The sequence below is a fragment of the Drosophila eugracilis genome, unplaced genomic scaffold, assembly GCF_018153835.1.
Source record: "Drosophila eugracilis isolate 14026-0451.02 unplaced genomic scaffold, ASM1815383v1 contig_616, whole genome shotgun sequence".
Classification (NCBI taxonomy): Eukaryota; Metazoa; Arthropoda; class Insecta; order Diptera; family Drosophilidae; genus Drosophila; species Drosophila eugracilis.
Window position 1 is genome coordinate 599,782 of NW_024573499.1, and position 534,022 is coordinate 1,133,803.

Sequence of the window (534,022 nt, forward strand, 5' to 3'; positions counted from 1 at the left end):
TTCGTGCGAACTTCTAGGAATTATGTTGTTCCAATTAAAATAAAAATTAAAATAAAAGAAGACAAAACAAAGGCAGCCCACAGTCGACACTTGGGTCCCCCTTTTCCTGTCGTTGTATCGATTTGTGAAATGGTCGTCGATGGCCTGGCTCTTGCCCATGCACTCAAAGAAATATTTTCTTTTAATTGGGAGATTGTCTTATTATTTTTATTACTTTGGTCAAAATAGTGACATTTCTGGGTAAAATTTTAAAAATTTGTTAAGTAATGTTATCAATATGTTTTTCTTTCAACCCCTATACTTGCTTTTATCATTATTGTTCAGATATTTTGTTGCTAGCTCTGGTTTAAGGTCTGAAAATTCAGGAAACCGATTTTTAACAGAAATGTGAACATTATTCTTGGTTTTAAGCGCTAGCTCGGTCAAAACAAGTCGCACAGCTAAAAGAACGACTGTTTTGTGCTGCTAATGACCACGACTTACCACCCCTATCACTCGTTTTTGGATTTTGAGAAAATCTATTTTCGGCTAAATTTCGCATTTTTGGTAAGGGGTACCATCATCAAAATTTTCAAAAAATGGCCGAAAATGAAGTTTTCCAGATTTGAATGAAACTCAATTGGGAATCATAGCAATCAAATTACAAGCCCTACGAGGTATTACTTTCCATATTTGGACCATTTTTGGCTGATTTTTTTTGCGCCCAAAGTCAAGTATACGTCGTTAGACAGCAGAGAGCCATGGTTTGTAGCCGTTTGTTAGCTCTAACTTTGTCAAAACAAGGAGCAGAGGTAAACCAAAAGACTTTTTTTTTGCAGCTAACAAACAAAACTTAAAGCCCCCATACTTGCTTTTGTCATTACTGTTCTGATTTTTTAGTGCGAGCTCTGATTTAATGGCTGGAAAATCAGGAAGCCTATTTTTAACAGAATTTTGCAATTCTGTGTTCGGCTTTATAGCTCTAGATCGGTCAAAACAAGTCGCACAGCCAAAAGAACGAGTGTTTTGTGCTGCTAACGACCAATACTAACCACCCCTATCACTCCTTTTTCGATTTTGGGGAAACCAATTTTGGCCCAAATTTTGCATTTTTGATAAGGGGTACCATCATCAAAATTCTTGAAAAATGGCCGAAAATTAAGTTATCCAGATTTGATTGCAGATCGATTGGGAATCATTGCAATCAAATTACGACCCCTACAAGGTATTACATTCCACATTCCGACCATTATTGGCTTTGCTATGGACTGAAGTCTGTCATATTGAGGGGAGAAGAAGAATAAGCGGAATTTCAAATTCTTGGAAAGAGGTAACACCATCCATTTTAGCGAATACGTTTAGATATAAATATTAAGTTGATAAAATGTTCTCCCAGTGCATGGAGGGAGGTGAAGAGGTGAGGAAAGTGTACTGGCGCTGGCTGATTTCCATTTAACCTGCTGCACCAAGGGACACCAGGACAGAGAGACCGAGGAGCCCAGGTCTGGGGACTGCAGCTGCATCTCGTGGATGCGGCTTGATTTCTTCGCGCACGATACGAATCGTGGTTGCCTTAAAACGACTTTAATATGTAAATTCGATTTCGGAAGCCAAAGTAATTAATACTAGAATGCAGCCCCGATCCGGAGGCAGACTGAATTTAAAATTAATCCAAACAAACGGATAAGAGGAACCCAAAGGCAGCCCAACGGCAGAAATGTTAATTTGGCTCCTCTGTCCGAGGCTCCAGGAAGCTACATTCTTACGATCGAAGGTGAGAATATTTCTCAACATTGCGTCGATTATGCCGGATATTTATGGGCCAGACCAGGGGATATCTTCAGGTCGTTCTTTGGGGCCATTCAAATAAAAATTATGCTTGACATATTGGTATAAGTTTCGCTTTTAATTATGAATGACATTCTCTATGGGCTATGGACTATGGACTATGGGCTATCGTGTGGGTTCCTATGGGCTCTATGGGCTACATAGGCCCTGCTGTGAAATCAGAGCTCGTCTTGGGTTCCAGTTTTTGAGATAAAGATAAAGATCTCCTCTCGAAGGGGAGAAAAACACACACACACAATCGAATAACGAAAAACTCATTGATGTAGGTAAATTATCGCTCTGTTCTTAACGTCGTGTTTTCGTGTTTTTTAATTGGACTTTGGGAATTTAGTGAAAAATGCTAATTAGTTAAAGGGTTTCTGTTTCTTCTTGGTTTCCGTTTTGGGCTCGTTGGGATTGCATTTCATTGATAATATACGAACGAGACCGAACGAGCGGATTCCCCGAGATTTACGTTGATGTCTCTTGACTCTTTTGACTCGCCTTCAGCCATTTCCCTACTATCTATAAAATTAGATTAGCAGTTAATTGGTTAATGTGCAGCCAGCAACGTTTGTTAATTGATTCTCGGAAAACCCAAAGAGGAAATCTACACAGAGAGAGAGATCTGGTTTTAATTAACAACTATTTAGGTGCTGGAGCTACCGACTCTGTTGCATGTCTCCCTGATTTGGTAACATTTGTGATTTTGATATATGAGCTATGTATATCATTCTTCTCCGATACTCCAGTTCTTCTTCCATATGCCTCCTTCTGCGTGCACAGTAGCCAAAAGCTTGTGTTGCTTCCACAGAACTTTCGGCCTTTGTTCCACTAATTGGTTTTATGGCTCTGCCTTTGGGTTTGTCACTCTTCGCCGGTCATTTGTCGCTCGAAAACGCTTTTGGAGATCGCCTGGCGAAGATTTTCAGATTTTGTAAGCTTGTTTCTTTTTGGCCATTAAAATAGCTTATAATTTTATGCGAGGTCTTGGCATTGTTTGATTTCGATTTCGAATTCGACTTGGCATTTGTTATCATGAAAATATTTTGATCAGGCTGATAAGGTTGATCGCGGGGCTCGTAAAGCGTTTTGTCTAAACTATGGATGATATGTCCCCCTCTCTTTAAGACCTCCATCAACTGGGTCACACTACCTTACTATACATACGAGTATATATATATCAACATCGATAAATTCCCCAACAAAATGCCATTGCCACTTGGCAGAGGCAGAGTCTGGAACTCTGGCCCAGATGCAACACACCAAAACTACTTGCCACGTTCAACGTCATCAGCATATGGGCGGCTTTCAGAGATCCGAACATGTTGTAGGTTGTCTTGTCGTTGCCTTGTAACCCGATAGTTTTGTAGTTTTGTGGTAGCGCACTCATAAATTTAGCCCCCCTCCCGCCATTCGCTGCGCACCTCGCAGTCGCATCTCAGGTGTTAAGCGGGTCGGGATGTGGATACTCTATGTGAGGAGTATTGATAGTTCATGGTTAACTTTTCCTTTTAAAGTGATAAGAATTACATTTTATTTTTAATAATCAGGAAATATAAGTGATTTATTTATATATTTAATTAGCGGTTATATTGGTTTTACTGCCTCGTGTCAATATTAATAACCCATTAATTTTTCATGTGTCTTAAATATTTTGGTATAAATTAATAATGAAATATTCGTGATATGACTGTTATTATAAACAGGAACTTATAAAGCTTAAGGCAAGGATATAAAAAATCTAAAAAAAGTTAATGGTATTTTAATTGTTAATAAAAATAAAGAAAATAAAAACAAGCAGGAATAAAGTTTATTTACAGAACACTTTGAAATCATTAATCAAGTAAGCAAAAAAACATTTTTGGTTTAAAAATCGATCTAGTAAAGAGCATTTCCACTTCTTCTAAAAACCAATCCCTTCGATTTCCCTATTATTTTTTGTGTTTGTTATTTATAACTATTAGCTCTAACTCTAAGTTAAAAAGTCGATTTTGGCTACGATTTTTTTACAGTTTCGCTGCTCACTTGCTGGTCGTTGTTGTTGGCTTTGTTGTCGGCTGTTAGCTGTTTTTGTTGCTGCCGGACTTGGCATTATTTATTGCACGAAAGTCATTCTTTTTAATAGTCATGCAAATTAATTTTTGCTCATTTGTACAACAATAAAAATGTTAACTAATTAATTTTGATTGAAATTTGCATGCAAAACGCGAAAATCAATTTGCACGCGTCGCGTTGTATTGTTTTTTTGCCCCATCTCAGCTGAGATCTCGTAGCTTTGATAAGTGGCGGGAATTGGGAATTTATAAATTCAACATTTAATGGGTATTCATAAATTTAGTCTAAGTAAAAGCGACACGCCAACGGGCAACTAGTTCAGATTGAAAAGCGAAAGTCTTTGAATGATGAATAAGCTTAGACGGGGGGGAATTTTCCTGGCTCAAAGTCACAGAACAAAGACTGCCAAATGCCCAATTAGCGGAGGCATAATAAGCATTTCGGCAAAACGGAAGTCATGTTAATTAATTTCGACTATAAAATCCGAGCTGGCAAAGTTTCGCAGCGACACCGATAGCAATCTGGCCGGAGGAAGCCGGGAGAACAAATGGAATTCCGAATGGAAATATTAACGATAGAGGACCCGTCCTCCTCCAAAAGTATCTTGTATCTTTTGTCTGCTCCTTTTGCCCTGACTGTGCCCAATTATAAGCTAAAGACATTGAAATTCGCTTTATCTCGAAAGTCGTTTGACCGAAATGCGAGGAAGCCGCTGCCAAAAGGGAATGCGAATATATATCTGCCGCGAATAATATATATATATATATATATCTCAAATTAGCAAACATTTTATATCTGTCAGCTACTGTTCTCCCTAATTAATAACAAGATGCCTTTTTAATTCCATTTCGTGCGTTTTGCGCGCCGTTGCTCGTTTTAATTGCCCTCGACATTGCCTCAAGGAGCACTTCTTCGAGATCTCTCTGTTTTCAGTTCTGTTCGGGTTGGTTACCAAAAGGGGGAGAGAGATATACCATCTACCATATACCATTTACCATCTACCAAGCTACCACCAGAAGGAATCCTGAACGGATGACCTGATGGACTGGGAGGCGCCTGCGTGCTATGATGCACTTAATCGCCGCTGCTCGTAATTATGGCTAATTCTTTCCGTTTATCTACAAAGAATGGGTTCTATGAAATTATTATTATTAATTTATGGCCAGCAGCGGCAGGGAATTTGATATTAATGTGGCAGTGTAAACAAATTATGGCCATGGCTGGCTGCGTCTTGTTCGAAGTGCTTAAAATGGTTGTTAAGAGCTTTAGACTGACTCTTTTTTTTAACACGTTTCAGCAATTATAAAGTTAATTGATCTAATAAGCAAGGAAATTCAAGAGAAAAAAGTTCATAATTAAGCAGAACTTGAAATCTTTTGAGCATATTAATTCCAGTTATGGATTTTATTAAGAGGAAAAGAGTTTTATGAGTTTTAGAAAATGAAAACTTAATCAAGAAATGAATTTTCACAAAATCTATCTACATTTCTCCCTACTATATTAACACAGCTGTGCACTATAAAATCATCTTCTTAAGCAGAATAACCTTCTTAAAGTCGTATTTTGATATGCGACTAACATAGCATTCCAAGAGTTAGACCTTCCACTTCCTCTTTTCTCACATTCAAAATCACTCTTACAAAAAAAGGGACACTAAAAGCACAGTGCAACTTTCAGGGAACTGCAACAAAGTTGCAACTTTCAGGCAGTCACCCACTGAGAAGACAGATAAACACTCCAATTGTATGACACTAAGTTGACGCAAATGAGATCGAATGGTCAGGGTGCGAACATGTAACTGCCGTCGGCTAACTCCGGGCAGTAACTTGGCCAACTGGATGGCCAGAACGGTGTGGAAAACCCATTCGAACCTCACTGACCATAAATCGAGTTGGTCCGGACATTTTAGCCAACATTTCCAGGCAGCTCCCGGCCGAGTTGAGTTTAGTTTGAGGCCCAACAAAAGGGGAAACCTGTTTTTGGCCAACAAGTTTTAACCACGGAAACCCGTTTCGATCGCAATGGTAACCGCCTACCAGAAAGCCACAAAGGAGGAGGAGCTTTGACCAAGATGGTGACTGGGCAGAAAAATGGTGGCCAAAGCTAAATAGCGATCGAATTTATGGAATTATTTCATTGTTCTAGGAATTTGAATGCCCTGCTGAAAATGGCCACAATGGCAGCGGATTTTGATAAACGATCTTGGCCAGAAGAACAGAGGGTCGCCATATGCCATTTATATGGTCTGAATGTTTATTGGATGAGTCCGGGACATGGGGGAGAAGGATGTCGGGAGGCGTGGCAGCGTGGCAGCGAGACCCCATTTGATGGCTTCATTATGCGCAGTCGGCCAAGTCGACCAAGCCGAGTCAGCCGGTTGGCGTTTTTCCTTACAAATTGGCTGATTTAATATTTCTGCCAATTAAGTTGCGCTATCCCACGAAAAAGGCTGCCATAATTGGTTTGGCAGCATAAAAATCACATGAATTGCTAACCCGTTGCATACATTTCCGCTCCACGGCAATTAAGTGTATGTCCAGATGTGTGTATCCTTCGGATACAGATACACCTGGTCCACTCCGAGTGGCGAGATGATCGCTGCAAGTGCAAGTAAATTGACTGCTGGTTCCACTCTGCGTCTCGTCATTAAATGCTTGAACAAAATTATCTTGTTAAAATTACAAATAACACGAACATGAAGTAATAAAAACGTACGGAATGAATAATGTGCGCCACGTTAAATCGCTGCTGACTGACGACGATCAGAGGATCCCAAAACCAGTCTTCACTGTCTTCGGTCTTCTGGTCTCCAGTCTTGACTCTACCAGCCTGTCCAACCGCAGGCATCCTTCATCCATCCATCTGCTCTGCGGTCCGCTCAGCATTCAGCATTCTTATAACTTTATTTTATGTGTCGATTTTTAGTGCTCGCTGCGCGGTTGCAGTTTCGTGAACTTTCCAAGTTAATTGGTTAGCGATTTGAGAGCGCTTGTAACGACTGCAGAAAGACGTTGATTTTTTACCCATTCGCCATGTGAACTGTGAGTGAGTGCCTGAGATTGGTCGCATAGCTGGGATCGGGGCACTCCGGGTCTGCATCCGATGGGTTGCCGCAGGAATTTTCCAAGAATTTCCACAGTTCCGCAGGTCTAATGGAAAAGCCAGCTAATTTCTGGAGTCATGAAGGCTTGGGAGGAAGTGAAGGTCTTTACTTAATAATATCTTATGATTATAAGCTTTAGAAATGTGTGTTTTTGGAAGGCAATTAATAAATATATTTAAATTATTTAACAAATGTCCTATTCTCTTAAAATATTTTACATAAGTTCTATAAATTTAAGCTCGTAATGAAGGAATGCCATATTAAATAAGCAATAATGAATGTGAATTTTAATTTTCAAATTTCAGAAGCCCCACCATAAAAACAACATGAATATCCGCATAAACATCCTTTAGGTGTAAACGAGTTAATCTAACTGCCAATTTGGGAGCAGTTATAACCCCATTAAAGTTTAATGCAGCGACTAAAAATCATAGAAGTCGTGAGAAAAGAGGGCATTTTAATTTGACAGAAACTTTACCGTGCGCCTAGTGGTATTAACCATTTAATAAACATCTTCACGCAATTTGCTCAATCACACTGCCCGAAACGGGAGGGTACTTCGGCACTTCGCACACTCACCATTCGCTGCCAAACTATGGCTATATATCTCAGAAGATCCGGGTCTGGGCTAATGCTTAAAGTTCCGTTACAGATTTTATGCTCTTCACGTAGCGCACTTAAACTTCGGGGCCCATCCTCATGTATTTCACCAGGTACGTTGCCCTTCTTTCACTTTTGGCTCGATGGACCGGGGGCTGGCTTTTAGTGCATAGTTAAAACTGCTTTATGTCTTAATTAAAGTTTATAGCGCGTTTTGCCCAAGGCGTCAAAAGAGAGTCAATGCGCATTGGCTGTTGGCCAACTCAGCCGCCGCCCGTTGGGCTGCTGGCCGAGATCATCGACAAGCACAGGCCCAAATGAGTTTTCCTTTTGGCCAAGTATGTGCACTTGAACAAATTTAGGAACTTTAGGAGTTTCTATATAAATAAAAACTACAAAATTGTTAAAGTAGATATGATAAAAGATAGCTTTCTCTTCTCCGCAGATTGTAAAAGTTTTTAACTAATAACTTATTAAGTTCGATTAGGATTACTCTTACTTTAGTACCCATTTTAGTTTCAAGTGCACTTTGCATCTGCAGACCGAGAGCACCTTGGCATGTGTAAGTGTTGGGCATGTACAAATCGCTTGATTGGCTTGCACTTAATTGCCAATGGCTTGCAACTCCCACTTGAGCTGGCTCTCGGATCAGCCATGCTGGTTTTTTCGCTTTTGGCCCGATGTTTTCTGGGCTTTGTTTTTAGTGCTCGGCGAGGTCGTGTCTGCGGCTGCTGCAGCTCCTGCTAATAGGCAATTAAGCTTCAAGTGCTACCTGCCATTTTGTTGCTCTTTGCTGTGCCAAAGGTGTTTTGGTTCCGCGGCCATGGCTAACTAAGCCTGGCTAATGCCTGTCCCTCTAAAACCGTCAACGGGTTAAAGTTCAATGTAAGTCATTAGCCGGAGGAGTACTTGACGAGGCTTTGTCAGCATGTCGATGGGAGAAGGGGAAGCTGCCAGCTGGGTCCTACTAGATCTGGTAAATAACTAAGAGAGTTATGTTAGTTTCCATGTATATATATCAGAAAATCATCATTTACTATAATTCATCGAGACTGCAACCATTTCATATTACTTCTCTACTTTACAAGTTTCTAATTCTAAAGTACCATAAAGTGTCCGAACTTCTTTCTCAGTTCATAATTAATAAGTAAACTGCATAAATAATATAAATTATCATGATAATTCAGTCCTATTGGCACTTACTTTCCAGATAATAACTGGTTATATACATGTAGAGCCACCTCATCAAGAAGACCTGGCACATTAGTCAACTTGATAATAGTGCAATTATTTTATGTTATTTCTCAATTACTCTCCCAAAGCGGTCACTTGAAATTCCAGAAATCCGGATCCTGCTCAAGGAGTCTTCTATATCTTAGGTGGAATGGCAGAACCCCCTCCCTCACCTGTCCCCTCGTTATGCAATTAAGCAAACTTCCGCTGGACGGCGAATGTCGCCGCTTCCGAGGCAGCTTTCTTCATATTTTGAATGCCTGGCGACTCTTTAATTGCGTATACGCCGCCTGTAACGGTCGTTGGGCAAAACGTCTTAATTAAGTCGTCTCCGCCCAGCTTTCCTTGCCTCCCCTCTCTGCCTACTACTCATTTTTATAGCGCCTCTCGCTGCAATTATTATGATTACTTATTATTGCGGCCTTTCATCTCATTTCAGTCCGTTTCGTTTCGGTTTGTTTGCCGGTCGCCTTTATTTTTTCGAGTCTCGCAGTCGGCAATTTAATGGCCGCACAGCCAATTGCAAATATTTTCCAAATTGCATTTCATAATTTCGCTTTTTGCGTTTTGTTTCGGGCCCGGCCAAGTTATTTTCCAGTCAACTGGACTTCCTTTCAAAGGCCAGCCGCTGGTTTAGTTTATTGTCGCAAATTAAGAGGCTAAGTAGGAGGAGGCGGAAATCTCCCCTGCAAATTGGCAGCTTGGACCAGCAATGCCGCTGGGTTCTCGAATCAGCCGCTGCTCTGTTATTTCGGCCAATAAAATTACAAGATCCCATTAAAGTTATCCCTAAAAGCATGTAATTTCGGCGGCCTCAAGTGCCGCTCATGGGTAGAGCAATGGCTTTTAAATTTGATGATGCACTCGGGAAAATATTTTTTGGATTTCTACCCAACTTCTTATGAATATTTGTTTCTCCAATTTGTAAAGAAGACAATATATAACCTTTATAGAACATCTAAGCTTATTCTTTTTTGGTAATAGATATCTGGTCTGATAGTTTTCCATCTCTATTAGCATTTTTTCCGTATGTACTTTCTCCTTATCAACCGCGTTCATAAATCCATATGCAAACCAAAAATTGGAGGTAAAAAATTCCATCAATATGCAAAATTTTTCAATTAAAATTGGCCAGCCAAATGGCAGTTGAAGGCACAAAGGGCCCAGAGATAACTTCGCCATATGCACAATGAGGATAACGACGAGGCAGAAGGCATCGGCATCGGTAGAAGGCGGAGAACGCACAGCAATCGACGGCAATTTATGTGCAGTCAGCGCCATTTTCACTTCATTGTATCGCGGCCAACGGCAGACAACAGACAGCAGACAGCAAAAAATTAATAAAAAGCCAAGTAAAAAATGGAGCAACAATAAAACCGAAATGGCATCGCACACGGCCAAACAAAAAGCTGCAAAAAGCCATCATGAAGAAGGTGTAAGGCATTGTGGAGCGTCAACAGCAACAACGACTGACAGGAAATTAGTTTCCATTTTTTGATGAATGCTTCGACAGGATTGCTCTGCCGATGGCGTTCCTTTTTTTTTATATTTCTTTTTTTTTCTTCTTTTACCTCTTCCTGTCGGGGATGTTTGGGGCTGCTGACTGAACCACTGGGGATGCCTCGGTGCCAGAGTGCCAGGATCGTCAGGCAGCGCATAAATTGCCAGCAAACAAAACGTGACAACCGCTAGCCACGCTTCAGTCTGACAAAAAAATCAGAAAAAACAGAAACACGGCTAAAAAATATATGAGAAGGCAATGCTGCAACTTCCTTTCGTTCATTCACTCAACAATAAAATATTAACAGCGGCTACATAAAATAACAACTGAAGGGTCTTTGGTGGGAGGTGAGGCACCTGAGATACCGCTTGTATATAAGATTTTATATTATTATCTATATTTTGTTTATCTATAGCTAAACTATTGAAAAGGAAACTCAAATTAAAGTATACTATATAAGAACAGATCCTAATCTTCCTAAAAGCTTTTTATTTTACTAAGTTACCAAAAATTAGAACCTTTGTCCAAGGCTCAGTTTGAGCTCGTAGTTCTTAGTGCTTAATTAGTTCAATGTCTTTTAAATTTTTTAGGTTGATGGATACAAAAACCATTAAACTAAACTTTCATTTTTGCAAATCATATATAAACCCTTTTAGTTTAGGTACATAAAGACTCTTCATCCCAAAACCCCTTGAAAAGATACTTCCTCATAACCAGAGCAAAGTCCTTTCAGGGACAGCCAACTGACACTATCAACGGCATCAATTGGCAGCTTCATATACAACAATCAGAAATGCGTTCGAAATATAAAATATAATAATATATATATATCTATAATCGCCCGTTGAGGGCCAGTTAGTTCTACAGTTTCCTGGAAGTGTTGTCGAAGCTTTTCAGAAATACATAAAGCCTCACAGCTTGTCAGATTTATACACGAATGTGTTTGCCCATCATGGGGCATAAATTGCACCATGTGTTGCCCGGGGAAATGGAGGGAGGGAGGAAAAATAAAAACAAATTAACAAATTAAAGAAGCGGGTGTCATAAAATCATGGACTGGGCCCATTAAATTACTCGAATTTCATGTCACAATGCCATGATTTATCTGCTGCCTGGCAGAGGCATTTAAATCTGCGTTTTGATTTACAAATAACAAATAAATGTTGTGATGAGTGGGATCTTTGGAATGCCGCCGGCTGAGCCAGCTGGGGCAGCAAACCCAACTCGCATCTTGGCCCTGCTCGTTCTGGTCACGCTCGTAAAACCCGAAACTAAGCGTCGAGAGCCACCAAATAACTCGAATGCTGATTAAAACATCTCCGGCCAAGCGGTGGAAAGTGGTATCCTCCTTCCATTCCCATGAAGACATCGACAGCTCCATAGCCACATCCACATCCACTTAATAGCCCATTAAGACGTTCGCCAGCTGTAAATTTCGGGATGTCTTGGGCTGCCTAGCGGGCGGCATTAACATCTAGCGAGAAACAATAAATCCTTATTAAATGCCCAGCGAGCCGGGCTAAACTATTAACTGATTTTCTTTTGAATATTTCCCTCGCAGTGCATAAATCAATTTAACAGCCGCACACCAGCACAAAGGGCAACTCTTCCACGGATCTGTGACATTTTAATTACTGCTTAAGATTTTTGATTTACCGTCGATTATGATCTAACGCAATTCTATATGGTGAGTGGGTTATAAAACTGTTTAAGATTGCCTTCTAATAAAAGTGCGATGGGTAACACTTTGAAGATGTCTTTCTTAAAAGTTGAACTTCGTTTGTGCTTAGATCAGTAACGCCTTCTAACGGTTGTAGTAACAATTACTTTTCTCAATTAATTGGTCTTTAAATAGTCAGAACTAAGCTTGTTTCGTATTTGATTGTAAGACAAGTCATGGCTGTTTCCAATTCTTGATTTAGTTAATTAACCTGTTGAAAGATTGTATTCTAATTGAGCCTGGATCAGCGACACGATCTAAATGCCACGGAAACAACTCCATTTGTTAATTAAATGTTAAGCAAGTCATGATTGGAGGTTCGTGGAAACTTTTTAATCTTTGAGTTAATCAAAAAGTTGGTTTCGTTCTTTGTTGAAGAACTAACAGAGCTGTTAAGCTTATCAAAGATTGATTTTATTCTAATTTTTCTTCAAGAATGAAGGCAACGTCATTATAAGTTCAAACCATAAACTTGCTTTGAGATTCCTTCTAATTACTACCGTTATAAACACATTCAAATATATGCCACGATCGTCTTAATAAGGTTAATCAAAAATCGTTAGTGATTGATTTGTGGCCAACAAGATTGTTCTTCGGCTGGGGCTTGTAAACAAATTCATTTGTTAATTATGCTGCCGAGGCAATAATTATGCCACGATCAGTAACACGATCAAAGGTTAGACCCTGGCCTGTTAGCCATGTTAGTTGCAATCACTAAATACACTAAATACTTGCCCACAGCCCGCTGATCGTGAAAATCAAAACAACATAATCATAAAATGCGCACACTAAACGTGGCGTTCTTCTTGTCCCCGTTGTTGTTTTAGCTTGTTTTTCCCTACCTTTTTCCTTTTCTGTTTTTCTGTTTTCTGCTTTCTGTTCACTGGTCTCTGCGTTTAAATGGCACTTGGCCCAAAGCGTTGACTCTGGCAGGAGATAAGATCGGCCGAAAACCGCGAGGATAGCCTTAGCCGGCTGCCGTCTAGCTGCGCTTTTATTATCTGCAGGATCGCTTGCTGGGCATGCAAATTTCCGATGGCAGCCCAGGATCCAGCTTTTGGCCAAGAGCTCTTAGCTCCCAGATCCCAGCTTCCAACTCTTTGGGCCAACGCATGCCGTAAATCACCACTTTGGCTACAGCAACAAGAGCTGCAACAAATTTACAACAACTATGCCGTGCCGCAGTTGCACGATCAAAAAAGTAAGCAAAATAGAAAACAAAAAGCCAAGAGGGGGAAAAAATTGCTTTCAGCTTTTTCGGCCTGGCCCAAAGTCATGAATCAGTTTTTCATAGAGCGCACCTTTTGTTCCCCCGGGCCAGGCCAGGCGATAACTTCATTTTGTGGCTTAATATGCTTGTTGAGGGCCAGGTAAGTAGTTGTTGGCAAAAGCGTGAACTCTCCAACACCTTGAGCATTTTGTGTTGACACAAAACTGTGCCCGAACCCGAGCTTGGGCCCAATCCCAGGCCAAAAGGCTTTCCCTGCACCATCAGCCGAAGACCAGCGACTATGATAATAATTTTTCCAGAAGGCATTTGAGGTTGCCTGCTGCTGCTGTTGTTGCTGTTGTGGCTGTTGTTGCTGTTGTTGCTGTTGCTACTGTTACTGCTGATGCTTTGGCTGTCGATTAAGCGGCGCGACAATTTTCCATAGCTGCTGATCGTCCTCCTTGGCCAGCAGTACACTGCTAAAAGTGGAATGTGAAATGAAGAGAGTTTAAAACACAAAACCAGCTGTCCCTCTTCTATCATGGGTCCTTTTAGTTTCAAGTTAATACACCAAATATATGTCCATTAGATTTCTAAAATCTAAAAATGAATATATAAAAGGATAGATTTGAGGATTTACTGCATCCTTCAGCTTACCATAAACTCCTGAACATATATTTTCCCTAATAAACCTTTAATGCCTTTCCCTTCAGTGTGGACCGAACCGCCGCTTGGCCCGCCTGCAGCCACCCACTCGCGTTTTGGGTGCTGAGTGTTTTACAGCCTCTGGCACTTGCCTTCTTTTCTCGGCCCAAAAGGGGCTCGGCGCGGTGCCCTGTTCCTGCCTCCCTGGCCTCTCAGTCCTCCGGAACGGAGTCGTGAGCTTGGGGCACGATTTTCCATAGCACATGCTGCGTTCTGGTCGCGGAACGTGGCCGGTTGTTGGCTTGTTGTCTTTGTTAGTGGTAGCAGTTAGTTGACTGCACTTACCACTAAGTTAAGATGTTTTTGTCTCCGCAGTCTGTCGTCTGACCGAGGTGTATGCGCAATTATCGTGGACAGGCGAGTCCCAGGCTCGCAGATCGGGATCCAGCAGCCAGAGCGACTCCATCGAAGCTGAAGCTGAAGCTGGAGCTGGAAGTGGAATGCCGCTGCTTAGTTTTTCTTTTTATTGATTTATGATTTGTTTAACACAAAGGCGCATTACAATGCCCCGAGTGGGCTTTTACGAAGAATTTCCTGGCCTGTCCCGTCCCGTCCTGACCGGGGCCAGTCATAAGCCCGGACGGCCGGGCCATGCATTTAAAATTGTCTTTACCAAATTTGATGGCAGCCTTAAACTTCATGCCACATTTGGGCCGCAACAATAGTTGCAATCACGGAGCCGGTCCTCTGGCACTTTCAACACTCATAAACCAGGCTTAACTTAACATGAATGCAGCTCGGGTATCAAAATATTTTATATGCACTCTCGGCTCTTTTCCCAATTTTCTGTCCCCCCATTGTCTGCTGCCAAAGGGGATTTGGTCTTTTGCATTTTGCATTTAGCATTTTGCGTTACTGCCTGTGCTAGCTTTTTGATTGGAAGGCCCAAAGGAGGCGTGAAGGAGGGCTGGCCAAGTGGGATGCTTTCATTTGGCCAATTTATTTAGTAATGCTGCAAAAATTAGACAACTGAATTAATTTTCCCAGCGACAAAAAGCTTGAAATATTGCTGACCAGAGATTACAGTCGAGTGAACTGTTTGGCACTTTCCTACTCTTGGGTTCGTTAGCAGGGGCTTAAGCTCTGGATAGACCTCATGTTAAGATAGATCTTTGATTGTTACCAACAGATTATATACTCTAACAAACATGCAGAAAAGTTATTAATGGAATGGTGATTTAGTTATCTTATTCTATCAGTCACATCAAAGAACTTTCTTGTACCTGACATATATATTGTCTTACGTAAGGGAAGACAGAAGAATTCAGTTATTTTTCCAGTGTAAAGATTCTGCTTCTGTAATCCAACCAAATGAATAGCCATCGCAGTGATGCCCTGACGAATTGCATTCAAATCAAAACTTTCGGCATTAGTAATGCCCGAACGTTGAGCCCTCCAACGACCAGCTACAGAGTCCAAAGCCAGATCATTAAGCCTGTCAGTTTCCCACTTCAAAGTGAGCTGCTGAAGAAGTTCTATTGACATAAGCCCCTGCACCTTCGAGGGTTCTAGATCCAACAGACATCCCCCATAAGCCGTAGACCGTAACCCCCGAAAAAAGTGCCAACTAAGCATGAATTGTGATAAGTCAAATTGTAAACAAATCAACGAAGTCTGGCTCCAAACTGTCTGGCATATTAGCCATATACCTTAGAGGGCCGATGACTTGGCCCAGACGATATGTCTGCCAGGTCCGATTGCATTGTTGATTGATTTATTGAAGCGCGGATCGGAGGCTGGGAAATTGTAATGATGAAAAATTAACTCTCGTCAATGGAAAAATGGAAATTGTGAGGATTGCTCACAAGATGCTGATTCAATTGAAGGGTTTCCAATGCTTCGAAGACAGTGAAAAGGCTTTTCCGATGATCTGTTGGATCGTTAACAATTATTTATTGCTTTGCCTATCATTTACCAAGGGTTAGGGAAATCTGACTGCTCCCCCCACTCGTTTAGCCAGATTCTGATAGCACTTTCTTCTCCAAAGGCCAATCATCGTTCATTGAATTCGATGGGAAAGCAACTGCTTTGACAATCGCCGCCCCCAAGAGCGTTGATAATTCCCAAACTGATTAGGCATTCATACCGCCAAATGATTAATAACAATTGCGGCCAAACATTGTTAACCCCAGGTTAATTTACGCTTTAATCAATTGGGTTCATTTACACCAGTTCGTGAGACGCGGCAGAGGCACCTCAGCCCCCGGGGCAGCGATCATTTGTTCTGATCGATTCGGCGATCCATCGATCCACCGCTCCATGGTCGGTGGATCGTCTTGAAGTTTCGGAGTCAAAACACTTGAGATAATTGCAAATTGAATTATTGCTGAAAATATATTGAAAATTACTATATTTTGTGCTACAACACATTCAAATTGATGACTTGATTGATCGTCCTGCCTCGATGTCTTGATTAAAGGAGCGCCGCTTTTGCTTTTCGAGGCCCCCCTGCCGTTTGCCACCCGTCTCTTTCTCTCCGTCTAGCTAGCCGTCTCTTTCGCTGAGCGGCGCTCGATGAAATTAAGCTAAACAAATTTTATAACACCTTTGCTCCGGCACACTCGCCACTTACTTGGCCGCTCGATTGGAATGCAATCAGTTGTGATTTTTTCGCTTCTCCTTTACAAATGATGATGATGCCGATGACGAGGATCGGGTCTATATATAGTGAGGAAATCGGGCGGATCGGGGGACTCTGCCTCGCAGATTACTCGCGCACTTAACCTCACTCACTTATAACAATAAACTAAATTGCAGTTGGCCAACAAAGTATGTAGTGTCTTGTAGTTACATCTGTGTAGTTGTTAACGTAGCCCCCACTTTCATGCCGCCCCTCGCTTTTCCTGCGTATGGGGCGACTCCGAACAATGAATGCTGTGATTAACTTGAACGATCGCTGGAAAGATCACAAAACATAGCACCGATCGCCTTGATCATGGGGCGGTACAGAGGTTTATTGGTAGAAGGGGGTGGTATCGAAGAGTTCTGGTGATAATCTTCAGGGAAATTCGTGGACTTAAGACGTTTTATTAAGAGTTTTTTTTACATAAATTTATTAAACTCCGTTTGGAATAATCATTTATTCATACAGTTTCATTAAGAAATTTTCCTTAAATTAAATGTATTCTGAAAACATTCCAATCTTAACTGTATAATCAACCCTCGCCATCACAGCGCACGTCCCCATTTAATGATCGGCAATTTCAAAAACACCTTCAATGCGGCTAACAACGATTCCAGATCCCAGAAAAGAGCCAGACGAAGGGGCTTTCGGTCGGAAAAGGTGGCTTCAACACCCCCGCTGATCGCTGATCGGTGATCGAGGACCGGTGATCCACAGCATCGGGCTGCCCAGTAGGATATTTATCGTGAATTGAGTAGTTAAATTACTCAATTTTGATGCCGAGTGCTGAGTGCTGAGTGGAGGCTGCCCGAGGCGTCCGGACAGCCCAGTTAGTTATCAGTTTTGAGATGTGTACAAATCTCAGGGCCAACAGGGCAGATACTCTACTCAATTACACTGGTTAACAGGTAAAAAAGTGCATAATATTACAACTTTATAAGTAAATTTAAATATATTTTCTACAAAATAGTATTTATGATATACGATAAGAGATTTTGAGATTTTAGGTTTCGATATCAAATTTATTATCTTTGACTTAGCTTAAAGATGACCTATGGTAAGTAGTGTTCTCTCGCTTCCCTTCTGGTTCTTGGTCAAGATCTAAGACATCTAGAAGATGCCCCTATTCCAATATACTATAGCATATATATGCAGATCACGTGGCGATCATCGCTCCTAATCGGGCGAGCAAGTGAGATGGGGAGTGGCAATTAGTGCGCTCTCTTTCTGGCCGACTGACGGAGAACCGGGTCGCCTGCACTTTAATTAAAAGACGATAAATTTGCCAATCTCAATGCACAGGAACTGGCCTTGTTCGAGCTGCAGTGAAACTCCCTCTGACAGGACAACTTTGGCGGGGAGTGGTCGAGCAGTGATATTTATTTATTGTTTGTACCCAAAGTGGCAACACAAAAGCCAAGGTGTTAATTTGTTGTTGGCCCAGCCAGAGCAGAGAATACACTGAGAGAAATTCAAGATGAAATGTTCACTCTCTTAGTAAATGGAATATTATTTTAAATATTAAAAATAATTTATTTACAATTCCCTAAACTTATTTTGTACTTTTAACACGCATTTCTTACAGTGTAGTCCTTGGAAATGGAACTGCAGCCTGCCACAAGTCGCAGCTTCCATTCATGCCTTCTTTTTGGCCTTTTCATTGACGCTAACGAACATTTTTGTCCGATTTAATCCCATTTCATGGTGATCCTGCACAATTGCCGACCGCGTTTGCGCCCCACAATTGGGCCAGGAGAGCCAGGGAATCGGTCCAACCTGGTCCAAAAGCCTGGCCAAAAGCCAGAGAGTCAAAGGCCCACAGGCTGGACCGCTGGCAAGGGCAATTTATTTGGCGCGCATGCAGACGACGACAACAAATTCGAGTGCCAAATGATGCCAAGCTGGTTTCCTCGACTTTCTGGCTTTCTGGCATTCTGGCTTTCTGGCTGCTGCTGGCTTCCAGTTTAGGTTGACGTGATTTATTGGCCCAGTGCCACTACCTGAGGGCGTTTTGTCGCAAATTAGTTGCATTCGGCTTCTGTTAATTTAGCAACTGCTAGTGCCTCAACTTCTGCAAATGCAACGCAAATTGCGATAATTTATCGAAGGCTGGCCGCGCAAAGTTAAACAGAAATTACGGCTTTTTGACAGTCCTCCGCCCTGCAGTCCGGCGAACCCTTTCAAGAAATAAAAACACGTTCAACAAATCAACGCCTCGAATTGCTAAATTTATGCGCCTTAACCTCGATGAGCAGCAGGGGCCACCTTCAGTTTAATATTTTATTAATTTGACATATCAACTCGATTGTGGCTAATTGCGCTAAACGAGTCTGGCCAAGATCACCTTGAAGGTGTGGCCACTTCGGCTAATTATGGCTGGGATGGAAGTGAATGAGCAGGAAACTTTGTATGAAGTTAACAATATTGATTGGACACACGCGAAACTGATGAAGGATGATGGGTCAGACAAGGGTCACAGTGGCTTTAGACTCAGAGGTTTGATTGGTAGTAAGAAGAGAAGGTATATGCTTAATAAATACCCATTAATCGTTCAGAAGTACCGATATCCCTGGCACTTTCACACACTTTTTAAGGGGTTGCTATTATCCAAGTTATTTACTTAATCCGCTCGACTTCCTCATTAATCACCCTCTAACGATGCGGTTCTGGCTAGGGGGAACTGGCTTCACCCATTGTTGGCCATTTATCTCCGGCCTGATTGCGGTTTACTTTTAATTTCGAATGCTGTACATCTATTAGCAGGCAGTTAAGGATGGCGGGAGATGCACCCAGCACATGTCAGATGTATCTGGGCATCAGCCAATGTCAGTCGGTTATATGGAACGTGTGACATCCATCCTCAGACTCCGCCATTGTTCCTCCGTTGCGTACATGGCATATACCCCTCTCTATGGCCACTCCACCATCCATTCGATATTATTTGCTCAGGCATCCTCTTGTGTCTTAATTATGTCAGCGGGCAATCGTGTGTTAATAATCGTGTATTTATAATCGTATTAGCTGAAAAGAAGTAAGAAAGAGCAGCAGATCCATGGACAGAGATGAGTTTGGGAACAGAGAGAGGAAATTTGTTCAATGGCTCGATCATAATGAAAACCCTGCCACAATTTTCTATGCCATTCAAAGGCACTTCACAACCAATTTTTAACGACAAGGTTCTCCATTTTACTCTTCTCCTACTTGTAAAAAATATAAAGTTGACAATTGATTCTAAACGGGTCATAATATTAATTTGTAATGGTTACTGGCTAAATGAATGAATAAATTTCATGAGGCAGATGTACCAATTTAGACAAAGGACTTGTTCTGCGCAGTAAAGGCTTCCCATGATGTACCAAAGGTATTGGAATGATATTGTATTCTCATAGCCTACTTTTATGTTTCTGTGAAGTCTATAAACTTTTATTCTAAACTTAAGTCACTAAAAATATAGTAACTAAAGTAAGTTGGAGACACGTTCAAAGAGGTAATTCTACCATTAGTTAAGCACTGCAATCTCCGAAACTTTACCTATATTTCAAGCTGAGAGCACTCTTTGGCTACTTTTTCCGGTTAGTGTCATCCGATCTGCTATCTTCGAGAGGAGTTTCAACCTAACACTTCGATCCACTTCAAGGCTCTCCCGCCGCGTGCATAAATCACAACAATATCACTGGATTTCCTCTTAAAAAACGAGCCGTCAAAACTCCAGGAAAATATTTGACACCGAATCGAAAGGATGTTCGGTAGCGGCATGGTAGCTTTCATGTGCCTCATCCTTTGTGTCACTTGATGCCAACTGTTTGTTCGATCATATTTACAGGCAGGCTAGGATCATGCTTTCCGGGTCATTAAGTACCATTTAATAAACTGCAATATGTGAGAGGATTTTTTGTAGAGTCCTTCGTCTAATTGTCCTCAAATGGCTCGGGGTACGGTGGCATGAGAAAGTGAAATCACGCGCTAACAATTGAAAGGATTCATTAATAAACTGTCTAATGGCATATCCATATCTCGAGTGCCTGCAGCCGCCGCATGTCCTTTTATATACTCGTTGTATGTATATCTGTGGCTCCTTGTTAACCCTCCAAAAACTGATTCCCCTAAACGATGCGATGCGCGGCGTAAAATGTTTTACGCTTCGTTGCATTGAAATTCATTTGAAAACGATTTTTCTTTCAGGCCACTTACACAAAGCCCGGCACACAGACACGGACTCCGGAGTGAAGTTAATTTATTAGACGTTTTGTACGCATTTAATGGCAGAAGGACATCATCATCATTGGATCGAAGTCGGAGTCTATTAAATTCGTGTTCGTGTTCTGCCCTTTTGTCTGGCTCGAGTGCTCTGCCGCTCCTGGGGTTGTTGTTTGTTTGTCTTCTGTCTCTTTGGGTGACTCCGACTCCGACTCTGAATCAGGATCGGGATCAGGATAGCCGCAGGATCAGACTGGAGATGCACTGTAAGAAATCATAAGGCAATAATCTAACTTTTTGCATCTTAGGTAAATCCTAATATTACCAGACTTATACCATCAAAATAATTTTAATATTATTTAAAAAATGTGTAGTTTTGAGATAAATCAAAACTGAAACATACTTTAATCTCTACAAAATATATGAATTTTTTGAAATTGAAAATATGCAAACTTTTCTTTCAGTGTATATTTGGACATCACACTGCGACTGCCGCTTTTTACCGCTGCCATGCATCTTTGTCGCCTTTAATTTCTCGTTAATTGTGAAAATATTTATACTCATTTGTGCATTTTGCACCTTTTGCCGCATCCCTGCCGAAATCCTCCCCTATCCGAGGCTAATTTAACACTCGGCCTCGGGGGTTGGTCAGGACCCGGGTTGGCCCGACTTGATTGCCCAAAACAATTCCTACACAAAAGTCATTAGGGGTTAACTAAAGTGGCGATGAATTTACGAAAATTCTAACGTGATTTATACGGCGACTCCTCTGGCTGGGTAATGAATTCCATTTAAATTAACATTGAAATTTATTCGAGTACTTGAACTGAAGGCAAGTAGCCAGCTTTTCGCCATTTCCCATCTCATCTGCGTCTCATCTTGGAGATTGTCTGGCTGAGATAAATCAGGATGCTGGTTTGGTCTTCAAGGAAAGTGGGAATTATGTTTAATAATTGGAAAGACAATGGGCCAATTGAAAACTTGTAGGCAATTGACTTTTGTCTACGACACTACGATGTGTGGGAAAATAGGTTCAAGGATAATGAGACGAGGGAAGGGTGCCCTCTCTCATTAAGGAATGGTTTTACTAGTTTTTTTGGAATATTTTATAGCAAACAATGAAAAATAATAAATAAATAAAAAGATTAATTGGGAACTTAATAAATTTAATCTAAAATATTTTCGCTAGGTCACTGAAGTGTCAATTCCAAGAACTCTTATAATCAAAAATATTATTTCTAATGACTCCACCTTTGATCTCCAGCGAGATAATGACTGAGTAATCTTTGGCCTTTCCCGAACGTTAAATATATTAGATATATTTATTAAAAATATTGCTAATAACTGAGCAATCATGGGGTTTTCCATAACTGTCACTTTTGGAGGCTATAGCTTCTGTGGGTGCTGCTGACACGCCCGACATGCGATGATTTATTGAGGCGGTCAAAACATGTGTTGGAAGTGACAGCTACTTGCGGCATCTGTAACGCCGCCGCCACCGCCGCTGACGCCTCCGAATCCCAACTGATCCTATGGCCTATATATATTTATTTCATTATTTCCCGATCCAGTATCCTGGCCTCGAGAAACGCCGCGTGTGTTCGCCGCATTTTCACGGGAATTGTGTTGTTGCGGTTGCGCCCAACTTGTCTGCCACTAACGATCCCTGGCAGCGGCAATCAGTCTGATCTGATCTCAACCGAACCGATCCCAAACACTATTCCTCTCGTGTTTCCGCCCTCGTGTGGGAATTTCCGCGCCACGTAATTGGATCAGGTTCAGGTTCCAGCCGAGCAGCCATCGATCGTCCTTAGTGGCTCTATAATTATCAATTATTTTCAAACAATTAATAAACATTTATAATCATTTACTATTAGATATGCTCTATGATGAGGCGGAAGCAGCTGCAAAACTGGGAAACATTTCCTAAGCTAATTGATTTTTGTTTTAAGCAAAAGTTAAGTCCGCTGAAAGGTGTTTGATAATGTATTTGATTAGTCGGAAGTACATAATAGATCCTTCTGCACTACTATAACTTTAGGGGAACTGAAAATATCAACAGAAGTTATAGACCAACCCACCATCCCTTCGCAATTAAAGGCATATGAAAATGGAGTATAGCTAAATGGTTGAATATATATTTTGAATATACACGTAAATGGCACTTTGTTCCCATGCGGGAGCCGAGTTCCGACTGAGATTTTAATCGCCCTTCGTCAGCTGCCCGCTGGGACATTTCAGGTGTTCCTGGCCGCTCGTTCGGCACGCACAGTTAGCCGCAAACAATGGCGTTGGCGAAATTTGAATGCCGAAACTATGGCCATGTCAGGCGGCCATTTTGCGTTGAAAGGATAACAATAATAATACCCTCAATCGGAGCTGCTCGCTCCGGCTGACTGGATGTTAATAATGTCACTCTGGCAATTGACCAGCATGAATGTGCCCAGTCGAGTTGAGTGTGATTATGCCCATCCCAGTCCCCATCTCACCCTCCAAAGGCGAGGCAATCACAATCGAAATCGCCGCCATTAATGCAATTGCCGAAATGTCATTTGCATGCCGGACCTTCCCAGGCATTTAGCCCTGGCACTCTCTCAATAACAATAAATTTGATGAAAATTGCATTTCATAGACATTTCATGCCTGGTGTGTCAGTAGTTTGATCAAATTGCCTCTGTTTCCCAGCAGAAAATGTCACAATGAGAAATAATAGTTGATTAAAGATTAATCTACAGGGAGAGAAATGTTTTCCATTTAGAGGAAGGCAAATAAATCTTATTTTCTGATGCATTTTATAGTTTTAGGGTTTATGATAATGCCTGCCTTAAGGTAATCAAAGCTATGTATGTTCTGCATATCTCAGATACCCAATTCTAACATATTTCTAAAATAATATTCTTTCCACCGAACTCAGCCATACCTTCACCCTTTGCTCATTACCGCCAAAATTCTTTCAGATGGCGTGAAAAATATGAGTGATATTAATGAGCCGTGGTTTTGGAAGGACAACTCCCCTGGAGAGGCCCATCCTTCGAGGGAAATGTGAGCCACAAAGAAAGCGACCGTGGCGGAATGTGCGACAAGTGTCCACCTCTGGCGCCAGTTGTGTGCCTTGAAGAGCACGCTCCTCGGAGAAAGTCGTCTGAGAGGCACAATATTTACCACTCGAGAACCTTTCTCTAATCGGACTAACTACCGTTTAATGTTTGTCCCAGGCCGTGGCCACACCCACTCTTAAGTCCAGCTGCTTCTTGGCAGAAACATCATATATTAGGTCTCATATTTTCCGAATGCTTAAGTAATTTCTCTCATATTCAATAATTACAATGCCGTCCTGAACTTGGCGCCATAACTCAGGAAATTAGACAGGCAATTTCGGTTTTTGGGAACCCGAAACTCGAACCAAATCGAATCCGACTGAAATCGAAAGTTATCAGCGCTAATTGTCAGAGCAAGTCTATAAATCTTGTCAGCCGTTAGACAGAGTTTTCCCCATTTAGGAGTTTCAGTTAATGTGGCAAGGGTTTGGGCTAGGGTTATCTCTCTCCGTGCTCCCTGCTGCCAGCTCAGTGCCACATAATTACACGTCTTTTGTGCGAGTGCATCGGGCGGAGATAAGCATTTGGGGCTAGTCAAGCGTTATGCCTGCCGATTAGATGGAGACGACAGCCTCAATTGCCTCCGAAGAGGGGATGCTGGGAGCCCCGACTTCGAATCTCTCTGATGGTGATAAGGAAAACTGGAATTGCTGTCAGCGATGTTATCCTTTTTATGCTCAATTACAAGCGCTATGTTTTAATTTGGACTGATAGTGAGGAGTGCGTCCCGCGGGCCTAATGGAAAACTCTTGATAATTTTCATAGCTTATTAAATTAGTCGACTGCCTGATTTGAGGGGTTTGTTGAACTCACAGAGGAGCCAGAAACTATTATAAACAAAACTGTTTCTGATAAGGTGGTCAGCGAGATGGAGGCACTCTCTCAGATTTTTGGTTGAAAATAGAAAAATCTGTGAGTGACTCTTGATTAACCTCTAAGAGTCTTAGAACATTTCCTCGTTTCTCAAACATAACTTTTACTAAGCAAAAAAACACCTAATTGTTGGCCAATTTCTGTGATATTTTGCCTATATATTGAGTTTGGTTTTGGGCTGGGCCCGAAGTGATCTGCAATTGCCTTGGAACAACAATGCCGGCTCATTGTTTTTGCTGCACCTTTGCGAGGCAGCGGCAAAATCGGCAGGCAGCATTGTCTGGCATCTTGGCCCGGACTTTCGGCCATTGTTCCTATCAGTGGCCGGGCATTGTTGGCCGTTGCGAAATACAAAACAAAAACGGGCCAGGAAAAACAGACACAATTTTACACCTCTTTTGTGAGGCGGCCGTGTTTCGATTGTATTTTAAATAGGTTCAAGTGAAGCGCATCTAATTGCCAGCCGAGTGCCAAGTGTGTTTTGGCCTTAACGCCTTCGTTCGATTTCGTTTCGATTTTTGTTTTTCCCGGAAATCAAAAAGGTGCTGCTGCTGCAGTTTGCTGGTTGATATATGAAGCGTGTCAACGGCATCTTTAGTGGTTTTTAATTTCGAAATTGTCCTGGTCACTCCCCAAAAAAAACTGCAACAATCTAAAATCGAAGGGGCGTTTGCCCTTGCGTTTGTCCAACAACTGTCGGGGATTCATTCTCCCTAACAATACTACACATTTCGGCGGAGTTTTAGAGCCTTTTGTGTCAATTGCTTGTTGGCACTTTTCAATTTCAGCCATCGGACAGCCCGCATTAAAGTGCTGGCCAACAATTGGCAATTAAAGCATATGTTCGGAAGATATTCCTGGATTGTCTCATTACCGAGATGTTTATCTTTGTTTATCTGCTATCTGTTTCGCCGGGAAACTGTGAAAACTCCTCGCGTTTATATTATTTTGTGCGGGGGTTCAATATTCACCCTCATTATTTTTGGCTTTATGACGAGCTACAAGCCAATTATGTTGGGATTTTCGAGCTGGGCATCTGGGCATCTGTCGTTAATCGATTGGCAACGAGGAAATAAAAACAGAAATCGCCATAATTGGCAAACAAAGTCGTCAGCTGTCGTCGCAGCAATCTGCATATGAAATCGCCTCCAGTCGAGTCATGTCCAGGTGGCAAATGTATCTGTATCTCTCGGCCAAGCTGTCCTATCTGAGTGTGTGTGGTCAGCTCACGTGTCAAGGAGGTAGGAAGGACAGAGAAGAGCACTGAGGAAAGATGCCCAAAAATGATTTAATAATGAACTCGTCGGGGACAATGGATCGGAGTATGAACTGCAATTCCCCCTAAGAGCTGCTCCCTTGACATCCAATCTCTGCTGACAGGCCAATTGTTTGATTGTTTCGTTTCGACAGAATTTTCCAAAAAAAGGAAAAACAGAGGACTGTATGCAAAAGATACACGCTCTCGGGCACTTGAGCTCTTTCAGGCGTTTGATGGGTGTCAAAAAGGCAGCGTTTTCCTACAAGAGGATTAGCCGGATTTGGGCCTTTGTCTGGAGGAGATCAGCCAATTTGAGAGTCAAAGTGCAACGGCATTATGCGCTTATGGGCCATACAAGTTGCACTTTTTGATTGATCCCCTCAAATTCTCTTCACCAGCTGTCTGAGTTCCACTTTGTATTGTTGGCCACTGAAAGGGCAGCGTAATTAAAAGATACTTTTTGGTCGATTCCCACTCTTGCTGAAAGCCAAAACAAATCCGATTTGCCGATGCCTGTAATCGCAGATGAATTAGCTGTGGGAGAATATTTTTTGATATTTTCTTCCCTATTAACCCCTGAGATACAAAGTCAATTGATCACTTGATGTGCTATCAGGTGGTCTTTTGGGTAAATAGGGAAAATCTAAAGAGGATTTTAATAAGCAAATGTATGTTTAGAAGTTCATGAGATGTTTCTTTACTTTTGACCAACAAGTTAAAAATGAACTCTGGTTTTCCGCATCCTAGTCTCTGGGCAACACCTTCTGTTATAGTCCCCTATAAAGCCCATTTTTATTTCACTCCTTCGATTTCTACTTTCATATATCAAGGACTCTGGCCCATTTGTATCCCACTAACTGCTACCAACTGGCTCCGGGTTTATTAATTAGCGGGCCATAAAGCCAAAGCCAAGTAGCTCACAAATTTCAATCAGCCAGAGGCAAGGGCAATGGGATCGAGAAGCGGGCTCTCTGGCAGTGGGTTAACCATAACCTTAACCTTAACCCAAGTGTCGACATTGTTGTCTCCCCGCTCAGCTATTGATATAGTAAATTTCCAAAGAAATCTTAGAGATGTGTTGCGGTTGATAAGCGTGCTGCAGCATTTAGTGGCAGATGCGCTTCATTGTTGGGCTAGTTGGGTTCGGGTTTGGGTTTGGTTTTTGGGTCTGAGTTCTCGCTAGGATTGCTCCACACACTCGGCGTGTTCATTAGCCGCCATAATTTATATGAGCCAACATATTTATTGAATGTTTTGGCAGTCGTTTTAACGGCTAGCTCGAGGCCCGGGGCTTGTGTCCAACTCTGGCTGGGCACAGCTGCCAGCTAGCGAGTGTCATAAAGTTGCAGTCAGAGAAAATCTTCAATCTTTCCTATTTTGTCTTAAAAAAGAAGTAAAGAGCTGGAAGATCTTGGTTCTTTAGTGATATTAATCTACATTTTGCTTTCAGTAAGTATAACTTTTCGTTTTCATAACAACATTTTTCCAAGTGCATACAGCGAGTGCCATAAACTTAGGACAGACCAGCGACAGTTGCCACGAGGTCTGGAGTTAGTTTCTGGCATTGTGGCATTCTGGCACCTGGGCATTAGGAGAGCACCACCAGGGTGTGGTGCCTCGGAGTCTGCGAGTTTGCTTTTGGGCTAAGCTCACAGCATGCAATTATTTTCGTTGTGCGAGTGTGAAAATAATAAACCTGCCAATAGTGTGCAGAAAGTGTCCTGCGGTTCCTGGGCCGCCTCCCGTCTCCTTTATCCGCTCAAGTGTGCACTTGAGATGGCCAACTGGAAAGGGTATCCAGCTGTCCGGAGATTTGGCCTAGAGGGCCAGGGACACCCTACCTGCAGTCGGTACTCGAGACGCTGTGGGTGATGCCAAGTGATGGATGAGCCGAGACGCTGGGCGAACGGCAGGATTCAAGTGCTTGTGGTGTGTCCTTTTGTTTGAGCTAACATTATTCTTCACTTTAAATACCAATTAATAACTGCAGCTGAAGCTGGAAACTGAAACTGGAACACACAAGTGGACCAGGCCGGGCTAAGTGCAAATATCGTTCGATCAGGCCAACTCTGGCTTGGGTTACACTAAGAAAAAGAGATCAGTTTTGTCTCAAGAATATATAGATTTTCCCTGACAGGAACAAACATTAAGTAAAGAGAATATTGTACAATTTAACTAGCATCTTAGACTATACATTCTTCGCTTTACAAAATGGAAAACCTAACATTATCTTCTCAGTGTAATTACCACTCTTTCCTTTCCGATCTGGCGTGAATGCGTCATAATCTTGCCACTTGAAAATGATCGCAAATATTTGCAGAGCAACCGCTGACGACGACGTCGAAGTCGACTGGAGTCGACGACAACAACTTGAAACAATTAATGTGGCATTTGTGTTCCGCCGCATGACTTTCGGCTTCTGCGCTCAGATCCGCACCTCGGCAAACAAATGCTAATGGGTATGACAAGTCAGCCGCCGCCACCGCCACCGCCACCGCCGCCACTTACTCAATTACTTTGCCAAACATGGAGAAGTCGGCTTCGCTTCGACCTGGACCTGGACCTGGTCCCATCACCCATCACACATCACCCATCATCGTCCAGCATTCGGAGTATTTATGATTTGTTTGCTCATCGGCTGGGACGTTCCAACTACCAAGCGTCAACATTTGCCATGCAAATAAGCCCGAAGAAAAAGATATAGTAGAGGTCCGGCTTTGTCAGGTGTCTCCTGGCCAGTCGGCACTTCTCTTGAGAGATATATGTCTGTGTGTGTATATAGGTATACCCCCTCTATTCAGAAGCTGGCTACATCTATTATGACTTCAAAGCGGCAACGCGCGCCAATTGTTGTGGCAGATTTTCTATAAACTTTGACTCACATTTGCCAATTAACTGCGACACTTTGAGTGTGTGTGCCACGGCACCAGCTACCGGGCTCTATAAATAAACTCTATCTAAATGGGGAGAAAATCAGAAGAAGATGTTGGAACTAGAAATGCTCTAACTTTGGGAGGTTTTTTGAGGGATAAACTTTCACTTTGAGTTGAAGAAAGTTTATAAGGATGAGAATAAATTTTGATATTTTCCAAGAAAGAATATGGGTGGTTTTATGAGAACAAGCAGATAGATGTATCTTATAGAACAGAAATAATAATAATATCCTCTGACCAGAATAGAAAAGTAAATGATAAGTTAAGGTAACCTTTCAGTATGTTTCACTAATACAAAATCTAAAGCTATAACCAAGACTTTGAAACAATCTTTTTCCCTCAAATAGTGACTCCCTTTCCTGGCAAGGAACTCCTTGCAGAAAGGGTATCAAAAACGCGCCGCGCGCGCATTCAAATCGCATCAATGGGCCTTCGGGCTACGAGAACAATTGAGCAGCTTCAGCTTCAGCTCCGGTGTCCACTGTCCACTGTTCAGTGGCCAGTGTCCAGCTTCAGCTTTCATTTGGGAACCCAGTCCGGCCAGGAGAGTCGACTTCAGATACAAATGGCACAGGAACTCTGAAACGCTGGCGGCTGTGTGCGATGTCAATTAGCAGCTACGGAATGACACTTTATGTGCGTCGCGCGAGAAGCCTCAGCTTCAGGCTCAGATTTAGATCCAGGTATTGCCTGGCTACTGCCTTCTGGCCGGGAGAATCGGAATCGGAATCCTTGTGCAAAGTGCAATCAGTGCAAAGCAGAAAGCCACCGAAAGCCAGCGACCATGAACGGCCAACGCAGTTGACAAACAAATGTGCCGGGCCAAGGAGCCAGAGATCTAAGGCAAACAAACAATTGATATGGCCCAGACGGGCTCTGTGACTTGGAACCTAAAACCTGTACAGGGGAAGAAATGACTTTTAGGTTTTGGTTTAGTGACTATATATCCAAAACTTCGAATAGTCCTCATAGATATAATAGACCTTCTCTTAACCAGAGATCCTTTCTTTCTTATTTAAAAATAATCATTTTAATTTGTAATTTATAGCTCTATAATTTTCTCTCTGTGCACATCTTGGTCATGGAGAACAGTAAGAGCGTTTGTCCATCCACAGTTTGGGAGCTTCTGAAGGCGAGCACAGGGATATGGATATGCGAGCGGACTCGTATCGCCGCAAAGTGACTTGTAAACATTTTAGCAACTTTTCAACTTCAACTTCAAGTTGAGGCCGGGCCTAATGAACTGCACTGTCCGTTTGCCGGGACATGGGATCGTGTGATTGTCAATGCAGTTTGCAATCGCGTCTGCAAATTGACAAGATAAATACATTTAGCTAATTTGATTTTAGCTGCCCGAGTTTCGGTTCTCTCGGATTTGGCCAGAGAGTTAGCCTCAAAGGAAGCTGGAAATTTGTACGCATAAAGCGCAATTAAGTTGTAATTAAGCGGCACAAAGGCAAGCCGACAAGTCGGCCATTTATGGAGCAAAGAGTCGTCGTCGTCGTCGTCGTCGCTGTGATCGTCCTCCCACGCGAAAAACAATCAAAATTCATTAGCCAAGCGACGACAAATAAAGCCAAGGGCCCAAAGAGTCAGGGGTGACTTTGCACATCCAAAAACCCCCGGGATGTGAGTAAATATATGCGCTGGGAGGGAGGAAGGCGGAGAGATGGTGGCACATAAAAGGCGACAGAACCGCACATCCTGCGCCAGGAAGCAGCCGGCTGAAATTACAAAAGTCAACCCCCAAAAGGCAGAAAGCCATAAAAACGCTTGAAAACCGTATGCTCTCCATGGCCCCCAACCTCCCGGAAAATCCCAACTCACCCAGCTCAGCATCCCCAGCTGGAGGCTGGAGGCCGAAACCGAAACCAAAAACCAAGCCCGAGGCTTTTGAAAAATTGCAAATTGAATTAAGCCAAAGTTAAATGGCTAAATGACTCGAGCCAAGTATCCTCCCAGCCATCTTTTTCACCAACCAGCAGCCACCAGCTCAGTGGGTATTTGGATTGCCTGTCGGGTGGAAAATGCAGGGGGAGTGGGTGGTGTACAGGGGGTTGCGGTTTGGCGCATGATAGTAGCTAATATGCTGCAAAGGATAAGGCGCCCACGCGGAGAGGCAGGTCACCATGGGCTTCCCAGAATGATGAAAATCAATAGAATGAACTCGAATTTATTCCCAAACATTTGCTAAGAGGATTACAAATATTCTGAAAGGATTTTAAGACTTTACTGAATATAAAAAAGCGGAAAGGAAGGGGAATTTATCACATGTTATAGATCTTTCAGGTTTCAGACAGATGCTTAAACAAGAATTTAAAGTTAGAAGACTGCGATGAGGATAGGTAAAATAATGACATTCCAAAATAGGTTTCCAATCTTAGTACTTTTTCATGAAAATATACTTTTATTTCCTATGTAAGACCCACAGATTTCCCACAGTGCCCAAGCTAAGAAAAACGCGTAGCCCACAGAGCAGAGAAAAGCCAACATCGCACCGTTCCGATCCCAGGCCCGAAGGCAAGACTTGTGGGCCGGGTCGGGATTGGAGTGTTAGTGCTAGTGTTATTTACCAGGCTAAATTATTAAACGATTGTTAAACGAGCGGATAAAGGATGAGCGTGAATGATGATGATGATGCTGCTGCTGCTGGTCGGGGAGGGAAAAGGAAAATGGCAAGGGGGGCAGGCTGACAAGAGGGTGTAAAGTCCTGGCAACGGCAAAAATTCTAGAGGAAGAGAAGGGAGCTACTGCCTTGTTAGCTTGCCAGCTGAAGGGGAAATTTGATATTAGGTAAATTTATTTGATTTACATTTTTATGGGCCAACCGTTGGGCGCTCAGGGTGGGTGGATAATTCCGAGTTGGGTGGAGTTCTCCCTGTTGTTTGCCAACGTCGTCGGTCGTCGTCGTCCTGCGCTTATCTCACATAATGCCGGCAATGAAGATAAGAACCTGTCTAGGGTGGGAATAATGCGGTGCACACCGCTTCCAATGGAATAAATAGAATAAATAGAGTAAATACAAAATGAATTAATAAAAATGGCAGCAAAAAATAATAATCATAAACGAGTTTCGGGACGCACGACCAGCTTTTTTTAGACGTGCACAGGGAAAAATATTGCTTGTAAATAAAACTATTAATTGGAATTTGTTATGTTCTCAATAAATTAACCATTTCATGAGTTTATGGTAAGTCACTGAGTAGGAAATGGGTTTCCCTATGGAAATATGTAGTTGGTGATCAAATAAAGTGGTGTTAAGATATCTATATATGTTCTAACTCTTAATTTATATATTAAAGATCGATTTTGTACATGATATTAACAGCCAAGTAGTGATCTATTCTGGGTAATTATTTTCTGGCTGTGCCATTATTTCCCATAAGCAAAGTGGCTGAAAATAAAAAATGAAAAGCGAGCAGGACAGCGCTGTCAATCAACCACCCACCGAATCCACCCAACGAAGGCAATCAGTGCCAAATCAGAACTTTATTTATTTGCTTGTTGTTTGCCAAACATTTACGCCATCAGCAAAACGACACCCGAGAGCTCGTTAAATGCTCAGCCATGCGGATGTAATTCAATAAACGAGCGTTGTGCGCCATCATCAACACCCCATCGTTTAGTAGTGTGTGTGTGTGTGTGTATGTACCACATAGCCTCTGTGTTAGTGTGTGTGTGAGGCAGCCGCAATTGCCACAACAGCCGCTGTGACTAAATGACTGACTGACAACCGCAGGACCTTGCAAGGGGGATGGTTTATTTACTCGCCAAACAACCCCTCAAAAAGCATCCCCAACCATTCCCATTCCCATTCTCATTCTCATCTCGTCCTCTGCAATAACGTTTATTGAGCAGAGAGTTTCGCAACAGCCTCGTCCTCGCCGCTGTCCTTCGTCGTTCGGAAATTTCTGAACTGTCAACATGTCAACTGTTTGTTGGTCGGAAAGGTTGATTCAGCCATGGGGTGGGTGGCTCTTTGGCTCTTTTGCTTTTTCGGCCTGTTTAAGCGATTTAACGCATCGCAAGGATAATGAAATTTTGATTATGCGCCGCTTGGCTGGTTGTCCTGGCGCTGTGCCGCCCTCTGCTGGGTCGCTATGAAATTAGCGTCATTTAGAGGTCCTTTGAAAAGTTTAGGCATGGGATTAAGTTCGTGGAGCTGCTAATTATCGTTGGAAAAGGGTGGCTTGGCATCCAAAAATTATTCAATTAAAGAAGTTACTTAAATTTAAATTTTAAATTTTAGCATGATAGATAAGTTTAAAAAAATAAATAAACTCGCATCATAATCAATTTTCTGACTCGGTAATTGCTCACTCTCGGATACAGACAATTATACAATCCAATTCTGAATTAATTGCACAATAAAACACCAAATTCTCATTTAATTGCCGGACAAAAAAGCACACGAAGCCCGAGTGGCAACATAAATATGCAACACCCACATGCACACACGCCCACTCAATTATGGCTAACTATACCCCTCCTTCTACGCCATAGCTTCTAAAATCAAACTGGAATCGGTCGGCGGGAAATATAAATTCGAAAAATTATGAAAAACTATCAAAACATTTACATACGTCCGGGGGAGGAGGGAACGAGAAAAAAAAGCGACTTGCTCTTTTCGATCCACGCACTTAGTGGTGTCTAGTTGGGGCTTAAGTAGCCAGATCTGGCTAGTTTGGAATTATGATATAAAAAATTATTCTCACTCTTACCTATTTATTTTCTTAGATTTACTCGTATAGATGCTAAATGGGAAGTTCAATAAATTTACTTCGAAAGAGTTAGATTTCCTTCCAATGATCACAAGAACTCTTCATTTATTCATTTATCTTATTTATTTAATGACACAAATTATTTAATAAGATTTTTTCTCTCCTAGTTTTAGCTAGTTTTTGTAAACTACCAGCATAGCCGTCATCACTGCACGCAACCAAATCGGCGGCCATTTATCAATTGACCAACTTGGCCGAAGCGTGGACCTTTGTTGGTGCTCTTGTTATTGGCCGACTTGCTGCTGCTTTGGCCGGTTTCGTTTCATCTCGACTTCTTGGTCAAATAGGGGGGTGCGAAGTGGGCTGGAGCTTACTTATGATGTTTATTGAAAAATTAATTTGCGCCTCGTTTTTGTATCTCTTTTTTTTCGGCTCTCATTTGCGTATTTCAAAGCGCAATGAATAATGATGGTGGTTAAGTAGGGGAAAATAAAAGAAACGCTCGACGTGCTTGGCCTGAGAAATTAATATTTGTAATTGGCTATAATTGTTTATGCCAACGGCACAAAAGTCTAGAAAATGAGACGCAGACAATGATATTAATGAGCTGAGGGGCATCGCATCGCAGCGCGTTTAGCTGCCATTTCGAAATGTTTAATTGAAAAGAAAGCCGAGTTGCTGGGCCTCGCATAATGAAGTGCTCAAGTTTGGGAAGTGGGAAATGAGTTTAATCAGCGAAGGGGCATTGGAAAAGAGCCAAGAGATATATCAAGTGTTAATTGAATGGCTGGGAAATGTGTGAAGTTTATAAATGGGTTTATGGCGGGGGTTTTCTTTTAAGTTGAATTAAAAATAATGACAGAGAATGTTAAGGTGCTCTTAGATCAGAGATATCTTTGATAATTTAATTTGATAAAAATTCTGTAATCATATCAGATCCGTTAGTTTTAAGCCCCCGAAACGTGCCACATATAAGATCGTTTGCAACTAATTAAGGCAACCACACAGTCATTCGTCAACTGTTCTAATTGAGCTCTTTATTTCCCCCCACTGGCAATTGCCATTAAAATCCTTTCACCGACTTGCCGCCCGAAAAGCCAAGGGAAACCCCCCAACCATTCACACAATCCACTTTCCCATTTCCCCAAGTTGGTCCTTCGAGGCGGGGAAAACAAAGGAGTAGCCGAACAATGTCTGGCAAAACTTTTCAAGCCAACAATTTCACATAATAATCCTTAAAATGAGTTTAATTTGTAGAGGGAAAATTATAAACAGAGTGGGAAGGAGAGAGGGCTCTTCTTCTCTTTCTCTCTCGCTCTTATGCAATTTATGGAGGATGATGAAATTCTATATAATCCTGAATATTTCACATTTATATGAATGTGATTGATTTGGCCAGGGTTCCAGGTTCCAGGGACTCTCGATTTATGTGGCCCGATACGATTTTTATGGCTTATCTTCTGAGGCGGAGCAGAAAGGAAGAAAAAACATAATTTCCTGGCCGAGATGGCAGCTTTGCGATAACGCTACTCCGCCTGTCGTTTGACGATTTTCGGGTCCTGATAATGATGGGCTTATTATTTATTATATTGTTTATGTTCGCCGAGGATATGTAGAGGAGTACCAATTAAATTCAGAACCCTCAAGTCTATGTATATAGATTGCATATATAAAGCTTAAAAAATCACGGCAATTTGGGCAAATGAAGTCGTAAAAGATAGAGAGGGAAAACGCGAGGGCGAGGAAAAGCCAGAAAACCAAAGTGGAAATGGACGAGCGTTTGCCGCCGCTGCTTGTTATAAAATGCTAATACGCGCAGCAGCTCGAAAAAAGTGGAAAAACGCTTTGAAGATTGAATTATTCAATAATAATTAGGCGTGCGAGCGGGATGGCCGTACTCTAGGGGCTAGCCTACCATCTCCTTCTAGTGAAAGAGTCTTCGAAACTCACCACACTGAAGCGAGAGCGAAAGAGAAAAGAAGGCGGTACAAAAGTCTGAAAAGTGGAGAAACACAAAACTCACGGAATAAAAAAGAAAGAGAGCGAGCTAGTCTCGAAACCAATAAAAATGGTGTCGTACCACAGGGCGTATGGCACGGGAGAGAAAGAGAGGCAGACTTTGCACAGCCGGTTTTCCACCACCAATCTGTCGGGTGCCTCAGTATTGGTGAGTATCTGTGTCCGAGGCAGCGGTGCATCCGAAATCGCGACTATAGTTTCAGTCGCAGAACAGACGTGATCTCAAGAGGACGTGTCTCTCTCTCTGGAAGATTTAAACACATATATCTCTGGAAAATATCAAACGCCGCGTGTGTGACAGTGTGTGTGTGTTGGATCTTAACGCGTGTGATGAACGAGCGCATTAATTAAGCGATAATCAAAACAAATTAACATCGGGACATGTCTCAATGAAACACTAAACTGACGGATTAAAAGCAAAGTTTTTCGAGGAAAAGCCAAACAAACTATCGAAAAAGGCTTTATGTTAAAGCTCAGCCCAGCGAGCATGACAGTTACAGGTCTGCGCCAGACGATGACCAGCCCCACGGTGCCGCCAAGCAGCAACACACCCGCGGGCAACATCAGCAGCAGCAACAGCAGCAGCAGCAGCAACATGAGCGGCAGCAACATGACCAGCAGCAACATCACCAACCTGAGTCCCAATCACCCGGCCGGCCTAAATCCCCTGGCCAGTCCCACCTCGCCGTCGGCACTGCTGCTGGCCCACCAGCAACATCTGCTGCAGCAGCACCATCAACACCAGCAGCAACAGCAGCAGCAGCAACAGCAGCAACAAGCGGCCCTCCAGCTGGCTGCAGTGCATCCGCCGGCCCATCATCTCCACAAGACCACCTCCCGACTGAGCAACTTTAGCGTGGCCTCTCTGCTGGCGGATACAAGGCCCAGAACGCCATCGAATCAGCCGGCGGATGGACCCCAAAACCTCACCAGTTCGGCGGCTACGTCACCCATTTCTCAGGCCAGCAGCACACCGCCTCCGCCGGCGACTCCGGCCGCCCAAGTTCCCGCCAACACCTTCCATCCCGCCGCTGTGGCGCACCACGCCCACTTGCTGCAGGCCGCCCACGCGGCAGCAGCGGCACATGCCCAACACCAGGCGATGGCCGCCCAACTGAGGCAGCAGCAACAGCAAGCCGATGCCCGGGCCAATTCTCCACCCGCCTCCACGAGCTCCACGCCCAGTTCCACGCCTTTGGGATCGGGACAGGGCTCTCAAGGAAACGTAGCCTCCATTCCCGCCAAAAACGAACGTCATTCGCCTTTGGGCAGTCACACGGACTCGGAATTGGAGTACGATGAGGAGTTGATGGCGGATCATGATGGCGATCATGACGAGGAAGAGGACTCCATTGTGGATATCGAGGACATGAATGCGGACGACTCGCCGCGATCTACACCCGATGGCCTGGATGGCAGTGGCAAGCTAATGGAATCTCCACATGGACCGCCGCCGGGCTCGCACATGCCCTCTACGATACTTTCGCCGGCGGCCCTGGCCTCCGGTCATGTGCCCATCCGGCCGACTCCCTTCAGTGCTTTGGCCGCCGCGGCTGTGGCCTGGACGGGAATGGGAGCCGGAGTTCCGTGGCCAGGAGCCAGACAAATGGCGCCCTTCGGACCCCCGGGAATGTTTCCGGGAGCAGGATTCGGTGGAGGTAAGTGTCGTTTTCTAGTATTTTACCTTTGCTAAGTAGGGTTTTGTTGAGGCCTTGTTTTTGTACTTCCTATAGAGGAAATGATAAACCTTATCTTTTACAAGTGCTTAGTTTGTATATAGAAGGGGATACTAAGGAGTTTTGAAGGCAAAGGCAGAGTTGGGTTAGGTTAAAGGATTACCTTGGTCGTGTATTCGTGAAAAGTATCAGAAAGGAAAGTCTGGATGTAAAAAGAACATTAAAATATATTTACTCTTCGCTCTGCCGAATATTAATTTAAATATTGTTTTAACCTGCGAACAATAGAATTTCGTAAATTGCGGTAAAGAGCAAATTCCCCATTAGCAACCAGCCAGAGAGACGTATTCGAAAACGATTTATTTAATGGAGGAATTCGCTGGGTACTCTCTTTACGCCACCCCCATTGTTTTATGTCCCATTCGCGGTGGCAACTTTATCTACACCATTTTGTGTCGCATTTTAATTCAATTAACTGCTGCCCCTCGCCTTAATTGGCGATGGTGATTCTCCTCCCGACGAACTCGAACTGCGGGTGCTCCATCATGGCCACCACGTCGTCATCATCGTCATCATGGCGATGAAATGAATATGATCGTGACTGCAGTTTTTGTAGTCAAAGTGCGTGGCAATTATTGCGGGGCCTTAAATAAAACAATGAAATATGCCTGATTGCTGGGCCCATTATTTGATGATGATGATGATGATGATGATGACGAGGAGGAGGATGATAGTGGATGGAGCGTCGCGTCGGTTTTGATTTGACTCAATTGGACACGTCTGATTATTCATTGCACTCGGTGACCACCGCCGTTTTTCGGTGTTTTCCGGTCTGACAGCCAGCCCCCTTCTATCGTCCGAAAATCTAATAATAAACGCATAAAAACCGGACTGTCTAACCGACTGGCCAGACTAATTGAAGCGAGTCTGGCGGGTTAACTGGGCGATCTCTATCTGCATGCACAGTTCACACTTTGCCTGCATTTCCTGGACAAAAAAGCTGCAGGGAAAACCGTAGGGAAACCCAAGGAAAACACTCGCCAAGTCACACTTTGATGCCGGACTGACATGTGAACTTTACTCGGCCATCGCGAACTTTGCGTTTCCGCTTTTTAAAGTTGCTCAAGTCCTCGAAAAAAAACTCAAGGAAGGGCGTTGCAAAAAAATCGGCAAAGGTAAAAAAGTGTAAATTTGCTTTTTATATGCAGGCCAGCAACTATTGTTCCTGTTTTTGTGTGTTTTTGGTTTTTTGTGCCCGCCCAAGGCATTGTTTTATAAAGCTGTCGGTTTGCTGGAAAAGCGGGAGTCTTAGGTTATGGATTTCCCATTTTCATATTTCGAAACCAACTTACATCATAGCTGGCAGTTAGCAATGTGAGATACTCAATGATAGGGCTGCTAAAGAACTTGAAAAATCGAAATAAATCAATCTCGATGTGGCCCATCAATTCCCTGGCCTTCATCAGCCACTTGAGCTATCTTTTGTACCTCCCCATAAAGAGGCCATGCAGACAGGCCGAGATGAATAAACTATTCCAAACATTTGCCGCTTATTTTGTCATTTAGCTGTCAACCGCTGCATGTGTATAAAATACAGTCGAACAACTTCATTTCGTTTCATTTGGCAGCTGTTTTTCTGTCTTCGGTTTCAGTTTCAGTTTCTGGTTCCTGTATTCAGCGTGTCTCATTAGCGCAGCAGGTTGCTGTCTTTTGTCGACTGATGATCCCCTGTTTTCCAGCGGGCTTCCTTCTGACCTGCGCCGCTATCTTTGCGGCATTATGTCAAGTGTTAGGTACTTAGTGCCTTTACGAACTGCAGATAGAGGTTGTATCGTATCTCAGGGCTACCGTTTGTCGGCTCTTTCATGGACTATTAAGTTAAACTACCTCCGATTAGGCTAAGGGAAAACACACACGTTGAAGGTGGTCTTGAGTTTCCTCCTTTTCCGTGGCCCATTTGATTAACATTTTCGTGTTGCAATATGCGGAATTCCCTTTTGTGCCTTCATAATTTAACTAATTGCAAGCGCAGTCAAGTCACGTATAGTGCACATGCCACCCATTTTTTCTGCCCCTTTCCGTCACCCTTTTAACCCCTCGCTGGCCCCTCTTATCCAACCACCACGCATTGCAGCTGCAATTCTTGGCAGCCATTATAGAAATTAATTTTCAAGCTGAACAAACGAGCAACAACTTGGGAGTCATTGCATAAATACATAGAGGAAAACAAACACATATACAACTTTTTATTGCCAAGAGCGTGAGAGAGAGATGGGGAGAAAACCTGGCCAAAACGGTGGGTGTGGCATGTCAGCAACGCCCACCCGAAACACGCAATTTTCAACAGCCCCGGCAGCAATTTAAACGTTGACAGACGGCTGCTGGTTGGCGAAAGGCGAGAAGAGGGTTAAAGAAGACCAGTGGCAGCGGTTGAGTGTTAAGAGCGGGGGGGCCGAGATGGAGGGGCTAAGGAGGCCGTTTGCATGCGTTTTAACACCATTTGCAAGGCTCCAAGCCGAGAGAGTCAAAAGCTAAAATAATATTTGCATTCTGCACGCCATCTAACGTGCATAAGCTGTACTAAATACACACATGCAACGCACGGACATGGCCTGAGGGGGCGGTTGGGGCTCAGGGGGCTGAGCAGGGGGCGTGTGGCGGCGCAGACATTTTGATGTATGTTTTGGTAAATAAAATTTATTTGCATTAAATTACCAAGCCAGACAAAGAGAAGGTGATGTGAGGTTGATGGTGATGGTGATCGTAATGGTACTGGTGATGGCATGGGCTAAGCATGAGGGGCATGGGGGTGTTAAAGAGGGGCTGCCACTGCAAGGTGTATGTGTGTGTATCTGTGAAGTTGAGAAAACATTTGCTAAATATTTGTAGACAATTGGTAGTTCAACTAATTTGAGCTGCTTGCTGTTGGATGTTGCTGCTGTGCCTGCTGATGTTGCTGCCGTTGTCGTTGCTGCTGTTGGTGTTGCTGCTGCTGTGCACCTGAGTAATTAAATAGCATTTGGAACCTGTCATAAGAGGCAGCCCAACCCACGGGCTATCTGAGCACTCTTATCTTGCCCAGAGGCAGCGAACTTCATTGCAAAACAGTCTAAATAGATATATGGCCAGCACGCAATGTGACAAGATTTCCAAAGAGTTGCCAGTGGGCAGTGCAAGTGCACTGAGAGAAATGTATAGCTATTACATACTATCTTTGCATTAAATGAGTTTAGATGTTATCAGCTTAATGGTAACCCTGATTATTAGTGTTAATCCTGGTTTTATAATCTTTTCTTTCCCTTAAACCTTAATATTCTCATTCTTAAGACACATTTCTCTCCTGTGTAAACTTATCTAAGCCAACTGGTTATTAACACGCTCCTGGCTAATTAATTGACTCGTTTAACCGGTGTTAGGGCCTTGGGCAAAGTTAATAATTATCTCAACTCCTTTCGCCCAGGACATTCCCTTTTAATTAGCAGCTTAATCATTCATTTAGCCGGTAAACACCTATTTGGAGCTAATTAAAATCCCTCATTATGAAATCGGCCTGAGGTCCCAAAGCGGTTGCCGTTTTGACCGTAAGCGTGTAATTGCATTAGCCATCCGGCCAGCGATCTGGCCATTTGTTTTGCACATCCATTCCAATCCTCGGACCATATTGCCCAACGGTTTTCACTGCAAAAACGCTGCTCCACTCGCTGGCTGGCTCGATCGCTGGATGGTGCTATGCGAAAACGCTTTAATGAAGAATTAATTGCCAGCAATTTGCACCGCAAATCAATCGAGCGTTGTCACCGTCGGCTATATAAAGCGATTGCTTTGGATATTTGGTATGGGTATTGCTGCTGCTCCAAACGATACGCGTAAATTTCACAATTGCTTGTTGCCTGTCTCATTTGCTGTTGCTGTTGCTGCTGCTGTTGCTGTTGTTGCACGATGCTCTTATACGACGTCTCGTCTACAATACACCGGAGAACTCAAATTAATTGAAAATCCATTACAAACATAGGCTAAATGTCACAATTGGCGTTTGTGGCATGTATTTGCGCTGGCAATGGCGATGCTGGCGACGTATTGCCCCAGCAGCAACATCGCAGCAGCAGCAGCAACAGCAGCAGCAGCAGCAACAATGCCTATAAAAGAGCAAAAAGGCGAAAACAAGTCTCGCACTTTGGTTTCAACGTGCGTCTCTCTCGCTCCCCCTGGGGTCTTGAGTTTTTCCGCAGGTTTTGCAACAGGCCAAAGGCATTCGGTGGGCGGGGCAGCGGCAGTGGGGGCCGGGAAAATCCAGCTCACTTGCAATGGAAACCCCATTCCAGCAATTTAGCGACAAATGAGCAATTAATTTTGAAATAAATGTAAAGCAAACTGAAACGAAAAGCAGGCAAGATTGCAGCGAGATACGGCATATAAATAATGGAAATCTGTGCAGGGATTTATTTTTTAATAAATATTTTGGTAAATATAAATAAAGAAACTACAAGCAACTTACAACCAAGTTGCGTCCATAAATTGCAGATCAATATTAAACCCAGGCCGTGTATAAATATTATTGTAAAGAAGAAATCGTTAAAGCCAAAAGACCAACCTGTGACAAAAGCCAAAAAGGGCTGTAAAAGTTTGACCGCCTCGTTTATATGCTAATTTGGCAACTAATTTATGGCCAATACGACAAGAGCGACAACAAAATACCAAACAAGACAAAACAAAATCAAAACTTCACACGGAATGCCAGCTGACTAAGAAATCGAGGCGAACTATATATATCTATATATGTTTATATATATTTATATTTATATTTATAGAGGCCGCGTCGCGGAGTCTGTTACAAATTTTGTGAATGCAGCCCAGCATCTTCATTATAAAGTCGGGAATCATCCGATTCTGGTGGCTTTATCGGGAGTGTTCACATTTAGTTTCACCTTGTTAGGGGCCATCCGAGAGGCTTTTACGACCTGCAGCAGTCCAGAAACTGTGGCTCACAAATAAGTGAAATTATATGCATATCGGCCATATCGATAAGGCCGGGGCATTAACATAACTCCGGCATGTCGCACTAATTACTTAATGAGCCAGTCAGCCAGTTAGCCAGTCAGTTCGGGTTCCCCTGTAAGCTAACTTGATTATTAGTTTTGATTCCATCGAGAGTTGGATCTTTATGGTCTTCTGGCTGCCCGAGCGACATTTATTTGTTTATCGAAAACATAACATTAAAGAAATGTGTGTGAACAGATCGAAGTTTTAGCTTGAGATAGGTAGGGAATAGGAATTACACAGAAAGAGAACTACATTTGAGGATGAATCTTAAGGATTTAGGCAACTGGATTTCATTTTAAAACTATTTCTTCTATATTTTCTTCAAATGAGTTGTTTTCACATCACTTTTTGTACATTATATATATATTATTTTGACATATTCATAGTCAGCCCTTCTGTTATTGTTGTTTAATGCATCGTTGGCCATCTGCAGAGCAGAAAAAGCAATTACAAAAGCATGCAACTTGGCCACGTTTGTCACTCGGCAATTTCAATTTGTGCAATTATGCGTAAAATTAAAGCGCTGCATATCATTTGCATTTGTCTTTATTTTGATTCGAGGGCTGCCTGTGTTCTCCCTGAAAACAAAATGCCCAATAAATTACGCGTGCCTTTGAGGAAGATGTGTGGATCTCGGGAGGAGTCGGGGCCGGGGGATTGGCCATGGAGATCTGACCCGGACTGACTGCATCTTTAAAATGCCATTTGCATCTTTGTGGTTTTGGCGCAGCCCCGATGGCAAGCTCATTACTTTCATTAACAACACTCCCGGCATGCAACTCGCAACTTGCAGCTTGCAACAGCTGCTGCTGCAGGCCCCCTTCTCCACGGATCGGCCGTCTTTATAAGGCCTGCACGTTTCTTTTTGCTTTGTATTTTCCTTTTTTTTTTGTCTTTTCCTTCTCCTGGTGCCTTTGTTTGCCAAAACAAAATGCCCAAATTAAAATTGTTTTGCTGTGCAGAGAATCGAACTGAGATATTGGTGGGGGCAAGCTGCGAGCTGTAAGAGGAGGAGGCTGGCCATTCGGGAGGGGATTCACTCGGGGAATGCATTTCCCGTCGCTACTGCTGCTGCTTTGTCTGACAAATAGTTTAGACAGCAAATTTATTGGCCACTTAAAGGAGTAATTACCGTATATTGTTGCCGCTGCTGCCGTTGCCGCTTTTAGCCAAATTGACAAGGCCAAGGACAGCGGCAGTTGACAGCACATTTCATTCAGCAAGCTGCTCGACTTTGCATGTTTAATGGTACAGTGGGGGCCCCTTTAAGAAAAACTCAAGTAAAGTGTTTCTAAAGAGATTTTAGCTTTAGATTAGTAAATCACTTTACCAAAGTTTATTGAGAATCTTCCCAAAAGGGACAATCAGTCAAACAGATAACTAATCAAGACTTTTTCTATCTATTTTCCAGATGCCAACGAACCCCCTCGGATCAAGTGCAACTTGCGGAAACACAAGCCCAACCGGAAGCCCCGCACTCCCTTCACAACACAGCAGCTGCTCTCGCTGGAGAAGAAGTTCCGGGAGAAGCAGTACCTGAGCATCGCCGAGCGGGCGGAGTTCTCCTCGTCGCTCCGGCTGACGGAGACCCAAGTGAAGATCTGGTTCCAGAACCGAAGGGCCAAGGCCAAGCGCCTGCAGGAGGCGGAGATCGAGAAGATCAAGATGGCGGCCTTGGGTAGGGGAGCGCCGGGCGCCCAGTGGGCCAATGGCCGGGTACTTCCACCCGAGTCTGATGCACCTGGGATAAGTGGCGGCCCAGTTGGTGGGCCACGATAGCCATCAGGTGCGCCACCAACGCCCAATGAGCCATAGTCCCCATCATCATCCTCATCCTGGTAACCAAATAGCCGCTGGCGCCGGTCCTCGAGCGGAAACCCCCAAAATTTTGCTGTGATGTTAGCGCATTTTACGTTACGATACTTCCAAATGTTGTTTCAAATGCACGCCCTGTAAATAGGTATAAGGAGTCGAGAGAAGCACCCGATCTAGCCGATCGGATCTTGTATATAGCGAGAGCAAAAGCAGAAATATGTTTCCTAATTGTACATAAAACTAGCAAGTAAACCCAATCAATTATTATGAAAAGGAAGAACCTTCGTTCGTTTGTTTCGTGTAATCAGTTGACAAAGCGTAATTGAACGTAATTTATTTGCCCAACTCAAGTCAATAAGCGTAAAAAGAAGATTAACTAAATTCAGATTTCAGATTTCAGATTGTATTGTATTTTGCAAGGTAGGAGTAAGTCAGTCTAGCTAATGGATCGATCGTGTATTTAAAAAATACTTCTAAGCATCTAAACTAAACTAATCTAAAGCTATAACTATGCCGTTAAAGTACTTTACGATAATACCACAGACCTATACATATAGTTCATACTGCATACTATATATTATGAATACCATATAGCGTTAATCCTCTGTAGTTGTTTAATCATAAATCATTGAAGACAAAATGTGAAAAAATAATACAAAAACAAGCTAAAAGAGCGCAACAAAAATCATGCAAAAATCATTGAAAAAAATATATAATTATACAAAAAAAAATTTATACTAATTGTTGTTATTTTATTTATGGGTGGTGAAACGTTTTTCAAAGGAAACAAGATTATTTTTATAACTTAATCTACAAGTTGTGAGTCAGTTAATGATTTCACCATAGCTAAAAAATTATTCTAAGAGTATTTAAATACTTTTACTGATAAGAAAACTCCTATATCTATTAGTTTCTTAGAAGGAGAAGAAACTCTATTAACAACTTTATTTTCTTTACAACAAAGTATCTCATTGAGGCTTATGCTGACTAAGTGGATGCTTTCCGTTCTATACAACCTCATAAAATGCCAGGAAAACAATATTTTGTTTTGACTAGAACTAAAAGTGTTATTTTCAACGGACTGATTACATAACATAGCTGCCATATGCTGTAATATGCTGGCATTGCGAAACCATTTCGAATCGAGAATGGGAATGGAAAATAGTGAAAAACAATTACCGCGGCGAATTGATAAAGGGAAATTCTCCAGGAAATACTAGCAGGTTACGAAACTACTAGCAGCAATCAATATTCGCGTGAAATTGGAACAATCCCGCTGGCACCGTCACAGCCAATGAAACAAACTAATATAAACTAAGTTCAGGCGATGGTCATGGACACTTCACAAATTCATCGTAACTCATTAGCGGCTCTCGAGAATCACCCGGTGGATTCCATATCACCAGAGACGATCGTGTATGATGGGAGAAGCGATGGAGCATCCTTATCGGCTGGCAATTAATATTTAATTAATCAGGCAATCGGTTGCCGAGCCAGCTCAGCTGGCCCACATGGCGTATACGTATTGCTATCAACTCGCTCTTCATTCGACAAAATATATGTATATAGCGAGAGGTTATAGTGGCAATCGGCGAATTAAGATTGCAATTGAGTGATTATCAAATTGTTTGCATTATAATTTTTATTCCTGCGCGATTTGTCGAGTGTCAGGCGGGTTCAATACCGAATACGTTTTATTTTTTTTTTTCATTTTCTTTATTTGTTGTTGACAGTTGGCCGAGCGTCAATAGCAGCGGCTCCGAGCGCTCCTTATCGCCTGGAATTAAAACCCAATTAATTTAATTACAAATGGAAATAACACGCCGCCGGCGCAGCAGCAGCGGGCAACACGTCAAATAATTTAGCTATTTTGATTTATTTACGAATGGCACTCAGGCACCCAGGCTCCACGCAGATCTGTGCCGGTGTATTGGTGCGTGTGTGCTCAATAAATAAATTAAAATTCAAATATTATTTGCCACTTTCTGACTGATAAGGAAAATTTCCGAAAGCTTTGCGCTCTCTCTCTCTCTCTCTCTCTCTCTCGTGTGAATAAATATTGGTTTAAATGTTTTTTCGCCACGGGTTTTTCTGGGTTTGCTGGATGGGAACAGTGTGTTAAATATTAAAGTTAAGGGGGAGGAAACATTATGTTTAATTTTAGAATATGTAGAACTTAACTTTTAAGTTATTAAACAACTTTTATACGAATATTTACATAAGTATATAGCTTACTTAAGCATTTAATCAGGTTAATCTTGATATATTACTATATAACTTCCGAATTACTTACTGTTCCAGGCTATGCCATTACCGTATTCCCACCTGCTTGTCTTTCAATCAAATTTGAATATAATTTGTTAACAATTAAAATGCAATCGTGTGATGTTTTATTGGGTAGCAATAAAATAATTAAATTAATTATGCATTTATTATTCATCAAGTATTGATAAATAGGCTTGCCGGCGAAGGCGAATTCTCCACGGCAGCCGCCTGTTTTTATCTCGGATGTCAAATCGATTGTCGCCGCAATTAATTACGCGTATATAATTACAATGCCTGCCTACGCTGACGCCAACGTCTGACGCCCAGTCTCCCCCTGCCCCCAGTCTCTTTTCTCTCTCACCCAATCCCCAAGATTGGAGGTTTCATTCCTAGTAGGGCGATCGCTGGATCGCTGGATCCGAGTGACTGGTGACTGGGCCCCTCGTCCGTTTATTAATTAGGCCCGGCTACGCCTTCAGGTAGCCGCAGGTGGCGCTGCATGCAAAACGCACCGCGCCGGAAAGTGCAATGCGTTAATCAAAACGTAATCAAATCATTTGGCAAGCGGCAAACAGCCTGAAAAGAGTCCAAAAACAGGGCTTAAAGTGCACAGGGAGAAAATTGGGTCAATATCTTGATGTTTTAAGTGGAAAATAAGAGCAAGAACATGTTTTTAAACTGTTTTAAAATGATTTAAGTTAGTTGGGGAATGACTATCTAGAAGTAGGAATAAAGTTAAATATTTCTGAGTACCTTAGAAGTTTTTAAAAATTTGTATTATTTATAATCATAATTCCCTGTCAAACATATTTATAATAATATTTATTACCCAATAAGTTAATTAAGTTTTTCTCGAGTGTGGTCAGCATCAGGAAAATGAGCTGCATCGGCAGCACAATCACAGCCTGGTCACATTGGTAGCCTGCTGCGATTTTGGCCGAGTCCGGCAATTAAGCTTTATATCGGGCCTAATGGACCGAGCGCCGCCTGCGCTGATTGCGGGCATTTGTTTGGCGTCGTCGTCGTCTCCTTCTCCCTCTCTTTCACCTTCTCTTTCCCTTGCTGGTTCTGCGTCTCTTTCTCATTCTGTCTTAATGTCCCACTGCTCAGGGCCCAATCAAACGTGTGTATATATAGTAAGTCTGTATATATAAATAAATATATATCGCCCCCAACCGAAATCACAGCTTGATATTAACGCCCAACTGTGAGGCGGCGCATTTACAATGATAATATTTGTGTTCAAAGTTATCAATGGGCCAGCCGCCAGCCGCCAACGGGACTCAGAATGGGAATCGATCGAGCTTGTAGGAAGGGGCAAGCGGTAAGGGGAGCCCCCAATTGGGGCAGAGCAGTTGAGAGATCTGCTTACAACTTGATTTCAGTTGTTTTCTGCTTAATTGATTAACTACAGATTGAGCTTGATTAACTACAGGGTAATGTTAGAGAGGGGTTACGTTCTACACTGGGGGAAAACATGGCAAATTTTAGCTTCATTTTTGTAACAAACTAACTAATGGTAATAGATATACCCTAATCACACTTTCAGATAGATATCAAGTGTTGAAGACTCACATCTTGCAAACTGAACTTAACTAGCACCCTCTGGGAGTGCAAAGCCAAGCATAACATTTTTTAATTAACACCCACACACGGACACATGCAAATGAGCTCATTATGGGCTGATTATGCAAGATACACTGGATAATGGATACCAGATACTGGAGGGAGTAGTGGAAAAACTTCCCCAGCCAAGAGTTTTTCCAGCCCGACACCAACATCTTCATCAACCGCCAGCAAGTTCAACAAACGAAGATTGCCCATATATAAAGATATACACATTCATAGAAGATTCATTCATAAAGTCAAGTGAATTGGAAATCCGTTTGCTTAACCCGCTTTTCTCGCAGGGAATATATGGCCGTAAAGGCTCCTCAGCAGACGGCATGGCGATCCATTAACTCGAATGCAGAGCACTCACAATTACCGCGAATAAATTGAGGTAATTAGGTAATAAAAATAATGTTTTCACCTCGTTATGCGAGGCGGCAGCAGCTGCTCTCCATAATTCCCAGAATCGTTGCAACCACCTGATAGGAGGCAAGAACACTGAGCTGCAAGTGCCTCAGTCTGCCCTAGTACTTAATCATCTGTCTTCGGGACATCTGGAGCAGATAGGGAGGCACTTAGTCGAGTGATAGGAAAATCAACAGAGCTCTCTGGGAAATTGTAAGGGATTTTATTCGCAATTTAACATACTCACATCACAATATTAGATTTTATTATATTTCAATATTTTTATATGCCCTAAAAAGAGCATTTCGAATTCAGTTTTTTTCAGTAAAAGTTCCTCAGACCAAACAGCCACTTTCCTCAACTTCATTTATGCAAATGATTCATTTTCCACGGAATTCCCTGGCCGTCAATTAAATTTCTGTGCCTCTTTCCACTTTGTTCGCACTTCGGGGCAGCCAAAATAAAAAAACGAAAAATAAAAACAATTTCATATCCATTTACTTTCCACTTAAGCCGAATTTCCCTTTTGGGGTTACGGACTTGCGGGTCAGGTGAGTGAGTTAGTTACATTTTGTGGGTTTTATGGCTCGGGCTAAGCACTCTTAATTGGTAATTACCATTTGAATTTCATAGTGTCTGAGTAATGGAAAATAGCCGTAATAATTTCCTCGCTTATGCTACCTTTTAAGGTGAAAGATCAGCGAACAGCGATCAGCGGCTGCTCCCACACAGTCAAGGGTATTAATTTTTTGGTCAACTGCAGGCATTCCTGGAACTGGGCTGCGGAGTTGTAGAATGCAATTAAACAAAATAGCGTGAGATACGCGGCCGATAAAGCTGAAGGAGCCAGGGAAACATTGTCGTGTCTGAAACCTAATTTCCAAGTTTAGAATTCTGCGAAAACGCTCCAAGAACTCCCTCCTTCCATCATCATCATCATCAGCAGCACCTCTCCGTTCATGGAGCCTACGTTTTTGAATACTCAATTAAATTTTTGTGCCCGCTGCTGTGTGTGTGTGTGTTTTTTTTGCTCAGTTCAGTTTCGCACAATTTTCAATTGAATTAAATGCAGTGCTGCCTCTTGCAGTTTCATGCGAACAATTTCAAGGAATCGCGCATATCAAGCGCGTCGTCGTCTACGTCGGCACGCTCCGTTTGGGCGCACAATTAATTTGCGCCCCAAAAACCGAACGCACGTACTCGCGGCGGAACAAGTACGGTATCTGTATCTGCGAGATACATTAGCGAAAGTGTAGGTCGTCGCCAGCAGATACAATTTAATTTCAAATGCCCTTTCGGTGGAGGATTACTCTGCGATTCATGAATGCAAAGCAACTTAAAGGTATCCCTGAAGTAGTTTTTCCCCTTTTCATTGATTAGAAATAAGATTTTAGTTTGCAAATTTTGGATATGATTTGATATAAAGATATCCTTTGATTTAAAGCACATTTTCAGGATAAATAGAATAAGGAATATTTAATATATTCATCAGTTAGGGTATATAGTACTACCATTACGTGCTGACCATTTCCCATTGCCTTGGCTTTTAATTCATGCGCCCGGATAGTGTGCGACAGAGACGCCAACAAAATGCAAAATTTGTCTGAAGATTTTAATCGTCGGCATGCGCGCCCAAAACGGCCCCAAAACAGGCGGCTGAAAAAACCAGCCAAGATCCCTCCTAACTGGCTGTTATGTTACCATTGATTCGAGCCGGGTCAGAAATGTTTTCCAGGCTGCTGGAGCCCCCGGGAAAATGGCCAGAGATGATGATGGTGTGAGAAAGAGCGGGGGAAGATGGGAGAAAATGGGGCGGGGCAGAGATAGACCCAAGGCCTCGTCCACATCCACAACCACATCTTCAAGTGGAGTTAAAGCCAGAGCATGTAATGTTCGTCCGTTTCTCTTGTGGCATGGTTGTTGTTTCTGTTTCTGTTTCTGATTCTGTTCCTGTTGTTGTTACTGTTGTTGTTGCTGGTTGTAGCTGTTGTTGTTGCAACAAGACAATTTACTTTTGTGCGAAATTAAGTGGCATCTGCAGCATGGCATTCCACTTGACTCCACCAGCAGGGGTGCACTGAAAGAAATAGAAGTGGAAGATAGAGCATAGCTAATCGTGTTTAAAAGGATTAGCAAACTAAAACTTTGAAACAATCTTTCTATGATATCTACTATAATATTATATAGTCTTATGCAAGGTTTCTAGATTATTATTTCCCTCATCAAATTTTCTCAGAGTGCAATTCATGGCAGTCACTCCCGCAGACTCATAGCTAAAGCCCCTGCTCTCCCTGCATTGCCCATTTCCACTGTCATTCCCATTTTCCATTCTGCATCAGCAGCATCTTTGTGTCGCCTTGCCCCCTCCCGCCCTTTACCACCGCCCATGGCCTTCTGACGTCTGTCTCGCTCTTTGTGTGTGTGCGGACTTCTCGCTCTTGTGGGCAATAACTAATTACATTCGCAATTATTTCATGTTTTGGCCAATTTAGTGGGACAAATTTATCTGCGCGGTGTCATCTACTTAGAATTGATGGCTCGCCACATGAAGCTGTTTGCCTCGTCTTGGTGCATATTGTTGCCATTACTGGTTACGTTGGATATGTGCACAGATATCAGGGGCTATGATGGTGGATGCTGGATGGTGGTGCTACCGACAGTGGTGGTGCCATTAGGCGCCCCAAGGGAACCACTGAATGACGTTGATTGTTGCTTGGCAAATGGAAAAAGGCCAGCCACTGTCCGCCGGCCTGCTCCTCTGCGGCTTCTCTACTGCTCCTCTAATGCCAAATGCAATTATTAAGCAAATTAGCAGGCATTTAGATATTCCAACCAGATTGCCCCACAACGAGGGGCGCCATTGATGGGCTCCATTTCTCATTCATCAATCCGAGTTCTTCCCAGGAGGGGTGTGCCCAGAGGGGGAGGCTGCTGGCACTGCTCAGTTGATTAAGTTTGATTGCTTCCGGGAGATAGCCCAAGTAATTCCATAACAACGGGATCCACAGACAGGATGCGGTCTAATGAATATCCCAAGGAAGGTGGAATAAAATAGTGGTTTTCAGAGATATTTATATAGAAAGTTAAATCTTAGTCTAAATTCTTAGTCCATTCCAAGGACATTACCTTTTCACCTATTAATATTTTCCCATAAATCCCTTTAAATGATATCCTGACTAGGAATATATCAAAACTAGATCCCCAAGCCCCCACAAGTTGACATCGCAAAGACAGTCGGAAATGCCAGTTTTTAATCTGCAAACGAAAACTTATTTCTCTATTTTTCAATTTCTCCCATTGGATTTCCCCCACAGCAGATAAATCTTTTGCATATTTTTTCCGTTTGTTTGGTTTTCTCATTTGAAAACGGTAAATGTTTTTCTTTTGTCTCTCTCCCTGTTGGGTTTTTTTATGGGGAAGAGTTACATTTATTGCTTTACACTTCCAATTATAACTCAGAAATCCATGGCAAGTGGAGACAATAAAACTCACCAACACGGAGATTTATGCCCACGCACACGGATGCACTGCGAAAAAAGAGGAGGCGAACTGAAACTGAAAACAAAAAGAGACAAACAAACATAAACTGGCAGACAATTCACCTTAATTCAAGTAGAAACGATTTAACTCCCACGACAGCCCTGCCATTACATTGTTGCTTTTATTTTATATGAACTTAATTTCGCTCAACTCAACCGCACACACAAATACACTCTCGCACAGACACACAACCCTTTGGTGGAAAAAAGTAACGGTAAACGCAGCCATTTATTACATTTCCACTAGGGTTGAAGAGGGGGGCAAGGGGAATCAGAAAGAGAGCGAGCCCAGCAGTGTGCGAGCGAGAAGGGTCAGTCCGGCCAAAAGGATATGACGTTTTGCTTTCCTCCTCGGCAAGTGAGTGGAAATTTGTTTCATTATAATTATTTTCCACAATTGGACATATTAGTATGGTCGACGCTGGCAGCGACTGCGACAGCGACGGCGACTGCAGCTGTGGCACAGGCAGCGCCGCCATTTTTGCAATTTTCCCGTGCAAATAACGCAGCCAAGTGTTAAGAAAATTGCCGGGCGACAAAACAGGACAAAGTGGTTACCAATGCCATCTCTTTCGCGCCACGTCTCCATCCCTCTTTCTCTTCTCGTCCTGCGCAAACTCAACACACCTGCAGTTTGAAGCTTCAGCTTCAGTCGTGGTGAGTTCCGTATCCCCCATCGACACTCTGGGGGTAGTTTTTTATTGATTTTAGTTTATATACTTCTACCCCAACTTTCCTATGTGCCACATGCCCTATCGCCATCTCGCTCGCACTCGTGAACGTGCCTGGAATGACAAAACATAAAGTTATAATAATTTTTCTTTCCGCTTAATTGTGTTTGTGTTGGCGGGATGGGGAGCGGGATGGTTGGGTGTGGGCCAGAAATGTCAGACAGATAGTCCGTGTAAGGACATTTTGACTGCTATTGCCCCCCCAGCTCTCATTCCCTCTCTTTCTAGGGACTTACCACCCCCTAGTGCCGTCTCTCTCTGGCCAACATAAAGTGACCTGGCGTTGGCACTTTTAATTTGATGCTTTTATGTATCGAGCACAAAAGGAGACCCCGATGAGACCCAGCTTCCCAGTTCTCTATATAGAGCTGTCTATATACCAGATACATATAGAGTCATGTACAGATAGTTGGCTTTTATGTGGAAGGGGGAGGGGAAAGAGGGGTTGGAAAAGCTCCTGCTTGTGCGTGTGGACGTAGGAAATACAGCAATTAGAGCCATATTAACCGTAATTAAATTTAATTGTTTAATTAAGCGCGAAAAGTGAGGAAGACATTTTGTGAATCTCCACCACCCACCAATCCCACCCTGGTTATTATATACTATATATAGCCCCGATTGTGGGTCCAGTCTGGGTCCTGGATCTAGTGGGTGGGTGGTTCGGTGGTTTAGGTGGCTCCTGGCTTCTGGACCTCTGTGCGTGCGAAAGGGGATTGCGTGTTTTGGTCCTCTGATTACATTGTTGCCCCTCTCCACCCTCGCCGGCAGCTCCTCTCGCTGTGTCTGGGTGTTGGAGTAACAAATAGCCATGTGATTTGATGCGACGGCTCTGATAGTCAGCCAATTAAGCATTCAAACGTAAATTTTTGCACAGTTCGCATTAATTAGCGGGGAAGAGAGGTGGATTTTGAGTGGAGCGAAGGGAGGGGGAACAATTTTTGGCTTCAATTAATTCGAAATAAAAGGGGAGTTAAAAATATAAGAAAGAATCAAAGGAATGAATTGGAACTGGTTTGGAGTTTAAGCTGTCATTCTAATATGTAAGCTTATTAGGTAATTCTCAAGACAAAGCCATGAACTAGTTTGATTACCTTCACATTTTCCATGTACTAACTATGAATTTCCTCATTTAAATATATCACTAACATATCTTTACTTAATGAATATAGATAGCCCCTTAATAAAGACATTTATTTCAATTTTCAAAGAGATCAGCTCAATCGAACCACATCTATTACCCTCTTTAGATAAATGATTAGAGGCCAAAGGACCCACCAGAGTTTCAAGTGCATCTGTCCCCGATCTACTAAGCATATCTAGTGGTTCCCATCTCGTTTCTGGCTAAAGAGGGCACCCACATCTATTAATTACAGAGACCAAAAACAGCAGCTCTGGGGACATCAGTCATCTGCCTGACTCTAGATTAACTTGCAATAATGTCGTGGAAAATTAGCATCAATCAAATGCAGGTGCAGACGGGCAACACAAAAATGAGCAAGCCTCAGATCGAAAACGGAATCCAAATCCGAATCCAAGTCGAAATCGAAATCTCAGTGACAGCCAACAGATGTCAAGTGGCCCGCATGTATGCGCGGGATGGATAAATACGGAGAGCTGGGGAGGATCGGTGGATGGCTGGTTGGTCACAAATGTCAACCACAATGCTGACATCTTAATAATGATGAATTAATGGGCAAACAGGCCAAATGACAATGCCAGCAACTACACAGCGTTTAATAATCTTTCTATTAGTGGGATGGAGAATCGGTTTTCCAGTTTTCCATTTTTCCAGTTTCCAGCTGTGGGAAACGTCCGATCATCTATGGCCACTTGGGCATTGATTGAGAGCACTGGAATCAATTACCAATGCCAATCCGAAGCCTCCACTTCGGTTCTTCGTAGCTGCCAACAAATTCCGAAATATCACTTAATTTTTCACATGCTGCTGCCGTGGCAAAAAAATGCAGAAAACTACAGAAAAGTGCAGGGAAAATTGAAAACCAGCAAGAGCAAACGACATTCCATGGCTGCATAAATCATCCGCCATCCCAATCCAAAGTGAGCATGTCAAAGGTGCAGCAAGGATTTGAATGCCCCTTCGGGAGAGAGGAAAATATGAAGCCATTGTTGATGCCGCATTTCCATATAAAATCGAAGCCAATAGAGCGACAAAGATATGGACTGGGGACCCAGGGCTCAAGAGGGGAAGCAGCAGAGAGGGTATTCGGTTTGGGCCGGGTTTATTATGCATGCGGTTAATGTAGTCATCGCTGGTGCCCTGGCCTGACTGTCTGACTGCCTGACTGGCCGACTGGCCGGACATATGCAAAAAAGCCGAGCCAAGCAAATAAGAAACCCATCAGAATTTCTCACTCCGGCCAGGCGCTACGACAAATAAATATTTTAACTCACAATAACAAAAGGCACGACGGAGAGGATCCGGACGGCCTTTGGGGACAATTGGGCTGGGACGAGATGTTGATATTGCTGGGACAGCGCTGCCCAAAAAGGAGCGAGGGTAGATCGATGGAATGATACCCTAGAAAAATTCCATAGAATATTTTATTTAAATGAAAATTAACCAAATCCCCGCCTCCCCTTTCAGTCCTTTCTAGCAAATGAGAGGGCTCACATTGATTTTACCACTGACCTCAGGACATTCCCAGGGCTCTCCCCGAGTAATAATCCTCGATCCACCCTCGCTGCCAGCTCATAGAACACCAAGGCTCGAGATGAACAATCTTTTCAGTGCAATGCCGCTGCCGCAGGGCAAAAGCCGCCGAATCTGGCCATCATTTGTTTAAATATGCGCCTGCAGCAATCCGCCAGCAAGAGCAACAGCAACAAGAACAACAGGCAACAGCCAACGACAACAACATCCAAAGTTGCACGTTTAACAATTCAATTTATTTGCAACATCAAAATTTAACGAACATGAAATTGCGAGAATTTTAAGATTTTCAGCAGAAACAAACGAGCGACACGATCCTGCGGCCTCTCGAATGTCTCAGTTCGGTTCAGTTCACTTCACTTGGGTTTTAGCCGGGTTTTAGCTTGGGTTTTAGCCTGGGTTTTAGCCCGGCTTGCCCCATCCCCACCCCCAGGGCCCCTTAACCCCTCGCTGGCCCCCTTAACCCCACAGCGACCGACTGTGTGTTTGCTCTGGGTTTTGTTTGTCGCGCGCTTTTGTTCTTTTGTGTCTTTGTCGTGGGGTTTGCTTAGCTGGTTTGTGCGCCTCAGACTCAGACTCATACTCAGACTCAGAGCCGCAGATCCACAGCTCTCCGAAGTTCCACGGTGCAAAGAGTCAACAATTTAACATTCAAAGAAATATTTTAAATTAAAATTTCTGAAATTTTCGTCAATAAGCGGCCCGGAAAACAATGCAAGCCGGGCTTGTAGCCAAAAAAAAAAAAGAGCAAGAGAATCCAAGCCGAAGCCATGAATAAATGGTCCAGGGCTCTGGCCATCGAGATTCTGATACTCGTTTGGCTTTTTTTTAAATACTTGCACATAAATATTTGTAGTCTGTGATTTATAGGCTTGGTATCTGGCGAATATAGGGATGGTATATATATAAATTGGTCAAGTGGGTGAATTAATGTGTGGAGTAGCGTTAAAGTTTTACAAGAAAACTTGCTAGAGATAGTTAAGCTTTTGTTATTAAAAATTATTAAACAAACATTTTAACATTCTTACATACGTTTGCATTTGCTTAAGAGCTATCTATATTCCATCAGCCAATCATTAAATCCTTTTCCTCCCCTTCTGGAACTCCTCTTCCATTTATCCCACGCTTTTTATTAGATTTGCCATAATAACTAACGCCTTGCGGGCATTTATATTTATTGGATTGGCTCCTTTTGGAGATGACAAACCCGTCACTGCGCATCAGACTCAATATTTACCTTTCTCATCATGAGCATGGGTATTACTCGAGGATTTCTGGATGCAGTCTGCCCGTTTTTTGTTTTGTTTGGCTAATAGGCTAATCACACATCGGGCAAAAAGCGAGGCAGAGAACAACAAACAGGAGTCGCAGGATCAACCCCTAAGTGATTGTGATGTGAAAGTCAACAGTCCTAAGCCGCTTACCGCTTGTTCCAGTGACAGGGAGCAGGCGCAGGGCTCTCAGGATATCAGTATATCAGGACACCAGGACTCTTAGGATTATAGTAACTTTTTCGTAATTGCTTGTAGCTGGCACTGCATTGTTGCCACTGGCCATTTCTTTGCGGCACGCGGCCAAAATAAATTAACAAAACTCGTGAGAGTGCGGCAAAAGTTGGGCATAGTTCGGAGGACTCGCAGTTCAGGAGATGGGTTTGCGGATGCCGTGCGATTCGCGATTCGATTCTCAGCTGAAATTGCATATTTGATTTGGCTGAAAATTGTCAGCACATCGATTTGCATATTTGCATGTTGTCGCAAATGTTGTCCTGTCTTCTGCGAGTCGTTCGTTTTTGCTGCGTTGTCGGTGTCGCGTTGTCGTTGTTGCTCTGCCACTTCAAGAAAATGTTTTTAAAATGTCACACAAATTAAGTTTAATATTTGATTAAAATATATATTATGTGTTTATAACCCCTCTACATGCTTAGGCTAAGTTGAAGCTAACATGTTAAAAGCCTCTCAAAATGTTTAAACCAAAATAAAATTTTATAAAATTCTGTCATCCCTCACTTTCTATTTTAAACAAATTTTCCAACTCTAGAATACTTTTGCCAAGTGTATTGATGTCTCTGGCTCCTCGAATCAACTCGCTCGTCTCTTCTCGGCTTGCAAATTGAAATGTCAAGCCTCCTGCTTGATCGCTTTATGACAAGCAGCCTGGCTGGATGGCTGGAGCTGGAGTTGGATTTGGATTCCGATGACTGGATGGTGACTGATATATCTGCATAAGAGCCTCGTTGTCGTTGTCAACGCATCGTGCACTAAATTAACATTTTTTTCCAGGCGCTTGTCAGCCATCCAATCTTATTCCGAATGCAAATCTCTGCGCGGGAACCTGTTGGCAGTTGCCAGGATATTTCCACGCACCCGAATGCCAGCCTTGCCGGCATTTTATGGCAACACATTATGCCAGTGGTAGGAGCAGCAGCAGCTAAGGAAGAAGAGGCAGCCTGCCAGGACATAGTTTGCACCATGGCATAAAGCCTGATCCTTTTTCATTGCCGCGCCATCATTTACATAGGAAAATCTTGACGTACTTTTTATGATTCACCCGCACATAGACATAAATTTCAAGTGCCGGGCACAGCATGAAAAATGGCAAATTAATGTAAATCGCAGCGGCAACACAAAACTCACATAGGCTGAAGCCAGGGGCGGGCTGATAGGGGTTTGAAAAAATCTAAAAAATATTTGTACTTCATTAGAAATGAAATTAAGCAAGATAGAAAAGAATATTTATATACTTTTCGTTTCCTAACCATACTAACTACCTTCTGTTTATAAACCTATGTATAGATTTTCATCCTCTTTAAAGAACAAAGTTTTAACCCTTTTCCATCTCCACCACTGTTTGAGCAGAAAGTCTGCCATTTTATGAGCTCCAGGACGAAATTGACACTTGAAGTGTGTGAAAACGCCTACAGCATCTCCCCATCCATCCACATCAGTTTCCTCCCTTTGCTGGGGTTGGAAATAAAGCTCTGGGCTGGGACTGTGGGTGGATGTTGGGTGTTTGCTTTGAGCTTTCAATATGTTTCGAACACTTTTGCAATAATGTTGTCGTTGTAGCCGTTGGAAGCGATAAACAAACCGACAGCAGCAGCAGCAACAGCAACAACAACAAGGACCGCCCAAGGACCTAGCCACAAGAAGAAGAAGCCAGGGGAAAAAGTTTGTCCTTATATGTGCAGCATTTTGTTGCTCGAATTGCGGTCGTTGTGGCTGTGGAGCTTCCTCCCACCATGCACTGATACGTTATGTAAACGGAAAATGACAAACGAATTAGTTATTGACAACAACAGGAAACAAAAAGTTTCGCCTGCGTTGTGCGAAATTTCCGTTTACTATTGCAAAAAGTGAATATCGAATTTTGATATTGAGGTTGTCCGCACGGCGACTATCCAACGTTGCTAATGAGATCGCATGGGGATGGGGAAGCTGGGGTGCTGTTCGGGCAAAGTTTTCCATGTTTCAGTCTTGTCAAGGGGCTGAGTATCGTTTGACACTTTTGTCAATATCGTAGCAAATTGTGGCATCTGTAAAGTTGCTAAACAAGGTGTGGAAATGAGGTTGGCAAAAATGAAAAGATAGTAAAAATAGCTTAAAAAATAAATATTAACAAGTAAGAAGTGGGTATTATATGTTTAATGTTTAACAAAGTGCAAGATTAAAAACAAATCAATTAATCAATCAAACAGAACTCAAAAAAGTCTTATACTGCTTCCCGTTTCTTAACCCTTTCAGCTTACGTATTTTGAGTACAATCAACAATCTCAATTTCGCATTACACTCATTAGACCTTTCAACGTTTTTCACTGCTCGACTTGCAATCTCCTTGCTAAATGTAAAACCCCTAAATAATCACCAGCCTCAGCCTCACTCCCCTTCGAAAATTATATAGGAAGTTCTCGTCAATGGCCAGTCACGTGTCAGCAGTCAGTCAAGGTCCAGCGGTATCTGGGAAAAACGGCGAAATTCTGGAATTCCGGGCTGAACCCAAGGAGCTTCTGATCATTCATCAAGCTGAATGTCAATGGGACACGTTTTTTCACGTGCCTTTTGACAAAGGACCACGACAAGGCGATTGCAGCTATCGGAATCGAAATCAAAATCAGAGCCAGCAAAAAATTAAGCCTCTTAATGCCGGGGTGCTACCACCGAGGGCCCTTAATTGTATTAGGCATTTGACGCATTTGACATTTATTGTGAGGAGCCAAGATATTGGGCTAGTTGTTTGCCCGATCGAATGATTGATTGTCTAGGGAAGATGAAGTTGCGCATACGCCCCAGTGGCACATGAATCAAGACCTTGAGATTGTATGCTTTGGAGTTGAGGAGGAAACTTCCTTTAAGATCAATTTAAAACTTCAATAAGATGAAAAACTGATCAGTCAAGAGTAAATCGTACCTCTCTAAGCCGCAGATACATCTAATTCTACATGGAAACCCTCAAATTGACGATCAGATTTTGTGTGTTTTCCTCTCAGCAAGCATAGACACTCCTTAGGCGCTGGGCAATGACTGAGTAAACACGGAGACTAAAGGAAACCGCCAACTAATCCGCAGGAAGCGTCCTGCCATCGAAAGACATCAAAGCGGGTGGAACCCGCATCTTGTTACCCGGGCAACGCCTAATTAAATATTGACAAGTCAATTTGAGTTAAACGATTTGTGAGCAGCTGGCAACGGAGGCAGGAATCACATACATCCAATCCCGATTGAGATTTCCTGACTTCCAGCCGGCGGCAATGATTTGGCCATTTGCAGGAGGGCAAACAAAGCTGCGATTGGCCTGCTGATTGGATTTGATTTCATTTTAATCGATTTGCATGCCAAACGACGTTTTGATGGAAAAGCAAAGCTTTTCACATGCAAATTTCCCGGGCAAACAAACATCACGTCCCGATTGATTTCATTCGGCATTTTGGGGTGGCTTTTGATTGTCATGCGATTTTTATTCGTCGACGTTACTATTTTGCATTTCGGTGGCGGTAGCTCCAGGTATTTGAATTTGATTTGATAAATTTTTATGCTGATTGAAAAACGTTGGCCAAATGTGTCCCCAGGTGGCTGTAGCCCCGATTTAAATGGCAACGAGTCGCCATTATTATTTTCCAAGGTGGCCCATTACACGCATCCGAGCAGTTAATAACGCAAGCCTGGGAATGCAGAGAGCGAGACCGATATTCGATTCCAAATCCCCAGCAGACTCCATCGATGGCTAACAATCTTGGCCTGATGAATGCATTCTGTGCATGCTGCCATCAAATTGGCATAGTCCACCTCCGAAATCCCCTCTTTTTTTTGCTGTTTTTCCTGTGGCGTCCCACAAATTGCCATGCGCCTCGCCTGATGTCTTCATAACCCGCACAGAGAGCGAAAGAGAGGGGTATCCCGGCACAGAAAGAGACGGGGCTAAAAGCCAACTTGGCTAACTGGCTGCTCCTCGGCTCCTCAACTCCTCCGATCCCTCTGGCTTTATTTTCCTCATTTTTTTTCGGCCGCGCCATATACAGCTCGCTCAATTCGATTACGTTTTCGTTAAATGTAAAATTTATACGCCCCACGTCAATTGTGACAGTTCACTCACTCATGGACATCACCATGGAGATATAGACGACGAACTGGGAAACGGGGCCAACCAGGGGGGTTCAGAGTTGGCCACGGAGCCAAAGCCACTTGGCCATTGAATGGCCAAAAACAGGCCATGGAAACTGGCCAACGAAATTGCGAATATACGAGTATGCCACATACAGTGGGCGATGGTCAAGAAGGAAGCTATAAAGATTAATAAAATAAATCTGTAAATTAGGTTTCATTATCAGTCTTCTTTAGCAGTCTGTATAAAATTTGACATTATTAAATAAGTAATATGAAATATTTATGTTGTGATAAGATTAGTCTGTTAGTAAGTTAATACTCTCTTCAATTTGCCAATGACTACTGTATCTGGGTGCATCCAGGTATTTGCCCCGCTGCCATGGCATTCATTCAGTTGGCCAAACTCCACTGGTCTAGGTCCTCATCGACCCTCTGCCTCGCCAGTGTGTGCAATTTCGCATGCGAGAGGAAATTGAATTGAAATGCACAAAAAAGGAGCTCGTTATGTGCGTTCTGCAGGCCTGACAGGCGCCGTTGCCATCCGCCGCCAGGTTTAAAAGTCAATTGCAGAAATTAGCGTGCCTCGAGCAGGAGAATCGAGTATTACGAACCCTTTTCGATAAGCGATGCCAAGCGATACCTTGCGATGCTCGTGCGGAGCTGTAAAAGTATCAAATTACACTTCCGGCGGAAACAGCGTCGACGCCTGGGAAGCGACATGGCTGTCATTGTCGTCCCTGCGGCACTTTTATTTTGTTATCGGACATCCTAGCCAGGCTTCGATTTCTGTAAAATTTTTAAGTATCATTCTTGCCCTTCTGCCTCCCCCTGGCCCTGTGGTTTTTGGCCATAATCCGCTTGTGACAGCGGGAGAAGGAAAGCCCGGCCATGTGATAAGCCCGTGATGCATTGTCCGACGACCAACCACTAAATGACTATAAAGTAGCAACTTCCGCGACTGTTGCGCAAAATCATTCAATTTCCGTTTGGCCACACGACCCCTGGATACATCCTTATGTTCCTCGACCTCCTCCCTCTATGGGATGTGGGATATATGAACAGCTATGGCCAGAAATCTATGATCATATGATGAAAGAATTGTGAAAAAACGCTGGGTTAAGGTAATATTTTATTAGAAGAAAGTCAAGATGGTTCTAAAATAATATTTAAACAGTTTCTTAAATACACATATACTAAGCCATATCTTGGTATTACCATGGTAAACCTAAAACCATTTTAGATCCTAAAATACTCACCTCAACTGTACACAAATTTCGGGTGTATGTGCCTTTAACGCTGCTAACTGTGTGCGCATCATAATCGAGGGTGTGATTTGTCCTTTTTCTGCGTTCGCCGACCGCCTTTTGCCAGCCATCCTTATGAAACATCACCGCAATTTAGTTGACTCTGCGAACCCGAAACGGACCCAACGCCACCACCCTCGAAAAATTTGAATAATTTTTATTACGTGGCGCGTTATGAATTTCTGATGAGCCCAGCGTTCTGTTCTTGTTGTTGTTGTTGTTGCTGCTGCTGTTTGGCGTGGCAGGGCGTGTGGCCAGTTATCCTTCACTAAGCCAAGTGACAGTGCCACAATTTATTAGATTCTCAGCCTCCACCTCCGCCTTCGTCTGGATTTTCCTTGGTGTCGCCCCAAAAACGTTGCCATTTTTTCTCAGTTTTGTTCCATATCATCATCAGAGTCTGCGCTGCAAGTTTCCGGTGGAAAGGCGGGCAGCGAGGCGGGAAAGGTGGCAGGGAAAAGTGGGCGGGAAAACTGGCCTTCGACCGGGGTGAAACAGGGCGTGCTGTGTAATAAAAGCAAATAAAATATTCTTTAATATGGGGCACTCGCCGCAGTCTGCTCCCTGTCATCCCGATTTCCCATTTTCCCCTCATCATAGTCGCTGTGTGTGTGTGGGAAATTTGCATATATATTGCTTGACAAGCATTAATGTATGTAATCCCATAATTTTTTAATTAAATCAAATTGTCTCGCTCTCGTTTAAGGCTCGTGGGATAGTGGAAGCGATATTTTCTGGCTCTCTTGCAGGTCAACCGAGTTCTCGAGGAGAAATAATTAAAAATTAAGCGCTGATTTAATGGGAGTCATTTTTTACATTTCTCGCCTAATATTCTCGAAAAATTTCATATTAAAAAGAAGTTATAAGTAAATATTAGGAACATATAGCTATTTTCTGTTTTCTGTGACTTTCAGATATTTAATACATATTTAAGAGTTCAGATTCTTAAATGAAAATCCAATTCCGAGGCTCTCCCAACACACCCTCACAATTATTTAACAATATTTTTGTGGTCTAAACTTCCCAAATATCAAATTTAGAACCAATTTAGAAGCTGTCACAAGGCGACAGTTGCCCAGCTTGCATCAATCATAATCACAGGGCAGTAACTAAATGCAACTAAACCGGAATTGCTACCCAAATGTAACAACTTGGGTGCAACTCCCCTTCCCACCCTCTGGCCTTCCGCATTTCGAAACGATTAAGTGATTTCGTGCCCAGTGCATGATAATTGGATTAATATGCGTCGACAGCCAGCAGAACAGAACATTGGAGTCGGTTAAACAGAAGGATGGGGATGGGTATGAGGATGTGGCAGCCACCACCAGGAAAACTCTGAGAAGCGAGGGTGGCTTGTGGGTTCTCCGGATTTGATGTTTGATATTTGGTCCGGGAACTCGTTAGGCGAGCAAATTATGAGAGAATCCGAGGAAGTTCTGCCTGTCAATTTGGCTTCTTTCTAGCTGGATTTTAAAAGTATTTTTTGAATATATTTTAAAGTTCTGAATTTTGGAGAATATTTAAAAAATTGGAAATGTGCAAGATAATGATTTATAAACATGTCTAGAAGTTATCACATTCCCTTCTCATTGTAAGTAATTTTTATCATTTCTTAGTAAACTTTTCCTAAAGTTGTTTTACGAATCAAAGTTTAAGTCATAAACATACGAGGCACTTTCTTTAGTTTCAACCCTAAATCATACCTTCATTAGCTACTTCTTAAAACCTCAAACTACACATCACTACCTCCGCCCACCACCATAGCTTCGGCTAAATGCTCTCGTTATCAAAATTACATATATCATAGCTCATTGTGCCGAGGGGTGGAACGAAAGGGATAAACACAGCACTAAGAGAAGGCTACGGGTGGTTAACACCCCCCTTATAAAGGCTGCCAGTCAGATCATTTTCGAAGGCAAACATATTCTCAATGCCATAATTGGAAAAGTCGGGGATTAAGCGATAAAGTTGTATTCTTAAATTGATAAGGAGAGAGTTTGGAAAGTGGGGGACAGTAAGGGGTAATGCAATTATTAACCCTTGGCTTTGATTATTTAAAATCAGCTTAAAAACAAGAAGAAAAGCCGCAAGCAGAGGGCCATACAATTTGTCAGGCGAATCCGGCTGATTGGTAAATAGGCCCTTGGTTAAACAACTGTTGGCCACTTAGCGTTTCATTACCAAACGCTGCCGCTGCTCAAACAAATTTAACCGTTTCGATCGTTTTTTTCGGGTTTTCTGGTTTTCTGGTTTCAGAAGCCGCTTCCGAAGTGCTTTGTCTTCGAGGCGGTGCGATCAAAAATAAAAAACAAAACAAATTTCAGAAAAGAAAAGAAAAACAGGCGGACTGTTTGACAAGCCAATGGGGCTAAGTGCGATGGTGGCTTTGATCTCCGAGTGGGCTAACTAATTTATAAAATAAATCATATGTGAATTAGCGGTCAACGGTGGGTAACTCGTTTGCCTTTGTCGATTTCCTTCTGATTAATTTATTTGCCAAACTCCGCTCCACTGCAGCCCATTATGGCCGCGTTGTTGTTCTCGGCGATCGGTAAACGATTTTCACACCTCCTCAACGGGTTTTCATCCGGCTCTCTGGCATTTGGCCATCTGATTAGTGGATCGCTCTTTTGAACTAACCGCCGTCATTTATTACCTTTCAGGCACTTGTTGTCTAATTGCCAAAGCCACCCGCAATGGCACGTCTCTGTTACGTTGAGAGATGGCGATGATGAGGTTGCACAGGGGGAAAGTGGATATCTTTTCTTCAGACTAGATTATGTTATAAAAGATTCAGATTAAGATCTGTTTTATCTATTAAATTTGTAAACTGAAACTATTCGAGTAAGTGTATCCTTTGGAAGTAACTTCGAAAACAAATGTAACTTTAACTTAAATATATCAGAAATAGCTTCCATCTTAGATCACATATCGAAGACTACTCCGATTTTTTGCCAGTGCATTCCTAGCGATGTCGCGTTCTCCTTCGCTGTGGCATTGGCCAATATGTGGCACTGGGTGAAATCATTGGCATCGTCCGGCGAAAGGAAAGTTTCTCTTCGCGCCTCGATGTTAATTTCGGGCCGCCTTTGATGCCGATCGGTGGATCGCCTGGCCAGGGGTTTCTTTTCGGTTTTTGGTTTTCTGTTTTCCGTTTTCAATTTTATTATGATTTTGTTATGATCGTGATCATGATCATGATCTAATGATTTGTTGTCGCACAGTTTTCAGCCTCAGCAACGACAGCCAAACAAAAAGGTCCACTCCGCGCTCCGATAATGATCTGGCGCAATAAAATTGAAATGCGTCTGTTAATCGCTCCGAGATACATAATAATTTTGTGATCCGACCAGCCACGAATGCCACAATGGCCACGATAACAAAGTTCTGTCGACTGGCCGCCGCATATCGATCACTTTCTGGGTTTTCGGCTTTCAGGGGACTCGCATTCGTACGGAATACGCAAAAATCACAGCGGCAGATCGAACGCGAAGTGGGAAATGCATTGAGTCGACTTAAAAATGCTCTTTAGAATATGAAAAAAGATTCCAAGACAATCTCGTTTTTGATATCTCCTCTAATTGTTATGAATTAACAGAAGTACCAAGAAACAACTCCAATTAGTCGATCCATTTCGGGTTGTTGGTACTATCACTTTTGCGATTATGATTCCAGACAGCAGTTGCCACCTACTGATAAATATATACGAGTATACAGAATAGTATCTGTAAAGTCAAGTGCCTGGGAGATAAGGCAGCCCAGGTAACCCCTTCAGATTGCAGGGAATTAGACGTAATAAATCTTTGGCTTTTTCGCCGGGGGCTCTGGGCCAACTCGAATTCAAATGGCCATTGTTTTGGCCAAAGGGCCGACGACAAATTCGGAGAGCAGACTTTTGGCCTGACTCCTGATAAAAATCGGCGGGCGCAAGCTGCGATCACTGATCTCCGATCGGGAATATTTATGGCTCCAGAGGCAGCAGCTAGAGGGGCCAGAACACTGTCTTAGCTAGAAATTAGAGCAATTAGCTTTTGGGCCGCGGCAGCCACATAAAAACACGTAAAATTCCGAATAAAAAATGAAGGTAACTAATCAATCGGTATAGGAATAGGAATAGCTGATGACCTTTTCTATTCTTGTAGCCTCTGTTTCGTGTGGCTACTGTGGGTGTGCCTGTCTCGAGTCTCGGCTTGTAAACAGTTTCACTATCTGATGATTATGTAATTTATAGGGTTCCTGGCTACCTGTACCGATCCTCCGAGGAGATAGTGCCACATAAATAAGTGTGTCTGGCATAAATGTCAAAGGGCATTTAATGAAGTTATTAAACGCTGTGCCCGTAGAACCCGGGGCTACCGTTTCCCCTGCCGAGGGGGCGTTCTCGGCCGAGTTCAGTTCGGTTCGGGGTTCGGTGATCATAATCTCAGGCAGTCCTGAGATGCCCGGCTTGCCGAGTCTCTTTCGACTGCTTTGCATGGCGGCCAAAACTGGTTGGGCAATAAAACGCTTGCTATAACGAGCAACAAAATTTGTAACGATTCAATTTAAGGCTACATACAACATGAGCCGTACGCCGTCGGCAAAAGATGAAATAGTCGGAATAGGTATAGGTTCCAGCATATCCTAGCCCCCTGTTCCCCCTTCTTTTTTTTGTGTGTTTTTGGCGCATGTTGAGGAGTCCAACTCCAACTCCAACTGCAGTTCCGTCTGCGAGCGGCGGTTCAATTCAATGAAATTTATGAAGACATGACTGGCAATTGTAGTTCCAGCAACGTCGGCCGAAAACCAGCTCCACAATAAGCCAAGAGTTCGTCGATCTTTCGACGCCTACTTGGCCATTGCGATTACAACTCAATTGTGGCGGGCCAGCTAGCAATTGTCAATTGCAATTGATTTTCCAGCCAATATTTCACAATTAATTAAGCGCAAAATTTGTGAACAAAGTCCGGGTGTGTCGGCAGTCCTTCAAAAGGAATGCCTACAACAACATCGCCGGCCAAGACAAGATGCGAACTGATTTCCGTGTACCTGTACACCGACACAGGTCACTCGGTTTCTATTTTACTTTTTCGTTGGGTGTGGACAGGACGGGTCAAAGGATGGATAGCCACCATTGATAGGTGCCTAGATATCGGCCGAACATATCTCTCCAACTGTGGGAAAACGGCTGAGACTGGTGAAACTCTGTGGGACTGTCGTTAAATGCGGACATAAAGGAAATTAGCTGGATAGTTTCGGTTTCGGCACTGATACGGCTCGAAGTTTCGGGTGGTCTTTTCGAGTTGGGGTCTTAAATGTAGACGATTCTTTGGATTAAATATATTATATATATTATTCCAAATGTTATTTAATAAGGTTTTTGCAATAAATGGCAAACTAAATTCCATCTTCTATTGCTTTTGCCAAGATTAAACAGAAAGCACATAATCTTCTGGCTCAATTTATTATATTTTATTGTCAAAAATATTATATTTCTCAGTAGTAGATGGTGGTTCCATCTTCTGGAAGAGAGCCTCCATAAAGGCAAGAGTTCAGATTAACATAGGCGTCAGCAGTGCCCTCCACGTAGTCCCTTTCTGCCAAATTCTGGCAGCTTTCCTTCTGGGTTTCCAAAGTCTGGAAGTGGATGCTGATGTTGGTGGCGGCTTCGGTGGCATTTGCCGATACTTGGTACATGATCCTCGATTGCTCAGCTCCCTAAAGGAAATATATTATTGCTTTTTATCCAATGAAAACTTTCAAGTTCCTAGGAAACTCCCAAGACCCAACAACCTCATTTTAAGAACAAACAACATTGTAGTCTATGATTAAGGCTAACTTACCACTTTGGCAAAGCACTCGAAGGCCTGGACGTAGTCCACAATGGAGGAGCAGTCGAAGAAGGTGTTGCAGCCGCTATCACCAGCCTGCTGGATGCCATAAAGAGTGCTGTTAAAGGACTCTTTCACCAGTTCTTTAGCGGTCTCAAAGTTCTTTTCGCACTTGGCGTAAGCCAGCTCATATTGGTCCACCACACCGTTGAGAATGGGAATGTAGTAGTCGAAACAGGACTTCGAGCTGCTAGGATCCCGAGCAGCCAGCATGTCGGTCTGCTGCTGTAGACCAAGGATCTTCTGGTTAGTTGGCAGCTTCAGCTTGGAACCATTCAACTTGACGGAAATTCTTAGGCCAGTAACCAGGCCAAAAGCTAAAACCACTGCGAGCAGAGAGGATTTTGAAAACATTACCGAAAGTTCGAGATGTTAACTTCTAACTAGATAAATTGGCTGGAAGTCCCATCGCTTTTATACCCATTACTAGAGCCTCTTGTCTTTATCTATCCAACCCTAATTGCTTCATGTTATAGGAAATGTCTTGTTTCCAATGTTCTTGTTAATCAGCTTTTGGTAATTGGTTTCTAATTTTAATCTTATTCCTAACATACAAAATTACATTGTTTGGAAATCAAAACTTCAAGCTCTTTTGGACCAAGAGATACAAACTGTTCTTGATTTTTAATCGGGACCATAACTATATTGCCATTATTTTAAGCGCATCCGTTTTGATATTGAATATTGGAAGTTTTTGAAACCAAAATTTTCTTAAATATGTAAAAGGATTTTAATGTTAATACCGAAGGCATCGTAAATAACAACAAGGATCCCGTAAATATAAGTTCTTGTTTTATAAGAATTCAAAATTCTAATTTTATATATATTATTTTATAATTTTTATAAACTTATTTATTGCGTAAAAGTTGGTAAAATGCTAATGGAATCGTTTTTGATCATATTATATTTTCATACAAAATCTATCAGGATTAATATGTATCTATCAAATTTAAAGGCGAGTTTGGGAACTATCTTTATTAGCTAGAATGTTACGAAATGCAGATGCCAATGCAAAGGAAGCATATGATTCTAAGAAAGTCACCTATCCTATCGAAGGTGCTTCAAATTAGGGAGGTGCTGTAAAAGTTAAAAGCTGTTGAGATTAAGATTTTAAGGCCAACAGAGCACAGCAATTCTTATTATGGAAGCTATGAAGTTGAGGAACCATAAAAGGTCTAACTTTTTATTTGTTTCTTCAACTCCAATGAGGAACTATCAGGCTCTTAGCTATCATTTTAATATCGTTAAAGTTCCTTGCCAGAATGAATTCTGATTAAATTAAAAATTAAATTTAATCCCAAACTTAGATTGCCAGAATTTTCTTTATTCAACATTAAATGAAAATAATTTTTCTAAAAAAGCCTATCGGCTGGTGTTGTTTTGGAGGGTCCGTACTTCAAGCAGTCGTTCAATTTTTCGTAGGTGTCAGAGGTAGTCTCCACGTAAGTGCGGTCTGCGTTTTTGGTGCAAATTTCCAACTGGCTATCCAAAGTACGATATTCTTCTTGAATCTTAACCGCAATCTCCGTGGCATTGGCCGAGATGGTATAGAAGGTCTTGGAGCTCTCCGCAGCATTGCTGGAAGCGCATTCGAGGCGGGAAACCACGGTGCCCAGATCCTGTGCCTCCGATGTCCACACCTGGCAATTGGAATTGGGATACGAACAACTGATGCTGGCAGATCTCAGGATATCCTGACGATCTCCCGAGTACTTTCCATTGACCAGGGCAGTCGCGTTGTCGTAGGACGAAAGGCAAGCCCCAAAGTTAATCTCGTACTCCTCTGCAACGTTGGCCAAAATGGGAGTGTAGATCTGAAAACACCTGGTGGAAGCATACGAGTGGGCTGCAGCCAGTTCTTTGCTCTCACTCTGCAACTCCTGGATGTGGGCATTTGGCCTAATGGGAAAATGTAGTTTGACCGCCAAAGAGAGGCCCAAGAACAGGCAAAACACCAGGATTCTCGATTGTCTTAGAAACATCTTGGCTGGGGAACTAAGCGGTGATTGGTAACTCAACCTGTATTTATACGAGAAAAAATAGCAATTTACTATCTTTTTAATTACAAGTTATTGTTTTGCAATAAATGCTGATACCAACTTCAATGTTCAGAGAATTTATTAGATAATGAGTGAATGCGAGACCTATCTAAGTTAAATGGAGCTAAGGCATCCCCTTAAAAGCTCTCGGTTTGGTCACTAAATCGAATGGAATTTTACTTAAAACATCAATAAATAGAATGATAATCACTCAACATTTTTAATTTGCAGCAATTAAAGATTGAAACATTAATATCTGAATTTTAAACTGGATCCTCGAGTGCGTAGTCGGTGGTGGGAAACTCCCAGTTGGGATCAGCTAGGCAGGCGCTCATATCATCGGTAGTCTTGTCGTGGTTAATTTCGTAGGTGCGGTAAGCTTCGTTTTGGCACTGAGTTCTAGTTTCCAAAATTACAGACAATTCACGGACCAGGGCGGCTTTGTTGTCACTGGCACTGTAGGAATCCTGTGTAATAATCTTAGATGCAGAAGGTCCCTGTGAATGGACAGAAAAGACAAATGGGTAAGTAAGGAGCTGTACGCTTCTACGTTTTCAACACTAGATCACTTACATTTTCGGCCAAGCAGTTGAAGGCACTAAGATTTAGGGTCTCTCCATCGCACGCCAGCAGGGAGAGGCAGGTGTCCCGTACAGACACCGCCAGTTCATCGCGGGGGAGCCTAAAGCTTTCGTCGATCTCGGAGTGGGCATTATCATACTGGTCTTGGCATGCCTGGATGTCCTTGTAGTACGTGTCAACATATCCCTTCAGAATCGGGGAGTAGTATTCCACGCATTCAATGTTAAATAAGCCCGATGATTGCCTAGTCAGAGTTTTAATAAGAGTTTGGACTAGCTTGCCCTCCGCTTCAATCTCGACGGGATTGGGAACCACAGATCCGTAGACGGTGGCAATGGCCAGGAATAAAATTACAGCCTTCAGAAACATTTTCACAGTGATAACTTGAAGAGCGGGGCAAAAGTGTGAGGCCCAGAAACCCAGATTTGGCTTTTATACTGTCCACACTGTACACTTTACCAAAAAAAACTGATTTCAAAGATTTATTGTCCTGCAATTATCGGGTGTAGAGTTTATTCAGCGTTTATTATCATGTCGCTGTGCCGAAAGCTCGTCATAAAAGTGGTATCAGTGGGACCCCCGAAAATCGATTCAGCACTATCAATTTATTTCTTAAAAATATATTTAAAAGATTTTAAGAATCATACATTTCTCTTTGTGAGACATATCAGTGCCTGGGTTTTCTCTACCTACCTCTAATCTATTGTTAAGCCAATAAATATTGTATTCTTATAAAGAAAAGGAGCTTTCTTCAAGATCGTGCTGATTATTATTAATTAGTCATTTCCTTTATTCATATGTGACATCCAAATAATCTAATACAATGAACATTTGAACATTCATGAACTTCTATCTTGACAACAATCGCAATTAACTGCTATCAAAAAAGTCATAGCTCAAAGAATTAAGTTATCTACGTTGATTTACGATATTCATAAAATAAAACGTAAAATATTTAAAACAGCTAAAAATTGTAAATGATCATATATATCTCCAAACTGACATCATTAATTATTTGCCATATTTTAAAGAAAGTTAAATCAGTGTTATCTTCACTTAGAAAATAAATAATATTAACAGTCATTGGGAATTGCGAATTGCCTGACAAAGGAATTTATTTGAAAGCAGTCGAAATTCTAAGAAATATTCTTATCGGTGAAAATTAAAAATGTGCTCTTCAGCATGGAGGATTATAAATAAAAGTCACATTTCTATCAAAGAAATCCCAAAAGACGTTAATGTTTTGACGCTTTCATTAAGACCATAATCGAAATAATAATAAGATACTGTTATATCTTCAAAAAGTAAGAGTAATTATTTTAGCTTAAAGCCCATTCGGTGCTTAGGATGCTACGATTAAGGTTAATTACAAGCTTTAACTTAAAAATCGAATTTTCCAAAAAAGAATAATGTTTGCCTTTTTTAACAGTGGCTGTTATTTCAACGGAAAAATTACATTTAACAGATCCCCCAACAACTTATAGGTGTCGCTTTTCTCAGTTCCGAAGGTTCTAGCATATGCTACAAGCCAGCGGAGTTGCCAACCAATCTATGGCGTTACCGCGTTTCTACTCGATAGTTGATAACAATCGATGTCATCGATAGTTCCGAACAAGCATCGATTTGTGTTCCAGCTCTAGTGCGTCACTTTGTTAATCAAAATATTAGAAAAACTTCATTTCCGCCTCAAAAGTGCAGCTCGCCATCGTGCGAAAGTGTTAATAATCGCGCGTTTGTTCGGTTAAACTAAAAAGCGCTAAAAGGCGATGAAAATCAAGCTAAAAAGCATCGTTTTTTGTTCTTAAAATTTACTTACGGCAGCCACACACACTCACGCAGCTCACGGACGCACACACAAACACATACTTAAGGAAAGCAGCACACACGCACGCGGAGAGAAGAGCAGCAAGAAGAAGCAGACCATCAAACTTAAAATTTGCGAGGTGAAAATAACGAGAGCGAAGGTTTTCCCAGCGCCAAAGTTCATAAATCGCGAGTGTGTTTTCATTAACAACATTTTTCGGGGCCATGCCGAATTTTCCCCTACCCCGTCTCCTTCTAAAAGTGGGGCTGCCAACTTGCTCTTGCCGCTGTTTTTCTTTTTTTGTGAATGGAATATGAAATTCTGGATGCTGTCGCGCGCAATTTTCCCCCCATTTTCCTCTAACTGTAGTTTACGCCCACTTTCGAGTGCTAAATTTAGTCGGCCAAGCGGAAGGACGAAGGCGCGTCCTTGATAAATCGATGTGCCAAAAGGAAAAGCGAAGGAAACGAAGGGCAAAAAGGAAATAACGGTGAAAAGCGTGGGCGGAAAGCCGCCTCGAGAACTTCCGCCCGCCCCTTTGGTTTCTGTTTCTATTTTTTTCCTGTCCTTGCATTCAAAATTTGTGTTCAGAATAACTACAAATCCGTCAAGGAAGCCCTATAAAGTCCGTATTATAAATATATTAATTATGTAGCGCCAGCTGATTCGACATTAGACTTCCCATGTTTTACCTCTTTATATATGGTACCTTATATAGTCTCTCAGCTTAAATCATGCTTGGGGAATCCCCTTGAAAAGTATAAAAGCCAGTAATGGGTCAAAAAACACATAAACAAGATCATGTTTAATCATATTTACAGAAAGTTTTCAATATTCTTAAATGAGTAGTTTTGTCGAGTAGTATATTTCATGTTTCAAATAGTTATTTCATGTTTGGTTGAAAGTACTGTGAGTCAACTCAATTTCCGTGGAAGTTTTTATGCACTTAAATTGATTTCAAGAAGCTGGAAGACTAGGACTTTCGTTATTTAAGATTTTAAGATTTATAACATTTGGATTGTCATATAAAATTACTTTTATAAACTAACCAGTTTTATCTTATGGTATAAAAATCAAAGGAAGTAGTAATATATTTTCTCGTCGAAAAAAACTTGCCTACCCTCGTTTTGTATCCCTTGTAGAGAGTTCAAGTTCAAGGCTGCTTATTGATTGGCAGTCGTTTAATAGTCTCATACCCTTTCAGCCTTCGACCGTACATTCCTTGGCACAGGCAAGTCTTGGCTGAGAGGAGGACGAATTGCACCCGCCCGGCACACAGCACACAGCATGTTCAGTGGACATGGGCGGATTCCTGGATAAGCCGAAAACCGCCAAGCACAATGACCAGGGCGAGGGCAACAAGCTGCTCTTCGGAGTCAGCTCGATGCAGGGATGGCGGTCAGAGATGGAGGACGCCTACTACGCTCGTGCCGGGCTGGGGGATGACCTGCAGGACTGGAGCTTCTTTGCCGTCTTCGATGGCCATGCCGGATGCAAGGTATCGGAGCACTGTGCCAAGCATCTTTTGGACAGCATCGTCAGCACGGAGGAGTTCATTGGCGGTGACCATGTGAAGGGAATTCGCACTGGCTTCCTGCGCATCGATGAGGTGATGCGGGAATTGCCAGAATTCACCCGGGAGACAGAGAAATGCGGCGGCACCACCGCCGTATGCGCCTTTGTCAGCCTCACGCAGGTGTACATCGCTAATTGCGGGGACTCCAGGGCAGTCTTGTGCCGCCAGGGAGTTCCGGTGTTCGCCACGCAGGACCACAAACCTATTCTGCCAGAGGAAAAGGAGCGCATCCACAATGCCGGCGGCAGTGTTATGATAAAGCGAGTGAATGGCACCCTCGCCGTTTCGAGAGCTCTCGGGGATTACGACTTTAAGAACGTCAAGGAGAAGGGACAGTGCGAGCAGCTGGTGTCGCCGGAACCGGAGATATTTTGCCAGAGCCGCCAGGATAGCGATGAGTTCTTGGTGCTTGCCTGCGACGGAATATGGGATGTGATGACTAATGAGGATGTATGCAGCTTCATTCACTCGCGGCTAAGGGTAACCAGCGACCTAGTGAGCATCGCCAACCAAGTGGTGGACACCTGCCTGCACAAGGTGAGTCATTATTTCCATGTTAATCCACAAGGTTTTAACACTTTCTTTACAATTTACAACTTTAGGGTAGTCGCGATAACATGAGCATCATCATCATTGCTTTCCCTGGAGCTCCGAAGCCCACCGAGGAGGCGATAGAGGCTGAGCATCGGCTGGAGAAACAAATCGAGAAGATCACAAGAGGTTGTCTAAGTCGTCTACTCTGTTTATAACTAATCGTAAACTGTTGATCCATGGCGTAGTGGTCTTCTCCGTCTCCGTGTCTTTATCAAAACGAAATACGTATACTCAGTACCTTGAGCCCCATGAGCTCTTTTACATGAGCCATTGAATGGGTGAAAGCCCTGACCCAAAGTCCTTCTAGATTTGTATTTGCCTCATTTTGTTCAATAATCGATTCCAACAAAATAGTTCCTTCCAAAAGTAGTTCCAAAACGAAAACAATACCAAAACGAATACCAAACCATTGCCATTACTAATGCCAAGAACCAACCCCGCACACACCCATCTAAAAACTACAGTGAAAGCTCTCTCAGATGGATAAATGAAGATAATCTTCAGCTATATTCTAATACTCATGCTCAATCAATGCGAATTTAAGATATTACATTTAAAAAAATATGGATTGACTCATTTCCTCTTGATCTTTATAAATACTTTAAAATGTATTTAAATTTAACTTCTACGCGGCAATAGCAAATTCTTAGCAGTATTTTAGGTAGTCATACATACGTAAATGAATATTACATAACTTATGCTCAGGTTCATAGAATTTATTCTTCAGATAGTATTTAGTTCTATCCCTTTAGAGAGGGCTTTCACCGTGTATCGCCTGTATAAATATGTAAATGGGGGCGTGTGGGGCGTACTACCAATATCCTATCGCTAATGCATAGCAAATACCTGTATAGCGTGTTAGTATGTCATATCTGGTGGCTGTGCGTGTGGCTGACCAGAGTTCCTCTGCCGTGTGTGTGTGCCTGAGTTATAGTATTATGTATACATGCCTGTGTGTGCTAGAGCCACTGCCAAAAGCGTTCCATGTATGCGAAAGTCCAGCCCATTTAGCTTTAGTCTTACATAAACACCTAAATATTAAAAATTATCGACGAACCTGCCTGAGCTAAGTAGTTAAATGACCCGTCAGCCAGTTTGTATATAGATTTACGGTATACGTATACCCCATTTGATACTAGCCACGATGCAAATCAATCAAAAAAAAAAATGCAATATTTAACGTACGCAGGTATCGACACTCAAAACAAACACTTGGAATTGATGTAACTAGTAGGAGTAGCGAATTAACACCTATGTTCTAAGCAAAAACGAATAGGAGATTGTCTTCAGAGAAGATTCGTTGTAGATAGATTGTAAATATGCTGCAAAGCTGAAGGATACCTTTGAAAAGCAATGAGAATATATATTTTATTAAGTAGCAACTGCTCAGATAAACTGTAGTCGTATTACATGGATTAAGTATAGAAAGCAATAAATTCTAAAGAGAACAATTTCTTCGCGACTTCAGTATTCGTAAAACCAATGTGAATTTCGGCCATTACTGAGAGGCTGAGCTTCAGACGTGACCTTGTTGATATAGACAAATACTTTAGCTCGATTTATACGATTTACAATTAGCGAATTAGTGAATAGAACCATAGCATGCATTGCCCACCACTGGTCGCAGTAGCTAAACCAATTACCAAATTACCTAGTTTAAGCAAATAACCAACGACGACAAATACTCAATGTCCAGACGAATTACTTAGCCTAGAGTAGACTAGCCAAAGGGTTTTGAATGTTACGTATACGTAGGTTAAACGAAACCGAATTGTAAACCTTATGCTCACCAACTGTTGTGCTTGTTGTTAACGAAGGCAAACGATTACTTTACCCAAAACGATCAAACACATTTCACACAATCTAAGTAACTCCCCCGACAAGTTTGTACCCGGGTTCCTTGGTGAATTGGTGATCGAGCCAAGAGTGTAAAACACACACGATCCACATACCAACATACAAGATTTATAGTGATTAATGAATTACCACAATGCCACATGCAAGTCAAAAATATAACTAAATGAAAGATTCGAAAACCAAAGCAAAAGTGTTTGTCTGCTGTTCTATTGGATTCAGTTTTCATTTCCCATTTGGTTTTCATTTTCCGTTTTTCATTTCAATTTTCACAATTCACAAATCGGAAAATCAGTTTTGGTCACTTATAGTTTATTCATTTCAAAAACAAACACCGACAGATCATTACTTTTGGTTTAACTCTTACTTTCTTTGATTTCTTAAGAGCCAGTTCCAACTAATGCCTAACGTTTATCTAAAGTAATTTGTTAAAAGGAAAATTTTAGCCATTCGCAGTCGTTGTTTTATGGTTGTTGTTCGGGCCTCGTACTACAAATCCTTGAATTAATAATACACTATTGCCAAATCAAAGCGCGAATTAGCCAAATGGGCCAATGTCAATGCAAGAACAAGAAACAGAAAGCAATTCAAATTTAAGATGAGTGAGCATAAGGTACGTCTATAATTTTGTAGTTTGTAAATTTTCGAAAGCCACTTTGTCATTTCGTTATCGTTTATCTTATCGATTGATTGGTTTGACTTTGTTTTGTTTTGTTTTGCATACACCCGCCTCCAATAAGCTGTTATCTGTGTATTAATTGTAAAAACTGATCCACGCAATCCAGCAGATAATCGAAGTTGCATGCCCCCGTCAGCCACAGTACAAAATTGAACAACAAAATCACTTGAAATTTTATATGCAATTCGTACAAAGATTCAATTCATTCCCTTGCTTAGGAGTTCTTTTTTTATCTTTGTGTTTATAAATCTAATTAATTCAAAGCTTTTTAGTTTTATTTTAGTTGAGTGTTGACCATCAGTACAATTTTGATAAAAGAAATCTTTGTTTTACTCTCGAAAACTAGTTTAATAATTAGGCAAAAAGTAGACCAGTTTCCTCCAGCTATTTCTACCCATCGACCTGCATCAAGTTTATTATATACCCTTGTTTAAAAACCGCTTGAGATGGCTCACATTTCCCATTTAAGTTGATATTTTATAACAGAGTTCTTATCTATATATTGCATTTGCTTTAATGTAGCTTAACTATGTAATTCGTATTTCTTTATAAAACATTTATGTACATAAATATTTATTTATAAAAGTCCCTTAAGCAAAGTCTTTAGATCTTAGCCAACCTAGAACTAACTTCTAACTTCTCTCTGATATTGTTGCAGACGAAATAGAGTCTAGCAAGATAACCGACTACGTGGATCTGCTGAAGTGCCTGCAGAACAGAGACGACATCGAAGGTCTTCCACCCGGAGGCGGTCTGCAGTCCAAGTGAGTGGATCATTTGTAAAAATAATGTCCGGCGATTGCTAATCAGTGGTGTTTACCTTTGCAGATATCACGTTATCGAGCGCACATTCAAGCAAGAGTTTCCGGATCGACCATGTGAAGTACGAAATCTGTTCTATAATCTATAACTCGGTTTGCTGCGCTTTCGCCAATGCTAACACTCATATTTTTATCGCTTGCATAGCACCGTTTTTTGGTCATTTTAGCTTTTGAAATTGCCTTGTTTTGTTTCTGATTCAATCAGTAGATCGACACCTGAGGATTTGGTAATGATTGTGCTATCACTATCACAGTTTCATTCGATCGTCACCATTAATCACTGTTATCGTCCCATGTTTTTAGTTGGGCTTCCCCTCGCCTATGTCTCGTAAACTCTAATCATGGCCACCTATTCTCTTTCTTTTTTCTAGCTGTATGCATATGATGATATATGAATTTTGTAATGCTAATTGTTCATTTTAAAACCAACCAACAACCAACCAACCAGCAAGAGAACAAAGATAACTAAACACCCTATGCTTCACATACTCTAAATGTAAGGCGATAATTCATTATGTTGCTTGTCTCGCCCGCCCCTTCATCATCGAATCCCCTTCTCCATTCTGTTTCGCTTTTTTTCGTTTCTTTTGTTTCAAGACTTGACAGTTCCTGCATGTTTCATCTCTTTTCAACTCGCTTCCGTTTCCGTTTCTGCCTCCGCTTCAGCCGCAAGTCTGCCTGCATCCTGTGTAAAAATGTTCTAACCCATCGGCTGTCCATCATGGTCAATAATCGAGATATTTGTTATTCTTGCAGAGTCCAACGCATTAGGTTGCAGTCGAAACACTAAACAAAACCAGTTAAGCAAATGCAGCAACCAGATCAGATCAGAAAGCAGAGCCACACAACTTGAACGAAGCAAACAAACAAGAACACACACCAAACAGTTTTCTACTTTGATAAACACAAAATAAAAACCTACTAATAATGATAATAATAAGAATAACGATACATTTATAGTTTATACGAAAGCAGTCCTAAACACAACAAAACGAACAGCCAAGCCCCACACAACTCTAAGATATAGGAGAGATCTAGAACAGAGCGTACCTGAGCAGACCTCAGAGAACACGAAATCGGATCGGAATCAGAGGATAGCTTTTCAGCCAGAGAAAGCATCACACCCAAAAGATTACTCCGATCAGATCCCTCTGAAGGACCCAACTATCTATTTGAATGTTAGCCTTCTGTTTGCCCTATCGTTCCGTCACTCCTCATCAATCAGCAATCACCAGTACAACCGCCAGAAAAACTTTTTGAAAACGTGGAAAAATAATGTAATTAAAAACGGAGGACAGTTGAAAGCGCGAGATTTCCTCGTTCAAATATTTGTGTACAAGAACCTTTTTATTTCATATTCAAAAAACCATGTATTAACTATTGATTCCGAATGCGGACTTTTGTAAGTTGTAAAATGTTTGTTACTGAAAACACTTTTTGTTCACCTTTTATATGTATATGAGAAGATGTGTCGCCAAGCCTGAAGCGAAACTTAATAAGGTAAAGTAAAAAACAAAAAAATGTTTAAAAGAAAACAGAAAAAATGGTAAAAGAAAACCAAACTAGCAAACAAACCTGTAACTATCTATGTACGGAAACGAAAAAGTAATACCTAAAACCTAAAGTAAGCGAAGCAAAACAAAAGCAAATCCACAATAATGTCCGATCTTAAAGAAACGAGAATGAAAACTATAAACTATTAATTTATAAGAAGCAAGTTGATGATGAAAATCTTAAGAGAGAAAAGCAAAATTACGCTCGAGTTTGTAGTAAATGTTGATATAAAAAACAAAAACCCAAACTTTTAATCAGTCAATGGATCCATCGTTCAGCTGCACAGTGTACCAGTCGTATCATCTCCAGAAACGACAAGTGTTGTCCTTGGAGGCGGTCAGGATCGCATCTCCTGTATAGCTGTAGGCGCAACTGAATACTTCTCCCTCATGGCCGGCAAGAACTTGGGAACACTGTCCGGTTTCTGTGAGCCACAAGCGTGCCGTGTTATCAGCAGAGGCCGTCAGCAGCATGCAGCCACTGGGACTGAAGCACACCTTGGACACCTCATCCGAATGTCCAGCCATCAGGGAGAGCATTTCTAACTCCGAAGATCCTTTTAATTCCCATACCCTTGCCGTGCAATCGCTGCTGCAGGTGGCCAAAAGTTTGCCTGCTGCATCAAAGCTCACGTCCAGCACCTCTTCACTGTGCTTGGCGGACAAATATAGTTCCTGATCCAGCTTTCGGATGTCCCAGATCCTCGCTGAGCTATCCAAGGAGCCAGTGGCAATCAGGGACCCACTGAAGTTCCATACGCAATTGGACAGCTCGGCACTATGGCCACGCAACTGATGGCCGAGACTGTACGAGGGTTTTGTTATAGTGATCTTTCAGAATTAAGATTCTTACCCACCTCTTGCTCCTCACATCCCATATGGCTGCTGTGTGGTCGAATGATCCAGTGAGCAGCATCTGACCATCGCGATTAAATCGAGCAGCAATAACCTCCGCTCCATGGAAGCTCAGTTGCTGCAGTTCATGAGACGTTTCCACATCGTAAATCCTTGCTGTTCCATCCAATGAGGCAGTGACTATGGAACTTCCATGCAGAGGATCAAATTCAGCGGCAACCAACTCAGCAGTGTGTCCATAAAAAGTGGCCAAGCATTGGCCACTTCCGGCGGACCAAACTTTGGCAGTGCCATCAAAGGATCCTGTCACTATCTTGTCGCTAGGAAATTATATTGCTCATACGCCATGTTGCACAATATGTTTGATGAGTTCACCTACCAATGAGGAAGATTGAAGCCCACGGAGAACACCACGTTATCGTGGCCGTTGAGGATATGTTCCACCTGAGCTGTTTGGGTGTTGATCACATGGCAGGTGCGATCATAGCTGCCTGTTAGACAGCGTTCTCCACTCCGATCGAAGGACACATTGGTCAGCGGCAGGATGTGCGAATTGTGGCACTTGTGCAGATAGAATTTCTTCTTCACAGGCTCACGAAGTTTCTTCTGAAGTTTTTCCAGGGCCTGCTTTAGGGCACTGAAGGTGTTCTGAGATCTGGATACACTTCCGCTGACAGGGCGTGGTGGGGAAGCCTTGTCCGAACTCGTAGGTAATTGGTCCTCATCCGCCTCGGCTAATGTTTGCAATAGGATCTTGTCCGCTAGAGGTTCTATGTTGGTTCTGCAGAAAAATTACATCTTTAGAAGGGAAATTCAATATCGTATTGAAAACTCTAAATACTTTGAATCTAGGTCAAGTAGATCGAAGTGTCGCAGTCGTTCATTGCCCCTCGTTGTTCGATAATTAATAGCCAGCCCTAGGATAACCCAAAGAAAATGATTATCTATTAGGCACTTGGTTTATAGACCTTTCCCACCTGGCGGATAGTAGCGCAGGAAGATTTTGTTGGCACTCATTCTGGGGTTGTTGTGACTCTGACAACTCAGAAATTCCTGCACTCCGGCTGTCAGTTTGCTGACCTGCTTTAATTCAGACTTTGTTGATTTGACTGGCTGCCATGCCAAAAACATCGTTTGATCGATTCACCTTGGGTCCCTTGCAAGGGGTCTATGTCGAGGTCTCGAGGGTGAGCTGCTCAAGGATGTAGGGTAATGTATTTAGATTACATGCAGGAATTTCACATCGAATGTCTAGCGGCTTGTCTATTCTCCTTTGTTATTTTTGGTTGGCATTTGAATTTTGTTCTATCAAAGCTTTCCTAAGCAAAAAGCTTTTCGCTGCCTGGTTTTCTACTTAGCCATTCATGAAACCCATGAAGTATGTAAAGTTTTATTACTCATGTAAATGCTGAGTTTTAATTTTGTAATAAAACAATACTAAAGAACCAAGATATGTTCTATAACATGTTAAATGGTTTGTTTGGCATGAAACTTTTTCAAATTAGAAGAAAGGTCGGGATCTTTTTTATGTTTAGTTCTAAATACTTTAGTTGAGCTCTTGTAGCCGATTTCCTTCCAGATATTATTTTAAATGATATTTCTATTCTATTTCATACATTTAAATAGTTAATGGTTAATTCGTATTTTAGGTCTGACATTTAGTTTTAATGGGAATTCCTCATATGACAGGTCAATTTAAACAACGAAAAGCACATGACTAATTAACTTTTCCAGACTTGCACTTGTGCTGCCGGCAGCAACTACTCTGTGAACCCTCACTAACCTACGATTGTCCTTTGGGGAACCCCTTTGGCATTTGACAGGCACCAGGCACCAGGAGCGACCAGCTAAATGGTCTCTGGCCATTAAACCTAATTAGCTTGTTTAAGATGGGAAAAGGAAGCCCAAGGACCCCAGAGGCCAATTGGCTGTCGACACCTGGTCGCATTTTTAGCAGATTTAACATATGTCCCACGTGGGCAGACACGCACCCAGTTACCCACTTACCCACTCACCTGAACCCACACCACACCTACAATTAGATTGCTTCACCTGACTCCCCCGCCTCGTTTCGGCATTTTCACTAATTTAATTTGTTCAGTAATCGCTGGCTGGGGGTTTTGGGGAGAAAAGAGAACGGAATTGTCTGACAGCCGCAGGACGACGACAGTCCGGAGAATCGAGTCAGACACCCAAGGAACGCCCATTAGCAGGCCGAAAAAAAGGCAAACAGGAGTGATTTTCGGGGTCTTGGGTGGAGCAGATACCCCCACCTGACCATAGCCAATAATGATAAGTAATGATTAGATATTATCGCACCCAATTTCAGTGCACAGCAGCAGCAGAACTGAAAGCGACAGGCGGGCGATGAACAAAAGGAAACAAACTAAATGGTCAGGGGAAAACGTGAAGGAATCCTGGAAGTACTGAGAAAAAAATATTAAGAAAGTTGGCATTAAACCCGCCATTAAATATGCTTAATAGCGTAGAAAATGTATCGCAGAAATGTCAAAAAAAATTGGGTGGGAAAATGCATCTCAAGTTTCATGACATAGATATTGTCTTTATAGAGCTAAGAGCAAAGTAATGGCTTTGCCAAAATGACAATTATGCAGTTTAAACTTCAAAACTATACTTTATGCACATCAAGCTATTACTACTTCAAGATCAGTATAGAAACATTTTTCAGGTTTTCCTCTGTGTGTTGGAAAATTGCGCAGGAAACTTGTGTGGGTGGGAAAAGTGCGATAAGATGGCGAGAGTCTGTGTCTTTGTCAATAATAAAACATTTCATTGAATGTCCATTGAATGTCGAGCATGGGGGAAATGACAACATGCCGAAGATGGCTTTGAAGACGGGGGTCTTGGATCATTTTGAGTAGGCAGGGAGAAGGCACCTGGGAGGAGGTCATCCATACTCCAATCACCACGGCCTGCCAATCACCATCCGGCGGGAGGGGGTGTTGGACAAAAGCAACAGCTGTGTTTTCCCACTCCAGAAGTTCCATCTCTTCATTTGTGTTTCCAATGTAATTGGGAACAGCCAAAGGACTTGTGGCAAGCGGAAGCTTTAAGGAAATCAGAGGCGAATGAATGAGAGTACGAATGGAAATAAAATCAATTTAAAAGCCCATAAAACGCTTTCATAAACAAAGAAACAGTGGGGGGCAGGCGAAGAGAGCATCGCTTGGATTTGAATTTATGCTCAATAAATTTTTGTTGATTTCCGGCAGGCGGCTTCGCTCGAAATCTCTCTGCTCATACGAGTATGTGTATGTGTTAGCCATGAAAATGCGGCGTTGCATAAATTATAGACATACGATCCTTACCTTTCACCAAAAGCAACAAAAAGGTTGAAGTACAAAAAAAAAAAAATATTATTGCCGCATTTTATGCGTGTTTGGTCGACAGTTTGAGAGCCGGGTTCCTCGTTAACCATTTCGGCCAAATAATGCTTGAGTGACACAAACTTGGAAAGACCGCATTTCCTAAGCCGATAGACCAGTCGAATTAGAGGGATGAGCCACCACACTCAGGGACCCACACACATTGAGCGATTTATAAACAGATTTTCGGTTTGTGTTTGACTAAGCGACATAAAATTCGATTTTTGTTTTCCTCTCCGCTTCTGCAGCCCGCGGTTGTTTTCGGAACTGGTTGTGTTTTCCACTTTTTTTGTTGACGTGTGTGGCCGCTTTTCAGGTTTTTAGCTAAAAGGAGTCGTTAGTGACTCTCTAATTGGAGAGGGAGACTGACAGACTGGTTGGTTGCCTGGCTGCCTGGCAGGACATCAAACGGTTAGTAATCGAATTGCCGTGCCATGCGGCACTAAAATCATTTTCACAGATTTCCCAACGAAAGCTTGGTGGTCCACTGTGAGTGGTAGTTAGAGGGTATACAATTTTATGCATATTTGTTTACTTCCGGTTGGTGTCCTTTGATCAGTAAAAACAAATATTAAAGGTCACTCAATTCTCCCTTTTTTATTTTGAATTCATTTTTATGATTGCAAACAAAGTGTTGTGATAGTCACCTACGTCATACTTCCCTTGGGCAAATGTAAGGTTTTTACATTTCCATTTCTTTAAAGCTTTCAGCTTTAATAATTATTTAAAATTCGAAAAACTAAAGCCCAGCAGAACACCATTTTCGAGTCAATAAACAACCTGCAAGCCTGAGCCTGTGCGAATCCCCATTTATGACGCATTCTGCGGCTTAGCCACTGAAAAGTTTATGACTTTGATAAATTAAATTGTGCCTGGCCTAAGATACACAAACTGAGGCCAGTTCGCTTGGCTATGGCTATCCCTTAGGTTTGAATACATATATCAGTATTCGACTTCGACCGGCAGCCAGGGCAACCGGCTAAAGTTTATGGGCCAAATTGTGTTCAGACTGGAAACCTTAAACCGTTTATGCCCAATTGAAATGCAGACGCATCGAAATGTTATAAAATTTAATAAAGGCCTTTGTGCAGGTTGGCAAATACCCCTGTCCGTGTGTGTGCTCATGTTTTGAAGTTTTATTGTGGGCTTTATTAAATGGCAGCAGGAAGTTCGGCAGGCATTTTGTGCGGTTTAGCGGCCGCATCAAGTATACGCACCATAAATCAGGGTCAGCGACGGCAGAAGCTCCTCTTTCTGGGCCCAAAACGAGGTATTAAAGGCATTAAACTCGCTCTTAAATCGCCAACATGCCCGTTCGTCATAACGGTAAGTGGTGCTTAAAATGAATTATGCATTGCCGTCGGTTGATATTATATTAAATCATATATACGGGTTGCCGCCTGTGTTGCCTGTCCTCCACGTGCGCAAATAAACGTGTGTGTTTTTAAGGAGTGATTGCGGACCACATTCGTTTGCCGAGATTTTTCCTGCCATTAACTGCTCCCAATTCAACTGGCCCGGCCAAAAGATGAATGGCATGTTAATTTGTGCGCATTATATTGGCCATTTATCTCAACTGATTTCTGCGGGCTTCACTTTTGCCCTCAAATCGGGCTTTAACTGAGAATGCCATCGATTGCCTGCACTTGACGCCGAATGACAAAGTAATAAACAATTAATTATGCAAATGGTCAGACCTTCAATAAGCCATGTCTTAGCTCCGGGCATTCAACAAGTTTGGTGTGCAGAGAGAACATTTAGAACGTAATTTACTTAATATATAAATATTTTCAGCAACATTTTAATATTTATTTTTACCTATTTTTTAAGCTGATTATTTATAGTAACCTAAGTACTTATTTATTTTGCTGTAGCATTCTTTTAGCGTATTATTCTATTCCCAAAGCTCATTTCCCTTTTTATCTTTTCCTTTCAGGGCAGTGGAATCTCCTATTATATCCCTTTCTAGAGGAGAATCACCTTCCTCACCTCCACTCGGCCTAAAGGTGAGTACTTTTAATTGTACATTTGCCATTCGCTATTATGTATTCAAATGCAATCGTTGTAAATTATAAAATGGAATCCATTAATGCATCCCTACACATACATATACAGTGTGTAGTGGAATCTATGCAAAATTCATTTGCCCCGAATAGTATGCAATGGGAAATGTGCGTGAAATTTATGCAAACAAGCGACGTTGGCCAAAATGGTAGCTCTGGTTATAGCTTGTTGGTTGGATGGCTGATTCCATGTGTGCAAATGACTTTCGAAGCTGCTTATATAAGTCGCTTAAGTTCATGCATAGTGCGTTTTCCAAGAGATTTCTAGTAAGCACTCAAAATTGTATAGCTTTTGCATAGAAAGACCCTTGTTTTTAACATTTAAATAGTAAATGTCAAGAAACCAACATATTATAAAGTCAAATATATTTGTGCAATGTTACTATAATCATGTCACAATTCACATAGCATATTTGTAAAACCCTTACGTCAATGTAGCCGCCATAATTTATTCGCTTATATTATTATTACTCAAGGAAACGAAGCACTTTCGGGTCTGAAAGTGCAGAAATATGAATTTAATTAACATCAATTGGCAACATATTTTCAATTTGCACCTGTTCCAGCGCAAAAGTGAAACATAACCGAAAGGAAATGGTCGAGTTAATTGCATATTGCGTATACGCCACGTTGCCTCCACGAGAGCCTCGAATGGTGAATGGCAAACGTTTTTGTTATTCCGTTTGCCAGTTGTTTGGCACGAGTTTGTGATTTTATTTGTTTGTTTTTTTCTGTGTTTTGTGTGTTTGGTTTGCTCTGTTTTGCCATACTTGTGCTTATGGGTAAAGTTTTCTGTTTTCTGGCTGGCAAAGTTCCTCCATTGGCGTGGCATATTGGGATTTTTGTGATTCTGCAGGGCGGTGAATTCAATGAAATCCGTTGGACCGCAATGACCACAACTTTAGCCAGCAATCTCGATCTGATGTGACTTCGCCCAGCACTCGTTGGCCTCTCATACTCTAAGCTGCAATGCAGTGCAACTCAATCAAAATTTATTACACATACGCGTCGTGGTACATAGCCGAGTTGGGGAGAAGCCCTATCATCGGGTTTAAGGAGTTTCTGTAGTTCTGGTCGAGCTGTTGTTCATTTTCAATTCGTTTAATGGGTCACTTGGGCGTGCGGCCCGAAACTTTTCACGAGCTGGCAAACAAGCCATAAAAGTAAATAGCCAGCAACGTGAAAGTAGTTGGGCTCATGTTTTGCACAGCAACTAAATACTGCTGTCTAAAATTAAGAAAAAGGCATGCAAAATACTCCATTTGATTTTAAAAACCATAACTAATGTGAATTGTTATGTTTTTATATGGTTGTTGCAATTTGTTCTACTTTTAATACTCTCAAAAAGTGTAGAACCATTGACTTTTATTTTAGTTTGCCATATTTTTTGCCTGTGTGTTAGTGGGTGCAAAAGAGGATGGTGCTCGTTGGTCCTTTGGCAACCACAAAAGCGCACGCAACCGCACACCTGCAACATTTGTGTGCGGTCTGCAGAACGACCATGCCCCCATCCATGTGGCCAAATCTGCGCCCAGAGTCACAGGGCACCTTAAATATAATCGCAGGAAATTTAGACATTGTTGGCATTCGTGCAAAATGATATTTGAGAAAGATAATCGCCCTAATCCAATGATATTGCATACATATATACAGCGAGATTGGCAGAGGAAATGTGTTAAGAGGGGTTCAAAGGACTTCGGGGAAGATGGCGGAGTAAGTCATTCAACCGCTCGTTTCTTGGGCACAAAGTTCCTCTCACGTCGCCTATTAAGCTCACTTTCAAGTCAGCCTTTGGCGTTTGTAAAATAAGCTTAGCTGCCTGACTTTCCCAACCGGTGTATGTGTGTGCGTGTGTGTGTGTGTTATCCTGAATGTCCTTTCCCTTGTGAGAGTGGGTGTGTGTGTGTTTGCTTAGCACCCGCACGTTTGCCTTTTATATATATTTTCGAGGCACATGCAACACCTCAGCACGCAGATCCTGCCGCAAGCCATTCAGTTCGTTCACCCAATGAGGTTATATTCAGGTTTTTAAAAGGTAATTATTAAAAAGATATAAAAAAAAAAGAGGGGGTTCTAAAAAAATATATTATATTAAAAAAGAAAAAAAGGAAGAGAAGACATCCCCCCCCCCCCCCCCCCCCCCCCCCCCCCCCCCCCCCCCCCCCCCCCCCCCCCAAAAAAAAACCCCAAAAAAAAAAAAAAAAAAAAAAAAAAAAAAAAAAAAAAAAAAAAAAAAAACCCCCCCCCCCCCCCCAAAAAAAAAAAAAAAAAAAAAAAAAAAAAAAAAAAACACACCCCCCCCCCCAACCCAAAAAAAAAAAAAAAAAAAAAAAAAAAAAAAAAAAAAAAAAAAAAAAAAAAAAAAAAAAAAAAAAAAAAAAAAAAAAAACCCCCCCAACCAAAAAAAAAAAAAAAAAAAATAATAATAATAATTATAAAAAAAAAAAAAAAAAAAAAAAATTTAAAAAAAAAAAAAAAAAAAAAAAAAAAAAAAAAAAAAAAAAAAAAAAAAAAAAAAAAAAAAAAAAAAAAATTTTTATCTAAAATCACAGGCCATCAGAAAAGCTAATTTTTTAAAGTACCTCGAATATTGTTTTAATATGGAACTAATCGAAATTCCATCTATGGACGCCCTAAAGCCATTTGAGGAGTGGTCAAGTTTTGGGCAAGGAAATCATTTTCGGTAGGGGTGAAGAATATTATTTAAGCTTGTCCTGACCAAGTTGTTTTTTCCTTTAATCGAAAATCTTAACATCCTTATCTGCCATTAATTCCACTTATTTGTTGTTTCGCAGAAAATCCAATCATATCTGTGCCACGATTTGTCTTTCTGTTTGGTTTTTATTCAGCTCTTATAAATGATTTTCATTCGCATTGCAATTTAGATAGAATCGCTTTTAGCAGAAGAGCATTTCCCCAAACAGCAGAAAAAAAAATTTATATAAATTTCTGCCAATCTTTCAGGCGGCAGTGGGCGTGGCTGGGCTGAATGAAATCGCTTTGTCACGTTTTAATCGCTTTTCAGATTAAAATAAACTCAAAAGTGCAACGAGGATGTGAGTCCTACAGAAATTGGAAATATATATTGCACGGGGATTACAGCATTTTGCGATAAGTAGGGTATTTTGAGACACCTTAACTCCCACGTGGGTGGTTTTTACGGTATGGATTGTGTTTTTTCTCTCAACGTTTTTTTCGGAAATTTATTGCGTACCATCAAGCAGGTGGTGGTGCAGAATTGGCTGGTGAGCGCCACGGGGAGCAACTCGTTCGTGTTGGCACGTTAATTGAAATTCGTGGATCCCAGGTGGGGCATATTCTTCCATCGACAAGGCGAGCAGCGGTATTGGGACGGGGCCACAATTTATGCGGGCACAGATAAAAAAAAATAGTGCTTTTTACTTCCTTATCATCAACTTATTCCTATCAATATTTATATTTTATAATTAAAGGAGAAAACTGAAAGAGTTTTACGAATTGGAATGCTGCACTTTAAAGACACCGTTGTAATAGTTTGTGGTCAAAGTTTTCCCAAGTGTACTTGTACGTTCTACGTGCCTCGTGTGTGTGTGCATGTTCTTTAGTCCACTGGTTGTTCGTTGCATGTTGCATGTTGCTCCCTGCGCGTTGCTCGTTGCCTGATGCCTGTTGCCTGTTGCCCATTTGCCAGCCCGTTCACCTTCCCTCACCCCCTTCGGCAACGTGTTGAATTACATAATTTAAAGTTCGCTCTGCAGCTGCATAATCCCGGTAGCTGGCTGCTCCGCAAGTGTCACACACATGGCGCCCGGTCGTGGTCCGCTCAGGCTTTTTATTAGATCAGTGGCCCACCGGCAGGACAAAGTTTATCCGACACGAACTTTCCTCGGGCACCGCCTGGCCAGAGCCAAAGTTGGAAATTAAATTCCTTGCGTAAACACACTTCGTTCCTCTGGAAAACAGAGCACAGGCTAACCCTTGCATCGATAGCCCGGTCGTATACGTAATATGCAAATGTAATCAGTGCCCACATTTTATGTTTCTGGCTGTATGGACGTGAGTGTGAGCCACAGTTTTTTATATGCGCCTGCCAGCGCAACTTTGTGCTCAAGAATTACTCGATCGAAGTCAGCTTTTATTTTAGGACTGCTCTTGGCATCTGCTTAAGTTATATTTAGCCAAAAAGCTCGTAGTAGCGAATTCAATGTTAAAGTAAAGAAAATATGTTAAAGATTGCTTCATGCAGTTCTTGGTAATACACAGAAACACTGTGACTCTTCGGTTGTTTGTTGATCAGCACTGAGGCATCGTTTGCAACTTGTGAATTACTCACCTCTCTACAAACACAGATCTCTAAACATAAATAAAACGAAACCTGAAACCTGCAGAAAGCAAGAATGTCGATGATCATAACTCAATAAAGGTGTTTGCTCTTACCAAGTTCAAATAGAATCTGTCCATAAATACCAGCTTCTTTAAGGTGGAACCCTTCAGTTATCCCGCGACATGAGGCTGGCTATAATCGTGGTTTTCGGGTTGGCATATATAAGCGGAGTTTGTTCCGTTTGCTGCACCTCAGTGGCGATCCTCAACTTTAAGATCCGCGGAGGGGTCTGCGGTGCAGTGGGAGCCGAGAGTAATGGCAGTGGCTGCAAAGTCCCGATTTGTGCCAATGGCGAACCGCTCGTGGGAACATATTGTGGCAAGGCAGCTTGTGATATATTCGGATGCCAATGCATCAAGGGATGCCTGCAAGGATCCTTTGCCCAGGACTTCTTAAAGAAAAATCATTTATATGGCATCGACTTGTTGGGCACAGAAATGGTTGAATCTTGCTACCTGTGTAGATTCTTTCGAATTAAAAAAAAATAAAGTTTTTACTTATTGCCCTAAAAAAAGGCTTCGAAAATGTTTTTAAAAAAAGCAATATTCCGGAATGGGGACAGGAAATCAGTTGGGGCCCATCCGTTTTTGCTCTGTTTTTCCATTGGACATCTAAAATGAATTTTCCGCTGCCACATAGACACATGGCACCCTTACGGATATTTTTCCGCCTGTTCTGAATGAAAAACATCCGCATATGGAACTCGTTTGGCATCTGAACAACAATGGCATAAAAAATGCTGGGGCATATCCCTCAGCTGGATATTTTTGTCTAAGCACGGCTGGCATTGTTTCCATTCGGATGCCATCCTCCAGATTTATTTCGACTCTGTTCTCCACTCGCGGCTGTCAATTTTAATCAATTCAACACGAAGCGTCCATCAACCAGAATAGTTTCGAGGGAAAAACTAGTACTGCTCCCTCCAGCAGTACATTGTATTCTGATTACCCTGAAACTGCTGATTTAAGAATTTAGTGTTCCTTAAATTTATAAAGCCTGTCCTGAAAGCTTGTAAGCCAATACTTCCTTCAACTACCACCCCCGGTAAAGTTTCGCCAATTTCCACTTTTTTGTTCGATTTTTTATAGCCGTGATGGAAAAACTTCGCTTGAATGTGGATTTCATGCTCTCATCCCGAACTGCAAAAAATTCTATATGGAGGTGTGTGCATTTGTCGCCTTTTCAGTAATTGAATGCTTGGATTTAATTGGAACTGCACGCCCTGTTGATTCCACACACAAACTGAATGCATACACATTATTGACAGGGCGCCGAGTTGATTTGAGTTGAGTTGAGCCGCGTTCAGGTGCTTGACACCTACCCCTACAGATGCCCACACACACACGTGCACTGAGCGAAACAAAGGTGACTAAATGGAACTGACTGCTTAAAGCCAGAATATTAGTTTTGATTTTTCTTTCTCCTCTGAGAACAAATAGTTTTATGTTAGTTCTTAACTTTTTAAATTATGAGAAGGACATAATGGGGAATTGGTTATGAGAAAGATAAGGATAATTTATAACAAGTTTAAGTTTCAAGTTTCTTTCCTGTAAACCTCTCGAGATTCAAAAGAAGGTCCTAAACTTTGTTCTCAGTGCTGCGAGTCTGCTGCTCTGGGCCATCGAATCGAAGTGCAAACCGAACGTTGACTTATTCATATTGTGATGACTTGGCGCAACTTTTTTTTGGCAGCTTACAATTCTTGGCAATAAAATATAAATGGAAAAACCAGAGGGCACACCTAGCTGTCGACGGGGAGGAGGTAGGAGGACTCAGGCTCCCCGCCCTAATTGCCATGGCAGCTCGTTAGCTTCAAAGAGCCCGCGGCAGAGCTGGCTAATGGCAGAGCTAATACTAATACTAAGACTAATACTAATGCCGATGCTGATGCTAATGCCATTGGCCGCTGGTCGCTGGCAGCCACTCGACCTGGCCCACACAGAATTGGCCAAGCGGCCAGGTAAACAACACGAAAAAATATTAAATGAACCGCAAAATTGTGCAGCTGGCCGAGCTTGTGAAAAAAGAAAGCAAAATCAGAGAATACAACATCATAGTGAAAGAAGGGCGCTTGTCTGTGGGTGAAGGGCCCCTCGATGGGAGGCTAAATATAAATTGGCATACTTGCACCCATTGACTCGGCCTTGGATTTGATCTCAATCCCCGCCAGAGCTTTGGAGTACGCACGGAAAACATTCATAAATTTTTAAAGCCCATTGCGGATTTCTTTTTCCACTAAGCAGACCACTTTCAATTGCCAGTCCCCCTGTTTTTTCTATATATACTTACGAGTATATATATATCTGTATATAGTGCCCCACGAAGCGCGTCCAGCCGCAGTGTAATGGCCTTTGTCTGCCTCATCCACTCCTTCGCATCCTGTCGTGCCCTGTCCTTTCAGTTCTTGTCCTTTACTGCAGGCAGTTTGCATAGCAGCGGATGGAATAAAGAGCGTTGCCTACTTATGGGCTGAGCAATTGCCGAGCATAAATTGGTAGGCGAACGGCGGGGCAATGGCTAGAATGTATAAAAATTGTCATCAACAAGCTGACTAGGACTCACCCTCTCCAAGGAGTTGAGAGTTTTTGGCGTTGACATCTGATGAAGCTGAAAACCCCAAGAAAAGGATGTTGGAGTCCTAATTAGGTTTTAAAGGATACTTTAAAAACGCCTTAAAGGCAAGTTTCTAGCAATAACTCTGTCTGTAATTGTTTTCAAGACTTTCTTATATATTTTTTAATGACTTAACTTTCCATTAAAATTACTCAAGTTAACAGAGACTGCATAGTTTTTGTCCCCTTTTTGAGCGGGAATTTTCCCGAATGAAACTGACAGCAAAATGGCAATCAGGAGTACCCAGACAAACTTTCATCCACCCACAGCTGGGAGGAGCTTCCACCCAATAATCGAGACTTTCCCGTCGCTCCCCAATCGACGCAATTTGTATTATGCGCCTCAGCGCCTTTGCACTTAATGCCTTATTTGTATTTAATCGCGGCTTCCGTTTCAGTGGCATTCCACTCCTCCAGCTCCATCTCCACTTTTCCCACGTTCCCAGCCTTATTCAATGGGAGTTTGAGCAGCAAACTTACAGACTCTGAGATACAGATAAACGGAAAATGACACAATTTGCTGCTTTTTTGCCAGTCCCTCTGCCTCTTTGCCTTCCCAATTACCCATTGCCAATGGCTGTGCTTGACATTCGTCAGTCGGATTCCTTTCTGTGCAGGAGAGGATGGTCCGCCACTACTGATTGTGGGCCATGTTTGATTGCCCAATGGAGCCTGTCAGCCTTTGACCAGTTTTTGGGGAAGTAGTCTGATGGCAAGCTAACTGGCTTTAAGTCCTCTCTTCTTCAAGTTTCTTTAACTTGAATCGATATCTTAAGCTGTATACTAGCACACTATAATGTTAGTTTAGTTAAATTGTGGTTAAAGTCAGAAAAGTTAGTCAGGATAATGAAACAACAAATGCCCTTAAATCACTCAAAAAAGGACACTCGAGGCATAAGGACATGGCCATTCGTTAGTCGCTACTGGCAATTATTATGTGCGATAATGCCCGGATGACGCGACGAATTCGGGAAAGTTCTTATTTGGGGCCCGGAAGGTCCCCATTTGGTTGGGCAGTTTAAAGTTTTCGCATTAGCCGTATGACATTTACATTTACCGTGCCTCATGGCACGGAAATTAAGGCGGCCGCAGGACACAAAGGAGCGGTAACAGGAGCACGAGGGCTGGTATCCGCCTTGCGGTATGCAATAAAAAGCAAATGTAACGCAAAATGTTATTACGCATACGCCATGTGTGCCGCTGTGTCACCGTCGTGCTGCCTTGTTTGTCCTTAAAGGTTCGCCGTCCGCGCATTACTCGCTATCAACACGGGAAAATATATTCTATACGTTGTTGTCAAATTTAGGTTTAAAATTTTGCGTTTGATGGAATTTTGTCTTCTTTTTTTTTATCTTTTTAAGACAAACTTTTAGTAACAATAGTTTATGGTATACCGTTTTCCATTTTTTTAATCTTTTTTTCTTCATGTATGAGTGATCCCCTCAGAATTTTTCGCTCCCCTCTCCTTTCTGTCTGTCTGTGGCTTTGAGGTCGAGCAAAAAGCCGGCGCTCGTCCTGCCCTGAGCTTTTAAAATGCCATTGTTTGCAGCTGCGCTTGGCTTCACCCGACCCCCAATGACCTTCCCGACCCGCTCCAGGCGTTTAACTTTAAGAGCAGATTTCTCTCTATCTTTGTTTGCTTTTTGCCGCACTTTTTATTATTTTACTGCAGTCCGCCTCGATCCGGTTGCCAGCTTCATTATGGCTTTCTAATTTATGTGACTCAAAGTCAATTTTCCATTTGGGCCTCTTTATGAGCTTTATAAGCTGGCTCTGCCGCAGTGGGCGTGGCATTTAACCAATCTGTCGACATATGTTACTGGGCCTTGATTGATGCGCTCCCAATGAGGCGGATGTGGCTGGGATTTCAATAAAGTTTTATGCCATTTCAACGACCCAAAGAGGTGGAGAAAGAGAGGCAGCAGGCCAGTACCAAGGATAACTTTCGAAACAATAAATCACCGATGACTGCGACGACAACCACGTATCCTCCTGTCTGCTGAACCTGAACTTCTTTCCCAGCCTCTTAAAGCTGGAAGCTGGAAAAGTGGGCAGCAGAATGAAAAGGATATGAGGAAAGTATAAATATAGAGTTGACTACGCAGACGAATACCCTGGGGAATGAGGGTCTTGAAGTTTTTGTCGGCCAGTTGGGATGATTTCAAGGCCGGCTATGATGCACGAGCCATGATGGATTAGCTGGTGTCATCACTTCTCAGCTCCGAAAATCCGTAATATTTGTGTTTATTATGGGGATTATACTCATGTGTTTTGCCCTCTTAAAAGTTTCACTTCGTTGGTCATTCAATCAATTTGGAGGAGTTACAAGCTTTACTCAATTAATTTTAAATAAAATTGTGTAGGCTGTCGGCAGTGAATGTCCTTAAAAACTAAATCCTCTATTGAGTAAATTTCAAGGACTTTTGCTAGATGTCATAATAAATCATTTCGTTTACAGATAATTTGTATATAACAAACCTATGATACCGAATATGGTAGTTCAACAATCCTGTTCCCACTTAAACAGCATTTAATATCTTGCCTTTTTCACCGCCATGTGAGAAGACATTTCGGATTTGCTGGGAGCTTATGGCCGCTCATGGTGCAAAGTGGTATGCTGAGGGTCCCGAATTGAGACACTCTGGCACACACACACAGACACACTGAGACCCATACACATTAAGTTTCGCCCCAGGACCTTCGCTCACATACACACACTCTCGTACTTAGAATTAACACCATAAATTTTGCAGCCTAAACTATGCCTGGCATGCTGCCTTTGCCATTGACTTCAAGGGGAAGGAAAGTGGGAAAGTGGGCAGCCAAGTTGTTTTTCGCTTTTTGTTTCTTGTTTCTGTCGCCCTTGGTACTGGTTTGTTTGTTCTTCTGCGTGTTGCTGCCCTGTATTGTTGTTCTTGCCCCCTTGGAAAATGGGGAACAGGGGAACAAGGAAGCGAGGGAAATCTGAGGAAAAGTGCTTCGGTTCGGAGCAGTTGAAAGTGGTTTCGGCCGCCCGACCGCATTTATATAGCACAAAGTTGCACCCGCAGCAGATTTCAAGTTTTTATCTGAGCCTGACAATGATGCTGAACCGACTTTAGTTACACAGTTGAAGCCACAGACATTTTAGCCAAGTGGCTTAGTTGTTTGAGGCCGAGACTGAGCTGCTTTTAATTTATATGGCCAAAAAGGTTGACACGCAAACAACAAAATGGAGCCGACCGAGAAGAGTTCCAGTACAAAAAGGAGCCATAAATTTTCCTACTTAATCAGCGGGCGGTGGCTCTTGATGTGGATTGAAGTCCCCCTTTGAGTGCCTGTGGCGTATACGTAATGTGGACAATGGGGCGTATGAACGTATTTTTCTGCGCTTACGACCAGGAGATTTGCCCAGAACCTAAAGGTAATCACGAGGTGGCTGACAATGGTCAATGGACAACAAATGGAGTGCACAGCGAGAAATTAGTGGGGCAAAATTAAGAATTTTGATAAACTTGATTAGTCAAGATAAACTTTTACATTTCCCGAATTTATATAGCAAAAAAAAGAACGTGGAATATTATTTTACAGTTTTAAGCTTTGACAATCAATAATTCATTTTTGTGGATGTCATAAATTACTTAATGCAGAACTTAAACCATTATATTTTACAACAGTTTTTTCATGTCAGTTTTAAGACTTACTTAATGGCCACGAAATGTTATTAGATTTTTATATTGGTCCGTCTTAAAAAGCTTAAAATATTATCTTGAGCTTTAAGTCGAGTAATATTTATTTAAGTACTTAACTTTAGCGATTTTATTTTCGCTCTGTAAAGAGAGATGAAGAACGCGACAGCAAGGGCAACTGGAGAACAATTAACTGTCAGCGCTCGTTCCCAATAATGCAAACTAATTTCAATGTCGCCCAAGGAGCGGACAAAAGGGCGTTATCCACATGGCAGGCAACCCGCTCCCAGCCCCGGACAATGTACATTGTACATATAATTTTTCATTGAGCTGATGCGGATATAATCCCCGGGCTGGGAGCAAATGGAAAACAGAAGCTCCAGCACAATGGCCCTTGGAATCCGCTGGCATCCGGCGGATGATGCGTCCGTATCTTGGCCATTAATGCTGATTATACGCTAATGTCAGAGGGCTTGGACTTGGATACGGAACAGTAGTTCATGGAGGAAGAGGACTAGATGCAACCACAATGCAATTTAGCTGCTTTAAGTGGCAAAAAGTTGGCAATTCGCAAATCGCTGGGGCAGGTGGCTGCGCCTTCCCCAGGGATAATTATAATGCCATTAGCATGTTTAGTGCACAATCAGATTTAGCCGGGGTTTTGCCCCTCAGGAGTCCGCTTAAATTGGCTGCGGCCGCGGTAATCCTGTCGAGCTCTCATCCTCGTCTTTCTCCCCAAACTTCCCTTCGCTTTTCATGCAAATCCTAATAGAAAGTTAAATGTTTATTTACGCAGCCAAGGCAGCCGAGTGGCTGGGCGTGGCCGTGGCCGCCCCCTAAACTATTTTGTCGCATTTTGCATATTGCAAATAGCCAAAGGACACCCTCCGTTCGTTCCACTGTCCTTTTGGGCAAAGCAATTTCAACTTTCCATTCGGGGGGCAAGCGTTTCTTTTTCCGGCTTTATCCCCACATGAATTCCTAAAGCGGATTTCATTACTGAACGCAGGATCTCTGAATGCTGTTCTAATTCAAGCGACAGTCAGCAGAAAATCGCTGCAGGATGGGGGGTTCAGGATAAGTGGAGGATTCCCTCGAATATATGGCTCATGTGTCATGCACGCTGTAAATTTAAAGAACTTTTGCTGAATTTTGTATTAGATGTATGTCACATCTCATAACGAGCTCCACCGTCAACATCGTTTTTCTTTTAAGCTGTGACTCCTTTCATCCTATTATGCTATTCTGAAGAAAAACGCTGCAATGCATTTTTCTTGTACTTAAATTAAGATTTCTAGGAAGATGCTTTCACAGTCTTACATTAACTTTTGTTTTTATTTAAATATTTCTAATTTATTTAAAAGAATTTGTCAGAACAAGTACTTTTTGTTTAAACTAGTTGCTAAAGAAGCTCTGTTTTGAATTTGGCAGCTGATTAATTGTTTCCAATATAAATCCTCTCTTTATTCAAATTATTCTTCTAGCTCAGCTTATTAATTCGATTTCCTAGGAACTTAAATTAAACAAGATGCCTTTTTTCAATCCGTTCTATTTCGAAAATGTTTATTTAAGTGGACTCTGTCGGAAAGTCGTCTGAAATTGAGTTTGCCAAAACAATTCCTCACTTCAGCTGCTTCCATTTGCGTTTCCATTTAATTTGGCCTGCACTTCTGGGCCAAAGGCAGTGCAGGCTGCCGGCTGAGTCATGCGGCATTTCAAGCCGGTTTTCAATTGTTCGACTTCCTCGAAGTCGTCTTTTGGCTTTCCAGCACACGCCGGGGCGTTTCCTTTTGGCCATTTCAGCCATTTTGGCCATTCCGCCGCCAGTTGGCAGTGACACAAATCGCTAGATACCTTCTAAGGAGTGCGACCTTTGTCTGAACTTCAAGGATGCCTATTTATTCGAGCCGGAGCCAAGAATAAATGTTGGCAGACAGGAAGGAGAGCGGCAACTTATTTTCGTTTGCCAACGCACTGAAGTCTTCCACTCGATTTGCAGCCCAAGTTGGTCGTTGCCAAACCAAAAACCGGGCCCGGTTAACTGAAAACTGAAACTGGTGGCAAGCCCCGTCCCCGCGTAAGCTGTTTACCCTAACGCATCACTAAGCGCGCTGCACAAAAATAAATGTTCACAAACTTGCAGGTGAACTTCGCTGGCTTTCCTCTTTCTCTGCTCTCCTCCTTCTCCTGGTTTTCCCTGGTTTAAAATTAGCAGGCGACAAACTGTTGATTCTGCAAGGGAATATATTTAAGGGGCAGGAGCTGAGTTTGTATATCGAGCGACCCTATCATGTCAGCCTTCCACACACAAAAGCCTAACCAGATCCCGGGGCCATGGACCCATTCAACTTTACGCTAATGTCACATGCTTTGATTACTGCGCCGTGAAATTTTATTGATTGGCCAGGAGGCAGCCTCACATGAGCGATGGAAACCGGTCGGGTCTTGAGTCGACAAACCCATCCACCTTCGTACCCTCCTCCCCATTAGCATTAACATCCATATCCCATATCCCATATCCCATATCCACATCCTCATTCTCGGCACCTGGCCAACCATCAGATTGAATGCACTCGTTGGGGCGAGCAATTCGAAGATGCTTCGAAAGTGCAGCTGATAAGTGGGATCTCAAAGGGTTCCATTCCCTTTTTACTTGATGGAGGAACTTTCAACGATTTCAAGGGCTGCTTTGGCCTTTTTTGTATCCTTAATGCTAATTAAATTTAACAGGATTAAAGTACAAATAACAAGCTGTATCAGAATTTATTGAAAGAACCGTTTAACATAATTTATTTATAGATATCTTCTCTCATTTCAGTTTCTGGCGAGAGCTTAAATGGAACATCCTTTTTTAATTTCTTAATATTAATAACCAATAAATGAGTATTTGAAAAATATTCCCTTCTTTTTTTTAGTGTTTAAGGCATCGACTATATTCTTTCCGTGTTTGGATAATCATATCCCAAGTTAGTAGGTTGTATGCCTCGACGCCTGTTTTTTCTTCCGTAAGTCCAAGCGTTCAATTTCACTTACGATGTCCTTCACACCGGTTGCTTGCTTAAACAGTAGAGGTCAAAGTAATAGCACTAAAGTTACTATTATTAAAAATTGCATATAGTATTAAAATAATGATTGTATTTCAAAAATATAAGTCAAATATAAAAAAGAAAAAAATATTATTTTATTGAGAGTTTTAGGATGAAAGTGATATTACGTTGATCGCAATTGTAGGATTTGTTCAACATGTTTGTTCAAGAGTCGGAGCCATAGTAGGAGCCATATTAACCGTGGCTGGGGGTCGTCCGTTCCGGTCCTGAATGGTATTTATAATGTGTGGAAGTGGAAGTGAGAGCAGGACTCGGAAAAGTGTCCTGTATGGGAGGTAGTTTTTATCCACAGCACCGGTTGACAGCTGGAGATTTCGCTTTGGCCCCACTTCCTCTGCTGATTGCTTACAATGTGCTTGGCCTGGCACCACGCCCAACTCCAACCGCCCCCATTTCGTACATTTTTTTAACAAAAAAAAGATGCGAAAATCCCTGTTGGAGCAAGCGTTGTCGCCGGCTTCGTCATCGCAGCTAAAATTGAATTGGAATTGCTTCAGCTCCAATGGCAGGCAAACGACAGGCAATCTGTTGAGTCGCCTCTGATTGAATGAGGTGGGGGTCGTAGGTGGGGACCAAGGTCGTTTTGGGGTGAGCAGGGGGAGGAGGAGCAGTGGGTGACGGCGGAACGAATGCACGTAATGCGCTTGGATGGATGAATCCCAATCCCATTCCCAATCCCGGTCGACTGACTGAATGCCGTCCCGAGATACGAGTGCGATTTAATGATAACATGTTGTGCGACAAGCTACATCGTCATTATCTGTCATTTTCGTTATAATTCACGGTACCTACTGATCCGTGTGGTCTTTGGAGGTGCCACGGCCTTCTGGAGGTTGTTCAGCTTGGAGAAAGCCAAAATATTTGAGCTTGTGGCTTTATATTTGTATCGAAATCTAAATATTTACCTTACTAATAAACACGGAAGAGCTAAAAATACAACTGAAAACAACTATATTATCTTTACATCACCAAATTCAAGACAGTACTTACAGCTATCAGTGAATGCTAGATTAATAGTTATATCTAAATATCTATCATAATATTGAAAAAGTAATACAATAGACATATACACATTTTTATTACCTTTTTTAAAACCAACTATCTCTATTAGCTTCATTCACATAGTCAATGTCTACTGTAGTTCCATTAGCAGGGTCTGTTTAAGCGAATCAGAATCGAATTGGGCCAATTGTGGTTCTAATTAGCGCAATTACGATAAAAGCGCGGCAAACATTTTTGCGCCGTGCGTCGATAAGCAGATTCCAAATAAAGGCAGCAATCGAGATAAAAAAAAAACATATGTACTCCAAGGTGTTACTCTGTGAAAATAATCTGGCGAATTCGACTTGTGAGCGAATCAATTGTGTAAACAAAAAAAAGAAAAACAAAGCTACTTTAGTCTCAAATGCTAATTGGAATGTGCGCTCTCATATTTGAAAGTCCGGTCAAGGCGCTCAGCTGTTTGGCGTTTACCAGCACTGTTTGCTGTTTCTCACAGAGGGTGCTGTGAGTGGAAGTGGGATAGGTAGAGCTCTCAGCTCTCTCGCGCCGCCGCCCTCTCTCGCTCTCGCGCACACGTCATCAGCTGTGGCCCAGCAACAACAACAAGGTTTCTCTCGTCAGCAGATGTATTTCTGTGCTGTTTGTTGCTGGTTGCATTGGGTTTCTTAGTTGCAGGCTGAAAAAACAAATAAATAAGGAAATCGGGGCCAAACATTCCGCGGCAACGCAACAAATAGCAGCCAAGCAGCACGTGCCACTTGCCATTAGCGCCGAAAATAAAAATAAAACCGGGAAAAAGAAAGCAACGCATTTGACATTGAACAACATTCGCGGTGCAAAAATAAATCTAGGAAATACAACCCACACACAAACAAACGCGATATCAGCTGTTCAGCAAGTGCGTGCGGCTGAAAATATTCATTATTAATTGTGCCATCGGCGTAGAGAGGTGCTATTCCACTTCCCTCGGCATTTTCCACATTCCCTCGCAGCGGCCAATCGACTTTTCCGGGCATTCAAAACTGGAAATTGCAAATCGCGAGCATTTACCCAAGTGTTGTGTAATCGATTTCCAGTGAAAATGAGTGCTACTGTTCAGGAAGCGCCTAAGAAGGCAGCCGCGTCCAATGCCATCAAGTTTCTGTTCGGCGGTCTCTCGGGAATGGGAGCCACCATGGTGGTACAGCCTCTGGACCTGGTAAGATATTACTTTAATAAAACTCCAAAACCAACCTCTTACTGATGCCGTGCAATCTGTAATCTCCAGGTCAAGACCCGCATGCAAATCTCTGGAGCTGGAAGTGGCAAGAAGGAGTACCGCAGCTCCTTCCACTGCATCCAGACCATAGTTGGCAAGGAAGGTCCATTGGCACTGTACCAGGGCATTGGAGCTGCTCTGCTGAGGCAGGCCACCTACACAACTGGAAGATTGGGGATGTACACTTACTTGAATGATCAATTCCTGGAGCGATTCCAGAGGAATCCCGGCATCATAGACAGCATGGCCATGGGAACCATCGCCGGAGCCTGCGGTGCCTTCATCGGTACCCCCGCAGAGGTGGCTCTGGTGCGCATGACCTCCGATGGCAGGTTGCCGGTTGCCGAGAGGAGAAACTACACGAATGTGGCCAATGCCCTGGCTAGGATCACCAAGGAGGAGGGCATCACAGCTCTCTGGAGAGGTAGTCTGCCCACCGTGGGTCGCGCCATGGTCGTGAACATGACCCAGCTGGCCAGTTACTCCCAGTTCAAGACCTATTTCCGCGACGGACCCCTCAAAATGCAGGAGGGCATCAAGCTGCACTTCTGCGCCAGCATGTTGAGCGGTCTGCTGACCACCATCACATCCATGCCGCTGGACATCGCCAAGACCCGTATCCAGAACATGAAGACGGTCAACGGCAAGCCAGAGTACAGCGGCACCGCCGACGTTCTGCTGAGAGTGGCCCGCCAGGAGGGAATCTTCGCTCTGTGGAAGGGATTCACTCCCTACTACTGCCGCCTGGGTCCCCACACCGTATTGACCTTCATCTTGCTGGAGCAGCTTAACCAGGGCTACAACAAGTATATCCTGGGCGTGAACAAGAGTACTGGCCTGTAAATATATATATCATATAAAGCGATCCTCGAACGATTAAACATGAACCATGCGTGTATATACAACGTTAAGTTTAAAACAAAAACTTAGGGCATTTATATGTCGGCAATTCCGGTGACAATATTACATGATAACGATTAGCTTGAATGTTGAAACAGTTTTTTGTAGCGCCATAAGTGTGAAGTGGATTCTCAATAAAGCACAAAATGTTATAAAGGTGTTATTTTATCCATGCATGTGAGATATATAATGAAACGATCTTTGTTTAAATATATTACTTAATCATGAATGAGAACTGTGCTGGTGCTATTTTTAGAGTTTCACCTGTAGATCGCGTGTGCCTGGCCGCTCAACCGCTATCTGGTCTTCAAAGTCACGTCGTTTGCCAACTTCCAAGTTCGTCATGAGTGTGAAGTGGGTGGGTGTTGGCCCGCCCATATGTTTGTTATTGCAAATTAATTGTATTCCAGAAGACACCTTCCCATCCACACCCTGCTCTTCACATGGCTACTGTCTGCTAATTCCTCTGATAAAGGTGTTATCTCTGGCCCGTTGGTGCTCCTCGTTTGCCAGTGCAAAGTATAAATCCCAACGATAAACTCCGAGGCTGAAGATTGCATATTTGTTTTTCCGCCCCCTTCCAATCGACAGATTTCGCTTTCGTTGATAAGGAAAACACTCTGATAACCTTTGTTCGAGTTGTAGTTCCATAAACAGTGCCCCCATAAAGTTAGCGACCAGTATTGCAGCCATATAGCCTTTGGATTTCTCATTTCATTTCTGTTTTGATTGCTTCGGCTTTATGACAGTCGATAATTGGATTATTTAATTTGTTTCATTTGATGAATTCCAGCAGTCGGTCAAAGGAATCCACAGCCCGACCGCAAAAAACTTAATTTACATTTTTTGGTTGCCAGCGCGTTTTGTTGGCGAATTTTTATTTATTACAAACTGGCCATAAAAATCCTCGCGAGAATTTATTTAAAAAGTTTTTCATTATGCCATAAGTTTGTTAACTGGAGCGTTACAGTTTTCGTGTGGAGGAAGTGGGTCTTCGGGGTCGTGGGCCGTCGTCGTGGTGGGGGCTTTAAGGGGGTTATAATAAGCGAGAATTACCCCAAAGCCGAGGGCAAGAATCGCATATTAAATTTATTTTATTAGACTTCAGTGGGAGGTGCCTTCGTCTGGGATGGAGTTTGGCCGCTCACCGAATAGTATTTGGGTAATAAAATGTTTTCAGCTTGGCCGGCTCCTAACCACTTGCCCACCCATCCACTCCAGCCATTCCCCTCCAGCTGGTACAACAAATCAAAAGTTTATCTCGTAAATAAATGAGCAGAATCTTACTTGACCACAGGGCGAATAGTTTGCTTATATTGAAAAACTGCCTGCACTTGCTTACAAAGAGCTAATCTTCCTGCTTGAAGATACTTTCTCGTGTTTTTCGAGTTTTCCCCACAAAGTTTAAGCCGGCCAAAGATATTAGTTACCCTTTGGCTGAAGTACTTTAGGGTAATTAAAGGCAGCCAAAAGGGGCGAGCAAAGTAAGTGGCTTCATTAGGGGCTAAAGAAGCAACTTGGGGTCACATTCGATATGCCAAGCTAAAGATTAATGTAGAAAGATTAGCAAAAACATTGTTTTTACCATGAAAATCAAGTAGAATTATTTAGTCTGTTGGCTTATTCAACCTCTCAAAAAACGTTGTTGATAAATTAGCCCAATACGCAAACGACGTGCAATACATAACCCCAGGTGATGAGACAAGATTTAAGGATTGGGAATTCGGCATCCAGTTGGCCCAAACCGATGGCTGTTCACCCAATGAAACCCGCAAATGTCAGCGCCTATTTAACATGCAATTTTTAATTAACACTCAAAACATCAGCCTGGCAGACAGGAAAATAGAGAGAGAGAAACTGGCGAGGGCCGTGTAAATGTAATTAATTCAATGTCCCACACGAACAGCCAAGCCAATTCAGCCATAACCACCCAACCACCCACTTCCGCCCACCCACACATTCGAACGAACTTCAATTAGAGGCCATCAATGGACTATCTTTGCTTTCGCTGTTGCCTTTGGCCCATGGAAAATCGCTCCGATTTTCGTGGAATTCTTTATCACGACCACAGCTGCGACCATTTGGGCCTACATACCCTGTAGTAGCACAGGTCAAGGTCAATCAATTGCCAGGACTGAATATTCAGTCCGGATTAGGCTAGATTTGGAAATTTAATTAACGTAATGTTTTAATTTTCTGCTTAAATTCTGTTTATTGAGCGCTGCAACATATTTTCCCGCAGAAAGCCAAAATTGATTTGCATACTTAATATGAAGCCAATAAATATAAAATGGCTTCAATAAATTACCATTAATTTGGCAAACTGTAATTAAAATATAGAAATAAAAAGTGATAATGAAGCCCTCAAATGCACGAAGTAAGAAAAATTGTTATTATACTTGCGGTTAAAAGATTATTGGCCTGTTAAAAGTTATCATAAAAAGACAGTATTTTAGTTAAAAATATAAAATTTAGTTAATGAATTATAAATAGATTAATAAATATACCAATCTCTTTAAATATTTCTTTATATTTTAGGGTATAAAGTAGTACCAAAACACTTTCACGTTTCCGACAAATGCTTATTTTATTTTTCGAAATTTGGCCCGATTGATTTTGGTATAATACGTTTTCGTCCGCCCAAGGGAGCTGCCAAATCGATCTGGCTAACGGAGCTCTGACGCAGAGTGGGTGCAGTGGCTCTGGGATTGGCGTTGGAATTGGATTTGGGATCGGGGAGGTGCCACCCAAATGTGGCCAAAAGGCACAGCGGGAACGGGACACACGCTCTCCCGCGGTCATGGCTCATAATTCAGCGTTTTCAGTTAACTGGTTGGTTGGTCTGGATTTGGTTTTGGTTTTGTCCCGTTTTGGCCATGGCTTTCGCCTGGTTTGCCGGCCATTTGGCGCTCGTATTGTTTTTCCTCTGCTCTCTAGTTGCGCTAATTGCAATACGATGCTCCGTGGAGTGGAGCAGATCTCTCGGCCCGAAGCGTCAAACTAATTGCTTTTGCAAAAAGCATTTGAAACGCGCAACTTTTTCAATTTATCTATTTAGCGATGCGGCCCGTCCTTCGTCCAGCGTCCTTTGCGAATATTTGCAGACATTGTCCTCCCCACTCGAGTGTCCTGTTACATGGACACGGATTTATCATAAACAAGGACAATGCCAATGCACTTCTAGAGGGCTACACCGGAAGAATGGATTTTAAACTTATAATGTATACTTTTTTTACAGCCTAAAATATTAAAAGTAAGTTTAACTGGTCAAATAACGATACCAATAAATGCCCAATAAAGTGATAAAGTTCAGGCCATTTTTTTCCTCAATAAAAATATTTATAGAATGGTAAATCAAATTCGTTTTTGTAGTAAATCAATTCCATAACTTGTTAAATAAATTCAAGAAAATTCCGTAGGAAGTGGTCTGCGTTATGGGGGCTTCCATCCGAGTTTATTTCTGTGTTTAGGTCCTGAAATGAAGGGATAGCAAAGAGGGGGAGAGTGGAAAGGGCAAAACAGCGGAAACGGAAATGCAGAACAACTGCTCGCTGTGTTCGAGCACTGTTACTATATTTTTTCCCCTGGCTGTTTGCTGCGTCGCCAACCCGAATTTCCTCTGCAACTTCCGTTTTCCCATTAGGCGTGTACATAAAAACGTTGAACCAGCGAACTCGAGATTTACCCAACTAGAAGGCAGACAAGTAGTGCTCATCGCACGCAAAACTTTGCTGCCGGTTGAAACTTTTTAAATTGATTAGTTTGTAGCCATCGCAGAGGCTTCTACCAGGGATCCCCATGAACTGGAACTGCATCCTGGCAGCCCCATGTCCTACAGATCCTCCCAATCCTGGCCCACCAACATTAGCCAAGTGGCTGCATTTCAATTAGTACGGTACGGCAACATGTTTATAAGGGGATCAGCGGGGAGGATGGCAATCTGGACCTCAAAGTTTGCCGAGACTTTCAGCTCCTTGTCTGCTCAATTAAATGCACTGGAAACTCTCGACAGTGTTGTTCTCCCTTCGCGGCATTTAAAAGATTTTCAGAGGTACAGTTTATATTCTTGAAAGGTAAAAAATATATAAAATACTTTTGGTAATATAAGAAAGGAGTTATACAAAGCATAATCAACTTTAATGGATAACAAACAATGTTTATATGCCATAAACCGATTTCCCTCATAGCCAACCATCCCTGTATTTCAAGATGCTGCTTAAGTACTATGAGTGGCTGATTTCCTCAAGGATCACATAAAACCAACTCTTTCGCCGCTTGCTTAGATAATTCTTGAAGTGGTTTGGGCCCAAATGGTTGATGGCCAAACTAGGCAGGAAGTCTTTTAATGTATTGTCTCCTTGTGCCATATCAAGTATCCGCCCCGTTCACAAGTTTTCCGCAGGATTCCCCAAGCCCTCTTTTGTTTTGACGTGTCCTGTTATTTGCGGTGAGTTCTTTTTAGGGGTTTCCGTTTTCCTGTTGTATGAGTTCCTACAGTTATTTAGTGAAAATTGTCATTTGTCAAGTTGGGCTGAGCCACGCCCCCGTAACCCAGAAACCTCAAAATATATACGATGAGTGGGGGAAAAAAAAACCAGCAAACTCGGAGAGAACTTTTCTATTGACTGGCAAAAAGTTTTCAACATGCTCAGCTTTTATTAATGCGTTCTCAAGACCTTGCACACACTCTTATTTATCTAAAAATCCCAGTTACCTCGCCCATTTTCCCTCAGTTTTCCTCCGCCCTCCCCTGCGAACTTTTGCTTGTTTCAACTTTCGCTTTGATTTCGCACTGGCTCTCTGTAAATTGGCTAACGGAAAGTTGCAGATGAAAAGCGAAGCCGTGCGAGGAGGGATCTTCCTGCTCCACATTCGAAAGCAATTTTTAATTCAGTGTTTTTTTCCGCTTGATTCCATTTAACGGTCGCGCTTATGTAGAATGCACTTTAATTTATTTAATTGAATTCAATTTGTTACAAATTGCCAACGAGTCGCGCACATTTTTGTCGCTCGCGGATTTATTGAAGCATAAAATTTAAGACTTGTAATTTAGTGTGGAAGCGGAGAGTTTTACGACCCAGCGGGAGAGGGGGCGTGGTGGTAGCGCAGGGGGGAGCAGGAGCGACAACTACCAGTGTCAATGTCGATGTTAAGCTTGCGGCTCATCATCCCAGATGTCCTTGTTTTTGTTGTTGGCACAGGACATGCTCGGTACGTGTGAATGCCGCTGAAGGACAAACTGCACCAGCGGGGGGTTTCACCATTTCACCGTTTTACCATTTCAGCAGAAGCAGGACGGCCCAACGGTCCGCAAGAGCAGCTCGCGGCTCATGTTTCCCGCAGCCAGGACACGCCCCTCTCCTTCCGCCCACCGCCCACTGCTCCCCGTTGCGCGAGCCTCCGCCTTTTGGCCAACTGAATGAGCCTGTAATTTGTACTTGCATTCATGAACAGCAGCCAGCTCTTCATGTCGTTTTTTTCCGCTGCACTTGGAGAAATTAAAGAAATTAAGTAATTAAGTTAAGTTAAATTTATAACTTATAGCTTATTTTTTATTGTTTATTCTTTTTTAGGTACAAAACTCTAAGCATATTAAGATGTTTTGAAAAGTTATGTTTGATATTTGCCTACAAACGCTTTTCAAGAAAGTTTATTCTCTATGTAAGTTAAGATATATCTTGGATCATTGTCTATAAGTTCTTTCTTTTAAGCTTAATAGCTTTTCTCAGTGTATGTCTGCGTGAGTGCGTGAAGTTATTTAACATATACTCTCAGACCGAAAAGGCGAAGGAATGTGCGAGGCCTTTGGTGGCAATGCGAAGGCTAAAGCACTGAAGTCGCAGTCGCAGTCGGCTGTCTGCTGTCCTGTCGTCTGTCAAGGTCAGTCCAAGGATAACGCGAATTTACGTGCTGCCCTCAAACTTCGACACTTTAGAGGGGCGCCGCTTCTACTGTTGTGTTGTGTGTGTATTGTTGTTGTTGTTGTTGTGATGTGTTTTTCTGCGATATTTCATCCTTTTGTTTCGCTCCACTCACACATGCACACATCCTCGTCAGAGTCGAGGCGAGACGAGGCAAGTCCTCGGTGTGTTTTATTCAATTTTTTATTCCGCACAAAGGGAAAAGGATATGAGGGCTGGAGCAGGAAATTGCTGGGTTTATGCTCCCCCCGATGGCGGCGATAATCCACTGATGTCATTTGGCCTGCTTGACTGCATATCCTTCTGCTCCTTCTGCCAACTAAACTTCATATCTCTATCGACAGCTTGGAGTTAGCAGATATCATTTTTTCGGGGGCTCTCTGTTTGTCTTGGCTCTGGAAATTGTTCACGCATCCGGAATTGGGCAGGGCAGGGCAGGGCAAAGCAAATTCACGCTTCAATTGCAAATTCCCCAGTTTTGGGCGCCATTAGATATTTAGAACAATGTGTTGCCATCACGGTCGTCAGGACTCAGAGGCCAGCAACTGGAATAACAATAACCCCACCGATCCGAAAAGGACCTCCCACGCCTGCCAGAAAGTGTGAACCTTTGGCATTGACACGTCGTTGAGAGCTTTTTACAGTTTTTTTTTAAGAACAGTGTTGAGTCCTTAAGTGATATTTTCTTTCCACCTACCAATATTTTCTCTTCGGGTATTACTGATATATAAAATATCACATAAAAAGGAAGTTTACTGTTGAAAAATATCAATATTTTTCCATTCATTCTATCGAAGTCCACCTGTAAATCTATTTTTTCGTGGGCTGCTCGCTTTTTGGCTCCCAAATAACAACGACTTATGCCGAGGACATTGTCATTGCTGCTCACATATATTTATAAATGGTTAAATATAAACGCACAATGGCAAATTGGCAGAGGACCTGCCACACCCACTGGGCCGCCCCCTCGCGGATCCTACGAAAATAGCTGGGGCATTGTGTAGAGATATGGAAAATCGAACCGAGAACAGGGAACACAATGAAGCTGCGCTTGAATTGCCACATCAGGTGGGCCTCTATCGAGGGGTTACTTCAGGGGGAAGGTGGCAAAGGCAGGAGGTCCTCTGCTCAGTTCATTGGTTTTGACTTGCTGTTTGTTTTATTTCCAGACGTGCTTTAATGTCGTTTATATTTATACAATTTTGGAGCCAGCCACGCCCCCACGTAGACCTTGGCCAAGGCAAGTGCAAGTGCCTATGAGCCTCCAAAAGTTCTCAACCCACTCAAAAAATAAAAACACAAACCCCTGAAAGTCGCCGGTTTCTGAATCGAAACACAATGAAAGGGTCGTCCGGTCGCTTTTTTACAACAGGAAGGGAATGGCGCCTTTTACGACAAAAGGCAGTCAGCCAGGCAGCCATCCATCTCGTCATCCTCGAGCCGTTTTCCTTCTCCATCGAGTTCCTCCTTCGCCCACTTTTCCAACCACTTTTCCGGACTGCGTCCTGCCGCAGTTCATCAATTTATTTAGCATTTTTATGCGCTCTGCTCCAGCGGAATTGTTTAGAGCGGCTATATTGATTTCATTAGCGGCTTTTAAGGGCCAATAAAGACAACGGCGGAGCACTAATTTTGCCCTGCATATTCAAGAGGACTTCCCCGCAGTCCTGGCTCGCCAAAGGATTTGCATTAATAATTCAGACTGTGAATGCAATAAATCGCTGTTAGCCCACGGATCGACATATTTTTTATTAAAGCGGCTTTTTGCCAAGCCTGAAAAATTCATAAATTGGTAAAACACACACTCCGCAAAAAAAAAAACCGAAAAAGAAAAAGTAATCACAGAGGCGGGGAAACTTTTTACTGCTCTTGGCAAATTTGAACACAACATTGTGACTTTTTAGCCTTTGCGGTTTTCCGATGTGGCAGTAAGTGAGTTTTGATTTCATTACGACGTTCGCTTGTCGTCATGTTTTACATCGATTTTTATGAGGGAATGGCTGGTCGCATTAATAATCAGAGGAAGTTGACTGCTTTTTCACAGTTTAATGAGGGTTTTCGGTTACATTAATGTCGATGTTTCGATTGGAAACATGAATGACATGTACGGACATCAAAACCTTCAAACTATCAAATCATAAAGAAAATTATGATTAACAATTCATCTACTATCTGCCTTTGTATTACCAATATATTTCTCAATTTAGCCATAACATTTATTGTATTTCGATGATCTTTATCTAGGCCAAGTCTTTTTATTAGCGTTGCCTGCCCCAAGACTAGACAATCTTATTCGGGTGTAATTAAAGGCATTATAAGTCGGCGAAGCGGAAACGCCAGACAGCGATTTTGTAATTGCGAGTGTGTGCATGTGGCAGCCACACACACACTCACACACACAAGAGCCACAACCATAAATAGAATACGATTCCGGAACATAAGCTTCCAGCAATAATCCAAACAACCGAATGGAATTCCCCCTTTCTTCGCGTTCCTCCGGAGACGCGAATTTGACTTTGCCCAGCAACAAAGTCATCAAAACAATGATTGCAATACATATTTGGGGCAACACAATTTCGCCACCATTCTGGCCAAGGGATAAGGGAGAAGGGGAGCGGAATAGAGCAGGGAACTCCAGTCGAAATGCCACAAAATACAAAACCCAAAACGTGGGAGACAAACACGCATTTCGGTTCATTAACCAAACCCAACAAAAGAAGGAAAAAGGACGAGATAGCCGAGGAATGGGGAGAAACACTAGTAGCTAACGGAAACAAAATTACCAGCGAGCAAATAAAATGTCGTCGAGGGTTTGATGCTGCCTTCAACTCCAGTGATAAGCTGAGAGGGGGTGGTGGATGGAAAATGTGGGTTAAGAGGGAGCTGCAGAGCAAGGACCTCCCTGAAGGATGAGCTCTGGTCGCAGCTTATTGTGTGCAGCTTGCAACGTTTCCTCTTTTTATTAGTCCTGCGCTTATCCACCATTTTGGCAGTCGTTATTTGGCTGATTACGGGCAAGGACACGCTGCATTCACAACTACAGATGGGCTATATATATCCAGCACATACATCTGGAGCAGGAGCAGAAGCAGAAGCTGGAGCTGTATCGTTGATGTCCTGTAACCTCCTTTCTACATTTTTACAGCGCTGCCACAACAAAGTTTTGCGGGCAATCGAAGGTGTGGAAGTCGCAGATTGCCAGCTAAAAGTAATCTTTGTCACTGCGGGAAAAGAGTTTATTTATTTTGAAATTATGATTTATTAATGGTTACCTCTGAACTTATAACGTTCTTATTACTCATTCCTCATGTATAACCACACCATTCTTACCTTCTGGCTTAAAAAGCCTTTTAAACATACATTTCGTTTAAGATATTTCTTGCAGTTTTTCTCAGTGCAGTTTATGGTGTTGCACAGCGCTTTGTGCCTTGTATCTGTATCTCCATCTGCGAATCCCCATCTCCATTTGTATCTCTGGGTTCAACTGTGGGTCATTAGTGCGCTGGAGCTGCGTAGTTTTGCTCCGGTTTGCTCCGCTGGTTTCTAGTTCATTTTCTCATTAGTGAGTCAATACACGCAGCACGTTTTGTCCCCACATTGTTACTTCGGACACTTTCGTCCGGGGATTGGTGTTGGCTAAGGGTGAGGGCATGGGAATGCTATCCTTTTGGGGGGGCAGGACATAAGGAACCAAGGAAATAAAAATGGAAAATCAGACACACATGCGAGCTGCCCCCGGAGAGTTGTTTAAGATGCGTTGCATCGCACTTTCGCACTTTGCTGACTGCAACTCTTGCAGCTGTCTATCCATCTTGGCCATATCCCTTTTTTCCCACCGACTGACTGACTGACATACTTACCCTCCTGAAGGGGGTAAAGGGGTTCAAGGGTTGAGGGGGCCACGATCCGAAAATGTAAAGTGTAAACTTTTTGCCAGTTGTTTGCTGAACTGGCATTGCACTTTGTCTTCTTGCTTGGCTGGCCATCAGCCATCAGCCATCAAGAGTGGCAACTCATGGCATTTCCCAGTACCCAGTACCCAGTCCCCAGTCCTCGGAGAGCATCCTTAAAACCCCCTGAAAGACCGCAAATCCGCAAAGATTCCCTTAGTGCCCGTGCTGAAATTTAAATAAGACAAAGTCATCGCCGAGAGTTCTTGTTCTTAGTTGTCGCTTTTTAATTTCCTTGCGTAGTTGTATATGGTAGTTACAGTATAGTACACTCAATATATAAATCTAAGTTTGCAGTTTGCAGTTTGCAGTTAGCAGCTTAGCCTAAGATGCGTGGCAATCAATTGAGTTTGAGTTGATGTGTGTGTGGGAGCTCCGGCTCCTGTTGCCTATCTTGCTCCGGAGCTTAGGGATAATGCTTAAGGATAATGCATTTACATGTACACTTAGGGCTAGACATGCATACACACCGATACACAGACACAACGAGGACTCTATGAGCTATGTATGTCACTTATGCGCTACCATATTCAATATTAATAATTGCCATTTGTTTGCCTTTTCCTTTGTTTTCCCTGCCTCGACTTTCCATCATTTTCATTTTCCATTTCACATTTCGCTTTGTTTGTTTTGAAAACAATGAGCAACATTTTTGTATGATTTGACGTCTCGCCATTGTTATTAGTTTTCCTAAACTCAACAGTTTTTCCCAGTTTCCTCGCACAACAAAACCCCCAACTTATCCTCAATTTATTTTCCGATTCTGGGCTTGTGGGCGGGGAAATCAATTCTAATTGCACACATTAATTATTGCAAAATCGAAATCGGATGAGCTTAGCCGTCATAAGCAGTTGTAGTCGTACATGGATCGTAGAAATGGATGGGCGAACCCTTTGAAGGATTAATTCATTAAGCCGCCGCAATGGCTGAATTCCCCAACTTCAACTTTCGGCTGTCTGAAGCACATTTAACATTCACTCTATGTATTTCCATATTGCTATAGTTTTACTGGTAGCTCAGAGAACGTAATTAAGGATGGGCAGATAATTAGCTAACAATTTGCAAGAGCTTTTGTACTTGAATCTTCTACGACGACGGGGAGCTGGTCTTGAAGCCGGTTTGCCTGATTGTTCGAGTCCTTAAAGTTGGTATAAATTCATATTGCACCCGTAGAGTTAATTTCATTTCAGTTAATTGCTATTAACAAACAAGTATCGAGTAACAGAAAGCTAGTTTGAGCCAGATAGAAGGTAGTTAGAGGTCTAAGTCAAGCTATGTACAGTGTTTAGCGTAGTATTTGGGTTCGAGAGAGTCAGGTACTTGGACAGGTTGAAGACGTAGCTTTCAATTCAATTGCTAGACGTTTGAGACATTTACAGAACAGAATACATCTACGTAATGGAAGATCTAAGATATGACAGCTAACAGTAACACTAATTCCCACTATGCAACCGCCGCCAGTGACTGAGTCCTTGTAGTAGGGGTCGATATAGTAGGGTTTCCTGTTGCATAGTGTTCTATCACCGATCGATAAGCTAATGAGTGACTAGATTGCTATGTACACGCGTTTTGGATGGGTCGATTTCTGGGGAGGTTCAAAAATCAATGGACATTTCCAAGCCACTGTGGGTAAGGTTATGGTTGCCTTTTATTTTACCAGTATTTTGCCTCTAAAAGTAAGTTAACTGCTGGGTTTTATATACAAAATAGTCATGGAAATCAATGTAATTAATGAAACCTTAATAAGTAATAGTAAGTAAGTTAGTAAGAATAATAATTTGTAAAGCTTAAAGTCTTAGAAATGTCCAAAGTTTTCTTGTAATCCCAACTATTTCCCATCGATTTCTCCTGATAAACACACCTATATGGTTGAATCTTAAAGCTAATGTCTGGGCTTTGTTTTGTGATTCTTGTGCTGAGTTTACTTGACCGAGGAGCCGGAGGAACTGGAAGCCTCCACCGGCTGGCTCTCCAGCTGGGGCGTAGTCTCCACCAAAGCGAGTCCAATGCTTTCGCTCTCGCTGTCGCTGACCTCCTCGTCGTCCTCGACATCGCCCAAAGTGGTTATCTGACTCTGAACACTCTGGCACTGCTCCAGGATGCGGTGGTGGTTCCTCATCTGGACCTGATCCTCGCTGGCATCGATTAGCGAGGGTGCCGAAGTGGTGTCTACCCCAACAACAGAACTGATGATTCCATTGGGCGATCCCAGCGAGGCATTGGAGCTGCGCAAACGTTTCATGCCCGTCATGGGCATGAAGGACACATGGTGACCCGATGAGTTGGAGGGACCAGGAGTCAAAGCCTTGAGACTGGGTGCAAGTGGAGTATTGGCCCCACTCACAGATCCTCCTGCCCCACTCAAAGTGGGTGGCACGGAGGCGATCGTCAAGGTGGACACGGACGAGGGACGTCCTCCGGCTCCCAAATGCAGGGAACTGGCCGAGGCAGCCGCCACCGGAGGGGCACTGATCGTGACTATGGTCTTGGCCAGGGCACTATTGACCGCCGTGGTGGAACTGTAATCGCCGCGCAACTGCATCCCCGAGCTGCGGCGCCTGGAACGATGATGGTGGCGATGGAAGCTCTGGCATCTGGTGCAGGAACGCTGCGAGGACGAGGGGGTGGCCGTTCCGGAAGAGTGGTGCTGGTGGTGGGCGGATCGCGAGCCACCGCAGTTGCTGCCACCGCTGCAGGTGCTGCAACTGCTCAGCTGTCGTCACATGAGCGTCCGGTCGATCTGGTTCACCGAGTGGTAGCCAAAGGAGGTGGAGGCAGCCACCATTGCAGCGGCCACGTGGCACTGTTAGAGAAAGGAGAAAAAACAGATAACAAAGTGAAGGAAGAAATAATAAAAAATAGTTAAAAAATAAGTAAATAATTATACATACAAACAGTCATAGACAGAAACATTCAAGAAATGAAATTTAAAGTAACAAAAAAATAATAGAAATGCATAGAAATAATAGAAAGAAAATATTAAAGTAGGATAGAAAATAGAAGACAAGCGACAATCCAAAAGTGAAAGTAAAGACAAACAGATCGAAAGGAGTGAAAGAGTAGAGGGGCGAGAGAAAAGCGTTTAATTAACATTTTGTTGTCTTATTTCGTTTCGAGTGTTTGCATACAATTTGCAGGCAGTGTTTCCGGATAAGTTTTGGTGTTTTCTTTATATTTTTTTTTTTGCTTTTGGTTCTTGTGGGTGTGAGTGTGGCTGTTAACAAAATTGCCGTTTCAACGCAGCAGCCGCAGCAGCAAAAACAAAGCAACAAAGTGAAACGACAACAACAACAATGAACAGCCAGAGCAACAATAACAACAACACCAGGGGGTGATGGACGGTGAAACTGAGCGGGCGGGGCAACAACAACAATAACAAGAGAGACGAAAACTGTTGCGACTTTTCCTTGCAGATTTCCCCTTGATTTTCCCCATTTCTCGCAGGCTTTTCTTTTCGTTTTTTATTTTTTTTGGGTGCAGTAAAAGTCAAAGCAAAATGCATGATTGAAAACAACAAAACAATGAGAGTGGGGGTGAAAAACTAGGAAAAGAGCAACAACAAACAGACATAGCAACAACAAAAGAGTGGGAAAATAGGAAAAGAAAAGCGGTAGCTGAAATTCCAATTTCTGGTTTTCGCAGAATTTTTAGTTTCCTTCAGTTTTTTCTTTTTTTTTAGGGGGCAAAGAATAATAACAGTAACAACAACATTAACCGAATTCGTGAGTGTGCGTAGGTGTGTGTGTATGTGTGTTTTTGGGGGAAATTCCAAGGACTCATATGGATGACTCTTCCCTTTATCGTTTATCTTCCTTCCAACCTGATTTCGCCTTCCCCCATCCGCCTGCCCGAAAGAAAACCCATCATCTTTGGTTGGCCAATTCAATTACGGGCTTACAGGCGCCTTCTCCTTCAGGTCGTATAAAATTCTAAAATCCCTCTCTCCGATTTGCGTACAATTTGCATTGCGTATACGCCGAGTGGTCGACTGCCCTTCGAGTGCGGCCGCAATTAGCTTAAATAATTGAAGAGCCAGACCGGATGGCCCGCTTAGCAGACGCCCCCGGACAAGCTGGGTAATTTGCAATTTTTATAGCCCCCCGGCGATCCCGAAAATATACAACAGCAGGGATGGGAACGTGGAGAGCTGGCCAGATAATCACCTCGGCTAGTTTGGTTCTAGGCATTTTCATTTTTATGTCAATACTTAAATCGGAGATTAAGCCTATAAAGGCTGAAGTGTGATTACCCATGAACTACTTCTCATGATTCTAATCATTTTCCTTCAGGCGTTTATCGAATCCCAACTATATATATTTTAAATGTCTAATTAAAAACATATATCTTCTGCCCAACGTTGTTTAGCCTTAACTTCTTCCCAAAACTTGACAGTAATTCTATTTTCTAGCATTTTCTTTTAACGACCCAGACATAAAACCGTCTAATCTAGGGCTTTATTACTTTAAGTATTTTTATTATAACATTTTAGTGACTCATTAGTCTGCCCTGGGGCTTGTCACCGAAAAAAAGAACCTTTCGTGAGCTTCCGGCAAAAGGTCAATGGCACCGTGAAGTTCCAAATTTCAAGTGGGCTTATTCGCGCACGAACTTGTCAGTGCCACGCCCCTTTAGGTAATTTATTGCCTGGCACTCAATAAACCTCTCCGGGGTCCTGGATCCTGGGACCCCGACTTAGGCCGACCTCAAAGTTTGGCCAAAGGCTAAGCTTCTGGGGCACCCTATCTTGCCAGCTTAACAGGCGACCTTGCAGGCTGACAGTCACAAAATGCCCGATTGCCAGATCCCTAACCCCACCACCCTGGAATCCTGGGCAAGGACATTAAAAGTTACATGGCTGCGGACACGAATTCCCACGGACTGGAACTTGGACTTCCGCTCCAACGGCTCTGTCACATAATTATAAACGTTAATTTCACGTTCACAGTCAATTAGGGATAATTGATGTTTGCGCAACATTTGTGGTAAATTACATTTTGATGTTCGTCCTGCCCGAGAAATGAGCCATTATCGACCCTATATATTAGGGATGTATATATTCGGGTCCTGCAAGACCATTTCCCCGCTTATTGTTCCATTTAGCTCGCCTCAGTTCGTTTCAGTGGAATGAAATCAGTTTGATTAATCGGTTAAGCAATTTCGTTTTCGATTTCGGATTCAATTTAGCTTTTGTTCTCATAAATGGCACAAAGGCTCGCCCAATAATTGATGCAATTAGCAGCGATTATAGCAGCAGCAGCAGCAGCAGAAACAGCAGCAGCAAAAGCAGCATTAGCAGCCACAAGGAGCAAAATATAATTATTAAGGATTGATTAAAGTACGTGCTATTTTCCTTGCAGTTTTCCCCAGCTAGAAGGCTACTCGAAGGCACCGAATCGAAGCAGTTCCGACGATGCGCCTGTTGGCCTCAGGCTGGCCATTGGTTTCCTCTGCAAACAGTCAGAATCACAAATTCCTGGTTTACAAGCTTACAAATTTATGCTAAACAGCCTCAGCTGAGAGTGTGTGTGTGCGAATATGTGTGTGGCTGCAGGACTTGTGTGCGAGTGGGTTTGGTCTGACTAGCTGGCATTTTCAATCAAAACATCTTGTTGCGTTCAGGTGCACAGGGGGAAAGTGAGAGTAGCTTCTTAGAGATAAAGATTAAGTTTATCATTACTTTATTTAGATCTTAAAAAGACACTGCTTGTGACAATAGTGAAACTCTAAAAGTATTCTTCAGATATGTCAGAATAAATATATAAAGAAAGAAATAAAGAAGTATTTTTTCAAATATATTTCCAGTAAAAAGGCAGTAAAAACCAACTAAAAGGAGATGATTGAATGACAAAAACCTGTAGAAACGTAAGGACTTAAACTGTATAGATTTGAGTTTATGACATTTTAAAATGTCACAATGGGATGCCATAAATAGAATGATTTTCGATACATAAGGCATTCAATCGATGACCTTTTTCCCCGATTTTTCCCCATGTGCACGCATACTAAAGATGCCAGTCAAAATGGTATGCAAATTGGCCCTGGCAGGCAGAATGCGTATTTCTGTGTGTGTGCTGTGGGTGAGTGTGTTTATGGGCGGGTGGGAATCCTTTACGGCTCATTAGGACACCGAGTGGGCGGGCGGACACAGTGGGCCTAAATGTCAAGCGGCCCTCAGACGACAGTGGGCGATTAATCAGCGTGTGCTGAGTGTGCATGCGAGAGTGCGAGGATGGCATTAAAGTTGAATGAAACTCCTGTGAAGTTAATTTTAAAGTGTCGAAAAGGGACGTCCCACTGGCACACAGACAGCTGCAACTTGCGGCTGACCGCAATGTGCTTGAGGTTGAGGTCGAAGCTGAGGTGGCAAAAAGATGGCCAACAGTGCGGCAGACTTTTGAGGGCGGAAATCGAGTCGTTTCGGGCAGGGACCTAACCACACGTCTGCAATATCCTCATTTGGCCGAAGCCCATTTCCATTTGCCGTAGAGCAGGCAAATTGCGGCAGCCGGAAGTCGCCTCATTTGTCGGCCAAAGGGCAGGGTCCTTCCTGAGCGAAGGATTTGCAATAAATTAGAAAAATCGCAAACAGTTAGCAGAGCGATTTGTAAAGGACAAATAGTGTTTTTTTGTTTCGGTTTCAAAGGGTTAAAGGCTTGTTACTATGATAACTATTCCTATTAAGTAAGGTAAATCTGAATTTTTAGTTTTGAAAAGTTCGAGTCAAGCCCAACGTGTCGTATACGTAATATGAACTGCATTTAACTTTCTGTTTCTTATTCTGGGTCAGTTTCCGTTCTGACCATATTTCACAGCTCCCCTGTGAGCCATAATGTTATTTTAACCCTCTCTTTGTTAATTTAAAGATTTTTGAAATAAGTTTCTATTACATTAAGTGCTTTCTTGTTGATTTATATTGGCCATAAAGTTTTCTGGCAGAACACTTTGCAACTGACAACCAAACTAATAAAGTGCACAAACTTTATCCTTTGACAATCCGTTTACCTTGTTGTTGTGCGAAAGCCTTTAAGCTTTAAATTCTGTAATGTTTTATTAAAGAATTGAGCAAGTATTGAACCTGAATTAAGGCACTTCCAGTTTGAAGGCACCGAGTGTGGACCCAGTCGTGCTCAAAACTTCACATCCGCGCTCTGCGAATGCCGCTTTCAATTGGCTGTGGAAACACTTGGCAAATAAATTGGCATGCTCTTGGGTGTAATTGATATGATGACAGACACATCGCAAAAGAAAAACCCCAAAATCCTAAAGGAGCGGATACGGAAAAGGCACGAGAGCACATTCACATCCGCATCCGCACACCCGTACACCAGCCCACACAGATGCCTGTACTACCACCAAGGCCAGACACATATTGACTGTTGATTGCTGTAAATAACATTTTCATCAATACAATTACATGTGGTATGTGCGAATGTGCGGGCTGCGTACGCTTATCGGCGAGGCGAAAATTGAGTTGGAAATTTTTAAGTGCAAAAAATGTTTATGGTTCACTTGATAACATTTCTCAAGCATCGGATGTGCGTGACTCCTTTGTGGGGAACTTTTTATTTGGTGTGGAGGAGCACTAGGCACTCCCGAAAAACCTGACTCAGTTGGCATAAAAAGAAGGGCAAAGGCCGGCAAGTATAAATTCAAAAATAATAAACAAGGAACTGAAAATGTAGAACCCTTCCTTCTCGGCCATAAAAAACCAAGAAAATCCGACTTAAACTTTGTACATATTTTACACAAAACTAAAAGTGAATAAGGAATGTTATTATTGGTGTGTGGACTTAAAGATACCTACTAAAAGAGAGGAGTATAATGGTAAATGATTAGACTTAAGAGTCATGAAAGAAAAAGTATAATAAAAACAACAGTGAAACCAACAGAAGTATATATTTTATATTGTTTCCTAAATTGCTTTAATTGCCTTGAGTTGTTCCCCTAACTACCAGCATTTTCCTCTCCTTTAACAACTTTAGCAATGGCTTCCTAGCTTTGACACTCCAGTGTCCGTATCTATTAAAGCCGATCCAGTCTATATTTAGGTCTTTTCATCTGCTTTTCCTGAATCATATATACCATTTTTCTATGCCAGAAGCGGGTATAAAAAGATCAACAAACATTTTATGAGAGAGCGGGGCTTGTGTTTCGGTTTTTCCTTGTTTTGCCATTGTGTACACTTGGAAAATCTTTTGTGAGAGGCGACAGCCACAGTAACAACATCAACATCAACAGGAGCAAGAACATGGAGAGCAAAAACAGCAACGGAAACGGTGACAAAAACGATGAAAGGACATTGTGTCCTGCAAGTGTGCAAGGGTGTGTGTGTGTGTGAGTGTGTGCCCGGAGACTTTGTGGAAACTTTCGATTTTCTTTTTTCCTTGTTTGTGCTCTTTTCATTTTTATTCAGCTTGTCTGCAACAGCATACAAAAAACAACATCATCAAACGTAGACGGGCTCAGGTGTTGGTGCCCAGGGAGTTTCTTCTTTTTTTTGCGTGGGTGGACATCTTTGTTTGTGTCTCAGTGTGTGTGTGCTCTTGAGTGTGCCAGTGTGTGTGTGTGTGAGTGTTCAGGTGCAACACATTCAACAGGTGCTTGAATCAGAGTCTGTTTTCGCAGTGTTTTTGCATCAAAGTAAGCAAAACAAGAAAACATACATACTAGGATGTTCCGGAAATCTGTGGTGATTTTCAAAAGGTGCTTCTAGTTCGAAAATCAATTTCATGAAAATTATGTATACGGTTTAAACTATTTTTCATAGCATACTTCTCAGCGCTTAAAGTAACATTTGAAAATCTTCAGAGATTTCAGGAACACACCGGAAAGAAACAATAATAAGAACACAATTAACAATGCCATGGCCCAGTCAAACAAACAGGAGTGAGTGAGACAGCGCAGTCACAGACAGAGACGGCAACAGCAAACAGCGACAGAAAGAGATGCAGAAACCGAGAAGAACGGAGACGGGATGCCAGTGCTTATGTCCCCAGTTCTTTATGTGGGTGCCTTTGAAAGGACATCAAGACACACAGACACGATACAGAGAACAGGGAGAAAGACGGAGGACACAGAGACACAGTCACAAGTCGCTTACCTTGCCATTGACTTACGGACAAATGGAGGGCGCAATAAGGGCGGGGCAGGTTGGCGCCTTAATCATTGTCAACTAAATCTACGCTAAACTATATGTAAGTCTGCTCGCAGGAGTTGTGTCGCACGTGCTGAATGCCGTGCAGCGAGCAGGTCGAGTAGCAGCGCCGCGTCGCGAATCTCTGCAAAATCAAGAACGCCGCCAGAATCACAATCAGCTCGATTTTGCCAGACAAGGCTATACTATACGATACTATAGTATACTATATATAGGATGGTTGAATGACGGGGGCCTCAGGGGGATGTCTTAATGACTTTAATGCTGTGATGACATGAGCTATTTTGGGACAGGCCTCCATTACCAAAAACTGATACTTTAAGTGTTTTTGATAGGTTGGAAAGGAAGGTAAGTAAGTGCCTTACAGTCGAACTTGTTCTGAATTAATTATAAAGATAATAAAGCGAGGTATATTTAAGTTATAAAAAATGTTCATATGCAAGTTATAGATAACTTAAAAGCAGCTTGAAAAGGTTTTGATATGCTTTAAGAGATATTACTCATACGCCTGGTTATCTTCATGACAAAATTAAAAGCATCTTTTATAACCTAAACAGACACTCTTTTCAATTATTTCTTGCACATAAAATGTGACATGTTTCCATTTAATATCTTATTTTCCTTTCACCTATTTAACATTTTTATTTAAACCAAAGTTGAGACAAGTTCGACTGTAATTCCAAAGACAGCAGACACGTGACTTCGTGGTAATTACTTAGTTACCCTATTGACAGTAAGTCCCTGGGGGAAAGACAATGGATCTCTTCGCCGGCGAACACTGGGTGCAGTGCTCCCATTCTGCCACTTCCAACCCTTGGCGAACCCACTCAGGTGCAGCCAGAGTTGCCAAACATTAGAAAATTATTCATTAAAATCACGCAGAGGGGCGAGGGTCGAGGGTCGACAGGTTGAGTGATGCGCCCCCCAGATGATTTATGCAGGGATTCGTGAATGCGAGGATGTCAGTGGGTGAAAATGAATCCGCAGCGGATGTCAGGAAGTTTTCATGGCTGTCTGCCATGTGTGAACGGAAGTCGTGGGCGGAATCGGAGGTCGGAGGTTGGGGGGTAAATGTCAGTTCTCTTTTTTTTTACATATTCATTAAATTTGTAAATTAATTTTGCCGTTCGTTGAGTTTCGTTTTTGGAGCACACAAAAGTGGAGACGGCCGGCAGCGCGTAATTCATGGAAGCGATTTCCATCAACCAGTTTTTGTTGGCCCGCTAAAAAAGGAGTGGATGCAACAACAACTCAGCCGAGAGGAAAATGCGGAAAACTGCGGAGACCCGCAGACCCGCAGACCGTAAAAACGAGAAAGAGAATCAAATCGAATCGCCTGGCGGATGATGATGGCTTCTGTTGGTATGGGGAGACTCACCTGCGACTTGGAACGCATCGTGGGCTGGTATTTGCGGCGAATCTTGCGAGGACAGCACATGCACAGCAGACGCACAAAGGCCCTGGAAGAGAAGCCAGTTAAGAATGAGGGTTGTAAAGGGTTAAGCTCGGCATTCGAAAGCCACAAAAACGCAGCCCAAACAAAAATAGCACACAAAACGTGAACTTCTAGTGCTTTTGAGGGTGCTCCTCGGAAAGTAAACGGAAAATAAATATCATCGTCAGAGATGAGAAAATATAGTCTATAGAAACCTTAACTTGAGGTGAACAGGAGATATACTAACTTGGGACTTTTTTCTTAAATTTAATAATATTTATATTGGAAAATATGAAAAGTTTAGAAACTACAAACTCAAAGAAAATAGAGAAACCCCAACTTAAAGTTCAGATATGAAAAAACCCAATCAAAATGAAATCATTTAAGCTGCGTTCTTTGACATCGGAAACTTAGCTTCAAAGTATCAAAAACCACCATTCTCACCTGCGGAAGTCCCTGCTCCAGCAGGCGTAGATCACAGGATTCATGCAGGAGTTGATCCAGCCGAGCCAGGTGACGATTGCCGACACGATCTCCTCGTGCTCGATGCACTCGATGCAAAACCCGGACAGCAGGTTGACCACGAAGAAGGGCAGCCAGCAGATGATGAACACGCCCATCACGATGCCCAGCGTCTTGGCCGCCTTCTTTTCCTTGGCGAACTTGGCCAGTTTCCTGGACAGCGAGAAGTTCTTGCCCATGTGTCGATGGCGAGCCAGGCCATTATTGTGCAGAGCAGATAGTGGCTCATCGTCGGGTTCCTCTGGCGTAGAGGTCGTCGTGCCACCTCCGTGATTGTGGTGATGGTGGTGGGAATGGGAATGCGAGTGGCTCAGGGATCCTCCTCCACCACCACCGCCACCACCTCCTCCACCACCTCCACCACCTGAAACCTGATTTGCCTGATCGCGGGTGGTGCCACCACGATGAATACGCAAAGTGAGTTGCAGTTCCCCGGAAGCCATGAGGACCTGTTTGGTTCCTATCTTCAGGGACCTCGTCTGGATCACAGCTGCCCTGTAGATCCGACAGTAGGTGAACACCATCACCAGTAGCGGCAGGTAGAAGGATATCGTCGACGAGAAGACCAAGTAGCCCAAATGCTCGGTGAAGGTGCACTTGTAGGCCGGCATTTCGCCATCCCTCGCTGCTCGCCACCAAACGATGGCCGGAAAACTGATGGCACTCGAGCAGATCCACACGGCGGCTATCAGTCCGGCGGCCCTTTTGACCGTCATCCGCATGGGATAGCTAAAGGGATCCGTTATGGCCCAGTACCGATCCAGCGAGATCACGCAGAGATTCAGTATAGAAGCAGTGCTGAAAAGCACATCCAGAGATCTCCAGATATCGCACCAGTCCGTGCCGAAGAACCAGGTGTTCTCCAGTACCTCGTAGAGAGCCGAGAAGGGCATGACCACAAGCCCTACCAAGCAGTCGGCCACAGCCAAGCTGGTGATGAAGTAGTTGGTGGCCGTGTGTAAGTACCGCTCCCGGATGACGGCCAATATGACCAGGGAGTTGCCAAAAACCGTGGCAAAGGAGAACAGGAAGAGAAAGGCCAACAGACCCACTCTGTCGTTGGGCAGGGCCTCCAGGAACTCTGAGAGATCGGGTTCCGGCGTGGTGGTGCCACCACTTGTCCCCACCGTAGGACTCAAGGTGGTGGCATTCAGGACGAGCTCTGTGCTCGTTGGCAACCCATTGAAGTAGAAGTAGACGTCCTCGGAGATGTTGTAGCTACCGAAGAGCGGCGGCGAAGGAGAGCGGGTCTGCGTCTGATTGAGGCCTTCTACCCGGAGGAGCGCCAAAAGCGGGGCAACGGCTCCTTCCGCTCCTTCCACTTCCGGCGACCCATTGTCCTCCACCATTGCAACTCAGTGCTGTGTCGTTGCAGCTGACGCGAGTCCCAGTTCCAGTTCCTGTTCCTGTTCCAATTTCCCCGGCAGTTCCTGCTCCTGTTCCTCCTGCTGGTGCTGGTGTTGCTGTTGCTTCTGGTGCTGCTTGTGCTGCTGATTTCCCTCAGACAGTCCGCGGCTGCCAGCCAAATTAATGAAGCGCATTTTCATGTCCTTGGCCAGGACTCGCCGCCGGGCTGCCAAGCTGTCGACAAAAGAGAACGAGAGGCTGATGAACACAATGCAATCAGGACAAACTTAAGATAAAGTTAGGGGGTGTAACACGTTTTACAGAGATGCAAATTGTGGTATTTCTTTTACTATTTTTATTAGGTAAAATATTACACCTAAAATAAGTTGAGGCAATAACATTTAAACATGAAAATTAGGACTGAATTGGGAAAACCTAACTTTGCCCTAACAAAATATTTAGTCTGAAGAACAACTTTTGATTTTAATACTTAATCAAGTTTAGATTAAGCGAGAAGAGCTCCGTTTCCTTTGGCCAAAACTTTTTGCCAGTCTAATGAAGCTATTGTAATTGAATCGCTCGCAGGTCGGGCTATAAATTTCATTCAATTAAAATGTTGACTTTCGCATCCAGCATCGAACAGCCAGCATCCACAGGTAACCGAGTTAAGCAAATTTCCCGCGCACAAAAGCTAAACAAACACATTAATTAGAGGATTTTTTGGGCTGCTGCCTGGGCTGAGATCGGAAAGAACTCACCTGCTGCTTGCGGCCCCAAAAGGTGCGCAATTAATTGGCAAGCAGACACGCCAGATGGAGGACTGGAGGAGTACTAACAGAGGAGGAGGAGCAGCAGGTCCCTGGGAGGCGAGTGCCACACAAATAAACAAATTAAATTACATTTCGAGTGCCAGGGCTGTTGGCAGGAAGTCGAGCGTGCGACCACTAGGAACTTGAACTCCGGCCGGGGGATGACTAAGTGGATGCTGCCTTTGTCAACGGAATTTGACAGAGGAAGTCAACAACTGTGCAGCGCATTATTCAAGAGTCCTGGCTCCTGTCGGCGCGAGTTGATTGCTAAGCTCCGCACTTAATGTAAACAGCCGGCGACTGTGTCTCCAGCTTGGATTGCACTGCCACCCACACTGCGAAATCTAAAATCCTGGTTGCATTAAAGTCCTTGGAGCTTTGCACATCTGTCATTGGCACTCTCTTTCTCCCCACTCAAGAGCTCCCGTTTAACCAGAACGAATTTCGGATGTGTTTAATCGAAGAGATGAGGATTGAAGGTGAACAAGCTTGGTCAGTGGATTGGGAATTAGGTAGCTGATATGTTCTTTCTGAATGTGACCCAATCAGGGAAATCGTAAAAAGGGTTGCACTTTAACTTGTTAACCAAACTAGTTCGAGAATAATCATGGTTTGATTTTGGAACATCATCAATTTACCCTTACATTATGAGAAACCCTTCACAGATGGTCTCCTTAACAAGATTATGTAAAATAATGCAACGTGAGTTGTCTTTTTAATGTCCAATTAGATTAGGCTAAGAGTCCTCAAAACATCCTTTACCTGGTGACGGAGCACAATTATGTGTAAATTAGCTGGCACATTGCCTTGCCTTCACAGTCTTAATTTGGGTCTTTAAAAAGGGGCTTAATTTATATAATTTTGTGTTCCTTTCAGGCGTTCTTTATCATTTGTAACTTAGTTACGTTTGAGCTGTCGTTCTCGATTATCACCTGTCATCATCAGGCGGGGCGCAACACTGGATGTGGTCTACAGCCAATCGAGCGGAGAAGGAATCGTACCTCCTGCCTCCTACCACAACATCCTGGTTGCTCATTTCCGGGTCGCGTATGCCATAAATTCAGCTGCCTGCTGCTGTTGGCTTATCTCGCACTCCTGCCCCCTGGTAAACTGGGTCCAGGTCCAGGGCAGGAACAGAAACAGAACTTGATCCCTGCCTGACACGTTTATGGTTTATGTTTTCCTTGGCCACATTGCACGACCGACGGCAGAAACAGCAGAGGCAGCGACTTTCCTCCGTTTTTTGTTTAGCTGTTTAGCACAATTTCCTGGCACATTTCTCACTCGCCTGGCTAAAAAAGCAAACATTTTTTTCACTTACTCGCCAGGCTGATGAGGCTGTTGATGTGCAGCAAGTCAAAATGTGAGCACGGGGCCAGGGAGTCGGCATAAAAACAGGGCAACCAAATGAGAAACACGGAAAATATGTGTACACGGGGAGAACAAATTCTAGAAAAATCGCATTTTTTCTCTTCTTTATAAATCTCACTATGTATTTCTTCACTACCTTATCATTTAAATAGTATTTACATACATTTTTTCTCTGTGTAGAAGAAAATTCATATGAACAAGTAGGCGGTGCCCTGCAGCTTTCTGGGGTTTTCTCTTTACTTTTTGTGTCTGGGCCGAGAAATTTAATTGAGGCAACCTTTAAGGTTGATGGCGAAAGTAAAAGCTGGCCGAAAGCCAAGTCTGGCCTCTATGCAAAATGCTTTCGACCAGGCCAGCAATTTGTATATGTGTGAAAACCTTTTGACCCTTTTCAGTTAGCTGGCCGATGTGTGCGTGCGTGGCTGGAAAAGGCAGCGGAATGGAAATGGTTAAGTCATTGAATGGCCTCATGAAAGTTAACCAAATGCCAGGCCCGCATTTGTATGCGGGTATACCCACATTGGCGGAGAGTTGGCCACGCCGGAGATTTCCAGGAAAAGCGGTCTGAAAAATCGTGCCCAGCATGCAAGCGAAAATTCAGTTAGTTGTTAATTTGAACATGAATTTCATAACCTCTGCTCTGCAGAGTATTTCAATTTCGAGGACCCTGGGGTCCCTTCTCGATGGCCCCAAAATTAATTCCCTGCAATGGCTTTTCGTCTACACAATTGCAATTGATTCGGAACACAGACCCACTGCAGCATCGAATCACGCCAAATCACAATACAACATTTCCGATTCGGAAACCATTCTCATGGCCAAATGCCTGGCATGTATCTGTTTCTGCGACAGCTGCAATAACAGTCTTTGAATTTAAATTGAAGTCAAGAAAACCGAATGGGCCATTCCCGTGCGGCAGACATTCAATAAAGCGCCAGCCGCCGGCCATTTGTTGAATTTTTATGCGATCCGTAATTATATGAAGCGATTTTCCATGTCGCATTGTTGCCTTTTGAATTATTAAAAGTTCCGAGACGAGTCGGTGTGTTTATTGAAATTGCCTGCCAACTTCCACCCAAAAAGCTTAGGGAAATGAGAAAGCTGGCCTGGAGACCACCAACTTCGTGGCCTCGAACTTTGGCAAATCGAATTTTTTCTAGTATTTTATAAGAATTTATTTGGCGCCTACACTTAATTCTATTTTGCCTTTAAGGTGTAAATGTCTTTAGTAAATTTCCATATAAGATATCAAATAAATAACTATATTGATAGAATCCAACGTAAACTAGGTCATATTGAACAGTTTTTGCCTATCATTCCGGAGGGTTCCTATACTGCCCCGTTAAGTAGGCAGCACATTTTTTACGACCCATGAAGTACTCCCCTGATGTCAAGTAATATGCCCGACTTTGAGTGCCACGCCCCCTTTGGGAAAGAGGCCTAATGCCAGAATTTATTAGTGCCGCTGCCATTGTTGTTCATGTCGATACGAGGAGGCAGTCGAGCAGTGACATATGCAAGTAGGTGGGCTTGGGACTAACATTGGGATTGGGATCCCTATCCCTATCCCTATCCGTACATCCATTAATTCCGTGCACTATCGCTGAATTGGAATCGCATGGCGGATAGACAAGCAAAGCCCCGGTGACATTGAACAACCTTTTCATTTTCATTTTTTTGGCAGCCTTCGTATTCAAATTAACCGGAGGAATAGCAGAGGAATAGACTGCTATCTCTGGGTCCTAAGTATCGGTGGCACCCTCTCAGGAGCGGAGCGATAAATCGCCGCCTAAAATCTTCCAAATTGCTCCCCGAGCGTTTTTGGCGTTTTCGGGTTTTTCCTTTCTTTTCCAGGTAAACCAAGCGAAACAAAGTGAACCGTTCGAGTGGCTCCCCACTGGCGGCCAAATCTTTGACAATCTTAATGCGAATCCAAGTCAAACACACGCACTCTTAAGGGAAAGTCGGGGGAAAGCGCCGCTTTTTCGACTAACCCGAGCGAGGCGAGGCACTAAAACGACGGTAAATACGGCGAGTTAAGGACTAAGGACTAAGGACTCAGTCAGTCAGTCAGTTGGGTACCGTTTTGGTTGGGTCCACAAATGAAATTTAATCACGCGCGTGGCGAAAACGCTCTGCCATTGAAAGCGCCGATGTTTGCTTTATTTTCGGCTTTGCAACTTGTGTGCCCCCGACCGATTTGATAATGCCTTCTATATCCCTGTTCCCAGATCCCAGATCCCAACTGCCGCGCTGCCGAGCTGCTTAATTATGTCACAAATATTTACACCGGTGGCAGAGTGTCATGGCACGCAAGGAATCTAGCCAAGGCAAACAGAAATCAAACGGAACACCGGAACACCGGGCTGGGGATCCAGTCCTTTGTTTTTCGGATATACCGTATATATATACACTTTTTTCGTTCGCTATTCAAGGCAATCAAGGACAAATAAGGACAGCGGAGTGGTGGGCACGAAAGAGGATTCCGTGATAATGGCTGGCATTAATTTGTGGCTCGCACAGACAGCTCGTGAGACGGAATCGACGGGCCGAGTTCTGGCTCTCAGGATTGGCACCCCGAACGGAAGCGACAGCAGGGATACACGAAAATTATCCTTTTCATTATGCACTTGAAAAATTGTAAGTGGCTTAAAATGATAACAAATTGTGGTCAATCCTGATCTGAAATGTAAATTTAAAGATTTATCAGGAGTGTCTATGATAATGATTAAACCAGCTATAAAAAAATAAGTTTACTTAGCAGCTTTTGTCTTCATACTGTAAGCCGAACCACTTGTCGTATACTTAATTTAAAGCAGTAGCAACGACATCTGACTTTCTCTGAATGCTTAGCCGACAAAATGTATTTTATTACTTAGGCCTAAGGATTCTTCGAGTGTGTGAGCTCTCCTCCTCTTTTTCTGCTGATATTGTTGCGGAAATACCTTTGGCATGTTAAAAGTTATTGCCGACTCTGGCGCACTCACACATGCTCCCAGCCAGAGAGACATTTAACGCGCTTGTCACGCAATGAATAATGATTGGACAGGACGACAACCAGCCACCAGCAAGGACAGGGACAGCGACAACGACAACGACAACGACAACGACAACTACAGCGAACTCTTCGCCAAACAACAAGGTGAATGACAACGGCAACATTCAGGGCATTCAGGATGCTCGGATACTCAGCTGTAGGCACCGATATGAACGTCTGCCTGCTGTCAGTGAGCCAATCGAGCATCGGGCATTACTTTAAGTGGCATATTGCTCATGCGACATGTGGTCCCCCGTCCAGAGATGTCGGCATCTTGCCATTGCCCCTTTGCTCCCCGGTGTGTCGTGATTAATAATTAAATATTGTCACAAATTGGAAGTGGGTCAGGACACTGGAAGAATCTCTTATCTGGAAAGTGTCAGTTATTTATTAGTTTTTGCTAAAGTAGATAAAATTCCTACGTAAAGTAATCTAAAATTAAATTGAAAAGCTAAAAAGTGTCCCCTCTGCTGTGGCAAATGTCATGCTGAAATGCCACCAATGGCAGTTATTTTGATTTGCGAAACAAGCCCCCTTGATGACCAATTTCCCTGAAAGTTTTCCCCGTGCGGTTTCCGTCGTTGTCCTTGTCCTGACAAATCAAGTTACCAGGCGGACATGCGGCGAGCACACGGAATGTCCTGACAACCGTGTCAGCCGCGGAATGTAAACCGAAATGCGGAAAACTCAGCTAGGAAGCGCCTGACGTCATCCGAGAAAAACGCCAACTAATCCAAATCTCGTGAGCTGTCGAGCTGGGCACACATGAGCGAATCATTTGACCAAATATTTGCATAATTCGAAATCAATACCGCCCACCCATCACCACCCTAGCGACCTGTGTTTTCGAGTTCATCGCATACGGATTATGATTAATTTGTTGCAGTCGGCAGATGAAATGTTTACGGCTTTCAGTCAGTCAGTTTTCCGCTGCTCTCGTATTCTGTTTGGCTTGCTATTTTTTCCCCGGAAAACCGTAATGGGAGGAGGCACTAAACTAACGAACTCCAACTCCGACTGGCAACCCTCTCAACTTCTGCTCCAGTGACTCCCAGGATATAGGTTCACTTTCATTTCATCGTCTCAGGACGCACGCACGCACTCATTTCATTGAGGACCCAAAGGACATATTTAAAGTTAGTTTTTGATGAGTTGGCATGAGTTTTATTAGCGGCGCCCAAAGTTTCCCTTTGACGCAGCTCTTCACATGCCGAATGAGGCATCGGTCTCCTAAAAGCCATGTGGCAATAAATTAAAAATGTATCACATCACAGGGCAAATGGGAATCCGGGAATCTGACAAGGGTGGCGGGTGGCGGCCTGCCGATTGCCAAAACTTAATGGGTTTTGCATAATTTTCGGGGGCGATTCGCGCCGGGAATGAATTCCAGTCACATGACCGCATGAGATATGTTTTGTATGTGCTGCTGAATGCTGCCTAATATGATAATAACATAAAGAACTCCGTCAGCGGATCCACCAGCAAGCATGAGCAAATTACAAATCGTCTACACACGCCGTCCGCATCCCCAATTCCGGTTCCAATAATGAAACCCAATCCACAGTGGAGTTCTCAGCAGTGTTGCTGGCTTCAGCTTGGGAAAAACAGCTAAATTCTAATTAAAAGAGAAAAACAGCGCAGACTGAGACTTCAAGGAAGTTTATAGAAAGGGGAAATCTCTTTAAATAAATATGAATTACGTTAAAATAAACTTAAACCTAACCTTTCAGTACAACTTAACAAGTTTAGTTCTTCTTTAAATCTGAAAAATATTTACAATTATCTTTCATAACAAAGATATTTACAAAGCAAACTATATTTACTTTCCTTTCATCTCTCCAAATTACATAATTTCATGTCAAGTAATTACCTTAAAAGCACCAAAAAATAATTTAATTCTAGTTCTGGCTCAATGATTGGCCAGAAAATGTCCAAATTGGCCCCACTGCTCCCCACCACCCCTCGGAAAACTCCCAAAAGGCCTCGGCACGTGTGACTGTGAAACAATTTCAGTTGCAGCCCGGATAATTTCGATATAATAACAAGATGCCAAAAGTCACGTCGTTAGGGAGTGTGGGAGAGCTCCTCCAAAATGAGTGAAAGCGAATTCATCAGCGGTCCTGTCAAAGACGAGCTGAAATATTGACTGCAGGAAGGCAGATAAGGACGACAGCGAAAGCGACAAGGACAAAGGACACAAGGAGTTGCCTCGGGCGGATGAATATAGAAAGACAATGACTGCGACTACATTACTTTCCTTTCATTCTGCCTCCAATATTATCCCTCTCCACTTCCTCACTTATCGACTGTTCCTAATGGCCACGCAAAACGGCCACTTATAGTTTTATTATAGGCTCGTATCAATTTTGATTTGCTGGCTGTCGGGAAAAAACAATTTCCTACGAATAATTTCCCATCCGCATCTGTGGGGGCGTGTGCGTTTGTATATCAATTCTGTGTGTTAGGACTACTGGCTACTGAGAAAAACTGAGTTCTGTAAGTAAAATGATTGTTTATGATAAGAAATTTATGAAAAAGTTTATTTCTTGGAAAATTTCATCGCAATGTTTAGTTTTGGAAGCCTCACATGAAAATATGTCAAATTCTCCTTAACTTAAGTCAAGATTTAAATAATGGGATTGATTCTAAATTTCCTCCAGAAATGAGCAACCACTGAAGAAAATTTAAAAGTTATTGGAACAAAATCCATTCCACAAGTCTGAAAAATTTAAAGACAGCACTTCAATTTCTTCCATAAATTCTAAGTTTCTCAACTACGTACACCTGCTTCGTAAATATTAATATCTCTCCTTAAATTCAATATTAAAAATAAGCATTTTCCCCCAGTGCTCTTGTAGGAACATGATTTACACAATAAATGTCATGCTGGCACTGTGGCCAGCGAGCACGCAAGTCCTGTCGGCACATAATGCACTCGGTGGGATTTTACTATATTTTACTATTTTGCCAGACAGCCGGAGGCCTTGGCCAGTTTTGCTGGAAATCTCTTGGCCAGAGGCTTATCGTGTTTGTGCCAGTTTTGAGTTTAATCAGGGCATCTTGGCCGAGCAGTGCATGTGGGCAAGTTTGGAGTGACATTCTAATCAACTGCACATTAGCATGCTGGAATAGGGCTGCAAAGTGGGTTAAGATCCAGTCATGGCAGTCATGCAACGCACACGTTTTCCTGCAACTGATTAAGTTTCCCCTTCTGCCGCTTCTGGGGCGGGACACAGATTTTATGGCTAATTAAGTCGCGAAATTAACATTAAATGCCAATCTGCGCGGCACGGAAGTTGAGGAAGTTGAGGATGTCGGGGATGGCAAGGATATGGCACACACTACATGACGCCTGACATTTTCCAAACTACGGCAGACAACTTAAGACTGCGCTTCGAATCGCCAAGGTGGCAGCGAAAAACTCATTTCGAGATAATTAGTTAAGGGAAGCACCGAACCCGGAGCAGGAGCTGGAGCAACCTGACCCCCGAAAACCCACCCACCATACTTTTCAGCATTTCTCATTTCGTTCGGTGGCGAAATAAAATGAAAATTGCTCATAGTCACCGGCAATATTCCTTAGCCATCTCTTTTTCTGCCAACTCAGCCAGTTTATTAAGGAGAAAATAATAAAAAAAAAAAAGTAAGAAACGAAGCAGGCCAACAAAAAGTGCGGGTATTAAAAGCCAACTGAGCAAACGCTGCACAAAAAGGCTGGAGGAAAACCAAACAAAAAGGTGAAAATTAGAAATATAAATAAGTATATATATTTATGGTGCTACAGCCGGGGAAAACAAAACCCGGGCTGGCACGAAAATCTGCTTGGCTGAGCTATTTGCAATCATGAGAAATATTATTTTAATTTTGGTGTAATAATTTGCAGGAGAACATCGTTTTCATAAGCCCCTTCCTCCTGCGGCACTTGGCCCCCTTTTTCGCGTAAAGAGGGCAAATGCGAGATGTCTATCCTTGGCGTGGAATGAAAATGAATTTAAATACCTGAGCGCGGCTCGCGCCCACGTGGACCAGCCCATCCCCTCTTCCGGTTTTCCACCTTATAATGCCACCAGGAGAACACGCATCCGCATTCATCCGGTGGAAAGCCGCCCAGCTGGGGGACAGAAACTCATCCCATTATCCTGCGGCTGCCACCGGCGAATTGTCATTCAAATCTGTCGCATGGCCCAGGGCGCCTAATGGGCGGGATGCGGATGGTAAGGGTAAGGGACGGGGACATGGCAGGGCGAAGGCGTGTCAAGCACGCAGTTTACTGCAAATTTTATTTGTTGCTGTAATTTTGAGCGTTTTGCGCTTAGCGGCGGCCAGAATCTGTATTTGCACAGCGAGAAAAGCTTTGCAATTTTTCGTATTAAAATTTTCTTAATAATTTCTAAATTCCCTTTCTCCTAATATAAAAAATAATATTCATTTTGAACATCAAACTCAAATTTGATTAAGAAATAGATTAGACCCATGATTTTTGACAGTGTTTTTGCCACCCTGCCTCAACTTCTTTGTGTGTGTGCGTGCCGAATCTGTGTGCTTGGGACTGTGTGAGTGTGCGTGCCATTCATTATTTTCAATTTTTCAATTCAGAAAGTTTCCATTGCCCGTTTGCTGGCTGTTGAAAAGTGTTTCGTCCCTAGCAGAGCCAATTTTCGTAAATTTTTTGCAATTTATTACGATTTTCGTTTAATTTCGTTGTCGCCGAGCGTCCCACCCTCGGGCAGAATCCACCGAACCAGCGGCGTACCACCCAACAGGCGTCCACCGGGCGCCTTCATCCATGTGGCATTTCAAATTTGTGGCATAATTTCCAGGACGAAGGAAAGAAAGGGAATAGAACGTGGGTGGATTGGCGGATTGGTGGATTGTATTTGGCAAGAAACAGGCCACTCCATCGATTATTGCCTGTTAATTCTTCGTGTTGGGTGGGCGTTGAAAAGTTTTGCGAGAGAGGCCAAAAAGAAAAAAGTCAATTAGACCAATTGAACTGACGCGCCTGAAAATTGCAGAGTTTCGTGCTTCGTGGAAAACCAAAAGTTTTCGGGCCCCCGAAAATTGGAGCGAACGAACGGACAATTCTAAGTGACAGCACGTGTTGGGAATTAGTTAAGTAAATGAGGGGACTTCGAGATCTTCTCGGAGCCTGTAAGGAATGAAAATGAACAGTCGACTCCTCTAGGGAGTCCTTGCCAATGAGGCGGCAAAATAATGGAAGCCCATTTGATGGCTGAGAAAGCATCAAATTCCATTGAACTTGGCTTTGTCTTTAGCTTTGGCTTTGCCTTTGGCTTCAAAGAAAACACTAGCCTTCGTTCTTCATTAGCACACTCTGATATACGATTATTTGCCGGATCACATTCGCTTGTATCTGTTTGGAAAAATGTCGGATTTTTCCTGGCTTACCTTGAAGTCGCCTCGCCATCAATTTCCCAGGCCTCAATCCTTTTTGGCCAAGTGCCCAAGCCGTCCAGCTGCTACATTAATCATCCCCCGTTGGCCAGTGGCAAACACAAAGAGCAGAGCAGGCAAGAGCACCGGCGACCACAACAACGGCTAACACACACACACACACTTTTGGCCAGGTGAGTTTCGAGCCACAACTGGTAGCCTGTCATAAGTTATTAACAAAACGACCCTTTAGCCCACATACGCCAAAGCAATTCGTAAAGTGCCATCACAGGCTTACTCACGCCCCCACACAGACATACAGAGTCACATCGATACACACACATAGCTACACTCGCACACACTCTTGCAGGCAGTGCAAGCCAAGACAATACTTTAAGCACACACTCGAACAAGAGGGAAATTACACTGGAAGGAAGAGAAGGTGAAATCTAAAGTACTAGCTGGTTTTATGTCACTTTTATTCGAAAAAGTAACCAGAATATCTAATCACTTCAGAGAGAAATATAAATTCTATGCAAAATATTTATGTTAATAAACCTTTAAACTACACTTTTTCTCTCACTGCACTGATTGAACAAACAAGCGTCAGTAGCATTTTGTAGATTTTGTGTGGAATTTCAAGTTCGTTGCATTCTGTTACATTTTCTCTGCTGGAGAAGAAGGGGACGTCAGAAGGATTTTGAGGCGGGTCTGAATGGATGGCCGATTTGGGGGCGGGGTGCATCCGAAATTATGACCACTCGGACCCAATTTACTGGCAGTGTGCCAAGGACGCTGACGTCGCTCTGTGTGGCGGCTGACAGCTCATTGGAATTTGGAATTTGGAATTTTCATTAGTGTTACAAGTGCGCCGCCATTGAGACGGGCGGCCAAGTCGCCAAGCCAACAAAATCAGGCAAAAAATACGATGACCTTTGCGAATCCGAATACTCACGCATTGGGCGGGGTCACCAATGAGTGTCTGAGTGTGAGTGTGTATGTGTGCAAGTGAAATATCCAAACAAGCTCAAGATTAATGTGCTGCGGGCAGTGCAAAAGTTTTCGAATGTTTGGCATTGCATACTTTCAGGGGCGTTGCTAACAGCATTCATATGTGAGCCATGTAAGGGGATCCTTAACAGGGCAGACATTCGGTGGAAAGGGTCTTTAAAGCCACGCCTAATCGCTGTTCGCACTTCTAAAAAGCTCTTCATGGCATTCATTTTTGTTAAGGATGTATTTTAATAGATATAGATACTTAGTGACAGGTTAATATTCCCATCTTTGAAAATTTGATACAGTAATATGGTTTAAACTTTTGAGATGTACTGAAAAAGCATAAACTTTTCATTAACAAAGTCAATCCAATTTCGAAAATCCTTTAGAAACCCATAAAAGCCTCGAAAAGAGTTTCCAGATTCCTGGGTTGGGCTGCCACAATTTTGGTGGCCAGTCAACTTTGGAGTGGCGCTAATGTGTAAAACTATTTAAGTGCCCCGCCCTCATTTTCCGCTACCCCTTGGATAACAATGTTGCAAATTGCCGCTTGCCGCTAGCGTTGTTGCTGTTGTGGTAATTGCACTTGCTGGTTTATTACCCACACAGCCATAAAATGTAATGCACATGATGTGAGTACTTAAATATGGCGAAGGATCCGCCGATGCGTAGCCCCAAAATTTTGACTGCTGTCAATGTCAGTGAAGTAAAATATGTAGATATATATATATGTATCTGTATGTGTATGTGTGTAAAGTGTAGATATAAGAGCCATTCCTCACACTCCTGGCAAAGGCCAAATTATTCCACCTGACATTCCGTCGACGTTTATCGGGGATTTTTGGTTTCGCCAACACTAAGCAAACATCAGTGAAAGCGGATTTGTCTGTGTTTGTGCTGTGTTGTGCACACAATGTTGTCCTTCGTCCTTTGTCCTGTGCCATTGTTTGCATGTGTGGTGGCGGTGAGGCAAAAGCGAAACAATCAAGGAATGCGCCACCAATAAATCGCAATGCTTTTTGCATTTGACGCACCAAAATATCCATAAACACCTTCAGTATTTCTTATGACTACAGTGAAACTTCGAGAGCTTAAGTCCCATTGGGTATGAAAAGAAAAGTTCCAGCAGGCAAGAACTTATGATAAATATGAGTCATAAAAATTTACTTAGAGCTGATCAAGTATTCAATTCCAAAGTTTTGTTTTAAAAACCAATTCAGGAAAAGCGGAGGTTTTTATAATTTAAATATTTAAAAGTAAAGAAGTGCAAAAGAAATCCTTATTACATTTTAAACTGTTTAAATGAAAATTAAGTTAGATTTTGACTTTTTGGCTGACCAAGCTGATGCTCTGCAAAATACTTTACCAAACTTGGGGGCTTAACTCTATTTTCACTACATCTTAATTGCTTTAGAGGGAATTCAATTAAGTTGCAGCTGGAGAAGTTCGTCTCTAGGCTCGCAAGGATATCAGGCTCAGGTTTGGTGCTAAGTCCTAAGTGCATGTGAGGATGGGTGAGCAATTCCGCTTTGGCAAATGGATTTCCCTTTGTGTTATCGAAAGCATTTTTAGCCTACAACACACACGCTCCATAAACATCCAATTCACAAACTATTTCAATTACAAAGAGGAGAAAAGTCGACAGGCAGAAGGAGGAGGTACAAGTACCTGTGCGAGGTTTCTTGGGGAAAATGGGAGAAAGGGCGCTGTTCCATTTCCCTATGCCAACGCACAAGGGCCGTTACATGCACGCGGTTTCCACTGTGGTGGCAGGAATATTAGAACTAGGAATTCCAGATAACTTCTCTTCTTTTATGGATTTATAGATTTCATTTAAGATATAATAAATTCCTTAAATAAATTGGCTTCTTAAGCTGGCACATAAACATTCCCCTGTGATTTCATCTCAAATAAAGATAAGTTTATTTAATTTCTTAACGACCTCAAAATGGGCAAACATTTGCCGAATAAATACACATTGATCTGTAAAACCACGAACCATTTGTCTTGCAGAATGCAATTTATCAGCATTTCGCTGCAGGCTGCTATTATTGTGACCGCAGCTGTGCACATACGACCTGTGTGTGCTCAGACCTGCTCTCTTCTTCTAGTCGTTGAAATATTTATATGCAAATAAATAGTTTAGCGAGCTATCAACTTCAACATGGCTAAAAGCGCACGTGTGTGTATGGGTGTGTCATTATGCGTAATGTATATATACCAAAGAGGCGGTACTCGGAAGGGGGCGTGTCATAAACAACAGCACACACACACAGCTCACAGATTGGCAGAGAGAATCCTTCGTGCTCGGCGTATTATTACCCGTTAATGGTGTGTGGCATTTAATTGCTAATCTATTAGTGCGAAGACAGGACCTCGAGGTGCTATGGCTAAGAACTGCGGATGGTATTAGGCAGGTCGTGTTGGCCTAGGTCATGGGAGGGGCAAATTGATTTAATTGCCTGGAATTCGTCTTAATTATAAAATCAATAGGAAAACAAAGGCCTGTGGAATTTGCACAAGAATGAGCCGCTTAATTAACCAGGATGTCTGTTTTTAGTTCGATGGAATTTGCTTTTATGTCAGCTTTTTGTGATGTGGTATTGCCGATACATATGTTATGGTTGTGTTACGCCTTAATCGAGCGTAATGTAATTAAATGCCGGGCTAAAAAAAACACCCACCGCCCCCCCATTTGCAAAAGGGCAATCAAAACAAACTCCAACTATGGCGCTGCAAAAAATACCTAAAAGAAAAACAAAAGACTTGCGGAATAGAATTTGCATTGGCTAAAACGGCAGGAAAAAAGGCGATTCTGTGAAATATTTATGTACACGGCAACATAGTGACGCTGTTGACTTTCATTACCTTGCGCAAATAGAGGGAAAGTCATTAAAAATTTTAATGAAGAAAGTTTTTTCCTTTGTTTCCCGTTGTCACCATCATCGCCGTCATCATCATCATCATCATCATCCGGCGACTTTGGCGCCGCCTCAACTTGATATTTAAATTTTGTTTTGTTAGCAGTTCTCCGCTTTATTGTTAACAACAATCGGGCTATGGCGGCATTACCATCCGCAGCCACATCCGCATTTGCATCCGCGGCCTCATAAGCGGCATGATTTATTAGAGCGATAAAGCGATTAAATTAAAATTGATTTATATGGCAGGAGCAGCGAGGACAACTAGCAGGCGGATGGCTCTTATATCCTGATTATTTTCCCTTGCTTTCCAGCCAAAGCAAGAGGCAAGTAAAAACTTACTAATTTATGCAAAGCAGGCGGACTGCTTGAGGCTCTGCCCCGGGACGACATGGCGTATGATTAACCTAAATGCTTGGCCCTGACTTCCCCCCCTGCTTTATATTTAAATTACCAAACTAAAAAAGAATTTCTCTCGGGGCCCAAATTATTTCCCGCTGAGAAAAAGGTCCTGTTTTCACATCCTTGTATGGGCCGTGTGTATCTAGTGTGGGTGTATGTTTTTTGCGGCTTGTTTGTGCTGGCCGAAAAGGACAGCAGCGCAACTAATTTGCCCAGCACAAATAAAGAGCCAAATAAATAAAGGGAAATTGACGAAATTTCGCCCAGACCAGCTTTTATTTCGGCCAAGTTTATTGGATTCCGAACCGAAATGGGATTTCAACTCCTCTGGGCTTAGAGCTGCAACACTGTTGCCAACTATTTACGGCGACGATCAGGGCCCAATCTCCACTCACCAGCGGATGCAGTTCCTCCTGCCTCCTTTCTATCGTTGCCGTTGTCCGTTCTCCCCTCGGGTATGTCCTTCGGATTTTCCGGAGCTTGATTTTTTATTTCTTATATTTTGCTGTCGCCTGGACGGCTGTTGTGGTTCTTGCACTGACGTTGCGGTCCAAATTGAATTTCACTTGGAAAATATACGAGCATGATTAATCACTTAACGAAGCCAGGATGGTCGCAGACGGGACCAAGGATATACAACCCGCACCAGCCGAGCCTGGCATGAAGGACCGCATTGCGTTAACCCGTTTACTGCAGCCGATTCGATTTGGCAGATTCCGGTCAGCCATTAGCTCTTAAGTATCTTTCTTTGAGAAGTGTTTCAATTTTCTTTTTAATTTTCGTTAATCTCTTGTCAAGCTCTGAAAACCAATATTCAATAATTTCATTTAAGCACTTTATATTTGACTTTTGACTAATTGGGAAAAGTATAAAAAATGCAGGGTTTATGTATAAAAATGACTTTATTTTAGTTTAATATTTTAATAATTACTTTAACTGGAACTTGGCTATAAAAGCGAAGGTAATCGAAAGTTTAATTTCCAGAAATATTGAAAACAGATTAATATTGAAATTGAAAAGTCTTTAAGCATTTTGGAAGGTGTTGTAATAATTTCACACTCGCTCAGATTTCTAAAAAATTTATAGCATAAATCATAATTTTCATCGTTTAAGTGTTTATTAAAGTTACAGATTTAAAAAGTAAACAAAAATCATTTAAAATCATTTAAAGTTGAAAACTTTTCAATCCTTTATTAATACCAAATAAGTAATATGAACTTTGTTTAGAAAGATGCAAAAACACTCGAAAAAATATTTAAACTATTTTGTACCATTTAAAAATTCATTAATTTAAGTAACTTCACTTTGATTGCACTTTTTGATTCAATCACTCCGCGCTTATTCCACAACGCCGTGTTCATTCATTCACTCGCTGAGTTCGCCGCGAATTTCATTCACAAAAATTCGGTTTTGGGCAACTTTTTGGACCAACTCGGACCAAAGAGCAACGCGACCAGGACGCCACTGAAAGCGACTGAAGACGGCCGAAATCGGAGGAAAGCACGCGGCCAGGACCTGCCACGAAGGCTCACAGCACGGGAGTGACGAGGACGCTCGGCCGAGGACTTTGCTTCGGCCTGAGTGGAGTGACGAGCTGGCAGGATAACACACGAGGACGATGATGGCAGCTCTGCCTGCAAGAATCTACCATTGACGGTTTGCTGGGAGGCGGCAGCAGCAGCAGCCGACCCACACACACACACACACATAAAAATTTGTTGCAACTGCCAGAATTTCTCGTATGGTGTAGCACACTTTTGCGGGCCGCTCGTTCGGCAGTAGCATTTCGTCCTTCGGAAAGGGGTCCACAGCCCGGCGTTTTCCCAGCTGTTCGCTTGGCGCCAAAATTCTTGGCCCCTTCGCGCAGACGCCAGACTGTTATACGGCTGCCTTCTTCCGACCTGTAGAACAATTTCAGGCAGGAGCGGTTCAAGAAATAATATCTATAGTCTTTATCATTCAAATCTGGAAGAGTATTAATAATTTAAATCGTAAAATAAGATATCCTTTCACGTAAATTCATGAAAGTTATTACCTGGATGGTTGATTATATATTTCCTCTTTGCCTTATTTGTAAATCTCTTTAAATATTCAACCTCTAAAGCTAAGGTAAGTAAGAATTCGCCTTGAAACTTAATAATTTAAGATTAACCTTCCCCACGTCTGTCCAAACATTTGCCATATCCTTGCCAGCGCTCCCCTTCCACATTTTGGCAAGTGAACATTTTTCGGCAAAAATGTGGCACATGAAATACTTGTCTATCCGTTTTGCACATTAGGTATTTAAAAAGTTGTTAAGCAAACTTTCAAATTAAATACTCCGTGCTTAAATTGTGCGAGCTCCCCTGGCACAGGTGAATTTCTAAGGGGGACACAAGGATCTCCGGGGCTGTCCTGGGAGCCCGACAGCCTGGTAGCCCGGCCTTTGGTACTTGATGCCTGGGCCAGTGCATTCTGCTGCTCTCATTTATTGCATTTTGCATGTGTAAAGAGCGTTTTTATTATTTCGCCCACGTTTCAGGATGTGTGAAGAGCGCCAAATTAAGGAATTCTGTCTGCGAGAAGTAATTAAAATTGTGAAGAAAGCCATAATGCGAGTGTTTACATTTGGCAACTGCCCAACTAAGGCGAGTCGAGCACCCGGCAAAGTGTTTTAATTGAGAGCTTAAGTGTTATCCTGTACATTCGTGTACCTCCTTTCCCCTTACCCTTCTCCCTCGGCAAGTATTCTAATATATGTTGATAAATTTTGTGCTGCGAACCGAAACGAAACGAAATGAAAATAGGAAAATAGGAAAATGCAAATGGCAGGCCGCTTGGAATGAGATTAAAAATGCATGACATCAATTATAAGAAGTTTTCTTAATTTTCTTCCGCCCATAACTCACATCGGGCTTCTCGCAGCAACTTTTTTCCAGCATCGAAGCCAGCAACTCGACAAGGGCAGACGCACATCCACACATTCTCGCAGAGCACATTTGTTTATTCCTCGATTGCGTACAAACATTTGCATTTGCATAGACAAGTTAAAAGCATCTTCTCGCCTCCGCCTGCCCTCAAATCCGAAGGACACTTAGAGAAAAGTGTAGGTAAAATGCATGGCAAATACTTAATATATAAGAGTTCATCATTGTGGCGAACTTAAGAGTGCAGAAATCATTCGGCAAAACCTATTTATATTATTATTGAGTATTCAATATGGACCCAAATTTTCTTTCCCTGCACAGCCGAAGGACCAGAATCAGGAGCAGAACGAACTTCCTGCTGCCTGAATGCGTCTGAGTCAATGCAGCTGGCGCTGCAAGTGTGTGGAAAAACTCCTGCCACCCGCTTTTCAGCATGCGAGATTGCAGATTTCATATGCAAATTTTGCACTTCTTCAGAAAATTATTCAAATTACTTGCGAGCGACAAGCGCTGCACTCAGAGCGAGTCCTTGCCCGCCCGTTGCCTTTTATCCTGGCGTGGATGGGTTGGATATAAACAAAACACCTTTTCCGTTGGCCAAACAAGTCAACAGCCTTGGCCGTTTGACAGTCCCATCGATGTCAAATCTTTGCAGCAGAAGGAGGAGAAGCAAATGTTGGCCCATCAATCAGGCAAAATGGCAAATGGCGGTTGGGGCTCATGGCTTGTAATCCCTTTAATATTATTAAATAATTAACACGCGTTACTGGGCTTGTTTATGGCAGCTTAGCGACCGGAAGTGATGGGGCCCAGACTTGCGTCTTCCAGGATTTAGCCATCAAAAGATAAACGCAATTACGGGCCAGTTTGGAGCATTTCGGAGCATCACCAAAAACAAAAGACAAAGCCGCGCCGCGCGAAACATGCAAATTAGCGTGGCAGCGAACGAGTTAAAGTTCGCTTTTGAAACGAATTTGCATATTTAAATGGCATTTTGCCAGACACTTGACAGTCTAACTGGCAGTTGGCAACATTCAGAGCTATGCCACCCTGCTCTTGGTCTTGCCCCTGGTTCTGGTTCTGGTTATGGTCCTGCTCCTTGATCCTGTCACTCCACGGCGACGGTGACAGTCGGTGCCTCGTCACGTTTCTGTTGGCTCATAAAAGTGAGATTGAATTTTGAACGGGGTGGCCCACGAAAGTCCTTTGCCCCCCTCTCACTCAGGCTCTGATTTGGAATTGCCTTAACTTTCTGCCATCCCGGGTGTCTGTGCTTAATAGGCCACATGAACTTGAACCCCGCCACCAGGACATGATGACGATGATGATGAAGATGACGAGGATACGAAATTGTTGCACACGCGCAGCGACAGCGAGTTAAAGTGAAAGTGTGGCTGAAAGTTTCTGGCAAAGGCGGAAGTCATTAACGTCTGCTAGAAGTCGATTTAGTGTGTGTCATGTGGAATGTGTGTTTCGGAATTTTATTTACAACTACTCATCAGAAGATTTGGGTTTGCCACTGTTTCCCACTGTGCATAATGAAGAGCGATGTTGGATTTAGTTCGCAGCCCATGGGCGCTTTAATCAGGCGAATTGAAGAAGTTTCGGCTTACCTTTGAGAGTTCAAAGTCATGGGGTAAAGGTTCAGATTTCGACAGTTTAGCTTTGGGCGATGGTAAGTGGCTGTCTGGAAAATGGAGAGCGAAAGTACATCAGCCCTTTTCTCCAAATAAGCTGATATAAAAATGACTAAATAAAGCTTTTCAAAGACTAGCAAAAATCAGATGAATAGAAATTTAAACCGTGTATGACTCTAATTTGTGTTTGCCCCCATAAAATCAATCCTAGCTGCAGTCTCATTTAGCAGTTTTGGCAGTGATATACCTGAATTAATGGCCATCCATCAATGTTGAAAATTTTGAAATTGTCATTTCCCGCGAGCGGTTTGGCAAACCACCTGAAACCCCTGGGCATAGCCGAAAAATTGAGGGCGAGCGCACAAATCAATTGACATTCAGATTCTCAGCAGAGAGACGCGTTGCCTGATTGACACCACGCTAATTGGCGACCATTCGGGTTGTCCATAATGCCAGGATTATCGGCCTTCCACGTGTGTGTGTGTTGGATTCTATGGGGGTGGTAATCAGGACCATAGCAGAGCTACCATTTTGTCCTTTTTCCGGACAGTTTGCGATTTTCCATCAAAAGTTATTGGCTTGATTTAACCGCAAGTCGTTCATTCTTTTTAGATATAATAAAGTTAAAAATTCTTCAACATTATGAATCGTTTACCCAGTTAAAAAATTTCCAATCGATTGGCATTCAAAAATTTAATTTCTTGATATTTTTGCAAGAGAAAATGATGTTATTTTAATTCCCAATTAAAGTTGCATTTAAGCGCCTGGCAAAGTAAGAAAGTGTCAAGTTATAACTCAACCGAAAAGTGCTTTCGACCACTATAAGATGAGCTGTGAATAAGTTTCCCCTTCTCTGTAATAATCGCAACAAAATTAGAGTAAAATCAGGAAATATCAATCAGAGTATAATATAATATGATAATCAGCAAGAGGGATTTTTATTAATAAGTGCGAGTGGAACTGCTTCCAACTTTGAAAGAACACATAAAAATCTAGTAATCTGCGATTAGCTGGGCGTTGCTATAAAGCCGGGCACCCAGCCGTCGGAGATTCAGTTCGAAACTTTACTTTGCCGCGATCATCCAACTATGTACTCGTATTCCAGTATACTCGAGTGTCTGAATGTAGCTGTGACCCTGTTTGCAGTGGTTTTTGTCGTATATGTGGAAATTGTGAAAAAGGTTTTAAGGTTTATGTTATAAATTGAATATGAGCAAGAAACGATCCTTAAAATTAAAAAACTTTTTGTTGTCGTACACGACATATTAAGTTATAAAATAAAATTGTAAGGATTTTACCTTTATTTAGTACTCTTAGCTTAGGTCTTTTGTCGTCCTAAATGGCCTATGAAGTTATACTAAAATTCTGAAGAATTTACCCTATCTACTAGTCTTTGCCCAAGTCTTTTCCCAATTGCTAACATCGATTTTAAATTTCTAGGATCATTCCGTTTACTGGAAGCCCAATCGTGGCGTGGTGAACGAGGAAATCCAAATCGAGTGTCTGAAGGAGAATCCGCTGAGCGCAGAATCGTTCGCCCAGATAAAAAAATATATATTTCTCGACAACCCAGATGTGCGTAAATATGTAACCTGTATGGTCACGAAGTCGGGCATCTTCAGCGAGCAGCAGGGCTACATTGGCGAACGTATAGCTAAGCTAAAGAATTTGTACGTGCCCGAGGAGGAGGCCCTGCAAATCGCCCAGAGGTGTTACGATGACAACTCGGAGGAGAGTCCCACGGATGTGTGGGCCTTCAGGGGATACCAATGCCTACTGGCCAAGCTACCTTAGGGCTGGTATAAGGAGGAGATTTTGACGGGTTAATATGTAGACAGTCCAATAGATAAGTGTAATCATCAATTATAAAGAGAACATTCAATATCTTTTCTCCGAAAACTATAATGATTTTCATAATTGGCTACCAGCATCACTGGGGCAGATCGAAAGCAATGCAAGATGCCGGAAACATCCGCTTTGCCGCAAAGTCGACTTTAATCCCTGGCGCTAAGCACAAGACTCCAGAAAATGAAATCAGAAACTTGGGGCATAGTTTGTTGGCCAAATAAATCACGCAGCCAAGCCACCGAGATCCCGGCAATCGAAGAGGACAGCTGACAAGGTCTGGGAATGCACGCAATGATAAATCGAAAATATTTTCACTTGTTTACACAAAACAATTCGGGACGACAGACAAACGACTGAAAGCTTGACAAAAATGTCCGACATCTTCCCCAACTTTTCCATTTGACCAGCACTCAATAAAAAGTAACACAGACTCCTCCGACTACCAGTCGTTGCCTCTTACAGTGGGAGAAAATATAGGTCTTAAGACTAAGAAGTTCTAAAAAATATAAGTACCTAGACCAACCGATAAGCTACTTATATTTAGTATTTATATTTGGTTCATGTCTCTCTTTATTTTTATGCTTAAATAAAAGGTTTTAAATAGTTTCCAATTCAAATAGTTTTAGTTACAACACTTTTCTTCGACTGTAGGTGCTCCGTTTAATGAACGAACAAACAGTCGATGGCTCGACTGGAGGATTACGCTGCCAATGGACAGTGACTTGCACCATGCCCCTGCCAACCCGGGTCGAGTTGAGTAAACAAGTTGCGCGTCCTTGGCCACTTTTAGTCCTTCCACCCGCAAGTGCCCCCTTCAAGTGTTAATTGTGTGCGTGATTTAAGTTTGGCTGGGAGTAGCGGGCGGAGGACCAGTCCAGATCCAAAGCCACCCTCTTGACCATTTCGTATAATTGCTTTTTGATTGAGTTCAATGCTGCGGAGGCTTTCCTCCGCGCTTAACTTAAATTTGAATGACCAATATCTTCGAACCAGTCGAACGAGCCGCATCCAACTTTTCATTTTGCTCCCAACTAGAGCCATGTTCTACCCAATGGAACTTCCGCAGCCCCGAAGGCCACTCTATAAGGATTATGGAGGGAAACCAGGACTCATCCAGGCGCAGCAGATCCCCAAGGATAACTCCCGTTTGGGGAAAATATGCCAGTATTTTCTTCCCTATCTCAAGGAATATGCAGCCGAATCCTCCGTACATGGCATACGGTATTTGGCCGAGCCCAGGATGAGGAAATTTGAGAGGTAAGCTTAGACGTTTTCTAAGACTCTTTTTAAATTTTTTTAATTTATATTATATTATATTATTTATAAATCCTCTTTCTGCAAATCAGGCTTATCTGGCTCCTGATTATGGTGATCACTAGCATTGGTGCCATCGTGGTTTATGTGGACCTGAATGACTTGTACCAAACAGTGCGTATCCAGACTACCATCAAGAACACCATGCATCCGATTTTCCGTGTGCCGTTTCCATCCATTGGCCTCTGTCCAAGAAACCGCCTGAATTGGAGGCTTCTGGAGAACGGGGCAGTTGAGCATTTCCTGGGTGCAAATGTGTCTGCATCCCAAAGGGAACTCTTCATCAAGTTCTTCACTGCTGCAGGAGATCCACACTTGGCCCGGATGAATGAGATGTCCAGCTTCTTCAGCAATCAAACTCTAACTAGTGATCTCCACATGCTGGATCATCTAAACCTTCGCGACGTCTACAAGTACATCCAGTTCACCTGCCAGGACCTCTTTCACATCTGCCGATGGCGGAGCAATCCGGTCAACTGCTGCGACATCTTGGAGTACCAGTTCACGGAGTCGGGCTTGTGCTTTGTCTTCAACGCGGAGATCAGTGCAGCATCAAGGAAGAGAGCAGTGAGTAAAGCTATATCTGTGAATTACATTCTTAAACCTAAGATTTATATTTCATACAAAATCAGAAGGAGGACAAATACTATCCCCTTCGCACTCCGCAGTATGGCGAAGGTTCTGGCCTGGACCTTTTTATACGGCTGAACAGATCCCTGATCCGTCCCGGAAAACGGGGAATAAATGTAATGATCAAGCAGCCGCAGCAGTGGAGCGATGTGGTTCGTCATGTGCCTCATGAATCCCACACCAGAGTCAGCATGGTGCCCCGATTCACGGTCACGGATGAACGAACTAGATCCATGGCTCCGGGCGTAAGGAAATGCATCTTTGCGGATGAAACCGACAATCCGCAGTACAAAAACCTGCAGGGATTTGAATATTGGCAGGGAAACTGCCGCAGCAGGTGCCATCAGGAGCATGTCCTCGAGCGGTGCAACTGCTCTCCCTCCATATTCTTTCCTGTCTCAGATAAGGGTTGATATAGACTTTATACATTAAATTAAATAATTATATATACGAGTTAACATTATTATTTTCTTATTTAACAGATAACTTTACACTTTGCAAAGCATCGGACTTTAAGTGTCTTTATGACAACAGACGTGAGTTTTTAAAGCATTTATGCCTAATATTTTGTTTGATTTATTTTCTTAATTAAAGTTACCTTCAGCATTGAACGCCATCCGGAGGAAAAGGAATATGTGAAAAACGTGTTTAAGGAAAGCATGATCTGCGACTGCTTAACCAGCTGCACTCAACTCATTTTTGAGCGGGTTTTTACCACAACAACTCTGGAGTAAGGCATTATAATAAATAACCCAACCCATCTCGTAATACTAAATATATCTTTTAGTAACAATGAAACCGATACAGAGTCGGGAACAATGCGCATTGATATTTTCTACCAGTCCGGTTGGTTTATCCAATACCAGACCAACATGAGATATACCTTTGTGGAACTACTGGGTTGGTTAGATACCTCTAAACTTTTTAATATAATTACTAACTTTCAGTTCTAACTCTTCAGCTAGCTTTGGTGGCATAATCGGACTCTTTCTGGGCGCCTCTTTACTGAGTGCCTTTGAACTGGCCTACTACTTCTCCATAGGCCTGTATTTGTACATACTCAACAAGAGAAAAGCGAAAAAGCGGGAAAGTCGCATACTTACTATACCATTTGGACAGAGAAAAATAACACCAATAAAGTATAAACATTAAACATTCAATAAATACAATATCAATCGGAACAACATTTTACCAAACATTTTTCCTGTTATTAAAGGGATGTCTTAGTTTACCTTCCACAGGAACCTCTGCCAGTTGACCGACTTCGTTTTTCAGGTAACCTTTGAACTTTCGCCACTTGATGCGCAGTTGCTTACCCAAGACCCTGTAGTATTTGTGGTCATAGAGATGCATGGCAAGTCCCACAGTCAGATAGTAGACCAATTCGAAGGCACTGACCATAGAAGCACCCAAACAGAGACCAAAGATTCCACCCAGATTGGCTGCGAATATACTTTATAGATACGTACTATATCATCCGATAGATCTCACCTATTAAATCTATAATGGTGAACTCCAAGCTTGTGCGATACAAAGGTGTAGTTTCCACTTGATAGTGCACATCCACCTTGAATAGCTTCTGCTGTGGATCCTTGGGGCTGGAAAATATGGTTCTAGATATTTCAGGAAATCAAAGAAAGGTTTCCATTTATCATACAGTTTATGGGCTGACAACGGCAGCGTGGTGGTGGCCGTATAGTAATCGAGCAGGTAGCAGTTCACCAAACAGGAACAGGTCATCCCCGGCTTGGTGGCACTGAAAAGGGCATCCTCGTCCCTTCGCTTATCGTAGCTAAAAATGTCTGCAACGAAGGGCTATAATTTCCAGAATTAATCTTTTCAAATCACTCTCACCATTGTGACGAGCCAGGCAGCGCAGGCTGGCTGCATCGCATTCTTTAACTGAAAGAAAATAACAAAATATGTATTCTTCTTTATAAAATAAATAAGTTTAAAAGATAAATCTATAACTTTTAAGCAAACTTAAGCCTTACTTCTCCTGTTTTGTAAGAAGAAAATGGGCAGGGAGCAGTTGCAGAGCTGGATTAAGTATGATTCATGACATCTGTTCAAGCAGTTGGTGAGCTGAAAGGGCTTGCCAAACTTCTTGGCCGAATCCTGGGAATCCAACTCATGCTGCTCGTCCGCGAAAAGGCAGTTCCTACGCTCCGGCGGAATACTGCGAGTGGTCTCATCCGTCCATGTGAGATCCGGACGGACAGTCACATAGGTCTCGGTGTTTTGGGTCATGGAATACACTACATTGCTCAGTTGATCCGGCTTTTTTATCATTATCTTTGGGGTAACATAAATCTGCATTACCATATCTTAAGAATTTCTTAGACTAGAACTTACATAAACATTATCGTTAGCCTGGGAATCGGGTCGCTTGAAACTCTCGCTGAGGAGTAAATCGAAATTCAAGCCCGTACTCTGACCCGCCTTGGCATTATGCCTGGGATAGAAGTGATGACCCTCCTTCTGGCGAATCGCCTTGGACCGTGGCGAAATCTCCGAATTGAAAACCAAACAAAATCCGAACTCTGTCTTCTCCAAGACAAAATACTCGCAACAGTTGAAGGAGGAACTGCGCCACAGACAGGAGTGTGTGACTATGATGTCCTCGCACTTAAGGGTCAAGAAAATGGCCAATTCGGTCAGGTTTACAAAACCCACGGCCTCTAGGTTATCGTCCTCCAGTTGAGCCAAATTGGCCAGATAGCTACCAAAGCGAAGAGTTTCTAGCCGGGAAACTAGAACAGTGAAGCTCTCCACAAGTTCAACGCTGGAATTGGTAGGCAGAAACTGCTCCTTGGCCGCCTCCAATTTGCTCCAATTGATGCGATTATCCGTGCAAACTCCAACGGCCGGAAATTGAACCAGGAAAACTGGATATTGTGGATCATGGACAACTGTCTGCAGTTTCTGGGACACAAAACGCTCGGAGAGCAGAAGGTAAAAGAAGCAGGACAGGCCTATGCTGATGATGAGCAGCACGCACCAGATGACCCTGAAAATAATGATTAAAATACAAAATATTTGTTATATTGTAGTCTTAAAATCCCAACCAACCTTTCCAAATTATGCAACTGTGGATCATAGAAGTAGCGAACGCAGTGAATCGTTGACTTTTCGCAATAGCTCCTAAAGTGGACCCTCAGCAAATCCAGCAAACACTTCTCACTGCCACCAAATTTGGCTGTCTCCGCAGGTTTATCTCCCTTGGCCATTCTGGTACCGAGTCACTCAATCACTGAGCTTTTCAGCGGAATTCGGAGAACCCTTTTATGGCCAGAGTCCAACCAACGGCTAGTTGACTTGTAATTGAAGCCGGCAAACTTCTGCCGGATAGGCCATCCATTATGGCTCACAAGCTTTGTAATTGAGTAGTTATGTTTCCTGCCATTGATAAGCCCGCTGACAGAAGTGGCTGTCGAACTCATTGATTAGCGGCCAGAACTGCCAATTAGCCTCGACTTTCCCACAGTCATAGTTCAGCCGTTGAGTGAAATGAGTGCAATTGCGTGGAAGCCAGAACCGACCCCCAAGGATAATGATGATGACCACAAGAAGTCGAAGAGGCAAAGGAGAAAGGATGCAAATAGATGGGTATCGACTAGGAGGTGAGTAAACCGATGCTATCCTTTATACATTTTTTAACTATAAGTTGCTGTACTTAAAACTCCACCAAAAAAAACGTAAATTTATTGATTTTTCTGTATAGATATGCAAGAGTTCCACTAAAAATAATCGCCGCTTTATGCACTGTATACGTCAGTATTTTGTCCTCGGAACGGTATTTCTACTACTGGGTTCAGACCTCCATTGAAAGGACCGACATGCATGTCTCTGAGATTGACTTTCCGGCCGTCACCATTATTCCGCTTAACTTTACCAGTCTGCATACATCAAATAAATCGCAGCAGTTTTCCAAGGTCTACAATTTGGTTCAGTCCGTGATCTGGCAGACCCCGATGTCAGCTCGTCTGACGGAGGAGAACTTCACGGAGTTCTCTGATTACGACAACTGGAACATTAGGAATTCCGATATCACCAAGTCCTGGCAGATGAATTGCAAGTACTTTTTCACCGAGTGCCAGTGGCGTCGCAAGGCAATGAATTGCTGTGAAATATTCAGTGCTGGAAAGACCTTTAATGGGTTTGCCTTCGAGTTCAATTCCCTTCTCTCCTCGGGAAGAAATGAAGCTTGGAAAGTGGCTGCCTCGGGTTCCTACAGCGGTCTCTATGTCAAGATCAAACGGCAGCACAGTCAGTTTATAGTGAATTCACTAGGGGTTAGTTACATTATCTACAAATTCTATATAATTAGTTAATTATGCTTATCATATAACAGGTCATAGTACACGAGCCAACTCAGTATCTGGGCATGAGCATTGATTATTCCTCGGAGGATCGCATTGTGGTTCCGGTGGAACCACTTCACTTTACAGCTGAAGCAGAGGTCCGCGCCCGTCCTGTTCAGATGCGTCGCTGCTATTTTGGAGTAGGAAAGGCATTCAAATGATAACGTATTTAAACTCTAAATAACTTACATTTTAGAATGAAATCTCACAGCGTAACCAATCCCGATCGGAATGCATCTACAAGTGCCATTTCAAATATATTTTTGAGAAGTGCAATTGCACTTTCGATTGGAATGATAAAGACGGTTCTAAAAAGAAAAATGTTGCAGATGCAAAAGGAAGCAGCAGTACTAGGACTTGTGGTATCTCGGACTTTGCCTGTTTCAATAAGCATAAGCGTAAGTCTTGACTGTGGATATATTATTAAAATACCTGATTTAGTTTCCCTGCTTTCCATGAGCAACATCATCGAGGAGTCCAGGGACAATATATTCACAACCTATGATTGCGGCTGTTTTCCTGAGTGTAATCACACCCAATATCATACTTCAACTTACACCGAGAAATTGAGCACACACACCGCCCATGCCACGGAAATCGAGATAGATGTGTATTTTCAAGAGGAAACTCTCTTCTCCTACCGCTCTATGCTCCGATTCACCCTGATCGATTTGATGGGTAAGTTTGGGACTATATCGGATCTCCTATACAAATTACTCGGCCTTTTAACCCTCAGTTTCCTATGGAGGAATAGCTGGCCTGATCATGGGCATCTCGGTTCTGGGCTGTTTCAACACCTTCTTAGATCACTTCGCCTGCTGTCGCCTTCCCCATGATCCCTAGTGTGGAAATCTCTGAAACTCTAGCCATCTGCAGCTGCGTTCTCACGTTTCCATACTTACCTGTAATCAGGGCACATATACAAATATACAAACACCTGGTTCTTGGGATACATACATAAATAAATCCAAAACAAAACGCATTAGGAGAATCGTTTTGAGTTTAACTACCTGCACAGTTAATGGAAAATTTTCAAGTGCAGCCGCACCAGACAGGGCTATCGAAATATATACTAATACAAATCCAAATGATTTGTTAGAATGCACTTAGAATATACGAGGTGTGTTCAAAAAGTAAGGTGACTCTTCAAATTTCGCGAATTTCAAATTTTTCGATTATCGAAACCTTTTAGAAGTTATACGAGGTGTGTTCAAAAAGTAAGGTGACTTTTCAAATTTCAAATTTTTCAAATTTTTCGATTATCTTCAGTTTTGGGAACAAGAAAAAGTCACATGGGGCCAAATCCGGTGAATATGGTGGCTGAGGCATTATTGTGGTGTTGTTTTTGGCCAAAAAATCCAAATCCTTTGATCCATATTTTTCGATAGCAAAAAATCGCCGAGCTCGCAAAATAACTTGTAACTTTACGCCTCTCACAACCAAACAAAAGAGGATGTTCCATTGAAACTTGGTACAGATGTTAGGGAAGAGTGTACCAATATAACAAAACAAAAAAATCGATAATCGAAAAATTTGAAATTCGCGAAATTTGAAGAGTCACCTTACTTTTTGAACACACCTCGTATGGTTAATGCATATATGTAATCGATTAAAAGGTCATATTTAAACAGGAATAGAGAATTAGAGAATTGAGCATTCGCTTATTCCATATTTAAAAACATCCAAAAATGGTTTATGGGAAAATTCCTTTATAGTTTTTCATATTTTTAAGAAAACATTTTGATGTTAATTCCAAGTTTCTCTGAGTGCACATATACGATTGCCAAATGTGCTAAGTTTGCTAAACATTTTTAGTACATATATTAATCTGTTTTTCAATAAAAAAAAATCTAAAAGTGCCAATTTGCCAGAGATTAAAGGGGAGCTGTCTTATCAGCTGCTCAGGCCGTGGGTTATTAGATGGCATCCAGAAAGTCTTTGTTGTCCACTTGAGCACACCACAAAGCATTAAGTACCCAAAATCACAAAAGAATCCCATGTTTGGAGCGGAGCATAAAAAAACGGGATCGGGCAGCATAATCTTGCCTTGGAGACACCTCAGGTACCAAGTCCAATCCCCGAACCGAAATCGGTTCCCTCGGAGGGGTATAAATAGCGGCTGTGTAGCCCTATTTCTGAACAGTCTTCGCTCGATCGTCGGACAAACAAGTTAAGGAAAGCAAAAATGAAGGTTTTCGTCGCCATCTGTGTGCTGATTGGACTGGTGAGTGTTTGAAGGAGATAACCCTGAGAATCCCAAATCTAAACTATTGTCTTTCTCCGGGTTAAAGGCCTCCGCTGACTATGTGGTGAAGAACAGGCACGACATGCTGTCCTATCGGGAGGAGTGCGTCAAGGAGCTGGCCGTTCCCGTGGATCTGGTGGAGAAGTACCAAAAGTGGGAGTACCCCAACGACTCCACGACCCAGTGCTACATCAAGTGTGTCTTCACCAAGTGGGGTCTGTTCGATGTCCAGACTGGTTTCAATGTGGAGAACATTCACCAGCAGCTGGTGGGCAAGCATGCCGACCACAACGAGGCCTTCCACACCGCCTTGGCCGCCTGCGTGGACAAGAATGAGCAGGGATCCAACGCCTGCGAGTGGGCCTACCGTGGAGCCACCTGCCTGCTGAGGGAGAATGCTGCCCTGATCCAGAAGAGCCTGGCCCCCAAGGTTTAGGTACTCTTCAATGATCGATTTTACTGATAAGCATAAATTTAGTTAATAGATTAATTGATTTCAAACAAATTTCATGATTCGTCGTCAATACATTGCGAAAAGAAAGTGCTAGTTGGACTTTAGTTGGTACCTTTATAAAAATCAGTCTTAAATTACCATCAAATTAACTACCCAACTAGGGAAGTGAAATAACAGGGCAGGGATGAAACTAACTTGGGCACTAATTTCCTATCAATTATATCGAACCTATACTTTCTTTAGGCAGACAATAAGTCCAGTCAGCCTTAACAATACCTTTAGCAAACTTTTCCCATTCATCATGTTGCTGTACACGAGGGAACTTGTGGCTCCGCGGCCCAAGCAAGAACTGCTCCGTTTCAAGAACAAAGCACTTGGAATAAAGTACAAGGATAGACTGCGTAGCTCCTTTGCCCACTCCACCATCCATGGGATGCAGCACGCCTTCGAAGAACGACATCTCTGGCAGCGTTGCCTGTGGCTTACTATCGCTTTAGGAGCCGGAATCACCGGGTTCAGTCTGTACACCGCACTAAGACATCGCCATAGTGAACAGACCCTAGTCAGCCTGATAGATACAACTCAGTTGCCAGTGTACCACATCGATTTCCCAGCAGTGGCTATATGTCCGTGGAGCCATGTCAATTGGCAAAGGGCTCCATCTGCATTACTCCGATTTTTACCCAAAAATCCGAATGCAGAGCTCAGAGAAACGTTCCGTCAGCTACTTGTCGTTCTGGAGGTGGTCACCTTTTCCAATTTTAACAGGGCAGTGGATCTGGCAAAAAGAAATCTCACAACATTGAGGTTTTTACAGTTGAAGAAGATGATGAACTACTTGGCCTATCGATGTGATGAACTCTTTATCCCAGATTCTTGCGTGTTTGATGAGACTCCATATGATTGCTGCAAGCTCTTTGTGCCTGAACAAACGGAGAAGGGCCAGTGCTTGGTCTTCAACTCCCTGATTTCGGATCACTCCCGTAAAAAGCAACTAACCAACAAGTTCTATCCCTACAAACTGAGTACTGCTGGTGAGGAATCTGGCGTAAAGTTCACACTCAATGCGAGCTTTTCCTTCGTTAGGAATGGCGTAGAAGTTCCCTTTGGCATGAATGTATGTAAGTAGGAGGAATAGATGATATAATGTAATAAACATTTTTTTCTAGCTGATGATCAAGGAACCAGGTCAATGGTCAAATCAAATGATGTACCACCTATATCCGGATACGGAAAACTTCGTTGCTGTGCATCCAATGGTCACGGAAACATCCCCAAATACATATGAAATGAGTCCCAGCAAGAGGGGTTGCTACTTTGATGTAAGTAGATGTAGATTATTGAAACCTATATAACTCTGAGTATCTATAGAACGAAAAAAACCCTAACTTCCTGGACACTTCATTAACCTATAATAGGGAAAATTGCCTGGCTATGTGCCTTCATCTAGTCGTGTTGAAGACTTGCAATTGCTCTACACCAGTTTTCTTGCCACCCATTGGTAAATTATAAAGAAATACACCTCTACCTTCTTTATATCTTTCTATTTTAGAGGGAATTCGTGAGTGTGGAATTGAGGACGCAGGGTGTCTGGGCGGCAATGCCGATATATTCAGCTATGTGAAGATGGGTGACCAGGAGAAATACATTAACGACTCCCGACGTGGGCATTTCTGTGATTGTCCAGATAACTGCAACTCACGCCAGTACAAAATGACGCTCAATGTGCGCAAGCTGGATTAGTAAGTCAACAAAATATTTTCTTAGGCAACAATTAAAGTATTTTCCTTTTTTGAAGCCCAAAAAATTCCACCGATAGATTGATCACAGCGCAGATTTATTACGGCCAGCGAGTGATGACCAAAATCATAACGAAGCTCAAGTACACAAACCTAGATTTATTGGCCAATTTTGGAGGTATCGTAAGTCTTTATATGGGGGCCTCGGTCATGAGTTTCATAGAGCTTTCTTTTATACTGGTCAAGCTGACATGGGCACTGATTACAGACGTTTGTGCAAAATGAAAATAGAATATAAAATATTGTATAATTACAGCATTAACAAATAAATGAAGAGAACTTCGGAGGAAACATTATTTCTGCTTAGTTTCCTGGTCCGTAGGATAGCGTATATAGATAGCCGGATGAGGCACGGTGGCCGGAGTCTCTGTCAGTTGGTCCAAATAGGAGCAACCGATAGCCAGGGCGGTGCCATCGGAGCTGAAGTTAAGCGTGGAAATGGAGGTATCGTATTCGTGGAACTGACAGAGGCGTTTCTTGTTGAAGCCATCCCAAATGTTTACAATGCCATCGGATCCGCCAGTTGCGAATGTCTGGTAGACATTGTGGAAACTAAGAGCATTCACCGGGTAGATTTGCTCGATGTTCTGCTCCCGATTCCGGTGGCACTTGAAGGCGAATTTGCGGCGTTGCACCTCGGGATCGTGGTCCAGGTACTCAACGGCCACCCGGCCTTCGATAGAGGACATCACGTAGCCCTCTTTGTTGGGGAACAGCCGAATGCAGCGAGTCTGGTACTTTAGTGAGGACTCTCGTTTCATGATGTAGCTGTCCATCTTGCGCAGGTCCCAGATTAGCACCTTGCGGTCGGATGTAGCCACCACAATCTTTTCATCAATGACAGACATGGAGTATACCTTTCCGTTGTTCTGCTCGTAAGTTCCTACGCAGCACTTCTCCCGCATATCCCACAACTTCACGTTTGTGTCCCAGCTTCCCGTGAGGATGCCATTCACGTACTCGGCGTGCTCCACACATCTGATGGCCTTTTCGTGCTGACCAATAACACTTTCAGTCTGGGTGTTCACGTCAAAAAGGCGGAGTTGGTTGTCCAGCGAGCCACTAACCACGTGCACTATGTCCTGTGGTTCGGAGTTTAAGATAGGAGTCATGAATATATACACCGAAATGTCTTACCATGAAGGCACAGTCCAGAATTGGAGTATCCTGCAGGAACTTTTGGCGCATCTGGTTTGCCGGCACATCGTAGAACCGGAGAGTTCCATCCCAGGAAGACGCCGCCATGTACTGATTCGATTTAGGGCCAAATTTCACGGCGGAGATCAGGTCCTCCGGCGGATTGTTAAGTTTGAACTCTGGCGGACGCATTTTGTTAAGTTTGGGAATTGTCTATCAGATTAAAAGCTTTTTAAATTTGAACAAAAAATTATTTATTGCGAGCGCGATGGAATTTGCATGGCGTCTTCAGTAGAGGTGAAACACCTTCGATAGCACTATCGTTGTACCATACATTAGGGTGGACCTACATATTGTGATGAAAACTTGATAGAATGGAATTTAATTCGCTACCTAAAATCAATATCAGTGGTCATAAAAAACAAAAAATATGGTTTTACTTATTTTAAAAATCAAAGCGATTTTGATACGAGTTCATCGAAAATAAAAAACTATCGGTAATATTAGAATATCCCTATTATAATTTTGAAGCGTAACTGTGATAGTTCTTCCACCAGCAATCGAAAATCGATTTCACGAAATCGATTTGGCGGCGATTGTGTTCATCTCTATGAACGACGCCACTCAATTTGGAACAATTAAGTTTTTATTTTGTGGAAAGAAGGAAAGTACCCGTCATGGAGGAATCGCATGACTTCCAGTTCGTTCTTCCCCTAAAAGCCTCCGACCTCACAAACTCCAGTGGGGACCACTACTATGTGAAGGAGATATTCGGCAGCGCTGAGATCCCCTCAAAATTGCAAGGTAAATGTCCGTTTGCGCGGTTGCTTTTTAAAATATGTACAGCTGTATTAAACTACTTATACGACTTTTGAATAGAATGCAAGCGCAAAGTTCACATTGGAGATCCTTTCTACATATTCGAGCACTTCGATTTGTATTACTCGATCCTCGAAGACCGCAGCTCCAATTCCACATCCACACAGAACCTAATGAGATCCTTTGATCTCCTTTACCTGACCGTGGACAAACTGTTCCAGGATCTGCAGCCCCTGCTCACTGCCCCGGAGCCCATGTCTAACCAGCAAAGATGTAGCTACCTCAATCTCACCAAGATGACTCTGTACCTTCAAGTAAGCACCGTCAGGAAGATTAACAACAGCGTCCAGCAGGCTCAGCGGGATCAGGTGTTGAATGTTCAGAAAAAGCGAGCAAAACATGCGGATGCCCTAGACCAGTTTCCTAACTGGGACGCTAAACGAGGCAAGTTCCTCGTGCAGCTCTTTAATGTGCTGCAGTGCCCGCTGGAGAAGCTTTGGAATCCGCCAGTCGCGGAGGAGGACTTTATATCGTAAGCAATTGCCTACGCAATCGAGGTTTTCCTTTATGAAATGATATTTCTTTAACAGCATGCTCTGCGATATCTGCTACCGAACAATAGAACTGCTGCCTCTTCGCGCAGATAACAAGCACGTCTTTGACACAATCTTCCAGATCCTGGGAACCTCTATTAAACGCTTCAACCAGGCCATGACCTTCCCAGTTCGCATTCTACAGATCCTGCGCGGCACTGAACATGCATCAACATCCGTCGCAGCCGGTATTCTACTATTGCACGAAGAGTACGGAATCTCATCCGTCTTTTCTATTCTTATCAAGAGCATCGTGGACGCCCTGAAACTAGATAGTTCCGATTCAACGGTGTCCAAGCACTTCTCCAGTTTTTTGGCAGAGTTCTCAAATATTGCCCCTTCGTTGATCATCCCGCATCTAGAAAAACTGGCTGATGACCTACTAGATTGCCAGTCGCACATGTTGCGAAATTGTGTTTTACAGATTATCGGGGATACGGTGGTCAGCGAACTGACCTCGGAGGATCTCAGCGAGGAGCTGAAGGAAGTGCGCAACGAGTTCCTTGAGCACTTAATTGCACATATCTTGGATATATCGGCACACGTGCGCTCCAAGGTGCTAAGCATTTGGCACCACTTAAAAGTGCAGCACGCCATTCCGCTTAACTTCCTGACCAGAGTGTTGGACGAAGCTATTGGAAGGCTGGAGGACAAAAGCTCGCTGGTGCGGCGTGCTGCCATGCAGCTGATTAAATCCGCCCTAGAAAGCAATCCCTATTCCAGCAAACTTTCACTAGAGGAACTGCGTGCAAAGCATGAGCTCGAGGTAACGGCCATGGAAAAACTGAATGAAGTGCTCGAGGAAGAACGCAAACAGGAGGAGAAGCTGAATGATGAGTTTAGCTCTCTGGCGCCCGAACTTCTCCCTTGCATAGAGGCTAACCTTACGGAGTGTAAGTCCAAGGTATTCCTGTAGTTTACGGTATTTATGACTGTTATTTTGCAGTTCCCGACATGCAGTTTGACAAGGAAGAGAGCGACGAGTCATTGCTTGAGAGAATAGTGCCGCTGATGCGGGAAAAGAACTACAAGGATGCCATTGTTTTGGTGAGGAAGGTGGATTTTTTGGCTGGAAACCAGAATATGAGGTGCGTTGCTGATTACGAATTGTTATTCAGGAATGTAAATAAATATAAAAAATTTCAGCTCCCTGCTGAAACACGAAGAACATTGCGTATATGTGCTGGCCCTGCTAAAGACATATCACCTGTTGGCCGCTGGATTTAAACAAAGCGTACGTTTCTGCATTAATACAAAATGAGCTCTTACTAACCAACACTTAACCTTCAGAGCGAGGAGATGCTGCAGCAGATCAAAACGGTTCAGTTCCTCAAGGACAGCATAGACTTTGCAGTCCTGATGACTTCAGCATTTCCCAAACTGCATGAGATGCTTATGTCCAAGACGAATACGGATGTATTTGAGGCAGTTGATCTATTTACCACCGGGTATATGTTCGGTATCCACGGCACAGAGTCTGGAATGCAGCGGATGTTACAGTTGGTCTGGTCCTCAGACAAGGAGAAGCGTGATGCCGTATCCGATGCTTACAAGCGGGTTCTCTTCTCCACAGACCAAACGGGTCGTGCTCACGCCATTAAAGTGGTGCAGAACCTTTCCAAATTTCTTTCGGAGATCGAATACGGCCACTACACGGCCATGGAATCACTAATGGCCGAGTGGGTGTCCGGTGGTGACATCGACGCCGCTGTAATCCAGGTGCTCTTCGAGCGCTTCACCCTAAAATTAGAGGGCACCACCGCCAACGAATCTCGCCTGTCGATCCAGCTCCTGATCATGGCCTCGCAATCAAAAGCCAGCATTGTTTCAGCCAACACCGCTATCATAGAAGACATTGCTGTCGGAGAGCGGGTACGCCGAGACCCGCGAATTTTCACCTCCTGCCTACAGCTGCTGGTTAACTCAATCGACGCAAACAACACTGCAAAGTATTACAAGCGCCAGAATAGCGATGCTGAGTTCGTGGGAAAAATCACGCGGCTCTTCCTCGACTTCTTCTTTCATAAGAATTTATCGGACTTTGATGGTCTAGCGATGAGCGTCTTTGAGTATTTCTACAGAATGTGCCAGGCTCCGGATGTTATAGCCCAGCAACTGGTGGTAACATTGCTTAAGCGTTTCAACGAGAGTTGGCTTGTTAAGGAAGCAGCTGCTCAGGTTGCTTCTCCAGAAGTGGTGGATAAGGAGAACGTTCGAGAATCACAGCCGATGGAGATACCCTACTCACAGACCCTTCCATCTACCCAGCTCGATATCTTAACCCAGACACAGGGCAGTCTGATTCCCGTTTTTCTAGTCTCGCGATTAGTCTTCTGCATCGGCTATATGACCATAAAGGAGATGATCTTTCTTGACATGGACATCTATAACAACATGAAGTACCGCGACGAATTGACGGCCCAAGAAGAGCGAAAAAATAGAAATCAACAGGTTGGCAATGCACCGAATGCGGCCAGGCAAACCCTCAATATGTCAGCCATGGAGGTGCGGAAGAGACTATCTGGAGTTGCGGCGGAACCGCAGCAGGAACCGGACGATGATTTGGTGGGCGCCACTGCTGAGGACAATATTGCCGAGGAGATCCACGGCATATGCGAGGATATGTTGCTATACAACCCTGATGCCCTACTTTCCAAATTGGCGACGTTCATCATAGAGATTTGCAAGCGCCCAGGAGAATTTCGGGATCCTAAGTTGCAGCAGGCGACCACCTTGGCTCTGGCCCGTCTAATGACCGTGTCCTCCAGGTTCTGCGAGTCCAACATGAGCTTCTTAATGAACATCCTCAACCTAACAAAGAACATACGGATCAAGTGCAACACTGTGGTTGGCTTGTCGGATCTGACTTTCCGCTTCCCGAATATTATCGAGCCGTGGACCGGACACTTCTACGCCCAGCTGCACGAATCGAACACCGAGTTGAGACTGACTGCTGTTAAAATGCTCTCCCATTTGATCTTGAATGAAATGATCCGCGTCAAAGGTCAAATCGCCGACATGGCCCTATGCATCGTGGATGGAAACGATGAGATCCGCAATATCACCAAGCAGTTCTTCAAGGAGATAGCAAACAAGTCGAACATTCTGTATAATGTCCTGCCGGACATCATCTCACGGCTGGGTGATATCAAACTTGGTCTCGACGAGGACAAGTACCGTGTGATCATGTCCTACATCCTTGGCCTCATCCAGAAGGATCGCCAGATCGAGACGCTGGTCGAGAAGCTGTGCTTGCGTTTCCCGGTGACTCGTGTGGAGCGGCAGTGGCGTGACATCGCCTACTGCCTGGGCCTACTCACATACAATGAGCGAGCAGTGAAAAAGCTAATGGACAACATACAACACTTCAGAGACAAGGTTCAGGTGGATGAGGTTTACCAGTCCTTCAAACTGATCATCAGCAACACTAACAAGCTGGCGAAACCGGAGCTCAAAGCAGTGGTCACCGAGTTCGAGAACCGACTGAACGAGTGCCTGCAGGTCAATCCGGATTCAGGTGCGCAACCAGGCGAACAGGGCTCTAGCACTGCGGAAGGTCAGGCGAATAGGACCAAGCCGGGCAGGCCAAAGACTGGTGGTCGTAAGCCGGTTGCCGCCAAGAAGGCTTCTGGACGGGGACGCGGAAGACGTGCTCGCCAGGATTCGACCTCAGAAGAAAGCTACAGTAGCGATGATTAGTTTTGCAGACATATTTTTCTAGGATTACGCCCTTTTTAGGGATTTTTATGATGTACAAACATCGGTTTTAATAAAAATAGTTATTAAGTACTGGAGTTAACATTAATATATTTATTTTTTTAAGTCAACAAACATCTAAATAACTCTACTAAGATCCGTTTCCACATCCACCAGAGAAACGGAAAATATATTTGGTTACACTATGCTACTGGGATGGGGAAACCAACACACGTAAATGGCATTAATCTAGACGGTTTGGAAGTACTAAATTTGGTGGTTGCGTTCATGTTGTCTATGGGTTTCCAATAGATGAGCATTGGGCACTGGTCTCACTTGATTTTCTTGCGAAGAGACCGCTGGACTGCCGGACCATCATCCGCTGTGCTCAGCGCAATGGCGAACTGGGCGGCATAGTAGGTGATCATGATCTGAAGGCGGGCGCAGGGCAGGGGCACGCCCACGAACATAGTGACAGCGATCAGGGCATCGGAGATCACAAACAGAATAGCTCCGATGGCGCAGAATACGGTGAGGAAATTCTTGGAATCCACCGCTCGAGCTAGAGCTCTCCACAGCATTGTGGTTATGAGGAAACAGTAGATCGGCACTCCGATGATGAGAATCTCGTCCAGATTCTTGTGCACAAAGTAAATAACTGAAGTGAAATATAATAATTAGGTATGGTATTTTAAACATTTTAATTAAGATATATATCATAATATTATAAATTAATACAGTTTGAAAAACTTACAAAGTGAGACGGCAATGTAGAGTACCAATCCAATTAACCACTTTACAGGCTTCCATCCAAAGGCGCTGATATAAAAGACATGCGCCACTCCGAAGGAGATCATTCCGAATGGAAAGAGGTTTATATTGAGCAGAGCATCACCCCCACAGGAGAAAACCAGGCCCAGGAGAATCCAAAGTGAGCGGCGGTATCTTTAAAATAAATATTTAAAATAAAAATACTAAATAATTAGGTATTATAAATCTTACTCCTTTTTGAGCGTGATTCCCTTGGCCACCACATAGAACATGAGAGCCACAATGGGCAGACACTTGAGCACTGTGGTCCATAGTTCTCCTTGGGGATCCTTTCGCACCAACGAGAAGTACAGAACGAGGGTCACCAGAAACGGCACGAACTTGGAGGCCTGGGCTTTGGCCTTTAAAAAACAAGAAATATTTTTTACAATTTTAATAAATAAAACCATAAAAACAAGAAAGCTTTTTTGAATAATATTTATCTTCCATAATCTAGTTTTGTGCGGTATTAAGTATTTCTTTAAATTAAGTATCATAATTATTCTTCTCCTTACATTAAATCATTCAAAATTATTACAAAAATTACAAGCAATGCTAGCGTGGGCGGTATCATAAGTATTTTTTTGAGAATTTAAGACGTTGCTTGGAACTAAAATAGACTAAGCGATTATCGCAAATCAAACCGCGGAGGTCCAAACTACAGTTAAACTGTGTGATTAGGGAAATCGAATGGTTTTGGGGCTGATTAGATTAAAGCGTTCGTTCTTGGGGTTGGCTCGCCCCGGTTCCTCGTCAAACATTTATGGGCTTTATGGAGATGTAAATTTGCATGAAATTATCATTGGTTTGGGGAGTGGAGGTGGGAGTGGTTTCACCCCTCGGTTTCAAGAGGGACCTTCCAACTTTCGCTTTCGTTGCAGGAGCTTTCGGTGCGCTCCAGAGAACCTGAGAGATGTGCAAGGTCAAGGACGAAGCTTTGTGTTCTTTTTTTAGTTCCACTTTCTGCGGTTAGATAAAGCATCCGCAGTGCACGCATATATAATGGGGTATTGTTTATGCTTATAAAGCTGCAATTTCCATATCACTGAAACTCGAAACCCCGACTGAAGTAAGAAGAACCTGAGTCACTTACGAACTGCCCGAAATCGTTCATTGCGGCGGTAATTAGTGCAAATTACAACTATTAGAGACGGAAAAAAAAGGTTTAGTCAAGCTGCACTTTCACACGATGCGAGCGCGGATCGAAAGAATAAACAAAAATCGTGTAGTGGCCCCCGGGAAATGAAAACAATGGAAAAGAACACGTTGCGCACGGGCGGCCAACGTCAATAAACTGAGGCGTACTATATAATTTTTCGATTCGCTGGACTTGGGCTGGCGGCGAACGCTGAAAAGTTTCACGTTTCTGGAGAGTGAAAAGTTTTTAGCCGGACATGTGGTGTGCAGCATATGCAGCATTCTGCAGATACCTTGCCACAGATACAGATACAGATACATTTACGGATATGGGAGGGCAGATTGATTACTTTTCACCTTTGTTATTAGTTGAGAGCGGGAACTTGGAGAGCGCTGCTCGCGCAACAGGTTAATTGAGAAGTGACCGTTGGCAGAGCTTTCCGGACAGCATCAAATTCAATCCGAGACATACTCATGCGCCGTCGCTCTTTCCTTCGTTCGCTCTCTTTGTATCGTCAAAACAATGCAACAATCTCTGCACACTTTCACTTGGAAAAGCTTTCTCCGGAAAGCTTCGCTTGCCCTAGACTTTTTCGCCACCTTATTTTGTCCAAAAGTTCATTCCGTTTCGAGTTGTGGCATTTTTCAGGCGTGCGAAAAAATTCCTTAGCTCCCAAAGAAATTCCACAACGATTTTTGCCACCTTAAAGTATTGAAATAAGAGCAGAAAAGCCAGTGAATAAAATTTAAATATTTTAATCTAAGTAAGTGACAGCCCAAAAGTAGGCTATGGTTAAGCGTGGCCCATGAAGGCCCTAGTGCCTTAAGCGGAAAAACCTTGTGAAAGAACTGGAAAATTGTGTATCCATATCCATGGGGGCTTCCTGTAAGCAAATACACACTCCTGTAAAGAAAAGCGAGGAGGTGGTGAAAATTAAAGCTGACCAGTGTGACACACATCGGGCCACAGCAGCTGGCGGGGATGGGGTGGGCCTGCAGAGAACCTCCTCCACCCTCGTAAATTATGCAAAATGAAATTATGGTAATGGGACTGGCCAGAAAGCAAGAGTGGGAGCCTTGCCAAGAACTAAAGAAAGCAAGCCTGGCACACACTTGACCTCCGTGGAGGAAAACCACTCGAGTTGGGCACACAAGATACAGCAGGGACATGAGCCCTTGTGGGCCAACAGTGGGTGGTGTACCATGTACAGAGTAACACCCCAACCACCTCCTCATACAAGTGCACGTTGAACTTGAAAAAATGGCAGGGGAAAGCCCAGCGGAAAATGCACTATACACATCGAATCAATGGCTGAACGTCCAAGGGGAGAACCCATAAAATTGGTAGCATCTCAGATACAATTTTCATTTAGATTGATTGAAAGTCCTGTAATGGGTTTAAGTAAAGTTACTAGGTCATCGAGTTATCTAAAGAGCTAAAATCATTATCCAATTCCAAATTATGCAACAGAAATATTTATTTTAGTTAGCCTTAATTATATCATGACCAACTAATAATTTCAAAATTCGTAAAATATTAAAATGAATATCAAAGATACATTCAATTAAGTTGCCAGCAGGAAAATGGGTTTTTAAAAATTCATTGATTGACTTGTGGCCAATAATTGAAATGTTTATAAAGCCCCTAATAAGCTGATTCCTGTTTAATCCTCGAAATAGATCGAATAGAGTCCACTTGAGCAGCAAGCACGCGACATGGCGTGTCCTTTCTTTAGGCGAGCGGACTCGCTGACACGCCAGCCCTCGGTCATCGCCGAGCCTGGTGGCCACTGGGCGCTCGAGGATGAGGAGCTATCGGATGACGCCCTAACCCTCACGCACCTCCAGATGGCCATTCAGCTTCTGACGGCACCATCGAACGAGGATCTCAACACGGCAGTCACTTCCTTGGTGGCCAAGTACCGCCAGAACTGGCCCAACATTCACAAGCTGTGAGTAAAAACTTAATAATACGACTTAGGATCACTTTAAGCCACTAGTTTTACCAAGTCCTCAGTTTAAGTTCAATATATATTATTAGCTTATGTTTTTATAGTTGTTCCATAAATCTTACCCACCTTACTCCCCTTAGGAAACTGGACCCGCAGACCTTCAAGAGCTGCGCCAACTATGATTATCTGGCAGACATTCAGGAGCTGCTTCTGAAGATGGATGAGGCGAGTGCCAGCGAGATCCTAGTGCTTCTGGGCGAGGAGCTGATCACCTGTTGCTGCACGGGAATAATTGAAAGAGCCTTCCGTTGCCTGGGCACCGACCTACAGGAATTTCTAGGTTCTCTTGATGGGGTCTACGATGTGCTGAAGCTACAGGAGGTGAGTTCGATCAATAACAATATTACATATTGAATTTGAAATCCCTTTTCTTATCAGGAGGATGTCACCGACACTGGATTTGTGTGCGCTGGCGAGGGAGAGCTGATCTTCACCTCGGAGCGTCCGGTGATTGCCTGGTTGCTTCTGGGCTCTCTAAAGGCCCTCACCCGAATGCTCTATAAGGTAGATGTGAACATCAAGATCGAACCCGTGGAGGGAGATGCCCGCAGGTATCGCTATCTCTTCTCGCTGGTCAAGGATAACTCCCAGACAATGCTAATGGGACGCCCTGCCTCCGTGAGCAAAACTATTCCAGAAACGGTGCAGAGGAGCAATTCCAGCAATGCCTCGGACTTGCAAATGAACTCATCCAGCTTCTGCAAGATGTTTCCCTGGCACTTTATCATGAACGAGCAACTGGAGTTGGTCCAACTGGGCAGGGGATTCAGCAAGTTGTACAAGCCCTATATGGCGGATTTCGGATGCCAGGCGACGACCTACTTTGATTTCAAACGCCCAAAGGGACTGACCATGAAATTCCGGGATATTGTAAGGCGTACATACACGCCTTTCCTAATTGGATTGAACAATCCGCCAGGAGCCGTGGATTTCCCGGCCATCGGATTGGAGATCAAGGGTCAGATGGTGCACTGTCCCGAATCGAATTCCCTTCTGTTCATTGGCTCGCCCTTCCTGGATGGCTTGGATGGCCTGACCTGCAATGGACTTTTCATTTCGGACATACCCCTACACGATGCCACCAGGGAGGTGATCTTGGTGGGCGAACAGGCCAGGGCACAGGATGGCTTGCGCAGGCGCATGGATAAAATCAAGAATAGCATCGAGGAAGCCAATTCGGCGGTGACCAAGGAGCGAAAGAAGAACGTCAGCCTACTGCATCTTATCTTTCCCGCCGAAATCGCCGAGAAGCTATGGCTGGGCTCTTCCATCGACGCTAAGACCTACCCGAATGTCACGATCCTGTTTAGCGACATTGTGGGCTTCACCAGCATCTGCTCGAGGGCTACTCCCTTCATGGTGATCAGCATGCTGGAGGGTTTGTACAAGGACTTTGATGAGTTCTGCGACTTCTTCGATGTCTACAAGGTGGAGACTATAGGGGATGCCTACTGCGTAGCCAGCGGACTCCACCGCGCCTCCATCTACGATGCTCACAAGGTGGCATGGATGGCGCTCAAGATGATCGATGCCTGCTCGAAGCACATTACCCACGACGGCGAGCAAATCAAAATGAGGATTGGCCTGCACACGGGCACGGTCCTCGCCGGAGTGGTGGGCAGGAAGATGCCCAGGTACTGCCTCTTCGGGCACAGCGTCACCATAGCCAACAAATTCGAGTCGGGCAGCGAGGCGCTGAAGATCAATGTCAGCCCCACAACCAAGGAGTAAGTTGGGATTTTTTATAAATATTTAAAATGTTTTTTCTAACAATTTCAAACCTAATCCTTTGTCCAGTTGGCTGACCAAACACGAGGGCTTTGAGTTCGATCTACAGCCGCGGGATCCCTCCTTCTTGCCCAAGGAGTTCCCCAATCCCGGCGGTACCGAGACTTGTTACTTCCTGGAGAGCTTCCGAAATCCGGCTTTGGACAGCGAACTGCCGCTGGTGGAGCACATCAATGTGGCCATGAAGACCATATCGGAGGGCGGGGATGCATAGACGGCCAGGTCTTCAAGCCATAACCCCATTCCTCCCGTAGACCCACACGCTCAGTAGTCGTAGTTCGGTGCACTTGTAATTGTGGTTTTGCTGTTCCCCTGCTTAGCCTGAAAACAATAAACTATCCCATTCGAATGGTTGCATTCCAGCACAAGTGATGGACTCTCTTTATTGGGCTATTGGTATATCTACAGCCTAGTCCGCCGCAATTTTTTTTTCTCCGCCTCAATGATGGCCCTAATGGTGTCGCCGAACTTGCTGGCCATTACGCACTGGTTTCCCCTGAAGGCCCACACATCCGTAGGACTCTTCTGCGAGTTGTCGTCGATGCAGCTCTGGGCGATCTGCAGGGCCTCGTCCTCGGACAGGCCAAAATTAAATTGCCTAGCTAGGCGTTCAGCGTTGTAGCCCTGCTGCTCGCTGAAGATGCCCCACTTGATGGCCATACAGGTCACATATTTACGCACATCTGGTTCGTCGAGGAAGATAACGTTCTCCAGTTGAGTGTACGCTTCCCTGCTCAGCGGATTTTCCTCAATACATTCCATTTGAATTTTCGCGTTCTCTACGCCATGTCTGGGCTTCCAGTCATCGGCATGGCCCTATAAATATGTAATTTATATCAGCAACTAAGTATTAGAACGACTCACTTAAACTTATTGACATTAACTTGATTTGGGTGAATTTTTGTATAATATTATCGGCCGTGTAGAAGGACAACAAAAAACCTTTTCTTTCTAAGTATAGTTTTTTGTAATAATCCTTTTAAGTTTTGTTAATTTACTTTGTGACATTTTTCTAATTACGTATACTATATACTATACACACCACAGCACACCACAGCGCCAGAGTTACGATAAGGTACTTGAGCATACTGAATAACGAGTATATAGTTTGACGATAGCGGGGAAGTAAAGTTTCGAACTGAATCGCCGACGGCTGAGTGCCCGGCTTTATAGCAACGCCCAGCTAATCGCAGATCGCTAAATTTCTATATGTTCTTTCCAAATTCTTGGGGTCAAGCGTTCAGTCCTTTTCCGACCTCACTTCTTGATTTCAACCCATATAGCTGATAAGGTTGAAATAAAACAGAGATTTGGACTGACAATAGCATCTGTTTGCTATGAGGAACTGATTAACTTGTCCTTGGAGCCCATTTATTGATAATTCAAATCTTAAAACTTTAGAAGTGTTATTCGGATTATGATTATCTTTAATGTATTTCATCAATTATTTTCTATTTTAACTCTGTCTTGATTAATATTCGAATTGTCCCTCTACACAGTTTATAACATTTATCTTGGAAACTTACCCTTTTATCATTCTTCTTTTTAAATGGCAATTGTGTGGAAGGCGTAAAGGGTTCTAATATTCTATTGTCCGATTATTTTCATTGTTTTCTTATTGACATAAACGAGGTTTAAGTAAGTAGGTTGTGGGTCTGATAGGATAGGAATGATATCCATTCCCAGATCTTGTCAGCTATCCTCACCCATTGCTGTGTTCTCAATGACTTGAGATTGCCAACCAAACTATACCCCAAGTTTCTGATTCTATTTTCTGGAGTCTTGTGCTTAGCGCCAGGGATTAAAGTCGACTTATGGGAAGAGCTGATGATTCCAGTTCTTGCATTTCGTTTGATCTGCCCCAGTTATTCCTCACACAAATATGGAAATAATTATAATTTTTGGAGAAATGATATTGGATGTTACATTTATTAATTATTACAAGAGCATTGTTTACATCCTACCCCGCGGCAATTTTTTCATCTCTGCCTCCATAAAGGCCTTAATGGTGTCGCCTATCTTGCTGGCCATTACGCACTGGTTTCCTCGGAAAGCCCACACATCTGTGGGACTCTTCTGCGAGTTGTCGTCGATGCAGCTCTGGGCGATCTGCAGTGCCTCCTCCTCGGGCAGGCCAAAATTATATTGCCTAGCTAGGCGTTCAGCGTTGTAGCCCTGTTGCTCGCTGAAGATGCCCCACTTGATGGCCACACAGGTCACATATTGGCGCACTTCTGATTCGTCGAGGAAGATAAGGTTCTCCAGTTTAGAGTACGCTTCCCTGCTCAGCGTTGTTTTTCTAAAACAACCCATATGAATTTTCACGTTCTCCAAGCCACGTTTTGGCTTCCAGTCGTCGGCATGGTCCTGGAAATATACTATTTTTATCAACAATTAAATATTAACATCAGATACTTTATGTCACAAGCTAAGAGTACTAAATAAAGGTAAAATCTTCACAATTTTATTTTATAACTTAATACTCGTATGTCGTGTACGACAACAAAAGGTTTTTTAATTTTAAGGATCGTTTTTTGCTCATACTCAATTTATAACATAAACTTTAAAACCTTTTTCACAATTTTCACATAGACAACAAAAACCACTGCAGACAGGGCCACAGCTACGATCAGACACTTGAGTATACTGGAATACGAGTACATAGTTGGATGATCGCGGGAAAGTAAAGTTTCGAACTGAATCTCCGACGGCTGGGTGCCCGGCTTTATAGCAACGCCCAGCTAATCGCAGATCGCTCCATTTCTATATGTTCATTCCAAATTCTTAGGGTCAAGCGTTCAGTCCTTATCCGACCTCACTTCTTAATTTCAACCCACATAGCTGATAAGGTTGAAATAAAACAGAGATTTGGACTGACAATAGCATCTGTTTGCTATGAGGAACTGATTAACTTGTCCTTGGAGCCCATTTATTGATAATTCAAATCTTAAAACTTTAGAAGTGTTATTCGGATTATGATTATCTTTAATGTATTTCATCAATTATTTTCTATTTTAACTCTGTCTTGATTAATATTTGAATTGTCCCTCTACACAGTTTATAACATTTATCTTGGAAACATACCCTTTTATCATTCTTCTTTTTAAATGGCAATTGTGTGGAAGGCGTAAAGGGTTCTAATATTCTATTGTCCGATTATTTTCATTGTTTTCTTATTGGCATAAACGAGGCTTAAGCTAGTAGGTTGTGGCTCTGATAGGATAGGAATGATATCCATTCCCAGATCTTGTCAGCTATCCTCATCGATTGCTGTGATCTCAATGACTTGAGATTGCCAACAAACTATACCCCAAGTTTCTGATTCTATTTTCTGGAGTCTTGTGCTTAGCGCCAGGGATTAAAGTCGACTTATGGGCAGAGCGGATGAATCCAGTTTTGCATTGCTTTTGATCTGCCTTAGTTATTCCGCACCCAAAATGTGGAAATCATTATAATTTTTGGAGAAATGATATTGGATGTTACATTTATTAATTATTACAAGAGCATTGTTTACATCCTACCCCGCGGCAATCTTTTCATCTCTGCCTCCATAAAGGCCTTAATGGTGTCGCCTATCTTGCTGGCCATTACGCACTGGTTTCCCCGGAAAGCCCACACATCTGTGGGACTCTTCTGCGAGTTGTCGTCGATGCAGCCCTGGGCGATCTGCAGGGCCTCCTCCTCGGGCAGGCCTAAATTCAATTGCTTAGCTAGACGTTCGGCATTGTAGCCGTGTTGCTCGCTGAAGATGCCCCACTTGATGGCCATACAGGTCAGATATTTACGCACATCTGGTTCGTCGGGAAGGATAACGTTCCTCAGCTGGGCCCTCGTTTCGCTGCTTAGCGGGTTTTCCTGCAAACAATCCATTTGGATTTTCGCGTTCTCCATGCCATGTTTAGGCTTCCAGTCTTCGGCTTTGCCCTATAAATATATACTTTCTTTAAGCAACTAGAATGAAACATTTGAACTTATTGCACTAAACTCGTTTTAAGCAAAAATTAGTTTTCTATCATCCACTTTTAGCTACATTTATATATAATTACGTATACACACCACAGCACACAGGGCCAGAGTTACGATCAGATACTTGAGCATATCGTATATAAGTATATAGTTTGTCGATCGCGGAGAAGTAAAGTTTCGAACTGAATCGCCGACGGCTGAGTGCCCGGCTTTATAGCTACGCCCAGCTAATCGCGGATCGCTCTATTTATATTTGTTTTTTCCAAATTCTTAGGGTCAAGCGGTCAGTCCTTTTCTGGCCACACTTCTTGATTTCAACCCATCTAGCTGATAAGGTAGAATAGAACTGAGATTTGGACTGGCAAACTGATTGACTTGTCCTTGGAACCAATTTATTGATAATTCAAAGCTTACGATTTTTGGAAGTGTTATTCAAATTGTGATACCAACATAAGTATATATTTGACCTCATATGACTAACATAGCTAATGCTGATAACAGAAACTGCCTGGCGCTTTCACCCATTTATAAATGACGCGATTAGCAAACCAAGTGGCCAACTCTCAGATCGACGGCCATTATGCAAGCCCATGCAATCGTGTTTAATTAAATCAAATAAAATTCACAGCTGGCCGTCGAGTTCAAAAACGGCCCCAGGCGACGGTGAGATGTCATTACTATGGGATGATGGGTAGCAGGGAACCAACCACGCGCCCTTCAACTAATAACAGTTGCCTCAAAGGGGCGGAGTGCTCTTCACAACTATTATACTATTATTATTATTCAAAGGAGGCGAGACCTTAACCGAGGGTTAGATATCAGGGTTAAAAAAGGAAGGTCGTTTTGCCATCGGAAACAGTGTTTATACGAGCGGGCCAAAACAATGCTTATGATATCCATCGCCATGCAGCTCTCAATTTCTCTCCCCCGGCCTTCTTCAGGTTTTGTTCTGTTATTAGAAAAATTATACAAAAAATTATATTAACACCCTGAGAGCGTGTCGATGGGCAAAGTCAGGAACAGAATCTGTTGGGTGTCTCAAGTTACTGGGCCAAGAGTGGGAAATGGTATTGGGATGGGGATTTAGATTGGAAAACTGCAGTTAACGATTGTATAATCGGCCTGTAGGAGGTGTCAAATGCTTGGCTGCCGGAATTCGCAATATTGTATAAATTGTGAGCTCCTTGAGGCATTTATTGTTTGAAATTTGAGTTTCCTGTTAAGCTGGGAATGTGATATGTTGTTTTTCGAGGTCCTTTTCTCGCTTTGGCATGTGTCATTTGAGAGGATTTTTTTGAGCCAAATCCTTTAGTTCTAGTTCTAGGAAACCTTACTTGTAGGATAATAGTAGTTTTTCATCTTCTTAATATATGTATTACAATCTCATTAACATAGTAAGAGCCCAGTTTTCAGTGCTAGCATTGCGACCGCAACTGTCGACATCTGCATATGACAGAACACAATTCTAGCAACTTGCCAGCAGAGATTTCAGTTAACAAAATGGCAGGCCAGCAGCCCACAAGCACACAAAGTTTCCTTGAACTTTTAACAAAATTTCACGTTTCCATGGGTTTCCGGTCGGTGTTTTCTTCTCGACTTTTTCCGCAAGAGGAAGACTTCCGCCGCAAGAAAAGCAAAATGTAATTTCATGGCTCGCTGAACGAATCCGAATACATGAGAGTTCAAAGTTTCAGCTTTTGGCTCTGCCGAGGAGCGAACGGGAGAGAGATAGAGTATGATTCTGTCACAGGATGCTGGCAGGACTTGAAAGCGCAGGAAGTTATTTAATGAGATTTTCTTTGCGTCAAAGATAAGTCGAAGGAGCGATGCCGAAGCCTGCAATCTTGTAAAACAATATGCAAAACAACAGGGCGGGTGTGTGGGTTCGTGTATCTGCGATTGTTATTCTCCAGCTGAGAGCGACGTGGCAGAAAGGGATAAGCGCAGGGCGAAGGACGAAGGAAGAAGGAGGAAAGGCGAATGACAATTGTTGCACACACTCGAAATTAAATTAACTTTTTTCGACCCTGTCCATTTTGGAGTGCCGCCGTCGCCTGCATTGTTCACAACCAACTGCCGCTGACAGTTCCAAGTTCCAAGGGGAAGTTCGGGCATGGGCAAGGGCATGGGCATGGGCATGGGCATTCCGTCCTGGCTAACCCAGACAAGACCATACAGAACTAGAGACAATCGACTCCAGCGATTGCTCAAATATTGGTCTGAAGTTGCGGCACCAAAAAGAAAAGAAACCGAAAATCAAAAACCAAAAACCAAAACACAAGGCAAACAAATCGCAATCGAAAATGTATGAATGGGGCAATGACGCAAGGAAATCTCATTAGCCGCATGTCTTCAAGTTTCAGTTTTAATTTTGTACAATATCTCGCTGTGTGTGCCGGGCGAAAGGAAAATATCTTTCTCTGTATACATTTTTTTCGGGGGTCTTGATCAAATAATTTTGCGGCCACTGCATGTTAAATATTTGTCAACATTTTAAGGCACTTTTCCATTGTTCCCCCTCCAGATCCTCAGTTTTTTTTTTTTTTTTAATATTTTTTGTGTTTTACCCACTGAATCAGAAGCAGTCGAGTTGGCCACTTGAGATGTCCATCCGTCGGAGCCATCAAAAGAGCACTGAGTATGTGGCACACAGAGCGGCGGTGGTCAAGTCAAGACCCGGGTTAAGTAAAGTAGCAATGATCCCGGAGTGATTTCAACTTTCCTCATCGAGGGCCCCAGTCAACGGCTACTTATTACACCGCAGACAGCACATGCGTACCTTCGATTCATGCCCAAGATCAACGTTTCCTTTGCTCGATCAAACAATTTGTATATCTTATGGCTAACACTTATGAAATGCCCTTCTGGGTATTAAAGGTTTGATATCTCAGTTTTAGTTTTTATGATTTCATGGAGATTGAACTTTGTTTGTTAACTCCTAAATTAACTTTGGAAATATAAAATCCATTTACATCCCTTACAGTACAGTACCCTTTGTCTATCCCTTCTACCGGGATCAAGATATTGTATCTGTATCTTCGGTCTGCCAAGTAGAGCATCTATAATTCGGCATATCTCTTTCGATTGATTTCCATTTCTTGCTATGATTTTTTGTTGATTTCATTTCCATTGTTGTTGCCAAGCTGCGCATGTTGCCTTGGCTGTTGATTATTATTTTGTGCCACTGTGTGTGCGCGCCTTAAATTGTTTGTATTGGACTGCCGCCTGCTCACCCCTCTCCCCCTTCTTATCCTCATCCCCCATACCGTACCGCCAACCCCTCCCTCTGCCCTTCCGCCTTCTGGGAGCCACTGAAGCGTAAAGAGAGCCAGCCAAGTCGACGACATAATGGACATGTTTCAGCTTTTGTTGTTGGCTGTGCACGGAAAACAAAGGGGGCTGTTTGTTAAGTAGTTTTATCAGTTTAAAATGTATTTAGAATTTAAAATTTATGTGTTTTTTAGGATGTTAGAAACAGGTAACACCAACAGAGAGAAGAGCTCATTTGATACTTAACAATTAAGGGCAGAAATACTTCACATTATAACTTATTTCCCTGTAAACTGGTAATAAAATTTAGATAAGCTAGTAAAGATTTCTCTCTCTGCAGCAACAACAACAAAATAAGTTGTCATCTCCAGCGCTGCTCAACTAATTTGCATATTTGGTCGCAGTAAAAACACTTTATAAGTGGCCACCCAGGGCAGCTGTCTCCATGCGTGTGTGTGTGTGTGTGTGTTGTAGTGTGTGAGTGTGTGTATATAGGCGCACTTTAAACAAAGTTAAAATGCGAGAAATTGGCCCTGCGCAAAACACCAGTAGCTCCACGGTAGCAGCAACATCGCAGCACGGCAGCAACTTCTAGCCATTTACTGTTGCCAACAACTGTGACCTGGCCAAAAAGGCGACGCCAGCGGAACTGGAACTGCCCCCTGCTAGCATGTGTGTGTATGTGTGTATGGGGTTGAGGTCCTTAGGCCACTCACGTACACTCTCACTAATACAAGCGCAAACACCGACACAGACAGACTGGAAACTTGTTTCTTTTGGCCAACTTGTACAACATTGTTGCCGCTTTATGTTCTTCTATTTTCACAGTGTGTGTGTGAGAGCTATGGCTCCGCCTCTTTCTGTAGGCGGAGTCTCTTTGAGAGAGGGAGAATCTAACGGGAGAGAGTCGCAGAGAAAAGGAGAAAGAGCGGGAGAGGCAGAGCATTTCCGGCAGAGAGCGAGAGATTCAGGCGCGCGCAATGTCTCTGCTTCTCTCGCACACGTGACTGTCTCGCTTGCTCAGCACTCGTACTCGGTTTGTTTCAATTGCAATTATTTTGTAACATTCCAATAGGCCAAAGGCAACCCATTGTCCGAAAAATAAAAAAAAACTCTCATTCCAACGCAGCCAGGATTTAAGCCACATTATGTAAAGGACTCCTTATGTAAGAAGAGCTCTCTTTTTATATATTTTCATAAATATTTTTTAAGTTTAAATTTGAAAATTTGTATTAGGGATATAATTAAACGTTTTATTAACATTTTTAATAAGTATTTGAATTAACTTTAATTGGGATATAAAGTAAATTAACCATTTTTACATTTTAAAGTAAAATTTTCCCTTTACCATGAACATATTCATGTCATATCAAAGGTTGTGGGTAAAAGTAAGGGGAAAATTCAAGAAAGTTAGGTTAAATGGAAATAAAAGTAAACAGAAACATATCAATTATATCTCATATTATATAACGTTATAGTAGTTATAAGGAAATAATAACAAATTCATGAACTTATTTTATTCTCCTTTTCCTTTTTCATGAACTTATTTTATTCTCCTTTTCCTTTCAAGCCCCGGAAGGCAGGCCATTTCTTTCTGGCTTATTTTCCCCATTACTATGAAGTATTATAAACAAATAGCAATTATTTGTGCACCTGCACTTGCTGATTTTATTCATGGAGATTTTAGCACGCACTTGAGACATTTTAACAGCGGCAGCTGGGAATGAAAAGCAAGTGGCGATGTGCCAAAAACCAAAGCAGAAACTTTAGTTTTCCATTAAACAGGGGTCTGGGCATTAGGTACCCTCAAAAGGCAACAACAACAACTTCTGCACAACTGTGTCAGTTAAGTGTGTGTAAATGTGTGTGTGTGTGCATGTTAGCCATGCCAACCAGCAGCGAGGTCGCAACAACAACGCTTTTGGTTGGCTATTCCATTAGCCCAAAGCCCAAAGCGCTCTCACATACAGCTAAAAAGACGGAAAAAAAGTAAAATTGTGAAACAAAGGCAACAAAGAAAATGAAAGAAACGACAAACAACCACCGGAGCACCACCACCACCAAGGCAGTGAAGCACCACCACAGCCACACCACCACCACCACCACCACCACTACCACTGTCGCACAGCCAACCAGTCCGGAGTGCTCTCCCTCCACATTACTCATACGCCGCGTCGCCGCCTCGAGTGCACAATTTTGTATACAGTACCAAATTAGATTTGAAACTTTTTTCTTAATTGCCAGCCCTCTGCCGCCGCCGGCTTCGCTGCCCGAACCAACTGCGCCGCCGACGCAAGCAGCTGCGCCACACAAAGGTGGTTGCTACACTCTCCGAATCCCAGAATCCTCGCTCATACAGATATATATATATGTATATGTACTTTCAACCCTCGTTTTCGAGCCGCTTTTGTATTGGTAAATGTTGCCGCTTGCCTGCTTGCCGCCATTGCTGATCGTCGGCGATTTTGCTCTTGCTTCTGCTGCTGCTGCTACCGTGCGCTGTGGCCTTTTGGCCAAAAAGTTGAATCAGTTGCAATCGAGGGCTCAGTGTGTCATGTCGTCAGCGCGCGTGGTTACTTAGGAGTATGTCTTAGTTGTGAAAAACAAAACCGAAATAAGTTTTTCATTAAACATAACAATCCAAAAAGAAAATATTAAACAATTGCAAAACGAAACGCAAATACAAACTAAAGTGAAGTGTGTGCTGGGAAGTTCTCAACTTCTATAAAAGTTATAAATAAAGGTTTCTTACTTAACCAAGGAAATGAGTCTGCCGTCGGGTGTGGACATGCAGAATCTAATGTCCCAGCATCCGGTTTTGGGAGCACTGCCACCTGCTTTCTTCTTGAGAGCCGCCTCAGAGCGCTATCAAAGGACTCCCAAATGCGCCCGCTGCAGGAATCATGGCGTGGTAGGTCCTTCTCGACTTTGCCATGCGGAATTTGGAGTTTACTCACCCAATGGATTTCCTCTTTCTCGATCCCTTGCAGGTCAGCGCCTTGAAGGGTCACAAACGCTATTGCCGCTGGCGGGATTGTGTCTGCGCCAAATGCACACTTATTGCGGAGCGTCAAAGGGTTATGGCTGCTCAGGTGTGTTTCACTTTCAATATTTATCAATAAGCAATTGGAAAATTTATAAGAAATGATGCGGAAATGCTTTAAAATCTGACATATTTATATTGCTCTCTTGACTTAGAGTCTTAGTTATATTAACCAAGCTTCCTGCTACACTTCACTGATCAAAGATCCGTTTTCCACAATTTCCCTCCCTCTTGCAGGTTGCCCTCCGTCGGCAGCAGGCCCAAGAAGAGAACGAAGCCCGTGAACTGGGCCTCCTGTACACCTCGGTTCCTGGCCAGCAGAATGGCAGTGATAGTGCCACACCCACACCACACAGTCCCAATCACAGTGGCAGCGGTGGATCGGCCAGTGGAGGATCCGGACAGAATGGTGTATTTCATGGAGGGATTCCCTCGCCGCCGAGCGACGGCTTCGAGGCCAGCTCCACACCGAATCATCACCAGCAATCGCAGCAGCAACAGTCGCACCACCAGCAGCAGCACAGCCACCAGCTCCAGCAGTCCCAGCGATTCAATGGCAATGAATCCGACACGGATGGACGCACCCGTTCCGAGCACCTCAGTGTGGGTTTCTCGCCCACGAGGACCGAGTTGGATGAGAGTCCTGGTGAGTTACAGAAAAAATATTAACAAGATTACACTGCTAAAATGAGGTTTAAATCACCGTCGATCAAAGCATCTTTCTAAAATATATATAGTAATATTATCAAAATAAATAACTTCCAGTGCAGCCCCTTAGAAAGCCCTTTACGCCTGACATCTTCGAAGAGAAGGCTTGAGAATCTTTGCGGGGGCAAGTTAAGAGCGCGTTAAGAAAAATTTGTTTTCGATTGTTAAAAAATCAGCGGTGCATAAAGTGCCACACTCGCGGTTGCATGTGCATTTGGCAGCGTGTGTGCAAGTGGCGAAGTGGTGCTAGTGTGTGGGGCGTAGGTGTTGTTTTGACAATGACTTAGCCAGCCAAGCTGCAGTCCTGCACTTTGCCAAACAGCGCGTGAAAACGTTCTGGGGTGGAACCAGGACATTAAGGAGCTCAAATTGCAACAATCAAGTTAAAGTCCTCGTTAAGAAGGCAGAACTTCGCGGCTATAAGGGGAGATTTTAAAGAAATAATTTAAAAATTTCCGAGATTTAAAGTAATATCATAAGAATTTGAATTCTTAGATTCTTAATTCTTAACTCTAAACGAAAAAAGAACTCTTGATAGAGATACTTTCCCACCTGAACAGTTCATCCAAAGAATTACGCAACAGATTCCATTATTTCCCTCACAAAGAACCCTCTTCGGGACTGAACAATAAAAGTTATTGTAACATTATCCAATATTATTCGGCATTATCCGAACAAAGCCAATCAATTCCAACCAGATCATCTCAGCCAGATTGCCTTACCAACCCAACTCAAACTCCTCTTTCTATTAAACGCCAAACAGTTGCAAAGTCCTTTAAGGATATCGCAGACCTTACAACCTCGCCCACTCATTAGGACTATCTGCTGTCCTGGGGGGTAAGACAACCCCATGCTGAGGGTCCTGGCAGGGTAGTAACGTGAGATACTCCCCCCTGACTCACCTCACTTGTCTTTATTTGTTTGCCCTTTTAAGGGACGCTGTTTTTTTTTTTGGGCTCGAGAAAGAAAAACACACCAGGATTCTCACGCGAATCAATCGAGAAAACCTGTCTATTTAAGTACCGGACTCTTTATTTGCAATGAAATCCAAGACGATTTCACGCTTGAATTTTTAGTTCCAGCTACAGAGCTCAGCATTGGGTATTGGTATCCACGCACCCTCGACTTAATTAAATTTTCACTGCGGCTTCGTCAACTGCAAAATCAAACAGAAACGAAAAAAAAACCAAAGGTAGCTGAAAAAAAAAAAAAATATCATATAGCTTGTTTCATTTGTGAAAAAAACAGCAGGTTGTCCCTTGTTGGCATGTCAACGCATCCTGGTCGCCCTTCTGCTGAGTGTTTGTGATCCCCCTGATTACATTTTCCCATTTCCACATTTGATACTTTTATTTGCTCAGAACTGCCAAGTGGAAAACCGCACAGTTTCCACTTGCTACCTGACTCACTTGCTGGAGGGAAAACGATATTTGGGTTTGGGTAAACAATTAGTTTGTTAGGGAAATCTTACTTCGAAAGGGAATAATTACAATATTAAGCTGGCAGTTTAAGAAAATAAATTATTGGGCATTTAATGCTGAGAGTCTAAGATCAAGTTTCCGTTTTCAATCTTTTTTCAGTTTAAACTTTAAAGAAAGAAAACTCATTATGTTTCCTCATTATCGTAACTCATGACTAACTTGTCCACCTTCTTGTGATCTCTTCTTGCAGTTTCCAAGCGAGGTGCAGCCTTGTCCAACGAAACCGACCAGGACACGGGCTCTGAGTCCGGATCACCAAGTAGTCCCCGGCCAAAGGTCGCTGGTCTCTTCAATTTGACCGCCAGTTTGTCGCCCGCCCGCACAGGACCGCCCAGCTCGCCGGAATCCGATTTGGATGTGGACTCGGCGCCCGATGAGGCCACACCGGAGAATCTTAGTCTCAAAAAGGAGGACAGCCAATCGCCGCCCAATACGCCCGCCGAAAATCTGCATTTGCTGCGTTCCTTTAGCAGCAGTCATGCCCAGGGTTTCCTGCCATATCACCACACGCAGTTCCTGGCCGCCGCCGGCTTGCCTGCCCACCACCACCCACCGGCCCACTCGCCACACCACCAGCAGCATCAACAACAACAACAGCAGCAGCAGCAGAACCACCTCCCACAGCACCATCAAGCACAACAGCAGCAGCAACAACAGCAGCAGAGATCTCCCATTGATGTCCTGATGAGGGTATTCCCCAATCGCCGGCGCAGCGATGTGGAGCAGCTGATGCAAAGATTCCGTGGCGATGTCCTCCAGGCCATGGAGTGCATGTTAGCTGGCGAGGATTTGGGTCAGACTCCGCCCCAGGTCCCACCGTCACCGCCTTTCCCCATGAAGTCCGCCTTCTCTCCCTTGGTGCCGCCCTCGGTTTTCGGTTCCCCAACACATCGCTATCATCCCTTCATGCAGGCGCATGCCAAGAGGTTCCTGACTGCTCCCTACGCCGGGACCGGCTATCTTCCGGGTGTCCTTAGTGCGGCGGACATCGAGCAATCAGAGTCCAATGGAGCGGGTGGTATTGGATTGGATCGCAGCAGCAACGCTGGGGACTCTCAGGATTGAGGCAGCGAGGTGGAGGCCAGTGGCTCCGCCGTCTTCAGGCCTTTCGAGTAGGTTTTTCCCCACTCCTACTCTCCGGAAAAAGAAGATACTTCTAAAGCTAAAATAAAGTTCAACTAGAGTCGGATTTTTATATTTTGAAATTCGAAGATAATGCAAGGACGAACTATAATCCTCATTTCAAGGAGTGGTCATGGTCATCAAAGATTATTTTTCCCCAGTGTAAGAACCCTTAAACTAAGTGTAAATTATATTTACCCTTAAACTTCTAGCACAAGTATTGTAAAATAGAAAACGTAATAATAATTTGTTTAAAAATAAGTTAAGGAGACCATAAACTCGATCCCAGTTAAGAGCCATAAGATGTATTAGCTGAAATTCAAATTACACAGACGATGAGATTACTGTGTAAGGGACTTGGTTGCAGCCAACTCGATTGAGATATCCGTGTGTACCATATAAATACGAGCATATATATAACTATATTGAATATCATATTATGTCTTAGATAAAGTACATTTCAAACACTGTGTTAAAGTATTTAATAAATCTACAGAATAATTCAATAAAATTAAAAGAAGTAATTAAATCGATTTGGGTTTTTACTGGGAAGTTCTTTGGGCTTGCTTATCAGATTGAAATTGTTGGAGGGGAAAGAGGGATATAAATTTCATTGTTATTTCACATTCAGATACATTTTGATTGCCTAAATAAGCTGAAGGACTTAATGAATATTTCAATAATAGTACAAAATGTAGTCATTGTTCTCAATCGCTTAGAGCTGCCATTAAATCGCTTTGGCCTACTAATCAGATCAATTAATAAAAATATTTAATTGAAAACTGCCATTGTTTGGCCATCCTTCGGTGCTATTCCTAGCTAAGTAAATATTTAATTTTCACAGCACGTAATTTATAATCGTGAGAAGCTGACGGGAGAACAATGGCCTGACCACAAACACCCCCCAACAAACAAATACAAAACTACTGCAATTATAGAGGCCACCCACGAGCCGAGATACCCAACTGGTCATCACAATGGGTGATGGCCAAATAATAATCCGAAGCGTTAATCCGAATCATCATTATCTATTTGCCACTATTTTGAGGGCAATGCCACAACACGAACCCCGGAAAATCGCCAGGGAAAACTATTCGGTCCGCATGGCCGTGTGCGGAAAAGTGTGAAATCCTTTTACACATAAACGGTTCGAGGTTGTTTTTGTTTTCCCCATTCGGACAGACGACACGATAAACAAAATTATAATAAAACTAATGCCCACACATGACCAGCACATTTCCCAAAAATTTAACAATGGCCAAAGGACTCGAGCACTCACACCTCACACCCCCAGCCACATTCGGGACAATAATATCGGTTACACACATGCCGAGTGCAAATTACAAAACTATTTTCCAACATGCGACTGAATGGATAACAAAATTAAATTATTGGATATCAATTTGTCCATTGTGCGCCTTGCCAAACTCGAAAAGTCAACAGCAACAAGGATGGCCAGGATGTGTGGCCCCTGGCCACTGGCCACTGGCTATATCAGCCATGCCCTCCCCCTTCTGTATTTATGTGCCCAGAGCCGAACAATGGACTCTATGTACCATTGTCAGGGGCCAACAATGCCGGTGGGTTAGGATAGCGCAGCCACAGGATCCTCAGCTCGAGTGGACAATGGCCGGCACAAAGCCAAAAAGGACGAACAGGCGGGAAAGGACGTAAGGGGAGTGCAGGACTCACTGGTGAGCCCGGCCAGTCAGTCAGCCGCTCGTTGGAGGACGAGCTGTCGATAATATCTTAGAGTAGCAGCGGCCCATGTAGTTATGGACGAACAATGAAGCTGGAGGAGAGCCAAGAACAGTGATGTTACTTTGGATCTTTTTGGGGTATGTAATATGTTTCGAATTTAATAGAAACTTAAACTTTCCAGATAATATATTGTAAGTCTTATGAATATGTTAAGAATGTGAAATATATATCATCCAAATTAACTTCAAATCAGAATAATATTTATTACCTAAGTTCGTTTTCTATGATATCCACCATTTGAATCTAAACCTGAAAAGGTAGCTATGGAGAGACCCCTGAACTCACGACAGCACTAGTTGAGAGCAGGAAACAGGAGCAAAAACGGCAGCAGAAGCATCCGCAGGAGCAGCAGGCAACATGCATATGCTCCTCGAGTGGCGGCACAAAATGCATACAATGTCAGGCATGGAAATTCTTGATAATAGACAATGAATTAATAGCAGGCGATTACCAGAGGGGGTGACAGTGAGCCAAGCCAGGCCAACAAACAATCCAATCCAAAGCCAGAAACCAGTAACTAGAAAACAGAGAGCAGACAGATCGAACCTCAGATACAGCCCAGAGGCATCAGGGGCATCAGAGGCATTGGGAACAAAGTACAAAAAATGGCAGGAGTATTGCGGAAAAAGGGTTTCCTGCTCCTGCTGGCAGATGGCACATGCCTCTTGCGGCCTCCAGAAGTGCCGTCAATTAAAAACCAAAGAAACGCCCAAGAAGTGGCCCACCCCAAGGCCAAGCCAAAACGATTCCAGCCCAAAAGGGTTACTTAACAGCTTAAGATTAGCCGGGGCATATGTTTTTCCTGGCTAATTCGAGGGTGGTCTCTCAGAGTTTTTCCCCCGCGGCATTAGTTTCACTTAGTTGTTATTATTTGCCTTTCCGCATTTCGGTTGTGGCAGACCCATCCATGATCACAAGATGCAGCGACTCATTGGGCAATGTAACCCAACCTGCGGCTTGTCAATCGAAGGGTCAGAGGCCAAACAGCAACAACTAATTTGGCAGCCCCCAAAAAAGACACCTCCCCCTGCCCCTCTGTTTTGTTTTTCCAACAGACAGCGCGGGGAAACAGCCGAAGGATGAGTAAGAAAAAAACCTAGAAAAGAAAACAAATGCCATTTCAAGTAGCAAACGTGTAAAGTAGGTGGCCCAGACCTTTTTGCCGAGACTCTAAGAAGACAGTGGAACCAGCTGAGGGAAAGCCAATTTAAACGATTAGATGGGATTCAAGGGGTAAATGGGTTTTACTAAGTAAATAAGAGAAATGGAGGTAATTTTAATTTATTTTTTCGAAGGAAAACTATACATTTTTAAAGGAATTTTTGTCAAATGTATTTGAGTTAAGAGAAATCTTAAAAACTAGAACCGTTTTTAATAGAAATTGCTCAGAATATTGAGTTAAAAAAGAAAGGATTTTGATAGTGGTATAAAATATTTTAACAAATTGATTTCTAATCACTAACTAATAAGCTTATTGAAAGAGTTTTTAATACTATAGCTAAGCAATATTTTAAAATGTATCAAACGAAAAGTTACTTATGATATAAACTAAGATAGAAAGTCTAAAATATTGATTTTAATTACAAAATAATATCTCCTTCAACCACTGTGCTTTGGTTTTTTGGGGGCTGGGGTATCTTGTCAGTCAGTCAGAGTCACAGTCAGAGTCACAGTCACAGTCGGCTAATAAGCAGAGAGTCCATCAGAAATAGTGAAACCTGCGCGGCCTGTTGGGCAACCGCCAAAAACGATGAGAAATCAATTTTTTGGATTCATTTTGGGATCGCCTGGGTTTGTTTTGCTTTTGATTTCGGGTTGTTAGTTGTGTGTGCCGCCCAAGCAGCCATCGCTCATAGCACATGATACGACCATTTGAGTTCCATGTGCCCATCTGTGAGGCCCCTCCATGGATGTATGATTTAATACAGTAGCTGGGATGGATGCCTAATGGCTCACCACGAAGACCTGTTCTTTGATGCACTCACTCCGCGTTTTGTTTACACAAAATTCATAATTTACATATTGTGTGTGTTATGGTAGGTGTTTTTTGTACTGATGATTTTTTACATTTGCTCAATAGTAGGGATATCTGTTGTTCGATGGTTTGATTCTTTCATCCCAGCCGACATGTCAGAATCGGTCCCTCTTTATGGAAATATATGTCGCTGAGGCCGCTGGCAACTGTACCTGAGGATATTTTTAATTTTCCAGTTTTTTAAAAACCACCCAAACTAAGTTGAGGAGTGCTAAATGGATTTTAAATAGCGTGGGACGGACTCGGGGTTGTTGCACTCCATTGTTTGCCCATCCACGATCCTCGTCAAACGTTTTGATTTTGGTTTTTTGATTTTCAACTGCGTAAATGTCACGTGTATTCCGTCTGTGGTTGACATCGACGTGTGATTCCTGAGCTGGCAAGAGGTTGGGTGGTGCAGTGGTTCCATTGGTGGCTGGTGGTTCCCGGCTGCAATGGGGTTAGCCGAGTTGAGAGTGCGATAAATATCTAAATGCCGTGATTTGCCTCATCAAGGGGCGTTGATGTTTATCCAACAGTGTATTTGTTTGCCAAATTGACAACGGATCGGGTTGAGAGTGTGTCGAGTCCTTTGTGCGGGACACGTGGAATCCTATGGCTTAGCCGGGAACGATCTGACTTTGGCCTGCGAATAATTGGCACGCGTGAACCTAGTTAGATGAGTGCTGATTTTATATAATAGAGGTTGTTTGATGTTTTTAAGGGGTTATTCGTTTAGGAGGAACAAAAGCAAAGGAAAATTATAATCACTTTAAAGTCTATATGGCTTTATCTTGTATCTGCATCTTATTCCTAAGAAGTATAGATAAACTATATATCTTAATTTCTTCCAATTACAATCCAGCAAATCTTGGGCAACAATGGCGCTTAACCCCTTAAACACCTCCCGAAATAAATTGCAATACAACGGAAAATGCCCGACACTAAAAAGCAATTCTCTCCACTATATCCCTGCACTTGAGCCACAAAAGCCGGATAAAAAACAAACCAAGTACAATATGCAAAATAAATGCTCAAATAATAAAGAGCAAAGAGTAAAGAGCCAGGAGGCAGCGGAGAACAGAGCCCGGAGCACGAAAATGGCAACGTAACTCAAGAGCTACTCCAAAAAGCAGCGCAGGAACAAAGGAGCAGCCCAAAAGTGAAAAGGACGAAACAATGCAGACAGCTGGCACACAGGCACACGCATGCAAAGAGTCCAAAAAAACATTATTTTAAATAATATTTAAATAAAAGTGTCAGCGTTTCAGAAAATAGTCGAAGTAAAAGCCAAAAAATGTACAAAGCCAATGGGAGATCAGCAAGGGAAATGCACAGGAAAATGTGAAATATTCTTAGGGATTAATATGATATACGACTTTATATTAAATGTAAGTTTAAACTGAGTGAATAAGGCATATCGAAATGATAGATATTAACACAGATATCTAAGATTCTGAATCTAATATGATCTCCAATACAATCCAATATAAGTTACCATTAATTTGTTTCCCATTTTTTGCGGTGCTATAGAAAAGGACAAGAAAGGAGGATGGGGGCGTCAGTGAGGCGACAAACGGCCAGCGGACTAAATAAAAAATAATAATGGAAGTTATACATTTTATTTCGCAGGCGAATGGCAGCAGGGCAGGACGGAGAGCAGGAACGGGGACAGAAACAGGGACAGCCAAGGACTGGATGCTAGCCAACCCCTCTGGAATGTTGACAAGCAGCAGCAGCAGTAGCAGTAGCAGCAGGAGCAACACAAAACGCAAAAAATAATCAAATAAAACTGAAAAGGATTCGCCTTTGTGCGCTTTGTTGTTCGAGTAGTTTTCTGTTTCCCTCTATATGTTTGTGTGTGTGGAAATGTAAGTGTGTGCGTGAGCTCAAAGGAAATAAATGTATTGTATTTGGAAGCGCAGCTACAAATAAAATTTTAATCAAAATGTAGTTGAGTGTTGAAGGGTTGTTCTGCGATTGTGTTCCAAGTTCCCTCCGAATGAGTGTGAGTGTGTGTGTTTGTGTGTGTGCCGATTGTTTCTGTCAATCAGCAGCTTCAGCTTCAGCTTCTTTTGTTGCTGCCGAAGGATACAACTGATATTGATTTCGAGTTGCCGCCAGCACAAAAGGACTCGCAGCCCAGGCCAGCCAGGCAGCCAATGGGAAAAGTTTCGAAGATATGCTATGTGGCATACAGTCTGCCGCACAATGGCAGCCGGAAACGCTCACCAATACTCGTGCAGTGCAGCGAGCACTTCCAGCATAGTTTCATAATTGCGAACAGCAATGGCGCCGAAATGGAAGTCCGCCGTAGCCTGACCACTTGGCATTACAACGCCCCCTTGGCCCGTACGTACACTCTTGTTCACACGAATAGGAAGGGGTCTGCATATCCATATGGTCAAAAAGCTATCTTTAAGTGGAAAATAATCAATCTAGCACTAACCCACTGAAATGACTTTCCTTTCTTCTAAGTTGCAATATCAGTTTCAAGGTGATCGAATTTTCCAATATCTCGATTTTCCCCCAAGTTTAATAGTTATAAAATTCCAATTTGAAAAACTATAATCTTCACCTCTACTGTACCAGCAGACTTGTACATAGTTTGCGTTGTTACTTCGTCCTGTGAGCGGCATGCGACATGTTTCTCTACCAGTGGCAGGACATCCAGCTTCCAACTCTCCCAGCTGGTGGCAAATTTCATTTGAATGCCGTCCAAACTGCTTGTTGGCATTGCACAGCAACGGGGGGTGAATATGGTCTATATATACACTCACTTATATATATATATATATACTTGTATACCGACCGATTTCGATCCTTCTGCCTGCTGCCTGGCTGAAACTCAATTAAAATGGCATTTAAATCATGCGAACTTCTTGTTCTGCCATCGCCCAGGCCCAACACCCTGGTGGAAAATTCTTCTGCAAGTTGCCGAGTTGCCTCAATCGACTTGACTTGCGGCCTTTGTTTGGCATTTTTCGGTCTGGAATTGTTAATAATTTGTAATGACACGCGCAGTTAACCGAATGCCTCCTGCTAATGGTTATCGCCTCCCAAAGCGTAACCGATTTTCGATTTCCAAGACAAAGGATGCACTCTCCTTTGTCTCCAACTCTTTCCCCGCAGGCAATGTCCTGGAAACGGGCACATGTCTGCAATTTACGCTGATTTTTATTCAAATTTAGCTTAGTGTATAAATTGCTGTTGCAAAAAAGGGGAAAAACGTGGAAAAAAAAAAGCTTAAAAAAGCGGTTGGGAGGGGAAAGATATTTTATATTGAAATTCAAGGCTGCTTGAGTGGGATATTTATAAAAATCAATCGAAAGAATAAAGAATGCACTTAAAATTAAGTGTTTTATGTTGATCTTAGTTAAGTTATTTATACCAAAAGTAACTAAAATATTTACTTAAAAGCTAGCTATTCCATTCTAATTTTATATCAATCATTTTACTTTCCTTAAGCTTATTTCTTATTACATCACTTTTGACTCTTTTAAAAAGAAATATAAACTTAATCTTATTTACGGCCCATCTTTCATAGTTCAAACCTCTTGTTCAACTTCTAAGTCCCCCAAAAAGTCCTTCACATTAAGAAATAAAAAAGGATATCAAAGACATTAACGACTCTTCATATAGCGACCGCAACTATGCCAAATGGGAGAATAGAAAAGAGGCAAGACTAGAAAAAAAACACATTTGCATATTTATCTTTTTTCGGTTAAAAGCCTCGACTGCTGGCTGCTATAACATTAGCATTTCTGAAAAGGATAATGTGCCACCGAGTGCCCCACCACCACCATTCCTCACCAAGTCGTTTGGCATTTTTCTCGACTGGCATCTCCACGTACTCCACATATATATATATGTATATCTCCATGAGGGGGATTCTGTGTAAGGGGTAGAGCCGAGTGACAAGCATTTGTTTTTGGGAACGGGAACAAGGCGTGTGCATGTCCTTAAGGACCTCGTTAACAAAGTTATTTTGTCTTTTATCGCCCGCTGTTCAGTTCTCGGTTCTCAGAGATGTCAAAACATAATTCGCCATGTGCGGCATTAACTTCCCGGCATTATCAGGCATTTCGATTTGACGTCATGCGTGTGACATAGTACAATTTATATCCTGGCTCGTGTTGGCATCCCAGGCGTATGAGCAATGTCAGAGCTAACTGCCTTGTCATTCTGTTGCAGCTGGTTCTCACCCTCTCTCTTTCTGTATATAAATATATTATATTTAAGGAATATATATAGTAAATAAAGGAACAATTCCCTAATAGGGCCTCGCCCACATGGACAATTAATCTTTTGTCGAATCACTTAATTGAATTGCCTCGCCAGGCCAGCAAATATCAATTACAACCGCAATTATCCGAACAAAAGGACTGTGAGTAGGAAGTACTCGGAGTTTAATTGAATTACAATTTCATAAAAATCCCCACGAGATAGATTCTCGGGAAATCGCTTAGCTTGGGTGCAGGAAGCGACTGCGTCGAGGGGGAAATTCTAGATGCCACGCCTGCGCGTTAAACTCCTGATCCCCATTGCAATTGGCATTGGTTTCGGTTTGGTATCGCTATCGGTATCGAGCTCTGAAGAATGCTTACAACTTTTTAACACATTGCACAAAGGAGGCGAACAAAGGATCGATCTCACATACCACACAGCACAGTAAGTACATATATATTATTATACTGTTCTTTGTGGCCACTCGCGTGTTCATTGTGATTGCGATTATTGAAATGCGCACATAATGCCAACAAAACGAAGTTATGTGTAAAGTATACATACAGTATTGTACAAGTTTATACGTTCAAGTGATTCGCGCCGGCTCACCATTGTGCTGCCTCCTCGAAACTCGATTCGCCCCGGAACGCAGGCGCAGCCCTCGCATGATGGCCGCCGATCCCAAGCTAAAGATCACTGAGGAAAAAGCACCCCATATTTAAAGGGCAATTGGAATACTTCAAAATGGAATTGAATAAATATTCTAAATATAGAGAGGAATTATAAATTACTTAGTTAACAATCTGATGTTCTTAGTAAAATGTAGTTAGTTTTATATTTGTCTTAGATTCTAAGGTAGGCTTATGAGGTACAAGCAAAAATAATCATATTAAGTGCATATATTTACAATATTTAATATATTGCAAGCTAATAACTATACTAATGAATAAAATATAAGAAATCTTAAAGCTCCTTACTGCGTTAAAGAAAATTTAATTTCAGTGCAGCAGCCTCAGCTTGGGGGAGCGGGGGCTGGCAGATGAAGTCGTAGAAACCCTGGAAGCTCCGGGAAGTACACTCAATTCCAGGAAATTTAATCCCTAAATGCTGCATATAATATACATTAAAATCGTTTTGTGCTCGAGTCGCGTCCACTTCAGATGTGACTTGAAATCCAGGCAGATGGAAAGACGTTTTATGTAGCCAAATGAGTTTCGAAATTGCGGAGAATAAGACCTTCACGTTTCAAACGTTAAACAGTTTTGGCTTGGATTTTTAATTGAGTTATTTTCTACTTTATATATATAAAGCATGAATAAAAATAACCCTTATTGGGCTTATAAATAGTTGCCATTTTGTTAAATAAAAGTTCGTTAAAGAAAGCTAAAGGTAAGCTAAAGAAGTAAATTGTCGATACTTATCAGTTGACTGACGGACTTTATTTATATTAATTACCACGCCTAATGACATAATAGAGAGGCAAATTTCCCATTAATTTATTATTTATTTCTTCCCCTCAAAGAGACCCTCTTCCCCTTAGTTTACCAACCACATTTCAGCACTGTCACAGTCTTCATTCAATAAATACAAGATAAATTTCCATTTTCAATGATACGCATTTCCCGCCGCCCACAACCGCCTCTTTTGGCCCATACAATGGCACTCGAACATAATTCAAAATGCCAGTTAAACATATTTCCCAAGCTCGAGTTCAGCGGGGAGATGCGGCCGTTGAGCAAAAGTATTTCAAGCGAAAAATCACACTTTGACATTGTCTGCCGACCCAGTGGAATGGAGCTGCCCGGAAACTGGGGTCGCACGAGGGGTTGGCTGGGTGTTTGATCTGCTGGTGTTGTCGGTCAGACGTCGACGGCAGCCCGGCATAATTATTGCCAATAAACGTCGCCCCGCTCCACGGAGTTCACCTCCCCAGACATTCTCCCGGCCAAACAGATCGCCCCTTTTCTGGGACGCGATGCCACGGGCGCAAAAACACTTTGTAATATTTAGGCCGGGAGGAGAGGTGGATGCCACTCGATTCTGGGTGGGCTGCACTGGGAAGAAGTTTGGGGATAATAAAAATGACGAAATATTATAACTTTTTAAACTTTTAAGTGATGTAATTTAAGATTATTAAACATTTTTAGGAATTTCCAATTTATAATCCGATGACTTTAAGTTAAGTTAAAGTTTATCTTATTTTCAGTTTCAAATTGCAGAAGTTTAACCACAAAATATAATATTTACCCTTATAATTTATCCGCAGTGTCTGTGCTCGTGTCAAAAGGCAAAACCGGCAATGATTGGTGGGGTGTTTTGTGGGTGGGCGTCTGGGCATACTTCTGGTGGTGGATGGATGCTCGGATGCTTGGATGCTCGGCAGATTCTGTGGGTGACATTCCCGAATTTCATTTATGAACTCAGCCCAACCGCAAGCGCCCATCAAATTTCGTCACGGAAAGTGTGTAAATAAGTTCATTACACACATTTGATTGAGATAGAGAGTTGGAGCCCCCCATTCTCCAGGGATACTAGCATCCCAGGATCTGTGGCCAGGTGTCTGCCTGGCAATTGGTAATTAAAAATCAAGAATGTATCTCGACTGGCAACACAATCATTTAATTCAATTTCCAGGCCAGGCGCTCAACTGACTGTTTCCCTCAAAATACTAATTCGTTGAGCGTTTGAAAAGGTTTAAGGACGGGTTTGCGGTGGATTGGGCATTGTGTGTGCTCGTGCCCGATGGCCAAGGATAACTGTCTGAGGTTGGCAAGACAAATGGGGGTGCAAATCGTTAAAGGACTCACTCATCACTGACCCGAATCGCAGCCCAAAGCAGTTGCGGATGCATTTAATTTATTATTAGAATTATTTATGGCAATCGCTCGGGGAGGGGTGATAAAAAAGCGGTTATTGTTAAGTTTATTAGAGCCGACTGGCGATCCGGAAAAAGGGGTGCGACCTCACCAGGACACTCGCACAGTGGTTGTGCTTGTCATTACGAGTGCAGAGAGTTATTTGGAAATTACTAAAAGTTGGAAGAAGTAAAGTTGGAGAAATACTAATCAGTAGAAAACTTCAAAGGTAGCCATTGATAGCGATTTACTTGCTGACATAACAAGAAGAAAACTTCAGCCTTTAAAGTTCAATGGCAACGCTGAGGTCGTCTAACTCTTTTAGAAACTGGATTAAGGAATGAATACAGAATTATTATTCTTTATATATATTCATATTTAACCAATAAACAACTCAGCTTCCTCCACTGTAAGCCTTGCAAAAGTTTCTCATTTTTGACAGACAAATTTTTGGGGTAAAAATTATGGTTTGTTGGCAAAAAATGATCAAAAACAGCCAGAACGCATAATTCATGCATCAGATACAAGCTACTTCAGATAAATTGCAGGACCCAGGGAATAACGAGCCAAACTGACCACCGACCGGAACAACAACAACAACAACAACAATGACTTGACGCACACTTGAGCCTTTGAAAGGATAACAATTTATCACAAGAGAGCAAAAGGAAAATGTAGGCCCAAACACACACATAAACATTTTTTGTATCTAACAGCGGGTTGAATTTGTTTTCGATTTGTGAAAGTGAAATATGTTTTGGTGACATTAAGCTGACGGAATCAGGATTAGATGCAGCATCCTGCAAGGACAAAGGGACATCGCCGGTCTTTATGTGCGGCACGTGCCCATCTCTCCACTTCGAGTAAGTAGCGAATTTTTTAAACATTTGAAAATGTTGTTATCCCTCGGCCCCTGCCTCTCCGCTGGAAAGTTTTTTCAAATTTAATTTGGCATTTGATTCTCTGGTGTTGGCATATGCCAGCATTTCGGCCTGTAAAGGATTAGCGCCTGTCACCTTCTCTACCCCGGAAAAGCATCGGGATGCCAACTGGCAAATATCTTTCCTTTCGGCTACAAGGATATGCTAGGAAACGCGACAAGTCAAGACATTTTTATGCAAATTTATCTCATTACTCTGGTTGGTTGGCTGGCTGGCACTTGCTGTTGCCGCTTGCAAAGTTATTTTCTGAGTGAATTTAATTAAATTAAATTAAATATTCAACACATGGCAGCGGCGCAAGGATAAGTTTCGTCTTGGCACCAGTCTTGGCTTCTCTCCGCGTTAATTATTATTTATATTCAATATTTATGCATAATAGCTACGTATCCAGAAGGGATTAGGCAGTTCGAGCACGTAGGATGTAAGCTTGTTAGGTTGTCAAGTAATTAAAATTGAAAGAGCCCATAGATCAAACTGAAATTAAGGAAGGTGAATTGGAAAACTTTAGGAAACTTGATTGGATTTATTGAACTGAACGTCCTTAAAAACTTACAGATAAGGTAACCTTTGCGTCCTTAATCGTATTAACTAGGTGTGATATGGATTGTGTTAAATTGGAAATAGGTAAAAGACTGTCTGTACTTTCAAACTCTGTAGTTAGACTTAAAGAAGTTGAAGATCTACCTATATACCTATTCCAGCATTTTTTCCCATTCTTGCTTTAAGAAGTCTTAAATTAAAGTCACTAACTTTCCAGTTTATACTTAAGGATAATTCTAAGATATTTGTTGTCGAAAACCTTTCTCTTTTGCCGGGTAAACCGCGATTAGAGCACCTAGCTCGAGTGCCAGCTGCCGCCGCCATTTCCTTAGGATCTCAAGATCCTTGCTGCCCCTCAAGGGTCGAGACAAAAGCCCGCAGCGGAGCAAGGCCAGCAATTATTTGTGGCATTCGCTCAAAGGAATTGTTTGGCTTTTGCTATATCTTTTAAATACAATTTATAAAGCACGCGCCGTTGCACAATGCGAGTGAGTGAGAGGGAGTCAGTGGGAGTGGGAGAGCGAGAGGGAGAGGGAGAGGGAGCGGGAGGAACGCTGCACAATGGGCCAGATAAGAAGGCGGCCATTTTGTTTATGCGCCGCGCACAAAGAACAGGAAAGTCAAGAGGCGGGCAACGGGAAGGGGGCGTGGCGCCTGTACCGCTTTTTAGTGCGAAAATAATTGTAAAATGTGCAAATGCAAAAGGTTTCCAGTGTTATTTCCTTTTAGCCATGGCCACACAAAGGTGGCACAATGAAAAGCCGGCTCTTGAGGAAAAACTGGCGGGGAAAACTGACGCCTTTGTGAGGAATCTCGGCCGCAGACTCTGTGTGTGTGGTAAAATTGCAATTTAATTGCAGTTAAATTGCTCGCAATTTGCTCAAAAACCAGGGATTTCCTTTCTTTTCCTTTTCCATAAAAAAAAGAAAGGAAAAATCAGCAAGGTAAACAAGCAAATAAAAATATGAGCGGGTGGGGAAAATAGAGGAGAACTCGAGTGGTTTTTCATTTCGCAGGCGATTCAGTCGAGTGGAAAAAAGGTTCCCCAGCACGAAGGAATGTATCTAAAGGATACACAGATCTTTGTGTGGGAAGGTTGCACTTGAGATACCCGCCGGTTGATATCATTATTTGTTTGCCATTTGAACAGGGACAGGAACATGTGTGGAACTGTCCCCGCAGCGTTTATTTTGATTTTATGCCGGAATAAACGCAAATAAACAAATTGGATATCAAAACGATGAGCTCCGAAGAAAAGATACGCATTTTTCCCAGGCCATTCATCTGAGTTATGATCCGCAGATAAGTATCTATTAGTTGCTGAGTACGCTAATTGCAGCTCCTTCTCCTCCTCTAAAATTTAACCCCTTCGAAGAGGACTCGTCCTGCCTGTAGGCTACAGATTTACGGGCCTGGCTGCATCACCTTGGTTATTTAATTTGGTTATTGTATTCATTGACACAAAAGCCAAACCAGCCAGCCGCCTGCTGCGTGTTTTTTGGTGCCTTGCCAACTGCCAGCAGCAAATAAGCCCCGGAAAACAAAACATCCTCCCACTCCCCATAAGCACTGACCAAAATTATGTATTTCATTTGGAATTAGTTGAGTTTAAATATGTTAAACCTAAGAGGAAAGGTTGTTCTTTCTTACATTAACAAGGTCAAGTGCTAAAAATACGAAACCCTAAAAGTAACAAATTATTAACTAAAACCCTGTCAGCATAAAAATTATTAGTTTTAGGGTTTAAAATCCTTCTTAACTTCATAATTTAAGACCAGACAAACTTTTCACAGTGCACCCATCCCCACTATCTGAAACAGCACACAAAATCCGGGACTTAGGCTAAGCCTGCAATGTGTTTTAGTTGAGTTTATGAATAAAATTACACAGCAGCAACGGAGGTCAAAGGGTGTGGGAGTGGTCCGTGCGGGCAGGGGATCTGGAGCTTACATCAACGCCAACAATGGATAATAAGCGTATCCACTTAATGGTTGCCAAGGTGCCGAAGTGGAGCAGGCGGTGGGATTACTAGCATAGCGGATCTGCGAGTGCCAAACCCGCGGTCAAATGCCAACGAACAATGCCAAATTGTGGGTGGTGCTGGCTGGTGGTTGTGAGTGGGTGTGAGTACGTGTGTGCCAAAAATCCTTTGGCCGTAATCAAGCGGAAAATAGCACAATGACTATCTACAATATATCTGGGACAATGGAAGACACAGGCTGCAGGCAGGAGGAAAACTGGCGATTGTCAGATGAAAAACAAAGGGAATTTACACCCACACACAAACACGCACTCCTGTTAGCCAGTTCAAAAAGGGGTAGCGAATATTACTGGCGGAAAGGGGCGTGGCATTGCGTACAAGCAAAACAGATCAAACTGTTACAAGAAGGCAGCCAGCGAGGAAATTTCAGGCAATCACCGGGTGGAACGAGAAGTCTTCAACCAAAGGGTCAAAAAATATAAAAATATTTAAATTTTGCTGATGTGACGTTTTAAAATGAGGTAGCCTTTGATAGAAGTTCATTATTAGGTAAGATTTTACCTTGTACCTAGAAGGTTATATTCATGTTTCATAAACTTGGCTTATCCAAAAGCTCTTAAAAGAAAGTTAAATATCTTTTCCTGAAAATCTAGTAATAAAATCGTAAGAAATATTCATAAAAACATCATTGACAACCCTCGCCGTGTGAAAAATATCAATAAGTTGCAGACAAATTGTAGCTATCTCACTCGCCCTTTCGAAAGGGACCGCTACTTGTCTCAAACTGCTCGTTCATATTGCGCATACGCCACGTAGGTCTTTGAATGCGATGTGAAAGCACATAGGGAAGTGTGTTTGCTTCTGACTGCAATTGTTGCCTTTGTTTTGGAATGCAGCCACTCAAAGGCTTAGCATGCGGGTGCCTAATTGATATCCGATTAGAAAATAATTGGACTTTTATGCTGGAATAACTTCTCGTTGAGATGGTTTGATAGGGATTTCGGTTCGATGGAACATTCTTACATTTCATACGTTAGCTATGTATTTGCCATTAATATTTTCGATTGCAAGTCATTAAAAAGAGCTAAAGACGAGATAAAATGTTAAGTTCCCTGGCAAAATGGGCAGCATTCTCGCAAAGATATTTCCGGAATTGCATTTCGCTGCCAAGTGCTGCTAATTGCTCGCCCGCTAATGACTCCAAGCGGAATATACTGGCCACTAACTACCGGCCACGCCCACCCAGGACCAAAAGCCGGGCATTTGCCAACTGCCATTTGCGGCAACTAAGCGCAATTAATTAACAACCCAGGCGATTGAATTAAAAGCGGGACAGGGAATAGAAAAAAATTATACAAAATGTTGGTACTTCATAATGGAGAGCGTCCACAGCGCTGGCGGTGGTGGTGTTGGACATGTCCCCGCCCACGATCACGCAGAGTTGGCTAAAGAAAATGCAGCTTAATGCTGAATTAATTCCAATTACCACATTGCCCCCGGTCCTTCTTCCATACTCCGGCCTTCATCCTCCATCCTCGACCATCTCGACCACTGGACGAGGCACACTCATCGGACTGGCCAGTAATTTAGCCGCTAATGCGCGGAGTGCGGCCAACAAAAGCCGCCGCACGCGCTGACCTCCAGCTCAGTCCGTGTCCAGCTTACTGAATGCACTGCCAGGAAAATTGTAGAAAATTCTAAAACGTTTATTCCATTAAAATGAATTTACAAAATATCTAGCGGAACATCTTGGAAAGTTTCCTACAGGATTTAAGCTTAAACTTAAGCTGAAACTGCTTAAGAGTACTTTCTTTCTATCTTCACCTTTCACTTTTCATTATCAATTTTTGAATTTCTGCCATTTCTTAATATTTTATAAACATTTTCTCCCAGTGCAACTCCTCCCAGCTTCTCTCGGCATTGCCATGGCCTTTTGTGAGAGGTTTTAACATGAATTTATTTTATATAAAAATTTTCCTTTTTCCGCCAGCCACCAGCCACTTGTTTGGCTTTCACAAGATTCACTAATTAATTATTAATTAAGTTGGAAAAATTGCCAAACACCCGCCGCCGTCCCATTCTCTCTGAGCGAAATGAAAGATGCCTTTGCATTCAGTTTGAAACTTTTGAAAGTATTCCAATTTTCTAGCATTTTCCTCGTCCGCTTTGCGCAGAACTTTGCGGGCGGAAAACTTTCGAGCGAGCTGGAAAAACTTTCGGCGCAATGTGTCGCCTCCCCAATTTTCCCCAGAGCCAAAAGTTTTTACTGTCGCATTTCTCCGACTCCCGAGAAGTCGGCACTAAAATGCAGGCCTTGAGTGCGAAAGAAAACCCCATCGTTAGCAGGTCCTTGGAAGGGATTTCGAGAAAGGAGAACTCCGTGCTTAAACAAAAAGCACGTGTCCTGTGAAGCGCCTTTCATCATGGAACTGTGGAACTCAACTGACCTTCCGACTCGGACACTGGCCATGTGCAAATTGTAAACCATGAAAACACACGAGTTTATACAACAAAAAAAAAAAAAAAAAGAAAAGCGCAAACATTTATATTTAATTGGTGGTTTGTGCCCCAGAAGTGGCCGCCCCCTTGTGGCCTTGTGTCTACCCAATTGAGTTTCAAAGTTGCAATTAGAGCGGCCTGAATGGGTCCTGGGGATGTGGAAAAGGGGGTGGGTGGTCAGGTGAATTGCCGGCTGCATTCAATGGAAACAGTTGAGATCGAGGGTGTCCAGAAATGGGAAAGGAGGAAACCCAGCGGAGAAACAATGCACATTGAAAAGAAACAAGTCGCAGACCATTAAACCCAAATAGCATTTTGTAATATAGAATGTTGAGAGTTTTTATGGTCAGTGGAGCTCATTTGAATGGACACAGAAGTATGCTGTAAATAAAAACATGTTTTAACAGGGTGGAAAATATTACTAATAGGTTTCCACGAAGTTAAACCTTTTGGTGTATATTAAAGCTAAATGAGAGTCATATTGGCATCGCTTATAAGCGCACAACCAGGCTTATTACCAATCAAGAATCTCTGTAATATCAAAGGTATTCTACACCAAAACCATTTATTTCGATTCATTCTTTTTTGATTCATGGAAACTCTTTGAAACTAAGTACTTAATGCTGCCTGAGAAACTAACGCAATCTTGGCACGAGCAAAGCTAAATGGAAATGAAAAACCGAATTGAATTTAGCTTGCCTTTGACTATGTCGACACTTATGCTGTGCCACGCCCCCTTTTGTGGATCAGGCAAATGTGCCAAGTGTATATGGATGCACTGAGAGAAAACTGTGAGTCTTAGTTGGGAGATACTTATGATTACTATATCATATTACCTTTGATGGTTCGCCTTTTTATGAGCTTCTTTCAGGTTGCCCACTGGAATATTGCTTAAATGGGCTAATAAATTTTATACAAAATTATTCGAATTTCTTTCTGTTTTCCAGCTGATGGCTTTTCCATCGCTCAATGACGATTGCCGACTCGATGATGACTTCTTTACACGACATTTAATTGAGAAATAATTGAATAGGTCGTGTCAAGTGTTTGTTTGGCGTTTGGCTGGCTGAGGTCTGGGATGCGGAATATGTGATGTGATGGTATATGGAATAAGGGCGGTATGGGCGGTATGGGCAATACGGGATCTGGGTTCCCAGTGAGTCTGGCTTTCGGGCGAAATTAGCTTTGTCAAATGCGGCTGACATGGGCACGGGTTGAGTGGTGCGGAAAGGTCTATTGCAGCGTGAAAACGCCACTGCGAGTTTTTTAATGAAGTAGTCACAGTCGGCGGAGAAAGTCGAAGGCCCTTCGATTTCCGATTTCCCACCACTGGAAACAAAGCCCAGTGGTGCAGTCAAAGGAAAGGTGGAAACACATCCATAAAGGGGAATTCACATGTGATTGGAATCTTCAGCAATCGTCCTTCAAATGGGGTTGAGAGTGGGTGGGTCCTGGGAATTTGTCGCCCGGTGCAGTCAGCCGCGCACTTATAATTGCAGTTGCAGTTTAGCTGAGTTTATTGTGGATTGAGAACTGCGAGAATAAACTCTGAAATTAATGTATTTATGGAAAGGAAACCGATTTATTAATCATAAACACTAAACTATGTTACTTGAATGGAAAAACACCTGTAAAGTTACGCACTTATTATGATTATAAAAAGTTTCATGCTAATTTTTGCAACGTGACTTCTGATCTTCATACGTCAACCGCCATTCATGAACTTGAACTCGCATCCCAGTACAGATGTTCTGGCATTATGGACCATTTAAAGTTGCTCACACCTTTTGTTTTTTATGAAGACTCTGATTACGTCAACATCAGATGCTCCCGTAATGACAACAATTACACCGGCCGGCAGACCCATTTTCCATGAATTCTAGGTTAATGCCAATGTCACATCTAGAACTGGTTTTCCCGGTCGTGTGTTTCTATAAAAGAGCTGGCCCATCAGAGCTTGCTCCATTTGCAAGCATTAGCCCGTCGAATACGCAATGAATCATGTCAGATTTGGGATTATCTGCTGGAGCTGTCTGCTCATTATAATAGCCCCGAAAACGGAAGCACTTTCGGTATGGAAATTACCCACAGCGGAAAAAGTGTATCAGGAACTGGAAAGCTGCCGGCAAGAAAACCAAGACAAGGATGCAGGCACCTTGAGGTGTTTGGTCAAAGAACTGGGACTTTGGACAGATGAGAGCGGCTACAATGCCAAGCGGATAGCAAAGATCTTTGCCGGGCATAACCAAATGGAGGAGCTGATGCTGGTGGTGGACTACTGCAACCGAAAGGAGCAGAATCTGAGCCAATTGGATGACTGGGCGTACCTGGCCTACAGGTGCGCCACTTCGGGCCAGTTTGGCCATTGGGTCAAGGATTTCATGAGCCAAAAGGAAAGAGATTAATAAATAATTAAGGAATTTAGTTTTTTAATTCGTTTTTATTTACGACTTGAACTGCAAGCAAGCGATCAGATGGGTCTGGGATGGCAGGAATAACTGTCCCTCTAGACCTGGACACTGTGCTGGACCAGCTGCAGATTGGCGTTCATGAAGCACATGCCGGCGTGGTAGGCCTTCGAGCAGGAGTCGCCCTCCTTGGAGTGACTATCGGCACAGTTGGCGATCTTCTGGTGCATCTCATCCGAGTGGCTTACCTTGCCACCAGCTCCGGCCAGCTGGACATGGATCTTGTGGACATCGAAACCGTGCTCCGGATCGTAGAAGCCGAACTTCTGGAAGACACACTCCAGGTAGCAGTGGGTCACCGCGTCATCGGGATACTGCCACTTCTTGTACTTCTCCACCAGCTCCTCGCTGGCGTGAACCTTCTCGGCACAGTACGAGCGATAGGTCACAAGGTCGTCGTGGGTCTTAACCACATAGGATTCGTGACCGTGATGGTGACCGTGATCATGGTCGGCCAGGACAAAAGTCAGACCCAAAAGGAGGACAATGAGAACCTTCATGGTGATTTCTTTTTCTGTGTCACAACTGCAACTGCGATTTCTGCCAAGCTCAGCTACTGTATTTATAGGCAGAGTATATAGCTCTTAGACAATCAAGATGGAATTAACCTTCTATCGGGTCGATTCCCGGGTGATTGACTGGCCCAACGATTACCCTTATCAAAGGGCAAAGGCGGCCAGGCAACGATAGAGGCAGGTGTCAGATCCCAAGTCCCAGATGCCAGATTCCAAATGCATTGTCGTCAACAAGTCTGAATCACGGCTTATCATCAAAAATGTGACGTGACTTTGAGCAAATTCCGATTGATCAAAAATTTCTAATTGGTTTATTCATACAGTGGCGCCACCTATATTTGGTTTTACTTCGTTGCAGAGCAGCCAGCTTTCCACAGTTGGAGTTCGTAACATTCAGCTATGGTCCATTCACACAACTTCATTTTCTGCCAACGAAGGGATTTTAAATATTAAATATCTTGTACCACAAGAGCCCTATTAACATTTTAATTTAGCTCAAGGATAGCTTTAATTATCGTTATCCATTATCCATCCATTATATTGCTCTTATCTGCAACTCGTAGGAGTTCTGCCAACCGAGTTATCAAAACTTGCTTAAATTCTTAGAAAAAACGAAGCCATTTCATTACGCTTAATATACAATAAAAAAAAACATCTTACAAGCACACGTCTGGGTCACTAGAGTTTGTAGACTCATTATGCCAATCAAAACGGAAAAACAGAAAATGGGAAAGCGAAAGTTGGGCCGAAAGTCAAGAGGAGAACGCGGGAGGAGGTTCCGCCCACCACGCTGGTCTATCAAACTGCCTCAGCAGATCTTCAAGTTTTTGGGACTGACCCCGCAGCACTTAGAAAACCCCACAACTTGCAGCACGAGTGTGGGTGGAGACCGGATCGGATCACTCTTATCACCTCTGACAGTGAACGTGACGGCGGAAAATAAAAACCGACTATCATGCAGAAGATGGAGATGTACACTTCGGAAAAAACATAGTTTATGATATGTATTATAAGATTCATTTCTATATGTATGTCTTTTTAAAAAAATATATCCATTATTTGTGAAGTTCTATATTTTATCATTCATTAATGTTGACTTTTTCTTTCAGTGTCTAAGCAATATAAACAAACTGCTTAACAACAAAGAGCTGAGGACTGACAGTTAGTTAAAAGTGACTAAAACCACTTCTACCGAGCCATATGAATAACCGTTCTGAACTTTGCAATGAAAGTGAAACCCGGTGGTAAGCCCATTTGTTATGGCCGAGAATAAAGACTTGTTTTGACCGAAGCTGACAATTGCAATTCCAGGGTGTCGAGAGCTGAACAAATTCCTAGCCCAGTTCAGTTTTTCACTACGCCTGTATTCTACACTTTCGCCCAGTTTATTGCATTCATCAAATGCCGCCCAGCAATTAAATCAAAGTCAATGGAAATGCCTCCTCCAATGGGAAAGCATTTGAGTTTGTTTAGATTGAAGTTCGGTTTAAACTTATTCGAATTTGGAATACCCTTGGAAAGTAAGTATCATAATAAATTAGTTAGCAACGGAATGATCGTTATTCGGTTTAAAAAGATATTGGTCTAGGAAATGTCTTCTTTTATAGAGACACCATGACGTATGCGCAATAAAAAATAAACAGTTTGTGCTTATTAGCTTAAATGTATCATTAACTTGCTTAGTTTAAAACCTACGGCTAAGCTAAATAAGTAAAGTTAAAGGAGTCGTTAGAGTTATTTATTTTTATTATTTTTGCAATCTATAAAAAGTCATTATACCCAAAGCAAGGCTAACTCAAACTAGGCCAACTCCAAGAAGTTCCTGTCCGTACACCCATAAAACGCCCCAAAGCCACCACAGATGTTTTCTTGTCAGCCTTTTAGCCAGCATTTCATTGCCAACACTATAACCAATATAACCACTGGCACCACAACCACCGAAGGTATAAAAGGTTGCCCGTGGAGCGCGCCCAGCGTTCGCTTAAAGTCCCCAGAAAAGCTGCTGGAAACCAAGAAACGCGCGTGCGCAGCCGCAAAAAGAGTCAGTCGATCGTCGGCAGTCTCCGGGTAAAGTCAGCTCAACCGAACTCAACTCAACTGAACTGAACTGATCGTGATCCGTGTTCTCCAGAGTGAACTGCATTTCATACACATTATCATTTGCAGCAACTTGTTTTCAAAGTCATTACGTGTCGGCGGCCAGTCGCTAAATAAATTGTGCATTTTTAAAGACAATCGAGAGACAAATTTGCAAGTGCAAGTCAGACAATTTATGCCATATTTCTGTGGGTTTTCTGGAGCTTCCTGACTTGAAGTGCATCACCTGCATACCAAATCCAAGGAAAAGATTTAAAAAAAAAGGGAAACCAAAAGCACATGGTCACTATGCAAATGGAAAAGGTAAGCGGCGTCTGTGATGACTTAATTGATTGATTTATAATTGAATTAAACATAAACCGAGTGATACATGCCCACACTTCTCGAGGCACTTTCACTTTCCCAATCAGATCCATTTCAAGACTCAGGTTTAAGGTTACGCCACTGGCATCTATTGCCTTTGAACTGGTCTTAGCCATGAATCTAGCTCGGTTGGCGGCTGAGTCAGCCTCCAGCTAGCCAAACTGGCAATGCAAATAGGCTAAAGAGTGGGTTGGGGCCGAAACCATGCTGGCTGAAACTGCGATTCTAAGAATGAAATAAAAATTTAATAACATTTATAACCGAAGCTTTAAATACCTCGTAATTATTGTCTATTAAACAGAGGAAGCTGCTTCATAAAGTTTTTAGATCGGAGGAGAAAGATCTTGTTTAGAAGTTACTCTGGGATCATTTGCAATAAAGTTAGGAGATAAGTCTTAGTAACTTAACTACTCGTTAATAAAATATGTAAAGAGTTTTAAAGAATAAAAATGTTAGAACTATCTTATTAGCGTAGAGAAAATTATTCCCAACTATCTAAATAAATTCTAAATATAGAACAGAATCTTACAAATGTTGTTAACTAATCAGAGCTAATTGTATTGACTGGAAGTTGATTAACAAGCTTTGCTTTGTTATCTTGATATGTTCATACTGTCTTTTTACTTACAATGTACACTAATCCCTTTAAACTACTGCAATTAAGGTATAAATAACAACAATTAAGCAATTAGAAAGATCAATGGGTTAAGTAAGGGAATATAAGTCTTTTGACTAACAGAGAACAGTGTAATTGGAAAACGAACTACACCCATTTTAACTTCAGTTAAGTCTAATCTATAAAATATTCACCTACTACTAGTCAAGCTACAACGGTTTTGAGAACTACTCCAGGTCAAATCAGTTCATCGTCCAATCCCCTAGCCAAAAACAAATTCCATTGACACCTTCAAGTGACCACCCACCCCGATTTCTCGGAATGCCACTGAGCCTATGGAAACACCCATGGCCAAGAGTGCGAGTGCGAGTGCTAGTGCCAGTGATCCATTGAACCATTTTGGACTATCACTTTTAACACGGGCCCACAATGGCACTCGAGGTGGCCCAATTCCGCGGAGTGGAGTGCACTTGATCAACGATTATTGTCTGCCGATCCGAACTCAATTCACTCCGATTCGATCCGTTTAATTTCACTGCTGCCAGATGCCGACGAAATCGAAAACGAAATCGAGACTAGAAAAGAAAAAAGGAAAAGCGTCGAAAATTGCTCCCTCGAAAGCAAGATCATGGCGATCGGGAGTGGGTGAGGTGGGCTGGTGGCCTGTTGGCCTGGTGGCTGAGGAAAGTCAAAGTGAAATGCTTGGAAAGCAAGGCAAATTGCCAGTCAGCCAGCGAGTTGGTCTGTAAACAACAATAACCGATTTAAGGAGGGCGGCCCAGCGTGGATTGAATGTCTGGGTAATCCGAGAGCAGCAATTAGAGTACGGCCCCCGGGGATCGGGGCATCGAGATCAGAAACGCGGTCACAGTTCCGCAGATCGCTCCAGTGCATTTCCATGCTCCAGTACCAGTGATAGAGCCACTTCAAGTCAATGGACAACTCGTCTAACCGGACCTAGACTCCATCTCTCCGAGGGAAAAGGCCTTTGCCATAGCTCTACTTGAACCCATGCACTGGGCGATGATTAATTCTCCGAATATTTAATAAAAATATTTAAACAAATTATAGAAATTAAATAGAGATTTAAATTAGGAAATCTATTGTAAAGTAATATACTCTTTAACTTTTTATACTAACGAAACCAAGTAGAAGAAATACAAAAACCAAGATCTTAGCTTCTAGTTCCTAATGGATTTTTTCCCTTAGTGTGAGCTTGGGCCCCCGTCCGGTTCGATCGGCTTCTTCGTAATCCAATTAAAGGAACAATCTACATTTCAATTCAAAACTAATGAAGTGTAGAGAATTCGCAACAAAGGCTGACATGTGTTGATTGTTTCGGCGACTGCAGTGCTGGTATTTGAAAGTCTTGGGTTTCTTCTGGCGGGGAGCCATTACTAACAAGCTTCCCTGTAGAGCAGCTCCAGCTTCAGCGAGAACAGCCCAACTTCCGTCAAACACAAACACAATTGTGCGTAGTCCAAACAATTCATTGATTGATTGTCGATATGGCGATCAATTAGACAGATTATGGTTTTCCATTGATCGCGATCGCAGTAGTGACAAAAAAGCCAGGGACAGCTGTCAATGGAAAATAGATACCTGAGATAGATGTATAACCCACGATTTTGATTCCTATTTCGTCTCCCGGCAGCACACAATTCTGATTCTACTATTACTCGGACTGATTTTCTGGACGGGTTCTTCGCAAGCTGCCCGTCGCCTGAGGAAGAAGCCTAAGATCTATAATGCCCTCATAACCACTGACGATAATCTGACCTCCAGCCGGGCCTATCCGGTTATCCAGCCTACTATCCATGAGCCGGGATACGCCCCCTTTGGACCCTTCAATCCCTATGGCTTCTACAGTCCTCCAACCGTGCGGTTCGGTCAACCAATAGTTCCTGGATTGGCGCCCAATGAGAGGGTAAGTTTGTAAGGGTTTACTTTTCTTACGTAACTACTATTACTATATTCTAATATATCACGTTCTTCAGCTTCCTTATCCCTTGCCATCTGCTGCCCAATATCCCAGTGGCTTTGCTCCTTATGAGCCCCAACAGCCCGTGGAAACACCCGTAGAGCAACAGCCCCAGCCGGGGACGCCACCGGGTGCTGTGGAGCCCCAGGAGATGACCAAGGAGCAGATGCCACTGCCACTGAATCAACAAGGTCTTCCACCCGTGTTGATTCCCCTACCCTCCCAGTTTAGAGGTCAGCCCATGCACCTGCCCCCGTATCCGTACAGCCAGTATCCAGTGATCTACGACCAAGCGGGATACATTAGGCAGAACTACCTGCCGCCCTACGATTACTACCCAACCCAGGGTTATCCGATTCGAGGCGCCACAGCTGCAGCACCTACAACGCCCCGCGAAGAGGAGGTTCAACAGGCAAATCCTGCCCAGAATGCACTTCCCATACAGCCATTACCGCTGGAGAACCTTGAACCAGCGCAGCCCAGTTTCGAGGACATCCGCAACGGATCGGAGAGCAAAAACAGTGCAGTTCCAGATGTTCCACCTCCACCAATACCCTCCGGACCCAAACGACCACGACCAGCGGAACCGGAAACGGAACAGCAACCGGATAACTGATTGCCAGCCGGATTACACCGGCTGCCCAGATTCCACACACGTATTTATTACCATTTCGCTTAGGATTAATTTCGATTCGATTGTACAATGTCGCTTAACCCGTAAGCTAAAGTAAGAGTTCATTCAGAGATAACGAATAAATAATACAAAATCGCCAATGCGGTGAATGAACTTGTCGATTGGTGACCAGTTCCCTTGGGAGTCACTGAATGCTTTCCCTTTCAGTTAGGGAATTGGGAATTAATTATCTCGGCTTTCCAGGGACTATAAAGGCAGGCATATTCGTGTGAAAAGTTACAGTTTAAATTGAAAAATCGAAATGAAGCTAACCCTGATCCTGCTGATCCTTTGCTGCTCCCTCTTTGGGTTGGGTAAGCTCTGGCTTCAATAAGAGGTTCTATATTTCCAATGAATAATGCTAACCCATCTGCAGCCCTTGGCAACCCAATTGTGGTGACCAAACCACCATTCATTCGCAGTCGCTACAGTTTGCGGTGGCGAAAGACAACCACCGTGGCTCCGGAGGCGGCCGGTGTGTCCACCATCAATACAGCCACCACTACTGAACATCCCAAGCTGCCCACATCAACTGCTAATGTGGACTACGATTATTACGGCAATGGTGAGGCCGAAACTGTGGTGCACAAGTAATAATATATATGTAACTATGGATGAACGCATACATATAATTATCAGGAGAAACATAAAAAACGGATTTCAAAAGTAATGAATAATAAAGTTTAAGCTTTTAAAATGTTTCCTTGTATTAAACAAAAATCAAAATAAAATTGTATTTAAATCAAAATGTAACTGCATTTGTATTTTCAAACAAGTTGGCATGCTCAAAAATAAATTTCCATAGGTCTATGTTAAGTTAACATACAACAGAAATCAGCTGTTTATTGCCGACCCCAACCATAACAAAACCAGCCAATAACGACGTGTTTAAAATCAAAAATGATATTAACAATTAGATTGCTAGTCATTAAAGTTCTCACCGCGCAGCTACAAGAGCAACGCGTGGCAGGTGGATGACAAAAGGCATGTAAAAGGGCGGTAAGTAGTCTACTCTACTCCTCTAAAATAAAAGTAAATTGTAATAAATTGAAGGAGATGACTACAATTGCTTTCTACAAATAGTGCTTACTGATAGTGACTCATATTTGTGGTAATTGTAATCCTAACCAAACTGCATCGGATATTGAGGTGCATTTCGTCAGCAGAAACTCAATTTTATTGTCTTCTTTGATAAGATTACAAGGCTGACATCATCAGCAAAAAGGAACTAACTATACCTGCAAGCTGAAGATTCCTAAAGATGGGCAGCAAGGCAAAACTAGATCCCAACGATACCTATTTGTTCCAGACATTGAAACAAATCAAAACCAATTGCGAATCTAGCAATGAGTTCCATGGGAGACAAGTGAACTATTGGGATCTTGTAAGCTTTCAAATCAATTGTGGGGAACCACTCGATTTAACAAAAGAATGGCAGTACGATCCCTTGAAGGAGGACTTTTTGATCAATTTGGCGGAGAAATACAAATCATTGAAACATTTTTCCCAAAGGGACCAAGAAGCTTATTGGAAACTATATATCAATGCGATCAAGGAAAACAAATCAATGACCTCTATAAGCATATATTTCAAACCAAACGATTACTATCCCGATCATTTGGATAGGTTCGAGGCCTTGCTAAACGCCATTGAAGACAAGAAGAGCCTTCAAAAACTCTTCATTGAATTGCACGGTAAGCTTTTCTTAAAAGTAAATAAATTTTATTAATCTGAGAACTTTGATTTTACAGAATATACCTTCGAAAATGTTCCAAAGCTCGGTCAGTTAACAAATCTCTTTCTCAATGCTCGAATGAATGTCGAAGATCTGGTGCAGTTGTGCCGATCAAATCCAAACCTTAGGGATATTTCATTTATAAATAAGGATTTATATGGAAGGTTTACGGATGTTGTGCCATACTGTGGAGAGCTGCAATCCCTGAGGTTAGTGATGAAGGACGACATTGACGCCACTGAGTATGCTGGGTTAGCAAAGTTGCCTAAACTTCAAAGACTGATCCTTAGAGGAAAACATCAAAAGGGAACTTTGACAAAATTGTTCCATGGTCTAGAAAGTAAGGACCTCAAGACATTAATCATTCCAAACACTTTGCTCAGTAAGGATGAAACCCAGGCAATGACCAGAATCCACTCTCTATCTTCCATTATGAGCGGGTTTGATGACGTTGCTGACTTAGCACATCTCAGGACTCCCGGATATGTTGGTATTTACGCCAAACCAGGTCAATTAATAGTAATGGATCAGTTGATGGATCTGGTGAAGAGTTCTGTTTTAGTTATTGCGAAAAAAGATTGCCCCATCTTGGAGATCAAATATGCTGAGGAACTTGGAAAACTAGAAGTGATATTTGGCCTTATAGATCAATGTAAAGATTATGATGAAAGAGAAGACGATGACGAAAATGAGGATAGTGAAAATGAAGATAGTGATGAAAGGGAAAATAGTGATGGCGATGAAGATCATGAAAATGTAGATGAAGAAGACATTCAGAATATTGCTAACCACATAGCTCGCGTTGTACATCTTGCTGATGTTTTGCAATTCTCCATATCTGGGAAATTTAAAAGCAGCATGTTGCAAACAATCTATCAGGAATTGGCAAGCAAAAAGCCAAATGAACTCAGAAAGTTAAACATCAGAGATTGTTCTCCATTTACCTTAGAACACGCTACTACACTTTCTTCTATTCAGTCTTTAACGACCATTTTCTGTGACCATTGCTATTTAAAGAACATTTTTGAAATGAAAGTCCAACAACTCAATGGAATTACCGAAATGAGAAACCGAGAAGATCGAATCAAAACCGAAATGTGCGAAATTCTTTTAATCCATACAGACAAATCTTCAAAACTAATTCTGCAATTCTGCAAAAACTTTACTCCTGGTGATAATTGTGCCCAAGCTTTCGCCCCTCTGGCCTATTTAAAGAATTTAAAAATACTTGAGATTAAGAGCCACATCGGAGTTCGAACTTTCATGCTCTTTATTAAGTTAATCAAGGATCTGCAGGAATTGGAAGTTCAGTCCGTTGGTCCCGAAGACCTCATCGAACTGTCGCAAATTCAGAGCCTAAAAGTCCTTAAATGCGGATTTTCCAGTTCTAAAAGTGTTGATCATTTGGCCAAGTTGAATCAACTCGAAAGTCTAACCATCACTGACCATCCCAAAGGCTTCTTAGCGTCGCTTTTAACCGCTCTTGCTGCTAGAGAAGATCAAGTACTCCGAAGTCTCAGTGTTCATAGAGATCTTACTTCCCAGGACTTTGTTGAGCTTACTGGCTTAAAATGCTTGGAGAGATTGCAGTTAGGATTAAGTAACGACAAGAATTGGAAAAGTTATAATCCTGTTAGTCCTTCCTCTGGTGTAGTTACGCCAACCAATTTGGAACTCATCGCCAAACTGTCAAACCTAAAAGAACTTAGTATTCATTTTGATTACGAAAAACAAGCTGTCGAAAAACTATTAAAGTCCTTGCAATCTCCTCAAAGACTGCTTAAGCTCTCCCTTCCAAGTCATGACTTAAAGCTGATATCCAAATTTCAAGAATTACGATCTCTCGAATGCTTTTTACACCAAGTTGAAGATGTGAAATACATAGCAACTCTCAGAAATCTGACAGAATTACGGATACATAACTCGCAGAAAAATTTAATGACAGACTTTTTCAAGAAACTGAAGGTATTATCGAATCTGCAAAGTTTACTTTTGGATGACACAGAACTGAAATTTGAAGAAGTGGTCGAGGTAACAAAAATGAATTGGTTAACTCGACTACGATTGGGACTCGCTGAGAAACCTTTGCTACTATTGTTGCTACAATTTGAAAATCTGGAAACTTTGGAAATTACTTCGACTCATTACGCAGAACAGCATGAGAGAAACTTTTGTGTTTTATTTTTAAAAGCATGTCAAAATCTTATATCTATTTCTCTTTCTCGATACTTTAACTTGTTAACAAAACAACACGTCAATTCAATCTTAAGAACTATTAGGCAGCAGAGAAATCCTGATAATGATCCCCCTTTCAGATTGTTTGGCATTTGGTGGGACTTCAAGAAGCTGGATCAGGTGAGTAATTATTTATCTTTATAGCTCTAGTTTACTTATAATCTCATTTTATTTTAGTTGGATGAATACGATGAAGCTTACCTTCAATTAGAAGGACCAAAGCAAAATGAGTATCAGCTCGTTCAAGAATCCCATAACAATGAAGACGCAGATGGCTTCACAGATGGCTCAGATACTGATTATTTTGGGTAAATCAATACAATGTAAATACAAAGATCTGCCAGAAGTAGAACAACTAAATAATATATATTTACAAAGCAAAGCTGTTGATAAACTATAAGGCGTTTTTACCTCACAAGTCTCAAAGACATAAAATAACCAGATGAACCAAGTGAGCTTACTAATCGCACTCTTTTCTTATTTTTAATATAACCTAATTATAATAATTATATTATTATTCGTATTAATATTTATATAAAATATATATTTTTTCTATTGTTTCCTTTTAATAAACAAGCATTTAAGATTTTTGAATGAAATAGAAGTTTTTGACTGTTATATTGATTTTTCAAAACAAGTTGGCATGCCGAAATATAATTTGTCGAAGGTCGATGTTAGCTATATGTTAAGTTAACATACAATACAAATCAGCTGTCATTCGCCGACAGAACAAACAAAAGCAAAACACAAACGAGTTTTAAAACAAAAATGTTATTAACAATTAAATGCGCTCAGAATGTGTTTAAGCCGAACTTTCAGAAAGTGGCCAATCTGCTTGCCAGTCGGTATAATTCAGGTTTATCCCACGGCACTGTAACAACAGCAACGAGACGAAGGTGAATGACCAAGGGGGTGGTAAAGGGAAGTAAAAATACTAAACTCAAAAACTGAGCTTTGCTTTTTCGCGCAGCAGCTCGCAAATCTCAGTTCTGTATTCGCCAGCAGCGAGAGAAGCAGCAACGGCAACAGTAGCAACTGGTGGCAGCGCAAATCTCCGGAGATTATACGGCACTCAAAACTCTGAAACCCCAGCAACGAAAACCACATCGAAAAAACGAAAAATGGTGGTAAGTACGAGCAAAAAGTGAATTACAGATCAAGGGCAATCGAATCTGACCGAAATCGAAAGGTTTTCTTATCGCCGCGAATTAAAAACGAGCCCCCAAGGCCGAGTTAAAACTTTAAGCAAATGTTTTATGCCCTAACACAACGACTACTTTGAACTCGGTAAGGATTTCACATCTCTATGAGGAGAACATCATGAATATTATAAAGTTTCAGGGGCCAGTGACCTATAGTACTATATACTTTTCACGAAGTTTCTATTATTAGAACCAGATTTACTGGATTTATAATCAAATTCTTACATACTTGTTGCTTGCTTCCAGGTGCGACTAAACGAACAGGAGCGTGCTGAGAAGCTGCAACCTCTTCTAGAAGCCGGCTGGACTTTGGTAGAAGGTCGCGATGCCATCTTCAAGCAGTTCGTACTGAAGGACTTCAACCAGGCCTTCAGCTTCATGACAGGCGTGGCCCTTCTGGCCGAGAAGATAAACCATCATCCCGAGTGGTTCAACTGCTACAACAAGGTCGACGTAACCCTGTCCACACATGATGTAGGCGGTCTCAGTTCGCAGGATATTCGCATGGCCACTCATTTGGAGACCACGGCCAATTTGTTGAAATAAACGCATTGTTATACTAGTTACTAGTTGTGTCTATAATCTCTGGAGTCCAATAAATACTTAGCTCAGCATCGATTTGCTGAAAATTTGATAATCGGCTTGTTCTAAGACATCCGGGGAGATTTCATCTTTCACGTAACCCAGTTGCTTGAAGAAGGAAATGGATGGTTCATTGTTGTTCAGGACAGTCAGCATAATTTTTTCTAGATGCCAGAGACGGGCGCAGTCCTCTAAAATGTTCATAATGAACTTCCCCAGGCCTTTTCTTCGGTGCTCCGCTGCCACTTGCATTTCGTAGCTGTAAAGGGGCATAATGATTGACTGTTTCAGGGATATTTTTATAGAACACCTACCAATATAAAACACAGTCCCCGTGATCCATATCAAAACGAAACATGGCATAGGCTACGTTTTCCTTCTTCTCGTTCTGGGCCACCAAATAACGAGCCCAGTTTTTGTTCAGCTCGGCGGATTTGATTTTTGGCTGCCAGCCCATCTTCAGCTGTTTGTAATAGGGCCCCACGTTGGTTTCGGCCAGCTTAAAAGCCCATTTCAGCAATTTGGAATCAGCTTCCGTCTTCGTTCGACATATCAGTTTGTATTCTTCTCCGCTGGGAGCCTTGTAGCTTTGGTAGTTTAGAGATTCTAGTGGATTCTTGGCCCTCGCAGCAGTCTCCACAAATCTCTGCTTGGCCCCTTGACTTAATACGTCCTGATTTGCCATAATGTAGTTAAAAACCCCAAGGAAAATATAAATCAGACAAAAATTATGCCGCGCAAAATAGAGATGACAGAAAAGAGTAAATAGCTAAGAAAGCTGGACGACTATCGAAAATACATAGTTAACGATATTTGGTTATTTGCAAATAACTAGTGACGGTCACTTTGTTATTTATCATCTGATTTATTTGTAAACAATTGTAGACAATTTAATAGTTTATACAGAATTTATAGAAATTATCGAGATTATTAATACAATAAAAATTATTATTTCACTTTTAAAACCAAAAGCCATACAGATCAGGTAACCATCATTCGAATTGTTATTTCAGCAAGTGCTGACGTTACCAATTCTCAAAATTTCAGTTTTTAAGCACAAGACAATGTTTAAAAGAGCCAAGCCAAAAGTAGAGCCTCCTCCAATAGCTCCAACTGTAGAGGAGATGCTGGCGGACATGGAGACCTTTGAGGTCAACCAGTCACCAATAGGCGGTCCTGTGGATAACTCAGATTTGGAGCACGCTCTTCTGACGGAACCAGAGAACCTTTCGCTTCCAACTTGGTGGCAAGTTTTCGACGAATACGATCAGAAGGTTAAGAAACTGTCGGATACAGAGGGAAATCTTGATGTTCATAAAAACCAACTCAAAGAATGCTACGCCAAGCTGGAAAAGAATGCAGAGAAATTAAAAGACGGCATCAAAAAGCAGCAGGCGCTTGCCAAAGAAGCTCTTAAATGTTAATTAGGAATATTAAAAACGCTTTGAACTGAACATTTTTGTAATTCATATTGCTATTTTAGCTTAGAATTTAAAATATAATTCGTAGCTGGCCCACTGTGCCAGGGTTTGAGTGCATGCTAAAACATCAGCTTGAAGTATATTTAAAGTATCTTTCAACTAGTATATTGTTCTGAGCCTAACATTTTAACGGTCAATTCGCAGTGCGGTCACACTGCTTGGTGGATGGTGGTCGAAAAAAAGTTGTTAAAAGCGCAGAAAAACGAATTGGAATGCAAGTGCTTCAGTGACTGTGAAAAGTAAGATGTCAAGATAACACGAATAAATAAATCAAAGTTGGGATCAACAAACAAGATGGGCCAAAAATGGCACTGCAAATCGTGAAATTCGCTTCATTTAGGCCTGGATGATTGGGCAGAAGAACAGGTTTTAGGCCGTGGCAACAACGAAAAAAAAAGAAAAAAAAAACTTGCGACTGGCTTATACCATTTACGCCATTAACAGAGGTCGATTGTTTTCCGAGTGTGTGTGTGTGTTTGTTTGTATGTTTCAATATATTTGGCTATATTCCACAAATCCAATTATCACAAACAGAAAAAAAGAGTGCAACAATTTGTGGCTAATTGAATTTTACGTGTATTTTATTTTGGTTTTCGACCAGCGCAACAACAACAGCGAGCAGCGAGTGGAAAGAGAGGATAGATGAGAGGGTTTTCTTTTTTGGCCAAAAGCAAAGCTCAGGTAGAATACACACATACATGCCTATACACACACGTATGTTGTTGGGCAAAAACAATAATTATCCAATTAAACGGTTGTCAAAGAATGCATTTAATTTCATTGGCCAATAAGTTTGTGTGAAAGAGAGGCCCAGAGAGCGCCTAACTAACAGTATTTTTCACGGGCACACCAATACCACTTCAATTGCTAGGTGTGCGTGTTTCGTCTGTTAGTGTTTGTGTGTGTGAAGTGCTAATGAGATGCTGTGACGCTCTTCTTCTTCTTCTTCTTCTCGCCGTTTGTTGCTTTTGCCATTTATGCAAAAATACGCAAAAAAAAAAAGAAAAACAAATACACATGCATAAATAAAAATTTTTGAGTTGAACAAAAGATTTCGCGTAAAAGGTGAAAGCCACTTGGAGATACGAATCCGCCGTATACGCAATGCAGTTGCTTTGTGCCCGGACCGTTAATGCAATCATCTCGCGATCATAACCGTTCCCATTCCCGTTCTCGATTCTCAACTCTCCACACTGCGTTCTCCATTCTTCCAGCGACAATGTCACCGATCGGAGCCACTTCCTCGCAGCGAATCCCACAACAATAACACACATAACAAGCGCCAATGATGTGATGCAGCAGCAGAGGTTGAGTTCGGAAAAACGCAACCTTCAAGTAGTCTAGGCCACCCACAATCACCCGGAGGAGGTATACCCAGTTAAAGTCAACGATGAGCTGGCTGCTGGGCCTCCTCGGGCTTCAGATCCTGTTCCTCTGGCTCCTGCGTCTGCCCGGCGAGATCCTGGCCATTCCCACGCCGCTCAAGCTGCCAGGTGAGTTGCTATTAAAAAAATAAACCGAAATCTCTAAGAACTGTTACCAAAAAGCTCTTAAATATTTTGGATTTAGTCTTCCAAAAAAAAAAGATTAAAAATAATAAATTGTAAAATATAAGACAGTAAAATTATTTTATAGTAATCCTCCCAATTGCGTGCTTTCTATAACTATACTAACTACAAATTATTTTAACCACATACATATGTAGTTAAGAGAAATTTTATCTTGTCATTGCTTCTCTCAGCTTTCTCCCTCCTCCGCTAACACCCAAGATGCCCCTTTCTTTTTTCAGGCTACACCCACAAGTTGACGCCCTACATCAAGCACTGGGAGGCGGCGAACTTTGATCGAGGGGTGCTGCAGGAGGCGCAGGTCAGGCACCTGGAGCAGGCCCGCTTCCGGCAAAAGCGACAGGTGAGGCCAGAGGCCACTTCGCCGAGTGGACTGGCGCACACCATTCCGCTTGAATTTCTCCGCCCACGACAGGTGAGTGCACTCGAGGGCGCCGACGAGACAATAATCACTTAATCACCTGACACCTTTTCACCCGCAGAGATTTTCGCCTGGTGCTGCGCCAGCAGCCACATTCGGTGTTCGCCCACGATGTAGAGATCGAGAATACTCTGGGTCCCATCGACTACGATGTCTCGCGCATTTATACGGGAAGCCTGGAGGACGATGAGGCCGCCCACGTCCAGGCGATCCTCACCAGCGACAATCTGCTGGACGGGACGATAGAGACCCAGGCGGAGCACTACTACATCGAGCCAGCGCATCGATATTCCCAGCAGCTGGCCGAGAGCGGTGTCCACAGCATAGTCTATAAGTTAAGTGATGTAAATATGCAGAAGGCGCAGTTTACGGGTGGAGGACTCAACTCCGCCGCGCCCGCCAAGACGCACTGCGCCAGCGAGAAGCTGAGGAAAAAGCGATGGCTGCCAGAGGAGGTAAGTTTTCAGGAGATAAATGAATCATTTTGATTTAACCTTTTATGGTTAAATTTAATTTCATATAAATCTGGTTATGCGCAATTTTGGAAAGACCGGAAATCCTCTGTTTAATTAACTTCTCCATTTGATTTATTTGCTTTCAGCTGGCCATGTCTGATGCTCCTGCGCCCACATACAATCGCAATCCACCCCTACCGCTGGATTTGGAGGTGCCGTATAACGATGATTTCCGCGTCCTAGCCTCAGAAGAGGACAAAAGCGAGGAGTCGTCGAGGAAGTACCCAACCACTTCCACAACCAGGAGCACGGTGCGCAGTACAGAGAGCTTTTTGGCCACGCTGACTAAGCCCACGTCGAACCGCAACATACTTGTAAATAACTACAATCCCTCCAATGTCGGCGAGGGAAGTCGCAGCTACAGCAACAACAATGCCAACAGCAATAATAATAATAATAATAACAACAACAACAATAGTAACAACAATGTGCGGAAGTTGTACACGAAACACAAGAACATTATTGTGAGCACGTACAATCGACCCATCGAACCGGAATTCGGAACGCCCTACGAGGAACCGAACAATGGTACCCGCGACCTGCCCAGTAACTTCTTCAATGCCAACTGGACGACGCTCTTTCTGGGAAACAATAACAATGGGAACGACCGACCCAGCCACAAGACGCATGTGGAGATCATCACCAAGAATGGAGCCACAAAGAAGCCAAATATTATTGTAAACAACTACAATCCGGAGATCATATTCGCCCCCAATCCACACAATCCTAGTTTCAACAGCATGTTGATGACGAATCTTCTGAGTGGAAGGGGCGGCGAGGATATTCATAGTTCTCCAAGGCTACTCTACGATCGCAAAACCACTTGCATGCTGTATCTACAGGCGGATCATACGTTTTTCCAGAAAATGGGTTCCGACGAGGCGTCCATAGAGGCTATCACTCGGCATGTGCAGCGGGCCAATACAATCTACCGGAACACGGACTTTAACAACGATGGCAAGCCGGATAATATCACCTTTATGATTAAGCGCATCAAGGTGCACAACATGAACGCGATGAAGGATCCCAGCTACAGATTCCCTGGCAACTACGGGGTGGAAAAGTTCCTCGAACTGTTTTCGGGTAAGAGATTGCTAAATACAAAAACTTTGTTTATTTGATTCAGTTTCAGTTCTTACAGTGATTAATTGTTTACTCTGATTTTGTGTATCTGCCTACACAAACTTTCTCTTTGGAGTTGTTGATATTCAATTAACATTATCTGTATTATTTTGACATGTGTTACCTTTTTTTGAAGGAATACAAGGTTGAAATCTTTTTAAGTAATGTGAAAAAGTAACACAAATCAATTAGAACAAGAAACGTTGGGTCATCCACCCTTAAAAGTGTGTTAATAACAAATCGATTGTTTAAAAATGTTTATAAATACTATCGAAATTAAAATCTTAATATATATAATCTTATCTTTACAGAGGAGGACTACGATGCCTTTTGCTTGGCTTACATGTTCACTTACCGTGATTTCGAGATGGGAACTTTGGGGTTGGCCTGGACGGGGGATCTTAAGAACGCTGGCGGAGTCTGCGAAAAGAATGGCCACTACAGGGGTTCCCTTAAGTCCCTCAATACGGGAATAGTAACGCTGTTGAACTATGGAAAGCATGTACCACCTGCAGTCTCCCATGTCACTTTGGCCCACGAAATTGGCCACAATTTTGGATCACCGGTAAGGATAATAAAATACTTAAAAAAAAAAGTTTACTTAGGATCATTTCCCCATTGTAGCACGATCCAGAGCAGTGTACTCCCGGCGGAGAGGATGGCAACTTTATAATGTTTGCCCGCGCCACATCGGGTGACAAAAAGAATAACAATAAGTTCAGCACATGTTCGCTGAAATCAATTGAGCCCGTTCTGAATGCCAAGGCACGTTCTATGAAGGGCTGTTTCACAGAGCCACAGTCATCGATTTGCGGGAATGGCGTGGTGGAACCGGGCGAGCAATGCGACTGTGGATGGGAGGAGGACTGCAAAGACTCGTGCTGTTTTCCCATGTCAAGGCAACCGCGCCTGGATGAAACTCCCTGCACCCTGACACCTCACGCCCGCTGTAGTCCCTCTCAAGGACCCTGTTGCACCACCGATTGCAAACTGAAGTTCGGTGACAAGTGCCGGGATGATAATGGCTGTCGGGATCCTTCCTTCTGCGACGGACGGGTGCCTCAGTGTCCTCCATCGGTAAACAAACCAAACAAAACCATCTGCAACAAGGAGTTCGTCTGCTACATGGGTGACTGCACGGGAAGTATTTGTTTGGCTTATGGACTCGAATCATGCCAGTGTATACCTGGACCCCAAGACGATCGAATCAAGTCCTGTGAGCTGTGCTGTAAACTGCCAGGAGAGGACAGTCCCTGCCGAAGTTCCTTCGAATGGAATGAAGCTCCTTTCGATGTGCCCGATATGTACTCGAAACCGGGAACACCCTGCAATGATTATAATGGGTACGTTTCTACGTTTTTAATAATTTCGAAGTCATATTTACACATACTACTCCCTTCCTTCTCAGTTACTGTGATGTGTTTCAAAAGTGCAGGGAAGTTGATCCCTCTGGTCCGCTAGCCACTTTGCGCAAGCTCCTTCTTTCAGAGGAGAGTATAGCCAGCTTCAAGAAGTGGATGCAGCACAACTGGTACACAGTAGCTTTAGCTGCTGTAGGCGTAATTCTGCTTTTGGTAAGTGGTATATCTAGAAACGGGAAGGAATTTATTGAATTCACTATTAAATATTCTTTGGTTTAATAAGTTAATGAAACTAGTCACGCAAATGTTAAGGGATCAGGTCGAGGCCAAAGCGCAAGCAAGGGCTCAGACCTTGGGTGAGCACTCAGACTTCCAGTGCCCTAAGTACTCCTGTAGATCTTATGGAGATCACTCATCTAGCAGCTCCTCTTGGGCTATTCTGAGGGCAATTTGTATTCTAGAAGTCATTAAAACATTTTCCTTTATCCTTTACCTGTGTAAACTAAAATTAAGACTTAAAATTCTGATTCTAATACCAAACTTTGTTTACCACAGGCGCTGAGCACAAAGCTGTTGGCGAAGCGGTCGAATCTGAAGCTTAAATCTGTCACCATTATACACAGCGCCACCACAGAGACAGTGCGTCTGCCGGAGAATAACAACGGGGTGATAGTCCATACAGCAGTAAGGACAAAAGTACCTTTCAAGAAGAAGGTTCGTGGCGAGCGGACCAAGAAACCAGGAACGGGAACAGTAACTGTAGCAGGAGTAACATCTACTGCTGCAGTTGCATCCCGAAGTGCAGCCAAAAGCAGTGCCAATCCAGAGCCAAAGAAGACAACTAGATCCCAAGCGATGGCCAAGAAGAAATCGCTTGAGGAAGAGCCTAAGAAATCGAACAAAAAGCTGGGCAAGCACATGAAAGAGATTATCGACTATTCGCATCGTAACAACAACGGCGATGATGCCTCCAATTTGTCGACCACCAATAACCATACCAACACCTTTGGTAAGGTGCAAAAGTGGCTTTTGGAATCACCAATTGTGGCCCAACCTCTGTCACACATTGAGCACAGTTCTCGAGTTCGCAAGGTGATGAGCAAATCGCAATCTACGCCAGAGAGACTTGTTCAAAAAACACCCCAGAAAACCAAGTCCATGGGCAATCTATCCAACGAGAAGGTCAAGCTGCAGGTGGTCTACAAGCCGCCCTTCAAGTTCTCCTTAAGGTTGTCCAAGAAACCGAAAGTAAAAACTCATGTGGTGGGCGCAGGTGGAGGAAGGCCAAAGAGAAGCCAAAAAACTAATAACCGAACAGCAGGTCAATCCTCTTCTAAGGATGTGACCACTCGAGCCAAAAGAAGTGCCCTGCTCCTCTGCAACGAGGCGGAGGATGATAACCAGATTCTCACCCTCAACGAACCCAACTACGAGACCTTGAAGCCACCAACGCCTCCACGTTCTTTGGAGCATTGCTACGAGAATGTGGATATGCAGGCAGAGCCCTCCTCTTCAAAGCCCAGCAGCAGCAGTAAGGTTGCTCCAAGCTCACAAAACAGATCTAGTTTAGATGCGGCTCCTCCTCCAGTTCCTGCTCAAAGGAACTCCTATCGCAGGTCTAACTCCCTGTCCACACACAATCCCTTTGCGGCTGCACCTCGCCGAAGCAGCAGTAAGGTTAGTGGATCGGTGAACCTCACGCGAAACTTTGGAAGCACTCAGAATCTGATTAATCTCAGTCAGAATCTGTCCAAAACAAAGAAGCGCAGTAGTCTTAACCTAAAGGCTAACGGTAGTGCATCCAGCAGAAGCGGGAAGGATCCTCCAACAGTTTCCTCGCCACAAAGACGTTCATCGTCAAATGCAAACCTTCGCAGGGACAGCAGTGTCTCATCTTCGAAGGCAGTTCCAATTCCACCGACCAGGAACTCGCGGAATAGCTTTAGCAACATTCCAAGGGCTAGTTTGGGAGGAGCAAACAGCAATGCCACCACAAACTCCGGAGCGGCACCACCCAGTTTCTCTCGTCAATCTTCCAGCAGCACGGCCACAAGCAGCTCCTCCATTACTCCAGGCTTAACATCTGGAGTAGCGTTGCAACAGTCCGCCTCCACAAGCGCCATGCAGCGTCAGCCACCCTCGCAGCCCATGAAGAGAAGCCTACACAACTTCAGGACGCGCTCCACAGGCCCAGGAGCAGCAACTGGAAAACCAGGAGCAGCAGCAACATCTGCAGGAGGAGCAGCAACTGCATCAGCAGCACCAACATCAAATGAGCTGCCCTCAGATCTGGAGGTAGTTGTATCCGATGTGGAGAACCTGGTTAGCTAAGGGCAGCTCTCCCGTTCCAGTTTCCAAAACCAACCAAGTGAAAGTGATAAGTCTTAATGTTAGTTATACAAATTGTCGCATAGGTTTACTTGCATAACATATATATATATTTGTACATACATTATATATATGTGTACTTTACACTGCCTTAAACTTGCCGTTTCTGCTGAATATGTGAAATACCACGCCCAATCACACGTACAGACACTGAACCGCATTCCACACGCCCATAAATCCCCCGACCAAGCCTCGCCCACCACCTCGAATGCATCACCACCCACTCAGCCACCCAACCGCTCACCCACTTGCCCACTGATGCCACCGCAATCCAAACCGCCAGCCGCACTCACCGCACTTTGTACCTTCTACTGTTTACTGTTTGTATTGTATTGTGTAATCTGAAATTTAACCAATCTCACTAGTTCCGGCTTCCAGATTTGATCAAATTTCGAGGATTTTATATTTAACTGTTTTTTAACATTCGATAAATGTTCCTTAGTAATAGATGAAGGAGGTTTTTAAGATGGAATCTCAAAGAATATATCCTCTGATTTGATCGAATTTGGAACTGGTAACAGGGCATATTATCAGGCTTTCAGTTTCGTCTGAGTTCAGTTTATATAAAAAAAAAAATGAGCTTTACTTCAAAATAAAATTCTCATTTCAATCACAGACATGAAACTTCATAACCAATTATAAGAACACAATCGAAATTGAATATCTGATCACATGCCCATCCCTTATGTTTGCCTAAACTTGGCTTATACTTCAAGTTAATTTCAAAGCAGTATTACTGTAATCGTTATGTACCTACTATATATTTAAATTGCTTAGTTTGCCTGCTATTCAAGTTTCAAACAACGATCACTACTCATCTGAACTACGAAGAACACACAGAACAATACAAGGTGCTATTTTAGTAACGAACTAAAACGATCAAATATTAGCCGAGAACAATTCAAAATCCTTTGCATATTTTCTCAAGATCAAAACTAAGATTAGAGGAGAATAGAGGTAGATAGAGGTTGGTGAAGCAGAAGAAGTAGAATATAGGATAATAACATGGGGAGCCGGGTAAAGTTGCAAATAGTTGTACGGAATAGATACAAAGATAACCAACGAGATACTGTCAATAAATCAAAAGCGTCATGCATCGAAAGTAGGTTTTAGAAAATGCCCAGCAAAGCCACATAGGAAGTTAGCCACCCCACCATTAACATTAATCCACCCGATCCCCTGGAGCACCGGCACCTGTAAACACGCATCGATCCCATAGGAACACCTGCAATTCCGTAGTCCGTAGTGTACATAGGATATCGAATGGACATAGTTTTTATATGCAATACCAAGTTAGAGCAACAAGCAATGAGAACAAACCAGAATGGGACACCTAACACCTAGCGATATTCATGCATACGTAGGATATAGAGTCACATTCCGTATTGAAATCACAGAGCAGCGGCTTTCGAGTTACACACGAACACCCCAAACACCGCAACACCCAATAACAATAACGATCTTTAGGCTAAGAATAACAATTGATATTTGTAGCTATATGAATGTGTAGGAAATCAAAGGCGTATCAAAAAAATATATACATACATCCATATGGGGCGTGCAATAGCCATTGCAACTTTACGAGCATTTGGGTATATTTTTGTGGAATGTACAAGATACAAGATAGAAGATACATAAGCTCAGCTCAAGTAACCGAAAACCGACCCAAAATATCGAATATATACAGACAGACAGTTAACGCGTTGGCCAGTAAAGGAAAAACGGAGAACGGAAATAGTTGAAACGAGTACGCGACAATCGCTTTGAAATGCTTAACATAAAAAAACAAATTATGGTAAACCCCAAAATCGAATTGAAGTTTAGTTTCTACTTGACTACTTAAATCTATATAAAATATTGGCAGGAAAAAGTATTGAAAATTACCAAAAGAAAAAAAAAGAAGTTTAGGACACATAGAAAATACACTGGAATGGGAATATGTTTCTTAATAGATTGTACTAAATGCAAACCAAATAAGGACATGCAAGATTCTCGTCAAAATTTTTCAAAGACTTCAGCTCAAATTAGAAAACAAAAAACTTCTAGGATTACATCTACTCCCATTCCGTGTATTTCCAAAGGTCAAATTTGATTACCAAGTGTAATTAAAACGATGGAAGAAGGAAGGAACATTTTGAAAATTGCCAATGTTTGTGTACTGTATATAATGAAATGCAAATGATTATTGTCTAAGCGGATGGAAGAGAGTATTTTGAGCGTGACAAAAAGACTATTTAGCGCGAAATGAACAATTTTTGTGTAATGTACATAAGAAACCGATTGATTTTAATCTAAATATACATAAATATTAATGTAATTGTAAAACTGCAAACGATTTTTAAATCTGTATGTGTATTGTGTACCTCAATTGTAATTAATTTTTTTATACTTTTCACGAGATGGATTAATGCTATTTTTATAATTTAGCTAAATGAATTATAAACACGTATGTACGTCTCCCGATCCCCCACGAAACCAACGTCTGCCCCCTAGTTAATGGCCAGTTTTAAATGTTGTCCAAGACCGCATCACCCATCCAACAACCTACATAAATACATATGTAATTTTGTCAATTAAGAACGCGTAAATGTCTTTAAGAAGTCGAAAGAATTAAAACGAAATGAAATGAAACGAATAAAACAAAAACCGAAGAGCAAAGAAGTGAATACTAGCATTTTACGATTAATATTTTAAAAGACAATTCAAAACAATAATTAACGTATGTATTATGATTAGCAAACAAAAAGCACATGTGTGAGAAATCAGTTGTACTTTATGTTACGATTACTACAATACTTTATTTATTAATCTTATCGTTAGGCAATAACACGAGTGTAACTAATTTTTAACCCGAACACACACATATGCGATACTTTATAATTTCCTCATTTTAAGCAAAATTCAATTAACAATAAAAATGAAACTAATACTTAAGGACGTTCGACTTATTGTACTACATTTAAGTAGACTTCTTTTCTGCCCTCTCCAACTTCAAGGCTCTTTTGGCCATGATCCAAAAGTAGAGACTTGGACAAAGATGACGTAGATAATAGGCAATCTTGGCCTGCAGATCACTGACAATAATATCTGGTTCATTGCGAAGAATACATTGCAGAATGCGTTCTGCTAGTTTATCTGGCGACATGCCCTTGGCCGTGGTTTCGTCCATTTCTAGATGTAATGTATATATGGGATTTAGTTATGAATTTCATAGTTTTCTTTTAGTTAACATACTTCCATAGCTGCTCCCCGATCCTGTTAAGGCATTTAAAGAAAGCTGTGTGCGTATATAGCCAGGACTCACGCAGGAGACGTTTATGTTCTTGCTGGCAACTTCGGCGCGCAGGGAATCGGCAAAGGCCTGTATCGCGTGTTTCGAAGCGGAATAGGCGGCCCTTTGGGGAATTGCGAATTTTCCTTGGACAGAGCTAATAAAGCAGATGTGGCCACTACCGCGTTTTACCATAGACGGAATCAGCGCTAAAGAGTTACACAAATATAATAAACTATCTCAGGAATTGGTTTAATTTCCCACCTTTAGTTAGGGCTACGCTGCCGAAGTAGTTGACCACCATCACCTTGAGATCCACATCCACTGCTGTGGATGCCACATCCGCTCGCACACTGATACCTCCATTGTTTATGAGTATATCAACTTGATTATATACTGCCAATACGCGGGTAACAAACTCTGGAATGGTATTCAATTCTGCCAGATCGAGAGCCAGAACGGTCGGTGGATAAGCAGGATCCTGGAAGGATTATGGAATTTTTAAGATAATTAAAAAAATTAATTGAAAATAATGAGCTTGTCATTACCAAATCTAGTGCGAGTAGATCCTTCTTTACCCGTTCCAACTCCTGAGTTCGACGTGCCGCCAAAATGACCTTGCATCCAGCACGGTAGAAAACATGAGCCAGGGATTCGCCTAAACCTGAACTAGCGCCTGTAATTAGCACAACCTGCAAATGGTTTACATAATTAGCCGGCTAATCAGTAAATAGGTTTTATCAATTACCTTGCCGGGCAATTGATTACGGTATTTTTGGGCCCTGAACCTTTGCCAAATATTGAAGATGGCCAATGGGAGGGCTACCGGCATCAGGATCGTACCCAGCACCCAGTAAAGGACGTTCCAGTCGCTACTGGGAGAACATTTCTCCAGGTCCTGCACTTTCATTTTCAAAATCTGATGCGATTCAAACCTTTGAACTTCAAACCAATTGCAAAATGATTAGCAACGCAACGAAAACAAACAGCAATAGCCATTCACTGGGAACTGAGTACAGTAAAGATCAGTTGGGAGAAATAAGGATTAACCAAATAACTAAAGCTATTTTTACGAAGATAAGTCTTAAGATAATATTTATTAATATTTAGTATTTTAGAGTTTTTTTATTAATTTTTTTTTTATTTAATGAATTTATCGAATTTCTTTTACCAAGCACAGCTGTGTAAGCGCTTTACTTAGAATAGCAATTTAAAACAGCTGATTGTTGTTACGTTGTTTTGTTGAGGAACCTAGTTTAATGAAATTTTATTAAAATTGACTTAATGCCACGATGAATAACCTCCTGCGACAGGGACATCGCCTGGGCTGCTGCCTACCGGTTGTCCAACAGCAAATCCACACCACCGCCGTGCATAGAACCTTCTGGGAACGTGAAAAGAAGTCCGGCTACAAAACTAAACTGCCGGAGCCTTCGAAAAAACAACTCATTATGGACGGATTGAGGGATCTGAAGGAAGAGATGAAACTGTGGCGGCAGGAGGTCAAGGAGCAGCTGGAGAGTGATCCCATCCTGGTGTTCCGGCCTGGAGAAACAGATGTCGTGTTCGATTTCAAAGCGCCGGATGTGCTAGACAAAGTGGACAGTGACTGCAGATGCGGATCACGGCGAGGGAAAGAGTAGTGCCACCTTGGAGCTTAGTGCAGCCGGAGCTGGTCTCTTTCATGGCGAAGTCAACTCGGATCACACCAAGGACGGTATCATAAAAAGGACGGGCTATGCTAATATACGAACAAAGAGAGTTCGGGTACGTTTAAAATGAAATGGCATCTAGATATCCATAATATAAATACTATATATTTTCTATGTCCTTAGAAATCCTTTAAACGAGAGTCCACCTACGACTGGACGCAGTACAACATGTTGATCATGAAGGTGCGAGGCGATGGACGCAGCTACCTGATCAATCTGCACACCGAGGGCTACTTCGATCTGATGTGGAACGATATCTATCACTATGTGCTGTACACTCGTGGTGGTCCCCACTGGCAGATAGCCAAAATTCCCTTTTCCAAATTCTTCCTCTCCTCGAAAGGACGTGTCCAGGATCGCCAGGGAGCCATACCGCTTAACAGGATCACCCACTTTGGGTTCTCCGTGGCTGCCAAGAAGGGAATGGACGGTCCGTTTGGATTGGAAATAGACTATGTGGGTCTAGAGTACGATCCCAGTCATCGCGAGGAGTTCGCTTACGAGATGTACCAGACTCCGAAATATATTGTGGCCACGTAACGTAACGCTTACGTTACGGCGGTGTTATTTAATTGTAGAGTACGTACGGAAAACAGTAAAAATTGGTTAACAGAAAAATTAAAAAAGTATTTTTCATTCAATGAAAGGCGAACATTTATGTCTCAATGTTATACTCTAACTTTTCGAATTAAAGTTCTTTCTTTAAAATTGTTTTTAGTGTAAGATTCGTACAAGCTTTAAAAACAGACGTTCTTTATAGCCACTAAATACTGCACTCAGCTGTTTTTCTTTCTATTGCTCTCTTCCTTGTGCTGCACCTTTCTCTTTGCAATCAGCTGTTTAAATGTTTACATTCACATCGTCGATTCTTCAGGGTCATTTTAGCGTTGAAATTGCAGTTTTTATTCCTTTTCCAGAGGCTTTTCAAGTCTCTCGACAGCCAATTAACGTTCGGCTTTAAGTTTTTCTGTGACTTGCGTTTGGCGCTCAGTCTGCTCCGAAACTTCGACCGATAAAAGCGGCCGGGGAACTTCCTCTTCAGTTTCTTAGTTTTGTCGCTGGAGACACAGATATACATAGTGCTAACTGGTGCTTCAGTTTCATTATCAGACATTAGATAAAATCATGGTAAATATTTAAGTGATAAAAATAAAATTATGCTTTGCCAGCAAGGCAATTGTGTTAAAATATAGGAAAATGTGGCCATGTGGCAGTTCAGTCACCGCGACCTTGAGCACACGTTGTTTATTTTAATCCTAGTTGAAACCACAACAAACTAATCAATACTAGTCGACGGTCTTACGCACTTTACCGGTTTGCTCTACTACTTAAGTTATGCGCCAAAAGTAGAAAATAAATGTTATTAAATGAGACAAAACCAGTTGGCCATCGAATCGAAAGTGTTGCGCTCAAGAAACCAGTTCTCGATACCATTCCTGTTATCGCGACTCCACCTTTTTACCTGTTGACTGAATATCACCTTCAGTTTTGCCTCCATCGGCGTCACTTGCTGACGTGTGAAGTCCATTGCGAAAATGGTGCAATTTACGGTAGCTGCAATCAGTAAAACTTAGCCGATAGAAAGCATCTCTAATCTATTAAATCACCGCTTGATATTTACTGATTATAAATACTTAACATGTTCTTATCTTATCTGTAAAAGTATTTACTTTTGAAGTACACTTTATTATAAATATAATAATAAATATAATACTATGTGCATTTTTTTTATTTTATAAAATAACCTAATAATTACAGGAGGAGACGTATCTATACGACCCTAGTCTGCTGATAAAGCTGGACTTCCATCGCAGTCCCGCCAAGTTCAAGCCCTTTATATCGGCGGCTAATCCTGGCGAGCCCTGGATGAAAGTGCGTCCTCTGAAGGACACGGACTACGATAGGGGTTTCCTTCAGCTGCTTTCCCAACTCACCCACGTGGGCAATGTGAATCGCACGCAGTTTCTGAGTAAGTCATTATCATTATTCCAGTTCATTGGATTCACTCTTAACCGCGTTCCTTTCTTAGCCCGCTTCTCTCAAATGAAGGCCAGTGGAGATTATTTTGTCACCGTAATTGAGGATACCCGCAAAAATGAGATTATTGGAGCCGCCTCTTTGGTGATCGAGCGCAAGTTTATTCATAACTGTGCTGTGGTGAGTAGTCCTTTCTTTATCTATAAATTAAAGCTAATGGTTTGTTGGTTCTTTAGCGTGGTCGTCTAGAAGATGTGGTGGTAAATGATACATATCGCGGCAAGCAACTGGGAAAGCTGTAAGCTTGAGTGGAGAACTCGAAATAATAAATACTAATTCCATGTTCCATCCTCAGGATCGTGGTGACCGTATCTCTGCTCGCCGAAGAACTGGGCTGCTACAAAATGTCGCTGGACTGCAAGGACAAACTTATCAAGTTCTACGAGTCCCTGGGCTATGTGGCTATTCCTGGAAACTCCAACTCTATGACGATTCGGTATGACGAGGGGCCGACGCTCAAGCGGAATGTAACCTCTACTGGCTCCAGTGGAACGGTGGGCGACTCCTGCCAAACTGTGAGCCTCGATTTTGCTTCTTGACAATTAGCCGCCAACGCTGCTCCAAAGTCCAAGCTTTGAGAGGGTACACATCCCTTCTCAAAGTGAAAATTGCGCGAAGCGCAATGCAAAATACACAATTGGATTCTAAACAACAAAAATAAAGTGCATTGCCAAAATTCCATTGCGCTGAGGGCATGATGGATTTTTGGACAGCGCTGGCAGGCGGTGGTGTCCTTGTGGGACTGACGTGATTCCAACCTCAAGCCACCCGCGAGGACATACAATTAGTTATTTAGTTAAAGACAACCGCAACATATGTTGCTTTCTGTTTTTAATCCCTACAGAACTCTCAATTTTATAATTTTTTCTCCCCTTTCTGCTACTGATTGTGCGGCTCAACTCTCAACTTGAAGGTAGTTGTAATATTACCTTTTAAAAGCACCTTCATCAAGTAGCCTTAAGTTTTATAAACTCGCATAAATACACTATTCATAATACTAATCAACGATTACAGCTCAATACGAATCTGACAAAAACATTAAAGAATGTTCGAATAAATAAAATGAGAAATTGTGATTGAAATAAACATCCCTCTTAAATACTTCTTAGTACAACGATTTTAATAACAGACAACAATTTTATTTGGTATTTCTATTTGAAAATATTTAAGTAACAAATACGTGCAGGAAAGGTAGTTCTGATATAATTACTAGTCTGTTAATTTGTTTTGGCTAAGTTATTATCTAACTCTTAATTATATTATTTCACATAAAGTTAGCTTATAATAGTGCGTACCTCGAATTATCTCTGATTTACAACAAATTAGTTTTCGATGATTTCGAGGAACGTGCTTTCGAACTTTTCTTAAATGTTTTTTGCAAGGTACTTATTGGGCATACGTCTTCTCTATTTACAAAGACTTCAAATGGGGGGCAGAAGCTGGGTAAACCCAGCCTCCTCCGCGTCTCATGAGTACGCACAGAGGTGTCCACACTTGGGGCACTTGGAGTGCTTGGCAAAGTAATTCTGCAGGTGTTCTATATGACCTCCGTGGGAGCATCCTTGGCACCAGGCGTAGACTCCCCGTACGATCAGACCGCAAACGCAGCATTTGGCCGACTGCATAGACTTGCACTTATCGCAGTACCATCCCACTTTCCCACCCATTGGGCGTCCACATTCCCCGCAATTCGTGTGCATGGCTGTCGAGTGCTGGTTAAGCTGCTGCACCGATCTCAGCCAGGACCGGTTGATCACCTCACAAGCCTCGTTCCACAGTTCATATCGATGCAACTGGTCTACATAGGTGTAAAACCAGTGCTCCTAAGAAGATAAAACCAAATGAATACCATTTTTTCTATTACAGTTTAAAATAGTTACTCACTACTAACGCATCCTCAATCGGCAGGAGCTTACGAGCTTCTCCCAAAGCTATAAGAACTGTCAGAGCTGTTTGCACATCGCCGACATCATTCATCAGCATGAGAGCATCAGAAACGAATTTATGTGGCTCCCACATGGGAATGGGCGGAACATGGCTGACTTTTAGAACAGTTGGAACATGAGGTGGCTGAATAAAAAATAACAATATAGATAAACTTAAAATATATCAGATAATTTTATAATCCCAACTTACAGGGGACTTTTCGTGATCGGAAGCCTTGAGATCCAGTTGTGGGCGTGCTGCCTGCACATCGTGATGAAGGGCAGGAAAGGCCAACGCTTTTGCGCATTCCGTGGGACCTACGTAAATGAATCCATTGCGCAACAGCTCAAAGTTGTCAAAGGTAATCTCGCTGATAATTTGCGTCTCGGACAGAATCACTGAACTTGTGGGCGGATGCTCCACACCGCTCCCACCTAGCGTATCATCGTCCACATTTGCGTCGTCAATCTCGTGAGCCGTCTCCGGTGTATTTCCATTGAGATCTTGACCCAGATCACTCCGCTGCTGAGGCCAATCGCTGGCCACTTGTGTGGCCCGTCGGGAGTTCATTGGATTTTTTTGATTTGAAAACGAGGAGCGGTGCTCGAAGGGCGGCTCAAAATGATTACTGCCATAAAAAAGTTTGATGAAGTTCCACAATGTTGTGGCCTGAAAAGAATACAGTATTATGTTTTTTGGAAGCTCCTCGAATCATCTGAAGTTCATACATTATGTTTGCCGTATTTTTTGGAAACCTCTGCATTGTGCTCGCATAGCTCCGCAAGTTTTTTGCCGCTGATTTTGAGTTCCCTTGCACAGCCAATAAAACTCTCGTGTTCCTGGGTTGGTCTATTAACGGACTCACTCAGCGGGTATCCAGAAAACTTTAATAAATTCTGTTAAGATATGCCATGGTTATCTTTTTTACAGTGCAACTCACCGTATCGTTAACCATGAATTTGTACATCTTGGAATGATCCAAATGAAACTGACTACTGCCAGCCACATTCGTTTTCCGGCGACTTCTGGAAAGACCACTCTTAGAAACTTGCAAATGAATATAATTAGGAAGTCATACATAAAGCTCGAGGACTTGGTATTAGAGGCGCCACTGGTCTTTGGGGCATATTCTTTGATCTTGTTGGCAAAGGAGATGTCCCCAAACCGGCCCAAGCTTGCTCCCTGCGCATTTGCTTTCATCGCTGGTCTCGTGGCATCCTTAAAAGCATGTTTGTAGATGGTGGAATCTTTGCTGATGGATAGCAGGCAGTGGGAATCGCTGCCCTGCCACGCAATTCCTGTGGTCACGTTGGTGTGCTCGTTGAAGGATGCGAAGGGAATGTAGGGTCTTCGGATGTCCCACACATGGACACTATAGTCCACAACCAAAGCACAGCTGGCAATGTGATAGCTGAAGAAGATTGTATAAAATAAATATTGGCATAACGTTTATGAGGCTTAAAAACCCACGTTCTTTCTGGTCGCCACTTAACCCGACCCACCACGGCGATTGTGTGAATGGTGTGCTCCAACCCCGGTCTGCCGTCCATGTTCCACACCTTGATCTGTTTATCCCGACTACCGGTGGCCAGCCAATTCCGCGTCGGATGCCAGTCGCACGTATAAACTGGTCCATAGTGCGCCGTAAACTGTACCATGCATTTGTCCCACTTCCTCATGTCCCACAGTTGGACGGTTCCATTTTCAGAGACGGCGGAGAATATGTTCTGCGTATGTGGACTGAACTTGACGTCTCGAACGGACTCAGAATTGCAGAAGTATGTATTGACGGATTTATCCGATCGGATATCGAAGCACTTAATGGTACCATCTTGGGAACCTGAGATCAGGATGTTGGGTTCACTGCTGTGGAAGGTCACGGTGTGGGCAGTGCGTTCATGTTCGTTATAAACAAGGAGCTGCTTTTGCCTGCCAAACTTGGAGAGATCCCACACGGAGACCACTCCATTTGTCGCCGCTGTGGCCAAAAGATTGCTATCCAAGGTGGACCAGGCCACATCGTTAGCGGAGTAGCTAAGATTTTGGTTCTTCCCCCGCATATTGCAAGATTCTGTAAAGCCATTGCTGTTTATGGCGTAAACCTTCAGCACTGTTAATGGATAGAATACGTTGTATTTATAGGAAGACCTTGTATAAGTCTAATCTTACAGCTTCTTCCGGCCAAAGCGATCTGGTTGTTATCCTTGTTCAATGCCAAGGCATTCGCATGTCCCTCCACGCAAATCCGTAGCGAGATTGTGGAGGCTTCCTCCACGGAATCAGGCATCCTGGAACAATTGCAATTCGGCCCTGGGAACACAAAATAGTGATTTGATAAGACAAGACGCTATCTTTTATTTTCTTTTGGTTCAGTAGGACCGTTTTAGAGCGGCAAAGTTTTGCGGTGTGTTCTTAAACTCACAGTTATAAGAGATTTGAAAGCAAAGAAGCAAAAAATTTTATTTTTTTTGGTTGTATTTATATTATTATATTTCTTTTTGTTTTTTAAAAATAGTATTAAAAACAACTGAGAATTAACGTTGCTTAATTGGATTGTTCTAAAGTATTCAACGAACTCCTGGAACACCCCAATAAGATCCGCAAAATAAAACACGACGTTGCCAGACCGCTCACACCGGCAGAGTGGCAACACCACCTTGCGCCCTTGCTGTTTACAAAAATCACGGCCAACTTTTTCGGCAATTTCAATTTATCAGCGCAACAAGTTGCTGCGTGAAAGCAGGCACAAGGAGCCAGGGGATCCTGATTCGTTTCCAAAATGCCGGACATTAAGATAACGCCACTAGGCGCCGGTCAGGATGTGGGTCGCAGCTGTCTGCTGCTCTCGATGGGCGGCAAGAACATAATGCTCGACTGCGGGATGCATATGGGCTATAACGATGAGCGCCGCTTCCCGGATTTCTCTTACATAGTGCCGGAGGGCCCGATCACCAGCCACATTGACTGCGTGATCATCTCGCATTTTCACCTGGGTAAGTCTTTCAGTTCCTTATCTGGGTAGCCTAGTCTAATCGTTTCTTTATCGATGGTGACATTCCAGATCACTGTGGCGCCTTGCCGTACATGTCCGAAATTGTGGGCTACACCGGACCTATCTACATGACTCATCCGACCAAAGCCATAGCGCCCATCCTCCTGGAGGACATGCGTAAGGTGGCCGTGGAACGGAAGGGCGAGTCAAATTTCTTTACCACTCAGATGATCAAGGACTGCATGAAGAAGGTGATTCCGGTCACGCTCCACCAGAGCATGATGGTAGACACAGATTTGGAAATCAAAGCCTACTACGCTGGTCATGTCCTGGGTGCCGCCATGTTCTGGATCAAAGTGGGCTCCCAGAGCGTGGTCTACACGGGGGATTACAACATGACTCCGGACCGGCATTTAGGTGCGGCCTGGATAGATAAGTGCCGACCAGATTTGCTGATCTCCGAGAGCACCTACGCTACCACTATCAGAGACTCGAAGCGTTGTCGAGAAAGAGACTTCCTTAAGAAAGTTCACGAGTGTGTGGCCAAGGGCGGCAAGGTCTTGATCCCAGTTTTTGCCCTGGGCCGCGCTCAAGAGCTGTGCATCCTGCTGGAGACTTACTGGGAGCGCATGAACCTAAAGTACCCCATCTATTTTGCTTTGGGTCTAACTGAGAAGGCCAACACCTACTACAAAATGTTTATCACTTGGACGAATCAAAAGATCCGCAAGACTTTTGTCCACCGAAATATGTTTGACTTTAAGCATATCAAGCCATTTGACAAGGCCTACATCGATAATCCCGGAGCCATGGTTGTGTTCGCCACGCCGGGAATGCTGCATGCGGGACTCTCTCTGCAGATCTTCAAGAAGTGGGCGCCCAACGAGAATAACATGGTTATAATGCCCGGCTATTGTGTGCAGGGCACCGTGGGCAACAAGATCCTGGGAGGCGCCAAGAAGGTTGAGTTTGAGAACCGTCAAGTGGTAGAGGTAAAAATGGCCGTAGAATACATGAGCTTCTCAGCACATGCCGATGCCAAAGGTAGGTTCAAAAGCAATCAGACATAAAATAATAACAATAACCTATCTATTTTTAGGCATCATGCAGCTTATCCAGAACTGTGAGCCAAAGAACGTAATGCTTGTCCACGGCGAAGCAGAAAAGATGAAGTTCCTCCGGTCAAAGATCAAGGACGAGTTCAACCTTGAAACCTACATGCCGGCCAATGGAGAGACATGTGTGATTTCTACTCCTGTGAAAATACCAGTAGATGCCTCCGTTTCGCTGCTTAAAGCAGAGGCCCGCTCCTACAATGCCCAGCCTCCGGATCCCAAGCGAAGGCGGCTCATCCACGGCGTCCTTGTGATGAAAGACAATCGAATAATGCTGCAAAACCTGACCGATGCCCTTAAAGAGATTGGCATCAACCGACATGTTATGCGATTTACGTCCAAGGTCAAGATGGACGATCCCGGACCAATGATCCGGACAACCGAAAGGCTGAAGACTCTGCTCGAAGAAAAGTTAGCCGGTTGGACGGTAACGATGCAGGAGAACGGCTCTATAGCCATCGAGTCCGTTGAGGTAAAGGTGGAGGAAGACGAGAAAGATCCCAAGCAGAAGACCATTTTGATATCCTGGACCAACCAGGACGAGGACATCGGAGCATACATACTAAACGTTCTCCAGAATATGTGCTAGGCAACGAAGAAGAGTCCCAATGAAATCCCAAGCCTTAATTCCATAGATAAGCACAAAGTGTAGATACCAATTTCTGAAATTTGAATATCGGTCAAAATATACGTAAATATTCCAACAAGGCTTCGGAATTTGTAACTACAACTTCTATTTTTTAAGGTATTGATCTTGATTTTCTACAATTAATTAATAACAATGCAAATTTAAAGTTAAAACATTTTAAATACAACTGATTGCAATTAGGCATGTTAACATTACTTCTTGAATTGGATTAAAGTATATTTATTGGCATTTATATAAGAATGTAGACACAATCAAACTATTTCAGTAAAAGTTTTGAGTTTTTTAGGTATTATGCTTTGAACTATAAAAAGGAACTAATCATCAAATCTGAAATAATATCAAATTTTGAATATAAGAACAGACCTTAGTTAATCCTCTTAAATTTCTTGCCTCCCTATCTCCACTAGTTAAAGAGTCCAAGGTTAAAGTTATTTTCGTTCGTTCCACGCTATTTATTCTTGGGTTTTTCTGAAAGTGTAACATTAGTAGGCTCCAGGCGTCGCTCCGGGTGCCTGGCACCATATGCAATTAGCTTTATGAATCGTAGGAGCCTTTCGAACACAGAAACATTCGCTTATGTGAGGGCGGCGGCACCGGAGATGATTTCAATCAGCTCGCGAGTGATGACAGCCTGTCGGGTACGGTTGAAGGTGAGGGTCAGCTTGTCAATCATCTCACCGGCGTTCTTGGAAGCGTTGTCCATGGCAGTCATACGGGAGGACTGCTCTGAGCAGGCGCCCTCCTTCATGGTGTAGAAGATGAGCGAGGCCAGCGAGAACTCCAAGTAGCTCTTGACCACATCGCTATCGAGCGAATCGTAGACAGCCAGCTTCTCGGACTTCTCCACAGTCGATCCGCTGTAGATGGGAAGGGTGGAGCACTGGTAGGACACCACCGACTTGAACCGGTTGTAGACGATCTTGCCCTCGGTGTAATCGTAACCGGTCTGCAGAACCTCGTTGGCGATCTTTGAGGCGTCCAGGAAAGTGGGCGGCAGACGGCCGACCTCGTTGGCCACCATCAGGATGTTCTTGCCGTACAGGCGGGACAAAATCGCGCGCGACTTGTCACCCACGCAGAACACCTTAGTGTTAGCCTCGTCCTGGGCCAGTTCTCCACGGATGAGACGGGCCACACCAGTGTGGACGGCTCCGCAGAGACCACGATCCGAAGTCACTGCGATGAGCAGCTTCTTGGGCTCGGCCTTCTCGTCAGCCTGGATTTCCGTCTTCTCGAAGAATTGCTGGGCACCAATGCCATAAGGACGCGCCGCCTTCAAGTCTCGCTCGGCACGAGCGTACTTGGCAGCGGACACCATCTTCATCGATTGCGTAATTTTCTGAATGTTCTTCACCGACTTCAGACGAATGGAAATCATCTTCAGGGTGGCCATTCCACGCTGCTGCTGGGCCAGCATGGTGGCCTCCATGGCCAGGGGCAGCAAGAGCTGGGTACGTTGCATCATCATCCTGTGAGCTGTCGAAGATTCCCTGCCCCGAAAATTAAATCAGTTTCAACTCGGCAAAATGGTCGGAGAAAATTCACCTGCGTTAAGTTGGCTGCGCCACAACGAGTGTTATAACACCGAGCTACGTTGCCACCCCGTCGAAATTGATAGTTCGGGGTGAATGGTAAAATTGTAGTAGAAGAGTAGATGAGGGGTTTTATATCTTACTCAATATATTTCAATAATGATATGTTGTCCAAATTAATATAAGGTTAATTGATTGAAATTAATAAGAAAAATGTTTGATTTCAAACATAAGAAATTAAGTAATCCCTTCATAAAATGTGTGCCTCTACGCCCCTTATCAATATGCACTTTGAAATCCAATTAAATGTTTCAATCCACTTAAAATCTGCAATAAATTCATATATGTTGTTTTGGTATTTTTGCTAAACTTAATTTTAATGGACGTTTACAGTTTTGGTGTATAAACTTAAAACTTATAAATAGTTGATAACGAAAAGGTGGTTATTTAAAGATGCCAGATAGATTTATATTCTCGACCAGAGTTGCCCTCTTGATTTTCCAATTCTCCGTCGCAGTCAGCTGCTCACGCACGCCTCCTGTTATTCCGTCACTAACGCCTCACGCAAAAAAAGCTGACGTACTCGGGAAAAAGATTAGGATAATTCGACGGAGACGAGCACCCGATCCGATCAATCAACTTCCCCGCCCCGCAGTATAGCCATATATATCAGATCGCCCTGTCCAGGATTCCCGGGACCCCAGGGATGATACCACTGGGGACGAAACACAGCGGATAAGTTAGCCAGTGGGCCAGCGTGTGTGTGTGTGCGTGTGCAAAGCTGGAAAATTGTTGCTGCGCAGCGAAGGAATATAAAGAACATATAGCATCAGAATTGGTATGACGAAGATAAAGATAAAGCTAAGGCTAAAGACAGAGGCATAAAGCTAGAGGATAAACCGAAAATCGGGAGTTTTAACAACCAAATTCAGTGCCTTTGCAGCAGCAACAAGGTGTACGTGCGTGTGCGTGTGTGTTGCCTGCGCAGTGTGTTGTTGTTGCAGTTGCAATCGCCAGTGGCTGTTGTTGTTGTTGTTGCTGTGTGACACAACAGTAACAAAATATTGAGCCGCCGAGCAAAACACATGATGTGGTCGTTCTTCTCGCGCGACTCCTCGAAAGACTTCCCTTATGACATTGGCGAACCCGTTGGCGGTTTTGATCAGTACTCCATATGGACACTGCACAAAGCCAAACGCAAGACCACGCTAGAGGAGGTGTCCGTATTTGTCTACGACATCCGTAGTGGGTCGGATACCAAATGCGAGCTGGCAAAAGCATCGCTGAAGAGGCTAAAGACATTGCGTCATCCCAGCATCCTGCAGTACCTGGACTCCCTGGAAACGGATAAGATGCTGTATGTGGCCACCGAGGCGGTTGATCCGTTGGGCAGCTACTTTGCTAAGCTCGGCAGTGACAATGTTCAAAAGGGCCTCTACCTGGCCTGGGGCATCTTCCAGATCACTGTAATAGTAAAAATGCTTTTTTAATGAATAGCCTCTTTAACAGAACTTCCAATCCCTTCCAGCGCGCCTTGTCCTTCCTTAACAACGATGGCAATCTGCGGCACAACAACGTGTCCGCCTGGTCGGTGTTCGTCAATGCCTCTGGCGAGTGGAAGCTGGGCAGTCTGGAATATGTCTCAGCGGCTGACGGCAATCCCATGCCGCCCGCCAAGATACCAGTTACCCTGGAGGTCTACGATTCCCCTGAGAAAAACGATCAGAGCAAGCTCAAAGCAGCCACAAAATGGTACGTAATCGGTTGCCCTCTGAATATAATAATGATAAACTTTCAAATCTAATACCCAATCAGTTCCGTGGACATGTGGGGTCTGGGCTGTCTGGTATGGGAAGCCTTCAATGGTGTGCTCAAGCAACGCTCCAACCTCAAGGATTTAGAACATATACCCAAGTCCCTGCAATCGCTCTACTGTGAGTTAGTGGGAGCCTCGCCTTCAAATCGCCCCAATCCGGCGGATATAATCACTCGTTGCCGTAAGCCAGGAGGATTCTTCAAGAACGATTTGGTGGACACACTGCTCTTCCTAGAGGAAATCCAGATCAAGGACAAGGCGGAGAAGAATCGCTTCTTCAGTGGGCTGACCACGCATCTGGACAACTTTCCGGACAATGTGTGCAGACACAAGATACTTCCACAGCTGATAACAGCCTACGAGTACGGCGACGCGGGCTCGGCAGTACTGGCACCCATGTTTAAGGTTGTTCTCTAAACTTGTACTTATATGGCTTCAATTTATAGATAATTCTAATCTTTTAGCTGGGCAAACTACTGGATGAAGTGGAGTACCAGAAACGCATAGTGCCCTGTGTGGTCAAGTTGTTTGCTTCCACGGATCGGGTGACGCGATCGCGTCTGCTACAGCAGCTGGACCTGTTCATCGCGCATTTGCAGCCACAGGTGGTCAACGATCAGATTTTCCCCCAGGTGGCTCACGGGTTCCTAGACACCAATGCCACAATTCGTGAGCAGACGGTCAAGTCGATCATCCATTTGGCACCCAAGTTGAACTACAACAATCTGAATGTGGAGGTTCTGCGTCACTTTGCAAGGCTGCAGGCGCGGGATGACCAAGGCGGAATTCGAACTAATACGACTGTGTGTTTGGGCAAGATCGCGCCGCACTTGCATCCGCAGGTGCGCCAGCGTGTGCTGGTCTCCGCCTTCATCCGCGCCATGCGGGATCCTTTCCCGCCCGCACGAGTCGCCGGAGTTTTGGCTCTAGCCGCCACACAGCAGTACTTTTTGCTCAGCGAAGTGGCCAACAGGGTTCTGCCATCTCTGTGTTCCCTCACCGTCGATCCGGAGAAGACGGTACGTGATCCGGCGTTCAAAACCATCCGAGGATTTTTGGGAAAGCTGGAGAAGGTATCCGAGGATCCAAGTTTGCGAGAGACAATGGGTATGTTCTTTATATGTTGCTGACACTTAAAAAACAAGAAAGTTATTCATTTTATTACTCACTTAAAAGTTATATTATGTTACATAAAATTTGGATTTGTAATTAATATGTAATATATTAATCCGATAGAGAGAAATAACTTATTATCTGTGGTTTCGGTATAAGTGTAAAAATGACAACATTTCATTCGTTAGTCATAGTAGTAAAGAGTAATTTAAAGAGTAAGAGATGTCAATAATCTGGAATGTTCTTTACAGAGGCGGATGTCCACACGGCCACGCCTTCAATTGGCAATGCGGCGGCCACCTGGGCGGGATGGGCGGTGACGGCCGTCACAGCCAAGTTCTATCGCAGCCAAAGTGATTCGTCTCGACCACGACCGCCTTTAACTGGACGCAATCTGTCCAAGCCAGCGTCGCTGGGTGAGTATTCGCCTCGCTTATGCAATTTGCACAATGCAATTAACCTGGCTTGCATTTGCTGTGTAGAGCAACCATCGAGCAGCAGTTTATCGACCACCACAAGTAGTGTTACCTCAATGACGTCGCTGGAGCATGAAAGCAATGACACCTCCGCCTCGGCCTCGGATTATGGCAACAACGATTGGGACAACGAAAACTGGGGCGAAATGGATGTAAGTGTTATTTGAATGTCATTGGAATGACCACTAATTATTCTAATTTTATTTAAGACCTCTCAGGATCCCAGCAGTCCGCTGGCAGCCAGCTCTAATAATGGTGCCATGATGGCAGCCAATGCCTTGAGCGAAGTGCGCGATGGCTGGGACAACGAGGAGTGGGGCAGCCTTGAAGAGGATCCGGTGAGATCTGAGTTTAATGTCATTTTAGCTTGGTTACTAATTGAATTGCTTTGTGCTTAGTGCGAGGAGGAAGAACAGGCAGAGCAGGAGCAGCAGCAACAGCAACTGGCCAGACAATCTATATCATCCACCACGTCGACGTCAGTCCACAGTCAGCATAATCAGCGTCCGCTGCTGCCACATCAGCAGCAACATCCCCATCAACAGCAGCTCCAGCAGCACGAGTTGAATGATCTGATCGAGCCGCTGGCCAAGCTTAACTCACACGTCACCTCGCCGTCAAAGCAGTCGATGCTGCGGCCAAAGGAGCTGCCCAATCTATCCAGCAGCAATACGTCGCCCACGTCGGCCACTGCCAATTGCAATAACATTAGCCCGCCTTCGTCGCATTTGAATAATTCGACGCATAATGCCAATTGGAATAGCGATTCGTGGGCCGACGGGGAGTTTGAGCCACTGGATGAATCGGGACTTGGTAAGTTTGTTTTGTATGCTATAAATATGAAATATTAACTAAAAAAAATTCCATGTGTATTTGCAGGAAATGCCAAACTGGACGAGGCTCGCCGCAAGCGTGAGGAGAAGAAGCTGCAGCGGCAGCGAGAGCTGGAGGCGCGACGTGCCCAGCGGGCGAGCGGTCCCATGAAGCTGGGCGCTAAAAAGCTTTAAAAGTAATCAGCGGATAACAGCGATGCGTGTTATTCGACTGTTATTTTCATCGTACATCTAAGCCCAAAGTGTATTTTGTATATTTCTGTGCGTGTGTGTCTTTGTCCCGCTCCCAATCGTCCCGCTCTGTGTGCTTTGTGTTTTTTGGGAAACAGTTTGCATTAAATGCAATCTCAGTGACTCGAGTCTCCATTTCGATTCCGTAACCTAGCCGTATTGTATTTCTAATGCTGGCACGATATTAGCTAATATATATTCAGCGTCTCTAACGAACTTTCCAATGTAAAGCACTGTAATTAAAACCTGTAATTTATATTTATAATACAAAAAAAAAAAAAAAAAAAAAAGAATGAAGCAAATGACAAACCAACCAACCAGTAGCTAGTAAATTACTTCAAATTTATACTTTTATTAATCGAAACTAGAAAGAGTATCGAAGATAGAATGTCTGACTAACGGAAAGGGTCCTCGAGCGTGAATACCAAACCGCAAGGTTGCAGCGAGTGTGAGAATCGGGGGATAATCGATATCAATGAGTGGATATGAAGTCCTTTTCCTATCCCACTATAAATGAGTGAATGAATGTGAGAATGTATGTGATTTCAAAATTCATTTTAGTCGCCCCTTTCCAAAGCTAAAAACTTGATGAATTCCAAAATAGATTTTCTAGGAGCGCTGAAGGCGAAGGAAAGTAAATATTTAAAAAAAAATCTAAACGTATTTTTGCGAATGGAGCGTAACCAAAATTGTGAATTTTAATACATAAATATAAATAATAACAAATATTTTTATATAGTTCATAATAAAGGGAAACGAATTATATAGAACCAAGAAATAGAAACAAACAGAAATCAAGAACCGCAAGCAATTATAGAAGGAAACAATTTTAAAGCTTTTCAGAGATACATTTAATTGTAGTAGAATTGCACTTGTTATATAGATGTCCTAGGTTGCCATAAATAGGAACGGTCAGGAATAGGTTTTCGTCTCGGTTTTTGTGTTCTTTTCTTTTACCATTTTCCGTTAAAGAGTTTTCGAATTTTACCCAAGTAAGAACAGCACCAAGCGCAAGGCCATTTTTGCATGTCGAACTCGTAGCGTTACACTTTTTGAATGTCCTGTACATACATATAGATACAGATATACATATACCTAACATATATGCCGATTTTTTCCAATACCTCAATATCAGTGTACAATTTTTCCATAATATATTTTTGAAATACAAACGAAACTAATAACCCAAAGCGAATGAAAAATACCAAAATGAAAAATGTTGACTTTTTGAAATCTCATTGTTGTCGCCGCGTCTGTTTGCATTTGGAGCAAACGCCACATATGTATATTTGTAATTAATGCAACTCGATTCCAATCCACGTCAGCCCGATATCCCGCGCTCCCTGCCTCCTCCTCTGCCCCTAGCCCACATTTATTGGCATTCATTTTCTTATAACAAATTCTCTCAGAAAAATTAACATTAGCGTAATGAACTATTTAAAACGAATGAAAAACCATTGAAAATAAAACAAATTGAAGCAAAATGGAAAATTTATTGTTTAGACAAATTTTTAAGACTGCAAAAATATAAAAACCAAAATTAATTGAAAGTGGTAATGGTAAATTACAAGAAAACTAAATTATTTAGTACTAATCATCAGTAAAATAAATTTTGAAATAATAACAAAAAAAAACTTTTAATTTTTCTCCTTACGGGTAAGTCAATTTTAAATCTTTTTAAGCGGCCAATAAAAGCTCATCGTCTTAAATGGATATCCCGACAAGCTTTTTGCCCACATCTGGTCGGGCAGATATATATTTATATATATATTTGGTTAATGGCATCTGTTTTGGCAAATGTTTCCGATGGCCATTCGATAATTGCAACAATCCAAACCCAAGCCTTTGTTTACTTTCCGTTGGAGTTTGTGCAGCTGTTTTGGCCAGTTTCGCGAGGATAGTTAAGATGGGTAAATGCAGATATCGGGGAAAACCCAACAGAGCTTGCTAGACAAAAGGAGAATATGTTCAACTTTACATTGAATCGGTTTCAAGTTTACTAAAAAATGCTTAAAAATAACTTCATACAGGGAATCACTTTGAAATGGAACAAATAGCTTACAAATTTAGCTAAAAGTGGGTTGACTTTTAAATTTAGTACTTTAGTTGGAATATCTCATATACAAATTCGTATTATTTTTTTGGTTTGTTTCAATTTGAGTTCTAATTTTCATACAGAAATCTGAAATATGTGTATGATTTCATAGCATACTTATTTGAGCCGAAGAAAACACAATTCGATCTGGCTCGTTAAACACTCCGCCCACTGCACTAATTAAAATGAGTCAATCTGCCCAGATTAGTGCTCCTCGGTAATCCCCAATGTCACGTCACGTTTTGCGAACTATTTTTAAGATCTGCGACCGCACAACTTTGTTTTTCTCACGCGCCCGTTTCGCAGCTAATTTGTTGCAACTTGCAACTTGCAATGGGTCTCCACAAAAGAGGGGCGCTGCATAGAGGGGTTGGCTGTTCAAAACTCAAAACAAAACAGAAACATGTTTATACATTTTCTGGGAAGTTTAACGTGTACTTTACTTCTATAGATATGTATTTAAGTAACCCTTTGAGAACGGAAAGTTCGTTTAGTTTCCATTTAATTTCAAGTTCACCTTAAGTATATATTTTTTAAATTATTATATATTTGTGGAAGATATCCCCCTTTTGCACCGTCCTTGTTGGAACCGATGCTGCCGCCCAGTTGTCCGCCTCCCTCTCAGATGCCAAATCTGTTGACGAAGTTGCCCTTGCCGTGAATAATTGGCTCGCCCAGTGCCACGAATGCTCCGGATAGCAGTGCCTAAAATAAGTGACGCCAAGTGGGGGTGGAGGTTGTGGAGAACGAAGCGGAGGCTACTAAAGACGCGAATCGCTATTAATAGGCTCTGAAGTCAGATGGAAATGGAAATGGAGATGGAGACCTAGACCCTGTAGGCACTGCACCACAGTGGCATTACTCATACGCCCTGCCTGCTGCCTCTCGCGTGTCTAATTGTGCTGAAATTGAGGCGAACAGCCGCGATTACCGCCGCTGCACGGGTGTGGGTAATTAAATAGTCGTCGTGATAAAGTTGAGCAAATATTGAGATCATTATGGTAATTCCGGCTGCTGCCCTGCAACCATCCAGCCTTTCAGCATCTTTGGCATTCATTTTGCGCTCATTAAACTCGCGGCACACTATTTATTATTATTTATTATTACCTGTGCCCGCCGAGATGCTCGGATTTGTCACCGAGATATCGAAGCCATGCGATTTGGCACGCAGGTGTGCGGCGGCCACAAACAACTCTATACGAAATTCACATAATTTCCTCGCTTAGAGCGGGCGCAAAATGCATTAAACGCTCTTACTATTGCCATTGTCGATGCAGTTTGTTTTTGCTACCCAGTGATGGTAAGTGTAAGGGGTATATTGAGTATATCATAATTACTTGAAAAGTACTATTACTTAAGTAAGCTATGGAGGAGAGCTTCGTACACTAAGTTATAAGGCTTAAAGATGAAATGCAAACTTAACTGAATGGCAACCTCGGTTACAACCTTCAGACTTCTTGATAATTCCACACAGAATATTGTCTAGGGTGTTACCAATTCGAGGTATGCCTTTAGCACTCGCAAGTATTTCTTATTTCGCGACTTTGACTTCGCGCATTCAATTCAATCAAAGCGCAACGCTCCACTCGACTCGCCTGTGGCTTTGTTTTCGGCACCTTTTGTTGTTGCGCTGCTGCAGTCGTTGCAAAAATTGTTTAAAATTTCAAATTAGCTGCAGTTTGCATTGGCTGATGTTTCTGCATTTGTTGTGTTGTGTTTTGTTTTTCTAGGAGCGGTCTCTTTAGCATTTTACACAGCCCCTGCATTCTGGAACGACTTCCCAGCTGCCACCCACTGTGGGTGATGGCATTAGTGTGTATTTCACAATTTGCCAGTGAGTAAAATACTCTTAACCTTGCAGGCTCTTGCTTATGATCGCATTATCAACGGGCAAATATACAAAGTAATAAATAATTCAAGACAAATATTAGTTTCTGTCTCATGAGGATCATATTAACCAGCTTACCTTAGATCAGTTAACTCTCACCTTTAATAATCTCTTGCTTACACTAAAAACAGATACTATTGTTGTCTCATGATAATCTTCACTTAATCCCATCTCAGGCAAATATACTTTAAGGAAATTTACAATTTGTTCGTAGAAATAGAAAAAGCCAACGTCTAAACTATAATCAGAATCAAAGCGGATCACTTTCAGATGTCATGAGATGTCACGTGAAAAAGGTTCTTGGCAGTTACTAATGTAAAGATAATATGAATTCCTTCCTGTTTAAATATAACTTAACGAAACGCGGCAGATTAAGAACTTGGTTTATGTATTTAAGAATTTAAATAATATTTAACCAGTTATCAGTCACACTCAGTTAAAAATTATATTTACTTTTTGACTTTAACATATTGTTAGAAGCTGTTTATATCTTGAAACTCTTGAGTTGAGTATTCGTTATCCACAAGTTCTCGCCTCGACCGCGAGTGAAAAGTGAAAACCCAAGAATGATTCATAGGGGATTTCCCGGCATTAACCCCGAATAAGGCCACGCTTGAACGTGAGCACATATTTACGCATTTTGAGCAAGTTTCCGTTTTGTACAAATACGAGCAAACAGGCAAATAATTATTGCGATGAACAAATATTGGCCCGTGTAAATGGACAAGCCCCCAAGGCAAACAAAGAGCGATGGGCCATTGGATAAAGTGGGTCTTCCATAGAAAGGAAAACCGCAGGCACAACCACGATAACGCGCTGGATATAGCTTGTGGCCTGACTATATAGTCGTGGTCCGGTCTGCTTCGGTCCGACTTGAGGTTTTTGGTGCGTGCCCGGCTTGATAATTCCGCTGGAGACTCCAGACCGCAGACAAGACGATACGGATGAATCACCCGTCGCCAGTACAGCGACCCGTGGCCACCAGAAGCCCAAGTGTTCCACAAGTTCGGCACGAGCGCCACGGAGATCAGTGATGGCGGTTTGGTCATAAAAAAGTCGAGCTTTGTAATCCTTTTAATGTAGTTTTTTATTTTACAGCTGTTATTTTAGCATTTCGTATGTTAAGTTTAATGATAAAAGAAAGTTTCTATTTCATTTTTAAAACTTACAACATATTTTCTAGTGTAATTTTGTATGAACATTCTTAAAACATGAACAGCTTTTTCTCAATAAGTTTTATCACATATTTAGTTAATTTACTTATAAAACTATTTAAATGCTTGGCTATTCCCAAAATATTATCTTGAAATTCTTTATGTAACAACTAAGATTTGGTAAAACACAGAATTATTACTCATTTCCAAACAATTCTTTCGTTTGAAATAGGTTTATAGTGTATTTAATTAGTCCAGGGATGTAAAGAAAAGTTATGAGGGATACAAAAAGTAATTTATTTAAATATTTTCTCTTTCTTTTTAAAAATTAAAATGATTTGAAAGCCATTTAAGGGCATATTAAGTTATAAATAAATAATTCTACTTACCCATCTCTTAATATATTAAGTTAAAAAACCTTTGTAGTAATATTTCTTACCAACAACTGAAAAAGTTACCTCATAATGAAGGCAACACTGTCACGGACATCGCAAGCTGTAAACAAATAAGCAAATAAATTTACAACTGGCGGCTGCATGCAACAGTTTGTTGTCGATGAATGAAAACGTGCTGCCAGAGGTGGCGGGTTGGGGGTGAGTGGGGGTGCCTTGTGGACACTTGGAGCCTTTGCAAACGGGTTTTTGGCCACATGCACAAGACACAATGTAAATGGCAACGAATTGGCGCACAATTCGAGGCTTGCCGCACACGTGTTGATTTCGATGGCGCTGCCAGCTGAGCAGCCGCAGTCTGTCGCCTGACAGCCCAACAACCACCCACCACCCACCACCTGGCACCCCCTTAAAAAAAACATAGACCCTGTACTGTCCTGCCTCTTCTCTCCCTCCTTCTAGTCATGCCACCTTTGTAAGTAGGTCAATTACAGGCTGCCATTGTCGCTTTGGCCACGAGCACACCGAAAAAATTGATATTAGGTCGGATATATATTTAAAATTATTTTGTAATTAATTATAAACTAGAAGTTTATTAGAAATATTTTTGCTATGTAATTTTAAAGTGTGTTTTAATAACATATTAAGAAACTAATGAATCATTCATGTGAGTTTTGCATCTTAAAACAGAATACTTCATATCTATCTTATTTTTTCCTTAAATAATCTAAAAATTGTATTTTATATTAAACAAAGATAAAACTTTTCTCTGTGCACGCATGTGTTCCTAGTCCCAGCGAACTCTAAACTTGCGAAATAATAAATTCAATTTCACAAAATGGGGTAAAAAAACGAAGCCAAAAACGGCCAAGACCAAGCGGCCACATCGAAATCAATACAAATGCGAATCGAAAGCACGTCTAATTTAATTGTGAAATTCTATGGGCACATGGGCTTATCAAGTTATAGGGCTATATCGTAAATCCAGGTGGTGAACCTTCCGTTTCCTTCCGATTTTATGGCTATATTGCTGGAAATGCATGCACATTAGACAGCAGACCATCACGACATCATCACGCCACCAGCATTCCGTGGGAGGAGCTCTTTCTCCAGACGCAAGTCACCTGATTAGCGACACGTACGCCATTCGCTGGAGATTGCGTTTTTCTTAGCTGCTCTCTTTATGGCTTTTTATAGCCCTTGATAAGAGGGCCTTGATAGTTGCACTTGGTTTCCGGGGTTTTTTCTAAGAAAGTGCAAAAAGATGCTCTCTTAGTGATGCAACAAAGGCAGCATATCAGATTATTTGGATTATTTTAAGATTTTAAATATTAAAATGTAATAAGAAGCCTTCTTAAATTTCTAGTTGGAGTTTCTAACGTTTTAAACTTTCTAAGAGGGTCTGTTCTATCCTATCAAAAGAACTTATATACAAATTAAAAGTTCAGGTTCTGGTCAGTTTGATGTAATAGCTGAAAGAGTAAGCTAAGAGTATTATCCTAAGAAGAGATCTATGCTTTTATATTTCTATAATCTAATACAGTAAAATCAAACTTGCTATCCAAGCAATCTATTCCAGATCGACGCGCCTTGCCTGCTTTTTCAATGCTGGTTAGGCGGTTTGCCTGCCCGTGCCATTTGGGATCGGTTGTGTTCGAGCTGCTCTTTTTGTTTTTTGGGTCTGGAGCGGATGATCATGAGCCGTCCGTCCACGAGTATTTCCGTCCGTACCTCTGGCCTGGACCGATCTCCATGTGCGCCGATGGCAGCGGCGGCGGCGGCGGCGTTGGCGATTAATTACCCTCGAAACGGCTTTGCTGATTTCGGCTTTACGAGCCTTTTTAATTTTTTTTTCGTTGGCCGCCGCCGTCTTTTCTTCGCCTGACAAGTTGAAATATGCGTCGGACACTTTCGAGCGAGGGGCATAAAAATACCAGAACCAATCTGAACAGCTCTCGGTTTTTGCTTTTTCATTTTTGCTTAGCGGATTGTGGCTGTTTATTTTTTGGGCAGGCCTTTTGCTTTTGGTCTTTATAGTTGTTTTGGCAAGGCATTAAAGCATTTGGGGCCTCGCTTTGTTCGTGCGACCGCCAATTGTTGTGAGTGGATGAGTTAAGGGCTCTTGATTCTAGAGCGGCGGCCACCGCGTGGAATACTCAATATTTATAGACCTAGGTCCGGTAGTCGAACAAAGAGAGAGCTCTTCGTATGAGGAGTAGGTGAGATATCGTGCGGGGGGGAAGTTACACTAGCTTACAGGAAATCATATCCGGGAATATGCGTAAATGAATTGGAAAATACGAAAGTCTTACTCATATTTTGTTTTTTTCAATAAGGATTTATTTATGACTAAAGACAAACGAGAGCAGAATCTCTACAGGAACCATTTAACTTTGCAATGCAGTTTTAAAACATAAATATTTCAAATTTAAACCAATTCATAAGCAAATAAGGAACAGTACCTCTATAAAGTAAATCGTTATCACCAAGAGAGAAATTTAGCCCGCATTTCAGTTCAACTTAATCTAACGTTTTCAGAAATTTACTTAACACTAGCCTTTTCTGGGAATCTAAGAGTAAGGAATTCCAAAAAGTTTTTTTGTTTTTTATATTATTTGTTTAGCTTCAAACCAGATTGTTATATTATTTTCCCAAAAACAAAGAGTTATCCAGAAAGAAGCAATGGGAACTAAATAATCTTGAATTAAAACCGATAAAAGCGATATTCTGTGAGCTAGTGTTCTATTCAATGCCCGATAACGCTTTTCTCTAAAGTGGGTTAGAACTCCAATCTCTTTCGCTGCCTCCGCCTTGGGGATGACTCACATAGACGTCAATATAGACGTTGATATCGGGGTATTCGAAAAAAAAGGGGGACAGAGACTTAAAGACGTCAAAGGGTTAACCAAGCTGTCGATAAGGATTCGGACTGGAACACGTCATAGCTGGCCTGTAAAAAGTGATTCTGGAAATGGGAATGGAAATTCGAATGGGGTTGGGGATGTAGATAGGGACATAACCCGCGCCGGGTTCAATGTACAGATGTCTTGGGGCCACACCTGTTGCCGAAACTACAATAAAAATACAAAAACCTGCGTCGCAATAAAGCAAGAGCAGAGCAGCAACAGAAACAGCAACAAAAGCAGGCAGAACGCAGAAATCACGCTACGATCATAAAGGCGAAACGTGCTAATAAAAGCAAAAACAAAGCTCGAATCGCGCTTCTGAGCGGTAAGAAGAACCCCTAGGAGTTGCACTTGAACCCAGTTGGAATCTAGAATCCAGAGCTGAGATGGAATGCCGGCGATTTTCTCCAGGTGATGATGAGCGAACCCAAACAGATAGTACCACGCGCACGAACCAGATGCAGATTCAGATACTATGCTAACCCGAAATGAGGCCAAGGCAAGCAACGGCCACGACCTAAAAAACACTGCGAGAAACCGGAACAGCTGAAGATGCTCAGCTTGGTAAGTTAAGCTAAACTTCTAACAGTACTGAAGAATGACTAAAGTAATTTAATTCTAATAATAATATAAAGATATTGAACTTAATTTCTGTAAAAGTTTAAGAATAGTTAGAATTCTTAAATATTTTTTTAAATGGACCTTATAACTATACTTTTAGCATTATAAATTTATTCTGATAACTAAAAATAGCTCACGCGTACTAGTTATGAACGCGATTAGTTACAATCTTAAGTTAAACAAGGGTAGAATATGATAGCCTTTTTAGGGAACACACACAGAATTTAAATGAAATTAAATTTTTAGCTCATGAGTAATATTTTTAGACTTAAGAAAGTAAATAATTGCAAATTTAAAATGATATTTATTTTTTTCTGGGAAAATAAGATTTTTTAATTATGAGTAAGTTATTATAAAGATGGCAATATTAAAAACAAGCACTTAACCGATATTAGGGTTTAACTTCGGCGTTTAACTTTCCATATGATTAGCAGGAATAACAATGAATAATGTCAGTTACTCACTCACTTTAGCATTATCTTAGCTGTGGTATTAATGCATATACTATTTTTAATACAATGTTGCTTTTTTTAAAAGTAAATGAAATTCAGTTTTGTTTTTAATAGCAAACTGAAGTTAGTTTTCTCTCTGTGTAGCGAAGGCAATCAATTTTAAGATTTTTTCCTACCAAAAGTAGCCGCTGAAGTCGTGCGATTTAAGAACGCCCACGGCATCTGAAGAGCGGCTTCTGTTCTTCACCGCCCCGAAATCTTCTCCGAATTCTTTTGTTTTGGCTCCCAATATTCGTAAAGAGGCGATGCACCAATACACTCGTAAATATTCCTATTCCAAAAGAGGAAGAATCTCAAGTCCAGCTCACATACACAAGCACAGACGAAGTGCAATTAAAGGTGTTCGCACTGTACGTGTTTCGAGTTCACTGTACCCGTTACCTTTCGCGCGTATTATTAACTCAAATATACACAAAATATAACAACAGCAACAAGAACAACTCGTACATCAAAAATGACTTAAAATCTCGCCACACGTCGATGGAATAAATGCATTCGGGGCACTGAAAGAAAGGATTTTCATCTTAATTTCTCATTAAAAATATATATTTATTCTATAAACTAAAACAAATGGAGGTGAGATAGTGTCAATCATCTTGATCTGACCTATCACAAGTTTCACTTAACATTGAACCCACCTCTGACTCAACTTTTTATTGCAGTGTATTAATATATATCCATTCCCAGTGGTATTTACTTGTGCGTAAGTATTTGCGACCGCTCCCTCGCCAAAAACGGAAAAAAACAATTTGTATCCTCGCTCGCTCGCTCCTCGCTCCATAAACAATGAGAAATGTTGCATCCGCCTTTGTTTTTGTTGGGTGAGTTTGCGAACTGATCCGCGTTGTTTGTTGTTGGCGTTATAAAAGTGTCATTAACATGTCAACGGGTCGCGAAAGTTCGCCAAGTTTTAATGGGTGGTGGGAGGGTGATCAGGGGTGGCTATGCACCGAGCAGGGAACTGGATTAAAAATGTTTGCGACCACCAATTGTTTTTAGGGGCTGCACGAATATGTAAATTCCGCGTTTTTATTAATTTTAATCAGAAATGAAATAAACCCTTAGTTTGTTGGTGCAGTGTGAAAAAATTTGTTATCAAATATAAAATAAAAAATCAAAAAGTATTCACACTTTTAATCTAAATATTATGGATTCTTATAGATTCCTTTATCCCTATATTATTTAATAAAAAATCAAATCAATATCAATTACGATATTTGGCCAATACGATATTTGGATGTGTACGATCTAATTTGTTTACTGTGTACCCTTTCTCTCCCTTTTGTTGTCAAGCGAAAAAGTTAAACGGTAACCGGCCCAAAGTTCAATATGCTCTCCCGCTCTCTTTCCCACCCACTCAGCCACCGCCTCTACCCCTCCCTTTTTAACACCCCCTACTGCTAACCAAAAAAAAGGAACAGCAAGGCAAAGGCAAAGACCAGAAAACAAAAACAAAAACTATGTGACGCCAGAGCAGAAAAGTCAATGATCGACTGGCGCTGGCGTTGTTGTTGTTGTTCTTGTTGTTGTCATAATTAAACGCGACAAATAAAATTTGAAGAAAAAAAGAGACGCCGCCGTCGCCAGGCTGAAATTCGACAACAACAATACAACAATGAGACAACAATAAATTCTTCAATTAACATTCGCACAGGTAAAAGAGAGAGAGGCCGAGTAAGAGCCAAAGAGAGCGGGGGTGAGAGTGAGCAGCACGCAGAGAGCGTGACAGCCTGCCAGTGTATTTGTATGGTTATATCGGTTACGTACATAGGTGCGTGTGTGTGTGCCAGGATCATTTGCATTTTCGCAAGGTGTCGCATAAAGGCAACAACAAAATTCGCTGATTAAAATGCATTTACAACAACAGATACGGCAGAACAAAAAAAAAACAAACAAAACAAGAACAAATTTCGCTGCTGCAAAAAAGTGGGCACGTCGCGCATATTTTTGTGATCCCCTTTGTGGTTGTTGTTGTTGCATAGATTAAAAATCAGCAAAACAAAATTTTGAACACAAGTGAGGGAGCGGAGGAAATAGCCAGGCAGTGCTGACAGCTTCAGCTATTTTCGCGCTAAATTTAAATAAACAAATTTTGGAGCATACTTTTTGAAGCAATTTCGAGGGATTTTAAACCTCTGTATGAAAAAATATAAATTGTTTACGTACAAACATTTTAATTTTTTAGTTTTTATAAGCTTTTTTCAGAGAAAGTCAGCATGACTAATTTACTAAAAAATAAAACTTATCATTAAGTAAAAAACTTAAAAAAACATTTCCTGTTTGTGCTTAAAAACAATTAACTTTTAAAATTTATTTACTAAAAACAAACTAGAAGCATACGGATATTAGTTTTTTTAAAAAGTGAAATTTCCTTTATTAAGTAAGTAATATTATTACAAGCTGTTTGTCTAAGAATAAACTGAAGTGATACGATTGCTAAATAAATATTTGTATTATTTTGAGATTATTTTATTTCTATATTTATCATGTGGAACCACCTATTTGCTTTGCTCCTGAAAACCTGCCACCTTCCGATCGCACTTGCTGTTGTTGTTGTTGCCGTTGCCTCTGCGACGGCTGTTCTACATATTGTTATTGTAGTTGGAGCTGCCGCCGCGTGCCAGCGTGGATTAGTCATAGTTTTTTCGCCGCTGACGCAGCCATGAAGACGTCGGCGACGACAATCGCAGTGATCTATGGACAGGCGAACGGAGCGGATCGCTGATTTAGCCAATTGGCGCCAAATCGTAACAAGCAGGCAAACAAACCAATAAACCAACAAACAAACAAACAATCGAACAGAAAAATCCAAAAAAAGAAAACACAGCCAAAAAGGTGTTTGCGAAAATCAAACACTGGACCACCGCACATGCGATTAGTCACAAAAAGAGAGAAAATAAAAATAAAGGCAAAACTGAAATAAAACGCGCCTCGTAATAATTTGTTTCTTCGGTTTGTGTGTTATATTTTTTTTTATTTTATTTTTGACAATTTTCGTTTCGGGTTTTCGTATTTAGTAGCCTTTCAGCGCAGTCTTACCTGGTTTCAGAGCGCAACGAAAAGTATTGAAAAAAAAAACTGTAAAAAATGAAAACAAAGTGATCGCGAGCGCACTTCGTTTCTCGTCGGCTGCCTTCGGCTATTTGAATGTGTGTGCGTGCGCGCGTGTGTGTGTGCGCCTTTGAGCGCAGGTTTATCAAAAATTTTCATTTTCAGTTTTAATACAATTTGTGCCGCGCTGCCGTGTGGATGTCTTAGCACTCAGTCCTGGCCTAAAAAATAAAATAAAAAATAAATAAATCACGAACAAGCAAATACGAACGTGCGGTGAAAGATTTAGTTCTAAAAATTAATAAACAAATGCAGCCAATACAGGAACATGCAGTGTCTGGTTTTTCGAAACCCTCGCCTGTTTATAGCTAAATCACGTAACGTAATCCGTGTTTGTTTGCCCGATTCGGAGTTTGTTTACGCGTCGTTTACCGTTACCCAGCCACTTGGCCCGCACGTGCTGATCGAAAATCGAAAAACGATCGAAAGGCCAAGAAGTCGATCACTTTTGAGGGCGGTCGCTTCAGAGTGGGCGTGTGCGCCAATAATAAGCCAAAATTGGTCAGAGAAAAAACGCTCATTATCAGTGTAAAAGTGTAATGTAAATGCAAAAAAAGCGAAGTGAGAGTTGACTCATCATATCGACTGCCTGTGAGATCGCCATGAAATCCAGTTGCAAACAGTAAAGCGCATTTCTACGCATTGCGAACATTGTAAATAAGTTTGAAGAGTTCTTCTCGGTAAACGAAAGCTGAAAACCAAAAGTCATTAAAGTCTATAAAAGCAATAAACAAAAGTATTTAATACTAATAATAAAGATTACCACCTTCGGGCTTGAAAGTATTATACTTTTAAAAGATATAACTATCAAACCTCAAGCCAACAAAGCTAATAAAAGCGAATTAGTAGAGCAACTACAAGTTAATAATCTGGAGTGAATACTAAAATAAAGCCTTAATAATAGTTAATAACAAGAAACCCTCAATCCAAACAAATTTGCCAAAAATTACATATAGCCAAAAACCAACACCCAAAACAGAAACAAAGCGTGTAAATAAGTTTCGTGATATTAAAAATACGTGTAGTAATTGCAGCAAACAGCAACCAACAACCAGCAAACAGAAAAGAGCAAACAAATAAAAACCAGCGATAAATCAAGCCAAAAATAAGTTCGCAAAAATAATAAACAAAGGAGAGCAGGAAATTGCAACATCTTGTGATAAACGCTGACAATTTGTTGCCCGTTGAATGATTGCAATAAAGGCCATCGAAATGCAGCACAACAACGGCGGCGGTGGCGGCGGCAACGCACTGCAGCAGCAGCAGCAGCTTCTGCTGCAGCAACAGCATCAAAATCAGCAGCCTGATAATAATTATATTTGGGGTAACAACCACAATGGCAGTATCGGCAACAACAACAATACAATGTTGCAGTTGCAGCATCAACAACAACTACGCGCCGCCTCCTGGATAACCGATTGCAATAAGCAGCGCCACATTAACAACAATAACAGCATGAATGTCAATTACAATCAGCACTTGACGCAACAGCAACAGCAACAGCAGCAGCAGCAACAAGCTCAGTACATGCAACCCAATTACAACAACTACACGCAACAGCAGCAACATCTTGTGCCAGCAACAACATCCCAATCCAGCAATCATTTCTATCAGTGCCAACAACAACAGCAGCAGCAACAGCAGCAATTCCTTGCCCCCGCAATAACTATCTCGCCACCAGTAACATCCCACCAGCAACTTCAGACACATCAGCAACATCACACGCAGCATCAGCATCAACCACGACAGGACTATTCCGCCCTTCAATTGGCCAGACAAGTAAGTTAACTTATTTTTACAGAAAAAAACTTAAAAATATATTATTAAACATAAAGAACAAAGCTCTACATCATGTGAATATTTTTAATTTGTGTTCATCTTCCAAATCTTAAATTAATTTCTTCAAATATTTTGGTTTCCTTTTGAAAGAGTTACCGAAGTATTTCCAGTATATAGCTTCTTATTTACCAAATCTTAGCTATCAAGATTTGCTCTCAGTGCCTTCACTAGCAAGTACATATGTAGGCATTATGATTTGCCATCTCCCTCATCTCCGCTCATGATTTGTCGACGACTTTCCACTTGCGGTTTGGTGGGCGGCGCTTCGTCCCAACTTAGAGTTTTTGCTCGCTTTTGTTTCCGTTGATTTTTGCATTTATTTCTTAATTGCGTTTTAGTTGTGTGCGTTGTTGTTGTGAGAAATTTGTGGTTGGGAAAACTAACAAAAATGGCGACAAAGGGGCGTATACTTGATCTTTCGCTGGAGCTTTCGTCACGTATACGACATGTGGAGCGCGGAGTGTTCCCCCAAAAATACTTACTTTATCTGAAGTAAATATTTACTGCTCTGCTGGCTGTGGCGTGGGAATGCCACTCCCCAAACACACAAAAAAAGGGGAATAAGTAAATAAAACAAACAATAAAAAATACATTTCGAGTAATTTAATTTGTTTCAACTGCGAACTGAACAAAAAAAACTGGATCTCTATATATATATGCATTTTGCAAATATATATAGATGTGTTTAAATAAATTTAAATTAATCCAGCAGACAGTTACAGATTTGCGCGGCAGCAAAAGGGTTTATTTAACCTTTGGAGAGTGATGTTGCCCGAGGGAGACTTGACCTGTTTTCACCCCATTACACCAACTTTTCGTTGGTGAAGTTTAATTTTAGATTTCGAGTTATCGCAGCTTATTTAAAGTTAAAAACGAGTTGCTTAAATCAGTTCAATTGAAACAAATCTCGAAGAAATAAATCACTTAAGTACATTCCTAATTAAAACGAACATAAAAACATTTTGGAATTTGTCTCAATCTTTAAATCAGAAGAAAACAAGGGAAAATCCTTAAACAAAAGCCATTTTAGTGTTTTTGTTTTGCCTAAAAATAAACAAAACAGTTGACGGAATGTCTCTATTATTAGCCAGGAAATGGTATGTTTTCCTACATAGGAAAACTCTTTTTTAAATCATCGTGGAAGGTAACCCTGAGAAGTAACCCTGATTCTTACCACCCGTTGTTGGATTGTCGTCAGAATGGCATTATCTGCTGGCAGAAAACCCCTCAACTTTTCTGTTTAATCTGGGCGATCGTCGCCACTCTAGAGTTCCCGCACCTGATAGCGTCATGGGTTAAAAATACGGTGGTGATGCATGAGTCCGTGTCGCGCCGGAAAGTCTACGCCTTGCCTGTAGCCAGACTCTCTGCCAGCTAGAAAGAAAGACAGCGAACACACGTCGGAATCGGAATCGGAGTCAGAGCACCTTCCTCCAGATAAGAACCCACCTGCACAGTCACGAACGCTTGGCCAGGAAGTGTAAAAGCCGTAAACAGCCCCAAGTCCATCAGTCCGCACTGCAAAAACAAAACAAAAGCAAATCAGCCAGCTGAAAAGTGAGACCCGTAGAACGGAAATGCCATAGAACGAACACTCCAGGGCACATTCATATGGCTAAGTGTGTGTGTTTGTTTGGCTTTTGGTAAGGGGCTGATTTTCGCCACTTATCTTCGGCCTTCGTTGTTGGCCACATTGTCGAGAGCTGTTATGACTAGGCCAAATGGTTTCACGTTGGTTAGGCCCGTTAGTTGCCAATGCTGCTCTCATATCAATCTGGGCTATCAACTAATCAATAAGATGCGGGGCAGATTCTCATACAAGTGCTGAATCATATTGAATTGCGAGTTATTGATAGACACAGAAAAGTAATTACCTGAATAATTGAACTTTTAAATGAGTTATTAAGGTGTAAAGTTTTTTTTATAATTGTTCAGAAAAGTTGTCTTTAGACATGTTTTGTACACAACCTAAACATCTCTCGAAGGCAAAGAAGATAGAAGATGTTTTTTAGATTCTGAATTGGGATTTGGATATGGATGTTCTCAGTATTTTTTTCTACATAATTATAAAAGCAACCCTTTCTCATAGAATTCAATTTTTTATAATACTTTTAAGCTTTCTATAAAAGATAAAGATTAAAGGGCTATGAATAAAGGGGTTGCCAACATAATTACAAATATCATGGAGTTAAAAATAACAAAGAACAGTAATTCTTGTAAATGATCCCCTAGAATTACCATTCTTAGGTCATTCATAAAGAAACCCCAGCGATAAAGCTACGTTCCCATTGATTTCCAAGAAAAAACGATGTCGTGGAAATCGTAAGTGTTTAGGAAACTCTTAAATGACGTTAATGCTCTTGGGAAATGGGGAACTTTTATGTTGATTTTTAGTGCTGTCCTTGAACTTGTCGTGTTTTTTTTCAGTTTGTTTTCTTTGTGGCCCTCTCTCAGCTTTGTTGTTATTAATTATTACAAAAACAATTAAGCACTCGAAATTAACAACTTTAATTTGCAGTCGTTTAGGTTTTATTGTTGCCATATCTGTTATTATTCCGTATGCTTAATTTTTTAATGAGCGTCGCTCGATTTGTTTTCAGCTTCTACCTCGTTTTTGTAGTGCAAAACGGTTCTACAACAAAGCCATTAAGTTTTCTTAATCATTTAGACTGCAACTAGTAGTTGGCAAACAGCAACGCCTGCTCCGCCTCCCTGTTTATAAGCCCATTAGCGGACCTAGTAATCAGCTGTTTTCGAGTGAAGGTCTCTTGGATTTTGAATGCGATTCAATAGCCGGGAAAGTGTTGATTTTGGACTATTTGTCCCTGAATTGGATTAACACTCGAGGGGAAGTCTATAGCAACAAGAAACAGCAGGTACCTTTGGACGTGCACTTTCATTCTTGCTTATAATTGCAACGGAAATAGTTTGGTATATGATTAATACCTTATAGAGACCCTAAATTCCCGCTGGTTTTGTTTTTTAACTACAACTTTCTTGGCTTATTCATTCACTACCAAGAAATATAAACAAAATTCTGGGAAATCAATGACTTGGTGGCCGCAATCGATGACGTCGTTCATAATGACGTGATCATAACTTTAATCAATGTAAACATTATTCAAACGATCATATCGCCAAGTAAATAATTAAGTACGAATACGAGTTGCGGGGACTTGAATAAATCGAACGTCAGCAAGCACTTGAAGTGAAATATACACATGATTATAATGTAATTGAAACTTCAAGATACAAACGACGAACAAACACTGGAATCGAGATCAAATGAATGGGGAAATGTGTGTCCTGAGAAGTGTTTGCTGGAAAGTTGCGATTTATTTATACGGTTCTTAAAATAAATCTTAAAAAAAACATGGCTTAAATACTTGCGATATCAAATTGCCAATATTTATAAACTTAACTTTTGAGTTCCATAAAATATTTAGGGATATATAATATATAATATATATATAAATTATCTAAGAAATATTATCAGCGATAAGTAAAAGTTTTAGCAGATCTAAGTTCTAGTTTCCGCTACTTTTTGATTTGCCGGAACTTGGATGTTAACTTGAAAAGTGATAAGCTGAAAATATTTTACAGTTTCCGCTTCCGATTCCGAGCGTCACTTCCATTGAATTCTTAGCCCATAAAATATAAGCTAGAATGGTAACCTAATCGCCGTTGCCCCCGTGCAGTCGCCTGGCAAATTACAGCCACATTAACATCAACAAAAAAGGCATTCAACCCTCAGCCTTGATATGCATGTCCCTCCTCTGGAATTCAGAATCGGTGATCGAGAGTCGGGAATTGGGAAGTGCTAGGGCGTCGCCAGGCACTCAGACATCGCTTATCGAGCTCGTGCTGTGAGAGGACTCCCAGCCGCAGTCTCAATCGAAGACCAAGTCTCCCTTCCCGGCTAATGGCCACAAAACATTTCGGCTACCTGGACACCTCACCTAATGGGCCGCACATTCGCATCGGAATCTGAATCTGAGTCTCAATGGGAATGGGTATGGCTGTGGAAATGGAATTAATGCATTACCTCAGGGAGGAACTGCAACTAATAGACGCATTTAGCACGCGCCCAAATGCATCTTGCAGATACTCGCACTCATTAACTGACCTCAATCAGCAAATGTCTGCACAGGAAGAAAATATGAGAGAAATATGTTAAAGATAAAAAAAGGCTACAAAAAACGTATTCTTTAGATTTTAAAGAAAAGAGAAAGTTGAGTATTTTTATAATTTCATCACATTTTGAAACTCGAAAAACAAACTCACAAGGTGAACGAAAATCTTTAAAAATCTATATAAAAATGTAAATTTTTTAAATTCCGATTTCCCCAAACATTTCAATGATGTCTTTTCACGGCGTGTGGCACTTGCATTGGCCGCCAATTGGCGATGAAATCAAGAGGTAGGAAGGGGGATTAACACAGGTAACCTGTCCGCGTATCTGAGGCTCCGAATGTCTCTGAAATATCTCTGAATCGCGGGAGGCCCACACCAGTTTCTCTAAATAGCGTTGTGTTGGTGCCCAAGGTATCCGTGTGTAAAAACCCCGATGACTCATCGTCGTCATCCATTTCAGAGTGCCGATGCGTGCCCGCGCCACTTTGGCATACATAACACACATAGCCGCAAATCGGATTCAAAACCAACAAATCCAACATGTGCCCGGGCAACTGGTCCTCTTTTTGAGTGGGAACCACCTCTGAGAAGAGAGAGTCATCGTGTGAGAGAGAGAGAATGGAGAAACCAAAACAAAAACGTTTCGTTCAAGTAGAAAATGTCAACAAACGAGCTGCGCGCCAAATTGACACTTTGAGTTAAATCATTTCGAGTTGAGTGGGAATTGAAATCCACTCGGTATTGAGTTACTCTCTTTCTTTACGGAAAATCGCATGCAATAACTTTCTGGCATTCGACTTGCATCTGTATCTGTGAGATGTTTTGCACTCCTATCTCTTTCTCTCTCCCCCTTTTGCTTTATCATTCTGACAGTTATCGCGTGCTCTTGCTTTGCACGCACATTCGTCAGGGCAGCGAGAATCATGTGGAGCATTCGAAAATCGTTCAGCCGGGTTTTTCCATGCGGTTTTTCGGCGGTTTTATGGATTTCTCTGATCATTGATGGCTTTTATTATATTTTTTGGTGGTCAAGGGGATATTTTTGGAAATGTGTGAAATTCCTTAACGGCTAACGGAAGTGGGGTGGATAAAATTAAAGTGTTAATTGAATTACTAAAACAAAATTAAGGCAATTGAGTTTCAAATCAGGCGAGTTAAATTTAAAATGGCAATCACATCACAAATTTATGGATATTATTGGTAAACATTTTACAAATTCCAAGAATTTTAAAGAATTTTTATGATATCATTCCCAAAAAGTATGCAATGCAGTGTTTTTATATATTATTTAAAAACTATCTAAAGTTGGTATTACCTCAATAGTCCTAGCTCTGAAACTGGTTCCGTTTGCCTTATCGATTTCTGCATCCCTGGTATCTACGCAACTTGAATTTCCAGGCTTCTCGCCTGTATGCGTTTATCTGTGTGAGCCGCCAGTGCGCGAGTATGTGTGTGTGTGCGAGGCAATGGCCAAGACGTCACCCGTCAGATTGGAAAAGAGGGAAAGAGAGAGGAGAGGCAGGGAGAGCAGAGCGGAGCGAGCGGTCTTTTGCCATCGCCATCCGTCGGCAGTTCAGTTGCCAGTTGCTCAGTTCAGTTATTCAGTTATTTTTCGCTTTTTGTTAAGGCAACGCGACTCGACTGCAGCAAACGGCAGCGGAAAGCCACGCGGCCGTCTCCCTCTCGCTCTCGCGCCACTCTCTCTGTCTGTTTCTGTCTCCCTTGCTCTCGTTAGCCAGCCCAGTTCCAGTCCAGGCCACCCCCCACGCCCCATTTGGTGCTCTCCCACTCGCACGCATCGAGAGCAGTGCTAGTTGAAGCGAGATAGCTGACCAGAAAAAAAAGGAATAGAAGGAACCCCCTCCCCTGTGGGAATCCATCCAACTTGTTGTTGTTGTTACACTTAATTTTTTAACACTTTCACAAGTGCAAAACCAGAACATTCCCAATAAACCGTCAAGCAATTACAAAACTGTCGCGTTATCTGCAACAAAAAGAGAAGGAACGAATATTTTGTGTGTTTGTGAGAGCGGTGAAAACGAAAAAACCGTAAAAATTACGAAATATTCAAGCAAAAGTCGTTCGAAGTTCGATAAACAACGGTGCGTGGTGCGGGGCGTGGTCCCCGGACATTAAAAATCTAGACAGTTCTGCGCTTTTAACTGGAAAACCGTTAAAAGAGTGTGTGTGTGTGCATTACTGTGTGTGTGTCAGCTGCACATGTAAATTTTGTTTATAAACGCCAATTAAGAGCAGCAAAACAATGAAAGTTAAAGTCGAGCGCACAACGAAAAAGCCCGCCATCACAAAGGCGGAAGATCCCGAACGGGACCAGGATGAAGGGGTCAGGGATCGGGCTCTGAATGGAGAGGAAATGGAGTCGGAGGAGGAGGAGCTGGACTTTCTGCCCGCCGATCTAACCGCAGCGATATCGACGGCGACAACAACGAAAATAGCAACAACTGCCGCCACACCAACATCGGCTGTCGTGCGCAATCTTATCGTAAGTGCGATACTTTTTATTTGAATACCCTATATACTGGGTATTATCATCCGGGGTTAGGGGTTTCTTCAAAAACCAACATCATACGGAGTGCTCTAGCTAGAAGTTCCCAAGGGAGAAATGAATCCACAAGTGGAACTAGAGAACTAACCATTGGGTTGCCAAGAGAACTCTTTTAGTGGTGTGCTGATTAGGGGATACTCTATCTTACATCTTATTTTTAAAGAATGTATTCTTTGTACCTAGCTGATCCTAGCTGATTATTACAAATACTGCTAATAGTGTATGTAGAGTGCACTTTACACTATCTTAACTCTGTCATTTACCAAGATAATGATATGAAACTTGGCCAATAAGTGTATTATAGAGTTTAAGACTATTCTATATAGAAACATGAGTTTTTATTAGTATTTACTCAATAAGAAGGCGGATAGGACTCTTAACCCAATAGTAAGGGTATTTCTTGATTCGTTACTATCTACCCCCTATAATCTCCCTATTCACTTTTATTAGGGTAAAGAGGAGAAGAGATAGAAGAGGATAGGTACGGGCGGTACAAACTGGTACTGCATAGAACGCAATAATTCCGTACTCCCCCCGGTTTTGGATCTCGATCTCAGCACTTCTCCGCCAAAAGCTGAAAGCTGAAACAGACTTTGCTGCTGAGGCAGAAATATATGGAAAACAGCGGCACGGCACACATACGGCTCTGGAAACTTGTTTAAAAAATACAATATTGAATTTTGTTCGATGTTGTTGTTGTTGTTGTTGTTGCTATGTATATTCGTCTGCCTTTTTTATTATGATTATTCGCCGAATTGTGTGGTGCGCATTTTGTTGTAGCTTTCCATTGTTATTGTTGCCGCTGTCTCGTTTTGGGTTTTTATTTCGTATTTACTTTGTCGACATCTTTGGAATTTCAATTTACACTTTTGTTGTTGTTTCGCGCTGTCACTTTGTGCCGCTCTCTCACGCACACCAAGGCGGTGACAAGAGAGAGAAAGAGAGCGCAGTAGAGCGAGAGCAGCTCACACAGATACAAAGCGGTCACGTTCACAGATTCTTTTATCGCATGCGAGAGAGCCATTTGTAGTGAGAGAGACAGCGAGTGAGTGGGTTTTTATGCATTCTCTCATTGCACTTGCTTCGTAGTCGCCGTCAAGGTTGCCCTCTTTGCATTTGTTTTCTAATGTTCCACCTCTCTCTCTCTTTTGGATTTGTATCTCTATCTCTATGAATTTTTGCATCTGTATCTTTTTTTTTTGGCGTAGGTGCGGTTTTCATATTTTTACTCTCGTTTGCAACACGTGCATCGCCAATTTCATATTGCTGCAATGTGGCCAATAAGCCAAGAAAACCGATCTGAGGTCAAGGCTTCCGTTTCCGTTTCTAATTGGATTCCACTTGGGACTGCGGCAATCTATTAAGTGGTCGAGAGCATATTTATCTCAGATGTTTGTTCAATGTTTTGGATAAATTCTATGGATATTTGGTTACTAAGAGGGCTTGCAATCACACCTTTCTTAACTATTTGTAATAAACTTTTTAATTACACCATTATTATAGCTTTAATAAGGTCTTAATACTGGTAATAAATAATATTTTATGGTAATGTTAACAGCCAGTTATTGTTAAATGCTTAAATCATTTTGATGGGTATTCACATCAAGTATTGAAAGGAAAATCTTGAATACGAAAATAGCAAATAGACTTGTCTTTTATTCAGCACTCAAATCCCTCGATTAATACCAATCTAGACATCTGTATAAACGACATATAGACACTCCTCTTTTTGTCCCTCGCTTTCCCTCTCGCCTGGCATTCGGAATTATGCTGCAGTTGATTTCGCCATAAAATTAAATCCAATGCCAAGGTCAAATGGCACTCAGATGCTGCGACTCACCCCTGTTTCTATCACCTCCAACCCCTAATCCCCCCCCAGCCCAAGCCAACATCTCGCTGGTATTCCACTTAGAATGTCAAGCAACTCACGCGTTGCATTGTTTGAGATGCGAGATGGGGTTGGCTGTGGTGCGATCGAGATGGGGTTGCTGCCAGGGGATGTTCACTGTAGTAGTCCATACTGTAGTATGCTCTATATGGCGCTATGCACTTGAACAACTCAAATTGCCTTTTTCGCATTGCGCTGCATAAAACATGCAGCGTGCTACATAAATATTCCATGCATTAAAAGCAAACGCATTAAAAGTCACGAGCAAATCGGCTAACGAGCAGCGGAGATAACCTTTTTACAGATTTTTAAGTATACACAGTTGGGGTCAAGTGAATAGGGGTTTATCAAGTGTGAATTGTAACTCCTCATGAATATCAAGTACCATGTTCTGTGATCACTTCTTTGATGAATTCATAGGAAAATAAGTCGCAAAAATGAAATATTTGGGGAATATGTTGGAAAAATCTGTACAAAATTTATTTCTGCGAAATTTTCTCCAGCAAAATGTTTTTAGATAAAAAGAGCTTCATAAAGCTCCTTTATTTTTGACCATCACTGTATACAGCAGGCACACGTTTGAGTATATTCGTATTTTAGCGCTTTATAATCACGATCAGATATCCAACAGAAATTGCCAATTTAATGTGCGCATCAACTAAAAATAAATAAATATAAAATTGCCAATGCCTTTGCCGCCGCCGTCGATTTAGCTGCCATCACTTAGCCAGCAAATAAATAAAAAAATAAATAAATACAAAACACACAACAACAAGACAACAAACAATTAATTATTATTGTTCTTTCAGTTCCTCGACTTTGAATTCTCCTTATAATATAATTCACTCCTACGTTTTTTATGGCGAAACTTTTACGACATTTCGCATTGGCCCGTCCTCGCACTCTTTTTACTCTTTTCCTTTATTTGTTTTTATTATTATGGCTTTCGATTGTTCCAGGAAAAGTTTCAGGGGATTTTGTAAATTCGATTGCGTTGCCAAATGCACGTTCGAAAGATATATATATATAGTTTATATATAGTTTAGATAGATAACAGAGTGTGCACTTGCAATGGGCATTAGAGCACTTGTTACCCACAAACGACTTCTTTGACTGACTTTTAGTTGGCTTAACATTTCTGGGAAAATATAGGGTAAATAAAAGTTATATTGTTCAGGGTAAAACACAGCTTTACCTTGATTTTCTATGACAATTAATGATTTTATGGATTTAACTTAATAAGCCAGAATTAGAACATGATTTGATCTACTTAGTAACCAAGTTTAATTTGTGTTGACCAAATATTTGTGCTGACTTTTCTGTGAGTTCAAAAAACCTTAGATACGAAGTGTATTTATAGGATGAATTTGCAAAATCTAATCAGGTGTTTATCAAGACTATTGCCTTATCTAGATCTACACAGAGTTTGCTCTTTGTTCTTCCCAAGATTTGACTTTTCAATTAGGGGAAATCACCAGTTAAGAAACCCAGATCCCATACCTCTTAAAGACCGTTTAGCTTGTGCATTTTGACGCTACGCTAATGAAATTATCTCGTGACGTCAATGGCTAAGCTAAAACTTAACTTAAGCTAAGGCCGATAAAAAAAACAACTTTAAAGTAGAGAAGCCGGTTTTCGAGTTCGCTTCATTTGAGAGCCAAATTTGGTCACACGATTGCTTCGCGGAATGACGTCACGAGTGGAGAGCAAGAGAAAAGCGATCGCTTTTCATTTCCAATGTTAATTTCCCCATCTTCCCCTCTTACTCTCCCCGCAAGAGCATTATGTCATCAAGTCAATTAACTAGCTACGAAAAATATGGAAACGGCAAAGGAAAATGTCAAAAGTTGCGTGTTTTCGCACTGGCTTTCGATTTTCTTGGAAATCTAAATGGGGCGTCATGGGAGGCAAACTATGATTATATATATATATAGCTTATCAGGAGCGGTGTTTATGGGGAGGGGGTGAACCTGATTCGATGTAGATAGTGCCCTGATATGGCTTATCTTCTGCATATAGACACCGGGCAAATCAAGAGTCATGCTTTCATCTGAAATTGATAAAGCTAGTTCGCTAAAAATTATACACAAAAGCTGAGTGATTACTGTAATTATGACAAGTTTATAAATATATATAAATCAAGTTTAATATTACAAAATGATAATCCTGATATAATCCAGGATCCCCTTTATATACCTTCTTGACTCCGCTACAGCCCAAAGTGTGTTGCCTTGGGTTTGTTGAACTTCCAAAAGGAGATGGCTTAACCAGAAAGGTGAAGTGTGGGAGGAGGCACCACTACTTAGTGCTTAAAGTAGGACCTTCCCTCGATTGAGTTATACATCGACAATACGACTAATTCCGAAGGAAATGGCAAATGCCGGGAAATGCCGGCAAATGGGATTGGGAAACGGGCGTGGAATTGGCTTGGATTGCCCGGCGGAATTGGAGCACATCTGGAAGCGAGTGGAGTGTGGCTAAAAACGCACGCGGCAGTGAAAGATTTACAAGCCGTGTTCCCCAGGCTTGCCAAAATGCACTTTGTGACGCGTCATCCAGCATGGAATTCCAAGAAGAGGCGCAGCATCAGGCGCTGGCATTCCAGAGGTCAGGAGAAGGACCGAACCGATCGGTGGGGTGAGGGCAGGAACTGGAGGGACTCCACCATCAGCTCCGATTCGCCATGGCGTTGAAAAGTGCGAAAAAGGGGAAAAAGATAAAGCCAGAGGAAATTATCGGGAACTGACGCCCGACCAACAGCACACACAGCACTCCCCAGATTGTGTCAACTCCTTTGAAATGCAACTGAAATATTGGGGTATTCTCAGTTCTGAGGCATCTTGACAAATGCATCTGAGGAAAATCATTATGTTTTAACTTTCTACCTGTTTTTGGAAAGATATTGCTTGAAGTTACTTGGGATACTATGTATCTCTCTTTCGATACCCATCCTTAAGCTCAGATATCTTTAGATATTTTCTCTGTTTTAGTTACAATTTTACAAAATCAATTTACAGATCCAAATAAACCTTCCAGAAGATTCCATGGAAGAAAATAAACTCTTTTAATTTGAATAAAAAACATTTTTATAAACTTTTTTTTAATACAAATATTATTATTAGAATGTTTGGTATTAACAGCTAATATCTTAGTAAAAATATTTAATAAAACTTTCTGGGTAACTTCCCACTTTCTCAATAATATCCCTACCTTTTAAGGTATTCCTTGGTCGAGTCGCCTGCATCTTGTTTTTTTATCGAACCCCCTTTTGTTTGGGGGGGAATTTCGCAATGCTGCATTGGGATTTCCAACGCCACAGCCTGGCATCGCCTGATTTTGCCTGGCTTCCTCTCTCCTCTTGCTGAGTGCACTAATTTGCAGAGCTCTTTTTTAGCTCGATTGCCTTTCACTCAGCCAGCCACTCAAACGAGTGAGTCGAAGAAATGAGAGAGAGAGCCAGAGAGAGACAGATCGAAACGGGTTTGGTTGAGCTGAAATATTGGCAAGTGGGTGCCAAGTGGAGCCCCAAAGCCCTAGGCCGTGGCACGTCCCGTCCCTCCCACACCCACGTCCACCAAGTGGGCCAAAATGGAAAACAGAAAAAACAAAACGCACGAATTCTGGTTAAAACGGCGATGAGTCATCCCGGCGAGGTGATGTGAGTGTGTGTGGAATCGGTTGTAGCTACGGCCCATTCATAATCGCGTTTGCTGAATGAACGAACATCTATATAGGCACACACGAATCGGCGTCTTTATAAACAAAACTATATAGTACACCTGGGGTCGAGATAGTAGTGAAAATTTTACGGAAAGTCCCAATGATTGAATACTAATAGGTGTAGTAGTAAAGTTACCTTTAAGATAGTTCGTAATAATGGCAACACTGCGTATGAGTTATATATATCTAAGGAATTACCTAAGAAATCAAAAAAAAAAGTATATTTACGGTTTTTTATCACTGACTGCTGAAAGACATGGAATAATATTTGGCGTAGCCACCTACTTGGTGACAGGCTTCGTCAAGCACTTGGCACCTCGACGCTGGCCAGGATCAGGGTTATGTCATCGGGCTTCCCACCGCCAGAATAGCGGACATTGTGTTCCCTGGCCTTGAGGGCAAAAGGCGATAGGAAAGTGGCATTCAAGGAGAGCTCACGGGCCTTCTCCACCAGCTGATTGGCCCCTTGCAGGAGATCCTGTTCCCCACGCACTTTCAGGCCATTTAAGATCTTCAGTAACATGCTCTCGGGCATGTTGTCGAACAAGCCATCCGTGGCCAGGAGCACCAGGTCACCCGGAAGCAGAGAGTGCCGCGTTGACACTGCCATCTCCGGTTGGTCAGAGTAGAAGGAATCCCTCTGGTTCGCCGGAGGCACTGTCAGCTGATAGGGGGTGTTGAAGTCATGGGTTTGCTCTTGCGACCGGTGCAGCACCTGGCCGTTTCGCACCACCAAGAAGCCACTGTCTCCTAGATTCGCGGTATAAAGGGTGCAGTCCCTCCGATGCATTGTCACCAAGCAGGCCGTGCTACTGCCCACCACTGGATGCTCCCGGCGGGTCAACTCCTGGTAGCCGGCAATAAGCAAATCCCGAGGACTGCGTCCATCGAAGCCGGACTGTTGTGCTTTCCCGGAGCAACAGGACATCAGTTCCTTGGCAAAGCGGCCTGCATCCACGCCCATGTCCCGCCATCCGCCCACTCCATCTGCCACTCCCATTACCTCGGCCAAGGGCGTGGAGCTGACGAAATAGCTGTCCTCGCCAAACCGCTGACTGGCCCCCTCACCGGGAAAACGCGGCTTCTTGGACCTTCCTTGTACTACCGTTATGAGATAGGGATCCCGCGTGGACTTCGCAGGGAAGACAGACAGGTGCTTAAACTGCTGGTGCAGCGAGTGCCGAGCTAACTGCAGCGGAGTCCTTAGCTGGCGGACGAAGCGGTTCAGCAGGCGGGGCCAACTTTTCAACCGGGAACGCATCGTGGTCATCATCTTGCGGTTCTCTTCCTCTAAGCACTGGAATTTTAAAAAGTTTATCTTTGGGAAATTCCTGAATAAAGTTTGGTACTGTCAGTTTACTTATAAGAAATCTGTTTAAAGGGCCTCCTAAAATCAGTTTAGATTGGACTTTCTGGAAAGTACTTTATATACTTTATCATATAAATCAACTTTCTTTGTAATTGTAGTTATAAAAATCGTAATCATCATCGCAATTTGCGGACTACGGTCTCTGTTTACACCATAAACATTGGTTAATCGTAAGGCCAGATATAGAACCTGTTCATATATGGGCATGGAGTCGAGGTATTTGTCATAGGTAGATTTGATTTCTTTGTTCAATCTTATCTCGCTGGTGCCTACGACACTGTGGACTCAAAGGCCCCCATCATCACCGGAAGTTTTGATCAGGCTACGGAACTGCAAATGTTATCAGCCGTCGGTTTTCCATAGCGTTATCGGCGAAAAGGAAAACAATACGCAACGATAATTTTATTTTAAACCCACTGATGTAAACGGCTTTTAGATACGGGCCTTATCATTCCCATCGTATTCGGCAGAATCGCTCCTTATTCATTATTTGACTTGTTATTGGCCGTTGTGTCTGCCAAATTAATAGGAAATCTTAGCCCCACTTCCTGCGCAGGTCACTGGTGCCATAATTGCAGGGTCGCGGTACGTGATTTTGGATGTTATAAAAAGAATACTACGTATTCCGGCTTCCGAATGCCGCCGGACTATCTAAAGCTGGAAGTCGAGACGTCAGTCGCGACACTTTCTTATCACTGGGCTTGACTTTTAGTGACGTCAAGAGTGAGTTTTCAGTTTCCTGCAAAAGATACTGAGATCGGAATTAAAAATCCTCGCAACATCCGCATAAAAATCCCAAAAAAAGTAACTTTTAGATTGCTACTTCCGTCTTTTTCAAACTTTAAGTTTTACCATTTTATATTCCTTGGAATTTGTATAAGAAAAGTTACTTTTGATAATAGAAATCAAGAATTCGCAAAGGTCTGCAGGCAGAGTCATCAAAATCCTTGTTTTTTTTTGTTTAAATTTAATATCAAGATTTGCATTCTAAAACTTAGAAAAAACACGAACTAAAATGAATAATATGTTTTTCAAGATTCTGAATCATTAAGATTGGTTGGCCCTCTAATCAGCCCGGCCTAATCTTAGTATTTCCAAAACTGAGTTCCTTTGAAAACCCAGCCTCTGAATCATAGTGATAAGGTGCTATTATCAAGCCACGCGTAAGCCTTAGTATGTACTTTTAAATTCTGGGTCAGCCAGCATGCCTAGCTAGACTTTCCGATCCCGAATCCGAATCTGAATCCGAATCCTAATTGACTGTGAATTTTGTTCTCTCTCGTTGCAGGTAAGTAGAGCAGAGCCCCATGGAGCCGCAAATGTCCAGTGTCACATGACCCACTTTCGGCTGCACTTTCCGCAGACCCCTCTTCGCTTTTTTCCGTATGTACAAAGGGGTTTGTTTTGGGTTTGGGGTTGGGTTTGGGATTGGGTTTGGCGTTGGGTTGCTCATGTAAGTGGCGACACAAGGTCAACGTGGCCTTTTTTTACATGGCCAAAGCAGGGGCCCCATCAATATTTATTGAAAGCTGGCATATCAATAGATAAATGCCTAGAAACAACACCTGCAGGTGGAGAATGGAATGGAGAACGGAGCCACCTGAGCCGCAGCCGGCGACAACGACAACGACATCGACATCGGATGGCTGTTGGCCCCGGCTCCGACGACCCATTTCGAAAAGCTATTCCCGATAAGAGGTAAGCCACAAAGGCGCACCATTCATCGGATGGCGCTTTTGTGGGGCTGCAGTTCGGTGGGGTTTACCGGGGTCTTTAAATTTAGTTGCTTATGTCATAACTAAATTGTCTGGCCGGGGCGATAAGATAAACCTGGCAATCGGGCCAAGAATCGGGTAAACAAAAAGCGTAGTCAAAGAAAAACTGGGCACGTGAGACCCCCTAAAAAATTGAAATATCCAAAAAGCTATAGAGCAGCGGGTTTAACCCGAGATATATATGTATATATGTATGTTCGTATATCTGTTGTGAGCGGCATTTTATATAGAGTTTGCTCAGGAAATGCCAGAGCTGAAGAGCTTTCAACTCACTCACTCTCCCGCTCTCTGGCCCCCACTCTCTGAGTCTTTCGCTCAGTGAGTGCGATAAAAGAGCTCAACTGGCTCTGCTCGGGGTTTTGGTATAAAAAGCCAGCAGTCGACGATGACGCATTTAGTCTAAACAAGTCGACCGAGCCAAACGCTTCGGGAAAAGTGTGAAATTCGTTCGCCATAAATCAAAAGTCGCGCAATTTACGTGAAAAGCCAGCCAGAGTGTGTGCGAAAATTTGCGACTCTCTCTCAGCATGTGCGGTGCCTGAAAATTAAACAAAAATTCAACAAAAACAGAACGAGAATTCTGGGAAATATTGAAAACAGACAACACAAATAATTCGCACGATCGCGCGCCACTCGGAAACTACAGATACAGATACAGATACAGATACAGATACATTCGCCACACAGATAGAGATACATTTTGCCAGTGCTTCGGTGTGCGGAATACAAAGGCGAATTTCGCCAGAAATCGCTTGAGTCACTCGAGACTTGAAAAACATTTGAAATAACCTCCTGTTTTTCGAAACAAATTCAAAACGGAAGACCTACTGATCTACGACAAGATGACGCTGGACAATTACATGTTCAACGAAGAGTATCTCTTCAACATGCCGCTATCGCCGCTGCCAAAAGTGGTAAGCATTGTTTTAGCCCTATATCAAGTTAGCTTGGTCCGAATGAAGGCGGGTTGTTATCAGTGAAATTTCTAGAATTCCAATGTGATTAATATTTCTATTTAGTTGGGCTTACATTATGGGTACACTTGCACGAGGGCTTATCTTCTGGCCAATTGAGTTCTTGGAAACTGGAGATCCCCTTATTTTCCGATTGTTTTTCTAGTTCTGTAAATACATAATGCTGGTTAGCTCTGCGATAAGGGCTTCCAACCTATTTCTATTCATATTTCTATTCCCATTCCCAATCGCCCGATTTGCGTTCTCGATCATTACCCGAAATTGAATTGTTTTACTTTTTATTTGCGATAAGGGACTCATTGTTGGCTGTGGCAAGTGTTAGTTTTCGGGGCTTGTGTGTAGGCACATCCATCATTCGTTTCGTAATTAATGAAAATTATTGTATTGCGTATTTTTGTATTTGAATTTTTTGGGGGGGCGCTACGTGACTGATTATGGACTTCCATTTGATAAACTCCATCGTAAAATGATGTTGTTAAATGCTAAACTATAACATATTGCAAGATTATGATCATATTTCCCTCTTCTCTGCGATTCTGCCATTAACCAAGTCATTTTAGCGTGTACGATTTCATTAAATCAAGTGCACCCTGCCGCAACTTGAAAAGTTATTGCCAAAAATCACCCTCGACGTGGAATCACGTTGCGATTTCATGCCACCATTTACAGTTAACATTTTCCGGCTTAAAGTCGGTTTCTTGCCGTTTTTTTTCCGCTGGTTTTGTTTTATTTTTTTTTTTTTTTGGCCATTTTTAGCCATTGCATTTCACAGTCCAGTGATCCGGTCTGGGTTTTTGGACTGCGTCTGGGTCTGGGCATGGGTCTGGTAATGGTAATGTTGTTTCTGGGTCTGTTTCTCCATGGAAGCGGCGCCATTCGCTGATATCGCACACGTGCGATTTTCGTGACAATTTATCAAGTTTGCTGCATTGCGTTCTGGCTTTCCATATATGCACATTATTTTTCACTTTCCGAGCGACAAGGGGGATTAATTTTACCACTTTTTTAATGGTAGAAAGTGTAGGACGGCGGAGGGTCCGATTGTGTGACCCTTTGGCTTGTGAACCTCAAACACACTCGCGTGACACTTGATACTCGGCGGTATAAGACCCTCTATATACGATATATACACGTATGTAACTTGGCAATTGGGGCGGTTCAAAGTGACAGGCTGCAAGTCAAACACTTGCCCGAGCTCTCAAATGTTTCCATTAAATATAACATGTAACCAGCAGCGGCGGCGCCCCCGCATTATCCCAGAGCCAAAGTCCAACTTTCTTTTAATTAACTGAATAACTGAATATGGTATTGGTCTGCTCTTGAAGTAATGCTTTTGTCTGCCTTGGTTTTTGAGGGGGTTAATGTGGACTTTCGCAATGGTTTTTTCGGGTTTTCATGTGGGTGGCTTCGATTGGTTTGAGTTTGGGTTTGCGTTTAGGTTTGACATGAAAGAAATCACTTGAAAGCGTTTTATTTTTTGGCAGAATTCGAGGGCAGACAATAACTTTCCTTTGTCTACAGCAGCGCGCCTACACCCTCTAGAACTGGCCTAAAAACTATCCACTTTTTGGAGTTACTTTATATATTATATATGTAGAGGAACCGCCGATCCATGGCGCATGCGAACCAGACTGCATTCAATTAAGATCAAATTTAATATTAAATGTGTCTACCATTGCACTTAATTGCATTTCCAGTCAATTTAATTGAGTTTCCTCTTAATGAATCCCCTGCAACTTGCAACTTGGCACTGCTCTATCGTCTATCGTCTTCTCTCGGCTGCCAGAAAAGTTCGTTGCAGATAATTTGACAGGGAAAAGCGATTGGGAGTGCTGCCCTGTAATTGAAGTCTAAGGATGTCCAATTTTTTATTCCTATTCCTTGCTGCCATTGGTAATTTCGTGTTGGCAAATGTCCTGGCGTTTGATGGCTGCGGTCATGTCCTTCTAGGAATTGGCCAAAACAAGAATGAAGAACAAGAAGAACCAACAGCCAATACCCCTCGAATGGAAAGTGAAAACAACTTTTACTACTGTCTCCTACTACCGCCTGGCTCCCTTCCTTTGTGTCTAGGTTGCACTTCGTCCTGTTCGTCCTTTTTGCGCTTCTTGCTGGCCTGTCCTTGCTGGCGCCTGAAAGACGCGTCGTTTGTTTGCCATTTCCTCGAACTGCAAACTTTGCCATAAATTCGCCTCCCCCATTTCCAGTGTTTTCCCTTTTTTGTGTTCCTTTCCTTTTTTTTTTGGTTTTGGTTTGCAGTCGCGACAAAATGCATTTAAATAAATTATTCCCAGACCAGTGTCGCGTCATTTTATTAGCTGCACGTTTGCCTGCCTGTAATTACCACTTTAGTTGGCCAAATCAGCTTAATTAAGCCATCTTAATGTGCTATCGATTAAAGTGCCTGGCTACGCCCAGGCCAGGTAAATAAAATGTGCAAAAACCAAGGGTCAACGGCCTGCTTAACAGGCAGAACATAAATATTTTCACTCTTTTTTTCTGCTGATTATTTTTGTTTAATATCTCATGCAAATTTGTTTTTCCCCTTGTCCACGCCCTCGGAACAAAAGTCTGATTAATTTGACACTGAACTTAAAGCCCCGAAACGAGGGACTCGAATTCAGAATTGAGAATCCTGAAAGCTGCTGCAAATTTATTTGTTAAACTTTTTTTTTGCACTTTTTGGGCAAATTTTGAATTATGGCCGCTGCCAGGCAGCGAGAAATGTTAAACTTTAATTCAATTTCGGTTGTGTGGGCGTTCCGTAAATGGACAAACGTCAAGTGATTTTAATGACGGCGCTGCTTTCTGTATATATGTACAAATATACTTAGTACATATTTTGCATAAATGTTGGTTATATAAGGGGGGCCTCTCTGTTTTTGTTTTGCGTGCCTAAAAAAGGCCGGCAAGCCGCCGTGTGGATGCGACTTTTGTCGACTTTCTGCCGGCCGTTGACTCTGGGCCACTCCAAAAATTCTTTGGGCCAGCGGGTAAAGGCGGGGAAATTGGGCTTTATCAGCCGAGAACCGAGAACCGACAACCGACAAACGACAACCGCCAGCGGACAGCCGGCACTTAGCACAGTCAACACTACACGCCGATCGGCCATTCTGCTTGGGCATTGCGGTCACGTTCTCCTTATTCTCCAGCGAAAGAGCAGAGAAACAGCGTTAATAAAATAAAATAAAATGAAATGAAAAACAAAACAGCAATATGTATATGATTTCTGCCCCTCCTTTGCGTTAATTGTTTTATTCGCAGAATTTGCATTTATATGCAGTTCATACAACAGACTTGCGAAAATTCATATCTGGAATTATGCTCGTCGTCAAGGGAAGTCGCCGAGCCAACTGCAATTACAAAGTTGCGGGTGCACAGAAAGCTGAAGTCATTTAAAGACTGTCAAGGTTTAACCTGAATGGAATATGGTTATATATATATAGTATTTGTTTGATCGTTTATTGGGTAACTAACAATCTGAAAAGTTTACCAAAACATAAGTTAAGTGCTAGAAATCATCACCAAATCAACTTCCTTCTTCTTTATCTTAAATCTATCTTATTAAACCTGCTTTATATTTATTTAACTAAGAAAAGGCATAAGTTTCTCCCTCTGTATTTCCCATCACGCCGAAGACGCCGCTCTTGAACTTGTCAACTTTTCAATTCTCGCTTTATTTCGCCCGCTGTGACATTGCAGCAACTTTGAGGCACAAACAATGCTGGAGCTGCAGTTTGTCGAGTCTTGGCCAATTGAAAAATCAAAATTGTATTATTTTTTTCTGATAATTATGCGCATTTCTAACTAAACAAGCGTCGACCTTCAGCATGCAATTTTCGTATTTCGTATTTCGTATTATTTAGTATTTAACAAGCTTGCCAACTAATTTATGCCAACTGCCGCTGTTGTTGCTGCTGCTGCCGCTGCTGCCACAACAACGGCAACTAAAGCGTTTAAACAAAGGCGAAATTCGAGTTTGAATCGCTGACTTTTAAGTTAACTTTTGGTTAACATACGGCCGAGACGCAGGCCTATGTTAGCCGGGGCTGTTAGCCTTTGTTTTTCCCGCTCCTCACAATCATTAGCCACTTTTGATACAAACAATACAAATTGTCGCCGCCTGTTTTTTTCGGTTTGGTTTTGTTTTTGTTTTGTTTTTCTGCTGCCTTTGATGATGCCAAGTTTGTTTTTGTGCCATCATTACGTCATTGTCAGGCTGAAATTGGCTTAAAAATAGCCCAACGCGTCAGCTGAAGCAGAAGGCAAAGTCTCGGGCCCGAGCATTTCTTGAGCACTCAACTTGTTGCACCTTCTGAATTTTGATTTTGAACTAATTAGAGTCAAGGTCGCAGTTGATATGCAAATCGGGCATGAATGCGGGCATGGATTTAAAAGGAACTGATTAGAGGAGCCGTGGAAATGGTTTTCCAAGAAGTTCTTTATTAACGCAGGAAAACGCCTTGAGCTTGAATGTTTTTTTGATTTGGAAAGAAATTTAAGTTTTAATCTCTAGGTTTCATGGGAATTCCTTGGCGATATAAGTACTTGCTCTTCTAAAGAAATAAAGTTGTTTTATATCTAAAAAAAAAAAACAATCTAAAAAATGCAGAAAACCCATAGATTTGAATTCTGTTGGTTTTTTTTTAACCCCATGCTGCAGCCCAACAAATTAGTCAGCAATTTGGTTTTTTAGTTGACTACGTCAGTGTTTTTGTCACTGCTGGGTGTTCGATGCTCGCTGCTCGTTGCTGCTTCCATTTGGTTTATAATTGACCCCCAGATGTGAACTCGGCGACCACAGCTCTTCTCCACGTCCGATAACAGAGATCTCGGCCAGCGCCGACATTGCCACTGAGCCGAGGCATCAATTTAGACAATTCAATTCGCGGCTCTTGATTGCCAGTAGTTCGTATTGTCACTTTTATCATCATCGTGTTTTGCATACGAGTGTAGTATATGTCTTAAATTGAGTGATTCATCGGCTAAATGCGGTTCATGTGCCCAGGGAACAAGTTCAAACAGCAAATTGAAACTTAATTTGGCTGGCAAGGAAAGTGGGTTAAAACGAAAGTGCCCCGAAACAATATGGCAAAGGTGTTTAAACACCAGAAACTCAGGGCGGGCGACTTGAAAGTAAATTCCAAAAAATAAATATATAAAAAGAGCGCGTTCAAAGAATAAAATCGATTGTTTGTTGTCAATAAGGGAACGGCCTTTGGGATTGGGAAACGCGGCTGCTCGGCGATAAGATCGCCAAATAAATAAGCCCACAATCGCAATCAGCAACGCCCTGCAGAGAGAGAAATGTAATCGTGAAATGTCAACTAATTAATGTTTATTGATTAATATTTGTAAAGTTAATCTTAACTTAATGTAAAATCAAATTTCATTTTAAGTGCAAGACACATCCCTTAATTTTCTCTAAGTGCAATAATGTTTTTAGCCCACAACAAAGGCTAGCAATTAGCGTATTGGCCAACTTGCTGGCGACGGAAATAAACACTCTTGGCGAGACAGGGGGTCTGAAAAGTTAGTTAATGTGGATGTCCCACACGCACACACCTGTTCGGTGGACATCTGTCATCTGACGGGACTATGAATATATATTTATATATAGTCTATATTGAGTACCATAACTTTTGCCAAATGATTTCGGCGAAACATTGAGTTGTTGTGGCCTTTGATTTATGGGCGAATGAAAGGCTGTTCGATGGAGAGAAAGAGCTGCTGTAAAAACGGCAAATCGGAACTAACCCACACACAAATATATATATATATATATATATATACCATACTATACTATACTATAATATATACTTTTTTGCTATAAAAGAATGGCGAGCGTGGTCGTCGTGTGGGCAGCCGCTCAATTAAGAGCAGGCAGCGTTTAAAATTATTTGATTTTCCCAGCGGCTGTCTTCTAATTTGAGCAAACAGCTCGCGGCACACCAGGCACACACCCAGAAGACAGCTCTCCGGGTTCTCTAGATGGATGGTTATATATGTGCACATATCCCCAGCGATCTCTCGATCTCGATCGTTGCCAATTTCGCTCACCAGAGATACAGATTCACATTTCAGATTCAGAATCCAATTCAGTCGCAAACGAACAACGAACCATCGAAGTTTAGAAAATTTCTAACAATCAAAAGCGATCGCGCGCGCGCTTTTCTCGATTTCGAATCTCGAACAACGAAACGAAAATAAATTTGGAAAATTGCAATTGTCGGTTTGTTTTTAGCGCGCGTGCATTGCCAAAACGAATCAGAAACAGAAACAGAAACAAAAGCACAGAAACCGAAACACAAACGCAAACAACACGAATCGAGTTAGGAGAAATATATAGAAACGACGCACATTTCTCAGTTGCATGCCGCGTGGATCGAAACATATATGTATATATACGCCCATATATAATTATATATATATAGCTAAACTTAGAAATAAAAGCGAAAAAGGGAGGCATAACTTTGAGAGGCGTTGCCCGTGGCCAAGGATTTTTGAGAAATACGGATGGGAATTACGAACTAGCCCAAGGCTCAAGCCCGCGCCCTCTTACTCTTGCTCTAGCTCTAGATTTGCCTCAAATCTGCATAATTATTACATAACCCGAATCCGAATCCAAAGTGTGTGGTATTTATCGCGGCCCTCGCTGAGCAGTGACCTGATTTGAACTGGACACGTGTCATTAGATTTAAAGCCTCGCACACTTACGATATATTGCGTTGATTATGAGCGCTTTCGCCGACCGGAATATACATTTCAATCCTTTGCGAAATCAGCAAACGCTTATCGTCAAACGGCTGAGACCGCCGGAGAGCAAGAACTTCAAGAACTGAGCAACCGAACAACGAATATATACGAAATCCGCTCACAGCTAAGAAAAAACGAACCTTTTTTGTAGAGCCAACGCAGAAAAACAACGAAACTTATATATACAAGCTATAAAATAGAGCCAAAAACGAACGAATTTTCAAGCAACTATAGCAACACTGCGACAACATCAAGAACAACAACCAAGAAACCGGAAACATAAAGACAAGAAAGGATCATCACATTACAAAGGAGCTTTCGTCTCCTTTTTGTACATAAAAACATTTTTACGCTAGAATTTAGATTTGTTTTTGTTGATTTTGAATATATATATATATAACTCAAATATATATCATTGTTGTCCCACATTGTTGTGTTAGCTTAGCTAGGCTTAACCCCTAACGAATACTAGTCAGCCGCCCAACTGTGCGTATACGCAACGTGAATGCGTATACTTAATATTTAAGAATAGCCATATAGAGATAGATAGAGGCCAAAAACCAACGAACAAATGATGAAAAATCTCAACGGTAGGGCGCACAATGCGTGCTACCATCCCTATTACCACCAATCGCTGCACTTTGCACACCAGCAACCTCACCAGCCGCATCAGCAGCAGCAGCAACACTACCAGCTGCAACAGCAACATCAACAGCTGCAGCAGCAGCAGCAACAACAACATCAGCAGACCCAGCAGCAGTTGTTACGTCATCAGCAACGGCAACTGCCCACGCAGCCTGCCTACCAGCAACAGCAACAGCTACACCAACAACAGCAACATCAGGAGCAGCAGCAGCAGCAACAGCAACTGAGGCAATCGTTTGCCCACAATGGTTTTCCACTGCGCACAAGCAACAGCAACAGTTATGGCCATGTTGCTGGTAGCGCCTACGCCGGCAACAGCAACAATGCGGCTGCCATGGCCGCCGTGTGCCAAATGCAGAATTTTTTTAGTCAGCAGCAACCACAGGAGTACAACAATTGCTTGCCTATTAATTATTATCAACAACAACAGCAGCAGCAGCAACAACAGCAGCAGCAGCAACAACAGCAACAGCCACCGCAACAACAACATCCATTGACAGCCACGACGACAGCAGCAACATGCAATGCCACAGCAACAACGTCTGCAACAGCAACAACAAGCTCCACGAACAACGACAACAACAACAACAATAACAGTAGCAGCGATAATTTTGCAATGGACCCCAGTGAAATCGCCACTTTTCTCGCCAACGAGCTTTTCCTACAGCAGGTACAAATATCGCCGTGAAAATCGCTATCGAAATTCGGATAAATTTGGGCGCGAAACAATTGGCAAGCGGTGTGCGTACTTATTCATCGCCGAAAATAGAACAAATGCGGAACAACAAATTGTGGGGAGAGGGGTCAAGTATAAACAAAGTGATGGATTGGATTGGGTCCTCTCTCTGTTTTCTTTTAGTTTTTTTTGCGAAAAACACGTTCTTTAATTCCCAGAAATGTACGGATAAGCAATGGGGTCTTACGCTCTTAACAAGTGTGTTTGATCTTGAGTGAAATCTAGACTCTATGATTAATACCTTTCAGTGTGTTTCCAATGCAAGAATTTCGCAATTAATAATAGTCCTGAGTGATCTTTGGAAACCTTCAAAAAGACTTTTGGGTGTTCACACATTTTTAAAGGCCTTATGTTATCCTTATCGCAATATATTGATTAAAACCCTATGGATTACAATACTAATCATAACTTTTCATCCGTCTTACAGCTCGGCAACTTTGAGACCGTTCAGAGTGTCCTCACGCTGACGACACCCACGTTGACGCCGACCACCACGCGCAGCATCGAGGACTCCTTTTTCCAGATAATTTCGGATACGCAAAATGATCGTGGAGCTGGATGCGCAGGATTTGCAGTGCCAGTGGTGCTGCCGAATGCTGCGGGTGCCAATGAAGCCAACGGAAATAGAATTTTAACCGTTCCAAGTCAGCAGCCATACGATGTGAGCCTGGTGCCCGGAAGCGAGTCCGAGGATTCCAATGCTTCGTACAACGATACGCAGATGAATGAGGAGCAGGACACAACCGATACTTGTAAGTAGATCTCGTAAATATCCCTTTCTGAACCTTTACTAACCAAATCCTTTTCCCTCCTGCAGCAAGTGCCCATACGGACAGCACCTCGTACCAAAATGGCCAAATAATGGGTGGCAGTGTAAATGGCAGCGGTGCCAACAACTTCACCAATGTCCTGGCGGCCGTGACCACCACCCGTGGAGCATCTTCGGCTGGCAGCAGCAACGCGAATACCTCAAACACCCCGGCTCGTCGTGGAGGCGGCAGACGCCCCAACCGATCGGCCAACATGACTCCGGAGGAGGAGCAGAAGCGAGCGGTACGCCGTGAACGGAACAAGCAGGCGGCGGCCCGTTGTCGCAAGAGGCGCGTGGACCAGACCAACGAGCTTACCGAGGAGGTGGAGCAGCTGGAGAAGCGGGGCGACGGCATGCGCAAGGAGATCGAGTTCCTCACGAACAGCAAGAAGCAGCTGGAGAACCTACTGGCCGTCCATCGTTCCACCTGCAACAAGGTGCGTTCCGATTTGCTGAGCGTGGCTACCTACAATGGGCTGATTGCTCCTGCCGGACTCTTGAGTGCCGGGAGCAGTGGCAGCGGATCGAGCAGCCACCACAACCACAACAGCAATGACAGCAGCAATGGAACCATTACCGGAATGGATGCTACGCTGAACTCCACCGGAAGGAGCAACTCGCCCTTGGATCTCAAGCCGGCGTCGAACATCGATAGCCTGCTGATGCACATCAAGGATGAGCCCCTGGACGGTGGATTGGACTCTGGTTCGAGTCTGGACCAGGATGGTCCACCGCCCAATAAGCGCTTCGCCTTGCCGCCCATGTCCACCATGCCGCATGTTCACATGTCCACGCTGATGACGCCCACCGGTGCCTCTTCGGGATCTCTGCAGACACCCATCACGAGCACGGCTCCCGGAGGGTTTGGCAGCGCGTTTCCGGTGACCACCAACGGCAGCAGCAGCAGCTTGAACAGTCCCACGCTTAATGCGCTGAATAAGGTGCCCAAGGAGCGGCCCAATACGCTGGCCTTCCAGCGACCCTTGAGCCAGAACATGCACCTGACCCTGGCCAACAAGTCGGGCGGACCCACGCAGATTCAGGGTGTGCCCATCCAGACGCCGTCGACGGGCACCTTCAACTTTGACTCCCTAATGGACGGTGGCACTGGATTGACCCCGGTTTCCGGACCCCTTGTGCCGAACAGCTCCTCCACGAATAAACATCCCCTGGAGCTGCCCACGCCCACCGCCGAGCCATCCAAGCTGGTCAGCTTATAACCACAGGACAGGATTTGGGACAGGGCCGGAGGATAGGGGGTCCACCAGTTGGGGGGTCAAGTCAGGATTAAGTTAAGTTTTATATAATTGAAGCGTAGCGATTATATTTACACTTGCTAACAAAAAAAAAGAAACCAAGAAAACATTTTGCTAGTTTGTAGACGACGTTTTCATTTTTGTAATCGTAACGAATATTTTGTTTCGTTAACTGTAATGTTTTTGTATTATTATCTTTATTATGGTTAATTTATGATTTTTGCTATGTCCTTTACATACGCCGAGCTACATATGTTATGTACTTGTATTTTGTGCAATTTTCAAACCTTTTCATTGCGTGTTATATATTTTCAAAAAATATACAAATGCGAACGATCGACGATGCATGCAGTAATGCAGTAATGCCTGGAAAATGATAAGGATTTTAGGGAGTGTAGATTTGAAGGATGCGTTGTGATATTTATTATAAAACGAATACAAAAGATACCAGATAAAAGAAAGTAGAAAGCAAAACAGGAGCGTGTAATGAAAGGAACTAAGCCGGTTTTAAAATTGTACATTTAAACGAATCGCGTAAATATAGAAACAAAATATATATTCAGCATACAAACTAAATACAATGCCTTGAGAGAGAATTAAGAAATGCAAACACTTTATATATATATATTAATAAATATATATATATATATATGTTTATATTACGTTTAAACCTAAACAATAATCGCGTTAAAGCAAGTTTTATATTGAGCAAAAGCAAAAGCAAAAGCAAATGTGAAATGAGATAAATATACTTATTGTACTCTGTAAGCTGCAGTAGAAAACCCAAATATATTTTTACTAAACGCAACAAATGCGCTATTTTCAAATACCATTTATAAGAAATGACAAAAGCAAAGCAATTATTTAATATGTAATTATGTATTATGTATACCCAAATACGATCTAATGAAAGCTGATCAGGTAAAAACATACAAAAAAAAAAACAAACTCTCGCCTCAGTAAATTCTCTGTATTCAAAATTATCAATCTATCTTAAAACCAAACCGATCGATAGTAAATTAAATGCACTTATAAGGGCAGAAAAACACCAAAATTTACAGAAATTAAATAAAATAAAATAAAAACACCGAAAAACCTAAAAACAAATTGTCCAATTATTTGTACTATCATAAAGCAAAAGGAGCTGAGTCGCACATGACTTGTACATGGCCTGGCTTATCGTCAGGTAACACAAGCAGGTATATTAGGGTGGACCAATGGTATCTATCTCCACATATGCAAGTCGCACTCAAGGGAAACATTGTTTATGAAAGCTTTTCAGTACACTTTTTAATTATCTTTAAATGTAAAAAATTTGATATTTCTTCACAAAATAGATTAAAATTATCTTAAAACCACCTAGCAATGTTGAGGACCAGCCTAAGTAGCAGGTAAAAACACAGCAGTATTCTTCCATCCGTCCACAGATAATGGTTACATATTTATACAGAATGCATATATTCATTTTCGGGTTTGCCTTATTTTGCATTTTTTGGGATCTGTTATTTTCGGTGCAGTGAAAATCGGATCTTTGTTTTAGTTACTCGAGAACTGGCGATATGAGCGGTAGTCAATTTCTTCGCGCCCTGGGACGAACGCTGGGATTGGGTAGAAACCAGCTGAAGGTCGATAGCCGACATGTGGTGCTGATCACGGGATGCGATTCGGGACTGGGGTAAGGTAACTGAACCTGAAACAAGTTAAAGGTACTAACTGGATGGTTTTTTGCTTCTGGATAGCCACTCCATGGCCGTTTACTGCCATGAGTCCCTGCAGATGACCGTGGTTTCCTGCTGTCACAATGTTAAATCCGAAGGAGCAAAGCTGCTGCAGAGTTTAAATTCCTCTAAGGACGGGCTTACCAGGATGCACACCTTGGAACTTGATCTTCTAGAACCCGACTCCATTCGCCAGGTTCATCAGCAGCTTAGGGATATACTGGCCAAGGATCCCAGCTATCGGCTAACAGCACTTATCAATAACGCCGGAGTAATGTGCTTCGGGGAATTCGAGTGGCAGTTACCCGAGCAGATCGAAACGCAGATCAACTGCAACCTGCTGGGCACCATGAGGCTAACCCGTGAATTGCTTCCACTGCTCCGCCAGCAGCAGGGCAGGATTATCAACGTGACCAGTCACTGTGGACTGCAGGCTCTTCCTGCATTGGGTCCCTACGCCGCCTCCAAGGCCGCCCTTAGGTTTTGGACAGATGCCCTACGAGTTGAACTCCAGCAATACGGCATGGAGGTGGTTAATTTTATACCAGGATCCTTTGTCCTGGATAGCAACATTGCAGCGCGTCAGCAGCAGCATGCTCAGAAGATGCGGGAAGCCTTCAGCCAGGAGCAACATGCTCTTTACGACACCTACTTCGAAGCCTTCAATAGTTACCTGAAAATCTTAAGCGGCTTCAAGCCACCCAATAGGCTGAAGAACGAATCTTTGCTGGCGAAATTCAAAGATGCCTTGACCAGCTCCCAACCCTTAGCATTGTACATCGAGGAACCCCGCAGATATCGCCTCTATCGTTGGCTCTTTTCGCTTTGTCCCACTCCGCTGGTGGACTGGCTCACCGTGCGCTTCTGCGCCATGCCCACCTATGAGTCCACAAATAGGCAGAAGAAGATTTAGATTAATCCGTAGTCTATACATTTTAAATATACATTGTAGCACATTGGAATACTTGGCTAAGGGCTGTGGCAAATAAATCGAGCTGTATCCAGGGAATGGAAAACGACAAAGACGATCACAGAACGCAACTGGGTGGTAGTATTTAGTAGCCAGTGCTGCGGCACCGCTCGAATACCGCATCGTTGAGTAGCTGGAACCACTCGCTGGCATAGGTGGAGTCCTCCGCAGCCCGGAATAGCTGAAGCTTTTCCTGCGCTGGCAGGGAGGAGCAGAGATAGTAGCTGATGGCTGTCTCCGTCAGCTCAGCATGATAGTTCTTTAGCGCCCACTCCAGCAGGCGCAGGCAGTTGTGCGAGTCCAGGAACTGGATGAGTCGTTGCTGCAGGATATCCTCCATTTCGGGTATGATGTACACCCGAGACATCTCGAAGGCTTGCAGCAGGGCAGGGTAATCCAGCTCCGTTAAGTGCCGCTCATGGCACACGATTAAATGCAGAAAGTATCGCAATCCACTGGCCGTGTAATCATTCAGCTGAATCTCGCCATGCTGACCTTCTCGGAAATCACTGTTGAGCATCTTGTTGAACACCTCACTGGCCTCGCAGAGCAACTGCTTATTAAAGCCAATGGTTACGGAGGAACCGTCTTCTCCACTAACCAGGAATTTCATGTCGCAGTTGTCATGCAGGGTAGAGGATTCACTTAGTTTCTGGCTACAAATCTCTGATGTACTCTCCGCGGGCTCTGCTTCTGGTAAAACAATGCCGAGGGTATATCGGGCCATTGATGTCACCGCATCCACTGCCTCGTCAGCATAGTTATCCTCGGTCTTTTTGCGTAGCATCAGGTCAAAAAGCAGGTTCAGTGCATTTCCGTCGTACAGGAACTGATAGAGCAGACGATGGCTCTTGATAATGTAGGCTACCGATATGGCTGCTCTCTGTTGGGCTTTCACATCGTCGCAGCGCAGGAGTCGCACCAACTCCTCCTTGCCATAATTGGACTCTCCGACATTGGTAAGTGTCTCCAAGAACGCGAAGCCATCTTTGCGCATCTAAAAAGAGAAGTAATGTTTATTATTTAGAATATTTTGAGATCGAATTTAACTTACCTCCTCCACTTTGGTGAGTTGATACAACTGATGGACCACGCCATGTTTGATGATCTGGGCAAAGAACTGGCTCTCTCTAAAACGTTATACCTCTGGTTATTAGAATAAATAAAAATATTTAGTTTTACTTTAACTCACAGTAGAATATTCGTCAGGGCATTTGAGAAGTTGTTGTTGGCCCCGAATAAGTTGATTGCTCTTATCAGAGTATCTAGTGTCTCCGGCTTTCCGAGTTCCACTCTCTTGTTTACCATCAGCGTAATACGATAGATAAGATTCTCAATAATGTCGATGGTGTCGCCTGCTTGGTTTCGGAACTGGGCTAGTTTCGGTGGTACATCTGAGCTTAGTTCCTCGAGATCTTCTTTGTCGGAAAGCGGGTCATCTATGGGCTCGCTTCCCTCATCAATTAGTTTTAATATATCCAAAACATTGGAAGTCTGGGCACGATTAGCGGCTATGCGGCGATCCCTTGTATCCATATTACTATTACTTGTGCCGTCATCCTCATCTTCTTCGTCATCACTGCAGGCCGGTGAATAGTTGTCGTCGTCATCATTTGTCAGTAGATCTTTGCACACCGGAGACATGCTGCGCGAACTGCATGGACTGGTTGTTCGATAAGACCTTGGTGAGCTGCTCGGTGAGTCAAAGTCCGAGCCTAAGGCCTCATGGGTCTTTGAGAACTTTAATATTAAAAAATGTTAATTAGCAAGTGCTTCAACACTGTATTATATTATATACCTTGCTTAGCGTCTCTGGCGTTGTGGGATCCGTCAGTTTTCTTTTTTTGCCTCCTTGAAGTCTCTCCTCTCGACGACGTTTGTGATGCTCATCATCGCTGGTCAGGTAATCATTCAATTCCCTTACCAACATCGGAACAAGTCCTTCATAAAGCAAAAGTTCCATGCTTAAGTTGTCATATTGAAAGTTGTTGAGAATGTGGAAAAGCTATTGGATAAAAAACAGAATAATAACTATCTTATGTTTAGATTTGGATGACAATTTACTCACCGATGATCGCTCGCTCTGCGAGTTGGAGTCCCGAATCATGGCCACCAGCTTACGCAGAGCTCCACATCTTCGGATCTTCGAGCGACTGCAGGCATCCGTGGACAGGGTCAATATGATGTTAATGCAATGCCGGCTTTCACTCTCGTTAAGTGGTTTGGCCATATTAACTGCCATGAGCATCTCACAGGCAGCCACAATGGCATCCGCTGTACTCAGCATGTAAAAGGCGCAGGGATCCTTGCAGAAGTTTGAAAGGATTTTCAAAGCGGAAGCTCGCTGATCGCCGTCCTCCTTCACGAAGCAGACGATCGAAGCTAATGAGGTATTGCGGGAAATGGACTAATAAAGGAGAAATAATAAAGGAAATTTAAGCAAATTAATGATAAAGATGACTTACCTCCCAAGCTTTCATTCCAATCTGCTGAGCTGATATAAGAACTAGACACTTTAATATCTCAAGGGCCAACTCAACTGCTGCCTCATTCTCCTTGGGCAGTGCATAGTCACAGTTCCTTGTAGCGTTTTTGAGCATCTGATAGTCAAAGATATCACTACGTACTCCCTCCAAGTTCCTGGCCACCTCCTCAAAATATTTCTCGCGATGCTGATTCCTCTTCAGCCCTATCAGCGTAGACACCTCGATGTCCGGAACTGGCTCTTTGGGCGCCTCAGTATTCTTCATCACAGCCAGAAAAATCCGCATTAGCTGCAGGAAACCATTGGCCACGAGGAAGTGCTTTAGAAATTGGCTGCTGGTTAGGAGAAAACGGCAGACGCGGAAAGCCATGATGCGGGTCTGCACCGCGCTGGTGGACTCGATAATGTGGCAAATGGCTGGGGCAATGGCCGCATAGTGGACGTTAAGATACTGGGACGCCTTCTTGCTTTTGGCCAGGTTTCCAAGCATCCGGCATGCGCGGCATTGAATAACGGGATTGGGTATGGTCTTCAGAATGGTCACGAGCGGGGGAATCACCTTGCATTCAACTGCCTGATTAAATTTTTATTATTAAAAAGATATACGGAATTATTATATTTTACAATTAAACTAAGGTCAAATAACTTTTTTAGTTTTTTTAGTTTTTAAGAATTAGCTTGTCAGACTTTTTTTTAAATTTGAGATTCGATTTTATAAATGATAATATATAAAAATGTTTTGGCGATGTCCATATTAAGCTTAGAATAAAAAGCTATTTAAATTTTTTAGTTTTTCCGATTTGCTCACCTCAATGCAAGCCTGTTCATCCGTGCAGCAGTTTCCCAGTATACTCAGGACCACCTCCATTATCTTTTCATTCAGCTTCGTAATCAAGCGCACCTGGAAGACGTAATTAATTATCATTTAAAAATCGATTTGAATCACGATCCTATGATGTGCAGGGCAGTGGCTGTAAAACCCCAATGAGTGTTGTGACTCCCAAACCCACCATGATGTGAACGCCCCCAGCCGTACGAAATAAAACAATGCCATTTTTGTCCTTCACCAGATCGGTGCGCAGCTTCACTAGGCATTTGTAAATGACCGTTCGATCTGTGGAGGTCTTGAGCACATCCAGCATGCTCTCCACATGTTCTGGCGTCCAGAACATTGGCAATTTTCTTAATTTTTTAAACAAAATGGAACAATTCAACAATTTTAACAGTGCGTCTCAAACCTTTCTGACTGTGTGCCCATGCAGTGCACGGTATTTTTCAGTATTAAAACGGTATTTTGGCGTATTTTTTAAAAATCTACCCGCGGTCGCACAATAGTACAAACAAAGAACCAATAACAAAACATGATTTTCCTCAGATTAAGGGTGTTTTTACACTGAGCAAAATATTGGACCTGTTTTGGGATTATACTTTGATCGCTATTTTAGCCAAAATATAATAGACTATATTAATAGAATTATTGGCTTTTCCTTTTATTTGCGATCACAATTTTTAAATATATAGGTTCAGTTCAACAATATAAAATATTAATATTTTGAACCAATTTATATCGTGACACGACGTACACAGTTCTATCTCTAATTCAGGCGCTATATTGGATTTTTCAACTGCTTGCAGCGGTCATACTAATAATCAAGATAAAGCAAAGCCACTGTAATAGTTAGTTAATTACTGTTTGTCTTTGTTGCGCGGAAACACGTACTTTCCCCAGAACTAAAAAAGTTACCCAAAGTCGTGCATATTATTTTTTTCCGATTTTAAAAGAACCAGTTTCGAAGTGGTTGTGACTCATCAATTTTCGCAGGCTCAAGGAGAGAATTTCACCATGGACGCCATCAGCAACGGAGAATCTGGTGATCAAGTTGGAATAAGGGTGGGAAATCCTGAGACTCTTTACGATCACACGGATGCTCTGGGTTCTGTTGGAGCAGGAGGTTCGGGAAGCAGCGGACTGGTCACAGGAGCCTCGCATCCTTATGGTACAGGAGCCATTGGGCAGCTTGCCAACTCGTACACCTCACCCTCGTCGAGCTACCGTAAAAATGTGGCCAAAATGGTCACCGATCGTCACGCCGCCGAGTACAATATGCGTCATAAGAACCGTGGAATGGCCCTGATCTTTAATCACGAACACTTCGAGGTGCCCACTTTGAAGTCCCGAGCAGGAACCAATGTCGATTGTGAGAACTTTACGCGGGTGCTGAAGCAGCTAGATTTTGAGGTGACTGTTTACAAGGACAGCCGATACAAGGACATATTAAGGACGGTTGAGTATGCAGCCTCACAGAATCATAGCGACAGCGATTGCATTCTAGTGGCCATCCTGTCGCACGGCGAGATGGGCTACATCTACGCCAAGGACACTCAGTACAAGCTGGAAAATATATGGAGCTTTTTCACGGCCAATCACTGCCCCTCATTGGCGGGCAAGCCCAAGTTGTTCTTTATACAAGCGTGTCAGGGAGATAGATTGGATGGCGGAGTGACCATGCAACGCTCACAGACCGAAACCGATGGCGACTCTTCGATGAGCTACAAGATACCCGTGCATGCTGATTTCCTGATCGCCTACTCCACTGTTCCGGGATTCTATTCGTGGCGAAACACCACCCGCGGCAGCTGGTTTATGCAGAGCCTGTGCGCCGAGTTTGCTGCTAATGGAAAACGTCTCGACATCCTTACCTTGCTCACTTTTGTTTGCCAACGGGTGGCCGTAGACTTTGAATCCTGCACTCCGGACACGCCGGAGATGCACCAGCAGAAGCAGATTCCCTGCATCACCACCATGCTGACGCGCATTCTGCGCTTTAATGATAAGCAGCTGGCTCCAGCTGGACGGGTTTGATCGATACTGGTATGGATAGGGCACTGGCTACGGCGAGGTGTGTGATAAACCAAGACGCAATTAAGATAAAACAAAAATTCTAAGGCCGATTTGCAGCATATTTGTATGAAACACTTTTTACCCTGATCAAATTCTTGAGATTGGTTTCACTGCCTATTTTTTTTATTTAAGCGCAAAGTATCTATCAATTGGCATTTATTACTGTCGCATTTTTGCCATCTGTATTTATATAAGGGTGTTAAGTTCAAGATGGCTAGGAAATGTAAAAGGATTAAATTGCATTTTTTGTTGGTCCCACTTTTTTCGTGATAAATTTTACTTTCCTGCTCATAAAAACGATCTCAAAATTCAACATTGCCTTTGAAATCTCATAAGGATTTCCCCTTTTCTCTTCTCGGTCAGGAACATTGAACTACCCTTATCTTTTTACAGACCATTAACTCTTATTTTGAATATTTTTATACATCAATATCTTTATATTGTAAGCATGTGTGTCATGATCGTCCAAAACAAAAACCAACGACTTTAGCCTGTAGTTGAGAAGTTTTTGAACAACATATACTATCTATAGAATTTGTACTCTTATATAAAACACTTTAGCAAATGTTTTCCTTTCAAGTTTACCGCTAATAAATACGATTGAAAACAATGAAAATGAATCAATGACCATTGGGTGTTGACCTCGCCGCCTGTTTTTGGGCGTCAAGTTGAGTGGGATTTCCTGAAAAGGCATCATCGGGAGAGAGCAAAATAGACAAGACGAGTCATTGGATGACCCTGTTATACGATTTTAGAGCTTACAATCACTTTATTCTTAGAGCTGGACACAACGAAAATAATTTCCAATTTAGATTTCACTTAAAGCACACCGGGGATGGGCAGAATTTTAAAGCCTGTCAGCAGATCCGACTTTGAGGCTGGATAAATGCACGTTTCTGATAACTTCAACTAATTAAAAACGTAGAATTTGCGCTCACAATTTGCTAGTTGAGGAAGATCTAGATGTGACCGCCCTCCTTCAGCTTGGCAACCAGGGCATCTACATCGGCAACGGTGGCTCCGGCCTGGCGAACTGGGGGATCCTCCACGGAGACGACCTCAATGCGGGGTGAGGTATCGACGCCGAGATCTTTAGCAGTGACCTTCTTGAGGGGCTTCTTCTTGGCCTTCATGATATTTGGCAACGTGGCGTAGCGAGGAGTGTTCAGCCGGAGATCGGCACTCAGCACAGCTGGTGTCTTGGTCTTGATCGTCTCCAGACCCCCATCAATCTCACGGGTGATGGTCAGACCGGCGTCGGTCTTCTCGATCTTGTTGCAGAAGGTACCCTGGGGCCAGTCCAGAACGGCGGCTGTCATCTGGGCCGTCTGGTTGGCATCGTCGTCGATGGCTTGTTTGCCCAGAATGACCAGATCAGCCTTCTCGTCCAGCGCCAGTTTGGCTAAGATCTTTGACACGTGGATGGGCTGCAGGAGCTCATACTCAGCGGCAGGGATCTCCACGTGAACTCCACGATCGGCGCCCATTGCCAAGGCGGTGCGGATTACCTCCTGAGACTGGGCAGGACCCACAGATACAGCGATTACCTCCTCAGCCAGCTTCTTCTCCTTCAGCTTGACCGCCTCCTCCACGGCGATCTCATCAAAGGGATTCATGGAGTGCTTCACGCCCTGGGTAACCACACCAGTTTTGTCGGGCTTGACGCGGACCTGGACATTAGGGAGAAGGTAGAAAATACTTTAATTGCGCTTTAATTAAACCGATTACGCAAAACGCAACAAGTGATAAAAAATAGTGGAAGAAGATGCGCAACAAGCGATTTCTAGGCTCACCTTGACGGCATAGTCGATCACACGCTTTACTCCAACCAAAACACGCGCCATTTTCTGAAAATAATTTTTATTATTTAAGAAAGCTAAATTTTTTATTAATTTGAAGAACTTACCTCTTCAAGATGGAAACGAACTGATTTTTAGCGGCGGGGGAGCGGGTGGTCCAAAGGTCTTGTAGACGGACAGCGTTGCCACACTGCTTTGCTGATTACTTATAGCTTTTAAAAGCTAGACGCTTGAGCTAAATAATTTAAAAGGTTTCGAGTTTTGAAGAATTTAAACTATTTCCGCATTTTTCTTTAAATTTGTATAATTAAAAGACATTTAATGAACTTTCCAAAATTCCAAGTTAATACCCATTTCTTATCAGTATTAATCGGCCCACTCCCACACTAAACAAACTGCGGATGTTGCTCCTCTCTAGCTCCAATCAGCTGTTGTACTTTCACCGCAAACATTTCTCCGCAGCGGCGACAACATCCCATTCCATTCTTATAGAAAATCTGCTGTAAATTTATCTTAAAACAAATAAGATAACGATGGCTGCAACAGCTCCTGTGATCATGCGTGTCATGGCGTCATCCATAAGCACGGCAAAGCGAGCTGGAGGAATCATTCGAGATATTCTCAAGAAAGGCGATCTAGGAATCGTGGACAAAGGAAAGAACGATGACTATGATCCCCAGACAGAGGCGGATCGGCTTGCACAGCGCAGCATCATCGCTTCGTTAACTAAAAAGTTTCCCAGTGTGAAGATCATTGGAGAGGAGGGTGGCTCCGACCTGAATGTGTCGGACGATTATCTCGTGACCGAGCTGGACGAAGGATTTCTGCAACAAAGCTGTCCAGCGGAGTGGAAAGATGCCAAGCCGGAAGACTTTGTAATATGGGTTGACCCGTTAGACGGAACATCAGAGTACACACAGGGTAGGCTTAAAAAACCTCCACAGTCCCAAATTTGACAGAAAATCTTTCTTATTCCGCACAGGATACGTAGAACATGTAACTGTATTGATCGGCATAGCTGTCAAAGATTCTGCAGTGGGCGGCATCATCCATCAGCCCTTCTACCAGCAACCCGATGGTGAACTGGGTCGCACCATTTGGGGCCTAAAGGGCTTGGGTACGGGAGGATTCACAGCAAGCCCTGCTCCACCAGGCCAGTTTATCATAACCACCACTCGTTCGCATTCCAATGCACTGCACCAGAAGGCTCTAAATGCATTTGCTTCCACTGAAGTTCTAAAAGTCGGAGGTGCAGGATTTAAAGTGCTCCAACTTTTAGAGGGAAAGGCTCACGCTTATGTCTTTGCCACGCCAGGGTGCAAGAAGTGGGACACCTGCGCTCCCGAGGCCGTGCTGGAAGCACAGGGCGGATGCCTTACCAACATAAACGGCGAGCACTATGTTTACAATGCCGATGTTGAGCACGCAAACCGCCAAGGAGTGCTGGCCAGTCTGGGACAGAACCATTATGAACTGGTCGCAAAGATTCCCGCCGAGGTGAGAGCGGCTGTAGGAGCTAAACTTTGAATTCCAGCACTTTATTAGTTTATTTGCACTAAAAGTAAACACATAAATTAAGGAATAACAGGTTAGAAATTTTTAAAATTGTTACAACTGAGAACAAGACTATCTTTATTTATCGAAACTGTTGCTGTTGTTGCTTTGTGTGCTGCTATTGGCCACCGAGTTGTTTATATAGCGATTCCTCTTAGCCTTTGTCATTTTACAAGAGTTCACTGAGGCAGCGAACCGGAGAGACTTTACGGACTCTTGGAAACAGTCTTGGAACGGCGAAACATTGATGAACATAAGGGTCTTTGAGTTGCCACCCAGCGAAGGCATCAAGAGATGTGTAAGCTTCGAATTTCGGTACGGAATATGATCTTGCTTTTGCAGTAGCGCTAAGATAACGTTTGTGAGCTCCGAAAGCGAGCGGTTGATGTTTTTCGTCTCAGTCATACGGGTACTTGTCTTCGGGGATTCCGAGCCGGCCAAATCAACAAGGTTTATCGAACCCACCGAAATTTCTTGCTTCTCAGAATGGCGACCGATGAGCTCCAGTTTGGTAACAGCATGAGAACGGGAGGAGCGCTCGTTGCCAGCCGTTGAGGCAGTGGCCCTGTTCATCTTAGCCGTATGCATCAGATGGCGCAGATGATTAGGATCGAGGACAGTCTCCTCCGTTATGTTGGACACGTAAATATCGTTCTTGTTGTTCTTGGCCATACGAATCTCCATATCCTTCTGCTCGTTGCTCAACAAATCGTACAGCACTTCGTTGTAGATCTCTAGAAAGGTAGCCTTGATCTCGTACTCCCAACCTAAATTGCGATAGCCCCTAATAGAGTCAAAGAGTAGATCAACTGTGCGTGGAATGACTCCAACACTGTCCGCTACTCCGTCCATTGTGTATGTCTTGCCACTGCCAGTCTGTCCATAGGCAAAGATGCAAATATTGTAACCATCCAGAGCCGATTGAATAAGCGGTGAAACCATTTCGAAGATATCCGACTGGGAGGAAAGTGGATGGAAGACCTGGTCAAAGGAGAAGATCTGTTGCCCCATTTTGCTTTTGGCCTGCCCGTCTAGGCTTTGCAGCTCCACGGTCGCCTCGTCATGGTACGTCCAAGTGCAGCACATTCGGTTCTCCTCAGACTCAAGCGGCGGTCTTATTCGACAGAAGACCCGGATGTTGCCGCGCAGATCCATCACCGTATTGTGCAACTCCTTGCGCTCCATATTCGACTGGAAAAGTTGCTCTTTGCAAGTTTCCAATTCCGCGGCCTGTTGCTTATTGCTGCGCAGGAGTTCCTCGGTGCGCTTGCGCAAATGCACCACTTCTTTGCTTAGAGCGGCATGCTCGGTTTTAACTTTCTACAATTCTCAGTTATTACATTTGTTTAATGGTTAGATTAGTTTTGGTTCTCACCTCGTGTATTGCCTGCAACTCAGAGAGCTCTTCTTTAGTCTTGCCCAGCGTTGATGTGATTGTCTCTATATTCTTGGTATGTTGCTTAACTTGCCGCTGGAGACACTCGTTGTCAGTCTGCATACTCTTCAGAGAGGTTTCCGTCTCAAATAGTTTGCTCTGCGCTTCCTCTAGTTGCGTTGGCATGGACTCCAGCTCCCCCATGTCCTCTGTCTGCTTCTCGTATTTGGTTTTGAGAACTTTGTGTTTCTCCAAAAGGTCGTGGAAGCGGGCCTTGAAGTCATAAGGAGCGATACGTTTTGTCGGGGCAGCAGACGCGCTTGTTCCTGCGTTCGTTGCTCCTCCTACGGTTTTTTTGGTAGTGGCTGGCGCCGCAACACGAGGAGCAGGACGCGTAACTGGTGGTCTTTTAGCAGCTGTGGTTGTTGCTGATGAAGCGGTAGCACCAGGCCTCACCGGTTGGTGATTGGGAACAGTCAGCGTGCTGGCAAGGCGTGTCACTTTGCTGGGAATAGTAGGCAATGAAGGAACAACAGCAGTGCGTTTATTTCCGCGAAGTTCACAGGCGCTCCGACTGCGTCTTAGCTTGGCCCTATTAGTCATCTTCATGGGTTCCGGAGAGGCAGCACGCGCTGTCCGAATTGAACAACATTTTAGATCCAAATATTTTATTTAGGTTTCATTTACTCACCTCCGCCTCCTCTACGCTCAAGTACCTGGGGAAGATTATTAAGGTCCCTCGACAATGGAGGCAGTAAGTTGCCGCAGTACGTCTGGTTTGCATTGAAGGCACTGGCTCCACCAGCACCTCCTAGTCCCATTCCCAATCCTGCAGGACCCCCTGCGCGAATTCGATCTGTAGGCAGTATGGTTTTCACCGGCATCTGGGGACGTTTAATGCCCGAAGGTTTTGGTAATCGGGATTCCATAGCCAACTAATTATACTTAATGTTAGAGATACTATTCCGCTCGTCTAGCTCCTTGCAATTACGTTTACAAATTATTTGGCGTTGTTGATATTCGAGACAAGCGACGCCTTCAATTCCCGCCGTTATTTTCGATTGTAGGGATGCACTGGAAAAGTGTGACCGTTTAACTGGACTAGTCAGAGTTGTCAACTTCCTTCTAGTTTGCAAATCAGATGTTTTCAGTTTCAGTGCAGCATTAACCATCGGGCACAAGTTTTCGCCTTGACTCGCGTTTTTCGCGAGTGAAAATCACCTAAAAAGGTGTAGAAAATAGTGCCTGCTACTTACAGACCGTGCTTTGCGTGGAAAAGTCGGGCTAGATAATTTAACAGCCTGAAAAGTGAAGACTTGTGCGCAGCACGCGTGGCGTTGCCAGACAATTACAGCAATTTGCTGTGCTCTTTCTTGAGCAAATTTTAAACTTTTCGCTAGTATAGGCAGTGCGGAGGGAGGCCGCGCTTTTCCCTAAAATCGATTTCTTATTCTGAAAAATATCAGAAATCTGCATTCCAATTGGAAAATCTTTGCGTGACAAAGGCGTTGCCAGCCCGGGCGCAGGTCTCACGCACCCACCTCTAGTTTGTTTTCATTCGGAAATTGGAAAAAGTTCCTTGCACGGATTTTGTGAATTAAAATTGGCTTAGTCCGCTCCCACGACCGCGAATCCCCTCGAGATGTCGGGGCAGGCGGAGCTCAAGGAACTTGGCATGTTCGAGCTGCGCCCGCTGGTCACCAATATCAGCTGCAAGCTTTCCGCGGTGACTGCGGGTCTGGATGAAAAGTAATTGTTAATCTTGTTGCACTATTTGATTACTATTATGTACGATTGTTTCATTCTGTTCAGTTCCAGGCAGTTTCTATGCCTTGTCACCGAGGAAAATGAGATCCTGCTGCGGTACATCAGCGCCACCTCCGGCCAGGAGGTGGTTAAGATGATATCCTGGTTCCGAAACCGCGTTATCCACGACGTCTGTTTCGATCCGGCGGGCATTTGGCTGCTGGTGCTATGTGAGTATAAGTACCACCCACTTTCTGTTTGGGGGGTGATGGTGGTGTTGCTAAAATTACTTTGGCCCCATGTGTGCGTGTGTGGTTATTGATTTTTTGATGCGTTTGTTTGTTGCCTTTGTTTTGATTTAACGATCGAATATTACACTTCACTGACCACTGATCCATCAACAGGTTTTGACAATACGCTGCACATTGTGCCCGCCCTGGCGCTGGTGGATAAATTAAATGGATTGCCTGCCTGCTCGCTATACAGCACCACTCAGGTCACCTCCTACATCATACCCTTCGTGGGTCCCCACGAGTGCCCCAACTCCAAGAAATGCCCCAACCACTCTACGGTTCAAGACGAGCCATCGGTAGAGCAGCTGGCCGACAACCTGGAGCAGGCTAAACTGCAGGATGAGGAGGAGGAGCCACTTGGCCACGATCTGCCAGAGCATATGCTTGTTGGCAATAGCGGAACAGAGGAGTCAGCGCACCCACCGCCGCAGCAGCAGGCGATCGATGTTACTGGCAATAGCCAGGTGATGACCATCTCATTCATGGCGTCGAAGACCTGTCCGTATCCGCTGTCCGTTGTCTGGTGGAAGACAAACAGCGGCCAAAATAGGGCCATTATCGGCTACTCAGATGGCTCCATCTGCTTTGTAGGCCTGAGTCCCAACTGTCCCATGATCGCTAGCACTGCCATCGAAAACGGATCTGTGATGCGCCTGGTTATCTGCAAGGACAAGGCGTACGATGGCGTCATGCTGCTGGTAAGAATTTGATCAACATTTTAAAAAGAATACTATAATCACCTACATACCGCCTTTCAGATAACCTCTTCGCTGAAGCAGCAATACAAGCTCCTCCTAGAGCAAAAGGCAATAAAGTACGTTTATCCCGGCGACAGTTCCCCAACGACCCGAGAGGGTGCCTGGCAAATCGTGATGTCTGTGCAGGAGAAACAACATAGTGCGACGATCGGTGCTCGGCAAAGCAATAGCTCCGATCCGGCATCAGACAGCAGTCAGTTAGAAGAAGATGTCTTTGTACCGCAGACCAACGAGGACGCAGCATGTAGTAGTCAAGCAGCGACCGCCGCAGAGTCGTCCACCGTCCCGGCGTCTGCGGATACTACGAGTGCAGATGCGCCACCACCGCCGGCGCCACCTTCTTACAGCGAGGCAGTGGCCCGACAAAACAGCGAGCAAGGAGGCGTCCGTTTCCAGCAACAGCAACTGCCAGCGGGCAGCATGGATGGCATTCTGCCCGCCACAAGAGCCCGCCTCGCGTCGCTCAAGAGCCTTGGATCGAAGAAGCTGCATGCCATCAAGATGCGACTTTCCGATCAGCGTCAAAAGTTTGATGAATGTGCGTAAGCTGACAAAAAAAAATTGTTTTTTCCATTCCCCACTTTAACATATTTTCTTGCCTACATTGTGTTTATCTGTTAATTTTGAAATGCCGTTTAATTGTGTATTTTATATTTTTTTATTGGTGTGCAGTTTTGAGAGAACTGTTGCATCAATTGAAGCGTCGCCTGCGTGGTGAGTTTGAACAACTCTCACACTTGACAGACCAAGTAGAAACAGCTTAAGTATATTTTTAATAGGCTATACTCATCGTAATCCGTCTTTTTTGATTATAGTTATGCCGGACTCGACGATGGGCTCGTTTGCAATCATGGATTCGCCGTCGGTAACACCAGAGCCACTGGGAACCACCACCGGATCCTTCTACACCATCCAGAATCTGCGAAGTACCTTCCTGTTGAGTGCTCTGCATAGCAATAGCCACAGTTTAACCGTTCACAGCATCGATATCAGTTTAAAGCCGCTGTTCGTTTACAAGATCCCCAAGCACACCCAGGAAATACTCATAAGCTCCAACATACTCTACGGTATACACTACGTGGACCTGCATTGTCGGAGCGATTCAGCGATTTCCACAGCTGCATCCTCGCTTGAGGATCCCCTGGTCGCCAATACAGATAAGGAGAATCGGGACGCGGACATTGAAAAGCTGGAGCAGGCCGAGATTAGTGCCCAAAAGAGCGATACGACCAGTGCAACGACTACGGCTACATCGAGCCTCGATCAAAGCGATATGCCCAGTAATGCCATCAATGCCGTGAGTGTGATTAGCAGCGCAATGGCCTCTCTGCATACCTCCGACGAAGATGTGAGTTTCGGGCAATGTTAATGATTTTTATCCAGTTCCTAATATTGAATATGTTTATGCAGCGCTTTAACAGCATGGCTCAGTTAGGTCTCTTTCGTTTCGAGAATGAAACTGTGCTGCACTTATATCAAATGGCACAGTATCGCAGTCCCGCCGCCCAACCAGAGACGCTTACCAAAGAGGAAAAGGCCAAAGCGTTTGAGCTGAAGGATATTCATACGCCTATGGACTACATACAGTTTTATGAGACGGCCGATGTGAGCAGTGAGTTTTCCTTGCGGCAAATGGAGATAATGCAATCAGAGTTCCCGAAGATCAACTACGATCCTAGCTATGTGATCACCAATAAGAATGTGTATACCATACAGCTAAGGTGGGTTATAAATTCGGTATTTCCTACGATTTTTTTTATAAATGGCAAACACTACTTACAGAAAGGAGCCTTTTGAATTGTTTCTTGATGCCGCCCTGCAGAACGAGTTTAATCAGTGCCGTGACTTCTGCAATACTTTCGACCTTTCATTCGAACAGTGCATCGAGTTTGCCGGGGATTACCTGCTCAGGCGAAAGAAGATTACCCAGGCTCTGCTCACGTACAACAAGGCTCGAGTGAAACCGATACGCACAGCTCTAAAACTGGCAATGTATGGACATACATACGCCCTGATGCAGCTCAGTGCTATGGCCCTAAAGTCCACATATCTCCTAAGATCGCGGTACTTGGGTCACCCTCTGCTTAAGGGCATACTAGGTGACATTACTTATAGGCACTCGGAGGATGTCCGTATGATTTTGCCCGAGAAACACGAGGAAGAGGATGTAATCAGCGGCGCTGTCTGCAGCGATTATCATTATGGTGTGGACGAGTCAATTAGCGCCCTTCAAATGTCGCCTTCGTCGCAGTTTCATTTGGCCAACTTGCTGCTCATCACAATGGCCGAGAAGGCAGTAAACGACAAAAATTATATACCCCTGTGGTAAGTTGAAAAAAGTTACGCTTTTAACCTTGTATAATTTTTTAAAACGCTTTCCATATATATTTTAGGAACTTTTTGGTGACCAATAGCAAATATCACACCAACATGACGAGCATTGTTCTTTGCCAAAGTGGACTTTTCTCATCGGCAATTATCTTGGCGAAAATACGAGGTGTATGTTTGGATACTTTCAATGCTCTGATCAGTGTGGTTGCCCAAGAGTTTGGCTGGTACAATGAGCTCAACGTCTGCCTGTACAATCTGAGCGAGAACATATTCATGGAGACAATAACCTACTTGCCACATGTGTCCATGGATTACTTTGCCTTCATTCAGGAAAAGCTGGATCACATAAGACCATGTGTATTACAGGTAAAGAATACTATTTGTAATATCTTTAACTTACTTATTAAAATTTAAAATTTTTCAGCGTCTGTCCAAGCAATTGAATCCGTTTTCGCCTGCTTTAAGGCCCATTGTGTCCCACAACAGTGACTGCGCGATATCGAACGATAATAATCCCCAATTGTTTGAGTTTTGCAAAAGTCTAATTGAAACATATTTGGCAGTGCTCATACATATGGAATCCCAGCGAGTGAAGCATGATTCTATTGTAAATGCTTTATCGAATTTCCGTATCAACTATGAAGACAATCAGGCAAGTCTTATAGCTAGTTTCCTTTATTGTTATCGCTTTAATTAGATATTATTCTCTTAGTTTGCCATTGAATCATCACGCTTCAAACCGATCTCAGCTGGTTGTGCCTACTGCGCCTGTGTTGTGGATGGTGCCGCCTACTTTTGGGGCTCTAGTGGCATTCCCAGTTATTACAGTGCTCAAAAGTCAACAGGTTGATTTTATTGCCTTTTTATGATATATTTATCTAATATAAATAATATCTTTTAGAACCGCCTGAGCCAGCACATGCTGTAAAAAGTCTAGATCTCCTCTCCCAGCTCAATTTGCAGGTCCATGCTATCAAGTGTGGACGACAGCACACTCTTATTCTAACGAATAATGGCGTAGGTTCTCTAGCAAGGATTTGCATTGGGTATTATATTAATTGGCTGTGATATTTCTAGCTCTATTCTGTGGGAAATAACAATCTATGTCAACTGGGAATCGGTCGACATATGCAAATGGCTTTGCAACCGATGCTGGTGACGGCTTTGGATGGCATGAATATAACTATGCTCGAGGCGGGGCAATATCATAATGCGGCTGTCGCGGATGGCAAGCTCTATATGTGGGGGTAAGTTTGAAAGAACTTAGGTAGCTGATTAAGTGAGCTAAGTTATAAATAAACCCATTCCAGATGGGGCGTCTATGGCCAGTTGGGACAGGGAAGCTGCGAGAATATATCTACTCCACAACTAGTCAGTTTTTTCAAATATAAGGTGAGTTCATTGATTTACTGATGAATGAATAAACTAAATGGTTTATTATGGTTTAGAAAATTTTACAAATATCGCTGGGCCATGCGCACACTTTGGTGCTGTGTGGAGCACCCAACAACTACATGGAGGCTAACTACTGCGGCAACGAGCTTTACGTGTTCGGCTCAAATCACTTTGGCCAGCTGGGCACCGGTAACAGCGATCACGGAAGCGACACCAAGATGAACGTGCCAGTGCGTCTTGAAGTGGGCGGCTGCAGCCTAAGACTGATACACACCAAATTTTTTACCAATGTAAGTTAAGGGAATAGGAATGCAATCCAGACTACATTCCTTATCCTCTCACAGTTAGCTGTAGACGAACACGATCGTCTGTACACTTGGGGAAGCTCGCCGCAAGCTTTGCGTCTAGCCAATCAAATCAAGCGGCGCGCGAACGCCAAGCAAAAATTAGAGGAGAACCAGCAGCGAGAGCTGTTGAGCAAGCAACTGGAAGCCACTTTGCTGCCGGCACCCATCACGGGTACCAACACCTTGGTGGAGCCCACCACGTCCTATGCTGCGGTGGTGGCTGGTGCCACACCGAAGGCCACCAGTGACACCAAAGATTGCCAGGACAAGCAGGACGAGGCTGCGCCATCAGATGCTACCGAAATAATTGCCCCGGCGTGTACACGAGAGCCGGAAATATTTAAAGCGGGTTAAACCTCCAGCCACTGTGGTTTCTGTACCGGCTCCTGCCCCTGAACCGGACCCCACGGAGCACCTGACTCCTCATCTGGTGGATACCAGCGAGGTGGCAGGCCAAATCCTGCAGGTATGTAAAGTATCAAAAAATGTGTCAGAAAAATCTTTTTTATTATTTATTTCAAATTTCCAGATTTCTAGCGGCTTGTTCCACTTTTGCCTGATCTCGTCCAGCTGTACGCTATACACGTGGGGAAAGAACCTGGAACACCAACTAGGGACCGAAGACAAGGATCGGCGGGCGGTTCTCAAGCCCTCCCCTATTGACAGCATCGAGAGCCCAATGTACGTAGACTGCGGTGCAGACTTTACGCTGGTTATGACCACCGATCACATTGTGCGAGCCTTTGGAGGCAACTCGAACGGTCAATGTGGCCGAGATTTGGGACCCAGCGTAGAAAGGATGCGACAGAGAGTGGTGTGCCTACCGACGACTAAGCGATTGATGCGATTTGAAAGTCAGTGTGTGGAAGCGCCCGTGGAGATCAATTTGCCGAGGCCACGAATCCGACTAGATCAGGATCCGGTCAGATACCTGAAGGTCATGCCACCATATCAGCCGCACTTCCTGCAGCCGGCAAACATAAGTTTCGATCAGCACTACTCTGTGGGAACCCCGAACTATAAGAGCAGTACGGAGCACGCGGCCACTGGTCAGGACTCCGATGACATGCTTAGCAGTCTAGAGAATCTAAGTCAGAACGATGCAAGTTTCTCATACAATGCTCCAGTGTTGGGCGAGGCACACAGTTCACTAGATATGGACTACACTCCCGAGGAGCAGAGCTATGTTCCGTTACCGGATCAAGCCATGGGTTCTGGAGTTCCTGTGAACGCAGAGCAGTTGCTGGGCCGTGATGATGACGATGCCAGCACCTATACGCAGAGCACCGATGAACTCGGGGACTCTTCACTTCAACAGTTGCGCCACTACATCCACTACTGTTTGTACGCCTTTCATGGTCTGTATAATCCCGACAAGATTGGCGAGTGCGCCCGTCCAAATCGCAACGAGTACCGCATACGTATCTGCATGCTCAACTTTCGGTTCGTCGAAGCCTTTCGGCTGTGCCTGCAAAGCTGCGATTCCGCCCAGCGCACCCTCAAGTTGTTTGAGTATTTTAGCAAGGATACAGGCTATGTGCCGCTGAGGAGATCTGATCTGAAACACCTCATATACCACCTGTGTCTGCACTTCCTGGAGCGCAAATTCGACATGCTCGAGTGTGAGCGTTTTTTCATGGGCGACCTGGACTATTATCTGCTGGAACTGGCCTACGTCTTCTACTTCAACAACAATAACTCGACGCTGGAGCAGAATCTCAACCAGAAGTTCAAGCAGCTTATTGCAGCGGCGGACAGCAATCAGGCGGCAACGTCCGCAGGACAGGAGCACCAACAGCAGCAGCTGCAGGACACCGATGTAATATTCGATAGCTTTACGGTCAAGTTCAAGACGATCTTGTGCCAGCGCCTGCTCAGCTACTCGGACTGCGAAGCTTCCAATTAGCAGTGGCTGGGCCCTGGAGTCCCGTTTCCGGTTCAGATTCTGAGTCTTGGCAACTTTCGTTCGACACGCATCAGTTGAGGGACCGTCTTTGTCGTCCGTCTTGTTTAATATGTTTCGTTATAAATTCAGTCTACGAGCCGGGGACTGCCCTTAACACATATAAGCCCAACCCCCTTCTTCCCTTACATGTTTACGCGTAACTATATATATACCATAATTGTTGTTTGCGGTTATTTATACATCAAATGCTTTTTACAGCGCTGTTATTTAAAAGAAATGTTTAAGACAAACAATTTGTTTAAAGAATCCAATTTTTGTAACGCTTTGTTTGCCATTGGCTGCGCCAGCTTTTATTTGTTTTTTCAATCAACTTTATTAAAACCTAAAACCGAAAGAAAGTAATCCAAAACTGCTCATCGAACAGATCAAAAGGAGGCTGCAGGATATACACATAACATACAAATTTTTGTTTTTTATTCGATATTCAGCTTGTGATTTGCAATTATTTAATAAAATCAGAGTAGAATTAATATAATTATATACACATATATATGATTAACAATAAAATACGTTTATACAAATAAAAGAGAGACGATTCTACAGTTTGAGCTTGATGTTGTCCGTGGTCCATCGCTTACTCTGCAGGCTTTTTATGGCATTCTCGCAATAGAACTGCTCCTCGGATCGGTCGGGCAGGGTTTCCTTGAGTTGCTGCAATTCCTGTTGCTGCTTTAACCCGACCATTGCATCTATAACCGCCTTTATACACTTAACCCGCTGGGCTAGTGCTAGTTTCTCAACACTGTTGCCCATCTTGGAGAGAAATAACTGAAGAACGGTGGACGGAGCCTGCAGTTCGTAAAGTCGAAGAACGGCCAGAGTCAAATCGAAGCTAATGTGGAACTGCTTGGTTTTCAGTGGATGCCAACTGGGCACTCTCTCGAATATGCACTCCAGATCCGCATAAGCCTGGGCCTGAGCCCTTTCATTCAGGGCAGTCCATTCGTACTGGGCCGGGGATATTTGCTGATCGGTGGCAAATCGCTGTGGGGAAACGGGCTTCAGCATGTCTTGTTCCTTCCAATTGCTGTTGGCTTGGCAGCAGGCGTAGAGTATCTCAATGGGGGTCGGTTGATCAGGGAGAAATTTGCCTAGGGCATTTTCCTTCTCCATCAGCTGTTGCATCTTAAAAGCGGCATGAAACACCTGTTCGTAGAGCGGTATGATACCTACTCCCGCATTGGCATAGGCATCTACCAGAAGCTGGAGATGTTTTTCTTCGTGTTGGCACATCTCCAGCGGCCAGGGCCGCCTGAAACTGTTTTAAAGCCGCTTCCTGATGACGTCCAAATCGCTGCAGTAGCTCTATATGACTGGCCAGGTCGCCGCTTTCTTTTAGATAACTTAAGTACTGTTCCAATGTCTTGGGTCTTTCCCTTAGAATCCCATGGAATTGCACTGTATTAAGTGTTCTCTTGAGGAATAGTAATACAGTAATGACGGCATGACCACCACCCTGGGCCGTCAGGGTGTCCAGTAGCTGCTGTTTCTCTTGTAAAGATTTAAACATTTCCAAGGGCGCCGTCTTTCCCTGCAGCAACTTTTGGGCTGTGGCCTCCAGATTTGGACTATATAAAGTGCTCTGAAGTTGGCGACGAAGGAGCTTTAGCTCTTCCTCCGGAGAGACGCCCTTGGGCAGCACCCTGTCATCAAGAGCTTGCTCCTGGAGCACTAGTTTTAGGGCCTCCTCGCTTAGAATGGATTTAATCGAAAGGTTCAGGACAACACTGTTGTTGAAGCTGGCCTCCGAAATGGTGTCATCGGCGAGGATTCCATTACTAGCTAAATCCGGGGCGATGTCCACCTCGTCTTCATCGTCAAAGCTGAACGCCGCTCGGGAGGATCGGTTCCAATAGGTTTCACTGTCGAATTGTAGGTCCATAATGGATATGGTTTGTAGATAAGGAGCAACTGGCTCCGTTAGGAGAACTGGTTTAAAAAGCGCTGTACTGCTTCTGGGTTAGATGTGAGAATTCGTAACAGAATTTGGAATAAAAACGTATTAAACTTTAGATAATAACTTCTTTGTTTTTGTTTTGGCCAGTGTGGCCGCAGTTAAAACTAATAAATATTTACCACTACCAGCTTTCTGTTTTTATACATGGTCCCACTGTATTTGAAATATAAAAATGTTTAAAAATCTATTTTGAGATTTCATAACTTTACGTAAAGGTGTTCAACTTGATGTTTAATTACTTATGAATTTTAAAAACCAGAGGATGAATGTTTTGGTCACTCCACATTTAGTTATCATAAATCTAAGCTGAAAATTAAAATAAAACTATATATATATTATAAATCAATAAATTTAAAAAATAAATTTGAAGAACTCCTTTAAAAATTGCAACCAATAAGAACAAATTTACTTTCCTAAAAAACTGACCTAGTTGTATTAGTAATTATTTTCTCTTTTAAGTTTATAGATGCTACACATTTTTATGAACCATTAAGTTTTTATTAAGTTTTTAACGATAAAATCACCATAGCAATAATTAACTTTAAAGGTGAAAGTAAATTATTAACGTGTGCTGACCGTGGGATAGAGATAGCACACATGTTTCAACAAGAACAATCTCTCACTTTAGTTAGACAAAACCTTGTTTAACCAGGGGTACAGTGCATCGAGGCGTGAGTAGACTCCTGGCTTATCGGCCAAGGCACAGCCAACTCCCCAAGACACAATGCCGACCAGTTCTTCCCTCACTGACAAGGGTCCTCCGGAGTCCATTTGACAGGCATCTGTGCCGCCGCGAAGGTATCCCGCGCAGAGCATACGATCCGTTACTCCTTTTCCCAGCAGATTTCTGCAGACTGTTTGATTAACGATCGGTACTCGGGCATATCTCAAACTGTCTGATGCAGGACCATTCATGGACTTGAATCCCCAACCGGCAATGGTTGAATATGTGCCATCTGGTATTCTCTTGCGGTTCACAGGGATTGCTTTTACCTAAAGAAGAAAACCGGAATAATCTACCTATCCATCTAACCATCTAGAGTTTGTCACACCTTTCTGGATAATGTAAGGTTTTTGGCCAGCCGAATTATCCCAATATCGTAGTCCATGGTCTTGGCATTGAACTTCTCATGGGTTTCAAGATCAGCAACGGAGAACAGTTCTCCATCTTTGCGATATCGGGATGTACCACCAACCTTAACTTTCAGCAGTCGATGGGAAACTCCCGCGAGGCAGTGAGCAGCCGTTAAAATGGTGTGGTTATTTATTATAGAGCCACCACAATGGTGAATGCCATATAGCTGAATGGAAACGATATACGGAATGTTGGCAATATCAGCTGGAAATCCGCCAACTATGCGTGGATCTGGTCGGTTCTCTAGACACCGGCACAGAGAAACGTGAAAGAAAAGCAATATCAACAATAAGTTGTACATCATTTGCACTTAGCCGGAGAAAGAATCGTATTAAAGTTGGAATGTGCGGCTCTTAGAACAGACTTTAAGTACAGAAGAACGTTAAAAGTAATGAGAAAAAGCATTTCGAAAAGAGCCCATTATTTTGTAATTAGGAAGAAGTTTAGCTTATCTCATAACTGTCTTCTCAAGAAGATTTCAAGTTCGCCGGCACAATATAACTAAACGTTCGTGCTACAAGTTATTAAGAACTGGACTAATTGAAGTTCGTAATAGGTGGATCAAAAGGAAATAAAGATCGGTTTATTTATCTAATCAAGCCAGAAGTTTAATCTTCTCAAAATACATTCATATTTTAATGTATTCAATCCGTTTATAATAACATTCCTAAACTCTGTTATGATTCATTCAATAACCGGTAGAATAGGGCTTTCTTCGGTCTAGTTCTCCTTCATTTTGACACATTTGCGACGGCATCATCTGTATGGCATTAATGGCCAAATTTGGTATCCACTCATTTATTGTTTGCCCAATTTGTTATCAAAGCACGACCCGTTTCTTGAAGAACGGACTCGAAAACTGATTTGCATTGGCTTGACCCATAAATTTCGAAATCAAACACCGTTTGATGATGGGCTATACTATTCTAGTTTTACATATCCACTTTGAAAGCGCGCTGGCTATCTCAATCTGCGCCAGCGAATCCGACTCAGACCCGAATTGTCTTTGCCAATAAAGTGGGCTATTCGAGATCGGCAGATAGCATTGATCTCTGGCCGTAGGATGGGAGCTGAAAACTGAGTAAAAGTAAACATCAAAACCCGAAACCCACACAAAATGTTTCGGTAGATTTAATTTAAGCCGATTAGGCGTGTGCAGCTAAGAATGGGAGAAAATAGTCAACTAGCGATTTCACGTGGTGTACCTTATTAGTGAAAGTGAAAAATAATAAAAACGCAAGCGACAGTTATAAGCCAAAACCCATTATTACGCCCGGGTTTTACGAAGGTCCCAAGGCGTTAACAGGCCCATAAGAAAATGATTAGAGGAAAGCCAGTTCAATCTACAGGCTGGTAACAGACAAAGAGAGTCGGAAGAGCGAAAACAGGTGCACATTGTTCTCGATCGTTGACCGCAATTACTGGTTGCATCCCGAACACGTTTGAGTTCGGAGTGGAGAGATCTTGTACAGGTGATACTACCACTGTATTTGCCGTGCTAACAATTTCTTTTTGTTTGAGTTCTCTCTGGGCTCCAAGCATCATACACTTCCAACGCCATAGCCCCGAGACTTTCTTTTGTAAGAATTCCAAAGACGAACTGCGTCCCGCTCTCTTACAGGTTCACTTCTCGAAAGACAACAAACCAGCCAACCAGCCAGCCATCTAGCTAGCCAGTCTGCTCCTACAGAACTTCTTTATCTAATTTTTATAACAAGTCACTCGGCGGCATTGAAGACTTCAGTTCTGCGGCGACCATCGAATGGTCAAGTTCGGCGTTTCTTTGTCCTCTCAGTGCGAAGTGTTTTTGGGCTGCGAAAGTGTTTGGTTTTCAGTGTGACTAAGCTGAAACTCCGACTTCGGGATAGACTGTGAAAATAACTTGTTAATTAGGTAATTGTTTGGTCCGGAGTAATGTCCAAAAGATGACAGGGGGAACTACTTATTGTGTATTTAAGGAATATTACTTCACGGGCTTAGTTTTTTTTTTGGTCTGCCTCAGATCGAACCGCTACACAGAACATGCACTTCTTGCAGCCACTAAAGAATAACTAAGAAAATCTGAAAAAATGTTAACCGGTTTATTTAAACGGCAGTGATCAAGCTGACGGATGACTATGCCAGCATTGAAAAAACGGAGACAATCATTCTGAATAAGCGAACTGAAAGACCGAGACAGAGGCTGCTGGTGCAAAAACGCACGAAACTGTGTAAAATGCAGAATGCAAAAGGTCCAAGTCGCAGCTCCAGTCACAATTCCATATTGTGCTCCTCAAGACAACAGTCTGCAGCTTCCGTCAAAACATTAGCGAACATTAGGACGTCCGTTTTGGAATGGCTTGCAAACTGACGTGACTTCGAATGGTCTTCTTGGCCATAATGGAGAGCGAATATTTCATAAAATATGCAGGCCTAACAGGCAGGAACGTTGAATCCATGGGAACTTAAACGCTGGACATTAACACAGAAGTTCGTTAGTCCCGCGACTATCCCATAAATCCGTAATTGGCCATATTCAAAAATTTGGCGAAATGGAAAATTAATTTACCAGTGTGATATCTACCGTTAAATTTTGGCATCATTTTAGTCACTGAAGAAATGAAGTCATTAACACATTCAGAATGGTGAAAGTTTTTTTGGCGGTTCCTCTTGAAGATCGAATTTCTATTGACTCTAGGGCTGGCTGGTAGATCTTTTAATTACATCATGCATCTGGAAATAGGCTGAATGTGAATGGTATTGAAGTCGGTCAGAATAGGTGTAGCTTTTGGAAATAATAAAAAAAGAGCTATTAAGTCAAAGAAATGAAGTCCGTAAAATAAAAGAAAAAGTTCGAAAGTGCTAAACAGTTAACAAGTGCTGATTGGCCGAAAAACAGTGATCCCAAAAGATGTATTGTGATGTGTTTCTATGATTGATCGAACTGTTTTGTGCATATATTCAAGGCATTTTATTGTTTGAAACTGTTCCAGTTAATAAGTAACAATATAGAGAAGTATTATTACTTATAGTTTTCAAAGAATTTCTGCTATCTATTAGCCGTTGTACTCATTTAAAAACTAAATACAACAATTATATAGGTTTTAAAATATATTATAATGACTTTATAACTCCAAATTTTATTGATGCATTCTTATAGCATTCCACATATTAGACTGTTAACAAAATTATCTAGACACTATCATTACATATAATGTTTCATCGTGATCTAAGGATTACAGATGAAAGAGTATAAGATGTTGTTACGAAAACGTTTAGTGGAACCCGAAATTCTTGGCCCCCAGAAACGACCATCATTTAACAGTAATTTAGGCAATAAATGACTGTTCGCACTAATCGATTGTGATCAGCGACACAGTTAGGCGGTGCTATTTCCTTCGGGTGTCCATACCGGTTGGGTTTGGGTTCGACCTGATCGCTGCGGGCGCAGCAACCCATACATATGTCTATGCTCGGCAAAACAACTTTTTGACGATAATCATTGACCCAATTCTTCTGCCGCTTTCTACAAGATTTTTGTACAATAACATGGTCATGGACTCGTTATAATGCAGCTTCCTGAGTGGCCATTCTTAACATGGCATTGCCGTGCGATCGTGTGCAGCAGACCCCGACATTTTCATACGATTTCAAGCCAGAATCAAATGTGGAAAAGTCTTTCAAGCATTTTATTTCTAATTAAGTTACGGATCGTTTTGACCGGTGCAGGGTTTATGAATCAACCATATTAACGGTATTTATGTGTGTGTGTGTGTATACCAACTTATAATAGAAGAGTCCACAATGCCAGCAGATATGTTTTGGGTGGAACCGACCCGTCGCCACAGCGGATTAGAGTGTCTGGTGCGTCGGCAGTCATGCGTTTCCTATACTCGTAGATTCCGCCTATCCGTATCTATTACTCACAATTTTTCTGCACACATGGCTATTCATGAGAATTCATATAGGATAACTGTATGGCTATCTCAGGTCTATGGATATTTTGTGGATGTAATTTATTAATACAGTTATAATGTTAATAAGTCATGCTTGGAGGGGGCTGCTAACTAGATATTCGCCAATAGCAATTACTTCACTCCAAAAATCTAATGCACTCCCATCGTAATAATATTCTTTTCTATAATTGAATTGTTGTCCCGAATCAAGTATTTGTATTAATAATTTTCCAAATTGTGCATTCCCTTTGGGTTCCTTGGGCCGGGCCCTGGCAAAAGGCAAGCCGAGTTCTACATGGTACTTGGCGAAAAATTAGAGCTCATGACCCCTTGATAGTCTTTCCAGCGCAACCGTCAATCATAAGCGATGCCCATTAACTTGGCAGTTGCGCAAGAGTTTAACTCAGCGGACCAGAAAAATAAAATCCAAGCTAATGCGAATAGTGGTGAATAGTGCACGGGGTCATCGACGTGAGCTCAGTTTCCTCAACGGAGTTACTGGCCGTGATATTGTTTCTCCCGGTGGACTGGTACTGGCTTTGGGACGGGCTATGGGGCTGGCTCTGGGATTGGGACTGGGACTTGGACTGGGCCTTTATAATTCGCGTTACGCCTTATGGCAAACAAATTAATTTAAAAAGATTGAGACAGTACCTGCGTAGTCAATTTTGCCGCGCTTTATAAACAAAGGCTTGCGATATTCTTTACGATTACACGCTAATAAAAGTTAAGTTTCTCAGCCCCAAATTAGTTATGCAACCGGAAAAATTAAGTTTTTATTGAATAGTTATGATCTGATGGGGTTATCTAATGTTCCTAACTGTAAAAGCTTTTTTATAGCTTGGGAATATTTGAGCAGGAGCTTTAACTTAAATACTTACCCCTTTTCAGGCCCCAGTGATACTTTAAAGATGGCCAAGATAAACCTTTTGCGACACCTTATCCTGGCCCTGATGCTATACAGTGTGGCCACGGCCAAGGAACATCTGCGAATCCGGAGACAAGCTGCGGAATCGGTGACTGCAGCACTTCCAAATGCCAGTAAGGTTATTGCAGCCGAGGAGATTGAGGCCCAAACGGATATTCCCGTTCTGAAGGAAAAGCCAACCGAGATCAATAAGACTGAGAAGCCCATAGAAACCGTGGAGACCCGCAACTCAGCCTTCGATGTACCGGCCTCCGTCGACTCATCCAGCCCCCTGGGCTCCGAGGAAGATAGTATCTACTATGATAATGCCCCTATAGATTGCAATCCCGATCTTGTGGGCTTCGAAATTGTGACAGGGTAAGTAATGATAGCTTGCTATCGGGTAATTATCTAATAAGTCCTTCGTTAGATATGTGTTCTCGGCTCCCGAGAAGCTGATGGATTCACAGCCGGGCACTCTAATGCTCACTGATTGCCTAGACACCTGTAGGAAGAACAAAACTTGCCAGTCAGTTAACTATGAGACCGGGCTTTGCGTGCTGTTTTCAGCACATGCTGATCAATTACCAGGTAAGCTACTTACCGCCTTAAACAAACTACCTCGCATTACATTTTAATCGTAATTATTTGGTAGGTGCCCTGACAAAGTCACAGTTCCCCGTATTCACTATCTATGCCCAAAAATCATGCCTCTCCGTGAAGCCCTGCTCCCGAGCCTGGTACGTCGATCGTGTTCAAAATTATAAGCTCAAGACGGAAGTTAAGCGTACCGTGTCGGTGGCGTCAAGACGCGAGTGCTTTGAACTTTGCCTAAGCGAAAACGAATTCACATGCAGGTGAGAACTTTCAGGGGTACCTGGCAAAATGCTCTATTTGACATTCCAAATAATTAGGTTCCAGCCTTTTATCGCTTAATTATTCTTCAGTATCACATGTGGCATTGCGTGCATATACTTAACTTGGTCTTCTTTCGTTTATCTTCTATCTATGTCCCATATAGATCTGCCAACTATGATCGCGCCTCTGGAGCGTGCGAGCTAAGTGAATTGGATCGATTAACGTTAGCCGGCTCCAATGCCTTCCAGGCCAACGAAGGGTCCGACTACCTTGAAAACCACTGTGTCGATGAACCCAACAAGCTGTGCGAATTCAAACGTCTGCCTGGACGCATTCTGAAAACGGTGGACTCTGTTTACCAAGAAGTTAGCAGCATTGATGAGTGCCGGGAGCTGTGCCTTAACTCGCCTTACAGGTGAGTAACAAGTCTTATTAAGCGTAATAACTATGGGGAAAGATCGAGATGGTCTTGGAGGGAAGAAGGAGCGATCCTAAGTTATCTCTTAAGTTTTTATTAACCCTTTCCTTAACTATTTTATTCCAAATGTGTGACTGGTTAGGTGCCACTCTTATGACTACAACGACACCGGGGATATGGTTTGTAGATTGTCCCACCACAGTCGTGCCACTCTGGCCGATGTGCAGGAGCCCTTCCTCGAAGTTCCCGAGGCCTCGACCTACGAACTGACTTCCTGCTACAATGTGACCATCGAGTGCGGCGGCGGAGACATGCTGGCACGTATTCGCACCTCTAAGCTCTTCAACGGCAAGGTGTACGCCAAGGGATCCCCCAAATCTTGCTCAGTGGACGTGAAGAGCGCCCTGGACTTTGAGCTGCGAATGAACTATCACGATCTGGAGTGCAATGTGCGACAGAGCACTGCCGGTCGTTATGTTAACGATATAATTATCCAGCACCACGACATGATTGTGACATCCTCCGATTTGGGTTTGGCCTTGGCCTGTCAGTACGATCTGACCAACAAGTCGGTTAGCAATGGCGTGGACCTGGATGTGCGTGGGGACATCATGCCAGCCCTCTCCGAGGAGGTAATTGTGGAATCACCTAATGTTATTATGCGGATTACCTCCCGGGATGGTTCGGATATGATGCGCTCTGCCGAGGTTGGTGATCCCCTGGCTTTGAAGTTCGAGATCGTCGACGAACAGAGTCCCTACGAGATCTTCATTCGGGAGTTGGTTGCCATGGATGGCGTGGATAACTCGGAAATTACCTTAATTGATTCAAATGGCTGCCCGACTGACCACTTTATAATGGGACCAATTTACAAGGGATCGGTTTCCGGCAAGATGCTCCTCTCCAACTTCGATGCCTTCAAGTTCCCTTCGAGTGAGGTCGTCCAGTTCAGAGCCTTGGTTACGCCTTGCATGCCCAGCTGTGAGCCAGTGCAGTGCGAACAGGAGGATACCAGCGGAGAGTACAGGTCCTTGTTGTCGTATGGCCGTAAACGCAGATCGCTCAACACAACAGGTGGGTTTATAGTTGGTCTTAATAAATATTGATAGAAAACTAAGAGAACTTTCTAAAATTATTTGCATAGATACTTTTTGTTTACTAGAGGATAATAAAACTTTCTCCTCTTATTCTTAACATTACCTGTTCCTGAATAGATGATCATCCAAGACCACGTCGCGATATCGACACTTCAAAGAAGTCCGCCCCTAGCGACATGCTGCTGGTCCAATCCATTCAGATAACGGACAAATTTGGCTTTAAGCAAGATAAGCAAGAAAGCGGAGACTACTATGACGGAAATGAAACCACATTTACGACCAACGAAGAGGGCCATGGATTCTGCGTCAACGCTATTGGTAAGTACACTTTTATGGCCATAAAAGACTCGTAAAACGACTACTTTGGCAGCCGGACGAAGACTTGATTAATGACTTAATATATAACTAACAAGACCTTTTGTTATATTTTATTTTCGTCTTTTCGTGCTCAGGTCTTATTACAGCTGCCACTATTTTCTTGCTAACTCAGTTGGCGGTGATCGCGATTTGGACATATTGCTACCAACGTCGCCAGAAACATCAGCCGTATCAGCATTCTTACTAAGCAGAATCGAAGAACAGCAGTCGCATTATCCATTACATTAGAATTAACGTCTAAGCTTCGAAAGGTGCAATCAATATTTACGCAAAGTTATGCTAATTAACTGCTACGAATACGAATACCCGTCGTCCTGATACAACATCCGCTATTTGCCTTATCTAGTCAGTGCACGATTTTAGAGAAATGAAATTAATGTGTCTTGTTCGGTGGAATTCAGATTGTTTGCATTGCAGCCCAGCCATGGCGTTTTGAAACAAACACTCGTGTTAGGTTTGTGTATTCTTCTTGTGTATTCACAGGTTCCCGACTTGTAAAGGAAGTTCGACAGCTGCTTGAACTTCCTTTGTGACTTCGGAGGTCAAATGGTTGACATTTGTAAAAACTAATACATATTACATTTACTCTCTCGAATTAATAATACCCTATCATCTGTCCCGCATTCTACTTAATTTAGTTAAGCACTATAATTTATTACATATCCATTAAAGTTTAATGTTTGCATTGGACACCCTTTAATATTAATGGAACGAAACTCATCTTATTATTATTAAACTTAAGATTTTTTATGAAACTAAAACTTTGTGTGCTTCTTGGGAGTTTTCTTGATTGGATAATAACTGAAAAAACAAATTGATCATCAAATAAAGATTTCTTTTGGTACTATTTCCCTTGGTTTTCATATATGGAAATGAACTTTCTACGAGGAGAATACAATAAAAAATATTATCATTTTTATTGCTTGCATCTGGAGCAGCATATATATGTAGTACGAGTGTATATATATATGAGAATGGCTTAACAAAAGTCTGAAGGCCTAGCCTCTTACCCACGCATAACAAATTGTGCGAATTGGATGTGGAATGCAGACACCTGCGAATTATTATTTATACTTCAATAAAACTTAAAATGCATCCAACTGTAAAAGCGACTCGAGGGCTTCCAGGAACATGCTCACTTAGAGTCGCCCAAAATGCACGACACACTCGCCAGAATCCCAATGCGAATGCGAATCCGAATCTAAATCCTCAGCAAAAAGATGAGGAAGGGAAGGCAGCGATTCACTTTTCGATGTGGGCAGAAAGGCAGAAAGGTCCAAATGTCGTGTTTTCGTAAGTTTTCCCAGCGACTCGACGTCCCATCTTCATTATGGAGTATGGAGTATGGAGCTTAGAGCATAGAGCATGGCTATGGTGATGGCGTACACCTGTACGAAGATCCAGCAGCTGTATAAGTATCGTTAGCCTCAGCGCTTGTGTGAATCATGCAAATAAATGCACCCTCAGCACAACAGGAAACAGGCTTCGTGCAGATTTGTATCTTTATCTGCTGGAGGAACGCTCTCGCATACGGGAAAGTGACTCCTGTCCAAGACCAATCGTCTGCCCGTCACTTGGCTCGGCTTGGGCCGACTTGACTTGGCTTCAGCTGACTCCTCCTGTTGAGGTGACTGGATTCCTCTCAATTAATTTACTTAGCAATGCGCCTTCAACGACACTACCTCAAGTGGCACCAGTACGAGTACTTAAGAGCGCCACAAGGCTTTAGATCGCTGGCGGTACTTAACGCTAAGTTGTAGTTGTTTTCCAGGCATAATCTGGAAAGATTCTTAATTAAAGCATGCATGCAAGGCGATAAAAATGAATGTACGTTAGATTTGTAATGATGGTGCCGTGGTTATTTTTCCTCGCTCAATTAGAGATTCCCCGTGTCGATTGTGCTCCGTCAGCACACGAAATAATTGGATGTGTTCGTCGCTCGCCAATGGCACAGCATTCGTGCTAAGAATTGATCACATATGCAGAAATTAAAATGCATCACGTTCGAAGGATGCATAAGAAGTTCTGCTGGCTGAGCTTTATTGTCTCAAATCTTCGTCGTCTTCATGGCTAAAATACAGGTGGTGGTGAAAGAAAGAGTCTAGGGTAGAGGCAACGACACTAGCTTAAAGGTAACTAACTGGTTTCTATAAGAATACAGACTGAAGGCCATTCTGCTGAATTATTGGGTTGCCCCAATTTAATTTCTATTCCCAAGCGAGTCATTTGTTTAGATTCTTTTGTGATTCCCTACTACCCACCTTCCACCTTGCTGTAAAAAATAGTTAGAGACCTTTTCAAATTGGTCGTATAAGCAACCGCACATATAAGTATATATTTTTGTGTTTATTTTTACAGTGGGAAAACATGTACTTAGATTAATATATGAATTGATACAATTTGTATACTATATCCGCTTCAAGTATAAATAAAATAATCAAATAAAATTATTAAAACAGTCGGCCCTGGGTTTACCTTAGCCATCCGCCAACCGAATTTACTATTTACAGCAGACTCCGCATGGCCGTTCTTAATTACAGCTCTCTGACTTTAAGCGTTTCAGCATAATGGAACTGACTGACTGACGTTTATGGCAACATTTAGGGTTATGAATCCGTATAGATGATGCATCGCTTGTTTTTCCCAACGGATGCCAGCAAGTTATTGTTCGGGCTCCAACTGACTGCGTTTACGGCCGTGCTGTGAAATGAGATCAAAGGGAGAACACATTCAAGGATTAGCCAGAATAATAAGCAAAAAGGATGGAGCATAAATTTAAGTGCAATTAAGTACTTCCCCTGGGGAATGCTCTCAATGGTGTACCTTCGAGAAGTACCTTACTTGCAATAAGACACACTATTAATCTTTTACTACCAACCTGTGGCCCTTCAGAGTGGCTTCTAGGAAACCATTCACATTCCAAATATATATAGCGCCATCCGCCGATCCACAAGCAATCTTCAGACCGCTCGAGTTGAAAGAAGCCCGAGCAAAATCACAGCTGATTTTAAAGTGTTCATTTCTGTTCAAGAATATGAGAAGCATAAACTTAGTGTCTCTTTCTAGTCATTGGTATTAACTTACGTAAACGTGGATATAACTTGATTTTTGCGTAAATCTAATAATTTAATAGTATCGTCTCTTACAGAGCATATGAGGTAATTGCAATCTGTGGAATTAACAAGTTATTTATGATTCAAATGGTACACGAATGCTTAACGGCTTAACTCGCCTTTTGACAAGTCCAAGGAGGTGATCTTGGCCGGCATCAAGACGTCATCTGCCTGCTTCTCCGTGCGTATGTCCCAGAACCGGATCTTCTTATCGTAATGGCCGCTAATAATCGTTGATCCCAGGCTGTCGGTGGTGACGAGATCATTGCAACTAGATCCGGCAAACTTTGTCTCTATGCAGGCGATGCTGCGCAAGTCCCAAATCTTCAGAGTGCGATCATGGCTTCCGGTCACCACTTTAATGGGCTCCTGGACGTATTTGGCAGCCATTACTTTGCCACTGTGACCCGTCAGCGTGTGCTTCAATAGTCGAGAATTCAAGACATACAGTTAGCGGCGAATTACGTTATAGGGCAAACATCATTTTATAAAGATCTCGACACAGCATCTTAGTAGGTAAAACAAAAAACATAGCACAAAAAAGAAGAATAACAATGACTACAGAAGTATGGGACAGGGGCAGAAGACCAACCGCCAACACCTTTTCTGGCATCGCATATGTACCTTCCACTTCCATTAGAAACCGGCTAATTACCCGAGGTAAGTATCTTTCACTAGAACGGCGTGCAATTAAAAAGTGTCCGCAGACATTAAAGAGACTGAAGACATTTAATTACGGCGTTATAAACAAGGATCTAAAAGACACCACGCATAACTGCCGCTAAAAATTTATTGACATAGGTCGCATGGTGGGACATATTTCGGATTTCCTACTGTCATCCTACGGTCTTGGCTAACCCTAAGGCAGGCCAACGTGAATTCAAGTCATTGACACTTTAGAGCGTGGATTCTCGCTTAGGAAACTGTAAATTCTCGATTATTTATCTTTAGACTAAGATGCTTAATAGTAGAAACAAGAAACCAGATAAGATAAAAACTCTTCTTGGGGATCAGGAAAATTGTTGATTTATGAGATTTTGGGGAAAGCTTTCTGTAGTAGTAACATTTAGTCTAGCAACCCAACCAGAAGGCATTTTGTAGTAGGAGCTAAGAGGAAAAGAACTATAAATTCACTGGAAAAACCTGCAGTGACAGAATGAGGAAAGAAGGAGTTGTGGCCTGCCATTTAACCTATAAAATAAATAATAGAACTCTTTTACTAATTGCTAAACTAAATCCGTTCCGAGGGGCTGCCCTTTTGGTGGATTGACTCTTTTTCTCTTAATTAAAGAGCCTCCAGGTCCCGATCTCCGATCTCCAACCGGCAACCGGTCAAGTCGAACGGTCAATGTACGCGCAGTGTGGCTTGAAACGCAGTCCACTGCCTCCGCCTCGTAGCCTCTAGGTAACGTCTCAAACATGTTTGACTGGAGCTTGTCCGAAGTGGAGAATTTGAGAGCGGAGAATTGGAGAGTAACGTCTTGGAGCAGAAGAAAGAGCCCGCGAATCCAAGAGGCCGGTTTCTAACTAATAACATAGATTGAAATGTTCTCTTAAACAGTCTTATTTGAGCCGAACCCGCGGTTATTTTGGCTTCGAAAACGTGTTGGCCACAAACCGGTGAGTTTTAAATTCTGCAAACCACTCCGCTGTTTATCGGAATGCTTGCGTGGTAGAAAAGGTGGAAATGTCCTCTTTTTGAGAGTCATAAATTAAGTAAAACGTTTTTAATGCATGACATATTGCCGAGGCCTGATACGACAGGAACTATTAATAACAATAGCACCTGTGAGCCACTTTTATTAACAAAATTCAATTATAATTTAAAGAGCGATAAATTTCGTTCATTTCCTTTTTAATGCTTTTGATAAGGATTTTAACCTTAATGTAATTTGCTTTATATAATAAAAAGTTAAGGCCCAGTTGATTGCCTAATTGGTTTCGGATTTCAAACTGGTTGCCAATCACGATTTATGAGGCAATCGTTTGAATTTTACAACTTGTTTTAAAAGTTTTTGACCATTTGAATAACAAAATTGTTACCCATCCTGCCATTACTTTGGCTAATAAATTTATATGCTATTTGGGGTATAAAAATTAAAGTTATGAAAAATCGTGGGGAGCTTCCGGTGGCTGTTATGACTTTCCGATTAATGAAAAATCTCCCACATAAAGCTCCAACGTTTACGGTGTGTGAAAAGTTTAAGCACGAATCGTAAAAAGTCGCGGGTATTAATGATAATAACTTGGCAATCAGTTGACTGTTTGATCGCATTGTGGCCAGAGGCCGTACAAGTCAGTGTGCTCATTTTAATGCTGCAGCTCGACGGCGCTATTCTTCAGTTACAGTTTCCAGTTGTGCGCAAAAGAACCGTTTAAATGTCAATCCAGAAATACCAGTTAGAAGAGAAGAGTCGGTGTATCACACGGATGGAGCTGGCGGAGAAAAGCAGGAAGAGCTGCACTTGTATGTTTATTCGCATCTCGACGATGTGCAGCATAAATGGATGAAGTTGCGGATCTCGCCTGACCAGGCGAGAGATGAACCTTGGGGTAAAAAGATTATGCTGCTGCAATTCAGGCCAACTGCCAATGTATTGGCCAGTTTCCCCTCTTGGCTTTCGTAGACTTTTATTTATGACCGCCAATTGAAATTGATTCTTTTGATAAAGCTTCACAGCCATAAACGTTCTTAAATGTTTGAATATAGGGAATAGCCATTTCCCCTTTTTGCTATAAGCTATATATTTAGATCACCTAACTGTTCAAGGCACAAAAACTGGCATTTAATAGTATAGTATACTAAATCCATGTTACTTTTACCACTCTTAACCAAATTCCTACGAAATCTTGCCAAGGCATGAAATCATTTCTCCAATCACTGTTAGGTAGAGCCCTGAGAGATCCACCATCCGCATATATCATGGTTAAAGTGCCTTATTTACTATATCAGTAAACACTTTTGTTTGCCATCAGCGTCTCTGTAATGTTTGCTTGTTTACTTTTCGCCTTTTTTCTGAGTTAGAAAGCGGCAAACATGCAAAATTTATTTATAAACATTGACATTGCTGTGAATGTGTGCATATATATGTACATACCGACTTGGATAAACAAAGGCGAGAAGAGAATATCACGAGGGCTGAAAATTCTTTATAAATCAAGGCATCAAAGAAGTCGGTTCTTAATCTGCTTAGAGCAGCATTGAAAAAGGAAAGTATTGTTATGCCCATTCCAGCGTAGACTAAGTGCAAGAACTACATTTTCATTTAATAGGAAAGAATTAGTAATTTTAAAATAATTTCTCTCTCTATTTGTGTGCACTTCATATTGATTAAAAATTTAAAATCATCTCAGCGATGCGAGAGGGTTACGTTCAGCCTATAATCTCAATCAGAAATCAAACACTTATATTATTATTAAAAATATCTAGCGTCTAGACTAGCCGGCGAAACTGGAAAAATGTTTTCCCTCATGAGTACATATATATTATGTTAAAATGCGTTTTAGTTTCAGGCAAATAGAATTTCTGATACAGATTTGTTTTGAATATTACTGGCCTGTGGGTTTAATTATAGAAATTAATAATCATTTCACTTACTCTTAATCGATTGTCCATCACTGTCCATACTCTGGCGCCGTAGTCATTCGAGGTGCCCAGTATATAGGCGCCTGTCGAATCAAAGTCTACGGAATTAATCCCGGCACTGCTTCCGCTTAAAATAGCACGTGGTTCAGTGGAATCTGAAATATAAATATAAATATAATAACATGACTATAATTTATTTAATTTATTCAAAGAAATGTCAGATTTTTATCGAAATTTAATAACTATTAATAGTTCATAAATCTATACCTTATTACTTACTTTTGCCAATATCCCAAAGTTTGACTTTTCGATCGGCGCCACCGGTGGCCACCATCCGCTCCACGGGACTCCAGCGCACTGCATGCGACTCGTTCTCGTGGGCCTCGAATTTCATAAGGATCTTGGTCGGATTGGCCTGGCCCAGGTAACCCGCAGCCTTCAGGGTGTCGATGGAAGATCGGGTGTTCTCAGAAATCTCGCCAGCTGTAAAACGAGCGCTAATATATTCATTATCATCGAGACCTATGGCTTCCATGGCGCCATTTATCGCAGCCTCGTCGAAGTCCTCGTCGCCAATGAGACCCCCAACGAACTGGGCAGGACTGGAGTTGCGCTGCAAGGATGCTGCTCCGGGCGAGGTGGCGGTATTGCTAGACGAGCCGGGTTCGCGGACCGCGTCTTCAAGGTCACGTTTCAGTTTGGCCGAACGTTTCCTGAAAATTGACGGCAGTCTTTTTCTAGATATGTTTAAAAACGGTTATACATTTATATTAAACCAAAAATAAAAGGAGCAAATCAGAATGAATGACACAATCGATTAGGTTCGTCTAAATGGTCCGTTCTACTCCTTGGCGTTTGTTAAGGTGTTAGTGTAAAATAAAGGTAAATATTTATTACATGCAGTTTGTGTAGTTTTCCGTTAACCTTAACGATTTGGTAGTTCCCGTGCTCCGCGTTTTCTGTTAACTTGCTTGCATGACGTTTGGTGGGTGGGCAATAAAGTGGTTTTTATTAACACAACTAGGTGATCAGCGGTCAGGTGGATGGGCACTGTAATCTCTAATCGGGTATTAAGATAATAGCCTAATATACATGCCCTTCTAGTGAACTGAGCGAGTGAGGATAATTGCCTTTTATATCTTTATTTTATTATATATTCAATTCGTTTAAAACTGAATGGTAGTTTTTCACTTCTACAATTTGTTTTGCCTTCATGACATGAAATCATTTAACTATTTCATTTTCTGCCTCCGAATAGTTGTAGCTATACAATTTGCATACTAAACTATTTGCTTCCTGGTTATAAATGAATATTTAAACTCTTAACATATTTTTTCACCAACTTAATACAAATTGATTCTGATAAAGTGATGTCCTTCCTGGTGATGATAACAAAAATAAGCAAAATGCTGCCTAATCCATGGAAACTTTATTCATTTCGTATGTATTGGTTAACAGTTTACATGGGATTTTTATCAAACTCTTTTATAAGCATTAGATAAGCTTCGCGATTAACCATTTTATGTGTACCTCTGAACCTATCTTGTTACGAAAATGCATTTATATACATGTATATTAATGATCGAAGAGATAAGTAATATTAAACGTTATGTTTTCATGATAACAGGGTTAAAATGCTTTTGTACTTCAACAAACGTACCTTATTATGCTCTCGTTTTCCTCGTTCAACTTGTCGGCATCCTTCGACTTGTATTGCATTAGCCGTTCCAGTAAACGCCGATTTTCATCCTGTGAATCGCAAGAGAACGAAAAGCTTTTTAGTAGACGCTTTTTCATATTTCAAATATATGCAAATATTGGCCGCCGTGGTGCTGTCTGCCTCGTTGAACGCTAATATGCTACTGGATCGAAAACGAAAAGATATCAAGCTTTCCCCATGTGTACTCGTGTACGAGGCAGAATGATTCTGGCCATCTGCAATATATTTATCGCCAATATATTTATGCACGAACCAAATAGCGTAAGAATAGAGTTTTTCAATTGGATTCGGAAGCCTCGAATAAGTGCTAATAAAAATATTTTATACACAAACAAGCCAATCTGTAGATTTAACGATCAATGAGTAACCAGCATTTGATCATAACAAATTCTTCTTTTTTAATTTAAATGCTATTAAAAGTATCATCAACAAAAATAATTTTAGAAGTCTTGAGGAAAATTATTTACCGGCTAAAGAAAGAGTATTATAAATTAAAAGTAATCTATTGTACTATTCAAATTTAGCAGATACAAATAATTTACTTCCTATTTTAGGTAATTTTATAACAGAAATCAACCAAATCAAAGCTGTAGTGATTGTGTAGGAGAGGGAAAAGGTGAATGAACTGTGCTGACTACTTACTTGTACTCCTCTCAGTTTTTCCTCGAGGGAGCTAAATGCCAATTGAAGCGCTGTATGTTCGTCCAACATGGTGTTGTTCAGTTTCTTAAGTTCCTCCAAACTGGAGTGAAGGAGCTGCACTTCAGCGCGCAATCGATTGTTATTCGTTTGCTGCTCGGCGAGGCTAAACAAATATATAGATTAGTAACATTTACGATATACGAGTAGAGGATGTTCCTTATTTCATTTTCGTCAAGGCTAAATTATAGTTTTCATAATTCATAAGCAAAATATGCTTTAGCCATAATTTAAAGAAGAAGAATTAACCATTATTTTACGATCAACCGGTTTGCACAACCTTGCGAATTCGAAAACCGGAACATCCTTGATAGGTACCTGTGTTCTTTTTCGGAAATGATGATCCGCTGCTGTTCGACCTTCTGGTTGAGGTCTACGATCATCTGGGAGTTTTCGCCCTTGCGCTTGTGGAGATCAGTGAGCTCCTCCTGTTGGCTGAGCAGTTTCTTTTCGAGTGTGGCAATGGCCACGTTGGAACCGGTACCACCTGTTGACACCGCGCTGCGGAGCTGCTCGTTTTCCACGGAGAGCTTGAGGTTGTCCGCCTTGAGTTGCGCCACATGGTCAATCAAGCGGTTATCTGCAAGATGGGGGCAATTAATGTGTGTGACCATGAATTTTGGAGACGATTCGGAGGTTAACTGGTGCACATTGGGGGCAACTGGGGCTCCGCCGCGACTGCTGCTGGCGACCTAGATTCTTACTTTGTTCGATGATCTCCTTGAAGTTGTCGCACTCCTTACGGTTGCGTTCGCGTAGTCGCCGCACGACATGCGCTCGCCACACATGCTCCTCCGTAGACATCTTTTAATGTGTTCTCCCCGGAATTTAATTGGTATTCGGGGCTATGGATTCCGGACTCTTGACTTGAATTCTCGCTTGCAGGATTCTTGGCGACACCTTGGGTTGGTCGCCTGTTCGCATCGCAGTGGGCGTGGCAAGGGCGCTATAAGGCGGCTGCGTGGAATCGCATAATTGTTAATAACAAAATGATTATATTATTGTTATTCAGCTGTTCATAACAGTGTTACCAGATAGTGAGTATTTGTATTGAGCTCTAAAATTCACTGGCATGGTCCTACCAGAAATTAACAGAAGTATAACAGGGGTTATCACAGTGTTGTAAAACGCGTGTCGGTTTAAAAATATAAAACGGCGAAACCGTTAAATATGTTAATATATGAAAAGAAACCTCTTTTAATTTCCGGAAGTTCGGAAGTGTCTGTTGAGTGTATTTGGTGACCCTATAACATAATTGCTAGAAATACAAATAATTATTTATTGCATTCAGCGCTACACACACACGTTAAATTTACATTTAAAATCAATGATTTCATCGACTATCCATATTTGTTCTTACTTCTATTCCTTCGCCGAACCAGGTTATTGTAGACACGCTCGTCCAGCTGCACCTTAATCTGCTGCTTTTCATAAATTGACTTTATAGGGATATGCGGTATAATGGCCATCTTCATTATATATAATAGAGTGGAGGCCAAGGCCGTAGTGGGAATTAAAAGGAGCCAATACTCCAGTGCCAGGTAGGTCTCATCGCCCATTCCACATGACAAAAATAGCAACCTCACTAGGTGATGAATCAGGCACTCCAACGCACACCAAACCACAATTGCGGAGAACTCGATGATGGCCAGAGATCCGACCGTCTCAACCAAAAACTGAATTGCATACGGCAAGTGCATATAACGCTTTGGATACATTCTAATGTCGGTGGCCAAAAGTATGGGAGCTCCCACGAAGATCCAGCTGCCCAAATTCGGAGCAGGTGAACAGCTCTCAGCAGGTGGCTTAAACCATACTGCCAACCCGAGTATGAGGTGAATGAAACTGGCAGTGCAAACTGCTTCATAAGAGGCCATATTTTGCAAAAACAAATTTTGATATTTCTAAATACTATCTAAAAATGAAAAATAAACGCTTGCTTCGGAGATTTTTTAAATTTTACCTGAAAATGTAAGATTGCGTTAATGTCGCACTTTAATTTTAAAAATTTACATGCATTTTTATGTTACTATTTATGTAAACAAAATTTCATTTGCTTTCCTAACTTAGGGCTAATGGACAACTTCGAACGAATTAGGTAAGCACTCTAGTTAGCTTAGCGAAAGTCGTCTCAGGCATTCGAGCAAAGGCAGTTCTGGGCCATTCAGAGAGTCAAATTTTAGGTTTACAAAAATCGAGTATGCAGAAAAAGAAGAAAGGATCGGCTCTTTGTAAGCCAATCTATAAGTTCCAAAAAGTAGCCCGTTATACAAACAATGGCTATCTCAACTTTCTTACCGAGTACAAGAAACGTTTCTGCGGAATATCGCCCCAGAACATGGTACGTTATGCAGCTAGGCAGTGGAACCAGCTAACTCCCGAAGAAAAGGCACGTTTCGTAAGTAAAAAACATCCTTAAAATAAAATATATTATAAATTATCAACTTATTAGAGAGAGCTAATGGTTGACAAAAAGAGCGATTCTCTACCATCTGAAAGTCAGAAGAGTAGGAAGATAATCCCGGAGAAAATAAAACAGGATAAATCATGTCCCAAGCGCTCCACTTATGGTCGTCAGAAGGAATCTGAAAGGTCCTCGGTGAGACCCAAGAAGTCCAAGCCAAATATGAAGAAAAGTCCTGTAATATCTTCTCGCGACGCGAGTTCTTTGGGCTCTGCAGTGGCCTATATGCATTTCCTGCGAAAGTTTCAAAGAAAGCACTGCGACTTACCAGCCGCCGATCTGCTGAAAAAGGGCAACTCGACTTTGGTGCCGTCTGGAAGGACATCAGCGCCAACTATTCGAGAAGCCACTTTGGTGAGTCAGTCAGCATATTTTCTAAGTCATTAATATATTAATAATATCTTATAATATTTTAGGGTTGTGAGGACAGCATAACGAACATTACAGACATCAGCTAACTGGGTAAATTTTAAGTATGCGAGTTTTTTAGTTTGTTATTTTACTTTTGTAAGCCTAAGAAATAACAAAACTATTAAAATATTAACCGATATTAAAATGTTTGATTTCACTTAAAAAACCTTCAATCAGAATGTTCTATTCCGGAAATCGAAATCTTATTCATGAGAACGGAAGCCATTTTAGCCACGTTTTCACATCGACTGCACCTGTTCTTCTTTCATAGAAGTCTACTCTCGCTATTCTTTTAATAATTTATCATCCAAGTAAATCATATTTAACAGTGCAGAGTTAATATTAATAAATGTGATCATTTCTCAGAAAATTCCTTTCAATTTCAAATCACATCGATAAGCATTAGCGATCGTGCCGAAGAAGTGTGAAAATAGACTCCAATATACTGCCGCGGACATATCCCCTGGAGCGACTAGAAAGCTGCCGTGGCATTTGGTCAGCTGCTAAACTACGCAGAACATACGTACGTGTAAGTTTTCTAAACACGCAAAGGCAATTAAAATTTTTAAGCGACATACGAACCCCCACGAATTGCACGCAGTTAACAGGGAGCTGGACATCCCACAAAAAGATTGACTGCAGCAGCCCAATGCGGGAAAACAGGAAAGGTGCACCCGTTCGCCTAGCCGAAACGTGGTTACACTTGAGAGCGGACCTATTCGAAAGCTATTAAATATAGTTATCATTTAATTAACATTGCTATATATGTGTATAATATCTAATCAAATTCATTTTTCATTCAACAAATGGTTACCATACAACCCAAATATAATTATAATAAAACGTATGATAACTTTTATGCACTTTTAAAGGCAATAATTAAATTAAGTTGAAAATATACTTTTAGTTGATAAATATTAATACTCTCAAGTAATAATCATGCTTTTATGGTAATGTCTTATTGACTAATTAACAATAAGATAATAGGGCTATGAATTGAAATGGAAAAGGAAAATCTACTTCCTCTTTCATAGAGAGTCCTTTGGACTCACCTGTCTACCTTTTAAAGATACTGAAATATAAGGCACAAGTCACTCCCCCGCACTTCACATTAATGACAACACCTCGATCTAAATCAAACCCAATTCGATCAATATGGCCATGTACCCTTTTGGCCATTGTAGCCGGGTTGTACAACATATCGTATGCTTAATGCATAACTAATGAAGCAGCAGCTCCTACGTTTGTGGCACGACGCTCGCAGTCGCTTGTGGCTGTTATTGCACGGGCATTTTGTGCATTTGTGCATTTTGTGGCGAGGCTGTCACTAGGACATGCCACAATTGTTGGCCTTTAATACCAATGCTCTGCTCTGTGCGCTGTGCTCTGTGCCAGTGCACCAATGCAATGCAATGCAATGCAATCGAATTGAATCGAATGGCATGGAGTGTGGAGTGTGGAGCGGAGTGGCCACTGTACAAGTCTCTGCTCGTTTTGGCTGCAGAAATGTTTCGTGGTTCGCAAAGTGCCGCTGACGCCATCGAATTAGATTACAGAAACCGCTTTTGTACGAAAAGTTTGGCTAATTAGACTTTGGGTTCACTGAACTACAGCTGTGGTATTAATAAAAGGGTTTGATAATTTCCTAGTCATAAAGGAGGATTTGAGAAATGCGCTCTTCATTTGAGCTGCAGACTCATTTGCATGGGATCGGTATGGATCGCAGGAGCCTGGGAAGTGGCGGCGTAATTCGTTCTACGAGTATACTCCACCACCAACTGCCATACTCGGCTTGTCCGGACTCCGGAGTGAGCATGCGATGGTACTCATAATCTGCATTCGGAATCTAATTCAATTAAGCAATGTTAATGGCCTGGCTGCGGGACGGGTACAGCTGCGGTCAGAAAGGTAGTACAAGGCTAAGTGCACGGAAAGAAAAGGTTTACGTTTTAACTTATATACAAATGGTGTTTAGCTTTTGATCTTTTATGGAGCAGCTCATTCTGGTACAGAATGTAAAGTAATGAATGTAATCTTGAAATTTAATATTAATTCCAATTAATTCCTTTCTTTTTTTATATACCAAAAGTTAATGTGTTTACAAGCCTTGAATAAATTTGTTCATCATATAAAACCCACTTTTCTTACTATGTGAATGGGTACATAGGTGGGAAGCCACATAACGTGAGCATCCAGGAGATGAATTCCCCGTTCTCGCCGAGACCGGATTGGATTTCCACTATATAAATCTACCATCAGCTCCGTACTTTTCTTCTGACCGCAACTGTGCACACACATTCGCCCCTGCCATCTATATGATACATACTCGTATATATATATATATATATATTTCTTGGCCGGACCGAAACTGATCTGGGCAAAGTGATTGTTCAGTACGCCAGAGCAAGGCATCTTTTGGTTATTTGGTGCGCATTGGTCCCAAATCGAATTGTTGTTACTTTTAGTGGCTGCAGCAGGAATGCAGTATGCAGTTGTACTTTGTGGAGCAATTAAAGCGGCCGAGGAATGATTTAACAGCCCCTGGACGGTGAAGAGCCAGAGCGAAGCCAGCATGTGAGAGGCCAGAACAATGGCTTGCCTTTTGGCAGTAAAAGAAATTTAAAATTATAATCGCAATCATAATTTTTATGCCACTTATGAGTAGAGTAGTGCACTGGTAATTTGAAGCCACGAAAAAGCCAGTTTATTATTTGCCTTTATTAGTTCATTCGCATTTCGTGCTGATAACGTAATATTTTTGCTTTAAGCCAACAGGTTGCATATTTTTTTACTCGTTCAATGACATATATTTCTCAAAGAAGTTAACAAACCAGTGGGTTTTGAAAACGTATTCATAGTCTGGCCAACTATTCTCTTGTTGACTTTTTGCCTTTCAGAAGCTAAAAGTCAAATTTATAAATAACTTGACATAACCAAAGCTTATTTAAATTAAACGCAGATTTATTTAGCTTATATTGCACAACCTAAGTTTTTTATTTTTCTTACATAAGCTACCACAAATTCTGAAGAAGGTAAACTGATTTTAAAGTGCTCCGACCAGCAATTCGATCTAAAGAGGATGGCTGAAGCGAAACCTTACAGTTTTGGCTGACACATTTAATTTAACCTTTTCATATCCGGTATTCGCAGAGTATCAGAATATACTTCGCGTTTCACCGAAAATCATAAATTAATATGACTTGGCTATTATTTAAAGAAAATGAGCTCCGTCTGGCTTCATAACCGGGTGACTGAACTATACTTTTCTGACTAATTAAGTGTCAGCATAAATTAACTCAAAAAACACCTTTGTAACGTGTAAGAGCATAACTTTCCATGAGTTTGAAATACGATATTGTATTTAAAAGCCTGTAAAAATGATATATAATTTAATACTCTCGAAGCCTTTTGAAGTTTGAACTTGAAATAAGTAAAATGATCGGCCAACGAGTCAAATTATCTTTGGAAATGGGACATTCAAAATTGGAATTACAAAAGTGTTGACAAAGCCGGAAGACATGAGCAAAGCTAGCACACATTATGGTAATCCAAGACGTCAATAAATTTAGCAAGAAACTACCTTTTATAATAACGAAGAAAAGAACAAGAAACTGTTGGCTTAGCTTTAATTATTCCCAGCTCAGGGGGATTTAGCAAGACGGAGTCGGACTTAGAGTTACGAGCTTAGCTCGGTTGTTAAGAAACAGTAAAACCAGCTAATGATGTACATCTTGCTGAAAAGCTTGCACTTTCTCTTCAACTGAATTATGGAAAACATCACAACATCCCATGGGTTTTAGCACCACGAAGATACTGTGTTAATGGCCAAGTTAGCACATGTCTTAATCTGTTGAAGCTGCTTGAGATAAAGTTGGCACTGGAGAGACGATTTGTTAACTGATTTGTGCACTTTATAAGGCTGAAAGTGGCTCAAATCTCTAGCTCGTGTGAGCAGGAATATGAATAGCTATAATTAGGTGCTTTTGCTGGTCGTTTGGCATTTCAAAGAACTAGATTCAAAAACAATTATCATAATACATTGTTATTATTTAGCTAGATATATCTTTAGGTTAACCTTGGAATTACCTGAAATATATTAAATAGTAATAGTTTATAGCTTCCGGTGTGCAATGATAATATTTGCTTGGTGTGCGACTGCAGACACCTCCCAATGATGGTAATTTCATGAATAGTGGATAGGAGACAGTGGCTAGTGGATAGCAGAGCAACTGTCTCATTGTCCAGCACAATGGAAGCGGAATATGCATATGCGACTCTATGGCCGCCTGACAGGTACAAAAATGCTGTCTGCCCCTTTAGTGAACTTCATTCATGCACCGGATCGGTCGGATTGGATTGGATCGGCGGAGCGAGCGGGCTGGCAAAGTCCGGCCACAGATTGCTGCACAAAATCGCAGCAACATCACCTAAAACATTTTAATAAAAACTTTTACACGGCCCCAAACACACAGCGACTGCAGCTAAAAACAAAAGAGAGAAAAAAGCAAACCGAAACCCAAACCCAAACCGAAAAACTGGTTCCCCATAAAGCCAACTACTCCTATGGAAATGAAACATGGTGGTCTTTTATTTACCTTTGACTTAACAGACCGCTGTTAGCCGTTCAAGATTTCCAAGGAGCATACATATCTACATGCACCTGCAGATCGTGGATCGCAGTACCTGTGCTCCACGGGCGAAGCCTTTCGCACTCGAAAAATGGGTATACCTATGTGTGTGCGGTGTGTGTATGTATGGCCTGGTATCAGCTGGTAAACTAGTCCCCAAAACCAGTCTTACCGCAAAAGCGAATGCCAGCAAGCGACCATCGGACCGATTCCATACCGTTCCACCTTTGCTTTAGATGGTAGCGCCCACTTGTTGCCGAAACGAGAGGCAGGTAAACCAAAACGAAACAGTTCCGATCCGACCCTCGAGCCGTTACCACGTACTTTCGCGCAGTGTACTATGTGTTCAATCGCATTTTAGGTGGCTCCCGCGATACCGGTTTTCAAGCTGGTATGAATATGCCTAAGAGCTAATTTTTTAAGAGTTATCTCTCGAGAAAATGTGTAAGGTTCAGAATGGTCCGTTTATGGCGACGTGTGATGTGTGTGGACCCAAAGCGATTTGAAGTCTCGAGGCCCTAAAAGGGCATCGGAATTATCTTTATCTCTGTTTGATTTCCCCCAAAATCCTCTACCCCGGTGAATAAAAAACGAAATAATCCCTGTTTGAATAACAAAGAAACCTCGAATGGCAAACAAAGCCCCCATCTACGAAGCATCCATCATTAAAATCCGAAACAAAAAAAAAACGAAAAAATTGTACCTACACATCACCGAAAGCAAGACTTTCTCTTGCCAATTTTTGTTTACCCAAATCACAATGGTGTAAAAACAAACAGAAATTTCCCATCAATTTACCTTGCCCATCATCACTTAACTCGAAAAGAAGAAAGGGATAGAACTCTAATGTGGAATGTGAACGTGATCGCCGTATTAAATGCCAGTGTGTTTACGGGCTTGTAGAAACATACACCACGAATTTATTTTATCGAGCGGGATTTTTGCGGCATTTGCAAAGAAACAAGCGAAAAAAAACGAAAAAAACGTTTTCTGTCAGATCGCAAATGAGGTCACGTATGTCGAGATTTGTGTAAGAAAACTTATACAGTCTTGTTCACTGTACAGGCATACATAGATAGTCATCAACTTGCCATGCTACTTTTACTACATGCTACCAAGCTCAGACCCAAGCCGAAACTCCCACGCGCCGCTTTGTTGCTCACTTTTCGCGAAATATTAAGATTTATAATTAATCCAAGAGGACAACCTCGAAAACGAAAAAAAAGATATAATTAAAAATCAATCTAGTGTGGAAAACCTGAACGAAATGCCATTAAAACTCGCTCTCAAACCCGTCTTGTGGTCATCACTTTTGAAATATTGTCTCGATCTGCGTTGTCTGACAAAGCAGCATTAATAATAAATTTAGTATTACAACATATAGTGTCGCGAGTGTGTTTTAATTTGATTTCACCTTATTTCATATGCAGCGTACGGGTGGCAAGGAAATACACACTTTTACATTGCACTTTCGAGATGTAATTGAGGATTAAGAACTACTTCGTTCACTGTGGATACTTAGCACAAATACTTTGAGCTATTGCATTACTTAAACTATAGAATAAAAGGTAAGTTTATCACTAATTTGTACAGTTTTTTAGATACAGAAAAAAGTATTAAGCTTCGAGCTTCGAAGATTAATCTTCATTTGCCTAAATGCCTCGAAGCAGATTATAAAGAAGAAACATAATCGTCTAACAGTTCTTTTCAGCGGAAAGGCAGTTCGATTAATTTTATTGTCACCAAAAACTTTGCAGTTCAATGCCTTGTTTTGGCATCTTAATTTATAGTTTCAAAATAAACATAATTTTTTTGCGACTTAAAGATTTCGTAAACTAAAAACATTGGCTTATTAACCGAAGACCATTTAAGCCATTTAAAAATTATTTCCCTTACTCAGCAGTTGCTCATGTTTTAGTTTGACGTTCTCACAAAGAGTCAAATCATTAGAATTAATCATCAAGAAAAATGATTCCCAGTTAATTGGCTCTAAGATACTTGTTGAGTTCATTCGAACGATTAGAATTTAAAAAGCATTTCAAGTCATTAAACTTTCAAATAGCTTTTGACTCAAATTATTGGAAGATTGTGGTCCGGAATACACTTATAGATTATCCACACGTATAGCAGTCATATAAATAATATTGCCTGAAATTTGTCACATGGCCATGGCTACCCTTTTGTAGTTTTAAGCTCCTCAGATTGAGATGGTTTATATGCTGATAAAAGACCATATTTTATTGTCCGTCGGCATTATGAAACATCTCACGGATCACAATGAAGAACCATATGCATATAGGCAGCATACACTTTGTATGGTGGAGAGCGCGTCCTCCTGTCCAATAAAATTAAAATACAATAAAACACTCCAGGAATTAGCATAACAATCAATGTTGGGCCTGACAGAACGATGGCGGATGATTGGTGGCCAGGTGAACCGGGTGAGCCAGGTGAACCAGGGTATCGAGGGATTCGGCCGCCCCAAACTGGCGTTCCTTTCTTGTTTACTTAAGATTTGTGTGGCAACCATCGTTCGCATTCCAACAGATTTCAGATTTAAGTTCGGTACGTATTGTACCACATTCAAAACTAGAAAATGTTGGCAAAAACAGCATCAATAAGCAACAGGTTTCCCGTATATCGAATCTGCACCCAGCATTCAGGCATTCAGGCACTCAGCCACTCAGCCACACAGGCATTCAAAGCACAGCGATACCTCGGCTTTCGTTTATTTTGCAAACCAGTTTGGCACATTCGGCTTTTTCTATAAGTTTCCGGTTGAACATAATCAGCAACTGACTTTCTGTGGCCACCGCCGAACTCCTCCAAGCTCCTCTATCCTCCTTCTCCTCCTCCTCCTCCTGCCCCGTGGCTTCACTTCATAGCGACTTTTGTTTGAACGGTTATTGGCGGGGGAAATGGTATTTTGTACGTTCAGTGAAAGCGGAGGACTTGCAGCGCTTTTCGCGATTTTCCCGATTTTCACAAATAGAAACAGGAACGCCGCGGCGAAACATTTAAGCCCCATATCAATACAAAATGTGATATCTCGCACTTTGGTTACGCAACGGACGATCGTTGCTTTTATGATTTCGGAGATAATTTCAGCAGCAGTCAGCAGTTGCGTTTCGAGACACGTTTGATTCAATTCCAGATTGCAGCACACATTAGCAAAATTAAATAAATCGTTAAAAATAACAGATATTTTGATTGGTTTACCGAGTTTTGTGTGGAGTAATTGCTAAGATTGAATAATATTGGGCAATCGTTGGAAACTAGTAGTAATTTGATCAAGATTTTGGATAAAGCGTTTTGAGTTAGGTTTCTTCTATAAAGTTTAAGAAGCAGCAACCACTTAAGAAAACCATTTTTGGGTAATGACTTCCTCAACCAACATTGCGGATGAGTAATTTGCATACGAACTACCTTTCCTTGTAAGATATAAATATAAAAATTCATTATTTATTTAAGACTTGAGATCTAAATACCCTGTAAACCAGTCCAGCTATTCACCTGATGATCTAGTTTGTTGGTGAATTTATTGCAGACATAAAAATTTAAATAAAACTGCAATATATGTGTTATAATAATCATAGAAAAGTGCTCATTCATTAGAACATATACTTTATTTCTTCATTTTACGATATTCGGCTAACTAGCCCAACTAAGCCCAACTAACACCTTACTCCATCTAATGAACTCAGCCAAATAAAAGGCGAAGAAAAAGCCAGAAACCTGAAGATTAGCTTCGATCTGTTTCATTAAACAAACGATCCAAGTAACGGATACGATAGAATGGCTCCTGGTGCCAACGAGTCTTGGTTGGAGATAGAGATAGAGATGGAGATGGAGATTGAGATGGAGCAGAAAGCAGCAGCGGATGTGCGCCGAGGTGCGGGGATAGAGCAAGAACTTAGGGATAGAAGCCGCAAAGAGGTGGCTGTGGAGAACATTGCCAGCTCCTAACTGTATCCCAGCCGCAGCCACAAAAGTTGATCGGCCAGTCAAGTTGGCCATTTAGGCGCTCGATGAGATGAGGTGGGCAAAATGCGCAAACTGTGCACCTGATCGCGAGGTTCGTTGTCTGATCTGGCTGGCTGTTTGGTTGTCTATTGCCTGGCATGGCTTCCCACTTTATTAGCCAATTTATGATCCTACCGTTATGAACTTCTCTCTGTCAATATTTTCGTAGAGCACTTGGCTTGTGATGAGTTCGAACGGAACTATAAAACCAATTTTCAATTTAGCCACCAATTTCAACACCGAGTTGCTACATATTTATTATTGCTAACAAATAGCCAGCCTCGGATCTTCGCATCTTAGATTTCCACATGTCCATATAGGCAAATATATGTAGCTATGTATATGGGACTTGAAGAGAGGAACAGAATGGCTAAGACAACGCCAAGTTTGTTAAATTGTTTATTGCATATTGATATCACACCATTTAAGGCACGAGAAGCCGTCTTTGCATACAAAAGCGGCGCATGCAGAAGACATTTCGAGCGCGACTCGGGTTTCCAGAGCCCAGATGTGTGGGCCTGGTCGCGTAGGTTAAGAAATAATATTTAAATCAGACTGCGGCTAAAACATACACATATCTCATATCTCATACAACAAATATTTGTTTACCTTTATTTGCAGAGAAATGGCTGCGAGGTACCTCACTGCCCAGCAGGGACTGGGCTTTTTTGGCCTTTTAATCCTGCTCTGCTCGGCGGTTTTGGGCAAGTCGCAAATGTGCGAAGTGGAAACCGGTCAAACGAATATTATTCTCGACATCGAGGAAAGCCGAGAGTCATGTAAGTATCTGCTAAACGGATTATATAGAAATGTACTCGCGCTAGGTTATCGACTAACTAACTGAGCAATTTAAGTGTTTAAAATGGTTTTAAACAGGAAATATGAGTTTCTTAAACTACTTCAACGCCAAATCTATTACGTGGAGGCTGAAACATGAATGGCTATATGCTTTTTAGACAAAACGCTCCGCATCCAACCTCGACTTCAAGATCATAGACTAAAAGCACGAAAGGTGCAACACCATAATTATAATTTTAAACGTGTTCATGCACATGGGCAGCCCATCACATCACATCAAAGAATGAAAGGCACGTCAGTCCGGGGAAATGAAATCAACTTCGCGGATACATTGTATAATTTACATCTTGCTACGATGCACTTCTTTGGGCTGAAACTGGCCAGCTAATTGGTTTGTTTTGGCTCTGCCATTAGGTAATTTCAAAACATAATCAAGTCTGAGGTCGCAGAAGTCTGTAGTTCCCATAAAAAATCACTTATACGACATGTGTGTCATGAAAATGTACGTGATAAAAATGTGAATGCGTCTTCTTCAAGACCATAATAACGCATTCAATTTAAATGGGTTTTTACTTCAAAAATCATAAAAAATTAAATATTTAACTGCCTTTGGGATGCATATTTAAATATTATGCCTCGTTGTGTAATCTCTGATCTCGCATTTGCAGGCGCTTACGAGGAAATAACAAGAGCACGCGAGTTTTAAAGACTTTCATGTGCATATATGATGCATCTACGATAGGTGTATACATATATATGTATATATACATGTGTACACATCGCAAGTGATCGCTGCAACTTGACCCCAAATGCAAAGAGAAAGGCTGCTGTCTGCAGTTTTCTCGGTTTTCTCAGTTTTCGCGTTTCCCTCCCGATATGTTTGCCGGTTTCTTGATGCTTGTACCAATAACCTAGCTTTATTTATTGGACTTCAACTTTTACTATATTATTTATGCGTTTCTTGCAGTCATCGGACAGCCAACCACTCCGCCAGAGCTTCCAATTTTCGGCGATCCGGAGACGGAGATCGCTTTGAATTTGGTCTTTCCGAAAGGCCAGCCGATCTTTCAATTAAACGGCAAGAAACTCCAACTGCTGCAGCCTCTGGACCGAGATGAGGAGAACCTCAGTCACATTGTCTTTCAGGTACATTAGTCGGAGCCCTATTACCCCGCAAAGCAAAGCATTTATGAAAATATGTCTTTTCGAATCGTTTCAGGTCTCCTGCACCACCAGGTCCACGAACAAGAAGCGCACCATTCCCATTATTGTTCGGGTGTCGGACATAAATGACAATGCGCCGCGTTTCATGAACACGCCCTACGAGGTTACCGTTCCCGAGGTAAGTAAATACCAAATACCAAATAGACATTTTCCAGCGTCCGCACGATCAGCTTTTCGACGCCCCAAAGTTTGCCCGCATTTCTCGCTGTAGTTCCACCGGCTCCGGTTCCTCTGATTCCTCAGAGCCGGGTGCCAAACGGACTATCACGCTGGAAATGGTCACACATGCACTGGGAGAAACGCGATCTATATCAAGTTATAGTACCTGAAAGATAACATCTAAGATTATTATAGGGCTTTTTGGGGAACTAAGTTATTCTCCAGTTCAGTTTAGAGATATGATGTTTCATAAGGTAGTTAAGGGTTGCACTTCTTAAGATAAGAGCACAGAACTTGATTTTTTCCCAGTGCAAGAGTCAGGTGAATGTGCATAGTCTTCCCGACGCGACAGCAGCAACTACATACTGAACACTAATGAAGTGGTAGTGAACATGTTTTCAGCGCTTCAGCAACACAATAGCATGTCGAGCGAATCGGGTCCCCGGTATCCATAGTAACCATAAGAATCCGAGGAGAGGATCTGAGCAAAAGCATTGCCTGCCGGCTTTTAATCACGTATTTAGACTAATAACGTTCAATTATAGAACTGTTGACATATTAGAAAGCAGCGTCAGCGTCAGCAAAAAGCATAAGACAAAGCGGAAACGTGCTCTGTAGAGAACCGTAAATAAGAACCCCTATAAAATGCATTACCAGGCAAAGAGTTCGCCAAGCTGAGTGAAACCTTGCTAAAATCGCACCTGCGTCTTTACATAATGGGAGAAACCTCACATAATGAGCCGCACACTTAGAGAGATATGAAACCTGTAGAATAATCATGTTCGCAAGAACGTTTGCCAATCGTTAGGAAAGACATTATAACTGCCTGCCAATACGGTTGATAGGCGATCAACTTAATTAATGTATTAGCTTCTGAATAGATCTCTTACTGAAAAGCACTTTCTTCAGACAATGATTGGCAATTTAAGATTGCAATTAAAATGTTGCCACTTGAGACTCAGGCGGATATCTTTCGATCTGCTAGGACCTTGAGAGGCACTCTCCTCGGATAGATAGTAAATAAAATTGCAAGGCAATACAATAATGGTTCATTGGAATTTGCAATCAGGACGTTTACCCATACGAAATTTATTTAACAATGTGAAGCCTTAAAGTTTAGGAAGCCTGGTGGAGAATAAACAAAAGCCCAGCCTGCCTGCGTCATCGTCTCTTCGCAGGAAAAAAGTGTATATAGTGCATTGTAAATTCGAGATCCAGGTCCCTTTATATGGCGTTCTGCCAGTCAAACTGGAATATAATTGGTATGCACTTGCCAGCTTAGGCGAACACTCCCAAGGGACCCCAGAGCCGATGTCCAGCCAGGGAAGACAAGACAACAGAATCGCATTTCATTGCCGCTCGCTCTATCAAGTAATTACAAGAACAGCGATAAATTATACCTCCACAGGGCTACCGAAACAATATGCTATCTTCTACACAATCAATACACAAAAACCTGGGCCTGGGAATTGGTTAGGCTCTAAGATAGCCATGTTATTGCATGCCCGAAAATTATGAAAAGCGAAAAAAGATGACCTAAGCTTGCATGCCATTTAGCTGAAACCGAAAAACAGAAAAACCGAAAACAAATCGCAAAGTTCAGCAGATGAACAATGTCTTATGAACGCGCACAGCTCAGCTGCAATTCTGGGTACTGGGTACTGGGTACTGTGGCTGGGGATGTGGATGCTAAATTACCAACTGAAGAGCACACAAACTGCAGACTCTCCAACTCCAACAGCAGCTCCAACTCCATGCAAGTAGCAAACTTGCTCCTTAACATCGGTTTAAGAGGCTGTAACCGTTATATAACAGCCCAGCAGGCTTTTGGAGCCCCGCACCCGACCACTTGACTCTAAAAAACAATGCGAATAAAATAATGATCTCGGAGTTTCCGTTGGCTCCCAGTTGGGTTCCATGGGAAATGCTAGAAATTTAGCACAAGAAGAAAACATATTTCATGCCATCTTCTTGCTGAACTAGAAATGGAAACAATTTACTAAGCAGGCAGGAAACACTTTCGGTTCTCTGGCTAAAAACCCACTCTAAAGACCCCCGCTGCTTCCCATGTCGAATTAACTGACATTTCAATGGATTATAATGGTTATGATATTCTCTTGCAGAGCACACCGGTGGGAACCACTATATTTCGAAACATTCAGGCCCTCGATAAGGACGCAGGTGTCAATGGGCTGGTCGAGTATTTCATAGCCGAGGGAAGTCCCAATTCCACCGATATCGAGAAATATAGTGCAGATGGGTATGGAACCTTTGCCATATCGTTTCCTCACCAGGGTCAAGTAAGTTTCTCATAACTTTCTTTGGTAAGATATGTGATGTATTCTCTTCCCTTCTCTTAACTAGGTTACTGTTGCCAAGACTTTGGACTTTGAAAAGATACAAACATATTATCTTACTATTGTGGCTTCGGTAAGTGATAAATTAAATTATTACAAAGGGTTAATTAAACTGTCTACTTGGCCACTGCAACAATTAAAGGTTGAGCCGAAAAGGCCTCAATTAAGTGCTTACTTTTACCGGCTTTTTGGCCGACGGCATTTTATTAAGTTTCAGTTCCTTTCTCTTGGAAATGGGTTAGAAAATATATATCCATAGATATTGGTAGTGCAGCTACTGATCTAACATAAGTATATATTACTTACCAAGTTAACTTATTATTTTAACTTTCAGGATCGGGCACGCAATACCGCAGATCGCCTGTCATCGACCACAACTTTGACAGTGAATATAGCCGACTCGAACGACCTGGATCCTTCGTTCATATACAGCGGATGTGTTTCGCTTGATGGCGCCTGCATAAATCCGGAGTACTCAGCATCCGTGCCGGCTGGATCCTTGCTGGGAGTACTTACAGTTCTGCCAGAAAGGATTCAGGCAGTGGATCTGGATACCATCAACTCCCCGATTCGCTACAGCTTTGCCAGTGGAATGCCCGGCAACTACGCTGACTACTTCCAGATTGATGAGAACACGGGGGTGCTGAAGCAAACGAAAGCTATAGATACTTCGACTGCGAAAAAGTATGACATCATAGTGAAAGCAGAAGAGGTCTCCCCGGGTCCACAGCGATTCACAACGGCCAAGCTGGCTATTTCTGTTAAGCCAGTGGATGCCAATCCCCCAGTAATATCATCATCTCAGACCGAGGGCTACGTAGATGAGAACTCGCCAATAGGAACAAGGGTCTTGGACTCGACAGGTAACCCTATATCGTTCAAAACCACAGATGCCGACCTGAGTGACACCGATCCGAAGCCAGACTATATATACGAGCTGACCACGCCGTCGTTCAATGTGACAGGCGATGGCATCTTGATTGTCAACGAGGATAACCTCGACCGCGACCCTCCTGCGCCAGGACGTTTCAAGTTTCAAGTGGTGGCCAGGGAACCGCGAACCAATGCGGCCAGTGCTCCCCTGAGTCTCACGGTCCACCTACGAGATGTGAACGACAATGCCCCCAAGCTGGCCATGGTGCCACCGATCTCCATAACAGCCGGGGATCAGAGCGAAAGTCGGCTGGTCACCCAGGTCATAGCCACCGACAACGACGAGGGGCCGAATGCCGTGGTGACCTACTCCATTTACCACGTCTCCAACAACGGCATCCAGAAGTTCACCATCAACGAGACGACGGGTGAGATCAGGACCCAAGGACGTTTGCTGGCGGGTGAGCAGTATAGCATTACGGTGCAGGCCACCGATATCGGAGGACTCTCCTCCCAGGCTATAGTCGAGGTGAGTGTGACCCCGGGACCGAACACGAAGCCACCACGTTTCCAGAAGCCCATCTACGAGGTCCAGGTCAGCGAAGGAGCAGAAATCAACTCCACTGTCACGGTAGTTCATGCCGAGGATCCGGAAAACGATGCTGTTACCTACTCCATAATATCGGGCAACGATCTGCGCCAGTTTGCTGTGGGTCAGGAGAGTGGAGTAATCATAGTCATACGGAAACTAGATCGTGAGAGTTTGACCCGCTACCAGCTGATCCTTAAAGCGGAGGACACTGGAGGTCTCTCCAGCAGTGCCACTGTCAATATCAAGGTGACGGATATCAATGACAAGAACCCGGAGTTTGATGCCTCTACGTTACCCTATGTCTTCCAAGTAGAGGAAGGCAAATCGCAGGCATCCGTTGGAGTGGTTCATGCCACCGATGCCGATGAGGGTATCAATGCTGAGATCACCTACTCCATTCCGACTGATATACCCTTCACTATAAATGCTACTTCCGGAGAGATTCTTACAGCTAAGGAGCTGGACTATGAGCAGTTGAATGAGTACAAGTTTGTGGTTACCGCCAAGGATGGTGCGCCGGATGCTCGACTGGGAACAGCTAGTGTTACAGTAATGGTTCTCGATCTTCCGGATGAGGTTCCCAAATTCAGCGATTCCCGCATCGATGTGCATATTCCGGAGAACGAAGAAAACTTCCTAGTGGCCACTGTGCAAGCTTTTGATCCGGATTCGATGCCGGAAATCACTTACGTTCTGCGTAAGGGTAATGCGGAACTCTTTAAGGTTTCAGACAAAACCGGAGAAGTCAGGACCGTCAAGGGACTGGATTATGAAGGCCAGAAGCAGCACCAGCTGACCATTGGAACTATCGAGAATGATGGCGATGGGCCAGGAGATACGGTTCACCTGGTGGTGGATGTCGAAGATCGCAACGATTTACCGCCGAGGTTTATCACCGTACCCGATCCCGTGACCGTAAACGATGACCAGAGCATAGGTACCATCATTGCCACTCTTCCAGCAATTGATGGCGATGGCACTTCTCCCGGAAATGTGGTACGCTATGAGATAGTTGGGCGTGGCAAGGCTCCCAAGTACTTCCAAGTAGATCCGGACACCGGAGCAGTTCGCATACGAGATGAATTGCAGAAAGAAGAGGATACGGAGTACCAGGTGGACATACGAGCTTATGACTTGGGGGAACCCCAGCTGAGCTCAGTGGCTCCCCTGCGAGTCGATGTACATCATCTTTTGTCCAACGGTAATAACGAAATTAAATTGGACAATAAATTGGAAAGTGGAATGGTTATGAGCAGTGAAAGTATAGGCTTGGCCTTCAGTGATGATAGCTACACCACCAGTGTGCCGGAGTCAATGGAAACAAATAGCACCCTCAAACTCATTCAAATAGTGAATTCAAAGACATCAACTGATGGACCACCTGCCTTCAAGTGTGAAATTGTCCATGGAAACGAGGAGGGAGTTTTTAATTTGAGCTCTGCCGATCATGGTTGCAACTTGCTGCTCATCCAACCACTGGACTATGAAAACAAGACCTCGTACAGCCTCAAGTTGCGACTGACATCGCATCGTTACTTCGTCAACCCACTGAAAGATACTACCAATGTGGAGATAATAGTTCAGGATGAGAACGACAATGCACCGGAGTTTGAGTTCAATAGGCTGCGTGGCCAACAAGACACTTTCTACACGGTGGTAACCGAGGAAATGGATGTTGACACAACCATTTTGCAGGTGCGTGCCACAGATCGTGATTCGGGTAAATTTGGAACCGTTCGATACGCTCTCTTCGACGATGATGAGAACCGGGTTGATATGGTAAGAGATCTAGTTTATCCACCCGTTTATGGTTTTATTACCTTATAATTAATATTTTCAGCCCACGAGTTTCTTCATGATGTCCGAAGATACTGGAGTCTTGCGCACTGCACGGCACTTTAAAAATGAGAACGACTTTCCGCTGACATTTTTGGTCGAAGCCCGTGATAGCGATGCCCAGGAGCAGGGATCTCATCGCACGAGGGCCCGGATAGTTGTCAATAAACTGGCGGATATAAATCGTATGGCTCTATCCTTCCCGAATGCAGCACCCAGCGACCTTCGCAACTACTACACGGAGTTAGAGGAGCTGCTGGACAAGAAGACCGGACTGGTTAGCGGCATTGAGCGAATGAGCAGTCAAAAGTATCTGGCCAAGAACGGATCTGTGATCGAGAACCCAGCTGCAACGGATATATGGTTCTATCTGATCGATCCCAAGACAGAACAGCTGTTGAGTCGCAAGGACAGCATTGTGGAGACGACTTTACTAGAACCAGCTGCGCGATCGGAACTGAATATCGCATTACCCAAAGCCACAGCCGAAAGTATCTCATTTCCACTTGAGAGAAAAGAACAGGTTCATAAGGTGGGTTATTTTTTGTATAATCTTCTTCATTGGGATCTATCTATAATATTGTCTATCTATGTTCGCCTCTGCAGGTCAAAGCCGCCGTAGCCATTGATAACGAGGTCTTCCCCTTCACTCTCATCGCCATATCACTTGTAATACTCATTCTAGGAACAATCGGCATCATTTACATCTGCATTTCTTGGTCAAAGTAAGTAAAAGCACACCTTGTATGTACTTATGTTGAAATATATATCTTTTTCAGATATAAAAACTTCAAGCAAAGGATGCGCCAGTACTCCTCCACTAATCCAACCCGGTACGATCCCGTGATCGTTAACCAGCAGGCCTCAAATGCCAGCGAAACCATAGCTAACATGAAGGAGTACGAAACACAGATGCTTGCGATGGCAGTGCCTCCGGATGTGGACGACGATCTGCAGCTGGACTTCAGTGCCAAGAACCATGCCTTCTCGCTGGACAATGTCAGCTATATAACGCACAAGGAGAACACCAACGGAGGTGGACAGTCCAGTCCGTCTCACTCGGATGCCACGACAGCCACGATTGCCACACTGCGCCGGCACAAGAATCTCAACAATGCCAACATGAACAACAATCTGGCCATTAACAACAGGCAGAACACCTTCAACCGAACTCTGGAGATGAATACCCGCAACAATGCCAACCCACTGGGATCTCCTGCAAACGGAGCCCTTTCCGGCACCCTGACTTTGGGCCGCATAAAACACCAAAATAGTAATCATTACCAGAACGGGGCCTACAATATAGATCCGACTGGCCCCAACAACATGGCAAATGCCAAAAATAATGCCTACAGTACGATGGGAAGGCGGGGGAATACCTTCTGCGACGTGGGGTTGCTCAACGGCAATGGCGAACTGATGAATGCCACATTGGGTCGAAATGGCCAGCTTAACAATCGACTTTACGGTGGAGAGGTGCCCATAACAAACCCGCTGTTTCAAAGGTATATATTCAAACACATCTGAAGTTATAGGTCTTAAATAATAATACTCATAATTCTTACAGATCCAATTCTGATCACAACCACCTAAGCAGCACAAACGAGAACGTTTCCTTCGGCAAGAGGGACTACGGCCAAATAGGCTTCTCATATCTGAATGATTTGGACAGATCGGAGGTAGAGACTACGACGGAACTGTAGGGAAATGATTGAGAAGAACTGGTTTCAACATATAGCAGACTTTGTTAATATATTTAGCTGCCAATTTATATTTTTAATAGTGCATTTTAACAACGAGAGCGGTTGCCATCAAAATATGATCATAGCATATGCAATCTGTAAATATTTGAGTAGAAATACTGAACGGAGGAACTGATAACTGATATATTTAACTGTGCTTTAAGATCAAATAATTACAGTCATTAATTTTAAGCAAACAGAGTGCATATTTTGTATTTTTAAGAAACTACAAAAGCTGGCATTTTCTGTAGGAAATGTAAATTGTTAAATGTATGTGCATATACATGCATAGAAATGAACAAATATTAAGTTGTATAAATTATGAAAAGCCAATAAGTGTAAATAAATATATACGAAAACCAACGCTCCGCTTTGATTAACTTAAAAGTGAATATTTATTAAATGGTCCTTTTACCCGAGATAAACAAAAAATTCAACAGCTGCTTACAAAACAAATTGGCTGAGATTTGTGTCTATGTTTTCCGTTTAATATGTAATAATTAATGATTGCAACAGTAAATATATAGTCTACGGTGGCTTAAGAAGTAGTATTAGTTGGCTTTTGTATGGACCCTATCAATTTAACTTCGTCCTTGTTGTCTTCGTCATGAGCTGTGGTGACGTTGAGAACTTGACTCGTGTTCAGATTTTCTGTGGGCTCCTTTTTTTCCTTTTTTATAATCGTACTCACGCTCGCAGACTGGATCTCATCTTCCTCGGTCTCGGACTCGCATTTCTGTGGAGTAAATTATTTATCAACAATGAGAAGGAGTGGTACACTTAGCTAGTATTTGGATTATGGTTAGGATTGTGGGTTATTACATCACTAAGTAATGGAACTAGTTCATTAGGGCGTCAAACCAGGGCATTTGCTCAATGCCCTCTAGCATTCGCAACACTTCGTTAATATTGCTTTCCGAATCGTCGATATTAAAGTTAAGTTCGTTACTGTCTTGCACAGATGATTCATCTAAATCTAAGTGGCCATCGATAAAATTGTCTTGAGTCAGAGTTTCAACAGGATCAACTGAATAGCTTGAAACTCCTTCGATTTCTTCCTGGAGACCTAAGTCTAAGTTTCCAATGTCCACAGTGTGATCGTTAATGGCTAAGCCGAGGTCACTTTCCATGTCTAGGAACATGGTGCAGTCACCGTCGAGAGAGTTTGCCAGTTCATCGGCTGTTTCGAGGTCAAACTCGAATATACCACTTGCTAAATCCAAAAGATCATCACCCTCCGTCTGCGATATAACCGGAGGGTCTTCTTCAACAAAATTATCGACACCACGGCCTGCTGCGAAAATACTTTCTACCGGCGGAGTTTTCGGAAGTTCATAAAACTGGGGGATGAGAGGTCGGCAATTTATTCAGGGTCGATCACAATAGGCTTAATAAACAGTACTAGCACTTATATACATGTGTTTCGTGTTTGTTTCTCAGTAGATATACTTAGCTCTACTACAAATAGTCTAAATACTAGTTAAGCAGTATTTGTTCTTGAACTGTTAAACTGTTTTACAGTTTATTTACTGTAGTTTCGGCAGTTATGTGCAACACAACTTATGGCAATGAGTGAAGAGGCAGTTGGAATATTTAAGTGGTTACGTGTGGTGGTTATGGCGTGGGTTAGGTTTAGTTTTTGATCAACGCACCTTTTGTATATACTGCCGCTTAGCCGGCGCGACGGTCAGATGCAGAACGCAATTCGAGTCTTCAAGAATGCTAGCCACCGGTTCCTGACAGACCACCCCACTCCGTTCCACGCCGCAGGCACGAAACAGAACCTGGCGCTTGTCCTCCAGGATGTGCTTGCGGCAGTGTTTGCAGCAGGGTAGTGTTCGTTCACCACACTTTACGCCACCCTCAGTGAAAACGCACTTTGGGTTACTAGATGATTTTGATGCATACAGAGTGTCCCGGGCGCGCTTCTCCTTTAGTTTCTTGTACAGCACTGCCTCCATGCCCTGGCGACGATGGTAGCTATTCAGAGCCTTTAGCTGTTCGTACAGCTTCCGCTCGTGCGGCGTGTCCTTTAGCTGATCATGGATGCTACCTGAAAGTAAGGTATTAGATGCCTATTCGGAATAAGTTTTAAGACCGTGAAAAACATACAATATATCTCTCGCTCTCGGCGTATGTCGTGCAAATATTTGCGACGCCGTTGCTTCAGGACATTCTGCAAATGTGAAAGCTGCTCACGATAAAGACCCTGAAGCTTTATTAGCTTGGTCTCGGCAATCCTTACTGCCTCGGCACGGGTGAAAACGCCAGCGTGTCTAGGTAAAAGAAGTGAAGTTAGATAATACCTTTAAATGTTTAAACTCCTATCCGTCTACACATCATATGTTCAATCCCTGTAAAATCTTACTTTAAGGGATCGTCATCTTCGGAATCTATGCTTTCATAGTCCGATTCGTAGAACTCTATGTCCTGAGCGGTATTCTTTAGACAAGGCGGATCCTCATCGTTGCTGGAACTATCAGAAGCATAATCCAGAATGCGACGTCGCTTGCGCGAGCTCTCCACAACATGTCTTATGGAGTTGCGATGATCCTGGGGGACTTTAAGAAAAAGAAATGTTAGCCTACAAGTTAATGTAACCTGCTACTATTGTGCTTACCAAATGGAATAACGTGCGGCGAGACCACATCAATTTCATCGTCATCTGGTTCAGCTTTGGGGACCTCTGGCTTTATGTCCTCCACGTTGATGTGCGATGAGAGACCGTGGAGCAGGGTCTCGTTAGTCTCCACACGACTGCGAATGCGACCAACATTCAGGTGGGTCTTCTGCAGCTGCGTCTGGCGATTGTGCTCAAAGCAGAGGGTAGTCAGGATTTGCTCTTTCTTGTTGTCAAATTTAGCCACCGCGTTAATGCACTTTCTGCCGTTCGAATAGACGTGCGAGCATTGGCGGTAGTTGGATCGAGGATCGCGCAGGATGTGCCGGATGCAGTATTCATAGCCTTCGATCCGCATAAGACTGCATTCGTAAGTAGGATTCGCGCAGTACTTGATCTTGGTCAACTCGCTGTGGATCTGCTCCCGTAGCTGCTGCTCCTTGTCCGGCGTACAGGGTGTGCCGGTGAAGCGGGCGCATTGGCGCAATTGGTTTGGCGAAAAGCTGGACATTTTTTCTATTTATTCCAATTCGGAATTTCGTTTTTTTTTTAGGTGCGAAACAAAAAATGCGAATGAAAAATGCTTGTAAAGACAGTGTGACCAAAACACATAAAATAAAAAATATTTGTCTCGTGTTTTAGGCCATTGGTTTGGAAATCTGCTAGCTAGTCAGCATGGATCCAAGCCACTTTAATAAAAAGAAAACGAAAAAAATAATCATCTAGACCGTTGCTCCATTTTTTTAAGGAAAAGTATTAATATTTGTCTTCTTAAAAACATGTTAATCTGAACACAAGTATTACTTAAAAAATGTAAAAGATTAAGCTGTCCAAAAATAATACGAAAGAATTATAAAGCGATACCAATTGAATAATAACAATTGAGTAACGCACCTGTATCAAAAAGCTGTGTACATTTTGTAACTATTTCTTGACAAAATGAAGAAATTTATTTTAAAATTGAAAGTACCCACCTATGTCGGGAGACTTTTTAAGAAAATTGTATATAATTAAATGGGAAATCGCCTATAATTGCTCTGGTTTCAAAAATTGATTAACATTATTCCCAATTAGAAATCCAAAAAATCCACCGTACAGTAATTGCATAAATCTTAATGTTGTTAAAAGTATAATCGTACTTAAGTGTAAATTATCATATTGCCCGCCTTATCCACCTACAAATACAATCTGTATTAATCGTCAGTTTGTTAGTTGTCCACCACGTTCATGTCTAGAAGCAGCTTCTTGGTTTGCAGATCGATGAGCCGACGCTTGGCTCTGGCTAACTCGGCCATCTCGTTGTAGTATATCGTTTCTGCCTTAAGTTTTTCGTCCAGCTGGGTGGTGGACTCTGCCAGCGATGCAGTGTCCGCCGGAATCAGGTTCTGCATATCCGTTGGCTCGGGCTCCTCGCACCTGTCTATAACCACGGAATCCGAGTTGTCCACCACGTACTCATAGAAGGGTTCCTGAAGCGAAATCGAAGTGACCTTAAACCAGAGATCGAAAGTATATAGATAGTAGGGGGGTAAATAACCCGAGAGCAAACCTCTTCGTCGAGGTGATCCGCCACCTTCTCGATGATGCTGTCCACATCATCAAAGTTGACTTTCTCCAGGGGATCAGCCGCCTGCCGTCGCTCAATGCTGCTGAAAGTCTCCTTTTTAGGTGTCATCAGATGCTGATGCGAGTGATTAAGAGTCTTGGCAAGGTTGTTATGACGCCTAACGATGTGGCGCATCAGGTTAGAGGACGAGTGCTTAGATGAGAGGGTCTTCCCGCAGTGCATGCACTTGGCCATGAACTCGGAGATGCGGATGAAGTGGGCCCACAGCTTATTATTCTTCCCGATCACTTTGTTACGCATCTCCTCCTGGTTATGCCGATCCATCTGATCCTGCTCTCGTTTCACTCCCATTATTCCGCGCACTGCCGACTTCGTTTCGCCTTCTCCCTCGGCGAGCTCCATACTGAGATCCTCGGAAGCGGAGGCCTCCAACTCGTCCTTGAGCTCCGCCAGCATCTTTCCCTCCTCGCCGGCGAAAATCGTGCGGGCCAAGAGCTTGTGGTTCCGGATCAAGTGGCGCGTCAAATTGGAGGACGTGTGTTTGGAGGACAATGTTTTGTCGCAGTGCTTGCACTGTACTATGTACTCGGTCAGGCGGTGAAAATGCGCTAGAGCCTTGAAGTTTTTCCCAACCATAGTTAGCAATCCCGGCGCTGAAGTTTCGCCAGCCCCTGGCCAATTTGTTTGGAATGCTATTGTCGGGTTTATTTATCAAATTGCAATTATTTTCGGTGCAAAAGTTAAGTGTGGCCGTTTGCAAGAAGCCATGGGTTAACAGTTTCCCTTAATTGTTTTATCAACAGTTTTTAAAATGATTAAGGTATTACTTCTTCTATAAAAAATTTGATATTTTTAAAATTCAGATTGATATTGTCTAGGGTAATTTGTGGATAGCTATGTTTATTTAAAAAGTAATTATACTGTGATCAATTCAAAAATTTCAATTATGTTTATATTAGATACATTCGGCAGCCCTGGTTTTAACAACGCCAATGCTTAAACAGTTTAAAATTATTTCATGTAATCAAAATATTAATAAAAATTCAACTTTTAAGATAGTAATGATTAATTAAAAGGGCGTAATATAATCCACATTTCAGTTTTCTGAATTATTTTTAGTTATTATATTCCTTATCAATTTTTATTTGAATTTACGCAACAGCACTTAATGTTCTGTTAGGCGCGCGTTAACAGTGCAGCGTTGCCCATCCGCGGTAAATGTCAAAAAGATAACCCTACTTTTTTGACACGAGGTGCTGTGCGTGTCTTTTCCTTTCTTTCTCGCTTTTTACTCGACCATGGGTAAGTCAGCTCTCGCAAAATGATTCGAAATATCAAGAAAATGGGCTCGAATTGGCCTGAAAACATTATAAAAGTGTGCACTGGGTACGTTTACAACCGCATCAAACAAAAAGAAAATGGGAATCTGTGAATTTAAAGAAATAATAGTGAAATTAACTTGGTGTCCGAGCAATGCGGCTGTTTTGAGTGACCCTACAACGTGACCATGTTCTTGGTATTTTCGACTAGTCTTTGAGTGATTTATACTAATTTTTTCCATTTATTAATATCAGGTATTAGCCGCGATAGTGCACACAAACGCCGGGCCACCGGAGGCAAGCGCAAGTCGCTCCGCAAGAAGCGCAAGTTCGAGTTGGGCCGTCCCGCCGCCAACACCAAGGTAAAGATAATCTGCAGATAATCCCTATAGCTTATAATCATACGAAGATCCAGTTTCTCATGCTCCGATTAAGGGTATTATTTTAATATTTTGCAACCAAACATAAATCTATACCTTATGATAAACGCATGGTCAAAAGTAAAACAATGGTGGCTATGATATGCCAGAAGACTTACGAATGCGAGTTACTTTCTTGATTATTAAATAATTAGATTTCAAGAAAAAACATAAATTGCTATCCCAAAACGAAGACATGAGAAAACCGGTCCCAGGATGCCTTTAGACTATAAAATGATGTTAACGCGTGTCAACTGCAATTGTGCTCTCGAGCGCTCTTCTTGATGATTGAAAAGCTTTATGTTCGGACTACTGATACCTAATATTCCCTTAAAAAGTTAGTGCCAAAGTCAACACAGACTAACCAGAACTTTTTCATTGCAGCTTGGCTCCGGCCGCGTGCACAAGGTGCGCACTCGTGGTGGAAACACCAAACTGCGTGCTCTGCGCCTGGAGAACGGAAACTTCGCCTGGGCTTCTGAGGGAGTCGCGCGCAAGACCCGTATCGCCGATGTGGTTTACAACGCCTCCAACAACGAGCTGGTGCGTACCAAGACTCTGGTGAAGAACAGCATTGTGGTGATCGATGCCACGCCCTTCCGTCAGTGGTACGAGGCGCACTACGTCCTGCCCCTGGGCCGCAAGCGCAACCCCAAGCACGCCCAGAAGGAGGATGAGAACGACGTGCTGACCAAGAAGCGCAGCGAAAAGGTCATGAAGAAGTACCTGGAGCGCCAGAAGTACGGCAAGGTTGAGCAGGCCCTCGAGGATCAGTTCACCTCCGGCCGCATCTTGGGTATGTATTTATGACAATTTACAATAAAAGCTTCTTAAAGTGATGTAAAAACCCTAGCGATCCAACAACTTTATTGTATCAATCTTGTTTTAAGAGAGATACAAGCCTGTTGGGTGTGATTCGGCTTGTCATAGTTACTCTGATTTTGCTACACTACACGCTTTTTTTTTGTTTTACTAGACGCCCTTGTCTAATTATAAATTCTTTTCCTTTTTAGCTTGCATTTCTTCCCGCCCCGGACAGTGCGGTCGCTCCGACGGCTACATTTTGGAAGGCAAGGAGTTGGAATTCTACCTTAAGAAGATCAAGTCTAAGAAATAAAGGCACTAGATAAGCTTGCAAGACATGATTTGCAAAGAAAAAACGGAATAAAACAACTTGTTTTTTATAGGAAGTGCATTTGTCTGATTTTTTCTTTCATTTAGCCTCGGTAACAGAGATGGCATTTAAAAGACTAGAAGATAATTACCTGGAAATTCTCGGGAGCTCCTTAAAATAAATGCGGTAGTAAAGAGAACTTTTTCGTTGATAATAGAGAGTTAAGGACTCTCCCTTAATTAAATGTCTATTCAATTTTCTTTTCATAAGTATGATACAGTAATACGATATTATTAACAATAGTTTAAATATCATTCATATTAGCTATAATTACATAACGCAGGCAGGATGTAGAATCCCGTAAAGTACAACAAATTCATATAAATTTGGAACTGCCAATGACAATCTTTCGGGAAAACTAAAATTGTGGTTAAATTTTCTTCTTATACTGATATGAACTAAAGTTCCTAATGTTCGAATAGCATGGTCATCACGGCCATTAACGCAATGCCAAATATCAGTGCTAGCAGCTGCTTAATGGACTCCTTCCGTTCCTCTTCCTTCAAGAGATCAGGTAATACTGTGACCAGAGCAATGTGCAGAAAGCCGCCGGCAGTGAACGGCATAATCCACGAAGTACGTGCCTCTGTAAATGTTAAGATAAGTTCAGTTGCTTGTCAGCTGGAAAGCCTTTTTAAGCTTACCCATGGCCGACGTTACTCCGGAGCCTCCGATGGCCACCAGGGCACCGAGTAGGCCAGCGCCCGCCGTCAGAAGCTGGGCTCGTGCGGCGTCCCAGCGGCTGAACCCGGATCGAAGGAGGATGGCGAAATCCCCCACTTCGTGTGGAATTTCATGTACTGGAATAATAGAAGCACATGGAAATCTTAAACATATTTTGTGGAAAGCAGCTGAAATCTTAGTACTTACACAATATTGCAAATGTAGCCAGGACTCCATGTCTAAAGGAGACCAAAAAGGATCCAGCCACTGCTAAGCCATGTGTAAAATTATCAATTGAGTTGGCCAGGAGGTTCAGATAACCAGCCACCTTCTTTGGCTGTTCCTTTTTTTCCTTAGACTTCAATTCCCTTTCCCGAAGGAAACAAACTTTATCTACATCTTCGATATCGCAGGCACCACCACAACTCTCGGCCGTTTCTCCCTCTGGCAACTGTCCTCCATGTCGACGCAACAGACAGTTCGCTATCTCCACACACTTGGGCTGAGGATTCTCTTCGTCCGCGCTGGCATATCCGGAAAATATTTTTTCCACTATTGTGAAGATGAGAATGCCGGAAAGGACCCAAAGTCCGGAGCGCAAAGACGGGTGACTAGATGGATCTATAAATACAGGCTTTACCTAAGACTAATTTTTCATTTAGAGTTCGCCTCAACTCACCTTGATTATCACCTTCCCAGGCTTCTGGCAGTAAGTGGAGGAATACATCACCTAGAAGACCACCGACTGCGAAACTTAGGAGGACTCGCAGGAGTTTTGATTCTGCAGCTGAAAGGTGAGAGAAACTTAGGTATTTGATTTTAAAAAGCTATAAGTGCGAAAACTTACGATCTTTGTATCCCTCTTTTGCCATTTTTTCCTCTGTGGGTATGATTATCAGAGGGAATATGCCACTCAAACCGATGACCACCGATCCCAACAGGGAGAAAACCCATGGTGTGTACTCGAAGCTTTTAAAGTACTCAGGCATGTACTGATCCATAAGGTTGGAGTATATCATGGCGAAATGTTCGTCGAAGAAGCTGCTGTTGGTGGTCATTTTGGCTACCTTACTACGGATATTTATAAGGCTTTGTCTTGCGGGAACTGTATTTCTTTAGTCACTACCGCTTGTTCATGTCCAGTGAATCTTGAAGGAATATGTGCCGTGTGCGTCGACTTGAGCCAGCTAAAATCGAAATATAATTTGTGTCGATTAAGAAATGTCAATTCACACATAAATTTTGATACAATTATGAAGCTAAGCAAATATTTTCCACAAATCCGCCACTTGGCAACAAAATCATTGAACAACTAGATGCGCTTCTCAGTATCAGACATAAGGTGATGGGAAAATCTTTTAGATATGGACAATGTCAGCCAAAACAGTATAGGGGCAGTGATAAGCAAGTCTCTGTAAAATTTAAGCATGGCAGCTCAAGTGTGACTAGATGGCTTTGTGAAGAACAGCAGTCAATCATACTAAGACCATTGCCCGATAACGAATTCGTCAGGATGAGTAAGCGTGTCCTGCCTCACTATAACCAATAAAAAATCACATAATTAAGTCTAGAAATTAGTTTCGATATCACTGGATATTAACTAAAATACCGGGACTTAAAAGGTTTTTATCTTTGCCACTTTGGATTGAAATTAATGCTAAAAATGTATTTAGCTCAACGTATCTTACAATTGGTTATAGTGAATGCTAATATTTTAACACTATAATATAGGCCGTAGAAAGATTTACAAAGACTATTATATTCGCTTCGTTCAAAATCAGCAACCTTATGATAAATTTCACTTGTAAATCACCCTTACGAGGACCATAAACTACACTGGTATATCACTCGTACCAACCAAAACACACCGTAAATTATGCGAATTAAAATTCTAGAAGGCAGGGCAGTTTTCGAAACTCGATAACCGTCGCTCCCAATGTGCACAAACAGACTAAACGAAACTTCAGAAGACGCTGGGTCGAAACGCCCACGTCAAGATACTTTGTTTCCATTTGATTTCCGATTTGATGTGCACGATGCAGCTTAAACTGTTCATTTTTGCCGCGATAAGATTACTATGGCGCTGGTACAATGGAGTGGTACGACTTGGACGGCTTTGTTAAACGGCAATACTACACATGTGTATTGGGGAATCGGAATCGAAATCGGGGGTATATGTTACTGCCATCGTCTCAAAAGTTCCAAAACGAACTCTGGCTATACTTTAATTTTTTATATGATATACCAGTAGCAATGCGAAAGGCAAACCTGTGAACGATAGAAATACCATAACTATGGCTGACTCTTATCTCTCGCAGTCATTGTCATTGAACTATCACAAAACAAATTATTTAGATTAGATTTAGACGTCGTGTAATTACTGCAAAAAAGGGCAGGAAAGCGGCTCCTTCTGAATATCTATAAAACATCATCACATTAATATCTGATACTAAGATTTTTTCACTCTTAGTTAAAACAAATGAACCATGAACATTTTACACTTGCAAATTGATCTGCGTAATTGCAATTTACGCCCTTTAAATATAATCTGCCAAATTCGTTAAACTTCAATAACAATTAGTCTTTTATTTCGAATTTAAAGCTTGTTTATATAAAGCCTTATTTAAAGTAGTCAAAATTCGTTACTAGGAAGCCAGTCAAGTTTGTTTGTATATATCAGATTATCACTTGAACAAATACACCAATTTCAGTACAATAAACGACGAATATGTATTTAGCTGTTGGACTTAATTATTGTGTTTTTCGGACGAGCCTTTAATAAGGTCTGCATTCTTTCCTGGAATCCTGTATGTATGGGTCCCAATTCGCACAGATTATTTTAAGTATATGAATCAAAAGAGACGCGTAGGTATTAATGTACATAACGTAATGTGTATAACGTACAAAACTCGAGGACAATAGATTCTTCGTCGCTTTAAAGTTGATTTGTGGCGTGTGGGTTTTTGTATACTTTTAACTGTTAACACAATAGAGTAACTAGAACACACTTGACTGTTGCTAATGCTAAAATTTATGCTCCACAAGTCGTGTGATATCGCTCCGGTAACTGAGCTCGTTATGGGGGAGGAATCAAGCTCTACAGGCGCTCTTATAGAAGAAATGAATCGAAAATATAATAAGGGGGTTCCAAAACTGGCCATATAAATACGATTGCGAAAAACACTGCAATGTAAATAGTTGCTGACTGGTAATAAACTTGTGAATCATTATTGTCGCCAATAGGGCCGCACTTTTTCAATGGATCATCAAAATGGCAGAGATTATTTTGCACGCTGCACTCAATAGAGGCATGGCGGAGTGAACAAGCTGTGATTATCAACCCAAACGTGCAAGAGACTGAGTTTAAGTGAAATACTGCGTCCCTTGGGAGATAAGGTTAGTGACTTACCAAGATATGAACAGAATAAATAAGGAAAATCATGTTCAATGTGCATATGCTTTACATGTGAAGAAACAAAGAATTGATAGCTCTCTCGGTTATTAGATTGAAAAAGAAACACTGGTTCTTTCTTGGTTCTTAATCAGGCTTAAATTCTGGAATGCTCATTACTTGCCTAAATAGATTTGTCATCGATGTAAAACACTTTTGCCTAATGAAATTCTTTGTTTTGGTCAGGGTCGAAAGTACTAATGAATATCACATGCGTAAATTCAATATTATACACTTCTGATTTGCCAACATACAGAATCAAAACCCTTCGATTCTCAACAAAAATTATTAAACAAGATTGGAGCCGCGAAACCAGTTTGCAAAACAAGTTATCATTGTATTGTTGTTCAACGAAGTCTAGTTGATTTGTTATTATATACATATGTACTGTTGATAAACGACAATACACGCATAATATTATAGTGCTCCGAGCACTGATTTAAGATTAGATTGAGTACTGCTGAATGTTGATCAAATATGGCCGCTATTAGTGACGTGTGGATGATAATCTTACACTAGGTTAGTTATGCCGCATGCTAAAATATCAAAATGCGGAAGTAGGTAATTTGACTATAATAGATATTTTTTCTTTCCTTTTTGTGTAGATTTATCTTAAACCTTAAGCATCTATATAGTATTTTTAGTTATTTACTATATACATAAATATATATAACTGATAAGCATCAGCAGCTCATAATATTATACACATATTTAAGAAACATAGACGAAGAATAAATAATACAGTTCGTTGTTTCTTTGATTTTGTCATTTTTAAGCACGAAATAAAAACGTCACATGATTATGGAAGTCGTCTGGAATATAATGCAGTTATTTTTACCGTAATTTAGCATGCAGCTGAAACGGGTTAACGTGCTCTTATCAATTTTATGATGGGTACGGGCAATTAAACCCAAAACTTTCGGTTTTGTTCAAATTGGTTTTTGTGTGGTGGTAAAATTGTTTGATAAATTACTTTTCTATTGCGTAGTAGCGATCATTGGCACCCGTTTTACTCCGCAGTAATTGCTCGGATTCACTTTTATTTCGTTTGGGTATTTCAAAAGTTAAATATACGCTTGGCCCCGCCGAATGGGAGCTCACGGCTTTATGACGATGTCGTCGTCCCGCGCGTCGATTTACTAAAAGTTACAAGCTCGCCAAAAACACATGCATTTATACATTTGTTTACTTTGTTCGAGGGCCGTGCGGAAAACACAATAACAACATACGGTGCACTTGGCGATGGCAAAAAAAAATCAAAATGTCGTTGTATCGATATTTTATCAGATACTATTGAGTGATATATAGCTTAGATCCAAACCAAGGTGTAAGAATTGGAAAATAATAGGGGCTTTCCGAAACTGAATTAAATTCAAAATCATTATCAAATTTACAATGGTTTTTAGAAGTTTAAATATGTTATTTTAAAATGATGCAATAATTTTGCAAATTTATAACTCTTTGACTCATTAAAATTTAGTCTCACGCATGTTTCAAACTCAGTTATTTCACGAAAAAACACGACTTTCACCGTCTCTAACTAAATCGATTGTTTATGATTCATACTCGATGCAATCGGGAGCGATTTTGCATCTTTGACACCTCTAGAATTTACGCGTAAAAAAAGCGTAAAAACTCAATTAACAATTGATTTGGACTTAAATTAACAGTGTGATTATGATTAGTGAGACCCAGCCGATAGCAAAATGTTGAATGCAGTGCCTTCAGCGGTAGTGCGGCAGCGAGTGACGTCACTTAAGTAAAACAACAACAAAAGACAGTGGGGTGCCGCAGCAACAAAAGGGAATCAATAACAAAAAAGCAGAGAGAAAATCGTAATTTCGTGAACAATTTGCATACGATTGGGTGGTTAGGTAATAGCGATAGCCATCACAAACGCACAAATCACGAAATGAGTAAACTAGAGACGGATTCGGACAGTTCTGAAGAGTTTTTCGATGCCGAGGACACTACGCCCAACCGCCATTCAACTTTAAGGTTGGTAAATGGTGGATAACCCTTAAAAATGTTTACTTAATCGAGCACCATTTCAGCCGGAAACTGCCTCCAGAGGTGGTCCAGGAGTTTATCTTTCCCGATCCCGCCGTGCGAGTGAACGCCGCCGCCTCCTCTGATAGCGATGCTACACCCATTGGCGCTGGAACGCCTGCGACCCGGAGTCCTACGAACAGCCTGGGTGCCCGGTTAAAGCAGCAGGATGCCGGGGTCTTCGTTGAGCCTAAACCAGTGCTCGGATCTGTAAGTGTACAGAGTACAAGTGGAGTGGTCTTACTTTCTGTTTTGCTAGATCTAGTTATGATGTCATCGACTAGGGCAGCGATCCATCATCCATGGCCTTGGGAAACCATTTTCATGTGTGAAAGCCCTCCTTTAGCTCACATGTCATGGGCTATGGCTTATAGAGTGTATTGTTCACTATTTGAGGTTTAAAATCATATATAGTATTCAGTATTATAAGGCAGGAAAGGCAAATCTTTGTTTAGTAAGGCATATATTTATATATATTTTTTTGGTCCTTTAGATAATTAATTTCTTTTACTATCGAGTTATCTACATAAATATTATCATAGTAGTAGTAGAAGTTGTATTCACGATTACAATCGGAGCTGGGTGTCATAAAATTGTTTATTGCCCTATTGCGACCTTTTAAAACCTGATATGATATGGTTTATAGAGTTTACCCTTTCTTTATTTTTAAAAGCACATTCGGTTAATGGTACAAAGATAAAGATAGGTTTTTAAATGTTGCACTTTGACAAATCATACGAGTACTACCTTAAGTAAAAAGTATATTCATGATTACCTTGCAATTAGATGATTTTCATGTCATAGTTCCGTTTATTATGTCATTTTCACAAACCTGGGCAGTTAAACCGTAATTAAGTTTATTTAAAATCGGTATGTTTTATTTTTCCAAATATATATGTATGTCCATTAGGAACATCTTACAATCACCATCTAATGTGTAAAAGCCAAATCACCCCCTTAATTTTGTGTCCATATTTGTGTTCTTTACTTTCATATTTTCTCCGCCTCATTTCGTAAATCCAACGAATAAAAAAAAATACCCAACTTAAAAATGGAAACAACTTAAACTCGAAACTCGACCAATGTTAAATATGCATCGTTAAAATAAATGACATAAAATCGCATATAGTTGGGTAGACAGCGCTTTCACGAACTACGTCAGTGCATGCAAAACGATGAAGATGATAATCCAGGAAATACACTCACACCTGATTCTCAGGTATACATTTTTGTAATCTAGCGTGTTTGATCAGCTTTTCGTTGTCACGGCTCTCCTAGATGTACTTATGATTTTAATTAAACTTGCAGAACAGCTCAACGGACGGCATTTTTACCAATCGTTCAACACATCCGTTTAAGGTCATTGAGACCGATGCGATGAGCATACAGAGCATGACATCACTGGGTCGCGTGGGCCGTATCTTGGCGGGCAGCATTGATCCATCTGGTGAGTATAAATCGATATTTTTAATAAAACAAAGCAGCCACTGACATTCCTATTTTATTCGTTTCCAGCTATAAGCGTCGATCGCGAGTCCCTAGCGTCGTTAAATGCCCAACAGCAAAAGCAACAGGCGCAGCAGCAACAACAGGCGCTGCCTGCATCATCTACCAATTCCGCCACTCCACCGAGCACTGGAAACACCTCTTCAGGGATGAGTACGCCCAGGGTTTCGCCCAAACATCTTCAAAGCGGTCAGGAAGCAGCAGCCACTACAACTGGGATTCCTAGCGCCGCATCTTCCACGCAATCCTCAACTGCTGGCGCCATAATGCTGCAGGAACCTGATGTGATAGCAAGCACAAAGCTTGCCCAGTCTAAAACTACAGATTCCATCACCTCGTCTGGACCTGTGGCGCCGCCGAGAAGAAAGAAGAAGTCTCGAAACTGTTCTATTAGTTCCTCCGATCAGTATAGTTTGCCCCCGGCGGATAATGAAGATACCGATAGTGATACCCGATCTGTGAAGAGTGTACAGGGCCTTCAGCAAAAGTTGCGCGATGACTTTGTTATCGAGTTTGAAAGCTCCCTGAATGATGCAACTGCGTCAGCCTCCAGTAACACATTGACTTGCTCCTCCACGAACACCATCGTCTCCGCTTTAGCCTCGACTACGACGGCATCTTCGTCCATGCCATCCACAAGTGCAATTCATATGCGTCCCAACATGAATTCGGTCACGATGGCTGGTGCAAAGCCCACGCAATCTCTGGGAAGCAGTTCAACATCGGTTCACTCCAAGCCAAGTCCATCGAATTCTGGGAAAAGTAACTCGGCACCAGGGAGGGTTAGGTAAGTAAATTGTAGTACGTAAATATTTGGTGGAAAGTTGACTAAGAATTTCTCCTGCAGTTCCATTGATCCAAATCAGGGTCTAAACCTCTTTAAGGCCATTCAGGGAGGTTACGTAGTGAAACCACGCGATGAGGCCAGTAATAAGGCGCAGGGTCCGTCCCAAGATGAAATCGAGCGCATTGAGAAAATGCTCATGGAAAGTGCGAACCGACCGAAGTTGGCGGGAACAGGATCCAACAGCTTGGGCAGCTCTACTCGGTTAGTTAAATATATCCATAAAGTTTGATTTGATAAAAATATTTTAATTGAATTGCATTTTTACCACAGGTACCCCGGATTCTACCGTGGCGTAAACGACAAGGAGCGACGCAAGTCCGCTGGCGACGAAGATGTGCTTAAGCAGATGAACATTTATGTGCGAACACGTACCAGCTCAGGCAAGCAGCTAACGGACTTTGAGATCCTTGAACAAGTTCCTGTTAAAAATTTAGACACGGGAGAGAATATGCCGCTTTCCGAAATGCGTTCACCACCAGTGCCTGAGGGATGGAATCCGCTCTCGCTCCACATCCTTAAGCTGACCTCCCACCTGGAGGTGATCCAGAAGGAGTCCGACGAGGAGAGTGTAATTGGCATACCACCTAGTACTGAGGGTCAGCAGCCCGACGAGGAGGAGCTCGAAACGGAAGATGGTAGTCGACTGAAAAAGAAAACTGCGCGGATCAAACGCTTCTTTGGCACCACAATGCGGAAGACAGTTGATAAGGCCAAGTCGATTGCATCCGAGGTGTCACATGCGCGACACAAGGAGGATGTGGCCGATATTGTTGATGCTATGAATCCCGAGCAAAACATTAAAATCAAAGCTTCGTCGTCCAACAAAGGTCCTTATGAATTTACTAAGCTGCAGCACGTCCAGGATTTGAGTGGCGAAGACACGAGTGCTGTGTGGTGCATGAAGTTCAGCTCGTGCGGACGACTGTTGGCCACTGCTGGGCAGGACAAGGTGTTAAGGATTTGGGTTTTAAAAGATGCCTATCCGTTCTTCCAGGTAAATAAGTGCAATCTGTTTAATTGTACATTTTTCTTATGCCTACATTTTCACATTTTAGGACATGCGCAACAAATACAATGCTGACCAAAAATCCTCGCCTACGCCCTCCCAAGAGTCTCTTGTCTCGCAGCATTCAGCGGAAGAAGCCATTGCTATGGCCACCGCAGCCGAAAAATGTACAGGCCCTTTCATGCCGAAACCCTTCTGCACCTACAATGGACACACCTCCGACCTACTGGACGTCAGTTGGTCAAAGAATTACTTCATTCTGTCAAGCAGCATGGACAAGACTGTTCGGCTCTGGCACATATCCAGAAAGGAGTGCCTTTGCTGTTTTCAGCATATTGATTTTGTCACCGCTATTGCGTTCCATCCACGCGATGATCGCTACTTTTTGAGTGGGAGCCTCGATGGCAAACTAAGGTTGTGGAATATACCCGACAAAAAGGTTGCTCTTTGGAATGAGGTAGATGGCCAGACAAAGCTTATAACGGCTGCCAACTTCTGCCAGAACGGGCAGTTTGCTGTGGTGGGGAGCTACGATGGCCGTTGCATATTTTATAACACGGATCAGCTGAAATATCACACGCAAATTCATGTACGTTCCACCAGGGGCAAAAATCGTATTGGCCGCAAGATCAGTGGAATTGAACCGATGCCCGGAGAGGACAAGATTCTAGTCACCTCAAACGACAGCAGAGTCCGGCTCTACGATTTGAGGGACTTAAATTTGTCCTGCAAATACAAGGGCTACTTAAATGTGTCCTCGCAAATCAAGGGATCGTTTAGCCACGATGGAAAGTATATCATTGCTGGATCCGAGAACCAGTGCATCTATATATGGAAAACAAACCACGACTACTCGAAACTCAGCTCGGTGGGTGACAAGAAAATTTTTGTTTACAATACAATTTTATTTATATCAATTTATACCTGCAGGTTCGGCGAGATCGCAGTGATTTTTGGGAAGGCATCAAAGCACACAATGCCACGGTTACTTGTGCCATATTCGCGCCACACCCAGAGGCTATTATTAAGCCCGAACCGGATGAAATCTCGAATGAGAAGGTGGGTGATAATCCAGTCGATTCTGATTTTACGCGTTCTAATAAATATTTACCTTAATGCAGTTGGCTCACAATCAGCCGGATCCACTGGTCGAGCAGCACAAAAAGGGATGTGGTTACGTGTTGGTCAGCGCCGATTTCAATGGGGCCATAAAGGTCTTCATAAACAAGACGAAGCCGAAACACAGCAGTCTACCCTACACGGCCATCGCGGATTAGTCTTTAGGTAGAAGATGAGAAAAATAGAAGAGTGAAAGTAAAATATTATTTTATTTTTGTATTTGTGACATTTTGTATCGTTAGTAACTAGCGCCATCGCTTATTTATATGCATAATCCGTAATTACTAATTTCTGTCTGTCCCCACACCTACTTTATTCCCATTGTAAAAGTTTGTTAACAATTGCTGCTGGCGCGAACTGTTTAGTCTTACGCAAAATATGTTATGTATTTTTAAAGCTGAGTGTGTGAATATGTGTATAGATATTTGTTTAACAAGTTGATTATTTCGAAAGTCAATTGTTTATTGTTATGCCCTTGTAAGTTACATTTTGACTGTACAGAACTTCGATTTTGAGATTCTCGATTAATTTTAAATCTGTCCGTCTGGCCATATGACCCCACTTTGATATATCTAGTTAGAACTTAACTAATGACCAACCTGCAAGGGTACGAACGACTCGGAGCGCCGAATCGAAAATAAGTTATTTTAAAAGTCTACAGACTTAACCTAACCATCTTATTATAATTAACTTTTAAACAACATATATTTTGTGTAAAGTAAAAATGTGCAAACAGGAAACCATCTGTAACTTTAATTCTGCCAGCGTTATAACTCATGATGGAAGGGGTTTTGGTTTTGAAGTGCTTCGGGATTAGAGTACGTCTAAAACATTCATTCCACCAGGTGGGTCTGGTATTTAACAAAAGCTTAACCTTCATATTTGGGGCTTCCTAAGGTGGGTGCTAGGAAAAAGTAGAAAGTAAACAAAAATGGTTGTAACTCGATATTGGCCGGAACACTGCAGACATTTGTTAATCTTAGGTATTATAATTGCAGGAAGGGATGGAATATGGAGAGTAAATGAAAAGCAGACATAAGTGGAACTGGCACTGGTTTAAATGGTTTGACTCCTGCGGACTGGTTTTTGGCTTCCTACCTCGTTTGCATAGTTTGGGGCTGACCGTCTACTCACTCAATAATAAATGAGCCAGTTTCAAATGGCATTACCCCCGAAAACGAAATATATATACATATATTGCCCTGCGGACCCATAAATTACATACTGAAATTCTAAAGTATGGTTTATTTTCTTGCCTTTTACTTAGTAAAAGTGGTGAAAAGGGAAGCTCGATTAGAGCTATTACTTTAACTCGATGTGTTCATGTTTATTTGTTACATGCATTCGTGGCGGAGTCATTCTGCAAAATCTGTGCATATTTATAAGGGTGGGCCGGATCTTACTTTTACTATTTACAAGAAAAATAGTTTTCAGCTTAAAAGAAAAGTTCCAAAATGAAGACTTTCAATTTGAGTATTACCCATAGTCAACCCAATAATATATTTATCCGCTTAGCTTAAAATATTTTTCAATATTAATTCTGGTTATTTCTCTTTTGGCGCTGACTTGAAACCATATATGACAAAGAGTGTTATGGCAATATCCAAAATTTTATTTATTCCCACAAAATTTATGTCTTTGTTGGAATCTTACTTTCTCCTTAAAAGTAAAGAAAAATGCTAATTTGGTCAACCTGTCGTATGAGTAATTTTGTGCGTATGAGCAATTTTTTTTTAAGAAATCTAAACTTTTTAGTGTTTGAATTGATTCCAGATATGATTCCCCTTTTAGGCTAAGAAAGTCCACCCTGCATTACATATACAGTACTTGCACATGCAATCAATAAAGATTTTATTTTTGGGAGTTGGGGTGGCGGGTGTTTTGTCGCGATGCGGCAACAACAGCTGTTGCAACGCCAGACGACCCCCCAAAAAAACAGAAAACGAACAGCAGCCAGACGCCGGCAACCGGGGAACCTCATCATCATCATCGTTCACCACCCGTTTCAAGAAGCAATCAATGCACTTCTGGCCATGTGCCAAGTTTCTCTTCCGAAAACCCGGAGAGCCATTCAAAAGAGAGGCACCAGAAGTCTATGAGAGTTGTTTCGGGTTTGGTTTGGTTTCGGTTGAAAAGTTTAAGACAAATTAAAGTTCAACTTGTTTAGTTTCTTACTTCCCAAAACTCACTTTTATAACAACAATCTTTTTTTTGTGTTTACTGTCGTTGAGGAACATTATTTTGGTAAATGTTTTTATCTTTAAATATGTATCATGATTTATATGTATTTTTTTAGGAGTTTTCTTAGTTTATAATATATTAAACATATTTCTATCATTTCAAATACAAAAAGAATGTGACTTTTATAGAATGAAATATATTTTAAATTATCTACAATAAATTAATGTTTTAGCCAATAAGGTTTAAAATAAGTTTTTAGATAACCTTAGATTTTATTGTTAAATTCTAAAATTTACACCAAAATGTTAATAATTTTATACAAATAACCTGTGTACATAAAAATCTTTTGAATTAAAAAAATGTCTTGATAAGTTTTTTCAACTTTACCAGAACAATAGTGTAGCTCCAGGTCTTCATTTAATATTAACGAATCTTTAAAGTGCAGACTTTTCGAGTTTTGCCGCGTCACTCGTTTATCCAAAGCACCCACACCACGGCATTCTCACGCACACTCTGGCACTCTCACTTACACACACATACACTGGGGCTGCCGTGTAGCTGTGTAGCAACAACAATATTGAGCAAGGTGCGCTTAGCGCTCGCTCTTTCGAATCTTATTTCTCCGGTTCAGTTTATTTCTGGCTCTCGTGCAAAGCGCATCGTATAGCGGACATCGCCTATATCGCATGTACAATCGTGTTCGCATCGGTTCCAATCTGCGTGTGTGTGTGTGTGTGTGTGCCTAAGCGGGTGTGAGTGAGTGTATCCGATGCAATGGTTTTAGCTATTTGAAGCGCAAAAGTGCAATACTATTTACTATTTGACAAACGCAGATGAATCACTCACACTCGTTAGAATCCCCCAAGATATCTTCAATTTTTGTTGGATATTTCCCTGGGAACTGATCCAAAAACCCGTAAACTCATACTCATTCCCTGTCTTGAATATAAAGTCAGTGATTTATGTGTGGGTGTGGGTGCAGTGGATAAATAATATACATAAAATTTAAACAAATAAAGGCTGTTAAAAGATCGTAAACTGGAGAGCCAGCAAGTGCCGAATTCCGTGCTAAAGTGAAACTTCTTTGTACAAACAACAGAAACCGTTAATTGCCAACGCCATTCTTTTAAAGCCCACTTTTAAGTTGCGATCGTGTGTGTGAGTGTGTGTGTGTGCTTTGTTAAATATTTTTAGTGCCTATATGTTTTGTTTATCGTTTTTTATAGCTTATTTGTCTGTTAATCTTGCCCATTCAAAATATGAACTTAGCCGTTGAGCTTAATTAAATTGACTCGACTTCCGGCAATATAATTACCCAATTTTAAAGTCAAGACCTTTAGCTTAAACCCTTTCACTTTAAAGACCACAGAACCCAAAGATTTGAGCACCTTCTCCATTGTGACAAGGTAATCAGATCGTTAGTGGGGGGCAGGCCTTTAAATTCTGTTTTTTAAAAATAATGAACAATTAAAATGGCACGGCATTGTGGTGGACCCGCACAGTTTCCATTGCCTGAAGTTGGGGCACTCAAGACCAAAATAAACGGAACCCTTTCACTTTAAAATCCACAGAACCCCAAAGATCGAGCGTGCAAATAAAGCGACGAAAACGAGTTTCGCAAAGAGCAGAGCCATATTCCATATTCCATATCGAATGACTGAGTTACTGAGTAACTGAATAAGCGACCAATAAAGTGTTACTTGGCACATCCAACTAGCTCCGTTGCAGCGACGTGGTGGCCTATATTCAAAATAGATCAGAGATCGACTCAACGGCAGCTGCACCGAACGGCAGGAGGAGATGCGGCGATGAGGAGCTGAGCAGCTGAGGAGATCGCCATGTGAGAAGAGCAAAACTAGTTTCCCATTTGCGCGCTTATGCTAAGTAATAATAATAAATAAGCGCAGTAGTCTCTTGTTCGCCGTTCGAGAAGTGACCTAAAAATACTGGTTTCGAGTGCGGTTTGGCGTGAGAACGTGCAGCATAGCTACTACCAATGGCCACAGCCGCCGGAACAGCAGCCACCGCCGTGGTGGTGAAGAGGCCTGGTCCTCCAGTTCCACCCAGGCCCAGAGCAGCCCAGGTGGCCAGTGGAGGAGGAGTGCCTCCAATCATTCAGAAGAAGCCCACCTTCGTTAGCCAACTGAGTGCGGTGGGTCGCACTTTGGTCTACAAATCCCCATCCGTTAATCTCCCCAAGAAGCAGGCCCAGACACAGACACCCACTACGGCAGTCCCGACTCCTCCGGTTAAGCCCCTCAAGCTGCGTAAAGCACCCGATGTGCCAACGGCCAAGCCCAGGGAGGCAGTAACTTCGGTGGTCACGGTCAATCGCCATAACTCGATTAGCGTGATTGGGGGTTCCCCACAGACCACGCCCCGCAAGGACACCCGTTTGAGCCTGGGAAGGGTGGATTTCGAGAGGGCGGGTCTCCAGCCGGCTAGCCAGCCACTTCCCAGACCACGGAAAATAGTTCAGCTACCCGTGGCCACTCTAGATGTGGAGGATCTACCGGTGGCAGCCACTAACCCACCCACTGGGCTCTTCAGAAGATCAAAGACCACTTTGGATGGTTGCCAAAAGGAGTCGGGAACGTCCCCACATAATGGAGGGTTCCTGGCCGGGCGGACTGTGGAGATCAAGAACAATCTGAAAAACGCCGCAGAGCGTCTGTTCTCGGAAATAATCATAAATCAGAGCCAGAAACAGGCGGCCACCGATACCACCATTATAACCAAGCACGAGGCCCTGAAACAGGAGTCGGATATCCTGACCATCCAGTCAACGGGAAATTGCATGAGGATTAATGTGAACGGCGGACAGTCCGGTACCATTAAGAGTTCAATTAGTGTGGGCAATACTCCACAGAAGAAGCAAGCCTTCCACGAGATGCTCATCTCAGAGCTGGCCGCCATGAGGAACAAGTCCTGTTCGCTGGAGCAGCTTCCCACCAAATCCCTCTCGCCCCCAACCACATCCACACCCAAAAGCGTGGTATCGCGAAGGCGCTATAACTCCATCGATGACGCTGATACCGAGGACGTGGATGCGGACAATGTGGAGGATGCAGATGGTGATGAAGAGGATACCCTCACCTATGCTGTCAACAAGTCGTTGAAGGAGAATATTGTCAACGATGGCTCTTCATCTAGAAAGCGCTGTCCCTCGGGCTGCTCCACCGATTCATCGCCCTACGGAACCGAAAGATCCCAACGCATTCGCACCTCGGATTGGATAGAGGTGGGCGACAATGGCACTGCCGTAACTCTGACCAGTTGCCACATCAGCCTCGAGGACTCGGGCATGGAGGATGAGGAGCGGCTGGACGATATGTCCTCGGGAGTGGGCGATAGTTGGGACAGCGTTAAGGAGGCCGAGACCGAGAAACGTACTCGCAACGGAAAACGGTGAGTCTTGAAAGGGCTTACTAAATATTTATTTAGTTTCATTTTTAAATATTTTGATAGTTAACCTGACATATTATCCTAATTGTCTTAAATCACTTAAAGATTAGCATAGTTATTGATTAAAATCCGCTAATAGCAAAGGGATTTATAATTTGATGAAAGCAGTTAGCATACATAAACGCGGCTATAAAATATTATTGTTATCGCCGTTTCTTTATTGCTAATGAATGTTGAGATTGACTTTTGATCGGAGGAAAGGAAGATCGTGGCCCATCAGTGGAAGACCTTTAAAGACAAAGACCAATAAGAGAGTTTATGATAGATTGATTTAGAGGTCGTGATGGTCTACAAAAAACTGAATGTGACTTTGGCGCACTCCATGCGATAGTGGGTATTTGCCTATCTCGGTCTCGTTATTGAGCTGCCGCAATTATTTCACCGAGTTTCGCTGGGCTCCAATGACATGGTTTTGATCGACCGTGCGCATCTCATCCCACGGAATCCAATGCAATCCCGAGCACCTCTTCATCTTCACGGGGCCTCTATTGTTTTCGGTGAGTGAGATCTCTCACAGAAGCGGGCTTGGCTTACATTAATTTATCTGTGCTGACATCATTCCGAATGCGGTTGCTGCATGTTGTTTGCTGCTTGCAGCTTGTTGCTTGTTGAATGTTGCACATTGCACATCGCATGTGCGAGCTTTTGGGCCCGATTGCCGATCGCCGGATTGCAGGTAGCCGCAAAGGCTTGCGATATTAACAATTTGGGCCCGCTCGTTAGTATTTTAACAGCAACAGCAGAATCGAAGTGGCCAAAAACCCGTTTTGGAGGCGCTCTTTGCGACTGGAAAGATTCGGATTTGGCTGGTAAACAACACACAATGGGCCTGTGTTTATATTAACATATAAATACTGTACGTATTCCGCTTGCGGTACGTGTTTGTCGCCGCGAAAAGTGATTATCGTGACTCACAGAGCTTGGCATTTGCGCCATCGCACACTCGACCAGATATCCTACTTCATACTCGTATATCGTGCACATATGTGTGTTCCAATATTTGCTTATTCACACGAAGTATGGCTCTCATTGGCATTTCATAGCCATCAGAATGGCCGAAAGAAGTGGCTATACACTGGCCATAAATCACGGGCTAATGTTCTCCAATCATGTGTTAGAAAGTTGCGATTGCCTGTTAAAATACAAATCGGTTACTAGGGTTACCTATTATCAGATAGCCTGATACTCATGCTCTACAGATCTCAAAAATACCATTAACTTTTCTTTCTTTCCATGTAAATGGTGATTAACGATGTTTCAATACATTTTATTTAATAATTGGTTATAAAGTCTTTCATTACTCAGACTACTTTTTCTTTCTGCCAAGAAAGAGAGTATAATAGTTACCCTAACAAAGTATTAACTTGTATTATTCACTCGATATTTAAACAACAAAACGTAATAACTCTCTTTTCTCATGCAAGCACTTTGAGCTGATAATAATGCATTTCACTTAATCTATTACTCACCCAATCAATAGCTTATGCATATTTAAACGAACCTCGTCGAGAAGTCATTTCCTAAAGCGAGATGCAACTGGCAAATTGCATCTTTCAAATGCCTGAACGTGTGGATTGTGTCTTATGCATATGAGGTGATTCAGAGATATATATATCTATATATATTCCCATTGACTCTGGCTATGGCTGTGGCTGTGGCTAACTGTTGCAACTCCGAGGCAAGCGTTATAAAATAGATTCAAATTCAATCACTCGGCGAAAGCAATGTAGTTGCACCAATCCCAATCGCCACACGAGGCCAGAGTTATTGCTCCTTCGATTTCGATTTGTATAATGGTTGCCGTTATCGAGAATGGTTTACCGTTTCCTCGTTCTTCTATATAGAAAATATCTGCCACTTTGGGTTGAAAGAATGCACAAGAGTTGTACATCTTTTAAAAAGACATTTCCGTGAATTTATTTCTGTTCAAACTTTTCATTCACTCTTTTCGCCTGGGGCTTAAAGAACTTTCCACGACAATGTCTCTTTGAAACCCGAGCCTAATTGTCACCTGTGAGCCATTATTAAAAGCGAAATGGAATGTTTGCATGTGGTAATGTCTTGAATAACGACGACTGCAACTTGATTATTGCTTCGCACTGCTTGTTGGCTCCAATCATTTTCCAGCATAATTTTCTGGGAACTGGGAATTGCAAAGCGAATGGAAGCCAATCACAAAATACAGATGGCGATTTACATATGTATCTCGGAAAATCAATGTAAATGCAAGCCGCTTCAAAGCCCATAAAAGAAACAGTAGTTTTCACTGGAACCGTAGTTTGGTTTAAATGAGATTTTTTCATCGGTCACAAGTTCATTTGTATCGAACAAGGGGCTCAGCTGATTAGCAGGTCGAACATAAAAGCTTTCTCCGAAGGCATAAACAAACTACAAGTAAGCCATCCTTAGACCTTTATTTGCTTTATTTGGTGAAGTGAGTGATTTGGGTTATAAACCTTTCGAATTTAATAATATGGGTTTTTCTAAGCCGAACTAGGCGCAGAAACACCTTCAACTACGATTAAAATCATGGCCGGTTCGGAGTCTTGGGGCTTGAGGCTTGACGGCTGTCCGCCAGTCAGTAGTTTCAGGTGGCGGAGTTGTAATTTCTGTGTTTGCCAAAGATACACAAGTCAGGTTTTCGAGTCAGTTACGAGTGTGAGAACCGTTAAAGTACGACAGGTGACTCGGCAAACCGAGTGACTTTCAGGTGTGCGCGGGTATTTCTGCGTAATATGCTTCTGTTTCACTTGGCTAGCAGCTAAATATCCCGAGATGATGCGACAGATACTCCGGGTTCAACTACCTCTCTTCGTTCTCTAAGCTGGAAAATATCAGGTCAATGGATCTTAAGACAAGTTGAGTTCCCTGCCAAGTGCAACCTTTCGAAAAGAAACTTCTGGGAAAGATCAACTCAATTAATGGCGTGTGATTAGTGATTAGTCAAGTGCTGCTGCTTCTTGTACCAGAAATGAATGCCCAAATGAGTGTTACTAGTTTACAAGGTGAGGAATACAGACCAAACCAGACTCTTCGGTTGTTAGTCGAAGACAAACTTTGCCAAAAAGTGGCCAAAATACCCAAAGACACTATAAACTTGATTTTAACGGAAAACAAAACATGCGGAAAAGCAGCCTGGACCTGGAAGCCAAAAGTGGATGAAGTCTTGGACTCTACTCCACTTGGTCTACGAGTGTGGGCCGACGGGCTGACTAGCTAACTGACTGGCTGCCTGACTTGGCTTACATAAACTGAAAACTTTGAGCTCACATATGCTTGTATGCTCTGTTACAGTTTATTAAGAAATTTGGCAGTACAAACTAATGATATAATCTAGGCCTTAACGGAAGTGAAGAGTCTTGGGATGAATATTTTAGCTTGCAAGTTTGTTATATTAACTGCCTTTTAATATGATTTATAAAACACAATCGAACTGCTCTTGAGGTTTAGCTACACAAAGCTCAAGTTGACTTTACTGCATTCATTTTTTCGTCGTTAAACAGCCCTTTCAGGCAAATAGATTCCATATGTTTTCCAGCGTTGAGACCTCGTTTCTCATTTAATTTGTCCCCCACTCTGCACTTGAGTTACCTTATTTTTTGTAATTTTTTAATGCCAACAACTCCGCACAGATGTCTGGCCAAAAATAGCAGTCTGAGCCAAGCTGGCGCGGATTTGTAGATCTGTATCTCAGGTGCGCGAGTATTGCCCAAGTTTCCTGTTCCGTTCGGTGGTCAAGTGGACGGATTACTCCGTGGCTTACTTGCGGTTGCCGAGCTCCACGCCGAACACTTTACTTTCACATAAGGCAATTTTAATAGCACTTTGGTTTTTGAATTAGTCTTTTTATTTGTACGCCTTCGTAGCTTCGTTCATTTTTCACTCCTGTTATGGATTTTGCATAGTTAATCTTATAGAGAAAATGTTATTTAATATTTAATCTGATTTGGAGAAGTTAAAGCCGAGATGTATTCGCAGCCTTAGTTAGTTCGACGATATGTAGTTACTTCATTAACCAATTTTATCCGCCGATTATACATACTAGTCGGTTTTAGGGTCTAAATTGGTACACCTCGGCTGCTTTAAAAGACAATTAATCATCGGAGGGCCTCTTTGGTATGGTTACCTGTTCATTTTAATGGGATCAATGGCGTGTCTTGCATATTTTCGGTATTCTCGAAAATGTCCCGCTCATATTGCGGTGCTTTCGCTTTTGAGTTTTTGACTTGTTGAGTTTTTTAGTATTTAAACGAACAAAGTCTCAGCAGTGGCCTTATGGTAGGTATACCATGCTATATGCTTGCTATATGGGGCCCGAACATGGTGAATCTGCATAAATTAAGCCATTCGATGAGCCATTTGTAAGGTGGTGCTGGCTATTGGCCGGCTTCGTTCTACTAATCAGGAAACCGAAATCAAAATTTCGCTTTTTGTTGGATTCGAAAGAGAAACGCGCGACTAATCGTATGCCGCACAACACAATTTATTTGGTTAACTAAACCGCTCTAGTCGGCGGCTCATTTGCATTGCCATTGGTTTTTTGTTATTTGTTTAGAAACTCCTCTGCCCGGAGTCGAAATAAAAGTTAGAAAATAGAAATTTATGGGCTCTGTGGTGAGTAGTTGGTGAGGGCATTTCAAACGAAAGCGAAAACGCTTCGATATGAGCGATTTTGTATCTGGTTTCGATGGTTTTTCTCTTTTCATTTCGGGAGTGGCTCACGTAGAGGGCGACAATACGTGAGTAACCGGCGATAATAACTCCCCCAAGACTAAGATTCCCCTTTAACAAGTCTCCAACTTCTCACTTAATTTGCACCGGACTCTTCGGCGGTCTGCAAGACAATGGAACAACGATGCCTTATTAGAATGCGTGAGAAAGCCACAGCCACTGTGAGAAACTGGAACCCGATTGTGTGTGCGTTATTAGTCTTTACGCTGCCCTCATTAAATGGCTGGGAAAGAGTCTCCGAGAACCGACTGACCCAGAGATCTCAACGCAGCCATTTAAATCCCCCTTTTATCACCTACTCAAGCGACTTGAGCGCCATTTGTTTTGCCAACCATTTAGCCAAGGAAAGCTCATAAATGCCGACTGGCGGTGAAATTTTTGGGTCATCTATTGGTATTATGATCACGTAGGTAGAGCCAGTCAGTCGAGAAATCGCCATGGCGTTAATATATATATATATATTGTTCTACAGCGACATCCTGCAATGTGCGTGCTCCGATTCGCCACCTGCGCAATTGTCTGCAAGATTGTCCCATTCCGATCCCGATGCACTTCTTCTGTGGGTCACATTCTACCAATGCGTGGATCCGATTCTACCGGGCAGTAGTAGTAGGTCTATATAAATAGACAGCCGCATTCCGCACGCTCCCAATTCGCTTTGGTCTCTTGCCCCGAGCAAGGCTAAAACTAAAACAAAAACTCGCTGTTTGGGGTCCGAAATAAGACAAATTTGACGGCTGCATCACTCGCCATCGTTTTCGGATATTTCTGAATGGGAATGGGAACGATTCCGCTGCTTTAGCCGGCTATTCGGATCGCCCTAAGGTCTCGTCGGGCAGTCGCCCGATTATTCCGTACATGATGTACTACAGCGGCGCGAGCGTGTTATTTTGTTATATCTAAAAATATCCGGGGATGCGATGCGGTGACAGAGGTGCTACAGGGTGGTGCAAGGTTGGGGATCTCATGGATCATGTACGGCGATTTTACGACTGTTTTGTAGTAAACAAATTTCCAGGAAAACAAGCCAGGAGAGTTTTGGATTAAAATTAACCTGAAGTTGTAGTACTTTCTGGCAGAACAAGATCGAGCATTACAATGAAACCTTTTATAGTTTTTGGTTCTTATTGCAGTGGAAACCCCAATAATATGTTCAAGGAACAATAATCACCTTAAGCCTCTTTAGTACGACCAACTTATTAACTTTCTCCCTCCTCGAACACCCTGTTTGTCATTTTATTTTTTTATTAAATCAATTTGCTCATTTCTTATATGTTTTTATTTTTGTCTCGATTCCCAATTCTCACTCTCGAGAGTGTTCCGTGCTCGGCGATCGCGTGGCTTTCGCGTCTCTGTTTGGCCGCCTTTGGGGGCTCCTTGGGGCCCGCTCTCTTCGGGGGGATTTGGATTGAGATTTGGGCGCTCCAACGTGGCCGAAAGTGGCAGCATTTAATTTTTAGTTGCACGCGAATTTCGCAGCGAAACAAACAATATCCACGCCAAACGGAACTAGGAAATACAGATTATATGTTCATTTTTCCCATACTGTTTGTTCAAATCGTAATTTGTGAGTACGCGCTGAATCGCAGACCGCAGACAGCCGAGAGCAGTCAGCGCAGACCCTTTTAATGACAATGTTTACGCAGCTGTGTGAATTCTTCAGATAAAAATGACAGATTAGCAAACCAAATTAGACATGCTGCGAATAGTAAAAATAATAATATCTTTCCGCTGCCAATGCTTCGCCTAAGAAATACAATAAAAACCATAAATACAACAAATACAAAGTTTTCGTGTTGATTTTTCGTGTTGATGTCTAAAATAATGTTGCCGCAGTGTTTTTCCAATGTGTTTGTACTTCACAACATCGGCTATTTGATAAGTAACAACTTGCGGATTCGAATGCTAAACGTAGATGTGTTTTCATTAACCGACATGTGAGACATTTCAGATAAAGCCATCACCTACGTTTGTATAAACTCATTCTCGTTGACCGACCTCCAGCCTTGCCCTGCGCAGAATATCGCTTTTCCCAATGAAAATCTCATGACGTAATATCAGTTCGGTGGAAAATCAAATAAAATTCATTATCATAATTATAATCAGTTGTTGAATTCTTTGCTTCGCTTAATACGAATGGCTTTCTAAATATTCACTTCGACTGGCATCGTTAAGGTGAAAATACAGACCTGCTGACGGATTCAATTCGAATATCTAAAATAGTTTGACGTGTGGGTCGAAAATAGATGAAAGGTGTTGCCTTTGGCTATGAATATTGGCGGCCCTAATGAAATACAGTAGAACCAGCTGGGTTTTATTTGACTAAACGACTTTTTATAAAAGGCAGATTATAGATGTTATGACAAGCAACTTGATTGCACAATATGTTTGACTTTACTTAGCTACGAGTATATCACTCAGATTTCTGCAACAACTACAAACCGATTCGAGATTCATAATCTGTCTCATAAACGATTAGGCTTAGTCTGAAAAATGGTCGATTATCATGGCAAAGTCTTCATTTAGCAACCTCCATCACGACTTAATGAAGTCACAAACCAAATTGCCTCTTGCATTGACCACGTTTTTGCGACTGTATTATGGCCTTTGATGCAACTGACTGAGTAGACTGCTTAGCAGATTTTTGAACTCGTTTGCTAGCATTCTAAAAGCCATAAGTCGGTGGCCTTCGTGTCTGGTTTCTTTGACGAATGGAGTTGTGCCGTGCACTTTATGTACATAACTTTATCTTTTCGCATACCATGCCATGTTCTCATGTATCTTTTTACATGAGAATGCCTGAGCTAATATTACAGATTGAGATTGAAATGCCATTCTGCTGAGTGCAACTCTGAGAGATCACGATTTCTTGTTGATTAACCCAAAAGTTACCAGTTTTTTGTTTCTAATAAGACTTTTACATTCAAAGAAAGGATATAAATAGAAAGGGATCTAAATACAGCTTTCTTTATCTAATCTGCTAAGCCAACACTTGATCATACTCTGATATACTGACCATACTACCCACCTGTTGTTCAGTTCTGTTTGTTGTTTTTGATAACGAAGCAATATCTGCTATGCTGTACATATGTAGAAATATCTTTCGATCCACTTTGCAGCTTATGTCATAAGTCGTTTCATAGAGAATAATACAAATAAGCCATAACATCTGCTGTGCCTAACCAACATATGATAATACCCCATGCTGCAAGAACCCATCACCTCATCCAGAGTTCTGTGTTCAGTTCCGTGTTTTGTTATCTGTTGATAATTTCTAAGGAAATGCGTTGAATCTAAGGAGAAACCAGCTTCTCGCTCCAATATCCAAAAGTCTAAACGATCCCCTATCTTATGTCCAATGGAAACTTTGCAGCTAATGCCATAAGAAGTTTCAAACGCCATCTCACAAAGTCACCCAAAATGTCCGAGGACCTGGACGATCTCTTCTTGTCGCCGATTCCGGCGCCCACCGCTGTCGAGCTGCAGCAGTGCATTTTGTTTGGGTTCCGGCGGCACCTCCACCCCGCCCAGATCTTCGAGGAGTGCCGCAACGCCTTCGGGCCCTTCTGTCCGAGTGCTGAGTACGTGGCCAAGTGGTGTCAGCGCTTCCAAGACGGATTCTTTACTTTTGACGAGAAGGACGATGAGGAGCTGAGGATCGGGCGTGGGGAAACCCCAACGACCTGCAGCGAATACGAGGAGGATAGTGATTTTGGTGAGGCGGGGACCGTGTTGCCCCTGGTCCTAAACGAGATGATAGATCGAAACGAGGCAGATGACTTTGATAAGGATAGTGATGATGGTCTAGATGGTCATGTGATTGGTTATTGGCAAGGTTATGGCTATTTGGGTGGCAAGCAAAGGTATAGTTGGGCTGGAAATAAATTGTATGTACTGTGTCTGCGCTCTTAACTTATCATTACTAATTCATGACTACTTCTATCTTATCTTTGCAGTGGAAACTTCGTTTGCGAGCTGCCCCCGCTGCCAAAATCCCTCATTGGCTTTAACAAACTATTGTGCTCCGACTCGGGACTCTTGAGCGATGTGGAAGGAAACAATAACAGCAGCGATATCAGCCAAAAACCAAACGACACTTTTACGGGGGAGACCCAGGATGGCAGCAAGAATGCCGTCGATAAGTCACTGCCCTCCTCGCCGAACGGAAACACGGCAATACCACCGATGGCAGCGAAATCCGAACCCAAATCCCCCAGTTTATCCGCCAAAGGAAACCCCCAAGCAGTCGAAGCAGGCAGCACTCTGGATGCACAAATCGCGACGCTGCGGAAGGAAATGGTGAGATCTCAATCATATTTTATTGTGTTTTTAAGTTGTTTGAGTTGCAAATGGAAATGGAACTGGTATCAGCTTTGATCGGTTGAGGTTAGTTAGGAGATACGATTACGAAGATGATTATCATACTAGCTGTTAGCTTTCGAATATCATTAAAAGATTTATTCTACCAAGATAGGTTTATTTTAAAGACAAACTTGAATCACAGGCTTACTAATTCTTATTCAGACCACCTTCCTCGTATTATAATTCCGATATAATTTTGATATTCCCACCCTACTATATACTCCAATGACTCAGTTGCGAAATTAAATATTTCAACAAATTTGCATTGGAACCAAAACAATTTAATCGTCTCGTTTAACAGCCGAAACCAGTTCCCCGACAAGCTGAGTTATTTATATTTGAATGTCGTCACTCTAAGCTGGAAAATAACACACTTCTTAGCAGTTTTAGCTGCATTTGGAGGTGAACTTTATTGACCTGGCTTAGTAGACCATAGTTCAGCCGCCTAATACCAAACTTCTGAGGCGGGGGCAAAGTCTAAATGTTGGCCAATCCTTTCACATTTAATTCCGTTGTTGGCTGGCAACAAAGCTGGCTCAATAGCTGTGTCCCCTAGCATTATGGCCATAAGAACCTGTTTAATACTCGCTTAGGCGTAGGTGTAAATACCCCACAAGTAAGCCTTGAGTTAGGAGCGGCCATTTTCTGAACCGAACTGAACTGAACCTCGTCTCGGATTCAGATTCAGATTCAGATTCGAATTCGGATCAAATCTTCTGAGCAAAAATGCTGGCTCTTTCGTGCTGCTCCGATTTAGACGTCGATCTCTGGCGGTGGTGAACAATTGCAAATAAATACTAAATTGTGCACCATTTAAAGCATTTTGCGCAATTTGCATGTCTGCTGTTGTGCAATATGGCCATTAAGACCTGGCCAGAGTCTTGGGCCCAAATGGAATATTTGTGGGCCACATTTCCTGCCTGAGTCTAAGAGTGTTATTATTATTACTTTTACACGCATTTCATGCGAGAGGTTCTATCAGCTGGGTAAGTTTTTATGTTACATCAAAGCCAACCTCTAATCGCCAACGCAGGCCCAATGACACTTTAATTGGTCATTGTATTTGCCCAACCGTTTATTATTTACGTTTGTGTGTTATTTCTGCGAGGCATTTGGATTTATTGTGTTGCCACAATATCACGATGCTTTGTTTATCTAACTCTGCCGGGTCTTAGTCGCTTTCTGGCCAAGTTGGTCTGCCATAGCCTGTTTAGACACCAGCGAAAAGAAAACACCAATTCCTTGGCCAAATAGATTTGAATCAATAGGGAAGCGATAGAGTTTGTTTATTTTTTTAAACTAATTACTGGTTAGGGTATTGGTTAGGGTATCGCTGTGCTGACCTAACTGAACTATCTTTTCTCGGTTTTCGCAAATGTTTCGGTCGGTTGATTAACGATTCGAGCTCTGATCGCTCAGTTCGGTGGGTGTGTAAGCCAGTAAGTATGGGTCCGGTGTGTGAATGTGTTTTGCAATTATGTTAGTTGGCCGCTTTTGCTTTCGAATGCCGCACTGGGCAGAGATTGAGTGGTTAGCCTTCTTGGTGAACCCAAGCCATTGATATGCATTGTTCACTCGCATCTGTTTATGTGCACTCTACTCCTCGTATCCGTATCTGGTCGAAAGCGGCTTTTACTCACCGAGCCAACCCAACTTTGAACACGAATTGAAAGTAAATATTTGCTGAAGGTCAGTGCGGTAGTTGGTTATTATTGGGTTATTAGATCAGCTTTCAGTTCGGGCCACAATGACTCTTTGACGTGCCACCCGTAATGCGATTATCCATTCTACATTTCGCTCGAATAATGCCCAGCAACATGGCCAACATGTTTGGTATTAATTAAACTCCATTGGATAGTTTTATTGTTTCTGGGAAAAACAATGAAAAGGTTTACGTAGAAGTCATAATCATTATCAGTTAAGGGGCAGTTACAGGTATTATATCTATTGTAATGCTGAGTTAAGGAGTTCCACCATTGGAGGAGCTGCAGAAGAACTCTTCAAGACCTTATAGCCTCCATATTAATAGACGATTGTCAAGTCAAATTAGGCCCAATTGTTAGAGCCGCCATTCCCATCGCCATCAGCGGCACCAACTCTAATGTGTACAACGATGAAAATGAAGTAATAAACCTGGTTAATGCAATACAACGCATCGGGGAGAAATAAAAAGCAGCAGGCAAGCCACAATGGGAGAAAACAGGAGTAAGACTAATCAGCGCATGCGCAGCCATTAAGCCAGGCAATCCAGCAATAAGCGAACTCTGGCTACAAAGCAAGCTCTGGCTACAAAGCAAGAAAGCAACAAAGCGGGTCCGCTTCAGCTAATTTATGTTGCCAGATACCTCGGTTATGGCAGCAAATTAAATTTATGAACGAAAAAAGGCACCACCAGCAGCAGCAGCAGCAGCAGCAGCAGCAGCCAAGTAACTAAGGAGCCAGCGGACAGTTTGTGAGAAGAAATGCATCAATGCATGAAATGGATTTTTACGGCTTACATAAAATGGCCTTGAACGCATGGGACCGGGCCCGGGTCCGGGCTGGAGCATTCTTTGCTCAGCCTTAAGATCGTCGAGTGCCGATTAAGCCGCGTCTCGAGTCTTGGCCAAGAAAGACCCCCATTTGCGGCTAATCGCTTCTCACTTGTTCCACTTTATTTGGCACATGCGAACCGAGCTCAGTTTATCAGACCGCGAACATGACACGCCAACCTCTTGCCGAGGGTTTTATAAAGATATATGGATGTGTACTATATCTATATATATATGTTCTGCAATCCGTCTACGAGTATTGCTTCATTTGCCTACCTCTCGAGTTAATTAAATCCGTGGGGGATATTAAGAGGTGTGGAAAAACTTTTTATTTGCACAATTGGCTTGATAAATGGTCTGCTGGAAGACATTTTCGTTACGAGTGTTAGGAAATTAATCAAAAAAGTAAATTTATAAGTTAAGATAAGGAATCATGGATTGTGCTTTTCCCTTTCCTTTTGCTAATTTTAAAATGCAAATATCTGGTAAATGGAAAATGGCAACACATCTGGGATTTTCCTTCTGCAGATTCTGCAGATAATTGCTGAAATTCCCGGCTTGTTTTCATTCCATCCGATTTCCGCGATTCCTGATCTTCCGCATTTCTAGCAAAGGTGCCGCCGTTCAGCTGCAGAGTTCACGCATCAGTGCAGAAATGTTTGATGTACGCTGAATGGCTTCCCGGCTAAAGATAGAACGCGCCACTATTTATCTTGGATCTTGGGCAGATCTACATATATAATATATATATGCATATATATATTTTAACAGCCAGAGAGAGGGCTGTGGCAGCCTTGTCTGGCATTTGCAGCGTTCATTGCCATTTGGCGCTGTTGCATTTAAGAAATACTTTTAGGGCTTCTGCTTGTGCCAAAGCCTCCCCTCCTATTGCCACGTAATATAAGCACTTCGTACAGCCCTAAGCAATTTTAGCACAAGGAGCTTAGGGCTAATTAAGTTTTCAACCATATCGATTTGATTTATGACAGAAGCGAAAGAAATGCAACTTGCCATGTAGCTGACTGCAATTAAACCTAATTAAATGCAGTTCAATAGCTGACCTACATTCGCCGACAGCCTGATCTGCATTTTCTGGTCAGTCCTAACTAATGGCATTAGCACAATTCTACTTGGATCGACTTCCCACGGATAACCCTGCAAGTATGTTAATTTGCGACTAATTCACATTCGACCCAAGGCGACGCCCCCGCGAAAAGGTTTTCCACAACCGGCATTAATCTGGCCAAAACTGGCACACACTTAACATGGCTCACAGCAAATGGGGGGAACAAAAGAAAAACGCAGATAGGCAGATTTTACTGCAGAACACGTAGATACTTCCTTATTGTTGGGAAAGTTGGGGAAAAGCGGAAAATAGCAGATGCAGAAGTATTGAATGCCCAAGAAGAAACCGCAAATGACGAAACGCTAACCGTATTCTAGTCGGAAGTGAAGAAAATTGAAATTGTGGTTTCCGAAGTGCCCGAAGCCACAAAGGGAAAGCTTAATTAATGGTTACAAAAAATCTGTAATCATTAAAAAAGCCTTTACATTGAATTAAAAATGCATGAGGTATTCCTTCTTCTACTCAATTTATCGCATGTAAATCTTAATTTTTTAGTTTAATTTTCTTTTGCATTCAATCTGAATGCATTAGCAGCCAAGTGGGAGTTGGGCGGAGCGAAAACGCAGGCTTGAGCGGATTTTGTTAATACCACGATGCTGATGGTGATGCTGATGGTGATGGTGATGCCGCGGCGGTTGCAGAAAGTTTTTCTGCTTTTCTTTTCGCGCGATATTATGCCGCGATATTAATTGACAAATGAGATTTTTCCTTCCTACTCGACAGCGACAGGGAACTTTCATTTTGACCACAAGCTATACCAAATACAGGCCAAGGATTTGGATGTTTGGTTATTTGGGATTATTCATGGCCAGCCAGACGATATATATTTCGGATAACACAATCTGAATCTATAAAATGTAAAGTAACTATTTGTCAATGATAAATCTATCTGCCCATAAACAAGCAGCTTTCCAGGTCTGTTTCTATGCAGTTTATTATGTTTGTCAGTGGGAACGCAGCATGCTTGAATACCTTATGAGCTGAATGTAGAATAAATATCAATCTAACAGGAACAAGAGTGAAGGTCATGACTTATAGCTGGTTTCCTTTCCTTTTTTCTAAAGATAACTTAGTTAATTATCATACTAATTTCCCTCCCATTTGATCTATTCCAGCACGGACTGCGTCAACTAGATCTCTCGTTGTTGTCACAACTGTGGGTGCTTAACGAATCCATCCAAGAGTTCCGTGCCCTGATCGAGGATCAGGAGAACGAGGATGAGGACGACGAGGTGGACAATGGCAACGAAGTGGATGAGGAGGGCAACAGCCGTATCTCCTCCTCCGTGGAATCAGTGAGATTCGAAGGAGGTGCGGATGCCAGGATGCCGAAGCATCTGGGAACCATACCAAAGGTCATAACGACGCAGCCAAAGGTGCTAAAGGATGCGCTGGCCAGCAAGGACCAGAAGCCGGTGCCTAGGATGCGGAGCGCCCCACCGCCGCCACCTCCCGTCGTGCTGCAGACGTCCTTGGAGCGAAAGCCGCCGGCACCTTCACGGCCCACATGATGTTACCTTTCGGACTTCCTCGCCGGAGTCAGGATGGTCATGTGCAAGGCGATCGTGAGCGATGTGCCCGCCTCATCCGCGTCCGCTTCCTATGGAGGAGAGGGATCCCCCTTCGGAATGGACCAGAAGAGCTGTTTGGGCAACCAAGGCGGCCTGCTCCAAGCATAGTTTAAGTTGATATAACCGATAAACAAGGTGGACGAGCGATTTACGAGCGAACTGATCTAAATTTTGGGTGAACTAGCAGTTCCCGAGGTGCCCTAAGTAATCCTGATGAATTATCTGCTGCTTACCTCAATATAGGAAGACCCAACATATTATATAATTGGTAGAATTCGTAAGACCAACCTCTGTGGTTAGGAGTCCTTTGTGATCTTCAGTTGTAAGCTTATTGTACATTTTTCTCTTGTGGTTTGGGCTTTGATGGGTTTCACCGATAACTTTTGTTTTTGTTTAATATCCCTACTACTCGTTAAGCTTAGCTGTCAAAGTATGTCCTGGATCGACTGGATCGCCTGCATCCTGTGGCTATACTCCACCACGCATTTGACCAGTAACATTTGTATATAGCAATTTTCCTGGCTAGCTGCTGAACATTTTATAAACCTAACGACAAGCATAAAGAATAAAAAACTTGAAAGAAGCACTGTGTATTTTTTTGGCCAGAATCAGGATGTGGGTTTCAGACCAGGCTAACGCCATTCAGTCCAACTTGGATGCAGGGGAAGTCATAGGCCACAACCTGGTTGCTACTGTAGTTGGTATAGAAGGTGGGACAGGCCTTGACTGCAACGCCGGCCATCTGAATGTCGACTTTGAGGCATATGTCCAGCGAAACCAGTGAGACTACAGGAACGCAATACGTGGGCGGTTTGTTGGTGCTAATGGAGAACGAGCCTACTGAAGTTCCGTCCAGTGAGGCTCCCAAATCTAACGTTCCACTTTGTAAGCCAATTCCTAGGGTGAGGCAAACTAAGAAGGCAGTTGAATAGATTAAGGGATGAAAACTATCATCTGAGAAACTCACGAGTACTGGTTTCGTTCATGAGACTAACAGCCACACTCTGGCAGCAACTGCAGGACATCGTAGCTGAGCATTCGCATCCTTGGGTCTGTGCTGACGAGGATGACAGATCAGTTCCAGCTGCATCCCCCATCCATTCCCATCCTAAGTTATCTGCAATGGCCAGGACTGCAATCAGGAAAGTGAGGCTCTTCACCATGGTGAAGCCTCTAGAACGGATGACCAACTGTTTAACAGACTCGCAAGCGGTTACATTTTGTCCACTCTTTCTACTCTGTGGTTAATATTAATATTAATAACAGTTATCACAAATTAATTAGTTTTTTGAAAGGCTCATTTAATTTGCCATTTAGGGAAAATAATGCTTGGTTCAAAAGTCATGCAATGTGTGGGTATGTTAAATAAAAACAAATTAATTTAAAACTTGTTTAATAGTTCATAAATTAATGGTTGGTTTTAAAAACGATGTAATAGAAAATTAAGATATTTTAAAGCTAAAAGAAATGTTAAATGTTTACAAAGTAAACAGGGTGTGTACTACTCACTTTTTTAGTGGCGCTCTCTATCGATCTAATTTGTGCGCAATGTAGAATACATGTTGAGTAGGGTACTTTACGTACAGTTCAGCTTTTTGTCATTCAGCTTAACATATTTGGAATTCCTCAGCTGTTATAAAGTCTGAAGTTTAAAAGACTCAAATTAATAAATATTCATAAAACTGGCCGTGGACATATTGGGATAGTACTAAAAAGTGTATCTTAAAAAAGGTTTCAAAAATAATCTGAACTGATACAATCAGCTTAAACATAGTGACTGCTCTGAAATGTACTTTCTAAAAATATAAGTAAAAGAATGTATGTAGAAGGCAGATGCCAAACAAACAAGTTTTAAAAAGAAATTAAAACGACGTTTTTATTGTGCGAAATTGACTATTTATAGGTAAACTGTTTTTAGAAATTACTGACTGAGATTTCCATAAAAAGTAAACAATTCAATTGCTTATTTACAAATTTTTGTTTAATGGGTTATCAAAATATTACAAATTTAGAATATTAAGTCCTATTGGCAATATATATACAATTTGTAAATTTGTTAAATTTGTTTTACGATCTATAGTATGCAGATCAGATGAATGTTGTTGCTCAATATCTGCTCTCCAACTTTGGCCTTAAATAATGGAAATGCTGTCACCAGTTTTATCCATTCACAGAAGCTTTTAACATTTTTGCATTTCCTCCATTTTATAAAATAAGAGGGTTCACACATAAGTTTCCTCAGTTTTTGTTATGCAGTCAAGATGATCTCAACAAAGTTGGTAAATTAATCGTCAGCTTAAAATCCATAGATAATCCTTAGGCTTATAAAGCAATATCTTTTATTTATTTATTTATTAAATAAGTAAATGTTATTACCAAGACGTGTTTTAAATGTTATTATATCATGTTTTGTTAAATAATTAAGTCAGCCAGAAAGTGAAAACAAACCCGATAATATTTCACACAGCCGTGCAAATATGTTTTAAGAGATATGCAGATCAGTTGATTCCCGATCTACATGTTCTTCCCTAGTCCGGCGTTTGGCCGGGGAAAGGCTAGGACCGGTTTAACCTAGTAGTTTTGGCAGCTAATAATGAGCACTGAAATGCCATATGCAGTTCCCAAAGTTTATAAATTAAGGTGTCCCTGCCTCGGATGTTTCAGTATAGATCGGTTAATTCAACGCTTTAATATGGTCTCAACGAAACTGGTAATCAAATTAGAAATTTCAAATTCTTTTAGTAAAAAAATAATATGCGGCAATCCTTTAATATATTTCCTGTTGTAGCTTCTATTCACTGCCCTGCTCGGCATTATGGCCACTGGTGGCTCGGCCCAGGGCTTCCAGAACCTGTTTGCTCAAACCACAAACTCGGCCATAAGTTTGTTCGACAATTTCGTAGCAGCCGTGAAGACAGAGTTTTACTCCTTGGTTCCCACTCAGGAAGGATACCACTTCAAGTTAGTAGTTTTAAATTGCCAGTAATTAACCGAGTGTGTATCATCAAATAACCTTTCAGATTAGAGGAGCCTAATGGCAGCAAACGCGAGGAAATCGGTATGTTCCTCTATCCCGGCACGGACAAACAGGAACTGGTGGTGATGGGTTCCTACTCCACCTACGATGAGAAGACCGACACGGATTCCATTACCATGTATACGGCCGATAAGCATGGTAACAGGGCCCGCTACGAAATCAAGAATCGCAGATTGAGTGGCGTGGTTCACAAGACACTCGCTGGATAAAATGAAAAAGGGTTAAACTGTTAATAAAGAATGTGGAATGAAAAGTCTTAATAGCTTCTTTGTTACAAAGTAAAGCATACTTTTAGGGAGGTGGTTTTAATAGTATCTCAGCCTTCATTCAGACGTCAATCACCTTTACTTGAGGAGATCTATATATTTATTGACTATTTAAACATTTTAAAAAGTTGAGTTCCACTTTTTCTATATTTGTTAAGGTCACTTTAGGAGCTGATATATTTTTATCAGGGGATTTCGTGTTCAAACCTCAATAAATGAATAAGATTCGATTTAATATCAAAATAAAAATAATTAAATTTCAGAATGTATTACATAAAAACAAGTATCTGAACTATTCGGCTTCCTATAACATTTAATTGTAGTGACGTTGTCTCGAGCGTTGAACCTAAACTTGACGTTTAGATTAATTGCTACACAGCTTCAGACTGAACTTGGGTTTTATTTGATTGCCATCCAGGAACACATCAATTGAATACCACTAGAACTGAAGACGAGTCTGGAAAGGTTTGGTGGTGCAATGAGTCAGTGCATGAGCATTATTGATGGCTGATTACAACTAATTACTCATCCCATTGAACAATCATGTAAAAAACCGTGAAAACTTCTTACAGAGAAAAACCTGATCCGTTCAAGAAAGTACAAATTCTTGAGAGCAGCTTGGGCTTCACCTACGAGAACATCGTATAGAAAGTGAAATCATAGCACGACTGCCAACCGAAATAAACTAGTTTGAGATCGTTCAGAGTAATTTTGTTTAGTTTGGCATCTGAAAACATATGCAAATATGATTTTATAAATCACTGGTTTCGCCAGCTCCAAGTCCAAGGATAACCGCATTTTGATAAGATATCCGAAAAAATAGTCTTGCATCTGCTTTGCACAGCAGGGAGAGTGAGTGGTATGTTTTCCGAACAGGTGTCTCGATTTCTATTCCTGCGTCAAAGGTTCTTCCGAATCAATCTTCCAAAATGAAACACAATGGCTGTAAGGCGTTGGCGTTTATTTCGGCATTTAAGTTGAGAAGTTGAGAATCGAGAAGCGACCGGTTTTACTCAATAGTGGCAGCTACTAAGTAAGAAATACGAATTAACCGCCGTGTATTCGCTGTCGCCGCCAGCTTCAAGATCTATGCAGATCTTAACTTTTATATATTAGGGGGCACGCTGCGGATGCTTTAGTATAGCTCCGGAACTTCAGCGCGCATAAACATGGTCTCAGCGAAATTGGTAAGCACTCGCCCAGGGCGTCACCCCATCCCGCTCCGGAACCCTCGACACTGTCCGAGACCTACGACTTGGTATTGACCAAGGGGCTGCAATTACTTTGGCATGTGAAGTGTGTGAATAATCCAAATAGAAGCTATCAATACTGTAAATGTTAATGCAGCTGTGCTAATAGCTTCAGCTACTGGCAATGCTGTTTTAATATCCAGCTAACTAAGCCGTGTAATTACCCCGTGTAGAATGCAGAAACTTATAGAAGTCTTTCTATACCTGACATTGCTAGAAACGCTTTTCCAGTTCGGTGTTCCAAAAAAGTGCTAATATCTGAATATAAAATAAGAAAATCATGTGAGATATTGGGACTATATAGCTACATTTCTGATTAGTTTGTTCAGTCTATGAGCACGGGCATTAATCTGCCACATTTAATATAGATAGACACTTAAAAAATGTTACAAAAACTAAAACTTAGCAAAGATAGACCAGTAATATGTTAAACGTTTTCCCCTTTTAGCTACTTTTCACTGCCCTTGTGGCCGTTATGGCCGCCAACAGCTCGGCAGGACTTGTGGACTATATATTTCCCGCAATCGTGACGGAATTTTACAATAATGCACCCACCAAGGAGGGATACCGTTTTTCGTACGTATTCTCAGACTTCGGCAGGGATTAGAGATTAACTAATGTCGATTTGCAGATCTGAAGAGCCCAATGGAAGCAAGCGCGAGGAAATTGGTGTGATCATGAACCCCGACACTCCTGATGAGCAACTGGTCGTGATGGGTAGCTACTCCTCATATGATGAAAAGACTGATACCGAGACTGTGACCATGTACACCGCCGACAAGGATGGTTACAAGGCCCGCTACCAGATCAAGAACCGCAAGCTGAGCCCCGGCGCCCTGAAGTCCGCCGCTGGATAGACTGCATAAAGATTGATGATTGTATAGAAATGTAAACAAAGAATCAAAAATATATATTTTCCACCGCTGAAACTGGTTGTGTGAGGGCGTTTTAAGAATTTTCATTTGCCTCTGGCCAAGATCAAGTTTACTTGTTTCAATATCATTGGAACCACTCTAGATAGACGAGTTTTTCTATTGCGCAATAGCTTTGACCTTTAAAAAGTCTTTACGCCCGACAAATTAGCGCATTCTATCGTAATGATGGTCTTGGTCTCGACACCCGAAACAAGTTTTAAGAATCTTGCAGGCATTGACAAATACATTCGGTGGTATCTATGAAGTCCACACACAAACACCGAAAAGTTAGCCAAGTCAGGTGAGGATCGCCTGCTAATAAGCGCCTACAGCTCAAAGTTATGGCCAGATTTGACAGGCTTGATTCGCGGCAAAGCTATAATCAAATTCTAATTTTAGTGATTCCAGATAACAACAATGGACAACCGAAAATTAGAGTTCTTCCTGGAAGCATTTAGACCAGCAAACCCGTTTCCTATGATGAATGGTAGTTCGAGCCACGAGGTAAAATTATGTATTTTTCGGGGGTTTTTTGTAAGCCTACATAGGAAACCTTGTACCATTGTATGACGTATTTGGCTTATTTAGCGGCTACATCAGTCACAGAAACACGTTTGCCCGAAATGTAGGTGGGAAGTTACTCAGTGCATCTTCATCATTATTAACAATTAATCAATTTTTACTAGTCGGATATGCCACAAAAAGCAAATAACTGAAGAAACGAGACGAAGGCCGTTTGGCATTTTTCACAGAAGTCGCTGAGGCAATCAGATTTATTACTTTATTACTTTGGGAAACATTTTTAAATTACTTAATAATTATTTGTAATTTATCATTCCAGCATTAGGGCTCATGAGTAGAAAACATTAAAGAAGTATTACGAAGGCCGTTTAAGCTTTACATTTAAGATGTAGCTTACAGTTAATGATTAATTAATCACATAACCATTAATATTAACCATCTTGTCAAAAGAATAACACCAAATATTTATGTACTAGAATTAGTGCTGGTACCTATTAATTACATACTTAACTAAAAACTTGTTCAGTCTGCAAGTTAATTACTGCTAATTAATCAAGCTTTAACCACTTTGATAACGCTGATGCTAACAAAAAGCTATTATTCGTGTAATGATATGAAGGTCGTTTGATAATGTTCCATAGTGTTCTTTGCCTTGGCTATTACATATATTTTACCAAAAGAGCTTTTAAAAGATTGATGAAATGTTAATGGATTATTGTAACTATATATAATTATATACCCCTATTTAAATTATATGTTAAAAATACAAAAACATTTTGAATACAGTTTCCTTTTACGGAGAAGCTTGGTTTTATTATAACACATATATAAAAACCCTTTCATTCTATGTTAAAACATATATAATTATATATTTAAAACATAATTAGATGTCTTAAAATATTAATAATAAAAGATTCTGTCCGTTAAAAGATTTCCCACACAATTTGTTGCCAAATCAAGCAGCTTTTGCTATTTATTTAGGATAGCTTTTTAAAAGCTAAACTGAAACCATGGTTAAAAGTTCTTACATAGTATCTGTCCAGTATAGCCGGTATCCCTTAGTAACCCACCTTACCTACCAAGTCCCAAAAAGCCACTACCAAGTCGGACTTGAATTGAGGCGAAAGCTCTGATTGTTTACGGAAAGCGGGTCTCTGTGTTGGCGCGCTTTTCCGATATGTGCCTGTTGCAAATGAAGTCGCCGTTGCCCCAGGTAACTGACCAGGCATAAAGCGGCCCAAACAGAGAGCGGGTTATAACAATGTCACCAGTCCGCACCACCAGAATTGTCGGATTACAATGGAGCGTTTAGTTCCCGGTTGGCGTTCGACGGTGCCGAATCATCATCTATATAGTTCAGCGGCTCAGCGGTAGAAAAGTGTTTTCCCATCGGAACGATTTTCAGAGCTCGTGGAAAGGGAAATGCGGGACGCAGTGAAAACACCCGAAAGTGACCAAAACGCTCATAAATAATCCAGTGAAAATGAAAGCAAATCATACGATTCTGCTGATATCTTTATTTTTGGCCATCCAACAAAGCTCTACAGCCACGCAAAAGTCGCAGCTCGGTCAGCCGCTTATACAATTAAGTCACGGTGAGTTGAGCATCCGACGAGTGAAATTTTTGTATATTATCAAAAGGTTCTGGACTATGGGCTACGGGGTTCCCAAGCCAGCATTTTTACGGGGCAAGTATTTTGCCCTTTAACGCTTCCCTTGCTTTACGCATTTTTATGAATTTGTGGCTGAAAGCGTTACCACAAAACCGCAGAGTTTCATCACTGACCGCGGCAAAAATTTGGGACAATCAATAAGAGTTAATTGCAAAACCGAAAGGTAAGCCAGGCTGACCCAGGTGATTCGACCTGCCAAATCAAGGCAGGTGTATGGTTAATTGCAGGCAGGCCAACACGCAAGCAAATTGTCAAGTTCCTGTCTTTGGGCTTTCGGAAACGAAAGTGCTAATCGATAAGGCAATGCTATTGTTGTCTTTCAGGAGAGTGGGTCCTAGTATTAACCACATCCAGTGCACATAGTGGGAACCACCAGGAGCATAATGCGGCACAACTGCATTCATCGTAGGAAATATGTTGCCATTAGCGCAATTGATCAAACAAACTCGAAAGCCTGTTACCAAATAAGGGTTATAAAAATCAAAGGCCCTTTGGTAAATAACAATTGATGGATGAGTGAGTTGCGATGATTCAGCAACTTGAAGATATCAAAAAGATATATATATATAGATCTATTTAAAATACCAATATTAAATCTATTTTTAAGAGTATAAAATCACAACTCCCTTCCTTTTGGTAGTAACTTTTGTTTACTTTCTATGGAAACCGGGTGAAAGTTCAAGAAACTGCCGAAGCTATAATAAAACCATGACATTTCCAGACAACTCCGATGATGACTATCCGGAAGTTAAGGACGAAATTCACTTGGAAGACTTTTTCTGGACTGGCTCGGGCGATGGCCCTCCGGATTTCTTGAAGAAGGTGCATACGGGCATCACCAAGGGCAAGGATGTGATTGTCAAGACGGAGACAGTGGTGGCCACGGTCTATGTGGATGGAAATAATGTAAGTTGAAGTAGTACCCTTAAAGAAGGCAATCTTATACAGATTTCCAGGAAATTGACATACCTATTTGCCTGGATTGCAAACCGGATGATGGGGGTGGCACTTGGGATATGGGTGGCCCTGGAATGCCTCCCCTGAACTATTCCGCCACGGATCGTCGTTATTGGCTGCTGACTGTCATGTCCGGCTACTATACAGCAAAGGACAATCCCACCTTGGAGGATAAGCTGGCTCGCCTGTACCGTCTGGCTTTTACCAGGTAAGCTTAACATTGACTATAAAATGTATTTAAAAGATTGAAATAACTACAAAATTGCGATTAAGTAACTTAATTTTCTTGGTAATAAATGCGGCTATGAATTGTTAAATTTAACCAACAGGCAACAAACCCGTCATCTGGGCATAAATGGAGCTCAGCAGATCGAAGGGGTTAATGTGCCAGCGACTCGAGGGCGTCGGAAATCCTTTACCCCACCAATGAGACCCGAAACTACGACGGGATCACCTTCAGACGATGTGGAAATACTGGACATGCAGGAGGATGAGGAGCACTACATAAAGAATGTGAGAAGACTTGGCGAAGACACGGAGTGGGCCAGCAACTCAGAAGAGGAGCAGTCCGAAGAGCAACTTCCAACGGGGGTCACAACTTCGACCGGGACAGAATCGATAGATTATGGCGCGTACGTTACTCTGATCCCCTGGGAGCTCATACAGCAGAATGGGAAATCGGAAAAGTTGCGGGAAATGCACGGAGCTTTGTTGACTAAGCAACCGCTAGTGCAGCAACAACAGGGGCAACATCAACAGGGAGTGGAACCAGCCCAACCCCAGCCCCATTCCCAGCCCCAACCACTTTATCGGGACGAGCACGTCAGAGTTGTCATACACAACCTAACGCAAATTAGCGAGGCGGATGTGCAAAAGTGGAGCACGAACACCAATGGGTTCGGTACCATGGAGGAGCCCAACTACGTCAACCTCAAATTGTAAGTGCCTGCCGAACTTGTTATTATATTATGAGTTTGATTAACCCACAAAGTGCACTCACAAAAAATATCAATTGCAAGATGGGGATAAGGATAAGCACTGCAGGAAATGTAATTGAAATTGTAAAGAATGCTTTTGATAATCATTTTATATATATATTCGTGTATTAATTGTTTAATTTATCATTTAGCAGCAACGATCGTCCCATAGCGAACCAAACAGAGCTCATTTACACTGTCCTGGTGAATGGTCGACCCGTTTTGGCCACAACAGCAGCTAAGGATATGGAACTAGTCAGCGAATCCGAGGCAGTCAAGACTTTTGGCCAGGCTGTCTATATGAAATCTGAACGTAAGTTGAACTATCTTTGATCTATCTTTGGCTATTGAGATACTATCTATATTCTTATAGCCTACATCAGGGAGCCCACGGCCACAGCCTTGGCTCCTGTTCCTCGAAGTGGCCAGGCTGGCTTCTTTAACTCCGTCAAAAACAATGTAGCTTTGGTGGTGATTAGTTCATTGGCCATCCTGCTGCTGATGTTGCTTCTTGTGGCAGTTCTACTTCTAGGACGAACACGTTCCAGACACAGAGAGCTAAGCGCAGTGAACAGGTAAGTCCCATCCTTAAGCTAAAACCAAAGGATATTTCTGTCTGTTTAAACCCTTTTTACTTATGAAGTATTCATTGCAGAAACTCGTCCCGCAACGAGTTGCTCTCCGAGGGTCAATCAATAAGACCAACAACCAGTGAGAGGACAGAGGGAGAACCCAGTCCAAGACATTCCGATTCCAGGGAGGTTGGTGTCCGAAACTTCTCCTACGAAAGGGAGCCACGCATCAGTTTTCCAGCTCCACCACAAGACAACCGATCCCGTCGTGATTCCATATCCTCGTCAACAGACAACACTTCTGACTCCTCGGTTTACTGCCCCATCAATCCGCCGAGTGCCGATGTCCAGAGGATACTGGATGACAAGGCTGCCCGTTTGTTTGATGCTCATAAGAGGCGCCATCAGTACGATCGAGCTGAGGGCCACGAGGAAACCGTCTATACATCGGTGGTGTCCGAGAAAAAGGGCGACAAGTCCCGGCACAAGTCAAGGAGGCGTTACCTGAACGAGAATCGAGTGGGCTCCTTGGAGACGAGTCCTGTCCAGGGCTCCTTAGCAGGCCACTCCTCCGCCGAGGAATCTCCAGAGGTCATGCGAAGGAGCTACGAGAACTTTCAGCGGAACGAGGCCTTCAATCCGAACAACAACTATCACCGGAACAAGTTGCTAACTCAGAAAACCGGAAGAGGGGTTTCCGCCGAGGCCATTAACAGCGAGATGATACGGAATATGCAGCCATCCGATAAGTCAGATACAGCCAGTGTGGGCTCCTTTCTATCGATGGCCTCTGTGAGGGCCTTTCCAAAGAGTGCTCTACCGGAACCACTTAACCGCGTCCTGGATCCCGTCTTCGTCACCTACTACGACAATGTGAATGCAGTGGCACCGCACAATTCCACGAGATCCTTGAGATCCCACAAATCTCAACAAGGCAGCAAGGACAGCACCATAGCCACCATCGCCAGTTTTCCCAGTCCCAAGGCGCCGCCATCGGTTAGGAATGTCCGTTCAGCCTCGCACAGCGATAATCCGGATCCGGGAGTGGTGGGTCCCGTGGTCTGGGAGCGGCACAAGAAGAAGCAGTCACAGGGTGAGCCGGGAGGAGAAACCCCAAAGAATAACAATAACGATGACGACGAGGACGACGACAATGACGATGGCGATGTTCGATTTGGGGACAAGTCGCGTTACTAGGACAACCTGTAGTCGTTGATTTTGTTATTGTTATTGCTTGCACCAATCCTGATAACCCGATAACCAAAACGTAGCTAACTAACAACGTAGAGACCTACCTCTAACCAGTCCAGTCCAGTTCAGTCGCACTTCAACCTGGTAAAGTCAGTCCTCTTATAATGTACTCAACTTCTCCAATCGATCTTCCCCAGAGGCCCTGACCTACACGGACTATAATCCCAGTCCGCTGCACAATCCGTCGGCCATACGAAACCACTACGAGGGGCTTTTGGAGGGAGCCCTGCAAATGTACTCCAGCCAGGACGACATACCCATGCCCTTGCCCACCCAGAATTTCACGAACAACAGGAGGGCTACCAAGCGCGAGCACAGGGGCTCATCGGCGGGATTGCCCAGGTGAGGTTCTACAGCCTAAGCAGCAATTATCCTTTCTGAGTTAATCTTGTGATCTTCCAGCTTTCATCCTGCAGGTGGCACTAAGACCATAGCTGAACGTCCTGCCACAGCACAGCCAGAGAAGACATCTAAGTCGGCCCATTCCACGCAGCCACCATCACCGACTTATAGTGCCTGGGGTGGTGGGAGTATGTACAGCTCCCATTCCACCCTGAATCGTCCATTGAGCGCTGGACCTATTCAAAGGATGGATGCATCTGGTCTAGCTGCAAGTTCTTCGGGAACAGGAGCTGGAACTGCTCCCCTTATCGAGGCCATACAGTCCGAGCTGCGAAAGTTCAAGCAGCAGCAGGAGTAGAGGCCTGAATCTTTGATCTTAATATTGTCGTGGCGATGAGAAATCATTCACACCAGCATATCTGTACCAAAAATGTTTGCAACTCATTTAGAATAAACTTTTCTTAATACTCTAAAGGATACTGACTTTATATTGATCAAAGATCTGAAGGAAAAGTACTTGCGCAGGTTATTTGATCTATTTTATTATATTTACATACTCGAAATGGCATGAACAACACACAAAGACATTAATTACAAGCTCTCACCAGCCCTTAATTAATTATATATATTTGACCGAAAAACATATTTGCTGTATACCCGTTACAATATTCAATCAGAAGCGTTCTCTTTGATAAACAAAACTGGAGTGTCAAAGGAGCCTTTCATCAGTGCGGAGTACGAGTGGGAGTATCTAGTTGAATTCCTTCTGTCCCTTGGCGGTGTCCGCAAAGGACTTGGCATCTACGCTGCGCTTTCCGAGGCGGGGTCCGAACCACAATCCCGAAGAGGCACTGGGCCCTGTGCGCTTGTCTAGCACCTGTTGCAGGGCCAGGAGATGGGCCAACTTCCGCAACTCCGAGTCTCCGCGGCCAACGCGTGGAAAGGCCACCAGACCACTGGCCCTCTTCTGGAAATCAGCCTCTGAAATGGTACGTCCCCGGGGCGTTTAGGCCAATTAGTTATCCGGCCGCAACGACTTACCATTGTAATCCTCCTGGGAGGCATCACCGTAAATGCCATCGAGGACTCCAGCTTCTAATCCGTCGCGGCCAACGCGCGGAAAGGCATAAAGCCCCATATTGGCACCTCGTCGGTTCTTGTCGTGGTCCAACTCTAGATGGGGTGATTATGGTTTGTAATTTATTTCTTAACTGTCACACTTGTGTTCTTAAGTCACCATGGAATAGGCTATTTTCTAACTGCCAAAATTATTCTTATTAACTTTCTTTTGCTTAATTACTTCTTATCCTTTACGATAAACAGGGATATTACGTTGCCCTTATAATTATTTTTGTTTAAGCAGTTAGATTTCGCAATTTTGGCTTATTCCATTTGAGGTGTTTGTTATAAAAAGTAGAATTATAAAGAGAAAATATCATGCCTTTTTAAAAATAGCTTTAATTGGATTTAAAATTATGCAAGAATAATTTTAGGAAAGATAAAAAGTAAAATCGAAATGACACTGGTTTACCTTTCTCTTTTAAAGGTGCTGTAAAATATTTTTAAAATTTATTAAAAGCTCTTTAAGATCTTTTTCGGCTACTAAAACAAGTCACATCAGCTCAGATTTCTTAGATCCTTTGATCAAGATGGATGTATCCCTGTCTTACTCACCTGCCGCACTGAATTCTGCTAGTAAGAAAAGCACTAAGACTGCGTTGAGCAACATTGATTTCATATTTGCAAAACTTTTTAGAAAGTAACACTGGTTGGCAAAATATGTATTTCGGTCTGATGTGTTCTTTGGAGCGGACACTGGTTTTCTGATGCTTCTGGTCGAAGTTCGAGTTCTTTTATAGGCCAGAAAAAAACGGACAGCAGGATGGCAGGCAAACAAATTGCCATTTGGCCAACGGGGCGGCTGATGAATGTTGCTGGCGCTGTGGGGATGCAAAGTGATGTTGCCAGCAACAGGTGGGGTTCGGCAACATGTTGCGAGAGACATTTGTATTTGAGATTCGTTTATTGCTCACACAAACATGGACCTTAAATATATATAACTACTATAAAACGGCATTCCGGGGATGACTTACAGCCAGCCGGAGATCATGCGTCCTGTGACCGTGGATTTGCCCCGTTCTCCGCCAGCTGCCGCACTGCTTTGACCCACCTTGATCGCCGGTTTCAGAGGAGCTGCTCCTGGCTTCTTGTCTTTGTCATCGGCAGGCTTCTTGTCCTTGTCGTCGGCTGGTTTCTTGTCCTTGTCGTCGCCTGGTTTTTTATCCTTATCGTCTCCCGGCTTCTTGTCTTTGCCGTCACCAGGCTTCTTATCCTTATTGTCGGCTGGTTTCTTATCTTTGTCATCGCCAGGTTTCTTGTCTTTATCATCGCCCGGTTTCTTATCCTTGTCATCGCCTGGCTTCTTATCCTTGTCCTTGGCATCGTCTCCTGACTTGGAATCACCTGGCTTTTTCTGCTGCTCCTGACCACTCTTCTTGTCATCTGGCTTTGAGGCTCCGTTGGTGGCTTTCGTTCCCTCCGGAGCTCCATCTCCGCCAGCCTTTAACTTGCCATCCGGCTTCGCGTCCGATGGAGCCGAGGGAGCTGCACTTTTGGCTGCTCCATTTGTGGCTCCAGGTTTGCTGCTCTCGGTCTTTGAAGACTCCTCCTTTTTAGCAGCTGCATCGGGCTTGGCAGGTTCTCCGGACTTGGGAGCTGTTGGCTTAGTGTCGGCTGGCTTGGTTGGAGGAGCCGGAGCATCCTTCTTTTGTTGGTCACTAGGCTTGCTTCCATTTGTAGCTGCTTGGGGCTTAGGAGCTCCTGCTCCTGGAGGCGGTTTCTGGTCACCGGGCTTTTGACCCGCTGGTGGCGGCTTAGAGTCCTTGGAAGGCTGCTGCTTATCTTTGTCATCACCTGGCTTCTTCCCCTCACTGGGCTTCTTGTCATCTGCTGGCTTGCTGACTGTACTGGGCTTACCATCGGTTTTCTTATCCTTCTCATTCTCTCCGGACTTTTCATCCACATTCTTGACGGAAGCTCGCAGAGCAGCTGCAGCCAACATTGAAGCTCCTCCTCCTCCGCCGCTGGTAGTCGATTTTTTGGACTGCAATGTGATAAAATTATAAAGAAATCAAATGGATAATAAATTTGGTATCAAGGGTACCCCAGAGGCATCTATGGGCTTCTTCTCCGCATCGCCGTTCGGAGCACCTTCCTCGTCGCCAATGGAAACCTCGTCGGCAGCCATCTTCTTTCGCATGAACTTCACGTAGGCCACTCTCGTCGCCCGGGTCACATCACCCAAGTTGGGATTGAATTCTGTACGAGATTAGATGTATGTTACACATGGAATGGAATGTAATCCTAATAATCTTACCAATCAACTGGTTCTGGTTCATCTGCAGACCCTCGTTGGCCTGCTCGATGATCTTCCTCCTCAAACTGCGTTGGCTATGCCGTTGCATGGATGAACGCTTCGAGCCAATGGGATCGGATGCGAAGGTATTCTTTCTCGCAATGGCATTCCAATCCTTGTCTCTATAAGATAATAATAATAATACAAGTGATAACCCTAACTCTTCTACCAAACTAAACTAGACCTACCCCTTCTGGGTCTTCTTTCTGCCAATGACCTTGGCCAGCGATGAGAAGATATCCCGACCGCTCTCACTCTCGCTCATTTCCTGCTTCAGATTCTCCACAAAGCCAATCTGGAAGTCCTTGAGGATGCGACGTTCCATAACCTTACCCTTGGTGGTTCGGGCAACTCCTACAGAAGTTGAGAAATTGTTTTTTATAATCAAATAAATCAGATTATTCTTTATAGGAAATATATCATATACTATTACATCGGATTGTGAGAATGAGAAAATCATTTATTTAATTAATGACTTGAATATGAAATTAGTTTTAAAATGCAGTTCTAGATAGATTTTGATTTGAGGGCTTTAAACTTTTTACTTATTTATTAGCTACTTCAGAAAATACATTCATATTGCGCTGCTATCATTAGGAGTGCTACCATTTGGGGTATGGGAAGGCTTCCCTTACCCTGGGACTTCTTCTCAATGTCCGGAACTTCCCAACTATTGTTCGTGAAAATCTCCAGTAGCTCGAATCGCAAGGAGCTGATGTCCTGGCGCACCTCAATGATATCATCCTCGGTAATGCCGTAATCGTCCCGCCGCCTCTGCTCCGCCGTTATGTACCGCCTGACCAGCAGCTTCATCACTTTGTCATGCAGGGTCTGTGCCCGTTCCATGGACTTGCGCTGCGAGTCGGGAGAGAGAAAGTAAAGGGGGTGGAAGGATATGGAAAGGATGTATTAGCCGTCACTTTGACGCACAGACAGCGCTGCATGGGCTTGATTGAAAATGATTTTGCCAAAGATTTGTATTGATTACACCGCCTCTCACTGTGAGGTGGTTAAACTTGAAGAAAAATATCTTCCTACGACTTAGAAAATATTTAAACTATTTTTCTATTAATATAAGAAGGGTAAATATTATTGAGACAAGCCTTTGGCAAAAGAAAATCAATTGAGATTGAGATTAAGATTGGTTTCCTGGTGAAACAGCTATCCTAGTTTCAGTTTCTTGAAGTGTATCTTACCATGAAGCTCTTGGTTCGTGATGGTCGCTTTCTACCCAGAGTCTTCCTCAACATCTTCATGTTGGGGCAGAGGTTGAATGGCGGTGGAATGGTGCCGCCATCCTCGAAGTAGCTCATCCACAGTTGCGAACGGGCAAACTTCCACTCGGTATCGGCTCGCTCCGAGATGATTTGATAGGAGTTGGACATCATGGCAATCAGCATGTTGAGGAGCACAATAATGTTGATAACCGAATAAGAGCCGAACATCAGGAGGGCCCAGAAACGGGTGAAGCTTTTGATTCCTGCCAAATCGAATGAGACCAGGTCCACCAGGCCAAAGGAGGCCCAGAAAAGGGACTGCGATGTTTCAAATAAGCTGGCATAGTCGAGAAAAGGTTTTTCATTTTCAGATACATTAGAAAATGGCATAACCTACTTGGAAAATCTTCGCCAGATTGTACAAGCCTTCTCCTGGTCATCGAAGTCCGCCACGTCCGGATGCAGGTGATAGCACTTGTTCTTCTCCAGCTCAGCATAGTACCAGAGGAGCTGATTGAGCCCACAACCGAAGGCGAACAGCACCAAAGTGTAGATGAAGAAGAACTTTATGATGTCGATTATCATGCGTCCCAGGGAAACTTGCAACGGACCCAAATGGGGATTGATAGAGAAGATGTGGACGAGTTTCAGATACGAGAACACCATTCCGGCGGCAAAGGCGCCTTCCGATAAAAGCATGGGATCGAACGGATGCCAGTGCTCACGGGGGAAGTATGGATCTATGCCTCGGAACCAGAGATCACGCTGAAAAATAAATCAAATCAAACTCCACTTTGACATTCTTAAGGGATCGGAAACTTACATGGACTATTACCCAAGCGGTGGCTCTACAGAGAATCCACGTCACATAGAACATGTTCGATATATAGTCGACTATGTTCCACAGATCCATGATATACTCAAACAAACCATCCGAATATAAACTCTTAAGTTCCTCAAATATCAGAGCCATTATGTAGGTAATAATTGCCAGTTCGATGGGACCCGGTAGGGAGCCTCTTTCGTGTTTGCGCCAATCTTCCAGCATGGTCAGCATCCAGGGGAAAGCGAGCAGTTCAAAGGTGATTTGCACCACCCTCAAGGAGGCGGCACCCAGAAGCACTGTGGTGGATGGGGAACATTTAGGAAGAGGGAGCACAAAAGCCAAACATTACCCACTCAGGAAGAACATGTAGGAACAGGAGTGCGTGATGAACTTGACGAAGGGCTTGCGCATGAACTTGGCCCCATCGGAGTCCGGGGCCAGGATGTACTTCAAGCTGTAGAGGGGAAAGCTGCAGCCAAGCTTCACCACATCCATCAACTGCTGGGAGGCCTGCTTTCGCCGGAAGCCCGGCAGTCCGTCGTACCAAATGGCGGCCAACAACTGTTGGACATTCGGGTGAGCCACAAACTAGCAAAAAAATTTTGCAGAAATGTTATTAAAATTATATAAAAAATCCTTAAAATATTATAAATTAATGTCGATAGATCCAACCCACCGTCTTTTGCTTATATCGAATGGCTAGCTTCAATCGCTCCAGGGTTTGCCTCTGGCCAAGGCACCAGATATCGTGGGACGGCTCGTGGTTGAAGTTGAGCATCACCTCGAGCTCCATGGATGTGCGTGCGTGGTCCAGAAGAGAGGTCCCGAAGTCCTGCACCATCTGACGCATCTCCTGTTGGGCAAACACAAACAAAGGCTCGCATTCGCATTGGCACTAGACCCACCGCTTACATTGTCTACCGTACCGTGTATTCGGCACGAAACTCCGATTCCATCGCCTGCAGTCGCTTGAGTTCCCAGGACAGTTGGAAGGCGGTCAGTACAGGGTCCCGGGAGCTGAGCGCTATCAGCGAGCTGGCCGAAAGAGCCCGATACGCGTTGATCCTCGACTGCGAGTGGCGCAGGGAGTCCGTGGTCTGGGAGGTTACACACTCATCGCAGCCGCACCTGAGAAAGTAAAGGATGAAGCCCCCATATCTATATCCAAATTATTTAAAAATATCTTTAAAAAGGATGTCTAAGGACATTCTTTCCATTCTCAGTGGCTATCTGATAATAAGTTTTTAAGCAAGAACGGATTGATGGACCAGTTGAAGGACATTCAAGAGTCCTTTTCACCAAACATCCTTACACCCTGTATGCATACTTCACCCTACTTTTCCCATAATTAGCTAAAATTAGAAGCACCAGCTAGGTGCTGCATAAGTGAGATGCCAGTTGGGCAAACAATAGTACGTGCCGCTCGAAGGACGAGGAAGCTCACTGTATCAGTACTCACTTGACGTCGTGCGGCATGGGCAGCGTGGCCCCGCGATCCAGAAGGATTTTTAGTATCTCGTAGTTATTGCGGTGGGCGGCCAGGATAAGGGGCGTGATGTCCACGGTGAAGGTGGACTTCGAGCGGTCCACCGCCTCCCAGCTCTGCCAAAGGATCATAAGTGAGAAGGCAAAGCGGTTTTACCATCGGCTGGATTTAACCTACATAGGGCTGGCCCTCCTTGTGGTTGGTCTCCTCCCACTGCAGCAGCTCCTCCACGGCCTCCACATACTCCTCGGAAATGGCGTGCAGCAGGGCGTCACCCACCTCAATGTTATGCTCCAGCAGGATCACCATCAGGTCGAAGTTCTCGTTCTCGATGGCCGAAATCAAGGCGGAGCGGTTCATGGGATCCGTGCAGTTTATGTTGAACTTGTCGGTTCCCTGGTATTCCTCGAGAATCCTTCAAGGACGAAAGCATTACTGAAAACCGAAGCCAAAGGACAAGGCCAAACACGCTCACTTCTTGACACCCGGAATATCACCCCGCTCGCAGGACAATATGAAATTCTTCTCCACATCACTCAATATGTACTCCTCGGCCATCATTAGATCGTAATCCAGGCGAGAGCCCAATGCCTTCTCGGCATCGGATTCCGTATTGCTACCCATATCTCTCGTTTCTCTGTCACTATGCAAACGCGGAACACAGGATCACTTGCTCACTTCACATTTCACAGACTATGTGTGTATATCCCTGCTCCTCGTTGAGGAGACTGGCCGTAATCCTTTCGCGCACTGTATCCTTTAGTGTTCCATCGTGACGATGTTAAGTCTCCAATTAGCCGCGATGCACTGTTGAGGTGCGCCAGCCACTGGTCGCTATATTCCACTAATTACATTAGTGCCTGGCTAAAACTCGGTCAATGTGTAGGCGAAACGCAAGTCAATGGGCCCATTTGACCACGCTTGGTAGTTGTGGGGCTGCATTCGGGAGGCAGCAACCGATTTCAGCGATTTCAGCCCAGGAATTTATTGCCCATTTCCAGTTGCAGGGCACGTGATGAGCGAGCAGCGCATTATTTTCGATTTTTGAAGCCCTAGCAACGAGATCAAACCTAAAAATCCATAGTGTGCAATGCGTTTCTGCAGAAGGCATAAACATTATGGGGAACGACCGATTCTGCTGGAGTGCTTCTAGGGAACTTATGTGCTTAGAGGACATTCGATTTGATTGAGTTTCATCTCTGGATGGGTTTATGAAGAACTTAAGTACTTTAAGTAATAGTTTTCGACATACTTACAACATCTAATGGTCACTTCAAATTCAATAAAATGCTTGTTTTGGTAAGATAAAAGGAGTAGGGCTTATACCCAATAGAATATCAGATACCAGTTTTATTACTCCTATCATTTGTTGTTAGTACAACATTAGTAATGACTGGTAAAAACCATCTTGACAATCCCTTGCAACTTAAAAGCTATTTAAAACCAGGCCATACCGCGTTAACAGCCCTTGAAACTAGTAAAAAGACAAGCTTTTAAGCTCTTGGCTAACCAACAGAGCCAAGAAAACACACCACACTTGTAGTTTACAGTCGGAAATGGCAGAACTGAAATCTTTTCAAACACCTTTTGCCAGTGGGTCAGTGATTCTTGCTTTGTGATTGATTAATATTGATTAATCCCGACTGAAATCCCCACTCGTCCTTGGCAGCCGAACATCCTGAACCTTGAATGTTGAATGTTGGATGTTGAATGTTGAGCGTTGCCTACTTCAGGGCGCTGGCAGGGCTTTTTGTATGTCAATGCACTTGGAATTAAATGGCAGCTCCTGGGCAGAGCAAAGGCAAGGCAAAGGAACCAACCCACTTCCAAGGAGCGCCCTTTGAGATGTGTGTTCGAAAGGTGGGGTTCAATGGGGCTCCGGGCGGAATGGCATCGTACGTGTTCAAGTCGTACGGGGTTTTCAGCGGGGGCAATGCACTCCGCATAGCCTTTCTCCGGGGGAAGGAGGTGGGGGCCAAGGAATTTCGAAATTAAAGCCACAGCAGCAGATGGGAACTCATTAAGTGCACATTAATTGGTGAGCATAACTGAAAGTACGTGAGATGCCGTTCTAGGAATGATATCAAGGTGCTTCTTAATGGGCACAAGTGACAATTCTTAATATTCCTCATTTGAAATATTAAATAAATTTTCTCAGTGTACAATACTGCTGCACTCAATGATACATTGGGCTTTAACAGAACTCCTGCCTTATTTAGCTTTCTAAGAGCCCTTGTGAGTTATGTACACAATTTTCTCCAGCTCCAGAAAAGGGAAAGAGCTCATTTCCCTGGATTTTTGTAGCAGGTTGCACTTTCACTGACTCCTCCACAACGAAGACGTCATCTACAATACGCCAGTTCCAAGTTGAAACTCATAAAAATCAAGAGAATCAATGCTGATTTGCTTTATGGTTCTGATAAGATATCCTGCGGTTAAACGTGACAAGCCGAGTAAATTATACGTTCTTGGCTAGATAATGGCTTTATGAGTTCGGACGGCAAATAATATTTAGAATAAAATTTACTATATTGTCAACTGATCCGCTGAATCATTGATAACTTCAGATTTGTCGTTTGCATTACGAACTTGAGCATTGTTTGTTTTTGTTTACCTTTCTCGCATTTATCACCTCTCTGGGACCCGATGAGTTTAATTTACTGCTCAACAATTTCATATATGATAACTAGGGCTCTTGAGAGGTACGAGATAAAACCACCTCGAGCTGACTTCTTTTGTATAAAAAGGCTGCCGAATTCCAGAAAAGTCATAAGTTGCAAGACTTGATCAAAATGAAACTGTTCGTATTCCTGGCCTTGGCCGTGGCCGCAGCTACGGCTATCCCTGCTCCCTCGCAGAAGCTGACCCCGACGCCCATCAAGGACATACAGGGTCGCATCACCAACGGCTACCCAGCCTACGAGGGCAAGGTGCCCTACATCGTTGGTCTGCTGTTCAGCGGCAACGGAAACTGGTGGTGCGGTGGCTCCATCATCGGCAACACCTGGGTCCTGACTGCTGCTCACTGCACCAACAATGCCAATGGAGTGACCATCAACTACGGAGCCAGCATACGCACCCAGCCCCAGTACACCCACTGGGTCGGCAGCGGAGACATCATCCAGCACCACCACTACAACAGCGGCAACCTGCACAACGACATCTCCCTGATCCGCACTCCCCACGTCGACTTCTGGAGCTTGGTCAACAAGGTTGAGCTGCCCAGCTACAACGACCGTTACCAGGACTACGCCAACTGGTGGGCTGTTGCCTCCGGATGGGGTGGTACCTACGATGGAAGCCCATTGCCCGACTGGCTCCAGAGCGTGGACGTCCAGATCATGTCCCATAGCGACTGCAGCCGCACCTGGTCTCTCCACGACAACATGATCTGCATCAACACCGACGGAGGAAAGTCCACCTGCGGAGGTGACTCCGGTGGTCCCCTGGTCACACACGAGGGCAACCGCCTGGTCGGAGTGACCTCCTTTGGATCCTCCGCTGGCTGCCAGGCTGGTCACCCAGCTGTCTTCAGCCGTGTCACCGGGTACCTGGACTGGATCCGCGACAACACCGGCATTTCCTACTAAGGATCGAATGGTTCAATAAACGACTAAAGCATACAAAAAAGTTCAGTTGTCTTCTTAGCTCTTGGGGGATTGTGGACCTTAATTTGGGGGAACAGATCGGATGTCCAAATAGCAAACGAGAAGATGTTAAAGGAATAGCATGCAGCTAGCTGGAAGGACAGTAACCATTTTAATAAGTAAGGAAAATAAGTTATGCAGGTAAGCATTATATTTCCGATTTCCCAAAACTGTATTGACTTGGTTTATACTTATTTAAAAATTAAATTTTATTACACTTGTTAGGGATATTAATGATCAGAAAGCATGTTACAGTATGCATTGTAAGATCGAAAATAAATCCATCTGACCGAAATTAAAATATCCTAAGCAGTCGTATAAAAATGATTCTAAACTAAACCTTGATAGTCTCTCCTCAGTTTGTAGCTTGCTGCTTTTTGAAATGAAATACTTAAAAAATAAACGAAATAAGAAATATAAATAAATGGAGCACTGTTTGCATAGCCCTTTCTAATAAACAGGAATCTTCAAAATAAAGAAAAAAAATTCCTTTAAAAATAATACTTCTGTTGGATGTTTAGGGGACTTCATAATTCTATTTCTACTGTATTATTATCAACAGTTAGCGCGTTTGAACCAAATGGTTGCAGTAAGGGATATAAAGAATTCCAAAGAACTTATTCAGAAAACTTAATATAAATTCTTTAAGGTTTCTTTCAATCTGGATTTAACACCATCCAGGTTATGATGGACCACAATACCCCAAATGCTAAGTAAAGAACTAAACTTCTATGCTCTACTTCTTTATTAAACCATTCGATCCTTAGTAGGAAATGCCGGTGTTGTCGCGGATCCAGTCCAGGTATCCGGTGACACGGGTGAACACATCTGGGTAACCGGCCTGGCAGCCAGCGGCGGATCCAAAGGAGGTCACTCCGACCAGGCGGTTACCTTCGTGTGTGACTAGAGGGCCACCAGAGTCTCCTCCGCAGGTGGCCTTGCCTCCTTCGGTGCTGATGCAGATCATGTTGTCGTGGAGAGACCAGGTTTGGCTGCATTCGCTTTGGGAAATGATCTGCACATCCACGCTCTGGAGCCAGTCGGGCAATGGGCTTCCATCGTAGGTACCACCCCATCCGGAGGCAACAGCCCACCAGTTGGCGTAGTCCTGGTAACGGTCGTTGTAGCTGGGCAGCTCAACCTTGTTGACCAAGCTCCAGAAGTCGACGTGGGGAGTGCGGATCAGGGAGATGTCGTTGTGCAGGTTGCCGCTGTTGTAGTGGTGGTGCTGGATGATGTCTCCGCTGCCGACCCAGTGGGTGTACTGGGGCTGGGTGCGGATGCTGGCTCCGTAGTTGATGGTCACTCCATTGGCATTGTTGGTGCAGTGAGCGGCGGTTAAGACCCAGGTGTTGCCGATGATGGAGCCACCGCACCACCAGTTTCCGTTGCCGCTGAACTGAAGACCAACGATGTAGGGCACTTTGCCCTCGTAGGCTGGGTATCCGTTGGTGATGCGACCCTGGATGTCCTTGATGGGCGTCGGGGTCAGCTTCTTCGAGGGAGCCGGGACAGCAGTAGCTGCGGCCACAGCCAAGGCCAGGAATACGAACAGTTTCATGTTGATCAAGTCTTGCAACTTATGACTTTTCCGGAACCCGGCAGCCTTTTTATACAAAAGAAGCCACTCGTGGTCTTATCTCACTTCGCAAGAGCTCTACTACTTGTATGTAAAACTTGAGGGTTGTTAATTTTGATCAAGTTATCATCGTGACCAGTCTCTGCGGCTGATAAGTTGCCGGAAGTACCTGCTTTGCTAAAATTATGATCAACGTTTGAAGTGGTGAGACATGTGCCAAATTTGAATTCTGTTTTATGGGTTGTCAATAATCATTTAATAATAAAATAATAATAAATAGTAAATACAATTTTTCAAAAAATTCTTATCTTGTTATGCCACTTTTCCCCTTTATCAAAAATTGGTAATTTGGCTTGTCTAAACTTCCCCGCAAAAACAGTTGTACTTTGCCATAACCCAGCCAAAAATTAGAGTATTTTGTCCACAACCAAGCCGATGATGGTCCAAACGTGGAAAGGAATACCTCATTGAGCTTGTTTGAGCTTTTGCAAAAAAATGATCAACTCCTTATCAAAGACGTGAGATTTGGCTTGTACCAACCTCCCGCCCATAAAAAAGCCAAAAATGTTCCCAATACGAACAGGAAAGCTTCGTTGAGCTTGTTTTTTATTTCCTAGCTGAACTGCATTCAAGTCTGATAAAGTAAATTTTTGGAAATTTTTCACAAAAATGGCAATTTTGGTTTTTTCCGAATTTACACTCATAATATTTTCATTGGTTTCATAACTATGCAAAAAATGTCAAAAGCACTAATCATGTTTTTTCGCTAAGACATCCTAGTTTAATGGTATTCTATTATCTTATTAAAATGAAAGTTAAAAATAAACAAGAAATCTATATAAGAGCGTGGCAAAATCTTTAATTCAACATTTAATTGTCTGAAAAAAATTAAGAAAGATTTATTAAAGCTTTTAATAGTAAATTCCAGTCTCCTCCTTGATCCATTCAAGGTATTTGGTGACTCTGGTGAAGCCAGCTGGTCCTCCAACCTGACAGCCGTAATCGGAGCTGAATGAACTGATTCCGATGAGCTTATCACCTTCCTTTGTGACCAGTGGACCACCAGAGTCACCCTGGCACGTGGCTTTTCCGTCCGGAGTCTCTACGCAGATCGTGTTCTCGGAGGCGGTTTCCGTTCCGTAGTAGGCCTGGCACTCCGCCACAGAAATCACCTTCAGGTCCACAACTCGCAAGTCCTCTACCACATTGCTGCCATCATAAATGGCACCCCAACCAGATGCCTGAGCCCAACTGTTCTCATAGGAGTTGTAACGATCATCCAGGCTGGGTAGCTCGATCTTGGTGACCAGACTGTAGAAGTCCACGTGGGGGGTGCGAATCAGGCCCAAGTCATGGTCCAGTCCTACGTAATGGGGATACCTGATGAAGTTCTCACTGCTGACGGTGTGTCGGAAGGCAGGTTCGTTGTAGTTAATGGCTCCGTAGTATAGTGAAGCTTCGTCAGCACTGTAATCAATATGATTTATTAATAATCACTGTTTAGTTTTTAGATGACATCAACTTACCCAGCGATACAGTGGGCGGCGGTCAGCACCCAAGTGTGGCCGATGATGGATCCACCGCACCACCACCAGTTTCCGTTGCTGTTCAGGCTGACTCCCACGATGTAGGGCACCTGACCCTCGGTGGCCAGGTTTCCGTTTGTGATCCGACCCTCGATGCTCCCATGCTGAACCGCCAGATCCCGTGGGTGGACAGCAGAGTGGGGCACGGTAAGGGCACTACAGACCCCAAGGAAGGCAAGCGACAAGAGTGGAAGACCCCTCATTTTCGACGACTAAACCGCTCCTCAGGTGGTCCCAATGTTATATAGCCCAGCCGAAGTCATTATCGATGTAAATTTAAGGAGCGAAATCTAATCTAGCATGCGCCGCTTCCTCAGCGATTTTTATCAATGAAAAATTTTAATTTATATTAGCAGGAACTTGAGTTGAGTGTTTGGCAGATTGAGGTCCATTGTTAAATGTTAGTTTAAATCTTGTATAAGTACTTATAAATTTGGTTATGTGCCATTAATCTTGAGCACGTACATTGATTTTCTATAATGAATAACTCGTGGTTTTCCTCATTTTCTGTATATGCAAACCAAAACAAGTAGAGAATATCTCAGATTTATTTAGTGCCATAAGATTTTTGACTTTACTTAATAGTAAATGCCAGTCTCCTCCTTGATCCATTCAAGGTAATTGGTCACTCGGGTGAAACCAGCTGGGGCTCCTGACTGGCAGCCGTAGATGGACCCAAAGGAGGTAACTCCAATCAGCTTGTCACCTTCCTTTGTGACCAATGGGCCACCGGAATCTCCTTGGCAGGTGGACTTTCCATCAGGAGTCTCCACGCAGATGACGTTGTCGGTGGCAGTTTCTGTTCCATAGTAAGCCTGGCACTGGGACACAGAGATCACTTGTACATCCACATATCGCAGGTCCTCCACAACATTGCTGCCATCGTAAATGGCACCCCAGCCAGAGGCCTGAGCCCAGCTGCTTTCATAGGAGTTGTAACGATCATTCAGGCTGGGCAGCTCGATCTTGTTGACCAGACTGTAGAAGTCCACATGAGGTGTCCTGATCAGAGCCAAATCGTGATCCAGGCCAACATAACCGGGATACCTGATGAAGTTCTCACTGCTGACGGTGTGTCGGAAGGCAGGTTCGTTGTAGTTAATGGCTCCGTAGTACAGTGAAGCTTCGTCAGCACTGTAATTAATATGATTTGTTAATTATCATTGTTAAGTTTTTAAATTACATCAACTTACCCAGCGGTACAGTGGGCGGCGGTCAGCACCCAAGTGTGGCCGATGATGGATCCACCGCACCACCACCAGTTTCCGTTGCTGTTCAGGCTGACTCCCACGATGTAGGGGACTTGTCCCTCAGTCGCCTCATTTCCGTTGGTGATGCGACCTTCGATGCTTCGGTGTTCGACCTTTAAGTCTCGTGGGTGGACAATCGAGTGGGGTACAGTGAAGGCACTGCAGACGCCCAAAAGGGCTGCCAATATAAGTACGGACGCCTTCATTTCTGATTACTAAAAAGCTGCTACGGTGGTCATAGTTTTATATAGCTCAATGGGAACCATTATCGATGCAAATAAAGTGTTAAATCTTATCAAGAATGAATTGCTGCCCCATCGAAATAGATTAATAAATCATTTCAAATTATATTACCAAGTGCTTTGACTGATAGAGTAAGTTAAGAACAAAATAAACAAAGTAATTTATTAAAATACCAAGTGAAAATTTAAATAAATATTTAAAATAATAATATGTGTCATAACTTCTAATAGCCCTAAACTTAAACTACAATAGTTCTTTAAAAGAGACAACTTCAGGGACATGGAACCTAGTTAAACCCTCCGACATAGAAATTACAATCGAGGGTCATGTGATATCCTTGAAGTTAAACAGAAAATAGGGAAACAGAAAAGAAAATACGATTATGGCAATCAAAAGGGAAGTCCACTTTCGGAACCACAGTGCTGCAGTTCCTCTTAAACAGAGGCGACGGTGTGAAATCTGATATAAGTTCTGAGGAAAGCCACAACCGGAGTGGGTGGACTGGTACGTTCATTAAGAATCTATTGGGAATGTTTATGTTTGCATTCTCCGTGCTTCTACTTGACCGCCGTACTCTCGCCTCCACGTCGAAATGTGCAACATCTCGGGGCAGGAAACTCACCACGGACCGGAGAGCTATTAAAGCCGACCCCCAACGAAGCGTGAGTCAGTTCCCGACTAGTCGTCCAGGCATACAGACCCCTTCGCAAGGATAACGCGAAAGGACGAACACGAATCACAAACAAACAATTAATAATACATCTGAAAGTTTAGCGCGCGGCACTCGCATAGTTCATCCACACTTATAACTCGATTCCTACAGCCAGTGCAAAACAAAAAGTGCAGGCATTAATTAATTTAATGCATGTGTACAATATCCTGGAAGTACAAAAGCGGACACGGATACGAATACACGATACACTTTAGGGCAAGTGAGTGAGTGTTCGAGGAAGCGCTTTAAAGGATTGTGTTGTTTGCCGTGTACGATGCCCATAACAACTGGGTTCGCGATTGCCTTTTAAGGTGGGGCGATTAAGTCACGCTCCTGCCGTACCAGCGGCATCATTGGGAGTAATGACATCGCGGCTTTAATGCGGAAATATAAATTGAGAAACTTTCAAGAGAATTTAAAGAATGACCAGGGTGTTGAAAAAACCATGTGGGAATTTATTTATGCCTTAACCATTCTTAAAAACCAATGAGAGCTACTTTAAGTTTAGATAAATACCCACTAATTAATATTTATAATATTAAATGTATTATTTAATTCAACTTTTTCTAGTCGCTAACTACCATTAAAAGTACAATAGAGGATAACAAAATGTTCCAGCACAGCGCTAAAGCAGATATTAGAATTTCTCGAAGTGACTAAGCTTAGCAATCAGACCCTGACCACAACCCCGAGGATTAGATTAGCAGGATGCACCAGGTACTTAGCTACGAGACGGCAGTGCGGGCCAACAGCTCTCGCGAATTCCGAGAATATGTCTCCAAGCGCACTTGTGCCTCCCTGGTCCTAACGATTGCCTTCTTCATGCTGATAACAGGTGAGTGCCAGAAGAAGATGTCACAAATCACAGAACACATTCCTAATGAGTGACGCTTGTTTTTCCGGATTTTGCAGGATACTTGCTGGGAAATTTCGTGGCCGAGCGCAAGTACCACATACGCCAGATGACAAAGGGCATAGTTAAGGACATGGACGGCGAAAGGTCCGTGAAACTGAACAGCGCGGAATATGCCAGCCTGCAGGAGCTGCAAACATATCAGAAGGCCAAGGGCCAGCTGCTAGTGTCCGCCCAGGTCCTCGACAAACTGCAGCAGCAGGACGAGAGCGAGCGGTATCTGGCCACCTCGCTGAACACGGAGATCTTTAACAAGTACATATCCTGCACGCAGGACATACCGCCCAACACGAACATAGCGGCCAGTCAGTTCACGGAGCAACTGATCGACAATACGGTGGCAAGGCAGCGCCATTGCATGAGGATCATCCAGGTGGTCATCGACAACCACCTGGCCAACAGTCAGCTCTAGGCATTGGGCATTCCAAGAATGGTTTAGTGGGCCAACGTTCAAGATTTATTACTTATGTATGTGCTTTTAGGTGTGCTCAATGTGTGTGTTCCCAGCTAATTAGGAGTTAACTTTTGTAATTCATTGTGCAAGTATTAACTTACACAACTTTTTATACATGTCTGCAGTAAAAGAAAAACTATAAATAGATGTTTAAAACATAATATGGTTTGGATTAAAGTACTTCTTCGTCTTTCATATTTTATTTAATTGATTACAAGTTGTTTTCAGCTGAAGATAGTTATTCTGTGATATTTATTTGTTTAATTATTTATTTTATATTCCCGATACATCGCATTTACCCCCTTGATAGGTAGGAAATGTCCTGCACTGTTGAACACCCACTCTTCCAAGGAAATCACTCCATCGTCGGAAAACAAAAGGAACAAGTACTTGAGGGTCGCGCCTAGGAAGAAAGTTCTTTGCACGTCATCTGGCTCCGAAGACCTGTTATGGACGTCCATAATACCAGTATATCCGTTTGGCGTCCGACAGTATTTCTCTATCGCTAGTATCATCTCAACTCCCCACTTGCGATACTTAGGGTGATGAGTCAATCGCCAAAGCACCAAGTAGCTTTCGACGACTTCTGGCCGCAGCATATAGAAGTTTCTCTGAAGGGTAGATATTTCCTCCTGGCTTTCTTTTGTAAAGGCAAAACTATCAGGACCCAATTGAGTACTCGAATCGTAGAACATGTCATGGCACGTTTCTGTTATGCCAATGCCGATCTGGGCGTACTTCTCCCAGTGCTTCATCATAGCTTCCGCTGCTCCCAGGACGAAAAGGCCGCCAGCGAAACAATCTGACTGTTTCATCCGATGCGTTAAGGTACTACCAATTAACTCCGAAACATAGGTTACGCCCTCAGGATTTATGACAACCAGATTTTGCGCCACAGCCAGCAAATCTTCTTTAAACTGATCGGCATTTTCAAGATCAACTTTCCCGGATTGCACCCATGACTTTAACAGAATATCATGGTATCGGTTCATCGAGCAATTTTGGTTTTCCCATTTACCATATTTCGTGCAAAAGGCATTTGGATATAGACCATTCAAATTGTTTGCTTTAGCTAATCTCTTCCGAATACCCTCCACCCGGTCCTTGTAAACTGAATTTCCAGTGATTTCGCTGAGGTAAAAAGAACTCCAAGTGCAGGGCTCCAAACTCTGAAGTTAGAGACACGTCATCCAGGTACTTTGTGAGGGTGCTGCCTTCTTTTGGGACCACGAGTCGTCTTGGTATTCCAGTTGATGTGTCAAAGGCAGGCAGTATCTTATCGGCAATATGGATGGCCTTTTCCTTGTAAAAAGGATCCCCAGTGAGGGAGTAGAGTGTAAGCATAGGGCAAAGCAGCCTGGATGTCAAAACAAAAACGGACAAAGGTTCGTCAACGCGATCCAGAGTAAATGACTTATCGATCCAATCCCGGGAACGCTTCAGCTCTTTTTCCAGACCCATCAAGTGCAGTGTGTCCAAGCTTTCGATAATAGTAGCGCCGAGTTTGTACGACCCGAAATCACTACCGACATGGACACGTCCCGAAATCGCACGAAATTCATTTGTACCCCACACGACTTGAGCATAATTTCGCCAGGCGTGCAGCATCATCTCCCTAATCTTCGTTCGCATCTCAGATGGGTTTATTTCACTTATAATCACTTCGTTTTCAACATCTTTTTGAAAGAATTCTTTCACCATTGCATCGCACTGAATATAGGTAATAAAAATAACGCCGACCGTAAAAATTCCGGTAGCAATCATCCGGATTCTTTCTGCGGAATTTGCCGTATACCATTTATAATGCGCTCGTCGAATTCCGAAATAAAAGAAGTGCATTAGGAAACTAAGTCAGCTCGCGTTTTAAGTAGACTGAGATCGGCATATGTGCCACTTACTTGACTGAACCGAACTACTGGTCTCAGCTTCTGGACACCTGATTAAATATTTATACTCTGTTTGTTAAACTCACTTTAAAGTTGTATTGTATTTTTTTATTATAGACATACGATGAAGATTTAACTTTTATTAATTTAAAAGTTTAAATAAAAGACCCTAGTAATAGTTTACATAAATACATTTGTAACATTTTATCGTGATTATTTAATATACCTATCTTATATCTACTGTGTAGATATAATATTGCGCATTTGTCGAATTGCTGTTACCAGACGCGGCTCGCATCCACTGCTAAGGGTCAGATACTGATCCGGAGCAGCCTTCAGTAGCGTGAGGATCTGGGACAACTGTAGGTTGATGGACAAGCCAAGCTCCTCGAGAACGTTGGAGAGGTACTCAATATCCACGCTGAGCTGTGTGGCCGAGGAAGCCGGCAGCGACTTGATTTGCAGAATCTGCGTCTGATACAAGACGCAGCATTGCTCCACGACTAGAGACAGTAGGACGTCGGCACAAGGAATGGCTTGCGTATACTTAATGTTGCAGACCTCCAGAGCCTGCTTCAGCAGAGCTGATGGCGACAGCAGTAGCGGCTCCAAGTGCTGCGGCAAAGTAAGTAGGTACTGACCAATCTGGGTGATGCTCTCCTGAGGAGCGAAGCTAAATGATGGCATGTCAATGCCGGACGCAGCGTGTTCCTGCACAGGCGGGCGAATGTGTGCCAAGTGAGTCTCAATAGGTTGTAGTAATATATTGAGAGTTATATCGTGTGTATCGGCAAAGTGACTCTTTAAAGTGGCATAAATTTGTGGAAAAATGCCAAGGCTATCCGTGGCTTCAGATTTCTTTTGTTGATAATCAGATATGCTGTTTAACAGCTGGGTGCGAACTGTATGATCACAGGTCTGGAATATGGTTATGGGTCCACGTTTAGATGGCTTAGTCAGCTTGTTGGACAATGTTCCCATGCGTGTGTGCAAATCCTGTTCGAATTGGTGCAGCTGAACTTGAAAATCGGCCAGACATTGTAACTGGGACATGGTGTACTGCAACAGAGACCAGTTCTCACTCTGCGCCGCATAGCTGCTGGATCCTAAACTGAGTCCAATCTGCCGCTGGATTCGCCCAAAACTCTCCAGCTGCCGCTTGAAGATGCCATTTAGCAAAGTTATTAGTTTGCACAGAGCCAAATCACTTGTTATAGAGGCACAACGTTCACAGGCTTCTTTCAGCCACTCGTAGAGTTTCCGGGTACTCTCCTCCAAATGACGCACACCATCACTAGGCGTGGCTTGATTAGAGGAAAGACGATCCACCTAAATAGCAATATAAATTATCAAAAGATCAATAATAAATGAAAATTTATATGAATTACCTGTGTGGATAGTTGAGTCTCTTCCAAGCGGGGATATTGTTGGATAAACTTGTGGAAATACTCGAAAATAGCCTCGCCAAGAAGACGATGCAGTTCCTCGGACAAGGTAATATGCGACTGGTCCAGTAAGGAGTTCAAATGTAGGACAAAACTATGATTGACCTGGGCAAATAAAGCTAGCATCTCCAATCTTTCATTGGAAGTCTTTAAAAGCTGTAGAATGTGTGCATCTCGGGTGGGTTGCAATGCCGGTAACAGTTCCGCAATAACCAGAAAAGGTTGCGAAGAGTCCTCACCGAAGAGATTGGAGCACCATTTGACCTGGCGTTGACAGTGCTCCAGCAGCTGATCGTAATACAGAGTGAGAAACTGCTGCTGTTGTGGCTGGGATTCCGTTCCCTGCAACTCCAAAGTTTGTTTCCACTGCTGCTGCCAGAAATTCTTCTGCACAGCTCGGTAATATTGCTGCAGTTGCGGCAACCGCTGAATGCTGGTGAAGATCTGGACATAGTGCTGGGCCTGCTCAGTATTGCCTTCAGCGAAACACTGAACAACGCTGGGTGAGGCTAGTGCTTCTAGTCGATTCTTGAAATCCTCTACTTGGGTCTGTCGCTCGGCATGTCCAGGCAATTGTTCCTGCGCGTGCAGAGATTTTTGCAGGGCTATCAACTTGTCGCAGACTCCCTAGAAAGTAATAATTTAAAAAAAGGACTTCGTTTGTATGTTCGGAATTTTGAACCTTTAAATCATTGCGTTCAAAACCATCCTCCAGTTCGGAAACGAGGTTTCCCCAGCCATCCGACTCCTGCAATGACTCCTTGGCCACCTGAAGCTTCTCGCTTTTGGTGTTCAGACGCTCCAAAGTTGCCATGCACTCGCCGGTTTCGCTTTGGACCGCAGCCACCTCCAAACGCATTGCACTCATCTTCTCCTGCAGCCGACGAACATCGCCTTGAAGCGCGGCGGATTCCTTGGCGATCCTTGGCATACTGGCCACAACTTGCCGACTGGACTCCTCCACAGCATTGTTTACCTGTGAATTATGGATATTTACATATTTACATGAAAGCAAAACAACTGGAATAGGACGAGTGCCACTCACGTTAAATATATACAGCTGCAGCTTGGCCACGTAGCTCCGGATAAAGGACGATGCGGCGTCGCTGTCATCGCGTCCATTTTCCTCCACAAACTTCTTGTAGTTGGCGTTTATCCACTCCGCAGGACTAAAATTTGGCCCCGAAAGAGCCGAAACATCCATGGTGACGTTGACTTAAACAGTGTGACTGTGTCGTGGCAGAGAAAAAACCCCACACAGTTAGGTGGACATGAATCGCGGATGCGGATAGTTTATATACTACTATAATAAATTGTCAAAACAACTTTAATACCGTGTTAATTAGTTATCTATTTTGGAAGTGTACTTTGCATGAAATATACTCCTTATTTATATTTTCAATCCTTTCAAAGAAACTCAGCGAATACAATTTGTGCATAAGTTGCGCGGATGTCATATTTAAAACTGTTTACAAGGCGTTACGACATTTTAGAGGAGAACGACGCCGGGCACATTATTACAAATACAATATTTTCTGTGGGAGTTTTTTGGATTTACGTTTATTTAGTTTGTAAAACATGTCACTTGGCAATGCCGATCCTTGGCATCTGAAAAACACAATAGTTGAGCAAGGAAACACAGAGTCCGCGGATAGCACCGACAGTTTCGAGGACAATTTCACGCCCCCGTCCACCGGGAAAGAGAGCAGCATAGAAAAGGAGTCAAAAATCGAGCCACTGCCGGATTCAAGCGACTATCTAAAGTTGCTAGGTTGGATCAAGTTCGGGGCACCAGAAGCATCAATATTAAATAAAAGTCATTTCAGAACGAAAGCTGGCCCGGGTGCAGAAGGGTAACAAACTTCTGGACAACCTGCGCGACAAGCGTCAGGATTGCATGCGAGGATTACTTTCCACCGAGGGAGTACCTATTTCCGTATTCGAGCAGTTTCTCGAACTAGACGCCCCAATAGAGAGCGGACGCCTCCATCGACATTTGCTGCCCGTTCAGGCCGTAAACGTAGGCGAAACCTTTCATATAGTGGATCACGACGCTCTGCAGAAGTCGGTAGAAGAAGCGGAGGAGGAACAGCCACCGGCTGAGCACTGACAAAATGACAATGGAATCCACTTTCGGCAAGGTCTTCATGTTCCTCACGGATCTCGCCTGGAAAAGTCGACTCACCATACCTATTATGGTCACCACTGCATTTCTTGTCATGGACATTCGCCTGCAGATCGAAATCAACATTCAGTCCGGCCAATTTGTGAGTATAGCAACAGTAGTTACTCGAACATAATTTCTTGGAACTTTCATTTTGAAACCAGCTTGTGCCAGTTTACCAGTTTAAAAATTGCAATTACATTAACTTGCAAAACGATAAACAAAAATTGACATCAAATAAAATTATAATTAGTTTTTGTAAAAAAACTAATTATAAACTAGTTTAAAATTTAAAGTTTTCAAGTCCTTTTCCGAGCCTTAAAACCCCAATAAATATATTTCTAACTTATTCAGAACGCCAGCGATCTGGAGGATGAAGGTCTCGACGATCAGTTTGGTGTGCACGATCACGGTTCGGACGACGAGAGTGGCAGTGATAGCTACACGGATGAGGAGTATAACAGCGAGTACACCAACGACGATGGCAACAACAGTGAAACATCCCGCTACAGCCTGGACATTTACGATCCGTGGGGGTCAGAAGATGAAGTTGATGCCAACTATTCTCGGGAGATGCACTTCTAAAACATATAAATTGTAGTCGTAAGCGGAAGTAACTAGCTTTATTTTATGTATATATACTCAGTAATAACAAGGCTCTATTTATCTATCTCATGCAGTCATAATTAAACAAACGTATTTAAGTGCCTTTTCTTTATTGTCCATTTACATATAAAGTTTGATCAACTCATCGCTGACAGCTGACGGGGTAAGTCTTCCTAAGTCGGTGAAGAGCAGGGTAATGTAGACGGGAGGCGTATAATCGACCAGTGGGTGCACTTTGCTAACATCGTTCAGGTGTTTGCGGGAGTACTATAAATATACCAGTTCTTAGTGACCAGTTTTTCTGTGGATTCTTTATAGAACATACCTTGTATTCGTTAGGTAAGTCGCGCTGATTAAGTGGATATAGACGACTGAACTTAAAGCTCTCGGCCAGTACATAGAATGGTTTCTTCATCTCACGGGCGCACAAGCCCATGGTGTAAGTGCCAATTCGGTTAATAATGCCGCCACTCTCAACTACTGCTTCAGCACCAACCATCACAAAGTCCACCGATTCCATAACATAACCAGTGGCGGAGTCCAGGATCAGAGTGCAGTCAATGCCAGCGGCATGGAGGTCCTTAACCATCTCTTCACTAAGGTTAAGATATATTTATACTTGTACTTTTTAAGGAAATCGTTTACACACCCAGAGTTTCCTGTGCCTCCCTGCGTCACATATACGTGGAAGGATTTCTTGTTCTGCGAGGCCGTAATGAGGGCTTTAAGGACAACGCGAGACCGGGAGTGTGTCAAAATGCGGCAGCCATCGGTGATGAACCTCTGGGCCTGCTGAGCAATCACCTACATAAAGATTTATAAGGAGTTTATAAGATTGCTTAGGGCTAGCTTTTTTTGTAATGATCACCTGCCGGGAATTGAGTAATTTGGTGAGGAAGATCTTGCCGCGATTCAACATAATCTGGCGGCACTCTTCCATGTGCTTGTCGTCCAGACTGAGGGTGATGAAACGGCAGAATAGCTCTCCGGCAGAAACAATGGCGGCAATAGACAAATCCGTATTCCGCATGGCGGCCACTGCTTCCCTCATGGTTGTGTGGAGAATATGAATGGTGCCAACTAAGTAAATGGTTAAAAATATATTACTTATAAAGACAGATTCTAAAGCAACATACACTGTTTCTTTTCTAGGATCATGAGCAGTGTTCTGATGGCCGCAATGCCGGATGACAGGTCCTTGTCTTCGTCCAGGAGCTGCAGAAAGTATTTGACCACATCTAGGGGTGGAAGCTGATAAACACTTTGCTGAACGCATTACACTTCTAATTAACTCACCAAAGTCCTGACCATTTTCTGTAATTTGCGGCATTTTTATGAAATTAAAGAAAGCTACTTCTGCACGTTAAACGTCAACAAATTAAACAGCTGTTCGTTGAGGGCCGTTCTACACGTCGCAGTCGACAGGTAAATTAATCGATTTTCAATTCGCACCTCCTGTTATCGATTGCCAGATTGCCGGGGCTGAAACGTAAACAAAACGAAAATTATATGGTTGAGTTTGTTTTGTTAAACACATTCGGCCTGAAAACGTAGCAAAATCCACAGCATGTAAATTCTAGTAAGTCGCCGGCAACGCAGTAAATGAAGATTTCCATTTGAGTCAGCAGTCAAGAGCGCGGGAATCGAGGCCTGAGCCTCCGGATTCGGCACACCATGTTCAAACTGGAGTCCTACATCACTCCAATTCTGCTAAGCTACGTGGCCAAGTATGTGAAAAACTTCCGCGACGAGGATGCTCAGGTGTCGCTATGGGAGGGCGAGGTCACCTTCCAGAATCTAGACTTGCGCCTGGAAGTGCTTGAGGAGGAAATGAATCTTCCAGTGGAATTGGTTTCCGGGCACATTCACGAGCTGAGCATACAAGTGCCATGGACTAAGCTCATGTCCGAGCCGGTGAAGATCGTCATCAATACCATTGAGTTCGTGGCCAAGTTGCCGGACAGCGAGAGTAAACAACGCAGGGCCACCTTTCAGCGGGAGCAGCGCCGGAAGTCCAAGCGAGCGTCCGATGAGCAGCCAGATCAGCAGCCCAAGAGTCCCGGACCAGGGAGCTCTTCCAGCGTGGTCAACAAGATAATTAACAATATCAGCCTGCAGTGCCACAACATCATCTTAAAGTATGTGGAGGACGACATCGTGGTCTCGATGAATGTGCAGACGCTTAACTTTGGCTCCGCAGGCGAAAACTGGAAGCCCACAATGGTGGACGTCCACCCTGTATCCGTTGTCATGAGGAAGATTCTTCAAGTCTCAGATTTGACTATCTGCCTAGACAAACGGAACACGGCCGGCAGGATTGAGGTGTGCCAGGAGCCTGTATTATACCGCTGCTCCCTAGAGTGCCGAGTGCTCCGTAAGTACAACGCCAATACGGTAAGCACATCGAGCACCACCCGCATTGGTGTTTTTACCAAGGCTCTGGACATCAATGTGTCATCTTTGCAATTCCCCATGGTGATGAGACTGGTCAAAATGCTGCTGGAACTGAAGCCAGCCGATTTAGAAGAAGACCACCCAAATCCGGAAGACCAAGAGGCAGTTGCCGAGGGCAACGAAGCGCAGCAGTCGGAGCCCGCTAGTCAAAGCGTCTTTTGGTGGGCCTGGAATCTACTGCCTAGTTTCGATGCTCAGGAGCCTCACTCCTCCTGCGATTCTCCTACTGGCCATGCCTTCGATTTGGGTATCTACGCAGAAGAGCTGAACTTCCAATTAAAGAATTCCGAGTACTTCACCGATCAGAGCATGGGTGGCATCAAGCGGATACGTTATACTCCCATTCTAAGGATCAGTTTGGGCGGTCTTTATTACGAGCGGACTCTGTTGAAGGAGTGCGACTGGGCCAATGTCAAGGCGGGGCTTTCTAGCATGTGCATTGAACCGTTGGGTGTTTACCGTAGTGAGGATCCCTTGGATCGCCACCTGATCAATACCCAAGAAGTTAGTAAATATTATAGCGATGTTGAATAATTACTAAATTTTGTACACAGTTTCAGGAGGAGCGATCCTTCATCGACAAGAGCCTGTTTGACGAAAACTACATGTTCGCCGACCGCTCCTGGTGCAGTTACAATTACGAGGACTACGTGGCCAGAAACACGGATGAGTATATGCTGTTTCGCAGCCCGGTACTGGCATTTGACGTTGTCGAGCACCGGGTGCCGAAGCCAACCAGCCATCCCGTGGCGGAGAGCCAGCTAAGAGATCTAGGACTTCGAGTTCAGTATCGCCTACTTTCCGCTGGAATCACTTTCCACTTTTCGCAGTCATTTGCGCAGGTTAAAAATGTAATTAGCGATTTAATTCGTCCTTACGATTACCCGGGATATCACTCAGAATCGGTGAAAGACGATGATCGCAGTGTCCCCGAGCCGGACAATAAGATTGCCGACATGACCATTCCGGACTTGGAGTACCTGATGGGCCTCGTGCCCACCTGTAACTACAAAATTGAGTTGCGGAATATAGTTCTTCAGTTGTATCCCCGCCAGCAACAAGAAGAGTCTTCTGCGATGAACCAACACCAATTGACGACCACAGTTAAGCAGTCTCTGCTTCCTTATCTTCAGCTCAAAATATCCTTAGTCGAGGGCACAATGTGTGGACCAGTCAATCCTATACGCCTGGTCCAATTGATTACCCATCTGCAGGACAAGCCCCGGGAGGTTGTCAATTCATGCTACAATTGCTATAACTTCAACGTAAAGAACTTGGCGCTGATGATTTTAAATACCACTCCGGATAATGGCCGTGCCAAACTTTTAAACATTCCACGCATGCAAGTGAACTGGAATCGGCTGTTAGCTCCTCATCTATGGCGTCAAAATGAAGCTGCTCTAGAGACTTCAGAAATCAAATCGGAGATCATAACTCTCGAGTTTTCAAAGCGTGAACTGATCCTAGCCAAACGGTTGATTCCTTTGATCTCGGGTTTCAATGGCCCAGAGCTGTGCGATCTGGCCCACATCGTGGCCCATGTCAACGTACATTCGGATGTAATAAAGCTGCAAAGCGTGTGCAGCAAACTGGGCCTCAGTTACCACAAGTATCACACTCATTTGGCTGCAGTGGGTTCACTTCATGGTATCCACACCGACGCCGTCCACAGCAAAATGAATGTACGGAACGTAGTCCTGTCCACCTCAAAAAATTCAAACAACAAGTGGCTTGAGATGCAATGTCAGTACCCCCTAGAGGAAGCCAATACGCAGAAGGTTAAGATGCCTGGCACCGTGGTCTGTCTTTGGCTGGAACCATTTAGAATCACCACGGATATCTACCTTTTGCAGTTCCTTAACTTTTCAGATGTCAGCAAGACGCCGATGCCCAAAGAGAAGGGTATGTAATTCGTATTGCTTTTACGTGTGTATGCTGTTTACAATGTTCCATATTTTGATTTCAGAAATTGAAACAGATCTCGAGTCTGTAAACCAGTCGGAGCCAAATCTGACACAATCAATTTCGAATTATTCTACAATTTCTGCTTTGAATGATTATCAACCGCGTCGAATTAGCAGAAACAACAGTCGAAAGATTTCTGTTCCCGAGGAGACAGTCCATCTGAGTTCAGAACGGGATGAGAGGCATACCCAGATAGAGCCTGTAAACATTCCAACTACCAGTAAGCCCCAGTCAAGTAATTTTGATACATCAGGTCTCGTAAAGCGTCTAACTAACATGGTAGTGTTGGTGGAGATCGCTCAGGCAAAGATTGATATATGTGAGGTGATGATGCGAAAAACGCCGTCAGAGAAGGATGTAGAGTATACCTCTATTCGGCTGCCTCACTTGAAAGTTAAATCAGGCAACTCCGAAGCCATTCAGCGAGGCAATATCAGAGCAGTTATTCTAGCCACCAGCACTGAGCCATTCAATTGGGTCTTCGACCTAAACGAATTCAATGTGTGCTACCGCAGAGAAAATGTTACCGAAATGATTGTGGACCCAGTTAGGACCACAATTACTTTAGCGCTCTCTCACAAAGTATCTGAGAAAGTCGAGGAGAAAAGGAGAGATGATCAGGATAAGACATTTTCAGAAGCGTCTGAACAAAAGACCTACTCTATAAATGTACACGTGGATATGTCGGCCATCAATATATTTGCTCAGCGGGTAAGGGACATGGTCTCAGAAACTTAATATTAGCTAATATATTTCATTTTCCCCTCAGGTAAAATTGTTACATGAACATTATTTAATTATATCTAAGATGTACAGTTCGCTATGCCCGGACGAACCTCCATCCAAATGGCAGACTTCGAAAATGAAGCCCAGGCTGGAGGTATACACTGGCAGTGCACAAAACTATCCAGTGATAAAAGAGTTTCTGGAGCTAGATCCCAACTTCGAAGCACCTCAAGTAAAAAATGGTAAGTGTTAATATTCAGAAGTATTATATACCCATTACAAATATTTCGTTTAGCTCCCAAAGGATCAATTGTATTATTTTGCCAATGGACTATTCCACGTATCAGTTTTGAAATGGAACACTCAAACGACTTCAAGCATAGTAAAATCGTTATGATTCTAGAGGACTTACTACTGAATATTGATAAGCATAGTGACTTCACAAAGATTACCACGAAAATAGAAAACTTCGGTCTCAATTACTACGAGGAAAAGCATCAAGAATGGGAAAAGATCGATGACTTTCATATCAAAACGCTGGTCGACAGCACAAACTTGCCCTTGATTAGTGTGGTGATCACGACTGTGAGTCTACAGGACCTGTACGCAAAGATTGGAGCAAGAAATCCGCACAACAAGAAACACACCATATCGGAGGTGTTAATCGAGGTGCAGCCTATAGAAATGGTACTGGACTTGGACCAAATAACCGAGTTTATGGTGCCCATATGCGAGGTTCTCGAAATTATGGGAAGTACTGGCACTGATCAGCCGGTAAACACATCTTGTGCTCCAGCACCAAACCAAATTTCCACTGTCCAAGATCTGCCGATGGTGCACTTGAACAGCAAGGGAATCTATGTCTATCTACCTCTATCTACAGGTAGAAAGAGTTGCAGTGTCTTACTGCTAAGGGTAAGTTATCCAGTATTTCATCTTGAATACAAGATTAATTCTATATGTATTGCAGATCGAGAGTATTCAACTAACACCGAGCCTTGAGAATCCTCTAGTTCGTCAACTCGTGCGCCCGGATATCTACCAAAAAGCAGCAGAGCTCAACATGCTCAGTACACCGGGAGCGCTGGTAGAGGACCGACAGTATGAGCTAAGTGTTAGGAAGGTATCCCTATCTACCGGAAACTGGAAGCAAACACAAAGGTATCGCATAGAAAAGAGCCTGGCGAGCAAACATGATAACCCCGCCTTCGAGTGGAACAACCAAAGTCAATCCACCGAACTAGATCATATGGAGATATTCAGAGACTTTGACTTCATTATGATATATGCACCGGCTATCAGCTATGACCGATTTCTAGTCTGCGGTAAAAGTGTTGAGTATAATTGTGCCACCGACTTTGTCGCCTCTTTAAACACTCACCAAATCAGTTTGATTAGCTGCATTATAGTGCGCTTTCAGAAACTCAGCTGTATCTTTCATCAGGTGTGTGTAAAGAGTGCTGAGTTGCCAATAGAGAGGTCGCACAAAATAATAGGAAACGTTTCCAAAAACAACAGCACCGACAACTCTACGTATTTTAAATCTGATTGTTACGCTCACAAAACATGTTACCGTAATGTAAGTAGGAAACCCTCAAAACGGCTGCTGACAGACAAATTAAGTACTACAAATGCAAGTACGGGTTTTGCGGATGCAAGAGGAAGTAGTGATTTATTTTTGGGATCATGCCAAAGTGATTCTGGAATTCATTTAAGCAATCGTATGAAAGGAATTTCAAGATCTCTTGGGTCGGATGAGGTTTACCGCAGCGGACGTCACCCGATTGTAATGAGTTATCCGCAAAGCGTGTCCTTTGTGGCCGGCATATTTGTGCTAAAAATTTACGATATCTTGGAGTTGGGAGAGCTAGAAAGGCCCGTCATGAAACCACTTTTTCTTTTGACTGTATCCCAGCCCAGCTTCATGTCCACTCAAAACTTAAAGGCAGCCGTGACACAAGCCTCCATTTTTAATGTCAACGTCAGCATTGCCAATGCAGACGGTAAAGGAAAAGGAGCAGTGGAACAATTTAATGAACCTGTATTTGATACATTACCCGGCCAACTGGGCAGCTCGGGTATTCCCCCTCCTTTGCTTATGATTAAGACCCAGTATGATCGCCTGCATCAGAAGGAAGTTGATGTGGAGCTACGAAAACCCATCCTTTTGAGGATGTGTGAGAGCAACATCAAGCTATTGGCAAGTGATTTAACCCGTGTCTACACGGTTCTTCACGAGACCCCCTGCTTTGCCGTGCGAAGCCACCGTCCTGTTCCTGAGGGATCTCAGCTCCTCCAGATGAAAACGAATTGCTACAACGCGGATCGGTTGCACTTATCCTGTGATAGGATAACTGTGAAATTCTACGATGAGGAAAGGACTTACAAATGCAGCTTTGTTTGGCTCGACCTCAGCACCCGCATCAAGTTTAGTACTCGTCCTCAGAAGGCTGTAATACGGTCCAACCTAGGATCCTTTTATGTGCAGTCCGGAGGGAAGATGCTGCTCCATCCGTTGCTTATGCGTATGTCAGTGGATTTGGTCAGTGAACCGTGGTGTGATGAACTGCTGATCAACGCCACACTCAAGCTCAACTACCTGCATATCGATGCGGGTGTTCTTAGTATACTGCAACTGCAAAAGGCACGGGATGGTATGAATCGGATACGGGAACATGCTGATCAGGAGTGGCAGAAGTTTCTACACAGTCGTCCCATTTTGGGCACTCCGGAAGAGGTCGCGCCCTGTGACCTGATCAGATGCACTCCATCGCGTGAATCGATTGAGCGGTTAAAACGTCCTTTGAAATCTAACGCGGAGTTTTATCAGGATGACCTTAGGTGGGTCTTTTAAATGGAATTAATTTAACTGTTGGGTATTACTAATCTGTGTGTTATTTTTCAGAGCGGGAGCCTTTCAATTCGTATATCTAAACTCTGAGTCCGTACTGCCGATGCCCTACCAGGTGCAGATCATTAAGAAAAACTATGGCATCATCTGCTGGCGATATCCGCAACCCCGCCAAATGACAAGCATCCATATATATCCAGTGCCAATGCCAGTAAGTATTATTACACAAAAGGAATTTCGTTAAATTAACATGTATCTTCTACATTCCCAAAAAGGTAAGCAGGCCCATACATATCAGGTGTCGAATGGAATACTTCAGTGAAACCCACGAGTCATTCTTGCATTATTGCGATTTTATGCTTTCGGAAACCTCAGCTAAGCAACTGACGCCACCAGATCGTCCAATCTGCGCCACCATTTGGAGGGTTGTTATACTCCAATCGTTGATCTCCGTGGACGGAACATGCTTTGAGAGTAGCGAAGATGAGGATCTTTCGGTGGGTTTCTGAATATGAGTATAAACGTAAATAGTATAATTAATACCGAACCCCTTCAGATTGAGTACGCCCAGGAGGACTTCAAAGTGGACGAAAATAACGACTTTATTCTGCATCCAAAAGTTCTGGTGGGTTGCATGCGAATCGATACCGTCTTCAGGGCGGAAAGAGTACCCAAGCTGCAGTTGTTGATGTGTTGTCAGGACATTGAACTAAACTTTCTGAACCAGCCAGATAGCTCCGGAGAGCTTCCACAACTGCTGAGCAAGTACCACCTCAAGCAAACCAATAACATTAGCCAAACATTTCTCACTGTGCATGTGGAGGATCTACAGATGCACTCGACAATATATTCGAGAAAAGATTTTACCTTGCAGACTGAGTTGCGCCCACGAGTGAAGTGCTTGGATTATGGATTTCAAAATATGCTGGACATCGTGGAACCAATGAAATTTACCAGCTTTGTAAGACTAACTGACTGTTCACGCTCTCTAATGCAAGCTAACTTTCTGGTGGATAAGCTACGGTTTAACTGCGGCCCCTACGTGATTCATACTTTGCTCAGTTCCAAGTACCATTGGCAGGAGGTGTTGCAGCAGAAAGAGCTAAGACACGCCTTTCTGCCAAAGTGCGTTATTGTTAACCGAATACAAGCACCCATTGGCTTTGGGCAAACAAATACGGTAGAGAAGATCTTGGTCGGACCTGGCGAAATGCAACTTTATCACTTCCGAAGCTGTAATTACGCGCAAGAACTAACATTCTTTATCACAAATCCCAAAACCCGTCTGCTGGAGACGAGTGATTCAGTACATATAGTCCTGAAGTTCGAAGACGAACATAAGATTCAACATGTTCGAGTGGGAGAGTACTGTATTACCCTGAAGTTGGGAAAACTTTCCGCCACTCAGATTTATATTTTGGTTAAAGGCCAAATCGAGTTGATAAGCATGATTCCCTTTAATCTGATCACAGAGTTTCGAGAGGACGACATGAGCTACGACGAAAACAGTCCGCCGGAGCATCTGTTATTGTCTAAAGAAAGATCATCATTTTATCAGAATGTCAGCCGTGATGCTGACATAAATATGCGGTAAGAGCTGAAATTTATGAGGGAATCCTACTGATTTCTGTATGATTACAGGCTTAAGCTGAGTGCTGGACTTGGAAGGGGTCGCACTGGAGATATCCCACTGAAAACCAACAACAACTTGCCTTGGCTAGTGAAGGTGCCCACACAATCTGCCCAGCAGTTCATTAGCATTTGGGTTCGCATCCTGCGTGAGGACATTGTAATGGATAAGGCCGTAGAGGACTTTCATCCTCAGAAAATACTGATCTGCATTTGGCCCATTTTCGAGATATGCAATATGCTCAGCTGTGAGGTTCAGGCGACTGAAAATACCACCGGAGAGAGCTCCACTATTGCATCCAAGGGGGGAAGATGGGCTCTGAACACTGCTACCACTCATGCTACAGAGCATAAGGTTGGCTTCACTTTTTCGTAAGTTCATAAAACAGTTTATATAAATCAAATTTAAACAGCGGATTCCATTTCAGTGGTGTCGTGCGAAGCTCTTCAAAAGCTGAATATTCGCTAATGCTAAGAACGATGGACTGGCACAAGTTCTTCTATTATGATTCTAACGTTTGGACCATTGAAAATGCGCTGAACCAGCTAGGTAAGTCATCGAAGCGCAAATGGCCACTGAATGACCCGGAAGAACTACGAGTGAGCCGCGTGTTGGATTTTCAAAGTCCTTTTGATGTGAAATATCATACAAAGGCGACGAGGGAGTTTTCCTGCTCCCTCGGATTGGATGTGACTGCGTGGGGCATGTTTATCAACGGAACCGGCTTGGACGTTAGCATATTTATGATAGACGAGAAAGCGCGCTTTGAACTGAAAGCAAACAGTTTGAAAATGATGCCAAGGCTTACGAGTGCTTTCACGATTGATTTGCCCACTGACAACGGATGGATCGCCTCAACTTCGATTTGTTTAGAAGATTTTTCGCAAAAAGCGGTTAGCAAGGCTGGACGATCAATGTATCTGCGGTACAATTCATTCGTGGATATAGTTGTTGTAGAAAGGGACGAGGTGTTGCGTCTGATACTGGAATATAGAAAGAATGACGAGGGTCAACGTGTGTTCAAACTGCGATCGAAGTTCGTAGTGACCAACTTTTCGGATGTGGTTCTAAATGTCATACCTCTAGCCATGGATCACAAGGAGAGCTCAACGCGGGAAGAAGTGGAGGCATATTCACTTTCCAAAAAGGCCCGTAGTCTTATTCCTGTTGACTCGACTAAGAACTGGTATGTTTTTTTATCATATGATAATGAATGAATGTTTATTTATTTCCCTTTTTTGCAGCATTGGTAATACAATGGACGTGTTCTATGATCTTAACGCCCACAAGGCCAAGCACAACTGTGATACCGCATTCGTCTATTTTGCTTGTTTTAGTGTAGGTGGTGACCGGGAGGTCTCCATACCTATTCCATTGGCCATACCCTTTACCAGACGCTGTTTTAGTTTGCAAGCGGGACACGAATCCATTCCATTGATGATCACCTTGATAGAGAAGGACAACGTTCACTACTTGAATGTATTCCGGGATACGGCACCAGCCATTGTCATCAGCAACAATACGAATGTGAAGTTTATTGTGGCCCAAACCAGTGCTTCGGAAAATAGCAATGTGTCCTGCACGAATTCAGAGTTTGCTGGAAGGCATTTCGAGTGGAATCAATTGGTGCTGCCTCACAGCAAATGTTATTACACTCCTCCACAGATGTACGCCAATTTCCCGGATGTAGAATTCACAATGTGCAATCTATCCTTGGCGGTGTATAAAGGTAATACATTTTGCCACCTATTTGGTAAAGTTTTCTAAAGCTATATTCCCTTTCAGGTAGGCCATGTGCAAAGAATAAGATCGCCTGGTCAAAACCTGTTCGGACTGACAAATCCTGGCAGAAATTTCTGCATGTACCCCATCACGGCGATGTGAAGGTGGTTGTCTGTGATAAGCATCGAGCTATTCGTGTTAACATCTACTATATAGCTCAGCAATTAGAGTTTTCCGTGAAGGACCTGCGATCACGCCTAAAAATGCCAGAGAATGTGTTGACAACATCCCAGGAACAAAGACCTTTAGGACCTGACGAAGAGGCGGCACAAGATGCCACCGTCAAAGATCCTTTGCCGGATATGGTGGCATGTGCCCATTTCAGCGAGGAGTGTGACACCAAAAGGCACACGAAGATCAAAATTTTCATCAAGAACTTTGTGTTTAGCCTGCAGACAGACAACCGGGAAAATGACTACTTAAAAACGGAGGTGTGTAATATCTACGCTGATGACTCAATGCTAGCCTATGACGACGACGATGATCAGCGAGAACTGCGTTTGCAGTTGCCAAATCTTCAGGTGGATAACCAGTTGTACTCCAGTGGGAAGTATGACTTTCCGGTCCTGCTTTGTGCTCAGAAATTGTACAAACGCAACTGTAGTCTGCCACAGGTGTACGACCTGGACTGTGTGTATAAGCAGCAGGCCCAACGTACTCCTGTCTCTCAGTTCACATTTACTTTCTACCAAGATGAAATGCAATTACAGAATGTTCGATGTGAGATACCCCCGTTTCGGGTATATATCGAAGATGCCTACCTGAACCAACTGCTGGAAGCACTGGTAGAGTGTGAACCTTCTAATTGTGTGTACAGTCCGCCCGTGGAACAGGATAAAATCCTTTTGTCCGACGGAACGACCCTTCTTCCTGACCAAGTTGTGGCTCAGTCATTTTATATATCGGAACCCTTACGTCTTAATAGTTTTACGGTAGAGCCCCTGAGTCTTCTGCTATCCGTCCATACTTCCTCACGGCTCTACATAGCATTAGATCACTCCCCCCTCTCCTTTTCGCGCTATGAACGTCAGCAGATCCTTACCGTTCCCCTCCGCTTCGGACAATCTCTGGGACTTCACTATCTGAGCGGTGCTATTTTCGGAGCCGGATGGGTCGTTGGTTCATTGGAGATTTTGGGAAGTCCCAGTGGGCTGGCTCGCTCGTTTAGCACCGGCCTTCGAGACTTTGTCTCCATGCCGGTTCAGGGTCTCTTCCGCGGACCCTGGGGCTTCCTAGTAGGAGTGACCCAAGGTTCGGCCTCTCTGCTGCGCAATGTGACTGCGGGAACTGTGAATTCCGTTACCAAACTGGCTGGATCAGTGGCTCGGAATCTGGACAGGCTGACTCTGGACGCAGAGCACATCGAACTAACAGAGGCCAGGCGAAGAGCTCGACCCCAAGGCTTCGCCGATGGACTGACCCAAGGTCTGACTGGACTAGGCATTAGTTTACTCGGCGCAGTTGGCGGATTGGCTCATCATACCCTTGAGGCAAGAAGTTCTGTTGGTGTCATTGCTGGCCTGACCAAAGGCATAGTTGGAGCCCTGACGAAACCCATCAGTGGAGCAGCTGAAATGCTGGCTCTTACGGGACAAGGTGTCCTACACACGGTGGGATTTAATGCGATGCCTCAACAGGTGGAGCCTAGTTTTTCGAAAAACGGTGCACTACACGGAAGTTCCTATCGCATTTGGCATTATCTGCCCGAAGAGTTAAGCCATGACCAAATGCTGTTCTTCTGTGAGGTCACCCTGCTGGTCAGCACGCAATTGCGCCCAGCCCTGCTGTTCCTAACTTCGTCAGTATTGGCCATCATGCAGTCCGACAGTGAAGATCTGGCCTTCGCTTCTCCTGTTTCCAAGGTGGATGTGGTGGCAGACCGCGATGATCTTTCGAAGCTTTACTTGAGCCTGAAATCAGAGAGGAGGGATGACTTTGAAGGGGTGAGTAATAGCTCAGTAATTAATTGTTTCTCAACAACTTAAAATCTCTTATTTTTAGCAACTAAACTACACCAATGAGCGCATCATGAAGTTCCTGAACGCCTCCCGACTCCAAAGCATAGCCAACGATTCGTTGAGTGATCTGCTCCAGCTGCATGAACAGGATGTCGACGACCGAATCCAGCGGCAGTCGCAGTGCATCTTCTATATTAAACCCAATATAGGTGAACACCTGATCCACTACCTAAAGGTCATTAGTCGGATACAGCATTGATAGTAAATATGCGTCTGTGCGTATGTTTTCGGATTAGTCTAAAGTATTCCTAGAATCCTGTGTATTTTATGCCAAAAATCAAAAGACATTTTTTGTTACATTTTTGCAATAAAAATTTAAAAAGTACGATCTATTTTAACAGACAAGTTAGTTACTAAATCAGGCATAACTTACATATTTCAGAATGTCTTACATTTCATTTTATTACTGTTGTGTTCTTCCTGTTGTCCAATTCCGCGAAATCCCATTCAATACAATTGGTATTAGCCAAAGCCAGCCACAAGCCAAGATTGGGTCTTAAAACTTGCAGCTGGAATACGGATGCATTTTAATCAGGGCCAGATAAATCCAGCTAAAGCAAAGCCATTGGAATTGGAGAAACTTGTAAAAATTAACCTGTCGCCCACAAAACCGTAGACTCAAAGTGCTTCTTATTTTTCGAGTTAAATATAATTTGCCTGGCTGTTGCTACACTGAAAAAAAACTACTACTAAGCTACATTAATTCCTTTTAAAAGTAGAAAAATAAAATATTTAACATGCGACTTAAAGATGATCAGTGACAAATATTTCCGCATAATTTATTTTAATATTTTGAAAGACTACGAAAATGTTAAATTTTTGTTCTCTGTATTCTCGCTTTCCTTCCTGGTTGGATGCCTGGATTTGGCCTTGTATGTGCGCCAGTGCGCGACCAAAAGATTCAATTATGGGTGGTTGGTGGTCGGCTCACCGCATCCGCAAGTTTGCCCGTGCAGGTCGCTTATTGAGGCCCCCGGATCCCCGTTGGCCTTCTTTATGTGTTTGACATGTCTCGGGGGGAAGGCGCCATGCCCTAGCTGGTAGCAACACAGATTTGCACACCGTTTCCGTGGGCCAAATGTACGTTGTACGTCTATTGTTTTATGTTTATAAAAGGTGGGCATTTAACGACTCTACTGTTCCTGGCCCTAAAGTTGAGCCTATTGTGTCCGCTTCCGCCTTTTGTCTCAGCTCGCATATTTATGCGGCAGACACACATTAGCATTATGTGTGTGGTCCTTGGTTGTTGCTTGTGATTTGCTCTCAAAAGTGGGCTTTGACTTCTTCGTTTCTTGTTGTTCCATCCATCAGGGACCACACCCGCGGAAGCTGATGATCCTCGTTAATGAGGCCTGACCAATATAACCCATCTGGCTTTGATTGGGGCCCGGCTAACGACCGGCTTTTAAAGGACTTTGGTAGTAAATTTCGTAAATATCACGCATACGTAGATGTGCAGTGGCGGCCATCAAGGCCGTCAACCAGTGCATTATGGCGACATCCCTTCCATTTTGTTTTGTTTTTACCCTTGGAAGCAGGGGCGCTGGAGAGGGGGGCTTAAGCTGGTATGTGCCATTAAGATAAGTCAGTGGTTAGTGGTCATTAGTCGGCTAAGAACTAATCCACAAATGTTATGTTTTGCCTTTTTAGTTAAGTACGCTGATAAGCCATCACAAGGGGAAGCCTAAAGAACAGAAATGTATGCCATTACGCAACAAAGATTATGAGTTTTTTATGCTGAAAATGCAATTTACCGAAGGCACTCTAAAGTTGTAAGATTTGTTTGTCATACTTGCTGAAATAATGAGTTATAAATCCTAACATGGGTTTAATCGGTCATAAGAAAAGTTAAAAAGAAAACAATCGGGGTCAGCGAAACTCGTTGCCCCTTGAGTAAACCCACCCAAGGCGACGCCCATGCTGCAGAAAACCTTTCTGCAAGTTCCTGTCGCCATCACATGAGGATGTGCTTAAAACCTTTTCAGAGAACTCATATTGAAATGGGAAAGCAAAGTATTTAAGTATATCTGGTCAAAGTGGGAAGTCGTATGCCTTTCGCTAATGCAAATACTGTGAAACCAATCCTCCGGAGGTTTCAGCACGCGCTGTTGAAAGGCATATTTATTAAAGGCTGGGAAATACCCTATATATCTACTCCAACATGACAGGTATTCAGAATAATTCATAACTTATTCGAATAAAGCGGCGTGGAATTACATAAGTGAGTTGAGGGCTTCGCCCCGGTGATGGAAATTTGTTCATGCTCCGGTGGTTAGGGGACGAGGAAGTGCTTACATCGAGAACATAAAATAAAAAAATCAAATGCAATTTTCTCTAAAATGGTTACTGATAAAAAATTGATAAGCCAGCCGGGAAATATGACTTGGGGGCATAACTCGCACAGACATAGACACACTGGCACATGTGCATTCGAATACGTTCGCAGTCAGACCTTTATTCAGACGCCCTAGGCAGTTGGATTATTCATATTTAAATTCGTCTTGCACCCTCGCTGGAGGTTCTCTAGATTTCGCAAGAGTGTTTGCCACTCCTGTCGGTGCCCACTCCCTGATCCCCGATCCCCATTCACACTCCGAATATAATATGGATGGAATAGCTGAATAAACAGAGCCGCTGCCGTAGTCATTCTAGGATGTTGACAGTCCTATTTGTGCACCCGGAAACCCAATACCAACTCGCACAACTAAGAACAACTCGGTGATGGAGCAAGTCGCTTTATTCGCAATAACGTTTATGGTATATTCAGACATTTATATTTACACGTACATTCACATCCATAGTCATTTGTTTATTTATTTATTTGTTACAACTTAAGCAAGCAGCCGTAAGCATTGAGAATTAAGGATTAAAAACAGTTTTTAGGAACCAACCCGAATATTTACAGTGACTCAAATGGATCAGTGGCCTAATGATGCGAAAATGTTTAATAGCATTTAGATTTCGTCTCTCCCTGTCCGAACAAACAACCTTTCCCGCTTAAATTCAACAAAGTATTGAGTTTCCTTAAGCGATGCAGATATACTTTTGGTTATTTCTCATGGAAAATACCCAATTAGTGGGTCCCTCTGCGTCGGTGACCCTGTTACATCTGATATGTTCGAGGGCGAGGATTTATCCTAACTTAGCTTTGGTTTCTTACAGAACGAATTGAATTTAAGCCAGAAATTCAAACCTTTGTAAAAGTATAAATTCGAGACCTTAAAATAGCTTAGAGCCAGGTTTTGTCATCGGACGAATCCCGATCGGAGATGCCAGGATTGGCCCGCCTGTAGTTGTTGTTGTACGGGGAGGAGCAGACCACCTGGGCTTGCATCTCCACGCTCTCCGGCGGCACCACCTGGATGGCCGGCTGTCAGGAAAGCAGTTGGGTAGTGTGGGCCGTACTGCTGGAATTGATGGCACTATTAGGTCCTGACCACCGTTGCTGCAGTTCCTGCTGATAGGACATCCTCTTCCTATGCCCTCCGCCGGATGACTGGGACTCCGCCGGCAGACTATTCCTCAAGGTCGCACTACGGGGCGTTCCTGAGAATTGGATGTTGAGAAAACTCTATTAGATGGCAACCCTTCTTATCCACTTATCGAGGGTTTGGTTTGCAACTCACCGCCGTGCGAAATTCGATGCGATTTCGGTGAGCTGGGGCAGGTGTAAAGTATCGATTTCTGGGTATCTATCAATGCGAAAGACTCATTAGCGTGCCATCCCTTTTGTGTCAATTAGGAGTGCTCCAGCTTACCATTGCGCTTGATGCGATTGTGATCCGGAGAGCCAGAGCAGGAGTACCGGGACGTCAAGTTCTCCCGCCGACTGAAGGGCTCCGTTCCCACTCGCACAAACAGACACCAGCGGAAAACCATCTTGAAACCGTAGCGAAAGCTGACAGTATACAGAGAAAAAAAACCAAAGTAATTTCGTTTCCTTTTTGCTAGAAAAAGTATTCTAGTATTCTATTACACTTTTAAGGATCAATAAAAGATGTACTAAAGTCGCCGAAGTAATCCATTATTTATGGATAACAATGCTGGCTATCCCTGAAATAAGTCATTTGGTTTTATTTATGAGCAGCCTTTCCAGGCTACCTTCAATAGTCTCCCCTGTACACCTCGACCTAGACACCAGTTACTCATATAATCTATGGCGTACGGGAGTGTTTTTTACGGGCCATCGCGGCAACTTAATATCTCCGTGTTCCCTATGGGTAGTAAATATAAGTAAGGACCTTCGATGTCCTCGTTGTCGTCATCATTTGCATATGGGGCGCCATCAATTGACAGGAGCTGCCCGTGATCCTAGGCATCGGGTCTCACGTGCTGGCCACAGCGTTTTTTATTCCACGTAGCAGCCCCATTATCCGACTCCGTTCCAGGCCAGCGTTTCCCCATCAGTCAGATATCCGCTGACTGAGCGGAATTAATTGCAATCCGCTACGTTTTTCCGGATACGGACGCACGAACACCGAATGCCAATTTGTACGGCAATATGTGTGTTAGCAACGCCTTTTGTTTAAGTCCCGGATGTGTGTACGTGTATATTTTGACACCCACAACAGTAGTCATAAAAATAGGTATTGGAATTTGTATTTTAACTGATTTTTGAAATGCTTCCCAAACATTTATTTACTCAACTTGTTCTTGTCTTTTTGTTCTGCTCAGTAAAATTTAAGCTTGGCCTTAAACAGACCTTAAATACTTGACAAAGAGTGTGCCTTTATGGGGACCACAGCTGTGTGGCACTTTTCCGGAATCATGTTGTCATATATTTACAAACTATATTCAAAGTGCGAGACAGTGACAGCCACTAACCAGGGGAGCAGTTTGCCTGGCGTCCTTGCAGTAATGATGACGAGCACATTAATTTCCGGGGAGTCGGCTAACCAATCAACTAATCTGTCGACGAAGCCATTGCCATTGGGATGTCGAAGTCTCGAATGCCACTGCACTTAGTGCCCTAATGGTGCTAATTCAACCGCAAATTACCCAATTTGTTGCGGGTTAAAGCAACCACATGAACATGGAGGATGGAACTGAATAAAGTGGCAATCGATTCAGCTACTCACCGCGAATTCATCCAGCAGTAGATAATGGGATTGTACATGGAGTTGCTCATGGCCAGCCAGTAGATGGCCAGGTAGAGCTCCTGGATGAAGGGTGCCTCGGTAATGGCCGGGTAACAAGAAGTGATGATGAAGTAGCTGTGGAACGGCAGCCAGCAGATGGCAAATATCAGGACGACCACTATCATCATCTTCACCACCTAAGGAAACGACGGAAATTATATGGTTAGATGATGAAGTACATGTAGTTGGTTTGACATTTATGTAAGAGCTAAAGGCCATTAGTTTATAAGTAGGAACATAAAATTAGGTCAGCAAAAGGTTACCAGCTCTTACTGGTATTCAACTTTTGTTTATTTAATAAATTTCGTTGAAATCTTAAAAGTGAAATCTGAAACCTTAATATGTTATTCTGGGAAAACACTTTCCCAGGAAACTTTTGTGAATTCTGTACTTCGCAAACTGCAGGTAAAGTTAATCAAAACGCAGCTTGCTACTCTAAACAAAAGTTTAACCAAAAGCAATAAATAGTAAACTGAAATTTAAGCAGTTAAGTTAAGTAAAGAATAGTAATAAAACCAGCTCAAAACTAATTTTAAGCCAAAGGATTTTATGGATTAAAGTCAAAGGTCAAATTAGACATGACTGAGATGACAATCTGGCTTCCAGCAAACCAAGTGCTAATTGCGGTGCCCACATGGAGTCAGCAATCAGGACTTACCCTCCGCTTACTCCGCACATTCTCCACCTGGCGGGGCGTGCACTCGCCAATGGTCTTCGATCCCCAGAGCTCGATGCCGACACGCGAGTAGGTGACCGTCATCGAAACGATGGGCAGGAAGTACGTTAAAACCATGATGAGGATGTTGTAGCTGAAAGACAAAGGGGCGCAAATAGGACATGGATCAAACAGCATGTTTACAAGCCTTTCAGTTAGTGAGCAATGCTTTTAAAGCCCTATCGCTCCATCGGACATTGTTGCTGCCTTCGGCTTTTGTTTTATTTTTTATTGAGCAAGTAGCAATTTGGAATGAATCTAAAATTAATGGCCTTGCATGTGGGACACAATGGATGGTACTGGGGGGGCAGGGGACGTAGGACGCAGGACACCCACTGCTACCAAATTGCCGTACAAAATGGTTGTAAAAAGCAACACGTTTCATACGGCCCTCTTCCTGATTTGCCCCCCAGCCATTCAACCTTCACTTCCCACCCTCCCACACAGTCTACCATTCGTTTTTTTATGATAACGTCTTGGTTCAGTTTTGTCTCCGAATGTCCGCTTTTACGACCCTATCCCCCATAATCCCCACGTCCCACTACAGATCCGGATGGCGATTGGCCCTGCATGTGCAGTCGCCAGTTTGGATGATTCCTTGATTTATACCTCCATCTCGCTGGCGAGGAAAAGCGTGCCGATTTCCATTGCACTTTGGAAATCTCTTCGAGCGTATTAATCTAAATCAATCGAATATTTTCTTTAATTTTCTAGCAATAGTTTCCCCATCAACCCAAGTCATCCTTTTGGTTCTTAGAAAAACCAACTAGGGAATGTGACCTACAATCCTTGGCAAAAATGTTACTGGCTAGATTATCTCTCTCTGTATTGACAAAAGAGTTCCTTTGTCCTTGCTGCAATGCCATTGGCTAACATTCTCCGGCAACATAAAGTCTCATAAATTGGACTGAGCTCAGCTGAGCACTCGATGTTTGCATTTTGCGCTGGAAAGGATAAAGGATACTCACTAGGACTCCATTCTCGAATGATTCGTTGGGCCATCGGGCCACTCCGGATAGCAGACGGTCCTGTTGCTGTTTCCCTGGACGGGCACCTCCTCTGTCCGGTAGATGATCATCATGGGGCAGGAGATGAGCGTGGAGGCCAGCCAGATGATCGCCGCGATGGCCAGATTGCAACGCTTGCTCATTCGCGGCTGGAGCGGCCTGATGATGGCCACATACCTGCAACAGCAATGTGAGGTGCAGTTTTAAAACCATTTCAGCACAGCACTTGCTGCTCTCCAAAAAAAAAAGGAAGTTTTCCCCGGAAAAAGGGCCAGAGGAGCGAGCATAAGCTGATTATCGAAATGCACGAGGTGACCCCAAAAAAAAAACCCGCAAAATGGAATTAAATGGAACGCTCCTGCGAAAGCGCGCCAAAGCCCGAAAGTAATTTAATCCCCTGAATTTTGGCCTGGCTGGTGCTCCGTTATTCATCGGATCACGGCATGCCATTAAAAGTTGCAGTCATTAAGGGAGTTTATAGGAGACCTAATAGCTGCCGGATGGCATTATGTTTTGGAATAGAATTACATGCATGATGATGTCCTTGTGCTTGCTGGATTTTAAATAGATTACTTTTCCGCGTTTAAGGATATCAAATGGATTCATTTTTGATGACTGCTCCGTTCTAGAAACATTATTTATATGTGTTTTCTGTGTTTTTTGTCCTGGCATTACTTTAATTTATGTCCTAACAACAAATTTACTAAATTTATTCTCTAACAATTTCCAATACATTAATTTTCACTGATTGGTTTGCCTGACACATAATTTATTGCCTTACTTTTAAGGGACTTTGTAAATTGTTATGTTATATTATGTTTGGCTAGGGCTTAAGATGAATGGATACATATTCCATAAATATCAGGCGTAACTTCAGAAGTCGTTTAAGATTTTCAATTTGTTAATGTTTTGGGTTCAACTTTTATATTGCAAATACAATGTTCAGGACTCGACAGTGTATTTAATTTACGACTTCGAACATTAACAGATAAATCTTCAATAAATATTTAGAACAGATCGAATCCAGAATTATTTATAAACATTAAGCTTTTATATTCGGATGCCAGCTAATTTGTTTACCAGACAATACATCTCGATGAATACGACAGGGATGACTCTCCCTTACCAATTATCACCGAGCATCTAAGAAATTATTTACAATCTTTCAAGTTATTTGTCGGATATTTTGTTTACTAGACAGAATAATACGCTTGGCCCTCGATATTTCACAGAGATGAATCATCAATAAATGCTTTGGCCTAAGTAGGCGGAACATTATTTATTTATGTACTTTGCAGAACACGTTTTTTGATGGGTTTTTATTTTGATCCTTGTGACGGGCAATCCAATTGTGTTCCCAGCTCCGCAGCCCCGTGAAATCCTATTAAAACGAATGGGTTATTTGGCCTGTGCCTTTGACCGTGATTGATAAGGGTCTCGATAGGTCGATGGGAATAGGTTGGAGGTCTGTTCATTCCATATGCATATGCATATGAGGTGTAGAGTACATAATCCCCCCAGCCACTCACCTGTCGATGGAGATGGCCATCAGGGTGAACACGGAGGCGCAGATGCTCAGCATGGCGATGAACTGGGACAACTTGCAGTAGAACTCGCCGAAGGGCCAGTCGCTGTCCAGCATGTAGTAGTAGTTGAAGGTGACGTTCAGGCTGGAAACCATGGCGTCCGCGATGGAGAGATTCACTGGAGTGGCCAACCGGAAAAGGCAGAGATGGGTAATCATTCTTATCAGGTCGAGTGGCAGAGGCAAACAAATTATGCAAAACAAACAGCAAAGAATTTTTGTAATTACGCAACCTTCGAGGCCCCCGAAAAAATATTAAAACACAGCCGTCAGCTCGACTTACCTTTTATATTTATGCGCTGCTCATTTGTAATTACAGAGGAATAAAGTGCACTTTCACCCGCATATTTGTGCCAAAATCAACAGGAAACATAAAATATATATAGATATATATATACTTTTATTGTGTTTCGTTTGCATGGCCCGATTTACATGCCAATGAATCAGCAGCCATAGACAATGACAGGGCCAAGAAAAGAAAATGGAAGCGCTGGAAAAGAAAAGTCCGTCCGTCTTTGTTTACTTTTCATTATCTGCCGGAGATAAGGCCACGACGAAGTGCCGGAGAATAAAAAGCATCTCGGAACCCACAGCACCTACAACAAAACAAATGTCCTGTCGCCGAACATTAGCCCGTGTCCTCATGTTATTCCTGCGAGTCCTGCGTGTCCTGCGAGTCCTTGCGACGCCTACAACACGACACGAGGCGACGTGTCGCATTCTAACAATCGACCTGGCTCCCGGGGCCATTGACTATAGCTTCACAGCCGTACAGCTATCTGGCCTCCCTAGGCCCCGGGACCTGGACCTGTCAGCCACGTTCCCAAATATCGATTCTGGCCCATTTTAATTAATAACAAAATGTTACTTTTCTGGCTCACAGTCTTTACAGGGGGTACTCTCTCCGGGAGATAGTAGGCAAATCATAAAGTATATAGAAAACTCAAAGTATCTTGAAGAATTTTATTTCATATTCGTACCCTAAGCAAGCCAAACAATCTTTTATCTATGGTACTTAGCCTAAAAAAGTGTAACTTAAACTTAATTTTTAGTAAAGTTAAAGGAGAATCCTTCCCTTATACCTCTTAAATGAGAAAGTCAAAGGACTCTAGAACGCTACTCTAACCGACGAACTCAAACAAAAGATGCAAATACGCATTGATAATGAACCCAAAGAAGATTATCATCCGGTGACTGGCTTCCCCCTAAGCCCACACCCAGACGAGGAGCTGTTCCAGATGTCTGTGATGTGAATTTGAAATTTCGGTGCCCGAAAATGATTAAAACGTCAGAACTTGTTACTAATAATGATTGCCAATGTGTATTTATAAATGCAAATTCGAAATGCCTTGCCAAAGCCAGCGAGCTCAACGGGCATTTAGTTTACGTAATAATAATAATCATTACCAAGTCAGACAAAGGAATGTGGAGGATGCCAGTCTCGTGGCCAACATTGTGCCTCAGCCATTGTTGTTTGTTGAGTCTGGAGTCTGGAGGCTGGAGGGGATCGTCGAACACAGAAGAGCCGGATTAGTGGTAAGCCCGGAATAAACGGAATCAATTCCAGGTTCATTTCATTGCCTTCTGTCCTGAGTAGCCTGGGTATTATATTAAAATAATTGCGCATGCATAAAGCTGGCAATCAGGTAGCCAAATGGTTATTCCAAAGTGGGTGAACCCATTCTTGGCTGCTGAATGGCGGTTGTCGGTAATGTCATTAAGGCGAAAAACTTTTGCCAAAACTTTTGGGAGCTGAACTCAACGAGCTGAGGCAGCTCTAAGCCTGAATTTAAATTATTAAAAGTGTGATTAGTGTGTGCATGAGTCGGATGAGTTCAGAGTGAATGCAAATTTAATGCACTCTGAAACGTGACTAAAAGCATATTCAATTAATGGAAGCCGAGCTCAGTCTTCGGACTCAGAGGCAAACTTCATAACTTGATTTGATGCCCAAAGCAGAGGAAATTAAAATAAATACCATCCGGGCGCTGCGCTTCGCCTCCACTTAGTCGCAATTGGCGACGTTGGAAGTCGGAGGGGTTGTAAAGTTAATATCTGCGAGGTGCAACAGGGCAGCAGGCAAAATGCAGCTGAGGACGACGGGGCAGCATCCAATTGAGATGCTCTTTACGCGCCCCACGGTGCACCTGCCATAAATGGGTAATCCCCCCTTCTGTTTCCCGAGAGAAGACTTAAACAAACCCTTCGGACTGACAAGAGCTCGTCGACTGGACAAACTAAAGGGGAAAAGCTACTTCCTAATTGGGGGAAAAATGTGAAAATGAAAAATATTTTAAAGCAAAAATCAATAAAGCCAGTAAATAGCTGATAAAGTACCCTCTTGTTAAGGTTCACTGCCTATCAGTTTCACAAAAATATCTAAACACTGACTAAGCGAGCAAATATTTAGCTTACAAGCTAAACTCAGACGGCCAACACGGCGTATGAGTGATTTTTATTGCGTATACGCAACGTTTGCACACAAAAAACATACACCTGGCTGGCAGGTAAATCAGCCTACTCACCTATGAAATAGTTGGTTACCGTCCGCATCCGCTTGGTCGTTATCACGATCCAGACAACAATCAGGTTTCCACCCGTCGCCACAATGACCATGCCGCCGAAGAGGATGCTCCACAGCACCTGACGCCACCACGGGACCACAAATGCAAACGAGCCCGTCTCCATGGACGCCGCCGCATCCTTGGTCGCATCCCCGGCGTCGAGGGTGGCGGGCAGGTCGGTGGATAGGCTGTGGATGAGAATGTACAGGGGTACAATGGGGAATTAGTGACATCGAGATTAAGTGTGTGTTATGTTTCACGGCGTCCCACCGCTCCGCCATAAACGAGTGCCAAGTGGGTGATGTGTCTATGTAAGCATGCGAATGGGTGCTTTCGGCTTACAAGCAGATGTGCACTGGGAGAAAAGTGCCAAAATAATATATGGGATATTCATTAAGTATAATTATGAAAACTGACTCAGTTTTTGTCATATTTCTAGTATGAAAAAACTCAACTGCTTAAGCCCTTCTACAAAATCTTTCTCTCTGTGTAGCTATATGTGCGACTCCAGGATGTTGTCGCTATTAAGCGTGTGTAATTGTGCGTGCGTTGACAAATCCGTGTTTTTCTCCAGCGCCGTCTGCCACATAAAACATCGGGCTCGGGTTCAGCCGGAGGGCAGGGGACTCCACTCACTCATCAGCGGTTGTCGTCATCTTTTTAATATTTTGTCAGGCCCTTCTTGTTTATTTAGGTTCACTTCTAGGATAGGATGTTTAAAGAGCGGGTCTGGGAGGTTCTGAAATCCTCTCCAGCGGATTTGTGACCCTAGATCCCAGCAGGACGGACACCACCCACGTCATTTAATATGCACGCAGTGTGCCGGAGATGGCAGTAGTAGTAAATTGGCTAGGTAGTCATTAATGCTCTGTTTATTCACTCTTCACAGCAATTAAAAAGATGCCCACATAAGTAATTCTCACTTTACACACAAACACACCCGCACACTCGCACACACACACCCCTTTTCGCATGACGAACTGCGGGGATTTACATAAAATCTCTTTTGTTCGAGGGCCTAATGCGAAGAGGATTATTGATTTGTTCTGAGGGGGTGTTTTGACTAGGCCTTCGAAGGGGAAGTGGCTGGGTGGAAAAACAGCAGAAACAGCAGCAGGAAAATAGAAGAGTCAGAGAAGCAAATTCATGATGCCTCAGGCCAAAGAAAATGTCATGGCAAAATGTACAAAAAATGTTGCTACTATTCTGATGTTTTTCCCTCTCAGAGCTCAAACCCTTGTTGATGTTGATATTGATGTTGAGGTTTAAATAGTAAAGATGTACTGTGGAAGAGGAATATCTGTGAGGGGAGTTTATCTTCCATAAAATAAATATATTTCTCTTCTCTTCTTAAACTAAAGATTTTATAGAACAACTATGCTTGCTAAGCCACTTAAAAATAAACTATTCTTCCTTTGTCTCTTAACTATTTTTCAAAGTAAATAAATATAAAACCAAAAATAGAATATGACAGTTTTTTGATATCAATTAACCTAAGTCTCTTGTTATTAGTTGTTATGGGAATGCGGACAGTTTCGGCAAATAAAATTGTTATTGTGCCACTTCAGTGAAAAGTGTACAAATATGTTTTTTTTTTTTGCTTTGATGCACGAATTCTTTTGTGCCGAAAAGCATGCCGGGGAGCATGTCCTTCGTCCTCCCAACTCCTGGCCAACTGGGTTTCCTTTTATTTGCACATAAATCGGACGTAGTGTCTGAGCAAACAAATAGAAATCTGGGGAAAAAAGAGCAATGGGAAATGTAGCAGCAACAGCAGCAGCAGCAGCCAATATGATACCAGGATTGAGTGTTGAGCACTGCCTGAAGGATATATAGCCGATGTGGGCTTGCAAAAAAGGAGAGTCACTCGCAAAATGTGTTTTCGATGCGTCAGACGCAGCCATATACCAATAATTATCCCAGTTCGACTGTCGCACAACCCCATTCACTGCTGCTGCTGCTGCTGCTGCTGGTAGGGCAGTAAATTTGGGACATGTCTGCAAAAAGTGCCGACGCTTTTTCAGCCGGAGAGAATAGAATTGAATGCCATGGAGGAGCATAAACGGTGGCAGTTTGAGGGCTCCCCTTCGCTTTTTTCCGAGTACAAACGTATATATAGTAAGTATCTCAGCATTAAATGTGTTTGCTTTCTCCGGCGTAATATGGATTTGAAACGGAAGTGAAGAACCAGCGTCGAGCGGACTCAACGGAAACGCATGAATGAATGACTGAATGGCGGAATGACTGAACGGAGGCGTCATTAGAGATGCATGTCGGTGTGGGCACAATAAAACTGGTGCGTTGGCGGGGGCGGACTCATCAGGACTCATCAAAAAGCCACGAAATCTAGGAGTTAGTCGGTTTTTGTGGTGCAGTGAAGTGGGTTGGGGCTTGGGTTCCCCTTTTTGAGTTGGTATTTACTTATAATCTGAATGGGCGAACATTTACATATACTTTTTAATTTTCAAAGTAATAGATTTCGAAGCCCCCCTTTAAGCTAAAGCCCCCCTCTAGCCACTCCCATGATAACTCTGCTCGTGCGTGAGTTTGGGAATTAATTGAATTTGTGTCATAATTAAGCATTAGAAGGGAAGTGGGGTCAACTCACGTTTGGCTGTGATTGAAGGAGCTGGTGGACAGGCCGAGGTCCTGGTCGAAATCAGAGAGGGGCGTGTGGTTGGTCACCGTGAGGATACTGCTCATGGCCGAGTAGAGAACAGCCGCGGGGGTGCTTCCGTTGCTCCAGTTGGTCCAGCTCAGGTCGGAGTAATCATCCGCCTCGAAGTCACTGTGGTTCTCCATGGCTGGAGTCTTTCTCTTTCCTTTTGTCTTTGCCCTGGCAGAGGGATTTCCGAGTTAATGTTGCGTATCCCTTTGCCTTTCCTTATTTGCTTTCCATTTGCCAACTCCTCGACCTGAAAAATGCAAAGGAAACGGTAACAAGACCATCTAATTTCATTTCTGGGATGTTTTATTTTGTTTTGTGATCTTTGTTGGCCTCGTGTTTGCTGTTGCTTGGGACAAAGCTTTTGATGCTCATTTACAGTGAAAACTTTTCACATTCCTACGTGCCCGGGCAAGGTATTCATATCGATTTTGATTTTTCTTCTTGATTTTGTTTCATTTTTTGGTACGTGACTCATTCTCGCCCTATCTTCTGATTTTCTGTACAACTTTTCTGTGGTTTGTTTCTAGTTCTTTGAATAATCTGACTTAGGACTTCCCTTACATCAAAGTTCTGCAAGTGTGCCTCTTGACGAGACCGAGAAGTGGTGGCCATTAGTGGCTCCGATACCTTGGAAACTTTGGCAGCGCTAAATGTCGGTGATTTGTCCAAGGCGAAAGTTTGCTGAATAATGTGACTCCAAACGTTATTGAACAGCAATCGGAAATGCGAGCAAAGCTGCTTAATTAAAAACATTTTTGTATGAGACTTTGTTATTTCGCCTTACAATTAGTTATTAAAGATTTCTTATGACCTTTATTCAGTGTTTATTTATCAAATCTAACATTATATTCATTGAGTAACTAAGCACGACAGACTATTAATAATAAAGTGATTACTTAAACCGCCAAATAAACGACATTTCCTACAATTGTTGATGGATGACCCTAAACCTTTAATAAAAACGTTATTGCCTTTGGACTCGTGCGTCATTATTTGGCCAGAAATAGCTCAAACCCAATTGAAAAAAACCCAGAGGAGCTATTTCTTTTTATGCGTCCCCCGAGCTAGATCCAACCTGGCTTTCGAGTGTCTGATGACTCGCAAACAATTGTTTCAAAACGACAGTAAACCTTCTCTTTGCCGTGGTCCGTGGCGAAAGGCCAGGTGGAGTGGAGGAAAGGTCACTTCTTGGGAGCCACTGGGTCGTCCTTCAATTATGCCAGAGATCTGTCCTTGGCAGCCCGAGATAATTGCGACGGCTAGTCGCGTCACTTGAAGTTTAACAAAACGATAATCCGAGTAGCTGCTTTATTTTCCTTCAAGGCCTTTTTTTATTACTTTGCAGGCATTCATACTTTGTCGCTAGCCAGCTGTGGTGGCAGAAACTGAACTGTGTTTACCCAGACGGAGTAAAAGGTATGAGCCAAAGAAATATTTGTACTCCCAGGATAATGCACTCCCATTCCGGTGACCTCAGAAGTTAATATACATATTTTTGTAAATAAGAAACTACTTTTTCAAGTTAAGGAATCTATTAGTATTCCATCAGAGAGTACAACTTTTCTCACTGTGCACCAGTTTATGCCTCTGAATAACACTTTATCAGTCAAGTCAATAGTGTGCCTCAGTACCCCAGGAAACAAAGATGCAGCCCGTTCCCCCGGAGTAGATGCATCGAAAGCTATTAAACAAACATCGAGGCGGGCAGAAATCAATTGCCGGCAGCCTGTCTGCCGAGGAAATGATTACAAATAATGACTGCAAATAGACAAAACAAAGCATATGCCACAGACAAATTAATAAGTTGGTTCTGGTTGGGTTTGGGGTTGTGGCTGTGGCTATCGTCTTGGTCTTCGGACTGGCAACTGAAGTGCAAGTGATGCAGTCTTAATGAAAGGCAAACAATCTTCAAACAGAATGTTCACCATAATTGGCAGATCGTTTCACGCCCCCCAAAATAAACGTTCGATGAGAGCAAATATTTGGAAAAATATATAATATATATAGCCTGCAAAATGTTCGACCATCCAGAACTTGGGCTCCCTTTTTCGGGTTGATTAATGTTCCGGGGGTCTTTTTGACTGATGTCCGTTCAAATTGCGTTTTCTGCAATAATCGCAAAAAATTAGATTCGCATTTTTGTGCCCGGAATTCCAGTGAACTTGAAAAATGGCCAAACTGTCACGTTCCGTTGGGCAGCCACCGAAAGTGATGGAAAGTGCTGATGCAGTGGAAAATTGTGTGCGGGTTGCGTATACGCCGTGTTGTGCCATCAGCTTAAGCGGCCGAGCTGTAAAGTTCTAAGCGAATTTGTCGCGCTGGCTCGCAATTGTTTTGCCATACCCTCCTCTAGGTCTTTGTGTATCAAATCAAACCCAGATAGGCAACGCGAGCTGGCAGCTTAGTAGTTGCAACGCGAAGTGCCCCAGACACCGTCGGGCTTTTCAAGAAGTCAGGGTAGGCACTTTGAAGAGGGCCATGCCGAACTGTGGACCTCCTTGTTCCAAGGGGGGATTGTTTAACTTTAAAACAAAGTTTGCAGTTTCTATTTAATAAATTGCTCCATAAATTGCTATTAAAACTAGCAAATACTATTTAAAAAAGTTTAATAAAACTGTTCCTTGTTCGATATTGATTGTGTGAAAAAATCCGAGCTAGTTTTTTGTGGAAATAAAGCAATTCCCTGTGGACCTTCGACTCGCCAGTGCTGCTTACAACATTCCACATATTTTGTAGAAGCGTGGAAAGCACATGCAGCGTTCATTACGACCGAGAATAAAAGGTCCGGGCTCCTCTGTCCCGCTCTCCCTCGGCAGATTCTCTTTTTTGTGTTTGACAAGTCAAGTACAGGGAGGCACACTCGCTGGCACACAACCCAGAGAAATAAAGACGAGTTTAGTCGGTGGGTCTTTGTAAGTTGGTCGGTGGGTGGGTGGCACTGTTGGGTGAGGGAGTGGGAGTGTGTGGCTGCAGCAACAGTGCGGGTCTATGTGGACAGCCCAGTCCCTTAGGAGTGCACTGGGAGAAAAGCTACTTTAACTGGTGGTAGTTTTTCTAGCAGATATCAGGCTATATTTATTATTTTTACTGTACTACTAACAACTGTTTCTACTCTTTTGGCATATTTTTTAAAACACTTTTAATAGAGGCATTATTATAGGTCTAAGATGCTCTAAAATTTGATGGAAAATCATTTAAGAAAGAGAAAAATTATTTATTTCTCTGCATTAGCTTGTGTGTGTGCCACTACATATGTATGTCAATAAGAGTTGGGCCGCTGTCCTAGTGCCTCGCCCGCCTCTTTCAGTTTTTCACTCCCTCACCACTCCCCCCGCGTGGCATGTCGGTCCACATTCGCAGGACTTTCACTTCCTGCCGCCCGGCCTGTAGTGAATTTCTAAAACAATTTATTAAAAAACAAAAATACGAGCAGGGCCAGCAGCATAAAGGCCCGAACCGAAACGTAATAAGCACGATATTCTGGCAGAGAGAGGAGGTGTGTTGGAAGTGAACTTGGATTGTAATTACCAACGCCTTTTGCTGGCTTAAACGAGCGTTTTTAATTTCCCCACAAGCACACACTGGCGAAACAATTAAGCACAAAATGAGCATTAAATATATGGGGCTGCAAATTGGCCACATGCGCTGGAGGCTCCTCCGTCGGATTCCCGAATCTCGGCGCCCGGGCGAAGTAAAATTCATCAAAATGATTGTTTAATGAGCTCCGCACAATGCTGGCGGCAAGAATTCATTTGCGAACTGGATTTATCTTTCGCACCTACCGAAAAACAGGCAGAAGAGGCACCTACACACCTACACACCTACAGAAATTAAACAATCCCCTTTAAAATATAAATAAACCCGGTGATAAAAGCGCTAAAATACAATATAAACACGAGAAATGTGCGTACTTGGAAGCGAATCGAGAGTGTTGAGGCAGGACAAGTTGCTTCTTCGAACCAAATTACTGAACCGATTTGGGTTTATTTGCCTTTAAACTCGGATGGCCAATAACAGATAACAGGCATTAGAAATATTTGCAAATGAATCAGCTTTGCTCAAATGCTCGTGCCAATGTGGAAATTAAATTCTTTTACCTTCTGCAGAAATTTCTGGGAAATTAAAGGTGACCAAGGTCCACATGCTCATATCCTAAGTATTATGTGCCATTTAAGGCCATTTTTCTCGGTCATAAAGAAGCCACAAAAGCCATGGCAGTGATTGCAAGAAATACTTTCGGCCCTCGTCTCTCCACTCACAATGCCCATACGCCCTGTTGTACGGGCAATCGCCTTTGTCCCACCATTACCAATTACCACCAGCAGTGGACATAAACCAGAGCAAACAGGTGAGTCGAGGGCGGAGTGGCCGGGCATTTCAATGTCTTATCTTATCAGCCGGAGTCTATCAGTGTGCCATGCATAACAATCCGAAGTGGAGAAGGCACCAGAGAAAATAACCGGGTGCAGTTCCGCCCAAATGTCTGGAGCTCTGGACTTGGACTACAATAAATTCAGTGCCCCAGCACCCACTTAGTCAATTTATTGCAATTATGTGTAAATTGAGGAACAAAGCGGAGACAGACTCTCCGGCGATTCCCCACTTGGCTCTCCATGTCATCCTCCGCTCCCATTTCAATCATCTCTTTCATCAGATCTGCTCGGTGTGGAAACTGGACGAGGTCCAGGAGCGGGGCCAAGGGGGAATTTGAGTTTATTTCATTCCTGATTTGCATTGCTGCTCCCCACTGAACGACTCCTCAACTGAAGCTATTATAATTTTATTTAAAAGTTGAGTAGTTGATAAAGTCCTCACTCGGAACATCAACCGATGCTTGGCTTGATTTCATTTCTGATAAATTTTATTCAATTTCAGTGGAAAATGTATGAAAATCTTGAAGAAAATGCCTGACAACTATGGTAAGTAAGTTTTAAAATGCCTTTTTAAGAGAAACCAAAATAACATTGTAGCAATTTTTATTCGCATAACCTTCAGCCATTGCCAAAATTGTGTAACAAAATTCTAGATTAGATATTCAAAGTTTCCATGTGAATAAATTGGGCACGTGAGTGGGGGGAATGTGTAGTTTTATGCTCGTGTTTACGAACAATACCTTCAAATTAACCCATTTATTTGAGGGGAAAACCCCTGGGGTGCCATGTCCTGCCAAGGACACTGCATAGTTCAATGGAGCTGCATAAAGGCAGAAGGACAGAGGCACCGCTAAAATATGTACATGATTCACGGACTTCGGAGGACTGCCCTGCCTTCATTTAAATTCATATAGGACGGAGATAGTGTCCAGCTGAAAGCAGAAAGCCGAAGTTACACACGTCTCCGGCGCCAAAGGACCTGCCCTCCACATCCTCCTTCCCGTCCACCACCCACCGTCCAATGTCCGGGAAAAGACGTCAGCAGTGGGGCGGATGCCGCATCGGTTTCAATTTAATTAAATGTTTTGATGCATGACAGCACTGTGGAGGAGCACTGGACATACGGAGCATACGGCGCCCTCTTATTACTTATTCGCATTCGTTTAAAGATCCCCGTTCGTTCACGCCTGCCTGGATCTTTAAAGGCCGCTTTTCGGGGGCCAACTAATGGCCTTCTGCCCATTCCTGCGGCTTATAGGACTAATGCGGGCGAAGGGGATCCTCCTGCCCCAGTTCCTTCTCCTTCTCCTGCTCCTGCTCCTCTGAAAGCAATTCGCGTTGAAAGGATTTCAGTTTGCTCAGCTGACCGTTGGCTGGGCTTTTGTGAAGACTCATCCATTTGGCCACCAAACAGCCATTTATCCGGCCAACCACTCACATGGCCAAAGCCCTCCGACCACAACCGACAACCCACAACATTTTGAGGCTTCACTAATCATAGTTGACATTAAATATTTAGGAGCGGCCAAAGTTCTGCCAGCCTGTGATTGAGTTAGATGCCTCTGGCCACAGAGGACCAATTAAGTCTGCTTTTTGGCCAAATGGATTCACTTGAAATTGCTTAAATTCGATTTTGAATAAAATCTTTAACTTAATATATTGCCAGCATTATAAGTATTTGGCTTTTAATTAAGATGGCAATTATGTTATAATTTCTCAAAAGGAAAGTTGTCTTCTTTATAATTGGTTTTTGATTTTCAATCAGCTTAAGTGATTAGAAAGATGATTGCTGATTAAGTTTATTTGTCACAGATTAAATAGTTTCACCTTTTATGTATTCGATTTTAAGATTAAGAGGAAGTGTAAGTTTCATTTGTGTATTTTAGTTTAAAAGTTAAATGAGATTTAGATTAAAAATTGATAAGCATCTTTGCTGCATATTAAAACATAGTTTAACTTTTTATGCAAATTTCACCTTTTTTTCCATTTTAAGTACATTCAACATTAGCTATATTTCTCACTGCAAACGGAAGCTCCTTAAAATAAAATGACTTGAAAAAACCCCCAAGGTTGAGTTAACTTAAATCCCAAAAATAAATACATTTTAAGCACTTTGTTTATTTGCATTATAAACATCAGGAATGAGCACATGTGGGAACACCCAAGGGATAAGCCAATGCGCAGAGTTTTTATTTTATCACACAGGATGTAAACGGAATGGTACATAATTTAAAAAGATTATTTTTCCACTCGAGGGTTCTGCCTTCTCCATAACGAACGAAATCAAATTAATTGCCATTCCAGGAGATTTGGCTACCCGAAATCTGAGATCATCGAAGGGGACCTTTTAATCGACGAAGTCAATTGGGCGTGATGATTTTTGGTTATCTGTTAACTATTTGTCGGTTCGGTGGAAACGTGGAACTGGATGCTCAAATTGAGTGGAAAATCGTGAGGAAGAGCGATGATGGCATGCAGTTTGATCTTCCGAAATTTGGATTAATCGCTTGATTAAGCTATTGAAGTAATTACATTTGAGGAAAAGTTTCCAGACCAAAGTTGTCCTCAAATAGCAGTTTTATAATTACTTTGCCAACTCAAATTTGCATAAACTTTTTATTCAGCCGGACCCTAAACCAATTTCAGTTTTGGCTATGAGGAAACTTTACAATTACAAACCCCCAGTGCCCTTTCCCTACTCAGAAAACAATGTTTATTTAATATGGAAAAACAATGAAAAGAGTAAAAAACAAAATACTTGAGGCAATGGGGGACCGCTTACCAGGATCTATGCTAAATTTCCCTGCTATTTTCACTCGGCCAACGCGGCGTATGAGCAATGTCAGCCAATTGCAGGCTTCGCAGCGAAAAACAAAGAAATTTTATTTAAAAATAAATTCCGCCTCTCACTCCTCCTCCAGCGCTGCGGTTTCGGTGTTTCGGTGTTTATGTTTATTAGTTTTAATCAAAACACCAATTTGTATATTCAATTTAACGACTAGTTTATCGTTTTGCCAATGCTTGTGTGTTTTCTTTTTGCTTCGAAATTCAATTTGACTTTCAATCCACTGCCCTGAATTCAATTACGATACGGATCGAGTGCCGGCGGCATTTCGTCCAGCTCTAAGCTGATTTTCCAGCATTTTTTTGAACACTTTTCCAGAGCAACCAGCACTGCGAAGCGAGAACAGAGAACCGAGAACCCGAGAAGTCCAGACGATCCGGACCCGTCGCTTTTTCCAGTTCGAACCGTACGCGCGCGAGTCTGCCGTTGAACTAAACGGAAAACTGAATGCCACGCCGGAATATCTGAGGCTGTGCGCGCCATATCAGCGGGTTTCCTATGAATGGGCGGTTTTTTGGGGAGTTCTCTTGGACCCTTGGGGACCCTAGCAGCTTGTTGCATATGCCACGATGTTACCCCGGGGACAGGGGTCTCACAACCCCTTGATTCTTGGAAAGGGGAACTGCATGTTCTTGTTTCCTCTGCCAAATGGGCAAAATTTCCATTTAAAAACCGTTGAAATCTCGGCCAAAATCAAAATCAAACCCGCCCAAATTCGCCAGTGTTGCCGAGTTTCGGTTTCCACGCCTGCGCCCTGCTCTCTGCTCATCGGTCTCTGCACTTCACCTGCTCTCTGTTGTCATACGGCCATTCGTAAACAATCCGGACTCCGGAGATTCCGGCACGTGCACGCCACGGAATCGTGGAGCATTAAATGACCACCATATCTCGCGTACTCGTACATATGTACAGGGTCTATCATTCCCATTAAAGTTCACACATCATTTGTTAAACGATTCTGTGTGATATTAGCAGGGGGATTTTTCACCAATACACTTGGATTATTTCTTTTGAGTGTTAAAATACATGAATTTTTTATATGACGCCTTAAAATTAGTCATGGTAAGTGCGAAATTCTTTATAAAAGACTAAAAACTACTCATATTATGATTAATGGCGTGAGGATAAGTGATCCATATATAGAACGGCATATATCATTGAACTCTTGCTGAAAATTCCTATCAATTGAGTTTAAAAATGTTATTTTTAGATCAATTTTGCAAGCCAATAAAAAAAATATTAAAATGAGATATGTTCCATAATTGTATGTTGCGCGATTGTTACCGTAAATTCTGATCGTTGGCTTCAAAAAACAGTTAGCAGGGAAGAGCGAAAGTTTAGGCGCAAAAAAATCAGTTTTTTGCCCATAGCACAGCCAAAAATGATCCAAATGAGGAATGTAATACCTCGTATGGCTCGTAATTTGATTGCAATGATTCCCAATCGATTTGCATTCAAATCGGGGAAACTTCATTTTTGGCCCATTTTTAAAAATTTTAATGATGGTAAAAAATCAGAACAGTAATGATAAAAGCAAGTATAGGGGTGTTAAGTTTTGGTAGTTAGCTGCGTAAAGCAGTCATTGTTTTAGCTATGCGACTTGTTTTGACATAGTTAGAGCTACGAAACGGCAATAAAATCGAAATCACTGCTGTTAAAAGACGTATACTTGATTTTGGGCGCAAAAAAAATCAGTTATTTAGCCATAGCACAGCCAAAAATGGTCCAAATGAGGAATGTAATACCTCGTATGGCTCGTAATTTGATTGCAATGATTCCCAATCGATTTGCATTCAAATCGGGGAAACTTCATTTTTGGCCCATTTTTAAAAATTTTAATGATGGTACCCCTTATCAAAAATGCGAAATTTGGGCCAAAATTGGTTTCCCCAAAATCGAAAAAGGAGTGATAGGGGTGGTTAGTATTGGTCGTTAGCAGCACAAAACAGTCGTTCTTTTGGCTGTGCGACTTGTTTTGACCGAGCTAGAGCTAAAAACCCGAAAATAATATTGCAAATTTCTGTTTAAAATCGTTTTTCTGATTTTTAGCCCTTAAAACAGAGCTCGCACCAAAAAATCAGAACAGTAATGATAAAAGCAAGTATAGGGGTGTTAAGTTTTGGTAGTTAGCTGCGTAAAGCAGTCATTGTTTTAGCTATGCGACTTGTTTTGACATAGTTAGAGCTATGAAACGGCAATAAAACCGAAATCACTGCTGTTAAAAGACGTATATTTGATTTTGGGCGCAAAAAAATCAGTTATTTAGCCATGGCACAGCCAAAAATGGTCCAAATGAGGAATGTAATACCTCGTATGGCTCGTAATTTGATTGCAATGATTCCCAATCGATTTGCATTCAAATCGGGGAAACTTCATTTTTGGCCCATTTTTAAAAATTTTAATGATGGTACCCCTTATCAAAAATGCGAAATTTGGGCCAAAATTGGTTTCCCCAAAATCGAAAAAGGAGTGATAGGGGTGGTTAGTATTGGTCGTTAGCAGCACAAAACAGTCGTTCTTTTGGCTGTGCGACTTGTTTTGACCGAGCTAGAGCTAAAAACCCGAAAATAATATTGCAAATTTCTGTTTAAAATCGTTTTTCTGATTTTTTAGCCCTTAAAACAGAGCTCGCACCAAAAAATCAGAACAGTAATGATAAAAGCAAGTATAGGGGTGTTAAGTTTTGGTAGTTAGCTGCGTAAAGCAGTCATTGTTTTAGCTATGCGACTTGTTTTGACATAGTTAGAGCTACGAAACGGCAATAAAATCGAAATCACTGCTGTTAAAAGACGTATACTTGATTTTGGGCGCAAAAAAATCAGTTATTTAGCCATAGCACAGCCAAAAATGGTCCAAATGAGGAATGTAATACCTCGTATGGCTCGTAATTTGATTGCAATGATTCCCAATCGATTTGCATTCAAATCGGGGAAACTTCATTTTTGGCCCATTTTTAAAAATTTTAATGATGGTACCCCTTATCAAAAATGCGAAATTTGGGCCAAAATTGGTTTCCCCAAAATCGAAAAAGGAGTGATAGGGGTGGTTAGTATTGGTCGTTAGCAGCACAAAACAGTCGTTCTTTTGGCTGTGCGACTTGTTTTGACCGAGCTAGAGCTAAAAACCCGAAAATAATATTGCAAATTTCTGTTCAAAATCGTTTTTCTGATTTTTTAGCCCTTAAAACAGAGCTCGCACCAAAAAAACAGAACAGTAATGATAAAAGCAAGTATAGGGGTAAAAAGTTTTGGTCGTTAGCAGCACAAAACAGTCATTCTTTTGGCTGTGCGACTGGTTTTGACCGAGCTAGAGCTAAAAACCCGAAAATAATATTGCAAATTTCTGTTCAAAATCGTTTTTCTGATTTTTTAGCCCTTAAAACAGAGAAAACTGTCGTTGTTTTGGCTGTGCGACTTGTTTTAACAAAGTTGTGAGCTAGGAGACGGCAAAAAAACCGAAATCACTGCTGTTAAAAGACGTATACTTGATTTTGGGCGCAAAAAAATCAGTTATTTAGCCATAGCACAGCCAAAAGTGGTCCAAATGAGGAATGTAATACCTCGTATGGCTCGTAATTTGATTGCAATGATTCCCAATCGATTTGCATTCAAATCGGGGAAACTTCATTTTTGGCCCATTTTTAAAAATTTTAATGATGGTACCCCTTATCAAAAATGCGAAATTTGGGCCAAAATTGGTTTCCCCAAAATCGAAAAAGGAGTGATAGGGGTGGTTAGTATTGGTCGTTAGCAGCACAAAACAGTCGTTCTTTTGGCTGTGCGACTTGTTTTGACCGAGCTAGAGCTAAAAAACCCGAAAATAATATTGCAAATTTCTGTTCAAAATCGTTTTTCTGATTTTTTTAGCCCTTAAAACAGAGCTCGCACCAAAAAACAGAACAGTAATGATAAAAGCAAGTATAGGGGTAAAAAGTTTTGGTCGTTAGCAGCACAAAACAGTCATTCTTTTGGCTGTGCGACTGGTTTTGACCGAGCTAGAGCTAAAAACCCGAAAATAATATTGCAAATTTCTGATCAAAATCGTTTTTCTGATTTTTTAGCCCTTAAAACAGAGAAAACTGTCGTTGTTTTGGCTGTGCGACTTGTTTTAACAAAGTTTAGAGCTAGGAGACGGCAAAAAAACCGAAATCACTGCTGTTAAAAGACGTATACTTGATTTTGGGCGCAAAAATCAGTTATTTAGCCATAGCACAGCCAAAAGTGGTCCAAATGAGGAATGTAATACCTCGTATGGCTCGTAATTTGATTGCAATGATTCCCAATCGATTTGCATTCAAATCGGGGAAACTTCATTTTTGGCCCATTTTTAAAAATTTTAATGATGGTACCCCTTATCAAAATGCGAAATTTGGGCCAAAATTGGTTTCCCCAAAATCGAAAAAGGAGTGATAGGGGTGGTTAGTATTGGTCGTTAGCAGCACAAAAAAGTCGTTCTTTTGGCTGTGCGACTGGTTTTGACCGAGCTAGAGCTAAAAACCCGAAAATAATATTGCAAATTTCTGTTTAAAATCGTTTTTCTGATTTTTTAGCCCTTAAAACAGAGCTCGCACCAAAAAATCAGAACAGTAATGATAAAAGCAAGTAGGGGTGTTAAGTTTTGGTAGTTAGCTGCGTAAAACAGTCATTTTTTAGCTATGCGACTTGTTTTGACATAGTTAGAGCTACGAAACGGCAATAAAATCGAAATCACTGCTGTTAAAAGACGTATACTTGATTTTGGGCGCAAAAAAATCAGTTATTTAGCCATAGCACAGCCAAAAATGGTCCAAATGAGGAATGTAATACCTCGTATGGCTCGTAATTTGATTGCAATGATTCCCAATCGATTTGCATTCAAATCGGGGAAACTTCATTTTTGGCCCATTTTTAAAAATTTTAATGATGGTACCCCTTATCAAAAATGCGAAATTTGGGCCAAAATTGGTTTCCAAAATCGAAAAAGGAGTGATAGGGGGTGGTTAGTATTGGTCGTTAGCAGCACAAAACAGTCGTTCTTTTGGCTGTGCGACTTGTTTTGACCGAGCTAGAGCTAAAAACCCGAAAATAATATTGCAAATTTCTGTTCAAAATCGTTTTTCTGATTTTTTAGCCCTTAAAACAGAGCTCGCACCAAAAAATCAGAACAGTAATGATAAAAGCAAGTATAGGGGTGTTAAGTTTTGGTAGTTAGCTGCGTAAAGCAGTCATTTTTGGCTATGCGACTTGTTTTGACATAGTTAGAGCTATGAAACAGCAATAAAACCGAAATCACTGCTGTTAAAAGACGTATACTTGATTTTGGGCGCAAAAAATCAGTTATTTAGCCATAGCACAGCCAAAATGGTCCAAATGAGGAATGTAATACCTCGTATGGCTCGTAATTTGATTGCAATGATTCCCAATCGATTTGCATTCAAATCGGGGAAACTTCATTTTTGGCCCATTTTTAAAAATCGAAAAAGGAGTGATAGGGGTGGTTAGTATTGGTCGTTAGCAGCACAAAACAGTCGTTCTTTTGGCTGTGCGACTTGTTTTGACCGAGCTAGAGCTAAAAACCCGAAAATAATATTGCAAATTTCTGTTCAAAATCGTTTTTCTGATTTTTAGCCCTTAAAACAGAGCTCGCACCAAAAAAACAGAACAGTAATGATAAAAGAAGATAAGGGAAAAATGTTGTTGACAAAAAAAATTGGTTTTTAGAGCTAAAAACCCGAAAATAAAATTTTTTTTAAAAAATAGGGGTCTTAAAGTTTTTCTGGTAGTTAGCTGCGTATAAAAGCAGTCATTGTTTTAGCTTGTGCGACTTGTTTTGACAAAGTTAGAGCTATGGAAACGGCAATAAAACCGAAATCACTGCTGTTAAAAGACGTATACTTGATTTTGGGCGCAAAAAAAATCAGTTTTTTAGCCATAGCACAGCCAAAAATGGTCCAAATAGGGAATGTAATACCTCGTATGGCTCGTAATTTGATTGCAATGATTCCCAATCGATTTGCATTCAAATCGGGGAAACTTCATTTTGGCCCATTTTTGAAAATTTTAATGATGGTACCCCTTATCAAAAATGCGAAATTTGGGCCAAAATTGGTTTCCCAAAATCGAAAAAGGAGTGATAGTATTGGGTAGGAAGGTTGGATTGTATTGGTCGTTAGCAGCTACAAAAAAATGTCGTTTTCAATAAATTTGGGCCTGGAAAGGAAGGGGGAAAAAATTTTTTGTAAAAAAAAAAATGCGACTTGGTTTTGACCGAGCTAGAGCTAAAAACCCGAAAATAATATTGCAAATTTCTGTTTAAAATCGTTTTTCTGATTTTTTAGCCCTTAAAACAGAGCTCGCACCAAAAAAACAGAACAGTAATGATAAAAGCAAGTATAGGGGTGTTAAGTTTTGGTAGTTAGCTGCACAAAGCAGTCATTGTTTTAGCTATGCGACTTGTTTTGACATAGTTAGAGCTATGAAACGGAAATAAAACCGAAATCACTGCTGTTAAAAGACGTATACTTGATTTTGGGCGCAAAAAAATCAGTTATTTAGCCATAGCACAGCCAAAAATGGTCCAAATGAGGAATGTAATACCTCGTATGGCTCGTAATTTGATTGCAATGATTCCCAATCGATTTGCATTCAAATCGGGGAAACTTCATTTTTGGCCCATTTTTAAAAATTTTGATAGGGGTGGTTAGTATTGGTCGTTAGCAGACAAAACAGTCGTTCTTTTTGGTTGTGCGACTTGTTTTGACCGAGCTAGAGCTAAAAACCCGAAAATAATATTGCAAATTTCTGTTCAAAATCGTTTTTCTGATTTTTTAGCCCTTAAAACAGAGCTCGCACCAAAAACAGAACAGTAATGATAAAAGCAAGTATAGGGGTAAAAGTTTTGGTCGTTAGCAGCACAAAACAGTCATTCTTTTGGCTGTGCGACTGGTTTTGACCGAGCTAGAGCTAAAAACCCGAAAATAATATTGCAAATTTCTGATCAAAATCGTTTTTCTGATTTTTTAGCCCTTAAAACAGAGCTCGCACCAAAAAATCAGAACAGTAATGATAAAAGCAAGTATAGGGGTGTTAAGTTTTGGTAGTTAGCTGCGTAAAGCAGTCATTGTTTTAGTTATGCGACTTGTTTTGACATAGTTAGAGCTATGAAACGGCAATAAAACCGAAATCACAGCTGTTAAAAGACGTATACTTGATTTTGGGCGCAAAAAAATCAGTTATTTAGCCATAGCACAGCCAAAAATGGTCCAAATGAGGAATGTAATACCTCGTATGGCTCGTAATTTGATTGCAATGATTCCCAATCGATTTGCATTCAAATCGGGGAAACTTCATTTTTGGCCCATTTTTAAAAATTTTAATGATGGTACCCCTTATCAAAAATGCGAAATTTGGGCCAAAATTGGTTTCCCCAAAATCGAAAAAGGAGTGATAGGGGTGGTTAGTATTGGTCGTTAGCAGCACAAAACAGTCGTTCTTTTGGCTGTGTGGCTTGTTTTAACCGAGCTAGAGCTAAAAACCCGAAAATAATATTGCAAATTTCTGTTTAAAATCGTTTTTCTGATTTTTTAGCCCCTTAAAACAGAGCTCGCACCAAAAAATCAGAACAGTAATGATAAAAGCAAGTATTTAGGGGTGTTAAGTTTTGGTGGGACTGTTAGCTGCTAAAAAAAACAGTCATTTGTTTTGCCTTAATGTAAGTGGTTTTTGCGACTTGTTTTGACATAGTTAGAGCTATGAAACGGCAATAAAACCGAAATCACAGCTGTTAAAAGACGTATACTTGATTTTGGGCGCAAAAAAATCAGTTATTTAGCCATAGCACAGCCAAAAATGGTCCAAATGAGGAATGTAATACCTCGTATGGCTCGTAATTTGATTGCAATGATTCCCAATCGATTTGCATTCAAAAATGCGAAATTTGGGCCAAAATTGGTTTCCCCAAAATCGAAAAAGGAGTGATAGGGGTGGTTAGTATTGGTCGTTAGCAGCACAAAACAGTCGTTCTTTTGGCTGTGCGACTTGTTTTGACCGAGCTAGAGCTAAAAACCCGAAAATAATATTGCAAATTTCTGTTTAAAATCGTTTTTCTGATTTTTTAGCCCTTAAAACAGAGCTCGCACCAAAAAATCAGAACAGTAATGATAAAAGCAAGTATAGGGGTGTTAAGTTTTGGTAGTTAGCTGCACAAAGCAGTCATTGTTTTAGCTATGCGACTTGTTTTGACATAGTTAGAGCTAGGAAATGGCAATAAAACCGAAATCACTGCTGTTAAAAGACGTATACTTGATTTTGGGCGCAAAAAAATCAGTTATTTAGCCATAGCACAGCCAAAAATGGTCCAAATGAGGAATGTAATACCTCGTATGGCTCGTAATTTGATTGCAATGATTCCCAATCGATTTGCATTCAAATCGGGGAAACTTCATTTTTGGCCCATTTTTAAAAATTTTAATGATGGTACCCCTTATCAAAAATGCGAAATTTGGGCCAAAATTGGTTTCCCCAAAATCGAAAAAGGAGTGATAGGGGTGGTTAGTATTGGTCGTTAGCAGCACAAAACAGTCTTTCCTTTGGCTGTGCGACTTGTTTTGACCGAGCTAGAGCTAAAAACCCGAAAATAATATTGCAAATTTCTGTTTAAAATCGTTTTTCTGATTTTTTAGCCCTTAAAACAGAGCTCGCACCAAAAAATCAGAACAGTAATGATAAAAGCAAGTATAGGGGTGTAAAGATTTGGTCGTTAGCAGCACAAAACTGTCGTTGTTTTGGCTGTGCGACTTGTTTTAACAAAGTTGTGAGCTAGGAAATGGCAATAAAACCGAAATCACTGCTGTTAAAAGACGTATACTTGATTTTGGGCGCAAAAAAATCAGTTATTTAGCCATAGCACAGCCAAAAATGGTCCAAATGAGGAATGTAATACCTCGTATGGCTCGTAATTTGATTGCAATGATTCCCAATCGATTTGCATTCAAATCGGGGAAACTTCATTTTTGGCCCATTTTTAAAAATTTTAATGATGGTACCCCTTATCAAAAATGCGAAATTTGGGCCAAAATTGGTTTCCCCAAAATCGAAAAAGGAGTGATAGGGGTGGTTAGTATTGGTCGTTAGCAGCACAAAACAGTCGTTCTTTTGGCTGTGCGACTTGTTTTGACCGAGCTAGAGCTAAAAACCCGAAAATATTATTGCAAATTTCTGATCAAAATCGTTTTTCTGATTTTTTAGCCCTTAAAACAGAGCTCGCACGAAAAAATCAGAACAGTAATGATAAAAGCAAGTATAGGGGTGAAAAGTTTTGGTCGTTAGCAGCACAAAACAGTCATTCTTTTGGCTGTGCGACTTGTTTTGACCGAGCTAGAGCTAAAAACCCGAAAATAATATTACATATTTCTGTTTAAAATCGATTTTCTGATTTTTTAGCCCTTAAAACAGAGCTCGCACGAAAAAATCAGAACAGTAATGATAAAAGCAAGTATAGGGGTGTTAAGATTTGGTAGTTAGCTGCACAAAACAGTCATTGTTTTGGCTGTGCGACTTGTTTTGACAAAGTTAGAGCTAGCAAACGGCAATAAAACCGAAATCACTGCTGTTAAAAGACGTATACTTGATTTTGGGCGCAAAAAAATCAGTTTTTTAGCCATAGCACAGCCAAAAATAGTCCGAATATGGAATGCAATACCTCGTATGGCTCGGATTTTGATTGCAATGATTCCCAATCGATTTGCATTCAAATCGGGGAAACTTAATTTTTGGCCCATTTTTGAAAATTTTGATGATGGTACCCCTTATCAAAAATGCGAAATTTGGGCCAAAATTGGTTTCCCCAAAATCGAAAAAAGGAGTGATAGGGGTGGTTAGTATTGGTCGTTAGCAGCACAAAAAAGTCGTTCTTTTGGCTGTGCGACTTGTTTTGACCGAGCTAGAGCTAAAAACCCGAAAAGAATATTGCAAATTTCTGTTAAAAATCGGTTTCCTGATTTTTTAGCCCTTAAAACAGAGCTCGCACCAAAAAATCAGAACAATAATGATAAAAGCAAGTATAGGGGTCTTAAGTTTCGGTAGTTAGCTGCATAAAACAGTCATTGTTTTGGCTGTGCGACTTGTTTTGACAAAGTTAGAGCTAGCAAACGGCAATAAAACCGAAATCACTGCTGTTAAAAGACGTATACTTGATTTTGGGCGCAAAAAAATCAGTTTTTTAGCCATAGCACAGCCAAAAATAGTCCGAATATGGAATGCAATACCTCGTATGGCTCGTAATTTGATTGCAATGATTCCCAATCGATTTGCATTCAAATCGGGGAAACTTCATTTTTGGCCCATTTTTGAAAATTTTGATGATGGTACCCCTTATCAAAAATGCGAAATTTGGGCCAAAATTGGTTTCCCCAAAATCGAAAAACGAGTGATAGGGGTGGTAAGTATTGGTCGTTAGCAGCACAAAAAAGTCGTTCTTTTGGCTGTGCGACTTGTTTTGACCGAGCTAGAGCTAAAAACCCGAAAAGAATATTGCAAATTTCTGTTAAAAATCGGTTTCCTGATTTTTTAGCCCTTAAAATAGAGCTCGCACCAAAAAATCAGAACAATAATGATAAAAGCAAGTATAGGGGTCTTAAGTTTCGGTAGTTAGCTGCATAAAACAGTCATTGTTTTGGCTGTGCGACTTGTTTTGACAAAGTTAGAGCTAGCAAACGGCAATAAAACCGAAATCACTGCTGTTAAAAGACGTATACTTGATTTTGGGCGCAAAAAAATCAGTTTTTTAGCCATAGCACAGCCAAAAATAGTCCGAATATGGAATGCAATACCTCGTATGGCTCGGATTTTGATTGCAATGATTCCCAATCGATTTGCATTCAAATCGGGGAAACTTCATTTTTGGCCCATTTTTGAAAATTTTTATCAAAAATGCGAAATTTGGGCCAAAATTGGTTTCCCCAAAATCGAAAAACGAGTGATAGGGGTGGTTAGTATTGTGCGTTAGCAGCACAAAAAAGTCGTTCTTTTGGCTGTGTGGCTTGTTTTGACCGAGCTAGAGCTAAAAATTCGAAATTAATATGGCAAATTTCTGTTAAAAATCGGTTTCCTGATTTTTTAGCCCTTAAAGCAGAGCTCGCACCAAAAAATCAGAACAATAATGATAAAAGCAAGTATAGGGGTCTTAAGTTTCGGTAGTTAGCTGCATAAAACAGTCATTGTTTTGGCTGTGCGACTTGTTTTGACAAAGTTAGAGCTAGCAAACGGCAATAAAACCGAAATCACTGCTGTTAAAAGACGTATACTTGATTTTGGGCGCAAAAAAATCAGTTTTTTAGCCATAGTACAGCCAAAAATAGTCCGAATATGGAATGCAATACCTCGTATGGCTCGGATTTTGATTGCAATGATTCCCAATCGATTTGCTTTCAAATCTGGGAAACTTAATTTTTTGCCCATTTTGATGATGGTACCCCTTATCAAAAATGCGAAATTTGGGCCAAAATTGGTTTCCCCAAAATCGAAAAACGAGTGATAGGGGTGGTAAGTATTGGTCGTTAGCAGCACAAAAAAGTCGTTCTTTTGGCTGTGCGACTTGTTTTGACCGAGCTAGAGCTAAAAACCCGAAAATAATATTGCAAATTTCTGTTAAAAATCGGTTTCCTGATTTTTTAGCCCTTAAAGCAGAGCTCGCACCAAAAAATCAGAACAATAATGATAAAAGCAAGTATAGGGGTCTTAAGTTTCGGTAGTTAGCTGCATAAAACAGTCATTGTTTTGGCTGTGCGACTTGTTTTGACAAAGTTAGAGCTAGCAAACGGCAATAAAACCGAAATCACTGCTGTTAAAAGACGTATACTTGATTTTGGGCGCAAAAAAATCAGTTTTTTAGCCATAGCACTGCCAAAAATAGTCCGAATATGGAATGCAATACCTCGTATGGCTCGGATTTTGATTGCAATGATTCCCAATCGATTTGCATTCAAATCTGGGAAACTTAATTTTTGGCCCATTTTTGAAAATTTTGATGATGGTACCCCTTATCAAAAATGCGAAATTTGGGCCAAAATTGGTTTCCCCAAAATCGAAAAACGAGTGATAGGGGTGGTTAGTATTGGTCGTTAGCAGCACAAAACAGTCGTTCTTTTGGCTGTGTGGCTTGTTTTGACCGAGCTAGAGCTAAAAATCCGAAAATAATATTGCAAATTTCTGTTAAAAATCGGTTTCCTGATTTTTTAGCCCTTAAAGCAGAGCTCGCACCAAAAAATCAGAACAATAATGATAAAAGCAAGTATAGGGGTCTTAAGTTTCGGTAGTTAGCTGCATAAAACAGTCATTGTTTTGGCTGTGCGACTTGTTTTGACAAAGTTAGAGCTAGCAAACGGCAATAAAACCGAAATCACTGCTGTTAAAAGACGTATACTTGATTTTGGGCGCAAAAAAATCAGTTTTTTAGCCATAGCACAGCCAAAAATAGTCCGAATATGGAATGCAATACCTCGTATGGCTCGTAATTTGATTGCAATGATTCCCAATCGATTTGCATTCAAATCGGGGAAACTTCAATTTTGGCCCATTTTTGAAAATTTTGATGATGGTACCCCTTATCAAAAATGCGAAATTTGGGCCAAAATTGGTTTCCCCAAAATCGAAAAACGAGTGATAGGGGTGGTAAGTATTGGTCGTTAGCAGCACAAAAAAGTCGTTCTTTTGGCTGTGCGACTTGTTTTGACCGAGCTAGAGCTAAAAACCCGAAAAGAATATTGCAAATTTCTGTTAAAAATCGGTTTCCTGATTTTTTAGCCCTTAAAATAGAGCTCGCACCAAAAAATCAGAACAATAATGATAAAAGCAAGTATAGGGGTCTTAAGTTTCGGTAGTTAGCTGCATAAAACAGTCATTGTTTTGGCTGTGCGACTTGTTTTGACAAAGTTAGAGCTAGCAAACGGCAATAAAACCGAAATCACTGCTGTTAAAAGACGTATACTTGATTTTGGGCGCAAAAAAATCAGTTTTTTAGCCATAGCACAGCCAAAAATAGTCCGAATATGGAATGCAATACCTCGTATGGCTCGGATTTTGATTGCAATGATTCCCAATCGATTTGCATTCAAATCTGGGAAACTTAATTTTTGGCCCATTTTTGAAAATTTTGATGATGGTACCCCTTATCAAAAATGCGAAATTTGGGCCAAAATTGGTTTCCCCAAAATCGAAAAACGAGTGAAAGGGGTGGTTAGTATTGTGCGTTAGCAGCACAAAAAAGTCGTTCTTTTGGCTGTGTGGCTTGTTTTGACCGAGCTAGAGCTAAAAATTCGAAATTAATATGGCAAATTTCTGTTAAAAATCGGTTTCCTGATTTTTTAGCCCTTAAAGCAGAGCTCGCACCAAAAAATCAGAACAATAATGATAAAAGCAAGTATAGGGGTCTTAAGTTTCGGTAGTTAGCTGCATAAAACAGTCATTGTTTTGGCTGTGCGACTTGTTTTGACAAAGTTAGAGCTAGCAAACGGCAATTTGAAATCACTGCTGTTAAAAGACGTATACTTGATTTTGGGCGCAAAAAAATCAGTTTTTTAGCCATAGCACAGCCAAAAATAGTCCGAATATGGAATGCAATACCTCGTATGGCTCGGATTTTGATTGCAATGATTCCCAATCGATTTGCATTCAAATCGGGGAAACTTCAGTTTTGGCCCATTTTTGAAAATTTTGATGATGGTACCCCTTATCAAAAATGCGAAATTAGGGCCAAAATTGGTTTCCCCAAAATCGAAAAAGGAGTGATAGGGGTGGTTAGTATTGGTCGTTAGCAGCACAAAAAAGTCGTTCTTTTGGCTGTGCGACTTGTTTTGACCGAGCTAGAGCTAAAAACCCGAAAAGAATATTGCAAATTTCTGTTAAAAATCGGTTTCCTGATTTTTTAGCCCTTAAAACAGAGCTCGCACCAAAAAATCAGAACAATAACACAAAAAGTAAGTATAGTGGTATTAAGCTGGGATGTTGATCTCATCCAATTCTCATTTAAAAATATTATTGTCTGAAAATCTGAAAATAATTTTCAGTGCAAAACGTCTGTTTGTTGGTTTTGGCCAAATGACTTGCCTCTTTCACACCAGGCAGCCGCAGGTGTTGGTTGCTGATACGGCCAAATATGCCTTAAGTAAGCAATGAATCGGAGATGCTTGCCCGGCACCAGATTGCGGTGCTTAATTTGCTGGCGGAGATGAAACCCCGCAACATAACTCGCCACAAATGCATCAATGTCCAATTCCTATCAATCATTCCACTTAGCTGCAGCAAACGTGCATCAATCAGAGCTAAAAGGTTCACTTAGAAAATTATATGTGGCACTATTTGAAAGTTTTGTGATTATTGAACTGATTAGATAGTTTAAATTGCATAGAATTTAATCTAAAAAGATCCTAAACAGATCAAATTAAAAATAACAAACCATGAAAAAACATAACAAATTTCTTTAATATTTTCTGTTTTAATTACTATTACTTAGAGAAATATAAAGTTTTGCCGGGAGATCGTTTAACTTTCCTTATCTCTGGCCGCCATGCAGTCCATTGAACACATCCATAACGATTATGATTACGCTGGACTCATTTGGTGGGCAGACGAAGTTGGAGTAGAACCACCAAGGCCACCGTGTACGCAGTTTGCAATGTCCAATATCCCGAGCAGCTGGGCATCATTAACTATCTGCGAGGAACGCTCGTTACCAGTGCCTTGCCCTGCTGATGACCCTATTTAATCAACGCTAAGCCCGCCTTCTCCACGTCTCTGCCTGGTCCTTCCCTGGCCGGCCAGAAAATGATAATTTGTTTGTCAACATTATGCTGGCAGAATGTATATTTGGCTAAATACCAGCCTGCCGACAGCATGTGACAAGTGGTTTGATTGATGACCACGACTGTCCACGACTGCACGGCCGCTGAAAATTTAATTTTCATTCTCACCCTGGTTTTCCCCAGGATATCTTGTTGCGTATCCCGCTGTTTTTAAGTGCACGTCATTTGGCCAGGGAGCTGTCATGGTAAATGTGATGGATAAATTGGAAAAACCGCCGGACACAACAGGGTCAACTGAAACGGTCTACTTTCTACGATGTCCAGAATCATCTTCTGCAATCAGTTTGTATGTCAAACTCTGATACATGATAACAGATACAATAACACAAATAAGTTATGAAAATCCATCGATTTCCCGCAGCTAACATAATTAATTTCCACTCCGAGCAGAGGGAAATTCATGTCAATCTAGACCATGCCCCGTAAAATCCTAATGTACACGCCCACTGAGCCCCGCCGCATCTGCGGTTTTGGCCAGTTTATGCATGAGTGTTTCGTGGCAATTAGCGAATGCCACGGTGGCCAGCAAAATGGTCAGCACACAGGAGGCTTTCAAATTGGATTTCAGCCGGGCTATGCGAAACATTCGGTTGTTTTAATTTCCACTTAGGCTGCCACATTTTCCCAATTACCCTTTGCTCTGGTGCAGAAGAGCCAGCCACAAGTCCGTGGAAAAAAGAGAGAAAGAATTTGCGAAATGCTTTGCATACTTTCAGTTTCTGTTGCGAATCCTGAAGAAGGGAAGGCTGCCTTCAGCAGCCAAGGTCGGGCCATAAAATTTCATTGGGCTCAGGTGTCACTTGGCAAAGTCACCGCCCAGGAGCGCCCGCTCAGAATTTATGGCCAACCAAATGCAAACATAAGTTTCATAAAGCCAAAACTTTATTAAAATATGCGACTCGGCGGAGCCCGTTTTTTCTGGCACTGCTTCATTAGGCCAAGTTAAATCTCCATAAAGCACAGAGAGCCTTCTTTGCCTTCTTTGTTCTCCTTCGGCTACATTAGACAGCTGGTCGTAAGGAGAAAAACCCACGAAAGAGCAGCAAATCAACTACGAACCGAGGCAAAGCTGGAGCGAATTGGGCCCAAACTTTTTGGCTGGCATGTGTGCGCGGGCTTCGATGAAATATGTAGGTAACGCAATCTAGGTAGTCCTTTTATCCACATCTCTTTCAAAGCACGAGTCCTCCAAAGCTGGTTAGTAATAACACTCAAAAAGAAAAGAGTTCTGAAACAGAGAAATCCGGGATAGATATAAAAATTGTATTTAAACTTATTAACTTTAAAAATGAAAAGAATAAACATTTTTTAGAAAATATAGATGAATTTCGAAATGTATTCGAAAACCTTAAAGCTTCCTTCAAGTGTAGGACACCAATCGGTGCTTTTTCCTGACCGATTCAATTCCCGAATCCCAGTTAATTATGCGTCTGGCTCTGCAACGGAACTGTCATCCGGCCCGAGAGCACTTTCACTTGTTGCTCCGCTGGACGTCCGCTGCCAGGCCATGGCAGTTGAACTTTGAACTCTTAAATCATACAAGTGCCAGACACACTCGACTTTAAACTGCCGCCATTTATCAAGGACCCAGCCAGCTAAGCATCTAATCAACATCCCAAGGACCATGTGCCAGCCCGCCGAATCAATGCGAATTGGCTTCAGCCTGAGCCGTCGACAACTGGGACTACACTGTGCAGCATAAAGATGATTTTATTTAACTAATTGGACAACAATGGTTTTTACTTAAATAAGATAATTGCTTAACAAGAGGCAAGTTAAGCTGATATACGCTTTAAATATAACCGTCTTTTTTGGAAAACCACCATCTGATGTAGTCAAACTTTGTGTAAACTACATGATTTTCAAGTGTAATCCCAGGAGTTTTGGCTCGAAAGGAAGGACACCTACAGACTGGCGCTCGTTATTTGCATGCATGTTCACAAATTGAAGTGCAAAGTTTCGGAATGCGAAAAGCAGTTCGTCAGCGGGCCAATGGGAATGGTAGTTCCAGGGACAAATGGAGAACAATACTACAGTGAAGCCTAGAGAAGCAATGTCTTCTAAATCCATTGAGAAGACTCAATACCATTTCAAGCTGCCGTGAAGTATGCTATGCAATATTTAACATCGTCCTTTATCATATACTCAAACCATTCCTTTGGTTAGTGTTTTAATAGGGTAGATCTTAAGAGCTTCCTTCTAGGAAATTAAATTCAATAAAAATTATTTTAAATACTAACTTTAAATATCCACCAAAAATCGATTAAGAATCGCATTTATCAAGGCCCCTCTGTGTATGTAAAACATTGCTAGCACTAGACTTATTGTTGCGAAAAACTTTGATTTGAGCTTAGATTGTATGCAGAAAAGGAGGAACCGGTGGCGCCTCCGACTTGAGTGGAAGTCCCTGTCTGCGGCGTATGTAATCTGGTGAGGAGATTCGTGCTCGAAGGTAATCCCAAAACAAGCTGGAGCTTGTTTACAACATCAGTTAAGCCCGAATGTACCCTTTTTGGCTCTCTTTTTTATTAGCCCTTGTTTAGACTATAATTTAATTTAACTGCTGGGTGCACTTAACTAAACACTCGACCCATTTAATTTTTCATATCCATGGAGCAGCTACACAAAAAAAACGAGCAAACATTCAGGGACTTGGAATGGCCCTTGGCCGGGCTCAAAGTAAGGGTAGTTTCGTTAGAGCTCCGACAAATATTTGTGCGCCATAAAAATCAGCTTTTCAATAAAAATACAACTTGTAACCACAATGGTGACAGTACTCTGGGGATGTGAGCACTCCTGCCTGGAGTAGTCCTGGTGGAAAGACAAGATCCAATTGGCCGGCAATAAAAACTTTGTCCTTGTCCGTGCCCCAGAACCCGCACGGAGGAGTTTGCCTCGAGGGCTTCGAAATGCCGGGAAAAATAAGTAAAACCTGACGGGGCGTAAGCTGGCTGCCGGGGCGGGGAAAAGACTTCCTTCCGCTGGTGACACATTTTCCTAAACCTACAAAATGTCCTTTAAAGCGACATCATCGCCTTCAACGTGCGGACAGACAGATTTATTACAGTTTATGTAATTCTCCGTACTCAGATGGAAATCTTTGGCGTCAGCGCTTCTCCCTCTCTCTCTCTTTTCTTGGCCAAGCCACATAATTTGGCTGCTTTTGTTTGTTCATATCCTTTCTTAAAAGAAAATATCCACAAACTTGTGGACAAAGTTCTCGGCAACTCAGCAGCTCGGCCATCGAAGTACAGAAAAAATTAAGAGTTTATATTTATTTACTGGGCTCCGTAATGAAGCAGCCATCCCGGAATGGCCAAATTAAGTTGAGCGTGAATGTGGGCCAACCGGATTTCATATACCCCGGCCCATAATCTCGGAAAAAAGGATAGAAAAAGTATCGGGTCTGAGGCCATCCCGCCCCCATCTCAATAACGAACTGAGCCGAGCAATTTGCCTGTCAAGCTGAATTCCCGGCCAGGGAGAGGAGCCAGGAATTTAAAGGGATAATATTGAACAAATTACGCCACATCTCACAGCGGCGTAGATGGAAAAAAGCGATGAAGTCTGCCGTCTGGGGGAATTTCAGTCCTTGAGCATATTTTCCCCGGCTCGAAATGTTCCCATTTTGTAGCGATCCTACTTGGCCTGGGCTTAGGCTTCCCCGGCAGCCTGGCTTCATCCCGACAATATGGTAATTCTACTCGGAATAATTTAACATAATTGCCGCACAACGAGGACAACAGGAGGGAAAAAAACATTGGCGAACCTAAGATGAAGTTATCATACTCTTCGCAAGGAAATGGGATGTGAACGTACCAGGTAATCGCACCTTTTTTAATGAACTTCAGAAAAATACAGAGATTATAAATAAAATATTAACCAACTCTTTGAAGAAACCTCCTCTTCTATCATAAAACGAACGCAAACGTATAAAATAAATATAATAACGTGCAAAATCAACATAGTTATATCCCTTAAAGTACCCAGCAATTACCTTAATAAGTGTATTTTTACAGGCGTTCCCAAATTGATGACTACAAACGGCTGTCTCATTAACAGGCCTTAACCCTTCTGTAAGCCGCTTCCGAATCACTCCAGTCTGCAATGGGTAAGATACCTTATCTGGGCCTAGAGCAACAGCATCTCGGCCAGCTGCCTTAGGCGTGGCACATTGTGCAAATGTTCACACAATCGGAGGCAAATGAGCTTAGAGTTGTGAGTTCTACTTTGGCCCCAGGCGCCGACGACGCGCCATATTAAATTAATATGCTTCAAATGTGCCACATCTGCGCCTCCAACTCCGGAATCAGGACTCCCCAGTCCGCACTCCCGCCTCCCGGGCTTCTTTTGTCCCATCCACTTGTTCTGCTAATGTAATTTTTCGCGGCCAGTTAGGCATATACTCTCAGAGATTGCCGCAGACAGAATTTATGCCTATTAATGTGGGCAGCATTCCTTGGTCAAATGGACTCCTCGACTCCAGACACTTTTTTCCCACTTTCTTGGTCAGTGTTGTCGATCTGGTTGATTTATAGCGAGATGTGGCTAGATGGAAATCTGTTTCCAGTTAGGAAATAGTAAGTTTTAGCACCTCTGTGGCTCTCTCTTCTCCTTCAACCACTCATCCTTTAAGGGCAAACTCGTTTATCACAGAGCAGAGAGTCCTGTGAACTTGTACTGCCATCTCGTGCCTTAAAGAGCTGGGCATAAAGTTGCTCCCGCCTCGCCCGCTTCATTCCGGAAAATTGTATTTGTTTTCACAAGTTGTCAAACACCGTTCACAGATTTGCACATGTCACGCCATCGACAGGTGACGACTCTTGACTACCTCGGCCGAAAGTTATGTAAGTGTTTCGCCCGCATGTGCCGGCGAAGGGGCTCCTCTCCAGCTCCAGCTCCAGCCCCGGCTCCAGTAAATTGCTTTCCCAGCGACAGTCAACATCCTACATCCGACAACCGACATCCAGGGTGGAATTCTGTGCAGGAATGCTGACGAAGTCTTGCCTACTTATCGGCGGCGGCAGCCATGTCAAAAGTCACTCACAAGTTAATTTCGTTGGTGCTCGTGGAGCGCCGGGTGTCGGATGGAAACACCAGGAAAAATCACATGGGTACTAGCGATTGATATGAAAAATTAATACAATATGCATTATGTCATTTTTTAAGATATAGTACAGCTTCCTGTTATATTGTTATTATTTTTTATAGATTTTCATAATGAAAAATATTGTTTGGGGAGACATTTTGTTGGGGCACACCTGTCACTCTTTAAGAAACGAGTGTATCATCGCCACTTAAAGAAGCTGCCTTTGCGGCAAAGTGGGGGAGTGTTGACTTAAAGTCGTGATAATGGCAATTTCGGGGCAGTTTTTGTTTGCGAGGCCACTCATTCGGGGGCATTTATTGAAAACCTCTGTTGCATATTCATGAGGAGGGCAGCTGGGGACTTCCGAGCACTTTTCACTCGATTTGCATACTTATTCGAAGGACTCGGCACGGGGGTTCCCCTTTAGAAGTTTCGAAATTAGTTTCAATATCAAAGGAGATCCACAATGAACTTCCGCTTAGCAAGACTATTATGACTTCCGTGGCTTTGGCAGCCCTGTTAACTAATTTGTTCTGCCATTGACTCCATTATGAATTCAATTATGCGGTTGTAAGCCGCAGAATATTCGCTAATTTATGCTTTGGCAAATCTGCGAAATTTGCATAATACACAGACGCACAACGGCGATGAATATGTATGGCTTTGTGTGCCCATTATTTGGCTCACCTTTCGGCACGGCACGGTATTTGTGTATTTTACGGCTGGTATTTATGGCCATTAGTCAATAAATTTTAATTGATTTCACATCACAAAGTGCCTCGAATGCAAATTACAAAGGAATATTGTTTAGCCAACTTAATGCCAGGCCAACTCCAGGTTAATATCAATTATACTCAACTCAATTATATTGCCCAGAGGCCATGGTATATCGACGTCTTTAATTGGTATGAATTTCATTGTTCGACTGTCAACTTCCTTGTCCTTTGTCCTAACTAACCATATATTATTACTACTCTTAAATATAGACTCAATGAAACCTAGTTAGCCTTTGTGCCCGGCTCCTTTGTAATTATAATAAATGTGGTGGCCCTTTAGTATGCAGCAAGGATAGGAATTTCAATTTCACACCTCGTTGGAGGGGCGCACCAAAAATTGACTTGACTAGAAACTCTGGCCCACTCGTCCTCGAAAGATGAAGACATCATCCAATATGTCGTGGGTGTTTTTGTATTGGCTGTTCGACACTCGATGGCGTGGGCGTACTTTAACTTCGGCTTGTTGCCTTTTCCTGGGGAAAAAAAAGTTTGTTTGCCCTGCCTGATTTTAGATATGGATAAAAAATGAATATGAAAAATGTTCCCCGGGCATTAAATATGCAAATTTCTGGGCGACCCGACGCCAGGAGCTTGTCACAGAGATTTTCGGGGCCTTAAAGTCAATACATTATCGCCAGCCGAGCCGTGACCTTGCCTACCTGCTGAGGTGGACCACTTCGATGGTATATAGTATTTCAATTATTGGGAACCGCAGTTGGGGGCGCCGTTGATGGAATGGATATCCAATGGCGTGGCTCACTTTGACCCGTAAATTGCAGTGAAATCCAAAACCAGGCGGATTCCTAATGTGCTGTGTGTTGTGAGTGCTGTGTGTGGCGGCGGGTAGATGTTCCCTTGATGTATGACATGGGTGTGCTAGTTTGACAGGCCACGAACTCAAAAAAGGTGTCCTTGGGAGTCGAAGAACTCCTGTGGGTTCTGTTAGCTCCTGCCAAACTCGGCCAGTTGTCTGTGCTTTGCTTTGAAATTAAACGATTTAATTGCATTTAAATTAAATAAAATACGCGTGCGAAAAGTTTTACATTTTACGCATTCATTGGCGCACACAGAACGGCCCCAAATCAAATCACTCAACTCAAGCATGCCAGCAGCCAGCGGGGAGAAAAGCCCCAGCTCCCAGCTCCATTCCCACTCTGTTGCAGAGGGAGAAATAAGGGTATTATTGTTGCAAAATAATTTATAAGAAAAATATTAACCTTACTCATACTGTAGAGTCACAAAGGTAAAGAAATCATTAAGGATATGGCTAAGTAGTTTGCCAGTTTACTTCTGTTACTAAATGATATTATTATAATCTTAATTATAAAAGAACAGGTTTACCATAATATAGTTATAAATGATTTATATAATAATAGTTAGTAAGTATCGCAGTGCACTCTTCAGACCCTGAAAGGGATGCCACAAGGACGAGTGGTGGGCGGCTGGCAGACACCTCGCCCCGTTCTCCACTAATTTCGCCTTTGTTTGTGGTTTGCGTTTTCGTTTGTTGAGCAGCACAAAAAGTTTTAATTGACTGTTGCGAATACGGCGCACGGAAAAGCCTCTGAAAATTCCGAGTTGACTTGGCTCCGCACTGCCGGCTCCCCAGATCTCCTGTCTCTGCTCTAATCAGGCATTGGAGGAACCCTTTTTCCATTCCTAGCTACCTACCTACCTACCTGGCTATCTGTCCGTTGGCAAGTTGTTTGCTTTTATATTTTCGGGATTTTCGCTTTTTAATTTATTTATTCTGAAGCGATCCCTTTGCCCGAAAGCGAAAAGCGCAGCCCGCGAAGGAGATAAATGTGGTTGGGCAAACTTGACACGAAATTGGTTTAAATATTTGCCAGCCACATTTCCACACTTAAGCCGGGCCCATTTCCCCGGTTAACTTTCGCCTTAATGTCCTGTTTAAAGCTATTTGCATTTGAAATGAGGTGAAAGTGCATCAAAGCGTTTGTCTGTGTGTGATTTGTGTTCTCATTTGTGTTTGTGTTTGTGTTTGTGTTTGCCATAGACAGGCTCAATAGCACCTGAGCTCTTTATGCCGCCTGGCAGATGGGTCGATTGCAAGGTGGATGAGTCCTTTTTCCTTTGCGATTCGGCTGTTGTTTCTGTTTCTGCCTCTGTTTGTGCATGCATCCGTCAATAAGGCAACTGAATTAATCACGCAACTGTGAACACCTCCCACCTGCACGGGGGAAAAAAGTCAATTGTTCGCTAATTAATAAGGCTTAAGAGATTACAGTATTGTGGAAGTTCAGGGATCCTTTTTCACGTTCAGGTTAAAGCATATTTAAGTTAAATATCCCTTTAATGTGACGGACTTACTGACTTAATTCTATGTTGATTCTTAGAGAATGTTAAGTTTAAACGGATAAAGGATTTAAGTTTTCAATAAATGGAGGTTAAAATCCTATCATAAGTACTAGTTTCTCGCAGTGCAGGACTGTTGCAACCCGGTGCATTTGTTGTTGCTGCTGGCGCTGCTGCCATTGACTGCCTGTCTGACCAATTATGGTGCAATTAACACACTTGATTGCCTGGAATCTCTGACTCGTTTACCGTTAACGGTCCCACCTGTGTTTTTGCACCTGTGCGTGCAAGAGGGCTTCGACTTCTCCGCCTCTTGGCTTCTGAAAATACCGAAATCCTTGTGCCTTTAGGTGGCACGGGCCACCTTGGCGTATGCTTGATGTGGCAGGCCGAGCAAAGCTTGTTACTGCAAAACTTTTTGGCTAAAACAACTCGGCCGTAAAGTCGATTGCCGCTGGCCAAAGTGTGCGTCCCAAAATAGCTCAACCATCGACTTGCTGAATTTTTATTTTATGCGAGGTGTCGACGGCAGCTGGAGGTTAACTCACTTTACGAGCCCTGCCATCTTCAATTCTGGCATTAAATTTGGCCCAAATGCAATTGAAATAAATGTAATTTCATAAATGGCCTTTCTTCAGACTGATACCTTACGTTCCTAGAATAAACATTTCACATCTATTTGCATAGAATGCCAGAAATACTTTCACGAGTTGAATAAACACGAGAATTAAAGGGAAAGCAGAGTATTAATTTCTGCAGAAATGTTGAGTTCTTTGATTGTCCTCGATCAATAAGCCGAACTGGCCATGCTCATGATTGTGTTTGCTGTCACTCGCCGTCTAATTTGATTGAATATCCTGGCCCATAGGCCTAAAGGCCGACTATCCAGTCCTGAACCAACAAAGTCTGGCATTAAATATGAGGCCAGCGGCAACAATAACCGGCTGAAAGCCACAAGTTGTGCGTTTAAATAATTTATCAAAATAAAAATCCGGAAAAGGGGCATAATCCCACTAGGCTGCCTGCTGCCCCTAATATAACACGGTGATGGACGAGCCATGCAAAAGGCCGAGGGCACTTCCTACTATGGGCGTATCTTTTCCGGTATAAAATATAATGTTAGTTTTAGAGACAGTCATTAAAAATGGCTTTCTCAAGGTGTCTTTCCGTTTTACCTCTACTCACACTCTACTATAATTTACAAAAGTATACTCAGAGGACCCCCTTTTTGCTACGCCCCTGGCATTAACAACACTAGCAATAAAATGACACTAAACGGCAAAGGCAACCGCAACAGGAAAAGGAAAATGACAATGAAAATGAGTATGAGAATGGGAATGAAAAGGGAGTCCTTCGCAAGGACACTGGCCTTATTATGTTGACATTCCATTCCGATATCGGGGAAAGGTTAAGGCGGTTCTATAATTGATTAGGTTCGGCTCCGCCAATAGAGCTCGCTTGGTTAACAGAGGGCCCTCCCCAGTGGGTCATTCAATCCACGTGAGTGTATGTGTCGGATCTAAACAATAATTTATGACCTGTATACAGAGACATTAATCTTTATTGGAATTGAAAAGTACCTTTACTTTGCACGCATTGAGTTGACAAGCCATCGCTATTTCCATCGCCATTTCCCCCATCATCCAGCGCCATTCCGAAATCATAATAGGGAAATTAAGAGCCAGGGGTAAATGATTTTCCGTTTACATTTGCATATGAATGAGAGCCGAGATCCAAGATCCCAGGGGACACAACTCTCGGCAATTACGCGAGGTTAATTAAGCTTCATGGCTGCCATTGGCGGCTTAGTGGGCTGAAGTGAAGATTGCATCTGTCGGCCTAGATGCTGATGAAATATTACTGCAGACGAGCCTCCGCTTTTTGCAGGCAGAGAAACTGCCAATTTTTTTTTTTTACTTTTGACTGCTTTTCAAAGTTGTAATAATTTGTAATTCATTTTCAAATCTTAATTGGTAATTCTGTATTTTCTTAATTTTACAAATATTAATAATGAATAAAGAACTATTTTATAAACTTTGAATTAGTGAAAGATTAACATGAGTAAGTCTTTGGAACGCGTAAAAGAATCATAGCTTGGTAATACGACATATTAGTTTCACATTTTCACATCACCTGCTTTCTGCTTTAAACTCAAGATTTTTTTTAACTGTAGGCCCAATTCTTTTCCGTGTGTGCCAGCGCTGAAACCTTTGGACATGATTCATTTTTCATAATTTGCATTTATGCAGATTGAGGCAGCTATCGGGAGTGCGGCGCTAACTGGGCCAGAGGCTGTTTTTTATTAGAGAGCCGACTCCGGGGTCTTCAGCGGATCCGTCGATGGGTGTGCAGAGTGTGTAAGTGTGTGTGAAGCGGCGTTTCCACAAAACATCCACTGGAGCTGGAGCTGGAGCCGGAGCCAGTCAAGTGTTGAGCTTAGACACAATTTATCAGCTGAACGATTTGATTTATATGGTTAGACATGGCATGCGTCACGTCAGGGCTGCTGCGGTAGTTGGTCCACTTGGAAAAATTCAAAAAATATTTGGAAAATATAAACAGTTTTGGTATTGAAGAGATTGAATATATTATATTGCTTAAATTATTAATTACTCTTTATTAATGAAGGAGAGTACCTTTAAGAAGAGTATCTTTAACATGACTCGTTCTAAGATAAGTTTGAAAATATCTAATTTGATTTGAGAAGATACAATAGCAATCTTCCTAGTTCTTAAGCACTCTTTGTTTGGAGTGTAGCCGTCATTGTTTCTGTTTCTCGGTTTTCATTATTATGTTATGTGTGTTTTATCTCGCTGCCATTTGTGGAGCACTTGCTCATGAAAATGGAAAGTATATGGCTTGCGAGAAAGAAAAGAAATTGCGGCCCACTGAGATGTTAATGTTAACATGCATGCCTAAACATAAAAATTATAACCACATACTTGCCAGCCCCTCTTTTTGATTGAGACTTGGACATGGACTTGGAGTCACAGTCAATGTCGGAGTCGGAGTTGGACCTGTACTCATACCCGTACTTGTACCTGTTAGGTCTGGTGTGAATAACCTGGCTAATGGCTGGTGCGTGCCTCGCCGATGATCATAACCACCGTTCATCTGCGCTTCTCTCTCCGATTGTCTGGGTAATTAGTTGACGGGCCAAACAATTTGCGAGGAGGAAAGTGACTCTTGTTGGTTGTCACTTTGTGGCGGCATTGTCCAAGGCTTAACCCCATTAGCTGAATTGGCGCACTTGCCAATCGGCCGCGAAGATCGAAGACCAAAGAAGAAACCGAAAACCGGTAGAAGACAAGGGCCAGAAGAAGCCCAACTTTCTGCGAAGAACAGCGCTCGAAACTTTTACCCAGCGCCAGAAAAAAAACGAAGACAACATCAAACGACAAAAGAAAACAAAGTCGGACAATGTAAACTCATTCACGAAGCTGGGCCAGTGTTTCTCCGGAGAAGAGAGCATCTGCATCTCGGGGGCAGGTCCCCCATTTTTAGTACCTCCGCGGCTTTTAGATCCATTCAGGGGATGCAGAGAAAGAAAAGGTATTGTTATCTTTTTTTTTTGATTAAGTCATTCACTAAATGAGGGAAATTTGCAGATGCCAGCAGTCCATAGATCTCTATTCTTTGCTTTTGCTAAATTAAAAAATAGCTTTGAAAAATAATTAGGAAAATTGTCCATTTAGTTCCTTCCTTTTTTACTTTTCTATGCGAACAAATGTTAACTTTCTAAAAGAAAACTATAAACTTAAGAAGATATTTTTACATATAAGCAATTTTATAATTTTAAATAATAAAAAGAGTTCTACCTACAGTTTTGGAATTGTTAAATCCCAAACCTAACATTAGTTTAGATTCACTTCTTGTTAACGAAAAACCAAGATATCTTGATGATCCAGTTTCTTGCTGTGCATCGGGGCAAACCAGTTTCACCTGCAGAGCGGCTCCAGAGAGCTTGGCCCAAAACCGAAGCCTAGTCAGCTCGGCTTTCGACCAGCTTCAGTTGAGTTGCGGCGCTCAGATGGAGCAGACTTGGCGGAAGTGAAAAAGCGGGCACATATAGGCCGATCCCATCCGACTCGATTCGATCTTAACCGTTTCCAACCGGCGGTGGAGAACGCAGACGCGAACGCTGCGAAATTATTACCGCTGCGCATGCGCAGACAGGCCGTACTTGTTGTTGCGCTGACTGGGCTTAATTACTGACGCCCCCGCCCCCTAGCCAACGATCTTAGTTGTTTGTCTGCATTTTTCATCGACGGAGAGTGTGTGAGTGTGTGTGTGCTAGTGAGTGTTAGAGGCCATCTCTCTGGGAAAACATTCTTCCCGAGCGGAGCTTTCTTTTTGTGTATAACACAAGAGAACTAGGCAAAAACCAAACGTAAACAAGGCATCGCCAACTTGTGCAATCCAGCAATCGAGCGACAAAAACAAAAGAGCCGCGAAGTGGTTCCCAAGCCACAAACAAAAGTTGAAGTGCAATTTACAAGCCCAAAACAAAAAGAAAATGTAAGCCAAAAGTATAAATCAAGAAATATAATGAAACAGGTTACGAGAAGAGAAAAAAAACGAGATGTGTGATTAACATATTTCCCATCAAAGCGTTTACACGCAATGCGAGATGTATCTGTGTCCGTAACCCGTGTATCTGCACCTGTATCTGTATCCGTATCGTGGTATCTGTGAAACAAGAAGTGGATCCAATCGAAACCCATCCCATCCCATCCCATACTCAACCCATTCCATGTGGCAATGCAACCTTGAAGCTGTCCACCATATCGAATCGCACATCGCCTATGCATTTCAATGAGCAAAAGAGCGTTTTCGGGGAGATTTTGAAACCTGGAGTCGTTTTTATTTTCGTTTTATGGACACAATAAATTTACATACGTTAACTTGCTTGTTTGTCTTGCTGTGGATATCTCCGATCTTTCGGCAAACAGGGGCGAAACAGACTGGCCAAATAGCTTCCATGATTGCCCATGGACCGCAGAGTAAATAGCACAAATAACGCCAAAGCCAAAAATAATGCAAATAGAAATACGGCCAGACGTAAAGGTATTTCGTGTTGTTTTACTTTGTTTTGTTTTCTTTTTTGTTGTCAGTGCGCATTAAAAAGCAAACAGTAACCAATGAACATGGCCAGCAAGTAGCAGCAACAACCACCGACCGTACTGCCAATAACGGTACAGCTAATGCTGCGAGAGTGAGAACCAAGAATCCAGGTCCCAAGTGCCAGAGCCACAAAAGATCATGGCTCAACGAATCGCTCATGCGCTGCCGAAGGCGATTTATATAATAGACTTACAGTCGAAACTTCTCTGAAACTAAAATTCAGATTTCTGAGAGCAAATTACTATATATCATTGATTAGAGATCCGAATTAATACTTACATTTATAGATAAACGTCTTAAACAAAAGTCAATAAGTAAAAGAGAAAGATGCCCTAAAAACATCTTTCTTTTGATGATGTTTCCAGCTAATACATTCATAATATTTACATATTTTAAAGAGATGCGAATATATCTTTTATGTAAAAAGGTTTGCTTACAGAAGTGCCACTCAATGTTTCAATAATTATCGCTTACTTATGAAGCATGAAATTGAATTTTGCTAATATAACTACAGCTAGCCTTGAGATTTACAGAATTCCATTCATGCGTTAGAGAATTTTTAGAGTTATATTTAGCACATAGCTGCCATGAAACCAACCAGAAGTGATACCCACAAAACAGAGACTTGATTAACACCTCCGATAGTTAGAATGATGAATAAGACGACTAGAATTGCCTTTAATAAGTCAGCATTACCAAAATTACTCATACCACCTGTAGCCAGCCTCACTCGCTGCTCTTTGTTGGCCAGCTCTCTTGATTATAGCCTTCATTCTTTCAATCAGACCTTGGTGTCGACCATTGTTGTTGGCCGCAAATATGTGGCTTATACCGAAATAGACAGAGACATCGGTATGCAAATCAAATGTTCTGAGCGAACGCGGCGATAATGGGGAAATGACCAAATACGATACGGGATATGGAAGTTGGCCAGCTAGTCAGCTAGCCAGCAGCAGAGCAGATCTCTTCTCGAAACGAGTTTCACCCAGCAAGACCAAAACCGATCGGGCCAGAAACCCAATAATAATAATGCCATTCCTCAATTGCAGCGAAATGGCGGCGTGGAAACAGCTGCCAAACGGGGGGCGTTTTCTACTGGTCCTCCTGATCTGCATCTCCCACTCGGCCCACCAGATCCGCGCCTGGCGCCCCTGTCCAGAGCTCAGTCCCGCCCTCCGACTGCCATGCAGGTGAGTACCATTTACCATACCAATACAATGCATTCGACTGGTGACCACCAGGTAGACACGGCCATAGCAAAAGCGACAGCGAATTTCCGCTGTCGGTCGGGTATTATTTTAATATCACAAAATTACCGCCAACTGCAATTTCATTTGGCTTTGTTTTTTCTGTAATCACCGACTGGCGACAATTACAGGTGCAATGTGGTTCCGTTTGCGGCGACTGGTCAACTCGGAGCCGTGGCCATGGACTGCGATCGCGTTGTCTTCCACGGCGATGCCCCCCAACTGCCTTATGGAGCGCCCATCGTGGCGTATACGCAACGTCACAGCGGCCAACAGGTGCTGCCCGCCCAGGTGAGTGTCGCAATATGCCAAAGATAAACCACACACGGGTCATGGGATTTCGACACTTTTCGATGATCTCACAGGCACAATAAATGCTTGGAAATGGAGGTCAATCATATCCAATTTCTTATTGATTTGACAGTCTTTGATCGGTCTAATCTTCTTAGTAGAAAGATTCTTAGTAGTTTTTATTACTTAATAATATATATTTGCTATTTAAGTTTCTTTAGTAAACAATAATATATGATTACCCTCTCAAACAAGACTTTTGGCCAACTAAAACTGACCATAGAGGAGCTGGATCTGTCTTACAATCTCATTCGAAGAATCCCTGAGAAGGCATTCGATGGTCTCAAGGATTCACTGAACGAACTGCGCCTGGCTAATAATTTATTGGGCGACAATCTGAATCCCATCTTCTCCACCGCCGAACTGCATGTGCTGAAGAACCTGAGGATCTTGGATTTGTCCGGAAACAAAATAAAGCTGATCGAGGAGGGCCTGCTCAAGGGCTGTGTGGACCTGAAGGAGTTCTACATCGATCGCAACAGCTTGACGGCAGTGCCCACCAACTCTCTAAACGGACCAAGTGCCCTGAGACACCTTTCGCTGCGCCAGAACCAGATTGGTAAGACAGATTAGTACATTTAATGCATGGTTTAAGCTGGGTGTGCAATCAGCACCGTAACTGGTATAATTAACTTTAGAATCACAAGAAACCAATTATTTTTCATTCGACAAATTTGATTATACACGACCTTGAAGTACCGCCAACAATTAACACTTTACTTCACTGTAATTAATTCCATAATAAATCAAGACTTTAAAGTTGTATTATCCCAAAATTTTGCTATTTTAATCGCCGATCATCGTTTGAATTAAACCAATGCCATTTCTTCTCTGCAGGATTTCTCCCTCCGGACTCATTCAACGCCCAGCGTCAGTTGGAGATCATCGATCTCCGCCACAATCTCATCCGCAACATCGACAGCCGCGCCTTCAGGGGTCTGCAGAAGGTCCGGGAAATCAAGCTGGCTGGAAATCGTATCAGTAACCTCAACAGCGATGTTTTTGAGAAGCTGCAATCCCTGCAGAAATTGGATCTGTCCGAGAACTTCTTCAGCCAGTTTCCCACGGTGGCCCTGGCAGCAGTTCCTGGAGTTAAGCACCTAAATCTGTCCTCAAACATGTTACAGGTATATTCGATAAACTTCTTGAAATATGGACAATGCCTTATTGCTTTGTATTAAACCAATATTATTTCGTTAGCAACTGGACTACACCCACATGCAGGTGGTTAGGGCTTTAGAAAGTCTCGACATCAGTCGGAATACCATAACCAGCATTACACCAGGAACTTTCCGGGAGATGGGTGCTCTAAAGTATCTGGACCTGAGCTTAAACTCTTTGAGAACGGTAAGTAGTCAGTTAAGAAATTCCCGAATCTGAAACTAACTAAGCTTTTTTGGGTTCAGATTGAGGACGATGCCTTGGAGGGATTGGACAGCCTGCAGACCCTCATAATCAGGGACAACAATATCCTCTTGGTGCCCGGTACTGCCCTTGGTCGCCTACCCCAGCTGACAACCCTCCAGTTGGATTACAATCGAGTAGCCGCACTCTCTTCGGAGATCCTTGGATCCCTACAGGCTGGCGACATAACTACGCTGTCACTATCGAGGAATGTCATTCGGGAACTGCCCCCCGGCAGCTTCCAGATGTTTAGCAGTCTGCATACCTTGGATCTCTCTGGGAATTCCCTGGCTTTAATTAATGCTGATACCTTTGCGGGATTGGAGAGCACTTTAATGGCCCTCAAGCTATCGCAGAACAGGCTAACGGGACTAGGAGTAGCTCCCTGGGTTTTGCCTGAGCTAAGAAGTCTAGACCTGAGTGGCAATACGCTGACAGAGTTACCCAGTAACATATTCGAGGAGTTAGAGAACCTGCAATCCCTTAATTTGAGTGGCAATCACCTGACCCCCCTCACTGGAGCTCTCTTGAAGCCTCTGGACCGCCTGCAGGTCATCGACCTAAGTCGCTGTAATATTCGAGAGATAAGCGGAGATCTCTTAGCTGGATTGCAGGACCTCAAGCACATTTATCTGAATGATAATCACCTACAGGAACTGCAGGATGGTAGCTTCGTCAATCTGTGGAACATCAGCTCCATAGATCTGTCAAACAATCGCATTACATCCATACGTTCCGGAGCCTTTGTGAATGTGATGAAGCTGCAGAGGTTGAATCTACATGGGAATCAGTTGTCCGCCTTTAAGGGAGAGTACTTCAATACGGGCACAGGAATAGAGGAGTTGGATATTTCCGACAACCAGTTGAGCTATCTGTTTCCATCTTCCTTTAGAATTCACCCCAGATTGCGGGAAATTCGAGCTGCCAACAATAAGTTTTCCTTCTTTCCGGCGGAACTTATTTCCTCCCTGCAATATCTAGAGCACATCGATCTGTCCCATAACCAGTTGAAGACCATCGAGGAGCTGGACTTTGCCCGCCTGCCACGCCTTCGCGTTCTACTCGTTTCCAACAACCAACTGGACATGGTCAGCGAGATGGCCTTCCACAACTCCACGCAACTACAGATTTTGGATCTGGCCTATAATAACTTGGATCGCATCGGAGAGCGAACTTTTGAGGGCTTGGTGCGACTGGAGCAGCTCAATCTTGAGGGTAACCGGTTGTCGGAGCTTTCGGATGGTGTCTTCGAGCGCTCAAAGCTACAGATGCTGGAGAACATAAACCTCGGCCACAATCGTTTCGAATATGCACCTTTGAATGCCTTGCAAAGACAGTTCTTCTTTGTATCTTCCGTGGATTTGAGTCATAACAAAATCAAGGAGCTACCTGGAGATGATAGCATTATGGTGAACATCAAAAGGATCGATCTTTCCTTCAATCCACTTAGTCCCAAAGCAGTTCACAATGTTCTGAACGAACCCAAAACCGTCAGGGAACTCAGTTTGGCGGGTACGGGTATCGAAAAACTGGAACTACTGGAAACTCCGTTCCTCCAGTTCCTGAATCTCTCCCACAATAAGCTTAAAAATGTTAAGCCAGAGGTCTTTCAAAGAGTGACGCTTCTGGAAACTTTAGACCTTTCCAGCAATGAGTTGGAGTCCCTTGACGATCTTTCCATGGCATGGCCTCAGCTACAGGTACTCCAGTCCTTGGATCTATCGAATAACAGCTTTGAAATCATCTCGCAGTCCAACTTTGGTAAACTGGAGATGCTGCGCTCCTTGCGATTGAGCCACCTGCCACTGTGCACCAGAATCGAGAAGAACGCCTTTAAGCAGCTCCCCAATCTGGTCAATTTGGAAGCCTATGACCTTCCCCTACTTGGCTATCTGGATTTGCAGGGTATCCTGGAACTTGTACCGGGTCTGGAAGTTCTGGATATTGAAGTAAAGGACTCCAGCATTGGAAGCGAACAGATTCAACCGCTCAAGCATCCGCGCCTTAGAAGCTTGGGAATCAGAGGAGAACGATTGAAGTCCATATCATCAGGTACTTTGGCGGGTCTGAAGAGTACAGACTTGACAGTCCAGCTGAGGAACACCTCTCTGAGTGCCCTGCCCCCAGCTTTACTATTTCCGGTGCCGAGATCCTCCCATCTCAACCTGAATGTCGAGGGATCCAAGATCACAGTGCTGGTGCCGCAGTTCCTGAACGCTCTGGAAGATCGCAGAGCTAGTCTGCAGCTGCAGGGATTGGCCAGCAATCCCATAGTCTGCGATTGCAATGCTCGAGCTCTCCGACGATGGCTTCCCAGTTCCGGTATGCCGGATGTCACCTGTGCATCGCCTGCCTACCTGGTCAACCGAAAACTTATTGAAGTCGGCGATGATGAACTCACCTGTGATGCGAGACGAATGACATCCTCCACCTCCAGACCCACCGCTCCAGTGCCCCATCTTCTGAAGACCTCTAGCCAATTGGTGACAAGGAGCAGCTCCACCACGGAAGAACCCCTGATCATCTGGAGCCTGGAACCAACACAGCCTCCCAGCCTGAAGAAGATTAAGACCAAGGCTCCACTGATGAAGGCCCAGTCGCCCATTATCAGTAATGACGATACCCTAATAATAGGAATCGTTGGAGGAGTGGTGGCGTTCATAGCCATACTCATCATCATCATTTGCATCATAAGGCTGCGTATGAGCAATGCGGAGTACCAGCAAAACGCGGCGATGATAGGAATCCCAGCTGGCATGCAAATGGGTGCCCACAATGCGGCTTACAACTACAAAAATGGAGCGGGAGCAGCTCTATATGCGGTGCCTCCTTACCAAGCTAGCTATGCTACCCTGCCTCACAAGGCAGCCTCCATCCATCAGTCCAGCCAGAATCTCTCCCAGCGCCAGCAGCAGCAGCAACAACAGCAGCAACAGGCGGCTGCGGCGGCGGCGGCCTACTCGACCATGTCCCGCATGTCGTACTTTAGCGGCGCGGGCGGAGGAGCAGGCGGAAATGGCGACGGAGCCGAAAGCCTCACGCATCAGCATCCGCACCAGCATCAGCCCTATATCATCTACTCGGATGACAAGGCCTACAGATAAGCCAGCCGATCGCAGCGGCATCTTCATCTTTCCCACTCCTACATTCTGTCCATTTCAATCTCAGTCAGTCAGTCAGGCACATCGCCGCAAACAGGTTCTACATTATATCGCCGCTCTCAGCCAACGTTGTATATAGACTTTAAAACATTCTAACTGTAACCCTAACTGTATCTATGTCTAACCATAATTAAGTGCAAGCAAATCGCTTATGCGGAATAAACAAATCTAGAATAATACACATGATAAGTCTATTTGCGGGGGCGGGAATACCACATTTTATTTACCCAGCTGCCTAACAAATGGCCAAATAGTCAAGTCAAACATGGAAGTTTAACATGACTCTGAATTACTTACCAACCCAAAAAGTTTGTTTGCTATACGGCAATCTTTAAATGGTTCAGATATTCACCTTGAATAACTTTTAAAAGTAAGAATACAAATTGATTACCATCATATCAACGTTATCATTGCCTTCCGTGATTTGTATATTGACTACCTCCGAGAAAAAACAATTTATTACCTTATCTTTACTTGAATTCACTATTGAGATATTTTTCAACTCATATCGCAATATTAAAGACTTCTTTTAGAACCACGAACTGTACAAGTAAGAAGCTTGTTATCTGAACTACCGTATATATGGCTTATTAGAATCCGATAAAAATTAATCAGCATACAACAGAGATTTCTGATTTGAGCGTTTTTAATACAATAAAATTATCTTTCAAGATAATTTCACAAAAATGTATATGTGTATAAATATGTTATGTGTATATATGTATGCAACTTCAAGATCGCTTTTCACAGTCTTCGTATTTCAAATTTTTCACTGAATAACAACAAAACCAGTTATCACTCCATTTAAATGCTTACAATGCAAATGCACAAATCGAATTAACAAAATTAATTAAAACAGACTTTGTGTGAAATTCACGTTTTAACTAATTAGTAACTATGATCAACAATAACTGTCTTTTGGGACTAGCTCTCCCACTGAAAAAGAATATACATTTTTCCAATTAAAACATAGTATTTTGGCAATTAGAGAGCGGGCCAGGCTTTGAGTTCCGATTTAAGTTGTGCCTTCCATTGTGTGACGTAGATATCCAGCTAAGCCATTTGGGAGTACGAGGTATACAGCTTGTAGTTGCGACGTCGGTAATAGATCATGAGGCCATAGCTGACAAGCAGCAGCGCGATTACGATTAAAATAAGAATGCCTGATAGAATTAAGATAATGCTTTAATTCCATAAAAAGCACAAATCGCTATAGACTCACCCGTCGCAGTGCCCAGGTTGGCCTCCTCATAAGTCATCATCATTGTAGTGCGCTTGCACTCACGTTCCCAATCTACTGGCAGGACATCTTGGTAAAGGCTGACAAGTTTCTTCAGAGGGCAGGAAGGACCACAACCAGGTATATCCAGAGGCAGGGGTTCAGCTGTAGTGTTCTTGTAGAAAATGGACACCAGTGGCGTCTTACTCTCATCCAGGCGCATCTCCAGCAAAATGCACGCCGTATAGGGAGGACTATGCAACTGAGAAACCAGAAAATACAGCATTAAATGGAATAACAATATAATCTATGTAATTTTTTACCTCAAACAATTTAAGAGCATTCAAAACATTGGCAACAGTGGTATCATGAGCACTATAGACCCACATTGAACGATCTGGGCTTAGGTGACCGGAGGATTTCTCACTAAATCTCTGGAATATGTCTTTCAACAGAGGACCCGCTTTAAATCGCGCCAGCTTTCTTGTGTAAGAACTGATGGAAAAGGCGAAATTGGATATATACGTCAACTCCTCTCCGCCGTAAACTTTTTGAGTCCATTTCGGCAGTGTCATGTTGTACAGATTTTCAATGAACAAGGTGTTATTCAAATACTGCGCATCTACGAAACTCTTAACAGGGCGTCCACCATTTTCGCTCAAGTATGCAAAGAGAGCTTGATGTTTCTTGGTCATAGCCTTGAACTCTGGAGAAGATTCCAAGGAGGACAGCTCGTAGTCATATGCAGGACATGGAGCCTTGGCTGCCAGTATGGGATCCACATTCTCGGGAATGGTGTGAATCGGTATTGGCTGCCATTTAATGTCCGAGTTCCAGATGTCTTCACCTTGAGGTTCGTAAAGACCAGCGAGATTGGATTGGGCACTCATGAGGGTGCGATCTACGTCGGTGGATTGTATGTAGATATCGTCGTTGGAATACTGAGCGGGAAGGAGGGTTGAATACCGTCTCCTCAACCATTTTCCAAGGTCATAGTGCTCTTGCTTGCCAAGCTGTGGGGTTAAAATTTGGGTTAACATAGGTCAGTTCTTTCTAAAAGCTCAAGTCCTTACATTGGTCAACTGTCCCCAGCCTGTGGACCAGAACTTCCTGTCGCCCCAGGGATCGGTGGGATACGGGTCTACTGGCGTTCTGTCGCCGTGGCGATATATCTGCAAAACATAACCGATAAAACGGGGCTTCCACACACAAAGACAAGCGAAACTCTTACCACATGCACAAACTTCAGTTGGCCTGGTAATGTGGCCAAGCTGTCTGGCTGCTGACCTTCGGTATTAGCATAGCCATGGAGCGCATTTGCCAAACTAAAACACAGCACACAAATAACAGAAATCCAGATAAGGCAGCGCTGGCGGAGGAGATTCCACATTTTAAGGGCCAAACTGGTTACAAATGACCCACAGCGGCTATAGGAAAACATATGTGAGCATGCGGATGCGGACAAGTTACGGTTACGGTTATATCGGGGTCTATTCCCTTACCTCTACCGTATAACTGGCGATCTGGTCGTTCGTCGTTTGCATATATACACCTGGCAATCTGAAGTTCACCGAATTTCAGATTTTGTTTATAATATTTTGGGGACAGGTTTGATAACCACACAAAGCTTAGTTCCCCCGATAACGATATGTTGTCCCAAGCAGCACTGAACAGTAACTGTAAGTTCATGGCGCGCAGTTTGAAATCAAAAGTCAAAATGGTGTTTATGATTGTATTGATTGACTCGTATCTAGTTGCACACAAGTAATATGATTATTTAAGTATTGCATAAATATCGAAACGAACTTATCTACGAATAACAAATATACTGTTGATGTTGGTCTTAAAATTACACGGCTAAGGGACAAATAAAAAAAGTCATCGTTTGCTTAACTAAAAGATTCTGCGCGGAAAAAAATGGAAAACAAAATTCGGCTATTACATTATTAATTGGAGTACACGAGGACTGGCAAAAATCGTTGTGGCGTTGCACTTGCTTAAAATCGTCTATTACCGCCCATATTCGGTCCGGGTCTGGGCCCGCTGAAACTAAAACATGATTATATTACAGTAATGGAGATTATATTATGAGGATGTGACTTAACCCACCGGTTTCTTTGGCCTGGCGCTCCGCCTCCGCTACCCAAAGGCGGAAACTCTGAGTGATATGCATTCATGCCATTCTGATTGTGATTTTTACCTCCTGCTCCTCCGCGTTTGTTTGGGCCTCCGCCTCCTTGTTGGTTGTTGGAATCGTGGCTGCCTCCGCGTCTGGCACTAAATCCTCCGCCTCCGTTAAAGAAGGCTCGTCCTGGTGGATTTCCTCTGATAGAGAAAAATAATCTATATATTATCAATATATAACACATTTTTATAGACAACTTACCCGTTTCCAAAACGCCCAAAGCCAATTTGCTGCTGTTGATGCTCTACAGGTAGGGCAAAGCCACGGCGATCCTGCCGCACATTGCCGCCTCCTGTACCTCCGCCGCCGCCTCTCTGGTTTAAGGTTCCGGCTCTGCCACCAGAGCTTCCTCCATGGAAGTCATTATTACTGCCTCCGCCACCAAAACCACTGGTTGGACTGTTTCTAAAGTTTCTCCTCCCTGCATGTGATCCATTGTTGTCCCTTTGTTGAAACCGATTGTTGCCAAAGCGTCCTCCGTTACCCTCGTTTCCGCCGTATTTGCCTCCGGCTGCAAATCTGTTTCTATATCCCTGGCCATGGTTGGAGGATTCATTGTTCTGCGGTGGTCCTTTGGAGTAAGGAGCACTGCGCTGTTGTCTGTAATCAGACTCATTCCGGACGGGTCCAAATTTACTGCCTGTGGAACCCCTTGGATCACCGCCTTCGTTGGAATATCTCCCACCAGTTTCGCGAAAATTTCTCTTGAAGTTATTGCCAGATTCCGGAGGTCTTTTGTCCGAAGAGCCACTTTGACCTAGGTGAGTGATATTAAAGTTTTAGATGATGATGAATATATCAAATCCATAATAGCTAACCCTCTGAGGGCCTGCGACCTGAATTGTCACCAGAACCCGGAGGTCCACGACTACCATTTCCAGGGCCGTACTTGGGCCTGCCTGCCTCAACCACGATTGACTGACCCTTGAAGACTGTGCCGTTTAGGGCGGCGATAGCCGCATCTGCCATGTCCGAGTTCTCCAGGTGGACGAAGGCGCAGCGGTTCATCACGTCGCATTCCACAACCGATCCGTAGTTGGAGAATAGTCGACGCAGTTCGTCAGGCTTGCAGCGCGGCAGGCTGCCGACGAACACCTTGGCGGTCTGCATGGATAAAGCTAGCATTACTCCGGATTACTTTAGACAATCCGGTGTCAGCTGCATCTTCAACGCTTACGTACAGTAGACATGTATTTATTTTTCTCTATAATTTTCCCAATTTTTTTTTAATAAATTGGAGATGGGCATCTAGCACCTGACCGGTAGTGTGACCAGATGATAGAACTTCTAAGCATTTTTTTTTTTGTTATCGATAAGTTCAAGCAATTGCTTTTGTTGACAATTCAAATATTTAAAAAATTAAGGTTTCTCTCCCGCCTGAATTCAGATGTGGCCTATTGGGGGCGAGCATAACTACTCTGCCAGCATGGACTACGGGAAGAACGTGGTGAACATCTTTCCCAGCGTGGAGATGATGGTTGTCTTCAATGGCGATGTGACGCGGTCCAATAAGCGGGCTTGTTTACTGTACGCGGAGAAAATGGATTTCAAGGAGCTGCTAGTGAGTCCATATTGCACAAATCTTTTGCGGTATTTTATAAAACGATTACCTTGCAGCAACTCCGTTTGGCTGAAAAATCCGATCAGCGGCGGATGTACATCACCACCGTAGATAGCGCCTCATTTCAGGATCTCAAACAGGATCAATCTCTAAATGTTACATTTTCGGGTTTCATGGATAATGTTGTACGCATGCTGAAGGACTGCCAATCGGGAAAACTGGAGCTGCATCTGTCTGAAAGGGATCCAAACCTCTCCTCTGGCAGAGAAGGTCACGACTTCCACCTGCAGTTTGTGGAAATACGCTCCTTTAAAAACCTGGTGCACCTAAGCCTGCCCTGTCGTTCTGCTCCCTTGAACACAGTACTATTTTATATAAACATCATGCTAGATGCCTCCTACAAGAAGCAATTCACTATGGAGCAGAGTATTCAACAAATGCAGGTGGAAATCAACTCACAACGTTCTCACACGGAGAGATTGAGCACCGAAAACAACACTCTCAGAGATGCTTTGGCTGAAAATACTCGCATTTTAGAGGAAAAGCATGCAGCAGAGATCCAGCAATACCAGGAAAAGCTAGCCAAGGTAAACGAGCAGCGCAGCAATGAGTTAGACAGAAATCGTAGAGCGATCTCTGGCATCCAAGCCCAACTGGAAAAGATTTCCCTGGAAAAAGCTGACTTGAAATCAGGCCAAGAGCTAACTGAGAAGCGATGTCAAAGCTTAGCAGACGAGTTATCCTGCTGCAAGACTCGGGTATGCACTTTAAAAGAGCAAAACGACAAACTGCACACAGATATAGCCAATGCTAGAAAACAGGAGCGAAAGTTGGAGTACAAGATCGAGGACCTTAAACAGCACACTGCCGAGCTGCAGGAAAATATACAAAAGGGGAATAAGGAAAAGGTACGTAAATTGGGAAAAATACACATCAGAGGTCTATAACGTGCAACTTTCGTAGGCCAACATATCCGCTGAACTGGAGGCTGAAAAGAAGATCTTGCACACGAAGCGCCAAGCTTTAGAAATGGCCTCTGAGGAAATCTCCAAGGCCAATCAGATAATCCTCAAGCAGAGCCAGGAATTGCTGAATCACAAGAAAACCATTGCCTGGCGCACTGAAGTGGCTTTGCAACAAGAGAAGGCCGTACAGGCAAAGGAGAGAATGTTATCACTGCGTGAGGATGAACTTCGTGAGGCACGTGTAACCATCGAAAAACTGCGGGAGGAAATCCCTTTGCAACTGCAATCTATGCGTAACTTTGCTGAGGCACTAGAGCAAAAGTATTCCAAGCGTAAGTAATGTGTATGGCTTATGTTTTAGGTTCTCCCACTTATAAATGAATTATTGCAGAGATCCTCATCCTAAAAGATCGCTTATCAATACCCTCTGGCAAGGAAAATCGGCGATAATCATACCTATTGTTAATGCATTTATCGTTTTTTGTACAAGTTTAGTAAAGTTAGTTGTATTGTTCGACTCTAGTCATAATCCTCCTGGACACTTTCACCTGCATGCGCAGTGGCTACATTTACCGCCTGACTGATATCTTCGATTTGGTTCAGTTTAAGCCGCTCTCGGATAAGTTCCGCAATTGCCTTTTGGGTGCGTCGTTCGAGTCGCTCCAATTTCTTGCTTGCATCTCGTTTAAGATCCCAATCGGGTTTACGAGGTGCTAGATTGGTTATATCGATCTCATCAATGACCATGGGCTGCTGGAGAAGACTCAGTTGGTCCTCCACTGCAGTTTCAATGTTTCCCGTGGGCTCCTGGGGCAGAACTTCGCCGTCAGTGTTCTCGTTCTGCGGTTTGTAGCTGCGAAAAATAGGCCTAACGATGGAAATGTAAAGTTTTATGAATGGTTACGATTTAATCTCAGTATTACATACTTGGGTAACTTTTCATTGGATTCGGTAGCGTCTCCTCCTTTACTCTGCGCTTGTTCACGAAGTTTTTGAAGCCGCTCCTTGCGTTTCAGAGATTCTGCCGTCAGCTTGCCCACTCCATTGTTATCCATAACGCCCATTTGCCTTTTTGGGATCACAATAAAATGTAATTATATTTAAACAGAAGGTTTCCGCGTTTATTTATTATTGTTTTGATAGTTGTTTCTCCCGGATAATATCGATAATTATCGAGTTCGTCACTAGTATACAATTTAAGGGTATAGCAGAGTTTTTATTCTGAAAAATGTTTATAAATAATTTGTTGTTAAGTTTTGTTTTAATTTTAAAATAATTTAATTCTTAAAACATTATTTTTGATTTATGCCAGCGGTAACAACTTGTGATTATAATAAATTGGAATAATTTATAAAAATCTTTGAGAAAATCGTAAGTGACGAATTTTTACTCAACAGTTGATGACGAGAGTATGCGGCCTTATTAAAACACGTTTATCTATCGATTAATCGATACTGCTGAAGATGGATACATAGCGTTGTCTTTACACCACAGGGGGAGGGGAGGAAATCTGCTGTACTTTTGTGCGATTTAAACAAACAAAGTAGGCATTATAAGCAATACAGCTGGACTCGGCATCTCTGCAGCATCTATTCGCATCCGTTCCATCCCGATGCTGACAATCCGGGCCAGCCAATAAACGGAGAGGCGACGGCTGTGCTCCCCCAACTGCTGATTTGGAGTAGCAAAAATAAACCAGAGCACAGCTCCCGCGCCCGAACAAACAAACGATTCCGATCCGCTTCGAGGTAACTTCTGTGGTCTATTAATATTAGTGGCCGGCTAACAAGTGCGAGTCGGTTTCCGTTCCCTTTGCCTTTGGTCGACAGAAAGGGAGCATCACTTCAGCATCCCATTGTTCTGAAAACGATACGAGATTGCCCGGCCAGATCCGACTCAGCTATCTAAAAATGGAGTGGACGCGCGAGAAAACGCTGCAGCTGATCACTGAGTACCGAGGCCGTCGCGGACTGTGGGATATGACTTGCGACGATTATCGGAAAAAGGACGTCAAACAGCGGCTCTTGAACGAAGTAAGCCAGGTGCTGGGCGGGAACATCCCGATCAACGAGCTGGAGAAAAAGTTCCACACGCTGCGTACGCAGTATCACCGCGAGATTAGTCGCATGAAACGAAAGGAGCCCTACAATTCAAAGTGGTTTGGCTTTAAGAACCTGGTGTTCCTCAGCTCGCCCTACGCCTGCCGCTCCACCAAAGGTCGGCTGAAGACAGAGCTGCAAGGCGACGAGCGCAAATTTACCCTGGGCGAGGTCACCGCGGATCACAATAGCGACAGCAGCACCCCAGCAAACCACAACAGCAATACAAACGCCAACATGAACGAGGAGTACCTACGAAAGAGTCACGCCAGCAGTCGGGCCCAGGAGTTGGAGAAACTCATCGAAGAAACAACTAAAGACGTCGACGACATCGATGAGCCAGAGATGGAGGATGGAGAGGTAAAGCCCAAGCAGGGCAAGGATATGGGCATGCGCTATGTTAGCCTTAGTGAGCAGGATGAGACTGACCCACTGGAGAATCATCATCAAACGCTGATAGATCTTCATCATCAGGGCAACGCAGTGGAGGCCGTAAGCTTCCAGGCCAACGAGAGTGGCGAACTGCACTACCAGTCTACTCCATCCCAGAACACAAGCAACAACTCGGTACACGTTATGCCCACGCGAATCATCAAGATACAGAGGCGGGACACGTCTGGCGGTCAGGATGAAAGCTACTTTGAAGATCACACGCAATTGCATCCGCCTCCGGTCAAACGTATGTACTATGAAGCCAGTCCAGCATCGCACAACACCACCGCTATTTTGTCCCCTGCACTAGAAACCAATGCAAATGGCACAACCAGCAATATACTGACCACCACGTCAGGTATAACCGTGAGCAATCTGCGTCTGCCAAAGGTGAACACGCCGCCCAAGCCAACGCAAGCCCAAACTATCCCCAGTCCGCCTCCGCCCACCATTGTCAGCCTTCCGCCGGCGCGCGATGAGTTCGCCACGTACGGAGAGTATGTGGCGAACGAGATGCGTGCCATCACCAATCGGGAGGTGCTCGTCTCCCTCAAGCACCGAATAAACACGGCCATCTTCGAGGCCAACATGGCCGAAATATCCCCGAAATAGATTGATCGTTTTAGCTAGAGCTATTAACTACAACTTTAGGTTTAAGGCCTCTTGTCTTTGTGCTTTTTATAGGTCGTGTCCCCCGTCACTTGTATTCTCATTTGAATTTGTACATTTAAAATACATGTATGTAATGATTTAAATACTTAAGCCAAATATAAAATTTAGTGGAATTACAAAAATATGTACACTCCGTCAGCAGGCCTGCATCAGTTTGTTTTGATTTCGGTTAAAAAATTGTTGATTTTATTTTTATTGGCATTCATGATGCAGAATCCCATTTGCGAACCGTTCACAAGTTGGCCAGCAAAATTCGATATAAACCAGCTAATCAAAGAGTTCCAGCCGGAGGAAAAGGGGCGTGAGGTGGACCAGGATAAGTCGCCTCGGGATTTCTTACATCTTCCTGACAACAATTGGGTGGTCCTCCCTAGGTTTACCTACCAGTTTGAGCATTTGACACCATATATCTCTTGTCGCCAAAGCAAGTACTTGCGGTGTCGTTTTCAAAGGTTTTTGAATAATGTTCCTTGCAACTACGTAACCATCCGCTTATATGGCTCCAATGTCAGCAAGTACGTTTCTAAACGTTATATTTTTTGTCCATTTTTATTGGGCTTTTGTTATGCTATGTTAAAAAAATGGACCACTCACATAATATTTGTATTTCAGCATGCCAACGCCAAGACGAAAGAGTCTGAATGGTCAGTTTTACGGCGTAGATAACAAACTTGCTCCTGTTCCCGCCGTCGCAGACCCTCGATCTCCTCCCCACCGTAAATAATAGTATTTATTACGTAAATTTGAAACTAAAATTTAAGATCATCAGCTAAAATTGGTATTTAAATGACATTATTTTTTTATTATTAATTATAAATCCGTGGTGAGGCAAATAAAATAAAGTATTTAACTTCAATTGTTTTTTTGTTTTGTTATATTATATATCTTGGAAACCACATTTTAAATTCAGAGGTAGCATTGCCATAAAGACAAAGAATTACTAATCATTTTTTAAAAGTAACAGAAAAGGGGATTGCCGCGAAAGCAAATATTGCCAGATTGTCGTATTTTGGAAGGACCTCTTGTTCCCGTTATTTTGTAAAGTGGTATGTTCGCAGACGGTAACACTGCTAACGGTAAAAATCGATAATGCAGAAATAGCGGGCGAAGAAAATGTTTACAAAATGCATTAGTTTCTGTGGTCTTGCTTTTATCTCCGTTTTCTTCACCTGCCTTATAGTCGAGAACTGCGGTGAGCACGAGAATAATCCAAGAAAATAAAGAATTTAAAATATAATGCTTATTCCTGGCTTACAGTGGCCCTACAAAAGACGCTGCGCCACTACGAGATATTTCACAAGGACGATGTGGTGCATAGGGTGGTCAAAAGGGGTGCTAAGCACAGCACGAATCCCTTTAACATTATCAAGGAGGTAGAATTTACTACGCTAGGAAAGAACTTCCGGCTTATTTTGCATCCACATAGGGATGTTCTGCATAGTAAATTCAGGGCTTATGCGGTGGATGCGGATGGAAATGAAACGGTGGTGCATATGGGTAAGATTAGTGTCCTGTACTCCATGGTTTATTTATAAATAATTTCTCTACTTAGATCACGATAGCTTCTACTCGGGTAGAGTGTTTGGCGAGTTGGAGTCCTCCGTGCGGGCTCATATCGAAGACGGTACTATGACCATGTCCATCCATTTGCCAGAGGAAACCTATCACATCGAGCCCTCCTGGCGGCATCTTCCCGAAGCCAAGAAGGACACTATGGTGGCCTACAAGGCCTCGGATGTAAAGGTGCATAAAAACGAGGAAGGTGCAAGCCCAAAAACCTGTGGTTATATCAAGGAGGGACTTGAATTGGAGGACAAGGAGCAAGGGGATACCCTGGATAATGAGCTGCATACAAGGGAGAAGCGTCAGTCCGATCAATATGAATACACGCCCACCAAGACCCGATGTCCTTTGCTCCTAGTGGCAGATTATCGATTCTTTCAAGAAATGGGCGGCGGCAATACTAAGACCACTATTAACTACTTGGTGGGTACTTAACAACAGCATTCGTAGATCTATTATGAACCTTTATTCTTCAGATAAGCCTTATAGACCGGGTGCATAAGATCTACAACGACACTGTATGGCAGGATCGATCGGATCAGGAGGGATTTAAGGGAATGGGCTTCGTCATCAAGAAGATTGTGGTGCACTCAGAACCTACGAGATTGCGAGGCGGCGAAGCTCACTACAACATGATCCGGGAGAAGTGGGATGTGCGCAATCTCCTGGAGGTGAGTTGACTTAATCATTGCATCCCACTATTCGTGTAGCTGCTCTTCCTCATGGCCATATAACTCTTGTATCTCTCACTCTAACTTCGACTGCTCCGCGGCTCCTCCTCCGGCTAGGTCTTCTCCCGGGAGTACAGCCACAAAGATTTTTGTCTAGCCCATCTCTTTACCGATCTCAAGTTCGAAGGCGGCATTTTGGGCTTGGCTTACGTGGGCTCTCCGCGTCGCAACTCAGTGGGCGGCATTTGCACTCCAGGTTGCTAACCCCAGTAACTCTCATATTTCTCCTTTTCATTTCGCTTATAGATTTGTGTTTAGTCTTTTTTTCGTTTTTTAAGTCTTAAAGTTGCTTTTTAGAGGTGCCATGGAAATCTCTAGACTCATGCAATGCGGTCTTAAACCTCTTCAGATTTCCGTAACACCTTTAGTATATTCGTTTATTTAAAAAGATATATTTTTGCTTCTCACCTCCCAGAATACTTCAAAAATGGTTACACACTGTATTTGAACTCGGGTCTAAGTAGCTCCCGCAACCACTATGGACAGCGGGTTATTACCAGAGAGGCGGATCTGGTCACGGCCCATGAGTTTGGGCACAACTGGGGCTCCGAGCACGACCCTGACATTCCCGAGTGCTCACCCAGTGCCTCGCAAGGCGGCAGTTTCCTCATGTACACGTATTCTGTCAGTGGCTATGACGTGAATAACAAGGTATTTAGAATACAATTTTTAAAGTACCATTTATAATGATTTTCTATTTCTGGCCAGAAATTTTCTCCCTGCTCTCTTCGTTCCATCCGAAAAGTGCTCCAGGCCAAGTCGGGGAGGTGTTTCTCAGAGCCGGAAGAGTCCTTCTGCGGCAATCTGCGAGTTGAAGGCGATGAACAGTGCGATGCTGGCCTTCTGGGCACCGAGGACAATGATTCTTGCTGCGACAAAAACTGCAAGCTGCGCCGGAATCAAGGAGCCATGTGCAGCGACAAGAACTCTCCGTGCTGCCAGAACTGCCAATTTATGGCTTCCGGGATGAAGTGCCGCGAAGCTCAGTACGCCACCTGTGAGCAGGAGGCTCGTTGCACTGGCGCCCACGCCGAGTGTCCCAAGTCCCCGGCCATGGCGGATGGAACCACCTGTCAGGAGCGCGGTCAGTGCAGAAATGGCAAGTGTGTGCCGTATTGTGAAACCCAGGGTCTGCAGAGCTGCATGTGTGACATCATCGCGGATGCCTGTAAGCGTTGCTGTCGCATGAGCATAAATGAGACCTGCTTTCCGGTGGAACCACCAGATGTCCTTCCTGATGGCACACCCTGCATTACAGGATTCTGCAATAAGGTAGGCTTGGGGCACCTAAGGATTTCCTGACTCTAGTCCTAAAATCTGTTTTCCTTCAGGGTGTCTGCGAGAAGACAATACAGGATGTGGTAGAGCGGTTCTGGGACATCATAGAAGAGATAAATGTGGCCAAAACGCTGCGATTTCTCAAGGACAACATTGTCAGTAAGTACTACCCTAAACTTCAAATAATAATTATAATACCAATGATTCGAAAATAAAAATTTTTTATTCATATTTTCAGTGGCAGTTGTTCTTGTCACTGCAGTCTTTTGGATACCCATCAGTTGTGTAATTTCTTACTTTGATCGCAAGAAACTGCGCCACGAGATGAAGCTAATTGAATGGAGCCAGAAACTGGACCTTATACATCCTAGTGATGAACGGCGTCGAGTGATTCATATTCGGTAAGTTCCTAAAACTTATGTTGACATACCTAATTAAATAAGAATTAAAATTACTCTACTTTCAGAGTACCACGACAGAAAATCTCGGTTGCCCGAGCCTGTAACTAGCACAAATTACCCGGCGGGTTCCTTTTTTAAATCTTCCGAAAGTATTCTTCTCAAAACTGCCACAATTCGTTTTCATTAAGTGACATATTTGAACATACACAACACATTAATGAATAAAATTCCATATACTATAGACCAAATGCACAAATGTCAATTATAATTGAATGGTGTCTGTAAATTTGTTTCTTTACATATTTATAGTGTATAAAAAATTTCCTTGTTTAGTTTTTGTTACCTTTCTGGTGTTTTTTTTTTTTTTTTTTTCGGATCATTTAGTTAGCTTACTGGAGTGTAATGTACTTCTACTTCTTCTTATTGCTCTTTCCATTCGTCTGTGGGGCTGCATCTTCGTCAAATTCCAGTTCGCTATCCTCCTCCTCGTCCGAATACTCTTCAAAAATTTGACCATCGTCAAACTCACCAAAGTTCATCTCAGCCTGAAAGAATGATAATTTGTAAAGGCCAGATTTATATAGGTAGAAAGATAAATCTCACCTTGCCGCAGACGTAGACGGGTCCAGTGCCCTGCACCAGTTTGAAAGTCACTGATCCGTTGGGGAACTCTACATTTGGTCTTAAGCTACGGGTCTCGCCGACCTTTAGTACGGCAATCGGAATTTTAACCGTCTTCTTCACGCCGTCGTCGTTTATGTTTGTTTCAGCCTAGGAAATAAAATAGCATTGTTAGTCACAACGGAGTCATTTATAATGTATCTGGGCTATACAGGATTAGCTGAGGCTAAACATAAAATATGAAGAAGAGAATGTTTTCTACATTCATACATTCATATAAAAACATCATACACTGTCAAACACAAGAAAAATCTAAAAACCACCACAAGACAATCGAATCGGCCATTATTATCTTGGAACATGTGTACATACAAGGCTAATTTAAAAAAGGCTGTCCTTTGATTTATGACTGTGGGATAAATATACTGCCTAGAGCTAGGCTCACCTGTACAACGTTGAATTCGCCGGTCTTTGCCTCGGGTCCGAGGGAAATCTGTTTGATGATTAATTTGTGGGAGTGGACGATGTACTCTTCTGGTATTTCTGGGACGTCAAACTGAGCGATGGGCTCCTTCTCGCTGAGTGTGACACCTGGACATGGATGAACGGCACGGAGGGTTAGATTTTTGGCTAGATTTTTTTGCCGGCTGGAGGAGCCGCATATAGCAATCCTCTGGGACCGACAATGTTGCGCTCCTCCAACCAAGCTTGTCGTAATACAATACGCACCATAAAACGATTCGGACTCCATTTGCAGGCTTTGGAACACAGTTGTACAGTCAATTAATAATGGAAACTTTTTGTACTCTACACGTGCCCGCACCGTACCGCAAAACGATTTTTATGAAGCGTTGAGCGGTGTTCCTATCGAAGCGCACAGTTATCGATAGTATTAGTTAAATTTTCTGAGTCAATATTTTATAAATTTGAGATGTGGCTAATGTAAGCAAAAACCGATAAATCATGTATTTATCATTTTTCTACAAGTCAATAAAGAGTTAAAAATGTTTTTAATACTAAAAGTGGCAGCCCTGCGATAGTCATTGTCTATCGATATTTCAACATTACCTAGTCCTGGCAACCCCGTTCTAGCTACCATTTTGCAAAAGATTTTGCTCAACACGTGTTCGCCGCTGATTTTGTGTGGAATTAATATTAAATATTACCTACAATGGCTGAGGAATCATTCTACGGTAATTACAATTTGAGAAAGCTTCTATTTCGGCGGCTGTGCGGGGTAAAAGTAGCACCGAAGAAGGTATATTTGCAACCGAAAAAGCGGAATGTCTGCGACGCTTGCCGGTGTTTTTGCTTCAAGGTTGCCGCTAGCCAATTTGTGTGTCTGGCCTCACACTCCGGATTTTGAATGTGCAAATGATGAAAATATAATGGGGACCATTTTCCTTTTGCAGGAGTCACTTTGACCGCCGAGAGCGACAGCGTCACGTGGGATGTGGACGAGGACTACGCACGCGGCCAGAAACTGGTCATTAAACAGATCCTTCTGGGCGCAGAGGCCAAGGAGAACGAGTTCAACGTGGTCGAGGTGAGTACTCCATAGTTTTAATAATGGAATGGGGAACTGCATGTAATAAATCGCAAAGGTTGTGTGTGCGCGCGCCGGTTGCTGTTTTTTTTCATTCGTTTTTTCTTTTAAATAAATTTTTCCGGCTGGCGGGGCGAGGACCGGTTTCCATTTTTCCCAGACCAGAACAACCACGAACTTTTCGCTGGTTTTTGGTTAGGGTAATTTTGTCTGTACATCTGCAGACTGCAAGGTTACCAGCCCCCGATTACCGACTGCTATAGCTGTACTTTGGCAATAGGAAGTGTGATAATTCGGCTAGTATCACCTGCTAATTACGGAAAAGCATTCAAGTAATTTTACAAAATGCTTCGTACTTATTTCCGAGAAATGTATTAATAGGTACTTATCAATATCACCATGTACCAAAAATACTTGTTACTCTGGGTAAACATTTAGAATTTTGCGAAGATAAAATGTTATAATATAATAAAAACAATTTTTTTTCTTAAAAAATTCAAAATTCTTCCAAGTGCTTACGCATTTCTGCTATACTCTCAAGATCTAATTGTATATATTTTTAAACATCACACCTAAACAAAAAATATTAAATTAGCCTTGCCATCACTGGCGCAACTGTACGCAGAAATAAATATACGAAAAGACAAAAGAGTGCTCTTTATTGACTCAAGTCAACAGCAATACATGAAACGGCTGCCTCGCAGTCCGCAATTGTTTGCATTAGGTCCGGAAAGCTTTTCGAGAACTTAAACATACTGCGCAGCTTCCTATCCATCCGGCAAATCACTCCCGCCGCTGGAATACTCCAGTTCCAGCAGATCAGGTCGCACTGCAATAGGGCTAGATCTTCGCGCAGTGATTTGAGGTTCTTCGTGGTAGAAAGAAGACCATTCGGGTCAAAGGTTATACATTAGAACAAACCTTACAACGCACTCACCAATGCCACGGTCGTATCAATTGAGGCGATCTCGTGCCCCTTAATGACCACCAATGTTGTGGAGCCATTTCCCTCGCTATTCCTACTCGTCACGTGCGACACAATTGACAACTTCAAGTATTCTGCTGCCGCGTAATCCACGCTGCCCTTCAGATCGGCCACAGTCACCTCGATTCCATTGAACTAGGGGGTTGGCGACAAAGATTATTTAGGATAACATATGACAGGTATAGCGCTCACCTTCTGGGTTTCCAAATTAAACTGTGGCTTCATGCTCTTGTAGAGCAGGAAAAGCGCGTTAAAGACAATGCCCACCACCATTCCATACTCCAAAGTCCAGAAGACGCAAGTCAGAACGGTGACCAGAAAAGGCAGCATATCACGTTCTAGAAGATACAAGGAGTTGCTTTGACTATATTGCCATTAAAGTTTTTTAACCCTCACTTTTTGCCCGCCAAATCTCGCCAATGGTCTCGTACTCCACCATAAAGAACATTGCTGCTATGATAATAGCTGCCAATGTCGCCTTCGGAATGTAGGCAAACGTGGAGGTAAGGAAGGCCAAGGTCATGATTACAATAGCGCCGGTAACAGCTCCACCCAGCGGGGTCTTCACTCCACTGGCATTATTGATAGCTGTCCTTGTAAAGGATCCAGTGATGGGCATGGAAGAGAAGAAGCTGCTAAGGACATTGCTGATTCCCAGGGCAATCATCTCCTGCGATGCGTCCACTATCTTTCCTTTGGCTAAAAAATAAATATTTGTAATATAAAGACCCTAGATGAGAAAGACTCACTCACAGAAAGCCTTGGCCACAGCTATGCTTTCCAATATAGACAGCAAGGGTATGGAAATCAAGGCAGATCCCATTTTCGAAATCATGCCACCAAAGTTCGTGATTTCTCCCGTTTCCGAGTTTTCTGTGTAAAACGGAGGCGGCTTAAAAGGCGGCAAGCCAGGCGTGATGCTGCCACTGACTAGAAAGGGCAGTTTGCCGTCTTTTTTCAAGAGATAGCACAGCAGGATTCCTATTAGCACGGCCACAGCATTGCGAGCTAATGAAATATACTTCCACACGCTCTTTATGCCAAACGGCAGGTCTTTGAGTTGCTAAAATATTCATAAAAGTTAAGAAATTAGCATCCTAATCAAATAATTAGCGGTAGTTACATACCCTCATGAGCAGCAGGATAATCAGTGTGCAGCAACCCATGATGGCATCATTTCGACGTATTTGAGTTATGTGGCCGAAGAAGTGTATCCAGCAGTCTAGGAACCCATTGGCACTACTGCTAATGCCAAACAAGCTGTTCACCTGTCCGGTGGCTATGGTTATGGCGGCTGCCATGGTAAAACCTGTCGTCACCGGCACCGATATAAACCGCATGAGCACTCCGAGATTGAGCAAACCCATTATAAAGATAATGCAGCCTGACAGGAAGCACAGGAGCACCGCATATGCTGGATTGCCATCCACATATGGCCGCACCATTAGTGCCATGATGGCCGTAGGTCCTTTTAGATAAGGAATTCGACTACTTAGTTGTGGCATAAACAGCTCCTGAGACTTCGCAACTCACCCACCGTGATGTCTTTGCAGGTTCCTAGGAATATATATACAAATCCACCCATAAAAGCTGAATAGAGTCCATAGGCTGGTGGCAGATTGGCAACAGCTCCGTAAGCTATAGCTTGTGGCACCGCCGTAAGGCCCACTGTGAGTCCCGCCACTAGATCCATAGCCAGGAAGTTCCACTGGTATTTGGGAAGCCAGTCGGTAACAGGCAGGTATCTGTGGACAGATCGCATGCTGCAGCAGCTCCGGGCCTTGGAGCCCACTGCACCGCATACATTAGGCAGGCGCTCCCTGTAAAGATCATCTGGAATCACAGAGATAGACTATTGAAAACCGTGAGGGGTCTCTTGATGAAATCTTGATATACACCCACCCGTTAAGTGGGTTACTTGATTGGAAACGCTTTTTTATGTACAAATACATTCATAATCTCTCCACATGATCTCAAGTGGGTTGATGGCTTTCTAAGGTTTGGGGGTCTTGTGACTTCTGGAAAAAAACCACAGATGTCGACAGCTGATAGACAAGTTCATCCAAAGGAAGTAAGCTTGTGTGTGATATTTCAGCGCCAGGAACACTTCATAACTCTTCGATGTTAGCACTTTGGACTTTCAGTACTTTTGTATTCTAGATAATTACTAAGTTGTCTTGAGTAACTTTAATATCCTTGACTAGTTTTATATCTTCTGAAATTATGTTATTCACCGGGGAAAGTTTACTTTTTGATATCCAGACTGATGGACAAGTTCATCCCTAGGAAGCTGCCTTGACATTGATTGTTAGGCTTTCGGAGCACTAGATAACTCTGCTAAAATAACACATTAAGCACGTAGATTTTCATGTCTAATTACGGACTTATTACAGGGTATTTGCCATAAATAAACGACACGCAGACACCGTCAGTATCTTGGAGACCTTTGTTTAGTTTTTGTCTTGGGGGTATAAGAGTTTGGCTGTACTTTTCAAAAGTTTATGTGTTTATTTCCTAACCCGGAACACTTTCAACATTTTTTATACTAAAAATAGTTTTATTTCCGGGTTTTTATTTTTGATATTCATTTCAATTGAATCGAACTGCTTTCACTTGTCCTCTTGAGGTGACGCGCTCTCCACTTACCTTCATTATCGCACATGCTGACAAGATCTGGAAAGCACTTTTGAATTGGCTAATACTAGTGGGAGTTTTGACTTGAATTACACGTTGTGGATGATTAATTAGCGGTCACTTGTTAGATTCGCACTTGCTGGACTTGGATCCGGATGAGCCTGTCTGCAGCTTGAAAGGGAACGAACCGATCCGCTTCAGCGTGGGCAGACGAATGGTCAAGCGGCGGTTAGTCGTCGGGGTTATTACTGCAAACCGACAGTGCGAATTTGTGAATGCGTAGGCAGTTATCATCGGACAGTTTAGTTAGTTTTGAGTAAGGTGTTCGGCTGACAACGATAAGACCAGAGACGAAGACTGCAGAGCGATAAAGTGGGCCAGCCGTGATGAACTTCGCTGTATCTGTTCGTCCAGATCCAAAATTTCTGTAATCGTGGAATTCAACAAAAATCTATGGCCACTTGAGAGGCCTATGGCGGTGATCTATATGGGTCAATCTTGAGTGTGAATCTTTGTTTAATACAGGTAAAGACGAAAAGATATGGCATTTGATCTTCTAAATTGCTTTACTTTTGAAACGTGCGGATCTTCATTGTATATTAACCACCTATCTATAAACCACTTGAAAAGCCTATACCGGGAATCCACCTAAAGCAATCTAACCCGAAAATCTTTCGCTCTTATTTACGCAGGTGAATACACTGAAGGACTCCGTGCAAATTCCGATCGCTGTCTTGAAGGCCGGAGAGACGCGCGCCGTCAATCCCGACGTGGAGTTCTACGAGTCCAAGGTCACCTTCAAGCTGATTAAGGGCAGCGGACCCGTCTACATTCACGGGCACAACATCAAGGATGATGTTGAGGTGGTCGACATGGAGGAAGACGACGAGGAGGATGATGTGGCTGAAGACGAGGAGGACGAGCACCCAAAGAAGCGCGCCAAGATTGAAAACGCCGCCGATGCTAAAAATGCCAAGAACAACAAGAAGAAGTAAACAGCTGACCGCCCCAATCATCCATCGAGGTTTAAGCTATAAACGTGTAGATTTTAAAGCAAAAACAGTTTTAGGCCCTATATTACAATACGATGCATACTGAGAATACAATCTAGTTCCTTTTGAACAGCTCCTTTTACATTCAATTCAAAGACAACGTTGTGTGCTCGGATCGTGTTATCCTAAGCGAATGGTCTGTCACTCAGCAAGGAGTTGTGCTCCCCGTTGGGAGCAGACCGGACTGTGACTGATCGGACACTAGTCGAACACACAGATTTGTATATATATAACTAAAGCTAAGCCGGACTTCCTGTACGCGCCTCCTTCATATTTGCAGTATGAAAATAAACTGTCGTCGGAATACAAAACATATTTAATGTTTCCTTTTTACGTAAACCAGCCTTTCAATTATTTTCCAGTTTTATTTCTCCCACTAATTCGTTACTCATCAATTGAAATTTCACATTTGGTAATGCTATAAGGGCTATCATGATTGCAGTTCTATGAAGTGTATCAAAGCGGTTTCGGGAATGCCTTCAAAGATTGCGGGTTGCTGCTCGGAAGTGGTTTCCTCTAGTTCAGTGCTTAGTTCGGCGATGGCATGACCTTGATGCGCTCAAAGGCCTGTTTCTCCAGGGTTTCACGGTGCTTGGGATCGGCGATCTGGATGAGTTCATACATCCTCTGGCGCACGTTCTTGCCAAACAACGAGGCAATTCCATGTTCCGTAACAACGTAGTGAACGTGGGCACGAGAAGTGACGACGCCAGCGCCTAGAAAGAATTAACGATTCATTTTGGTTCATCATACTCGGAGCTTTGAATACATACCCTCCTTCAGTGCAGGCACAATTTTGCTTTCTCCCTTGTTGGTGGTCGATGGCATGGCAATGATTGGCACACCCAGACCATCAAGACCTTCTGCAGCTCCGCGAATAAAGTCGACCTGACCGCCGAATCCAGAGTAGAAACGGGTGCCAATCGAATCGGAGCAAACCTGTCCAGTCAGATCAACTTCAATGCAACTGTTAATGGCCGTCATGCGGGGCTGCTGCTTCACAATGCTAGTGTTGTTCACATAATCGATGGCGTACATCTCTGAATGAAGGAAAATAGGGTATTAGACCAAGTCAATATAATTAAAATTTAGACTAAAAATGTTTAAAATTTCAGGCTTAAAGATCTCTTACTTACCAATGAAGGGGTTGTTGTCGACAAAGTCATAAAGAGCCTTGTCACCGATGAGGAAAGAGCCTACGATCCTGCCCTGGTGCATCTTCTTTTTGCTGTTAGTTACACATCCCTTGCGCACCAGTTCCACGACACCGTTAGCGAACATCTCGGAGTGGATGCCCAAATCCTTGTGGTTGTGCAGGGCGGCGAGAACGGCGTCTGGAATGCTGCCAATACCCATCTGCAGGGTGGCGCCATCCTTCACCAGGTTCTCGGCAATAAGTTTGCCGATCTTCTTCTCCACGGGAGAAATCTCACCAGTTCCGTGCTGTGGCAGATCGTCGGTGACCTCGATGGCGTAGTCAAAATGCGACTTGTGAATAATGGCATCGCCGAAGGTGCGGGGCATCTTGGGGTTGATTTGGGCTGAAGAAGGAAAACCATTCAGGTGTGAGATAAAAAGCAATTGGAATCCAATACTCACCAACAATAAGCTTCGAGTGGAGCAAGGCAGCTCGCACACAATCGACGCTAGTACCCAGGGAGCAGTAGCCATGGTTATCCGGTGGCGAGACATGGATGAAAGACACATCAGGCTGTACGATCTTCTTGTAGAACAATTGCGGGATCTCATGAAGGAAGATCGGCACATTATCACCACGTCCCTCGGCCACAGCCTTGCGCACATTGGCGCCCATGAAGAAGGAGTTGGAGCGGAAGATGTCCTTGTACTCCGGCTTGGCGTACTCTCCAGGACCCTCTGTGTGCATGTGGCACACAGTGACGCACTCCAACTTGTTGTTCTTTCCGTGCTTTGCCATCGCATTCAGCAGAGCCACGGGCGTGGATGCTGCTCCGCCGGCGAAGACCGTGTCACCTAGATTAGAAGGAAACCGCAGGTTTTATTACCAATAACATCATTTGGCACACATTGCTAATCAGCTAACACGTAGATATTGTACATTTTATGAAACGTTAATCTTTCGAGCATGGCCTTATCTACAGATAGCCATAACATGCAATCCTACACTTAAAGCTTTCTAATTTGAATTAATTAATGATGCTCTAAAAGAGATGATAAAGAAATTAAAAGAAGGTGGTTGAATTACTTTTCTTCTTCAAGGCACTTCGGTATTTCCAAATAACTTTTATGAAATGTTAATCTGACGAGCATGCCCGGATCTGTACAAAATCATAAAAGCAATTTTATGTCAAGTCCTGATCATTTAATTAATGCATTTCTTTTGCATTGAAATAAGGTCGCTAATAGGTAATCACGATTAATAAATTATAAGAATCTTAGATTCTAAAAATACAATTCAACCATCAGATTTTCTTGTTTATTAATGGAAGAAAGCTTTAAGTTTATGCTTAAAATGCATATAAATATTTATAGGCTTTTTTAAAAATGTGTAATTGGAAATTGTATTTAACTTTTATAATGCTATTATGTTATTTATAAAACGTTAACTCTCTGATCATTCGCTCCCCAAATGTCTCAAGAAATACTCTCAAAAGCTTTAAAGCTTTAACTGATATATATAATAGACAAGGCGATAGAGAGAATGCGAAGAGTGGGAGAGCTTATTGCCAAGCAACTCGTGATAATGAATGTTTGTAAATAAATAACACCGGTTTCAATGCTAAAATTACATGGTAAACAATTCTGACATGACAAGATTAGACTATAATGCAGTAGTGTTTAATTACTGAGGCCAAAAAGAACAAAGGCAAAATGTCTTATGCAAAACTTCTTATCATAAATAGTTCATAATTTAGTATTTATATTCAGCTGAATTCAGGAAACTTTCTCTTTCTACAGCATAGTAAGCAGTGCTGTTATACCACCCTAATGCATTTTTAAGCACATGATGCATTTGCCATTCTATTTTAGTTACACTCTCTATAGGCCGGTATGCCGATGTATTTCTGTTTAAAGAAACTGGCAAGACCAATGCTGTGCAAATAAAATCAAACAAGCCCCTTCAACTAAGGAAGTCATACGATAAGTGCGATCCTTATCAGCAGACGTCTGAGCCACGTCGACAATGCCAAGTTTTCCACGAGCTTTTCACCAACATTTATGCCTCTTAATATTTCTACCACAATTGCAAAAACTGAATCCATATCTAGTTAGGTAGCTATTTAGTCAATGCGCACTGTACCGCTTATTATCTGCCAAAAACGTGCCAAACGAAAAAGTTTTCCAAATCGAATTACGTCGCAGATCTGGCATGGCTTGTGCTGGCTATTTTGGCTAAAATTAGAGATACTAATTTTGGGTGACGTTTGTGGTCCCCTGCGATTCAGAGACCCGCCCCCCGCAATAATATTATCAATTTGCATGGACCTGCTGATGAGAGCCCATAGAAGTGCTAAGAAATTAAGATATTTTATGCCTTGTGGGCGTGTCCAAATATTTGTTTGGATCACAGGAGACTGCCAAATTGCGGCCAATTGAATTTAATCAAAGCAGAGGGTCCCCCAAAAAATGTTCAGCCACAAAACAAAAATCAGATCATGCCTATCTTTATGTCCAACATAAAAATTATCTATTTTTGTATCGTGATAAGACAGAATATTCCGTTTTTATTAAAGAAATCATTTAATTAATATTCTTTCTTGGTAGCTATTGATTATTATTCCTCTAAAGAATCAATAATTTTTCCAATAGCAGATAAGTTCACCTGCTGATTTTAGTTGCATAACCTCGCCTCCATATAAAGCTGCTCTAATACTATATGGTATATGGGTACTATATGGTACATACGTATATAGCGGGTCTTATCAGCACCTCAACCAAAGGCCGGTTGTCTGGATAGACTTGTTTATGAGCTACATAAGTTGTTCTTGCCACTAAGCTGAGCTTTGCATTGGACTTTTCTGCTGTTTTTGTCGCTCTGTTTGCTGAGTACAAAGTACAACTTTCGCCTGGAAACTCATCTACAGCGCCGAGCATATGCATCTATAAATATGTGTAAATTTCTAGTCGGTGAATGCACGCACAGCTGTTTTCGCGAGATTAAATTAATATAATTTGCACTTATATCGCTTGCAACACTCTGAATTACGTATATAAAAATCGAAAATACTGATAGACGAAGGCAGTGGCTATATGAATGGTTGTTTCTTGATAAGAAGACTACCTAAAATTCTACTTATCCATTGTATAACTTTTATTGTATTTACAAATATATATATACAATATTTTTCTCTCCCTAAACTAATATATTGCACTTTAAAAAACCCCACTCCATGTGGCCACGAATGCCGCTCTAATCACGGGCAATTTAGTGCCATGAATCCATATATTGAGCACCCTGTAATTGCCCTTCCCCAAGTGCTCGAAAGTAGTTTGAATTAACAAACACACATGGGCTTACATTTGCATGGCCCCGCAACCCGGCGTTCTCGTTTTCATTCTGTTTTCCTAAGCAGGCCCACTAGAATATTACATAACACAAAAGATTGCAAACACAATACGATAATGAAAACCAGTTCCTTCAGGAAGATGGCTTCTTAAGAAAGATATAGGAGCGCTAAGGACTTACCCGATTTAACGCATGCCACGGCCTCTTCCGCCTTTACGATTGGAGGCTCCCGAGCGATGGGATGCGACAACTCCCGGACATAAGTGAAGTAGTTGTTCTGAGCGGAAACCGTGGAAGCAGTAGTCGCCGTCTTCAAAAGGTTGTTCAGCTGACTCACATGGCGCGCCAATTGCTTGCTCATGATGGCTTATATTATATTTTATTTCAAACACACACGTCGAGAAGGGCTAACGAGAAATTCGCGAGATGCAGGGGCGATGAATGGTGGGTTTCACTTGAGAAGTTTCTGAGATGAGTTCCGTCCTCGGCGGCACCAAATTTGCAACTGGTTCGCTAAACATTAAACGCCATAAAAGCTCTTCACCAAAAGCTGCCCCCGATCTCAATCCCGAGCACCTTCTCTACCGTCTACTGCTTTATTCTGTACTGTGTATTCCTCATTTGATATTTGGATGGGTTCTTAACCTAGGGATTTTGATAGATTTGTATATTTACGTAGACATTTAATGTTAAATTTTAAAATACGAGTAGTTGCCAGTGTTGGGAAAGGCACCTATAAAGCTATCGGTGTTATCGATATATAAAGTAATCGGAACAAGGCGCACTTTTGAAAACTGATAAGAACAAATCGTACAACAAAGTAAAACCAAAACAAAAACAGCTTTAATTCATATTTTATATTGAAAAGACATTCGGTTGGTAGAGCATTTACTTGGCGTTTATTCACTAAGATTATTCGTTCAATTAATCAAAAATTCCTAATACATAAAAGCGCTTTGGACTAACGATTAAAAAATAACAAATTACATTAGTTCCGCGTTTATATCATAAAAAGACCTTATGTAATGTATACAACGCAATTCATCTATGTACAGGCTTAAAACGTAGGATCGTAAGATATATCAAAAGTTGTATCTAAGATATATTATAGCATGTGCATGTGGTACATTGCTATGACTAGTTTATGCGATTTGCTGCCTCTAGACTCGAGTTAAATGACCGTTTACAAAACGGCTTCGGCACAATCTGGGGATACGAGTTAATATACTTTATCGCTAGTATTCGTAGGTTTAGTTTCAGTTATAAGGATTGCTACCCCGTCGCTCGGAACTCTGTCGATCCTTGAGTCTGGACGGAGCCTGAACAATACATAGAGACTATCGAACTGAACGAACTGAAGGACAATCTTTTCAAGGTAGTTAGATTACAACACGGCGTTCATTAAATATGTGACTAGAGGATTACTTATAGTATGAGTTGTGCAGCGCCCGTGGCGTGGGGTCTTTGGGCTTCTGGCTTTGATTATTTTCGGTTAGTTAGCTGATACAGAGTATTTGCTGAATGTTCGTTTACAGTGTTTAAGGCTACTGCTTAATATTTCTACTTAGATAACGCTATGAGCTAGACATCCTTTCTACTGACTGATTGGTTTCTGATTCCGATTCCGCTCCCTTATGCGGAAATAGTTAGATCTTGAGTTTGGTACTCCCAAGCCCTTACCTCGTGGGCAGCGTCATATTCAGGCACAGCTCGTGATCTCGCAGATCCCCCCAGCCGCCGTTACCTTTTCGAAGCTTCGACTTTTTCATCAAACTGGGTACTGTTAGCGTGAGCGAGCGAGGAAAGAGCTGATGCGATGTCCGGGCTATCCGCAGTACGTGCTGCACCTTCGATATCACCTGGTTTGACTCGCAGTTCTTGTTCTTGTGGTGAACGCCACTAAAAGGGAGAAAGAATGTTATGATCAGCCAAATATATATATATATAATTTTGTGTAAAAGGGTTTCCTTTTTACCATTCTCCAATGTGGAAGACCCTAGGGCCCTTGACGATCATCGCGTGCAGTTTCCGCCGCAAACACTGCTGGGAAACGTGCTGCAAGGACCAATCCCAGTTGTAATCGTCGTAGGTGCAGAAGTGACGGGCGCACTTTCGAATGTTTGACCAGGTGGTGCGGTTGAAGGCGAAGCCCATGTTGTGCTTACTGCTAATCCAAGGCATGACCTCCACCTGTCGAAAAGAAAAGCAGGGTTAGCTTCACATAATGGAGAATAATATGAGTAGCAACAATATAAAAAACGGATTATCAAGAAGGTTAGGAAAAGGGGCATGCAAATTTCAAACGATTCGGTTTGCCTGATGAGGTTAATTTGAATTCTGGGCCACTCCAAGTGGTTCCCAACACGCACTGCTTTCGTCCTGGACTAACCACTATTTGGATTCAAAGTGCGGAAGCCATATATTCGGGTGGGTTACAGTGCGCGCCATACCAAATACCTTGCGATAGTCATTGCTGATGCTCTGCCTGTCGATCTTCACGGTGCGTACGCGGGCGTGCAACTGGCAGATCGAATCGTATCGAATCAGATCAGGAACGGGGCGAAGTAGTTGGGTCAGAGATGAGGCATGCCATCACAGACACATAGACAAGTACAATTAAACACAACATTTACAACAACAAAACGGCAGTGATGGAATGGTTAAACATCAAATGGATTAAAAGGGTGTCAAACTAATATGTAGTCATTTTGTTGGAAAAAAACCATAAACTCTAAACCCAGAAACTTTTAAGGACCCTTTCCCATCACTGCCAACAGGAGAGTATAATATAGTAGTAGGATAGGACAGATCATGCAAAATATTGCCAAAGCGTAAATGGATGGAGTATGCAACAAAGAATGGGCAACGTGGTAAAATCTACGTAAACGGGAATGATGGAATTAGGCAGGTGGGTGCTCGTGCTCGGCTAGGGATGAATTAGAGCTTAGAGCGGCTGGTGCGGTTAACGGGTATCCTCAAGGGATCCCTGGAGCTAGCGGTGCGGTGGCGCTACCTTCTGATAGACGGAATACAATGACGGCAGGACATGATAGTTCCATGTTTGTGCACCATTTTTGCTGCTGCTATGGCTACTTTGCTCATTATTGTTGGTGTCGGATGTGGCGGCGGTGGCGGTGACAGTGTTGATGAGGTTGCCCCGCTTGTTACTGGAGTCACTGGCTTTCTGGTTGTCAGATGTGTCGCCCACATAGACTTTGGATGACGATGGTGATTGCGCAGATGATGAGGAAGAATAAGAGGACGACACAGCTAATTGCACAGAGTTTCTATTGTTATTCCTATTGTATCCTAATAGACTGTTTGTCGAGATCAGCGAGGAAGCATAGGATTTCTTGTTAGTCTGCGTGCCAGAATTCGGAATAGAACAGATACATATGGTAAATTACAATAGTCAGATGAGTTTTGTCTAGATAAACACATGTTTGTGTGGGTCTATGATCGAATAACTGGCACCCATTCGGGCAAGGTCCTTGCCGCCATGGGTTGCCATCTCAAGTCCCAATAATGGATGGGTTCAATGCGTTTAGAATGAATGTGTTGTGTTGCAACGGAAGCTTGAAGGATATACACAAGACAGGCTCGAAGCGCTCTCTGAACTTTTTCAGCCAATGGTCTAGCCTTAAGTGTACGTTTACTCTGCTCCATAGCTCACCTTGCTGTGGTACGTGTAGTAGTTGAAGGTCTTGAGATAGGTGCCCAGGGACAGCACGTTGCACTGGGGGCACAAGTCTTTGGTTCGTTGCTGCATCATGGCCAGCAGATATAAGAAGTCTTCGGCCACATAGTGGTCTTCCTCGAGGAATAGGACCAGTCCTGTAGTGAAATTTCATTAGTAATCTTTGATAATATTTGAATATCAACTGGTTTTACCTGTGTGATAGCGGGTCACCTCCAGTTCATTGAACACGCGGTTCGCTTTCCAAATCCAGTGGTGCTTTGTCTGCGTAAACTTAGCCTCTCGGTAATGACCATAAAGATCGGGGTACATCGCATTGTTGCAATTGGTGATCAGAGCCCTATTGAATATGGATTGTAGATGATTATAGTACTAAATATCTTATCTACTTCTACGTACTGCTCCTTTTTGATGTTCCGCGGGCAGTCATTGGGATCCACGCCGGGATACTCGTTAGGATGCGTCTGAATGGAGTACGGATAGAAGATCTGCATTACTTTGCAGAAGTCGATCTGCTGCACCAGGTCGTTGATGTCGTCGTCATAATAGTCATGCGAGAACACCAGCAGCACCTTAGAAATGTCCCGGGCCTGCGCCAGACTCACGATCAGATGGCGCAGATAGGTAATCCTTGTGTGCACCTGGACTACAATTATCACAGAGTCGTTTTGCAGGGGCCCGAAGACGTCCTCGTTCAGCACCATCTGCATATCGTTGTACCTCACGATCTGACGTTTGATCTCCGTGATATTTGGAGGATGGTAGACGTCAAAGCTGATTGTGGTAGCAGTAGCAGCTCCAGGGCTGCTAGCATTCAGGAGCAGGGCTAAGAAGGTAATAAAGCCCGAATAAAACCACATTTATATAAACTTCTGTAGGGGTTTTACCTGCTCCAGAAAGGACTCCTGCACCAGAGGTGGAGTGATTGCGCGAGTGGGGCGTCAGATATTTGTGAAGAGGGGCCGGCACCATGGCAAGGATGGCATCATCCGAGTCATTGGTGACCGCATCGCTCAGCACATTGTCCCGAGAGTCCACTGGATTAGAGTATTAAAAAATATGTATTTAATTTGTGACAAACTCTAGTTAGTAGTTCCAACGTACAGTAGTTAAAATTGTGGTACTGCAACAGGCCAAAAATGCATAGGGCCAGGAGGAAGAAGCTCCTCATGTAGAAGTTATTGCGCTTGCGCCCCATTGCTCCGGTATTGGGCAGTGGGATCAAAATGCGACCTGTTCAACAGCAAACATATTTAGCATGGCTTTCTATTTGTTTGGGGATCTCGCTTCAATTACCCCTCATTTTCGACATTTCCGCAACTCGTTCCGTTCTCGTCTCGTCTCGCTTCCGGATGGAATACCTGCCTAGTGCTCACTGAGTGGGCAGCATCATATCGCCATCTGGAACATTATAGCCACAAATTTTAGAAATACTCTGATAAACAAAAAAGCAAAAATGTATTGGTGTATTACAGCCCTGAATGAATCAGTAGCAATTATATATAATAAACACGGCAGCTGCAAAGATTAATCACTTTGTTGAATCTGGAAAGTGATTGCTAACAAATGTTTAGCACCTAAAGCAAGGAAGGTATTTGGTTTTTCTTTATTATAAACTATACAAACGATTTTATTTATATAATTTCCCTAAACTAGTTAAATTCATAAAGAACGGAAAACTGTTTCTATTCTTTCAGATTGTATTCAAAGCTCTCATTAAAAGAACACATGAAGAGAAATTGGATTTAAGAAGGGGAAATCCAGAACATCTATTGTGTTGTTGGGGCTAATCTCCCATGAAATCAGTGCCCAGACTCTCCAGGGCTTATCCGCACAATGGAATTCGGAATGGGAATGCTAATCAGAAGAGTAACGAGTACGCAAATTCAATTACACGGCGGCCTCCGGTGGGCCGCGATCTCAGATCCATACTTGGCACTTGAGTTTAATTAGCAGTGGAGGCTCACAGGTCTCCGGATGAATGGGTATGTGAGAGCTTGGGGCCGAAGGAGGAGAAGAAGCACGTAGCCGCCGCATGGAGCACCGCACGCAGTTGGAGAGCCTGTAAAGTGGGCGGACCGCCGTCTGAAATCTGAATTCTGAAATCACAAATCCGCGGCCTCGCGTCAATTGGCATAAAAATAGATTCGGCGGCGTGCGGCTCAGCGAAAATTTTCACAAGTGAAACGCTTTTGCTTCGAGGAAGCGCAATTCGTGTGGCAGATACAGGAAAGAACTAGATAGTGCCTGCTACTAAAAATCATGTAATGATATGTGGGTTTTAAGGGGGCGTTTCTAGAGACATACGCAATGACCTATTTAAAGTTATATTACAAATCATTGGAGATCGTTCTTTTGCTAGCCATTAAACAACAAATTTAAGCACGTCAACTTGATAGATTTATACTGTCATTATTAATTTAATAATGTTCCATTTAAAAAGAAAACACTGTAATCATTTGGATACGAAAATTCCTAGTACTTCCAAAGTTTCGGGGTGCGTAGAATTTTACCCACATGTCTTAAACACCAATAACAACTATAATATTGTTTATACAATAAAAAGAACACTTGCAAATACGTGAAAGCAGAATATATTCTTGGGTCAATTAAATGTGTTCATATCAGCTTTTTTGTTGAAGGCCGAAACTAACTAATAAGGTATAAATAAACATGTGTACGTGTGCACTCATGAACTTTTCATATAAGGTCCAAATATATACCTTGAGATGAGGCACAGAAAAGCCTTGTGAGAACTATTAAAAGTTTCCTTTTTAAGCTTTTCCTTAACGGACTACACTAATTTCTTCTCACTTTTCCCCGGAATTTAAGCAGTTTGTTTTGGCGTCAAGCTGTCGCCAGTAAAAAGCAGTTTCGTTTCACAAGTGGACATCGCAAATTCAAGTCACATGCAAATTTCATTTAGGCACACCACTATAATATATGCTTGTACGTCTCGGCTGCTAGGGCTATCACAACATCTACTATATGTATAACACCCTATTGACTAGGAAGCCATAACCGAAATGGAGAAAGAAATCTAGAGTTCTTGATTAACAGAAACTCCCGCACCGAATGACTATCTAATTACGCCCCTTTGTGCCAGGCAACTACTAATTATAATGTTTCCTGGTAACGTCATTCTGACGCACTTAAATGAATAAAATCAATGAAATCAAGTTAATATCTCGGCCCGTTTATTAATAAATTGTAAGTGGGGCAATTGACAACAGAATTCGACTTTGAAATTCACAGAAGGAAAAGAAAATACGGGAAAATATAGAAAGAACGAATACACAGAAGAAAATTGTTACATAAATGAATTAAACTAAACTGTGTGTTACTTCTCATGCATATTTGCATACTTAATTTGGGCTCAACCTGAGTTAATATTTACCATTTAAACTAGCTTCGATAAATAAATGACCGCTTTCACCAGCAGATCAAAGATCATTGACATTGTTTTGTAAATTTATGAATGAAAAATTTATGGTCATCTCTGTAGATAAAACCAGATAGCGAACTATATGGAAATAAAACTATATTATTATCGTAACATTATTGAATTGAGTTTGGTATACGAAATTAATGAATAAATCAAATAAAACAAATCACTACCACTGGCTTGTTTCATTCAAAGTGCTAAAATTCCTAATTAACACTCTTCGGGCCTAAAAAAGCTGATTAATGAAAGTAGAAGATGTTTTTTTCTGTGTAGGAACAACCACTGCTCGTAAATGCAGAGCATTTTTGTATTTTTTTTGAGGCGGTAGGGTGTGACGGTGGGCGGGGGAGGGGCTCAGGGGCGGAGGTCGAACAGGTATTTTCGGTTTAGTTGTTACGAAATAAATGGCAAAAATTGTCATGCCGAAACGAAAACAAAACAAACACACGAAAACGCAGGCAAATGCGCCGTTTACTTTGCACTGTTTTTTGTATGCTTTTCGGGTAGTTTTTATTGACTGAGTTTGACTTTTGTGCCTTTTTCATGGGGCGTGTTAATTATAGGAGCATTTAGACTTGCCTTTGGTTGAATTTCCGAGGAGTTCCGCTCCTTCGAAGGACCCAAAACCCTCCATTATTTCGTGGTCGCTAGTTTCTTTGCGGCCAATCGATTTTTCAGGCGCCTCTAAGAAGTCCAAATGCAGCGTAACAAATTCCCAGCTTTCAGCCGATTTATCGGGCATTTTTAGTTTAAATACTTTTTTATATATACTACCGATTCCCCGGGGAATCGAAAGTTTAACTTTTATTCCTGTTTGTTGTTGTTTCCTTCAATTTTGATGTTGTTTTTGTTTCTGCAATGCAAACCCTTGCATTTACGGTACACACACATACTAACAGCTGCTACGGCTGCCGCTGCACACACCAACACGCACAACGGACAAACGGGCATCTCTGTCCCTGTCTCTTTTCATCTGGCTACCCCGCACATTTTTCACATTTCCCGGTTTTGTTATTTTTATTGTTTTTATGTTAAGCTCTAAATTCAGTTTTCACTTTCGTTTGGCTTGGCCAACAACAAAGCTCGCGATCGAGTACCTCCGGTTGGCCGTCCGTTACGAACGGGTATCTGAGTATCTATCTGTATCTGAGTATTTCAGAGAGCTTATGGAATCGGAATCAACACAAACAGCTGTTCGGACAGAGATGGTCGGTCTTCGATAGGTGATTCAAAGGGTGAAGTCGATAGGTTTAACGTTTGTAAATATTATGGATTTATTATTAGTTTAATTGAAGTTAAATTATTGTCTAACAATGCTGCATGTTAATTATACATTCGTGAATTATTTGTTGTCTCTAGCTAACCGCCTAACGCTGTTTCCTTGCCTCGCGTTCAGATTCCAAGAGAGAAAGGATATCACCCTCACGTACAGGTCCTTTCACGTTGCGAATAACCTGGTGTTTCTGCTCGTCAAGGAAACTCGACCCTCACCTGAGTACACTGCCCTTGTGATCCAGTGCGACCAATAATTTTCACCACGCGGGCGTGAATTGGTTTGTCCATAGTTGATAAAAATGTAGTGATAACTTTTGAGTAATTTTTCCTACGGTAACAAATTTAAATATGAACCAGTCAGTTTGAAGCCCTGGTAGTCCGATGATGAGATCCCATACGCACCATCCCTGAATCGAACGGCAGCCATTATCGAACCAGTTCGATTTCGAACCACGCAACTCTAGCATGTAATCGTTTAATCGAGACCGTCTAACATTTGTGTGGAACTAAATTTTGTTTTGCCGTTCAATAAATCTATTATTTACCACTAAATAAGCGGTGCCGCAGAGCCCGGAAAGTGTGTCCGTGTTCTGGAGATTCGGAGTACAACGAATCCGCAACGATACGTCCATGAAAATCGAACGGCAGCAGCAGCAGAACCAACAACCAGCAAAAGCAACAGCAACAAAATACACAAAATAAAAGAAGCAGCAGACGGAAAAGTGTTTAAATGGTTGAGAACTGAAAGAAGAAACGACTTTATATAGATTTCCCAGAGTGCAGGACCACGAAAACGGCGAAAATGCTTTAGAGGGCGGCGGTTCTGCATGATTTTCTCCCTCCGGAGAGACCAGAGTTGCCAGAGGACGAGGATGACTACTACAACTCCTGGCGAACCAGGAAGCTAAAGATATATAGCCCATATATATCCTCCAATCTAGTGTAGAAATCGGGAAATGCCCTCGGGTAGTCCCGCTTGAGGAGACGATCCCGGCTTGCGGATCTGCAGTAGCCTTGTTTAGCATTTAGTCCGGTCATTGTGCCTGCGCCTTGTTAACCACACTCTCTTGTTTACGTTTGCTTGTTTGTTGAACTCCACAAATCGTCCTTCCATTAATTGTTAGTCACGAATCCCTCTCGTTGAGCACACAAATCAAAATGAAAGCATCCTCGTCGATATCAAAATTGAAATTGAAATTGCAATTGAAATCGAAGCGTCCAGCCGTTAAAGCTACAATCAAATTATTCCCGTCCAAACCCACCTCGTCATCGCCATTGTCACCGCCATCGAAGATTGCAGCTAGGGTCGCCAGGATTTCGCAAGGATCAGTTCTCTGCCATCCCAATTGAGTGAAGCCAAGGATACACGAATCTAAGGGTATGAACCTTTTTCTTTTCAAATTCAAAAACTAATTCTCTAATCTCCCTACTTAGTGTGTGAGTAATCATTTGATGGTTTCGCCCTTATATCATGGAGTATGGATTTTGGCATTTGCCTAATACATTGGCATCTACATAACAATTACAACAGTTAAACTAAGTTGGTTGAATGGTTGCTCTAAGAATTTGCCTTAGAAAGTGCAAAAAGCTATATTTTTCTGAATGTAGCGTTCAGTTATCAACAAGGACTATCTCATAAATTCAAATCAAAACACTAAATTTGTTTAAGATATTAAACACAGGGATAAATTTTTTTGAAGAATTCAATAATGTGCATTATTAACCAATATTGATTGTACCTCCCTAACTGGTTAATTTTATAACAATTGAGCTAAGAAATATCTTAACAGGTTTAATGTATTGATTATTCAACACAATTAGAAAATCATAAAAATATTTTAGCTGTTAAGAAAAGTCGAAAGGCTTTATAAATGATTATGCCATGCGAATGCTATTCTCCATATCCTCAAAAACATTCTTACATCTTTACCTAAAACATTAACAACTTAATATCTATCAGCAATATTCATTATCACAACTTATTTAAGGAAATCTATCAGAAAATCATTATTAAAACAATTAATTAACTACATTAAATGACTTCATGGGACTTAGACATTACTGTAGGTCGATTTACACATTTAAATATATTTTTAAACTTTTTAACTTTTGCTTAGGTAATATTAATTGTATTGAATCATTATTTTTTATTATTATATATTATCATAATATGATTATCCATTCTATTCTATACAAGAATACTAATTAAAAATTTGTTTTTCCATTTGTTTTCAGGTACTGCATGTACTACATCAACTGTAATATAAGATACATAAATAGGAAGTAATGCGAATAGGAAATAATACGTGAGAAGCAGTGTTACAAATTTCTACACCTCGGACATCAAAAGATTCATCCATCTTAAAGGACTTACAGCGTTTTGAAATCATAAATTCTCAAGCGTTGGCCATTTCTCACTTGAGTTAAATCGGTAAGTGTTTTATATCCTTTCTTTTTTGTAAACATTCTTAGCATGTTTAGGGCGCAAATTGGATGCACCCGTGCGAGAAATATTTGTCCTCCCCACAATTTTAATATCAAAGGATTATTGAATATGGAATGCGTTGGGAGAGGGGTATCTGTTACTTGGTTTTATTGAATTACTTCACTCCATGAAAATAAAATGTTATTGGGTAGCAAGAAATATTTTAAATAAATTCAAAAACTGTCTTATGTTAGCTGAAAACATGTAGTTCCTGTTTAATTTGAAAATATTACTTAGTCCACGAGGTAATTGCTAATTTCTGAATTCATTCAACTTAGAATTAGTTTTGTTGTTGCTGGCCCACTTTTCATTTAACCTACTGAATTCCAGGTAAAATTTTATTTATAATCCCCTAATTACCGGTATAACAATTAAAAGGAGTCAAAAACGTTAATACTTCTTTAAATGTTGTTTGTTTCTTAAAATAAAGATTAAAAGGATAAATTGCTCAACTTAAGGTTACTTTTAAGCTTAAACATAACTAATAACATTGGAATGAATTTAAAATAGCTTTATTTGATACAAAAATTAATGCGTGCATATATATTTTATAAATATTGATTTATATTTTTAGGAATTACTGGAACTTTTTGGAATACAAACAACTTTCCCTGATTTCCATGTTGAATTTTTTATGCAAATTACATATGTGAGTATTCCCATTAATTATAATAACGCTACTATTGTTTTAGCTAAAAAATGTTTATTGTAAAATCAGAAGCAATTGTCTTCAATAGGAAGTTCATATTTTGACAGGATTATATAAACAATTTACGAACTCAGCATATCATCGGAAGATAACCATTTAATATGATTTTAAATATGTGATATTGCTTTAATACATTTAACACTCAACTTTCGTTTATTTTAACGTTTAAACATACAATTTTATTCAGTTCAATTCGAATTTTACTAAACAATAAAATACCTTGGTCCTTTCCAAACGCATTTGGGGACTGTTCACTTTGACGTGCTCCCTTTAAATTAAAAAAATGCTATATATAATGTATTGCCACCTCAATCCTGTAATAAGTTTTCATTGTCCTAAAGAGGTGCAACAGTTTACCCCGCCAAAGTGCATCCTCCGGTGTCCTTGCAATGGGCGTTGCACCTGAAAAGTGAGCGCTTCCGTGCTGAACTTTTCTGGCTTTGCTGGCAACTTTTGCCGCGAACAAAGTGCCACTATTGACCTTCGGCAATACTCACAGCCGTTGTGAGTATTTTCCGTGCTTTTCCCCCAGTTTGCCAGTCCAGGCCAGCCGGGAGTCTAGACCGCCATCAGACGCCCGTTCATCAGGTTCGTTTGGCTCAGCAGCAATGGCGGTCTTAACCTCATTAGAAACAAACGAGGCTGCCGCCGGTCGCCCCTCCCCTCCATATTGTTTTCAAACTTATTCGAAAATTATTTGCACATTTGTGTTTAGGGGAGGAAATGGAATCAGGAGGTGGGTCTTCAAGCTCAACCCTTGCCCCAACCCCTGTCGTTTTTCAGGATTACAAATAAAACCCAACTCCGCTGCTCTGTTTATGTACAATAAGGACGGGCGTCTGATTTTTCCCTTGCTCTGGCACCCTGGCAGTGGGCCAGGATTTGGTCTGGGTTCTGAGGACTGGGGACCACGGACTGGGGACTGCGGGCTCAATCTGGACCTGCGCATATTGGTTGCACACAATGACTCCTATTCGCCTGATGCCGTCTCGCTTGCTCCGCCGCAACCACGGACACTTTGAAAAGAACATCCTTTGTGTGTTGTTGTACAATGTACATGAAGCATCATTATGTTGGAGGTCGTCCCCAGCGCAAGTCCTCGTACTCCTGCTCCTCTGCCGGGCAGTAGTCCATCAACAGCTGGTCGGAAACTTTGAGGGGCTTAGATTTTCCACTAAAAGAAAAGGCTACCTGTTATGAACTGAGTTTTTAGAGACATTTGCCTGGAAAATTAGTCTATTGTCAAATCTTAAATCAAGGTTAGAATAGTAGAATAAAGCTTAGTGAATATGTTTATCTTCTTCAAAAAAAAAGAAATTCTATAACTTCGCGAGATATTCCAAGTCGACTGTTGATATCATAAGATTAATCGAAATCTTACAATTCATTTCTTATTCTATACCATTTTTGTGATAAACTTCATCCTTACCAGACTCTGAGATTCATAAGTATTTACTTTTTCTCTGCGTGGCGATCCGACTTCGATGTGCTCGTCAATTAAGGTTGATATCCGTACATAAACGACGTAAACGCCATCCTCGATGTCCGCATGCAACAATTGTGAATGGAACAGGAGGCAGTGGGTGCAGAAGAGGATTGAGAAATGAGGATGAGAGGTGGAGGGCTGGTCCGGGCAACCCCGAAACGGTTTATGTACTCTGGCGGCTTCGGCATGGGCGCACATACGCGGCTGGCAGGGTGAAATCTGCAAGCGCTGTCAACGCTGGATGAGGATTCAGAACTCGGGACTCGTTCAGTTTGACTTTCCGCTTGTCAAGGCATTGTCACCGAATACTTTGTGCTCCGTGGCTCGTGGCGAGATTTGTCAACAATTAGTGGCGATAATAATCCGAAAAGTCGCGCGGTTCTTAAGTGAGCAACCTGTCGGGGCATTTCGAGTGCATCAAAGGTGATTTAATGTTGTCACATCTACCGCAGCATACCTGAGGCTTGGGATTCTGAAAAGAAAAGAAGAAATCCTAATCCCTCGTGTACTCCGGCACCTGGGCAACCGTTTTCAGGGAAACTCTAAGCAGTAGCCTCCGGGCCATGATGAGAAGCCCTCATCTCACGCTAGACTTACCTGCCAATCATCAGAACTCATAACTTGAGAAGAATGGGGAATTATCCGGCGATGCGTACTCAATCTAATAGGGATAGAAAAATCATCATCTGCCCTCGAGAGGGTCTGCTCCTGGCCCATTGTTGTTCTTCGGCATTTGCTCACAACAAAATCAATAAGGATTTATTTAATTATTTCATAATTTCCGTTCAACTGCATTCGCACAACAATGAAACAAAGTAGTTCCTGTCAATCTTTCACCGGGGGTTGAACTTTCATTCAGAATATATTCAATATGTAATACATTCGTTTATCGTGAAGCGTATATCAAGAGCTTTCTTGTTTCTAATTATGTCTGATGTTACGTTAGCACAAACGTTTTATGAGTTTCCTGAAAGAGAAGTATCAGATTCACCGGCGGCAAAATTTACCAAAAAAATCATTCCAGCTGCTTACGTTATTAGTAATCTGAATGTATTTCCTTATAGATTAGTTCTATTAATTGATTTTATTGCTACAGATCTTTCAACTAAGCGGGCTATAAGTAATCTGCAATAGCTGACTCCTTAGTCATTATTTAACATTGATTACTTGAAGATAATATTGACCTACTGAATTTATAGTGTCAATTCCAATATTGATAAAAAATCAAGCTAGTAAACAGCCTTTCTATTTTCAAATACTATTTCTTGGAATATTTCTATCTTGAACATTAAATAATAATAATACATGTCATATTTAGTATATCATCAGTGCTCATTCTGATATAAGATCTAAATAGTAATGATAAATTTTTAATGTAAGTTGTAAATTATGAAACTACCAAATATCAAAATATCGATGTTATGAGTGTCAGTAATTACTATCGAGGAAATTTAAAACTGCAGACAATTTTACTATACGAGATTTTGCATAGAAAAAGTAACTTGAAATTCAATGACTCTTACTTCTACGTTTCAAGCTGTAGGCTACATAGTCCTACACGAACTTACATATTTCCGACTTCATAATGAAAATTGAAATATTTTACAAATTGTTAATATTGAAAAGAGGATGTTGAACATTTATGGCTCATTTGTCAGAAAAGTTAAAAGAGTATATACGAGATATTCTTAAATTTGAAAGAGAAGTTAAAGTAGTTAATCTGTTTCGTTTTTAGGCCTTATATTGTGAAGCTTTGTCTTAAGAAACCCGATGCACCGAAACATAATTGGCATCCTGTTTCCTAGATCCTTTATATCCAAGTATTGGACTTCAAGATTTGCAAAGTTGAAGGCTGCCCGTTTTCATTGCGATTATAAACCCGCTTAAATAACCTCTTACACTAGTCAAAGGTAATTCCCTTTCCATAATGTTCCGAGGCTCATTTTACCATCGTGGTGGACTTAAAAAGCGTCAGCAACTAACTTTCTTTGTGACCCGAGAGAAAGCAGCTACGGGGCTTTCAGTAGCAATTATGCCATTAAGGTCGAGCCGAATCTTTGATGTCGGCGATGGCACTTGTTAATCCTGAGATGCGCGGGATGCAAGGATGCAGAATGTAGAATGCCGAGATGCACCAAAGAGGCGCCGATTTCCCCTGCTGTTTGGCGTTATCTTTGTGCCGTATTTCTTGGCCACGGGGGAGATGTGGGCCTCAAGTGGCCGAAGCCGGTGCATGTCCTTCTCCTAGGAAACGACGCCATCTCTAGTCCTTTCTAGTCCTTCCTCGGGTTCCTTTGCGGTGCCGAGCGTTTTAATTGTGCCTTTCTTTGTTCTTTTCGCCGTAATGGAGTGCTATGCAAATGGCGTTTTGATGAATTTCCTTGGCTCTCCGCCGGCGCTATCGCTTTGTGGCTATATGGCTCTATGGCTGTTCAGTTCCCCAGTTGTCCTGGCCCTGCTAAAACAACGAAAACAAACAAGAGCGGCATTCATCCCCTTTCATCAGCTCGGCGTCTGTGTATGTGTGTCTGTAAGTCATGGCTGGCAGGGAAGTGCTGCCCAAACCCAAACCCTTCTCCTCTCCACTTTCCGCCAGGTCCTGCTCATATCCTTTGTGCCAGCTTGTTGTATTTGTCGCTGCTCTGTTGTTGGCGGTAAACTTAGCTAGTGATATCGGGTTTTTCGAAAGCTAAATGTTATAAATATGAAAAACAAAAGGCTTAAGCAATAAATCGTATTATAACAATATATTTATGGTATTTGTTATAAATAGAGCAGAAACGGAAAGGTTTTTGTCTTTATGCAAGAATGTTTAAACTTTATTTAACTATACTACCATAGCTCAAAGCCTTTTAAAGATATTAATTTAAGTGCAGACGAAGTTCAAACATGACTAAACCGACTCGGGGGGTTACATGTGTTTTCGTGTAGTTACTTCTTTCCGCTACCATATTAAATATAAAATTTCTCTAGAATAAACTTGAGTTTTCCATCTAAGCTCTTAAATTGCAAATAAAATATATCTTAATTTTTAAAGGCTCTTGCCATTATGCATAGCTTATTTGGAAAGCAATCTCTGTCATTGTTTCTAATTAATATAACCATGACATTTTTTATCTCGTTTGCATTTCGACTTAAATTTGTCTTTAAAAAGTCTAAACTGCCAGTTCTACTCGGCTCTTTATTGCAAAGGGGAGGGAAAAAGGAACAACAAAGAAAAGGGAATATTTTTGATTTACCAAAAGCGCGACGCGGTGCTTACTTTCTAGTTTTGGCCTGCTCTCGAACGCGTCAGACACAGCTCGAGGAATCCGGAGGCACCAGGATTCTAAAGGAGCAGAGTCCTCGCCACCATCCCCGATTCCAGCCTGGCATTGGGGTGTGTGCCCGAGTGAGTGTGTGCGTATTTCGTGTTCAAATTTTGTACATAATGGATTATTGTCCTTTTTCCCTTTGCCATGCGCCCCGACTGCTGCACATTGGTCGATATCGTCAACCAATCAAAAGCGCCCTCAAAATGGCCGCCATTCGATTCCGCTCTTCACCGTGCGATTTGCCTTTGGAAGTTGATAAGAAAGGCGAAAGAGCCGTCGCCGCCAAGTGGTCATTCAGCTTCCGCATCCTTGAGGATTTCCCATTAAGGCTCCAATTACGAGTGCGGTTTCGATTTCGATTGCTGTTCCGCAAATTGGAAACCAAAGATGGGAAAGTGGGACATGATGGGCTGGTTTTTGTTTGCAGCCAGATATAAGAACATTTTTAATTTGAGGGAAATTGATTTCTTAACTTTTCCACTTTTCTACATCAGTCTATATCTCACCCATTACATTACCCCCATTACTATCACTAAAAAGAACCTATAATTAAATCAAGTAAATGGCAGGGCATTGAGGTTTTCTTTTTCCATATTCTACTAAGTCTTATTTTGTTATCCTTTTATTCCAGGCCTTGTCTAATTGCCTTCCAAATTCGCAAACGAGCGCATCTTCCATGTCCCAGATATTTGTAAAATACGGGCGTTTGTGATTTGAAACAGAGAAAACACGTTCGTTAATCGTAACTGGTAACTTAATCGTAGGAATAGGTAAATATTTGGCAGCTATCGCTCGTCCTGGGAAGCCAATTTAGAGTGGCATGAGTGGCCATCCATCGGGACTCCGAAAACATGATGATAATGAGTGTAGTGGGCCACGACCACCAGTACCCGGAGAAGAGAGCCGTGTTAAAAAGGTACGTAGGTTGTCTGTAATCAGAGCTCTCCTATATGCTGTCCATCCATCAGATGACCGAAGGGGTAGCAGATACCTCGAAGAATTCACCGCCATCCTACCTGAACTGGGCCCGGACGCTGAACCACCTGCTTGAGGACCGCGATGGAGTCGAGCTCTTTAAGAAGTACGTCGAGGAGGAGGCGCCCGCCTACAATGACCACCTCAACTTCTATTTCGCCTGCGAGGGCCTCAAGCAGCAGACGGATCCGGAGAAGATCAAGCAGATAATCGGAGCTATCTATAGGTGAGTGGTAAATTTACAAAGTAGGATAAGAAGCCATACAACTTGTGCCCCACTTGCCCAGATTCCTGCGCAAGAGTCAGCTGTCCATCTCCGATGACCTGCGCGCCCAGATCAAGGCCATCAAGACAAACCCCGAGATCCCGCTCAGCCCGCACATCTTTGATCCCATGCAACGCCATGTGGAGGTCACGATCCGCGATAACATCTACCCCACGTTTCTCTGCTCTGAGATGTACATCCTGTACATCCAGCAGATGTCCGCCCAGCAAGAGCGTTTCAGTAGTGGCGCCACTGGATCGGGAAGTGCCGGGAGCAGTGGCAGTGGTGGCAGCAGTCTCGTGGGCGCCTGTGCCCTCCCACCAACCAGTGCGTCCATCAAGCAGCAGCAGCAGCTCCAGCAACTGGTGCCGCCCGGTGCCTTCATCAACCTGCCGGTGAGCAGCGTGAGTGGGCCGCCAGCTGGCACGTGTAGTGCCAGTGGCAGTGTGTACGGTCCTTCGACGTCTGCCAGCTCCAGCGGCTCCATCAGCGCCACCGACACACTGCCCCGCAGCTCCACGCTGCCCACGCTGCACGAGGACTCGGTGCTGTCGCTCTGCGATGACTTCGAGAAGGTGCAGATGCAGGAGGGTGGCGGATCCCTCGGTTCCGGATCCGTGGGCGCAGGTGCGCGAGCGCCCGACTACCCGATACGACTGACGAGGGACTTACTAATAGCAACTCAGAAAAGAAGACTGGAAATCCGACCTCCCGGGTAAGTTAGACAGCTTCTTGTAATATAGTTTACTTGGCTAATAACGAAACATAGGATAGGTTGTATATAGCATACGGAATAGATTAAAAAATAATCAGTAAAAATAATAACATTAAGGAAGTGTACCTGACAAATGTAGATTGTAATTAATGTATATAGAAAAGAAATTACTTTTATTTTGATTGTAATATTCGAAAGCCAACCAACGAGATCCACCACATTCTTATGTTTGTCTTAAGTTTTCCATTAATGATGATAATTTTCTGTGATTAACTCCTAATTTGTTACTTTCGTTTCTTTTACTTTTTTTTACATATCTTGTACATGAACGCTCACAAAAACACGCACGCCAAAAACATGAACCCACCTGCATACTATATATACCGAATATACGCCCCACCACAACACTCATTGGACCTCAAAACACCACCCGCATATGCATTGTACATATGTTTACCGATACACTACTGACTCGATGATTATACATTGCGTTTTCCTTATTTGTTTGAACATTTTTGTTTGTGGATCTTGACGATTCCCCCAACTCACATAAACACGATCACACAATTGGGCGCCATTGCATGGAAACTGTATGTCCTGGTCCGATCTGCATGCGAGTAGTGCCCACGGTTATGTGTACAATCCAAGCACTACCAACACCTCCTATGTGCCGAATTCGCGGGTTGATTCGGAGAGGGCCAGCGTTAGCTCCGGCGGACGCACCGACTCCGACACCATGTCGATCTCCAGCTGTTCCATGTGAGTAGCTGCGCCAATGGAAGTGGTCAGCCCCTAGATATCCTGATGATTTCAGAAGAAAATGAGAAAATGGATCCACAAGTCCATCCCACAGCTTGACTGACTAATGATTCTTTTTTCAGGGACGGTCGCCCGTACATACAACGCAGACACAGCTCCACGGAAAGCAAAGCGATACGCCAGAGCGCGATGGCGAATAAGGAGACCAACACCTTTCAGGTAAATGGGAATGCACTCCGCGTATTTGTATATATATTTACTAATTTATATATTTAAAATTACATTGAAAAACAGGTAATACCTCGCACTCAACGACTACATTCGAGCGAGCACCGACCACTGAAGGAGGACGAGCTAGTGGCTCTGCTGATACCCAAGCTGGAGGAAGTGAAGCGAAAGCGAGACCTGGAGGAAAGAGCCCGGGAGGTTAGATTAACATAAATTTAAACTGAAGACACAACGGCTAAATGTGCGATATTTTTATCTGTTACAGAGAAATCCGGGAGCAGCTCTGCTAACCAACGAAAGATCCAGTGCCAGTGATCGCGCCTTCGCCGAGGCGATACGGGAGAAATTTGCACTGGACGAAGACAACGACCAAGACATTCTAGACCAGCACGTGTCGAGAGTGTGGAAAGACCAAACGCCGCACCGCTCTCCGGGAACAATGTCACCCTGCCCACCCATCCCGTCACGCCGACGGACAGCTACACACGATTCCGGAATGGTCAGCGATGGCGCCATGAGTCTAAGTAAAGCTAATAAAACCCAGGGATACAATGATTCTCTAAACAAAAATTTATTTAAAAATAGGTGGGCACTCCATGAAGCACTCAAAGTCCATGCCGGATCACAGTTCCTGCTCTAGGAAGTTGACAAACAAATGGCCTTCCATGAACACTGACAGTGGTATTAGCATGTTCTCGGCCGACACTGCTACCAAGTACAAAGATGCGAGGTAGGTTAAAAAGGCTTTTCTACTAACCTCTAGTAATTGCAAAACCCTACTAAAGTTCTCGATCCTGCTCTAGCACGGCCTCGAAACTGGAGGAGGCGAAACGAAGACTGGAAGACGAGCCGCGGCGCTCTCGTCGATATGCCAATCCGCCGATGCAACACCTGTCGCAACAGCCACTGGCCTCCTTCAGCAGCAGCAGCAGTGGCGGCAGCATCAGTCTGCCCCACCAGCACCAGCTCCAGAGCTCAGCGGCACCACCGCCTCTGCCGGCCAAGCCGCCAGAGACGATCGTTGTGTTTTCGTTCTGCGAGGAGCCAGTGCCGTACAGAATAAAAATACCCGGTACTCAGCCAACCCTGCGTCAGTTCAAGGACTATCTGCCTAGAAGAGGTCACTTTAGGTAATATCTATCTAGCCTCCTTAATGATAAATATCTTCCTAACCACCGCCACCTTTTTAAAATAAAACAGGTTTTTCTTTAAGACGCACTGTGAAGATCCGGACAGTCCAGTGATTCAGGAAGAGATTGTTAACGACTCCGACATACTGCCCCTATTCGGAGACAAAGCGATGGGCCTTGTCAAGCCATCCGATTAATATTTAAGCATTTAGCGTAGATTTTGTATTAAGGCAAACGTGAGTGTGACTTGGTGCACTGATGCACTCGGCAATGTACGAATACGATAACGAACGCACCAAGTGTACGCATCTTAGAGCTAGCAACTGGAGAAGCTATTTCCGACAAATCAAAAGCTATATCTTAACGGTAAACAACCGGCTTTTGTAAGCATCACAAACTACTCTCTGCGGGGCAATGTATTTTTCTGTACAACAAAAACTGATCTATTCACCGGCCACCGAAAGGAGGTCCTGAAATGTGTGAATCCATAACGAAATATGGAGCTGAGCTGGCAGTAGGACAGCATCCCTATTATGTTGAAACCTTGGAGGCAGGCGGTACGTTCAGGGTCCGAAAAGCGTTTTAGTCACGCAGCCGGCGGCTGAGATTATTAGGAACTGCACAAAAACAATTTATTAAGAAGATTTATGGGTTTGCCTCGATTGGGATTTGTTTGTTACTTTTTACTAACTACGGACTGCCTGCAATAAATTTTGTTAATATTTTTGTAATGTGCATTTTATGATAATATGATGATATTAACAAAGTTCTATTCAACTCGACAAAAATCAAAAGATAATCTGTTTTATTTTTGTATAATCTATAACACAGCATACACACTTAACATTTATGTATTTATACAATGTATTGTAATTGCGTCAATTGCATCTACCAATCTACCATTAGGCACATTTCATTTTCGGGTTCGATCAGTCCAGCAGTAACCAATACGGGAGGCCCTTGGGCCGAAACGGACGACATCGATCGATTGATTTATTTAAATAAGTTAATGCATACACATACTATACATATTTTTTTAAGAAAACTGAAATAACCGCAGAAATATGCAAATAACGGATAAATTTATTATATCAAACATATTTTATT

At 42.7% G+C, this 534,022-nt stretch overlaps 96 protein-coding genes and 1 non-coding gene across 136 annotated transcripts in view; 51 read left to right on the plus strand and 46 right to left on the minus strand.

Annotated features, from left to right (window-relative positions):
* The first annotated feature begins 35,872 nt into the window (after positions 1-35,872).
* LOC108116099 (muscle segmentation homeobox) lies at positions 35,873-44,888 on the plus strand. The gene is given in 3 exon segments (XM_017227820.2): positions 35,873-37,316; positions 43,786-44,081; positions 44,083-44,888. Coding segments are annotated over 3 exon segments (1,533 nt in total). The 5' UTR covers positions 35,873-36,121; the 3' UTR covers positions 44,125-44,888.
* A 22,851-nt stretch (positions 44,889-67,739) lies between these two features.
* LOC108115965 lies at positions 67,740-68,556 on the minus strand. The gene is made up of 2 exons (XM_017227601.2): positions 68,138-68,556; positions 67,740-68,012 (listed from the first exon to the last, which is right to left on the minus strand). The coding sequence occupies exons 1-2, from the start codon at positions 68,537-68,539 to the stop codon at positions 67,791-67,793; spliced, it is 624 nt and encodes a 207-aa protein (XP_017083090.1). The 5' UTR covers positions 68,540-68,556; the 3' UTR covers positions 67,740-67,790.
* Positions 68,557-69,537: 981 nt separating this feature from the next.
* On the minus strand, positions 69,538-70,167 carry LOC108115902. Its single transcript, XM_017227538.2, has one exon. It carries the CDS (start codon positions 70,165-70,167, stop codon positions 69,538-69,540), a length of 630 nt encoding a protein of 209 aa, XP_017083027.2.
* Positions 70,168-70,277: 110 nt separating this feature from the next.
* LOC108115962 lies at positions 70,278-71,197 on the minus strand. The gene is made up of 2 exons (XM_017227599.2): positions 70,798-71,197; positions 70,278-70,721 (listed from the first exon to the last, which is right to left on the minus strand). Exons 1-2 carry the CDS (start codon positions 71,173-71,175, stop codon positions 70,488-70,490), a joined length of 612 nt encoding a protein of 203 aa, XP_017083088.1. The 5' UTR covers positions 71,176-71,197; the 3' UTR covers positions 70,278-70,487.
* A 1,222-nt stretch (positions 71,198-72,419) lies between these two features.
* LOC108116032 (protein phosphatase 1B) lies at positions 72,420-99,531 on the plus strand. Of its 4 annotated transcripts, XR_001772820.2 has the most exons (8): positions 72,420-72,749; positions 73,815-74,723; positions 74,789-74,906; positions 77,972-78,077; positions 78,142-78,196; positions 78,506-78,630; positions 78,732-78,823; positions 78,891-79,929. XR_001772820.2 is itself a non-coding variant. In XM_017227721.2 (7 exons), exons 2-6 carry the CDS (start codon positions 73,911-73,913, stop codon positions 85,895-85,897), a joined length of 1,125 nt encoding a protein of 374 aa, XP_017083210.1. In that variant the 5' UTR covers positions 72,420-72,749; positions 73,815-73,910; the 3' UTR covers positions 85,898-85,934; positions 99,453-99,531. The 4 variants fall into 4 exon arrangements, 2 of the variants coding, with proteins under 2 accessions (XP_017083210.1, XP_017083211.1); XR_001772819.2 differs by lacking the exon at positions 78,732-78,823; XM_017227721.2 differs by lacking the exons at positions 78,506-78,630; positions 78,732-78,823; positions 78,891-79,929 and adding exons at positions 85,865-85,934; positions 99,453-99,531.
* On the minus strand, positions 79,943-81,566 carry LOC108116031 (dynein assembly factor with WDR repeat domains 1). Its single transcript, XM_017227720.2, is given in 5 exon segments — positions 79,943-80,492; positions 80,545-80,879; positions 80,882-81,323; positions 81,384-81,459; positions 81,520-81,566. Coding segments are annotated over 5 exon segments (1,443 nt in total). The 5' UTR covers positions 81,560-81,566.
* LOC108115901 (protein Diedel) lies at positions 90,477-90,842 on the plus strand. Its single transcript, XM_017227537.2, has one exon. The coding sequence runs from the start codon at positions 90,477-90,479 to the stop codon at positions 90,840-90,842; it is 366 nt and encodes a 121-aa protein (XP_017083026.2).
* A 1,820-nt stretch (positions 99,532-101,351) lies between the features above and the next one.
* Positions 101,352-103,057, plus strand: LOC108116093 (mitochondrial 2-oxoglutarate/malate carrier protein). Its single transcript, XM_017227811.2, has 2 exons — positions 101,352-101,941; positions 102,011-103,057. The coding sequence occupies exons 1-2, from the start codon at positions 101,825-101,827 to the stop codon at positions 102,842-102,844; spliced, it is 951 nt and encodes a 316-aa protein (XP_017083300.1). The 5' UTR covers positions 101,352-101,824; the 3' UTR covers positions 102,845-103,057.
* A 9,932-nt stretch (positions 103,058-112,989) lies between these two features.
* LOC108116092 (dopamine receptor 2) lies at positions 112,990-141,018 on the minus strand. Its single transcript, XM_017227810.2, is given in 4 exon segments — positions 112,990-115,575; positions 123,305-123,386; positions 123,806-125,464; positions 140,556-141,018. Coding segments are annotated over 3 exon segments (2,391 nt in total). The 5' UTR covers positions 125,233-125,464; positions 140,556-141,018; the 3' UTR covers positions 112,990-114,693.
* LOC108115900 (bromodomain and WD repeat-containing DDB_G0285837-like) lies at positions 130,448-146,497 on the plus strand. The gene is made up of 3 exons (XM_041819337.1): positions 130,448-130,633; positions 145,714-145,884; positions 146,144-146,497. The coding sequence occupies exons 1-3, from the start codon at positions 130,448-130,450 to the stop codon at positions 146,495-146,497; spliced, it is 711 nt and encodes a 236-aa protein (XP_041675271.1).
* A 1,093-nt stretch (positions 146,498-147,590) lies between these two features.
* On the plus strand, positions 147,591-149,647 carry LOC108115950 (pickpocket protein 19). Of its 2 annotated transcripts, none has more exons than XM_017227587.2 (7): positions 147,591-147,808; positions 147,898-148,432; positions 148,498-148,903; positions 148,978-149,031; positions 149,090-149,225; positions 149,283-149,395; positions 149,457-149,647. In XM_017227587.2, the coding sequence occupies exons 1-7, from the start codon at positions 147,591-147,593 to the stop codon at positions 149,645-149,647; spliced, it is 1,653 nt and encodes a 550-aa protein (XP_017083076.1). The 2 variants fall into 2 exon arrangements, with proteins under 2 accessions (XP_017083076.1, XP_017083074.1); XM_017227585.2 differs by having other exon boundaries at positions 147,591-147,799; positions 147,883-148,432.
* Positions 149,648-149,683: 36 nt separating this feature from the next.
* LOC108115951 (pickpocket protein 19) lies at positions 149,684-151,773 on the minus strand. Its single transcript, XM_017227588.2, has 7 exons — positions 151,568-151,773; positions 150,851-151,505; positions 150,490-150,790; positions 150,350-150,397; positions 150,153-150,297; positions 149,987-150,093; positions 149,684-149,937 (listed from the first exon to the last, which is right to left on the minus strand). Exons 1-7 carry the CDS (start codon positions 151,723-151,725, stop codon positions 149,684-149,686), a joined length of 1,668 nt encoding a protein of 555 aa, XP_017083077.1. The 5' UTR covers positions 151,726-151,773.
* Positions 151,774-151,994: 221 nt separating this feature from the next.
* Positions 151,995-153,887, plus strand: LOC108116063 (pickpocket protein 19). Its single transcript, XM_017227774.2, has 6 exons — positions 151,995-152,118; positions 152,220-152,790; positions 152,850-152,999; positions 153,056-153,257; positions 153,301-153,537; positions 153,596-153,887. The coding sequence occupies exons 1-6, from the start codon at positions 152,006-152,008 to the stop codon at positions 153,700-153,702; spliced, it is 1,380 nt and encodes a 459-aa protein (XP_017083263.2). The 5' UTR covers positions 151,995-152,005; the 3' UTR covers positions 153,703-153,887.
* Positions 153,888-154,972: 1,085 nt separating this feature from the next.
* Positions 154,973-155,645, plus strand: LOC108116062 (general odorant-binding protein 99a). Its single transcript, XM_017227773.2, has 2 exons — positions 154,973-155,083; positions 155,151-155,645. The coding sequence occupies exons 1-2, from the start codon at positions 155,045-155,047 to the stop codon at positions 155,538-155,540; spliced, it is 429 nt and encodes a 142-aa protein (XP_017083262.1). The 5' UTR covers positions 154,973-155,044; the 3' UTR covers positions 155,541-155,645.
* A 97-nt stretch (positions 155,646-155,742) lies between these two features.
* On the plus strand, positions 155,743-157,582 carry LOC108116060 (pickpocket protein 19). 2 transcript variants are annotated; one of them, XM_017227770.2, is made up of 5 exons: positions 155,743-156,675; positions 156,728-156,880; positions 156,930-157,059; positions 157,111-157,300; positions 157,357-157,582. In XM_017227770.2, the coding sequence occupies exons 1-5, from the start codon at positions 155,743-155,745 to the stop codon at positions 157,580-157,582; spliced, it is 1,632 nt and encodes a 543-aa protein (XP_017083259.2). The 2 variants fall into 2 exon arrangements, with proteins under 2 accessions (XP_017083259.2, XP_017083260.2); XM_017227771.2 differs by lacking the exons at positions 156,930-157,059; positions 157,357-157,582 and having other exon boundaries at positions 157,111-157,272.
* On the minus strand, positions 157,442-158,805 carry LOC108116061 (mitotic checkpoint protein BUB3). The gene is made up of 2 exons (XM_017227772.2): positions 158,495-158,805; positions 157,442-158,439 (listed from the first exon to the last, which is right to left on the minus strand). Exons 1-2 carry the CDS (start codon positions 158,684-158,686, stop codon positions 157,651-157,653), a joined length of 981 nt encoding a protein of 326 aa, XP_017083261.1. The 5' UTR covers positions 158,687-158,805; the 3' UTR covers positions 157,442-157,650.
* A 285-nt stretch (positions 158,806-159,090) lies between these two features.
* Positions 159,091-163,700, plus strand: LOC108116071 (condensin complex subunit 1). The gene is made up of 6 exons (XM_017227786.2): positions 159,091-159,298; positions 159,374-159,845; positions 159,904-160,799; positions 160,853-160,994; positions 161,053-161,140; positions 161,197-163,700. The coding sequence occupies exons 1-6, from the start codon at positions 159,172-159,174 to the stop codon at positions 163,603-163,605; spliced, it is 4,134 nt and encodes a 1,377-aa protein (XP_017083275.2). The 5' UTR covers positions 159,091-159,171; the 3' UTR covers positions 163,606-163,700.
* On the minus strand, positions 163,694-165,712 carry LOC108116072 (lysoplasmalogenase-like protein TMEM86A). The gene is made up of 4 exons (XM_017227787.2): positions 165,506-165,712; positions 164,605-164,774; positions 164,357-164,547; positions 163,694-164,260 (listed from the first exon to the last, which is right to left on the minus strand). Exons 1-4 carry the CDS (start codon positions 165,524-165,526, stop codon positions 163,935-163,937), a joined length of 708 nt encoding a protein of 235 aa, XP_017083276.2. The 5' UTR covers positions 165,527-165,712; the 3' UTR covers positions 163,694-163,934.
* Positions 165,713-166,187: 475 nt separating this feature from the next.
* LOC108116085 (head-specific guanylate cyclase) lies at positions 166,188-169,711 on the plus strand. The gene is made up of 5 exons (XM_017227802.2): positions 166,188-166,313; positions 167,230-167,501; positions 167,642-167,882; positions 167,940-169,288; positions 169,359-169,711. The coding sequence occupies exons 2-5, from the start codon at positions 167,266-167,268 to the stop codon at positions 169,561-169,563; spliced, it is 2,031 nt and encodes a 676-aa protein (XP_017083291.2). The 5' UTR covers positions 166,188-166,313; positions 167,230-167,265; the 3' UTR covers positions 169,564-169,711.
* Positions 169,693-171,072, minus strand: LOC108116086 (general odorant-binding protein 99a-like). Of its 2 annotated transcripts, none has more exons than XM_041819350.1 (2): positions 170,876-171,072; positions 169,693-170,165 (listed from the first exon to the last, which is right to left on the minus strand). In XM_041819350.1, exon 2 carries the CDS (start codon positions 170,109-170,111, stop codon positions 169,752-169,754), a length of 360 nt encoding a protein of 119 aa, XP_041675284.1. In that variant the 5' UTR covers positions 170,112-170,165; positions 170,876-171,072; the 3' UTR covers positions 169,693-169,751. The 2 variants fall into 2 exon arrangements, with proteins under 2 accessions (XP_041675284.1, XP_017083292.2); XM_017227803.2 differs by lacking the exon at positions 170,876-171,072 and adding an exon at positions 170,392-170,499.
* A 175-nt stretch (positions 171,073-171,247) lies between these two features.
* LOC108116105 (general odorant-binding protein 99a-like) lies at positions 171,248-172,054 on the minus strand. The gene is made up of 2 exons (XM_017227825.2): positions 171,920-172,054; positions 171,248-171,716 (listed from the first exon to the last, which is right to left on the minus strand). The coding sequence occupies exons 1-2, from the start codon at positions 172,010-172,012 to the stop codon at positions 171,303-171,305; spliced, it is 507 nt and encodes a 168-aa protein (XP_017083314.2). The 5' UTR covers positions 172,013-172,054; the 3' UTR covers positions 171,248-171,302.
* Positions 172,055-172,804: 750 nt separating this feature from the next.
* LOC108116107 (general odorant-binding protein 99a-like) lies at positions 172,805-173,484 on the minus strand. The gene is made up of 2 exons (XM_041819351.1): positions 173,406-173,484; positions 172,805-173,273 (listed from the first exon to the last, which is right to left on the minus strand). Exons 1-2 carry the CDS (start codon positions 173,445-173,447, stop codon positions 172,860-172,862), a joined length of 456 nt encoding a protein of 151 aa, XP_041675285.1. The 5' UTR covers positions 173,448-173,484; the 3' UTR covers positions 172,805-172,859.
* A 5,645-nt stretch (positions 173,485-179,129) lies between these two features.
* On the plus strand, positions 179,130-183,340 carry LOC108115946 (doublesex- and mab-3-related transcription factor A2). The gene is made up of 4 exons (XM_017227582.2): positions 179,130-179,496; positions 179,576-179,677; positions 179,866-180,274; positions 182,008-183,340. Exons 1-4 carry the CDS (start codon positions 179,350-179,352, stop codon positions 182,880-182,882), a joined length of 1,533 nt encoding a protein of 510 aa, XP_017083071.1. The 5' UTR covers positions 179,130-179,349; the 3' UTR covers positions 182,883-183,340.
* Positions 183,341-201,745: 18,405 nt separating this feature from the next.
* On the plus strand, positions 201,746-202,312 carry LOC108111417. The gene has a single exon (XM_017220875.2). It carries the CDS (start codon positions 201,752-201,754, stop codon positions 202,160-202,162), a length of 411 nt encoding a protein of 136 aa, XP_017076364.1. The 5' UTR covers positions 201,746-201,751; the 3' UTR covers positions 202,163-202,312.
* LOC108111416 (general odorant-binding protein 99b) lies at positions 202,178-202,761 on the minus strand. Its single transcript, XM_017220874.2, has one exon. It carries the CDS (start codon positions 202,723-202,725, stop codon positions 202,264-202,266), a length of 462 nt encoding a protein of 153 aa, XP_017076363.1. The 5' UTR covers positions 202,726-202,761; the 3' UTR covers positions 202,178-202,263.
* A 1,948-nt stretch (positions 202,762-204,709) lies between these two features.
* LOC108111415 (vegetative cell wall protein gp1) lies at positions 204,710-208,571 on the plus strand. Its single transcript, XM_017220872.2, has 3 exons — positions 204,710-205,140; positions 207,471-207,743; positions 207,814-208,571. Exons 1-3 carry the CDS (start codon positions 205,117-205,119, stop codon positions 208,411-208,413), a joined length of 897 nt encoding a protein of 298 aa, XP_017076361.1. The 5' UTR covers positions 204,710-205,116; the 3' UTR covers positions 208,414-208,571.
* An 80-nt stretch (positions 208,572-208,651) lies between these two features.
* LOC108111418 lies at positions 208,652-209,150 on the plus strand. Its single transcript, XM_017220876.2, has 2 exons — positions 208,652-208,784; positions 208,847-209,150. The coding sequence occupies exons 1-2, from the start codon at positions 208,733-208,735 to the stop codon at positions 209,062-209,064; spliced, it is 270 nt and encodes an 89-aa protein (XP_017076365.1). The 5' UTR covers positions 208,652-208,732; the 3' UTR covers positions 209,065-209,150.
* Positions 209,151-209,352: 202 nt separating this feature from the next.
* Positions 209,353-212,924, plus strand: LOC108111419. Its single transcript, XM_017220877.2, has 4 exons — positions 209,353-209,469; positions 209,554-210,164; positions 210,222-212,560; positions 212,618-212,924. The coding sequence occupies exons 2-4, from the start codon at positions 209,732-209,734 to the stop codon at positions 212,750-212,752; spliced, it is 2,907 nt and encodes a 968-aa protein (XP_017076366.2). The 5' UTR covers positions 209,353-209,469; positions 209,554-209,731; the 3' UTR covers positions 212,753-212,924.
* A 233-nt stretch (positions 212,925-213,157) lies between these two features.
* Positions 213,158-214,279, plus strand: LOC108111377 (pterin-4-alpha-carbinolamine dehydratase). Of its 2 annotated transcripts, none has more exons than XM_017220809.2 (3): positions 213,158-213,336; positions 213,411-213,567; positions 213,889-214,279. In XM_017220809.2, exons 1-3 carry the CDS (start codon positions 213,209-213,211, stop codon positions 214,186-214,188), a joined length of 585 nt encoding a protein of 194 aa, XP_017076298.2. In that variant the 5' UTR covers positions 213,158-213,208; the 3' UTR covers positions 214,189-214,279. The 2 variants fall into 2 exon arrangements, with proteins under 2 accessions (XP_017076298.2, XP_017076299.2); XM_017220810.2 differs by having other exon boundaries at positions 213,414-213,567.
* LOC108111376 (N-alpha-acetyltransferase 40) lies at positions 214,200-214,994 on the minus strand. Its single transcript, XM_017220808.1, has 2 exons — positions 214,539-214,994; positions 214,200-214,483 (listed from the first exon to the last, which is right to left on the minus strand). The coding sequence occupies exons 1-2, from the start codon at positions 214,907-214,909 to the stop codon at positions 214,246-214,248; spliced, it is 609 nt and encodes a 202-aa protein (XP_017076297.1). The 5' UTR covers positions 214,910-214,994; the 3' UTR covers positions 214,200-214,245.
* Positions 214,995-215,054: 60 nt separating this feature from the next.
* On the plus strand, positions 215,055-215,678 carry LOC108111379. Its single transcript, XM_017220811.2, has 2 exons — positions 215,055-215,209; positions 215,272-215,678. The coding sequence occupies exon 2, from the start codon at positions 215,289-215,291 to the stop codon at positions 215,646-215,648; it is 360 nt and encodes a 119-aa protein (XP_017076300.1). The 5' UTR covers positions 215,055-215,209; positions 215,272-215,288; the 3' UTR covers positions 215,649-215,678.
* A 1,402-nt stretch (positions 215,679-217,080) lies between these two features.
* LOC108111374 lies at positions 217,081-226,009 on the plus strand. Its single transcript, XM_017220806.2, is given in 9 exon segments — positions 217,081-217,198; positions 217,495-217,661; positions 217,663-217,688; positions 217,756-218,149; positions 218,296-219,292; positions 219,643-219,896; positions 219,956-220,674; positions 220,740-220,905; positions 221,248-226,009. Coding segments are annotated over 9 exon segments (4,602 nt in total). The 5' UTR covers positions 217,081-217,095; the 3' UTR covers positions 223,024-226,009.
* LOC108111375 (dehydrogenase/reductase SDR family protein 7-like) lies at positions 225,853-227,342 on the minus strand. The gene is made up of 5 exons (XM_017220807.1): positions 227,100-227,342; positions 226,900-227,043; positions 226,616-226,832; positions 226,315-226,560; positions 225,853-226,251 (listed from the first exon to the last, which is right to left on the minus strand). Exons 1-5 carry the CDS (start codon positions 227,259-227,261, stop codon positions 226,040-226,042), a joined length of 981 nt encoding a protein of 326 aa, XP_017076296.1. The 5' UTR covers positions 227,262-227,342; the 3' UTR covers positions 225,853-226,039.
* Positions 227,343-227,555: 213 nt separating this feature from the next.
* Positions 227,556-228,710, plus strand: LOC108111409 (complex I intermediate-associated protein 30, mitochondrial). The gene is given in 3 exon segments (XM_017220863.2): positions 227,556-227,946; positions 227,948-228,118; positions 228,187-228,710. Coding segments are annotated over 3 exon segments (891 nt in total). The 5' UTR covers positions 227,556-227,643; the 3' UTR covers positions 228,604-228,710.
* A 189-nt stretch (positions 228,711-228,899) lies between these two features.
* LOC108111410 (probable glucosamine 6-phosphate N-acetyltransferase) lies at positions 228,900-231,201 on the plus strand. Of its 2 annotated transcripts, none has more exons than XM_017220865.2 (5): positions 228,900-229,191; positions 229,822-230,032; positions 230,093-230,220; positions 230,277-230,338; positions 230,396-231,201. In XM_017220865.2, the coding sequence occupies exons 1-5, from the start codon at positions 229,189-229,191 to the stop codon at positions 230,637-230,639; spliced, it is 648 nt and encodes a 215-aa protein (XP_017076354.2). In that variant the 5' UTR covers positions 228,900-229,188; the 3' UTR covers positions 230,640-231,201. The 2 variants fall into 2 exon arrangements, with proteins under 2 accessions (XP_017076354.2, XP_017076353.2); XM_017220864.2 differs by lacking the exon at positions 228,900-229,191 and adding an exon at positions 229,515-229,613.
* A 16-nt stretch (positions 231,202-231,217) lies between these two features.
* LOC108111408 (GATOR complex protein WDR24) lies at positions 231,218-234,399 on the minus strand. 2 transcript variants are annotated; one of them, XM_017220862.2, is made up of 8 exons: positions 234,196-234,399; positions 233,497-234,136; positions 233,105-233,437; positions 232,967-233,048; positions 232,755-232,910; positions 232,237-232,695; positions 231,985-232,170; positions 231,218-231,923 (listed from the first exon to the last, which is right to left on the minus strand). In XM_017220862.2, the coding sequence occupies exons 1-8, from the start codon at positions 234,311-234,313 to the stop codon at positions 231,567-231,569; spliced, it is 2,331 nt and encodes a 776-aa protein (XP_017076351.1). In that variant the 5' UTR covers positions 234,314-234,399; the 3' UTR covers positions 231,218-231,566. The 2 variants fall into 2 exon arrangements, with proteins under 2 accessions (XP_017076351.1, XP_017076350.1); XM_017220861.2 differs by having other exon boundaries at positions 232,967-233,051.
* A 277-nt stretch (positions 234,400-234,676) lies between these two features.
* Positions 234,677-236,857, plus strand: LOC108111420 (integrator complex subunit 11). Its single transcript, XM_017220878.2, has 3 exons — positions 234,677-235,019; positions 235,088-236,062; positions 236,118-236,857. The coding sequence occupies exons 1-3, from the start codon at positions 234,806-234,808 to the stop codon at positions 236,720-236,722; spliced, it is 1,794 nt and encodes a 597-aa protein (XP_017076367.1). The 5' UTR covers positions 234,677-234,805; the 3' UTR covers positions 236,723-236,857.
* Positions 236,858-237,204: 347 nt separating this feature from the next.
* Positions 237,205-238,415, minus strand: LOC108111421 (ATP synthase subunit gamma, mitochondrial). The gene is made up of 2 exons (XM_017220879.2): positions 238,328-238,415; positions 237,205-238,272 (listed from the first exon to the last, which is right to left on the minus strand). The coding sequence occupies exon 2, from the start codon at positions 238,248-238,250 to the stop codon at positions 237,357-237,359; it is 894 nt and encodes a 297-aa protein (XP_017076368.1). The 5' UTR covers positions 238,251-238,272; positions 238,328-238,415; the 3' UTR covers positions 237,205-237,356.
* Positions 238,416-238,841: 426 nt separating this feature from the next.
* Positions 238,842-243,051, plus strand: LOC108111411 (N-terminal kinase-like protein). Of its 2 annotated transcripts, none has more exons than XM_017220867.2 (9): positions 238,842-239,780; positions 239,843-240,066; positions 240,130-240,535; positions 240,595-241,237; positions 241,495-241,659; positions 241,726-241,871; positions 241,938-242,057; positions 242,118-242,532; positions 242,599-243,051. In XM_017220867.2, the coding sequence occupies exons 1-9, from the start codon at positions 239,400-239,402 to the stop codon at positions 242,724-242,726; spliced, it is 2,628 nt and encodes an 875-aa protein (XP_017076356.1). In that variant the 5' UTR covers positions 238,842-239,399; the 3' UTR covers positions 242,727-243,051. The 2 variants fall into 2 exon arrangements, with proteins under 2 accessions (XP_017076356.1, XP_017076355.1); XM_017220866.2 differs by having other exon boundaries at positions 238,843-239,780; positions 241,929-242,057.
* A 12,546-nt stretch (positions 243,052-255,597) lies between these two features.
* Positions 255,598-257,250, plus strand: LOC108111390 (transcription factor kayak, isoforms D/sro-like). The gene has a single exon (XM_041819358.1). The coding sequence runs from the start codon at positions 256,651-256,653 to the stop codon at positions 257,248-257,250; it is 600 nt and encodes a 199-aa protein (XP_041675292.1). The 5' UTR covers positions 255,598-256,650.
* Positions 257,251-263,009: 5,759 nt separating this feature from the next.
* Positions 263,010-285,034, plus strand: LOC108111387 (transcription factor kayak). 3 transcript variants are annotated; one of them, XM_017220822.2, is made up of 3 exons: positions 263,010-263,938; positions 282,292-282,616; positions 282,682-285,034. In XM_017220822.2, the coding sequence occupies exons 1-3, from the start codon at positions 263,699-263,701 to the stop codon at positions 283,893-283,895; spliced, it is 1,779 nt and encodes a 592-aa protein (XP_017076311.1). In that variant the 5' UTR covers positions 263,010-263,698; the 3' UTR covers positions 283,896-285,034. The 3 variants fall into 3 exon arrangements, with proteins under 3 accessions (XP_017076311.1, XP_017076312.1, XP_017076310.2); XM_017220823.2 differs by lacking the exon at positions 263,010-263,938 and adding an exon at positions 273,144-273,667; XM_017220821.2 differs by lacking the exon at positions 263,010-263,938 and adding an exon at positions 279,827-281,798.
* Positions 269,829-271,321, minus strand: LOC108111389 (protein phosphatase PTC7 homolog fig). Its single transcript, XM_017220824.2, has one exon. It carries the CDS (start codon positions 270,880-270,882, stop codon positions 269,911-269,913), a length of 972 nt encoding a protein of 323 aa, XP_017076313.2. The 5' UTR covers positions 270,883-271,321; the 3' UTR covers positions 269,829-269,910.
* A 94-nt stretch (positions 285,035-285,128) lies between the features above and the next one.
* On the plus strand, positions 285,129-286,564 carry LOC108111433 (D-beta-hydroxybutyrate dehydrogenase, mitochondrial). Its single transcript, XM_017220900.2, has 2 exons — positions 285,129-285,606; positions 285,671-286,564. Exons 1-2 carry the CDS (start codon positions 285,491-285,493, stop codon positions 286,560-286,562), a joined length of 1,008 nt encoding a protein of 335 aa, XP_017076389.1. The 5' UTR covers positions 285,129-285,490; the 3' UTR covers positions 286,563-286,564.
* Positions 286,558-290,354, minus strand: LOC108111432. Its single transcript, XM_017220899.2, has 8 exons — positions 290,115-290,354; positions 289,913-290,005; positions 289,085-289,678; positions 288,688-289,026; positions 288,418-288,624; positions 287,812-288,359; positions 287,674-287,749; positions 286,558-287,616 (listed from the first exon to the last, which is right to left on the minus strand). Exons 1-8 carry the CDS (start codon positions 290,274-290,276, stop codon positions 286,705-286,707), a joined length of 2,931 nt encoding a protein of 976 aa, XP_017076388.1. The 5' UTR covers positions 290,277-290,354; the 3' UTR covers positions 286,558-286,704.
* A 370-nt stretch (positions 290,355-290,724) lies between these two features.
* Positions 290,725-292,616, plus strand: LOC108111431 (caspase). Its single transcript, XM_017220897.2, has one exon. It carries the CDS (start codon positions 290,948-290,950, stop codon positions 291,965-291,967), a length of 1,020 nt encoding a protein of 339 aa, XP_017076386.1. The 5' UTR covers positions 290,725-290,947; the 3' UTR covers positions 291,968-292,616.
* A 134-nt stretch (positions 292,617-292,750) lies between these two features.
* Positions 292,751-293,987, minus strand: LOC108111291 (electron transfer flavoprotein subunit beta). 2 transcript variants are annotated; one of them, XM_017220680.1, is made up of 4 exons: positions 293,913-293,987; positions 293,800-293,853; positions 292,945-293,676; positions 292,751-292,884 (listed from the first exon to the last, which is right to left on the minus strand). In XM_017220680.1, the coding sequence occupies exons 2-3, from the start codon at positions 293,848-293,850 to the stop codon at positions 292,966-292,968; spliced, it is 762 nt and encodes a 253-aa protein (XP_017076169.1). In that variant the 5' UTR covers positions 293,851-293,853; positions 293,913-293,987; the 3' UTR covers positions 292,751-292,884; positions 292,945-292,965. The 2 variants fall into 2 exon arrangements, with proteins under 2 accessions (XP_017076169.1, XP_017076168.1); XM_017220679.1 differs by having other exon boundaries at positions 292,751-293,676.
* A 237-nt stretch (positions 293,988-294,224) lies between these two features.
* LOC108111435 (3'(2'),5'-bisphosphate nucleotidase 1) lies at positions 294,225-295,450 on the plus strand. Its single transcript, XM_017220902.2, has 2 exons — positions 294,225-294,726; positions 294,788-295,450. Exons 1-2 carry the CDS (start codon positions 294,339-294,341, stop codon positions 295,330-295,332), a joined length of 933 nt encoding a protein of 310 aa, XP_017076391.1. The 5' UTR covers positions 294,225-294,338; the 3' UTR covers positions 295,333-295,450.
* Positions 295,323-297,776, minus strand: LOC108111434 (protein claret segregational). Its single transcript, XM_017220901.2, has 3 exons — positions 297,426-297,776; positions 296,735-297,366; positions 295,323-296,679 (listed from the first exon to the last, which is right to left on the minus strand). Exons 1-3 carry the CDS (start codon positions 297,661-297,663, stop codon positions 295,438-295,440), a joined length of 2,112 nt encoding a protein of 703 aa, XP_017076390.2. The 5' UTR covers positions 297,664-297,776; the 3' UTR covers positions 295,323-295,437.
* A 109-nt stretch (positions 297,777-297,885) lies between these two features.
* On the plus strand, positions 297,886-306,115 carry LOC108111397. Its single transcript, XM_017220832.2, is given in 17 exon segments — positions 297,886-298,483; positions 298,547-298,710; positions 298,885-299,471; positions 299,532-300,069; positions 300,347-300,879; positions 300,942-301,252; positions 301,314-301,856; positions 301,925-302,228; positions 302,287-302,514; positions 302,575-302,707; positions 302,764-302,879; positions 302,940-303,109; positions 303,173-303,254; positions 303,311-303,547; positions 303,602-303,928; positions 303,930-304,070; positions 304,134-306,115. Coding segments are annotated over 17 exon segments (5,898 nt in total). The 5' UTR covers positions 297,886-298,376; the 3' UTR covers positions 305,511-306,115.
* On the minus strand, positions 305,957-307,605 carry LOC108111399 (vacuolar protein sorting-associated protein 16B). Its single transcript, XM_017220834.2, is given in 2 exon segments — positions 305,957-306,785; positions 306,787-307,605. Coding segments are annotated over 2 exon segments (1,344 nt in total). The 5' UTR covers positions 307,453-307,605; the 3' UTR covers positions 305,957-306,107.
* Positions 307,606-307,990: 385 nt separating this feature from the next.
* LOC108111301 (trypsin-1) lies at positions 307,991-309,004 on the minus strand. The gene is made up of 2 exons (XM_017220695.2): positions 308,580-309,004; positions 307,991-308,520 (listed from the first exon to the last, which is right to left on the minus strand). The coding sequence occupies exons 1-2, from the start codon at positions 308,964-308,966 to the stop codon at positions 308,152-308,154; spliced, it is 756 nt and encodes a 251-aa protein (XP_017076184.1). The 5' UTR covers positions 308,967-309,004; the 3' UTR covers positions 307,991-308,151.
* Positions 309,005-310,392: 1,388 nt separating this feature from the next.
* On the plus strand, positions 310,393-317,010 carry LOC108111405. Its single transcript, XM_017220855.2, has 8 exons — positions 310,393-310,556; positions 313,491-313,882; positions 313,935-314,095; positions 314,160-314,361; positions 314,526-314,777; positions 314,923-315,854; positions 315,995-316,195; positions 316,330-317,010. Exons 2-8 carry the CDS (start codon positions 313,509-313,511, stop codon positions 316,440-316,442), a joined length of 2,235 nt encoding a protein of 744 aa, XP_017076344.1. The 5' UTR covers positions 310,393-310,556; positions 313,491-313,508; the 3' UTR covers positions 316,443-317,010.
* Positions 317,011-318,582: 1,572 nt separating this feature from the next.
* LOC108111407 (autophagy-related protein 16) lies at positions 318,583-326,392 on the minus strand. Of its 3 annotated transcripts, none has more exons than XM_017220859.2 (10): positions 326,078-326,392; positions 325,692-325,953; positions 325,317-325,479; positions 324,615-324,703; positions 323,234-323,667; positions 322,967-323,109; positions 319,488-319,788; positions 319,340-319,424; positions 319,134-319,277; positions 318,583-318,955 (listed from the first exon to the last, which is right to left on the minus strand). In XM_017220859.2, exons 1-10 carry the CDS (start codon positions 326,175-326,177, stop codon positions 318,862-318,864), a joined length of 1,815 nt encoding a protein of 604 aa, XP_017076348.1. In that variant the 5' UTR covers positions 326,178-326,392; the 3' UTR covers positions 318,583-318,861. The 3 variants fall into 3 exon arrangements, with proteins under 3 accessions (XP_017076348.1, XP_017076345.1, XP_041675288.1); XM_017220856.2 differs by having other exon boundaries at positions 323,234-323,691; XM_041819354.1 differs by lacking the exons at positions 325,317-325,479; positions 325,692-325,953; positions 326,078-326,392 and adding an exon at positions 325,142-325,215 and having other exon boundaries at positions 323,234-323,691.
* Positions 326,393-326,546: 154 nt separating this feature from the next.
* Positions 326,547-327,264, minus strand: LOC108111316. The gene is made up of 2 exons (XM_017220710.2): positions 326,690-327,264; positions 326,547-326,631 (listed from the first exon to the last, which is right to left on the minus strand). Exon 1 carries the CDS (start codon positions 327,248-327,250, stop codon positions 326,714-326,716), a length of 537 nt encoding a protein of 178 aa, XP_017076199.2. The 5' UTR covers positions 327,251-327,264; the 3' UTR covers positions 326,547-326,631; positions 326,690-326,713.
* Positions 327,265-327,482: 218 nt separating this feature from the next.
* On the plus strand, positions 327,483-328,387 carry LOC108111313 (protamine-like protein 99C). The gene is made up of 3 exons (XM_017220708.2): positions 327,483-327,771; positions 327,826-328,191; positions 328,254-328,387. Exons 1-3 carry the CDS (start codon positions 327,574-327,576, stop codon positions 328,293-328,295), a joined length of 606 nt encoding a protein of 201 aa, XP_017076197.2. The 5' UTR covers positions 327,483-327,573; the 3' UTR covers positions 328,296-328,387.
* A 4,776-nt stretch (positions 328,388-333,163) lies between these two features.
* Positions 333,164-346,843, plus strand: LOC108111400 (cadherin-99C). The gene is made up of 12 exons (XM_017220835.2): positions 333,164-333,267; positions 334,307-334,444; positions 337,521-337,678; positions 338,665-338,843; positions 338,917-339,039; positions 341,204-341,380; positions 341,445-341,510; positions 341,772-344,681; positions 344,743-345,270; positions 345,345-345,463; positions 345,518-346,243; positions 346,306-346,843. Exons 3-12 carry the CDS (start codon positions 337,525-337,527, stop codon positions 346,439-346,441), a joined length of 5,118 nt encoding a protein of 1,705 aa, XP_017076324.2. The 5' UTR covers positions 333,164-333,267; positions 334,307-334,444; positions 337,521-337,524; the 3' UTR covers positions 346,442-346,843.
* A 103-nt stretch (positions 346,844-346,946) lies between these two features.
* On the minus strand, positions 346,947-349,696 carry LOC108111401 (KAT8 regulatory NSL complex subunit 2). 2 transcript variants are annotated; one of them, XM_017220838.2, is made up of 6 exons: positions 349,101-349,696; positions 348,849-349,041; positions 348,593-348,756; positions 348,133-348,533; positions 347,303-347,820; positions 347,100-347,216 (listed from the first exon to the last, which is right to left on the minus strand). In XM_017220838.2, the coding sequence occupies exons 1-5, from the start codon at positions 349,609-349,611 to the stop codon at positions 347,320-347,322; spliced, it is 1,770 nt and encodes a 589-aa protein (XP_017076327.1). In that variant the 5' UTR covers positions 349,612-349,696; the 3' UTR covers positions 347,100-347,216; positions 347,303-347,319. The 2 variants fall into 2 exon arrangements, with proteins under 2 accessions (XP_017076326.2, XP_017076327.1); XM_017220837.2 differs by lacking the exon at positions 347,303-347,820 and having other exon boundaries at positions 346,947-347,216.
* Positions 349,697-350,212: 516 nt separating this feature from the next.
* Positions 350,213-351,441, minus strand: LOC108111283. 2 transcript variants are annotated; one of them, XM_017220671.2, is made up of 2 exons: positions 350,650-351,441; positions 350,213-350,590 (listed from the first exon to the last, which is right to left on the minus strand). In XM_017220671.2, the coding sequence occupies exons 1-2, from the start codon at positions 351,301-351,303 to the stop codon at positions 350,309-350,311; spliced, it is 936 nt and encodes a 311-aa protein (XP_017076160.1). In that variant the 5' UTR covers positions 351,304-351,441; the 3' UTR covers positions 350,213-350,308. The 2 variants fall into 2 exon arrangements, with proteins under 2 accessions (XP_017076160.1, XP_017076161.1); XM_017220672.2 differs by having other exon boundaries at positions 350,213-350,569; positions 350,650-351,440.
* Positions 351,442-351,875: 434 nt separating this feature from the next.
* On the plus strand, positions 351,876-353,595 carry LOC108111414 (40S ribosomal protein S8). Its single transcript, XM_017220871.2, has 4 exons — positions 351,876-351,969; positions 352,242-352,348; positions 352,790-353,201; positions 353,419-353,595. Exons 1-4 carry the CDS (start codon positions 351,966-351,968, stop codon positions 353,520-353,522), a joined length of 627 nt encoding a protein of 208 aa, XP_017076360.1. The 5' UTR covers positions 351,876-351,965; the 3' UTR covers positions 353,523-353,595.
* On the plus strand, positions 353,301-353,346 carry LOC121530371. The gene has a single exon (XR_005993935.1). It is a non-coding gene; the product is annotated as a small nucleolar RNA R442 (small nucleolar RNA).
* Positions 353,596-353,719: 124 nt separating the features above from the next.
* On the minus strand, positions 353,720-358,923 carry LOC108111412 (zinc transporter ZIP13 homolog). Of its 3 annotated transcripts, none has more exons than XM_017220868.2 (6): positions 358,667-358,923; positions 355,090-355,429; positions 354,922-355,029; positions 354,450-354,863; positions 354,224-354,379; positions 353,720-354,165 (listed from the first exon to the last, which is right to left on the minus strand). In XM_017220868.2, exons 2-6 carry the CDS (start codon positions 355,298-355,300, stop codon positions 353,987-353,989), a joined length of 1,068 nt encoding a protein of 355 aa, XP_017076357.1. In that variant the 5' UTR covers positions 355,301-355,429; positions 358,667-358,923; the 3' UTR covers positions 353,720-353,986. The 3 variants fall into 3 exon arrangements, with proteins under 3 accessions (XP_017076357.1, XP_017076358.1, XP_017076359.1); XM_017220869.2 differs by having other exon boundaries at positions 358,532-358,923; XM_017220870.2 differs by lacking the exon at positions 358,667-358,923 and adding an exon at positions 356,111-356,160.
* Positions 358,924-359,268: 345 nt separating this feature from the next.
* LOC108111427 (WD repeat-containing protein 44) lies at positions 359,269-364,960 on the plus strand. 2 transcript variants are annotated; one of them, XM_017220886.2, is made up of 10 exons: positions 359,269-359,691; positions 359,748-359,952; positions 360,872-360,961; positions 361,051-361,189; positions 361,258-362,035; positions 362,096-362,296; positions 362,366-363,089; positions 363,151-363,969; positions 364,032-364,160; positions 364,223-364,960. In XM_017220886.2, exons 1-10 carry the CDS (start codon positions 359,606-359,608, stop codon positions 364,376-364,378), a joined length of 3,327 nt encoding a protein of 1,108 aa, XP_017076375.2. In that variant the 5' UTR covers positions 359,269-359,605; the 3' UTR covers positions 364,379-364,960. The 2 variants fall into 2 exon arrangements, with proteins under 2 accessions (XP_017076375.2, XP_017076376.2); XM_017220887.2 differs by lacking the exon at positions 360,872-360,961.
* A 2,085-nt stretch (positions 364,961-367,045) lies between these two features.
* On the plus strand, positions 367,046-384,770 carry LOC108111402. Of its 7 annotated transcripts, none has more exons than XM_017220839.2 (4): positions 367,046-367,099; positions 367,973-369,809; positions 378,554-378,896; positions 383,732-384,770. In XM_017220839.2, the coding sequence occupies exons 2-4, from the start codon at positions 368,398-368,400 to the stop codon at positions 384,125-384,127; spliced, it is 2,151 nt and encodes a 716-aa protein (XP_017076328.1). In that variant the 5' UTR covers positions 367,046-367,099; positions 367,973-368,397; the 3' UTR covers positions 384,128-384,770. The 7 variants fall into 7 exon arrangements, with proteins under 7 accessions (XP_017076328.1, XP_017076329.1, XP_017076331.1 ...); XM_017220840.2 differs by having other exon boundaries at positions 367,049-367,089; XM_017220842.2 differs by lacking the exons at positions 367,046-367,099; positions 367,973-369,809 and adding exons at positions 369,876-370,363; positions 377,971-378,484.
* A 39-nt stretch (positions 384,771-384,809) lies between these two features.
* Positions 384,810-385,350, minus strand: LOC108111260. Its single transcript, XM_017220649.2, has 2 exons — positions 385,155-385,350; positions 384,810-385,099 (listed from the first exon to the last, which is right to left on the minus strand). Exons 1-2 carry the CDS (start codon positions 385,348-385,350, stop codon positions 384,810-384,812), a joined length of 486 nt encoding a protein of 161 aa, XP_017076138.2.
* A 1,652-nt stretch (positions 385,351-387,002) lies between these two features.
* Positions 387,003-387,433, plus strand: LOC108111262. The gene is made up of 2 exons (XM_017220651.2): positions 387,003-387,148; positions 387,208-387,433. The coding sequence occupies exons 1-2, from the start codon at positions 387,003-387,005 to the stop codon at positions 387,431-387,433; spliced, it is 372 nt and encodes a 123-aa protein (XP_017076140.2).
* A 1,167-nt stretch (positions 387,434-388,600) lies between these two features.
* Positions 388,601-389,669, plus strand: LOC108111308 (endocuticle structural glycoprotein SgAbd-9-like). Its single transcript, XM_017220702.2, has 3 exons — positions 388,601-388,677; positions 389,189-389,316; positions 389,372-389,669. Exons 1-3 carry the CDS (start codon positions 388,660-388,662, stop codon positions 389,595-389,597), a joined length of 372 nt encoding a protein of 123 aa, XP_017076191.2. The 5' UTR covers positions 388,601-388,659; the 3' UTR covers positions 389,598-389,669.
* Positions 389,670-391,508: 1,839 nt separating this feature from the next.
* Positions 391,509-396,372, plus strand: LOC108111293. 3 transcript variants are annotated; one of them, XM_017220682.2, is made up of 9 exons: positions 391,509-391,771; positions 392,571-392,755; positions 392,806-393,014; positions 393,136-393,744; positions 393,936-394,096; positions 394,157-394,358; positions 394,439-395,448; positions 395,744-395,948; positions 396,009-396,372. In XM_017220682.2, exons 1-9 carry the CDS (start codon positions 391,660-391,662, stop codon positions 396,304-396,306), a joined length of 2,991 nt encoding a protein of 996 aa, XP_017076171.1. In that variant the 5' UTR covers positions 391,509-391,659; the 3' UTR covers positions 396,307-396,372. The 3 variants fall into 3 exon arrangements, with proteins under 3 accessions (XP_017076171.1, XP_017076172.1, XP_017076173.1); XM_017220683.2 differs by having other exon boundaries at positions 393,939-394,096; XM_017220684.2 differs by having other exon boundaries at positions 396,023-396,084.
* A 97-nt stretch (positions 396,373-396,469) lies between these two features.
* LOC108111425 (cardio acceleratory peptide 2b) lies at positions 396,470-397,976 on the minus strand. The gene is made up of 3 exons (XM_017220884.2): positions 397,623-397,976; positions 396,990-397,121; positions 396,470-396,929 (listed from the first exon to the last, which is right to left on the minus strand). The coding sequence occupies exons 1-3, from the start codon at positions 397,951-397,953 to the stop codon at positions 396,700-396,702; spliced, it is 693 nt and encodes a 230-aa protein (XP_017076373.2). The 5' UTR covers positions 397,954-397,976; the 3' UTR covers positions 396,470-396,699.
* LOC108111424 (transient receptor potential protein) lies at positions 397,953-403,695 on the minus strand. Its single transcript, XM_017220883.2, has 14 exons — positions 403,368-403,695; positions 403,070-403,307; positions 402,866-403,008; positions 402,333-402,534; positions 402,083-402,259; positions 401,760-401,994; positions 401,404-401,702; positions 400,978-401,345; positions 400,560-400,917; positions 399,999-400,218; positions 399,552-399,717; positions 399,325-399,485; positions 399,112-399,266; positions 397,953-399,051 (listed from the first exon to the last, which is right to left on the minus strand). The coding sequence occupies exons 1-14, from the start codon at positions 403,514-403,516 to the stop codon at positions 398,038-398,040; spliced, it is 3,885 nt and encodes a 1,294-aa protein (XP_017076372.1). The 5' UTR covers positions 403,517-403,695; the 3' UTR covers positions 397,953-398,037.
* A 1,962-nt stretch (positions 403,696-405,657) lies between these two features.
* On the plus strand, positions 405,658-406,522 carry LOC108111280 (serine protease 1). Its single transcript, XM_017220668.1, has one exon. It carries the CDS (start codon positions 405,685-405,687, stop codon positions 406,480-406,482), a length of 798 nt encoding a protein of 265 aa, XP_017076157.1. The 5' UTR covers positions 405,658-405,684; the 3' UTR covers positions 406,483-406,522.
* A 747-nt stretch (positions 406,523-407,269) lies between these two features.
* Positions 407,270-408,106, minus strand: LOC108111281 (serine protease 1-like). The gene has a single exon (XM_017220669.2). It carries the CDS (start codon positions 408,098-408,100, stop codon positions 407,303-407,305), a length of 798 nt encoding a protein of 265 aa, XP_017076158.2. The 5' UTR covers positions 408,101-408,106; the 3' UTR covers positions 407,270-407,302.
* An 851-nt stretch (positions 408,107-408,957) lies between these two features.
* Positions 408,958-409,907, minus strand: LOC108111442 (serine protease 3). The gene is made up of 2 exons (XM_017220911.2): positions 409,645-409,907; positions 408,958-409,585 (listed from the first exon to the last, which is right to left on the minus strand). The coding sequence occupies exons 1-2, from the start codon at positions 409,905-409,907 to the stop codon at positions 409,030-409,032; spliced, it is 819 nt and encodes a 272-aa protein (XP_017076400.1). The 3' UTR covers positions 408,958-409,029.
* Positions 409,908-410,234: 327 nt separating this feature from the next.
* Positions 410,235-411,160, minus strand: LOC108111441 (serine protease 3-like). The gene is made up of 2 exons (XM_017220910.1): positions 410,898-411,160; positions 410,235-410,838 (listed from the first exon to the last, which is right to left on the minus strand). The coding sequence occupies exons 1-2, from the start codon at positions 411,158-411,160 to the stop codon at positions 410,283-410,285; spliced, it is 819 nt and encodes a 272-aa protein (XP_017076399.1). The 3' UTR covers positions 410,235-410,282.
* Positions 411,161-411,894: 734 nt separating this feature from the next.
* Positions 411,895-413,317, plus strand: LOC108111299. 2 transcript variants are annotated; one of them, XM_017220693.2, is made up of 3 exons: positions 411,895-412,133; positions 412,480-412,744; positions 412,822-413,317. In XM_017220693.2, the coding sequence occupies exons 2-3, from the start codon at positions 412,618-412,620 to the stop codon at positions 413,232-413,234; spliced, it is 540 nt and encodes a 179-aa protein (XP_017076182.2). In that variant the 5' UTR covers positions 411,895-412,133; positions 412,480-412,617; the 3' UTR covers positions 413,235-413,317. The 2 variants fall into 2 exon arrangements, with proteins under 2 accessions (XP_017076182.2, XP_017076181.2); XM_017220692.2 differs by having other exon boundaries at positions 411,895-412,129.
* A 125-nt stretch (positions 413,318-413,442) lies between these two features.
* LOC108111298 (mannosyl-oligosaccharide alpha-1,2-mannosidase IA) lies at positions 413,443-415,127 on the minus strand. The gene is given in 2 exon segments (XM_017220691.2): positions 413,443-414,418; positions 414,420-415,127. Coding segments are annotated over 2 exon segments (1,578 nt in total). The 5' UTR covers positions 415,116-415,127; the 3' UTR covers positions 413,443-413,536.
* A 169-nt stretch (positions 415,128-415,296) lies between these two features.
* Positions 415,297-417,835, minus strand: LOC108111443 (conserved oligomeric Golgi complex subunit 7). The gene is made up of 4 exons (XM_017220912.2): positions 417,653-417,835; positions 417,290-417,583; positions 416,551-417,234; positions 415,297-416,491 (listed from the first exon to the last, which is right to left on the minus strand). The coding sequence occupies exons 1-4, from the start codon at positions 417,809-417,811 to the stop codon at positions 415,400-415,402; spliced, it is 2,229 nt and encodes a 742-aa protein (XP_017076401.1). The 5' UTR covers positions 417,812-417,835; the 3' UTR covers positions 415,297-415,399.
* Positions 417,836-418,117: 282 nt separating this feature from the next.
* LOC108111446 lies at positions 418,118-418,717 on the plus strand. The gene is made up of 2 exons (XM_017220915.2): positions 418,118-418,378; positions 418,434-418,717. The coding sequence occupies exons 1-2, from the start codon at positions 418,186-418,188 to the stop codon at positions 418,715-418,717; spliced, it is 477 nt and encodes a 158-aa protein (XP_017076404.2). The 5' UTR covers positions 418,118-418,185.
* Positions 418,718-418,721: 4 nt separating this feature from the next.
* Positions 418,722-419,475, plus strand: LOC108111447. Its single transcript, XM_017220916.2, has 2 exons — positions 418,722-418,874; positions 419,126-419,475. The coding sequence occupies exons 1-2, from the start codon at positions 418,722-418,724 to the stop codon at positions 419,354-419,356; spliced, it is 384 nt and encodes a 127-aa protein (XP_017076405.1). The 3' UTR covers positions 419,357-419,475.
* On the minus strand, positions 419,471-420,773 carry LOC108111445 (translation initiation factor eIF-2B subunit alpha). Its single transcript, XM_017220914.2, has 6 exons — positions 420,674-420,773; positions 420,514-420,615; positions 420,246-420,457; positions 420,027-420,181; positions 419,703-419,973; positions 419,471-419,644 (listed from the first exon to the last, which is right to left on the minus strand). Exons 1-6 carry the CDS (start codon positions 420,705-420,707, stop codon positions 419,498-419,500), a joined length of 921 nt encoding a protein of 306 aa, XP_017076403.2. The 5' UTR covers positions 420,708-420,773; the 3' UTR covers positions 419,471-419,497.
* A 93-nt stretch (positions 420,774-420,866) lies between these two features.
* On the plus strand, positions 420,867-433,128 carry LOC108111396 (vacuolar protein sorting-associated protein 13B). The gene is made up of 14 exons (XM_017220831.2): positions 420,867-422,335; positions 422,386-423,733; positions 423,798-424,507; positions 424,566-424,764; positions 424,818-425,437; positions 425,493-427,363; positions 427,428-427,584; positions 427,649-427,870; positions 427,930-428,963; positions 429,015-429,374; positions 429,431-430,189; positions 430,248-430,732; positions 430,789-432,728; positions 432,787-433,128. The coding sequence occupies exons 1-14, from the start codon at positions 421,052-421,054 to the stop codon at positions 433,000-433,002; spliced, it is 11,205 nt and encodes a 3,734-aa protein (XP_017076320.2). The 5' UTR covers positions 420,867-421,051; the 3' UTR covers positions 433,003-433,128.
* Positions 433,129-435,522: 2,394 nt separating this feature from the next.
* Positions 435,523-454,101, minus strand: LOC108111340 (tachykinin-like peptides receptor 99D). The gene is made up of 10 exons (XM_017220767.2): positions 453,636-454,101; positions 446,421-446,727; positions 443,774-444,000; positions 441,193-441,367; positions 439,625-439,840; positions 438,600-438,750; positions 437,882-438,078; positions 436,562-436,701; positions 436,430-436,495; positions 435,523-436,349 (listed from the first exon to the last, which is right to left on the minus strand). The coding sequence occupies exons 2-10, from the start codon at positions 446,612-446,614 to the stop codon at positions 436,177-436,179; spliced, it is 1,539 nt and encodes a 512-aa protein (XP_017076256.2). The 5' UTR covers positions 446,615-446,727; positions 453,636-454,101; the 3' UTR covers positions 435,523-436,176.
* Positions 454,102-480,741: 26,640 nt separating this feature from the next.
* Positions 480,742-488,181, plus strand: LOC108111337 (protein artichoke). Its single transcript, XM_017220762.2, has 7 exons — positions 480,742-481,233; positions 482,889-483,029; positions 483,218-483,377; positions 483,633-483,996; positions 484,275-484,564; positions 484,638-484,784; positions 484,844-488,181. The coding sequence occupies exons 2-7, from the start codon at positions 482,893-482,895 to the stop codon at positions 487,943-487,945; spliced, it is 4,200 nt and encodes a 1,399-aa protein (XP_017076251.2). The 5' UTR covers positions 480,742-481,233; positions 482,889-482,892; the 3' UTR covers positions 487,946-488,181.
* Positions 488,182-488,630: 449 nt separating this feature from the next.
* LOC108111343 (prostatic acid phosphatase) lies at positions 488,631-490,867 on the minus strand. 2 transcript variants are annotated; one of them, XM_017220773.2, is made up of 6 exons: positions 490,724-490,867; positions 490,453-490,648; positions 490,295-490,393; positions 489,545-490,234; positions 489,225-489,483; positions 488,631-489,165 (listed from the first exon to the last, which is right to left on the minus strand). In XM_017220773.2, the coding sequence occupies exons 2-6, from the start codon at positions 490,609-490,611 to the stop codon at positions 489,056-489,058; spliced, it is 1,317 nt and encodes a 438-aa protein (XP_017076262.1). In that variant the 5' UTR covers positions 490,612-490,648; positions 490,724-490,867; the 3' UTR covers positions 488,631-489,055. The 2 variants fall into 2 exon arrangements, with proteins under 2 accessions (XP_017076262.1, XP_017076261.1); XM_017220772.2 differs by having other exon boundaries at positions 490,453-490,867.
* Positions 490,868-490,939: 72 nt separating this feature from the next.
* Positions 490,940-492,679, minus strand: LOC108111345 (heterogeneous nuclear ribonucleoprotein A2 homolog 1). Of its 3 annotated transcripts, XM_017220776.2 has the most exons (5): positions 492,588-492,679; positions 492,225-492,510; positions 491,608-492,163; positions 491,331-491,546; positions 490,940-491,270 (listed from the first exon to the last, which is right to left on the minus strand). In XM_017220776.2, the coding sequence occupies exons 1-5, from the start codon at positions 492,594-492,596 to the stop codon at positions 491,219-491,221; spliced, it is 1,119 nt and encodes a 372-aa protein (XP_017076265.1). In that variant the 5' UTR covers positions 492,597-492,679; the 3' UTR covers positions 490,940-491,218. The 3 variants fall into 3 exon arrangements, with proteins under 3 accessions (XP_017076265.1, XP_017076266.1, XP_017076264.1); XM_017220777.2 differs by having other exon boundaries at positions 492,330-492,672; XM_017220775.2 differs by having other exon boundaries at positions 492,225-492,672.
* Positions 492,680-492,731: 52 nt separating this feature from the next.
* Positions 492,732-494,449, plus strand: LOC108111342 (spindle assembly abnormal protein 6 homolog). The gene is made up of 4 exons (XM_017220771.2): positions 492,732-492,967; positions 493,024-493,875; positions 493,931-494,264; positions 494,324-494,449. The coding sequence occupies exons 1-4, from the start codon at positions 492,794-492,796 to the stop codon at positions 494,380-494,382; spliced, it is 1,419 nt and encodes a 472-aa protein (XP_017076260.1). The 5' UTR covers positions 492,732-492,793; the 3' UTR covers positions 494,383-494,449.
* On the minus strand, positions 494,380-495,141 carry LOC108111348 (coiled-coil domain-containing protein 12). Its single transcript, XM_017220779.1, has 2 exons — positions 494,860-495,141; positions 494,380-494,800 (listed from the first exon to the last, which is right to left on the minus strand). The coding sequence occupies exons 1-2, from the start codon at positions 494,994-494,996 to the stop codon at positions 494,452-494,454; spliced, it is 486 nt and encodes a 161-aa protein (XP_017076268.1). The 5' UTR covers positions 494,997-495,141; the 3' UTR covers positions 494,380-494,451.
* A 228-nt stretch (positions 495,142-495,369) lies between these two features.
* Positions 495,370-497,257, plus strand: LOC108111344. The gene is made up of 2 exons (XM_017220774.1): positions 495,370-495,680; positions 495,762-497,257. The coding sequence occupies exon 2, from the start codon at positions 495,843-495,845 to the stop codon at positions 497,073-497,075; it is 1,233 nt and encodes a 410-aa protein (XP_017076263.1). The 5' UTR covers positions 495,370-495,680; positions 495,762-495,842; the 3' UTR covers positions 497,076-497,257.
* Position 497,258: 1 nt separating this feature from the next.
* Positions 497,259-497,991, plus strand: LOC108111347. Its single transcript, XM_017220778.2, has 2 exons — positions 497,259-497,650; positions 497,748-497,991. Exons 1-2 carry the CDS (start codon positions 497,259-497,261, stop codon positions 497,857-497,859), a joined length of 504 nt encoding a protein of 167 aa, XP_017076267.1. The 3' UTR covers positions 497,860-497,991.
* Positions 497,992-498,200: 209 nt separating this feature from the next.
* LOC108111338 (ADAM 17-like protease) lies at positions 498,201-501,279 on the plus strand. Of its 2 annotated transcripts, XM_017220763.2 has the most exons (10): positions 498,201-498,327; positions 498,393-498,632; positions 498,688-499,121; positions 499,175-499,369; positions 499,487-499,625; positions 499,845-500,080; positions 500,138-500,701; positions 500,761-500,866; positions 500,946-501,108; positions 501,174-501,279. In XM_017220763.2, the coding sequence occupies exons 1-10, from the start codon at positions 498,249-498,251 to the stop codon at positions 501,214-501,216; spliced, it is 2,199 nt and encodes a 732-aa protein (XP_017076252.1). In that variant the 5' UTR covers positions 498,201-498,248; the 3' UTR covers positions 501,217-501,279. The 2 variants fall into 2 exon arrangements, with proteins under 2 accessions (XP_017076252.1, XP_017076254.1); XM_017220765.1 differs by lacking the exons at positions 499,487-499,625; positions 500,138-500,701; positions 500,761-500,866; positions 500,946-501,108; positions 501,174-501,279 and having other exon boundaries at positions 499,845-499,992.
* A 63-nt stretch (positions 501,280-501,342) lies between these two features.
* Positions 501,343-502,584, minus strand: LOC108111349 (nucleoplasmin-like protein). Its single transcript, XM_017220780.2, has 4 exons — positions 502,459-502,584; positions 502,175-502,320; positions 501,712-501,879; positions 501,343-501,653 (listed from the first exon to the last, which is right to left on the minus strand). Exons 1-4 carry the CDS (start codon positions 502,478-502,480, stop codon positions 501,519-501,521), a joined length of 471 nt encoding a protein of 156 aa, XP_017076269.1. The 5' UTR covers positions 502,481-502,584; the 3' UTR covers positions 501,343-501,518.
* A 204-nt stretch (positions 502,585-502,788) lies between these two features.
* LOC108111350 (nucleoplasmin-like protein) lies at positions 502,789-508,261 on the plus strand. The gene is made up of 3 exons (XM_017220782.2): positions 502,789-502,922; positions 503,142-503,275; positions 507,587-508,261. The coding sequence occupies exons 1-3, from the start codon at positions 502,901-502,903 to the stop codon at positions 507,887-507,889; spliced, it is 459 nt and encodes a 152-aa protein (XP_017076271.1). The 5' UTR covers positions 502,789-502,900; the 3' UTR covers positions 507,890-508,261.
* On the minus strand, positions 503,919-507,366 carry LOC108111339 (sodium-independent sulfate anion transporter). Its single transcript, XM_017220766.2, has 8 exons — positions 506,907-507,366; positions 505,794-506,093; positions 505,388-505,728; positions 505,014-505,323; positions 504,657-504,959; positions 504,453-504,598; positions 504,213-504,395; positions 503,919-504,143 (listed from the first exon to the last, which is right to left on the minus strand). The coding sequence occupies exons 1-8, from the start codon at positions 506,920-506,922 to the stop codon at positions 503,934-503,936; spliced, it is 1,809 nt and encodes a 602-aa protein (XP_017076255.2). The 5' UTR covers positions 506,923-507,366; the 3' UTR covers positions 503,919-503,933.
* Positions 508,262-508,291: 30 nt separating the features above from the next.
* On the minus strand, positions 508,292-512,950 carry LOC108111341 (4-hydroxybutyrate coenzyme A transferase). Its single transcript, XM_017220770.2, has 5 exons — positions 512,613-512,950; positions 509,546-509,938; positions 509,083-509,487; positions 508,720-508,986; positions 508,292-508,662 (listed from the first exon to the last, which is right to left on the minus strand). Exons 1-5 carry the CDS (start codon positions 512,791-512,793, stop codon positions 508,475-508,477), a joined length of 1,434 nt encoding a protein of 477 aa, XP_017076259.1. The 5' UTR covers positions 512,794-512,950; the 3' UTR covers positions 508,292-508,474.
* Positions 512,951-513,308: 358 nt separating this feature from the next.
* LOC108111430 (alpha-1,6-mannosyl-glycoprotein 2-beta-N-acetylglucosaminyltransferase) lies at positions 513,309-520,741 on the minus strand. 2 transcript variants are annotated; one of them, XM_017220895.2, is made up of 10 exons: positions 520,154-520,741; positions 517,426-517,530; positions 517,234-517,362; positions 517,017-517,166; positions 516,529-516,955; positions 516,324-516,469; positions 516,106-516,266; positions 515,446-515,793; positions 514,408-514,622; positions 513,309-514,331 (listed from the first exon to the last, which is right to left on the minus strand). In XM_017220895.2, the coding sequence occupies exons 2-10, from the start codon at positions 517,439-517,441 to the stop codon at positions 514,109-514,111; spliced, it is 1,815 nt and encodes a 604-aa protein (XP_017076384.1). In that variant the 5' UTR covers positions 517,442-517,530; positions 520,154-520,741; the 3' UTR covers positions 513,309-514,108. The 2 variants fall into 2 exon arrangements, with proteins under 2 accessions (XP_017076384.1, XP_017076385.1); XM_017220896.2 differs by lacking the exon at positions 515,446-515,793.
* Positions 520,742-520,856: 115 nt separating this feature from the next.
* On the minus strand, positions 520,857-521,177 carry LOC108111311 (40S ribosomal protein S28). Its single transcript, XM_017220705.2, is given in 2 exon segments — positions 520,857-521,052; positions 521,054-521,177. Coding segments are annotated over 2 exon segments (195 nt in total). The 5' UTR covers positions 521,138-521,177; the 3' UTR covers positions 520,857-520,941.
* Positions 521,178-521,308: 131 nt separating this feature from the next.
* Positions 521,309-533,535, plus strand: LOC108111403 (axin). 6 transcript variants are annotated; one of them, XM_017220849.2, is made up of 14 exons: positions 521,309-522,227; positions 522,284-522,286; positions 523,085-523,280; positions 523,909-523,983; positions 529,475-529,759; positions 529,812-530,044; positions 530,106-530,798; positions 531,420-531,557; positions 531,680-531,776; positions 531,852-531,983; positions 532,051-532,309; positions 532,371-532,515; positions 532,571-532,915; positions 532,986-533,535. In XM_017220849.2, exons 5-14 carry the CDS (start codon positions 529,664-529,666, stop codon positions 533,110-533,112), a joined length of 2,265 nt encoding a protein of 754 aa, XP_017076338.1. In that variant the 5' UTR covers positions 521,309-522,227; positions 522,284-522,286; positions 523,085-523,280; positions 523,909-523,983; positions 529,475-529,663; the 3' UTR covers positions 533,113-533,535. The 6 variants fall into 6 exon arrangements, with proteins under 6 accessions (XP_017076338.1, XP_017076337.1, XP_017076340.1 ...); XM_017220848.2 differs by lacking the exon at positions 522,284-522,286; XM_017220851.2 differs by lacking the exon at positions 522,284-522,286 and having other exon boundaries at positions 532,589-532,915.
* Positions 533,536-533,986: 451 nt separating this feature from the next.
* LOC108111404 (gastrula zinc finger protein XlCGF57.1) overlaps positions 533,987-534,022 on the minus strand; it is a 1,602-nt gene continuing 1,566 nt past the window's right edge. Inside the window, exon 1 of the mRNA XM_017220854.2 lies at positions 533,987-534,022. This exon is cut by the window's right edge and continues 1,566 nt beyond it. The gene's annotated coding sequence lies outside the window, so the exon portion shown is untranslated.

What these genes read in the sequence shown, in the direction of transcription:
- LOC108115965 (XM_017227601.2), bottom strand. Translation starts at nt 68,539, where the DNA reads ATGTTTTCAAAATCCTCTCTGCTCGCAGTGGTTTTAGCTTTTGGCCTG. An exon ending in TCGAGTGCTTTGCCAAAGTG is followed by an intron (nt 68,013 to 68,137) that starts GTAAGTTAGCCT and finishes TATTTCCTTTAG; the next exon opens with GGAGCTGAGCAATCGAGGAT.
- LOC108115902 (XM_017227538.2), bottom strand. Translation starts at nt 70,167, where the DNA reads ATGTTTCTAAGACAATCGAGAATCCTGGTGTTTTGCCTGTTCTTGGGC.
- LOC108115962 (XM_017227599.2), bottom strand. Translation starts at nt 71,175, where the DNA reads ATGTTTCTGAAGGCTGTAATTTTATTCCTGGCCATTGCCACCGTCTAC. An exon ending in TCAACTGCTTGGCCGAAAAT is followed by an intron (nt 70,722 to 70,797) that starts GTAAGTGATCTA and finishes GTCCATTCACAG; the next exon opens with GGACCTTCTGCATCTAAGAT.
- LOC108116032 (XM_017227721.2), top strand. Translation starts at nt 73,911, where the DNA reads ATGGGCGGATTCCTGGATAAGCCGAAAACCGCCAAGCACAATGACCAG. An exon ending in TGGACACCTGCCTGCACAAG is followed by an intron (nt 74,724 to 74,788) that starts GTGAGTCATTAT and finishes TTACAACTTTAG; the next exon opens with GGTAGTCGCGATAACATGAG. An exon ending in GGAGGCGGTCTGCAGTCCAA is followed by an intron (nt 78,078 to 78,141) that starts GTGAGTGGATCA and finishes TTACCTTTGCAG; the next exon opens with ATATCACGTTATCGAGCGCA.
- LOC108115901 (XM_017227537.2), top strand. Translation starts at nt 90,477, where the DNA reads ATGAGGCTGGCTATAATCGTGGTTTTCGGGTTGGCATATATAAGCGGA.
- LOC108116093 (XM_017227811.2), top strand. Translation starts at nt 101,825, where the DNA reads ATGAGTGCTACTGTTCAGGAAGCGCCTAAGAAGGCAGCCGCGTCCAAT. An exon ending in TGGTACAGCCTCTGGACCTG is followed by an intron (nt 101,942 to 102,010) that starts GTAAGATATTAC and finishes TGTAATCTCCAG; the next exon opens with GTCAAGACCCGCATGCAAAT.
- LOC108115900 (XM_041819337.1), top strand. Translation starts at nt 130,448, where the DNA reads ATGATTGGACAGGACGACAACCAGCCACCAGCAAGGACAGGGACAGCG. An exon ending in GATATGAACGTCTGCCTGCT is followed by an intron (nt 130,634 to 145,713) that starts GTCAGTGAGCCA and finishes ATCTGCGATTAG; the next exon opens with CTGGGCGTTGCTATAAAGCC. An exon ending in ATGTGGAAATTGTGAAAAAG is followed by an intron (nt 145,885 to 146,143) that starts GTTTTAAGGTTT and finishes TTAAATTTCTAG; the next exon opens with GATCATTCCGTTTACTGGAA.
- LOC108115950 (XM_017227585.2), top strand. Translation starts at nt 147,591, where the DNA reads ATGTTCTACCCAATGGAACTTCCGCAGCCCCGAAGGCCACTCTATAAG. An exon ending in CAGCATCAAGGAAGAGAGCA is followed by an intron (nt 148,433 to 148,497) that starts GTGAGTAAAGCT and finishes ATACAAAATCAG; the next exon opens with AAGGAGGACAAATACTATCC. An exon ending in TACCTTTGTGGAACTACTGG is followed by an intron (nt 149,396 to 149,456) that starts GTTGGTTAGATA and finishes CTAACTCTTCAG; the next exon opens with CTAGCTTTGGTGGCATAATC.
- LOC108115951 (XM_017227588.2), bottom strand. Translation starts at nt 151,725, where the DNA reads ATGGCCAAGGGAGATAAACCTGCGGAGACAGCCAAATTTGGTGGCAGT. An exon ending in CTGCCTGGCTCGTCACAATG is followed by an intron (nt 150,298 to 150,349) that starts GTGAGAGTGATT and finishes CCTTCGTTGCAG; the next exon opens with ACATTTTTAGCTACGATAAG. An exon ending in CCGTTGTCAGCCCATAAACT is followed by an intron (nt 150,094 to 150,152) that starts GTATGATAAATG and finishes CATATTTTCCAG; the next exon opens with CCCCAAGGATCCACAGCAGA.
- LOC108116063 (XM_017227774.2), top strand. Translation starts at nt 152,006, where the DNA reads ATGAGTGCAATTGCGTGGAAGCCAGAACCGACCCCCAAGGATAATGAT. An exon ending in AGATGGGTATCGACTAGGAG is followed by an intron (nt 152,119 to 152,219) that starts GTGAGTAAACCG and finishes TTTTCTGTATAG; the next exon opens with ATATGCAAGAGTTCCACTAA. An exon ending in CACCCTGATCGATTTGATGG is followed by an intron (nt 153,538 to 153,595) that starts GTAAGTTTGGGA and finishes TTTAACCCTCAG; the next exon opens with TTTCCTATGGAGGAATAGCT.
- LOC108116062 (XM_017227773.2), top strand. Translation starts at nt 155,045, where the DNA reads ATGAAGGTTTTCGTCGCCATCTGTGTGCTGATTGGACTG. An exon ending in TCTGTGTGCTGATTGGACTG is followed by an intron (nt 155,084 to 155,150) that starts GTGAGTGTTTGA and finishes TCCGGGTTAAAG; the next exon opens with GCCTCCGCTGACTATGTGGT.
- LOC108116060 (XM_017227770.2), top strand. Translation starts at nt 155,743, where the DNA reads ATGAAACTAACTTGGGCACTAATTTCCTATCAATTATATCGAACCTAT. An exon ending in AAGTTCCCTTTGGCATGAAT is followed by an intron (nt 156,676 to 156,727) that starts GTATGTAAGTAG and finishes ATTTTTTTCTAG; the next exon opens with CTGATGATCAAGGAACCAGG. An exon ending in AGAGGGGTTGCTACTTTGAT is followed by an intron (nt 156,881 to 156,929) that starts GTAAGTAGATGT and finishes GAGTATCTATAG; the next exon opens with AACGAAAAAAACCCTAACTT.
- LOC108116061 (XM_017227772.2), bottom strand. Translation starts at nt 158,686, where the DNA reads ATGCGTCCGCCAGAGTTCAAACTTAACAATCCGCCGGAGGACCTGATC. An exon ending in TTCTGGACTGTGCCTTCATG is followed by an intron (nt 158,440 to 158,494) that starts GTAAGACATTTC and finishes TCCGAACCACAG; the next exon opens with GACATAGTGCACGTGGTTAG.
- LOC108116071 (XM_017227786.2), top strand. Translation starts at nt 159,172, where the DNA reads ATGGAGGAATCGCATGACTTCCAGTTCGTTCTTCCCCTAAAAGCCTCC. An exon ending in GATCCCCTCAAAATTGCAAG is followed by an intron (nt 159,299 to 159,373) that starts GTAAATGTCCGT and finishes ACTTTTGAATAG; the next exon opens with AATGCAAGCGCAAAGTTCAC. An exon ending in GCTGGAAACCAGAATATGAG is followed by an intron (nt 160,995 to 161,052) that starts GTGCGTTGCTGA and finishes AAAAAATTTCAG; the next exon opens with CTCCCTGCTGAAACACGAAG.
- LOC108116072 (XM_017227787.2), bottom strand. Translation starts at nt 165,526, where the DNA reads ATGAACGATTTCGGGCAGTTC. An exon ending in TGAACGATTTCGGGCAGTTC is followed by an intron (nt 164,775 to 165,505) that starts GTAAGTGACTCA and finishes TGTTTTTTAAAG; the next exon opens with GCCAAAGCCCAGGCCTCCAA. An exon ending in CTACATTGCCGTCTCACTTT is followed by an intron (nt 164,261 to 164,356) that starts GTAAGTTTTTCA and finishes ATTTCACTTCAG; the next exon opens with TTATTTACTTTGTGCACAAG.
- LOC108116085 (XM_017227802.2), top strand. Translation starts at nt 167,266, where the DNA reads ATGGCGTGTCCTTTCTTTAGGCGAGCGGACTCGCTGACACGCCAGCCC. An exon ending in TGGCCCAACATTCACAAGCT is followed by an intron (nt 167,502 to 167,641) that starts GTGAGTAAAAAC and finishes TACTCCCCTTAG; the next exon opens with GAAACTGGACCCGCAGACCT. An exon ending in ATGTGCTGAAGCTACAGGAG is followed by an intron (nt 167,883 to 167,939) that starts GTGAGTTCGATC and finishes TTTTCTTATCAG; the next exon opens with GAGGATGTCACCGACACTGG.
- LOC108116086 (XM_017227803.2), bottom strand. Translation starts at nt 170,436, where the DNA reads ATGCTCAAGTACCTTATCGTAACTCTGGCGCTGTGGTGTGCTGTG. An exon ending in TGGCGCTGTGGTGTGCTGTG is followed by an intron (nt 170,166 to 170,391) that starts GTGTGTATAGTA and finishes ACATATTTATAG; the next exon opens with GGCCATGCCGATGACTGGAA.
- LOC108116105 (XM_017227825.2), bottom strand. Translation starts at nt 172,012, where the DNA reads ATGTACTCGTATTCCAGTATACTCAAGTGTCTGATCGTAGCTGTGGCC. An exon ending in ATGTGAAAATTGTGAAAAAG is followed by an intron (nt 171,717 to 171,919) that starts GTTTTAAAGTTT and finishes GTATATTTCCAG; the next exon opens with GACCATGCCGACGACTGGAA.
- LOC108116107 (XM_041819351.1), bottom strand. Translation starts at nt 173,447, where the DNA reads ATGCTCAAGTATCTGATCGTAACTCTGGCCCTGTGTGCTGTG. An exon ending in CTCTGGCCCTGTGTGCTGTG is followed by an intron (nt 173,274 to 173,405) that starts GTGTGTATACGT and finishes ATATATTTATAG; the next exon opens with GGCAAAGCCGAAGACTGGAA.
- LOC108115946 (XM_017227582.2), top strand. Translation starts at nt 179,350, where the DNA reads ATGAGTCTGCCGTCGGGTGTGGACATGCAGAATCTAATGTCCCAGCAT. An exon ending in GCTGCAGGAATCATGGCGTG is followed by an intron (nt 179,497 to 179,575) that starts GTAGGTCCTTCT and finishes GATCCCTTGCAG; the next exon opens with GTCAGCGCCTTGAAGGGTCA. An exon ending in CGAGTTGGATGAGAGTCCTG is followed by an intron (nt 180,275 to 182,007) that starts GTGAGTTACAGA and finishes CTCTTCTTGCAG; the next exon opens with TTTCCAAGCGAGGTGCAGCC.
- LOC108111417 (XM_017220875.2), top strand. Translation starts at nt 201,752, where the DNA reads ATGAATCATGTCAGATTTGGGATTATCTGCTGGAGCTGTCTGCTCATT.
- LOC108111416 (XM_017220874.2), bottom strand. Translation starts at nt 202,725, where the DNA reads ATGAAGGTTCTCATTGTCCTCCTTTTGGGTCTGACTTTTGTCCTGGCC.
- LOC108111415 (XM_017220872.2), top strand. Translation starts at nt 205,117, where the DNA reads ATGGTCACTATGCAAATGGAAAAG. An exon ending in TCACTATGCAAATGGAAAAG is followed by an intron (nt 205,141 to 207,470) that starts GTAAGCGGCGTC and finishes GTCTCCCGGCAG; the next exon opens with CACACAATTCTGATTCTACT. An exon ending in GATTGGCGCCCAATGAGAGG is followed by an intron (nt 207,744 to 207,813) that starts GTAAGTTTGTAA and finishes CACGTTCTTCAG; the next exon opens with CTTCCTTATCCCTTGCCATC.
- LOC108111418 (XM_017220876.2), top strand. Translation starts at nt 208,733, where the DNA reads ATGAAGCTAACCCTGATCCTGCTGATCCTTTGCTGCTCCCTCTTTGGG. An exon ending in CTGCTCCCTCTTTGGGTTGG is followed by an intron (nt 208,785 to 208,846) that starts GTAAGCTCTGGC and finishes ACCCATCTGCAG; the next exon opens with CCCTTGGCAACCCAATTGTG.
- LOC108111419 (XM_017220877.2), top strand. Translation starts at nt 209,732, where the DNA reads ATGGGCAGCAAGGCAAAACTAGATCCCAACGATACCTATTTGTTCCAG. An exon ending in ACTCTTCATTGAATTGCACG is followed by an intron (nt 210,165 to 210,221) that starts GTAAGCTTTTCT and finishes TTGATTTTACAG; the next exon opens with AATATACCTTCGAAAATGTT. An exon ending in ACTTCAAGAAGCTGGATCAG is followed by an intron (nt 212,561 to 212,617) that starts GTGAGTAATTAT and finishes ATTTTATTTTAG; the next exon opens with TTGGATGAATACGATGAAGC.
- LOC108111377 (XM_017220809.2), top strand. Translation starts at nt 213,209, where the DNA reads ATGTTATTAACAATTAAATGCGCTCAGAATGTGTTTAAGCCGAACTTT. An exon ending in ACAACAGCAACGAGACGAAG is followed by an intron (nt 213,337 to 213,410) that starts GTGAATGACCAA and finishes TTTTTCGCGCAG; the next exon opens with CAGCTCGCAAATCTCAGTTC. An exon ending in CGAAAAAACGAAAAATGGTG is followed by an intron (nt 213,568 to 213,888) that starts GTAAGTACGAGC and finishes GCTTGCTTCCAG; the next exon opens with GTGCGACTAAACGAACAGGA.
- LOC108111376 (XM_017220808.1), bottom strand. Translation starts at nt 214,909, where the DNA reads ATGGCAAATCAGGACGTATTAAGTCAAGGGGCCAAGCAGAGATTTGTG. An exon ending in GGGGACTGTGTTTTATATTG is followed by an intron (nt 214,484 to 214,538) that starts GTAGGTGTTCTA and finishes GCCCCTTTACAG; the next exon opens with CTACGAAATGCAAGTGGCAG.
- LOC108111379 (XM_017220811.2), top strand. Translation starts at nt 215,289, where the DNA reads ATGTTTAAAAGAGCCAAGCCAAAAGTAGAGCCTCCTCCAATAGCTCCA.
- LOC108111375 (XM_017220807.1), bottom strand. Translation starts at nt 227,261, where the DNA reads ATGAAAGTGCAGGACCTGGAGAAATGTTCTCCCAGTAGCGACTGGAAC. An exon ending in ATCTACTCGCACTAGATTTG is followed by an intron (nt 226,833 to 226,899) that starts GTAATGACAAGC and finishes TAATCCTTCCAG; the next exon opens with GATCCTGCTTATCCACCGAC. An exon ending in ATCGGGGAGCAGCTATGGAA is followed by an intron (nt 226,252 to 226,314) that starts GTATGTTAACTA and finishes CATTACATCTAG; the next exon opens with AAATGGACGAAACCACGGCC.
- LOC108111410 (XM_017220864.2), top strand. An exon ending in GAATCGCACGCAGTTTCTGA is followed by an intron (nt 230,033 to 230,092) that starts GTAAGTCATTAT and finishes TTCCTTTCTTAG; the next exon opens with CCCGCTTCTCTCAAATGAAG. An exon ending in GGCAAGCAACTGGGAAAGCT is followed by an intron (nt 230,339 to 230,395) that starts GTAAGCTTGAGT and finishes TTCCATCCTCAG; the next exon opens with GATCGTGGTGACCGTATCTC.
- LOC108111408 (XM_017220861.2), bottom strand. Translation starts at nt 234,313, where the DNA reads ATGCCTGATTCCGTGGAGGAAGCCTCCACAATCTCGCTACGGATTTGC. An exon ending in AAAAATACGGCAAACATAAT is followed by an intron (nt 232,696 to 232,754) that starts GTATGAACTTCA and finishes TATTCTTTTCAG; the next exon opens with GCCACAACATTGTGGAACTT. An exon ending in CGATTGAGGATGCGTTAGTA is followed by an intron (nt 231,924 to 231,984) that starts GTGAGTAACTAT and finishes TTATCTTCTTAG; the next exon opens with GAGCACTGGTTTTACACCTA.
- LOC108111420 (XM_017220878.2), top strand. Translation starts at nt 234,806, where the DNA reads ATGCCGGACATTAAGATAACGCCACTAGGCGCCGGTCAGGATGTGGGT. An exon ending in CATCTCGCATTTTCACCTGG is followed by an intron (nt 235,020 to 235,087) that starts GTAAGTCTTTCA and finishes GTGACATTCCAG; the next exon opens with ATCACTGTGGCGCCTTGCCG. An exon ending in AGCACATGCCGATGCCAAAG is followed by an intron (nt 236,063 to 236,117) that starts GTAGGTTCAAAA and finishes ATCTATTTTTAG; the next exon opens with GCATCATGCAGCTTATCCAG.
- LOC108111421 (XM_017220879.2), bottom strand. Translation starts at nt 238,250, where the DNA reads ATGATGATGCAACGTACCCAGCTCTTGCTGCCCCTGGCCATGGAGGCC.
- LOC108111411 (XM_017220866.2), top strand. Translation starts at nt 239,400, where the DNA reads ATGATGTGGTCGTTCTTCTCGCGCGACTCCTCGAAAGACTTCCCTTAT. An exon ending in AAGTTTGCGAGAGACAATGG is followed by an intron (nt 241,238 to 241,494) that starts GTATGTTCTTTA and finishes TGTTCTTTACAG; the next exon opens with AGGCGGATGTCCACACGGCC. An exon ending in ACTGGATGAATCGGGACTTG is followed by an intron (nt 242,533 to 242,598) that starts GTAAGTTTGTTT and finishes GTGTATTTGCAG; the next exon opens with GAAATGCCAAACTGGACGAG.
- LOC108111390 (XM_041819358.1), top strand. Translation starts at nt 256,651, where the DNA reads ATGATTGCAATAAAGGCCATCGAAATGCAGCACAACAACGGCGGCGGT.
- LOC108111389 (XM_017220824.2), bottom strand. Translation starts at nt 270,882, where the DNA reads ATGATGACCACGATGCGTTCCCGGTTGAAAAGTTGGCCCCGCCTGCTG.
- LOC108111387 (XM_017220821.2), top strand. Translation starts at nt 281,055, where the DNA reads ATGATGAAAAATCTCAACGGTAGGGCGCACAATGCGTGCTACCATCCC. An exon ending in ACGAGCTTTTCCTACAGCAG is followed by an intron (nt 281,799 to 282,291) that starts GTACAAATATCG and finishes TCCGTCTTACAG; the next exon opens with CTCGGCAACTTTGAGACCGT. An exon ending in GCAGGACACAACCGATACTT is followed by an intron (nt 282,617 to 282,681) that starts GTAAGTAGATCT and finishes TCCCTCCTGCAG; the next exon opens with CAAGTGCCCATACGGACAGC.
- LOC108111433 (XM_017220900.2), top strand. Translation starts at nt 285,491, where the DNA reads ATGAGCGGTAGTCAATTTCTTCGCGCCCTGGGACGAACGCTGGGATTG. An exon ending in GGATGCGATTCGGGACTGGG is followed by an intron (nt 285,607 to 285,670) that starts GTAAGGTAACTG and finishes GCTTCTGGATAG; the next exon opens with CCACTCCATGGCCGTTTACT.
- LOC108111432 (XM_017220899.2), bottom strand. Translation starts at nt 290,276, where the DNA reads ATGTTCTGGACGCCAGAACATGTGGAGAGCATGCTGGATGTGCTCAAG. An exon ending in CGCAGAGCGAGCGATCATCG is followed by an intron (nt 288,625 to 288,687) that starts GTGAGTAAATTG and finishes TTTATCCAATAG; the next exon opens with CTTTTCCACATTCTCAACAA. An exon ending in GCCCTGACGAATATTCTACT is followed by an intron (nt 287,750 to 287,811) that starts GTGAGTTAAAGT and finishes ATAACGTTTTAG; the next exon opens with AGAGAGCCAGTTCTTTGCCC.
- LOC108111431 (XM_017220897.2), top strand. Translation starts at nt 290,948, where the DNA reads ATGGACGCCATCAGCAACGGAGAATCTGGTGATCAAGTTGGAATAAGG.
- LOC108111291 (XM_017220680.1), bottom strand. Translation starts at nt 293,850, where the DNA reads ATGGCGCGTGTTTTGGTTGGAGTAAAGCGTGTGATCGACTATGCCGTC. An exon ending in TGATCGACTATGCCGTCAAG is followed by an intron (nt 293,677 to 293,799) that starts GTGAGCCTAGAA and finishes CCTAATGTCCAG; the next exon opens with GTCCGCGTCAAGCCCGACAA.
- LOC108111435 (XM_017220902.2), top strand. Translation starts at nt 294,339, where the DNA reads ATGGCTGCAACAGCTCCTGTGATCATGCGTGTCATGGCGTCATCCATA. An exon ending in AACATCAGAGTACACACAGG is followed by an intron (nt 294,727 to 294,787) that starts GTAGGCTTAAAA and finishes TATTCCGCACAG; the next exon opens with GATACGTAGAACATGTAACT.
- LOC108111434 (XM_017220901.2), bottom strand. Translation starts at nt 297,663, where the DNA reads ATGGAATCCCGATTACCAAAACCTTCGGGCATTAAACGTCCCCAGATG. An exon ending in TGAGCGTAGAGGAGGCGGAG is followed by an intron (nt 297,367 to 297,425) that starts GTGAGTAAATGA and finishes CAATTCGGACAG; the next exon opens with CGCGTGCTGCCTCTCCGGAA. An exon ending in AGTTGCAGGCAATACACGAG is followed by an intron (nt 296,680 to 296,734) that starts GTGAGAACCAAA and finishes TGAGAATTGTAG; the next exon opens with AAAGTTAAAACCGAGCATGC.
- LOC108111301 (XM_017220695.2), bottom strand. Translation starts at nt 308,966, where the DNA reads ATGATGTACAACTTATTGTTGATATTGCTTTTCTTTCACGTTTCTCTG. An exon ending in ACCTTACATTATCCAGAAAG is followed by an intron (nt 308,521 to 308,579) that starts GTGTGACAAACT and finishes TTTCTTCTTTAG; the next exon opens with GTAAAAGCAATCCCTGTGAA.
- LOC108111405 (XM_017220855.2), top strand. Translation starts at nt 313,509, where the DNA reads ATGGCCAAGATAAACCTTTTGCGACACCTTATCCTGGCCCTGATGCTA. An exon ending in GGCTTCGAAATTGTGACAGG is followed by an intron (nt 313,883 to 313,934) that starts GTAAGTAATGAT and finishes GTCCTTCGTTAG; the next exon opens with ATATGTGTTCTCGGCTCCCG. An exon ending in ACATGCTGATCAATTACCAG is followed by an intron (nt 314,096 to 314,159) that starts GTAAGCTACTTA and finishes ATTATTTGGTAG; the next exon opens with GTGCCCTGACAAAGTCACAG.
- LOC108111407 (XM_017220856.2), bottom strand. Translation starts at nt 326,177, where the DNA reads ATGTCTACGGAGGAGCATGTGTGGCGAGCGCATGTCGTGCGGCGACTA. An exon ending in ACTTTGGGATATTGGCAAAA is followed by an intron (nt 323,110 to 323,233) that starts GTAAGTAATAAG and finishes TTTATATTTCAG; the next exon opens with ATTCCACTGAACCACGTGCT. An exon ending in CTCCTTGGACTTGTCAAAAG is followed by an intron (nt 319,425 to 319,487) that starts GCGAGTTAAGCC and finishes TTAATTCCACAG; the next exon opens with ATTGCAATTACCTCATATGC.
- LOC108111316 (XM_017220710.2), bottom strand. Translation starts at nt 327,250, where the DNA reads ATGGCCTCTTATGAAGCAGTTTGCACTGCCAGTTTCATTCACCTCATA.
- LOC108111313 (XM_017220708.2), top strand. Translation starts at nt 327,574, where the DNA reads ATGCAGAAAAAGAAGAAAGGATCGGCTCTTTGTAAGCCAATCTATAAG. An exon ending in CCGAAGAAAAGGCACGTTTC is followed by an intron (nt 327,772 to 327,825) that starts GTAAGTAAAAAA and finishes TCAACTTATTAG; the next exon opens with AGAGAGCTAATGGTTGACAA. An exon ending in CTATTCGAGAAGCCACTTTG is followed by an intron (nt 328,192 to 328,253) that starts GTGAGTCAGTCA and finishes ATAATATTTTAG; the next exon opens with GGTTGTGAGGACAGCATAAC.
- LOC108111400 (XM_017220835.2), top strand. Translation starts at nt 337,525, where the DNA reads ATGGCTGCGAGGTACCTCACTGCCCAGCAGGGACTGGGCTTTTTTGGC. An exon ending in CGAGGAAAGCCGAGAGTCAT is followed by an intron (nt 337,679 to 338,664) that starts GTAAGTATCTGC and finishes CGTTTCTTGCAG; the next exon opens with TCATCGGACAGCCAACCACT. An exon ending in GAAAAGAACAGGTTCATAAG is followed by an intron (nt 345,271 to 345,344) that starts GTGGGTTATTTT and finishes TCGCCTCTGCAG; the next exon opens with GTCAAAGCCGCCGTAGCCAT.
- LOC108111401 (XM_017220838.2), bottom strand. Translation starts at nt 349,611, where the DNA reads ATGTCCAGCTTTTCGCCAAACCAATTGCGCCAATGCGCCCGCTTCACC. An exon ending in GCCGCACGTTATTCCATTTG is followed by an intron (nt 349,042 to 349,100) that starts GTAAGCACAATA and finishes TTTTTCTTAAAG; the next exon opens with TCCCCCAGGATCATCGCAAC. An exon ending in GAAGATGACGATCCCTTAAA is followed by an intron (nt 348,757 to 348,848) that starts GTAAGATTTTAC and finishes TCTTTTACCTAG; the next exon opens with ACACGCTGGCGTTTTCACCC.
- LOC108111283 (XM_017220671.2), bottom strand. Translation starts at nt 351,303, where the DNA reads ATGGTTGGGAAAAACTTCAAGGCTCTAGCGCATTTTCACCGCCTGACC. An exon ending in CGGATCACCTCGACGAAGAG is followed by an intron (nt 350,591 to 350,649) that starts GTTTGCTCTCGG and finishes CTCTGGTTTAAG; the next exon opens with GTCACTTCGATTTCGCTTCA.
- LOC108111414 (XM_017220871.2), top strand. An exon ending in GTCCCGCCGCCAACACCAAG is followed by an intron (nt 352,349 to 352,789) that starts GTAAAGATAATC and finishes TTTTCATTGCAG; the next exon opens with CTTGGCTCCGGCCGCGTGCA. An exon ending in CACCTCCGGCCGCATCTTGG is followed by an intron (nt 353,202 to 353,418) that starts GTATGTATTTAT and finishes TTTCCTTTTTAG; the next exon opens with CTTGCATTTCTTCCCGCCCC.
- LOC108111412 (XM_017220868.2), bottom strand. Translation starts at nt 355,300, where the DNA reads ATGACCACCAACAGCAGCTTCTTCGACGAACATTTCGCCATGATATAC. An exon ending in GGCTACATTTGCAATATTGT is followed by an intron (nt 354,380 to 354,449) that starts GTAAGTACTAAG and finishes CTATTATTCCAG; the next exon opens with TACATGAAATTCCACACGAA. An exon ending in CGGAGTAACGTCGGCCATGG is followed by an intron (nt 354,166 to 354,223) that starts GTAAGCTTAAAA and finishes TAACATTTACAG; the next exon opens with AGGCACGTACTTCGTGGATT.
- LOC108111427 (XM_017220886.2), top strand. Translation starts at nt 359,606, where the DNA reads ATGAGTAAACTAGAGACGGATTCGGACAGTTCTGAAGAGTTTTTCGAT. An exon ending in CTAAACCAGTGCTCGGATCT is followed by an intron (nt 359,953 to 360,871) that starts GTAAGTGTACAG and finishes AATCGCATATAG; the next exon opens with TTGGGTAGACAGCGCTTTCA. An exon ending in ACTACTCGAAACTCAGCTCG is followed by an intron (nt 363,970 to 364,031) that starts GTGGGTGACAAG and finishes TTATACCTGCAG; the next exon opens with GTTCGGCGAGATCGCAGTGA.
- LOC108111402 (XM_017220839.2), top strand. Translation starts at nt 368,398, where the DNA reads ATGGCCACAGCCGCCGGAACAGCAGCCACCGCCGTGGTGGTGAAGAGG. An exon ending in CGTACTCGCAACGGAAAACG is followed by an intron (nt 369,810 to 378,553) that starts GTGAGTCTTGAA and finishes TTATCTTTGCAG; the next exon opens with TGGAAACTTCGTTTGCGAGC. An exon ending in CGACGCTGCGGAAGGAAATG is followed by an intron (nt 378,897 to 383,731) that starts GTGAGATCTCAA and finishes GATCTATTCCAG; the next exon opens with CACGGACTGCGTCAACTAGA.
- LOC108111260 (XM_017220649.2), bottom strand. Translation starts at nt 385,350, where the DNA reads ATGGTGAAGAGCCTCACTTTCCTGATTGCAGTCCTGGCCATTGCAGAT. An exon ending in CATGAACGAAACCAGTACTC is followed by an intron (nt 385,100 to 385,154) that starts GTGAGTTTCTCA and finishes CTGCCTTCTTAG; the next exon opens with TTTGCCTCACCCTAGGAATT.
- LOC108111262 (XM_017220651.2), top strand. Translation starts at nt 387,003, where the DNA reads ATGGCCACTGGTGGCTCGGCCCAGGGCTTCCAGAACCTGTTTGCTCAA. An exon ending in CAGGAAGGATACCACTTCAA is followed by an intron (nt 387,149 to 387,207) that starts GTTAGTAGTTTT and finishes ATAACCTTTCAG; the next exon opens with ATTAGAGGAGCCTAATGGCA.
- LOC108111308 (XM_017220702.2), top strand. An exon ending in AAGGAGGGATACCGTTTTTC is followed by an intron (nt 389,317 to 389,371) that starts GTACGTATTCTC and finishes GTCGATTTGCAG; the next exon opens with ATCTGAAGAGCCCAATGGAA.
- LOC108111293 (XM_017220682.2), top strand. Translation starts at nt 391,660, where the DNA reads ATGAAAGCAAATCATACGATTCTGCTGATATCTTTATTTTTGGCCATC. An exon ending in TGTCTATATGAAATCTGAAC is followed by an intron (nt 394,097 to 394,156) that starts GTAAGTTGAACT and finishes ATATTCTTATAG; the next exon opens with CCTACATCAGGGAGCCCACG. An exon ending in TCATCGGCGGGATTGCCCAG is followed by an intron (nt 395,949 to 396,008) that starts GTGAGGTTCTAC and finishes GTGATCTTCCAG; the next exon opens with CTTTCATCCTGCAGGTGGCA.
- LOC108111425 (XM_017220884.2), bottom strand. Translation starts at nt 397,953, where the DNA reads ATGTCTCTCGCAACATGTTGCCGAACCCCACCTGTTGCTGGCAACATC. An exon ending in AGCAGAATTCAGTGCGGCAG is followed by an intron (nt 397,122 to 397,622) that starts GTGAGTAAGACA and finishes CACCCCATCTAG; the next exon opens with AGTTGGACCACGACAAGAAC. An exon ending in CTCCCAGGAGGATTACAATG is followed by an intron (nt 396,930 to 396,989) that starts GTAAGTCGTTGC and finishes GTACCATTTCAG; the next exon opens with AGGCTGATTTCCAGAAGAGG.
- LOC108111424 (XM_017220883.2), bottom strand. Translation starts at nt 403,516, where the DNA reads ATGGGTAGCAATACGGAATCCGATGCCGAGAAGGCATTGGGCTCTCGC. An exon ending in TTCCTACATGTTCTTCCTGA is followed by an intron (nt 401,703 to 401,759) that starts GTGGGTAATGTT and finishes CATCCACCACAG; the next exon opens with TGCTTCTGGGTGCCGCCTCC. An exon ending in GAACCAGAACCAGTTGATTG is followed by an intron (nt 399,267 to 399,324) that starts GTAAGATTATTA and finishes AATCTCGTACAG; the next exon opens with AATTCAATCCCAACTTGGGT.
- LOC108111280 (XM_017220668.1), top strand. Translation starts at nt 405,685, where the DNA reads ATGAAACTGTTCGTATTCCTGGCCTTGGCCGTGGCCGCAGCTACGGCT.
- LOC108111281 (XM_017220669.2), bottom strand. Translation starts at nt 408,100, where the DNA reads ATGAAACTGTTCGTATTCCTGGCCTTGGCTGTGGCCGCAGCTACTGCT.
- LOC108111442 (XM_017220911.2), bottom strand. Translation starts at nt 409,907, where the DNA reads ATGAGGGGTCTTCCACTCTTGTCGCTTGCCTTCCTTGGGGTCTGTAGT. An exon ending in GCCGCCCACTGTATCGCTGG is followed by an intron (nt 409,586 to 409,644) that starts GTAAGTTGATGT and finishes TATTGATTACAG; the next exon opens with TGCTGACGAAGCTTCACTAT.
- LOC108111441 (XM_017220910.1), bottom strand. Translation starts at nt 411,160, where the DNA reads ATGAAGGCGTCCGTACTTATATTGGCAGCCCTTTTGGGCGTCTGCAGT. An exon ending in GCCGCCCACTGTACCGCTGG is followed by an intron (nt 410,839 to 410,897) that starts GTAAGTTGATGT and finishes TATTAATTACAG; the next exon opens with TGCTGACGAAGCTTCACTGT.
- LOC108111299 (XM_017220693.2), top strand. Translation starts at nt 412,618, where the DNA reads ATGCACCAGGTACTTAGCTACGAGACGGCAGTGCGGGCCAACAGCTCT. An exon ending in CTTCTTCATGCTGATAACAG is followed by an intron (nt 412,745 to 412,821) that starts GTGAGTGCCAGA and finishes CGGATTTTGCAG; the next exon opens with GATACTTGCTGGGAAATTTC.
- LOC108111443 (XM_017220912.2), bottom strand. Translation starts at nt 417,811, where the DNA reads ATGGATGTTTCGGCTCTTTCGGGGCCAAATTTTAGTCCTGCGGAGTGG. An exon ending in TGCAGCTGTATATATTTAAC is followed by an intron (nt 417,584 to 417,652) that starts GTGAGTGGCACT and finishes CATAATTCACAG; the next exon opens with GTAAACAATGCTGTGGAGGA. An exon ending in TTGAACGCAATGATTTAAAG is followed by an intron (nt 417,235 to 417,289) that starts GTTCAAAATTCC and finishes ATTACTTTCTAG; the next exon opens with GGAGTCTGCGACAAGTTGAT.
- LOC108111446 (XM_017220915.2), top strand. Translation starts at nt 418,186, where the DNA reads ATGTCACTTGGCAATGCCGATCCTTGGCATCTGAAAAACACAATAGTT. An exon ending in CGACTATCTAAAGTTGCTAG is followed by an intron (nt 418,379 to 418,433) that starts GTTGGATCAAGT and finishes AAGTCATTTCAG; the next exon opens with AACGAAAGCTGGCCCGGGTG.
- LOC108111447 (XM_017220916.2), top strand. Translation starts at nt 418,722, where the DNA reads ATGACAATGGAATCCACTTTCGGCAAGGTCTTCATGTTCCTCACGGAT. An exon ending in ACATTCAGTCCGGCCAATTT is followed by an intron (nt 418,875 to 419,125) that starts GTGAGTATAGCA and finishes TAACTTATTCAG; the next exon opens with AACGCCAGCGATCTGGAGGA.
- LOC108111445 (XM_017220914.2), bottom strand. Translation starts at nt 420,707, where the DNA reads ATGCCGCAAATTACAGAAAATGGTCAGGACTTTG. An exon ending in GATCCTAGAAAAGAAACAGT is followed by an intron (nt 420,458 to 420,513) that starts GTATGTTGCTTT and finishes CCATTTACTTAG; the next exon opens with TTGGCACCATTCATATTCTC. An exon ending in GGAGGCACAGGAAACTCTGG is followed by an intron (nt 419,974 to 420,026) that starts GTGTGTAAACGA and finishes TCTTAACCTTAG; the next exon opens with TGAAGAGATGGTTAAGGACC.
- LOC108111396 (XM_017220831.2), top strand. Translation starts at nt 421,052, where the DNA reads ATGTTCAAACTGGAGTCCTACATCACTCCAATTCTGCTAAGCTACGTG. An exon ending in GCGAAGATGAGGATCTTTCG is followed by an intron (nt 427,871 to 427,929) that starts GTGGGTTTCTGA and finishes GAACCCCTTCAG; the next exon opens with ATTGAGTACGCCCAGGAGGA. An exon ending in AAGGTTGGCTTCACTTTTTC is followed by an intron (nt 429,375 to 429,430) that starts GTAAGTTCATAA and finishes ATTCCATTTCAG; the next exon opens with TGGTGTCGTGCGAAGCTCTT.
- LOC108111340 (XM_017220767.2), bottom strand. Translation starts at nt 446,614, where the DNA reads ATGGAGAACCACAGTGACTTCGAGGCGGATGATTACTCCGACCTGAGC. An exon ending in TCCTTCAATCACAGCCAAAC is followed by an intron (nt 444,001 to 446,420) that starts GTGAGTTGACCC and finishes TCTCATCCACAG; the next exon opens with CCTATCCACCGACCTGCCCG. An exon ending in ATGTGCGGAGTAAGCGGAGG is followed by an intron (nt 438,079 to 438,599) that starts GTAAGTCCTGAT and finishes TCGTTTCCTTAG; the next exon opens with GTGGTGAAGATGATGATAGT.
- LOC108111337 (XM_017220762.2), top strand. Translation starts at nt 482,893, where the DNA reads ATGGCGGCGTGGAAACAGCTGCCAAACGGGGGGCGTTTTCTACTGGTC. An exon ending in TGTCCTCAAACATGTTACAG is followed by an intron (nt 484,565 to 484,637) that starts GTATATTCGATA and finishes TTATTTCGTTAG; the next exon opens with CAACTGGACTACACCCACAT. An exon ending in GCTTAAACTCTTTGAGAACG is followed by an intron (nt 484,785 to 484,843) that starts GTAAGTAGTCAG and finishes TTTTGGGTTCAG; the next exon opens with ATTGAGGACGATGCCTTGGA.
- LOC108111343 (XM_017220772.2), bottom strand. Translation starts at nt 490,662, where the DNA reads ATGTTTTCCTATAGCCGCTGTGGGTCATTTGTAACCAGTTTGGCCCTT. An exon ending in GCTGGGGACAGTTGACCAAT is followed by an intron (nt 490,235 to 490,294) that starts GTAAGGACTTGA and finishes TTAACCCCACAG; the next exon opens with CTTGGCAAGCAAGAGCACTA. An exon ending in CAACCTGGGCACTGCGACGG is followed by an intron (nt 489,166 to 489,224) that starts GTGAGTCTATAG and finishes TAATTCTATCAG; the next exon opens with GCATTCTTATTTTAATCGTA.
- LOC108111345 (XM_017220775.2), bottom strand. Translation starts at nt 492,531, where the DNA reads ATGCTAGCTTTATCCATGCAGACCGCCAAGGTGTTCGTCGGCAGCCTG. An exon ending in AGGTCGCAGGCCCTCAGAGG is followed by an intron (nt 492,164 to 492,224) that starts GTTAGCTATTAT and finishes TCACTCACCTAG; the next exon opens with GTCAAAGTGGCTCTTCGGAC. An exon ending in TTTGGGCGTTTTGGAAACGG is followed by an intron (nt 491,547 to 491,607) that starts GTAAGTTGTCTA and finishes TTTCTCTATCAG; the next exon opens with AGGAAATCCACCAGGACGAG.
- LOC108111342 (XM_017220771.2), top strand. Translation starts at nt 492,794, where the DNA reads ATGTGGCCTATTGGGGGCGAGCATAACTACTCTGCCAGCATGGACTAC. An exon ending in TGGATTTCAAGGAGCTGCTA is followed by an intron (nt 492,968 to 493,023) that starts GTGAGTCCATAT and finishes ATTACCTTGCAG; the next exon opens with CAACTCCGTTTGGCTGAAAA. An exon ending in AAAAGGGGAATAAGGAAAAG is followed by an intron (nt 493,876 to 493,930) that starts GTACGTAAATTG and finishes CAACTTTCGTAG; the next exon opens with GCCAACATATCCGCTGAACT.
- LOC108111348 (XM_017220779.1), bottom strand. Translation starts at nt 494,996, where the DNA reads ATGGGCGTTATGGATAACAATGGAGTGGGCAAGCTGACGGCAGAATCT. An exon ending in TCCAATGAAAAGTTACCCAA is followed by an intron (nt 494,801 to 494,859) that starts GTATGTAATACT and finishes TTCCATCGTTAG; the next exon opens with GCCTATTTTTCGCAGCTACA.
- LOC108111344 (XM_017220774.1), top strand. Translation starts at nt 495,843, where the DNA reads ATGGAGTGGACGCGCGAGAAAACGCTGCAGCTGATCACTGAGTACCGA.
- LOC108111347 (XM_017220778.2), top strand. Translation starts at nt 497,259, where the DNA reads ATGTACACTCCGTCAGCAGGCCTGCATCAGTTTGTTTTGATTTCGGTT. An exon ending in TATGGCTCCAATGTCAGCAA is followed by an intron (nt 497,651 to 497,747) that starts GTACGTTTCTAA and finishes TTTGTATTTCAG; the next exon opens with CATGCCAACGCCAAGACGAA.
- LOC108111338 (XM_017220763.2), top strand. Translation starts at nt 498,249, where the DNA reads ATGTTTACAAAATGCATTAGTTTCTGTGGTCTTGCTTTTATCTCCGTT. An exon ending in AGACCACTATTAACTACTTG is followed by an intron (nt 499,122 to 499,174) that starts GTGGGTACTTAA and finishes TTTATTCTTCAG; the next exon opens with ATAAGCCTTATAGACCGGGT. An exon ending in TCTCAAGGACAACATTGTCA is followed by an intron (nt 500,867 to 500,945) that starts GTAAGTACTACC and finishes TCATATTTTCAG; the next exon opens with TGGCAGTTGTTCTTGTCACT.
- LOC108111349 (XM_017220780.2), bottom strand. Translation starts at nt 502,480, where the DNA reads ATGGAGTCCGAATCGTTTTATG. An exon ending in GGAGTCCGAATCGTTTTATG is followed by an intron (nt 502,321 to 502,458) that starts GTGCGTATTGTA and finishes ATCCATGTCCAG; the next exon opens with GTGTCACACTCAGCGAGAAG. An exon ending in GCGAATTCAACGTTGTACAG is followed by an intron (nt 501,880 to 502,174) that starts GTGAGCCTAGCT and finishes TTTATTTCCTAG; the next exon opens with GCTGAAACAAACATAAACGA.
- LOC108111350 (XM_017220782.2), top strand. Translation starts at nt 502,901, where the DNA reads ATGGCTGAGGAATCATTCTACG. An exon ending in GGCTGAGGAATCATTCTACG is followed by an intron (nt 502,923 to 503,141) that starts GTAATTACAATT and finishes TTCCTTTTGCAG; the next exon opens with GAGTCACTTTGACCGCCGAG. An exon ending in ACGAGTTCAACGTGGTCGAG is followed by an intron (nt 503,276 to 507,586) that starts GTGAGTACTCCA and finishes TTATTTACGCAG; the next exon opens with GTGAATACACTGAAGGACTC.
- LOC108111339 (XM_017220766.2), bottom strand. An exon ending in TTATCCTGCTGCTCATGAGG is followed by an intron (nt 505,324 to 505,387) that starts GTATGTAACTAC and finishes TGAATATTTTAG; the next exon opens with CAACTCAAAGACCTGCCGTT. An exon ending in CGAGATTTGGCGGGCAAAAA is followed by an intron (nt 504,599 to 504,656) that starts GTGAGGGTTAAA and finishes TGTATCTTCTAG; the next exon opens with AACGTGATATGCTGCCTTTT.
- LOC108111341 (XM_017220770.2), bottom strand. Translation starts at nt 512,793, where the DNA reads ATGAGCAAGCAATTGGCGCGCCATGTGAGTCAGCTGAACAACCTTTTG. An exon ending in CGTGGCATGCGTTAAATCGG is followed by an intron (nt 509,939 to 512,612) that starts GTAAGTCCTTAG and finishes CTTCTAATCTAG; the next exon opens with GTGACACGGTCTTCGCCGGC. An exon ending in CCACTCGAAGCTTATTGTTG is followed by an intron (nt 509,488 to 509,545) that starts GTGAGTATTGGA and finishes TTCCTTCTTCAG; the next exon opens with CCCAAATCAACCCCAAGATG.
- LOC108111430 (XM_017220895.2), bottom strand. An exon ending in GTACCACAATTTTAACTACT is followed by an intron (nt 517,167 to 517,233) that starts GTACGTTGGAAC and finishes ACTCTAATCCAG; the next exon opens with TGGACTCTCGGGACAATGTG. An exon ending in CGGAACATCAAAAAGGAGCA is followed by an intron (nt 516,470 to 516,528) that starts GTACGTAGAAGT and finishes CATATTCAATAG; the next exon opens with GGCTCTGATCACCAATTGCA.
- LOC108111403 (XM_017220849.2), top strand. Translation starts at nt 529,664, where the DNA reads ATGAGTGGCCATCCATCGGGACTCCGAAAACATGATGATAATGAGTGT. An exon ending in CTGGAAATCCGACCTCCCGG is followed by an intron (nt 530,799 to 531,419) that starts GTAAGTTAGACA and finishes GCATGCGAGTAG; the next exon opens with TGCCCACGGTTATGTGTACA. An exon ending in CCTAGAAGAGGTCACTTTAG is followed by an intron (nt 532,916 to 532,985) that starts GTAATATCTATC and finishes AAAATAAAACAG; the next exon opens with GTTTTTCTTTAAGACGCACT.